The sequence below is a fragment of the Chiloscyllium punctatum genome, chromosome 16 (assembly GCF_047496795.1).
Source record: "Chiloscyllium punctatum isolate Juve2018m chromosome 16, sChiPun1.3, whole genome shotgun sequence".
NCBI lineage: Eukaryota > Metazoa > Chordata > Chondrichthyes > Orectolobiformes > Hemiscylliidae > Chiloscyllium > Chiloscyllium punctatum.
Window position 1 is genome coordinate 20,860,977 of NC_092754.1, and position 488,774 is coordinate 21,349,750.

Genomic DNA, 488,774 nt, shown 5'->3' on the forward strand with positions numbered 1-488,774 from the left:
TGCGTGTGGGTTTCCACTGGATGCTCTGGTTTTCTCCCACAGTCCAAAGGTGAGCAGGTTAGGTGGTTTGGTCATACTAAATTGTCCATAGTGTCCAAGGATGTGCAAGCTAAATGGGTTAGCCATGGTAAATGCAAGGATGTGAGAACATGGCTGGGTTTGGGTGTGATCTTCTTCAGAGGGTTGGTGGAGACTTGATGGCCAAATGGCCTCTTTCCGTACTGTAGGGATTCTATGATACTCACTGCAATTGAAAGTGACCAGTACCCTGTTACAACTTAGATGAAGCGTTATATCAGCATAAAACACAGAAAATGTTTGATGATAATTTATTTTATTTTACTTTGAATCAAAGGATTAGAGATTCCAAATGCTCTCAAATCTTACTTTCTATGTTTTCCTTCTGTATATCTTCCGGTTAAGACCCTTCTGGTTCTGATTGATCTTTATTGGATCTCTATGAGCTGCGAAGTGTCCAAGGTGCAAATTTCAGTATATAGACAGTTTCTGATACTTATTGTGGATACACAGACCCAGCCTCCATCAGAACTAGTAACAAGATGCAAAGTTTATCAAAAAATGTTGCCTATGTTTTTCAGCCCTTCTCCAGATTTGGACTGAGAAGCTATGCCCTGTGAAAGCCAAATAAAACACGGTAGGACATGAAGAATAATCTTTAAAAGGCAAAACAAAAGCTGCTGAAAATTAGCCACCAGAGTTGGGAGAGCGAGAGAAGTGTCTTAAACATTACTGATCCTTAGAGACTTGACAGTGTCCCTATGAATCTCAAGAGTAAGCCCTTGTCTGTCACCATTGCTCCATTAAATCCAATCTCATATCCCTGAACATGTTAGGATATTATTAAATTGGAGGGATTCAGAAAAAAATTACCAGGATTTTGCTGGGCCTGGAGGCTTTGAGTTAGAAGGACAGGCTGGGACTTGTTTTACTGGAGCATAGGAGGTTGAGAGGTGACCATGTTGAGTCTTATAAAATCATGAGGGGCATAGATAAGGTGAATAGCAAAGGTATTTTCCTTAGGGTGGATTAGCTCAAAGCTAGAGGGCATTTTTTTAAGGTGAGAAGAGAAAGATTTGAGAGAGACCTGAGGGGCAACTTCATTGGTTCATGTGTTGAATGAACTGCCAGAGGAAACGTAGGTGCAGGTACAGTTATAACTTGTAAAAAAAACATTTGGATAGGTACATGAATAGGAACAGTTTACAGGGATATGGAACAAATACAGGCAAGTGGGACTAGTTTAGTTTGGAAAACTGGTCGGCATGGACGAGTTGGAATGAAGGGTGTTTCTGTACTGTATGACTCTGGAGAGAATTTGCAGTATTGCTAATACTATTCAGTCACACTGTGGGTTCAGTGCATGAAATTCGAGCTGGAAGCACAGCAGAGAGATGTGTGTAATTCTTAGGACATCGTGAGTCAACTTTATTCTTGACATATGTTCAAAGACAAAAAAAAATTGGCCTTTATAATGAGAAATTTCAGGGACAAAATACCAAAAGAGGAAGTGACACTTTGAGAGTCTCCAATTGCCATAAATGCCACCTAGGCTGGAGATCCACTAGTAAAGATAAAGCAAAATCTGTAGCCAGATCTATGAACGCTCAATTTATTCTTGACCTTTATTAATACGGAGACACACTCCTCAGTTCTCCAAGAGGTGAATACTTAAAGTTTCTAGTGAGAGAGTACAACTAGCAGGGGTTAGGACAGCTCTTAAAGGTAGCAGTAGCCCTCAGTCAACTCCTTGCCCTTTCTTCTAGCCCTTCTAAACTTAATTTCTCCAGTAAATTTCTCCCTTTTAAACTCTTTCAATGGTTCTAAGGGGCTGTGATATACCTGTACTATATTTTCAGACCCTTTGAAGAAATTTCACCTCAATTCTTTGACTACCAAATTAGGTCCACATTTGAACTCCCTACAACCCCCCAGTCAGTTTGTGAGTCAGTGTGATTCACAGCTAGATCTCCTTTCTATCCCTTCCTATAAAGCTTATTGATTGAACTTTATTGTGTGCTTTTCCATCGTTAACTTGCCTCTTTTGCAAAGGGCACTGATATTTCTGTCCCACATGTGACAGTCTTGGCAGATAATTAAACTAATACTGACAAAATTATCCTGCCCTAAACTACAGAACATGCATGCACATATCCAGTGGGTTTAACCTAATGCAGAGCACAGAACCACTCACAGTAACCTCTTTGTCATTCTGGCTGTGAAAGAGGTAGGAGTACTTTGAACTCCAGGATACAAAAAAAACAGAGTCTGATTTACCTGTGAATTACTGTATCCAGCCAATTCAAATTAAAATGGAATTGAATAGCCAAGTACCTCCAGCTTCTTGGTTTCACAGGGTCTGAATATTATGCAGTGGGGTAGCACTGTGCCTCTAGAATCCTTGGCTTACATATAGTCAGCTTATTATGGGAGGGGTTACCTGTGTTTTTAAAATCTGTAGGTTGTATATTGTCTGGTTATTAAAGGGAGGGGACTGCGCTTCATCTTTAGAACCTACAAGTTAGATATATTTTATTTTGGACTTGACTAAATCTCAGTCTAACTTCACAACTGACACAAGTGCACCTGGTGTGATTATCTCTTCATACTAAGCACTTTGGGAATTCTATAAATGATTATATACAAAATAGGAACATGGGCCATCCTTGCTGCAATATTCTGAGAAAAGTCAAATTGCAATATGTCACAAACAGTCTGTAACAGTTTCCATGGCATGCACTCAGATAGTAAACACTTTAATTAAGGGTCAACAAAAGAGACAGCGATGTATCTTGTGCCACTGGTGGTTGGAAGACCCTCGTGGTAATGGGTTAGTCGCCCTGGGTGCATGAGGGCCCAGCCCTTCCGAGGAGCCTGGATGGAACAGTTATATCTGATGAACCTGCAGCCACCTCCCTGCAAGAGACATGACAGTATCAGTAAAACAGCAATGTTTTGCTGTGTCAGTGTAAAGGCTAAACATACAATGACCAAATCACAAAGAGACTCAGAGCCCTTTTGTTCAAAGCACACTTTTATAAACAGGATAATGAAACATTGTAAGGATATCTACTGGTTGTATATAGTCTGTGCAGGGCATACACAGTCTGTCCTGTTATACATATAGTCAGTGCTGGGCCACTCAATCCTGTTACACATAAAACCCTGTGTCAGCTAGCCATACAAACCCAAATTAAAATTGAACCTTGTCTTTGTCTCTAGCATACTGACTAGATAAAGTTTCAACTATCTTAGGAGACTGAGGAAAAGGTGTATTTCAGAACCACAAATATGCAATTTCACAATAAAAGCTTGGAAGATAAACACTTAACATTAATCATGAACAAAGACCAGACAGTAAAGGTGGTTCTGATATATCATCCACAGAAAAGCTGGACATTGATAACAGCTGGGAACTGGCATTGGTTGTAAGGCGTGGGGAGCTGGACTCATGAGCTGGGTGCTGAGGCCTGGCTACAGGACTGAGTTATTTCCAATAATACTGCCTTTAACTAGAGACACTGATTCAATCTAGTGGAGAATTACTGTTCCACCTAAAGGTGTCAGAGAAAGGGGGCCAGAACTGTTTGATAGCAACCTCTAACTCCATTTCCTGCCCACATGTGGTGAAGACAAACATTGCAGGAGTTTAAACAGACTCAAAGTGTGGAATTTTTCTATAACTACCCCAAATTCAAGCCCAAAATCATAAACTCAAATCATTCCCTCCTCTTCAGCAAGATATCAGCAAATATTAATAGCCATAAATTATTCTCCTTGAGAGGCCACTTCGATTGAGAAAACTCCCAATGTGAGAAATGATAAAGCATGCCAGTTTCTGGTATTGCTTTCCTTCAAATATTCTTTGTATTTATAGTTCACAAATTGCACCTTTATTGTAAAATGAAACTCAGATTTTGTTCTGACAATTTTTTTGGCCCTCAGTCTCAATCTTCAGTTCCTGATTTAGGGCTGATAGAGTAAACAGAGAAACAGGGAGAGACACAGATCGGCAGACAGAGACACAGACTGATAACACAGAAATTATCTCTGACAGAGATAGTCTGACAGAGATAACGGACAGATAGAGATGGGCGGAGGTGTTTTGTGATCTTATCTGGAAAGCGTAAATTGGATCTTTAACAATCCAGTTATAATAACAATTAGTTATTATAATGAAATATATGCTTCATTTTTTACATTCCTCAGAATACAGCTTGTCTTGTCAACAACTGTGCTGTCTTGGCAACTAACTGGCATAAGTCCAGCAGGTCAGGCAGCATCCAAAGAGCAGGAAAATTGATCAGGAATGGTGATGAAGGGCTCCTGTGGGCGGCACAGTGGCATAGTGGTTAGCACTGCTGCCTCACAGCGTCAGAGACCCGGGTTCAGTTCCCGCCTCAGGCGACTGACTGTGTGGAGTTTGCACATTCTCCCCGTGTCTGCGTGGGTTTCCTCTGGGTGCTCCGGTTTCCTCCCACAGTCCAGAAGATGTGCAGGGTCAGGTGAATTGGCCATGCTAAATTGCCCGTAGTGTTAGGTAAGGGGTAAATGTAGGGGAATGGGTGGGCTGCGCTTCGGCGGGTTAGTGTGGACTTGTTGTTCCGAAGGGTCTGTTTCCACACTAAGTCTAATCTAATCTAATCTAAAAAAAATATCGATTTTCCTGCTCCTCGACGCTGCCTGACCTGCTGTGCTTTTCCAGCACCACTCTAATTTTGACTCTGATCTCCAGCATCTGCAGTCCTCACTTTCACCTAACTAACTGACATAAGTCTGTCTGGACCCTTGCTGTGAATGGTGAATGAGGCAACCACATGAATGGCTGAAAAGTGCAGAGTTGAGTGGATAAGGAGTTTTGTTTTTAGAATGATGGAAATTTTTCAACTAAATCAAACGTTTCAGGTAAACCAGTCACACACATTCGGAACAATAACATTATCTATGGTCAAGACAATTGGAGGACATCGGAGATCAACTTAACTTGACACTAAAAATCAAAACTGGTTTCAGGAGTTCTGGTTCAGACCATTAGCAAAGTGAGAATCTCACGAATCTTATTGTAAGTAAATATATAAACATCCAGCAAAAACCTATTATTAACAACACATCATAACTAACAAATTATTGGAAGAAATCTCATGGATGAGTCTAGACACATCCTTACCTTCCCCACAAGTTTAAAGACCACCATTAGTTGAACTATCTGACCTCAATTTACACTTGCTGTTAATAATTAGAATGATCATGCATCCATTGAGTTTGAAACATTCCACAGCTCAAACGTATGTTTAGAAACATGCAGGATCAGAATAAAAAGGAAGGATTGATTTACCAAATCCTGAGAACTTTGGGGGAGTCCGATCAGCAAACGGCAGTATATATATCAGAGCCATGTGTTGATTCAGTACAAGCTCCAGTGGAATAGGCTGTGAAACCCACTCTGTACTGGAGTGCTGAGTAAACTTGATAGGCTCGTTCCCAAACACCAGACGTACAACTTACCTGGTAGTCAACTCCAACCTTGTTGAGTGCAATGTTAACAGTAAAAGTAGAAGCATCGTGATGTGGCATTAAAGATGGCTGTTCATCAGGTTTATATCTAACTACAAAGGCCAGGTCAAAGAGAGCCTGTAAGAAAGAAAAGGGGTGTGAAGCAGTATCATGCAGCATCCATTACAGAGCAGACACTGAGGAGAGAGCACCAAATCCCATCTTATGAAGTCCTGTTGTCCCCAGGCATTGATTTCATCCAGGCCTCTAGCTACCTCCATTGTCATGCCAACCTAGGTCTGGTACCTTTCCTGCATACAGCAGCAGCAAGGCCTCAGACTTCTCCTTCATTGCAGGCAAATCCTCCTGCTGCATTCCAGCGAGACTGAATCAGTTTTACCTCATAATCAACTCCTGCCCTGTTTAGAGCTACGTTAATAGTGAAGGTTGAGGCATCATGGTGGGGTTCAAGCGAGGGCTGCTCCTCAGGTTTGTATCTCACTACAAAGTTCAGAAACGAGAACGCCTGGGAGGCAGAAATTTAACATGGAAGAAACAAAACCAGCATTAGTAACCATGGCGATAAAAGTCATCAATTGTTACAGTCTTTAATTATTTTAGACATTCATTTTAGTCCCTGTTCCTATTGTTTATTTTATCCCTAATTTATTAAAGTAAAAGTTTGTTATTAAATGGAATAATTTGTCAATTAGTTTTTCTTTTCTCTGTTACTTTTGTTGTTCCTTTCTAGATAGACATTACTACCTCTTGTGTGGAGTCCCATTGATACTGCTGCCTCTGCTACAACACCAAAGATGTCATACTTCAGCCCGAGAGGATGTTATGAAGTTATTCAGTGATGGTAGCATAAGAACAAAGTCCAATCTGACCTCAACTGATTTACACACTAACACTTTCTATAGGATGTAACAGAAGCTTCAACTGAAGCTTCAATCTCTTGTGGGCACACAGTGTTTTGTGAACAGTGGATTTCTGGTTACTGTCTGGGTGACAGGGTATACTAAAAAAAATTCCCTAATCTGCTGTGAGAAAAATCATAGCATTTAAATAAAAGTATTAAAAGATATTGAAAACAGCAAACTGCTGTTTAACTGGTTGGAACCGTTGAACTCTGATGGCCAATATGATAAAACGTCCAGGAATACATCCAACCAGTGTTGGCAACATTGACTGTGGAAAGGTTTGCTGCAAAGAGTTTTATTTCATGTTTAAACCTCATGTTTCAAACGCCAGGTCTTGATCAGATCTTAATATACACATTGCCTGATGGGGAAAATGTTAAACTGAAGCATTTCCATAGCTGCTGCTCGATTAGCACAATTTTAAGAAACTACAAAACAGGTTAGAAATTACTTTAAAAATACTCAACACTAGGTGTCTTTGTTTCCAACTCATTTTCTCAGTTACGAGACCTCTAGGCATAATGAACAGGAACTTAAATTCTGGTCTTGCAGGAATAAATTTAACATATTATTCATTCAAAGTTACATACACCATATTTAAAAGGTTCAGCCTCTTCAGTGCACCAGTGAAGACACATCGATGCTCCATCGCGTCAGCTGGAAACTTGCTTTGCAAAATGTAATTTACCTAGCCTTGGTCTGCTCTTTGTTCTCAACATAATGCTGCACCTTGACAAAAGCATATCAGTTCTCACATGTATACTGTTCACACCCATCTTTACATCACCATCACCTCTTCCAATTCCCACAATGCCTCCAATTGTACACATCCTTTGTTGACATACTATACAGGATGAGTAGAAATTATCTGCAACTAAATATTAGACCAAAGACATTTTTAGTTCCTGCCACAAACAACAGTTCCCTAGGAACCTCATCCACTTCTTTTCCTAGCTACTTTGCAAGGGGGAGACCTGGTCATTTTGCAACCTTAGCTTTCTGTCTGACTCTGAGCAGAGCTTCTGAATCCACATCCATTTTGTGACCAAAACTGCCTGTTCTATGTATGTAACATCATCCATCTCCACCCCCTGCTTTAGCTCATCTGCTGCTGAAACCCTCATCCCTGCTTTTATTCCCTCTCGACTTGACTATTCCAATATTCTTCTGACCAGCCTCTCATCTTTCCTCTGCCATAAACTTAAGCACATCTAAAACTCTGCTACCCTCATCAAACCAGGACAAAGTTTAGCTATTACCTCTATTCTCATGACTCTCAAATGACTCAAGTTTAAGAAATATATTTATGTTAAAATTCCAATTTTTTTAAAAAGATGCCTCCAATTCCTCATCCTTCATTTTCTCTGTAATCCCCTTGGAGATCTCTGTGCTCCTCCAACTCTGGTCTGTTGGTCATTCCCTATTTTAAAAGGCTGAGCAACCATCAATTCCATCTCAACCTACTGACTGTTATTTCTGCAACATTGCCAGTATCAGGGTATGATTAAAAGTGACCCATTTCCTGGTATCACTAGGTTTAAGTAGGTATTAATGCTGATGGTTGTGTTATTCCAGTGCAGCAAGAGGAAACCACTAACCAATCACAGAATGGACTGGAGCATGCAGCACTTGACAGCAGGACTGACCTTGGTGTAGTAGCCTGGGTATACCTCTTCTGTTAAAGGTGCAATGTATTCTCTTAAAAACCTCTGCCATTCTTTCTCATATCCGATCTGATTCATGTGAATATCAATTGTTGGCACATTTTCATATCCACCCTGAATACGTATATCCTGAGGTAGGAATGGAGAAATTGTTCAGAAACTGTGATCAGATACATTGAAATAATACTTGATTTTTGATCTTTGGCATACTTACCCTATTGTCTCCAGTTGACCACTGTCCATAATGTTCCATCTCCTCAACAATATCATCACAGGCTTGTTCAGTGAAAATAGGGAACCAGTATACATCTGGACAAGGCTGCAAAATAACACCAACAAATATCAAATATTTGGTTTAGAATCTACCATATGGCCCAACTGCCTGTTCAACAGGCAATTATTGTGTATCGGACCATGTCAATCAACCAATATTCATGAAACTGGATTATCTCAAATTTGATCATGTTATCATGCCTAATCTACAAACCAATATGAAATTTTATAGCTCTGCAGGACTTCTAGATGTCGTGAACTCATCGCACAGTGACCCCTATCAGATTTCACTACTGGAAAGTAAGCACCATATTTATCATCATATACAATGGCTATACGTTTCTGTGTTGACATTATTGTCACAGCTGAGCATTGCACATGACAATTACATTCAATTTTAAAAACGGCAAGACCTTCTAGAAACATCAAAAATAGAACCATTTGATAGGTTATTATGATTCAACATGATCATGGCTGATCTTTTAACTCAGTACCTTGTTCCTGTTTTGTCTGCACACCCTTTGATCCCTTTAGCCCCAATAACTATATTTAACTGATTGATGAAAACATTTCATTTTTTGGCCTCAACTGCTTTCTGTGGCAAGAAACAACAGGCTCACCAGGTGAAGAAATTTCTCATCTCAGTCCTAAATAGCCTATCTCATATCCTTAAACAGTGACCCCAATTCTGGGCTCCTCAGTAATCAAGAACTTCCTGTGTTTGTTCTGTTGATTGTGAATTTCCAGCTTGATTTGCTGATCTCAGTGCAGCGAGCAGGAGAAAGCTGGGGGTGAAAATGGACCTCACTGCACACATTTTTTCCCAAAGACACAATGCATTGTGGCAATGTCAATTGTCAGCTTCTAGCACGGACAGGATCAGGATGAGTACGTAAGTTGTCAGATGTCCTGCAGTACCCATGCACTCATTCATATAGCAGATCCTTACCTGTAGAAGGATCTTGTTTTCGATTATTGAGCTATAGTTTTCATGAATATACTTGTCTTCCCAATCCTGTAACGGAACATAATGGAAAATGGATGAAATGCCATTCATACCTTTGGTGCTATTCTCCTCAGACCTTTCACTGTCTTTAGTCAATATGTCACAGTGAGTAACTTGGACTCTCAACACAGCTATTCTCAGTAATGAGTCAGGGATCAATCAAATAAACGGAGGAAAGGAAACAGTCCTTACTTTCCCATCAAAATATTACTTTTTGATTAGACTTCAATTGTTATTTTAAAAGGAAAGTACACAAGCATTTCAGTAATTGTAGACACAAATATTTGAATAACAAATTGGAATATATTGCTTCTTTCTTTTGCTCTTCCAGGTGCCTTGAGTCACACCATTCCTGGTTCCACAATTTGGTACTCTGCTTCACTCAACATTGAATCAGACTGGAACTCTGGGATCCTAAAACTTTTGGTTCAGTCCCACACGACACGGTGCACCGCACAAAACAAACCAGTTCTGTCCCATTACTCTATCTCAGGTTTAGAGGTCTGATTCCCACCTCCTCCACTATTCGCCTTGTTGGTGTACCTGTGGGTTTTCAGAGATCTGCCAAAGGTCATTATGCAGGTGATCAGTATGATAATTTGCCACTGAGAGAATGCGTCCAAATTCATGCCTGTTGGTGATGTACATGAAAATTCCCTACAGCAAAAAAAAAAGCACAGATTAATCTTGATATTCGGGGGGATCAAAACTTCTAATTCCTGCCAAGAAGCTCCATTTCCAATGCATAATCTTGGAGGAAGATATTCTGGCAAGCTGCTCACTTCCTGGGAAACAATACACTCACCTGTTCCCTGATATTATGACAGAAAGACATGTCTGTATCCAGACTGCCAGCATGGTAGAGATCTTTCTCAGTCAGGACTGATTGAAGCAAAGTGCCTTGCATCAGGTATACACTGGAGATGTATGGAACATTCCAGAGGCCACTGCACAGAAATAGAGCACATTAGTACCAGTAAACAATTTAAATCTTTGGCAAATTATTCAGATCACTGTCCTTTCTGGGAACTATGAATGTCAATTTCCAATGACAGCACCTATTGGCTGCCCTTCAGCCTACTTGGAGCCTCTTTCACAGATAATTGTGCTGCAAATTGTATCCACATTGTCCCACTGGGAAACATTTCCATTTCCTCACTGCCAAGTATCAGAGGAACCATCATCTGCAGGTCAGTCCATTTTATAATTCATGATCTATGGCTGTCACTCACAAGGCCAATATTTATTAACAGAAAGCAGTGGCGAACCACATTCTTAAACTGCTGCACTCATGTGCTGTTGGTACACCGACAGTATTGTGAGGGAAGGAGTTTCAAGGTTTTACCTTGGTGATGAAATCCAATGATTATCTGAAACATGGATTTAAATCCAGTCCAGAATCACAGAAAGAGAATCTTTCACCATCAGCTTAGTGACTCAATGAGAAGCAAATTTAAAGTGAATCTAAATCCAGCTGGTATAATCCAGTGAGAATGAGCCAGTGGATCCAATCCTGTTATGAAGATCTAAATGGGAGTGAATTTGGATTTCATCTAAATTCAGTTAGCATGATCCAATGTGGAGTGAATCCTGAGCAGAACCAACCCATCCATAGTGATCCAAAGGAAAGGGAGTTTGTAATGGTTCCACAAGGCAAGTTGCCCACTGATCTAGAAGTAATCAGCAACACACCAACAATTTTGTTCACAACAAGCTCCAAAGAAAACTCATGCTGGAATTCTTCTACACTTGCAGCGAGTTTGCAAAACGCATTTGTTCAGCTTGTTGTGTCAGAGTTTGTGTGGCAACATGTGCAATAGATCATAGCCCTTGCTGTTTTTCAACTCAGTGACAGTAAAAATATAATTACTCTAAGCATCTAGTTAAAAATCACACAACACCAGGTTATAGTCCAACAGGTTTAATTGGAAGCACACTAGCTTTCGGAGCTTCCAATTAAACCTGTTGGACTATAACCTGGTGTTGTGTGATTTTTAACTTTGTGCACCCCAGTCCAACACCGGCATCTCCTAAGCATCTAGTCACTATTGCAATGATTAGATTAACTACAGTAGGGAAACAGGCCCTTCAGCCCAACAAGTCCAGACTGACCTTCCCCCTACATTTACCCTAAACACTATGGACAATTTAGCACGGCCAATTCACCTGACCTGCACATCTTTGGATTGTGGGAGGAAACCAGAGCACCCAGGGGAAATCCACGTAGACATGGGGAGAATCTGCAAACAGACAGTCACCTGAGATGAGAATCGAACCCGGTCCCTGGCACTGTGAGACAGCAGTGAGCCACCATGCCACCCCCTGTTGGATGGACAATGACTCATTTGGGGATTTGATACAGAGCTTCTCAATACATTTAGGTATTTTTGCCTATTTGGGAGTTAATTGACAATATCATGACACGAGAATGAAAGTTCAAGAGATTTTTAAAGTTGATACTCACACTCTGCGTTGCTGAACAATATCCACATAATCCTCTGATCGGGCGTAATATCCATCAACATCAAGTGCCCCCCAGAAGTTAGACCACAGCTTCTTGTGGCGACTGATCAGTGGTGCCAGTATTGGTCTACAAAGATCAAGGTAATTGATGACATTTATTATAAGACTAGAGCCATTTCTAAAGTCAAAGAATTGCAATCTTCAATGCTGTTATAAGTAAGCTTCCATGTCCAAAGGAATGTGGCTCTGAGTTCCAATTCTACACTTAAATCAAATTCTTACCTTTTTTATCTGGTTTATCATAGCCTTGGTTATAGCAATTAACATCAAGCCCTGATGCAATGTGACACAATAGAACACTTACCATTAATGTTATTTTTAAAGGCTTCTTATCAGTGCCCTTTCTCTGGATCATAGAAATAATTAAAATTAATCATCAAGGTTGTTCACAAAGAGTTTGAGATTTGATAATACTCAAATGAAAATCTTTATGAAATAATACTATTCAGTATTAAATAACCCAATTAACACAGAGAGCGCCCATCACATTTTTGTCTAATAGAGTAACTAACCCCTGAATGTCTGCAAGCTCAAGTGACTTCACATTCATTTCTAAAGAATTAATTACCTCAAGTTTCCTGACTCTCAATTCACTGAGTATTCCTTTGTTGAAAGATTTTAAAACTGCTTTTTCCCCAATGCAGCTCCTTTGCACTTATAGTCCTTTGCTGCCCTTTGTAGCCCCTGTCCCCATTTGTAGCTTCACTCACCGCTCCCCTGCCCCAAGACCTTCACTCTCACCAGCCTCCCTTCCCCCTTCACTTCGCTCAGAGGCTGCAGCCTCACTAGCCTCTCTGACCCAAACTTATGTCATCTGTAATGGCCAGCAGCACTTTATCCAGTCTTGCTCAGTGCTGCTATTCACCTTCTCTACGCTGCTGTAGTCACAGGCTGCCTCTCTCCTGCTTACCAGCAGCAAATGTGAGAACCAGTCATCATGAGTGAAAAAGCTCCTCAGGGATTCTGATAGTCCCATGCATGGAGGTAACTTCTCTGCTGTTGGTTGCCCCTATTTTCCAGGGGCTTTCTGTAGACTTGTGCTAGTTTTGTCTGCTGCCTCTGTGTTTTTGAGATGCAACTATGATGAACTGAGTCATTCAATACCTTCCTGTTCAGCAGTCACATTGGGCAGAGTTGGGCAAGGCTTGATGCAGTGCAGATCTCTTAGATGCAGGAGATTGTTGGCCTAGCAATCTAGAGAGGACATTAAGCTCAGATAAATGGGGAAGAACATTTAAATATTGCAATAAGGCAAACTCTTCTTCATTCAATTATGGTTGGTCTAGTTGATAAATTTGGTGTTGATATAATCATGTACAAGGGACCAAAGATATCATGAGTTGAGGGTTTATTTTGCTTTATATTTCCTGTTTTGAGTATGATAAACTGGAATTTTGGTGATTTGCCACAGGTCTTTCTTTGTTCCATTAAATGGAGGAGCATGAACCAGGCTGTTCAATCTGCCCACCTAATGTTCTTGTTATATGTAATTTAACACATTGTGTTTGTGCTGCCAAGCTCTGAAATTGCTGGCAAAGATAGTTGGCATTACTTGCACTGATGACATCATACTGTTATGACAATGCTTTCTCTGCGAGGATGCATTTGCAAATAATGATGTCATCTGTGCACATGCAGATAAATAAAACTCTGTTGCGAATGTGTCATGAAATCTGTGGATGAACAACAGCCTCAGGTTCACCAGTGTGTGGTTCTGAACACATTTTTCGAAGAAATATGAACACTCCCTTCTCCCATTTCGTCCTTACTGGAGAATTCCTAACTTCATTCTGTTTTGTCTGATTTCATTTGATTACACTTCTTCCTACTATAATCCTCTACTTACAATTGAACTCTGGGGACTTTCCATCCTGCCATACCGAAATGATTCCACCTAGTTGATATGCTAATGTCAGAAAGCTGACTTTTAGGAGTTTAGCGACATTCTGCAGTGCATTTAAGTAGCCAACATTATCTTTGTTCCTGGCAGCTACTTTTCCCTTCCTTTGCAGTGACATAACATTGCAAAGATGTGTTTCTCTGCATGCACCATATGGGGTGTTGACAGTAAACATAGCCTCAAATCTCCTCTCTCGCCCTTCCTGCCCAACCAGACGTCAACAGAAAAACAACAGATAAAGAGGTGGGTGTGTCAGGTATTTTTTCTGACCTGTTCTGTTCAATGAGGAGTTTCAGGATGTCACGATTCTGCAGCACAACTTCAATGTCAACACTGAAGTAATAGTCACATGTCACATCTTGCCGGCACAGGTCACTGTGGTCAGAAGATCATACAGAATTAAACTGCAAACTTTGAAAACAGCAATCTCATACACATAGTCAGAACAACATATAGATACATCAGAACATAATCCTGCTTCTAAATCCTATGTCTTATGATCCTATCAATAAAAACAATTTATATTTATACACCATCTTTAATGTAGTAAAAAATTCCATGATAATTCACAAGAGCATCATCAGATTAAATCTGGCATTGCGCCAAACAAGGAGATATTAGGACAGGTGACAAAAGCCTCATAAAATGAAGCGTTTTAAGGAGCATCTTTAAAAAAAGAGAGGTAGAAAGATTTCTGGAGATAATTCCATGGTTTAGAACTTAAACACCTGAAAGGATGGACTCAAATTTTGGAGAAAAGGGTGTGAAGAATGCATGAGATATCACAGTTGAGCACATAGGTATAAAAATGTACAGACACATTAACGTATATCTGCAAGGGTACACACATACAACATGAAAGAGTAATACATTTACTTGCATGTGCACAAACCATTAACATATAATGCAAGGAGATTGGTAATAGAGACAATTAAAAACTTCAATTAATGGTTCACATTCTCACTTCCCTATGCAGAGTTGAGCAAAATCTTTTTCACAAAGACTTGCACATCTAAGCACTTTTCATTATTTCAAGATAGTACAAAACACTTTACAATCAATTAAGTGCTTTTAGATATGTAATAATTTTTGTAATGTAGGAAACAGCAGCCAATTTGTACATGGCATGGTCTCAGAAACAGCAATGTAATAACGGTCAACTTATGTGTTTAAGTGACCTTGAGCATAATTTTCCCTGCTCTGAAGATGGTAAAAGAGATGATGCAAAAAGGAAATAATGGGGCAACTTGACCTAGATATAAACTCAATACCACTCAGCAATTAAGTGTTGGGTAAGACGGTCAAATGAGGACAGCAATTACAATCCTAAAGTCATCGATTAATAGCCTTGACCTGTCACGTCCCTGATTGCCTTTCAGGGAGGCAGGCAAAAAAAAGGCTAAATTTCCTGACAGGGACGCCATCATGACACATCCAACAGATTGCAGTGGGGGCCTCTAAATGCTTCAATCTGAAGGTGATCAGAGGCATGAATGGTGAGGACAAGAAGTAGCCTTTGAAAGCCATACCCATGCCCTTGCCTCTAACCTCTCTGAACCCACCTGACCCTGTGAACCCCACCACATGACCAGGAATTAAAAGTGACAACTTCCTCACCTTTGAATTTCCTAAGGTCTCGACTGGCAAGGTCTGACAGCTCTAGTGACCCAAGTTACCATGAGCTGAATGGGTTGAGTTATCGCAATCATGATGATGGTATGTTAGTTGCTACTCAACACACCAGTCCCAATATGGGAAAATTCTGCCAACTGGGTAAGGGATAAATATCGGCACAGTCTACTGGAGAAGTTCTTTGATCTTCAAAGCAGCACTGTAGGATCTTTTATGTTTCCTTGAGAGGGTTGATAGGAACTCATTGTATCTTCACAGCATTCCCGGAGTGCACTTGGGAGTGTCAAAATGGATTATGTGGTGAAGTCTTAGAAATGTAGTTTGAATCCCAAACAAAGGAAAAGTGTGATCATGTTGTCTGTGGACATGAGATTTCATTTCTATTTAATGCCCTTTGTTACTCACATCCCCATATTGCGAGCATCTGCATCGGCAATCTCCTCATCAGGTCCAACTACTTTCACTGTCTGGTACTTGTCCCCATGTTGCTCTACAAACTGCCACACATGCTGCTCATGATGGGTTTGCTGTTAACATAGAGAAAGAAGGAATCTCTAAGTATAACTTTACCAAATCACTTTTATTTCATCCTCTGTACTGAACTTCCTTTAGCACTGGCACTAATCTGATAACATATCACTCAATATATCAAGAGTTCTTTTTAGGAACCATTGACAAAACAAAGTATTAATTGAGAATTTTCCCAACTGTTCAGCAAGGCAATGGTTCTAACAGCAAAGTAAATAATAGATAGCAGAATTGATACTCACTGTGTTGTGGATGAATATTTGGAGTTGCTTCTTTGGATAATTCAAATTCACTAAACGCTCAAAGAAATTCTCGACAAATGGTGTTGGCTGCTCAATGAAGATTCCAATGAACACTGTAGGTAATTCACTGTCCTAAATATGAGAGAAACAAAATCACTCCCTAGTTTGCAAAGTGATCAATGAATCACAACTTCAGATTTAAGAATGCAATTCATTCTCAGATATATCTCATAGCTGGGGTACGTGGGGAGATCTCAAGTTTATCAGCTCAAGTCACCGGGTCTAGGAGCATTGATACTGCAAGTCATACTGCACCTGTAAACATCAGTACTATAAGGCTCAGGCTCAAGTATAACTTATGGGAAGAAGGACATACTGCCTGTCCCAGCTTTTTAAGCTGGTATCAAACAAAGAAAAAGGGACCAGAGTCACTCACCGTCTTTTCTGCCAAACTTATTGTGTCTTTATCACATTCTGTGCAGCCAGTTTCAAAGGTCCAGACCTTTGGAATGTAGTTCCCCATATAATTAAGCTGCAACTTTAAAGTGAAGAAGGCAAATAGTTAGAATAATTTGATAGAAACAGGAAATGTATCCTCTGGTTGAGAGTCTAGAAGCAGGTGGCACAATTTAAAAATAAGGGATATGACACTGAGGCACAAGATGAAGTTTTTTTTCATTGTGAGGATTGTGAACCTTTGGAATTCTCTACCCTAGAGGGCCGTGGAGGCTCAGTCTTTGAGTATGTTAAAGTTGCAATTTTAAGGTTTGTGATTACGAGTGGCACAAGGAGTTAGAGTCATAGAGATGTACAGCATGGAACAGACCCTTTGGTCCAACCTATCCATGCCGACCAGATATCCCAACCCAACCTAGTCCCACCTGCCAGCACCCGGCCCATATCCCTCCAAACCCTTCCTATTCATATACTCATCCAAATGTCTCTGAAATGTTGCAATTGTACCAGCCTCCACTACATCCTCTGGCAGTTCATTCCATGCAAGTACCACCCTCTGCGAGAAAAAGTTGCCCCTTAGGTCTGTTTTATATCTTTCCCCTCTCACCCTAAACCTATGCCCTCTAGTTCTGGACTCCCCGACCCCAGGGAAAAGACTTTGTCTATTTATCCTATCCATGCCCCTCATAATTTTGTAAACCTCTATAAGGTCACACCTCAGCCTCCGACGCTCCAGAGAAAACAGCCCCAGCCTGTTCAGCCTCTCCCTGTAGCTCAGATCCTCCGACCCTGGCAACATTCTTGTAAATCTCTGAACCCTTTCAAATTTCACAACATCTTTCTGATAGGAAGGAGACCAGAATTGCACACAATCTTCCAACAGTGGTCTAACCAACGTCCTGTACAGCCACAACATGCCCTCCCAACTCCTGTACTTAATACTCTGACCAATAAAGGAAAACATACCAAATGCCTTCTTCATTATCCTATCTACCTGCAACTCCACTTTCAAGGAGCTATGAACCTTCAGCAACACTCCAAGGTCTCTTTGTTCAGCAACACTCCCTAGGACCTTACCATTACATGTATACGTCCTGCTAAGATTTGCTTTCCCAAAATGCAGCACCTCGCATTTATCTGAATTAAACTCCATCTGCCACTTCTCAGCCCATTGGCCCATCTGGTCCAGATCCTGTTGTAATCTGAGGTAACTCTCTTCGCTGTCCACTACACCTCCAATTTTGGTGTCATCTAACTGTACCTCTTATGCTCGTATCCAAATCATTTATGTAAATGACAAAAAGTCGAGGGCCCAGCACCGATCCTTGTGGCACTCCACTGGTCACAGGCCTCCAGTCTGAAAAACAACCCTCCACCACCACCCTCTGTCTTCTACCCTTGAGCCAGTTCTGTATCCAAATGGCTAGTTCTCTCTGTATTCCATGAGATCTAACCTTGCTAATCAGTCTCCCATGGGAAACCTTGTCGAACGCCTTACTGAAGTCCATATAGATCACATCTACTGCTCTGCCCTCATCAATCTTCTTTGTTACTTCCCTCAAAAAACTCAATCAAGTGTGTGAGATATGGTTTCCCACTCACAAAGCCATGTTGACTATCTCAAATCAGTCCTTGCCTTTCCAAATACATGTACATCCTGTCCCTCAGGATTCCCTCCAACAACTTGCCACCTCCGAGGTCAGGCTCACCAGTCTATAGTTCCCTGGCTTGTCTTTACTTGTGGAAATAGGATAAGTAAAAGGCATTGGAGTGTTCAGCTGTGATTGTTTTGAATGGTGGGGCAGGCTTGATAAGCTGAATAGCATATTCTTTTTCCTACATGTGCCAGTGAGCGGGAGGACGAGGTAGAGGAAGCATGTTTAGTAGAGAGGGACTAGAAACAGAATCAATGAAAGTGAGACAGGTGGAGACAGATTTTGTGAATGAACAAGAGAGCGTGAAAATGTGACATAGTCAGAGCACGTGAGCAAGAAAACAAGGACAAGGAATACATAATTATATTTAAGGATTATGTGGAACTGGAATATGAAACTGTTGGACTCTGGTTTGAAAAGATTTTGAAGGAACATGTAATTTCTGAGTGTTGTGTTCAGCAGTAATTACTGAGTCAAATTTTAATGCTTGCTGTTAGCCACCTGCTGTTCTATTGGAAGTCAAATGTCTTTGGAAAAGAAGACAAGCAAAGCTTTGAAGAGAGTTAAGGGATCAGTTTAATTTCTGGACAATCTTGGTTTGGAAGGGATAGGGGCAAAGTGTTGAAGGCTGCCTAGCTCATCATTTGAACTAAAGTTACTGCTTTAGTGCACAGGTTGGAGCGACAGTTGAAATGACAAACCTCCAAAAGATTGGCAGCAAAAAAAATCTCTCCTTCACCTGAAAAAGAAGAAACCTTACAGCAGGATAACTGCGTAAACCTCTCTCAGTGAAATATCTTATAGGAACCTGATAAATTTCCAGAAACAAATATGCTTAACCTCCTCTTAAACTATGAAAGTGAATTGTTATTTCTATTGAAAGTCCTAAGTCTAAGACTATTCTCATCAAAGTGAAGTCGAAATTTGTTTATGATAAACAATAATTTTTCAGTTTATTGAAGAAACCTGTTGACAGTCTTTTTTATGCTGGTTAACAGTAAGGAAGAGAAAAACATTCACCATTTTGGTGACTGAGTGAAACATTTATACTTCTATTATTCCTAGTGGAGACAATTTTTTTTTCATTCATTCATAGGATATGGGTGTCTCTGTGTAGGCCAGCTTTATTGCCCACCCCTGTTATCCAGAGGACAGCCAACCATATTGCTGTGGGTCTGGAGTCACATGGCAAGTGGGACTAATTTAGTTTGGGATAATGGGCTGCATGGACTGGTTGGACGAAAGAGTCTGCTTCTATGCTATATGATTCTATGCAGGCAAGACCAAGGAAGGACAGCAGTTTCCTTCCCTCAAGGACATCAGTGAACCAGATGGAGTTTCCTGACAATCGACAATGGTTTCATGGTCATCATCAGACTCTTAATTCCAGATTTCTATTGAATTCCAAATCCATCATCTGCCATTGCTGGATTTAAACTCTGGTCCCCAGAACATTACCTGGGTCACTGGATTATTAATCTAGTCATACTATCACTCGGTTTGATTACCAAAGCACTGAAGGTAAATTGAGGCAGTGACCAAGAAAGAGTGTGGAGAACTGGCATAAAGATAGAAAATGAATGAAAGAGTGAATGACTGGCAGAGGAAATGACAGAAATAAAGGTATTGTAACAGATGAGTAACTAAGAGTTAGAGAGGAATTGCCACAGCAGGAAAGGGACATTTTGAATGAATATGACAGCAATGATAAACAGGCAAATTAAAGGTAATATCACATATAGAATTACATATACATGCATGCAGGAGGCCATTCGCGCTTCTACTGGGTTTTTACAAAATGAATCAATTTACTGCCACATCCCTGCTTAACATCTTTATAAGATGTCTAACTAAAACAGAAAATGCTGAAAATGCTCTGAAACATATGTAGAGAGAGAAGTAAAGTTAATATTTCACATCAAATACCTTTCACTGAGCCAAAATGTTAACTTTATCCCCATCTTAAATGGCTTGAGATACGAGATGTAAGAAACAATCGCATATCACAATGTAGGATGTTAAAATCTCACTAGATAATCTGAATGAGATTCCTCCCGTGTAATAAACTTGGGATCATGACTACAGAGACACACCTACCTTTGTGGGACCATTTCCATGGATGATGACAGGCAATGAATTATACTCCATGTTTCGTGCTCTTACTCGTTTATCTTCAAACTTCAGAACCACTTCATCTGGCAATCAGAGAGAGACCAGCGAATGACAGATTGTGTTAACACTATTAAATCTCAATACTGACAGTTATTATAAAAGGAACTTTCACCCTTAATTCTATATTCCCTTGAAGTTAGTTTATCAATATAAGTTTAAGACAAAAAATACCAGATTGTACATGCAACATATCTAACATAAAACAAAGTTCTGGAAACATTCAGAAATTTGTGTCTGTGGAGAGAGATTTCCCACTATACGTTTCCAATGTTTTCTGCTTTTAGCTCTCTGTACACTGTCGGGAAAGAACATGGAATATTCATTGTTCAGTAATGGTTGCGATCTCAGCATTCAGCATTAAGGCAGTTTCCAATTTCCATTGTCTGCTTCAGCTAGAATTCAGTTGGTGGCCAGCACCAGGACAGCTCTGCCTAGGTTCATAACTTCACTGACAACATTTGCCTTTATTCTAGCATCTTGATCAACTACAATTGGTGGGAGGTTATGCCCCAAGCACACACTCCTGATGATCTTTATGAACCAAAGGTCACTGCTGTATGAAACTGGTTTTGAATATTAGGTGAATTGACAATTGTATAATTATGTTCTTATCTTCTTTATTCTTTCTTAGGAATGTGGACATGACTGGCAAGACAGTATTTTGTTACCCATCTTTAAATGGGCTGTTTGGACTTGAATGGAGTGACTTGCTAGGTGGTTTCAGAGAGTCAACCACATTGCTCTGCAGTCACACACTGGCCAGACCAGGTAAGGATGGCACATTCCCTTTTCTAAAGACACTAGTGAACCTGGTGGATTTTTACAACAATTAATGTTGACAGTCATCATCAACATCACTAAGATTAGCATTAACTTCCAATTTCCATTGTAGTAGAATTTAATTGAACTAACTGAATTTAAATTGTACCTGACAGAGGGGAGATTTTAAATCATGTTCCCAAAGCATTTGCCTGGGCTTCTGGATTACTCATCGTCTGACATTACCACTATTCCACGATTTGCTTATATTTTCATAGCTGCTTTATGCTTGAATTCTTGATTGGATGCTTTGTGACATGACTCCTGACTGTGATTCAGAAAAGTGGGAAACACAGAGACCTATCCAGGATCCCAACCCTAACATACCAAGTGCTCCGTTCAAATTCTGGAATATCCGACATTTGTGGTCCAAAGTAATGTTCAAACTTGCCTGGGGAAAAAAAAGGAAAGAAGGCAAATGTGAACAGGAAGATAATAAATAGAATAAATAGAATTTTGTTGGTCACAAAAGGCAGAAGCTTGTGCTGTTCCGAGAAGTGTGGAGTGTGGACCATGGAGGGGGAGGATCTTAATTCTGCAGGATGCCAAAATTCAGAATTTCAATGGACGGGGTATCTTTTGCGAATAAGTATGCAGAATTTTAGAGGTGGGTTGAGCTTCACAACAGCAAAGGTCTGGAAGCCTTTTTGCATGCATTTGCATCTCATGTACGCCTACTAAAATACTAGCTTGCCAGAGGCTACCTCTGCCAATTAATTTCTCTATCAGCAAGCAATATTTGACTTCAGATTTCTATTGTATAACAGGTGTGCACTAGTCAAATGCATCATCTCAAGGATATTGGAGTAACTAGCCATGGTTTTGTCCTTTTTGGGGAGTGTTTGTGTATTCCATGTCTTGACTGAGATTGGGTGATGGTACCCCAGTTTGTATAGGCCGTGGAAGATGACCAAGGAAAGCAGAATGGAGTGTAACAGGCAAGGGGTAAGGACCTGGCCAAATTGAGGAATTATGTCTGTTGCAATGTAGTAGGGTATTCACCACCAGGGAAGGGTTATAGTGAATGTGAATGGTGCAGCTACAGTTAGGAGTGGTTTCTGGTGGTTAACTAAAGGTACTGTGCCTAAGGGCTACTATCAGTTTTGTCAATGTTGAGGTCATGAGAATTAAGTTGAAGATATTGGGAAGTGGCTGGGACAGTGACAAAGATAGGGCAAAGTGGGGCTTTGAGAGTTCCCAGTTCATAGAAAAGAGGCAGATGGTCACATGAGGGAGGTCTTTAAAGGTAAAGCAGTAGGTTGTTCCATGGATGGGCATGGTGAAGATGATGGCTATGCTCTCAGGGAGAGGTTGGGAGGGAGAGGAAGGAGGAAGAGGAAGGAGGGAAGATGAAATGAAGGAAAGTGTAGTGGAACTTCAGAAATGAAAGTGATGCAGACCATTTTGCTTTTCTCTAGATCAGGGCAGAGTTTCTCATCAATAATGCATAGTCAAATAGAAAGCAGGGATTTGCAGATGGGAGGAGTTACTGTAGAGTTCCTAGGGTTAACTAAAGGCATATCCTTGTAGCAATGAGCCAACAGCATGAGAACCATGCTCGAGTGTACTCTCCTCTCTATGTGAAGTGCCCATAGGGCAACACGTTCACTCCATGACTCAGGAGCCTCATGACATTGAAATGTCAGCAAGGTCAGGAACTACAATGAAATTTGAGATGAAAGGCATTTTGTATGGTCAAAGGCAGGAAAAAAATGAGAACAGCAAAGGAAATAGTGAACAGATTGATCCCTGCCATTTATTCTATCACTTCATGCATAAATGAGGATGGGACATGTGAATCCTGCACTTCTACTAGCTATGGTGCAGTGAGGCATCCCTGAACATGGGTTCACGTTCTGTTGTGCCTGTGATATTGCTGGGTCACAGTTTTGGATGATGGGGTGCTACAAAGGCATAACTGATGTTCCTGGTGGATAGCTGTCCAGGTGCTCTTTAAACAAGGCAGTAGATCCTTCAACTCTGAGGGTTAACTCAGCATCAAGGATTCCTTTCTGCTTTGAAATCATAGATTCCCTACAGTGTGAAAAGGGGTCATTTGGTTCAACCCACTCTCCAAAGAGTATCCCACCCAGACCCATTCCCCTCCCTATTACTCTACATTTCCCCTGACCAATGCACCTAACCTACACATCCATGAACACTATGGGCAATTCAACCTGCACATCTTTCAGGTGGGAGGAAACCGGAGCACCTGGAGGAAACTCACACAAATAAGGAGAGAATGTGCAAACTCCCCACAGACAGTCCCCGGGCTGGAATTGAACCCAGGTACCTGACGCTGTAAGACAGCAGTACTAACCACTGAGCTACCATGCCACCAACCACTGAGCCACTGTGCTTTATCACAAGATTCACCAAACTACTTATACATTCATCTGTAATAAACTGTGATTGGTGTAATCACCTGAGAGGTGCTGACATGCTAACTGGAAATGATGTTCACTTCTCACCTGACACCAAGCTTAGACAACATAACAGAAGATTCCATCCTATGTTACTGAATAATACCTTATCATAGTGTTCCACTATTGCCCACCAAAGTCAATACACTTCAATGCTCTCTCCAGTTCCTTACCCTCTTCTTTGGATCCAGGTATGTTTTTGTGTAAAAGAGTTGATCATCATGTTTGTCCTGCAGGTCCCAGGGTTCCACAAGTTCATAAATATTTGGAGCAAAGCCAATAAATCCTGAAATTTCCCAAAAGGATTATGAATTTGCATTATATCCAGGCACTGTAATCCTGATCCTTTTTCTAGCAAATATTACAAGGTATTGGAGTTTACTAGCACAGAACTAAATTAAAGATGTACATAAACAACCAAATGAACAACTATTTGAAGACAGATACACATGCATGGAGGCACCCGTACAAATATAAACACAAATTTATTCACACATAGACATGTTCATGTGCACGCTTTCATACAACCACAAGTAATTTACTGGAAACATAGTATTATACACAAGCTGCTTTACATAGAAATAAAAGCAAAGCACTATGAAAGCTGCAGATTTGAAATAAAAACAGAAAGTGCTGGAGGAACTCAGCAGATTTGCCAGCATCTGTGGAGAGAAAAAGTGGGTTAATGTTTTGAGCCCAATTTGACTTTTATTTGTAAGAACAGTTACGTGTGACTTAATGTTAACTCTATTTCTGTCTCATTGAATGTTATTGAGTTTCTCTAATACTTTCTGTTTTACACACAGATATAAATCCAAGCATTCACTGTGCCTGTAACACTCAAAAAGATGAACTTTGTGCACCGCAAATGTGGAAACTCACCTCCGGAATTGAGGAATCGCTTGCCTTCCCTTACATGAGGGTACTGGACTTCAAGATGGTGATTGGGCCAAATAAAGCCCTCAGCAGCAAAGACCACATTATGCTTTGCCTGATGAAACTTCTTCAGTAATTCGTCAGGCCCTGAAGCAAATATTACATCATAGCTGCAAAACATTACAAGATTAGGTGGTGACAGAAAGGAGGACTTGAATTTAAATAGCACCTCTCACTATCTCAGGATGTTTCCAATAGGTTTTGAAGCACATGCACTGTTGTAATTTAAGAATGCTGGCAGCCAATTTGCATGCAACAAGCTCCTTCTAACAGCAAAGTGATATAGAACAGTTAATTTGTTCTAATGATGTTGTTGAGGGATAAATATTGTTAAGGTCATTGTGAGAAATTCTTCCATTCTTCTTCAGAATAGTACTCTGTGATCTCCTGCACTCTGCTGAGAGATCAGGTAGGTCAAATCTAGGAGAAACTCCCAACCCCACCCCATGCAGGGAGGTCTCATACAGCTGGGGTGTACCTGTCCACAAACAGAATGATCAGTTCCTTCTCTGTGGCATATGATTTCAAGGCTTGCTTCAGAATCCGTACTTTCTGCCCGCCTCCTGAGGATTTTGTCACATCTCCACCTGTCCACTCCTCACCCAGACCCAACACCTACAAAATACAAAAAGGGACAATTTTCACTATTAAACACCCATGGGATTGAGCAATGCTAAACTGCCCTTGAATACTCAATTGGGAATGATCTATTCTACTTATTAGGAGCAGGCCAACATCAGTTAAAGTGTTCTGACATTGTGTTATAGAGATGTACAGCATGGAAACAGACCCTTCGGTCCAACCTGTCCATGCTGGCCAACTATCCTAACCCAATCTAGTCCCACCTGCAGCACCCGGCCCAGATCCCTCCAAACCCTTCTTATTCATATACACATCCAAATGCCTTTTAAATGTTAAAATTGTACCAGCCTCCACCACTTCCTCTGGCAGCTCGTTCCATACACGTACCACTCTCTGCGTTGGATTTGTTACAAATCATTAGTCAAGGAGGTGGGATGTCTGAGATTTTATTTTATATTCATAACATCAGTTAAAGGAGGATGGATCCAATGATTGATTTTTGTAATATCATACATTGACATTACCCATATCCAACACATAAAATGACAAATCAGCCAACTATTCCTCTTAGGGTGCCTATATATTTTCAGTCACTTGACTGATTTAGTTATTAGTAAAATATGTTTAACAAGTTTCCTGATAATTAAACTTTGCACCCAACAGTTTGCACTGCCCTCAAATTTGCTGAATCTACAATGATATGGACCTTCCCATACACATCCTTTTCCCACCCTCAAATCTCAGAATGATCCAACAAACTGAACCAACTAATCAGAAACTTAAAAACTGAGTAAGCAGCTGGGTTGACAGCATCATTTGATTGTGAGAACGTTAACTGCAATTGGAAACTTTATAAAAACCTTATTGTTTTAGTCCAGTCAATCAGGAGTTAATTTGACAGAAGCATTTTGCATTAGACAGCAACTTCATTAGTCTCTGATATCAGTTGCTGATCTGTTCTCATTGATATTGTGTTAGTTTATGTATGATTTTCTCCAACTTATATCACCTTAACCGTGTAATTGAAGAAATTTGCAGATCTCATGAATCGCGTGAAGCCATCTGTCTCTTTTGTGGCGACAGTGAATACCAAGAGATTTTCTGCAAGAAACGACAAAAAGCAGAGTTTGTGGTTGAAGCACATCAATTCCCAACTTACAGTCACTGACTTACAAAATATACATTCCCTCATGTAACTCTCAGGCACCAGCTCAATACAGTGGGGAGTGTTACATTCTTTTTGTATTTTTGGTTGTGGGAAAACAATTGTTTTAAAAGTCATGGATTATTGAAGAATTGCTGCATTTTAAAAAAAAAGTATCTGTCACTTATTGTAGGTACTGTTTGCACAACTGCTTGGAGCCAATGGGGTGCACATGAAAGTAGCTTTGCCTGGCAACAAGTACCTGATTGGTCTGTGGACTAGTAGCTAGTTATCAATGATGAAGGTTTTCTGCTTGCCAACAACTATGTGATCTACTCCCAGATACCTAACCTGAGACTTAACCGATAAATCAAAGACCTGTATAAAAGGGAACCGGCCACTCTGTGCCTCCTGCAAACAGGTGGGAGTATCTGGAGAAGGATAATAAAGAAGCAGTCCTCTGATCAGGCCAAGAATCACCTCAGCAAACCCTGTGGACAGGGGCCACTGAACTGCTACTCCACTCTTTAATTCCACCTATATTTGTTTACCACATGTGTATTCAAGTGTGTTTAGAGACAGGGCATTTATAAGGGAAGTTACAGTTTTAACTCTAGCAGAGTTATCAATTGATGGTTCATAATTGTTTGTTTGTCGTTAGAATTTATTTATTTGAAATAGTCATTCTTGTTAAGTACAGAAACATAGTCTATATTTTCTATAAACCTGGGCTCGAAAGAAGATAAACTGAGGAATTCTGTATACTTTTGAAAATCTTTAACTTTGAGGACACCTCTGAGAATAGGAAGGCTTGATTTCCAGCATGCTACATAATTAATATCCTACAGCAACTCTCTTAAAATTATCATTTTGTTAAATGCAATTTTCTACAATCACCTGACGAAGGAGCAGCGCTCCAAAAGCTAATGCTTCCAAATAAACCTGTCGGACTATAACCTGGTGTTTTATGATTTTTAATTAAATCCAATTGTTTCTGAAATGATCTGAACAAGACAGACTCACTAGGTCCATCATCCTGCAATGATCATGCAATGCGTTGGCAAACTCTCCTAGGGTCATTCTGAGACGGGTGTCAACAGCATTACTGAATAATTCTTTCAAGAGATAAAAAACACTTAGTACCACTCTGAGCAAGATTGGCTTGCCATTCATGCTGCAGAAATGGACTTGGCAACAAGCATGGAAATTTCTGAGATATAGAATGTGGGGAAATAGATAGAGACATCTTGAAAAATGTCCATATAGGAGGAAGTGCTGGATGTCTTAAAATGCATAAAAGTGGATAAATCCCCAGGACCTGATCAGGTGTACCCTAGAAGTCTGTGGGAAGCTAGAGAAGTGACTGCTGGGTCTCTTACTGCGATATTTGCATCATTGATAGTCACAGGTGAGGTGCCGGAATTCTGGAGGTTGGCTTATGTGGTACCATTATTTAAAAAAGGTGGTGAGGATAAGCCAAGGAATATAGACCGGTGAGCCTGACGGTGGTGGGCAAGTTATTGGAGGGAATCCTGAGGGAAAGGATTTACACGTATTTGGAAAGGTAAGGACTGATTAGGGATAGTCAACATGGCTTTGTATGTGGGAAATCATGTCTCACAAACTTGAAAAAGTAACAAAAAGGATTGATGAGGGCAGAGTGGTGGATGTGATCTATATGGACTTCAGTAAGGTGTTCGGCAATGTTCCTCATGGGAGACTTGTTAGCAAGGTTAGATATCATGGAATAGAGGGAGAACTTAGCCATTTGGACACAGAACTGCCTCAAGAAGACAAAGAGTGGTGGTGGAGGGTTGTTTTTCAGAATGGAGGCCTGTGACCAGTGGGGTGCTACAAGGATCGGTGCTGGGCCCACTACTTTTTGTCATTTATATAAATGATTTGGATATGAATATAGGAGATATAGTTAGTAAGTTTGCAATGACACCATAAATTGGAGGTGTAGTGAACAGTGAAGGAGGTTACCTCAAATTACGACAGGATCTTGATCAGATGGGGCAATGGGCTGAGGAGTGGCAGATGGAATTTAATTTAGATAAATGTGAGGTGCAGCATTTTGGAAAGCAAATCTTAGCAGGACTTATACACTTAATGGTAAGGTCCTAGAGAGTGTTGCTGAACAAAGAGACCTTGGAGTGCAGGTTCATAGCTCCTTGAAAGTAGAGTTGCATGTAGATAGGATAGTGAAGAAAGCGTATGGTATGCTTTCTGTTATTGGTCAGAGTATTGAGTATAGGAGTTGGAAGGTCATGTTGCAGCTGTACAGGACATTGGTTAGGTCACTTTTGGAATACTGCATTCAATTCTGGTTTCCTTCCTATTGGAAGGATGTTGTGAAACTTGAAAGGGTTCAGAAAAGATTTACAAGGATGTTGCTAGGGTTAGAGGATTAGAGCTATAGGGAGAAGTTGAATAGGCTGGTTCCAGTTTCACTGGAGTGTTGAAGGCTGAGGAGTGATCTTATAGAGGTTTATAAAATCATGAGGGGCATGGATAGGATAAATAGACAAAGTCTTTTCTCTGGGGTGGGGGAATCCAGACTAGAGGGCATAGGTTTAGGATGAGAGGGGAAAGATATAAAGAGACCTAAGGGTCAACTTTTTCATGCAGAGGTTCAAATGCTGCCAGAGGGAGTGGTGGAGGCTGGTAAAATTGCAACATTTAAAAGGCATCTGGATGGGCACATGAAGAGGAGGACTTTAGAGACAAATGGGCCACGTGCTGGCAAACAGGACTAGATTGGATTGGGATATCTGGTAGGCATGGACAAGTTGGACCGAATGGTCTGTTTCTGTGTTGTACATAGCTATGACTCATTGATTGTGATCCCAATCTCTCATCAAATTAAAAGAAAATAAATTATGTAATAATTAACAGTACTTATTAATCAGAAGCCATCCTACCCCACCTTCAACAGCCTATAAAAATACTGACTCCATCTGTCAATTTTTGATCTCAAGGCACAGAAATACAAGAGCAAGGAGTTACACAAGAATGTATAAAATGCTGGTTTGGCAGCAACTAGAGTATTGCATGGATTATTTCAGGTCAACACTTATAGGATGGATATAATTGAGGGTGCATAGGAGATTCACCATGAAGCTTCCTGAGCTGTGAGGACGATAGTCTGGAATTGATTTCCAAAGAGCAGCAAAGGTTTAGAGGGGACCTGATAGAGGTGTATAAAATGATGAGGGGCAGAAATAGGATACGAAGGCACATTTTTGACTAAGGGATCAATAACTCAAGGGTGTAGATTTCAGAGGTAGAAGGTCAAAGGGAGAATCGAGATGGTTTTTATTCCCAGGGAGGGTGATGAGAGTCTAGAAGTACTTGAAAGAGTGATTGAGTTAGATATTCACAAAATAAATAAAAGAACAAAGAGGATTGATGAGGGCAGAGTGGTAGACGTGATCTATATGGACTTCAGTAAGGCATTTGACAAGGTTTCCCGTGGGAGATTGGTTAGCAAGGTTAGATCACATGGAACACAAGGAGAACTAACCATTTGGATATAGAGATGGCTGTACAGGACATTGGTTAGGCCACTTTTGGAATATTGCATGCAGATCTGGTCTCCTTCCTATCAGAAAGATGCTGTGAAACTTGAAAGGATTGAGAAAAGATTTTCAAGGATGTTGTCAGGGTTGGTCCGTTTGAGCTATAGGGAGAGGTTGAATAGGCTAGAGCTGTTTTCCCTGGAGCGTCGGAGGCTGAGGGGTGACATTGCAGAGGTTTATAAAATCATGAGGGGCATGGATAGGATAAATAGACAAGGTGTTTTCCCTGGGGTGGGGGAACTCAGAACTAGAGGGCATTGGTTTAGGGTGAGAGGGGAAAGATAAGAAAAGAGGCCTAAGAGGCAATGTTTTCATGCAGAGGGTGGTGCGAGTGTAGAATGGGCTGCCAGAGGAAGTGATGGAGGCTGGTACAATTGCAACATTTAAAAGGCATTTGGATGGGTATATGAATAGGAAGAGTTTGGAGGGATATGGGCCGGGTGCTGACAGGTGGAACTAGATTGGGTTGGGATATCTGGTCAGCACAGACGAGTTGGACTAAAGGGTCTGTTTCCGTGCTGTACTTCTCTATGACTCTATAACTGAAAAATAAATTGCTGGAGAAGCTCAGCAGGTCTGCCAGTATATAAGGAGAGAAAGCAGGGTTAACTTTTCGAATCCAGTTACTCTTCCTCAGAACTGAGTGACCCTGGCGGTTCTGAAGAAGAGTCACAGGACTGGAAACGTTACCTCTGCTTTCTCTCCACAGATCCTCCCAGACCTGCCGAGCTTCTCCAGCAATTTCTGTTTTGCTTTAAATATTCATTAGGATTGCCATCGCCTCTAAGGCTATAAGCCACAAGCTGGGATTCTAGCAGTGTTTTTTTTCCCAGCAGTCAGATCTTTCTGGACTGGTGCAGGGTCGTTTCTCTCCATTGCAAAGAACTATTCAAAAAATGTAGTCTAAACTAAGATGATGTGTGGGGTAGGGGGTAGCAATCGACCTTCAAATCTCAGATTAATCAACTGTTGGGGAAAACATGCCAATTATTTTACTTAGTGCAGAAGCAGATCTTAAATGAATGAAGCCTTCTCTCACCAAACCGTGCAATATCAAATCGAAAACATAATCTATGAGACTGGAGTAAAAATTGGATTATGAGCGAGGGGAATGTTCCAGAAATATCCAGCGGTTGCAGGGATATCGAGGGTTTAAGATCTTGGCAAGTGCATTGGAAACAGGAGGAAGGCAGGCGGAGTATATTCCAGAGCCTGGGCTCAAAGTCAACACAGACAGTGAGCCGCTGACTCTACAACTCAGTCCCTCCCGAAACGCTCTCCCCTCCCCCATCTTTTTCCACGTCAGCACCTCCACCCATCCCCGAAAATAAATGACCCCAAACAGCAAACATAATAAAGATTCAGGAGAGGATAGGCACAGACTTCAGCCCTGATTCCCCCCACCGCACCCCACAGAATGTCGCTCGGACGCTACAAACTCCATATTATTTTCTGAAGAAGCGGATCACTTTTGTTTGAACACCCTGGCTCTTTATGCACCCACTCCTCCGACATTTAATCCATGTGGGCCGCTAAGACGCACCCAAATTCCAACTCATAGGATTCTCCCAATCATTTAGCTCTTAGTAACCGCATCCTTCTCTCCTTCAAACTCGCTTTCATAATCCTGCCCCCCCCCCTCCCCATTCTCCCATTCCCCCACACCCGACCAAGTGGCTTCACTGTATCCCAAAAAGCGACGTTTCTCCCTTCTTTGTATTGGCCTTCCACAGCACCCTTCCCTCCTTATCTCTCTCCATTCCATTCCTCCTATTCCCCCCCTCAGAACCCTTCTCTTTATTTCCCCAATCTCTCATTAACCCTCATCTGCTCTATTCCCTGTCCCATCCCACCGTCCTCCCTCATGACCCTTCAGCCCATATTTTTTCTCCCCATTCCTCTTTCCATATCCTCCCCATTCCACTCGTCCCACTTCATTCCACTGCCCCTCCCCATTCCATTCCATCTCCCTCCACAATTCCCACTCCCCATCTCCCATTCCCCACCTCCCTCCCCATCACACATCCATCTTCCCCAACCCCGCTATTCCTATTCCAACCCCCACCTACCTCCATTCCCATCCTTACTTCCCCCCATTCCCATCTCCATCTTCTCCACACCCCACCTCCCCATCACACCTCCATCTTCCCCAAACCCCACTGCTCCCAATCCCCCCCATTCCCACCTCCATCTCCCCCGAGCCTCACCACCCTCATTCCCACCTGACCACCCCCATCCCTACCCGGTCCTATCCCCAGCACCCCCATTCCCACCTCCCCAAACCTACCTCCCCCTCCCCAATTCCCACATCCCCACCCACTGACCCCATTCACATCCTAACCCCAATTCCCACATCCCCCACCACCATCTCTTCCATCCCAACCTCTCCATTCCCACCCCACCCCACCCCCTCGCTTCCACCTCCCCCATCCCAACATGCCCCACCTCCCCATCCCAACACTCCCAACTCGCCAACCTCCCCCATCCCTAACCCCCGTCCCACCCCATCTCCCCAAACCCAACTCATCTCTCCTATCCCCGTCGCATCCCCACCTCCCCAAACCCAACTCCACCTCCTCCCGCCATCCCCACCTTCCCCACCTCACCTCCCCAACCCCCCACCTCTCTCCAACCCCACCTCTCTCCACTGCCACCCCTCCCATTCATCTTTGTCTCCGTCATCTGCTCTTTCTTACATCCGACCTCTCTTCTCTCCCTTCTACTCTGTCGCTGTACCTCAATCTCCAGAACCTCTCTTATTTCTCCTCAAAGAATACCCTCTCCCACTCTTCCCGCAGTCTTGGAGATACCTTTCGGAACCGGACTTTCCTGAGTTTCGCTTTTACAAACGAGAAATTGGGAGATTAAAATCAGGACCGGAAGGATCAGAAACACTAAGTAAACTCTTCGAACGCGATTCATAGCAGCCTCCATGCTTGTTTTTGTATTCTGTCCTTCGATCCTTTCCTCTTGACTTTCCTTCTCAGAGCTTAAACGGGGCCCAGGGCTACAACATCGCCTTCTATAGGGCAGCGCGTCACTTTAAACAGGCCAGCCCCTCTTCCTATGCTGCCAGCCCCCCTTCCCAGGCGGTTTCACTACTGCCCCTGACTCACGTACACGCAGACCGTGCACAGGCTTAACATACACGAAACGCACACAATAAATGAAGCCACTTAATTAGGTCGAATTTTCTGCTCAATCACTGTTGCTGTTCTCCATCACTACCCAAAAAATCCTTAAATCAACTTTTCCCGATCACTGACCAGTGATTCCTGGTGTAGAGAGAGAGGATGTCAGCTAGCTTCTCGTTGCTCTGCAGTGATACATAGGTTAGAAAGGGGAAATCATTCCTGCTTCTGACCATCCAATGATGCCTGGCTTCCCGACCCTCAACACTTGCCAGTAATTCCACAGCAGCGCTCCGAAAGCTAGTACTTCCGAATAAACCTGTTGGACTATAACCTGGCGATTTTTAACTTTGTCCACCCCAATCCAACACCGGCACCTCCACATCCCAGTAATTCTTGGGTTAGGGGAACGGTACATAACCTGAGGGCTACTGCACCAGACACGTGGGTTTGAAAACGAAAGAATATCAACCGAGGTAACTGGTCGAAATCACTGCCTTTGATCACTTTGATCAGAGGGAGGGAAAATCAAACGAGGTTCCTTCCCCCATCACTGCGTCCCCTCATTCGCAAAATACGGCCCTCTTTAACCAAAATGAGACTCTAGCTGTAAGTCATCAACGAATTCTGCCCCGAGCATTGACTCTCTCGGACCAAGACATTGTTGTGGGAAATCAGCCTAGGTTCGTGTTCCTGATCATGACCAGTGAGTAGGTAGAAGAAATGTATAGAAATATACACAACAAGAGTCAGCAAACTTCAGGGAGAACACTGGCGAAAGTACCAGTGTCAATGTGGCTCTTGTGATTTTCAGCTGTGTCCAAGATCATCCACTCCTTTCAGACCTGAGCCGTTCTTGTTCCGGATTGCTGAGGTGCGCGGCCAAATCCGCACGGCTCAAAGAAGGTGGATTCGCTGGGACGGAGTCCTGAGGGGGCGTGGTCTGAAATGTGGGCGGGATCAGAGCGCGGAGTCGTGAGGGACGTGATCTACATTGAGGGCGAGGTCGCGTTGGTGGGGGGGAGCCTGGGCGTCAAAGGGCGTGGTCAGCATTGGGGGGCGGAGCATTGAAGGGGCGTGGCCAGTCCTGGAGAGTCGAGTTGCGAAGAAGGGGTGGAGACAGCCTGCGGCAGTGTTTGTTTGGGGGCGGGGTCAGCACGTTGTAGCGTCATGAGGAGGCGCGGCCTGGGTGGGCGTGGCCGGTGCGAGGATGAGGCGCGGCCTCTGCGCTCGGCCGTTCCGGATTTCCTTTTTGCGGCGGCAGGTCCCCCAAGCTGTCGCAAAATCAACTGGAAATATAACGATGGTTCCTGGTAAATCTCACTGATGGCAGAAAATCCGACAGACGGCAATGTCCTGTGAGGGTGACAGGAGCGTCGAGAATCAGAGTAGGATTAGACGTTGGCTGAAAGAGGACTGGATTTCTGACTCAAGGCATAGCAAGCACCGGGAACCAGAGCCGAGAAAGAAAATTCGGACATTAAAGAAGTGAGAGATGAGAAAGATCGAGAATAGATCAAGGGAGAAATGCTGGAGAAACAGATAAAAAGTGAAACATTGATGCTAATGGAGATGGAAATGAACTGAGTTGGAGATAGAGGAGGGAGTAAGGAAGGATACAGAGAGAGAGAGAGAGGGGAAAAAAACGGAGAAGGGGGACGAGAGTGAGAGGGAGACTGCAATGAATTGGGAAAAGAGCGATCGACCAAGGACTCAAAATTACTTGGTGTGGCTGTCAGAGAGCTTGTTTTCTCGTACCAGGCCAGAGAAGAGTTAGGTTGATGTAACTGGATTAAAAGAGGATAATAATAAGAAAATCGTACTGAAGCTAAAATTGTAGGGTTGACCTTCTTTGTAGTACAATCAGCATATTGTGGAGAGGTTTTACAATTGAAATTTAAGATAGCAAGACAAAGTTTTTTTTTGTGCTATGTTTTACTCCTGTACTCTTGTCCTCTCCTGAGACCTGATAGAAAGAGGAATTATTAGAAACAGAGACTCTGCAGGACAAATCAACAACACTTCAATTAGAAGCTGGAAGATAAAGGACGAAGGGAAGGTGCTAGTGGCCAAAGGATGTGGTTGCAGCAGCGTTTGAAGGGGTTACCAATGCTGCTTTCAAGCAGCTGGGCCAGAAGAATGCTGGGAGGCCTAGGTATCCTGTTGATCTTTTACTGGTACCTGGCATCAGAAGGTGGGTTCAGGTTGTTCTCTGGCTCTGAGGACCCCAGAACAGTGACAGACAATTGTCTTCAGGTAGAGACCCAACAATGGAAGGCAGCTGTAGAGAACAGCAATGGCCTGATGAGTGTAATTGGTGCAGACAATAGAGGACAATTATCTGGCCCAGCTGTGGTTGGCAATGGTCATCTAGTTGTGGATGCTCTTTCAAATCAGCTTTGGGTAGCATCAGCTCCTGCCTCAGGTCTTGCTGCCATTCACCTGACAGATTATGTGCCATTGGTAGTTTTGAAATCACTCAGTGTTCGTTCAGTATCCAGAGCTGCACTCATCCACTTTCAGGAGGGCCTGGTTCGATTGTTCCAGTGTATACAGATTGGACTGTCCCACAAATATAGGGAGTGTATCACCCTTCGTGAGGATGTGATTGTGCATCGGAGCAGGCCCCATCTTATACTGCAGAAGATTCACATTTCCAACCCCAGTGATAGGGCTACAGTCTTTGAAGTCAATAACAAGCCATCCATCATTGGAAACAAATTTTCCTCTAGTGTGGAGAAGCACAATGACCAGGAGTTTCTACTATTATCGGGAAGAGTTCTGACAGAGGAAAGGGAGACCATTCTAGTGGTGGTGGCCACAGAGAAAATGGCCAACAGGCTGCAGTTAGCAGCAAAGTCTGAATTCACTGAACATGTGGTGTCAGTGGTTTATACGCTTCAGTTAGTTGACTTAACAAAATTGGAAGAATCATTCAGTAAACTGAGAGATGCAGCAAAAGTGGAAATGTCTGAGCTGCTGAGAATGGGAGCAGAAGAACTGTATCGTGAACATCAGAAGATGTGGGGTGATTTAATAATCTCAGGTAAGCTACTGTGTGTAGTCTCGATTGATCTTCACTGTGACCACTGTAATAGTTCAATAATATATTGATATGTACTGTCTAGACTCTCTCAGAACAGCTGTGTTCCTGGAAAAGAGGGATAATGCTCATGAGAAAAAGGCCATGAGCCCATAAACTGACCTGAATGGAAATATCAGTGTCTCACATTAGCCTCCCCCTCCTGGAATCTTATTGATTTATGTTTATTTTCTGCAGAAACATATTTATTTAGGTATCCAACAGCAGATAGATGATCTGAAGCATTAACACTTTTTTTTTGTTTCTACAGATGCTGACTTGCTGAGCATTTTCAGCATTTGTTTTATTAAAATTTTGCATCTTTAATTTCTGCAATATTTTGCTTTTGTTTCATTTGGCAATTAATCAGTCTCACTGTCAGTTTTTTAAATAGTTTTATTCTTGCATGGGATGTGGGTTTTGTTGCCAAGGCTGGTGATTGTTGCCCATCCCTGGTTCCATTGAAGTAATTAGCTCTGCAGGGCATTTCAGAGAGCAATTAAAAGTCAGCGATATTACTGAGAGCCTGGAACCTCATGTAGACTAGACCAGGTAAGAAAGGAGATTTTCTCCTTAGGATATCAGCGAACCTGATGAGTTTTTGTAATGATTGACAATGGTCGCCATTAAACTAGCTTTTAAAGCCAAATTACATTGATACACGGGTAATATTTGAATTCATAGTGGGAATTTAACCCATCTTCCTAGAACGTTAACTTGGGTCTTTGGATTACTGGTCCAGTGATCATGTAGTTCTGATTAAGACAAGTTGGAGTTGGGTTTTACCCCCTTTTAAGTCTATTTAAGGCTAATGGACATAAATTAGTGATTGACAAGTGAATTGAGGCTAATGGGTTCAGATGCAAATGTGGAACTGAGACTACTACCAGACTGGCTAGAGTCAATAGACAATAGGTGAAGGAGTAGGCCATTCTGCCCTTCGAGTCTGCACCACCATTCAATGTGATCATGGCTGATCAGCCTTAATCAGTATCCTGTTCCTGCTTTATCTCCATAACCCTTGATTCCATAATCCTTGAGAGCTCTATCCAGCTCTTTCTTAAATGATTCCAGAGACTGGGCCTCCACTGCCCTCTGGGGCAGGGCATTCCACACAGCCACCACTCTCTAGATGAAGAAGTTTCTCCTCATCTCTGTCCTAAATGGTCTACCCTGTATTTTTAAGCTGTGTCCTCTGGTTCGACACTCCCCCATCAGCGGAAACATGTTTCCTGCCTCCAGAGTGTTCAAACCTTTAATAATCTTATATGTCTGAATCAGATCCCGTCTCAGTCTTCTAAACTCAAGCCTCCCACCACTGAGGTCAGACTAACTGGTCTATAATTTCCTGCTTTCTCTCTCCCACCTTTCTTAAAAAGTGGTACAACATTAGCCACCCTCCAATCCACAGGAACTGATCCCGAATCTATCGAACTCTGGAAAATAACCACCAACGCATCCACGATTTCTCAAGCCACCTCCTTCAGTACCCTGGGATGTAGATCATCAGGCCCTGGGGACTTATCAACCTTCAGACCTAATAGTCTCTCCAACACCAATTCCTGGCAAATATAAATTCCCTTCAGTTCAGATCCTTCAGCCACTGTTACCTCAGGGAGATTGCTTGTGTTTTCCCCAGTGAACACAGATCTGAAGTACCAATTCAATTCTTCTGCCATTTCTTTGTTCCCCGTAATATATTCCCCTGTTTCTGTCTTCAAGGGCCCAATTTTAGTCTTAACCATTTTTTTGCCTTTCACATACCTAAAAAAACTTTTACTATCCTCCTTTATATTATTGGCCAGTTTACCTTCGTACTTCATTTTTTCTCTGCATATTTCCTTCTTAGTAATCCTCTGTTGTTCTTTAAAAGCTTCCTAGTCCTCTGTTTTCCCACTTATCTTTGCTATGTTATACTTTTTCTCTTTTAACTTTATATGTTTCTTAACTTCCCTCGTCAGCCACGGCCACCCATGCCGCCTCCTAGGATCTTTCTTCCTTTTTGGAATGAACTGATCCTGCAACTTCTGCATTATACACAGAAATAGCTGCCATTGTTCCTCCACTGTCATTCCTGCTAAAATATTGCACTATTGAACTTTGGCCTGCTCCTCCCTCATAGCTCCATAGTTTCCTTTATTCAACAGAAATATTGTCACCTCCGATTGTACCCTCTCCCTCTCAAATTGCAGATTGAAGCTTATTGTATTATGGTTACTACTTCCCAATGGCTCCTTCACTTCGAGGTCCCTGACCAATTCTGGTTCGCTGCACAATACCAGATCCAGAATTGCCTTCTCCCTGGTCGGCTCCAGCACCAGCTGTTCTAAGAATCTCTTTCTTGAGGTCCAATACCATCCTGATTCTCCCAGTCTACTTGCATGTTGAAATCCCCCATATCAACTGTAGTAACATCTTTGCGACAGGCCAATTTCAGCTCCTGATTTAACTTGCATCCGAAATCCAGACTACTGTTTGGGGGCCTGTAGATAACTCCCAAGAGGGTCTTTTTACCCTTAGTATTTCTCAGCTCTATCCACACTGACTCTACCTCACCTGATTCTAGGTCCCTCCTCGCAAGGGACTGAATATCATCCCTTACCAACATGGCCACCCCACCCCCTCTGCCCGTCAGTCTGTCCTTACGATAGCACGTGTAGCCTTGCCCTGTCCACTTGAAGCCACGTCTCAGTTATCCCCACAATATCATATCTGCCAATTTCCAAAAGAGCCTCAAGCTCATCCATCTTATTTCTAATGCTTCATGCATTCATGTATAGTATTTTTAATTTGTTACTGCCCTCACCCTTCCCATCAACTCTTATTTCACTCAACCTTACAGCATGATCCCTTTCTGAGTTTTCTGCCTCATTGATACAGTTGTCTTTCTTGACTTCCCTTGTTCTAACTTTCCCTCCAATTTCCTTCTTAAACATCCAGTTTGTCCCCTCCACCCCCCCCCCCCCCCCCACCCCGCTACTTAGTTTAAAGGTAGCTGTGTTGCAGTAGCAAACCTGCCTGCCAGAATGCTGGTCCCTAACCTATTAAGGTGCAAACCGTCTCTCTTTAGAATTTATGTTTACCATAAAACATACCCCAGTGATCCAAGAATTTAATCCTTGCTTCCTGCACCAGTTCCCCAGCCACACGTTCAAGTCCATTATCTCCCTGTTTCTGGCCTCACCAGCCTGAGGAACTGGAAGCAATTTGATTCGATGTGAATGGTGAAGCAAACTGAAACTCCTGCCCACAAGTTCTCTGTTCCTGTGTTTGAGACAGCGTTGTATACATCCTTCAGAAACAAATTGGAATGAACTATTGACACCGATCCAAACAACCAAGCTCCTAATGGTGTGATCAGCTTTTTACCATAGCAGGGAGAAACAGTGACATTTTATCATGAGTCAACACATGAAGCTTGGGCTGAAAACAATCAAGTCAGCCTTTGGCATGGTTGGTGCAGAACCTTGGTGCTGGTCAGTGAGTTTGCTTCTGATATTCCGGAAATATGAGTTACTCTCTTTTCCCCCAGGACCACTAAGACCAGTTCTACATCACCTGCAGCCTGCTCGCTCCCTGAGGTGCTTTTGTTGGTTTCACGTTATTTGACCTCTTTGACCCATTGCCATTTGTTGGGAAAATTAGTCTTTCCTAAGTGAGTTAGTGCCACTTTAGTGCATTCATATTCCAAGAGGTCTTGGAGATTCACTTCTTAGTCTGCATTGACGCAAGTTCTCAGCTATTATTCAGAGTGTATGATAATCCCACTGTCTGTGCATTTCAGTGTCATTGTGACATCTTTGCATAGATTTAACATCTTGTGGGTAGCAGGGAGGGGTGGTGCGACAGGAACTGATATAAAAGCTACCTGATGCCATGTAGTGGTTGAAACCATGATTGTGGCTATATCTGCACTGTTACATTCTTCTCACCATGCCCCTCTCTCATCCTGCTCACCTCTCACTCTTAATTCCCTCATCCATCCATCCATCCACTTCTACTCCATTCGTTGCAATCACCTTAGTCTTACCTTCCTCACCTTTTCTCACTACGCCCCCTTCACACCTTGGTCTGGGCCATGCTGACTAGAGGTTCTAGATTCTCCTGTGAATATCGGTGTACCCTGAGGCTGAGGGGATGAGAGTGAATCTTGTTAAGTGTTCACAATGATCTGCCTTTTTCTGTTCCAGGTGTGGAAATGAAGAAGATCACTGATTTGCACACCCCTTCCAGTGTGACTGTGAACAGAACCCTCTTCTATGTTCTTTCCATGTCAGCAGCTCCTCTCCTGGATGTGCGGAGTGGGGCTGAAGAACGGGAGAAACTGGAGGCCAACCTGAATTATGCAGATCATTGTTTCAGTGGCCATGCCACAATGCATGCAGAGAACCTGTGGCCTGAGGAGATTTCTAGTGTAGTTCGCTTGCTGCAGCTCACTAACCTGTGGAGACTCACACTGCAGAAACGAGGCTGCAGAAGCTTATTGGCAGCTGGCTCACATGGCATGCTTCAAGGGATGGTCATGAGCTTTGGGGGCCTACAGTTTACAGAAAACCACCTGCAGTTCCAGGCTGATCCCTCTGTCCTGCACAACAGCTACCTGCTGCGAGGGATTCATTACAACAAGGACCTTATCAACCTAGCAGTGTTATTGGATGGGGAGAACAAACCTTTTCTTCATGTCTCTGTCAAACCTCAGGACAAACCAGTCAAACTGTACGGCTGTGAGGCAGGCTGCATGAATGATCCAGTGGAACTGACTTCGGAGATTAAAGATCATATATTTCCTGTCATGGTAACACGTCCCATCACTCCCTTACTGTACATCTCGACTGACCTGACCCACCTGCAGGCACTGAGACACACACTCCACCTGAAGGCAATCCTTGCTCATGAGGATCACATGGCTGAACAGTACCCAGGTCTCCCCTTCCTCTTCTGGTTCAGTGTGGCGTCACTCATCACCTTGTTCCACCTCTTCCTCTTCAAACTCATCTACAACGAATACTGTGGCCCAGGCGCCAAGCCCATATTCAGGAGTAAGGTATAAATCTTCAGTGGGACTCCCTATCTCTGCTTGCTAGTTGGGAGCCATGCTACATTCTGACTCTTACAATCTTTCTGAGATGGGAATGCCTGTGGGTCTGTGGTGCTAAAGGAGATTTGTTTTTCTTTCTGGTGAGACCTTTTAATCTTTGTTGCCAGCACAAAGACCCTGATTCAAACTTGGAACAATATGCTTCCTGACATAAATCAATTTTTTAGTTTGCACTACAAATTTTAGGTTGAGCAGAATCAAAGCTTGTATTTGTGTGTGTGCCCGCGTGCCTGGCTCAATTATACCCACTGAAAAATTATCAATGCAAAATACTTGATAAAGTAGCTTTATCAGAGCTCGTTGTTTTAAGTGTGGTATCCGCACAGAGTGCAGGTGAAGGGGATCCTTTCTGCTCTCTCAGCATAATGTTTTGGGAGATTTGATGTAAGGGCAGATCAAATGAGATAAATAATTTCAGACTGATTTGAAGCAATGTCCAAATTGAAGAACTGTTTTATGACACCAGTAACTTTTAGTGGCTCTGAAGGTGAACAGTGGGAGCCTGAGTGGGTATTGATTGTGCAGAATGGAATCTGAGCATATGCAGCATGAATTGGTGCCTGACTGTCTTTTGCTTCAGTCCAATCTGACAGGGTCCTGCTTTACAGCTTAGTTAAGACTCAGTCAAATTTCACCAAGCCTCCTCTAAATTCAGAACAATTCCAGTCTCTGAAGTGATTTCCTGAACCAGTGTGAAATCTATACAGAACGCAGAGTCGGCAAGTATAAATTTTAATATAAAATTGGAAAGTAAACCTGTGGTTAATCAGTGTCAACACGATCCCTGAGACATGTTCTGGTTCATTCTTTCTAATGTGAGCATGCAGAGTTTTGGAGTGGGTGGGACTGTGATGGACCCTGCCAGCAACCATGCTGTTCAAACAAAGCTATTTGAATCCACAAATTTTGGTTGTGACTGTTACAGAGCGAGTGAACCTTAATGAGTTTGTCTTTCGTACACCAGGAAACCCAAAACATTTCACTTTGACCTTATTACTGAAAAAGAAACTGTACTGTGAAATAGGACAATGATTGGACTGAGCAGAAAGGACTGGATGTCAGTGAGTTTATCAAGTGAGCTTTCAAGACATCCAGCCCAGCAGGCACAAACATTCAGTTTCCAGCGCCTGGGATCACTATGCATGATTGTTAGTGCCTGTAAACAACAGGAGGAAACAGATTACGGGTCTTAATAGGGTGTCTCCACAGTTGAAATAGCCAGCTTCCACTCTTGATTCATTACTCTGGTGTTAATCAGCAAAAAAATCAATGGGCACTTATTTGGTACAGCAGATGTTCATGACATAGTATGAAACCACACTCCACCAACAGCACCAAACTCTCCCCTCAACAACAGATTCACCCACATCACAGACTCACTGTTCCTTAGTATTCCCTTTGGTCAGAGTTTGCTGAGAACTCTTGGGTAGAGGTGAATGATTTTACCTCCTGTCAATAGATGTGAGTTTTTATTGATTTTATTTGTAAACTCTGCTTGTGTGTGAATGCTCTGAGGGTTGTATTCATTATTTCACGGAGTTTATAAGTGACCTGACTTGGGGCATGAAGTTTGCAAAGGATCAGGCTGGTGACTATAATATTCCCAATCATTCATTCTATTAATACACAATAAACCATGCTCTGAAGTTGCTATGTTCTTGGGTGTCACTGGAGCTATACTTTGCCTATGAGACTTTTATAATCTACTGTTGTTCTTTCGCCTCTTGGATCATGGAATAAAAGGCAATGTTTTGGCTCAAGAGCAAGCAAGTAGTTGCTGTACCGGCAAGTACATAGAAAGTACTATTGTGCTAGTGACGGTTATTTCAAGGAGATCCTGAGTTCTGTAACATAGACATACTTACTCACACTTCAGACTAGTTTAAACAAAACCCTGTTATTTAGTAGCAGCTTTAGAACAGATAAAAACAAACAAACCATCAAACCAGCTCTGGCATTAATTTACATGAGGGCTGCTGTTTTCCACTTTTATTGTCTCCCACTGTAGTGTGTAAGGATTTTTATAAACTATCTGACATGATGCAGAATCTTCATTCTGCCCACATTATGTGCTGCTTAGTTTGAAATTGTCCAATCCCAGTGAGTGCCCCCAACTACCCTGCAGCCACTTGGCCTGCTGTTCAGGTTACAGTCAAATGAAGCATGTCCCCATCTTGGGAAGAATCAGATGAACAGTTTCTCATTCACTTTGCCTGTGGTGCTCTCTTGGGCTGTTTACAAAGCAGCATGCATGGGCTTGAGATCAGTGTGGTTAAACAAACCCAGGTTATGGGATAGTCTGTGTCAAATAAATATCAAACTGGATTGGGAACTGTTGGTACCTTTTAATTTTCATTCCCTGTTTATTAATATCCATGTTACTCCTGATTATTAAGATCTAACATTTAGCCCCCAGATTATTAACTCTGCATTAAAATGGTCCTGAATATTCTTGCTGTACTTCGCAACTGTCCTTAGTTCTGTTTGTTATTATTATCCCAATTGTTAGTGTTTTCCATTGTTACTGTCCTATGGTTCATACCATTGAATGTTACTGCTCTGAGTTCATCCATTATTGCTGCCTTTAATAATGCTATTCTTTGTTACTGTCCTGCTCTATTGCTACCTTGATCATGTTTACCGAGGGTCAGTATTTTTGTGTTCACTTGGCTTTTTGATCAGTTTTCCTGTTGGATTCTGGCTTGGGTGAATTGCTTTTTGCAGTCTGAAAGTTTGACAAGTTTTCAAGTATGTTGGTTACAGTTTTCTCTTTGTCAATTAAACAGGATATCGAAATAATGCCATGAAATGGTTCTTATCCTGTTTCATCATGACCTTGTGTGGCTGTTGACACCTGTAGGCTTAAGGATTAGAAGGTGATGTGGCCATCAGCATCGGGTGAGACTGCAACTACAAACAGATCCCTTTTGTTGGTTTTTTAAAAAAAAAATGGCAGTGCATTAATTTATTTGCTAAAAGAATGTGAAATTGCATTAAACACTGGATATTAGACAACCTGCAACAAAGCTGTCACTTGTCACCTAACTGACATTGAACTGGTATTCCAGACAGAAAACCATGAAACTTTGTTATCTCTAGTGAAATCACCTTGTGTTTTCTAGCAGTATATGGGCTAGGGAGTGAGGGAATACTTTTCTGAATCGGTTATGTGGCCTTTGTTTATCAGATTCAAAACTGTCATGTAGGGAGAGAACTGTGGGAAATTGTTTCTGATTGAAATGATGTTGTGGGGTGATATTGCTGTGGGATTTTGTAATGATGCTGTTCACGGTTTGAAGTAAATGCCATCATTGTGACACATGAATTAAATTTTGGATTGATTGCGAACCAGTTACGTCCTTTTTCTGGCTATTTTGCAATATTTTATGAACAAAATTGCCACCACTGGTAGGTTTAAATATATTTTGTACTTCTTCAGTGTAAATTTTGTACTTCAGTAAGTGATAGTGATGAAGTATCCAAGTGTCATTTGCTGTTGTTGCATCCTGCCTGAGGCTGTAACTCTCAGTTAAGGCTGTAACTCTCAGTTAAGTCTGTAACAGAACTTCTCGTGCACAATGGCCAAAACTACCTGCATTATTTCTGTAGCATCAAATGTTGGTTTAACTCACCATTACATTAACAGCAGCAATTAAAGTGGAATCAATTGTACAATTGCTACCATTTATGAACAGTGAAGGACAGTTTCCACTTGCTCAATAATTGAGGCTGTTAATCAGAGATGCTGTTTTCAATCCTCACTCTTTGTTCAAGGCACTTATTCAGAGGTAACTAGATGTGGGTTCTGTATCCTTGATTAGGGAATGGGGAATGAACCAAGGTTTAGAATCCAGATCTGCATGGAGTACCACATGTCAGGCAGATTAGGTGTATGAATGTTGCGTAAAGTCAGGATCAGATGTGATGCATCCTACAGTTGTAAACATCAACTCTCAACCTAATCTCACCATGAACAATGACAGTTGGGTTAGTATATTCATACCCCAATGATAGTCTGGAATAATGAGGCAGTGTCGTTGGAGCTTTCTGCTCCAAAAGAGTAGAAGAAGCTTTACGCTGTATCTAACACCGTGCTGACCTTATCCTAGGAATGTTTGATGGGGACAGTGAAAATGAAAGCTTTGCTTTCTATTTGAGAAGAATATTGAAATCTTTACAACAAAAACACATCGCTGGAGAAACTCAGCATATCTAGCAACATCTGCAGGAAGAAAGCACAGTTAATGTTTCAGGTCCATCAACTCTTCATCAGAACAGTCAGCAGCTAGGGAAAAGTGGTATTTAGGCTGATGACAAAGTTTGGGGTGTGGAGATGGTGTGCAGTGAGAGAGAAATAAAAGTAGGAGGTAAATAAGGAGATTATAGATAGCAAGCCAGGAGAGAAGAAAACTTGAATAAGTGATAATAGGAGCTAAGAGTAGAGAGAATTTTTCATTTCTGTCTCTGGACTTCACAACCTATCAACTCTCTCCTTCTCTTAGCTACCCTCCATCCCAACTTAATCTTCAGCACAAATACTATTCTATTTCCTTGCTGCTAACAGTTCTGATGAAGAGTCACTGGACTCTGCTTTCTTCCCACAGATGCTACCAGATCTGCTGTGTTTCGCCAGCAATTTCTGTTTTTGTTTCAGATATTCTGCAGCTACAGCTCTTTGTTTTAGTAGAAGCTTTGCTTTCAATTTAAAAGAGCCGAAGGCAATTTTCTCCATTTGCCCTGTACTGACCTGGCAAAGTTTTGGATATTATCGCACTGATTCATTGAATGATGGCTGGTTTGTATGTATCTTCGGTTCTCTGTCTGAAGCTAAATCCTTGGGATTAGTTCCTGAACCATGGCCAAAAGGCTGTGATTTTATGTAGCTACTGGTAGTGTGAGGATACAGTTTCCAAGCTTATTTCAGCCATAGTGAGCCCTATGCTGCTGGCATTAATGTGATCCTACAAGCTAGCCATCTACCTCAGTAGTCTTCTTTATATATGTAAATATAAAATCACAACATTTTTCCTATAGTGTGGAACTCAAAACTACTTAGGCTCCAGTCAGGGTCTTGTTGGGATATACCTAGTTAATTTGTTGTTGACCTCAGTATTCTTTATTTATGGCCTAATTCATGGCGGTGTACATTTAAGACTGTAAACCTGAATCTCCAAATCCACATCACCAGCCTTTCCTCAATGGAGAATGACTTCTTTAAGTGGTTTTCAGTATATCACGTTTACTGCTGTTGAAATCTATCTGCCACATTTTTTGCACATCACAACATTTTTTTTTGTTGCAGATATGTTTTGAAATCAAGCAGGGTGTGTGATTAAAATTAAACTGATAGCAGAAAAACGCCAAAGACGTGAAAGACCACGAGACTGTCCTATTGGTGATCAGTAGTGGATTAGAAAATACGTGTTTACTTTTTACTCTATTACCTATCTTCTTGTCATGAAATAAAGTCTGATTATAATTGCAAGTAACAGAAAAGAGCGGTAGGTATGCAGTGTTGTCACAAACTGGATTCTCTAGTTAGAAAGTTACATGAGAGAGTTAGTGACACAAACGTGCTCCTAGAAACCGACTCAATGTGTGGTTGTCGAAGCAAAGAAGACAGATGAAGAGTGCGTGGGCATGCCAAGACCTCTCCATACTGGCCAAAGCTTTCTTCTCCGTGCATTGTGCTTCACACTAATCGCAGCTTTCACATTTAAAGGGCTGTCAGAAATGAAATAATACTGTAGCTTTGCACCCCGGACTCTAGCCACTGGTAGAAACTCACTCAGGAAGATACATTCATGACAATCAGAGCGACGCTCCCTCCCAGTTACATTGTTGCGGCTGCGATACATCTTTCTCCTGTTTTGATAAAATTCACAAATAATTTTGCATAAGCAACGGCCCGTGTCGACCTGAAATCAGGAGTTATATAAAAGCGTGAGGAAGAACCTTCTTTCAGCGTGAGGAAGAACCTTCTTTCAGCATGAGGCCTAACCGTGACTGGCAGAGTGATTGTTCATCGCCATCACTGTCAATATATCATCGTCAGGCAGCCGGGAATGGACTTTTGCACAAACCTTATAAATATGACCCTATTTCCTGTTACTAGGACCAATCGATTTCATTCCAATATAAAGCGACCGCATTAACGAGGAAGCTCCGAGGGTTTCTTTTTGATGAACGCCCACTTAAATCCATCAGTGTTTTTTTACAGCATAGAGAAGCCCTTCACAACATGGCTGCTGGGGAAAAATAAGCACTACCGCAGTTAGGCGGTAGTATGGGGGAAATATTAAAAAGGAAAAATAGAGGCCCTTCAGCCCATCGCGTCCGCGTCGGTCATCAAATACCCATCTCTTATAGTTCCATTTTCTATCACTCGGCCTTGTACTCAATGGCGTTTCAAGTGTTCGTCAAAATACATCTTAACTGTCGTTGGTGTTCCCGCATCTACCATCATTTTAGGCGGTGATAGCCACAGTCCTGTGGGTGAAGTATTACCCCTTCAAATTCCCTCTAACCCTGTCCCTTACCTTAAAGCCGTGTCCCATGGTTACTGTCTCCTGTATTACGAGAAAACGTTTCCCCCTCATCAACGCTGAGGAAGAGTCACATCATCGTAACGTTCACTCTACTTTTCTCTCCACAGATGCTGCCGGGTCTGTTGGATTTCTTCAGCACTTTCTGCTTTTGTTTCAGATTCCCAACATCCACCGTTCTTTGTTCCATCTCTCCCGAGCTACCCTGCCTGGTCCTCCCCTGCTCCTGCTCATTCAGCGAAGCCTTTAATATTCCATACTGTTAAAAGCTCATTCTCATGTAAAGGTGTTTTGGACTCTGCTTTCACAATAGTAATGTCCCTATCCTGGGACAGGAAGGCCCATCTTCAGGTCGCATCTGTTCCGGAGGTCTGCATAGGCTGATCAGAGGAAAAAAATAGATTAAATAGAACAAAAATAGAATCCCACATTGTAGCCACCCTGTGTGCTTTGAAGGTCCCATTTAACTCTATTCACTATCACCTCTTTCTGCCAATCCTTTAGTAGGTAGAAACAATGTTTACCTGTCTCTATGATAATACTCTAACGGGCACCCCTCAGCAAACGTATCGAATTTCTCTTTATGAGTGTGACTCCCTATCCCTGGTAATGTCCCATTGAATCTTCACTGTTCTTGGTCACTATGTTATTCCTTAAATGAAACCCAAAGTGTGCAGAGTGCTCTAGCTGGGGTCCAAATAAGGACCTACACGTTCCAAGTGGATGTTTGTTTAAGCGGTGGAGGAGCAGCTTTGCTGAGTCACAGAGATGGAAACAGCACGGAAACAGACCCTTCGGTCCAACTCGTCCATGCTGACCAGATATCCCAACCTAATCTAGTCCCATTTGCCAGCACTTGGCCCATATCCCTCTTAAACCCTTATTTATATACCCATCCAGATGTCTTTTAGTGTTCGGATACTGTGTATGAGAGCAACTGATGGAATCGGGCGAGGATTCTGCCTGTTGGCGGCGACTCCATCAGACTTCCCCCTGTGCAGCATATTGTCTGGCTCTGAATATGAGTCGGTCTCAGGTGGACTATCTTTGTATCGTCCTCTCCATTTCCAAACATCAAAAGGACCTCTGGTAAAATGCTGCGTCGTCAGAACAAACAAGTTGATCTCCAATTGCTCAACAGAATGAATATTCAATTTCGGTCACAAACTCGGAAATTATACAGCAGATGGCTCACTGCATAAAATAGAATTAATTAAGTGGTTGAAGGTGAGTCGACTTTTCAGGTTTAATCATAAAAGCACAAGTTCGGTGGAGGTCGATGTTGCCAAATATTGCTCCATGATGCTGATAGGACAAATTACTCTCATAGTTCACGCTTTTGCTGTCAATGCCAGCTCCCTTCCAGCACCTATTGAACAATGGGTACATTTGCAGTACAGGTACAGAGCTAGGACTGATGTTTCAGTCTCGATTTAAGTTTGGCCACGAGTCCATGCTAACAGCTTACCTTCAGAAACATTTGTGAATGTTCTCCTGGGCAGCCCGCGCCTTCATAAACTTGAAGTTCATCGAAAACTGTCGTCTTTATATTTTTTTGCATTTTATTCGTTACTATTCGAGGTGTAATATATGACAGGGGACTTTGTAAATGGAAGTAACTTTTTGTCAATTGAAGTATCATTTGTTGCTTTCGTTAAGCTAACTACCTCTTCATGATCAGTATTTAATATTATATGAATTATAATACACCTTTTCCTCAGAAATAACGGGTCTAGTTGAAGTGTATTGTATCTTGCCCGTTGCTTACACGGTGAAAAACAAACTCTCCCAATTTTGTGTACCTTACAAATGTATAATTTAATTCCAGGGTGTAGATTTTTCTAATAAGGTCTTGTGTATTGTCAGTGTCAGCTTTTCCTTACCAGTCTTTTTAAGAGGTTAAAACAAAGTTCGCTTAAAGAAAATTACACGATCTGTTCGATAACAACAGCCCATGCAGGCGAGTTATCATTTTACCTCGTTCATGGGATTTGGAGTTTTCTGACTATTCTCCATCTCTAAATCGCTCTTTAGTCCGGGCTGAGGAGCTGCCTTTCTGAACTGTTGTAGCTCTGGGATTGGGGGGTTTGGGGTGGTGGTGGGGGGGGGGGGGGGGGGAGGGTGCCCGTAGCGGTTATGGAAGGAGTTTCAGGATTTTGACTCAGTGACAGTGAATAAACAGTTCCAACACAGGATGGTATGCAGCTTGGAGGGAAACGTGCAGGTGGTGGTATTCCCACCTATCAGTTGGTCTTATCTGGTTGAGGCCAAGGATTTGGAAGGCACTATGAAATGGGGAGAATAATTCCCACGGCTGGAAGTGGACAGGAATGGCTGCCGAATCCCAACCGGATACATAGTGGCTAGAATGGAATTCTTACTATTTACCTGGTGGATTTTTTTCACAGACTTTATTCCAAAAAGATGATTAGGTGATTCTACGAATTATTAAATGATGTTTGTATGAAGTGCTATGCTTTGTCGGTGGAATGTTATTTTGCAGCCCTTAAACTTCAGACAGTATCCCGGGTGGGATGCCTCTGGCATAGTATTTTGTCAGGTGGACGGAGTCTGGATGGTCAGGTCTGATGGTCTTTATTCCCTGGCTGAATATCAAAAAAAGTTGCAAAGTATATCTTAACTGCTTGAGATGAGTGTAACTGAACGCATGTAATTTATTACTCGAGAGAGCTAATTGTGGTACTGAGTGAGAGATTGGGAACGATTTATTTGCACAAGAAGTTTTAGAGCGTGCAGGCTGGGAATGAATCTTAGAAAGCCCCACTTTTCTCCCTGACGATAGCACATCGCCCGCCTGTGACACCTGCAGCGGAAACTCGGTTCAGTTGCAGCCAGAGAACAAGCCGCCCAATTGGACCAACGGGAAACGACTGAACGGATATCGCTCGTTTCACCCCGAATCCAATTCCTTGGAAAACCACGAACTCGCTTCTCTTCCTAAACTGCAGTTAAGGCAAAACGCAGAGGCAGATTCGCAAAGAGCGGAGGGGTAGACGAAAGGCCAGGAAAATCCTGGGTAAGAGGGAAATAGTTTCTGAAGGAATAGCCAGAGGTGACCTTCCCACGTCTAATGGCAGGCGACTGTCTGTCTTCAGAGCAATGCTGGTTTCCATACTCCGGGACTGTCTGGAGCTGGGGTTTGGGAGTTGGGGGGGGGGGGGGGGTTGGTGGTGGTTTGACTGAGGGCTGGAGGCTGGCGGGAGATTCTTCCATCTCTCTCTCTCTCTGGTGGTGACTTCATTGGTTCAATTTGGCCACATGGGACACTCTTCCTCTCATTCGCTCTCACATCGAGTGGCGGACCCTGACCTCCGCCAGCTGCAGGTTGTCCGGTGGCGTTTTCAAGTCCCGTGATGCCAGGGCCCGTCCTCACCGGCTCTAGGAGGCACTGAGAGATTCCGGTGGGTGTCAGGGTTTCGTGTTGGCTCACACCTCACTGTACTTTGCTCATGTCTGCAGCCAGCTGGAGAATTGAGGCTGGTCTCTCCTTGGGGGTTCAGCCTCCCTCCTCCGCTAAAGGGAAAGCCATGGCGATCCAGAGTCGGCAAGTGAAACGGCCCCAGGATCAGGGGTGTAAGGACACAGCTTCAGACTCGCTCTGTGACATTTACAGGTAAACAGACTCAGTTTAACAGACTGGAACACGAGGTTCAACAGGCGCCTGTGGTCGGTCTGTAGATCAGATGAATTTTAACGAATAAAGTATTGGAAATTCTCAGCAAATCAGTCAGTTCAGAAAGATTAACCTTTTGAAAATCCGGCTGACTGCAGTTCTGAGGGAGGCTCTCTGAACCCGAAACGTTAATTCTGATTTCTCTCCAGAGATGTTGTCATACCTGCTGAGCTTTTACAGCAATTTCTGTTTTTATTTTGTTTCTGATTTCCGCAAGTTCTCTATTTTGTTTTCGATGTTGAGCTTTTTTTCAGCTTGTCGAGTTATCTCAGATTTCCAGCAGGTTTTTTTAGTTTCGTTCCGCTGTTACCTAACTAACCTCCATCAGTCCGGTCCGTTTTCTAAGCGGCAGAAATTAAATCCTACATTTACTGCGGTCTACTCAGTTCTCCGGCGACACAGGCCGAGATGAGTTTTACATTAAGTTGGGAATGAGATGCGGAGCGGAGTCCAGAAACAGGCATCGAACGGCGGGGCTGAGGCAGAGGAGGCCTCGGGACAAAAGTGACGATTGTTTTTTTACCGAACACCGTCCGCCTGCGCAAATTCCGTTGATTAACGGAATAATCGGAGCTGGGCCTGGGCCGTGTTAAATATAAACCTGGCAACAATTTTGTGATGGCGAAATAACACACTAGCCTCTCGCCCGGCCATCAAATGTAAATAAAATATCGAAATCTGCAAAGGCAAACATAAACATAAATTGCTGGAAAGCTTCTGCAGGTCTGGCAGCATCCGTGGAGAGCAATCAGAGCTAACATTTAGGGTCGAGTGACCATTCCCCTGGAAATTGGAAAACTCCAGATTTGGAGCCATGATGTGGAGGTACCGGTGTTGGACGGGGGTCAGAAGTCACACGACACCAGGTTAAAGTCCAACAGGTTGACTTGAAGTCACAAGCTTTCGGAGCTGCTCTGAAAACTTGTGATTTCAAATAGACCTGTTGGACCATAACCTGGTCAAAAAGTGTGGCGCTGGAGAAACACAACCGGTCAGGCAGCATCCGAGGAACAGGAGAGTCGACGTTTTGATCATAAGCTGTACATCAGGAGTGCGTTTTTCCAGCACCGTACTTATTGACTCCGATCTCCAGCACCTGCAGTCCTCACTTTCTCCCAGTGGACTATAACCTGGTGTCCTGGGACTTCTGAAGTTGGCTGAAATAATCGGGAAACGATCGGGAAGATGTGAGGCATTGACCCTTTTGTTGAAGGTTTCGGAGGGATGAGCGTGTACTCGGGATTTCAGTCTCTCAGAATGATCGCTGTTCTGATGAAAAAACACAATTCGTCAACTCAGTAAAATGTTGGTTCTGGGTAATTTTAGGCAGCAGTTTTTTAGGCACTCCTTTACCACTTCCTGCCCTGGGCCGATCAAGATAATGGCAATCTGACCCTAGGTCTGAAAATAATTTTGCATTTGACAGAGGAGTTTGATTTATTCGCTTTTAAAACGAATGCACGCTGAACTCTTACAGCCGTTTAACCCGGAGCAGAAACTACACCACAATATGTAATTTGGCAATGAGTATACCCACATTTACTTAAAAATATCTCGGTTCTGTGTATTTAGAAACAAACACAAAAAGAGAGGTAGATTTTGGCTTTATCCAATGGTGTAACAGGGGTGAGTGGGTAGGTACCCAAACCCATTCTATTCCAAACGCAGGAAAGACATAAAGTGGGCTTCGGACCGACGATCACACGCACGAAGTCACAATCTACCCCTGACAATGAGAGCGGGACGCAGATGCACAATATTTCAGAGAAACAGAGAGAACGAAACAGAATGATATCTCGTGTGACAGAGACAGGGGGAACAAGAGGCCATTTCACGTCCTCAATTCGTTGCAAACATCAATGGAATGGTGGCTGATGGTAACATTTGAATGCGACCAAAATCGAGAATTAAGAGTCTAATGGTGACCACGGTCAGGAGAAATAAAAAACCCACCTGGTTCACTACTGTCTATAAGGGAGGGTAACTGTCATCTTTACCTAGATTAGAGTGGTGCTGGAAAAGCACAGCAGGTCAGACGGCACCGAGGAGCAGGAAAATCGACGTTTCGGGCAAAAGCCCTTCATCAGGAATGAAGGCAGGGAGCCTCCAGGGTGGAGAGGTAAATAGGAGGGGGTGGGGTGGGGCTGAGGAGAAGGTAGCCAAGAATAACAGCTTCAGGGCAGAGGAGATGACCTGGGGGTTGCAGTGTGAGAGAGAGAGAGAGACTCACTGAGGTTCTTGTAGAGAGAGGAGGAGAACTTCTTCAAGGTCGGCATCTTTACCTGGTCTGGTCTGGTCTGGATGTGACTCCAGACCCGCAGCAATGGAATTGACTCTTAACGGCCCTCTGGGCAATAAATGCTGGCCTGATCAGACATCCACATCCCAGGAACGAATAGAAAGAAAATCTGCAAATCCCTCCGAGGCTAACACAGCCTCCCTGAGGGCTGTAGCAGTCTGAATTGCTGGCAGTACTCTGGATGTGGTCTGAACAGCAGATTGCTCCTGCCTCCTGTTTCTCGAATCATATAGGCCAGCAGTCCAGAAACCTTTCTGGTTTATTTTCTGTCCTTGTGGGTGACATTTTAACGATTTATGTCCAGGGATCCTCGCCCTTAAGTCTCTTTAGACCTTTGACCCATTCTGCATTTTCACTATTTAGAAAAGAACAAAGTCCTTTCTTTCTGTACAAGTGGATAGCAGCACTGTGTCAAACTGGCCAAAAGCCGGGGGGTAACATGTTTGCAGTCCGAGCGACAGAGAAACGTGGAGACACCCACAGACACTCCAGAGTTCAAAATCACACAACACCAGGTTACAGTCCAACAGGTTTATTTGGAAGCACTAGCTTTCGGAGCGCTGCTTCATCACCTAGTCACCCACTGGCAGTAAGTAGGTGGCTGATTGATGGTTCATTGCAGCCTTGAGACTCTCTGTGTAAGAGCGGCGGCTGGTCAGCCTCAAAGGCAGCTTTTCCTGACCTTGTTCCCTGTCTTCCAGGTGTGTGCCCCCACCTGAAGCGGGAGGAAACCGCACTGTCCGCAGGATCGGAGCCGCTTGCCTTCTGTCCTTGGCCGCCTTGCTGGGCTCGATTTGTCTTGACCTGAACAGCAACCTGAGAACGTGGAGAGAGACAAAGAATGCGCTCCAGGCTGTGGCTTCCTGCAGAAACCTTCTCCTCCTTCACCTGATCAACCGGCTGCAGGAAGAACGTGCCTCTGTCTGGTGGCGTCCAAACAGCTCCTCGGTCACCCACAGCAGCGACTGGATCCAGGTCACCTGCAAAGAACTGGCGCTCGCCATCCGGAGAAGCCACTCGGGCTGTTTGAAGGAAGAATTTCCTTGTCCCCAGTTTGTGAATGGAAGCACAGAGATTGCAAACTGGCCGCTTGATGAGGATGAGGGGGACAATCCCATCTCGTTCATTATCTCCAACCTACTGAGGGCCCTCGAGGGCCCAGAAAGAGACCTGAGCCTGGCCAGGTCTAACCAGGACTGGGCAGATGTGCTGTCTCTCAGGATGGTACTTAGATCCAAGGAGGAGATGTTCATGTGGTACAGGTCACAGCTCGCCGCCTCCTCACAGCACGCTGGACCAGGGGACCCTCCGACAACATGGCACCAAATCTCCACCAGGCTGAACCATGCTCTGTTCATGTCAGAAAACATGCAGGGCTGCTGCAGAAAGAACATGAATCTCTCGCTCCACTTTACTGACTGTGAAGGGGTCTGTCAGTTCATACCTTCCACTGACCTGGTGTCTCAAACGTCCCAGAGGGATGTGATACTTCACCACATCAGCTTTATCCAGGATTGTCTACTTCACACCAGCACAGACTCGATGCGAGAGAAATCCAGAGACATTCTGTCTGCCGTGAGCTTCCGGGTCACCTTGTTGAGCACCGCCTGCCTCATTTACCCGATAGTGTTGCTCTCCTTCAAACAGATGACCGAATGGGTCCAGAACTATGCCCGGGGCCTGAAGGAGCGCACTGAGGAGCTGAAGCGGCAGAGGCGCCTGGCCGAGGACCTCCTGCATCAGATGTTACCCAAGTCGGTGGCGAAACAGCTGCGGAGGCGCGAACATGTCGAAGCGGAGAGTTATGAACAGGTAGCTTTCTTGAGGTCCCACTCCAGAGAGAGTGTCTCCAGTACTTTCCGCTTTTATTTAAGCTTACTCAGTGGCTCGGTGCCATTGCTCAGTCCAGCAATCTCTAGATATGTTCCAAGGAACCTGTTTTTACAAACGTCTGGCGCAAGGGGGTACTTGAACCCGGATCTCTTGGCTCAGAGGTAGGGACACGATCACTGGGCCACAAGACTACAGCCATCCCCACCCCCAACGCTGTCTAGACTGTTCTCATTATGCTGACTAATCAGGAGCTCTCTCCTGAAGTTAGGGATTTGCAGTATTACTTTGCAATAACACGATGCATCAAACGGGTTGGGCCGAAAGTGAGGTGGTTTCAATGTGAACTTCATACAGGTCATGGCTGGCTAGTTCTGACCCGCGCTGTCCATGGGTGGGATGGCCGGAGCACACCTTGCCCCCCCCCAGCCCTGGTCTGGGCTCCTCCGTGTGGTTATAACATTTCCCTGGGTACGGCGCTGAGCTGCCGCCATGGATAGGATTTTGGTTTGAATTTGACTTCAGCGCTGTCGGTTTCAGAATCCATTCGGGAAACCATTGGAGTCTGTTCGCCTCAGACTCAGTTCAACATGGTTCCTCCCACCTGTGAAGGCCACCCTCTGTCTGGAAATGAAGAGTTCCGGGGTCTTACATTCCCCCGACTGAGAGGAACCTCAACACATTTAGACCATAGGATGTAGGGGCAAGAGCCCCCTCGGGTCTGCTCTGCCATCAATAAGATCGTGTTTAGAGACGAAAACAAAACTGCAGATGCTGGAATCCAAGGTAGACAGGCAGGAGGCTGGAAGAACACAGCAAGTCAGGCAGCATCAGGAGGGGCAAAGAACTTCTTCAAAATGTGTGCATCCTTTGAAGAGACTTTGTCTTGGTATAAACTTGGTTAGAGACAAAAAAAACTGCAGATGCAGATCCTAAAGAAGGGTTACACCTGAAACGTCCACTTCGCCACCTCCTGATGCTGCCTAACTTGCTGTGTTCTTCCAGCCTCCTGACTGGTCTATCAATGAGATCATGGCTGACCGATAATCCTCAACTCTACTTTTCTATCCCTCAACACTGGATTCCGTTACTGACCAAAATCTGTCTATCCCAGCCTCGAATATACTTAATTGCCCAGCCTCCCAGTTTTCCGCTATAAAGAATGCCACAGATTCACGAAAAAAAATCCTCATCTGTTTTTAAATGGGCAACCTATTACAGTACTCAGAAATTATGCTTTCTGGTCCTGGACTCTTCCACAAGGGGTAATAGCCTCTCCATATCTACCTTATCAAGTCCCATAAGAATCTCCTCTCAGTCTTTTAAATTCCAACAGTACAAGTCCAACCAACTCAACCTCTCCTCAGAAAATAACTCACCCAGATCCAGAATCTATCAAGTAAACATTACCTGGGCTGCTTCCAGTGCCACTACATATTTTCTTAGATAAGGGGACCAAAACTGTTCACAATATTTCAGGTGAGGTTTGACTACACTGGCACCACCCCCCACCTTTTCCTCCACTACATTGATGATTATATTGGCGCTACCTCGTGCTCCCACGAGGAGGTTGAACAGTTCATCCACTTTACTAACACCTTCCACCCTGACCTCAAATTTACCTGGACCGTCTCAGACTCCTCCCCCCCCTTACTAGACCTCTCCATTTCTATCTCGGGCGACTGACTCAACACAGATATTTACTACAAACCGACCGACTCCCACAGCTACCTAGGTTACATCTCCTTCCACCCTGGCCCCTGTAAAAATGCCATCCCATATTCCCAATTCCTTCTCCTCCACCGCATCTGTCCCAGGAGGACCAATTCCACTACCAAACAGCCCAAATGGCCTCCTTCTTCAAAGACCGCAATTTCCCCTCTGACGTGGTCGATGATGCTTTCCACTGCATTTCCTCCACTTCCCGCACCTCCGCCCTTGAACCCCACCCCTCCAATTGCCACCAGGACAGAACCCCACTGGTCCTCACTTTCCACCCCACCAACCTCCAGATACATCGTATCATCCTCCATCATTTCCGGCACCTGCAAACAGACCCCACCACCAGGGATATATTTCCGTCCCCACCCCATCAGCATTCCGGTGAGACCACTCCCTCCGCGACTCCCTCATCAGGTCCACACTCCCCACAACCCAACCTCCACTCCCAGCACCTTCCCCTGCAACCACAAGAAGTGCAAAACTTGCGCCCACACCTCCCCCCTCACCTCCCTCCAAGGCCCCAATGGATCCTTCCATATTCATCACAAATTCACCTGCACCTCCACACACATCATTTACTGTATCTGCTGCACCCAATGTGGTCTCCTCTACATTGGGGAGACAGGCTGCCTACTTGCGGAATGTTTCAGGGAACACCTCTGGGACACCCGCACCAACCAACCCAACCGCCCCGTGGCTGAACACTTTAATTCCCCCTCCCACTCCGCTAAGGACATGCACATGACGCCTGGAGGAAGAGCACCTCATATTCCACCTAGGAACCCTCCAACAACACGGGATGAATGTAGATTTCTCCAGCTTCCTCATTTCCCCTCCCCCCACCTTATCTCAGTCCCAACCCCCGGATTCAGCACCGCCCTCTTGACCTGCAATCTTCTTCTCGATCTCTCCACCCCCACCCCCTCTCCGTCCTATCACCCTCACCCTCACCTCCTTCCACCTATCGTATTCCCAGTGCCCCTCCCCCAAATTCCCTCCCCCCTACATTTTATCTCAGCCCGCTTGGCACACCAGTTTCATTCCTGAAGAAGGGCTTATGCCCGAAACGTCGATTCTCCTGCTCCTCGGATGCTGCCTGGCCTGCTGTGTTTTTCCAGCACCACATTTTTCAACTCTGGTCTCCAGCATCTGCAGTCCTCACTTACTCCGAGGTTTGACTAATGTTTTGTATAGTTTTAGCAAGGCATTCCCATTTTTGTACTACACTCCTTCTTAATTTGGATGCTAGCTTTTTATGATTCATGCACAAAGACCTCCAAATTCCTCTGTGTTGCAACTTTCTGAAGATTTTCTTCATTTAAATAATATTCAGCTCTTCCATTCTTCCTGCCAAAGTACATAACCTCACATTTTCCCACATTATATTCCAACTGCCAAGCCTTTGCCTACTCATTTAACTTATCTATAATCAGCTTAGCTTTTTTATGCCATTCTCACTTCTTGCTTTCCCACTTATTCCTTTCGGTAGCCCAATTGTGATTCAGGATGACTCTTCCATGTCGCCTGCTGAAGCTGGGGATTATGTTTAGGGTTGAGATGTCAGCCGTAGTGTCTCTGCCTAATCTCCTGAGCTCAGACACAAACACTCACTGTGTTACTGCTCCAGTGATTAAGGAGCCCAGGAATGTTTGACACTTAAACAGCATAAACTTCACATTGTGTATTCTCACCTTTCTGAAAGTCCCAAAATAGAGGGCACACTGGCAGCCAAAACCTCAGTTAAAGTGTTGGGATCAAAAATGTTTTTAATTGTTGGATGTATAAAGGGGATTGGGAAGCAGCCTCCTGAGCTAAAATTGACTGAGGTCATACTGCTTCTTGTATAAAAGTTATTTACATATCTTAATGAGATTCCCCCCATGTTCAAATTTGCCAATTTAGCAGTAAAATAAGCTCCATCTCCTTGATGTCGAAGATGTTGAAAAATTGGTCATGGTTATCTCTGCCATTGTTGACTGCAACCCTGCCTTCACTGGTCAATATACATGTTAGTATTCATAGAGCTCCACAAGCAATATAATTAGCCTTAATCAGAAAATTTGTATATATAGTCCAAGTTGGTTGTTCACCTTTCCAGCTCAATTCTGAAATAAAACACATCAAAGACATCCTACAGGACAATAGCTACTCTTATCATATCATATCTTGTTATGTATTGTATAATCTCAAGGATAGACCTGAGGTTTTTATTTTTGGTCCTGACGGGTGCCCTGTTTACCTCTGATTACCCTGGAATGGTAAGGTATCTCAAATGTCTGAGCAACAAGTGATGTTAGCTGTTCCACACTGTTTCTAAGCAGTAGTTGCATGAGTGATGTTCACCATTAACTGAATGCTGGCATCAAGCTAAAGAGATGTTCACATAATATACAAATGAGTAATGTAGTATATACACTTCAGTGCTGGTGCAATGCTTGGTATGTAAGCCGTCAGTCCCAAATACGCTGGATCATATCAAACAGCATATCCCTTTGGTTGTTCACAACAAGCAAAGTTCTAATTGCACACAACTAGCCCATGCTTGCAAAACTCAGAAAACAGTGTTCAACATTAGATGTGACTCCACGACTGGGCAAACCCTAGTGTGTGACGAATTACACCAACAACAAATATATGACATTGTCAGTCTGGCTTGCAGTGTGGTGCACTTGCATGTAGTGGAAGCTACAAATATTAATAATTTCACCTTCTTATCAGGTGAAAATAACATGCCTGTTTCAACTCAACAAATTAGAGGGAGGCAGTGACATTGTGGTATATCACTTCGCTAGTAATCCAGAGATCCAGGTTAATATTCTGGGGAAGGTCTAATGAAGGGTCATTCTACTGGTAGTGTTACCTCTGTTTTGTCTCTCCGCAGATGCGGTCAGACTGGCTGAATTTCTTCAGCACTTCCTATTTTTATTTAATATTCTGGGGATATGGATTCAAATTCCAGCATGGCAACTGTGAAATTTGAATTTAATGAAATCTGAAATTTAAAGGTAGTCTAACAGCATCTGTGGAATCATTGTCATAAAATACCATGTGGTTCAACAATGGGAAGCAAATCTGCTTTGTCTGGTCTTCATGTGACTGTGGATCCACAGTGTGGTTGACTTGTAACAGTCCTCTGAAACGGCCCAGTTAGCAGTTCAAGGGCAATTAAGGATGGGCAGAAAATGCCAACAATGCCTGCTTTCCATTAAATAATATATAAAAGAAAGTGACAGCCATTCTCCGGTTCATTTAATCAGAATCAATCTGCCTGGTTTAATTTTTTTTAAAGCAGTTACCTATCAGTCATCATTAACTAATGCATTCCTCATTCAGAGTCCACTAGTCAACCATCAAGCACCGTCTTCTCTGACACAACAAATGTTATTTTCCCTTTCCTTCGGCATTTTTTGCAGATTATTCTGATGAGTGAAGATGACTTCAACAAAATTAGCATTTTTACAGCAATTGTAAACCAAGAACGTCATGACGAACCTTTATAAAACACTAGTTTGGCCTCCACAAGACTATGTATCCAGTTTGGGGCTTTACATCTTAGGAAGGATATGACGACATTAGCCATTGAATTCGACTGCAGTATAACTGCTCTTACCATATCATTTTAAACTTTTTGGCATTGGCTAAACCAACAGTAGGAGAATTATGTAGAACTTGAATTTGATCCGACTGTCTGAATCCTTTGTAGGGGACATTTCAGGAACTTTGATGCATGCTATGGTTATGTTTCAAGTTGAGTTATGCTTTCATTTCTGTATCCTTCTGAAGAGGTTTCCAGTGAGTGCAACATCTTAAATATCATTTAATTCAGTGTTGATAATATTGAGGCAATACCCCCACACGCAGTTCCACCCAAAAACCTTGTGCCTTTGCAACAAAGTACACCTAAACGTTTCTGACTTATAGTGCATGATTTTCTAAAATACTTTGTATTTTTAAAAAAATAATTAAATCGGTATTAGAAAATTCCTACCGGACATTGCAGAATAAAACATGATTCATTGGGACAAGTACCAGTTCTCGAATACAGTCGAATACAGTCGAATAACAAAGCTCAGTTTTAAAGAGAGCAGGAATTATGCAGAGTGAGCTTCAAAAGATGTTTCGAGTTGCAGGCCCAAACCACTTTTTCAAGGCAGCAAAATGACTGTCAGGTTTGGCAAGCCGGGTGGGTTTATTTGCATCTGAAAGCTGCCCAAGGGCATCATTGTTTGCAAATAATTACACATAATTAGTCAATTACCCATCTTGGTTCTTAAGGAAAATGTAGAGAATGGGGGATGATAAATAAGCAGCTATCCGGATGCAGTCCAAAAACAAATTGATTGCCCAGTTTCCTACGTTGGGAATACACGATATCTGCGGTGGTTAGAAGAGTTCTGAGAGACTCAACAAGCTTGCATTTTCTGTTTGCACGCAGCTGCCAGCAATATCTGCACCTCATTGTATTTCAGGTACAGCACGAAAAATATCCCACTCCCCACCCCCCCCCCCCCACCCCCACCACAATTCCGTAACAATATGAAAGGGGCTGTGTTCCAGCTCAACTGGTGACATCTAAGTGCAAATCCTTGAAGCCTCAATTTCTATCCATTTGTACTTTGTGGTGTCAGATCTAAACTGCATCATGGACGAGGTAACACTGGGAGTCCAGTCGGAAATGAAAGCAACCCTCATTGCACTGCAATAATGAAGCCGTTCTTTTCAGCTTATTGAAAGTGATGTCAGGTACAGTGATGGAAATTTGGAACCTTAGTTTAACACTCAGAGGAAGAACACAGGTTCTGAAGAGACAGATTGGTCTCGAAACGTTTACTCTTTCTCTCTCCACAGACGCTGCCAGTCCTGCCGAGTTCCTGCAGCATTCCCAGTGTTGCAGTATTTCGCATTTATTTGAGTGCTATATGGTAAAACGTTCTAAATCTCGTGTTAAGCGAAAGTCAGAGTGTTGTGTGCAATTCTAAGCGCGTAACTTCCAGAAAGGGTATTAAAACCTTGAGAGGGGCTGGGGAATGCTGAGATTTACTGGTGTGGTACCGCGGATGAAGGGATCTCAGACAAAGGAAAATTGGAACAGCAAGCACGGTTTTCCTTAGAACAGAGGCTGTTGGGGAATTTGAAAGAGATGTTCAAAAGTATGAAGGATATCGAGAATATCAAGAGATACTCATACACTTGGAAGGTGCATGGACGAGAGCTGGTTAAGCGAACTGGCGAAAAGGGTAATGGAGTGAATAGTTAAGATTTGAAATGGCTCTGTCAAAGAGCCAATAAAGGCACAATGAACCGAATGACCACTATCTTTACATAGATTCTATGATATTGACCTTGAAAGGAACTGTTGGGTTACTGATCTGGGGAAGTTTATGCATTTGGTTTAAAATCTCTGGATTACATGTCAGAATGCTTATATCATCAAGTTACTGAATCAAAAGAAACCCAGCTGTAGGGTACATTAATAATCCAATGGTAGCCGCTATTGTAGGCCTGCAGAAAACTGCAGCCTCCTACTTCTCACTGTGAATGTGGAGACCGACGTGTTATCAATGTTCAGGCCAAATTCAGGACCATTGTTTCGCGAAGTGTATGCAACTTTGAACTGGAGGAACAATACAAGCTTCTTAATTTAGCGTCTGTACACGTTTACATTTTGTTGGCAGGTGACAATTTATTTCTCGGACATTGTAGGATTCACCACCATCGCTGCCTCGTGTACGCCTCTGCAGGTGGTGGAGATGTTGAACAATTTGTACATGTGTTTTGATACCAGGATTGAATCCTACGACGTATACAAGGTACGAATTCAATAAGTGCCAGTAATGAATAAGAGAATCACTAACGTTAAAACAGTTCAGACCAGAGATTGCTTGTACAACATCTCTCATAGGCCTCCATGAGGCACAAGCTCAGTGCATGGGGCCGACTAACTAACCTGCGCCTAATGTTTAGATTGGATTACATTACAGTGTGGAAACAGGCCCTTCGGCCCAACAAGTCCACACCAACCCGCCGAAGTGCAACCCACCCATACCCCTACATTTACTCCTTACCTAACACTATGGGCAATTTAGCATAGCCAATTCACCTAACCTGCACATCTTTGGACTGTGGGAGGAAACTGGAGCACCTGGAGGAATCCCACGCAGTCACGGGGAGAATGTGCAAACTCCAAACAGTCAGTCGTCTGAGGCGGGAATTGAACCCCGGGTCTCTGGCGCTGTGAGGCAGCAGTGCTAACCACTGTGCCACTATGCCACCGTGCTGCCCATGTTAACCGAAGTCCTGCATCTTCACATAATAGAGATAGGGCCTAATCTGATACATTATATCCAGTTTTTCTTTCTAACCCCAACTCTCAATGTCCGATAGATATGATGAAGAATTTTAAGGGAATGAAAATATATCTGAACGCAAGCTTTGTAACAACTAATTCAGGTTATTATATTTTAAAAATGACATACTGAGTTCACCTTTCTGTGTAGGTGAGGATCTATCAGATAAGCAGCTCTTTTCGTTATCCGAATATCCTGGGAGGGTGAAACCTCACAACCCTTGGATAAGCATTTGACTATCGTACATTCAAGGTTAGGGGCCCAGCACATGAAACTTGAAAGGGTGTAGGAAGTAATGGTTAGCAGTGCTGCTCACAGTGCCTGGACATGGGTTTGATTCCAGCCTTGCACAACTGTCTGTGAAGTTTGCATGTTCTCCCCGTGTCTGTGTGGGTTTCCTCTGGGTGCTCTGGTTTCCTCCCACAGTCCAAAGGTGAATTGGCCATACAAAAAAAATCTCCACAGTTTCCTGGGCTGTGCAAGATAGATGCATCAGCCAGAGAAAAAATGGGAAGACAAGGATAGAATGTGGGTTGGATGGGGATATGTTTTGGAGGGTTGGTGCAGACATAATGGACCGAATGGCCTCTTTTGAACTGTATGATTCCACATGATACTTGGGTGGTTGTATGACAATCTTTGTTGTAATTCATCATGTTCGTCACATGACCGTAGACTAAAATGGTCAAATATATTTTTGGGTCAGTACAGACCAGGCCTTTAGTCAGGGCCAACAGCATCACTGAAATTTACAGTACAGGGGGAGACCATTTAGCTCATTGTGTCTGTGCTGGTCCTTTGAAGGAGTAATTCACATGGTTCTACACCTTTATTGCTATTCAAATTCTTCATTTTCAAACTACAATTCAACTCAATTCCTGTTTGAAACCTGCCTCCACTACATTCTTAGCAGTGCACTCACTACCGAACCATAGGCTGGGTGAAAGGTTCCTCAGGTCACTTACTGCCTCTTTTGACAATTATAGAGTCGTAGAGATGTACAGTACAGAAATAGACCCTTTGGTCCAACTTGTCTATGCTGACCAGTTATCCCAACCTAATCTAGTCCCATTTGCCAGTACTTGGTCTCTAAACCCTTCCTATTTATATACCAATCCAGATGCCTTTTAAATATTGTAATTCTACCAGTCTCCACCACTTTCTCTGGCAGTTCATTCCATGCAAGTACCACCCTCTGCGAGAAAAACTTGCCCCTTCAATCCCTTTTATATCTTTCACCTATCACCCTGAACCTATGCCCTCTAGTTCCGGACTTCCTGACCCCTGGGAAAAGACCTTGTCTATTTATCCTATCCATGTCCCTCATGATTTCATAAACCTCTATAAGGTCACCCCTCAGCCTCCAGCACTCCAGGGAAAATAGCCCCAACCTATTTAGCCTCTCCCTATATTCTCCAACCCTGGCAACATTCTTGTAAATCTTTTCTGAACCCTTTCAAGTTTCACAACATCCTTCCAATAGGAAGGAGACTAGAATTGTATGCAATATTCCAACAGAGGCCTAACCAATGTCCTGTACAGCTACAACATGACATCCCAATTCCGGTACTCAATGCTCTGACCAATAAAGGAAAGCATACCAACTGCCTTCTTTACTAGCCTATGTACCTGTGACTCTACTTTCAAGGAACTATGAACCTGCACGCCAAGGTCTCTTTGTTCAGCAACACTCCCTAGGATCTTACCATTAAGTGAATAAGTCCTGCTAAGATTTGCTTTTCCAAAATGCAGCACCTCACATTTATCTGATTTAAACTCCATCTGCCACTCGTCAGCCCATTGCCCCATCTGGTCCAGATCCAGTTTTAATCTGAGGTATCCTTCTTCGCTGTCCACTAGACCTCCAATTTTGGTGTCACCTGCAAACCTACTAACTATAGCTCCTACGCTCACATCCAAATCATTTATATAAATGATGAAAAGTAGTGGACCCAGCACCAATCCTTGTGACACACCACTGGTCACAGGCCTCCAGTTTGAAAAGCAGCTCTCCACTACCACCCTCTGTCTTCTACCTTTGAGCCAATTCTGTATCCAAATGGCTAGTTCTCCCTCTATTCCATGAGATCTAACTTTGCTAATCTGTCTCTCGTGGGGAACCTAGTCGAATGCCTTACTGAAGTCCATATCGATCACATCTACTGCTCTGCCCTCATCAATCCTCTTTGTTACTTCTTCAAAAAACTCAATCAAGTTTGTGAGACATAATTTTCTCTGCATAAAGCCATGCTGACTATCCCTAATCAGTCCTTGCCTTTCTAAATACATGTACATCCTGTCTGTCAGGATTCCCTCCAACAACTTGTCCACTACCGATGTCAGGCTCACTGGTCTATAGTTTCCTGACTTTTCCTGACCACTTCTCTTAAATAATGGCACCACGTTAACCAACTTTCAGTCTTCCAGCACCTCACCTGTGACTATCGATGATACAAGTATCTCAGCTAGGGGAGAAAGTGAGGACTGCAGATGCTGGAGATTAGAGCTGAAAATGTGTTGCTGGAAAAACGCAGCAGGTCAGGCAGCATCCAAGGAGCAGGAGTTTCGGGCATGAGCCCTTCTTCAGGAATGAGGAAAGTGTGTCCAGTAGGCTAAGATAAAAGGTAGGGAGGAGGGACTTGGGGGATGGGTGTTGGAAATGCGATAGATGGCTGGAGGCTGGAGGAAGAGCGCCTAATCTTCCGCCTAGGAACCCTCCAACCACAAGGGATGAACTCAGATTTCTCCAGTTTCCTCATTTCCCCTCCCCCCACATTGTCTCAGTCCCAACCCTCGAACTCAGCACCACCTTCCTAACCTGCAATCTTCTTCCTGACCTCTCCACCCCCACCCCCACTCTGGCCTATCACCCTCACCTTAACCTCCTTCCACCTATCGCATTTCCAACGCCCCTCCCCCAAATCCCTCCTCCCTACCTTTTATCTTAGCCTGCTGGACACACTTTCCTCATCCCTGAAGAAGGGCTCATGCCCAAAATGTCGATTCTCCTGCTCCTTGGATGCTGCCTGACCTGCTGCGTTTTTCCAGCAACACTTTATCTCAACTAGGGGCCCAGTAATCACTTCCCTAGCTTCCCATAGAGTTCTAGGGTACACCTGATCCTTGTGAGTTATCCACTTTCATGCATTTCAAGACATCCAGCACTGCCTCCTCAAATATAGACATTTTCTTAAATCTGATCCTTTCACCAGTGGGACAATTTTCTCCCTCTCTACTCTAGCCAGATGTTTCTCCTCCTCTACTGGAAGTTTTTTTTATTATTGGCATTATTTCATTACTTTCCTAGCCAACAAACTACCTTTCATTTTCTGTGCATTACAGTTCCAAAACTATTATGCATTTCTTGACTTGCAATGTCCTTTTCATCCACTGTTCTGTGAATGCTAACCTATATTGGTTTCCAGACCAGCTCTGCTCACATTTAAAAATTCTCTCTCTTGTGTTCAAATCCTTCCATGCCTTTGTTCCTCCCAATCTCTGTGACCTACTGCAGCCCCATAATCCAGCACCTACAACTCCCTAAGGCATAATGTTCTGACATTTTCTTCCTAAACCTTGTTGCATCTTTCACTTCTTAAACCCTCCCTACAATTGACCTCTTTGGGAAAGCTATTAGTCACATGTCTAAATATCTACTTAATGTCAATAGTGTCAAAATTACTCCTCATGGCATTATTCCTCTGAAATGTCAAGTGAGCTTTATTAATTTAAATTCTTGTTGGGTGAATCTTAAAATAATCAACAATAGACCATTTGAAAAATTCACAAGTGGTCTTTAAACAAAAAAAAACAATTTCAATAGATTCACTTCCTTTGAACATGAACTGCTGTTTGTAATATTCAGTTGACAAGATCTGCCTTTGCTCCCTTCTCATTGCTGTGTAATCAAGGAACAGTATGAGGTCAGATTGGTGTATTGTCTTTTTCCAGTTACAATCACTCCACCTTTGGTGGCCTTGTCTTCAATTGCCTAGGCTTTAGTATTCACTTCCTATGTCTCACTGATTCTCTGCTGTCAACATTTTAGGCACTCGTTAAACAAATTTCTCTGATCAAGATTTTGATCATTTAACTGAATCTTACATGTTCAGTGTCATGGTTTGTTTTATACTGCTATTGTGAAAAGCCCTGGAATCTTTCTTTGTTAAAGATGCTATGTAGATATAAATTGATGTTCAATATGAATTTGAGTTGCATTCACAAAACCATTCCTTTTTGGTTCCAACCTCTGTCTATTAGTTATAAACCTCAGAAAGTCCTTATGACATAACATTAAGGTCATCTTCTTTCTGTATCAATATCCACAACCCTTTCTAAATGCAGAAGCATATTGATGCTCTCTAATAAAGCCCGTCATCAATGTATACCACATATCATCTTATTTCTATTTCCTTATTACTTGCTTAAGTGCTACATCTTTAATCTATTTCCATGGAAATATTTTATATCTTTGCCAAAGTCACTTTTGGACTTGATATTTTCAATGGCCTCATGGTTATCCTCCTATCCTCTGTAAACATCTTCTAATCTAGAACTTTTCTGTCATGTCCTATTCTACATAATGCCTGCTTTCACAATGTAAAATAGCTATGGTCCTCCAATTTACAAATTTGTATCCTTTCTAGTCCACAAATTCTATGGCCTTGTCCCTCCTGATCTGTATAGATATTTTTAATCGATCTGTTCAGTTGTGTTACAACACCCCACTGTTGGAACCTGAACCTAGGCTTGTTATGACGTTCAAAGATGTGTTGCAACAGCATCGCTCCTGATCTCTACAACCACCTGTCTTACAGTACTGCTCCCAAAAATCTCTTCGTCTGAAGCTGGTTTCATATTCATAAATCATCCCTTCTCCCCGTCATTAGGTAGCTGCACTTCAAGCTATCTGAAAGATAAACCTTCAATTTCACTCCCAAACTTATATGCTTCTCCATTTCTATCTTGAAAAAAACAATTAAAATCCAATTATTTCACCAAGCCTTTGATCACCTTTCCTAATATTGCCTCTTTTGGCTATGTGTCCATTTTTTGATTAAACCTCAGTGCAGTGGCTCAAGTTACTTCCTGTGTTTAAAAGAAGAAAAATAAAAAGACTCTTAATTGAGTCATTCCAAATTATCTAAGGTGATCTATAACACCGAATGGCGTACCTTTTCAAGTCTAGTGTGATTCCAATTATACCGATGAAGTCCGATTCAGAACGATACCTCGTTTGACAGAACGGTTTTGTTGCTGTTGGTTATCATGGTCGTTAGCCACTGAGGCTCCAAATCTTCTTTAACAACAAAACATAAAACAGAAGAGGATGAAAACATCCGAACAAACAATCATGACCTTCTCAGTCAAAGTCTCAGAGCTCCCTTCTAAATACCACCGCAGGACCAAAACATTTCAAGAAAGCAGCTCATCACCACCTTCAGGGAAATTAGGAATAGCAACAAACGCTGATCCAGCCAACAATGCCCACATCCCATAAATGAGTTGGAAAAATATTAATAGAAACAGCAAAACAACCTGTTCCCCAACACTATCCTTTTAACAGCTACTCAATCCAAAGAAATGTCTTTCCTATCTCAACCCTTAAGTTTTTGCTTAACTGACTCCTCTTAGTTTATTCTCCTTGGATTGCAGAGACAGTTCTATGACTTTTCTGTGTCAGCTGTCATGAACCTTTCATAATCCTATTCAGTTCTAAGAACTTGAAGATATCTAGCCTCAGCTAGGTTGACTAGTTCCACAAACTAAAGACTCGATTCTTCTGCTAGAAGAAACTGTATCACTTCTGAACTGAACTCAAAGCTAATCCTGATGGCTTTCTGATCTGTTGTAAACTCAGCAGTATGAATATTCCAACAATTAACACTAAAGAGGACTGCCAAGCACTTGACTGCAGTTACACACTTTATTGGAATTAATGCACTTAGGTCACTGTTTAAAAACATTTCTGATCTGCTAAAAAATACTTTCGCAAAACTGACTCACATCCATCTGCCTCTTTTTAAATTCCAAATCCCAAATTATATTTGATAGATTGTAACTTTAATAGCTTCAGTTTATTGCAATATGGCTTCTGGAGGGTAACATTCTATAGCAATTATATACTATTGACCCTTCATCACACTTCTAAAGTTAACTTACATGTAGCAAACATGTACAAAAGAGTTGTGTTTTAGTGGTGTTGGTTGAAGGCACAGAGGGACCTATTGTTGCTCTTCTTTGATATAATGCTATAGGATTATTAGCATATATTTGAGATGCTACCAATGGCCACGATTTAATGTCTCCCATGAAAAATTGCTGCTTTGACAATTCAGAACGGTCTAATTACAACATGAGATCTGTCAGTCTGCTCCATGTGTCATGTCTTTGCTGTGGGACTTATCATCATCACCTTGTGTCTCAGAAAAGATTGTTACCATCAAGAAATGTCTGACATCTTTAATGTAATGTTATGTAAAATCAAATTGTTGTGGTATCTGATTGTATGTATTTCCTAAACTGCCCTGGTATTCTCCTATTAGTATTGCCACAAATACTGTTTTCCAGTGTCATGCTAAAAAGTCAATTTATTTTACAATCTAACCTGTTTTTACTTTGTTTTCTTCTTGATCAAGGTGGAGACCATTGGAGATGCATATATGGTGGTGAGTGGCCTCCCTGAACGGAAAGGAACTAATCATGCTGATGAAATTGCAAAGATGTCCCTGGATTTAGTAGCAGCTGTAAGACAAGTGCCAATTCCTCACATGCCAACAGAAAGACTGCAACTGCGGGTTGGCATTCACACAGGTTGGAAAATCTGACAAGTAATCCCAGAAGATGTCTTTTTTCAGACAATTCCCCTCCTAATACCTTAAAAGTCACGTCTTTGACTCTATCTTGTTGTTTCCTTCAGATTGTGTCTTTGGGTCTATTCCTATTATTCTTTGTAGATTGTGGCTTTATTTAATAATTTTGATAGATTGTAACTTTTCAGCTCATTGTGGTATGGGTTCTGGAGGGTATCATTTGAAAGCAAATATTACCTTTCAGTTTGAGTATAACTGCCATCAACCATGGTAAACCTCAAAGCCTTAGATCAAATTTAATATATTATAAATAGAACAATTTTTCTGTAAGGAGGGTTACTTATCTCTCCAAATATGTTGCCTAAATCCGTTGTTTTATTTTTTTCAAAGAAAATTATTGCATGTTCCATGCCACTGAGATTGCAGGAACCAATTTGATTTTTACTTGTGACTGTTGTCTTGTGACATAGGAGGCCAGTTGAATATAGATTTTTACCCGGCAGCTGGAGGATGGGGTACAACCAGGAATTTTTATTAAATATATGACTCTCCTTGTTGCTTTGTCCGTTGCTCATTGGCCTGTTTATGGTCCATTTTTTCACTACTTCTTTCTTCTCCATTCTTCTGAATAGGGATTTATATGGGGAGAACTCATCCCAATTCTCCAAGACTGACAAGGAATCTTCAGGATTTGTAGATTAATCTCCAAAACAGTGCCATGAGCAAACCATGAGAAAAATCATTGCATTAATTTTTTTCCCATTTTTTTTCTTTCTGAACTTGTAATTATTACTTTAAAAATGTTGCTAGTGCGAGAAGAAAAGGGTGTTTAACGAACAAAAAAAAATTCTCCAGTTGGGTAATTATGTCTTTTCACTTTCCATTGGTTGGAAATTAGTTGCTGAGAGTTAGAGACAGGAGGGGTCTTGAGATGTAAGCTCCAATAATAAATTTGACCAGAATTGGAAATTCTAGGTGAGAATCCGGCTACATTTGAAAGAAAGTGAAGAATTCAGCTACTGAAAGGCTGATGTGGAGCAGAGGTGGATGATGCATGTGAAGATAAGTGGTGTTTCTAATCGTGAAGACATGAAATGACAATCTACGCAGCCCCAAATGAATTTTTTCAACAGTGCATTTCAACCTGAAACAATGGCTTGGAAAGGGATGGGTGTGGTGTGTTTCGGGAAAGAGGTATGGAGGGAGTTATTTCTCAGGAGGTTTTGCTGAGGGCAGAAACATTGTTTTGGGTCTTTGCAATATTTGTTTGGAGGAAATTGTAGATCATTTGGGATAAGATGTCAGGATGCTGGCTGATAATAGAAGCAGTGAGGTTTTGGTAGTTGTGGAGGTCATCTTGATTGTCATTGATGTACATGTAAAGGTTAACCCCATCCAAACAGGACATATTGCTCACTGGCAGACTATGGCTGAGGAAGAGGAAAAGTGATAAATAGGTGGGAGGTCACAGTGGGAAGATGGGAGAGATGCCATTGTTGGAGATGGTTTGGCTCCTGATAAACATGGAACTAAGTGAAGGTTGTCCCATTGAGTTGGAAAATGTGACAACAAGAAGACAGTAGCAGTCAAGGATTGAGTAATCTACATAGGATTTTTAATATAATGAGGATTAACTATGACCATCAGAATACAAGATATCGGTTAGTTATATAGCTACTTCTGCAATCTGGACTCTATCAGATTAAGCTCCAGAGTAAGTACAGCCTCACTGATAGAATCCTTGCTAATGTTTCATTATTTTTATTTTATTATTTTACCAGTTTGGAGCTTTGAACTGAGAACTGTAAGCTAAAGATAACTTTTGAACTGTGAGAATCAACTTGTGTTTAAAATTTTTAAAAAAGGGACAAATAAATTATGATCTACTTTTGAAGGTTGGTTCTTGACCAAAAGCTTCTACAGCAGGGAAACCATGTTTAAACAGATAGCAAATGTTGGCCACTAACAAGGTCAGTGTGTAGGAATTGGTTGCAGAAAGTCTGGGAGAGACTTTATGCTCAAGCAGGTGGTAGATGTTGAATGGTAACTGGGTCCATGTGGGGAGAGGGTCAGTCTAACAGGGACAAGCCAGAGTTTTGAACTGGGTTTTGGACTGTGTTTTTGTGAGGAGTTTGGTTGTTGATACTACAACATGGAGACTTGAAAGCTCCCTGCTTAGCCTCCTTTAATCAGCTATTAAAAATTCAGAGAATAAACTAAGTTATAAGTGCTACTGACTTCCTTTGAGGGAACTGAAACTGTGGCCCTGATTGACATCTTCGGAAAATAAACCAAGAAACAAATATATGCCTGTGGAACAATGCATCATGATTTAACCACTTAAGTAATTTGGCCAGTTGTGTTATGTTATTTATCTCTTAACTGTGTCTGTCTGTCTTTTGAGTAAATGGGGCTAAAAACAAAGGTTATTAGATTTAAACATAGGCATAAATTAGATGACCGAGGAGTCACAGATGGAATTTAATTTAGATAAATGTGAGGTGCTGCATTTTGGAAAGGCAAATCAGGGCAGGACTTATACACTTGATGGTAAAATCCTGGGGAATGTAGCTGATCAAAGAGACCTTGGAGTGCAGGTTCATAGTTCCTTGAAAGTGGAATTGTAAGTAGATAGGATCGTGAAGAAAGCATTTGGTATGCTTGCCTTTATTGGTCTACTGAGTGGGGCATTGGTTAGGCCACTATTGGAATACAGCATGCAATTCTGGTCAGCCTGCTATGGGAAGGATGGTGTGAAAGTTGAAAGGGTTCAGAAAAGATTTACAAGGATGTTGCCATGATTGGAATGTTTGAGCTATTGGGAGAGACTGAATAGGCTGGGGTTATTTTCCCTGGTGCATTGGAGGCAGATGTATGGCCTTATAGAGGCTTATAGAATCATGAGGGGTGCCTGATAGGGTGAATAGACAAGGTCTTTTCCCCGGGATAGGGAAGTCCAAAACTAGAGGACATAGTTTAAAGTTAGAGGGGAAAGATTTAAAAGAGACCTAAGGGGCATCCTTTTCACGCAGAGAGTGGTGCATGTATGAATGAGCTGCCAGAGGAAGTGGTGGAGACTGGTACAATTACAATATTTAAAAGGCATCTGGATGGGTATATGAATAGGAAGAATTTATAGGAATATGGGCCAACTGCTGGCAAATGGGACTAAATTAATTTAGGATATCTGGTTGCCATGGATAAGTTGGACTGAAGGGTCTGTTTCCTTGCTGTCTACTTCTGTGACTCCATGACCTTGTCTAATTTTGCTCTGCTAAAGTTACTGTTTTGTTAATAAATTGCTAAGTCTTTTATTTAAGCTACAAATTGGTGTAAATAATTTATTATTCACAGAGTCTGGGATTGGTTATTCAAAAACGTCTGGTAGGAACCATTGGGGTCAATTTTGAAGGCTTTGAAAGTTTTAACTTTACAGTGTTGCAAATACCAATTTGGTTCAGCTGTCTGTCTTTATGTTGTAAAATCACTATGAACAATTCTGTCTACAACTGAATATTACAAAATAAGTATTCTTTTACCTTTGTAAACATAAGTTCTTTTGAAGTACATTTAGATATTTCCAGTATGTTTTTGGTATAATGGTCTGCATTACTTTCACTAACAATATAACCATTTGATGAAAGCTTTTTTCTTAAACAGTGTCATTGCAGTTTCAGTAGTTCAGACAGGATTTAATATTTCAAGGCAGATATATGAAAAGGAAAGAATTGCTTCTTTAGAGGATCTGCCTGGCCCTAGGGTTGCTGAATGAGTAGTATTGATGTTGAGATGTGAGTATCTCTGTGTATTATAGGTCCTTGTGTGGCTGGAGTTGTGGGATATAAGATGCCTCGTTATTGTCTATTTGGAGATACAGTCAATACTGCATCTCGTATGGAGTCCACCAGTCTGCGTAAGTCATCACTATTGTAATAATCTTGTATTACACTGCTCATGGGCTACATTAATCGTAGTATTATCCAAACCAGACTTATGGCTCCAACCCTGTCCGGTTTCCAGGAACAAATAGCTTTACATCTTTTAGTTAGACTCCTTCTTCCATTGATGTGGAGAATAGATGTAAGGAAACCTTCCACAATTCCACTGACCTCCACCCTCTACTACATTTCTCCAAACGCAAGTAAAGCTCTCATTGAGACTAATCTTCATCAGTCTGTTTTTGTCCTATGAACTACTGTGGGTAGTTGACGTGAGTTTATGATATTTTATCTGATGTAATGTGATGTTTCCTCTACTGCAGCTCAGAAAATTCACATTAGTTCAGCTACATTTGCTGCCTTGATGCACGATGATGCTTATGAAATTGAACTGCGAGGCGAAACTGAGGTTAAGGTAAAACCTCCTACTCTACTTTAAGTGACAAGATCTGCACATTTGTTATTATGCTAATTCCAATTGTTCCTTTATTGGTCATGTAACTATGCTGAAACAACAACACATTTCACACATCGACTCTCAAAGGACTGAGGAGAAATAACTTAGAATAGCACAGTGCGATTTCACGGTCAGTGTATTTCACACAGGACCCACTGTACACTGAGCACACCAACTCATTATGTACTGACCTGAGTAATTAGTCTGTGAAAGTAAAAAAGATGACAGATTCCACAAGTGAGAGACATCTCATAGCTTTAGTTGGTTTTCATCTGATAATCAGAGAATATATCACACTACGCATAAGAGGAAGATAAAGTCCTTTCCTCATCTTTATTTTACCTTGGAGCCCAGAGTTGTCCCCCAGTGTTACCAAAATCAAGGACTCTCCCAGATAAAGCTAAACTCCATTCACTTAATCCGTTTTAGCAGCAGTGACCTTGGTCAAGATCGGTTGTTATTTGCAGTTTCCTTCAATAAATTAGAATCTGCTTCTGTGACAGGGAAAGGGGAAAATGAAAACCTATTGGTTGATTGGGAACAAGAACTACAGTGTTCAGAATGACAGCCTGGTCTGTCATTGGAAGCCACGTATCAAGAAGAAAAATCAGAATGGGGACAGTATGTCTTCAGCACAACAGGTAAGAATAGATAATGGTAAATCCAATTGTGGCTGAACTAGTAGAAAAATGGATAATTATATGGAAACATTTCAACATTGAATTTAGTACCTGTGAAAAATATGCATAAAGCATTTTTATTTGATTGTTGACATAATTACAATGCAAGCAAACATTAACAGCATTTTTTAAAAAAAAGCTGGAAATACTTAGCAGGTCAGTAAGCTACTGTGCTGACAAGTTAATGTCTCAGGTGTGGAATCTCCCAGTCAATCTTTTGAAATGTCAACTTATCTCTTCTCTCAATAGATGTGAACTGACATGCTCAATGGGTCCAACAACTTCTAAGAACTTAGCAGTAGGAATGAGAGTACGCCATATGGCCCATTAAGGCAGCTTTAGCGTTCATTAAGATCATAACTGAACTTCAACATTACTCTTAATCTTCTGCCCTAATCCCATATTTGTTGATTCTTTTAGTGATGATAAACAACAATCTCAGTGTCAAATATACTCATCAATGGAGTGAGGGGTTTGGGGGTTGGGGAGGCGCTGGTTAGCTTGGATAGTTGGTTTGTGTTGCAGAGTCACATCGACAGCATGGGTTCAATTCTCACATAAGGGCAAAAGTGAGGACTGCGGATGCTGGAAACCAGAGTTTAGATCAGAGTGGTGCTGGAAAAGTGCAGCAGGTCAGGCAGCATCTGAGGAGCTATTCTTGAGGAAGGGCTTTTGCCTGAAACGTCAATTTTCCTGCTTCTCAGATGCTGCCTGACCTGCTGTGCTTTTCCAGCACCACTCTGATCTAAACTCAATTCTCACATAAGTTGAGGTTACCATGAAGAATTGTCCATCTCACCTCTCCCCTCACCTGAGGTGTGGTGACCCTCAAGTTAAACCACTGCCAATCACCTTTCTCTCATGAAATGGTCTGGCAAGACTATAGCACTTTATGCATTAACTGAACCTCCACCTATTTGGGTTGAGAATTCCAAAAATTCACATTACACTGAGTGAAGAAATTTCTCCTCATTCCAATATTTTGTGATAAACTCTAATCCCATGAAACACTAGTTCCACTGGTTCAGCCAGAGAAAACAACTTCACAGCACTTATTCTGTCACGTTTTCTGAACATTTTTACATTTCAATAAGATCACTTGTCACTCCAGAGACCGTAGGCTATTTGATTGATTCAGATTTCTGACATTTGCAGATTTTTGCTGTAATTAAGGGTTTGACCAGAGCATAGTTATGCCAGGAATCCTCCCAAAAGTAAGGCAGACATAAAGGTCTGCTTACACAAAAGGTTCAATTCCTGTCCTCAGCAGGGAGGAGGAGTATTTTCCCGATGAACTGTTACAGATACTGCCTGAAGATGGCAGTGTTAGTCCAGAAAAGAGCTTCTGTCAAGGTGTCAGGCACCACAACCATGCTTAGATTTCCTGCTATCAGAATTGAGAACTCCCAACCATCTTGAACCTGGCTCAGTTCCACTCCAGGTTCACTATCATATTTGAGCTAAAGCCCTCTGTGTCTGTGATGCAGTCCTTGCAAGTTAATTGCAGAAGCAGAATGTTTATGCACATTTTGTGTCCTCCCTTCAGTCTGTGAGTATTTGCTTGGGCTCCAGCAGACTCAAGTGTCCCATTCTCCCCTTGTATTTATCAAACACTTTTCACAGCCCAGGAGTATTCCAATGTGTTTAATAGTTAATCAAGTGTTGTCACTGTTGTAGCAAATTGTTATGCTGTAAACTCCCACGGATTGCATTTTTATAACAACCAGTTTTGTGTTATTCCTTTAAAGGGACATAGGTGTCACTGGCAAGGTCAACATTTGTCGCCCTTTGTAATTACCCCTGTGAACCAGGTGTTGAGCTGCCTTATAGACCAAAGCATACTATAATGTGTAGGTATACTCAGAATGCTATTAGAGAGGGAGTTACATGATTTTGACTCATCTGCAGTGAAGGATCAGCAACATGGTTCCAAGTCAGTACAGTGAGTGAACTGGAGGAGAACTTGCAGATAGTGGTGTTCCCAACATCTGCTGCTCTTGTCCTTTGAGGGGGTAGAGATCATAGGTTTAGAAAGTGCTGCAAAGAAGCCTTGTTGAATTGCTACAGTACATCTTGTAGATGGTACACACTGTTGCCACTGTGCATTGGTGGTGGAGGGAATGAGTGTTGAAGGTGATGGATGAGGTGTGACCATCTCATTTTGGACACTAGGGGTAGCTGATAACTTCTCTGTTTCTCTTCAAAGTAGTCCCATGCCAACTTTCACATCTATCTGAGAGGGCAGGCTGGGCCTAGGTTTACCATTGCATCTGAAATTTGTTACCTCCAATAATATAGCACTCACTCAATACTGCATTAGAGCATCTATCATGATTTACACATTTAAGTCCTGGACTGTGATTTGAACACAAAACCTTCTGCTTCGGAGACAGGAGTACTATCATATAAGCCACAGCTGAAAGTACAATATATGAAGCGTCCAAGGCAATTGATAGACAGAGGGTTTGGGGGACCTGAGGGAGGTTGTTTAAAAACCTGATTACGTGGGAAGAAGTGACCCAAGGATTCAAGTCTTTTTGTAGTATGTTGAATATATATTTCTTCAGTATCTACCACATTCATTAAACAAATGGGTAATAATACATTGTGTTAGAAAATATCATCAGATTACTGCTAAGAATATCATGAGTGTCCTGTTTAGATCTTCTCAAAGTATCAATTAGGAAAGAGGTTTTAAGATATCTCTGACAGATCTACAGATATTTTGTAGATATCTTCAATGTCTCAAATTTCCTAGCTCCAAATCTGAGCCAAGATAAAAAAACAAGGTTAAACTCAGCCAAAAGAAAGTACAGAAAGGCAATGGGTATCTGAAAGGAAACAAGAAATTATAGGTCTAGTATTTCTACAGGTTTTGGTGCTTTAATTGTGTTTTTGTTTACAGTCAGGAGTAAGTTCCTTACTGCATACGCCAAGCAACAGAAACACACCACTTTTCAATGGATGCACAGGAGCTAACAGCGACTGTCTGCAGAAAGCTGAAAGCCAGTTAGCTTTGTCATCACTACAATCCAATGAACATTCACAACCTCACAGTCTGAATTCTGAGAATGGACTTGCACTGCACGGCAGATACCCAGAACAGGAAAAAGAACCCTACCTCAAAGGCACGTCATTGATTGAATCAGAACTTTCTACCAACGCATATGAAATGACACAGAGTCAATTTGAAAGCGGGCACCTGGAAAAATCAGAATTTCTCCCTGGGTTTGTGAATTTCAGTTAACCAAGGTAAACAGCCAGAATGAGAAAATCTGTTAAAGTTTATTATTTAGTTTTTTTTAGACATTTCAAAATAAATTGTACTTGGAATGTACACAGCGTGGTATCTAATGACCACTTGTGATTCCTAAGGGAATTAATATTCACATTGTGGAGATTGCAGTAGATATTTGTAATCAGCCTGTTTAGATGTATGATGATGCACCTCTGGATCAGATGGGATTTGAACCCAGGTTTATCTGACTCAGGAGGGCAGGAAGGACACCACCAGGTACCACAGGAGCTCTGAGGGGTTTGTGATACATTTGATTGTGGACATTAAAATAGATAATAGCAAATTAGTTATGTTTATACACCACTTCAAAGGAGATTTAAAACTGGAAATATATTTATTTTAATTAACCTGTTTAGACATGGTGTGACACACATCTGGGACAGGTAGAACTTGAACCCAGGCCTCCTGTCTCAGAGGTAGGGACATTAACATTGAATCACAAGATACTAAAAACAGAAGAATGTAAATACTCTTAATTAACCTGCACAGAGATGTTAAGACACATATCTGGATCAGGTGGAACTTGAAGCCAGGCCTTCTGGCTTAGAGGTTAAGACACTACCACCGCACTATAAGACTCCTAAAACTGAAGACTATAGAACATGCACTTGAATCCCCTGTTTCATACTATCTCCCAAAGCCAAAGTAACTGCAGTAAAATAGAACTGGTGTTAGATGTAGGCCAGGCTGAGTGGAGGTTGCAGGTTCCACTCCCTGAGAGATATCAATGAACCAGTTGTGTTTTTTTAAATAATGATCTGGCAGCTTCTTAGGTCACTTCCCTGGGTAATTGAATTCAATTTCACAACCTACATGGTGGCATTTCAGCTCATGTCTAGGTTGATAGTCTAGTTCCAGAACTACTAGATTACCATGAATTAATATACTATTGACTATGACAAAGTGAGGACTGCAGATGCCGGAGATCAGAGTCAAAAAGTGTGGTCCTGGAAAAGCACAGCCAGTCAGGCAACATCAGAGGAGCAGGATTGCTCAGAACATTGACTCTCCTGCTGCTGCCTGACCGACTGTGGTTTTCCAGCAACACACCTTTTCTACTATTGACTATGTCAACACATATCCTCTGCCAACAATACACTTTGTTGATACTTGTATTCTATTTAATTGTGAATTGTATCCATCTCAACTGAACCATGTTATAAAAATATTGGCGATTTGCTATGTAGCTGAAAGTTTCATACTCTGTTCTTGCTGAAGACTAACAGCTAGCCCAGAGTATGAAACTTTAGATTGTTGCACTTAGATTGCTTTCTTCCAACTTCTTTGGACTAATAGTGGAGTAAGGAAGACAAGAGTTTCAAATCTAGAAGCTTAAGCTTTAAAGTTCTAGCCACTGCAACTTGAAACTTGTTTAATTTTAACACTGGCAAAATTTGCATTAGAATTCTTTATAGTTAATTTGTGAAAACAGATATTTTTATAAAATCAGTTGTCTTTGAGTAAACATTTGCTTTACAGTTTTTTGATATTAAACCACACATTTCATAATGCCGATTCAATTCTGTTTTATGACCTTTCTATGTTCTGTAAGTGCCTATTGTTACTTGGAGATAGTTGATACTCAGCATGTATCACAAATAAGTTGTTCTGATTTAATCTATTTTGTTTTCAAAACCGATTTTTAAAAATCTTGTTCTATATATCACCTCTAGGTTATCAATGTGGTATTTCATGAGACAAATATGAAATTCTCATTCTGTGCAGCTTTTGTTTTATAATTACTGACAATTATGTTGTTATGTCAATTTTATGTTTGTTGTGCAATAACTTTCTTTAAACATATTTAATTTGCTTATGAAGTTGCTTCCTTTAATTTTGTGTAAACAGAATTCTGGTTACTGTTGAACTGACAGTGACTTTCAGTATACCTCTGAACAAAGTGGCACTGAACAGCATGGTCGAAATGTACAAGTCATGCATTGAATGATAAATAAATACAGCTCACAGACTGAGTGAACAATGAGTGCATTCAGCTGTTTTCAATGAATGCTGTGTATCTACTGCCTTTAAAAAGCATTCCCTAACCAGTTTTTGGATGTTTTGTTCAAGCAGAGACTGATCTTAATCAGTCAGATATTTATGGACAGTAAATGACTGAAGGATTAAAAACCTGTGTTTAACTGTCAATAAGCAAGTGTTGGTCATCTGTATGTCTATGCTACATTACTGTTGGAATTTTATCACCGCTTTACTCTGAAATCATCCACAATTGGCCAGTCATGCCATACACTCCCAGAATAGACTCAATGGGAAGAGAGTGTGTACTCTGTATAGAGACAGGGTGAACCTATAGGTCAAGAGTTTGTATCCAGCCCTATAGTGGTGTGAGTTTGTTTCACATGAAATTGAGTTAATCACAGGTTTCTAATCCATCAGACATTTACTGTCCATGAATATTTGAAAGATTAAGGTTAGTTGCTGCTTGAATAAGATATCCAGTGGCAGAGTGGGCAGTTATTGTGGTTTTCAGTTTCATGAATTGTTAATAATAAATAGTTTCTGTTTAGAAAAACCCAGCTAATGGCTTGCTCTGATTTAACCTGAGCTGGATTTATTCTCTAGGCAGTAATTGCTGTAATCATGAGATAGGACAATTTCATATAATTTTCCAAATTAAAATTTATTTTGATGCACCATGTTTTCTGAAGAGGCATACATCACAACAGAATGAATTATCCATGCAAATGACATGTTTTCTAATCTTGCTATTGAAGCAGCTTGCTCATTTTCATAACAATATGAGCCTATTAAAGGGACAAAACCACTATTCTCAATTCACTCCTCAAACCAGCATTTTATTTTCACATCCTTCAACTAGCTTTCAATAAGAAGCAAGCAGGGAAATTTTTTAAAAAGTGCCTTTTATTTGCACCTGAGGCATGATGCCTAATTTTTGTCCATTTTTGGATCCAAAATACTGAGAGAAATTGGAAGATGCTGCAGCTAATGATGCTTGATATTAAAAAAAATTAGTTTCAGATATTATCATTTATGTAGTAATGTCACGTACGAGGATTGAGATTATCCTTCTACATTAAATAAATATCAGGGCCAGTGTATCAGAGAAGCGGCTCCCTTCATATTGAATCAGTCATTTGGTGAAACTATATATTTGATGCCTGTAATTGCAAGAGGAGTATAGTTACACTGGAGATTGCATCGCAATCAATTTTAGTTCTAATTCAAACTGCTTTGTAATGAGGGCATAAATTTGTTTTAATCTAATTTCTCCTGAAAACAAATTAACTCTTTGATCTCGTTACATTTATGCGTAGGAAATCCACTGAAAATGAAATTGGTGCAGTTTCATATCACACAGATAAACTGAGCTAATATTGAAGACAAATGATTTAGGTGCACCCATCCATTTGTATCTTGAGCAAGAAAGGATAAAATTATCATTTTTTTATGTAGAACCAATAGCTGGCACATCCTGACCTAACATCAAATAAACTGTTGAAACAACAAAGGGAAAACATCATTTTCTCTGACTGTCTTCATTGCATCTATTCTGACCATACGGGTGCTTCCAATATGGCTTCCTTTTTCCTCAACCAAAGATTATCCCACCCAATGACTGACCCTACAGTGGTTGTCAGAGCCCTCAGCTAAGGCCATGTCTGATCCATTTCCCACACGGTTGCTCTCACCTGTTCTCCTTTCCTCCAGAACAACAATACGGTTCTGCTTGTCCTCCCTTTCTAACCCACTAATCTCTGCATTCAAAGCATCATCTCTTCTCTTTCTGCCAATCCCAGGAAGATGCTACAACCAAACACATCTTCCTCTCCTCTCCCATATCAGTTTTTGACAATGACTATTTCCTCCATGACTTCTAATCAATTCCAACACTACCCTCCCCATCCATGACAACATGGCACCTTCCCATGGAATTGAATAAGGTGTAACATTTTGCCTTTTCCCTCATGTCTATTCACCATTCAAGGCCCCAAATATTCTTTCCAGATGAAGCAACAATTTATGTATACTTCTTTTAATTAGTTTATTGTATTCGCTGCTGACAAGGTGGTCCTCTCTACATTGGCAGGATCAAATGCAGACTGGATGACTGCTTTGTAGGACACATCTGCTTAGTACATGAAAATGAACACAACCTTCCAGATACTTGTCATTTCAATACACCATCTAGCTCTCATGCTAACGTTTCTGTCTGAGGCCTGCTACTGTGCTCCAGTGAAGCTCAACACAAGCTGGAGGAACAGCAGCTCCTTTGCCTTTTAGATACTGTACAGCCTTCAGGACTCAATAATGAGTTTAATAACTTCAGTTTGATCAGAGCCCCTTCTTGCCCCTCCCCCTGTTTCTTGTTTTCATGATTTGCTGTTAGTGGAGGTGACCTATTTACTATAATTAACACCTATTCAGTATCTGTATCTATCTATCTATCCTCTGACAGATATAGGACAGATGTCAGAGGTAGTTTCTTTACTCAGAGTAGTAGGGATGTGGTATACCCTGCCTGCAACAGTAGTAGACTCGCCAACTTTAAGGGCATTTAAATGGTCATTGGATAAACATATGGATGAAAATGGAATAGTGTAGGTTAAATGGGCTTCAGATTGGTTCCACAGGTCAGCACAACATCGAGGGCTGATGGGCCTGTACTGCGCTGTAATGTTCTTTGTTCTATCTGTCCTCTATTTCTGTTGGCACTCCCATTGTCTTTTTCTCTGGGCATTGTTATCAGCTGGTCCACTTGCTCCTCCTCCACCTCTGTTAGCAGCATGTTGAAAATAACTTTGCAGCCCTCTTCAGTTCCAAAGAAGTCTTTTTAGACTCAAAACATTAACTTTGTTTGTCTCTCCACCGATACTGCCAACCTGCTGAGTTTCTACAGCACTTTCTGCTTTTATTTCAGATCTTCAGCATCTGCAGTACTTTATTTTTATTACTATCTCTCTGAACCGATAGTTGAGTTAAGGGCTTTTGCAAACATTGAAATCATGCCTTGCATATCCAAGTCCAGGTTATTGATATACATCAATGGAGAAACCACAATATATTGCATCTAGACTGAAAAACAATAATTCACTGATATTCTATACGTTCTGACCACTAGACAATTACAATAAATGCATCTACTGCTACTTTAATTCTGTGCAAATCAATTTTGATTACAAGGGTATTACGTGGCACAATATCAAATGACTTTTTAAAGTCCATATCACAACATCAATCCCACCACTATCATCAATACTGTCAAAACTTCATCAAACAACTTAGTCGCACATTATTTTCCTTTTACAAATCCATGTCGGTTTTATATTAACCCATTGTTTTTCTAGGCACCAATGTCATCCTTACATTGACTGACCTGTAAATTAAAAAAAATCACAGTATGCGGCATCACTAGCCATTATTTTCCATCTTAATTTACCCTTGAACAGATGGTGGTGGACCACTGCAGTCTATGTAGTCAAGCCATTTCCACAGTGCTGTTAAACAGAGAATTTCAGGATTTTGGCCCAGAGACAATAGGTAATGTAGCTATATTTCCAAGGAAGTATCTGGATTACTTTGAAGGAAACTTGCTGGTAGTGGTGTTTCCCTTGAGGCATTAGGGATCATGGATTTGGAAGGTACTGTTGAAGATGTTTTGGAAAATTGCTAGAGTACATTGCAGCCATATCATCTGATGGTGAGTTTTTACAGTGATATTTTGGGGTGCCGATCAAGTGACTGCTTTGTCCTGCATAATGTTAATTTCTTTAGTGTTGATGGAGTTGGACTCATAGGCAAGACAATAATATTCCATTACACTCCTGACTTGTGTCTTGTAGATGGTGGAAAGGCATTAAGAAGGTTAATTGGTGAGTCAAGCACCACAGAACACCCACACTAATCTTTCTTTGTAGTTACATTATTCATATGAATGGTCTGTAAAGTCTCTGATCAGTTGTGACCCCCAGAATAATATAATTGAAAACCCCATATTGTATTCATACAGTATGCTGAATGTTCAGTGGAAATATAGAGCTGGATTTTCCCATTATTGATAACATGATTTTTTTCAATGAGATATATGGTGGATGGTCAACCATGGCCCGTGTTGACTTTCCTCTTGCAAATGGCACTCTTCAGCTTATTAATTATGCAATCAGCCTACTTAGTGCACATTGCATGGAATTGTGTGGCAGAGAGACAGCAGTGCTTGTCACTGTTGGCACTTGGTAATGTTCACACCACTGATGCCACGCTTAAACCCCAGCTCCACTGCCCTTCAGGCACTGCAAGCAGATGTCGGCTCTTCAAGCTGTGTCCTGTGCTGCTGCCCCAAAGAAAATAGTGCTGACAGACAAGTTGGCTTGTTGCTTCATGCATAGGGATCTGAGGCGATTGTGGATGGAGCAATGGAAGGGAGGGCGATCAGACTTGACCAGGGACCAAGATTATGGCCAGAGTCAGTACAGTGCCCTTGGGTGAAACTCCATGCATAGAAGTGCAGAAAGCAAATTAACGATCACCTGCATTCTGCAAGGGTAAGTGCACTATCTTCTCTTTGTTACTTCAAGCTGATATGACCACAGATTACTCCAGTTTTGCTGCTGCACACTCATCTCACTAAATCTCCTGGATTACAATTCTCATTGCGCTCATTGTCTCCACTCAATGGTTTTCACCCACTTCATCCTCTTAAACTGCTAACCCTGACTGGCTTCTGTGCCTTTTATTCATTCATTGAGAATGCCTGGTCTCCTCCTTTGTTTATGCATTACTACAACCTACTTTTCCATCCATATCTAACACACTAAATCCTCCCTGTCTCATTGCAGGAGAAATTAGCCCACCCCCTGAACTGATGTCTCCACAGCATTCCAAATGATTTATTTGTAATCCACAGTCTGATTGCAATTCACTTTCAGAACTGCCCATAGGAAACCTGTCAGACTGAATGCTTCCCTGACTGTGATGTTACACCCTGACTGATTGTAGTCCCTCTTGATCGCAATAAGGAATTGTTCCCTTTGACTTTCAGAAATGGCTATTTATTTGAAGCACATATAATATGCCTACCTGATGTAGCATGGTGTGTTACAGCAACATGTTCACAGCTGTCCAGTGCATCGAGCCATGACAGGCTGCCTGCCCCTTCCTCTGCATTAAAATTCAATGCTTGTCAAAGAGGCTTGCAACTTCCAAGTAAATGCAGAGTGACTGAAAGCTAAGAAATTAAGCTAACAGTGATAAGATGCATCCTGTGTAGATACATGAGATGCATGTGACCTGTGGGCAAAGTGACCTACCAGCTGTATGCAAGTCAGAAGTGTCCTTCTGCTCCAATTGAAGTCTTGAGGGGCTGAAGTGGTGTGTGGTTTATGAAAGCAGCCATGATGATGTGATGGGGATGATGATTTAGTGATGTCCACTTGTGTCGACAGTGTCAATAGAGCATGCAGGAAATGGTTATGAAGGTGGAAGTGGATTGTCTGAAGGAGCAGAGAAGGAAGTGGCAAGCTTCTGCAACTAAGTAGCTGTTCTGACTTGCACTCCAGGAATTGGCCCTTTCTCATTTCCCAGGGAAGAGAGAGAGAACTGGGAGATGCATAGAAATGAGGCGAGTTTAGCCAATAATGAGTTGCAAAAGCATGACAGATACACCACCTATGGTACTGCCACTGGGAGAGTCCATAATGGTTCTAAATTTTCTGGACACACTTACAGTTATAGCTGACAATATTAGACTTTGGAAGCAGGAAGATCAGGTCCTGGCAAAACTGAAACAGCTGGTGGTGATGGGGGAAACCAAAAGGCCATCACAACCAGAAATGAAACCAAAAATAAGCAGTGGGCTGTAGGGAAGGTGACTCACTGATTTAAAACTTGCCTCATGAATAGGGGAGCGCATGCAGAGTAGGAGCGGACAAAGGGTGGCTGGGTAAGTGAAGTTATACAGTTGGGTAGTTGCATTACCCAAAACACTACTTAGGTAGTGTCTCCCTCCCATCCTCCTCCTCTAACCAAAACAAAGGTTCTGTGCACCAGATTGGTAAGGTAGCTAGTCTTCTTTTATTTTTCTAAAGTCTCTTTGGGAATTCAGAAAAGTGGGAATGGGGGTTAAATGTTCCTCCTTCAGAATGCGGGAGGTAAGGGTCACCACTAGTGTCCCTGCTGACTGCATCTGCGGGAAGTGCACCCAACTCTCCAGCTCCATGCTAGGGAAAACTGCATTAGGGAACTAGAGCTGGAGCTGGAGCTGCATAAACTTCAGATCTTTTGGGAGGCGAAGGGGGTTATTGAGAGGACTTACAGGGAGGTAATCACTCCTCAGGTGCAAGAAAGAGGCAGATGGGTTACAATCAGGGGATGGAAAGTGAACCAGCAGGCAGTGCAGGGAACCCCTGTGGCCGGTCTCCTCAATAACATATATATCACTTTGGATACTGTTGGGGGGACAACTTATCGGGGTAAGCCATGGGATACAGTTCTCTGGCACAGAGTCTGTTGCTCAGAAGGGAAGAGGGGGAGATAAGCAGAGGATTAGTGATTGGGGACTTCATAGTTAGGGGACAGATAGGAAGTTCTGTGGGAACGAGACAGACTCACTGTTGGTGTGTTGCCTCCCAGGTTCCAGGGTTCATGATGTCTCAGATTATGTTTTTGGGATCCTTGATGGGGACGGGGAGCAGCCCCAAGTTGTGGTCCACATAGGTACTAGTGACATAGGTAATAAAAGAGATTTGGATTTAAGGCAGAAATTCAGGGAGCTAGGGTGGAAGGTTAGTGCCAGAACAAACAGACGTGTTAACTCTGGTTTGTTGCCCGTGCCATGAGCTAGCGAGGTGAGGAATAAGGAGAGAGAGGAGTTGAACACGTGGCTACAGGGATGGTGCAGGAGGGAGGGTTTTGGATAATTGGGGCTCATTCTGGGGTAGATGGGATGTCTACAAACAGGATAGTCTACACCTGAACCAGAAGGGTACCAATATCCTGGGGGGGATGTTGTTTGCTAATGCTCTTCAGGAGGGTTTAAACTAATTCAGCAGGGAGATGGAAATCTAAGTTGTAGTTCCAGAGTCCAGGAGGTTGACAGTAGTGAGGTCAGAAATGAGGTTTCAAGGTTGCAAGAGTTTACTGCAAGCAGGAAGGTGGTTTGAAGTGTATCTACTTCAACGCCAGGAGCATCCAGAATAAGGTGGGTGCGCTTGCAGCATGGGTTGGTAACTGGCACTTCGATGTTGCGGCCATTTTGGAGTCATGGATAGAGCAGGAACAGGAATGGATGTTGCAGGTTCTGGGATTTAGATGTTTCCGTAAGAACAGAGAGGATGGTAAAAGAGGAGGAGGTGTGGCATTGTTAGTCAAGGACAGTATTATGGTGGCAGAAAGGAAGTTTGAGGACTCTTCTATTGAGGTAGTATGGGCTGAGGTTAGAAACAGGAAAGGAGAGGTAACCCTATTGGGAGTTTTCTATATGCCTCTGAATAGTACCAGTGATGCAGAAGAAAGGATAACAAAGATGATTCTGGATAGGAGCGAGAGTAACAGGGTAGTTGTTATGGGAGTCTTTAACTTTCCAAATGGTGACTGGAAATACAATAGCTTGAGTACTTTAGATGGGTCAGTTTTTGTCCAATGTGTGCAAGATGGTTTCCTGACACAGTATATAGACAGGGAAACAAAGGGTGAGGCCACATTAGATTGGTACTGGGTAATGAATCTGGCCAGGTGTTAGATTTGGAGGTAAATGAGCACTTTGGTGATAGTGACCACAATTCAGCTAGGTTTACTTTAGCAATGGAAAGGGATAGGAATACAACACAGGGTAAGAGTTATACCTGGGGGAAAGGCAATTATGATAGGATTGGGCAAGATTTAGGATGCATAGGATGAGGAAGGAAACTGTAGGAGATGGGCACAATTGAAATGTGGAGCTTGTTCAAGGAACAGCTACTGTGTGTCCTTGATAAGCATGTACCTGTCAGGCAGGGAGGAAGTGGTCGAGTCAGGGAACAGTAATTTACTAAAGAAGTTGAATCGCTTGTCGGGAGGAAGAAGAAGGCTTATGTTAGGATGAGATGTGGAGGTTCAGTTAGGGTACTTGTGAGTTACAAATTAACCTGGAAGGACCTAAACAGAGAGCTAAGAAGAGTCAGGAGGGGACATGAGAAGTCGTTGGCAGCTAAGATCAAGGAAAGCCCTAAAGCTTTCTATAGGTATATCAGGAATGGCTACAGAAAGATTAGGGCCAATCAAGGATCATAGTGGGACGTTGTGTGTTGAGTCTGAGGAAATAGGGAAGCGCTAAATGAATATTTTTCGTCAGTATTCACACTGGAAAAAGACCATGTTCTTGAGGAGAATACTGAGGTACAGGCTACTAGACTAGATAGGATTAAGGTTCACAAGGAGGAGGTTTTAGCAATTCTGGAAAGTGTGAAAATAGATAAGTCCCCTGGGCCGGATGGGATTTATCCTCGGATTCTCTGGAAAGCCAGGGAGGAGATTGCAGAGCCTTTGGCTTTGATCTTTATGTCATCATTGTCTACAGGAATAGTGCTAGAAGACTGGAGGATAGCAAATGTTGTTCCCTTTTTCAAGAAGGGGACTAGAGACGACCCTGGTAATTATAGACCAGTGAGCCTTACTTTGGTTGTGGGTAAAATGTTGGAAAAGGTTATAAGAGATAGGATTTATAACCATGTAGAGAGGAATAAGTTGATAGCCAACAAGGTTTTGTGAAAGGTAGGCCGTGCCTCATAAACCTTATTGAGTTCTTTGAAATGGTGACCAAACAGGTGGGTGAGGGTAAAGTGGTTGATGTGGTGTATATGGATTTCAGTAAGGCGTTTGATAAGGTTCCCCACTGTAGGCTTTTCAGAAAATATGGAGGCATGGATTGAGGGCAATTTAATGGTTTGGATCAGAAATTGGCTAGCTGAAAGAAGACAGAGAGTAGTGGTTGATGGGAAATGTTCAATCTAGAATTCAGTGACTAGTGGTATGATGGCACACTGCTGCCTCACAGAGCCAGACACCCAGGTTCAATTCCTGCCTTGGGCAACTGTCTGTGTGGAGTTTGCACGTTCTCCCCATGTCTGCGTGGGTTTCTTCCAGGTGCTCCAGTTTCCTCCCACAGTCCAAAGATGTGCAGGTTAGGTGAATTGGCCATGCTAAATTGCCCATAGTGTTAGGTGAAGTGGTAAGTGTAGCAGGAGTGGGTTGCTCTTCGGAGGGTCGATGTGGACTTGTTGGGCCGAAGGGCCTGTTTCCACATTGTAAGTAATGTAATCCAATCTAGTGGTATACCGCAAGGATTTGTTTTGGGGCCACTGCTGTTTGTCATTTTTATGAATGACCTAGATGAGGGTGCAGAAGAATAGGTTAGTAAATTTGTGGATGACACTAAGGTCAATGGGGTTGTGGATAGTGCTGCAGGATGTTGCAGGTTACAGAGGGCCATAGATGAGCTGCAGAGCTGGGCTGAGAGGTGGCAAATGGAATTTAATGGGGAAAAGTGTGAAGTGATTCACTTTGGAAGGAGTAACCGGAATAAAGAGTACTGGGCAAATGGTAAAATTCTTGATAATGTGGAAGAGCAGAGAGATCTCAGTGTCCATGTACATAGATCCTTGAAAGTTGCCACCCAGGTTGATAGGGTTGTACAGAACGTATATGGTGTGTTAGTTTTTATTGGTAGCAGGATTGAGTTTCAGAGCCATGGGGCCATGTTGCAGCTGTACAAAACTCTGGTGTGGCCACATTTGGAGTATTGTGTACAGTTCTGGCCACCACATTATAGGAAGGATGTGGAAGCTTTGTAAAGGGTTCAGAGGAGATTTACTAAGATGTTGCCTGGTATGGAGGGAAGGTCTTATGAGGAAAGGCTGAGGGTCTTGAGGCTGTTTTCATTAGAGAGAAGGTTGAGAGGAGACCTAATTGAGACATATAAGATAATCAGAGAGTTAGATAGAGTGGAGAGTGAGAGCCTTTTTGCTCGGATGGTGATGGTTAGGACAAGGGGACATAGCTTTAAATTGAGGGGTGATAGATTTGGGAAAGATATCAAGAGGTAGTTTCTTTGCCCAGATCAAAGGTTGTTTTTGTGACTGAAGTGTGAACGTAGTGGCACACTGCATGTTTTAGTACTGGGTCTCTTGTTTTTCATACTGTATATTAATGATCTGGACATGAGTGTAAGAATCTTGATCAACAAGTTCACAGATAACATGAAAATTGGTGGTGAGGAGACAAGTCTTACACTGCAGGATGATGTAGATGAGCTGGTCAGATGGACAGAAAAATAGAAAATGGAATTTAATCCTGAAAGGTGTGAGGTGATGCATCTTGGGAGGACTAACAAGACAAGGGAGCATGCAATAAATGGTAGGCCCCTAGGCAATACAGAAGATGAAAGGAACTTTAGTGTGTGTGGTAATAGGTTCTTGAAAGCAACATGACAGGTAGAAGGCAGCATCTGGGATACGTGCCTTTATTATTTGAGGCACTGAATACATGAGCATTGAGGATATGACGGAGCTGTACAGAACATTAGTTAGGTCACAGCTGGAGTATGTGTACAGTTCTGATTGATGTGTCTTAAGAATGATGTGATTGCACGAGAAAGAGTGTAATCGAGATTCCAGAAAGTTGCATGAGCTGGAGCAATTCAGTTATGAAGAGAGGCCAGATATACCGGGAATGTCTTCTTTAGAGCAAAGAAGGCTGAAAGGGGACCTGTTTAAGGTGTACCAAGTATGAGGGGCATAGATGTGGTGGATAGGAGAAAGACTTTCCATTTAATAGGTCAATGGCTCGTGGGTACAGAGTTAAAGTAAAATTATTTAAGGCAAGTATACTTAGAGGGAATTTATGGTAAAAAAAAAGTTTTCAATCACTGTGGGGGAGCTATCTCAACTCGTTGCTTGAAATATTGAAGAAGTATTTAGATGGACATTTGAAATGCCAAATAAGCCGAGGGTCCAAGTGTGGGAAAATGGGACGAGAGTAGATTGGAGCTTGATGAATGACATGAAGAAAATCAGCTGAAGGTTTTCTTTCCATGCGGTAAAATTCTATGACTGTGAGAGTTTGTAAAGAAGTTTTCAAGCAGTCAGAACTGAAAACAGGCTTAGACCAGCAGTCCAAGAGAGAGCAAAGTTCTGTGGATACTGAAGATCTGAAATACAAACATAAAATATTGGAGAAACTCAGCAGGTCTGGAGGTTTCTGTGGACAGAGAAACAAAATTAAATTTTAGAGTTCAAAAAAGTACTTTGTTTCTTTCTCCACGAGTGCTGCCAGATCTGCAGGAATTCTTCAGCTCTTTCTGTTTTCGTCCAGGGAGAGGACTGGAAACGAGTCATGAAACTGTCTCAGCAGTTCCAGAAGGAAAATGGACAGAACCAATTCAGTAGGAAACCAAAAAAATTGAGAAAGAGTAATTTACCTAGGATTTGAGTATCTGTAACAGATATTGCTGGAAAACAGACAGAAACTTTGCTTTGCTGTTTATATTAAGATTTTACTAACTGACTTATCCATACATTTTTGTGTAATAGATTAGTGTTCATTCTTTACAGAACATTTGCAGTCTCACGCGCTTATGTTTCAGTGATGAACTACCATGGGAACCAATGACAAAAATGAAACTATCAAGTAAGATTTCACTTTGGCTGTATTTTGTCCTGTGTTACCATCAGCTGGGATCATAACACTATGTACACAACACTGTGACAGTTCAAAGTTTGTGAGAAGATTTGTAGTTCGGGTGCTCGTTGTTGATAGAATCCACAGATTCTATCAACAAACACATTGACCTGGACCCAATATACCGGCCACTGCAGCAGACAATGGAACTGACAACCAAAAGTGGCAGATACAAACCACTATAAATGCTGGAGGAAACATCACAGAAGCGCTTCACAGGAGGCTTCCAAGCACTGAGGATGTCACCTAGACAGGGGATGACTCAAATTCCCAGCTCAGCAAACAGAACCACGACACTGTAAGAGTTATTAAAGTATTGTTACATAAATCTATATACTGGAGGAATGATCAAGCTATTAAGTACAGAAAACACTGGTTGGAAAAATGCCATCAATAGAGTTGAAAACAAGATACATATTTGAAAATGCTAGGTTTCCAACTTTGGGGCCGAGATTTTGCAATGGCTGGTTGAGAATTGAGCTTCTTCCCACCAAAGTCTTGGATGTGGGCAAGCTCCTATGGATCTATTCTTCAGAGGCATTTGCCATATGTACATTACTCCCATGTCGGCATGAGTTTCTGCCAGGTGCTCCGGTTTCCTCCCACAGTCCAAAGATTGGCCATGCTAAATTGTCCCCTAATGCCCCACAATGTGCAGATTAGATGGGTTACACATTGTAAAATGTGGGTTATGGGGATAGGTTTGGGGGCTGGGTCTGGGTGGGATGCTCTTTGGACAGTCAATACAGACTTGATGGGCTGAATGGCCTCTTCCACCTTGTGGAGGTTCTATGGTTCTAAGAGTACATAGCGCATCTTCCCACACTGACAGAAGCTGAATTAAGTTGATAGCATGAACCCTTGAAAACATCACCATTTTATGGTAAAATGGTGCACACTCATACAATGAGGTTTGTTGCAGAGACTATGGAGTGGTACTAGATCCTGAAATTTGAGTTAAACTCCCACCATTATAGATGTTCATGACCTCTGTTTGTACAATGAACCCACCCACAATTCCTGAAGATTCCAAATCACTTTAAATTATTTACTAATGGTCCACTCACAAAAGGACCAATCCTCTGGGGCAAGACATGCATCCCCAGTGCTGTGGGTCCCCCTCACCCCCCCACCAAATTCTTTACCCCGATGTACTCTGGCAGGATTAGGGCTGAACACCACGCACAGGTATAATTCTCACACGAGTCCTCGGATCGGTACCTGTGCATGTTCCTTCACAATCAGCTTTACTGCCTGCCAGAAAAAAATATTCAAGCTAAAACACTTTGAGGAATAAATACAGTTTTATTTATTGAGAAAGATTTTTATTTTTTACAAAATTATAAAATTACAAAAAAATTCTGAGTGTAACACCAATAACGTAACTACTACTCTACAAAACAAATTTAAAAAGACTACCCATACTCCAGTTCAATAAATAATTAAACAAATTAAATTAAAATTACACCACTCAGCGCAACCCCACCAAAGCTCCCCATCATCAGGAGCATCAGTTAGCAAACTTGTATTTATTCAGGGTTCTTCCCCTCAGGGCACCTGGCCCACAGACCCAGGTCTCATGGCTAAACAAAGACCTTAGTTATATAGCGCACAAGTCTGCTTCCTTATAGTTCAGAAAGGGCCGCCACATCTTACAAAACAGTTCTGTTTTCTGGTAATGTTACTTAGAAGGAAATCTAAGGGGTATGTTCCACAACTAACCTACACTATCCTGATGGGCTGGGAGGACTTTCCGAGATCCAGCGCATCAGAATGTTCTTCCTCGCGCAATAAGTAATAATATTGAACAGCTTCTTCCCATGCTCATCTAAAGAAGGCAGACTCAACAGGCCCTGGAGAAGAGACACTGGATCTATCTTGATCTCGGTCCTCAGGACCCCCTCCAAGACACTTGCTATAGTGCCCCAGTACCTGCAAAGTTTGTGGCACAACCACAAAAATTGGTAAGAGTGCCAATACTTATTTTGCTCTTGGGGCACATTGGAGATGCTCCCTTTTCAAATTTCGCAAGCCACTCTGGGGCCAAATAGACTCTGTAAGAACCTTCAGCTGCATAACCTGTGTTCTATTACAAAATGAGATCTTTCTCACGTTCTCCCAAATGTCCTCCCATACCTCTGAAGATGTTTCCACTCCCAAATCTTGTGCCCGGACCCTGCAGAGCCATTCAATATCTTTCAAGGCACCATCTCCCAGTAAATGGTAAAGGGTGCTAATCGGGAGAGTGCCTGTAGTCTGAAGCACTCTCCTTTCAACATCAGCCTATGAGGATCAACCAACAAAGTGGTCTTTTTCTGAATAAAGTCCCTGATCTGAAAATAATGAAAGAGGTCTCTGCTGGGCAATTCATATTTACGACTCAACTGATCAAACGACATCATGACCTCCCCATCAAATAAATCTCCCAGACAAGAGACTCCCCTGGACGCCCATAACCTAAAACCAGAATTCATGGACTCTGGCTGAAATCTTGGCATTCCAACTATGGGGGTGAAAAAGGAGGTTTTATATAAACTGCCCTCGCTTTGTCACATCATTCTCTAAACCGTATTGATAATAATTGGATTCCGATAATACTCTATGACTGTCCTCATTTATCCATAAATAACAAATTAATAAGGGGGCATTTTGCCTGGGAGACCTCAATATCCAGCCATATTGACCTCAGATGCTGACAACCCCACAAAGGATAATGGGGAGCTTATTTGATATCTCTTAAAATCTGGAAAGTCTACTGCCTAGGAACCCTCCAACCACAAGGGAAAACGCATCATCCTCTGCCTAGGAACCCTCCAACCACAAGGGATGAACTCAGATTTCTCCAGTTTCCTCATTTCCCCTCCCCCCACCTTGTCTCAGTCAAATCCCTCGAACTCAGCACCGCCTTCCTAACCTACAATCTTCTTTCTGACCTCTCCGCCCCCACCCCCACTCCGGCCTATCACCCTCACCTTGACCTCCTTCCACCTACTGCATTTCCAACACCCCTCCCCCAAGTCCCTCCTCCCTACCTTTTATCTTAGCCTGCTGGACACTCTTTCCTCATTCCTGAAGAAGGGCTCATGCCCGAAACGTCGATTCTCCTGCCCCTTGGATGCTGCCTGACCTGCTGCGCTTTTCCAGCAACACATTTTCAGCTCTGATCTCCAGCATCTGCAGTCCTCACTTTCCCCACCCTCATTCCCTGGTGAAGCTGCAAATTAGCAGGTTTAATGAGAAGCCATCTGTGATGCCAAATAAACAAACCGAGCCAACCGTTAAGTCCCTGCAATGTTTGCCTAGGCAACACTAGAGGGAGCATTCACATGGGATATAAAAGCGAGGAAGAATATTCATTTTAATAAGAGCTATTTGACAAGATAAAGGTCCTGCCTTATCTTCTCAAGCAAGTGCACAAAATTAGCCTTGTATAATTGGTCAAAGACAGGAGTAATGAAAATGTTTAGTTACAAAAAATTTCCATGTGATCACCTGAAAGGGAAACTGATTTCACCTTCGAGATCGTGTACTCCCCCAAGACCCTCTCTGACTTCATAAAGTTAATCTTATACCCCAAGAAAAAGCCAAATAAATTGATACATTGTATTAAACGGAACACAGACATTGTCGGGTTTGATAGGAAAAGGAGAACATCATCTGCATAAAGGGTGATCTTATGCCCCCCTAATCCCACCTCCGAGGCGACTATATTGGGGTGTCTCTGCTAGCAGCTCAATCACCAATGTAAACAACAGCGGTGAGAGGGACAACCTCATTGGCTGCCTCTACCAATACTGAACTGATCAGACCATATGCCGTTAGTAAGGACCGCTGCCATAGGATCTCTAGACAGCACTTCCACCCATCTGGCAAAGACCCCACCAAGACCAAACTGCTCCAGAACATATAAAAGGTATCGCCACTCCACCCAGTCAAACACCTTCCCCACATCAAGGGAGATCACCAAGCCTGGAATCTATTCTGCTGGCAAACCTGGACCATGTTCAGTTCCCTTTTAATGTTATTATAGGACTTAAAGCCCTTGATAAAACCTATCTGATTCTCCTTTACAATAGAGGGCAACACCTTCTCCAACCTTAGCAATAATGTCTTAGACAGAATTTTAACATCTGAGTTTAGCAGCGAGATGGGCCTGTATGAAGCACAGTCCTCCAGGGCATTCCCCCTCTTGAGAATGAGAGAAATATTAGCTTCTCTCAAAGAGGACAGGAGGCAGTCCTGACTGTATGAATAATTGAGTTGAAAAATGTGGTGCTGGAAAAACACAGCAGGCCAGGCAGCATCCAAGGAGCAGGAGAATCGATGTTTTGGGATTTCTGAAGAAGGGCTTATGCCCGAAACGTCGATTCTCCTGCTCCTCGGATGCTGCCTGGCCTGCTGTGTTTTTCCAGCACCACATTTTTCAACTCTGGTACTCCAGCATCTGCAGTCCTCACTTACTCCTGTATGAATAATTGTACATGTCCAAGAAATAAATAGTTTCACTTGTTGCAAAGTCAAAAGTGAGTGTTTAGAAGTAAGATGTTCTTTGGAGAACCCAAGTACAGAGCCTTTAGAGATCTTTTCTAGTTATAGTTCAAATGTGAATGGTCTCCAGTGTTGTTTGAGCTGATCCTGACCGATTTCCCAACCTGCTTGCATTGCAATGCTGACACAGAGGCAAATCCACAATATGAAATAACTTTACATAGTGTGCGGATTGAACTGGTGATAAACCTTCTTTCTTCCCATTGCAAGGAGCAGTGGATTTAAAATTCTAAAAAAAATACAAGTAGACCACGTCTGAGATTAAATATACAAATGTTTCTGATCTCTCAAAGTAAGGTTCAATTTTATTTCTGCTAGACAGTACAGGCCACAAAGTACAGTAAATGAAGATGTTAGAAGCTTCGTGGATCTTCTGGTGCACAAAATCCTGAAACATCAGGAATAGGAGACAGAGATTGAAGTTGTTTCTCTGTCTTGAAACTGACAGACACTCACTAGGATTTTCACGGGAACGGCCAATTACTGTCCAGAACTTAGACTCACCATCTAATTACGGACCAAATGCTGATTCTCGAAGCTGGAAGGTCAATCAGAGAGAGAGTTTACAGCTTGCAAAAAGCAGCGGCTGTAGTAGAGGATGAACACAGGAGAGGGCGCTACAAGATTGAGTTTGCTTAATTGTCAACTATGGGAGATTAAAAAGTAGAAACAAAGAGAAGACTAAAGTCAATCAAAGCCTGTGAAATCAACTAAACTTTCCACGAAAAAATGAACCGGGAGAGGCAAACTTTGGTTAAGTTCAGACGCGAAAGAGGAAGAATAATTATAATGCAAAAGGGTGTGCGCGTTCATTATTTTCTGTTAGTTTGTGGTGCTCACATGTAGCGATTGTAATTGTAATTAGTTTCCTTAGTTTTCCTTGGTTATTTTTAATGAAATGAAATCACTCGATGGTTCTTACCTGTCTCCAGCACTTGGTTCAATTCTCTGGAAGTAGGACGATTGAGGTGCACATTCAGACAACTTGTAAATTAAGAACAGAAACAAAACCAGAAATTGCAGGATGAGCTCAGTAGATCTGGCAACATCTGTGCAGAGAAAGCAAATTTAACGTTTCGGGTCTAGTGACCCTTCCTCAGAACTAAATGGAATTGTAATCTAATTGTAAATTAATTGAAGGTTTCTGCTTGCACTCCCCTCCAAGCACGGAGTTCCAAACTCCTGCCATCCCCTGAGTGAAAAAATAGTTTCTTGATCTTTCACTGTTTGGAGGTCTGTCCACGCTCAATAGTGAGACTCACTTGTTCTTTTCTTGAGTTCATTCAATATAGTCTTATTTAATGACCATTCTGATACATAATCTCTCTTTCATAGCTGTAATTGTTTCTTTGACTATAATTGCCACCTATGCCCTTTTTATTCCCCTTTCTATCTCATCCAAAAAGCCAGTAACCAAGGATGTTGAGCTGCTATTCATACGAAACTCTTTAAGCTCCAAAGTTTGGTCTACTGCAAAATTTAGGGAACTTAGATCAGTTTACAGCTGTACACCATTTCTAGACATTGAAAGAGCAATCACCCCAACACTGAGTTTTGTCACTAATGGCATAGGCCCTGCTAAAAGAGTTTAATGCATGACCATCTTTTGTTTTCTCTGGTTTAATCAATTCTTCAAATACTGTAGAAATCTGACTCCATTTATGTTATTGTACTGTAATACTCAATGTTGTACAGCATCAAAAACCTGGCAAAAAAAATATATCGTATCATCTCACAAACTTGATAAAGTGTTTTGAAGAAGTAACAAAGACGATTGATGAGGGCAGAGTGGTAGATGTGATCTATATGGACTTCAATAAGGCGTTCGACAAGGTTCCCCATGGGAGACTGATTAGCAAGGTTAGATCTCACTGAATACAGGGAGAACTAGCCATTTGGATACAGAACTGGCTCAAAGGTAGAAGACAGAGGGTGGTGGTGGAGGGTTGTTTTTCAAGACTGGAGGCCTGTGACCAGTGGAGTGCGACAAGGATCGGTGTTGGGTCCTCTACTTTTTGTCATTTACATAAATGATTTGGATGTGGGCATAAGAGGTACAGTTAGTAAGTTTGCAGATGACACCAAAATTGGAGGTGTAGTGGACAGTGAAGAGGTTTATCTCAGATTTACAACAGGATCTTGACCAGATGGGCCAATGGGCTGAGAAGTGGCAGATGGAGTTTAATTCAGATAAATGTGAGGTGGTGCATTTTGGGGAAAGCAAATCTTAGCAGGACTTATACACGTAATGGTAAGGTCCTAGGGAGTGTTGCTGAACAAAGAGACCTTGGAGTGCAGGTTCATAATTCCTTGAAAGTGGAGTCGCAGGTAGATAGGATAGTGAAGAAGGCCTTTGGTATGCTTTCCTTTATTGGTCAGAGTATTGAGTGCAGGTGTTGGGAGGTCATGTTGCGGCTGTACAGGACATTGGTTAGGCCACTGTTGGAATATTGTGTGCAATTCTGGTCTCCTTCCTATCGGAAAGATGTTGTGAAACTTGAAAGGGTTCAGAAAAGATTTACAAGGATGCTGCCAGGGTTGGAGGATTTGAGCTATAGGGAGAGACTGAATAGGTTAGGGCTGTTTTCTCTGGAGCGTCGGAGGCTAAGGGATGAGCTTATAGAGGTTTACAAAATTATGAGGGGCATGGATAGGGTAAATAGGCAAAGTCTTTTCCCTAAGGTCGAGGAGTCCATAACTAGAGGGCAGAGGTTTAGGGTGAGAGGGGAAAGATATAAAAGAGACCTACGGGGCAACTTTTTCACCCAGAGGGTTGTGCGTGTATGGAATGAGCTGCCAGAGGAAGTGGTGGAGGCTGATACAATTGCAACATTTAAGAGGCATTTGGATGGGTACATGAATAGGAAGGGTTTGGAGGGATATGGGCCGGGTGCTGGCAGTTGGGACTAGATTGGGTTGGAATATCCAGTCGGCATGGATGGGTTGGACCAAAGGGTCTGTTTCCATGCTGTACATCCCTATGACTGGCTTGTGATTGTCAACAAGTTCCACCATTTCTTACAGTAAATTTATTGAGCAAAATCAATTGCCATGCTGATTCCCTTTATCATTCCATGCCGACCGGATCGTTTCTTTAGGCCCTGTTTTGAGACAATCCTAATACTTTATTGAAAACAGATGCTCCTTACATTGTCCTTTTGCCCTTTTAAAGACTGATATTTATGTTACCTCCTTTCTAATCTCTGGATATCACTCAAATTTATAATAAGCCTCTAATGTTCATGACAAAAAATGCAACTAATTTGCCTAATTATGCATTCAAGTCAAAATAAAGTCCATCTGGAGCTGATGTCTTCTCTTCCTTTAACTTCCTCAGTTTTATTGCCTTATCTGAAATTCATATTTATTTTAGTAACTTCTGTTTTGTCCCCAAAAATTCACTTTTTGTGATGGGGGAGTCACCAGTGTTGCAAATCCAACCTCCCAATTAGCAGGTCTTTATTTTCTCTATACCAGAGCAAGCCAATTAATAACTCATCTTCAAAGTTTCTAATCAAATGAGAACAGTGGATGGGATAACATGGCTGTTTTATTGGATAAAGGATTTCTGTTGAAAAGGACCATGAAATGTTTCACAAAGGCTCAGAAGCATGCCCATTTTATAGACTGCAAGACCCACAGGAAAGGAGAAAAGATCTATGAATGCTCCTTCTCACTGTCTGCCACTCCCCTCTGGTCTCTCACATGGAGGTCCAAATGAGAGGTCGTAATTAGGGCAGCATTCCCAAGATTAGGGAAAGTAGGACAGCTTCTCAAAAGAAGGCACAACTGGAATGCATTCCCTCGAACCTCCAGACCCTACACTAAGAGAATCGAGGACCTCAGCAAAACAGGACAGGGAAGTGGCTTAACACTTTAAATGCCAAACTCCACACTCTGATTTATCCAATGATCTCTTGCACATCTTGCCTCAGTCTAACACATCTCACTGCTCCACTCATTCCTCTCTGTAGAGCATCACATATTCCAATAGAACAGGTAGGACTCACATTTGTCCTCAGCCTATTGCCCTTTCACATTCATGCATCATACTGATTCTCCACAAATGATTTTCTTCATTCTCTGTATCAAGGCAATTTACCAGCACTCATACCTCCCTGAACTTTCTCCTTGCAGGAGAAGTGAGCAACTTGTCAAGATGCAGCAGTGCAGGGTGAAGGGATTTGGGATGGTTGGGACTCCACTTACAGCCACTGGTAATGTGAGCCCTGCTTTTTCACAGGGAACAAGAGATTATTCTATTAAAATGCAAATGTCAGCAGAGACCAGCTATAAAAATGAGTTTCCTCAGACACTGGGGTTCAGACATGTTAAAGGAGCTGCTTCTCTATTAGTAGATCCTAAGTTAGCACAGTTGGATCTTGATAGCTGTTTCATATTTCCTGTGAAAGGACTTTTGACTAAGTAAAACTCAGCTGGTGATGATGCTCTGGGTGGAGAAATTTGTGCTATTGAACCCCTGACCCTTGATCAGTGGTGGACAGTGGATCTGCATAAGCTGCTCCCGAGCCACTTAGAAGATTGGTTGTAGGAAAATGCAGTTGCAGGTAGGTAAATACTGTACCGTTGAAGTGGATTTCAGCAGTTGCCAATCACCTGTTAAGCAGGGATAAGAATGTATGACAGAAGGAGGGTTTTGAACAAGTTGAGTGAATGGGCAAATGCACGGCAGATGAAATATAATATGAGATTATCTGCTTTGATAACAAAGGAAAGTGGGTTCTTATTTGGATGGTAAGAGATTGGGAAAGGGTCAGTACAACAAAATCTGGGTGTCCTTGTATAACAAGCAGGCAGGGAAGGTCAATGATATGCTGGCCTTTATAGTGGGAGGATTTGAGTACCGGAGCAGGGCTGCTTTGCTGCAATTGCACAAGACCTTGGTGAAATCACAGCTAGAATATTGTGTACAATTTAGGTGTCCTCATCTGAGGAAGGATGTTCTGGCTATGGAGGGAGTGCAACTAAGGTTTACCAGGCTGACTCCAGGGATGGCAAGACTGATGTATTGAAGAGAGATTGGGTAATTCAGGACCATATTCACAGTGTTTTAGAAGAAAGAAGCCTATAAACTTCTAACAGGACTAGACAGGGTAAATGCAGGAAGAATGTTCCTGATGACTGGGGAGTTCAGAACCAGGAGTCATTGTCTCAGGATATGGGGTAGGCCATTTAGGATTGAAATGAGAAGAAATTTCTTCACCCAGGGATTGATGAGCCTATGAAGTTCTCTGCAACAGACAGTGGTTAAATCAAAATATTGCATGTTTTCAAGAAGTTGTTAGATATAATTGTTATGTCTAAAGTGATCAAAGTGGTATAGGACAAAGGGGTGCAAATGAATGAAGTTCCTGTTTATTATAATGCTATGAACAGCAGTGTCCTACCTGGCCATGACTGGAACTCTTCAGTGTGAGGGCAAATTCTTCACATTTCATTCATTCACAGAATTAAGACATTGCTGGCTAGACCAACATTTAAGGCCCATCCCTAATTGCCCTGAGAGCAATGGTTCTGGAGTTACATGAAGGCCAGACAACTAAGGATGGCAGAGGGCGAAAGTGAGGATTGCAGATGCTGGAGATCAGAGTCTAGATTAGAGTGGTGCTGGAAAAGCACAGCAGGTCAGGCAGCATCCGAGGAGCAGGAAAATTGCCATTCCTGATGAAGAGCTTTTGTCCGAAACGTTGATTTTCCTGATGCTACCTGACCTGCTGTGTTTTACCAGCACCACTCTAATCTAAACTGAGAATGGCAGTTTCCTTCCCTAAAGAATATTAGTCCAAAATCATGTTGAACCTGGAAAGAGTAGATGGAAATTGTTTCTGTAGGCAGAAGGGCTGAGAAACAGAGGACACCAATATAAGATTATGCTCAGAGAGCCAACAGTGACTTGAGAATATTATTAGTGCAGTAAATAGTTGGAACCTGGTCTAGGATTAGGGTCTAGAATCTTAAAGAGTGGAAGAGACAGATACAATCAGGGCTTTCAAAGTAGAGTTACATAAATACTTGAAGAAAAATAATTGCAGGGTTATGGAGAAGTGACAGGGAACTGGGACCAACTGAGTAGCTGTTGCAGAGAGTTAACATGGATACAATGGGCTGAATGGCCTCCTTCTGCTCCATAACCATTTTACAATTCTAGATACTTGCCCTCAAGTTCATCATTTCAGAATTGATAAGTTGAGTTTAAGTCCTTTTCCAGGTGACAGCAGTTTGCAGACCTGTTCACAATATGAACAGAAACCAAAACATATTGAACGGTAAGTGCTCGGGCTCACATTGACCTATGGCTCAACAAGTGAACTTTATGGTGGCTAAGATGTTTCATATAACTTATCACATGAGGATATGGCTTAGCTATGCTGACATCAATTGGTGGCTATTATTGCGTCAGGAATAACAAGAAGGTGAAAGCACATATTTATCATTCATGAGGTAATCCTGAAGTTTGACACTATGGGTTATAAATAGTATACGGGGTTACTTCGAAAATGGGTGGAAAATCATATCCAGCATTTATGCACAATACCTGGGTATGAGAAATATACGCAAATCCAATGTTGCTTTTAAGAGTGATGCATCAAAGTAACTTATTTTTAAGGCAACTTAATAGGTTTATAGGTGTCATATCCTCCTATAATTCACAATAACATGAAGGCTCATGTTATAAACTGGATTGAAATATTGAATGTTTCTTAAATGACTTGACAGGTGATTCAGCATTCTCATTGTACTAATTAGTTGATCAGGTCTCCATTATCTATGACACAGTGATCTTTAAGACTGTGTAATGTGCTGGGCTCTGCTTCCTGTTACAGTGCTTATGAAAAGGAGGAAAATGTAACTCTCGTTTAATTCAGAAACAATGTACAAAGTTCAAAAAACAGACCTGTCTTTATCAGTTCACGTATTTCAGGTGGCCACTAGCAAATTTAAATTCCACTCAGATCCTCCAAGGCCTACAAACAATTTGCATGCACAACGACCTCGCCAGGAAATTTCCTTTATTGCTTGGCTGTGTTGTTAAGCCTTTTCTCTGAATCACAAAGTTAGATGTTCACACATGTAATTGGGACTGGCACTTTACTGAACTGCTGTGTGAATATTGCATTGTTGCAAATGTTAAACTGAGGCCCATCTGCCTGCTCATATGGATATGAAAGAATGTGTGACACCATTCAAAGAAGAGCAAGGAGTTCTCGTGTTCTAGCCAAATACCTTAAACTTCCATACTTTTGCTCTAATTGGGATTTTGCTGTCTTTCTCTTCCATTTGTTTTCAAGATGTGGATACTTCTGGAAAGATCATATTTACTGCCCATCCTCAATTATTCAGCTACTCTGCTTTCTTCCCACAGATGCTGCGAAACCTGCTGAGTTTCTCCAGCAATTTCTGTTTTTGTGTCAGATCTCCGGCATCCACAGCTCTTTGTTTTATTTTATTATTACAACTTATGTACAGGGTCCTTGCTATTTGTAGGAGATATATAGAGTCATATAACATGGAAACAGATCCTTCAGTCCAACTCATGAACACCAACCAGACATCCCAATCTGACCTAGTTCCATTTGCCAGCATTGACCCTTATCCCTATTCATATATCCATCCAGGTGTCTTTTAAATGTTGTAATTGTACCAGCCTCCACTACTTCCCCTGTCAGCTTGTTCCGTACACGCACCACCCTCTGCGTGAAAAAATTGCCCCTCAGGTCCTTTTAAAATCTGTCCCCTCTCAGTCTAAACCCATGCCCTCTAATTTTAGACTCCCCCACACTCGGAAAAAGACCTCAGCTATTCACTCTATCCATACTCCTCATGATTTTATAAACCTATATAAGGTCACCCCTCAGTCTCCGATGCTCCAGAGAAAATAGCCCCAGTCTAGTCAGCCTCTCCTCATAGCTCAAACCCTCCAGTCCCAGCAACATCTTTGTAAATTTTTTCTGTACCCTCTCAAGTTTAACAATATCCTTTCTATGGAAGGATGACCAGAACAGTATGCAATATTCTAAAAGTGGCCTCACCAATGTCCTGTACAACCACAACATTCCATCCTAACTCCTATACTCAATTATATGGCCAATGAAGGAAAGGGTGCAAAACACCTTCTTTACCACCCTGTCTACCTGTGACTCTACTTTCAAGGATCTATGCATCTACACCCCTAAACCTCTTTATTTGACAACACTCCCCAGGGGCCCTACCATTAATTGTATAAGTCCTGCCCTGGTTGGCCTAACCAAAATACAGCACCTATATTTATCTAATTTAAACTCCATCTGCCAGTCTTCGGCCCATTGGCGCATCTGATCAGGGTCCCATTGTGCTATGAGATAATCTTTTTCACTGTCCACTATACCAGCTATCTTGAGGTCATCTGCAAACTTACTAGCCATACCTCCTAAATTCACATGCAAATCATTTATATAAATGCCAAAATGTAGTGGACCCAACTCTGATCCTTGTGGCACACTACTGGTCACAGGCCTCTAGTCCAAACAACAACCCTCCACCCTACCATCTGTCTCCTGCCTTCAAGCCAATTTTTTATCCAATTGGCTAGGTCCCTCTGGATCCCATGTAGTCTACCATACTGGACCTTGTTGAATGCTTTGCTGAAGTCCATATAGACAACGTTTACTATTCTGCCTTCATCATCTTCTTTGTTACCTCTTCAAAAAGCTTAATCAAGTTAGTGAGACACGATTTTCCATGACAAAGCCATGCTGACTATCCCTAATCAGTCCTTGCCTTTCCAAATGCATGTATATCGTGTCCGTCAGAATCTCCTCCAACAACTTACCCACTACTGATGTAAGGCTCACCAATCTATAGTCCCCTGGCTTTTCCTTACATCCTTTCTTAAATAATGCCACCATATTAGCCAACCTGCAGTTTTCTGGCAACTCATCCACAGCTATCAATGACACAAATATCTCAGCAAGAGGCCAAGCAATCACTTCCCTAGCTTCCCACAAAGCTCTGAGAAATACCTGATCAGGTCCAGGAATTTATGTACCTTTATGTGTTTTAAGACCTACAGTACCTCCTCTTTGATAATATGAACGCTTTTCAAGATATCAATATTTATTTCCCTAGGTTCTGTATCTTCCAAGTCTTTCTCCACAGTAAATTCTGGTGCAAATGTTTATTTAGTATTTCATTAATCTCCTGTCTTTCCACACATAGATGGCCACGCTGATCTTTAAGGGGCCCTACACTCTCCCTAGTTACGCTTTTACTCTTAATGTATTTATAAAATCTCTTTGGATTGTTCTTAACTCTATCTGTCAAAGCTATCTCATGTCCCCTTTTTGCCCTCCTGAGTTCCCTCTTAAGGAGATAGGTAGTTCTTCTATAACACAATTGTTGCATTCTTGAGCAAACCTGGCATTGTAGAAAAATTGCACTTTAGAAATATCGCTTAAACTGGTGGCAATGTAATCGTGTTACAGCCAACACGTTTTAAAAGTTTGTGCTTTAGAAACAGTGTCCCCAATTTGTCAATCGCGTTACAAAGAATTTACATTAACGAAATGCATGTTATAGCAGAACAACCTGTAACCCTACTGCCCTTATACTCTTCTAGGGATTCATTTGATCCCAGCTGTCTATACCTGATATATACCTTTTTCTTTCTCTTAATCAGAGCCTCAATTTCCAGCATTCCCTACACTTATTAGCCTTGCCCCTCACAATAACAGGAACATATTGTCTCTGAACTCTCATGATCTCATTCTTAAAGACTTCCCATTTCCCAGCCAACCCTTTATCTGCAAATAGCCTCCCCCAATCAAGTTCATAATACCATCAAAATTGGCCTTACTCCAATTTAGAGCTTTAACTTTTTAATCAGTTCTATCCTTTTCCATATCGATTTTAAAGCTAATTGAATTATAATTACTTGCCCCAAAGTGCTCCCCACTGATACCTCAGTCACTTGCCTTGCCTTACTTCCCAATGGAATGTCATGTATTGCTCTTTTTCTAGTAGTTATATCCAAATATTCAATAAGAACATTTTCCTGTCACACTTAAATTCCTCCCTATTTGCACCCTTAACACTATCACAATCCCAGAATTTGTTTGGAAAACTAAAATCCACTACCATTACCACCCTATTATTCTTACAGATATCTGAGATATCCTTACATATTTGCTTCTCAATTTCCCACTGATTATTGGGGTCTATAAAACAATCCAATAAGGTGATCATCCCTTTCTTATTTTTAAGTTCCACTCATATAACTTCACTGGACAATCTCCCAGAAATATCTTCCCTAAGTGTAGCCTTAATGTTCTTCCTCACTCCCCCTCCTCTACTGCCCCCTGTTCTATCCTTCCTGTAGCATCTATAACTCAGAACATTCAGTTGTCAGTCCCGTCATTCCCAGAGCCACATTTCTGTAATAGCCGTGATATCACAGCCCATGTTCCCAACCATGCCCTTAGTTCATCTGCCTTACCTGTCCGGCTACTTACATTGAAGTAAACGTAGTTTAATTTATCATTCTTACCTTGTCCTCTGCCAAGCTCTTGCCTGTCCTGTCGAGATGGGATTTGCACTAGGCATTGGTGAGCTGATGGTGACTAAAGCTTGTTGAATGCCCTGTTGTCAGCTCAAGTCATCTCATTAACATTCAGCTTTCTACCTCAACTAACTCACGAAATAAGAGAGATGTCAAGGAAACCCCACATTTCTGATGAAGGGCTTATGCCTGAAATGTCAATTCTCCTGCTCCTCAGATGCTGCCTGACTTGCTGTGCTTTTCCAGTGCCAGACTTTTCGACTCTGATCTTCAGCACCTGCAGTCCTCACTTTCTCCAGTGCTGAAGGTCATTCACCTTCTTTCTTCCAGTCCTGTGCAGTCCTCCAGATGGCTGAGACTGCACTGGCCAGATGACAACCTCGAACCAGGCTGGCATGATCTTATGTTGTGGCTCCATTGCTGTTTCTGGGGAATGAGGAAATCCGGCCTATGTCCACCCTGTCCAGCGGGACCTCAGGGTCCCTGCCTTTAGAGCAGGGTGACAACACCCCCTGTCTTCCATGTTTAGGGCAGATATCAGAAACTATCATTTCATGAACGACAGAACCTATCCAATGCTGCTGAATTCAAGAATATCCACGGAATGGTGAGTTGTTCAGATGTGAGGGACACCATGGATCTGGAGTAGGTAGATAATGAGGCAAATTTGGTAAGATACGGCGAGAAATTCAATTGGACTTGATGCAACTTAGACATAGCCTAAAAAATGTAAAATACAGCCCAACATGTTTTAAAGGTATCTTTAGTTCACTCCTGAATCTTTTCTCAGAAGAAAAAAGAGCCACCTGTCAAATCTTTCATGATGTATTATGATTTCTGGTAACATCCTTGTAGATGTTTTCTGCACTGTCTCAAGTACCTCTATGTCTTTATTATAATACGGTGACCAGAACTGCACACAGTGTTCTAAATGTAATCTAAACAAATTTTGATGCAGCTTTGAAACAACATTTCAATTGTAGTCTTCTGATTTTGCATTTTTATATGGTTTTAATAATCTGTGATATAATTTCTAATGTTTGGTATATTTGTATTTTGCGATCTCTCTGTACCTTTCTTTCCTAGACCAGCATTTTCAGATAATAAGTGACCTCGATATGTTTCTTACCCAATGTCCACCCTCATCTGTGTTGAATTCTATTAGTGACACTTACAGCCACCAAAATGGAACGCTGCTGAAGAGAAGGACATTGAATCCAGTGCCTCAGAATAACAATGGCAGCATTTCAAAATTAATCTATTAGGTTTATAGTGATTGTGACACACTGAGGGGGTTGTTAAGTATGGTATTAATGGAATTTTCTTTCTTTGGAATGTAAGAAAAGTATGTTAGAGAGAAAATCATGTGACATAAAAGAGATTTCAGGAAAAACATATAAACATATTATATTCCATAATATATATTATAATATTCTAGATATATTTATAAATCAGGCATATGTTATAAGGAAGGGTTTACAATAGAAATCAGTGTATTTCTGAAAAACAATTTTTACACAATGTGAAATCTTTCAAAATGACAAATATAATATTTTAAAAACTGTGAATGTTTGCAATAATATTTGCTGCAATTTTGGTTGTGTAGATGAGTGAGCACAACTTCACGGACATCAAAATGAGTCATTTACAGTATTAGCAAAGAGATCTCCATGATCCTAGCTTGAATGGTATAATGTAGGCTAACTTTTAGTAGGAATGTGCCTTTAGTAGCATTTTCCTCAGAATACTAATAATAGAAAACACAGCAATGAGGTTCACAGTGTTATTTTTTTTGAGTGTCTTTCAGTCATCATTGCTGTTAAGTGTCTTTCGCTCTCTTTTCTCTCCCACACCATCATCACTGACTGAATCATTAATGGAAATTACATTTATAACATTCTGTTAGATAATAAAACTGCCACTAATCCTATCTGATTAGTGTCTATAATGTTTATTTCTCACCCAGTTTTAAATTCTTGATTGTCTTACTGCTGTGTTAATGTCAATCTGCTTTTGATTTGTGCTAATCTTTCTGACCCACTCTTTCTCAAATAAGATGAGCTCACCAGTGGACACAGTGTCCTTTCTATTTCATTGAAAAACACAACTTGAATTTTTAAAACATGTCAAAAAGCACGTGCTGATACTTGGAGCTAAAGTCATTGAAGTAATAAAGGATTGATTGGAGCAAATAGAATTCGACTATTACCAGTAGTTGAAGATCTAGAATAAATGGCCATAGATATAAAACTAAATACAAGGGATTTAGGACAGGTAGCAAGTGAAATTGCTCAAATCAGAAAGTTGTGCAGCTTTGGAATTCACTCCGAGGTTAGTGGCTGAGGTTGAAGTTGTGCCAATACTCAGGATTAGATTGAAGAGGTGGAGGAAAAGCAGGAAGTTAGAGAAAAAAATAGGAATAGGCCATCAATTGTTATTAGGATTATGTGCTTGCATGGCTGGTTAACACTGACACAATCCAAATAGGGTCAAAAAGTGTGGTGCTGGAAAAAGCACCAGCCCTTCACATTCCTGATGAAGGGTTAGTGCCCAAGACTTTGACTCTCCTGTTCCTCAGATGCTGCCTGACCTGCTGTACTTTGTCCAGCGCCATGCTTTTCAACTCTGACTCTCCAGCGTCTGCAGTCCTCACTTTCTCCTACAATCTAATTAGGCCAATCCATTTAAAATTACCTACCTCATCTTTTAGGATCAGACCTATCTAGAAATATTTTTGGTGCATTGTTGATCCAGGTTGAGAACTCGTGTTGGGGGGCTCATTTGAGTCACATAGCTATATTGGTGCCAACGTTTTTTCTACAAAAGCTGTATGGGTCAAAACATAGGGCTGCCAAACTAAATGTAGGTGTGCAACAAAGGAAGGTTGAATAATTGCTAGAGCAATGCAGGACTCACACACTTGCTCTTAATAACTGACATTACAAAAGGTGTTGCCATTAGAGCTGTATGACAGAAACCCTTCCAGTGAGATGGTATCCTCCCCTGGGATGATATCCTCCCCTGGGATGGTATCCTCCCCTGGGATGGCATCCTCCCCTGGGATGGTATCCTCCCCTGGGATGGCATCCTCCCCTGGGATGGCATCCTCCCCTGGGATGGTATCCTCCCCTGGGATGGCATCCTCCCCTGGGATGGTATCCTCCCCTGGGATGGCATCCTCCCCTGGGATGGTATCCTCCCCTGGGATGGCATCCTCCCCTGGGATGGCATCCTCCCCTGGAATGGCATCCTCCCCTGGGATGGTATCCTCCCCTGGAATGGCATCCTCTCCCATGAGAAAGCCAACACCTGACAAAGTCCACACTCGCCCCCCCCCCCCCCCCCCCCCCCCCCCCCCCGAGAATGCATGTGGAGAAAGTGGCACAGCAGGACAAAACTGCTGAGACTCACTTGGGTAGCTTGCTGGAAATCATGTCCCACTACTCCCAGAGTTGTCAGCAAAGTTAGAGATCTTATTAAAGTATGCAAAATTCCCCAACTAAGTCTTTTAGACTTAGGTTGACAGAGGGCTCACTGTACATATTAAAAATCATTATCTATTACAAATGAACAAGACTCTAACTACAGATAGATAATTATCAACCATCAATTATACATTTACTCATAAAAACTCTGACTCCTTATAAAACTTCCTCTATACACATGTATGTACAGACTGAGACGAGTACAAAAAGGTTGGTTTGATGGATGCAAGGAAAGATTGGGAAGGCAGTTCAATGGTCCTTGCCCACAGGGTTTATTGAAATGAGCCTTTTGGCTTGTCAGGACTTACTGTTCATTGACCTTTCTTCTCCACGTACCTTCACTTGCTTCTAGGTGCCACAGAATGACTGGTTCACATTTATAAAGTCTCTGACTGTTTGATGAAGAGCAACAGCTTACAGCTACTGAGGGAGAGGGGAAACAAACTACCTTTTTTTCAGGCTTGAAATTTTTTTACTGCAGAGAAAACAACAGATTCTTTGGAGGTTTGATGGCTTCTGACCAAACATTCACATGCACAAACTGTTCATTTACCTTGAAGCCAATCATAGTTGTTGGCAGGCTAAAGTCCTTTGTTAATGACAACTGGTACCCATTCCACAGACCAATCAGCTACATGTTGTCAGCTGAATCTTCCTTCATACACATCACCTAGCTCCAGCTCATCTGTAGTAACCTCCCCTCGCTGCTTGAAGCAGCAGCAATATATCAGTACTTACAATGTGTGTCAGTAATACACTTTGAAAAGGTGCAATAATCCTTTCCACAATCTTTTGATTTTTAAAACTGTCCTTCTACCATTTCAGTCCGCAACCAAAAATACAGAAATATAACAAGATATATTCTTTACAAAACTACCAAAGTGAAAATATCCAATTGTACCATTTATCAGGTAAGTCAGTTTGTTATGCATAAAATGTTGCCAGGCAGCTTGAGGCTAATTTACTGCTGCTCTCTGGAAAGTGCTCATATATTCTGCAGCTCTATCATTATAGGCTACACTTGTCCAGTTGTAATTGACAGATTAGTGCATTGATGCAAATTTAAAATGTTTTACAAAGTTTAAGGAGCTGTAGCACAACCTAACTGAGTCATAGTCACTGATCTTCAGGATAGATAGCAGGTTAGCTTTGTGTCTATCACTGTTTATATGCTGCTCTAGTTTAGTAATACTATGCTTGAGAGAAGGGGTAGCATATAATAAATGGAAATGTATCAAACTCAAAAATTCTAAGTTTACATTCATCTGAAGGGGGCTCCTCTGATCTGTTTCAGAGTCCATGAGGATTTTCATTTAAATGGATAATGGGAAGCATTTGCTTGTGACCTCTGATGATTAAATTAGATTCCCTACAGGGTGGAAACAGGCCCTTCGGCCCAACCAGTCCACACTGACCCTCCAAAGGGTAACCCACCCAGACCCACTTCCCTCTGACTAATGCACCTATCACTACGGGCAATTTAACATGGCCAATTCACCTGAACTTCACTTCTTTGTGACTGTGGGAGGAAACCAGAGCACCCGGAGGAAACCCACATAGACACGGGGAGAATATACAAATTCCACACAGACAGTTGACTGAGGCTGGAACTGAACCTGGGACCCTGGTGCTGTAAGTAGTGACCAGTCTGATAGTCTTCATTACTGAACATAGGTTTGCTAATAATAATACTCTCACAAATAAATATTTACTGTATTACAATCATATTTTAAGATTGAAAAAAAAATTTCTGCTTTCACATTTCCCATGTTTCATCTGAAACATGGTAAGAGGTTAATAAATCTTTGTAAAATAACCTCAAGTATTTGAGATATAGGTGACACCTTTTCTATGCACCACACACTGTCAGTCATGTCTTCAATTCATCTTCTGTCACTTCTTCAATATTTTTCTTTTATTTTGCCAAAGAGGATTACCTTCCCTTGCTATGCATCCAATCTTTTTCCCGGATAACAAATCAAAAATGAATAAACACCATTGAATAATAAAAAAACTTCCTTCAGAGAAAATTGAAAAGAGCTCAAAGAGTGTTATGGTCTCTGAACATGTCAGCTTTAATTAACCAAAGGTTTAACCTTTGCCATTCTGAGGATGTTCTTCCAAAAAATTATTAATGATGTCATCTTGTGAGTTTTTCCACCTGGCTACCTTTATTTCTTGAATGGATATCCTGGTAATCCTACTTGTGGATTAATTACGTGGTTAATTAAACACATCACTGCTTTATAAAATGAAATAGCTAAAACACCAATCAGACCAATTAATAAATAGTGGTTCAGTTTAAAATAAGCATGCCAGCATTTTAGTGGAGTGCTTTTGCATTATATTGATAATGCAAATTAGGATATATTATTTTCCCTCTGCAATCAGATGATATTAATATATTTGCATTTGAGGAAATCACCAACTTCAGACTTATGTACTCTCTCCATACTGTCTCATCAAATGTTCCCATGAAGATACTATATTGGCTAGATACAGAGCAAATTTCCCTTTACATTGCCCCATCAAACACTCCTAACGTAGCATGGGTTAGATATATAAATCTGCCTCTGCACTGCTCCATCAAACACTTCTCTTGCTCATATATACCAGTTACCACTACACCTGTGACATGTTAAATTCTGTTGTCAAATCTCCCACTATTGTCTTGTTCAAAGAACGACCATTCTGCACAGAAATTTTGAATTCATTCTGCAGCAAAGCACTTCAAAACTCACAAATGTAAGTTACTAACATCAAACTCATTAAAAATCTATTTCTTCAAAAGAAACAATGACTAAAGAAACGCTCAACATGCTTCCCGCTGGTGGAACCAGATTGGGTGTCCATCTATGCCAGGGATCTGAGAACTTTGCTCTCCATGTCTCAAGTATATTGATGAGGTTTCAGATCTCAAGCTGGGAGCTGCTTAGTTATACCAGCAGAAAAGCTTGTTAAAGGAAAGCACTTTTACTCGAAAGTAACATAGCTAATATAATAACAGTTGTCTTTTTTTTAGTTTTCGGTCACTCACTGAAGAAGAAAGGTTCCTTGCTATCAAACTATTCTAACACTTCAATTCTTCACATCAGATTAATGAGAGAAGATGTGAAAATAAGTCACCAGAGGCAATTTTTAATGGTGCAAAAATGACTAATGATTGTACTGGTTATATCTAATTGAAACTCATACTTCATCTGTAACTTGAATATTAACTATTTAGGTCTTTGACAGATTAGAAATTACTTTAAATTCCTGGCAATCCACTTATTGAGACATAGAAACCAGACATTTTAATATCTTAAACTGACATCTCACTTCACCTGCAACAGGATTCATTTCATCACCATACTCACAGAGTGGTTTAGATTATATTGCTGCATTTATTATGAAACTTTAATATTCAGCACATAATGCTGTTATTTAATAAATAATGGGCCAAAACTAATCATGCTTGACAAATGTAAGGGTGAAAGCAGGAGGACAGAAGATGAGATAAATCAGGAGCTAACTATTCAATGATGACAAGCTTAGGTTTTAAAAGGTTGCATGCTGTTGCAAGTAGAGCAAACTAAGCATGGGGGGTGTGAGAAATCAGATTGGAATATTGGATGACAAGTTTTGATTTCATTGTTGTGAGGAGGTAGGGAGGAGGCTGAGTGTGGGCTGGAGCATTCAGATGTTAGTCGAAACATATTATGTAGTCCATGCAGTAATAATGTTTCACTTTCAAATTATGGGATAGTTTATTTTCTTTGATCATAAAAAAACAGAAAATTCAATATTTCATAATTACTATTTCCTAAGCTGTGGGACATAAGAAAAAAGATGATTCATTCAACCTCTTAAGCCTTTCTACTTTTCAATAGATCATGGCTGCTCTGCCTGTACATTGCATTTGTCCACCTTTGCTTCAGTCCCCTTGGTAACCATACCCAACAACAAATCTCATCATGGCCTTAAAACCTCCAGCTGACTCTAAGAATCAACAACCTATTGGGGGAAGAGAATCCCACATCTTCACTACCATTTCTGTTGTTCAACTCTTCCTGATATAGCTTCTAAGTGGCCTGACTCCATTAGATTAGATTAGATTAGATTAGATTACTTACAGTGTGGAAACAGGCCCTTCGGCCCAACAAGTCCACACCGCCCCGCCGAAGCATAACCCACCCATACCCCTACATCTACATCTACACCTTACCTAACACTATGGGCAATTTAGCATGGCCAATTCACCTGACCTGCACATCTTTGGACTGTGGGAGGAAACCGGAGCACCCGGAGGAAACCCATGCAGACACAGGAAGAACGTGCAAACTCCACACATTCAGTCGCCTGAGGCGGGAATTGAACGCGGGTCTCCGGCGCTGTGAGGCAGCAGTGCTAACCACTGTGCCACCGTGCCGCCCAAGATTGGTCCTTGTACTCTGGGTCAGGTAAAGATAAAGTTGCCATAGTCTGGCCACAGGGACATTCCTTCATTAGAGAGTGATGACTAGTAATAGTTTAATTTGAGAGTCACCACACTTCAGGTGAGAGGAGAGACTGACAGGAAGGTTTTTCATGGCAATCCAAGCCAGTGTGAGAATTGAACCCATGCTGTTGGTAACACTCTACATTGCTCTGGGTACCATCTTCAGAGTAAACAACTTCTCTGGATCTACTCTAGAAAATCACTTGTAACTTTAAAACTGTAATTAGATTGCCCTTTAGCTTCCTAAATTCAAGGGATACAATCAAAGTTAATGCAATCTATTCTCAAAGCTTAACCTAATATAATTCTGGTGAATCTCCACTGCACTCTTTCCAAGACAAATATATATCATTTCTAAAATGTAGTATCTAAAATTGAACATAGTACTCCACATGGAGGCTGACCATAGCCATCAACAATTGGAGCATTACTTTTATTGTATTCCGCCTCTTTCAATAAAGTCCAACATGCAAGTTAGATTATCTTCAAATCTGTGTATATTATTATTAATTTTGCAAATAATATCTAGCTGAATCGTATATGATGCATTCTGGAAACTCACATTGTGAACATGCAGAGATACCTTCCTATACAAACCACCAGTGACTTGTCAAAAAAATCTACTACATCAGTCAGATATGACTTGGCCTTCACAATCCTTGGCCAGTGCACATGGTTCTGCACAATTCTTGAGACAGTAATGTTGTCAGCAGTGGAAAAGAGGAAGGCAATCATATACACCTGCAATAATTATCCTTTAATTCTCCTCAAACAACTAATGAGCTACTTAAGTGATGTAAATGCTAAGAAAAAGATTCTTCATTTAGTTGTGAAGTGCTCCATTTTGTTAAAAATAGTTCAATAGTAATTGTGAGACTTATGATTTACCAAAGAGGTATCTTGGGCAACACAACACATTTTGATAAAAGGGGAGTTCATGATCCGCTGGAGGTGAAGCTAAGGATTTCGATGTGGGAATGTATGAAATGCACAAGTTGCAGTTGGCCATTAATTTAGAAGGCCATGTCCTCTCCTGCATATCTATATCCTGCAGGTTTAATGCACGTTCACATCTTTTTCAATATATTTGCAAAATATGCCACAACAATAAATAAACTGATCGAATGAGGAAATTAATGAATGACCCACTATGAAACTCTCTTAACATTTTAACTTGTCATGCTTCATGACAGATTTGCAAAAGTTAGGGCCTAGAGTCTCAATTCATGAAATAAGCAAATATGTTTGTTTTAAACTTTCATTTTGCTAATGTTATTCAATGTACTGACAATTACAAGTCCCTGGAGGGGTGTTAGACAATGACAAACAGCTGTTGTCCCTTTTGTAAGCATTACTCCAGTTTTATGCACATTTTTGTCCTCACAACAATTAGCTAGGAGGAATATTAGTTCATAAATTATCCCTTGTCTTTGAAATACATTTTGCATTGTTGCATTTCAGAAACTTTGGTGATATATTTAGGGTAAATATCGATCATTAATGAGGAAGAATTGACAAACGAGTTTGTTTTTTGTACACTGTACAAACTATTTCATTTATTCCACCTATCATGATGATGATGAAGGCATCATAACATCTTGTGTAACTTATCCCAGTTCCCTGTTATTAAAGTACATTTCTTTGGGAAACAGAGAATCTAGATTATGGAGAAAAATAAACTAGGAATAACAAAGAAAGAAAATGACCACCAACACAGTGTTTGAGTATTAATTTTGACAGGGCTTTAAATCACGGTTAGTGAAAATGATGTATGCTTTTACATTTACTTTGAATAGTTTTGTCAAAAGTATTTTCATAATTCACAGGAAACACTATATTTGAGGATGAAAATAATATTTCAAACTGTGGCAAACAAACACATTGACAGATAGCTTCCTCAGAAATCACAGTTGCATGCTGTATGACCACACATTTATCACAGGGCTTTATGTTATAGTTACAGCAATCATTACTGCAGAATAAACCTCATCAAACTATGATCTTTGTGAACTCATCTATTTCCTACTGTCTCAGATGAAATATTACCAGTTGATTTGACTAGAGTGATTTATGTATAAAACCATTAAAGAGACATCACATTTCAAAGAAATTATGATGCCTGTAATAAAGCAGGGAAATATGGCTAATTGGAAAATTATTTCAGAGAAGCCTCCTTGTTTCCACTGGTTGGGGAGCCGAGAACAAAGGGACACAAATTAAAAATAAGGGGGATGCTACTTAGGTTCAAGATGAGTTTTGTTTTTCACAGAGCTGTGAATCTTTGGATATCTCTAACCCAAAGGGCTGTGGAATTCAGTATTTTAGTATGTATAAGGTAGAAATTGATTCATTTCTGATTGCCAGTGGTGCACAGGGTTATAGGGTTGGAGTAAGTAAAAGGAATTGAAGTATTTGATCAGCCATGATTTTACTAAATGGCATGCTTTTGTTCCAATGTCCCTACTGTGCTGTACAATGTTATGACATCAATGTCTTCCACGTTGGTAAGATTATGAGAGAGTGACATTCACACCGATGGTCAAATGTCGCACCCCAATTTTGATCTTTGACCTGAGATCCTGTAGAATCACTTCATAGAGTCATACCGTCACAGAGACAGGCCTTTTGGCCCAAACTGGTCCATGCTAACCAAAATGTCCATCCACGCTAACTTCATTTCCCTGCACTTGGCCCATATTCTTCTAAACCTTTCCTATCTATGTATTTGTCCAAATGTTTTTAAAATGTTGTTAATGTACCTTCCTCAACTACTTCCACTGGCGACTCATTCCATATGCATACAATCCTCTGCGCAAAAATGTTGCCCCTCAGGTTCCCTTTTGCCATTTCCCTTCTGATCTTAAATTCATGATTTCTAGTCCTCAATTTCCCAACCCTGGGAAAAAGACTGAGTGCATTCACCCTATCCATGCCTCTCATGATCTTATAAGATTTCCCCTCAGTCATAGTCATAGAGATGTACAGCACAGAAACAGACCCTCTTTCCCCTCTCACCATAAACCTATGCCCTCTAGTCTGGACTCCCCCTCTGGAAGAGACCTTGTCTATTTATCCCTCAGCCTCTGACGCTCCAACTCTGGCAATATCCTTGTAAATCTTTTCTAAACCCTTTCAAGTTTCACAAAGTCCTTCCGATAGGAAGGAGACCAGAATTGCACGCAATATTCCAAAAGTGGCCTAACCATTGTCCTGTATAGCTGCAACATGACCTCCAACTCCTGTACTCAATACTCTGACCAATAAAGCAAACCATATCAAACGCCTTCTTCACTATCCTATCTACCTGCTACTCTACTTTCAAGGAATTATGAACCTGCACTTCAAGATCTCTTTATTCAGCAACACTCCCTAGGACCTTAACATTAAGTGTATAAGTCCTGCTAAGATTTGCTTTCCAAAGATGTAGCACCTTTCATTTATCTAAATTAAACTCCATCTGCCACTCCTCAGCCCATTGGCCCATCTGATCAAGATCCTGTTGTAATCTGAGGTAACCTTGTTTGCTTTCCACTACATCCCCAATTTTGGTGTCATCTGCAAACTTCCTAACTATACCTACGATGTTCACATCCAAATCATTTATATAAATGACAAAATTTAGTGGACCCAGCACTGATCCTTGCGGCACTCCACTGGTCACAGGCTTCCAGTCTGAAAAGCAACCTCCGCCACCACCCTCTGTCTTCTACCTTCAAGCCAGTTCTGTATCCAAATGGCTAGTTCTCCCTGTATTCCATGAGATCTAACCTTGCTAACCAGTCTCCCGTGGGGAACCTTGTCGAATGCCTTACTGGAATCTATATAGATCACGTCACTCTGCCCTCATCAATCTTCTTTGTTACTTCTTCAAAGTTCCTATGTTGTTGGTTCCAATGTGTACAATGACCTCCTGTTGCTCCGTCTCCCTCTTGAGAATATTCTGCACCCTCTCTGAGACATCCTGATCCTGGCACCAGGGAGGCAATGCACCATTTTGATTTTACAGTGCTCACCTCAGAAATGTCTGTCTGTGCCTCTGACTAGAGAGTCCCCTAACACAATTGATTGCTTGGAACCTGACATACCCCTCATTACACTAGAGCCTGTCTTGGTACCAGAAACTTAGCTGTTCTTGCTACATTCCCCTGAGAATCCATCATCTCCTACATTTTCCAAAACAGCATGCTTCTTTGAAATGGAGATAGCCACAGAAGACTCCTGCACTACCTGCCTACCTCTCCTATCTTTCCTGGAGGTAACCCATCTATCTGACAGTATCTGTGGCCTTTCTCCCTTCCTATAACTGCCATCCATCACACTCCCTTGCTCTTATAAGTTCCTCATTGCCTCTATCGCTCCAACTGATCCATTTGATCTGATAGGATTCACAATCAAAGACATTTATTGCAGATATAATCCTCAGTAACACGTAAACTCTCTCGAAATTCCCACATCTGACAAGAAGAGCATATCACTTTCCTCAAGCCCATTTTTCCTCCTTCACAATCTACAGATCCAGAAAATAGCACTATCTTATTGCTCTAAAAAACACTGCTCCAGGCTAACTTAATACTTATGGTTTATATTTTAAAAATTTAATCAAGAGACAGATCCAAATAAAACATATAATCAAGAAAAAAACCACTCTACTCACTATTGTAGATTTGCAGCAAGGCTACACTTAACATTATGCAATTATCTGTTTCTGTGCTGTGACCTCTCCCAAACAGGTTTTTCCAAGATCAGTTGCGAATTTGGCTGTTTGTTAAGTTTTCCTAGGTGCACTCCAATGTCCAGACATTGTCTTCTACGTTCTAAAGAAAAAGTCTTAGCTTGTCCATCTTCTTCCTATAGCTCAGACTGTTGAGTCCTGGCAACATTCTTGTAAATTTCTCCTGCACTCTTTCCAGTTTACTAACTTCCTTCCGATAGCAAGGTGATCAAAACTGAACATAATATTCCAAGTGTGGCTTCACCAACATCCTAGTGGAATGAATCCTAAATCTCCCAACACAACCTCCTTAGTTCTGGTCCCATGTTGCTTTAGTAAAGGCTACAGAAAAATTTTCAACCCATTGCAGGATTCACATCAACTTTCCCACAACCTGTAACTTAAGGTTGCAGTAATCAGGAACACAGCCAGAAAATCCCCCTGTTTCCCCATCCCAGAAATTGTGGGAATTAGAATCTCAGGCCTAGGCTCTGCTCCGTAACTTTTAACCTTATTTTGTTTTTATGCTATATTATAATTACTGCAATGTTTAACTTATAACTTTATTCTTTCTTTCTACCTTGTTCTTAAGACTCTGTTCCAAGGCACTCGTACCTAAGATGACGCCCTGTGTGGTGACATTATATATTTTTCACTGTACTCCTGTACTTTTGTACTTGGGTACATGTGACAATGGAATCAAAATCAAATCAAAATCAAAATTTCCTAACATTCAGCAGGATTTCCCCTTTGCTCCAAATAGCATTTTGGGATCCAGGTCTATGATTTTAAGGGCTAGATAGAAAATGAAAATTTACATCAAACTTTGATATCAGAACAACTTCAAAGCTATGAAGAGAACTGAAAAAATGTCTGACAAATTATTTAATTTAATGTGAAAAATTCAATATAAATGTAATACAATCTACACTAGGAATGATGCAAGAGAATATAATGCAAATGACAAAACAGTTGTTGGAAGAGTTAACAGGGAAAGTCATAGAAAAAATTGCTGATTAGTTGATTAGGTATTTATCTGCATTTCTAGACAGTAAGTAACAATGAAAGGTAAGATCTGTCAAGAAGGAATGATGTTGCCAAGCCACTTTTCCTATTTGTAAAAAAAAATCTTAATTAATAACAGTATGTTAACTCACGTTCACAAATTAAACAGTTCAAAATATCAGCAGTTGTGAGATTCTAAAAAGGAACAATGAACATTTGAATATTTTCCAATGTGTTCCCATCCATCTTAATTCAGAATGATTTGGAGATGCTCAGTACACAGCAGGCTTTTGACAATCTCCTGGTACTAGCAGTGCACTGAGAAACAGTAATGAGCTTCAGTGTTGTAGGATTCAGAAATATAGAAATGAAAGCTGTTTGTACAGATCACCAATTTTTTTTTGGAGAATCAAGCATTTGACTGCTTCTATGAAACTGGTCTTGTCAATATATATAGCATAATATAGCATAGAAAGAGGCTATTCAGACTATTGTGTCCATGCCAGCTCATGAGTAGAGGTATTTAATTAATTAGGCTATTCCTTCCTTCCAATTAGGCTATTCCTTCCTTATTATATTTTAACTGCCTTTTAGATATGCCCTGCATACCATACAAAGATTTGTTTATGTATACCCCTCGGTCAATCTGTTTCTATATCCTTTTTAAAAGTTATAACATTTATTTTATTAATCATTCTTTTGAACACAACATATTCACTTTATATTTCTCTGCATACAACTACTGGTGTCAGCCATTTCACCAGCCTGTCTACATCCTTCTGAGGTCTGCTACCATCCTCTCTGTACTTGCAGAGCTTATTCGTGAATTTAACATTCAATTATGATGGGGGTGTAAAACAAATGCTAAAATTATTCCAATGGAAAGGTCAATCGGACAAATGTAAAAAGGCAACTGATCCACTTCCATCCATTTTGTGTTACTGGGAAGAAAAATTTTCTCCTGTTCTTTTTAGTGATTGAAATCCCAAAGCAGAACCACAAAGCTATTCCATTGCAACAATCCTATTAATATAAATCATTGCAAAGATGAATAGAGATTGCCAATAAAATTACTCAAATTACTCAGACACACTGAACACATATCTGTTTCTACAAATAGAACAGGTCAAACTGATTTGGGGAGAAAAGGAAACTGTCCCTCAAACAATTGTCAGTAGGTTAAAAATCTAGGATGTCATCTTCACACATCTTTATCAGACATGGAATTTCTGATATGTGTTTAAACCACATTCCAAGGAAGGTGTTGATTCAAGTGGTCCTGAATCAGGAAGTTCAGTGTCTGATACAAAGGGAATGCCAGATACAGATGGTACAAGTATTAGGTATTATGTCACTGAACAAAACTGGCTTTCCATCTAGTCAGAAACTTGTGATGAGCAGTCATGGGAAAGGGTGTTTGGCAATTTACAGGAAATTATTTGAACTGGTCCAAGCCAGCCTTGTAATGCAATCTGAGAAAGGAATTCATTAGATGTCATCTACACATCACTGACACTTTAAGCTTAATAAGGCAGCAAAGTAGAGGGGTAGGACACCAAAAATATCCAGCAACATCTCAACACAACCCAACCATATTAAACAACAACTTCTGAAATCTGTTTTTTGCCTTGAGGTGGAATGCAGAACACTGAGGATAAAGACAATTTCTAACACTTAGTAAGATGACACACTTAGTAAGAGATCTTCAGCTCAACAACTTTCGAGAAAAGCAATTTAAAATTTGTAGTGCCATGGGAAGGAGGAAATGAGTAGGACCAGTTGGGTGGAAGACATGATGGATTCTATGATGTAAAGGTATATAATTCAGTGAAAAGCAGATGATTCAAGTATTCTGTGGTAATATAAGTGAGTTTGTTTTTAATTATCATACACATCTGCATTTCATGATTCATTAATCCAGAAATGATTCATTTTTCCTATGGTTTCCCAGCTCATTTTAGTTCTTCAAACATTTCGTTTTTGACCTTTTGAAATAAAAGTACAAATATATAGAAAACGATGAGAAGTATATCAACAAAATGCCAACAATGGATTACATAATAGGAATAAATAACATATTGACATTTAAGAAATAGGAAGAGTAGGCCATACGGCTGCTCAAGTCTGTTCTTCCATTCAATGAGTTCATTGTAGAGCTTCATCATCAACTGATCTTCCCACCTTAGCCCCACTTCTCTTTAGTATCCAAAATATAGAATCAGCATAGACTCATAAAATTAGCCCAGTACAGGAAGGAGGCAATCAGCTTACCATGCTAGTAGCAGTTCTTTATAATAGCAGTTGAGATACTCCTGTACAACAGACTTTTTTCTCATATTGTCTCTTCAAATAATTATATTCTACCCTTTTGAAGGCTCTGATTGTTTCTGCTTTCACCACCCTCTCAGGTAGTGCATTCCAAATCCTAACTACTCATTGTGTAAAAAAGATTTTCCTTTTTGCCTTCCACCTTAAGTTCATATTCACCCTTTCTGCTGATCGGAATAGGTTTTCCCTCACTGTAACCGTATTGCTGAGAGCCCTCATAATTTTGAAAACACTTCCATTGGATCGCCTCTTCTCCAAGGAGCCTAGCTTCAGCTTCTCTAAACTATTCTTCTCACAAACATCCCTCTCCCTTGGAATCATTCTCCTAAATTGGAGTTGCACAGTTACTAAAACTATCATATCCTTCCTAAAGTGGTATGTAAGAATCTTGGAAATCCCTACAGTGGGTTTTCCTGCCAATTAACACTAACAGTACACTTTTTCAATTTAATTGTTATTCTGAATCCTATTTTGTAATCGAGTCTGTAACATACCTTGGGTAAAGTAGCTAAGTGGCGGCATGATGGGAAATTGAATTCTGAGGTTTCACTGACGAAATGTATTACTGACCAAAAACATAAATTGGTAAAAGAGTAAACTCCAGCAGTATCTATTAAAGTGTGAAAATAGTCAGATTGCTATGAGTGAGCAGAGGTCCAGATGCAGGTCAGCCATGACAAAATAACTTAGATGCCACAGCCATTATTTGGTCAGATTTTAGCACATGGATGTTTATCAGCTGACAGGTGTCACAGCAAGGGAAGCCTATCTTAGAAGGTCAGGTTTGGGCAAGTTCAGATGATTAAATTATATTTTTGCATTGGATCATAAGAATATAGTGTCATAATAATTGGGTTAAATTAGTGTCTGTAGATCTTGCTGTAAAAAGGAAGTGTTAAAAAAAGGATTCCCATGAGCAGCCAGAGAGAGATTTGGGGGTTTGGGGGCATCCTGCATAGAGTCAGAGAGTCATAGAGATGTACAGCATCGATCTTAAGTTGAAAATGGGCTTGAGGATGGAGGACACACACGTGTGTGCATTGACTGGAGTGACCAGAGAGTGGGGTTCATGCTTCGACTCAGAGTATAATGTTAATGCCATTGTTCTTTAATACTGTTCATTTGACATCAAAGTATGGTGGGTGTCACATATACTGAATGAAATATAATCACAGTCACCAATAAGTATTATCACTTTGCCTTTAGGGACAGGTGCCCAGCTTATGGATTGGGTCAGTCTGCATCTCAGGGCTACCTGTTTGATCTCTTAACACTCGCTCACTTAGCATACACCTGCATGCTCACAGCATTCATGCCTTGCTCTGCCATATCGAATCAGTTAGCAGTTTGGTTCTTCAGCCAGAGCCTAAACGCTGCCAGAACTGCTGTACTGACATGCTCTTTTGCATAGACAGGCTGTTTGTCCTGCTTGTCAGTCAGCACCTGTTCAGGAATGGGGGACCATGTTGCTGTAATACATACTGAGATGTCAATCAAACACCGACAGCATGTGCCATCTGTCTGCATGGCAAACACACTCCACATTTTTTCACCAAATGGCCAAGTTGGAAGGGACTAGGAGTTAATCCTCAGTACAGTTAAGGGCAGACTGCAGTTGGTCAGGGTGTCCAGGTACCATCAGTCACAGGTAGTCTGCACACAGTCCCATTGCTTGGTCATGATTAATTGTCTACTTGGGGCAGTCAAGGTAAGAAGATATGTCCAACTACAGTCCAGAGAGTGCACCATGGTTAGTTCTGCTGGACATTCACAAGCAGTAAGGGGAATTGCGTACTACCAGTTGAAGAGCTGCAAGACAGTGATCTGAAGTCTAGTCAGTCATGACTCAGGCTGTTCTTCAAAGTAGGTGAGAGGTCTGAGACGAAGACAGTCCTGAAGGTCTGTGCATTGATTGTTAAGGATAGCGCAAGAGGAGGCTGGAGGGGCAAAGGATCATTGTCAAGAGTAGATGGGGTAATCAAGTCTGGTTGGGTAAAGCAGATGCGTGTCATAGAATCATAGGGATGTACAGTACGGAAACAGACCCTTCGGTTCAACTTATTCATGCTGACCAGATATCCTAACCTTATCTAGTCCAACTTGCCAGCACTTGGTCCATATCCCTCCAAACCCTTCCTATTCATATACCTATCCAGATGGCTTTTAAATGCTACAATTGTACCAGCCTCTACCACTTCCTCTGAAGCTCATTCCATACACGCACCACCCTCTGCGTGAAAAAATTACCCCTTAGGTCCCTTTTGTATCTTTCCCCTCTCACCTTAAATAAGCCCTCTAGTTCTGGACTCCTCCGCCCCAGGGAAAATACTTTGTCTATTTATCCTATCCATGCCCCTCATGATGTGTTGAGGAGGGAACAAGGACAGTGATGGGGAAAGTGTAAGGTATAAGGGGAATAGGTGGAATGGCATCAGAGGATATGGTAGGCTACAGTGGAGGGAGGGCGTGGGTGTTTGGTGGTGGCTATTGGTAATGACAATGATGGCCTCCACAGGGGGAGTTCAGGGGGAGCTTAGAGGAGCAGGATGGGCATCAACAAGGTGCAATGTCAGATCACAGTGGGCAAGAAAGACAGTTGGAAGCAAAGTTCAGTGTGATTGGTGCTTACATGACAGGATGGATAGAAATGGGCTGCTAGTATAATGTGAGCTAATAAGAGACATGGAAATTCCAGGTGCGCTAGGTGGAATCTGGTGCTGATCATGTCCATCAGCAGTCCACCATAGAGCTGTAATGTTCTATGTTCTATCATTTGTCATTTTCTAGATGCTAACTGTAACTGTAAGGATGAGGGGTGACTTGATAGAGGTTTATAAGATGATCAGAGGAATAGATAGAGTAGACAGTCAGAAACTTTTTCCCCGGGTACAACAGAGTGTTACAAGGGGACATAAATTTAAGGTGAAGGGTGGAAGGTATAGGGGAGATGTCAGGGGTGGGTTCTTTACCCAGAGAGTGGTGGGGGCATGGAATGCGCTGCCCGTGGGAGTGGTAGAGTCAGAATCATTGGCGACCTTTAAGCGGCATTTGGATGGGTACATGGATGGGTGCTTAATCTAGATTAGAAGTTCGGCACAACATCGTGGGCCGAAGGGCCTGTTCTGTGCTGTATTGTTCTATGTTCTATGTTCTATGTTCTATGTTCTATGTTCTAACTAGAACATAGCTAGGGCAATCCCCAGGTTGGGTGGAGTACGTGTCAGTCTAATGGGCAAAAACACAGGATCCATGTTTGCATTTGTAAATTCCACGTAACTTTAATTTTCAAGAATTTGTCAGCTTATTTGCAATTCATGCAGAGTGAAGGTAATTAGGCTTCAGTTGCTTGTCTGGCATTGGTGCTTGCAAAATAACATGGACATCGCAATGATGTAGAAGTTTTTAAAAAATGAATAGTGGCACATAACTTATGAAACTTGTCACTGTGGGACAGAGAATATTGTTTTATTATCTGTCATGTAAGTACTTCAATGGATTCTACTGAATGCAATGGATGATGAAAGATTAATGTGGGTCTTGGATGAGAAAGGGTCTGAGTGTAGCAGAGGGTACCACATATCTTGGCATTCTGTGCTCTGCACAATTGGAGCTGGCAATGAGGCAATGTGATAGATGTTGAGGAACTGGGAAAATGGGAGCAGTATTCTAAGGATGAGGACAAGGACACTGAGGAGGAGGAAGCCCCCTTTGTGCATAACAGAGCTCAGCTGCATTGGCACAAGTCACACAGGGCCATCACAAAATATTAAATAGTTGTTGGTCATTATGAATTTGTTCTGCACTGTAGGGGCGAGAACAGCAGCCTCTATTCATTTTGTTTATGTTTCCTTTTGTTGGCTGTAAGTCCAAGCTCATCTTTGGAATTGTCCAATTACTGCCTGTTTCCCTGCTGCACAATGTCAAGGTGTGACCTAGAGTGGGCATTGGGGACAGAGTCTCTGTGGCCTGGAGAGAATGTTTAAATAGATGTTCGTAAGAACAGCCAAACGATTGTGTGAAGTAGGTGGAGCACCTACAAATAGCACAAAGGTGTGCTGTGTTGCATTGGCAAATGTGGGTTCCTCTCTCATTAGCAACAAAGTGGATGACTGCAGATAGTCTCATCTGTCAGAGAACCAGACATCTATACATTGGGACTTGCAACCAATGCACCAAAGATGAACCTCAAGGACACTGAAGTTAATGGTAAGGTATAGAGAAAGAGACAGGCCCTGGGAATCCAAATCATTCGTTAGTCATCCACACCTTATGGGAGATTCTATATTAGAACATAGAACATTACAGTGCAGTACAGACCCTTCGGCCCTCGATGTTGCGCCGACCTGTGAAACCAGTCATTAGCCCATCTATCCTACACTATTCCATTTTCGTCCAATTGTCTATCCAATGACCATTTAAATGCCCTTAAAGTTGGTGAGTCTACTACTGTTGCAGGCAGGGCATTACTCTCTGAGTAAAGAAACTATCTTTGACATCTGTCCTATATCTATCACCCCTCAATTTAAAGGTATGTCCTCTCGTGCTAGCCATCACCATCCAAGGAAAAAGGCTCTCACTGTCCACCCTATCTAACTCTCTGATTATCTTGTATGTCTCAATTAAGTTGCCTCTCAACCTTCTTCTCTGAAAACAGCCTCAAGTAGCCAATCCTCCCAAGACCTTCCCTCCATACCAGGCAACATCCTAGTTATTCTCCTCTCCAAAGCTTCCACATCCTTCCTATAATGTGGTGACCAGAACTGTATGTAATACTCCCAGTGCGGCTACACCAGCATTTTGTAACATGACCTCGTGGTTTTGAAACTCAATCCCTCTACCAATAAAAGCTAACACACCGTATGCCTTCTTAACAGCCCTATCAACTGGGTGGCAGCTTTCAGGGATCTATGTACATGGACACCGAGATCTCTCTGCTCATCTACACTACCAAGAATCTTACCTTTAGACCAATACTCTGTATTCCTGTTGCTCCTTCCAAAGTGAATCACCTCACACTTTTCCCCATTAAACTTCATTTGCCACCTCTCAGTCCTTATATTGCTTCTGTACGTTTCAGTGGGAAGTGTTCTTCCTATATGTGGGCTTCACAAGGGAATGCTGTAACATTTAAGAATGTGAGATGGCTAATGGATAACCTAAATGTTCACATTCCCTCATTGTGCAACATTCTGGAGACGCAGGCACACAAATAAAAACAGCAGTTTCTGGACAATCTCAGCAGGTCTTGCCGCATCCATGGAGAGAAATCAGAGTTAACGACTTGGGTCCAAGGTTAGTTCTGATTTCTCTGCATGGATGCTGGAAGACCTGCTGAGTTTTTCCAGCAATTTCTGTTTTTGTTTCTGATTTCCAGGTTCCTTAGTTCTTTCGGTTTTTATACAGGTACACAGATTACAGCCCTTTGCAGTTGAAACGTTGTCAGAGATTAAGCTCAGGCATAGCAAGGGAACAGTACAATCTCATAACACTCTGAAGCGTGCGCACGCACACACACACACACTGTCTTTCTCTCTCTCTGTCTCTCCCACAGACACACTCACACACACATGCTTTCTCTCTTGCTCACACACAGATGCGCACACTCATATAAGTCTATGAGGTGAATTTGCATTTGCAGATACATTCTATTTTATTCAATAAACACACAATCTGTAGGCAGTCAGTCAATGTGACATTTTATAAATTCCTACTTTGGAAATAGAACCAATCTGACTCAAAGTTGGGATACAGACAGACTCTAACTTTGTACTTTTAATGCATTGTCAGAGCCGAAATGTCACCTTTTGTTTATACTGATAAAACGTAAGTTATCGCGGGGCTGTGACTTGAAAAAATTCTGGGATTTACATGTTAGTCAATTGAAACCTGCATCCCCATTCAAAATGATTAAAGACTTAACAGCAATCTCGGTTTGTTCTATGTATTGCATCAGTTGTGTGACACTTTTATCTTTTGCTTTAAACTCTGTGTCCTATGATCCTTAGGAGAAAGTGAGGACTGCAGATGCTGGAGATCAGAGCTGAAAAATGTGTTGCTGGAAAAGTGCAGCAGGTCAGGCAGCATCCAAGGAGCAGGAGAATCGACGTTTCGGGCATGAGCCCTTCTTCCTGCTCCTTGGACGCTGCCTGACCTGCTGCGCTTTTCCAGCAACACATTTTCAGTCCTATGATCCTGACCCACTAGATACCTGATGAAGGAGCAGCACTCTGAAATCTCGTGTTTTCAAATAAACCTGCTGGACCTGGTGTTGTGTGATTTTTAATATTGATGGTATACTGATAGAGAATTGCTCAGAAGGAGTATTATCAGGTTGAGTGAAACCTGCGTAGCCCTTTTCTACAGCTTTGTGACTCATACAGCTTTGGCGCAAGAACTATATAAGCACAAACATCCAGCAGTACTACGTAATGGAACTGCTCACTGTATCACAACTGCTTTGTTGCCAATATTGTTTAGGGCAAGGTTTATGCAGGCCACATTTGAAAGAACTGAATATTTTATTTAATAGAGTCATGAGTCATGAGCAAGAACAGCAAGTCAATCTGTTAGAAATGTGAAATAAGACAAGCACAAGGCAGTCTGCCAACTGACCAAATTATATTACAACTTATAAGTAGAAAGTCTCCAGATCAGTAACCGTTGAAATGGGTGGATTAAGGTTAACTCTGGCTTCTCAGGTTCTTCACACTATTGCCCTATAAGCAGGCAGGGACAACCATAAAACCACAATGCAATTCATGAGACTATTTGGCCCATTGAATCTGCTTCGCCATTCAATCATAGCTGATATATTTCTCAATTCTATTCTCCTGCCTTCACCTCGTAACCCTTGATCCTCTACCAATTAAGAACCAATCTAACTCTATCTTCAATGCACTCAATGACTTGGCCTCGACACCCCTCTAAAGCAAAGGTCCCACAGATTAACTACCCTCTGGCTGATGAAATTCCTACTCATCTCAGTTCTAAAGGGTTATCTCTTCACTCTGAGCCTGTGCCCTTGGGTCCTAGTCTAGCCAAGTATTGGAAACATCTTCTCCATATCCACTCTATCTGTCGTCTCAGTATTCTGTAAGTTCCAATCAGAAACCCTCTCATCTTTCTAAACTGTATTGATAACAGACCCAAGTCCTCAACTGCTCCTCATGTGGCAAGACCTTCATTCCTGGGATCATCCTTGCAAACCTCCTCTGAACCCCCTCCAAAGCCAACACACCCTTCCTTAGATATTGGGCCCAAAACTGGTCACGATATTCAAAATGTGGTCTGATCAGAGCCTGATATAACCTTAGCAGTGCATCTCTGCTCTTGCATTCTCGCCCTGAAATGAATGCTAACATTGCATTTGTCTTCCTGCCAACTTAAGCAGTTAACCTTAAGAGAATGCTGAACCAGGACTCTTGAGTCCATATGTGCCGCAGATTTCTGAAGCCTTTCCCCATTTAGAAAATTGTCTACACCTCTATTCTTCCTCACAAAGTGATAAACCTCACACTTCCCCACATTATATTCCATCTGCCATTTCTTTGTCCCCTCTCTTAGCTGTCCAAGTCCTTCTGCAGCACCTGAGCTCCCTCAACACTACCTACCCCTTTGTCTATCTTTGTGTCATCTGTAAATGTAGCAACAATTCCCTCAGTTCCTTCTTCCAGACTGTTACTGTATAACGTGAATAATACAGACTCCTGTGCAACTTCACTGGCTGTCGTCCTGAAAAAAGACCCTTTTATCCCTACTCTCTGCCTTCTTCTAGTCAACCAATCCTCTATCCATGCCAGTACCTTGCCTCTAACATCATGGCCTCTTATTTAGCAGACTCCTACATTTCACCTTGCCAAAGGCTTTCTGGAAATCCAAATAGATCATGCCCACTGGCTCACCTTTGTCTAACTTGCTCATTACCTCCTCAAAGAATTCTAATAGATTTTTCAGGCATGAAGTCATGCTGACTCAGCACTATTTTACCATGCACTTCCAAGTAGTCCACAATCTCATCCTTAATAATGGACGCTATAATCTTATCAATGACCAAGGTCAGGTGGACTGGCCTATAATTTGGCAGAAAGAATAAAAACATATTATCCAAATGGTGAGAGATTGCAGAACTCTGAAATGCAAAGAGATGTGGGTGTCCTACTCCATAAACCACAGAGAATTAGAATGCAGGTACAGCAAGAAATCAGGAAAGCTAATTGAATGTTATTGTTTAATGCAAGGGAAATTAAATGCAACATTAGGGAGGTTATGCTTCAGTTGTACAGGGTGTTGGTGAGACCAAATCTGGACTACTGTGTACAGTACGGGTCACCATTCTGACAGGATATTAATGCATTGGAAGCAAATTAGAGAAGAGTTACTGGTCGTTTATGCAGAAGGAATGGATTGTGTTCTGAGGAAACACTGGATAGACTGGGCCTGCATCCTCTGGAGTATAGATGAGTTAGAGGTGACTTAATTGAAACATACAAGCTCCCGAGTGGTTTTGACCAGGTGGATGTTGAAAGGATGTTTTCTCCTGTGGGAGAATCTAGAACTAAAAGTCATAGTTTGAAAATAAGGGTCCACCTATTTAAAATAGAGATAAGGAAAAAAATGTTCTCTTTCAGAGGGTTGTGAGTCTTCAGAGTTCCGTTCCTCAAAAGATCATGGATGCAGACTCTTGAAATATTTTTTAAGGCAGAGATAGATTTTTGATTGCCAAAGGATGAAAGATTATCAGGAAATGTAGGAATTTAGAGTTGTGGTTAAAATCAGATCAGCTATGGTTTTATTGAATAGCAGGCTTGAAGGGCTGAATGGCCTTCTCCTGTTCCTTAATCATATGTCTTCCTGTCTTTGGTGCTTCTCTAGGCTCTTCTAAGGATCGTGACCCTCATTCTCCTCCCTCCCCTGGTCACCTTAAGCATTTCAGATTGTAATGGGCACAGCATACCATTATAGTGTGAGGCACCTACCTGTTGGATCTGCAGCCAAGCACCAAAACCTCCCACTCAGGGGGCCTATTGTTTGTTCCACAATGGCCTTGGTGTAGGTAACATTGTACCTTTTCCTTTGTGCAGTCTGAGGATTTCTTAGAAGTGTCATGAGCCAAATTTGGAGGGGACATCCCTTAGCCCCCAACAACCATCCTCGTATGAGCCAGCAGCCTGGGAAAGAGTTTGGCTCCTATGAGCGCTTAGATATAGCCAAGTCAAGTCAGGCCCTTGGATATCGAGTACAGACCTGCAAAATCTGGCTATAATGGTCACAAATGATTGAACATTAAGAGAGTGGAATCCTTTTCTGTTCATGAGTACTGTTGATTTCTGATTTGACGTTCTCAAAGTTATGTGGGTGCAATTGATAACTCACTGCATTGATACCCAGTAATGGCTGAGAATCCCAATGATCTGGCTAGTCCACTGGCCATATTGAGAGGGAAGGATATGAACAGGTGGACTCTAGTCGAACATTGTGTCAGTGATATGGATGCACTAATATGTGGAGGATTGTGTGTGATTAACCACAGAGGTCCCCAGCTGCTCTCCAAAGAATACACTTGCATAAAAGTAAGGGCAGCTGTATCCTTGAGGGCTACCGGGATGGGATTGTCACCAAGTCCTTGTGAATGCAAGTCTTCATCCAGCAAATGGCATAAGCGTGATGTTTTGAAAATCCTGAGTCTTGTTCCATGCTGGGCCCAGTCATTTGTAGAGAGCTACACCAAAGTCTGTCGATATAATTCTGTCGCAAAATTCTCCACTTCCTCGATAGATCATGTTCTGCTGTTTCTCCCTTTGGATGTATGGCAGCGTCTGTTTCTGTTGGGACTGCAGAACATGGTCTCTCTGCTGCCATGAGCAGCATCACAACAACGACTGGATTGACCTCTTTCCCAAGTTGAAGAACACCTGTAAGAAAACTAAGATTACTAGTGTTTTTAAAGGCGTACCTGAACCCTGACACATTTTACAATTAAGCTGAACGTTATGCCCTCATAGAGGGCAATATGTAATAGTGCAAGGAACCAAATGTAATGCACTGATAGAGCTTAGATTGTTGCATTCTTGTCTCTTGTATGATAGCCCAGCAAAGTGTCTAAGTTCCCTGGGCATTAGGAATCTGCTTCTTTCAACACAGCCCCTAAATCTGGTCTATCTCATTAGTGTCAAGGACACTGAATTAACCACATGGACAAAGACAAAGTGGAAAACCATGGGTCCGTAAAAGTGCTGAAAGTTTTGTGAAGTTATCACAATAATGCCTCCCAATTGACCTGTCCCTCCATTTACTGCCCCCAAGCTGTACTTAGTACAAAGGCTTCTGACAGTGTGCATTTTCAGTAAAACAGGAATAACTATGTATTAATAGAGTGTTTTTTTTACAAAATTCTTGGAATGGCAATAAGATTAACTCTTAAAACCACGAACTAACTACCTGGACTATTGCCCCAAGATGCCCCTTTTCCCCCAGGTCGGATTCTAAACCTGACACACAGGACAAAATGTTAGTAGTGGAGGTTAGATATTAGGTAAAATAAATAAAGTTGAAAACCACATGTCTGGACTCAGAGAATTTGAATCTCAAACTAGCAATTCCAAGCTCCAAAAATGCTAATCTCTCTGAACAGCTCAACAACAGTTTGGTGAAGGAAGAGCTGAACGTTTTGATAGAGTTACTGAATTGGTTTGGTACGTTCTTCTGGGCAGTCTCTTTGTGGTATCCTATCAATTGGACACTCACGATATGGCTCCTCACTGAACAAAAGTCTTCCAGTCAACCTTTACTGCTCTAGTCACAGTTCTCTGTTCTTTGCTTCCAGCAGTGTCCCCATGGTTCCCTACCAAATGGGCACTCATAGGATGTCTCCTGTCTGGGAGCAATCCTTTCTCACACTTCACTGCTCAAGCTCTAGCTGTCAACTCCACACACAGGGCTGCAGGGTCTGGCTTTACAAGTTTGGCCCCTCATTTTTTTCTCTCCAGATTGTAACTGTTCTTACTGGTCACTTTTGCAATTGCAGTGAGATCATAGGGTTAAACTGGCCTTTAGCTTTGGGTGGCTTTCTGCAGCATGGGAGTGACCAATCAGCAGACAATCCCAATCCATGCTGATTCCTGTCTCCAGGTTGATTCCCTAGCAGGGGTGAGTGGGGGATGGTGACTGAATCATGAACCTGATAATTTTAAAAAATTAATGCTAGAAGTTAGTTATAGAAAGAAAAGTTAAAAAGAACTGCTAGGGTTATAACATTAGTCATGTCCTAGCAAGTTTATTTGTGTATGAGGACATAGCTTTAGTAATATGTTGTCCTTGTGGCGTGTGCCTTGGTCAATTGGAAGGGTAAAGCTGTGATTGAAAGTGCCTTATCTTATCGAGGTTTGTTGATCTCACAGATCACAACTTGGAAATTACTTGGGAAAATGTACTTTTAATGATTACATTGTAAGAGCATTTCAGAATTGGATGCTCTGACGAATTTTGACTGCGTAACTAACTGTGAATTGAAGGTAAATAAAAAGATTTATTGTTCACTCAGTCATTTTTTTTTATTCATTCATGAGATGAGGATGTCACTGGCTAGGCCAGTGGTTTGTTGCCCAACCCTAATTGCCCAGAGGCCAGTTAAACGTTAACCACATTGCTGTGGGTCTGGAGTCACATGTGGGCTAGATGAGGTAAGGATGGCAGTTTCCTTCCCTGAAGACTGCATGATGACTGCATTTACTTCCATGATAACTGCAGTTGTCCCATAAGCACCTCACAGTTCAATGCTACACTCTGTGCCCTTGGAAAACGCTGTTACTTAACCCTCCTACTTTCGAAGCAGTGTTTTTCACATTGAGATCTTATTGAATAGTTGGATCAAATTTATGATCATGAGAGTAACTTGCAGACTCTTCTGTGATCCACATCTTATTCTTCATTTCATTATTGTGTTTCATGATGCTGTGATCCCTGTGACCTGTATGTCATTTTACCTTAACCCCTTCTAGTTTCAGTTTAGCTCTTTGACATCAACACTGCTTTACCCGGGACCCATGGCTCTTAAAGCAACCTTTCTTTTTCATTCATTCACAGGATGATGGTATGATAGTGTCACTGGCTGGGATGGTATTTATTGCCCTGGTTATTCTTGAGATTGTGGTGGTGGGCTGCAGTCCATTTGCTGTAGGTAGACCCAGAATGCTGGGAGGGAGGGAGTTGCAGATTTTGACCCAGCATTGCCATATTTAGGCTAAAGTGACCATGGCTTCCCATAAACCTAATTTTGAAGCCAAGTAGCCCCCTCCACTACATTACCATGTGCCAGTCAACTATTTATAATTTCCCCTATAACTGTGACCTGCATTCACAGTGATGAATACAATAATGCCAATCCCCAGACTTGAGCTGCCCACAGTCTCAATGGTACCACACCAATGAAAAGCCCTGGATTATATATAGAGTTGAGAGCGTGGTGCTGGAAAAGCAAAGCTGGTTAGGCAGCATCCGAGGAGGAGGAAAATTGATGTTTCGAGCATAAGATCTTCACCACGCTTCGGATGCTACCTGACCGCTGTGCTTTTCCAGCACCACACTCTTGACTCTGATCTCCAGTGTCTGCAGTCCTCACTTTCTCCCTGGATTATATGCAACCTACCATCCTGACTGACCATGGCGCATCCATTTGTACTGAGTTTCCAATAGCACCCCTGCATGGCCCAGACTTTAATTGATTGCCAGGACTGACAGTAGCCAATCTCTGGGCAGCCTTAATAAAAACAGAAAATGCTGGACAAACTCAGCAGGTTTGGCAGCATTTGTGGAGAGAGAAACAGGATTAACATTTCGAGTCCAATCATGAATCTAATTCAGAACTGTCTGTCTGGATCTTGCTTTTCCCCCGTATTAAAGTTCTGTCTCTCAGCCAGAGGTAGCTGACTAGACCTTTTGTGTTAAAGCATTATCTAAGAGCCAGAGGCTCCTGATTGCCTATGCCCATAAAAGAATTGTCTCCTACCAAACGATTGCTGCCTGAATGTACCTGCAAAAGCTTGCTGTGAGAGAACAAGCGTTTCCTGAGTTTGACCGATAACAAGCAACTTCAGATTCTGAGGCTAATGTGCTGCTGTTGCTCATTTGCATGAATACAGTATCTATGGAGATAGGAAGTCCACTGACAAAGGAGACGCCATTGAAGCTGTTCCATCTAAAGCGAAGAAAAGGACAATGGCAGGTAGAACCATAAATTCACTTACACTTGTCAGAGAGAACCCAACTTAATGGGTATCCACTTGACTTTAATTGTTGAAGCATCAAATTTCTTGATTAGGGAGAAGTTAACTGGAAGGGGAAGTTAATATGACAAGTTGTGGAATTAATGACATGCATGACAGTGGCAATCTGGTTTTTAAACTCACCCCTCATTTTGTTATCATGCTCGTCAATAATCTTGCCACCTCAGGAAGGGGAAAACCAAGCCCAATTTTTTTGTTTCATGGTCTTAAGAGCCAAAAAGAACTCTGCTATTGGAAACATCCATAAAGCTTTTACAAATGGTTGCACCCAAAAAATGTGCCTTAGCACATGGCCCCACTGGTCTATAACTGAGCATAAAGAACTCGCCTTACTCAGTTACTACGGGTTTCCCAAGAGTATTTTGTTAATGTTTAATGAGACTATGCTGTACTCCAGTAGGTATCTCATTATACTTTTAATGCTACACATTTGCATGGAAATTGTTCCCTTAGAGGTTTTGATTTTTTGGGTTGACATTTCTGTCATTGCTTGCCTATGAACAGATGGATTACTGATTTGATGGCTCTGTGTTTCTTAAAAGCATGCTAAGCTTTTAGTAAAATATTTTGCTAATTGGAAATCTTTCTTTTTGCCGTACTTGCCACTGTTTAAGGCTCATTCTTTCCTACTGTGACTCATTTTTCTGATTATTGTCAAATTCATTCTATTTCATTTGCAGCAGCTTAATAATTCATCTGAGGAAATGCTTTAGGAGATTTCAATTATGGCTGGGTTGAATAATAAAGTTGAGTTCAAATTTGGTCTTTCTGAGTTTTTAATGAATGTATCTTAAATGAAGGCTGTGATATATTAGCAGTAAATGTTCATTACTACAGGTCAACAAAAGTAAATTGGCAGTAAGTACAAAAAAGGAATAATTTCAAACAATTAATAAAGGAAGAAATCTTTGAGTTTAATGACCTCTTGAGATGTTCTTTTAGACATTTATATGGTCCAATGATCCCAATTTGGAAATCTTCATTCAGGTACTAGGTGACAAAGCGTGCCTGGATGAATTAGTAAATTGGAAATTGAGAAGGTGATGGAAACCAGTCCAAGTGGCTATCAAAAAGAATATGCAGAGCTACAACTCATTTAAGGCAATGTCAACACAATGCAAGATACTAAATATACTTGTAGGCAGAGACTGGTGAGAGCAAACATCTTGTTCATATTATACTTTTGGCTGATATGTAAATGTCATTGTCCTACAACCTTCAGTCTAAAAATACACTTCAATATTTGTTTTGTTAACATGATGACAAAAATAGTCCTTTGCAGTTGGCTTTACATGTAAAATGTGGGAACGCGTGTATCACTGTACATCTGTGTACGTGTTTGTTTGTAAAGGTGTACATCTATGTTTGCATGTGTGTGTATCTGTATGTCAGTGTATATCTATATTGGTGTAACTCTGATAATCCCTGGCAAACTGTTATTCCACAGAGGGAGACAGTAATTTGTATTAATGTCATTGGACTTGTAAACCAGAAGCCCAGGCTAATGCTATAGGAATCTCACAATGGCAATTAATGAATTTACATTCAATTAATAAATCTGGAATATACAGCTAGTCTCAGGGATAGTTAATTACAACTGTTAATGGTTGTTGTAAAAATCCATCTACTTCACTAATATCTTTTAGGGAGGGAAATCTACCACCCTTAACTGGTCCAGCCTTCATATGATTTCAGACCTATAACAATGTGATTGATTCTTGAAATCCTCTGAAATTACAACACAGACGAAGGGCAATTAGACTTGGGCAACAAATGGTGTACATAGCATGAAAGAATAAAGAGAGATAGACAAAAGATACACAGCAAGGGGTTATTACATGTATTGGTATGATATGGGAAAAAGCTACTGAGCGATGCAGTTTTGGATGAAAGGGAATATCGCAGTGTCAAAGATAAGGTTCTTTTAAGGCAATGTCAAGCTATTGATAAGTCAAATATTAAGCATCTTCCTTGTATTATATTTTTGGCTGATATATAAATATCATTGTCTATCATTTAATCTTCAGTCTAAAAATACACTGCAGTATTTGTTTTCTTAATGCTGTGACAAAAATAGTCCTCTGCAGAATGGCTGAATGTGTGGCATGTGGGAGAATGTATTTGTAGCTGTACTTGTACATTTTTCTGAGTATGTGTATGCATGAATTCTATAATTGTCTCAATGTATGTAGGTATATATCTGTGTTTGTAAATGTATATACATGTAAGCTTTTTCCAATATCATACCAATATTTGTAATAACCCCTTGCTGTATATCCTTTGTCTATTTTTCTTTATTCTTTCATGCAATGTAGGTAGAAATCTATGTTTGTGTGAGTATTTATGTATATGAACATCTGTGCTTTGTAACTATGCTTATCTATATTTGTGTGGGTGTGTTACGTAGGTGTGCTTCGATTGTATTTGGGTGTGCGTCAGTGTACATCTATGAGTAGGTGTCTTGATAAATGCATGTATTTATATGGGTGTATGTTGTGTAAATGAACATTGTGTGGTTGTGTATCAGTGTGTAACTAAGTAACCCCTGGTAGATTATCAGACAACAAGAATATAAACTGAGAGAGGTTATAAGAATGTATATAATTTACTCATTAAAGGAACAACCAAGGAGTGTGCACTTTAGATGAAAGGGAATATCACAATTCCACTTTACAAAAGATTGGCCAATGTACTGTATGTATCAGCTGTCATTCCTGGTTCCATACTGGCCCTTGTGGCTCTTGAAGCAAGTTTTTGATCACCTGTCCTAATATCACTTATTAGCTGACTGTTAACGTTTGCCTGACCACATTTCTGTGAGATTCCTTGGAATGTTTTACTACATTAAAGGCGATATATAAAAGTAAGTTGTTGTTGAGAAGAAACACGTACACCTCAGCCAATTTTCATGTCACTAGGAAGATCCAACACCAAATGACCAAAGGAAAGTTGGTGAGTCACTTCTTGATCTGGTGAAGTCAACATGGACTGTTCTGTGAGGAAGGAAGTTTCTGATTTCCAACTCAACAGTAGGAACAGTGACATATTTCTAAATCAGGATTGTTTGCGACTTACAGATAGTGATGCTCCCACATGTCTGCTGATTTTGTCTTTCTGGATAAAAGTTATGGGTTTGTGGGATGTTGTTAAAGAAGCCTTGGCAAGTTGATGCAATGCATCTTATGATCTCATGGGTAATACATTCTCTAGTGGTGCTGGGATTGAATTTGAGTTATAGGTTGGATGCAAATCAGAGTCTATATCTTCCAAGATGGTGCCCAATTTCTTGAACGTTGTGGAAGCTGCATTCATTTGCGGAATTGGATGGTATTTTATCACACTTCTGCTTTGTGTGCTGCAGATGGTTTAAAGTATTGGGAAGATGGGAGGTGAGTTATTCACTACAGAATTCCTAATCTCTAACCTGCTCTTTTTTAGGTAGCCACACTATTTGTGACTTGTTCAATTATGTTTCTTGTCAATGATGTTAGCAAGGAAATTGATTGTGGAAGATTCAGTTTTGGTAATACCATTGAAAGTTGAAGGGAGATAGTTATGTTTTCTCTTGTTGGAGTTGTTTAATTACCTTGTATTGAGACCATCAATTTTTTTTTTCTCATTTTGGTTTGGAACTGTGAGTTGAAGTTAAGAATCAACTTTGAATAGCAGCTTGCTTTACAAAACAGAGATCAAACAGCCTGATGCTTACCATTTCAGAAGCAGGATCTGTTACACTCAAAGATTGGCAGTTGGATGAATGTTGCATTGGTTAATCATGGGAGGCCAGCCAACCACAGAGAAGGTTGTAAAGGAAAGAGAAACCACAGACTGAACTGGCCGTTGAAATAACTCCACAGATGGTATCCCATCACCAAGACATCCTTTGTTTACATGTGCATAGTCCTTGATACTAGTCTGGCTTCCTCAGAGCCAGCTCTTGGAGTGAACAGAATCTCTGACATTCCTATTCATGTCTTTCAGCCAGATCTCCCTTCCTGTACCAGGTTAACAGCCCCAATCAGGGAAGCCATATTCTATGACAAGCATCTGGCTGACCTCATTACAATTACTACAGCTTTGACTGTTTCTTTTGGGTTGAAAGCTATGTGCTTCAAAGCTGCTAGAATGGGAAGCTGCATTTGGGTTTTACTCTCTCGTTTTGTTTTCAATTAAAGAATTGTTGAATGTTCTGATAAAGGAATCCAAGTTTATAAGAAGTAAGTGAATATTCTTCAGGATCTGCTGGAAGCTGATAGCACTGACCTGTGACTTCAGAATTCAAACAAGATACAATATTATTTGCTTGTAGTACATTACAGTGTTCAAGAATTCTATAAATTCCTGGTACTTATTGTTGAAGCAGTTATCAAATTGGCAAATTATGACTTTCATTTTTAGAAATCTATCCCTTCACAGTGTCTGTCTATGTAAGCGGGGGTTACAATAAAAGAAAATTTAAATCATAGACATTAATTCAATTAACTTTGTTCTATTAGCGTTACAAATAATGATAAATAGTTAGTTTCTGTTTATGTTATAAACCTGGTGCCTGACATAGAGTCATAGAAGTCTACAGCACCAAATAGACCCTTGGGACCCTCAAGTCTAGGCCAGCCACAAACAACTAAATAACTATTCTAGTCCCCTTTTCCAGAAGTTGTGGCCCATAGCCTTGTATGACTTGGCAGTATAAGAGTACATCTAAATACTGCTTAAATGCCAAAATTGGAAGTGTAGTGGACAGCGAAGAAGGTTACCCCAGATTACAACAGGATCTTGATCAGATGGCCAATTGGCTGAGAAGTGGCAGATGGAGTTTAATTCAGATAAATGCGAGGTGCTGCATTTTGGGAAAGCAAATCTTAGCAGGACTTATACACTTAATGGTAAGGTCCTAGGGAGTGTTGCTGAACAAAGAGACCTTGGAGTGCAGGTTCATAGCTCCTTGAAAGTGGAGTCACAGGTAGATAGGATAGTGAAGAAGGCATTTGGTATGCTTTCCTTTATTGGTCAGAGTATTGAGTACAGGAGTTGGGAGGTCATGTTGCGGCTGTACAGGACATTGGTTAGGCCACTGTTGGAATATTGTGTGCAATTCTGGTCTCCTTCCTAACAGAAGGATGTTGTGAAACTTGAAAGGGTTCAGAAAAGATTTACAAGGATGTTGCCAGGGTTGGAGGATTTGAGCTATAGGGAGAGGCTGAACAGGCTGAGGCTGTTTTCCCTGGAGCATCGGAGACTGAGGGGTGACCCTATAGAGGTTTACAAAATCATGAGGGGCATAGATAGGATAAATAGACAAGGTCTTTTTCCTGGGGTGGGGGAGTCCAGAACTAGAGGGCATAAGTTTAGGGTGAGAGGGAAAAGATATAAAAGAGACCTAAGGGGCAACGTTTTCACAGAGAAGGTGGTACATGTATGGAATGAGCTGTCAGAGGAAGTGGTGGAGGCTGGTACAATTGCAACATTTAAGAGGCATTTGGATGGGTATATGAATAGGAAGGGTTTGGAGGGATATGGGCCGGGTGCTGGCAGATGGGACTAGATTGGGTTAGGATACCTGGTTGGCATGGACGGGTTGGTCCATGCTGTACATCTCTATGACTCTATGACCCTATGAAATGCTATGAGGGTTTCTGCATTGACCACGCTTATAGGCAGTGAGTTCTAGATTCCTACCACCCTCTGGGTGAAAAACAGTTTTCCTCACATCCCCTACCTTTACTTTAAATCAATGCTGCCTGGTTATTGATCCCTCTACCAAACAGAAAAGTTCCTTGGTCAGAGCAAATTATTGCAGATGCTGGAATCTGTACTGAAAACAAAAAATGCTGGAAATCACAGTGGGTCAGGCAGCATCCATGGAGAGAGAGCAAGCTAATATTTCAAGTCTAGATGACTCTTCATCAGAGCTGCTAGAAAGTTTCTTCCTGTCTACCCTAACTATGCCCATCATAATTTTTTAGATCTCAATCACGTTGCCCCTTGGTCTCCTTTCTCCAAGAAAAATGACCTCTATCTAGCTCTTCATAACTAAAACTTTCCAGCCCAGACAACATCTGGCAAATCTTCTTTGCATCCTCTCCAAAGCAAACACACCCCTCATAGAATGTGGATTCCAGAACTGCACACGATGCTGATCTGTGCTAACATTTTAAACAGTTCCAGCATCACCTCCCTCCTCTTAAACTCTATGCCTTGCCAAATAAATGCAAGTATCCTATAATACTTCATAACCACTTGATCTACCTGTCCTGCTATCTTAAAGGACTAGTGGACATGCACACTAAGGACCCTCTGATTCTTGTTGCTACCCAGGTCCTACCATTTATCATATATTCCCTTGCCTTGTTTGTGCTGCCAAAGTGGATGACTTCACAGCCACATCACGACCTTTGCCTCCAACCTGCTCCTCATGATCCCCAACCTGCAAAATGCAAAAGAAAATTATTGACCTTCTTGGTGTTGGATCCCCCGAACTGCAAGCCTTGAATTACAGTATTTAGAACACAGATGCTGCTGGCCTCTGACTGACCACTTCTGGTGAGGTGGGACACACTGCCAAGATCTGCAATGGGGTAAGAAGCTTGTTGAAGCTTGCTGGTCACGTCTTGATCGGCAATTGGTGCGCCACCCAAGGAACTTTCTTGACAGTGGGGCTAGTAAGTTGTTGATATCTACACACCCTTTCATACTTGTTATTCAGTTTCAGGGTCTTGGAGCACTGGCAATGTGGTCTTGGGTTTCTGATTTAGAGGAATTTGGAAGTGGGAAGAATTCAGAGCAGTAATTTCCAGGGTCCAACAACCTGGTAGGTGAAAGCAGGGAGGTTACTTGATGGCATTCATTGGAATGACAAGAGGGAAAAGCTGGAAGCACTGTGGGAGTCTGGGAAAGCAGTTTTGAAGTTGACCAGGGTTATTCAGGGAACATGTAGCTCGCTTACAGATCCTTTGGGAAATATGCTCATGTCACCCCATTCCGATCAGAGTTGCAGTGGCAAATCGTTTTCCATATTGTATTATGGCTTGAATGATTCTCTCTCCATCAGTCAGCCCCCTTCATCCCATATTGAAGAAATTAATAAATTTAATTCTTACTAAAATTCAAGAGAATAGCTATAACATATTTACCAGAATACATATATGGAAACTTACATTTTGGTGCACTGCTAGTATCTGGGTTTAGATAAAAACTGTTTCTTCAGAAATATTAATTGCAACTATTATCATGATCCCACCTGATGGTAATACTGGTAAGTCAAATTCCAAAAGCATGTTTTAGTTTTGCATTTTAGGTATAGTGGTGGACAGTTACTGAATATATTCACATGTGGTTGCCAATGTTCCTTAAATAAAAGAAAACAATGTATTGCTCAAAATATTTTTAAAAGGTGTATATATATAATGTATATATATCAATTTTGAAAGATCTTAACATAAACAGCAAAAAGACTGACTCAACCCTTTTCCCATCAATACCCCTTACAATTCTTCAATTCCAGCAAATTATCACTCCTCTCTCAATTTTTAAGAATTCTTACCCAACTGATTCATTCTAGTTCATGTAGTCTGAAGACCGGTTTTTCTAGCCTGGATTTATTTTCAGTTCTGACAACCTGGAGATTTCTACAGACTCTTACAACTTGATGATTTCTACCAGCTATAAAATTGCCCTCCTGCTTGGATGACTTCTCTTCTTTTGAACTTAACCTACTCCAGTCCATCTGTTTCCGTGTCGGTCGGATTATTTGGTGTAAACATACAGCAATTAACTCCCCAGGCAGCCAATCAAGTAATTTAATTCAAATCACCCGCTTTCTTGGACAATTGGTCTCTTGGTTCACTGTAGAAAATTAGTTTCACACTGCTGTAAAAATATTAAGTCACCTCCACAGAACTGAAATTAAAATCCATATTATATCCAATTTCAAATTCATGTTTCCTGATAATAACTATATATTTACTACAAACCGACATTGCAAGACGACAACATTAATTTATAAAACACTATAGATAGTCATAGAGATGTACAGCACAGAAACAGACCCTTCAGTCCAACCCGTTTATGCAAACCAGACATCCCAACCCAATCTAGTCACACCTGCCAGCACCCGGCCCATATCCCTCCAAACCCTTCCTATTCATTTAAATGTTGCAATTGTACCAGCCTCCACCACTTCCTCTGGCAGCTCATTCCACACACGTACCACCCTCTGAATGAAAAAGTTGTCCCTTAGGTTTCTTTTATATCTTTCCCCTCTCACCCTAAAGCTATGCCCTCTAGTTCTGGACTCCCTGACCCCAGGGAAAAGACTTTGCTTATTTACCCTATCCAAGCCCCTCATGATTTTGTAAACCTCTATAAGGTCACCTGTCAGCCTCCGACACTCCAGGGAAAACAGCCCCAGCCTGCTTAGCCTCTCCCTACATCTCAAATCCTCCAACCCTGGCAACATCCTTGTAGATCTTTTCTGAACCCTTTCAAGTCTCACAACATCTTTCCAATAGGAAGGAGACCAGAATTGCACGCATTATTCCAACAGTGGCCTAATCAATGTCCATACAGCCGCAACATGACCTCCCAACTCCTGTAATATTCTCAATATTCTGAGTCAATATTCTCAATATTCAATATCCTGACATAAAAGAAAGCATACCAGACGTCTTCTTCACTATCCTATCTACCTGTGACTCTACTTTCAAGGAGCTATTAACCTGCACTCCAAGATCTCTTTGTTCAGCAACACTCTCTAGGACCTCACCATTAAGTGAAAAGTCCTGCTAAGATTTGCTTTCCCAAAATGCAGCACCTTGTATTTATCGAATTAAACTCCACCTGCCACTTCTCAGCCCATTGGTCCATCTGATGAAGATCCTGTTGTAATCTGAGATAACAGATTCTGGGATAAAAGGTTCTTTTTCAGAATGGCAGCCGGTGACGAGCGGTGTCCCGCAGGGTTCGGTGCTGGGGCCACAGCTGTTCGCATTATATATTAATGATTTGGATGAGGGAACCGGGGGCATTCTAGCGAAGTTTGCCGATGATACAAAGTTAGGTAGACAGGCAGGTAGTACTGAGGAAGTGGGGAGGCTACAGAAGGATCTAGACAGGTTGGGAGAGTGGTCCAGGAAATGGCTGATGGAATTTAACGTGAGCAAGTGCGAGGTCTTGCACTTTGGCAAAAAGAATATAGGAATGGACTACTTTCTAAATGGTGAGAAACTTAATAAAGCCAAAGCACAAAGGGATCTGGGAGTGCTAGTCGAGGATTCTCTAAAGGTAAACATGCAGGTTGAGTCTGTGATTAAGAAAGCGAATGCAATGTTGTCTCTTATCTCAAGAGGGTTGGAATATAAAAGCAGAGATGTACTACTAAGACTTTATAAAGCTCTGGTTAGGCCCCATTTGGAGTACTGTGTCCAGTTTTGGTCCCCACACCTCAGGAAGGACATACTGGCACTGGAACGTGTCCAGCGGAGATTCACACGGATGATCCCTGGAATGACAGGTCTAGCATATGAGGAACGGCTGAGGATACTGGGATTGTATTCGTTGGAGTTTAGAAGATTAAGGGGAGATCTAATAGAGACGTACAAAATAATACATGGCTTTGAAAAGGTGGATGCTAGGAAATTGTTTCTGTTAGGCGAGGAGACTAGGACCCGTGGACACAGCCTTAGAATTAGAGGGGGTCATTTCAGAACGGAAATGCGGAGACATTTCTTCAGCCAGAGAGTGGTGAGCCTGTGGAATTCATTGCCACGGAGTGCAGTGGAAGCCGGGACGCTAAATGTCTTCAAGGCCGAGATTGATAGGTTCTTGTTGTCTAGAGGAATTAAGGGCTACGGGGAGAACGCTGGCAAGTGGAGCTGAAATGCGCATCAGCCATGATTGAATGGCGGAGTGGACTCGATGGGCCGAATGGCCTTACTTCCACTCCTATGTCTTATGGTCTTATGGTCTTATAACCCTCTTTGCTGTCCACTACACCTCCAATTTTGGTGTCATCTGCAAGCTTCCTAACTATACCTCTTATGCCCGCATCCAAATCATTTATATAAATGAAAAAATGTAGAGGACCCAGCACCGATCCTTGTGGCACTCCACTGGTCACAGGCCTCCAGTCTGAAAAGCAACCCTCCACCACTACCCTCTGTCTTCTACCTTTGAACCAGATCTGTATCCAAATGGTGAGTTCTCCCTGTATTCCATGAGAACTAACCTTGCTAACCACTCTCCCATAGGGAACCGAACTGAAGTCCATATAGATTACATCTACCACTCTGCCCTTATCAATCCTCTTTGTTACTTCTTCAAAAAACTCAATCAAGTATGTGAGGCATGATTTCCCATGGACAAAGCCATGTTGACTGTCCATAATCAATCCTTGCCTTTCCAAATACATGTACATTCTGTCCCTCAGGATTCCCTCCAACAACTTGCCCATCACCAATGTCAGGCTCACTGGTCTATAGTTCCCGGGCTTGTCCTTACCACCCATCTTAAATAGTGGCACCACATTAGCCAACCTCCAATCTTCCAGCACCTTACTTGTGACTATCGATGATACAAATATCTCAGGAAGAGGCCCAGCAATCACTTCCCCAGCTTCCCACAGAGTTCTACGGTACACCTGATCAGGTCCTGGGGTTTATCCAGCTTTATGCATTTCAAGACATTCAGCACTTCTTCCTCTGTAATATGGACATTTTTCAAGATGTCACCATCTATTTCTCTACATTCTATATCTTCCATATCCTTTCCCACAGTAAATACTGATGCAAAATACTCATTTAGTATCTCCCCCATTTTCTGTGGCTCCACGCAAAGGCCTCCTTGCTGATCTTTGAGGGGCCCTATTCTCTCCCTAGCTACCCTTTTGTCCTTAATGTATTTGTAAAAAGCCTTTGGATTCTCCTTAATTCTATTTGCCAATGCTATCTCATGTCCCCTTTTTGCCCTCCTGATTTCCCTCTTAAGTATACTCCTACTGCCTTTATACTCTTCCAAGGATTCACTCGATCTATCCTGTCTATACCCTGCATATGCTTCCTTCTTTTTCTTAACCAAACCCTCAATTTCATTAGTCATCCATCATTCCCTATACCTACCAGCCTTGCCTTTCACCCTGACAGGAATATACTTTCTCTGGATTCTTGTTATCTCATTTCTGAAAGCTTCCCATTTTCCAGCCGTCCCTTTTCCTGCGAACATCTGCCCTTCAGTCAGCTTTTGAAAGTTCTTGCCTCATACCGTCAAAATTAGCCTTTCTTCAATTTAGAACTTCAACTTTTAGATCTGGTCTATCCTTTTCCATCACTGTTTTAAATCTAATAGAATTATGTTTATTGTTTATGGGCCTGCAAACTAGAATTTTTTCTTCAAATGTTTAAATTCTAAAAATGTTTCCGAAACAAGATATTTTAAATATATATGTGAATCCACTAAAAAGCCAAATAATGAAAACAGTTAAGGTGGATAAACAAAAACTTTATCACAGAAATCCCAGCCTATGATAGTAATTATAATTTTTTAAGGTAAGTAGCATGAGTATTGTAAATAAGAGAGGTTAGTTACTTTGGACAGCAATTAATGTAAAGAGGATATATCTGTACAACTGATATCTCAAGATCTCTGGAGAATGATTAAGAAACCTTTCCTCACAAGAGTAGGAATATGTGGAACATATGTTTTAGCATAGTATTAACAGTCTAGTTGCACCAGTAAACTTTGGCTTGTATTATTCTGTTCAGGCTATGGTGTTCAGCATATTATCTAGGTGATTGTTGCTTCATTGTGATTAGATATCAAGTGGTAAGTTTGCTCGCTAAGCTGGTAGATTTGTTCACAGATGTTTCATCACCATGTCGGGTAACATCATCTGTGAACCTCTGGTGAAGCGCTGGTGTTCTGTCCCGCTTGCTATTTATCTGTCTTGGTCTGTTGTGGTGGGTGATATCACTTCCCGTTCATTTTTTGAGTGGTTGGTAAATGGGGTCCAAATCAATATGATTGTTAATGCAGTTCTAGTTTGAATGCCAGGCCTCTAGGAATTCCCATGCGTATCTTTGTTTAGCCTGTCCCAGGATGGACATATTGTCCCAGCTGAACTGGTGTCCCTCTTCATCTGTGTGTATGGATACTAGTGATAGTTGGTCATGTCTTTTGGTCGCTAGTTGGTGCTCATCTATCCTAGTTTCCTGCCCGTCTGTCCAAATGTTTGTTGCAGTCCTTGCAGGGTATTTTGTATTCTGCTGGTTGTTAGTACGGGGTCCTTTAAATTCATCAGGAGCTGTTTCAGTGTGGAGGTAGTTTTGTGGGCTACCATGATGCTTAGGGGCTGGAGCAGTCTGGTCATCATCTCCAAGATGTCTTTAATGTATGGCAGGTTGGCTAGAGTCTCTGGCCCTGTTGTGGCTTCTTGTTTACGTCTGTTGTATAGGAATCAATGGACTGTGCTTATCAGGTTCCCTGTGTGCCTGAATGCATTGTCTCTGTGTTTTTCTTCAGCTTCTCCTAGTTCCTGGGTGCTGCAGGGTATTGTGGCTCATTTAAATAATGGTCTGATGCAGCTTCACTTCTGAGTGTTGGGATGATTGCTCCTGTAGTTGAGTATCTAGTCGGTTTGTGCATGGCTTTCCTGTAAACACTGGTCTGTAGCTCTCCATTGGCTTTTTGTTCTACTGTGACATCTAGGAAGGAGAGTCTGTTGTTGTTTTCTTCCTCTTTGGTGAACTTTATCCCAGTAAGGATGTATCAGAAGCTGCATTAGAACATTATTTAAATGAGCCACAACACACTGCAACACCCAGGAACAACGAAAAACAACTTTCTTGGTGCTACTTGAGAAGGAAAGATCAAGGAATAGTATTTCCTGTGGGAATGACTTCTTCATGTTTGCTTTTTCCCACTTAGCACAATTATAAAGTAATATTTTGCATTTCCCTTGTGGTTTATTTAACTCGAGAATACATGAGAAAGAGAGAACATTTCAATTCTCCTCCAGTAGATGGATTGAGATAGGCTCAAGTTGGAAAACTGGATCCAAAACGGGCTTGCAAATAAGAATCAATGGGTAAGGGTGGAGGGTCAATTTTGTGTTTAGAAGCTTATTACCAGCAGTGTACCACAGGGATTGGTGCTGGGAACTTTGCTGTTCGTCATGTACATTAAATGGCTTGGATATGAATGTAGAAGGTATAATTAGTAAGTTTGCAGATGACACAAAAATTGGTGGTATCAATCACAGTAAGGAGGATGGTCTCCAGCTATAGTCTGATAATGATAAGCTGGTAAATTGGGTTGAGCAGTGGCAGATGGAATTTAATTCTGATCAGTGTGAGACGATGCATTTTGGGAAGTCTAATAAAGGAATGATTTACACATTGAATGATAGGTCCTTACAGAGTATTGAGTAACAAGGTACCTTGGTGTACAACTCCATAGTTCCCCGAAAATGTCAGCACAGGCAGATAAGTTGGTGAAGATGGCATACGGGAGGCTCGTCTTCATTAGTTGGGGCACAGAATATAAGAACAGGGAAGTTCTATTTCAACAGTGTAGAGCATTGGTTAGACCAAGGATGGAATACTGTGTGCATTTCTGGTCACATGATAGCACTGGAGAGGGTTCAGAGAAGGTTCACCCATATGTTAGCTGGGATGGGATGTCCCAGTTAGGAGGAGAGACCGTACAAACTGGGTTTGTTTTCCCTAGAGCAGAGGAGGCTGAGAGGAATCTGATTTAAGTATACAAAATTACAAGAGACATGGGCTAGATTGTGAGAATTTCTTTCCCTGTGGGCAGAGATGTTTAAGACCAGACCAGCATAAAGTAAAGGTGAGGAGTAAGCGGTTCAGAAGGGATCGGAGGAAAACATTTTTCACTCAGAGGGTAGTAGAAATATGGAACATGCTGCCTGCAAGTGTGGTGGACTAAGTACGCTTGCAACATTTAAGAAGCATTAACATTTGGGGCAAAGTAGGCTATGTACTAAGTGCAGTTAAATGGGTTTAATATAGTTTGGTTTGGTGTTTTATTGTTGGCATCAGAATGGGCTGAAGTGGGCTGAAGGGCCTATTTCTATGCTGTATGACTAATGAGACTCTATTTTACCTGGAACCTTGGATAGCTCCCACATTCTGCGTGAACAGCATGCAGTCTGTAACATTAGAAAGATTGTCACCATGCAAGTCTGCCTCACACTGAAGCTATTATTTCATTGTTTTAAATCTCTGTAAAACACCAGGACACTTGCTTCAGAATTGATGACATTGTTTTTGTGAAATGCTTTCCATAAATATTCAATTTCTGAACAGCTATATACATGCATATAAATATAAGAATTAGCAAAGGAATAAGAAAAGCAGCAACACAATTCATAAGCGCATTAAAACCTTTGTTTTTATCTCAATACACATATTTTCTTTTGCTGTAGGTCTTAACAATTTAGCCAGAAATCTATTTCAGGTCAAAGATCAAAAGACAACTTTCAAGCAACATAATTATCTTAGTTTTCAAATGTGATTTTAGAGTCTGCAACATTGTATAATTTTCGTGACTGCAGTGGAGATAAGAAATAGTTTGATTTATTTAGTGCAAAAGCACCCAGTGTATTACATAAATCATTGTTTAAAAAGAGCCTACATATTTCGAGAGGTAATTCATTGTATGAAAGTCAATGAATGTTTCAAAATGATAAGGTAAGCAATTTATTCCACATGATTAACATAAAATTAGTTTGGGATGTGGATCAGTTTTGGCATTTTTGTAATTTTCATTAATGGTACTAAAACAATGGTAGTTAATTTAGAACACAGTGCCCTATGTCTTGATTTTGCCTCCATATTAAAATGTATTCACCTCTTCTCCCATTGTGTGTTCTCAGCACTCCGGCAAATTCATTAAAAGAAGAATAAAACCACAAACTACAACATATTCTTGACTTTGTCATTTTTATATGTAAGACTAAACATTAGACATTTACAGTTCCATTCCGTGTCCATTGTTGTTGCACAGGGTAACAGAGAGGGCAGTCAATTTTAACGCTTGGGTAGCTGATCAGCAAAATAGTCTCACCACCAACCCAATCTCGGAGATGAGAGGTGGGAACTACTTTCTGACCCTAGCTTCATTTGAAATTGAACTTTCAATCTCCTGTTTAAAACAAACTCTGATACACCTCATTTCATTCAGGCCAGCATAACATCAATGGCCCCAGATATCCCTGACTTATGTTGTCCATTGGGTGGTTCACATCCCAAGCAGATTTTAGAGGAAGAAAAATCAATTTTAAAAAACTCCATCTTCGTGAGAAATGTACTATCTGAACCTTTTTGATCTTCTGCATGCAAATTAGCACTGCAACATTAGAATTGATCATTTTACTGTTAGATTATTAATTGTTTCTCAATTGTTGTTCATTTTCAACTTCTTTTAGGCTTATATTTCCTAAATATTGTGCTCTAGTTGATTATCACATGGAATGAACTTTCAGTTTTCAAGGCTGAGTGGTTTATAAGTGTAGAAATTAACAGTACAGCAGGAGACCAGCTCCAACCTGTTGACCTCTCAATTTACCTGCAACCAATTAGACTGCATGGAAGCAACTCTTTGTGAAAGGCACCTACATTAATAGGCAATTAAGAGTTTTTGAACAGAGGTTTTCAAGTTTTACTATGGTCACTGGGATTCAAGTATCACCTGCACCAGAATGTGTCACAACATATTCAAACAGGTTAATTAAAAATGATTGCAAGACTTTTTGAGGCTTTCTGGAACTCATCAGCTAAAGTATTGTGAGATTGAGTGCAGCAGCAATTGAAGGGGCTGAAGAAGTAACATATACAGTGTCCTCACACCTGCTTCATTTCCGAATTGTATGAAAAGGTATATAAATGTACTCTGAGTATTTGTATAGTTTCAATACTTTACAGGTAATGCTTATCACTTTTGAGGTGATTTTCACTGCTTAGGAAGTGTTGGTGTTGTGGTGAAGGTATATGAACTTTACCATAATTGTTATCATTTGGAAAATTGGATTTTAAGAGAGGCCGATAGGTTTTGACTTCAGTTCCGTGATGGGTTTTTTTTAAAAAAGAGACCAGAAAGTGATCTTGAAATGTGATCTAAATGTGTTGATTCCAAGAAGGCATGTGATTTAATAACTGCCCAGCCAAATAACAGTGATATCAATTGATGGAAGCTTCTTGAGTGCGTTGGAGCTGAACTCATAATAGGCAAGTGGGCAAGATTTCATCACACTGATTTATGCCTTGAAAATTGTTAAACATGGTGGTGAACCCTTCTGTTAATTAAAATAAGCACCCAGAAAAGCTCATCTCACCTCATAATTGTTAACATGAGTGACAGAAAACTTCCAAATTCCACTATTTAAAGAAAGTAATATCATTTTATTCTTTAATTCTAAAAGTGAACATTAAATAACAACTATTCACAACTTTAAGCCCCCCTTTTTCCTAACTGGTTATTACCTGCCTTCAACTCTATAACAATATGTTGTTCCAGTAAGACATTTATTAAAATTACATCAACTTAAATTTCAAAACCACACAGCCATTGTCATCTTCTGTTACTTTCTTCTTCTGGCTGAAGATCTCTTTAGATCGTCTTCTTTCTTTTTATTACAAGTATGTTTCATATGAAAAGGTACCTTTGATATAGAATATGTTCTAATTTCTTGGATCTGTGTTGATGATGGTTGCTCTGTCCACCTTTCAAAATGTCTATTTTTATATTCCAAACATCAGATTGTTTCATTCGTTCGACATTAGCAAAACAATAAATGCAAACTTGATTGGGTTTTAGTATCCTGGGGCCCAATTTAAACTGGTTAAATTTGAATTGTTATCAAACAGTAACCAACTCATGTATCCATTTCATAGCCAAATGTTACATATTTTCAATTTTCCCGTACACTATGGGACTGCCATCTAGTCATATCAAACAAGTGCTTGTAAGCTCTCAGTTCAGAACAGCATTCATTCTATTAAAAGGTACAGTACACGCCTTCAACTTCAGTACAAAATGATGAATTGGCTTAGGTGACTCAGGAGAGGAGTTCCTTGCTATATTTATATCTAAGGAGTTTGTGGTCAAGAGTAACCCTAGTGGCAGCAATACCATTGAATAACAAGGGACAACAATGACATTCTCTCTTACTGGAGAGGTTCATTGTTTGACATTTGTGTGGCAGAAATGTTACTTACAACTTATCAAGCTCCCTGCCTCTATTGCTGATGAAGGGCTTTTGCCCGAAACATCGATTTTCCTGCTCCTTGGATGCTGCCTGACCTGCTGTGCTTTTCCAGCACCACTCTAATCCAGACTCAGGTTTCCAGCATCTGCAGTCCTTGTTTTTACCTTACAATTTATCAGCCTGATCTGGATATTCCCAAAGTTTTGCTGCATTTGGACATGTAACTACTCGTATACTGAGAGATTGCGTGCAATTCTGGTCTCCTTCCTCTCGGAAAGATATTGTGAAACTTGAAAAGGATTCAGAAAAGATTTACAAGGATGTTGCCAGAGTTGGAGGATTTGAGCTATAGGGAGAAGCTGAACAGGCTGGGGCTGTTTTTCCTGGAGCGTCGGAGGCTGAGGGGTGACTTTTTAGAGGTTTACAAAATTATGAGGGGCATGGATCGGGTAAATAGACAAAAGTCTTTTCCCTGGGGTCGGGGAGTCCAGAACTAGAGGGCATAGGTTTGGAATGAGAGGGGAAAGATATAAAAGAGACCTAAGGGACTTTTTCATGCAGAGGGTGGTACATGTATGGAATGAGCTACCAAAGGAAGTTTTGGAGGCTGGTACAATTGCAACATTTAAAAGGCATCTGGATGGGTGTATGAATAGGAAGCTTTGGAGGGATATGGGCTGGGTGATGGCAGGTTCAACTAGATTGGGTTGGGAAATCTGGTCGGCCTGGACAAGTTGGAGCGAAGGGTCTGTTTCCGTGCTGTACATCTCTATGACTCTATGTTGATGAACATTGTTTGCTGATGACTGCACATTCCCATTTCAGACCTTACGATGGAGGAATGTCACTGATGAAGCTGCTGTATACAGTAAATGGCAGGACTGATAAGAGCATTGATACACAAAGGGATCTTGGCATGCAAGTCTATGGCTCCCTGGAAGCAGCAACACAAATGGATAACACAAATTGCCTTCATCTGGCAAGGCAGCAAGTTGGCAAGATATGTTTCGCTGATTAAAACTTTAGTTAGATCATATTTGAAGTATTGTGTGCAGTTCTGGTCACACACGATAGGAAGGGTGTACAGTTTTTGGAGAGTATGCAAAAGACATTTATCAGGATGTTGCCAGGATTGGAGTGTATTAGCTATAAAGAAGAGGTTGCACAAACTTGATTTGTTTTTGCTAGAGTGTTGGAGGCTCTAGAAGTATATAAAATGATGAGAGGCATGGATAGATGGACAGTTGGAATCTTTGTCACAGGATGGAAATGTCAAATAGTTTGGGCCATAGCTTCAAAAGGTGAGAGGGATAAAAATTAAATAAGATGTGCAAGGCAAGTTTTTTACACAGTGGTAGGTGCCTCGAATGCTCTGGTAGAAGATAACATTTAAGAGGCATTTAGACAGATGCATGAGCAGGAATGGTTGATGCTGACATGATGGGCTGGGGGAACTGTTCCTGTGCAGTACTCTTATGTTCTTTTTCCAGTGAGCTACCATAAAGTATCTGTTCTGATCCAGTCTAACTCCCCTGAACTCCTCACATCTTGATAGAAGCTTATTAATTGGGTGCATGGAAACAAGAGCGACCTACTTAAAACAGGAACATAAGAATAAGCAGGAGTAGGCAATTCAGCCCTTTGAGCTCATTCTGCCATCTAACATGATCTTATCCTGGTCTCATTCTCCACTTTCCTGCCTGCTCCTCATACCCCTTTATCTCACTTTTCATCAGAAAAGTATCTATTTCTCTTTTGAAACTGTTGTTTGATTCTACCTTCACTGAACACCAAGTTCCACAGATTCACAACCATCAGAGAAGTGGTTTCTCCTCATCTCAGTTTTGAGCCTATCTCCACCACTCTACATCTATGACCTCTTGTTTGAGATGGTCTCACAAGAAGCAACATCTATTCAACATCCACCTCATTAATCCCCTTTAGCATTTTATGTCCCTCAATCAGATCCCCTCTCATTCTTCTGAACTTCAAGTACAAGCCCAAGCTCAAGCTATTCAACTGCTCCTCATACAATTGCCCTTTTGTCTCTGGAATCAATCTGGTTAATCTTGTCTGAACTGCTTCCAGTGTCAACATATCCTTCCACAAGTCAGGAGACCAAAACTAGACACACGACTGATGACACCTAAGTGGATTCCATCCAATAAGTGCTATGTGAGAAAGATTTTATTGAACGAGCAATCACATACTGAAAATGCACTCCAGAAGCTTCGACAGGGCTATGGATATCCTTTAAATCGATAACTGCCAGGAGTTCCAGCATGATCACATTGTTCTGTTCTCTGCATGACACAGGACAGTAGCAAGACCTCAATCTTCAGGAGGACTGATAATATAGAGAGCAGTGCTTCTGCAGAGGAGAATGAGGAGGCATTTGATTAGTAGCCATGGTATAAGCAGTGGCACATAAAACTACTATTAAGATCTCTTAATAATGAGCATCCCCACATTCATCTAGTAGCCACAAGCTAAACCCACTTGGCCCCCACTACTTTCCTTTCTGTGAATGAAGACATCACCATAAAGCTCTGTGATATCAAGTTATTCAAGTTTGAGATACCATTTTCCACATTTTCTCCCCTGATCATTAAATGCTCCATCAGTAAATTTATAAGCATTCAAATTCTTACTGTACCTTTAAGAGAGCAAATGTTTTTTCTGAACTGAGAGATTACAAGGACCTTTTAATAAGACACTTATTAAAATTACATCAACTTAGTTTCAAAACCACACAAAAGTTAAGTTGATGTAATTTTAATAAGGTCTTATTAGTCCAGCATATTGTTATAGAGTTGGAGGCAGATAATAAGCAGTTAAGTGCAAAGGGGGCTTAGAGTTGTGAACAGTTGTTGTTTAATGTTCACTTTGAGTTAAGAAAAAAAATTGATATTTTCTTCAAATAGTGGAATTTGGGAGTTGTGTGTCACTCATATGTTAACAAATTACAAGGTGGGGTGAGCTTTTCTGGATGTTTGGTTTAATTAATAGAAAGGTTCACCGCTGTGTCGTAACAGCTGTACAGCACTGGCATTGCCATAGTGGGCTGAATGGCTTTCTTTTGTCATTCAATTATTTTATGATTTTATGAAATTAAACTGCTTTGATTACTTGAAGCATGTAAATAATATTTCATAGGGATTTAAGATGATTCTGGGTATATTTTATATTGTTAATTTGTTTTATTGAATGCTTTATCCAGCTTAATCTAATCTGCAATCTTTTCATGAGCATATGATGAGCACATGACTGTTATTTCAGATGCTTATTTATAACAGACCTACATGATTGGAGACAGGTGCAAGTAAGTGGATCATATTATACAATGTCAGACAAATAGGGGAACAGTAATCACATTGCAGGTGTACATGATTCCTACTTCAGTCCATAATCAGGCCAACTAATCAGTGCACTAGTGAGGGAGTGCTACATTACCAGAGGCTTCACATTTTTTGATTAAACTTAAAACCAACTGTTTTCTTAGGTGGATATACAATATCCCATGACAATATTTCAAAAAATGCAGAGGACAGCTCCTTAATGTCCCGGCAAACAGTTGTCCCTTAATTAGCATCCAAAAACAGACTCTCTAGCCATCTGTTTTACTGCTGTTTGAGTTTACTGTGCACAAGTTGATGACCACATTTCCTAGGTTACAACTTCCACTACATTCCAAAGATATGGTTGTAAAGCACTTTGGTGTGTCCGGAGGTTGAGAAAGGAACATTTATAAATATGTATTTTCTCTTCTTTGGCATTATAATGCAGGAACATAAGTGAGAGCTTCTGGATGTTACAGGCTACGTTCATGAGCAACAACACTGTAGAAGATAGAAACCTTATGGATGGAAGCCAGTTTTCTTATTAAAAAGTAGTAATTGTAATCTAGTTCTGCTGACTTTGGCCACATGAAGATACAGCAGTTCCCTACTATCACCAGCAGTGGGATCCAGATATAGCACCACGGACACAGATGCTCAGTGATTATATAAATGGACAGACGCTTGAAATTGTGGCCAGATCCAATTTTCTTCGCATCAAAGAATCTTACTCCACCATATCATAGTAGATAATTGAGATAGAAGGTTTCTTTCCTCCACTCTAATACACAACCTAATCATTTTTCTTTAAACTAGGTCTGAGAATAATTATACTTTGAGTATATACATATATAGAATACACAGTCAAGTCAGCAGTGACGAACCTACTACTATATTAGAATAGTAAACTATTTCTAATCAGGAAATTGAGCTTTTACATAGAGATCATTAAAATGCTAAGTTACATTGTTCTAACAATAAAATTGCAAGTAGTAGTAAAATAGTTTGTATTTTACGACAATGCCAATTCAGAATCAGCACTAATTTGAATAAGTAGCCAGCAAGAAATACTGAATCCAGCAGTAAAGGCTCAGATGTCTTTGTAACAGACAGCTTGTGCTCAATTTGGATTCTGACCAAAACATTGCCGTAGATCTCCAGCTATTATTGTGACCATTTTAAGTGACAATGTAAACAGTTTAGTCATCAGACACCATGTCATGACATTTTTGCTTCAGAAAATTAAATTCTGAGCTCTAAAAGGATTACATCCCAGATTGTTTCCTCTGCAGTTGTGGAACCGGTAGGTGTTTGGGGGTGGGGGACACAGCTTTGAAAGACCACCTCCATTTCATTCCAATTAAGGAAACAATTCCTGGAGGATGAGAGAGGAGGTGAAATGCCGGTGAGGAATTTTAAAAAGTGTAATTAATGATGTTTCTTGCAGCCGTAGGGCAGAATGTTCACAAGGATGTTAGTGACCTAAGTGGGTTTTTACAACAATTATAGTGATGTGGTCATCATTAAAGATGAACATTCAGTGTCAGATCTTTAAGTGAATTGATATTCTAGCAGCTGCCATTGAATTCAGGTGTCCAGGGCATTAACCTGAGCCTCTTGTTTACTGGCCCAACATTACCACAAAACAACTGTATCCCTATTATTGGAACTTACTGTGCAAGCTACCATTCATATTTTGGGACTGTAGGTGACACTGCAAATGCAATATTGCAGTCATTACTATGGCTAGCTATTCTGTAAAAGGATGTGGTGGATATTCTTTGAGATATGGAGTCCTTCGAATGACAATGCTCTCTCACTGCTGTTCTGGAAGGAATTCCAGGATATTTAACCACTAATGAAAAATAAATGTCAAATATATCTACCGGGATTCTGTACGACAGTACAGAGGAACCTTGAGGTAATGATGTGTTTAGTTTTACACTTAATACCTTGCATATTCTTTTCAAATCTCACAAACAAAATGGATGCAAGATCCACTTTGTTGCCTGTTCTTAAATGGATTTACGATACCCTTACACTTTTAAAAATGAACTCCAGTAGTTAGGAGTGTGCTAAGGATTATAGTCAGCAACATCTGTCAATACAGATACCAGTGTGCTTAGAGTTGGATCAGTGCACAGTACAACAATGTTGCAGTATTAATGAGGTAGTAGGGTATTGCCGAGAAAGGACATTTCTATAATACACGGAACATCTTTTTGAATTACAGTTGCACCAAAAGATTTGAAATGTAACAAAACATCTATTTTTGGAGTAAACAACATTGTGGAGGCTTATGTCAAAGTTCCCAAAGTATTTTAATGCACATGATACTGACATTCCTATGGCAGGATGTGTTACCAAAATGCTGACAAGTCTGCTTATCTCCAGCTTGCTTGTAAACTCTATCACTGCTGTAGCCTATTGGTCAACTGTTATATCTGTCCTCTGTCCGTAAACCCAATGCTGTCAGACAGTGATAGCAAATCTGGTCCTTGGAACTCATGTGATTTCTCAATTGCACAACAACATTGCTATCCATCCAATGTCTTGGATCTGATTATTAAAATGGTCAGTCCAATTTCTGACTAAAGGTACTCAAGATGTAATTTTTTCTTTGTATTTAGGAAACTTACCAACTTCATTTATCCTTTCTTCAAGTTTAGTGAGATAAAAAACTTAATCATTTAAAATTTTAAAAGATTTGAAAACGTGGCAGGTCTCTCTCTGGAGAGTCTAGAATACAGGTACAGAGTTTCAGGATATGGGGTTGATGTTTTTACTCAAAGATGAGGAAAAAGAAATTACCTTGAACAAAAATCATTAGCCCCTTATCCTAAAATTATAAAGGGTTGTGAATCTTTGCAGTTTCTACCTCAGTGATTTGTAGATTTTTCCTTTGTTGGGACAGATTTTTGGTTTCTCAAGGAATCATGGGATACAGGAAGCAGGCTGGAAAGTGCAGTTGAAACAGATGATTAGCTATGGTCGTTTTGAAGGATCCAAGAGTCTCAAAAGGCCATACTGTCCCTCTTAATTCTTATGCTCTTACTGCAAAATCCCCATGGAATACTGTGGGTCGCTGAGTGAAACAACAGATTAGAGTGATGTAAACTGTGGTATAATTTTTCATGTTTTTGGTATAAATTTGGGTCTAGGTTTCGATATTAACAAGTGGGTTTTCTGTTTCCTTAAATAAAAGACTAAAACTGCACACAATATTCACAATGTGATCTCATCAACACCCTGTATAACTGATGCATAACATCCTTACTTTTAGGTTAGATTCCTCTGGTAATAAAAGAACAGTATTCTTTGTTTTCCTAAATACTTGCTGCAACCAAATGGTAACTTATTGTAGCTCATGCACTAGAACACCCTGATCCCATGGAAGAGCAACTGGTTAATATGATGTACTATTTGGTACATCAGTGCAGTCAATATTTTACAGTATGGTCAGTGTTTTAAAGATAATCACTAATAAAATCCAAAAAAAAATGGAAAAATGTGAATGTTAAAATTTAGAACTCAAAATTCTGGCAATGTCAAACAAGTTGTTTAGTGCCTGAAACATTAATAGGCAGTAATTGCAATGTACATTTGTAATTTAGCACATTTAAAATAACATGAGGAATGTTTGAGGACTGTGACAAAACTTGGATCTAGTTGAAACTTACAGAATAGTGAACAGCCTGGACAGATCAGAGTTGGGAAGATGTTTCCATTGGCAGAAGAGACGAGGACCTGAAGGCATAGGCTTAGAGTTAGAGTTAAAGGAAATATCCTTTAGAATGGGGAAAGGGAGAAACTTCTTTAGCCAGAGTGCTGAATCTGTAGAATTCATTGCCAAAGGCAGCTGTGGAGGCCAGGTGATATGTTTAAAACATACTCAGGAGAGAAGTTCTTAGTTACCAAAGGTGATCAAAGGTTATGGGAAAAAAGCAGGAAAATGGAGTTGAAACCTAGCACCCATGATGAAATGGCAGAGCAGACTCAATGAGCCGAATGGCCTAACTTCTGCTCCTATAATCTTATGGTCTTAAATTCTAAGAAGTCATTGAGTGAAAACAGACTATATAGGGCATGTACAGTGGCATTTTCTTTCAACTCTGTTGGCTGCAATATGAGGATTACATTCAAGTCAGTAATACTTTACAACATACAGTCTCAGGGATCTTTAGAAAAGTGATATAAAACTTTAAAAAACAAATTTTGATTTGGAAATCACAGCTTTCACAAGTGGCTGAGCAACCAATGGAACTATCTTTGTGGCTTGAAACAGTGTGAAGCTGTGATTTCAAATGCTATTCTGTCCTAACAATGTGCTTTTTATGCCCTCTTGTTCTCAATGTGGTTTGAAGAGAATTTGATAATCAGACACCTTTTCTTTTCTGGCATGCCTGTCATGTGGGTGAAAGCTACCACAAGAAAAATAGTATTCCAAGTGTTACTTCTATAATCAGACCTTTCATCTTTTTAAAAATAGAAAAAGTAACTTTGGATGAATTACATTGTAAATGGTGCAGGGCATTTTTTTCTTGGAAATGTTAATAGTAGCTAGTGTAGTTGTGTGCCAACTTCTCTTACCAGTTTTAGAGTATAGTACCATGTTCAAAGATCATGAAAGATTTCTCAATCCACTCAATATGTGAAGCTCAATTGCCTTGGGAGTTTCATAAACTCCCATTTGAATGGCAAAGTGTTTGGCTTATTACCCTAAGTGGAGTCAGCTTATCTCAGCAATTAGCTAAGTGATGCAGTACAGGGATCAAAAATTGCCTCAGGCAGTGACATAAAACAAGAAACAGCCAATATGACACCAATTCCATATTTGTGGAAACAAAACATTTTAAATCAACCTGAATGGATGTATTTGAATACAATCAGTGAGAGATGGAACTTGAACCTAGACCTCTGGCCCAGAGGTGGGGGCACTACCACTGCACCACAAAAGCTTCTTCCTTTCACATCAATATGGGCCAACCTGATACTAATCAGTGAAATAACTGCACAGAGGCCAGCAGCCCATTACCAAGTCACCCTTTATTTACTTGGGCACAGTACACTGGTCAGCCAGCTCAGTCTGAAGGGAGGAGTTTTAAATCTCTTGTTAATATTGGTTGGCCAGGGCTTTCTGATTGGGGTTAACTTGGGCCAATCAAGGACCTTGTAGTCAACAAGGTCCACCTGGCTCCAATTGACATCCTTTCTCCCCCCCCCCCCCCCCCCCCCCTTCAGGTGATGTCAGCCTCTTTCATGTAGCTTTCTCTGCAATGTTTTTGCCCCAGATCTGCTTCCTCTGATTCAGACAGACACAGGCAGTGTGTATCAGACCAGAGGCCGTCTCCGGTTTCCGGATTGTCTTGGGAGTGCGGTCACCTCCTCTTCCAGCAGCAATGGTACAGAGGCCGCATCTTTCTCAGACTCTGACGTTTCCTCAAAATGTGGAGGAGAGCTTAGGGTTTCTGAGGCTTTCTGGCTGTTCGGCTCCTGCCCTATTTGAAGTAACAGGTTTGTTCATAACAGTCTCACCTATCCAAACTTTAAGTCACAGGACTTGACCTCACATCCACCTCACCTCATACCCATACAGGGCCATTTCCATTGTTCCAGCAAACACTCTAATTAAATTGTCTCTCACTTGGAGGTGGTGGTGGCGGCATATGGTTGGCAGTGGCATTCTTGCTGTTGTTTCACCCTCCCTCCAAGATCCGGGAAGATCAGGTTTAACCTAGTGCAGAGTCTTCTCCCCAACAGCAACTCTACTGTTGCTGAAGTGGAATGAAGTGTGCTTCTATAAATCAAACAGAAACTAGGACAGTCTGGTATCAAGTGATGTAGGCTGCTTCTTTAAGCCTTCTTTGACATTTGGACACTTCTTTCTGCAGACCATTGGATGATGGGTGGTATGGAGATGTCCTTAAATGCTGAATGCTATTTGACTTCAGGAAAAACTCAATGTCCTATTGTCCATGCCAATACTTCTAGGAGTCCATGTATCACAAACAATGCTCACAGCTTTTCAATTGTCATTTTGGAATTTGCCAAACAGACTTTATGCACATCTGACCACTTTGAAAGGGTGTCCACAATGATCAGGACTATTGAGCCAATGAAAGAACCAGCATAGTTGACATGTAATGAGTTCCAGCCATTCCCATGAACATGCAGCTGCTGCAATTTTTGTCCTTGTTGGTTCTCCAGATCCTGCCCTGCCAATGCAGCTTTGTCAGCATTGAATCCTGACCAGACAGTTTCTTGCTAACATCCTCATCTTGGAAACCCATGGATAATGCTGGAGTTTGGCCCGTATCTGGCAGCGACTTTTACTTGGGGAAAAAAAAACTCAGTCTCTGAAATAGTGATCTGGTCTCGCAGATCAGAAATGTTTCAGTCCTAGTTGCGATGATTCCTTCACTCTCCAACCTTTGATTTCTGCCCCAACGTCTGCCTGCAAAGCAAATGGCACCAGGCGGGCCTTGTAAAATCATGGAATTGTTTCCTGGTCAATGTGTAAAGTGGTTTTGCCTCTCTGATAATCCCAAGTCCTTCCTGAAACTCCTGGGTACTTCACTACAACTTCAGTGGCAGCAGTTTTATAATCAAATGTTGAGCCAATCTAGGTGACTCAACCGATTCCACCTCAGTTGGCTTGGGCCAGAGCCTCTTACTACCGTTATGTGATAACCGCACAAACTGCTTCTCCTAAGAGATTGGAGCAGAATTCGTACCCTTAATTCAATGGTTCTCCAATGTACATTCAGTCTGGCTCAAGGATGGAGTGATGGAGACCTGAGTGAATCTTGTTAAAGACAGGTTCTGCAACTAGATACAACTGCACCAGTATTAACCTCCACGGGATCTGGGTGACCATTTAACCAAACATTTTAATTCGTTCTAATTTGAATGTCACCAAGCAATTTAATTGTTCCAATCCACAGGTTGAGAGACTTTCAGGGTGTGCACTCTCCTGGGTACTGACCTACAAGTTTCCTTATTCAAATCAGGTCTCCTAGGACTCCTTTTGCTGTCTCATGTTCGACAGCAACTGCATTGGCTTGCTGGCCAGATCCTGAAGAACTCTTTAGCCGCTTGGCTGAGGCTTGGCTTTGCTCTGGGGTTCTGCTGTAGGCTGTCCTAGGGTCCCTCTGCTCAGGATATGCCCTGTGTGAGGCTCTGCAATTACCTAAGTTCAAGTGGTATTCAAGCTCAGTCAGACAGGTGGGGGATGTCCACCTCCACTGGGGTTTCCTATAACCCGCTCCACTTGCCACATGTTAGAATGACAGAGGTAGTTGTTGAGTCTATTTGAAGTCCAGTTGGGCTTCAGCTAGCATGTGCTTCTGCATGGTTACGTCATTAATTCCACAGTCTCAGCATGCCAATCACATGCCCCTGACAGCCATCTTATCTCAAAAATCCCAATACAATTCTACTGGTTCCCCAGCAGCCAAATAAAAACAATATAGTGTCTCAGGATTAGATGTTTGGGGTCATAATATTCCTTAACTAACTCTGGAAGATTTTAGTGTCTCGTACCTCTGGGAAAGCAAGTCCATTAGAACTGAAAATGCTGCAGGTCTGCAAGCAGTCACAGGGATTACTTGTTGGGGCAGATGAAAGTCAATGTCATTATCCAGAAACAAAAACACCACATTCTTTCCACATACTGGGCTCAGTCTTTGATGGCAGGATCAAACAAGTCAAGGTTTAATAAAGGCATAGTGCCAGAAATGCTTACCAACTCCAAGGAGACTGTTGCAAGCAAGTGTTCTTCAGTCACATGCTGTTTTCTCCCATACCCCCTGAAGTAACTGCACAGAGGCCAATATCCCTTCAGGTTACCTTTTATTTGTGTTCAGTATATTGGCTATTGTCAGCCAGCTCAGTCAGCCCCCTGACCAGAGGGGATTCTAAATCCCCTGTTAAAGTTTTTTATTAAAAAGTGCAAATTACAAACAAACAGTTAACATGAACAGCAATTTACAGGGGAAAGGGGCAAACCGTCCGGCCTGTGGACTGCCCTGATACACCTTCCAGCTGCCTCTAGGACAGCCCAGCCTGTTCCCTGGGACAATGGCACACCGGACAGCCCACAGGCCTTCTGGAGCACAGCCTAACCCTATGCATTTCTGGCTCTCAGTCGCTCTGACACACCTTCTGGCCACTTCTAGGACAGCCTGTCCTGATTACCACAGGATGAGTGTGCTCAGAATGACAACCACCTTCCAGCTCTCAGGGCAACAGGCATCAGGGCAGCTTAACCACTCTCCAGTTAACAGAACAGCTTACCCATCCTTGGCTCTAGGGGTGACAGCTTTCAGGATGACCTATGAGCCTCCCAGACTCAGGGACATACAAGTCGGTGCAGGTGATAAACCCAACAAGCAGCAAGACAGCGTCAGAGTCAATTACCAGAGTCCCTTCTGGTACACAGTACACTATGATAAACAGTTCTCTTTAAAAGTGAGGAATCCATTCGTAGGTACACAGAATCCACTCCTAAAGGCACCAAATGCACACCCTACATACACACAGATGTTTGGTCTCCATAAAGGTCTGGTCCATCCACAGAACCAGGCCCACTCAAGAATATAGTTCATTATAGAAAGGTGCAGTTGACTCACAGGGGATGGTCCACAGCAACAGGCAGGATCCACTCCAGGATGCAGCAAGTGGTCACTTCCCAGTACAGTGTTCAGTCTTTACAGAGGCTTAGCCTACCAAAGGAACATTTCATCTGGAAAGGTGCATTATCTCACAAGGCCTCAGTCCAAACACCTAAAAGTGAAAACATGCAATATAGTGTGAAAGGGCTAAGCCCTGCCACAAAAATCAGCATAGTCCTTTTCTCAAAGAGAAAGAATACGAAGTAACAGGCTGTAACCAGCCAGCAAAAATAGCTCCCTAATAAACTGAAATACACCTGTGACACTGTCTAGATCAGCCAGTTTAGAAATCAGTCCTCTATCAAAAGGAATACCAGTTCACAAACTGGCTTTATAATTCAGCCAGTTCAGGAATCAAGCTTTCCCCCCACCAAAAAAAAAAGCAGCCCACAAGCTTTCCAGATTTCTGCCTACCCCTATGCACCTTCTGACCACCTCTAGCACAGCCTGTCCCAATTACTCCTTCTCAGGGCAACAGCACTCAATGGCCTACCTACCTTCCGACTCCAAGGGCAACCAGCATAGAGATGGCCTATCCACCCTCCACCTTTCAGGACAGCCTACCCACCTACAGATTCACAGGACAGCCTACCAACAGTCCAGCTCTCAGGGTGACAGCTTTCAGGACAACCTATGAGCCTTCCAGCTCACCAAAGTCTGCCAGACCCAGGGACATAAGAGACATTGCAGGTGATAAACCCAACAAGCAACAAGACAGTCAATTATTAACAGACAGGCAGCATCCCTTCTGGTACAGAGTTCATGAGAATAAACAGTTCTCTTCAAAATGTAGAGAACATTCCCAGGAACAGAGTGCACTCCAGTATACAAAGTGCATTGTCAGAAATGGAGTCCATTCGAAACTGCAGAGAACTTGCTAAAACAAAAGACCACAACCAAGGGCAGAGTCTACTCCTGAAGGCAGGAAATGCAGACCCCACAGCACATAGATGTTCAGTCTCCATCACGTCCTGGCCTATCCATAGGGAACCAGGCCCACTCGCAGGAACACAGTACTTTGTAAAGGTGTAGTTAACTCACAGGAGTTTGGTCCACTCCCAAACTCTAGGATGCAGCAAGTGCTCACCTCCCAATACACACACAGGTGTTCAGTCTTTACAGAAGCCCAGTCCACAGGAACTACTCATCTGGAAAGATGTGTTTTCTCATAAAGGCTTAGTCCAAACACCAAAAAAGTGAAGACACAAAAGAAAACAAAAACTAGAGTGCCAGGGCTTAGCCCTAACACAAAAATAAAACCTAACATTGTCCTTTTCTCAAAGTAAAGGAGAAAAGAGTAACCAGTTAGTGAAAGACCAATTCCCTAATAAGAACTGAATTACACCTGAAACACATCAACTGTGTGAATCAGGCAGTTTAGAAATCAGTCCTCAATAAAGGGGGAATACCAGTTAACAAACTTGCTTGCACTGTTTATGTAACTGGATTGGCTTTTTATGTACAAATGTCATTGTTGCTGTCTTATCATATGTGGAACTGGGGTTTGAGGTTTGTCCTCATCTCCCTACAAACTGGTTGAACGGTAGGGTTTGGGGCCTGGCTTTGCTGCTCCTCTCCCTTGCAGAATTGCTGTTGTATACAGCTGTAAATGTTAACTGTTTTTTTTTGTAAACTGTTTTGTAATTGTTTAATAAATTAAAAATAAACATGCTCTATAATCCAGCCGGTTCAGGAATCTGGTTTCCTCCAAAATAAAAGCAGAAACCAACAGCACAGAGTCAATCCCTTGAACTGAGGGGATTCTATACCTTCTGCTAATATTAGTTGGCCAGGGCTTCCTGATTGTTCCAGGTTAACAAACCCAATCAAGGACCTGTAGTCAACAAGGTTCACTTGGTTCTAGTTACTACAATCAGGTTCTCATTTGTCGTTAAAGTTTAATAGGCACTCTTAGTTCGGAGTATATTAGGTTTATAGTTTGTAACATCTGATCATACAGATAAGAAAGTGCTTAGTGTTGGATCAGTGTATAGTACAATAATATTGCAGTATTAATGCTGGAGTAGCCAAAGCATTGGCCAGGAAGGGCGATTCTATGACACATAGAGCATCCTTTTGAATTACAGCAGCATCTAAAGTTTTGAAATGTAACAAAACATCTAGTTTTGGAGTAAACAACATTGGGAACTTTGACATAATCCGCAACAAAGTCTTTTAATGCACATGATGCTGACATTCCTATGGAAGGATGTGTTACAGAAATGAGGATTAGGTTTCTTGTCTCCAGCTGGCTTGCAAACTCAACGCAGAGGAACCTCAATTATCTGAATGACACGGGCAAGATGTATTTTGTTTGGATAATCGAATGTTTGGATAATAGAGTTTAGCCAAGCATCGGGACCTTGCGAACTTGTTCAGATAATTTGAAATTTGGATAACTGATGTTTGGATAATTGAGGTTTCTCTGTCTTCAGTAACCCATCGGTCAATTGTTATATCTTCCCTCTATCCCAAAAACCGAATGCTGACAACAATGAGAGCAAAATCTGGTGATTCCTCAATTGCACAACCATATTGTTTACCATCTGTCCAGTGCCTTGGATCTAAATATTAAAAAATTCAGTTCAATTTCTGACTAAAGATACTCAACTGAATTTTGCCTTTATGTTTATGTAATTTACTTTGTAAGTTCATCCATTGCTCAGATTTAATGAAAAGAAAAGTTTTCAGTTTTATAAAACTCCAATCATTATAATGGCATGTCTCTCATTTTATTGTGACACAACTTTTATGGTGGGTCATTCAATAGAATGTTAGCTTTAAGCAGATTGAAGTACAAGAACAAGTAAGTCTTACTATTGTTGTATAGTGTTTTGGTGAGAACACAGTGGAAAATTCTGGACAGTTTTGGTCCCCATGTCTAAGGAAAAATAAAATTACAACAGAGGCAGATCAGCAAAGTTTCACTAGATTGGCTCCTGTCCTGTGTGTCCTGTGATGTGAAGCTGAATAAATTGGGCCTATACTGTTTGGATTTTCACAAATGAGATGATCCCATTGAAACATAAAGGATTTTGAAGGAGACAGGCAAGGTAGACACTGAAAGCCTGGAGAATCTAGAATACAGGGGCACAATTTCAGGAAAAGGGCTTGATGATTTTACTAAAAAATAAGGAGAAACCATATTTAACAAAAGTCATTGACCCATTAGCCTGAAATTCAGAAGGTTGTGAATCTTTGGAATTGTCTACCTCAGAGAGTTGTTGATTTTACATTTTTGAGTTTATTCAATTCTGGGAAAGACAGATATTTGGTCTCTCAGGAAACCATGGGATATTGGGAGCAGGCAGGAATGTGGAGTTGAAGCAAATGAGCTACGATCCTATTGAATGGTGAAGGAAGCTCAACCGGCCATATGTCTGTCCCTGCTCCTATTTCTTAAGTTCTTCATGCATGAACTAAATGGAATACTATAAGTATCTGAGTGGAACAACAGATTAGGGTGTGATGTAAATTGTGAGATTACAGGCATAATTTTTCATGTTATTTGGTGAGAGTTTAAGTTTGCTTTTTGTTAGTAACAAGTGAGCTTTTCTAAGTTTCTGAAGTTAATAATTACCTTGTAGGTATTTCCGTAACAGGAGTGATTTATGTTAAAATTGAAGCCTGGCTGTAGAGTGAATGATTTGTGGACTACTGTTTACTTTAGAGTGTTTGCAACTCTGCACAGAAAATAATGAGTTGAGAGTGTGGTGCTGGAAAAGCACAGCAGGTCAGGCAGCATCCAAGGAGCAGGAGAATTAGGATTCCTGATGAAGTGCTTTTGCCTGAAACATTGATTCTCCTGCTCCTCGGATGCTGCCTGACCTGCTCTGCTTTTCCAGCACTACACTCTCAACTCTAATCTCCAGCACCTGCAGTCCTCACTTCTGCCACAGATTATAATGAGGTTGCAAAGGTTTACTCAAGAACTATGGCATCTGGGTTTATTTGAACTTGAGAGAAATTCGCATAACTGAGAGATTTTTAGTTTCCCTTTTAATCCTGGGTTGTGTCATACCTGTAAACAGGATGGATGGAATAGGATGGATGTGTTAGAGCAGTACGACTGAGAAGGTAATGATAGATTTAATTAAATAAATTATTTTGAAGTGAAAGATTAAGAGTAAAGTTAGACCAGAGTGTTGGTATAATAATATAGTGATTATTCAGTCTGAGTACAGTGCAGTTAAGGTGTGTGGTAGCACCAGGAACAGGCTATCCCAGTTCCAGTCTATAAGTTGAAGTTTCAAATGCCAAACTTACTGAGGAATTAGTTACAGGAATTGTGGTGTGAGTATTACACATATGCTGGTTGGAGCACATGCAAGGAGGTGTTCTGGGTACTGTACCAAAGTTGTTTTGTTTCACTTCAACTTGTAAAGGAGTGTTTTGCCATTAAATGGGATTATACTTTTACTATGTGTTTAAAGCCTTTTCAGTTGTATTATATGTTGATAGTTTAGATTATTCTATTTTCTTTAGTAATTAACTTCAGTGGTGCTGTTAAGTAAAAATCTGCAGCATTGCGTGCTTATGTTGTAGAGAGAGATAATTTCATTGCAACTAAGACAAAATAACATATGATCTATCAAGCCATGTTCCTGACTAGAATCTAAATTATCCAGGAATGACATCTGTTGGGTTTGTAACAAGGACACTATACTATGGACAGCAAGAACAGAGCTCCAAACTCACCCTCAGCTAGCATTCATACTCAGGATTTAGTTGGTAAAACTAGCCAAATAAGGGACAGAGAGTTGACTAGAGCAACCATTTCATCACTCTATACTCGTCATAAACTGATGACAGAGGGGTGCTTCCAGCCAATCCAAAATACACAGGCTGAGAAGGGTGGTGGCTGTGGTTGTGGGGAAGCGCACGGTGGGGGTGGGGGGGGGGGGGGAGGTTTCTGGAGGGGCAGCCGGGAAGGAGAACAGTGAGTATAAATACTCACCCTTTAATCACCAACGGTCATTTGAGTGGGAGCAGCGGCCGAGGAAAAATGAACCCGGGAGACTACAGCTAAGGTAAGACAGTTTGTTTCAAAATTACTTACCTGTAGCGGGCAGCGGAAGTGAGGTTGGAGCGCATAGCTGGGCGGGAAGGCAAGTGATTAGTATTTGGGTGGGTGTGTTCTAGACCCCAGGTCCTACTTCCGTAGGGCCTCCCTCCCACCCTCCTCCTCTAACCTAACTTTAAAGTCCACAGGTTATTGACTCAGTGTTCTTGTTTTTGGAGACAGTGTACAGTCATGGCAGCGCAGGCGGTGGAATGTTCCTCCTGCAGGATGTTTGAGGTAGGGGTGACCACCGATACTCCTGCCGACTTCGTGTGCAGGAAATGCAGTCAGATCCTGATCCTCACCGAACGAGTTAGGGAACTGGAACTGGAGCTGGATGAGCTGAGGATTATTCGAGAGGCTGAGAGGGTGATCGATAGAAGCTACAGGGACATAGTTACGCCGGAGAACAGAGGTAGCTGGGTAACAGTTAGAGGTGGGAAGGGGAAGAAGCAGGCAGTGCAGGGTTCCCCTGTGGTCGTTCCCCTAAAAAATAAGTATGCAGCTTTGGAAACTGTTGGGGGGGACAGCCTTGCAGGTGTAAGCTGCAGTGAAGGGGTCTGTGGCTCTGAGATTCAGAAGGGAAAGGGGGAGAAGAGGAGAGCGCTAGTTATAGGGGACTCTCTAGTTAGAGGGACGGACAGGCGGTTCTGTGGACATGGGCGAGACTCTCGGATGGTTTGTTGCCTCCCGGGTGCTAGGGTCCGAGACGTCTCGGACCGTGTCTTCAGAATCCTTAAGGGGGAGGGTGTGCAGCCAGAAGTCGTGGTACACATTGGCACCAACGACATAGGTAGGAAGAGGGGTGGGGAGGTCATTCAAGAGCTCAAGGAGTTAGGCTGGAAGCTAAAAGCTAGGACAGACAGAGTCGTCATCTCTGGGTTGTTGCCGGTGCCACGTGACAGAGAGGCAAAGAATAGGGAGAGAGTGCAGTTGAACACGTGGCTGCAAGGATGGTGTAGGAGGGAGGGCTTCAGATATTTGGACAATTGGACTGCATTCTGGGGAAGGTGGGACCTGTATAAACAGGACGGGTTGCACCTGAACCAGAAGGGCACCAATATCCTGGGGGGTAGGTTTGCTAGCACTCTTCGGGGGGGTTTAAACTAATTTGGCAGGGGGATGGGATCTGGACTTGTAGTCCAGCAAGTAAGCTAGCTGTGTGTCAGGATGTCCAAGACTGTAGGGAGGCTGTGGAGAAGGTAGCACTGACAGGGACTACTTGCGGACACAGAGATGGGCTCAAGTGCGTATACTTCAATGCAAGGAGTATCAGAAATAAGGTGGGTGAACTTAAGGCGTGGATCGGTACCTGGGACTACGATGTTGTGGCCATCACGGAAACGTGGATAGATGAGGGACAGGAATGGCTGTTGGAGGTTCCTGGTTACAGATGTTTCAGTAAGATTAGGGAGGGTGGTAAAAAAGGAGGGGGGGTGGCATTGCTAATTAGAAATGGTATAACGGCTGCAGAAAGGAAGTTTGAAGGGGATCTGCCTCTGGAGGTAGTATGGGCTGAAGTCAGAAATAGGAAAGGTGCAGTCACCTTGTTGGGTGTTTATTATAGGCCCCCCAATAGCAGCAGAGATGTGGAGAAACAGATTGGGAAACAGATTTTGGAAAGGTGCAGAAGCCACAGGGTCGTAGTCATGGGCGACTTCAACTTCCCAAATATTGATTGGAAGCTCTTTAGATCAAGTAGATTGGATGGGGCGGTGTTTGTGCAGTGTGTCCAGGAAGCTTTTCTAACGCAGTATGTAGATTGTCCAACCAGAGGGGAGGCCATATTGGATTTGGTACTCGGTAATGAACCGGGACAAGTGGTGGGCTTGTTAGTGGGTGAACATTTTGGTGATGGCGACCACAATTCTGTGACTTTCACCTTGGTTATGGAGAGAGATAGGTGCACACAACAAGGAAGTTTTTACAATTGGGGGAAGGGAAATTGCGATGCTGTAAGACAGGATTTGAGGAGCATACGTTGGGAGCATAGGCTGTCAGGGAAGGATGTGGTGGAAATGTGGAACTTTTTCAAGGAGCAGATACGACGTGTCCTTGATATGTATGTACCGATCAGGCAGGAAAGAAATGGTCGTGTGAGGGAGCCTTGGTTGACAAGGGAGGTTGAATGTCTAGTAAAGAGGAAGAAGGAGGCTTACATAAGGTTGAGGAAACAAGGTTCAGACAGAGCAGTGGAGGGATACAGGATAGCCAGAAGGGACCTGAAGAAAGGGATTAGGAGAGCTAAGAGAGGGCATGAAAAATCCCTGGCGGATAGGATCAAGGATAACCCCAAGGCATTCTATGCGTATGTGAGAAACCTGAGAATGACGAGAACGAGGGTAGGTCCGATCAAGGACAGTGGTGGGAGACTGTGTATTGAGTCGGAAGAGATAGGAGAGGTCTTGAACAAGTACTTCTCTTCAGTATTTACGAACGAGAGGGACCGTATTGTTGAAGAGGAGAGTGTGAAACGGACTGATAAGCTAGAAGAGATACCTGTTAGGAAGGAAGATGTGTTGGACATTTTGAACAACTTGAGGATAGACAAGTCCCCCGGGCCTGACGGGATATATCCTAGGATTATGTGGGAAGCAAGAGAGGAAATTGCAGTACCGTTGGCAATGATCTTCTCGTCTTCACTGGCAACTGGGGTGGTACCAGGGGACTGGAGAGTAGCGAATGTTGTGCCCCTGTTCAAAAAAGGGAATAGGGATAACCCCGGGAATTACAGGCCAGTTAGTCTTACTTCTGTGGTAGGCAAAGTAATGGAAAGGGTACTGAGGGATAGGATTTATGAGTATCTGGAAAGACACTGCTTGATTAGGGACAGCCAGCACGGATTTGTGAAGGGTAGGTCTTGCCTTACAAGTCTTATTGAATTCTTCGAGGAGGTGACCAAGCATGTGGATGAGGGTAGAGCAGTGGATGTAGTGTACATGGATTTTAGTAAGGCATTTGATAAGGTTCCCCATGGTAGGCTTATGCGGAAAGTCAGGAGGCATGGGATAGAGGGAAATTTGGCCAATTGGATAGAAAACTGGCTAACCGGTCGAAGTCAGAGAGTGGTGGTAGATGGTAAATATTCAGCATGGAGTCCAGTTACAAGTGGAGTTCCGCAGGGATCAGTTCTGGGTCCTCTGCTGTTTGTAATTTTTATTAATGACTTAGAGGAGGGAGTCGAAGGGTGGGTCAGTAAATTTGCAGATGATACAAAGATAGGTGGAGTTGTGGACAGTGAGGAGGGCTGTTGTCGGCTGCAGAGGGACTTAGATATGATGCAGAGCTGGGCTGAGGAGTGGCAGATGGAGTTCAACCCTGCCAAGTGTGAGGTTGTCCATTTTGGAAGAACAAATAAGAATGCGGAATACAGGGTTAATGGTAGGGTTCTTGGTCAGGTGGAGGAACAGAGGGATCTTGGGGTCTATGTACATAGATCTTTGAAGGTTGCCACTCAGGTGGATAGAGTTTGTAAGAAGGCCTATGGAGTATTATCGTTCATTAGCAGAGGGATTGAATTCAAGAGTCGTGAGGTGATGTTGCAGCTGTACAGGACTTTTGTTAGGCCACATTTGGAGTACTGTGTGCAGTTCTGGTCACCTCACTTTAGGAAAGATGTGGAAGCTTTGGAGAGGGTGCAGAGAAGATTTACCAGGATGTTGCCTGGAATGGAGAGTAGGTCGTACGAGGATAGGTTGAGAGTTCTCGGCCTTTTCTCGTTGGAACGGCGAAGGATGAGGGGTGACTTGATAGAGGTTTATAAGATGATCAGAGGAATAGATAGAGTAGACAGTCAGAAACTTTTTCCCCGGGTACAACAGAGTGTTACAAGGGGACATAAATTTAAGGTGAAGGGTGGAAGGTATAGGGGAGATGTCAGGGGTGGGTTCTTTACCCAGAGAGTGGTGGGGGCGGGAATGCGCTGCCCGAGGGAGTGGTAGAGTCAGATTCATTGGCGACCTTTAAGCGGCATTTGGATAGGTACATGGATGGGTGCTTAATCTAGGATAGAAGTTCGGCACAACATCGTGGGCCGAAGGGCCTGTTCTGTGCTGTATTGTTCTATGTTCTATGTTCTATGTTCTATGTGGGGGAGTGGAGGAAAAGAAATACAAAGCTAAAAAATGAAATAAAGTTCATCGAAAAATGAGTTCTTATTAATAAACACTCTGGTATCTGGGGAAGCAATATATTCAGATGTGCAAAGATGCTGCAATTCTTGCCATTCACTAACAGTTTTGAACTCATCCATTACCTTGTATCATTGAGTCAATATTCAGTGAGGTCTGAAGTTATAGACCAGGAGAGGAAGTGGTTAAGGAAAATGGTATGTATGGTTATAGTATAAAAATGATACTGGATGTGGGAGAAGATTACTGGCACTAATCCTGTCTCAGCTTTCAGATGAGTAAGAAATTGCTCACGGTTTGTTCTCACTGCTTATGACAATATCTAAACCCCCTCAGTTGGATGTTTGCCTGACAATCCACTCCCACCCACCCAGTATTTTTCATGAGAGTGCAATATCATATTATAGAGATGGAATTATAAAATAGCCCTTAGACCATTTTCTCTCACTGGTTAACTGCCTATAGGGGGGGAATCTTTGGTTTACATGTACTGCTCCAACTAAAAGACATTCTGTGGAGGTCGGACATTTCTGGGATTAAAATCGGCTCACACAAAGAAAGTAAATGAAAATTCAAAGCATCACCTCTCAGAAGGAAAATAAATTGCAGTCCTTTAATATCCTGTAAAATCTTCAGTTAACCCCAAAACTAAAATGCAGTCTTGCTGCCTGATCTGTATAATCTCAAATTAAACTAAATCAAACACCAATTCTAACAGTGACAACACAAACCATTATGAGATCTTCATTAAAACAATAATTCCTGCTGAAGTCTACATAGTTTACTTTGCATTGCACTATTTTATTGACAGTTGCAATTCTGAAAAGCTTGCCTCTTACTTCGTTAAGAGTTTGCACTGCATAAGATGGCTGTTAAATATGTCAATGTAGCCTGCCCATAGTTGGTTATATACACAGAACTTACTGCTTCCATTTCATTGCTCCTGACTGTATCACAACTGTCAGTATATTACAGAAAAGTCAGTATATTAGATTATTTTGTTTTAAATACAAACATATGAATTAGGAGCAGAAGTAAACTATTCACTCCCTCAAGCCTGCTCTACCATTTAATGAGGTCGTGGCTAACCTGTTTGTGTTTTGAATTCCACACAGCCATCTACTCCCAAAAACATTTGATTCACTTTCCAAGCAAAAATCTATCTACTGCTGCCTTAAAAATACTCAGTGACGTCACTTTCTGAAGAAGAGTTCCAAAATTGCACAATCTTCTCAGAGAAAATATTTCACCTCATCTTTGTCCTAAAAGGGTAAAACTCTAATTTTAAAACTGTGTCCCTGGGTCTTGCCTCACCCATGAGGAAGTATCATTTCAATTTCCACTTTGTTAAGACCATTCCAGATCTTACATACTTCAATCAAGTCACTCCTCTCTCTTCTAAACTCCAGTGAAAAAGCCTAGTTTTTCAAACTTTTCTCATAGGTGAAACAATTCATTCTCCATATCAATTTAGTAAACCTTCTCTGAATCACTGCCAATGCATATATGTCATTCCTTAAACAGGAAAATTAAAACTGTGTCCAGTATTCAATATGTGGTCTCACCAAAGCCATGTATAATGGAAGCATAACATCCTCACTTTTAGGTTCAATTTGTCCAGTAATAAAAGAACAACATTCTATTTGTCTTTTTAATTAATTACTCTGCCTGCATGCTAAATTATTGTGACTTATGCACTAAAATACCTTGATCCCATGGAATAGCACATGATTAACAACAATGACAACAGAGGAAATTACAGGAAAACTCAGCAGGTTTGACAGCATCTGTGGTCAGAAAGCAGAGTTAACATTTTGGGTCTAGCAACATTTATTCAGAACACTGGTCTCAAAACATTAACCTTCTTTCTCTCCACAGATGCTGTCAGACTTGCTGAGTTTTTCTAGCAAATTCTATTTATGCTTCTAATATCTAGCATTTGCAGTTCTTTGGCGTTTTTGAACACATGATTAATATATTTCAATATTTGGTGTATCGCAGTGCAGTCAGTATATTACAGTATGGTCAGTGTGTTAAAGTATAATCAGTAATTAATAAGTACTAAAAACTGGAAAAATATTAATGCTGAAGTTTCGAACTAAAAATTAATTTTCTGGCAATGCCCAACAAGTTGTTCAGCATCTGAAACATTAAAGCCAGTAAGTGCAGCAAAGTACATTTGTAATTTAGCAAATTCTAACAAGTCATTTAGTGAAAACAGGCTGAATATATACAGGGCAAGTACAGTACCATTTTCTTTCAATTCTCCATCGAGTGCAATATGAGGATTACATCCTGGTTAGCAATATTTTACAACATACTGTCCAGGGACTTTGTTTAGGGAAGTGATTTCAAATGCCATTCCGTCCTAACAGAGAGTTTTTTATGCCCTCTTGTTTTCCAATGTGCTTTGAAGAGAATTTGATAATCAGACACCTTTTCTTTTTGGCATACCTGTCATGTGGGTGAAAGCTGCCACAAGAAAATTAGTAATCCAAGTGTTATGTCTATAATCAGACCTTTCGTTTTTTTAAAAATGTTACAAGTAATTTTGGATGAGTTTCACTATAAATGGTGCAAGGCAATTTTTCTTGGACAGGTTAATAGCAGCTAATGTAGTTCTGTGACAACTTCTGTCAACAGTTTTAAAGTATAGTACCATGTTCGAACACTGTAGCAAGACTTCTCGATCTACTTAACATTTGAAGCTCTCAATTTCCTTTGAATTTCCAAAATTACAATTTGAATGGCTAAAAGTGTTTGGCTTATTATTCTGATGATTCAACTCAGCTTATGTCAGTGAATAGCTGAATGATGCAGTACAGAAAGTGCAGGGGTCAAACAGTGCCTCAGGCAGTGATGTAAAACAGGAGGTAGCCAATTGTTGACTGTCATAGACTGTGCTTGTTACTCTATTCCACTCTTGTCAAAAAATACATTTTTAATCAACCTGTGTCAACACCTCTGTGGTAGCTGGAACCTGAAACTGGACCTTCTGGCCCAGAAGTAGAGATACTACCCACGCCTCATGAAAGCCCCTTCCATCCACTTCAATGTGGACCAATCTGATACCACCAGTTTCACATTCCAATCCCATAATCTTCAACTATAGATATTTTATATCAACCTGTTCAGGCATACCATGATGCATGTCTGAAGAAGATGGAACTTGAACTCATAGGATTCCTTTAACTCATCCTTTAACTCATAGGATTACCATATTACAAGATACCTTAAATTGCAACAGATGTCATAACATATGATTTATACTTATATCCCCATAGGATTTGACTGGGTGTATTTCCAATGCCATTACCACTACACCTCCATCTCCCTCAAAATTATTTTTAATCAGCTTGCTGTGACATGTGACTGCATATCTAAGATAAAGAGACAAAATTGGAAATGATCCTCCTGTTAATCACTGTCACCTCTCCTAGTTGACAGTATTCATTGGGGAGTGAATACCCACTGACTTCTAACACCAAAGCAAAATATTTCTGATGTTGGAAATCTTCAATAAGAATAAATATTGCTGAACATAATGAGGAAGCCAACTGATTGGATATAAGCTATTTAGTGCTGCCACATCCATTCGCGAGTGTGTAGACAATTGAACTACTCATTGGAGGAGGAGACTCCATAAATATCCCTGTCATAAATGATGGAAGAACCCAATGCATCAGTGCAAAAGACAAAGCTGAAGCATTCGCAGCAATCTTCAGCCAGAAGTGGATGATCCATCTTGGCTACCTCTAGTGTTCCCTAGCATTACAGATGCCAGTCTTCAGCCAATCAGATTCACTCCACGTGATATCAAGAAAATCTTAGAGGCACTGGATACTGCAAAGGTATGGGCCTGACAACATTCCCTCAACATTATTGAAGACTTCTGCTTGAGAACTTGCTGCTTGCCTAGCCAAGCTGTTCCACTGCAGTTACAACACTGACATCTACCCAATGTGGAAAATTGCCCAGGTATGTCCTATATACAAAAGGCCGGACAAATCCAACCCAGCAAATTAGGCCACAACAGTTTACTCTCGATCATCAGTAGAGTGATGTATCATCAACTGTGCTATCAAGCAGCACCTGCTCAGCAGAAACCTGGTCAGTGATGCCCAGTTTAGGTTCTGCCAGGGCCACTCAGTTCCTGACCTCATTACAGCTTTGGTTCAAATGTGGACAAAACCACAAAATTCCAGAGCTGAGGTGAGAGCAACATCCTTGACATCAAGGCCTCATCAATTCTGTGTTATGTCAAGTAGCCCTTGCAAAACTGGAATCAATTGAAACTGGGGACAAACTCTCCACTGGTTGGATCAAACTTAACATATAAGCCATAAGTATTAATTTAACCTGGAGCAGTGCTTTGGAGAGGAATAAGATGGTGCTATTTTCTGAGTCTGTAGAGTGTGAAGGAGCAAAAATGGCCTTTAGTAGAGTGATATGCTCTTCTTGTCAGATGTGGGAGTTTAGGGGGAGTTTACGGATTACTGAGGATTATATCTGCAATAAATGCCCTTGGTTGGAATCAAATGGATCAGTTGGAGAGACAGTTAGAGGCAATGAGGAATTTATAAGAGCAAAGGAATGTGATGGATGGCAGTTATATGAAGGGAGAAAAGTCACAGATTCAGTCACATAGATGGGTTAACTTCAGGAAAGGTAAGAGAGGTAGGCATTTAGTGCAGGAGTCTTCTGTGGCTATCTCCATTTCAAACAAGTATGCGGGTTTTAGAAAATGTAGGGGGTAATGGATTCTCAAGGGAATGTAACATGAACAGCCAAGTTTCTGGCATTGTGACTGGGTCTAGTACAATGGGCATGTTGGGTTCCAACAGATCAGTTGTGTTGGGGGACTCTCTAGTCCGAGATACGGACAGATGTTTCTGTGGCCAGCAGCGAAAAGTCAGAATGGTGTGTTGCTTCAAGGAAGTTTCAGAGACGATGCAGAATGTTCTCAAGGGGAGAGGAGCCAGCAGGAGGTCATTGGTTCCAATGTGTGCAATGGCATAGGAAGGGAAAAGATTGAGATTCTGAAGGGAGATTACAGAGAGTCCGGCAGGAATTTAAAAAGGAGGTCCTCGAGAGTAGTAATATCTGGATTACTCCTGGTGCTACAAGCTGGTGAGGGCAGGAATAGGAGGACAGAGCAGATCAATGCATGGCTGAGGAGCTTGTATATGGGAGAAGGATTCACTTGTCTGGATAATTGGAATCTCGTTTAGGGTAGAGGTGACCTGTACAAGAAGGATGGATTGTACCTAAATTGGAAGGGGACTAATATACTGGCAAGGAGATTTGCTAGAGCTGGGAGGATTTAAACTAGTAAGGTGGTGGGTGGGACCCAGGGAGATAGTGAGGAAAGAGATCAATTTGCGACTGGTACAGTTGTGAACGGAAGCGAATCAAACAGTCAGGACAGGCAGGGACAAAGCAGAGAACAAGGTAGGACTGATACATTAAACTGCATTTATTTCAATGCAAGAGGCCTAACAGGGAAGGCAGATGAACTCAGGACTATGGGACTGGGATATCATAGCATTTACAGAAACATGGCTCAGGGATGGATAGGACTGGCAGCTTAATGTTCCAGAATACAAATGCGACAGGAAAGGTGCAAAGGGAGGCAAGAGAGGAGGGGAGTGGCATTTTTGATTAGGGATAGCATTACAGATGAACTGAGGGAGGATATTCCCCAGAAAACATCCAGGGAAGTTATGTGGGTGGAACTGAGAAATAAGAAAGGGATAATCACCTTATTAGGATTGTATTATGGACCCCCTAATAGTCAGAGGGAAATTGAGAAACAAATTTATAAGGAGATCTCAGTTATCTAATAATAGGGTGGTTGTGGTAGGGGATTTTAACTTTCCAAACATTGACTGGGACTGCCATAGTGTTAAGGGTTTAAATGGAGAGGAACTTGTCAAGTGTTTACAAGGACATTTTCTGATTCAGTATGTGGATGTACCTACGAGAGAAGGTGCAAAACTTGACCTACTCTTGGGAAATAAGGCAGGGCAGGTGACTGAGGTGTCAGTGGAGGAGCACTTTGGGGCTAGCGACCATAATTCTATTAGATGTAAAACAGTGATGGAAAAGGATAGACCAGATCTAAAAGTTGAAGTTCTAAATTGAAGAAAGGCCAATTTTGATAGTATTAGGCAAGAACGTTCAAAAGCTGATTGGGGGCAGATGCTTGCAGGTAAAAGAATGGCTGAAAAATAGGAAGCCTTCAGAAATGAGATAATGAGAATCCAGAGAAACTATATTCCTGTTAGGGTGAAAGGAAAGGTTGGTAGTTATAGGGAATACTGGATGACTAATGAAATTGAGGGTTTGGTTAAGAAAAAGAAGGAAGCATATGTCAGGTGTGGACAGGATACATCAAGTGAATCCTGAGAAGAATATAAAGGCAGTAGAAGTATACTTAAGAGAGAAATCACGAAGGCAAAAAGGGGACATGAGATAGCTTTGGCAAATAGAGTTAAGGAGAACACAAAAGGTTTTTACAAATACATTAAGGACAAAAAATGGTAACTAGGGAGAGAATAAGGCCCCTCAAAGATCAGCAAGGCGCCCTTTGTGTGGATCCACAGAAAATGCTGGAGATACTAAATGAATATTTTGCATCAGTATTTACTTTGGAAAAGGACATGGAAGATACAGAATGTAGGGAAATAGATGATGACATCTTGAAAAATGTCCATATTAGCGAGGAGGAAGTGCTGGATGTCTGAAAACGCATAAAAGTGGATAAATCGCCAGGACTAGATTAGGTGTACCTTAGAACTCTGTGGAAAGTGATCGCTGGGCCTCTTACTGATATATTTGTATCATCGATAGTCACAGGTGAGGTGCTGGAAGACTGAAGGTTGGCTAATGTGTGCCACTGCTTAAGAAAGGTGGTAAGGACAAGCCAGGGAACTACAGACCAGTGAGCCTGACATCGGTGGTGGGCACATTGTTGGAGGGAATCCTGAGGGACAATATGTACATATATTTGGAAAGGCAAGGACTGATTAGGGATAGTCAACATGGCTTTGTGCATGGGAAATCATGTCACACAAACTTGAGTGAGTTTTTAAAAGAAGTAACAAAGAAGATTGATGAGGGCAGAGCGGTAGATGTGATCTCTATGGACTTCAGTAAGGCGTTCAACAAGGTTCCCCCAACTGGTCGGCATGGCTCAGTTGGACTGGGGGAATAGCCAAGGTCTTTTTCCAACATAGGGAAGTCCAAAACCAGAGGGTATAGGTTGAAGGTGAGAGGGAAAAGGTTTACAAAGGATTTAAAGGGGCATTTTTTTCATGTAGAGGGTGTTACATGTATGGAACGAACTGCCAGAGACATTGGTGAAGGCTGGTACAATTACAACATTTAAAAGGTATCTGGATGAGTACATGAATAGGAAGGGTTTAGTGGGATAGGGGCAAAATACTGGCAAATGGGACTAGATTAATTTAGGATACCTGGTTTGCATGGATGAGTTGAACCAAAGCGTCTGTTCCATGCTGTACATCTCTATGACTCTATGACAAGGGCAGCAGAACAAAGGAACACCACTACCTGCAAGTTCTCCTCCATGTCACTCACCTAACCTGGAACAATATCACTAATTCTTCCCTGTCACTGGATCAAAATCCTGGAAATTCCACCCTAAGGGTATTGCTGGAACAATGTAGAGAACATGGTCTGCAATGATTTGCAAAGGTAACTCAGCACCATCTTCTCAAGGGCAACCTGGGATGGGCACTAAATGTTGGCTAGCCAGTGATGCCCATGTCTCAAGAGTGAACATAAAAATAAACAGATGATGTTTATTTTCAAAAGTGTTCCAGGGCTTTTATGTGGTAATGAGGAGTGGAGCTGGAAAATATAGAAAAAGTTCAATTGCACCGTTTTGTTCTCTTATTATTCACCTACTTGCCTTTAATAATGCAGTAACATTCTAAAATGTAAATGGTTTGACTTCTTTTCAGATATTTAGTATTTTTGTTTAAAATAAGAGATCTGATTAAATTCAGAGAGACTTTATAGAGGAATGTCGTTTATGTCAGATAATTCACACACACATCTGTGAACAAATTCTGTTTCGTCCGTTTCCAATTCCACTGAAACAAAGGAGTGACTACCTAAAGCATACCGTACATAATACATTCGCCTTCTGGTTCTTTAAAAACACGTACATTTTAAATGCAAAATAAGTGCGCATAAGGCATTTCGGAAAAGTCTAAAGCACAATTGGTGCATGGAATCAGTTTTTTTTAAAAGAAAAATCACAAAATAATAACCATATTGTATAAAAGTTGGTTTTCTAGAGTGTCTATAGCCATTCTCCTGCAGCTGTACGAGCGTCAGTAAAGACATCTACAACTAATGATTGTTACTGTCAGGTTGGTACAGAGCTGCTGTCGTCATTGGGCACGGTACCTGAACAACCTCTGATCCGACTTGTCTCTTCCCCGAAATAATGATCGCTAGTCTGATGCTCATACAGGACTCCTGACCTGGCAGCCACTCATCCAGAGCCAAACGAAATCATATCACCACCTTCTGACGTCATGATGGAGCCAATATATGCAATAATATTAAGGCTTTCAGTTTTAATAGGAGTAATCAAGAGTAAGTGTCACAGACAATTGCCTGTCAACCCAGTAAAATGAAAAACAACATATACAAGAAGCGACTGCAGTTCGGATACTAAATTTAACTTTACGACATTATTAGTGTTTGCATGTCTAAAATGAAACACTTTAAACCTTTTCAAGTGCTCTACTACATCTATTTATAGACCGGGAGGTAACTTAAAACCCAAACTGCCTCCAGGCTGATTTATGATGTTAGTTCAGTCTCCAATATGCAGGTGAAGCGCTTGTCCGAGACAGGAATTCGAAAGGAATAAACAGACGTGTTCGTTCGGGAAATCTCCAAACGGCTGACTGCACAACAATATTTGCAAAAGCCCTCCCAGTTCAGGAGGGTCCCGGGACAAGGAAAACTTAACACGTATAAAATAGTAAAATGATATCAACTATTTTGTGTAATTTTTTTTCAGTGGGATGATACATGTAGGCTATACAGAAACGCCTATACAAATAGCCTTTGGATAGTTCTAAGGATAACACAGTTCAATAAAATAATAAAACGAAGAACTGGAATGCTGTAGATCTGAAACAAAAACAATGTGTTGGAGAAACTCAGCAGGTCCGGGAGCATCTGTGGGGTGTGATGGGAGTTAACGTGACCTTTCGTCAGAAATGAAGGCAGCCCGGATATGACGTTGGTGTTTGTGCCAAAGAGGATGGGTTTGGGGAGAAAAGTCTAAGACGTTAGAAAGGTGGAAGAAAGGTTGAAGACATTTAGCATAATGTTAAGTGGGAGGACAAAGTAAAAAGTGTAAGTATTGAATAGCTTACTATTTAGGACAAGGTGGAGGTTCAGAGACTCTGGGAGATTGGGACTAATTGTGTGGCAGTTGGGATCTGTACAGCTAGCAAATGTTATGCTATCTAATGAGAGCCAATACTGATAGCCTCCTGGGTAGCTGCTTCCTAGTCATGCTAGTAAATATCTCTGGAAAAGGTGGGACTTGAACCTGGGCCTCCTGTCTCAGGGGTAGAGACATTACCATTGTGCCACAAGAGCCTCTATCAGCCTGGAAAGGCTGGCTAGTGATATTGAGGAGGGGAAGAACAAGCTAAGCAGGCAAAGAGAAAACTGAAGATATACTCAGAAAGGGAGAAAAAGCAGAACTGGAAATGAAAGCAGAAAATTAGCAACAGACTATGGAAGCAGAACAAACAAGTGTTGGAAAGTGAAGAAAATGGAATTAGCTGGTTATACTTATTGGTACAATTTAAATGCTGTTAGTTGTATTAGGATTACAACATTAAAGTGGAGAGGATTTATGAAAGTTACCTCAGCCACACAGAAAGAGATTTCTCGAGGATATTGCATGCGGCAGTTCTGTGTAAACAAAAGCATTTCAGATGGTCCAGAAGCTCCCAGTATTTCTATTATTTGTGGCCTTGAAAGGTTATGTTATATATAGTCATAGAGTTGTTACAGTACGGAAACAGACCCTTCAGTCCAACTGAGCCATGCCGACCAGATATACTAAATGAATCTAGTCCCATTTTGCAGCATTTGACCCATATCCCTCTAAAACCTTCCTCTTCATATACCCATTCAGATGCCTTTTAAATGTTGTAATTATACCAGCCTGCACCACTTTCTCTGACATTCGGGCTCCCTTCTATGTGAAAAAAGTTGCCTCTTAGGTCCATTTTATATCTTTCCCTCTAACCTTAAACCTATCTATAGCATGGCTACTCTAGTTTTGGACTCCCCTACCTTGGGAAAAAGACCTTGGCTATTCACCCTATCCATGCCCCTCATGATTTTATAAACCTGAGGTCACCCCTCAGCCTCCAACACTCCAGGGAAAATAGCCTCAGCCTATTCAGCCTCCCCTTATAACTCAAACTCTCTAATCTCAGCAACATCCTTGTAAATCTTTTCGGAACCTTGTTAAGTTTAAAACATCTTTCCTATAAGAGGGAGACCAGAATTGAACACATTATTCTAATAGTGGCCTAATCATGCATGATGATTAGATTAGATTAGATTAGATTCCCTACAGTATGGAAACAGGCCCTTTGGCCCAAAGACTCCACACTGACCCTCTGAACAGTCACCTACCCAGACCCATTCCCCTACCCTCTATTTACCCCTGACTAATGCACCGAACACTATGGGCAATTTAGCATTGCCAATTCACCTAGCCTGCACATCTTTGGACAGTGGGAGGAAACTGGAGCACCCAGAGGAAACCCATGCAGACACAGGGAGAATGTGGAAACTCCATGCAGACAGCTGCCCAAGGCTGAAATTGAACCTGGGTCTCTAGTGCTGTGACACAGCAGTGCTAACCACTGAGCCACCATGCCACCCCCTCCCTTTCTTTTTAAACAATGCATTCAAGGTAATTTTAAAAAACCAAGCTGTAGCGAAGTAAAGGAGCCCAACAGAAGAGGTTTGGAGGGGTTGCTCCTTAAGTTTCATTTGTACTGTCGATCCATGCATTCTCTTAGGTTACCCATGTGGATGAGTTATACAAACTGGAGGGTCTCTTTCTGGGGTTGCTCCTGGGCTTGACCTGGTGTGCTTGATAACGTTTGGAAATGCTGGATATCACAGGATATGGAGAGCATCCTCACCCCCCAGGAATGCTTAAGTCTCTCGGTTTCCTTTGAATTCTTTTTACAGTGTGGGCAAGCGCCACTAAACTAATTGATATCCTACAATGTTACTTTGACTAGCATGCTGATGTTTCTGAAAATTGGCTGAAGGTTTCCTTTATTGTACGGTGGTATTCTCTATACCTGCTGGTGCTGTCATTCATAATTCTTAAAGTTACATTCAGAAGAAGAGTTTTACTCACAATGTTGCTAGATATTAGATAATTTATTCTCCCTGAACTATCTCCATGAACTGGGCAAACAGAATGATTCACTCACTGGCGAAAATGGATCTTATTTGTCTGGCAAGGAGTCATCTAGACTCTCTCCATGAATGCTATCTGACCCACTGTGATCTCCAGCATTTGTTCATTTCAGTACAGATTCTGGCATCCACAGTCATTTATTCCTGGATGTTATTTGCATTCGATATTAGGGTTGCACTTTATTTGAATGAGACAAGCGAGCTACAGAAATTTGCCAGCTGCCTCATGCAGTTCGCCAGCAAATAGGCTTCAAGAGAAAGGGGCAGTGGGAGTTGGGTGGGGATTCAGATAGATAGACAGAGGTTAGAGCGAGGGCAACTATTGAGTGCCTTGCACCCTGTACAAATGATCTAAAAAAAATTTGCTTTTTTTTGTCAGATTGGAGGGATTGTTAAGTCTTGATTTGTTGTTCTGCACTTGGCTGAGGAACAGATTTCATATGGATGTCACAGAGTTTCAATCATTCAGTGATGAATTTCACATGGAATCCACATGCAAAAATCCAAACAATACAAAGGAGTCAGAAGCGTGGGTGTCGTCTGAGAAGCAGCATCTCTTTACGTTGGATATCCTGCTGCTTTATCTTGTAGCTTTATGACTGAATGCCAATTGTAATGAATGTTAAACGTAACTTTCCTTTCGGCTGAAAGGTACTGCTGACACCCGGGGTGGACGATTGCTAATTAATCACTAGCGCCTACTGCATTGGTATCTTTACTGAATGAAGAAAAATGAATTTTAAAGATTGCGTGGAAGGTGCAGCTAATATTCCTGAGCACCATGCAATTTACAAGAGCAGCAGCACTCTCCAGGGACAGATGACTAAATAACAGCATTTTCCATCTTCATTCAAGGGAAACTGTGGGATTGTGGGAATCTTACTGGACTGGCCATTCAGCTTACACATTGATCAGTCATGGACCCTAATTATGTGTGTCTTCTTTTGGAGTATGTGGAATATTCCTTTTTCTGATCCTACTAGGGCTCCACCCACAGCCCTTTATCTACTATATAAATGACTATATTAATGTTCGCAACTGATAGAATTAATCAATTCTGCTTTTAATTTCCATCTATCTCTCATATATACGTCCATCTCTGACTCTACCTCTGTCTATCTCGACTTTTGTTTTCATTTCGGGATAGACTGTTTACTAAGATTAATTACAAACCCACCAACTCTCACAGCTACCTTGACTGCTCTTCCTGAAAACTGCCTGCTCGAAAGTCACTATTCCATTCTCCCAATTTCTTGATTACACCTATTTCAAAGATGCTTCCTTCCATAACAGCAATTTAAGCATCTTATTTTTCCTCAACTAAAGAGTCCCCATCCATCCCCACACTGACTGTGTCCTTGACTGTGCCCAAACTATTTCTCACATTTTTGCCTTTACCACCAACATCCATATTTAAAGGATCATCCTCCACCATTTCTGCCACCTCCAGCATTATGCCAGCATCAAACATTCCATGCTCCCTTTCACCCCTGTCAGCATTTGGATGGGACCATTCCCTTTTCAACATCCTGGTCCCTTCCTCCATCATTCTCAACATGTCATCCCCTCCATGATACCTTTCCATGGAATTGAATCACAGAATCCTTACAGTGCACAAAGAGGCCATTTGACCCATCAAGTCTGCATTTACCCCCAAGAGCATCCCACCCAGTCCAAGCCTCCTACCCTATGCCATAACGGTATTGTTATGGACTAGGCCAGACCACTCAAAACATTCTTGAGCAGGCAACCCAGACCATAATATTACAATTTGTTTTGGTAAATGTACAGTGAAACTTCCCCAGATCGGCTAGCTAAGTTGACTACTAGGGTTTTAAAACAGACAGAAATTTATTCACAAAGTTGCACAATGAAATACAAAGAACAGAATAAAGAACCCCTACAGAACTCAGTCTATCCAAACTAGACTTAATTATGCTGTTCCAATTATACACAATAGTCCCAATAAGCAAACCCCCTTAAAAACCAGAATAAATGGAACAGATGCTTACAGGTTGAAGTTAGAAGGGCAGAAGGAGAGAGAGAGAGAGTTTCCACACAGCTCACTGTTGAACTCCGAACTAGTTCTGGACTGAACTGCTCAGCTAGAGAGCTGACCACTCCCCTTTCATTATACAGGTCATTTCTAAAACATGACCACTCTGGCCTGAACTCCCATTTGTTTACATATAAACAAAAAGGCCTCTCAGTACCGTTTAAAACTGTACCAAACCAGTCTAATTGGCACCAGCAGATGATTACAACCCCTCTGAAAAAAACCCAAAGACACAGTATCCTTGAGAAAAGGAACAACTTTTAGAAAAAAAGGGACAAGCTTTGTGACAGTATTCATCATGGCTATCCCACCTAGCCTGCACATCTTTGGACAGTGTGAGGAAATCACAGCACCTGGCACAGACACAGGGAGAAAGTGCAAACTCCACACAATCCCCCAGAGTTGGCTTTGAACCTGATCACTTGTAATTTGTGCCACCATGCCATCCCACTGGAGGTAGGAAGTATATTGCCGAAAGAGTAACACTTCCTTTTTAGCTCTTCCTCCCATCTCCTCACTGTCCAAGATCTCAAACATCCTTCCACAGGAAGCAGTGTTTTACTTGTACTTATTTCAATCTGGTATATTGTAGGTGCAACTCACAATTCACTCTTCTTCAATGGGGAAATTAAACACTGACCAAGTGTAACTTATTTTCATGTTCTTGCTTTCAATTAGAGCTGACCTTTATTCCACTATTACCATCTACTCTGGAACAATGTGTAACCTCTTCTCTGCAACTGCTGCCACTCTCTTTTCCTTTTGTTCTACAATTCCTATTAAACCTGTTGTCCTCTATGTTTTCCAAGATCTTCCCTTCTATTTAACTTGGTACTCTCCATTTAAAACAACATATAACCCATTGCATTTCTACCTCTCTTCTGTTCCAAAGAAGATTCATATTGGACCCAGCACATTTACACCATTTCTCTCTTGACAGATGCTGTCAGTCCTGCTGGATTTCTTTTTTTATATACTAGTAATCCAGAAGCTTGGTTTAATGTTCTGGAGTCAGAGGTACAAATTCTACTACAGCAGATGATGGAATTTGTAATAAGTAAATTTAGTATGAAAGTAGCCTCGGTAGTGGTTAGCATAAAACTCGAGAATTTTTGTAAACATTCATCTGGTTTACCTTCAGAAATGGAGATCCACTGCCTTTACCAGGTCTGGCCTGGTAATGAATAATGTCTGTCTGAAATAAAACCTTATATTTGTGTCATAGCATTTACAATCATTCATGTACTGCCAACATATAATGGAATCAGTGTAATGTTTATTTTTCTGTAGAACACTTCACATCCATTTAGATCAGCCATGATCATATTGAATGGCGGTGCAGGCTCGAAGGGCTGAATGGCCTACTCCTGCATCTATTGTCTATTGTCTATTGTCTATTGTCATTTGATCTTTTCTCTCATCCTAAATTGAAACGTAAAGTGCACAAAGCAGTGTACCAGCCTGATATTCTAATTCTACTTCAGAAGCTCACCTCTTTACATTAGAATTATTCAGAGGGGATAAACCAGAAGTTTACAGAACCATTGCTGATAACTTCAGATAAAGTGAATTTCTTTTCAATCCCCACCCCATTTCAAAACCCTTGGATGGAGTTAGAATTCTGTAGATTCACATTGGTGGAGCACTTCAGAGACATAAGATAGAAATGGACTGTTGTTTGAATGAGAGTCCTGTAATGGCATGCATAATTAATCTGAGGATAGCTGTCATAGTTCAATGACAAATTTTGCAGCTTTGTGAACAGAAGACCCTGTAACTGTTGCTCCAATTCCTGTTATGTGCTCAGTACAAAGACTAAATTATCATAATGCAGTGCAGTGAACTGTGTCCAGATCTGAACACTCTGCAGTGAAAAAACAATCAAGACTTAGAGAATGTTAATGTTCTCTCCTCATATATTTCATGTATATCCCATCCTTGAAACTGTGATAGTTTAGTATGATGCAGTGAGTGCAGAAAGGATCAGTGTCAGTAATACATGGCACTGCTTTAAACAGGGTTCTTATTCTGTTTATAAAAGGGAGAGGGCAAAATCATAGAGAGTTCAGAGGCTACTCATTAATTAGCCAATAATGGAAGTTTCATTTCTGCAAATGTATTCAAATTACCATGCAATTTGTTCACAGGGACAATGTCATCTGAATATGAAAGATTAAAGGGTGATCTAATTGAGGTATTTAGATGATTAAATAGGTTGATTGGATGGACAGAGTGATCTTACTTCCTCTGAAGATGAGGACAGAATCTTTAAAAAAATCTTGTCAGTTCAAGGGTAATTTAAGACTGCACTTTATCACAGGAGTAATGAAAATCTGAGCACTCCCTCTAAAAACCTATTGAGGTTGGGCATCAATTCAAAGCTAAATTTGATAGACCATTAAAACCAAAGCAGGGAAGCAGAGTTTGGGTACAGATCAGCCATGATCTAACTGAAAAGTGGAACAGACTCTAGGAATGAATGGCCCCACCCTATGTCCCTATTTTCAAAATTGAAATTTAAAATGTTCTTTGATGTGAAGGATTCCAGCTGAAAGTGACACATCAAGGACTCTTTTACTTTAACAGTACCTTTACCCAAATCTCCAAATCTATCCTTTAGAGCTAATTCAAAAAGTATAAACATTAACAGTTACAAACTCCAGGTGTGTGAATGTCTGTTTGGGCGGCACGGTGGCACAGTGGTTAGCACTGCTGCCTCATAGCACCAGAGACCTGGGTTCAATTCCCGCCTTGGGCAACTGCCTGTGTGGAGTTTGCACATTCTCCCCGTGTCTGCGTGGGTGTGCTCCTGTTTCCTCCCACAGTCCAAAGATGTGCTGGTTAGGTGAACTGACCATGCTAAATTGCCTGTAGTGTTAGGTGAAGGGATCTGGGTGGGTTGCTTTTCAGAGGGCTGGTGTGGACTTGTTGGGCTGAAGGGCCTGTTTCCACACTGTAAGTAATCTAATCTAATCTATAGTAAAATACATGATGTAATAAACTTTTGAGTTCTGATCAGTGATCACTAGAGCACGAATTGCACACATGAACCAACTTAACTGTGACCCCTCTGCAAATCCTGGTGTCAGAAACATTAAAGTAACAGTCACAAACTCCAGGTGTGTGAATGCCTGTAGTTTCTGTTTGGAATAGACATGCATATTTATGGACTATATGAAAAATCTGGAAGATTCAGAAAGATTGTTTTACCATTAGTTTCCTGGATATTAAGTCAATAGTTTGTGTTGTGGTCAATCCATTGTTTGCTTAAAGACAATAACTTTGGAGGAAAGGCAAACACAGTTTTCAGGGAGTTAAGATGTGGGGTTAATAGCCCTATATTACTGGGATAAAAAGCTGGCTTTTAAAAGACCATCGGGCTTCTAAGCTAATAGTTGCCTAGAAACCCTTTCTGTACCTCTTTTTCTGATTTCAGCAAGCTGAGTAGTCAGTGAGAAAGGTAACCTCAGGAGCTGTAAGTCTCTCCCTCCTTCTCATGCTTATTGAGGGACCTGGAAAAAAAAACTTTCCAAATATCAGTTTTTCTAACAACACTATAAAACCTGAAAAGCTAAACTGTGGCCACTTTCCAATGACTTGGATCTAGTTTGGTAACGAACTGAAGATCTTCCAGCAGACTATAGCTGTCAGCAATTGATTTTGTCAGCAAGAAACTTTGTAAATCATGAGAAGTCATCAAATTCTTTTATTCCTTTCTGGGCCCAATAGAGGTATTTTTCTCTTTTTTAAATAACCATCATCCCTGCAGAGCCAGCTGTATTTGTGTTGCATGAGTGTATCTGTTTCAGATAAGGGAATATAGTTCTGATTCTGGATTATAGTTTAAATGTCAACCAGTGTTTGCTACTTGAATAATTTCTGTGTTACAATAAGTAGATTATTAAGAGTTCATTGAGATACCTAGTGGAAGTCTCTTTTATTATGGGTAGTAGAACAAAAGGGTAGGGATTTCAAGACTGGGGGCATATTTTTAAGGTGAGAGGAGAAAGATTTTAAAAAGACATGAGGGTCAATTATTTTACGCAGGGAGTGGTTTGTGTGTGGAATGAACTTCCAGAAGAAGTGGTGAATGCGAGCAGTTATTTTTTAAAAGGTATTTAAATAAGTACATGAACAATAAATGTTTGTAGGGATACAGGCCAAGCATAGGCAGGTGGGACTAGTGTAGTTTGGGATTATGGTCAGCATGCACTAGTTGGATCAAAGAATCTGTTTCTGTGTGGTATGACTCTATGACTCTATAATTGTCCATTTTGCTGACTGAATTGAAAATTTATATGAATGATGTGATTGGTGAAGTTGCAAGGTTTGATTACATGCATATACTTCCTGTCATAGTCATTACCATTGGAGTTCACTTAGAAACAAAGAATTGTGCCTAGTATAAGGATTGAAAGATCTCCAACAGTTCAGAAAATTCTGTACTTTAAAACCATGGACACAAGCCACATTTAATTCAAAACTATGCATGGAATACATTAACTATGGGAAGATGGGGTCATTAAGATTATTTTTGTGGGATGCACTGAAGTAAATCCTTGGAGTGAGCTCCTGAGATTTACAAGAATATCCTAATTAAAATGAAGCATTTTTTGTTCAATAATTGCAATTCAGTAAGTGGAGCAGCCACATGCTAAACTTTGGTATGAATTTTCAATAAAATCAACTCAATCCCAGGAACCATAGTACTGCTTTTTGTCGATGGTATGGGAAACTCCCCAAATACCTTTGTTTTTGCATCCCGTGGGGCCATTTGTCCATGCCCAATAACATGGCCCAGGAAGGTGACTTGGGTTTGGGCAAATTCACTTTTAGCCAGATTTATCACCAAGCCTGCCTTCTGAAGTCGATCGGTCAAATTCAATAAACATTGCAAATTTTCTATCCATGTGTGACAAAAAATCACCAGGTCATCTATATATATGTCACGACACAGTTGGGTGATCCAGCAATGACCTTGTTGGTTAGTCTCTGAAATGTGGCTGGTGTGTTTTTCATATCAAATGGCATGGCTTTAAACTGATACAGTTCATTTGGTTGCTTTATTTAATCGTTCCTGAAAATTTGACACAGTCCAAATATGTGGTCTCTGAATTCTGACTTACCAATTTCTCCTTAATCAATTTTAGCAGTCTTCTTACTTCATGCCCAAAAACTAATTCAAGTGGACTGAGTTTGGTCAATGCATTTTATGCATCTCTGATTGCAAAAAGCACAAACAGAATTTCCTTATCCCAATCATCTGGATAGTCTTGAGTATAAGCCCTCAACATGGTCTTTAATGTCTAATGCCACCTATCTAGTGCTCCTTGTGATTCTGGATGGTATGCAGTAGATTTGAATTGTTTTGTTCCTCAGCTGTCCACAACTTCCTTGAATACCTTTGAGGTGAGATTTGACCCTTGATCTGGATGTATCTTTGTGGGTAGTCCGTATCTAGTGAAAAACTTTAAGTAACTCCTCTCCAATCCTTTTAGCTGTGATATTGCATAATGGAACAGCTTCTGCAAATCTAGTGGACACATCCCATTATTGTTAACAAATACTGATTCCCACTTTCTGTTTTAGGAAGTGGTCCTTCACAGTCAATTAAGACTCTTGGAAAAGTTTCCTCAAATGCAGGAACAGGTATTAAAGGTGCAGGTTGTATTCCTGCCTGTGGTCTTCCAACTACCTGATATGTATGACATGTCTGGCAAAATTCAATGACACCCTTGTGCAGTCCAGGCCAGTAAAAAATGCTTTTGTATTTTAGCCTGTGTTTTCCTCACTCCTAAATGACCCCCTAGTGGTAGCTCATGTGCCACTCACAACACCTCCTTTTTATAACCCACTGGCAATATGACTTGATTAATCTCTGCCCATTTCTCATCTGCCTGAATATGCCTGAATAGTCTTCATTTCCTCATTAAGACATCATTTTAAAGATAATAACATTCAGGGATACATTCCTTTTTCTGTGTATGTCTTTTGATACAGGTCTTTACATTTTCAACCTTCTGCTATAACTCAATTAATTTATCTGAGCTAAAGATGTCTGCATTGTCATCTATCTGCTCCTGGTTGTGTCAACCATCTGATCAAACAAGGTCTCTGCTAATTACACCTCAACTTGCTTATCAGTACTCTTTGATCTCTCCTGTTTCAACTGGTGACTTTGTGAACTAGTTATCACACAGTTCGGAAAAATCCCAGGATATGTGTTCTCCAATAGTTCAGCTGCCTGAGGTTCCACTGGCTTTTCAACCACAGTAGGCAGCACTCCTACCTGTAAACCAGTATAATATTAGCAAGGACAAATTGTATCCTGGAGCTGAGAGTTTGTATCATACTCATACCACGACTTACTGTGCACTTGACACTCTAACCTCACTTTACATAATTGAGCACTACTTGTCTCACTGTGAGTTCCCGTTGTTAGCACCTTTTCTGGCAAAAGTCCTTCAGTAGTACATATCTCCTCATCTTTCAACATCACAGATTGAGAGGATCCTGTATCCTTTAATATTGTGACCTTTTTACCTGCTGCTCCTGGCCTATGCACATAAACTTTACCTTCGCAGGTATATGGTTTAAGAAGATCTGGCATTTCCTCCTTAACTAACCTCCAACCTGCACATTCTGATGCAGCTTTATAGCCTCCACTGTGCTTTCAACTCCAACAAAACTCACTGGTTTATCCTGTTTTGCTACATCTAGCTTCCTAGTGCTTTTCCTAACCCACCAACACTGTGCTATCATGTGGCCTACTTTGCTGCAGTGAAAACACCGGAGCTTTCTAACTTCTCTTTCCCCTTCAAGGATTTTCTTTTTACCCTGTGGTAATTCATCCTTATAATCTTCACCGAGATCTACCTTTCCTTTTCCTCGTGAGGATTTCTCTTTTCCCCAATTTTTATCCCTCACAGATTGAAATTGATTTTGGAAGCCAAACTTTGATTTATGGACCAACTCAATTATCAGTCATTTCAGCTGCTAATCTTGCCATTTTAACTCTCTGCTCTTCCACATGAGTCCTCACTACATCTGAACTTTTGAACACCTCCAAAATAATTGTCTCTCTAAAAGCATCATAGATTTGCTCTATTTTAATGCCCTTATCCACCTATGAAAAATACTTTGTTTGATCCTTTCAAACTCAAGGTAGGTTTGACCAGAGTCCCTCCTTAGATTCCTGAAACATTGTCTGTAGGCTTCAGGCACAAGCTCATGTGCACTTATGATGACTTTCCTAACATGCTCCAGATACCTCCTCTGATAGTGATGTGAGTACCTCACTAGCTCTTCCACAATTCTTGTTTGGACCAACAAACCTACGTGGTGACTGGTCACTGCATTTGTTTAGCCACTTTTTCAAATGAGATGAAAAAGGCTTCCACGTCTTTCTCATCAAATTTAGGCAATGCTTGAATATATTTAAACAGATCCCCACCAGGCCTTTGGTTACCATGGGTTTGCTCATCCTCACTCTCTTCCTCACTAAGCTTTCCTTCAGCCTTCATCTCCATCCTTTTAAGCTGACTTTCCTGACTAAGTGCCAATTTCTGAAGTTCAAACTCCCTCTTTCCTTTTTTCTCTCTTTCTCTTTCTGTTCTGCTAAAGTAATTTGTTATTTTTCATTTTGTTCTTCTAAAGTGATTTGTCCTTTTTCTCTTCACCCTGCTTTTAATTGTAATTCAAATTATTTCATTTCTGTTGCCCTTTCCTTGTCTTTTACCTCTAACTCAAGCTGCTTCATTTTCAATTGAACTTTAGTTCTCTAAAGATTCTGATGGTGTTTCCAGCAAATATAAATGCTGAGCTATTGCTGCAATTATCTCTCCTTTCATCACAGAAGGAGACAATGCCAACCTCAGCTAGTCTGCTACTTCCAGCAGCATGGCCTTAATCACCTTGTGGTAAAACCCCCAAATTCACTTCTTCCACCCCCAGAAAACTCTTGGTGACTGAAAGAGCCATCGTTATCCCAAGCACTGTTTAACCAACCATATTCAGTACCCAGAACAAAAGACATTAACACCTACCACTTGCTGCCTTCGAATTCAGCAACCCTAATCCTAAGTCAAAACGATAGAACAAATCCCACAAAGAGCCCCCAGTCTGTTATGGACCAGACCTCCTCACACATTTGAAGAAAGTAGCCCAGACCCTCATTGTGTTCATTGTTTTTAGCAGGTGGTAAAACCTTCTACTAATTAAACCAAAGCCCCAGAAAAGCTCACCTTACCTTGTAATCTGTTAAAGTATGAATGACAGAGAACTCCCAAATTCCACTATTTAAACTATTCTTTAGCTCTAAAAGTGAACATTAAGCAAAAACCATTTACAACTCTAAACTCCCTTTCTCTTAACTGCTTATTATCTGCCTCCAGCCCTACATCAATATACTGTTCTGATAAAAATCCGTATTAAAATTACATTAACTTAATTTTAAAACCACACTGTGGTTGTTGTCATCATCGGTGTCTGTTTTCTTCTGTCTTCCTCTGTAGATGTCCCTGGGTCACCTTGCCACAAAGAATGTTTCATATGAAAAAGGTTCCTTTGATAGAGAGTGTGTGTTGCTGTCAGTTACTCTGGCGATGGTAGTTGGTCTCTCTCTCTCTGGCTAACTCTCAAAATGCCTGCTTCTTTATATCCCAAACATCAGATCATCTCATTGGTTCAATGTAATAAATTCAAAATCAGTTGAGTTTTGGTATCCTGGGGCATAATTTAAACTGATTGGTTAAATTTGAATGGTTGTCAACATAGCAACCAAGACTTAGATATTTGTTTCACAGCCAAATGTTACATATTTTCAATTTTCCAATACACTTGGAGATTGCTAGTTAGACATACGACAGGTCCCTGCAGGCTCTCAGTACGAAATAGCATTCACACTCCTAAAAGTACATTATACATCTTCAAAACACCTCTCCCCTTAAGAAAAAAAAGAACCATCATAATGAAAAAATGACTTTTTTTCTAATTCTTAACCCCATTACAATGAAATACGTAGGACATTAATCTAAGTTCATATTAATTTCCACACACATATATAACATTGCTTTCTGTTCAATCTTATTTATACTTTATCCATTAAATCTGTGATAATACATGTTATCACATTCTTACAACCCACAACGAGTACAATTTGTAAATTAAAAGTCTGTAACATAAGACATCAACAAAATAGTCTCATTCTTGTCTGTAAGAAAGTAAGAAGTCTGTACAGAACTGTGTCCGCCACATTGTTATTCACATAAACATTAAAATTTGTACCAACCTCAATAATTCCTTTTCGATGGTAGGGTATTTTCTCTGGTGGGGGTTGAGTTCCTTTGAGAAGTAACCAACTGGCCATTCAATTCCATCATCATCTTCCTGTAGCAGTACAGCTCCAACTCCTATATCACTAGCATCGATTGCAACTTTGAAGGGTTCCAAATAATTTGGTGCCACTAAAACTGGTGTGCGGTTAGTACTGCTTTTAAATTGTCAAATGCCTCCTGGCATTGTTCTGTCCACTGACATTTTGTGTACTTCTTCAATAAATCTATCAGTGGTGCCACTACACTGCTGAGGTTCAGAACAAACCTCTGGCAGAATCCACTTTGTCTCAAAAATCGAAGCACTTCTTTCTTCAAGGTCAGACGTGAAAATTCCTTGATGACCTTTATCTTGGCATTCCTTGGGGGGCAAATCTTCTATGAACAATGTTATGTGCCAAGAATATCACCTCTGCCTTCAAAAATTCTGTTTTCTTTAAGTTTATTACCAGGTTTGCTCCTCTTAATCGTTAAAAAAGCTCTGCCAACTGTACCACGTGATATTTCCATTACTTACTAAAGATCACTACATGATCCAGATAGACTGCACAGTTTGTTAACCCAGCCACAACTCTAGTCATGAGTTATTGGAATGTGGCTGGTGCATTTTTAATTTCAAAGGGCATCACTTTGAATTGATATAGCCCATTTGGGGGTTCCAAACACAGAATTTTCTTTCGCTATCTATGACAAAGGTACCTGCCAATAACCATGTAGTCATTCCAACTTTGTCATGTAACTGGCTTGTCCAACTTTCTGTAAACAGTCCTTCAATCTTGGTATTGGGTGTAAGACCAATTTTGTTATGGTGTTGAACTTCCAATAGACCACGCAAATTTGTTGAGTTCCATCAGGTTTTGGGAACACACACAATTGGCAAACTCCACTCGCTCTGGCTTGGTTTGTTGATATCTTTGTGAACATCGCATTCACTTCCTTCTGGACCTGTGTGACTTTGAAAGGATTAAGACTGTAGGGGTGTTTTATCGGAATAGTATTCCCTACGTCTACCTCATCACAATAGCATTAGTCCTCCCCATCTTATTCTGGCAAATGTTCTCATATTGCTGCAACATTCCTTTCAACTGTGTTCTTTGCTCCTGAAACAGATAGTTCACTAACCTATCCCACTCATTAAGGACTTCCTTATTTTTTAACATACTTTGAAGTATATCAAACTCCATGACATCTGGATTAGATTCCTCACTCTGCAGGGTAGTAATTAGCACCTGTTTCTTCAGTTCCTTCTCCCTATTATAATAAGGTTTTAACCTATTCACATGACATATCCTACACAGGTTTTCCTGTCTGGCATCTTTACCAGATAGTTTACCTGACTCAACCTTTTGTTAATTTGACAGGGACCACTAAACCTGGTTTTGAAGGGATCTCCTACCACTGGTAACAATGATTTAATCTCTCCCTCACCTCAGATACAAAATCCAAGCGTGAAATCTCTGACTTCGGTCCTGTCAATTTCTCTTTAATTAACTTCAAAGGCTCTCTCACTTCATGTCCGAATATTAATTCGGAGGGAGTAAACCGAGTAGATTTCATTGGGTCATCTCTAGTGGCAAACAATACATATGGGATACCTTTATCCCAATCACTTGGGTAATGCTGACAGTATGCTCTCAACATAGTCTTCAGGGTCTGATGCCACCTTCCTAAAGTTCCCTGTGATTCAGGATGATATGCACTTGATTTAAAGTGCTGTATACCTAAGCTATCCATAACTTCCTTAAACAGACTAGCAGTAAAATTAGACCCTTAGTCTGACTGTGTCTCTCTGGGTAGCCCATACAGAGTGAAGAAAGATACTGACTCCTCTAGCAACCTTTTTGCCTTAATACTCCACAATGGAATTACATCCAGAAATCTGATACACACATCCATTACGGTTAACAGGTACTGATTCCCACTTTTAGTTCTTGGGAATGGACCTACACAGTCAATATAATAACCTGTGTGAAAGGTTCTTTGAATGCAAGAGTTGACAACAAATGTACTGGTTTTATGACTGCCTGTGGCTTACCCACATTTGGCATGTATGACATGTACAGCAAAATTTAACCACATTCTAGGTGAATAGAATGTTTTTGTACCTTAGCCTGAGTCTTCCATAGACTGAGATGATCTCCTACTGGTAGTTCACGTGCTACCTGTAACACTTGCTGTCTGTATGCTACCGGCAATACAATCTGATGCATGTCTGCCCATTTCTCTTCTGCACTAACCTGCCGTGGTCTCCATTTTTGTCTTAGGATTCTATCTTTCAGATAATAACGCTCAGGAATATTCTCGGACTCCTTTTCTGAGTATGCACCAACATATAACAGAAAGATGAGACAATAAAAGATATATGTCCATTAGTCTTTCAGGACTAAACACTTCTGTCTGATCCTCTGCCTGTTCAAAGTTTTCCTGCACCAATACATCAAACAGGGTATCTGCTAACTGAACCCCAACTCCTTCGTCTTTCTCTTTACTTTTTGCTTCATGCTGTGACTTATGATAGCGGGACCTTATTACTACACAGTCTGAAAAAATTCCAGGGTATTTTTCTTTTAACTCCTCAGTTCTCTGGTCTTCCTTTGGCTTCTCCGCAACAAAGAGTTTCAGCCCCACCTTGGATCCTGCTAAATCATTCCCAAGAACAAACTATATTCCTGGAACTGACATTCTGTCAACCACTTTCAATGCTACTTCCCCAGTCTCAAGTTGGCACTCCAATCTGACTGTACAGAGGTGAACGCTAAATTTCTGTCCATCTCCCACAAATTACCACTCTCTCAGGTAACATGTCAGAGAAAGTGAAAATACATTCATCTCTTACGATTAGAGACTGATTAGATCCTGTATCTCTCAAAATTATAAGTTATTGCCCTTCTTCCCCTGTTCTTTGAGTAAATTTTACCCACAAAGGCAAATTCTTTCTGGAGATCTGGCACTGACTCCATACCCAGCCCGTGCCTAGGCTTTGCACTCTTCTGCAGCTCCTCAACTATTCTTGGGGCATCTTTCACTACTTTCACCAGTGCCACTGGCTTAGCTTCTTTTACCACATCTTTTCCCACAATGCCTTTCTTTAACAACTAGCATTGTAACTTTACATGTCCCACTTTACCACATTGGAAACACCTGAGGCCTTTCATCTCCTTTTCACCCTCTTGGGCTTCATTTTTATCCTGTGGTAAACAATTCCAGTGTTCTCTACTCTTTGGTTTTGTTGTGTAGGATCTCTCCTCCCAATTTCTATCACTGACAGGATGAAATTCTTGCCAGAAGCTAAACTTTGGTTGTGCTCCACTGTATATTCATCTGCTAACTCTGCTGCTATTCTCACTTATGAACTTTGTTCATCCACATGAATTCTTATCATTTCTGGAAGTGAATTTTTGAACTCCTCCAGCAGAATTGTCTCTCTTACAGCCTCATGGGTGCGGGCCTTAAAAATAGGATCTATCAAAATTACTATGTTTAATTCTTTCAAACTCAACGTAAGCCTGACGTGGTTACTTCTTTACGTTTCTGAACTGCTATCTATATGCTTCTGGTACCAATTCATAAGCACTTAAAATAGCCTGTTTGACCCCTTCATAATCTCTTGACCACTCATTGGAAAACACTGCAAATATCTCACTAACTCTGCCTACCAGTTTAGTCTGAACCAGCATTACCCACAAGTCCTCTGACCACTCCATCTACCTAGCCAATCTTTTCAAAAGAAATAAAGAAGGCTTTGACATCTTTCTCATCAAAATGTGGCAGTGTTTTAACATATTTGTATATATCACTACCTTCGCTTTTCATCTCCATCCTATTAACTTGAATTTCCTGACTAAGTTGCAACTTCTGAAGTTCAAATTCTCTCTTCTTTTCTTTCTCTTTCTTCTCTCTCTTTGTTCAGCTAAGAACCTTCTCTCTTTCACCTCTTCCTCTGCCCCTTTCTTTTTCCTCTCTCTTCTCTCTCCCTTTCTTTATCTTTAAACTCCATTTTCCTCAATTACAGTTTAAGGTTTTCTAACTCTACTGCACTTGTCTGATTCTCTGACACACCCATTCTCTGACACATTTCAGTTTTACTTTTGTCATTGATTAAACCCAATTCTAACCTCTTTGCTAATTCTAAAAGTATGGCCTTTTTCTGTCTTTCTAAATTTTCTGGGCAAATTTGGGAATCATCTTCAAACCCCAGAACCTCTTTAACAATTTTAAGAGCCATTTCTCTTTAACCAACCACAAGTAACCAAAATTAAACAAATTATCTCACCTACGTTTTATTTAAGGATTTAAGATACTAATCGGCAAATGTTTATATCTGCTACACCAAATCTATTCAAATCGGTCCAAATCTAAGACTGGATCTGTCTAAACCTGTTCAAATCATAGACCTGAGCCCCCAGACTGTTATGACATGGCGGTAAACCTTTCTGCTAATTAAACCAAAGCCCCGAGAAAAACTCACCTCGCCTCACAATCTGTTAAAGTATGAATGACAGAGAACTCCCAAATTCCACTATTTAAAGAAAATAATATCAATTTATTCTTTAACTCGAAAAGTAAACATTAAACAGCAACTATTTATAACTCTAAGCCCCCTTTCTCTTAACTTACTATCTGCTCCAGCTCTATACCAATATACTCCTTTGATAAAAACCCACATTAAAATTATGTTAACTTAATTTCAAAACTACACAGTGGCTGTTGTCATTTGTGTCCATCTTCCTCTGGCTGTAGATCTCCCTAGCTCATCTTCAGTCTTCTGCCACAAAGATGTTTCATATGAAAAAGGTATCTTTGATAGAGTGTGTGTTGCTGTCAGTTACTCTGGCGATGGTAGTTGGTCTTTCTCTCTCTGGCTAACTCTCAAAATGCCTGCTTCTTTATATCCCAAACATCAGATCATCTCATTGGTTCAAAGTTGGCAAAAGAGTAAATTCAAAGTCAATTGGGTTTTAGTATCCTGGGGCATAATTTAAACTGATTGGTTAAATTTGGATGGTTGTCAACATAGCAACTAAAACTCAGGTATTTGTTTCATGGCCAAATGTTACCTACTTTCAATTTTCCAGTACACTCAGGCTGTAGGCTAGACATAGGATAGGTCCCTGTAAGCTCTGTGCAAAACAGCATTCACTCTCTCAAAGGTACAGTACACACCTTCAACTTCAGAATAGGTGTCAGGCAGAACTTCCAGTAGTGATGCCGCTGGTCAAACCACTTAGTTTTAAACAAAACAGAATTTATTTACAAGATTACCAAATGAAACAAATAAAAAAAACTGAATAACAAACTATCCGAAAGTCCAACAGACTATCCCAACTTAAATGATGCTGTTGCAAATACTTGAAAAATTTAATATTTATGCTCCTTGGCACAAAAAGTAAAGTCAAACACAGGGTCTTATAGGACAGAAGTCACAAAGAGAGGTTCAGCATGGTTCTCTTTCTTTGAGTCCAGCAGCTGCATAACTCTACTGCTTGACTGCTTTTAGTGAATAGCCAGACCAAACCAAACCAGAAAAGATCTGAGCTGGGAGAACTGGCCACTCCCCTTTCATTATACAATTTTTTTTTTAATTTGAAAGCCTTTTTCTGAGGCAGTTTCTGTGAGCTATAATCAAATTAGCCCTAAAACATTTCAAACCTAGACTTTTTGAAGTCTTGTTTTCTTTCAGAGAGATCGTAAAAGACACAAGGACAACATAACCTTGTTAGAAGGAGCAACATCACCACACCTTCCCCCCTTAAAAAAACCCATCAATATACAAAGATGGCTCCATTTTAAAATCCCTTAATTTTAAACTGTTAGTACCCAATAACACACATTACAATGACTATAAACATATACAACTACACTGTTAGTCTGGAACAAAAGCATGTTTTGCATATAACTGATGCATCTGTCAAGGTACTGATAAAAAAATGCAGCAGGAGGAGAGTGGCACCGTTTGGAGCATCATCCACATAAATGAGCTGCACAGAGTGTTGTTAAGTGGTTAGTTCACTTTGGTGTAGTTGATTTATGCAAACAATATCTTTGACAAATTAGAAAAAAAGCTGTGTAAGAATCAATCGATGATATGGCCAAGTGCAGGTGCTTGTACATAGGTCACTGACAAGCATAAACTATTGAAATATTGGTTGAATCATTTCAATTGATCCTCAGTAGAATCTGAGAAATAGTTAATGCCTCTAATTGCCAGCATTCATTAGCTAATTCTAAATTCTCAGAACATGACTGCTAGCAATTGCAGAAAAACGACAGAAAGTTTAACTTCCTACCAGCAAATCAACAACGCGGGTGGAACACTGGTTTTATTTCTTACCTTTACTCTCCATTGAGTCAGTACCCATTCCTATCAATTTCCCAACTGGGAAATCAAGGGAAAATTGTTCCATTGTATTTGTCCTCTTACGTGATCATGTTGATCTGTAATAATTATGCAATATAGAAAGCCTACAGATAAATGAATCATGAGTATTAACTCAGTATTCAATAAAGAGGTGGAGCATAAGGACAAGAATTATAACATGTTATCATTAACTCAACAATATTCTTACGTGGGGCAAGCAGCATGAATGTAAATAGAGTTATCAGTTCTTAATTCTGAAGTTATACTATTGTCACAATACTATGGCTTTAAGAGGTGTATTTTGACCTGGGTTTTTTTTTGAAGAAAGATTCTGAGCTATAAGTACCAAGCTGTCTCCTCCAAGCTAATAAACAGCTTGAGGAGCCTTTTTCTTAGAAGTTGGAATAATAGGAGCAGCATGAATTGGGGGAGTCAGTCTCCTACAGTTTAGCCTTCAGCAGCTGCTGCCATCTTGAAGATGAATGTGAAAGCTGTAATTCCTCTCTCTGTTACAGTGAGATGTTAGAGCTGCCTCTTCTGCCTGAATGGCATGTGAGACAATCTATTTTACTGAAGTTGCCTTTGCCAAGGGTGTGTTTATGGGATGTTATTATAATGAAGCAGTTGCTGTTTAATAGTCAAAAAAGCTAATTTTCTATTAGGTTTTCCAATAGAGTTAAAGTTATATCAATTCTTCTTTCTTTTGTTTGTATTTTAACTGTAGGGTAAGAATAAAGTCTGTTTTGCTTCAAGCCGAGTAGTGTACCCAAACAAATTACACATGGAACACAGCACCTTAAACTTGCCTTTAAATAAGATAAAATCTGGGGTTTAGCCTATCTCCTTGATATTTTAGGAGGAGGTTTGGTCTGGTCCATAACACATACTCAAAACATTAGCTGTTTCTCTCTGTATAGATACTGCCAGACGTGCTGAGTTTCTCCAGTGTTCTGTGTTTGTTTTTGATCTAAATAGACCAGTGGTCATACAGAATAATAATTATATGCAGAAAGCTTGGTCCAACAGGTTGATTGGTGTAGTTGTCATGAAATCTGCTTTAGGTTTCCTATTATTCATATTATCCATAATGGATATGGAGGATTTTTTTGTAATATCAGAATATTTAATAACCTGCTATTAATATTATTGACAAGGCAATAAGCACAAGTAATTGTTTTGAATAAGGTCAAGACAGATGTATGTAGAATTTACTTTATTTGGCCCAACTGGCTTTTTTTGGGTGTTAATGTGCTAGATGAGCCCCCTGACCCTCCATCTACTTCTCTCAATATTTCTTTCATTGCTAAAATGTTTTGGCCAATATTTATCTCTTTAAAACACTTCATTGATGGACAAAAACAAAGAGTGAAAATTATGAAATACAGAAACTTGGAAAAAGGACCTTCAAAGAAGATCTGCAGCAGAAGATTTGAATTGTGAATCATCCTGAGTTAAAATAGTCCTGAAAATTAATTAAAATTTTAATTCAAAATTCAGTCAAACAATAGCATCCAATATTGTTCAAATACTTTTTAAAATAAGATGGAAGTTTTTGTTTTAAATTCTCTGGACAGGTTAGGTATAAATCAGGAACATAATGGACTCTACATTACATCAAATCGATGACACACCTACACACTAATACCAAGCTGAATTTTGTACATTTATCGAAAGCAAATGTAATTGAAATGTGTCATTTCAAAAATAGATAATAGGCTATTTGAAAAAGCCTTTAAAGACTGAATAAAATTATCCATTAAGTTGATTATTAGTAAGCTGCACCTTTTTTCTGACATTTGAACAAATTCAGCAGAGCTGAAGTTACATTTTGCGAGAATGCTGACAATTTGATCTGGGCTTTATGATATTTGTGTTTACTCTGACCTTTGAAATAAAATAGGCACTACACATTTCTAGTGTTTCTGAGCAAATGTACTGCAATTATATCATGAACAGAACAATTGAGTAGCAATGTGCATTCAATGCCTAACCCCTGAATATTCCACTTAGTGAAATCCTAAGGACACAAATAACAGCAACCTACACCCTTATCAAAATTCAGCTCTCCTGAAATGTATCAGGGGAATCTTCACTTCTTGCAAAAAGGTGCTATTATTTACATGTATATCAACATCTGTTTTCATTTTAATGGATGCTTCTACACTTTTACAGATCTGCAAAAATAAAAGCCGCATTGTAAGACCAAAGGGCTTTTTAGAATAGGCACAATAATGGAACAAGTAATGGGAATCCTTTCAATACTAAATACTTCTTCCAGCCGAGTAATTAAATTGATACTGTCATTTCACATTCTGCACAAAAAAAAATCAATTACAAATACAAAGTTTGTAAAACTCAGGGCATGTATGGGAACATGGGACTGAACATCATAGTTATTACAGAAACATGGCTGACTGAAGCATACGACTGGCTGCTCAATGTTAGGGGTTTGGATGTTATAGAAAGGACAGAAAAGGAGGCAAGAGAGGAGGGAGAGCGGCAATTTTGATTAAATAAAACATTACTGCTGTATTTGGGATATTTTTGGTGGATTGTCCAGTGAAGCTATATGGAGGGATCTCCGAAATAAGAAGGTAAGCACCTTGATGGAAAGTACTAATAGTCAGAGGGAAATTGAGGAGCAAATATGTCAAGAGATCTCAGATACATGTAAGAATAATATGGTTGTGATAGTAGGCAATCTTAATGTTCCAAACATTTACTGGGACTGCCATTGTGTTAACGGCTTGGATAGTGAACTCTTTGTTACATGTGTTCAAGAAAATTTTCTTTATCATTCTGTAGATCTGCCTGCTAGAGAAGGAGCACACCTTGACCTCTTCTTGGGAAATAAGGCATGACAAGTGACTGAAGTGTTAGTAGGGGAGCACTTTGGGAATAGTGATCATAACTCTATTAGTTTCAAAATAGTTTTGGAAAAGAATCAACCTTGTGTAAGAATTCATTGGAGTGAGGCAAATTTTGATAGTATAAGACTGGAACTTTCAAAAGATGACTGGAGTAGACCATTCACAGGTAAAGGGATGATTGGCAAATAGGAGGCTTTCAAAAGTCAGATAACAAGAGTTCAGAAGCATTTTTTAGATTTAGGATTTATTCTCACGTGTACTCAAGTAATGGGTACAAGAGTACCGTGAGAAGTGTATAATGGTGCCACACATTAATAATGTAGATAAGTCCCTAGATCCTGATGGAATCTATTCCAGTATTTTGAGGGAGGCAAAAGAACAAAAGTAGACCATTGACAGACATCCTTGTATCCTCTTTGGCCACAGGTGAGGTACCAGAAAACTGGAGAATAGCCAATATTATCCCATTGTTTAAGAAGGGTAACAGGGATAATCCTGGAAATTACAGACCTGTGAGCCTCACGTTGGTGGTACGGAAATTATTGGAAAAGATTCTCAGGGAAAAGATTTATGTGCATTTAGAAGCAAATGGACTTAGATATAGACAGCATGATTTTATGCTAGGGAAACTGCCTCATTAACTTGGTTGAGTTTTTTTGGGGAGGTGACAAAGATGATTGATGAGGGAAAAGCAGTTAATGTTGTCTACATGGACTTCAGTAAAGCCTTTGGCATGGACCCTTATGGCAGGCTGGTACAAAATGTGAAGTCACACAGTATTGGGGTGAGCTGACAAGATAGATACAGAACTGGCTTAGTCATAGGAGATGGAGGGTAGTAGTGGAAAGACACTTTTTGGAATGGAAGGTTGTGACTAATGGTGTACCACAGGGATCAGCACTGGAACCTCTGCTGTTCATGGTCTTCATAAATCATTTGGAGAAAAATGTAGGTGGTATAATTAGTAAGCTTGCGGACAATACAAAGATTGGTGGTGTTGCAGGTAGTGAGGAGGATTATCAGAGGATACAGCAAGATATAGATTAGTTGGAGGCGTGGGCAGAAAAATGGCAGGTGGAATTTAATCTGAGCAAATATGAGGTGATGCACTTTGGAAGGTCAAGTACAGATGGAATTTATACAGTGAATGGCAGAACCCTTAGCAGTATTAATATGCAGAGGGATCTGGGTGTACAGGTCACTGGCGGTGGCAGCATTTGTAGGGAAGGTTGTAAAAAAAGACATATGGCATGTTTGCTTTCATTGGTAGGGACGTTGAGTATAATGATAGAAGGTTTTGCTGAAACTTAATAGAACTTTAATTAGGCCACACTTGGAATATTGTGTACAGTTCTGCACATCACAGTACCAGAAGGATGTGAATGGTTTGGAGAGGGTACAGAAGAAGTTTACCAGAAAGTTGCCTGGTATGGGGGATTTTAGCTATGAAGGAAGGTTCGATAGGTTCAGTTTGTTTTTACTGGAATGCAGGTGGTTGAGTGCTAATAGAAGTTTAAGATTGTGAATGCTATGGATAGAGTGGAAAGTATGAGGTTTTTTTCCCAGGGTAGCGGGCTCAATTGCTAGGTCACATAGGTTCAAGTTGCGGGGGGGGGGGGGGGAACATTTAAAAAGGAGATGTGCGAGGAAGGATTTTCACACAAAGGGTGGTGACTGCCTGTAATGCGCTGCCAGAGGTGGTAGTAGAAGCAGACAATACGAGCATTCAAGAAGCATCTGGATGAATACATGATTAGGAAGGGAATAGAGGGATATGGATCCTGTAAACGGAAACAGTTATAGTATGGAAGGGCAAAATGTGTCACTGTAGGCATGGAGGGCCAAAGGACTTGTTCCTATGCTGTTTTGTTCTTTGTACAAGGTGAGACCTTAGGTACAAAGTACGTAGGTACAAAATCTTAGTTACAGAAATAGAGTCATTGAAATGTACAGCATGGGAACAGATCCTTCAGTTCAACATGTCCATGCTGACTAGATATCCTAACCTAATCTAGTCCCATTTGTCAGCACTTGGCCCATGTCCCTCTAAATCCTTCATGTTCATTTACCCATCCATATGCCTTTTAAATGTTGTTATTGTACCAGCCTCCACGACTTCCTCTGGCAGCTCATTCTATACATGCACTACCCTCTGAAAATGTTGCCACATAATTTAAATTTTAAATTAGGTCCTTTTTAAATTTTTCCCCTTACTCTAAACTTATACCCTCTAGTTCTGGACTCTCCCACTGTTGGGAAAAGACGTGTCTATTTACCCTATCCATGCCCTTCATGATTTTATAAACCTCTAAAGGTCATCCCTCCAGGGAAAACAGCCTCAGCCTATCCAGCCTCTCCCTATAGCTCAACCCTGACAACATCCTTGTAAATCTTTTCTGAGCCTTTCAAGTTTCACAACATTGTTACTATAGGCAGGAGACCAGAAATGCATACGGTATTCCAAAAGTGGCCTAAACAACGTCCTGTACAGCCGCAACATGACCTCCCAACTCCTATACTCAATACTCTGACCAATAAAGGAAAGCATACCAAATGCTTTTTCACTATCCTATCTATCTGGAGACTCTACTTTCAAGGAACAATGAACCTGCACTCCAAAGTCTCTTTGTTCAGCAACATTCCCTAGGACCCTACCATTATGTGAATATGTCCTGGCTCTGATTTGCCCTTCCAAAATGCAGCACCACACATTCATCTAAATTAAACTCCATCTCCAACTCCTTGGCCTATTGGCCCATCTGATCAAGATCCCATTGTAATCTAAGGTAACCTTCTTCGTATTTCACTACACCTCCCATTTTGGTGTCATCTGCAAACTTACTAACTATATCTCTTATGCTCACATCCGAATCAATTATATAAATGAAGAAAAGCGATGGATCTGGCACCGATCCTTTGTAGTACTCCACTGGTCACAGGTCTCCAGTCTGAAAGGCAATCCACCACCACCACCCTGTCTTCCACGTCAAGTTAATTCTGTATCCAAGTGGCTAGTTCTCCCTGTATTCCATGTGATCTAATCTTGCTAATCAATCTACCATGACAAACCTTGTCGAATGCCTTACTGAAGTCCATATAGATCACGTCCAATGATCTTCCCTAATCAATCCTCTTCACTGAAGTTTTTGAAGTAGTAAACGGAATTTGCACCCTTCATCTGTAAAGCTTCACTGGTATAGATTCCTGAAGAAGGGCTTATGCCCGAAACGTCGATTCTCCTGCTCCTTGGATGCTGCCTGACCTGCTGCACTTTTCCAGCAACATACTTTTCAGCTCTGATCTCCAGCATCTGCAGTCCTCACTTTCTCCTGTTATAGGTTCTCAGCCTAGCTAAGATGTTAAGCAAACTGAAGGGTTGGATTCCAGAGAAGATTTTGTTAAAGCCTGGTTCTGCAGTCACTGATACACCATGCCGGGATCAAGAACCAAAGTTACATGTCTCAACATCCTGACAGAACCCCCTGGTTCCCAAACTGCTGAATAAAACCAACATCTCAGAATTAAGGAGGCTTGGTGTGGTAATTTTCATTCTGCATACCAGAGTGGACTCTGTCTTTGGTTGTGGACTCTGACAATGCATTCTGCATACTGGAGTGGACTCTGTTCCTGGGAATGGACTCTGCATTTTGAAGAGAAATGTTTATGGTAATGGAAAGTGTACCAGAAAGGACTCTATTGGTAATTGACTGTCTTATTGCTTATTGGTTTATCACCTGCACTGTCTTGTGTGTCCCTGGGTCTGACAGGCCTCACTGAGCTGGGAGGCTCATAGGTCATCCTGAAAGCTGTCACCCCGAGAGCTGGAGGGTGGGTTGGCTGTCCTGTGCACCAGAAGGTAGGTAGGCTATTCTGAGCACTGTTGTCCCAAGAAGGGGCAATTGGGACGGTCTGTCCCAGAGGTGGACAGAAGGTGTCAGGGCAGTCCAATGGCCAAATGGCATGTCAGAGTGGGTAAGAGCCAGATGGTAGGTAGGGGCAGCCTGAGAGCCAGAAGGTGGGTGGGCCGTCCTCAGCGCTGTCACCCTGGCTGGTACCAGGGCAGGCTGTCTTTGAGGTCAGAAGGGAAATGAGGCATGTTGAAAGCCAGAAAGGGCATAGGAGTGGGCTATCTTTGAGTGGAAGGTGGGAGGAACAGCTGACTTGCTGCGTTGCAAGGGGTGTCTACGATACATGCACTGTTTTATTGTTTGGTTTATCGGACTGTCTGTATGTGATTGCATTTACTGTTCCTTCTTGATTGATCTAAGGTGAGATTAGAGGATTGTCCTCATTTCCCTGTACGGACGCTATCGGTTGCCTGGAACTGGCCACCCCATGTACTGACAGGGTCCTGCTGGCCCGCTTTCCTCCAGGCTTCTTATCGACCCTCTGGCCCCCAGCCAGCCTGTATACTGGCTGCCCCTCTTCTGAACAGCTTTCCTACGAGCATGCTGCCGGCTGCCTTGCCCCCATCCACCCTGCGTAGTAACAAATGCTCACCTCCCAGCATGCACCGGTGTTCACTCTCCATAGAGGCCTAGCCCTTCCAGGGAGAACCAGGCCCATTCACAGGATCAGTACATTGTGAAGGTGCAGTTAACTCACAGGAGCAGGGTCCAGTCTGCAATTCAGGGTCCACTCCCAAAGGCAGTGTTCACGCCACATGCAGGTGTTCAGTCTTCAGACGTCTGATCCATCCAAAGGTCCAGGCCCACTCACAGGAACACAGTACATTGTAAAGGTACGGTCCACTCCACAATGCAGCAATTGCTCACCTCCCAGCACACACAGGTGTTCAGTCTTTACAGAGGCCTAGTCACCCACTAAGGGCCAGGCCTGCCCATATAGAGCCACATCATCTGGAAAGATGTATTTTCTCACAGGGGCTCAGTCCAAACACCAAAAAAGAGAAAACACATTCAGAGCGAAGATAACCAGAATGCAAGAGCTCAGCCCTGCCACAAAGTCAACATTGAGACAAGGAAAAAGTAAAACAGAAAAAAGTAACATGCAGGCTGTAACCAGCCAGTGAAAAAACAGCTCCCTAACGAGAATTGAGTTATACCTCAAACACAGTGACTGTGTGGATCAGGCAGTTTAGAAATTAGTCTTCACTAAAAAAGGAATACCAGTTAACAAACTGGCTATATAATTCAGCGGAATCAAGAACAGGAATTTCTCCCCCACAAAAAAAAATCAGAAACCAACTGCAATAGGAACACACTGACTATGTCCTAGCCAGCACAGAGTCAGTTCCCTAAGCTGAGGAGATTCTAAATCTCCTGTTTTTTTTTAAAAACGTTGGCCTAGCCCATGAAGGAATAAGTGATTGTAATCGTTCTAATGGAGTCAATTGGTCTGTGCCAGTATTAATTCAGACGCAGCACAAAAAAGTGAAATAATTCCACATCTCCTGTTCATTTTTTTTCAGTTGTAACATTATGATTGTTTCTTGAAAACCCTTTCCAGGGGGCCCCCAAATGGCAAGTTGAGTTCAACTATCCATTTTACTGCATTTAGTTTAGTACAATATATTCTTCTGATTGATGAACATAATTCAATACCATACAAACAGTACCAGCACCTAAGACTACATCTCCTGTTTATAACTGTCATCCAGGGCTCTCTGATTGGACCAGGTTAAAAGCTCCAATCAGGGAACTCATTGCTATGAGGTCCACCTGGCTGACTTCATTAAAAACACTAGACATCACTCAGTGTGAAAGTCAGTTTTAGGATTAGGAGGACCTCGCCTGAAAAAGAAAGAGAAAACAAATAATTGGAACTGAGAACAGTTTGGACTGGTTTTAGGAGAATGAAACATCCACTTTAGAGTACAATTGTGGAGTGGGATTTTCATTCATTTTAAAAATTAAGTGGATGTTTCTGTAGTTTTGAATATAAATTATCAACCGAAGTGATTAGATCACTGTTGCTTTAAGTTTGTTTATTGCAGTAGAAGTCATAAAACATTTTTCTTACCATGTGATCCTACAGTCAGCCATTGGAAAATTGAATAACTTTCTCAAAGCAATTGGTCTTTGCAGGGATCATAACAAAATCTAATATCTTTTATGAATTGAATACATCCAGCACAAATTCCTTCATTCTTTCTATGTCACATTTCTCATATCATCCAGCTTAGCATTACATATGTAAATATAAAGCAGCTTGTTATATTGAAACTTCATAATCAATCTTTCCATTTACAAATTACTGAGTACTTTAATTTGAATCCCTTGGTAATTCAGCCTTGTGTACCATTTTAATGAAATTAAATCCAGCTTCTAGGTAATATAATGCTTGTGGATAAAAACAACTTTCTATTATGAATATATTGTCTTCAATATTTTTTTCCAGTTGATTAGCTCATATGCAAGTAGATTAATTGTTTCAAATTCAAATCAAATTTTGATCCACTTGTTTGATTTCCAGGTTTACAGTAATTTGAAGTTATTAGTTATAATTCAGTCAGATAAAAATTGCTTGGCAAGAAAACCTTCAGGAATCAAGGAAGAGGGCACATCCCCATCTCATTAATGCAGCTGAGGTGGAGGTGGTTGAGAGCATTAAGTCCCTGAGAGCGACAATCACCAACAATCTGATCTGGACCACCCATGTTGATGCGACAATCAAGAAGGCACAACAACATCTCTTCTTCATCAGCAGACTAAAGAAATTTGTCCATAAGCAACTAACTTTTATAGATGTGCCAAAGAAAGCATTTTATCTGGATGCATCACAGCCTGGTACAGAAACTACTCTGCCCAGGACTGTAAAAAAACTACAGGCAGTTGTGAACACAGCCCAGACAATCACCTTCCATCCATTGACTCCATCCACACTTCTTGATGCCTCAGAAAGGCAGCCAACATCACCAAAAACCCCTCCCACCCCAAATATAATCTCTTCCAACCTCTTCCGTCATGTAGAAGATACAAAAGTTGAAACACATGTACCAGAAAATTCAAGAACAGGTTCTTCCCCACTGTAATTAGAGTCTCGGTGGACCTCTCAAATTTCAAATGTAATGTTGATCTTGCTTTTTGTCCACCTTCTTAGCAGCTGTAACTTTGTATTCCTCATTCTCTTCAATCATCCTCTGGTCTTTGTTTGTTATGATCTTCCTGTACTGCAGACAAAACAAAAACTTTTCACTGTATTTAGATACATGTGACAATAATAAATCATATCAAACATCAGATCAAAATTTTTAAAATGATTAAATTTGATAGTTTGAGTGTGAACAAAGTTCTAACAAAATTTTTCAAATTAAAAATAAAGTCGCATAATTACACTTTTAAAAAATATTAACTCAGATTCTGGGTATCACTGACAAGCTACCAGTTATTTCCAATCCCTATGTTCTCTTGAGAGAATGGTGGTGTGCCTTCTTCTTGAATCATAGTAAAAGTTTTGTGAAGGTGCTCTACAATGTTGTTAGGATCAGAATTTCAAAATTTCGACACACTAATAATAGAAGAATGGTGCTGAGAAAAGCTTCTAAGTCTATATGCACGACCTGCAAATGATGAAGTTCCTAGAGACTATTCTCATTTATTTTGCGTTGTGTATGGAATATGTCCATTGCTGACTACACCAGCAGTAATTGCCCATGCCAATTCTTTTTAACTCATTTATGGAATGTGGTCTTCACTGACTGGGCCAGCAATTATTGCCTATCCCTAATGGTCTTGGAGGTGATGATGAACTGCCTTCTCACACTGTTGCATGAGTCGCAGGTAGATAGGATAGTGAAGAAGGCGTTTGGTATGCTTTCCTTGATTGGTCAGAGTATTGAGTACAGGAGTTGGGAGGTCATGTTGCAGCTGTACAGGACATTGGTTAGGCCACTGTTGGGATATTGCGTGCAATTCTAGTATCCTTCCTATCAGAAAGATGTTGTGAAACTTGAAAGGGTTCAGAAAAGATTTACAAGGATGTTGCCAGGGTTGGAGGATTTGAGCTGCAGGGAGAGGCTGAACAGGCTGGGGCTGTTTTCCCTGGAGCGTCGGAGGCTGAGGGGTGACCTTATAGAGGTTTACAAAATTATGAGGGGCATGGATAGGATAAATGGGCAAAGTCTTTTCCCTGGTGTCGGGGAGTCCAGAACTAGAGGGCTTGGGTTTAGGGTAAGAGGGGAAAGATATAAAAGAGACCTAAGGGGCAACTTTTTCACGCAGAGGGTGGTACGTGTATGGAATGAGCTGCCAGAGGATGTGGTGGAGGCTGGTACAATTGCAACATTTAAGAGGCATTTGGATGGGTATATGAATAGGAAGGGTTTGGAGGGATATGGGTCGCATCCAGGCAGGTGGGACTAGATTGGGTTGGGATATCTGGTCGGCATGGACAGTTTGGACCAAAGGGTCTGTTTCCATGCTGTACATTTCTATGACTCTATGACTGTATGACACTCACAGTGCTGTTCAGAAGGACATTCCAGGATTTTATCCAAACAATGATGAAGGAACGGCATTATTGTTCAAGTTAGCTTGGTATGTGGCTTCAAGGGAACATACGAATGGTGATGTCCCCATGCGTTTACTGCTCTTGTTCTTTGACATGGTAGCGATCATAAATTTGGTAAGTATTGTTGGAGGAGCCTTTGTGAGTTACTGCAGTGTATTTGCTGATGGTACAAACTGCTTTCACTATATGCCTGTGGTAAAGGGAATTAATATTGAAGGTGATGGATAGGTACCAATCAAGTAGGCTTCATTCTCCTCGATGTTGTCAGGCCTCTTGAGTGTTTTGGAGCTGCATACATCCAGGCACTCCTGACTTGTGCCTTGTAGATAATCTGACAGGTGAGGAGTTGAGTTACTTGCTCCAAAATTCCCAACCTTTGACCTGTTTTATAGTTAAAGTACTTAAATGCTGGCCCAGTTCAGTTTGATCAAAGATAACCTCTAGATGTTGATAGTGAATAATTCAATGATGGTAAAGCCATTAAATTTCATGGGGTAATGGTTATATTTTCAGCTGTTGAAGATGATTATTGCCTTGCATTTGTGAATGTTACTTGTTTCTTTTCTACCCAAGTATGGATATTTCTCATGTCTTGCTGCATAATGGAGATAAGTTGCTTCAGTACCTGAGGAGTCACAAATGGTGCTGAACATTATGCAATCAACAGCGAACATCCTCACTTCTGCATTCAGGTTACAGGGAAGGCCATTGATGAAGCAGCAAAGGATGGATGGGCCTAGTACATTATCCTGAGAAACTCCTGTGATGATGCTGTGGGGCTGTAATGATCGATTCAACAACCAAAACTATCTTCCTTTGTTCAATGCTTAGATAAACCATCCACTTAGCTCTTCTGACTGAAGGTGGATGCAAATATTTCTACCTTGTTGTTTGTACTGATGTGCTAGGCATCTACAGCTTTGGTGGGTTTGACAGAACATGTACATGGATGTTGGTAGTGATATCTGGGTCATGACAGGTAAGATATGATTCTGTCCTGGCTACATGGCTGCTTGGATTATAAATAGAAAGCAATCCCAGTTTGTAATGGAAGTTGCCGGTTTGCAAATTGCTGTAAATTGGGTCTCATTGTCAATTTGTAGGTGTCTAACCACAAATATAACCAACCCAGTTATTATAAATAACTTTACAATATATTGTGGGCAGATATGAATTCTCTACTGGCTATGATCATATATGACATAGAAGCAGATTATAGTTGTCAGATGAGAATTATTGCAAGAATTCATTTCAATAATGTTCATCTACTTCAGAAAAAAAATCCCTACTTTATATGACCAGAAGTAGATCTATTTATTAGCGATTCTACATTATTGCTCTCTATTCACAACTCCGCCAATGATGAAATACAATTTTTCAAAATAAAATTTATAAAATAATAATGACTCTATAATGCTTATCTCATGGTTGCATTATTAAACTTACCTGTAAAATTGAGTGCCAATGAGTAGATTCATTAAGAAAGGTATTCATTGAATAAAGTTTTTCATTAATTTCTTTCCCTGTGATATTACTTAGCCAGTTGAAGATCTTCCAGGAAGTTACAACATGCATCTAACGTTATATGAAGCATTTCCTATTATGCTCTTGTTTAACTTTTTGTGGAATTTGGTTTTTTGAAAAGATATGTAAAGAAAAATGATAAGTGGATTTTTAAAAGGTTTTTTTTTCAAGAAAGATGTCACAATAAAATTGCCATGTGCTCATTTGTTATTTTAGAGTGAAGGCTGACTCAAGAGCAATGGACAGAGCGAAATGTAGTGATTAGCTTTGGTGTACTCAGGATTCATCTGCGGGAAAGTTTATTTTTCTCAGTGAGGAGTCAAAGTAACATTAAAGGTTACTCCATCTATCGAGGTACATTAGCTTGAAGGAAGGACATGATCTTTTCTGCCCATTATATTGAAGTCAAGCAGTGGCTAATTGTACCAAGAAGAAAATGGAAAGAAAATATGAAGGCAAGTTACTAAGGGTGACACTGCTACTGCGTCTGCTCAAAATCATGCATTCCCCAAATTGTCTATTTGCAATTAAGATTTTTAAAAAGTTATCAGAAATAAGAAATAGCAAATTCAGCAGAAAATTTTAAAAGAATAATTTGTTTGATAAACCTTTAAAATCAAACATTTGCAGGACTATGGAAAATAGAGCAGTTGGACAAGTTAGATTTTACAAAGAATCAGCACAGGTATGAAGAATCTACTAGTTTCTTTAAATGCAGTTTAATTCTGTGATTGTAAAAGCACTTCAGCCATCAGGCCCTGAAACTAATAGTTTGGAGCAGTGAAAAAAAGAGCATGAGCTTGTGAATTATTGCTGAATAACCCTGTCAATAATGTGATCTTCCTTGCATTGTTATGAACAATAGATATAATACTGATAGTCTTGTAAAACTCAATAGTGAAGATAAACAAAATTAATTAAATGAATGCCAGACTTTATTGTTCTCAAAAAATGAACAATAACCTTAAAGCACACAGAACATTGTACTCCTGATACTTCAATATGTAACAACAACTGGAATTAAATGAATACTTTCATATATATTAAAGGCAATGATCGAAGGTGCTAAATTACTTGGTGTACTGCAATTTTGCGTTTGCTCTATTGACTTGCAGCTATACTGAGAGAAGAGGAATAATAGTTCTTCTATTCTGCAAAGATTTTCTGACAAATGGCGTTTTGTGTTCAGTGCTTTAGTGCAAAGTTTCAACGGTTTTATGTCATTATTTGCCGTTAAACTGGGAACTGAGGAAAAACAGCTGAATAAAAGACAATATTTATTTTTAATTACTTGCTACAATATAGAAGAATTGTATGATACTTTAGCTTTCTTTATAGCGCCAGTGTTGGATCAATGTGATACGATCTCAGGTGTACTTGAAAAGGAACAGTTTAATTGGTTTATCTATTATAATGTAAAATATATTTAACAATGGGCTGAATTTTAACATTTCTTTTGGCTAAATACGTGTTTTTTGGAGAGTTTTTCACCATGAGGTCTAACATGATTTCTCACCCTATAATACCAAACTCATCTCATTAACCTGTCTCTATGGAATCTCTCCCGATCAATTTTATTCTCATCTCACCATGTGCCTGTCATGATTGTAACGACATCAGCCAGCTGGGTATCATAGAATATGAGCTCCCTGATTGGGTCTGTTAATTTGAGACTCCTTGCCAACATATAAAAAGTAGAGTGTCACTCTAAGTGCTGCCTCTAAGGGAATTGGATCAGTGAGTGAAGGACTCTACACTTTTCCAAAAAAAAGAAAAAGAAGAAAACAAAAACAGGAGTGAAAGTGGTTCTGGTCACTCTGAGGGCTGCCTCTGAGAAAAAAAAGAGTGTAACACTCTGATAGCTGACTCTGAAAAGGCAGTACTAAAGTCAAGGATTGTTCATGTGAAAATAGAGGATGACTTGGTGCTGGAATACCAGCCTCTTTGGAGTTATTTCATGCCATTACCAGAACAATTCATCACTCACTGGATGTCTATTGAAAGACCAGCATCCCTCACGTCCCCACTGTCTTGAAAAGGTCACTGTACATCCAGACGGTAATGCCACAATGGCCATAAAGCCATATTGCTCACAATACATTACATAACTGGCATGGCTGACATCCCTTATACATACAACACCATTATCTCACTCTAGCCACTGTTTAACCACTAGGCCATATTGTTTACCTATCCTTGGCTGCTTCTGGATTAGTGGTGCTGGAAGAGCACAGCAGCTCAGGCAGCATCCAAGTAGCTTCGAAATCGACGTTTCGAGCAAAAGCCCTTCATCAGGAATAAAGGCAGTGAGCCTGAAGCAACCTTTTCATGTCACTGCTTTTCTGCCACTAATGCCCACTGCATCTTGTCATTGTGCAGTGGGAAATACAAGCAAAACAACTGAACAATTCCAAACACGTGCTTTTATTTACAGCCAGAAAAAATGAACACAAACAAAACCAATAAAGGCTGCAGTTCGCCCACAGGTCTGCTACACATAGCTCTCCTCTCATGGAAGCCAGGTATCAATCAGCTCCTGTCTGGCTTGTGGCACCTAACACTGTTGGATTCTGTCATACACTAGTAGAGAGTCCTCCCACAAAACAGAAATTGCTGAAGAAACTCAACAGGTCTGGTAGTATCTGTGGGGAGAAAGCAAAATTAGCATTTCAAATTAGGTCATTCTTCTTCAGTTCTAATACTGCCAGACCTGCTGAGTTTCTCCAGAAATTTCTGTTTTTGTTTCAGATCTCCAATGTCTCTAATACTTTGTTTTATTTTCCATACTCGCCCCATGCAATGTATTAAAATTCCTCTTCTGAAGACTGCCCCTGTTTTTCCAGTTCCTCAGCATCTTATACACTTATATACTTATACACTTAATGGTAAGATCCTAGGGGGTGTTGCTGAACAAAGAGACCTTGGAGTGCAGGTTCATACTTCCTTGAAAGTAAAGTCACAGGTAGATAGGATAGTGAAGAAGGTGTTTGGTATGCTTTTCTTTATTGGTCAGAGTATTGAGTACAGGAGTTGGGAGGAGTTGCGGCTGTACAGGACGTTGGTTAGGCCACTTTTGGAATATTGCATGCAATTCTGGTCTCCTTCCTATCGGAAGGATGTTGTGAACCTTGAAAGGGTTTAAAAAAGACTGACAAGGATGTTGCCAAGGTTGGATGATCTGAGCTATAGGGAGCGGTCAAAGGCTGAGGGGTGACCTTATAGAGGTTTATAAAATCATGAGGGGCATGGATAGGATAAATAGACAAAGACTTTTCCCTGGAGTGGGGGAGTCCAGAACTTGAGGACATAGGTTTACAGTGAGAGGGGAAAGATATAAAAGGGACCTAAAGGGCACTTTTTCACGCAGAGGGTGGTACTTGTATGGAATGAGCTTCCAGAGGATGTGGTGGAGGCTGGTACAATTGCAACAGTTAAAAGGCATGTGGTTGGGTATATGATTAGGAAGGGTTTAGAGGGGTATGGGCCAAGTACTGGCAAATGGGACTAGATTGGGTTGGGATATCTGATCGGCATGGACTAGTGGACTGAAAGGTTTGTTGCTGTACATCTCTATGACTCTATCTATCAAATCACCATATTGCCTGCTTCAGTTGTGTAGAACACAGCAGACCAAGATCATGAGGTACACTCTGTCTGTACTGTAGGAGGGCACCCCCACAAGCAGCACATCTGTGTCTTCAGAAGCTCAGTTGGCAGCTCCACCATGATCTTGTTTGCAGCATGTGTACCAATTTGCTAAAGGTGCTGCACCAACTGAGTAATCACACATTAAATCAAAAAGGAAGAGCCTGCCACACTCAGACCTATTTCCATCCCAGACCCATATCAATCTCAACATTTATAATTGAATTCAGCACATTCTATCATCACACATACATGACATATGATGCAGTGATGTTCTCCTTTTCCCATACTACCCTTAGAAGTTTCACAAGTAACACATGACAAATGCGGGAATTCACACTCTGGCAAAGCTCAGTGGTACAGATCAAATGATAATATTTGGCTGGTATGATTTTCAGCTGAATGTCTGTTTGCACAGTGATTTTCCGGGATTCTGGACTACATTCTTTTTCTTTTTGTTTTAGCTTTTAACTTAGTATTCATCCACCTGAGAGAGGCCTCGCTGGACTTCTCATGGAATTGTGTTACAAATCTCAACAAGCCCACAGGCCCCTGTAAGAATCTGCCCAAACCGTTCATACTACTTATTCCAATTAAATATTATCATTTGATGACATTTATTAAAACTCAACAAAGATCTTTAATACAAGAAATGTTTTGAAGCGAGATTGGAAAAAGCTGTCTGAGGCTCAATGGCATTATATCAAGGGCATCTACAACTGAGTATTGACTAATTTTACATCATTTCTACTCAGTTCGCAACTCTCCCCTCATCTCTTACAAAACAAGATGGCGACAATTCCTGATTTGAAAGTCAGAATGGTTACGTGGTGGGTCACCACTTGTTTCTCGGGCCTCCATTTCATTTCCTTTCACCAACAAGTCCTTGAGTGCTTCATGAACAGTAGCCTCCAGCACTCTACATCCATCAAAGTTGGCAACGCGTCACATTATCATGAGTAACTTCAGACTAACTCAGATTCCAACTCAATCCTTCAGGACTTCACTTTGGAGTTCAATGGCTTTGCACACAGGGACACAAAGCCATCTCATGCCTCTTCATGGGATGCATTTTACAGCTGTTAGCTTTATTGCTTAATGCTCCCTCACTCTGCACTTACTTGGAGATTGCCAGCCTTTGGACTGCTTGGTGCTTTAGAGAGAGAACAGGAAGAGATAGAAGTTGTAGAGGATGAGGTGGGTGTGAGCTGCTGAGTAGAGGTAATGCACACAGTAGTGAATTTGGTGATGTATGAGCATTGGTGAAGTTTGTGTGCAGTGGCTGAGTTACAGTGAATGTGAGATAACAGAGAAAAGATGGTGGCACTTAATCTTATAGAATGCAGAAGATCATTGACATTGTTCCTGTACTGCTATACATTCTCTTTGATCATTAGACAGCATTGAGCTAGGCCTTGGCCTCCCCTAATTGTCCAAAGAGAAAGGACTGCTCTCCTCATGACTGACCTATCCACTGAGGCCTCCAGGACCCTCTCCAGAAAATGGATGCCACCTTCCCTTCCTGCAATATTTTGATGCCTACATGGATAGTGTGCAAGGTAGTTCCTTGCTTCAGTAGTAAAGTGGAGTGCAGCCATTTAAATATGGAATCATTGGCTTGCATACTAGTAGGCAAGGCAGTGGCAAGAATTTTGCTTCTCCTGCCCCATGATAGCATGAGAAGGATGCAAAGTGGAATTAAAATTAATAAAGGTGAGGAGCAAATGCCAGTATGGGGAAAGTCACTGTGATCCATGATTGGACCTCCACCATGAGTCTCCTTGAAAAAACATTTAAGCTAAAATGGGTAAATTCAATCCATGTTTAATATATTACTCTAACTGCAGTTTTGGAATCACACTGACATTTCAGCTTGAGTGTGTAGTTAAAATACATGTTTCAATTGGAAACATTTTTGTTGGACCCTTCAGACTGGAGGCCTGTGACCAGTAGTGTGCCAAAAGGATCGATGCTGGGTCCACTGTTTTTCGTCATTTATATAAATGATTTTGTTGTGAACATGAGATATAGTTAGCAAGTTTGCAGATGACACCAAAACTGGAGGTGTAGTGGACAGCGAAGAAGGTTACCTCAAAGTACAATGGGATCTTGATCAGATGGGCCAATGGGCTGAGGAGTGGCAGATGGTGTTTGATTTACATAAATGTGAGATGCTGCATTTTGGAAAGGTAAATCAGGATGTATACACTGAATGGTAAGGCCCTGGGGCATGTTTCTGAACAAAGAGACCTTGGACTGCAGGTTCATAGTTCCTTGAAAGCCGCGTCTCTTGTAGAGAGGATAATGGAGAACACGCCTGATATACTTTTCTTTATTGGTCAGATCATCGAGTAAAGGAGTAGGGGGATTATGTTGCGGCTGTTCAGGACATTATTTAGGCCACTTTTGGAATATTGTGTACAATTCTGGTCTCTTTCGTATAGGAAGGATGATGTGAAACTTGAAAGGGTTCAGAAAAAATTCACAAGGATGTTGCTAGGGTTTGAGGATTTGAGCTATAGGGAGAGGTTGAATAGTGTGGGGTTGTTTTCCCTGGAGCTTCAGAGGCTGAGGAGTGACCTTATAGAGGTTTATAAAATCATGAGGGGCATGAATCAGGTAAATAGACACGGTCTTTTCCCTGGTTTGGGAGAGTCCAGAACTTAACGGCATAGGTTTACAGTGAGAGGGGAAAGATTTAAAAGGGCCCTGAGGTGCAACATTTTCATGCAAAGGGTGATGTGTGCATAGAATGAGCTGCTAGAGGATGTGGACGAAATGCTGGCAAATGAGACGAGATTGATTTAGGATATCTAGTCGGCATGAATGAGTTGGACCGATGGGTCTATTTCCGTGCTATACATCTCTATGACTCTACTGTCAGAGTACTGTAATGGAACAGTTTAAAGAAAGATCAGGATGATAACCCTGGAAATTTTTTTTGAGTAGAGGAGATAGAATATAATGTTTTGCATTTGAATTAGAGGTCAATAATCTATTTCTTTAACTTAAATTGTTCTTATTAAAATACATGATGAAGAATCTAAAACTAGGGTTCATATCTTAAAACTAAGGCATTATATTCTCTCAGATCATTGTGAGTCTTTGTGAGTAATCCACTCAAAAGGCAGGGGATGCAGAATCTTCTAGTTTTTTTAAGGCAGTGGTAGATAAAATCTTGATTACCAAGAAAAGAAAGATTATCAGGGATATGCAGGAATGTAGAGTTGAGATTAAAATCAAATCAGCCATAGTCTTATTGATTAGCAGTGCAGACTCTAAGAACTAATCTTTGTTCATATGTATGAATATGTTTGAGGAAATTGCAAACAGCAATTGCAGATTGGCAGAAACAAAACAGATTATAGAGTTTAATGAAAAGGACAAAGATGAGAGTGGGAAAAATGGGTTTGTGTACTGATGGTATGGCATGGTCTCCATTCAATCATTTTCTACTAAGCAATTTTCTTTTAAGCAACTCAGGACTTTTATTTTAGCCCTAACTGATTGGAGTACTGGTAACAGTACTGTTGTTAAGGACCTCTTCTCTTTGACTGATCCAGCTTTTCTGTCTAAATGAACATAATTTTGGGCCTCCTTTTTTCTTTCACTCCTTACAAAACTAACAGACCTTCATAAAGCTGAAAGCTAAAATCCATTTTCCTCCAATTTAGAAGCTAAGCTCCAATATGAAGCATCTATTTCCAAGAGGACATTGTTCTGGTACATGGCAGAAGGATTGAAAAGTAAGAAATTGTAGAGCAGCTATGGCATGTAGATAACATCTCAGGAGAACAGAGTCTAAGCAACCGTTCACAACAATTTCTCTGGATGAATTGAGTACAGGAGTTGGAAGGTCATGTTGCAGCTGTACAGCACATTGGTTAGGCCACTGTTGGAATATTGCGTGCAATTCTGGTCTCCTTCCTATCGGAAAGATGTTGTGAAACTTAAAAGGGTTCAGAAAAGATTTACAAGGATGTTGCCAGGGTTGGAGGACTTGAGCTGCAGGGAGAAGCTGAACAGGCTGGGGCTGTTTTCCCTGGAGCATCGGGGGCTGAGAGGTGACCTTATAGAGGTTTACAAAATTATGAGGGGCATGGATAGGATAAATAGACAAAGTATTTTCCCTGAGGTGGGGGAGCCCAGAACTAGAGGGCATAGGTTTAGGGTGAGAGGGGAAAGATATAAAAGCGACCTGAGGGGCAATGTTTTCATGCAAAGGGTGATGTGTGTATGGAATGAGCTGCCAGAGGAAGTGGTGGAGGCTGCTACAATTGCAACATGTAAAAGGCATCTGGATGGGTATATGAATAGAAAGGGTTTGGAGGGATATGGGCCGGGTACTGGCAGGTGGGACTAGATTGGGTTGGGATATCTGGTTGGCATGGACAAGTTGGACCGAAGGGTCTGTTTCCATGCTGTATATCTCTATGTCTCTATGAAAGAGTCCTAGATGCCTTTTCCTCTTTGTGAGTCATTCTCTGCCGTCCTGATGGCAGGAGCTTCATTCTGGTTATGTTCGTGTCTACTTTTGTTAAGAGGTTGCTCAATGCAGGTTAAACAGGTGCAGTGAATTAATTAATAAATTTTATTCAAATGTACACGGCCCTCTTGTATCCAGTGGTAGTGTCTCTACCCCAGACTGGGAGGCTTGTGTTCAAGTCCCACCTGCTCCAGGAATATGTAATAACATCTCTAAGCAGGTTGATTAGAAAAATAAGTATTCAAATGTATACTCTTCCCTTGGCACAGTTGTAGTGTCCCTGCCTCAGAATCAGGAGGTTGGGTTAAGTCCCATCTGGCCTGGAGGTGTGTCAAAAAATGTCTGAACAGGTTGATTAAAATACACTTATTCAAATGCATTTAAAGGTCAGTCAGAAAGAGTTTTATAGAATGCTTGGTTAAAATAAAATTCTGACTCGAAAATATGCCCCTGGACTTAGTCTGAAAGCACTTAACTTGCAGTGCATAACAATTATAGTAAAGTTATGGAAGATGCAATCTTGAGGACATGCTCCAATCAGTCTAGAGTGCTCCACCTGAGCAGTTTAACAGTAAAACTATCGTTTCAATATACTGATGTTTTTTTCTGTGATGTTCCTGTTTGCTATATGGTTCTTATCTGGTATGATGTCCTTAAGTGGTTGAAAGAGTGCGTATCCCTTGTCATCCAGCAGCCAGCCTTCATTTCTTTGTGGTGGGCCAAAAACGGTAGTTGCAGCTGATTGGCACAAGATTTAATGTATTGTGGATGCTGCCAAGATATCAAGCATTCATCAAAAAGATCTTTTATGCATGATTGCACATAAACTGGACATTATTATAGTGATACCTGTGCAATGATGTAAGATTTCCTGTCAAACCTATGCTAAATCTCATTTGCACCTTGCACCATTGGGATTCAAACCAACCTGATGTATAGAGATAGTCAGGGAAGTAGAAGCCACAATCAGATCTGCAACAACTTTATCTAATGTAGTAGGATTGAGGAGCCAAATGCTCCAGCTTGACCTTCTGCTTCTCCCTCTGGATTAGGGAGGTGATATTGAAGACCTTCTCCTTCAATACAGGGTTCTGCTGCTTCTCTGCTGCCATGATGGATAATGAGAAATTACTAATATCACTTGGTCCTGACTGGAAAAATACTGTGACAAAAAAATTTGGGGTCATGGTGAACTGAATGGCCACATTCTCATTCTGAGGTCGTGGGTCTGTCAAAGTACCTATTCGAGACCGCTCAGGGAATCCCTGATGAACTTGACCTGTAAGCCTCTCTTGGTTCATCCCGGAGATCATACTCTGTGGTAGTCTAAAATATAAAACTCTTATAGACAGTTTAGTTTAAATTATTACCTTTATTTACCAATGCAAAACATAGATACCTACAAGTCAGGCCTGAGCTAAGGTTTTAAAACCATTCGCAGAATAATGGCACCAGCTCTAACCCCTAAGAGCTCTCTCAGGCTGCTCTCTTTATTGCTGCAAACAAGTTGTCTTTATACAGAAATTAGTATTAAAATTACAAAAATGCCACATGCCTTTAATCAGATAAGCAGCAATAAAATGGCAAAAGTGTGCAGAGGAAGAGAAACTCATTGACAGGTTCTGAGTACACTTGACTAATTAAGCCATATGCACGTCAAAGTGGGAACCCTAATCAAGCCTGGCCAAATGGCCAATTGCTTTGGCTAGATAACCTTCCCTTTTAACAGTACATCATAATGAGAGACCAGTCTAAACTATATGAAAAAGTCATGAGATAATCTTGTTCAGTTAACATGCCCATTATCATTGTCCGACAAAATGGCTTTTACTTTTAAAATCATCTTAGCTTAGATTTCCAAAATGCAAATTAAATTCGTAACATTCCTGGATCTCGAGCTTCAGGGAACAACACATAAACATTCAATCCATGACAATCAAGTGTACACTCAAATAAGACCACAAAGAGTTAACCTTTCCACCAGCTTCCATCCTGTCTCACCTCCCCCCTCGCCCCGCCACCTCTCTCTCACTGTCTCTTGAACCCTTAGGTCCATGAATGTAATTTACAGAAGAATGTTTTCTCTCTCTCACTCACACATGAATATCTTCCAACTTTCTTACTATCTCAGTTTCAGTCTTCATGTTTTCCTAGCTTGGATGGGTAATGAGATATTCACCTTCCAGAACAGTCAAGGTTAGGGAGCTGAGCTCCATAAATTCAAATCTGCTTAGTGTGGTATACATGAAAATGTATCAGAATTGTTTGATTACGTGAATATTCCACTCAGCTTATTAAATTATAATTTATTTTTCTACTGAGTATGAGTTTTGTTAAGAGTTTTCAATATAAGCCTGAAATCTAGTTTTCCAACATCCAACTTTGAAATATGTGCCGCGTCCAGCCCCCAGGGTGAGAAGAAAGTACTGCCACACATTCCACAAGTGAACAAATAATATCACCTTATTTACGCCGATCCATTGACACTAAGATCCAATGTCTTTAATTCTTCTGAACAAATGCCTCACCCCTCATAGACAACTGGCAGAGGCATGTGACCTTGGGTTAATCCTTAATGAATTGCTAAGAGTGCATTTGGTATTAGAGATTAATGATGTAACCATGCAAAAGCACCCATTAGGTGAAGTCCAACTGGAGTTCAAACAGGGACTATAACTGGCTTTGTCATTAGAAAATGTGGCAAGTGGAGCATATGTGTTATAGGATATGCCAATGCAAGTGGAGGCCCTCGTCAGATCAACTGAGCGTGGGGAAACACCAATTGCGTAACCTCACTGAGGACATAACTGAACTGACGGACTATAGGTCGACCCACAATGAAATTTCAAAACAAAGCCAACCATCAACCAAATGGTTACCATTTTCTTCAGGACCCTGGCCAGCAAACCATTCTAGTTGATGTCAGTATATGGATTCAAGACAGCAAAAGAGTCCCAATAGCCCTGAACTGAGTAAGAGAAGTCATAGGCCATGTACCAGGAGACTGCACAACCTGGAAACCTCACCTACATCTGGCTTAGAACAGTTAATTGGTTTAGTGACATCCAAATCAGAATCAATCAAAATGAACATCTGGTTAAATGGTCGGGGGTTGAAACCGTCATTGTGTATTAGTCTTTAACAAAATTTATTCTGGACTCAAACCCTTATGTTTGCATAAGACCTCGGCTAGACTGAGAACCTATACCAGTGAACCTTGACAGATTAAGGGTACAACTTTAGTTTCGGTCTCTTATGAGACGCAGCTAGCTCAATTACCACTGATTGTAGTAAAAGGCTCAGGTACAAGCTTAATTGGGTGAAATTGTTTGAGAAAAATTCAACTTGATTGGCTCAACATTTCTTGATTAGAAATAGGCCATCTCAGTGAAGTCCTAATTAAATACCTAAGTGTTTTTCAGGAAGGTTGAGGGACTATCAAAGATTTGAAGGCCACCTTGCAAGTTGGCCAGGAAGCAATTCCACAATTTTGCAAGGCCCACCCAGTGATTATTTGTCTTACAGACAAACACAGAGGCAGAAATCAGGAGGGTGGAAAGTGAAAGATTCTTCAAACCAGTACAGTTTGCAGAATGGGCAGCGCTGGTCATACAGATTGTGGAGTCCAATAGGTTGGTTCGCCTACATGGAGGATATCAGACAAATAATAAACCACTTCTCACAGCTGAATAAATATCCAATCGCACACATAGAGGACTGATACACAAAGCTGGCAGAGGGGCTACCCTTCACAAAGCTGGACATGAGCCTGCATACTTGCAATTGTAGTTAGATAAGGATTCCCAGCAGTTTGCTACAATGAATACTATAAGGGCTTGTACTAATATATGCGTCTGCCATCTGGGGTGTCATCAACCTGTATCATTTTTCAGCAGACAGTAGAGAACATTTTACAAGGTCTACCCATTTAACTGGATGACGTGCTAATAACAGGGAAAACCAATGAGGAGCACTTAGAGAACTTGGACATAGTCCTTAGATGTTTCTCCAAGGTGGATGTATGCCTTCCAAGGTAAGAATATGTGTTTCAGACACCTCAAATCACTTACTTGGGTTACAGAGTCGACAAGACCGGGTTAAACCTGTTGGAAGATAAAATAATGGTGATCAAAGGTGCCCCAGTTCCCAATTCTGTACTGGAGCTTATGCTTTTCCATGGATTTATGAATTATTATGGAAAGTTCATACGTGACCTGGCCTCCATCCTGTCACCCTTACATCTGCTTTGAAAATGGTTCAGCCTTGGTAAATGGTCTTGTAGCCAAGACAAGGCCTTTAGAGAAATGAGGAAGTAGCTATCATGGTCTAAGGTGTTGGTACACTATGATCTCAAGCGAGATCTGGGGTGCTGGCATGCGAAGTCTCCCTGTATGGTACCAGGGTAGTGTTCCAATAGAGAGGAACGCCCAATAGTGTATGCTTCATGGACTTTGGCTGCTGCAGAGCACAAATACATCCAGATAGAGAAGGAAATCATCTTCAGTGTGAGAAAGTTTCACCAATACCTTGCAGACATAAATTTCTAACAGTAACAGTTCACAAACCTCTGCTAGGGCTACTCAAAGAGGACAAGGCTATCCTGCCCATAGCTTCAGGTCAAATTCAGTGGCGGGCTCTCATTCTAAGTGAGTGCAATTACAAATTGGAAAACTGTCTGGGAGGCCAAGTAGCAAATGTAGATGTTCTGAACTGTCTCTCAATAGCAGGTACACCACCAGTGGTGCTGCCACTACAAGAATCCATTCTGGTTTCAAACTTTCTGGAAAGCTGCAAACTCAAAAATGGGCAGGAGCAAAACATATCCAGCCCCTCAGAATAGTCAGAAAGGCTGTTGGGACCCACGGGTTCTCCTCATCCATCCAGCATTGAAGAAACCTCAGAATCTGAGATGGGTATGGTGGATGTCATAGCCCTGATGCCTTGACCACTTGAAGAAGAAGATAAGTTTCTTCTGAGACACTGCAGATGCAAAAGGCATGCTACAGTCAGAGATATGCTGCCTGCATCCAAGGCTGGGTTGGAGGAACTGGAGAAGATCTCTTGTAGAAAGATCAGGCTTATGTCTCTGGGCATATTGGGGGAGGGATGTACTGATTGTGATGAGGTCAGCTAGCAGAACGTCATAGAATATAAGTTCCCTAATTGAACCTTATAACAGACCCAATCAGGGAGCGCTGGCTGATAGATATAAATAGGAGTGTCAGAAGTTCTGTTCATTCTGAGAGGATGTCTGACTAATGTCAAGTCCTATGCATGTGTAAATAAATGGTGACTTGGTGATGGGATACCAGCCTCTGTGCTGTGATTCAAGATTGAGTCTTCTACAGAGAGTCCAGCTCCTCCTCCCTCTGCACACTGAATATCCTAACGCTGCCTGTATTCCATCACGTTGGAATGCAATAGGGACTGCAGCTATGGACCAGATAATTAAGCAAACTTTCTCCAAACATGCCAGTCAAATTTTTCTGACCATCTTGTCAAAATGCAGAACCAGTCTCATAAAGTCAAGAAGTTTTCAACTCTGTTCAAAAAGCATAAGCACAATACTCCACTAACTCGACACCAGCAAAATTAGTCAAAAGCAGCTCATTTGGAACATAGATGATTATTCCTTTAAACAACTCTAGATGCTACTATATTGTTATCAACATATTTTCAGTTGGAAGTGATTAAGAGATGGCATTAACTGGACCTGAACATACACCAAAATGACAACTTCTTAATCATATCACTGTTAAAGGCAGTTTGATGTCACAATACACCATCCTTTTAGAGTTAACATGGCATGCTTGCTAAAATGCTCTGTCAGGCAAAGGTGAAATATAGGCTGCACCAGACATGGCCAGAAATATTTCAGCAATAGTTTGTTTGACTTCAAAGCTTTCTAAGCACCAGCACCAACAGTTGAATTTAACAATCAGCGAATACTGATCACCTCATTCCTGATGAAGGGCTTTTGCACAAAACGTCGATTTTCCTGCTCCTCTGCCCTGCTGTGCTTTTCCAGCACCACTCTAATCTTGACTCTGAGTACTGATCTACTCTCCTTATTGGACATCAAAGAGGAATCACAAGGAAAGATTGAGAGTTTATGAATGGTTATCTTGTTCGGGATCTTTCCTTGGTCTTGAATAGAAATGGGCAGAGGATGTGGTGTCAAGGGAGCAATGCAAACCAGCAAAATTGACAGGATGTAAGGTGGACTACTTCCTCCATACAAGTATAAGGCATTTCCTCCCCCTCTGGATCTCCTCCACCAGACCTCCACTTGCATGTCCAAGGATCATCCCTCTTCTCTCGGTTCCTCAACCTTCCTGAAATATACTGTTGTATGTCAGGCAGTACACTCATTAAAAATGGATGCATGGAAACTATATAAACTACTCCATGAAATTGCTTCTAATCAGCTCTTGAGTGCGAAATCTGCAGGTGTCTGTTTTAGCAGCTCCAGGGAAGTGAAAATCATGCTAATTAGCAATTAGCCCCAAACCTGTACTCTAAAATCAGACATTTAAACTGGAGCTTCTTACAAGTGCAGCACCCACCCACTTAGAGGCTGTTTTCACCCTTACACCAAAATAAACACCATACATTCAACAACTTGTATTTATATGGCACCTTTAATGCAGCAAAACATCCCAAGATGTTTCACAAGAACATTAGCAAATAATAATTGACTCTGATCCAAATAAAGAGATAATAAGACAAATAACCAAAAGTGTAATCAAACAGGTGCATTTTGAAAAGCAACTCAAGGAAAGATGGAGACGCTGGAGGCTGCCAACTATGGACTGACTAAAATTAGAGATGTGTGAGAAACTAGACTGGAGTGGAGCAGACATCTTGGATATTATACACCTAGAAGGAGTTACAGAAATAAGAGCAGCAGAGGGATTGAAAATAAGAATGACAATTGCAAAGTAAGGGGCCAATTTAGAAGTGTCGGGTGAATGAGACTTGGAGCAAGTTATTGTACAGACAGTGGAGTTTTAATTATTTTAAATTTATGAAAGGTAGAAAAATGTAAGAGTATCAGTAGGCCATTTGGTTCTTTGAGCCTGCTACACTATTCAATAAGATAATGGCTGATCTGGTTGTGATCTCAGTTCCAGTTTTCTGCCTGCATCCCAAAACCCTCAATTATCAAAATTTTATCTAACTTAGTCTTGAATACATTTGAAGACCCAGCCCCCTTTAAAAGCATCATTTTCTTAAAGTAAATCCCTGAATTTCAATCGCCCCAAAAGAGAAAGTATCTTCCTGTTGTACATACTATCAAGTCCCTTCAAGATTTGATACGTTTCAAAAAGATCACCTATCATTCTTCTAAACTTCAAGAGATATAAGGCCAACTTGTTTAACCTTTATCCATAAGATAAGTCAAACTTCTCTGAATTTCTTCTAAAACATTCATCATTTTCAAATACTAACACCAGAACTGTACACAGTACTCCAAATGTGGTCTCACCAATGCCTTACACAATAAAATTTCCCAACTCTTAAATTCCTCTCTTCTTGCAATAAACAACATTCCATTAACCTTCCTAATCTTTACTGTACCTGCATATTAACATGATTAGAAGAGAAAATGAGGACTGCAGATGCTGGAGAGGATTAACACAGATTCATGTAACAGGAACCCCAGATCTCTCTGTGCCACCAAATCTTGCAAAATCTACATTTAAATATCATACTGCTTTTCTGCCCTTCCTGCAAAAGTGGATAAGTTTATATTAACCCATACTATACTCCATATTATACATTATATTTCCTGCACATCCCCCCCACCCCTCAGTCACTTATGCCTATGTCTCCTTGCAGACTCTTTACGTCCTCAAAACTGACCAGAAATGGAAAAATTCAGCAATAGACAACCTGGGACAGAGACAATATCAGACAAAATCAGGTAGGTGGACATAGACAGTCTGAGTAACGACATAGATATGTGGTTGGAAGTTTATCTCGAATTCAAATATGACATCAAGGTTGCAGACAGTCCTCTCAGCACAGTGGGGCAATATTTATTATTACATGAACTGGTTTTACAATTGGTAAATTATAGAATCCACAAATTGGCAGTGAATATACTGAGCTGAAAATGTGTTGCTGGAAAAGCGCAGCAGGTCAGGCAGCATCCAAGGAGCAGGACAATCGACGATTCGGGCATGAGCCCCTCTTCAGGAATCTTCCAGTGAATATACTGGTACAAGTTTCTTGTTTTTGTACTTGTTTGCCATTGCTGATCTCAGCAGAATGGGTTGGACCAGGCTGTGCAGAATCACTGAACAGTTCAAAGTCACAACCAACAACTTAAGATTTCCAGTATTATAGTGATACATCTCTTTTTGTATATTATGAAAGAGTTGATAAAAGAGAAGTAAATCCTGCACTAGATATCTGATTTATTTGAGAATTGTGCCAAATAATTACTGTTCGATCAATGAGGCATGTCAGGTTTCCCAGTTACAAACTTATATTTAAATGGACTATAGGTTACAGGATTGTATAATACAGAAGAGATCCTCCAGCCCATTGACCCACTGAATCTGCACCTATCTATCTAAACTAATCCCACTTTCCAGCACTTGATTTATAGCTTTGAATGTTATGACATTTCAAGTGCACATCTGTGTTCTTCTTAAAGGTAATGATATTTCTTGCCATTACTACCCTTCCAAGCAATACATTCCAGTTTCTCACCACCCAATGTGTGAAAAAAGGTTTGGTTCAAATCCCCTCTAAATCTCTTGTCCTTCATGTTATAGACTTCCATCAACCATTTCCTAAGAAATATCATGAACCAGTCTCTGAAGCTGTTTGGAAAACTTTAACCAAACTCCTTATTACTAATTTCCAGGTTCCATTTTCTCTTTAATCTTATCTCCTTCCTATTGTTATGATTTCATTTTCTCTCTTTTTCTATTTTTTTCTCTCCATGACTGTCTGCTTTTCTAACTTCTCTCTGTCTCAATATCAATCTAATTCTATCTCTCCATCTCACTCTCCACTCCCTCTCACAGTTCTATTCAATTTAAAGGCAATAGGCCAAAACCTAAAGTTTTAAGGAAATCAGATCACATTACTCATTATCACTTACTAATAGTTGCCATCCTTACAACCCCCATCTCAAATGGATATTTCAATAGATGTCCTTTTTTTAACTGACCAGGGATTTTGCAGAAATCAATTTATGGAAATATTTTGTTGTAATTGAGTCTACTAATCAACATTTTTAAAGCAATAAAAGATTTGGCATTTCTATAGCGTCTTTGAATAGTCTTACGAAGACCAAATCTCTCCATAAATGGCACACCAAAGGCCACACACAAAGATACAGTGCAGGCCACTCACAAATAGTTCCCTTAAGATGCTGCATCTGTACAACTGCATAGAAAAATTTAAAGCTATGGCACATTCAAACGAACTGACTATGCACTAAGAAATGAAGTTAGAGCACTTTGCTCAGGATATCCCAAAGGTTTGACAGGTAAATATGCATTTTTGAAGTGGAAGTGCTGTAAAGGATGGCTGGCAGCAGCCAATCTGCACTCTTCAAGTTTGCAAATAGACAATGATCACATAATCTGCTTTTGTGATGTTGATTTTTGTGGGGAAGCATTTTCAGGGACATTGGGGATAAATAATCTCGTCTTCTTCTTTGAAACAATGCTATGGGATCTTCTACATGTACCTTCAGAGATTGGTTTGAAATCCCATCCAAAAGACAGCATTCCCAACAATGTCCTGGTTCCTCAATACTGCATAGGAGAGTCAACTACATTTTGTCACCGGAGTACACAACTTCCTAAGTCGAAGGCAAAAGTGCCTGCTGCGTTATGGATGAAATCGTTCAAATGTTATTCAGTTTTCTTCCAGATCTACATAAAAACGACCACCTGAAATAGTTGCATTTGCCTTCTTCGAGTATGATTTTACCATTAATAAAACGGGACCATGATTGACTGTTCAGCTTTTCAATAAATAAAATTTATAAGGGAATTTCTCTCCATCCTGCCTCTGTTCCTTATCTTAATGGAGTGACGAAAGATACTTGACGTTATTATGAATGACAACCTTAGGCGATATGACGTCAGCATGAAAAGGATAAAAGTCTCCGAATCCGACTGAGAAGACAACAGCGAAGGAGAAAAGAACCAAAGAGAAGACACGGGAGATCCACCAGACAGTACAAAGATGAGCACCAACACAGTTTACTACTGGAGACTCCTGCTACTCTTCCTTATCCAAGTTCAAGCCAGACCCAGACCACAGAACAACCTCCAGGTAAGAGGAATCACTCCTGCTTCACTCTCGGCTGCAATACAGCGCTTTCCTTAACGTTCAACCTTGAGCTAAATTAAACGGACAGTGTCACAATTGATCATTGGCAATCCACTAACCAGGTCTGCTTGAAATATCTATAAAATTTGCCACAGAGATTTCTTCAACTGTGGTACACTGGTATAGTGTAGTAATAATAACACCGCACAGTAATCGATCAGTTTAGTTTAGGTTGTACACGGACTGACAGTGATCAGCTCAAGAGCTAACAAAAACACGAGAGCAGCGTAAGTCTCAAACCAATGTAAGAAAGCTGCCAGTTACTTAATCCGTGTTGTCAGTATTCAACGCCTGAGTAACCTTAAAAGTGTAGGGAACACACTTGTTTGGTGGTCTCCTTCGAAACAACAGAATTAAAACCGTTCGTAATATAACTGTGGATTTGGTCAGAGGTCCGGATTAACCCTTTCAATGAAAAGAAAACCACGACCAGAATTTGACTTGCAATCAACCCCAATCCGTCATATATTAGCGAATACCGCGCGCTGCACGAGTTGAACTACCTCAGCTCCCTCTGCGAACCCATCTCTAGAATCCCTTGCCCTGTTGCATGTTTTGGAGATGCCGTTGGACTGGGGTGTACAAAATTAAAAATCACACAACACCAGGTTATAGTCCAACATGTTTAACTGGAAGCACTAGCTTTCGGTGCGCTGCTCCTTCATCAGGTGGTTGTGGAGGACACAGATTCTCATCTCCGGTCTGTGAGCAGCACAAGATGCCTACACTGGTTCATTGAATGCACCAAGACCACTTGTTCTTTTGCAAGAGTTCGCTTTTATTGCTCATCCATAAGTGGGATGAAAGATCTGTTTGAACCCGAAGTTTGCATAGACGGTCATTTTTGAGTACCATACCATGATACCTCATGCGTGTATGTATCAAATGTACAAAGACCAACCACGCAATGAGCATTTAGGACTCAATTTGGCCATCGACTGATGACAATACCTACTTCACCGTGATTTTCAACCGAATTTGAAATACGTTATTGTTTGTGACAATTTCTAAATGTAATGCTCCCAAGAATCATTAATTTACATGCACATTAATCGATCAAAAGGTCATAATCAACACATACGTTTCATTTTAATTGCGCAATCCATCTCAACGTCAAATTTTCCTAAATTATACTTGCGTTGCTTAAAGTAACACTTCGAAGGATTCGAAATTTAACCCTCCCCGCCCCCTCTATTTGCAGACTTTGTCCAAACTATTGGAGGGAGAGGTTGAGCGCTATCTGTTACAAGAAGCTTTGGAGGACGGAACAGAAGGGACATCTCCCGTTGGCACCTCACTCGACCTGCAAAATGGCCAGCGTAGCTGGAACGAGAACTTGCAGGACCTCGGAAGCCAACACAGGGTTCCTGATGGTTCCCTTATACAACTCCTCAGTGACATTGCCAACAGTCCCTTGAGATTAAAGACGAGAAGCAAGAAGGGGTCAACGGGAGGGTGTTTTGGAGTGAAATTGGATAGAATTGGCGCAATGAGTGACTTGGGATGCTGACCATTTAACTCAAGGTAAGAGATTTCTAGACAGTGACACCGATTGACGTCTGCTATGGTGATATTTTGGAAATGTCATTTTTGCCAACAATTTCCACTTGAGAATGTAAATGACAGCTATAAAATCCTACTTGGGTCGACATCATTATAGCCTTACCAAAAAGACTTGGTCACATGCAAATTAAAATTAGCTGGCAGTTTATCAATTCAGCCTCATACATTGAACAGAGGGGTACCACAAAACCTGTTTTGTTTTCAGGAGTTCAGGTCATACCTAGATTTCCATCGACCTGCAAATCAGGGGAGTCAGCAATTAATGGATAATCTTCCACCATATTTCTAACAATTTAACTGATCTACAAAAACATTTGCAGAGCATAACGTTTGTCAACTGTTATCAAAGACTAAAATATCACATGAAAATTATTAAATTCAATTGATTTTAAAAAGGACGTTTCAATAAGGATTTTCTATTGTGTATAAGAATTAAGTCATCCCGGAATTGGGGTTCAATTTTGAATGTTCAAACGATCCCTTGATTACTTCTGAAAATCTGTCTGTGCACATGCCATAGTCATTTTCTCTTTTTTTTCCCCCCAGGGCTTCGCTGACAACGCAGAACAGGAGGGACAACTTCCCTATGGCTCTATCCACGTTTCAAAGTTTGCTTTAACTGAAGCTGTTTCGAATGTGTTCCACAAAGTCCAAGTGTTGAATCCTAATGGCCCACTGTAGAATGTTTACAAGTTTCACTTATTAGTAGCCGTACTTAATAGGATCGTATAAACGCTAGTAATTTTATAATTATTGGATGAAAAGGTATTTATATTAATTTAAGAGAAACATTATTTATAAACTTTTTGTCTCTGTTCCGTGTTCATGTGTTTGCTGTAATGCGAATTACGGTACAAATTATCTGGAATTTTAAATAGGTTCTTTGTTTGAAATACTATTGGAAATATATTATTTTATACTCTTCTACCGTTTCACGATAGCCTCAGAACTGTAAAATAAGTAATATATTATATTCCCCCTTTAGAAGCGCTTTGTTTACTGGTATGTTAAAGATACTGAAAACCTCTCTTGTTTGGCGAAGGTGGTGTGTTACAGTGCAATGGCACGCCTCATATTATCCATTGTTGAGCGGGAATGTAACGAGAAACACAAAGCATTGTCAGTCGCAGAATTAGACAACCTGTCGTTCGCATCAATGTTCACGTTAGAAGTGATAATGTACTCATTCCAGAGTCGTGAGATTTTTGTTGCTTTAACATTCCTCATTATTAGAGTCAAATAAATCGAAACTGCAGCATGAGATATGTCTTTGAATCCAACATTGCTTCAATCGCCAATGACGTTCTGTGTACGGTAATAGAGAGCTGAATTGTTCAGCTCCAAGGGAGCGGGTTGCCGGAGAACGAAAACAGCCCTTTCTTACAACATTAGAAGCAGAACGCTTCTCAGGTACCCCAACACTCAAAATGTGTTTGGCAACCGTTATCTACAGCGGATATTAACAAAAAAAACGAAATATGGGTAGTTCAACCGAACAAGAAGAGTGGCGGCTCATGGCTAGAGGGCGTGTTAATTGTTCTTAAATGTAGGGAGGCAGGCGCGCTGCAGCTCCCACACTATTGTGGTTGACCAGGGAACTCCCTCGTTCTGTTCGCCACAGGCATATCGGGAAGATCTACAGCCTCGCCAATCCACCGTGTTGTTACACACCATCCGTGCTGGGGACTCGAGTGAGCTGATGAGCCCGAGGTACAGCCTAGTCTGTTACAAGACCTCGTTAGTCGGCTGATCGTTGTCACTTCCAGGCTCTTTCTTACTTTATCGCAATATTAGAAATGCTCCATTAAAGGTGGAAAATAACTTTACACAGTCACCAAATAGTCATATGTAAATGGTTAGGGTAAGGGAAAGAAATCGGATGTTGACTAAAACCGATGACATTAAGGTATAGAGAAAATGAGGACTGCAGATGCTGGAGAGTCAGAGTCGAAAAGTGTGGCGCTGGAAAAGCACAGCAGGACAAGCAGCGTCCGAGGAGCAGGAGAGTCAACGTTTCGGGCATAAGCCCTTCTTCAGTGCCCAAAATGTCTACTGTCCTGCTCCTCCGATGCTGCCTGGCATGCTGTGCTTTTCCAGCGCCACACTTTTCGACGCCACTGCAGGTATGGTTTGTAAGCTGGAGCATTATCCTTGATGGAATCTTGGCCTCATCCGCTAGAAAAAAAAAGTCACACTATGAAAACTTAAAAGTAAGTACAAGGGCTGATAACACTGATCTAGAGTTTTGTCTCCAGTCAGAACTGCAAACACAATGTAGTCCTACCTTACTGCAGCTCTCCCTGTTCCTGATAGGAATTCAAATACCAAAGAAATAGCAGCAACGATGTTGAAAGATGAAACTTTGGTCCTCCTTTTAAACAAGTTGAAACTCCCTGGGCAGGCAGAGGGCTTTCTTAGATTGGAACCAGTGAGAAAGGACCTAAACCTGTTACCATTATGACTCAGAGATGAAAGTACTGTCAAGTGAGCCAAACCAACAACTATGAGGGTCATCCATTGTATATGTAAGGTTTTACACCATTAAGGCAGATATTTAATTGAAAGGCATCTATGTCATAATGAACACCTAATTACTCACCGTTTCAAAGCTCTACCTGCCTGTTAATGCAAAAATAACCCAACAATGTGCAGAACTGGTGAGAAACTTGGAAACAGAGATAATAGGAGCAGCAGTAGACCATTTAGCCCATCAGGCCTGCTGTACCATTCAGCATGATCACGACTGAACCTTAATCTCAACAGCATTCTCATGTGCTCTCCCCATACTCCTTGGCATCGTTGTGTCATAGAGAGAGACAGAGTTATAGAGATTCGGTACAGCACGGAAATGGACCCTGCAGTCCAACTCGTTCAAGCTGACCAGATATCCTAAATTAATCTAGTCACATTTGCCAACACGTGGCCCATATCCCTCAGAACGCTTCCTATTCACATGCCCATCCAGATGCCTTTTAAATGTTGTAATTGTACCAGCCTCCATCACTTCCTCTGGCAGCTCATTCCATACACGCACCAACCTCTGTCTGAAAAAGTTCCCCTTTAGGTCCCTTTTAAATTCTTCCCCTCTCATCCCAAACTCTACCCAAGGAAAACATTTCCCCTATCCATATCCATTTACCCTGTCCATGCCCCTTGTGATTTTATAAACCTTTATAAGGTCACCCCTCAGCCTGTGACACTCCAGAGAAAACAGCCCCAGCCTATGCATCATCCCCCTGCAGTTCAAACCCTCCAACCCTGCCAACATCTTGGCAAAGCTTGTTACGTTTCTTTAATGGTGTGAACTGAATGTCGTAAACAGTCTTCATTTTGCTTCTGAATGCAATCACCTTGCTCCCTTCAACTCTGAGAATGAGACATTTAATATTTCCAATGACTTTTGAATCCAGTGCTGGGCCAAGATATTGACATCACCTCTTCAGCCATCTTTCCCCACTTCTAGCAGCTCTAGAAATATACATATTTCTGTCTTAAATATATTCAGTGACTTTGCTTCCATAGCCTTATGTGGTGGAGCATTCCACAGGTTCACCACTCTAAGTAATGTCTCGTCATTTAAGTCCTAAATGGCCTACGCCATGGCCTGAGACTGTAAGCCCTTGTGCTAAACAATCCAGCCAGGAGAAACATCATCCTTGCATCAAGTCTCTCCAGCCTTTCAGAACCATAGAAGAAGAGTCTGGTGCTGAAAAAGCACAGCCAGTCAGGCAGTGTTCAAGGGGCAGGAGAATTGCTGTTTCCAGTATAAGCTCTTCATCAGGATTGAGGGGTGGCCTAAGAGGGCTGAGAGATAAATGGGAGGGTGTGAGGCTGGGGGAAAGGTAGCTGGGAATGCAGTAGGTAGATGAAGTAGGGGGTGAAGGTGATAGGTCAGAGAAGAGGGTAGAATGGATAGGTGGGAAGGAAGATGGACAGGTAGGTCAAGTCAAGAGGGTGGTGCCTAGTTGGGAGGTTGGATCTGGAGTAACATAGGGGGAGGGGAAATGAGGAAACTGGTGAAATCCATATTGATCCTGTATGTTTGGAGGGTCTCAAGGTGGAAGATGAGGCATTCTTCCTCCAGGCATTGGGTGGTGAGGGTTTGGCAGTGGAGGAGGCCCAGGACCTGCATGTCTTTGGCAAAGTGGGTCTCCTCCATGCAGGTCCTGGGTCTCCTCCACTGCCAAACCCTTACCATCTGATGCCTGGAGGAAGAATGCCTCATCTTCCACCTTAGGACCCTCCAACCACATGTGGTCAATGTAAATTTCACCAGTTTCTTAATTTCCCCTCCTCCCACCTTATCCCAGGTCCAGTCTTCCAACTCGGCACTGCCCTCTTGACCTGTCTTACCTGTCCATCTACTTGTCACCCTTCTGCTCCACCCTCCTCTCCAACCTATCACCATCACTCCCTACTTCGTCTCGCTATTGCATTCCCAGCTACCTCACCCCCAGCTCCACCATTTATCTCTCAGCCCCCTTGGGCCTGATTCCTCATTCCTGATGAAGAGCTTATGCTTGAAACGTCGATTCTCCTGTTCCTTGGATGGTGCCTGACCAGCTGTGCTTTTCCAGCACCACACTCTTCGACTCTGATCTCCAGTAGCTGCAGTGCTCACTTTCCCCATCAGAATTATGTACATATTCATTAAATCCCCTCTTAGTTTTGTAAACTCCAATTAATGCAGGTTTAGACTATCCAGTCTCTCCTCATTCTACAATCCCGTTATCCTGGGAATCAGTCTGGTGACCTTCACTCCAATTCACTCTTTGACAAATATATCCTTTCTTGCGTAAGAAGACCCAAAACTGTACAGAATACCTGAGGTTTGGTCTAACCAAAGCACGGTATAGGTGCAGTAAGACATCCTTGCTCTTGTACTCAAATCCTCTTGTAATGAAGACCAACATGTTATTTGGCTTCCTAACTGCTTACTTTTAGTGACTAAGATACAAAGACACTCAGGACCCTTTCTACATCAACATTTTCCAAATTAACACCATTTAAATAATATTGTCATTCTGCTTTTCCTACCAAAGTGGATTACTTCATACTTATCCACATTCTACTTCACCTACTATGTATTCACCCACTCATTCAACTTGTCTAAATTGCCTTGAAACCTTTTAAATCCTTCTCACCACCCACAATCCCATCTTATTTTGTGTTGCCAGTAGACTTGGAAGTACAATAACTGATTCTCTCATCCAAATGATTGACATATAATGTGAATAGCTGGGCCCAAACATTGATCCTGGCAGTACCCCACTAGTCACCACCTTCCACTCTGCAAAATCTTTGCTATTACTCTGTTTCCTGTCTGCTCCCAATTATCAACTCGTGTGATTTAGTTTTGCACATTGATTTTTTTTATTCACTTGTGGAATGTGGGTGTCACTGGCTGTGCCAGCAATTATTGCCCACTTCTAGTTGAGAAGGTGGTGGTGAACTGCCTTCTTAAACTGCTGCAGTTCATGTGATGCAAGTAAATTCACAATGTGATTAGGGATTGAATTCCAGACTATGACTCAACATTACTGAAGGAACACTGATCTATTTTCAAGCATCTGTATGGGAACATAACCCTTAACCAACATTACCACTCCCTTATTTGGGACCTAAATCAAAATCCAAATGCACCATATCCACCGATTCTCCCTTACCTATTTTACTAATTATGGCCTCAAATAAATCAAATAACTTTGTCAAACATGATTTCTTTTTCATAAATCCATGTTTACTTTGGCTAATCCTGTTAATATTTTCTAAGTGTCCTATTATTACATTCGATATAAGCTCTGGCATGTTCGCTGTTACTGACATTAATGTGTCTGCAATTGCCGAGCTTCTCCCTTCCTCTTTTATTAAATAATGTGGTTATATTTCCTTCAGTCTACTGAGAATGCACCAAAATCTACAAATTTTTCAAGTCCTCTTTGGAGACAGGGAAGGTGCCAGAAGACTGGGGTATAGCTAATGTGCTGAGACTGTAACCCCTTGTGCTAAACCCTACAGCGAACTACATGCCAGTGAGTCCAACTTCAGTGGTAGGGAAACTGTTGGATAAAATTTTCATAGACTGAAGGCATTACCAATTGACGAGATAAAGATGAACTTAGATAGTCAGCATGGCTTTGTGCAGGGATCACATCTTATAGTTCTGATTATAATGCGATTGTTCCAATCTCGTGCATTCTCATGCTAAAAGAAAATTGTGTAATAGCTGCACCACCTAAAGTAATGGAGCTAGAATTGCCTTATAACCAAAACAGGTAAGGAAGCAAGGTATTCTGCAAATAAGTCTAAATTCTTCAATTATGTTAAAGCCAATTCATGTTGAAGAAACATGCGTTATACCAGAACCAACTTTATTAGTCAAAATTGACTTCAGTAAGGCTTATGATAAGAACTCGCACGGGTAACTGATCAAGAAAGTAAAAGCTTATGGGATTCTGGGCAATTTGGTAACTTGGATTCAAAAGTGACTTGATGGTCAGAGGTAGAGGGTGATGGTTGAGAGGTTTTTTTGACTAGAAGTGTGTATACCAGCAAATATTGCAGGGTTTGGTGTTGGTTCACTTGCTGTTTCCAGTGTACATTAATAATATAGATATGAATGTAGAAAATTCAGGATATAGATTTGCTCGCTGAACTGGAAGGTTCGTTTCAGATGTTTCATCACCAAACTAGGTAACATCTTCAGTGAACCTCCGGATGAAGCACTGGTGGCATGACCCGCTTTCTATTTATGTTTTTACATTTTCTTTGGCTTGGTGATCTCATTTCCTGTGGTGACATCATTTCCTGTGGTGACGTCATTTCCTGTTCTTTTTCTCAGGGGTGGTATATGGGATCCAAGCCAATGTGTTTGTTGATAGAGATCCAGTTGGAATGCCATGCTTCTAGGAATTCTCATGCGTTTCTGTATTTTGATTGTCCTAGGATGGATGTGTTGGCCCAGTCAAAGTGGTGTCCTTCCTCATCTGTACGTAAAGACACTACTGAGAGTGGGTCATGTCTTTTTGTGACAAGTTGATGTTCATGTATCCTGATGTCTAGTTGTGTGCCTCAACAAGCAACAAACCCCATCAAGGAGACAAAACACATCCATAACCCCAGCCACTCTCCCCTATTTCAAAGACATCTCAGAAATGACTGCCAGACCTATTCAGACCTCTTGGCATCATGGTAGCCCACAAACCTACCAATACCCTAAAATAACAGCACATGAACTTGAAAGACCCTAGACAGATAACAAGCAAAACTAATGTCATTTACAAAATACCTTGCAAGAACTGTAACAAACATTACGTTGGACAACTGGCAGAAAACTAGCCACCAGGATACATGAACATCAACTAGCCACAAAAAGACATGACCCACTCTCACTACTATCCTTATATACAGATGAGGAAGACACCACTTTGACTGGGACAACACATCTATTCTAGGACAAGCCAAACAAAGACACGCACAAGAATTCCAAGAAGCATGTCATTCCAACCAGAACCCTATCAACAAACACAATGACTTGGATCCCATTTACCACCCCCTGAGAAAAAGAACAGGAAATGACACCACCAACAGAAATTATGTCACCACAGGAAGTGATGTCACCAACCCAAGGAAACCTAAACACGTAAATAGAAAGCAGGCCATGACACCAGTGCTTCATCCGTAGGCTCACTGATGATGTTACCTAGTATGGTGACAAAATATCTGAAAATGAACCTTCTAGCTCAGCAAGCAAACCTACATCCAGAACTTCAACCTGAGCTACAAATCTTCTCAAACCTTACTAGTCAAACATTCAATCAATAAGTTCACAAATTACATGAAAATTGTTAGTGTGACTAATAGCGAGGAAGAAAGCTTTAGATTACAGGATGATACAGATGGATAGGGCTAGTCAGATGGACAAAACAATGGAAGATGGTACTTAGTTCTGAAAAGTGTGAGGTGATGCAGTTTGAGAGGATTAACAGGGTAAGGGAGTACATGATGAATGGTAAGACCCTACAAAGCACAGCAGATTAATGGGACCTTAGTGTGCAAGACCACAGATCCTTGAAGGCAACAGATCAGGTGGACAAGGTGATTAAGAAGGCACATGGAACACATGCCTTTATCAGTTGAGCTATTGAATACAAGAGCAACAAAGTTGATGAGGCTGTCTTAATGTTAGTTAGCCTTCAATTAAAATACTGTGTGATGTTATGGTTGCCAGATGATAGGGTGTGTTTGGTCGAGAGAAAGTTTAGATGAGATCCACCATAGTGCTGCCTAGACTGGAGAACATCATCTATGAAGACAGCCGAGATAGTTGGGATTGTTTTTCTTTGAGTAGAGAAAGCTGAGGGGAAACTGATTGAAACGCACACAATTATCAGGATCATAGCTAACAGAAATAAACCTTTTCCCTTAGCAGATCAATAATGAGTAGAGATTGAAGGGAAATGTGGAAGCAGAGAAAATAGAAGTAGGAGTAGACCGTTCAGCCCTTTGGGCCTGGATCACCATTCAGTGTGATCAAAGCCAATCATACAACTCAGCACCCAGTTCCTGCTGGCTTTCCATACATTTTGATCCCTTTAGCCATAAGAGTTATATCTAACCCACTTGAAAACATTCTACTTTTAGCCTCAACTACCTTGTGCGGCAGAGAAGTCCACACACTCATCACTCTGGGTGAAAAAAATCCTTCTATTTCAGTCCTAAATGACCTCCTACATATCCTTAGATTGTGATCCTCTGGGTTCTATCTAGTCATTGGAAACATAATATTACTGCCTATTTGTGTTAGAATTTTAAACATTTCTATGAGAACTCACCTCATTCTTCATAAACACCAGTGAATATAATCCTAACCAATCCAGTCCAACTTCATTTGTCAATCCTGCCATCCTAGAAATCAGTCTGGTAAATCTTCACTGCACTCCCTCCATTGCCAGAGCATCCTTCATCTGATGAGTAGACCAAAACTGCACACAATACTACTGTTGTGGTCTCACCAATGCACTTTACAAATACAGCAAGATAGCTCTGTACCTGTTACTCAAATCCTTTCCCTATGAAGGCCAACTTATCATTTGCATGCTTACTTTCACTAGATAGTGCACAACAGCAGGTCTCTTTGCAACTTCCCCTTTCAAAGAAACTTCAGAATGCTTCGGTGCAGAAGGAGCTGGATATCCTTATGAATGAATTGTAGAAAACTAGTATGCAGGTACAACAGGTAATAAGGAAGCCAATAGGAGTTTGACATTTATTGCTGAAAGGATAGAGTATTAAAGTAGGGAAGTATTCCCTTAACTCTATAAGGCATCAGTGAGAGCGCAGTAGGAGTTTTGCATGTAATTATGGTCCCTTCACTTGAGAAGGGTTTAGTCAGAATCATTCAGCACAGAAACAGATCCTTGTCCATGCCAATAAAGTTTCCCAAACTAAACTATTCTGACTTGCGTATGTTTGGCCCATATCCCTCTAAACCTTTCCTATTCATGAACATATCCAAAGGTCTTTTAAATGTTGTAACTGTACCTGTATTTACCACTTCCTTTGGCAGTTCTTTCCACATACAAACCACCCTCTGTCTGAAAGAGTTGTCCCTCAGGTCCCTTTTAAATCCTTCTCCTCTCGCCTTAAAAATATGCTGTCTGATTTTGAACTTCTCCACCACAGGAAAAAGACCTTTGGTATTCATCTTATCTATTCCGTTCATGATTTTATAAACCTCTATAAGCCCACCCCTTAACCTCCTATACTCCAGTGCAAAGAAGTATGTATCTGAACCCCTAGGTCTCTCTGTTTGACAACACTACCCAGGTTTGTTTCACCAAAATGCAATAGCTCACATTAATCCAAAAGTAAAATGCATTTATAGAGTCATAGAGATATACAGCATGGAAACAGACCCTTCGGTCCAACTTGTCCATGCTGACCAGATTTCCCAACCCAATCTAGTCCCACCTGCCAGCACCCAGCCCATATCCCTCCAAACCCTTCCTATTCACATATCTATCCAGATGCCTTTTAACTATTGCTTTGCCACTCCTCCGCCCATTGGCCCGTATGAACAAGATCCCTTTGTAATCTTAGATTAGTCACTGACCACTATACCACCAATTTTGGTGACATCCACAAACTTACTAACCATGCCTCCTAAATTCTCATTCAAATCATTTATATAAAAATGGACCCAGCATCGAGCCCTTCGGAACACCACTGGTCAGAGACCTCCAGTTCGAAAAACAACACTCCACCATAACCATCTGTCTCATACTGTCAAGCCAATTTGGTATGCAGTTGGCAAGCTTTCACTGAATCCCATGTGATCCAACTTTACTAATTAGTCTATCATGCGCAACCTTGTCAAAGGTTTTATTAAAGTTCGTCTATCGCTCTGCCTTAAATCCTCTCTAAACCTTCTGCTTTTTGCCTTTTGACAGGATTGGACAGGGTAGGCATAGATTTACGAAATGGAAATAATGCCTGACAAATCTATCGAATTTTTTTGAGGTTTGTAACTAGCGGAGTTGGTGAGGGGCAGTTAGTATATGTGGTTTACTTGGACTTTCAGAAGGCTTTTGCTAAGGTCTCACAGAAGAGATTAGCATGTAAAATTAAAATACATGGAATTGGGAGTAGTGTACAGACATAGACAGAGAAAAATGTTTTCACTCAGAAATTCCCTATCTGAAAGGATGGTTGAAGCAGAAACCATCACAGCATTCAAAATGTATTTCAACAATTACTTGAAAGACCACAGTATACAAGGCTTTAAGCCAAGTACTGGCAAATGGGACTTGAGTAGTTAGGTGCTTGATGACTGGCAGTCATAGGTGATTAACCAAAGGACATCTTTTGTTCTGTAAAACTCTATGACAACCCAACACATTTAATGTTACCAAGGCCACTTGCTTTAGTACACTGGGATGTAGATATCAAGCCCTATGGATATTACTGGCTTTCAGTCCCATCAATTTCCCTAGCACTTTAATTCTAAGTTTTTTCAAATCCTCCTGCTCATTGCACTCTTGTTGTATTTCTGGAAGGTTGTTTGTGTCTTCTTCCACGAAGACAGAAGTAAACTAGTTGTTTAATTATTCTCCCACTTCCTTGTTCTCCATTATCAATTCTCACATTTTGGATTGCAAAGGTCTTACATTTGTCATCATTTCGTTCACATATTTATAGAAGCTTGTATAATCTGTCTTTATGTTCCTTGCTACTTTGCTTTCATACTCCATTTTTCCCTTCTAAATAATTTTTTGATCCTCCTTTGATAAATTCTAAACTGCTCATAATCCTCAGCTCTTTTGTCGATATTTGACGCAAAACTGTAACAGAACCCAAACTGGGCATCACTGAGCAGGTTATTGCTGAGCAGGTGCTGCTTGATAGCAAGTTGATGGCACCTTCCATCACTTCACTGGTGATCAATAGGAGAATCAATAGGATCAATAGGAGAATAATTAGTTGGGTTGGATTTGTCCTGCTTTTTGTGTTTAGGGAATACCTGGGCAACTTTCCACATTGACGGGAACATGCCAATGTTGTAGCTCTGTTGGAGCAGTAAGTTCTGCAGCACTAGTCTTCAGTATTACTGCTGGAATGTTGTCAGGACCAATGGTCTTAGCAGTATTCAATACCTCCAACAGTTTCTTGATATCACGTGGAATGAATCAAATTGGCTGAAGACTGGTATCTATAATGATGGGGACCACTGGAGGAGGCCAACATGGATCTTTCACTCAACATTTCCAGCTGAAGATTGCTGCAAATGATACTGACTTGTCTTTTGCAATTATGCATTGGTGTTTTCCATCATTAAGATGAGGATATATGCAGAGCTTCTTCCTCCAGTGAGTTGTTTAACTGACCAACACCATCCACAACTGGATGTAGCAGGCTTGCAGAGCTTAGATCTGGTCCATTGGTTGTTGGATTGCTTAGCTCTATCACTTGTCACCAAATTATGATCACTCTTCCCTGAAGGACCCCACACAAGATTATTAATTAACTCTTTCCCATTGAAGAATATCAAATTTAGGCTAGCCTGTTCCCTAGTTGATTCCTCAACATATTAGTCTAAAAAAAAATCATCTTATGTCCATTCCAGGAATTCACCCTGTATTATTACTAATGTTGTTTGTTATATCTATATTTAGATAACATGATTACTGTAACAACTTGTCACACGCTTCTCCAATTTCCTGTTTAATACTGTCCTCTATTGACCATTGCTATTTGGAGGCCAATAGATGACATCCACTCGTGTTTTCTGCCCTTTGTTGCATCTTATCTCCATGCAGATTGATTCTACATCTAGATTTTCTAGTGATTACCCTTTCTCAATACTGCACTGATTTAATCCTTTATTTATCATGTCACCCCAGCTCCTTTTCCCTTGTGCCTGTCCTTACTAATTATTCAGTTCCCAGTCCTAGTCACACTGCAGCAATGTCTCTATCATCATAATTTACATCTATCTACATTGTTAATCATCTAATTGTGAATGTTCCATGCATTTAGCTACTGAACTTTTTTCCTGTCTTTCTAATATTTTAACTTTTTCGTACTGTGGCATAATTTGCTGCAGCCCTAGTTTCCTCTGCTTGCCACATTTTCTTTCAATATTTCTATCTTTGTTTTCCTCTAATGTTTTTTATTCTTTCTTGGGATGTGAGCATTACTGGCAAGCTAGCATTTGTTGCCAATCCTTAATAGTCCTGGAACTGATTGGCTTGTTCATTTCAGTGGACAGATAAAAGCCAACCACATTATTGTGGGTCTGGAGTCACATATAGACCAGACCAGGTAAGCACTGCAGATTTCCTTCGCTAAAGGATATTAGTGAGCCAGTTGGACATTTGTGACAATCAATGATTGTTTCATGGTCACCGTTACTGAAAATAGCCTTCAATTCCAGGTTTCTTCATTTAGTTTAAATTCCACTGGCAGTTATGGCATAATTTAAACCCATGTCCCCAGAAAAGTTGCCTGGGCATCTGGATTACCAGATCAGTGACATTACTACCAAGCCACCATCTCTCCACTCGAGTTCCCACTCTAGTTTAAACCCTCCCCACCAGACTACCAAAGGCTCCAGCAAGGATACTGGTCTTGGTCCTGTTATACAGGTCCTAAACTCCTCAGCATCGACCCCAATGCTTCTGGAATCTCAACTATTCCTTCCTACACCATCTCTCCCAGCTTTGCTAAAGCCCAAAAACCTGGATTAAGCAACTGGCACATAACATTTGACTTAGAATATTAGAATTTAGAATGTTATTGGGTCCTTCTACCAGGCTGATTTCATAGAAGTGATGCAATACTTTAGCTTGGCAGATGTTGAAAGACTGGTCATTAGGCCATACATTGGCACATTCAAGGTTTTTATATCTACTAAAGTAAGGTTACAGAGCAGCAGCAGATTGTGCTAAGGCTCCTATCCTTTCCACAGGTGAAACTATGGTTAGATTGTGTGTGGCATGTGTACATGTTGTGGTCAATAAGATAGTAACAATACATTCAAGTTGTGTGTTCACCAGGAATGGCAGGAGAAGTCTCTGACATCAGCTGCAACTAATAGAGGTCACAAGTTGTTCAATGACTGTAGGCAATTAATCACTACCAGGATGTACGGCATGTGTGTTTGATGGTGGTGGGGTCGGAGTATCCAGCTAAGTATTGGGTTGCAATCACTTTCAAGCATATATTATTGGGATGCTGGCAACAAGTCATGTTGGAATTAACTCTCTGATCTGTTTCTCATGCAAGTCTCACCAGAAACACTTTATGGCCATTTTCATAAGTTGACCTATCATTGGGTTTCCACTCATTGGACCTTTGCATAATATGATAGTGTAAGAGAGTATGTGGGGGTTTCTCAACAATCACTTTTAAGAGACTCTAAGCAGGGCGATGGATCCCAGTATAGGAGAGACCTCCAACTGAAGGGTTAGATTCACGGGACACAGGTTTTAAGATGGAACAGGATAATGTGCTTGTTCAAAGATTTTTACAATGAGCTTGCTGAAGTAAGGCAGAATAGACTGGGGTGACATGGTGGCTCAGTGGTTAGCACTGTTGCCTCACCAGTGCCAGGGACCCAGGTTTAATTCCAGTCTTGGGCGACAGTCTGTGTGGAGTGTGCACATTCTCCGGGTGCTCTGGTTTACTCCCACAGTCCAAAGATGTGCAGGTCAAGTGAGTTCATCATTCTAAATTGCCCATAGTGTTAGGTGCATTAGTCAGAGGGAAATGGTTCTGGATGGGTTACTCTTTGGAGGGTTGGTGTGGACTTGTTGGGCTTGTTGGGCCGAAGGGCCTGTTTCCATACTGTAGGGAATCCAATCTAATCAAGATGACTCGTATGGCTTGGCACTCTCTTGGCACTCTCTTGCCCAAACAGTAGGAGGGTGGGGTGGATGGAAGGTAGCTGGGATGGCGATAGGTAGATGTAGGTGGCGCTGATAGGTCAGAGAGGAGGGTGGAGCGGATAGGTGGGAAGGAAGATGGACAGGTAGGGCTGTTCAAGCGGGCGGTGCTGAGTTAGAGGGTTGGACCTGGGACGAGGTTAGTTTTGGTTACATGAAAACAGCTTCGAATCCAATGGAGCGTGGCTGCGAAATAACAGCTGTCACGCGGGGTAGGCATTTATTACTGAAATCTGTTAATATTTCTTTTTCACAAGGAATATACAGGTATTGCAGGTCTAGGGCGTAATCTTTACATGTTCACCCGATCACTTCGATTGAAGGCCCAAGGAAACCTGAAAAAATCTACAACATCTTCTCAACAGTTTCTTGGGTTTCCGCTGCACACTCCTGGATGGATTATCCAGAAAATCTTCTCAGAAATTGTCCCTAGATTTCAGTGCTTAAACCATGTTTGGGGCATTCAATGGAATGTAGTGATCACATTTTGAAGGATTCAGTAAAACTTTTAATATACCACTAAGGTTAAGGAAACAAATCGCTAGCAACATGCCCAATTGGTGTCATGAGGGCCAAATCAAATATTCCTTGATTGGATAAGAGCTGAAATTTGGGTGAGATCCGAAACATCAGCAGGTAAATTTCCAGCCATCTGTAGCTTCAATCTCCACTTCTCCACTCATCCTTTTTCCAACTTGTTCCCAGAACATCCGAGAGAACGGGGAATGCTCTGCGCATGACCTTAAAAAGCAAACGTTACAGAAGGACCCTATTCCCCACTCATTCCCATCCAAATAGGAAGCCAGAATGTTTGCCCAGCAGAGCTATTTGCACGGGCTGAAACAAAAACTGTCTAATACCTTTCAACCATTAGACACGCGGTCTGAAACTGGCGTCGAAGAGAATACAACAGTTTCATTCTTGAAAAGATATCAGCTGACTGATTAGAGTCAGTGAGAAAAGTTGGTAACAAAAGTTTATTAAAGTGCGTTACAACACAAAATTGTTCAGAATGAATGAAAACAAGAAGCAGAAGTTAGACAGTAGATCAGGCAGATAGTGCCCGAAAGGTCGACTCTCCTGCTCCTCGGATGCTGCCTGACCTGCTGTGCTTTACCAGCGCCACACTTTTCGACTCTGACCTCCAGCATCTGCAGTGCTCACTTTCTCCTAGATCAGACCAACAGTTCTGGTTTTGTTTTTAGTTCAGATTTCCAGCATCCGCGGCACTTTGCATTAAAATGTACTGTTCTCCTAATGATGCAGGTGACAAATGGAATTAACCAGGCACACTCCAACAAGTCTTACAATCTTTCAGTGAAATAGTGCGAGAATCTCATGTTTTCTATACATTTACTTAAAATGCACAAACATGCGTTATTAACAGGATCGATGTGAGCTTCTAATCGCAGAACTCTAAGTTGCAAATCTGAATAAAATCGAAAGTCAAACAAGTATAAAACTAAATTATTTGAGATTTACTTGACCGTCATTTGGCAGCAATTAACAATAACATGGGATACTGGAGATAGGGCAGAAGTAACCAGTCGTTGTCTGGTTCGACCATCCAATTATCTCCTCGAACTTCTCGCATTCTACAGTGTAGTCTGCTATGCAATGACACAACCCATGAAGCATTCCACGCAGCCATGGGCTGCGCCTTCCAGTGTCATTTCTTTAAAAGGTTACAGTTTTGTAAGGATGTCCACTGTCACATTTCATTGTCATGCCGCTTTATTAACCTCTCACAGTACGTGTAAATTAAATGGAATCCGGCGTGTGACCCATATTTCATGTCTCCTCTCAATCAAGCTTCCACCGTGTTACCATTTCACTAAAAGACTTGAGTTTTTTGTTGCTCTTCTGCTTCCAATGAGTCAGCGCGTCGCTAACAATGAACAGATTCAAAACTTATACATGCAAAGTATTAGAGTTCTTGCCTGCAACACCACCGGACGCATAAAAGCGCTTCATGGCCAATAAATACGCATTTTTTTAGTCACTGTTATTATGTATTAGTAGAAGTTGTTAATGTATTATACATAAAAGTGGTATTTAAAATGTTTAAACTATCAATGACCCCGTCAGCCACGGCACAGAAAGTAACATCCTTGGTACAAATCAGCATTGGAATCTGATTCTTCCTGAACAAGGTAGCCGTTAAAATGTCACTTTCCTTATATCCAGCTAATGGAGAGAATACTCACAGATTTGTTGCTTGTATCGGTGCCATTTACATTGTACTACATCAGGTAATGGAAAATGTTTACTGGATGTACTACTTGTTTTTGAAATATGCAGAAAATGTAAAATATGATTTAAAATCATATTTTATGTTGTGAATATTAATTAAGATTATTATAAGTAACGATTTCATTGTTAAAAGTTAATTACAAAATAGGAAATTCCTTGCTCTCTTTACAGAGCCCTGTACCCAATTATTCCTGAGTTAATTGTACTCGGAGCAGTTTACTTTAATGTAAAAAGCCAATTATTTGGTCTGGACAGAATTGGACAATGCGATGATTGCATTCATATCATTGCACTGAGAAAACCCGAAGAGAGCAAATAATTACCAATGACTTGAAAACTAATTGATTTCCAACTATTTAAATTAGTAACTCGTCATCAGAGTGGCTTCATGTGAGCAACTCAGGTTATACAGGTGAAAAAGAATCCACCCCATAAATAAATCATACCAGTTAGTGAACAAATGAAACTTTGCTGTGTGTCCTCTTATCTGAGGGAAGTGACGGAATGGGATGATTTAATTAATATTTGGGATCATGTTCACTGGAATGACGTCAGCCAACATGAAAATAAAAGACCCAGAGTCTAAGCACAGAAGCAGGCAGTGAAGGAGGAAGCAAGTGGAGAAACTAATCATTGGAGAAGAGTGGTTCAGCCTGAAGTCAAACTGAGATGAGCGGACAAATGAGTTTCTACTGCGGGCTCTTTCTTGTGTTCCTGATCCAAGCCCAAGCTAGACCAAGAACAGATGATAGCATCCAGGTAAGAGAACCGAACGGAAGAACGACCCATTCGCTTGTGGTATGGACAATGTATTTTACTCTCCATTGTCTTCAGTTAATAAACAGCTAATACGACGAATCAACTTGATAATGCGCGAGTGAATTGAAGCGCAGAAGAGCCATCGCCGATGGGGTTGAACAACGAGCATTCGTACGATTAGCCAACAATAGACAGTGAAGGAGTAGGTTTCTAGATGTCACTAACTTGAGCACTGTACTGCATCCTTGCTTCCTTTCGACAATTCCTTGGCTGATGTTCCAGGCTTTGTTGCGCTTGCACGTTCCAAATTCCAATCACATCGCCATGTTTATTGAAAATTCCCAAACTTTTCTAATCTATGGCTGTGAACAATTAGATCTGGTCCCCAAACCCTATCATTTTTTGTTTCTTACTTTCAGACCTTATCCAGACTTTTGGAAGATGAATACGGGCAGTACTTTCCCTCAGACGAGCTGAACAATGAGGCACAAGAGATATCGCCAGGCGCTTCCGTTTCAGAATTCAACGCTGACCTGTCCGATTTGGAGCTTCCCTGGGATCGCGAAGCCAGAGAGATGGAGAGGCAGCCTACCCACCAGGAAGCAGTCCTGGACCGTATCCTGAAAGATCTCCGCAGTGGAATTCTGCGGGAAAATAATTCAAAGAAGAAAAAAAGTAAGAAATCACGGCCCTGCTTCGGAGTGAAACTGGACAGAATCGGGGCTATGAGTAATCTGGGCTGTTAGCGGCTTGTTTTAAGGTAAGAGCGGTTGAGGTAATCATTGCCGATGTCTGTTACAGTTTGAATGGTACACATAAATAGTGGAGTGCTCAAAGAGGTAGCAGTCAGCGATACACTGGCGAGGGAATGATTTAAAATTACTAAATAGACTTGGAATTAATTTGGACTGAGCTATTTTGTAAAATAGCCCAGCAGGTAATTGATAGGCTGGGAACTGAGCTCTCCCAGCCCCACATCTTCCGCTTCACTGTCAAATATCCATGATAAGGGAACAGTGATGGTGTATTTGGGAAAGGTTGAACAATGCTGAGTGAAGTCAATTCCTGTACCTTCACCGTCCCTTTGTAACCAGTCTTCAAATTCCAACTTAGCTCTCGGCTAATTATATACTGAAATAAAAGCAGAACGTGCTGGAAGGAAGTGAAATTCCGAAGAGTCAGGGGCTCGAAACGTTAACTGTTTCTCTGTGCCCCCCTTGATGCTGTCAGACTTGGCGGGTTTCTCCAGCATTGTCTGGTTTTATTTCAAATCTCTCCAGCTTCCGCAGTATTTTGCTTTAATTTTAGGCTGACCTTTATCGGAGAGCACCGCTCTCTTCGACTCTTATTAAAATGTGTCAAACCGATTGCTTTCAGCAAATGATCGTCATAATATTCATTTCTCAGACATTCCAACTATTCAAAACTAACCCGAAAAAAACCTTAAGATCTGAATTTCAGCACCTTGGAAAAGTCCACCCACCAATTTCCCCTGCCGCCAACTCTCTGTGTGGCAGAAAAACCAAAGACTCAATGTCAAGTTCAAACATTTTAGGTCTTGAGCACCTTCTCCCATGTCCTTAGTCCAATCCCCCCACACCAGATCTTGTCACTAAATGGCCTGCTACCACAAACAAACCATTATCAGCCATTGATGGTCCCCATTAGCAGCCGTTAATTCTCCCTAGCTGAGTTTTGCCGATTCCTTTGCCCAAATGTTTCTCTCTCTCTCTCTCTGGGCTCCATCTCTACCTACCGTTTATTCCTTCCCCCTTCCCACACCCTAGCTTAAGCATATATCCCAACCTTGTCCTAGCCACAATTAGTTCTGAACAAGGGACACTGGACCCGAAACTTTAACTCTGCTTTCTCTCCATAGATGCTGCCAGCCTTGTTGAGGTTTTTCAGCAAGTTCAGATTTTGTAGCTGGAAGGCAACTTCATTTACCGCGTTTGCTCCTGGATATCATTGCCAAACAAAAATCTGTCAAACTTAGTTTTGAACATTCTAATTGACATGCCCAGCTTCAATCACGTTACAAAGTTGTTATAGATCTGTGTTGCACTTGAATTAATGTTAGGACTATGCTCCCTTTATCTGGACTCTCCCAAAAGAAAATGGTTTCTCTCTTGTCTGTTCAGTATTTTAGCCTTACACACCTCAATCAGATCACCACTTATTTGTCGATATTAAAGGGAATAAGGGCTTAGTTTATACAATTTGTCTTCAAATGTTTTAACCCATTTAGGGCAAAATACAGTTCTGATGAATCTGTCATCCCACGAGGGGATAGTTTAATATTACAAAACAGACCTCGAATTGGACTACTTTGGACTGAGATTTTTTTCTGAATAAAATCACAAAGCAACCTCTCATGCCAATATATCTTCCTTAAAGTCCAAAGTTCATAATCAAATTAAATACTATACTCTAGACGAGGTATAAGCAGAGCTCTAGAAAGCTATAACAATAACTTCTACCATGTTGTACTCCAGCCCAGTGAGATGAAGGCCATGATTCCAGTTGCCCTTCCCATATGAAGGGAAGGCCAGGGCCTCGTATATCAAAATGAATGGACTCAATGCAATCCGATCACTTTTACTCTTAAACTTCTCATCCAAGGTTTAGATGTTTTGGATTTAACTCAGATTTTGAATCTCCCATCCTGAGTATTGCTGAGCTCATTGTCTTCTCTCTTATCCCAAGGTCTGACTCCGAGAGCAACACTGCTGGTGCCGCCTGTTCATCGAACTTCCCACATTTAACTCACTCCTCTGATTCTTGCTCCACAAACTCTGACAGATGACAAGTAGTATCCCACCTGTAGACTAATTACAAGTTCGACTCTCGGATGAAATCCTTAATGTACAGACAGTGCCAGCTGCTATTTAAAGCATATTTAATTCTATTTATATTAATTATGAAACTATTAATTGTAACGTATTCGTAATTTTGTTGCTGTAATACTGAAGGTCAGTCACTTGCTGTTAGTTCTGGTGCAGAATAAACAAAGCCATCATTGGAGTTGATAGATTTATCTTCGGTACATGTAGACACGGTGTATGGAACCAACTGCAGAATAAAATTTAATGTAAATGAACGTCTAGGGATCATTTCAGTCTTGTAATTTCATGAGTTCAAAATCTCAGTTTCACTTTCGTCCTTATCTCCATCCAGTACTTGGAGGATCAGTACTCTGTCCATTTTGAAAATTCGGCGCTTCGGTTCCAGATCGAGATAAGAACAATCATCAGCTGCCTACTTCTCGGCTGAAAACTCTAATGCATTCGTCTTGAATTCAACTATTTAGACCCATTACTCCCTGAGAGTGAATGAACTGGTCCGTTCCTCACACCTTAAAAACATGGAAAGTGAAGGTTTACGACATACTTTGGCGCTTAATGACTTTGTGCAAAATCTGAGCTGGCTATGAATGTGCCTCTCCATGCCAACCAGTGTGTAGTCTTCAAGGAGAAAGTGAGGACTGCAGATGCTGGAGATTAGAGCTGAAAATGTGCTGGTGGAAAAGCGCAGCAGGTCAGGCAGCATCCAAGGAACAGGAGAATCGACGTTTCGGGCATAAGCCCTTCTTCAGGAATCTTCAGGATTCCTGAAGAAGGGCTTATGCCCGAAACGTCGATTCTCCTGTTCCTTGGATGCTGCCTGACCTGCTGCACTTTTCCAGCTACACATTTTCAGCAGTGTGTAGTCTTCACCCAGGGTACGGGCGGCACGGTGGCACAGTGGTTAGCACTGCTGCCTCACAGTGCCAGAGACCAGGGTTCAATTCCCGGGCGACTCTCTGTGTGGAGTTTGCACATTCTCCCTGTGTCTGCGTGGGTTTCCTCCGGGCACTCCAGTTTCCTCCCACAGTCCAAAGATGTGCCAGTCAGGTGAATTGGCCATGCTAAACTGCCCGTAGTGTTAAGTAAGGGATAGATGTAGGGGTATGGGTGGGTTGCGATTCGGCGGGGCGTTGAGGACTTGTTGGGCCGAAGGGCCTGTTTCCACACTGTAAGTAATCTAATCTAATTCAAAAAAAAAGTAATCTAATCTACAGGTTAACATGGCAATTCATTGCTGGCATTTCTAATTCCCAGACCATGAGCGAACTGTGGTTTAAAGCTCTATTGTTTAACTTGCAGGCAGACATTAATTGAAATCACGCGGGAATATTTACATAAAACCTTTAAAGACTAATCATTTCCATTGCAGCAGAGCAGAAACACAGACAGTGCTGGAGAAACTCAGCAGGTCTGGCAGTATCGCCGGACAGAAAGCAAAGTTAATGTTTGATAGCAAGTCACACAATAAGATATAAAGGCAGTGCTAAAGAAGGGTCACTGAACTCGAAACGTTGACTCTGTATAGATGCTGCCAGACCTGCTGAGTTTCTCCTGCAATTTCTGTTTTTTTGTTTCAGATCTTCAGTATCTGTGGTTCTTTGGTTTTATTTTAAGATATAAAGGCAGGTGGAAGTAGGTTTTAACTAATATTCAATTAGGCAAAAGAGATGGAGAAGGTCAACAAGGGAATTTCAGAGTGTAAGGACAGGGCAACTGAAGCCATAGCCAACAATGGTGGATTATTAAAAAGGTGGTGAGGGAAAGGCCAAGATTAACAAAGTACTGGAAATCATAGAGTTTAATAAGGCTGGAGGAACCACAAATATGAGGTCGAAGTCATAAAGGACTTTGAAAACAAGGAGGCTTTTTGAGGTGTGGAACCTACGTCCAACACCCAGTCAGACAATGCATTCTGGACAATAGCATCTTGGTTTATAAAAATATCATTAGTCTTCCCATTATTTTGTCAATGTTTTAAATCTTGTTACTGAGTGATCTTTGATCCCTAGTACCATTCTAATAAACCATGTCTGCATATTCTCCCAGCATTTAAGATTTGTCCTAAAGTATGGTTTTCGGAAATAGAGTCATAGAGATGTACACCATGGAAACATACCCTTCTGTCCAACTCATCCATGCCAACCAGATATCCTAACCTAATCAAGTTCCATTTGATAGCACTTGGCCCATATCCCTCCAAACCCTTTCTATTCATACACCCATCCAGCTGCTGTTTAAATGCTGTAATTGTACCAGCCTCCACCACTTCCTCTGGCAGCTCATTCCATACATGCACCACCCTCTGTGTGAAAAAGTTACCCCTTAGGTCCTTTTAAAATTATTCCCTTCTCAGCCTGAACATATGCCCTCTACTTCTGGACTCTCCCACCCCAGCGAAAAGACCTTACCTATTTATCCTATCCAGGCTCCTCATGATTTTGTAAATGTCTATAAGGTCACCCCTCAACCTGCAACATTCCAGGGACAACAACCCCAGCCTATTCAGCTTGTCCGTATAGCTCAAATCCTTCAACCCTGACAACATCCTTGTAAAACTTTTCTGAACCTCTTCAAGTTTCACAACATATTTCCAATAGTAAGGAGACCAGAATTGCATGCAATATTCCAAATGTGACCTTACCAATATCCTGTACAGCCACAACATGGCCTCCCAACTCCTACACTCAATGTTCTGACCAGTAAAGGAAAGCATCCCAAACACCTTCTTCACTATCCTATCTACCTGAGACTCCACTTTCAAGGAACTATGAGCCTGCACTCCAAGGTCTTGTTGTTCAACAACACTTCCCAGGACCTTACCATTAAGTGTGTAAGTCCTACTCTGATTTGCTTTTCCAAAATACAGCACCTCACATTTATCTAAATTAAACTTAATCTGCCACTCTTCAGCCCATTGGCTCATCCGATCAAGATCCAGTTGTAATTTGAAGTAATCTTCTTCATTGTCCACTATACCTCTAATTTTGGTGTAATCTGCAAATTTACTAACTATACCTCCTATGTTCACATCCAAATCAATTATATAAATGATGAAAAGTACTGGACCCACCACCAATCCTTGTGGCACACCACTGGTCACAGACCTCCAGTCTGAAAAGCAACCCTCTACCATAACCTTCTGTCTTCTACCTTCGAGCCAGTTCTGTATCCAAATGGCTAATTCTCCCTGTATTCCATGAGATCTAACCTTGATTACCAGTCTCCCACGAGAAACCATGTCAAATGCCTTACTGAAATCCATATAGATCACATCTACCACTCTGCCCTCATCGATCCTCTTTGTTACTTCTTCAAAAAATTCAATCAAGTTTATGAGATATGATTTCCCACACAAAAGCCATGCTGAATATCCCTAATCAGTCCTTGCCTTTTCCAAATACATTTAAATCCTGTCTGTCAGAATTCCCTCTAACAATTTGCCCACCACTGATGTCAGGCTCACCGATCTATAGTTCCCTGGCTTTTCCTTACCACCTTTCTTAAAAAGTGGTACCACATTAGCCAACCTCCAGTCTTCAGCACCTCATCTGTGACTATCAATGATACAAGTATCTCAGGAAGGGGGCCAGCAATCACTTCCCTAGCTTCCCACAGAGTTCTAGGGTACACCTGATCAGGTCCTGGGGATTTATCCACTTTTATGCGTTACAAGACCTCCAACCTCTTGCTATGACACGGGGTAAACCCTTCTGCTAATTTAAACCAGACACACACAAAAGCTCATCTTACCTCATAATCTGTAAATGTATGAGTGACAAAAAAACTACCAAATCCCACTATTTAAAGAAAAAAATTAACAATTTATTTTTTAACTCCAAGAAAAATAAAACATTAAATAACTGTCTACACTGTAAACCTCCTTTGATCAATTTATCTACTTCCCACTCTACAACACTACACTGATCCGATAAAAAAAACCCTGATTAAGTTTTACAAAAAAAAATCAAATTTCAAAATTAGTCAGCTGTGTTGATTCTTCTCTGTATCTTACTCTGTAGATTTTTTTTAGGTCTTTTCTTCAGTCCTCTGCTGCACAGATTTCATATGTACCGGTACCTTTCAGAGACCGATTCTGCAGGCAATCTGTGTTTGTTGATGCTCTTTACTGCTCTGGCTAACTGTCCAAAATGTCTGATTTTTGTACCCCAAAACATCAGATCGTCTAATTGTTTGATGTCGTCAAAACGGTAAAATTCAAATTCAATTGCATTTTGATATCTTGGGGCATAATCTAAACTGATTGGCCAAATTTGAATTTGTTGTGTACTATAACAACTCAGCTCAGCTATTTGTATCACAGCCAAATGTTACATTTTAAAAATTTTCAGCACACTCTGTACTTGCTAAGTCCTTGCCAGCTTTCACTCTCTCTTAAAGGTACAGTACACCTACAACTTCATAACCTCCCCTCTTAAGAAAAAAATAAACCATCATCATAACAAGATGGCTCCATTTTTTTTCTATTCCTTAACCACATTACTATGACATACTATGACTTAATCTAAGTTCATATTAATATCTTCTCACATATATATAAAATTTAATAAATACCGATCTCACCTCTACTTTATCAGTTAAATCCGTGATAGTGCATCTGCCATTCCATTCTTACAACCCACAACATGTATGATTTATAATTCAAAATGTCTGTAATGTAAGACTCCAATGGAATAGTCTCCTATTCTTGTCTTTAAAGCATTCCAAGAATATAAGAGGATTATGATCTGTGTACACAACCATCTCTGACACATTGTTCGTGACATAAACATTAAAATGTTGTAAGGCCAGTACCAAACTCAATAGTTTTTTTGATCATAGACTATTTTTTCTAGTGGGTGTTGATTTTCTTTGAAAAGTAACCAACTGGCAGTTCGAATCCATCATCATCTTCTGGTCGCAGTTTAGCAACCACTCCTATGTCACTAGCATCAATGGCAACTTTGAAGGGTTTCCAAAAGTTTGGTGTAACTTAAACTGGTGCAATGGTTAATATTGCTTTTAAATTGTCAAATGCCTCTTGGCATTGTTCTTTCCACTGAAATTTTGTGTTCTTTTTCAGAAAATCTGTTAACGGTGCCACTACATTGCTGGAGTTTGGAACAAACTTCCAATAGATGTAACTTAATGTCAAACATGGAAACACCTCTTTCTTCAAGGTTGGTCATGGAAATTCCTCGATGGCCTTCATTTTTCCGTTCCTTGGGGTCAACTTCCATGACCAACGTTATGTCCCAAGAACATCACCTCTGTTTTCGTGAATTCAGTTTTGTTTATTACTAGTTTTTCTTCTCTTACTCAGTCAAAGAGCTCTGCCAACTGTACCATGTGATCTTCCCAAGACTCACTACAGATCACTACATTGTCCAAATAGACTGCACAGTTTTTAACCCAGCCACAACTCTGTTCATGAGTCTTTGGAATGTGGCAGGTGCATCTTTCATTCCAAAGGGCATCACTTTAAATTGATACAGCCCCTTTGGGGTTACAAACACAGAAATTTGTTTTACCTTCGTGGAAAAAGGTACCTGCCAATAACCACATAGTAAGTCCAACTTTGTGATGTAACTGGTTTGTCCAACTTTCCCTATACAGTTCTCCAATCTCAGTACTGAGTATGATTCTGATTTTGTTGTGGCATTGACCTTCCAATAATCCACAGAAAATCGTTGAGTCCCGCCAGGTTTGGGAACTAAAATGATTGACGAATTTCACTTGCTCTGTCTCGGTTCGATGATATCTTCATTGGGCATGGCTTTTTTTCTGGGCCTGTCTGGCTTTGAAAAGATTAAACTGATGGGGGTATTGTTTTATCGGAACAGTATTCCCTACGTCTACCTCATGCACAATAGCATTATTCCTCCCCATCTTATTCCTGCATATGCCCTCATACTGCTATAGCAAACCTTTTAACTGTCTTCTTTGCTCCTAAGACAGATAGTTCACTAACCCACTCCTCAAGGACTTCCTCATTGTTTAACATTTTTTTGAGGCACATCAAACTCCATGACATCAGGATTTGATTCCTCCCTCTGTGGGGCAGTCACAAACACCTGTTTCTCCAGTTCTTCTCCCTATTATAATAAGGTTTTAACCTATTCACATGACATATCCTATACAGTTTTTCCTATCTGGCATCTTTTACCAGAGAGTCCACCTGACTCAACTTTTTCTCAACTTGATAGGGAACACTAAACCTGGCTTTGAAGGGATCTCCTGTCACTGGTTACCATACAAAAAGTCATCTCCGTGGGAGAACGTTCAACTCTCAGAATTTTTATCTGCCACCTGCTTCATTTTATGCTGTGCCCCCTTTAGGTGCTGTTTAGCTAATTCACCTACCCAATTTAATCTCTGCCTCACCTCTGATACATAATCCAAATGTGAGACCTCTGACTTTGATCCTGTCAATTTCTCTTTAATTAATTTCAAAAGGTGTCTCACTTCATGCCTGAATATTACCTCAAAGGGAGTAAACTGAGTAGGTTTGTCTATGGCATCTCCAATGGCAAACAATACGAATGGGATACCTTTGTCCGAATCATTCGGGTAATCCTGACAGTATGATCGCAACATGGTCTTCAGGGTCTGATGTCACCTTTCTAAAGCTCCCTGTGATTCAGGATGATACACACTTGATTTAAAGTGCTGTATACCTAAGCTTTCCATGACTTCCTTAAACAGCCTAGCAGTAAAATTAGACCCTTGATCTGACTGAGTCTCTCTGGGTTGCCCATACTGCATGAAGAAACCTACTAAATCCTCCACCACCTTTTTTGCCTTAATACTCCACAATGAAATTGCTTCCAGAAATCTGGTCGACACATCCATTACGGTTAACAGGTACTGGTTCCCACTTTTAATTCTCAGGAGGGGACCTACACAATCAATTGTAACCCACGTGAAAGATTCTTTAAATGCAGCAGTTGGCAACAAAGGTGCTGGTTATATTACCACCTGTGGCTTACCCACCATTTGGCATGTACAACACGTACGGCAAAGGTTAATCACATCCTTGTGCATTCCAGGTCTGAGTCTTCCGTACACCTAGGTGACCTCCAACAGGTAGTTCAAGTGCTACCCATAAGACTTCCTGTCCATATGCCATCGACAATACAATCTGTTGCACTTCGGCCCATGTCTCCTCTGCACCAACCTGCCATGGTCTCTATTTTTACCTTAGTATTCTATCTTTCAGATAATAACCCTCAGGAATATCCTCTGCCTCCTTTTCGGAGTACGGATTAACATATATATCTTTTATTGTCTCGTCTTTCTGTTGCCATTCCATGAGCCTTCCAGGACTGAACACTCCTGTCTGACCCTCTGCCTGTTCAGGTTTTGTTCCTGCACCATTATATCAAACAGCGTGTCCACTAACTGAACCTCAACTCCTTCATCTTTCTCTTTAGTGTTTGCTTTGTGCTGTGACTTACAATAGTGGGATCTGGTTACTACACAGTCTGGGAAAGTACTAGGGTATTTGTCATTTAATTCCTCAGTTTCCTAGTCGTCCTTTGGCCTCTCCACAACAATGGGTGTCACTCCCACCTTGGACTGTGCTAAATCATTCCCAACAAGAAACTGGATTCCTGGGACTCACATTCTGTCAATCATTCGCACTGTTAAGTCCCTAGTCTTGAGTTGGCACTCCGACCTGATCTTACATAGGGGAACGCTATATTTCTGTCCATCTGTCCCACAAATTACCACTATTTGGGGTAACAGGTCAGAAAGACTACAAATATGTTCATCTCTTACTATTAGAGACTGGTGGGATCCTGTATCTCTCAAAATTATAACTTCTTGCCCTTCTCCCCCTGTTCTTTCTGAATAAGCTTTACCAACCGAGGCAAATTCTTTATTGAGATTGGGCACTACCTCTGCCTAGGCTGTGCACTCTCCTGCAGTTCCTTGACATTTCTTGGGGTTTCCTTTACTACTTTCACTAATGCCACTTTACCACATCTTTCCCCAAAGTGCCTTTCTTTAACGACCAGCACTGTGACTTTACATGTTTCACTTTACCACAGTGGAAACACATGAGGCCTTTCACCACTTACCAGTGTTTTCTACTCTTTATTTCATAGTGTAGAATCTCTCCTTCTCCCTCACAGGATGAAATTCTTGTCGGAAGCTTGTCTTATGCACCGAGTATTGATCTGCTAACTCTGCTGCTTTCATACTTCCTGAACTTTCTGTTCATCCACATGAATTCTTATCATCTCTGGAAATGAGTTTTTAAACTCCTCCAACAGAATAGTCTCCCTTAGAGCCTCACAGGTCTTATCTATTTTTAAAGCCCGCACCAATCTATCAAGTCTGACCTGGTTCCTTCTTTATGTTTCTGAAATGCTATCTATATGCTTCTGGTACCAGTTCATAAGCACTAAAAATAGCCTGTTTGACCTCTTCATAATCTCTTGACCCCTCATCTAACAGCACTGCAAATACCTCACTAGCTCTGCCTACCAGTTTAGTCTGAACTAGCATTACCTATAAATTCTCAGACCAATCCATCTGCCTAGCCAAGTTTTTAAATGAAATAAAGAAGGCTTCAACATCTTTCTCATCAAAATGCGGCAGCGTTTTGACATATTTGTATATATCACTACCTTTTCTTTTAATCTCCATCCTGTTGAATTTGCTGACCAAATCGCAACTTCTCAAGTTCAAACCCTCCTTCTTTTTTCTCTCTCCATCTCTTCTCTCTCTTTCTCATTCTCTTTGCTCAACTAAGAACCTTCTCTCTCTCTTCTCTCTCCCTCTCTCTTTCCTCTCTCTCTCGTTGTTTATCTTCAATTTTCCTCAATTATAATTTAAGTTTTTCTATCTCTACTGCACTTGTCTGTTTCTCTGATACAGTTAAGAGTTTGAGTAATTCCCTTACAATTTCCACTTTACTTTTGTCCTTGGTTAAACCCAATTCTAACCTTTTTTGCTAATTCTAAGAATATGGTCTCTTATTTTCTTTCTAAACTTTCTTGACATATTTGAGAATCATCTTCAAACCCCAGAACCTCTTTAGTAATTTTAAGAGCCATTTCTCTCACTTTTAATTTAATCAACCACAAGTAACTGAAATTAAACAAATTGTCTCAACTACATTTTATTTAAATACCGAGGACACTAACCAGCCAGTGTTTAAATCTGCTGAACTTTCTTTGAACCCCAAATCTATTCAAATCTGTCCAAATCTCAGACTGGGTCTGTCTAAACCTGTCCAAATCACGGACTTGAGCCCCAAGTGTGTTACAATGTGGAGTAAACCCTTCTGCTAATTTAAACCAGGCATACACAAAAGCTCACCTCGCCTCATAATCTGTAAAAGTATGAGTGACAAAAAAACTAACAAATCCCACTATTTAAAGAAAAAAATTAACAATTTATTTAACTCCAAGAAAAAAAATTAAACAACAACTATCGACACTGTAAACCTCCTTTGTCTGATCAATTTATCTACTTCCCACTCTACAACATTACACTGATTCGATAAAACCCCGCTGATTAGGTTTTACAAAAAAATTGAAATTTCAAAACCAGTCAACTGTGTTGATTCTCCTCTGTATCTTCCTCTATAGATTTTTCTGGGTCTTTTCTTCAGTCTTCTGCTGCACAGATTTCATATGAACAAGTACCTTTCAGAGACCGATTCTGTAGGTAGTCTGTGTTTATTGGTGCTCTTTGCTGCTCTGGTTAACTGTTCAAAATGTCTGATCTTTGTACCCCAAAACATCAGATCATCTCATTGGTTTGATGTCGTCAAAACAGTAAAATTGAAATTCAATTGCATTTTGGTATCTTGAGGCATAATTTAAACTGATTGGCCAAATTCAAATTTGTTGTGTACCACAACAACTCAACTCAGCTGTTTGTTTCACAGCCAAGTGTTACAGTTTTGAATTTTTCAGCACACTCTGTGTTTGTTAAGTCCTTGCCAACTTTCATTCTCTCTTAAAGGTACAGTACACCTACAGCTTCATTACACTGTGTAATATGGACATTTTTCAAGATGTCACTAACCATTTCCTCACATTCCATATTTTACATGTCCTTCTCCACAGTAAACACTGATGCAAAATACTCATTTAGTATCTCCCCCACTCCTGCGGCTCCATACATAGGCTTCTTTGCTGATCTCTGAGGAGCCCTATTCTCTCCCTAGTTACCCTTTTGTCTTTAATCTATTTATAAAAAACCCTTTGGATCTTCATTAACCCTATTTGCCAAAGCTATCTCATGACCCCTTTTTGCCCTCCTGATTTCCCTCTTAGAAATACTCCTACTATCTTTATACTCTAAGGATTCAGTCAATCTCTCCTGTCTGTACCTGACATATGCATCCTTTTTTTTCTTAACCAAAACGTTAATTTCTCTATTCATTCAGCATTCCCTACACTTACTAGCCTTGCCTTCCAGCCTAACAGGAATATACTGTCTCTGGACTCTTGTTATCTCATTTCTGAAGGCTTCCCATTTTCCAGCCATCCCTTTACCTGCAAACATCTGCCCCCAATCAGCTTTTGAAAGTTCTTACCTAATACCGTCAAAATTCCTCCAATTTAGAACTTCAACTTTTAGATCCAGTCTATCCTTTTCCATCACTTTTTAAAAAACTAATAGAATTATGGTTGCTGGCCCCAAAGTGCTCTCCCACTGACACCTCAGTTGGCTGCCTGCCTTACTTCTCAAGAGTAGGTCAAGTTTTGCATCTTCTCTAGTAGGTACATCCACATAACTGACTCAGAAACTGTTCTTGTACACACTTAACAAATGTCTCTCCATCTAAAGCCTTAACACTATGGCAGTCCCAGTCAATGTTTGGAAGTTAAAATCCACTACCATAACCACCTTATTATTCTTAAAGAATACTAAAATCTCCTTTAAAATTTGTTTCTCAATTTCCCGCTGACTATTAGGGGATCTATAATGTAATCCCAATAAGGTGATCATCCCTTTCTTATTTCTCAGTTCCACCCAAATAACTTCCCTGGATGTATTCCTGGGAACATCCACCCTCAGTACAGCTATAATACTATTCCTTATCAAGAACACCACTCCCCCTCCTCTCTTGACCCCATTTCTATTCTTCCTGTAGCATTGGTATCCTGGTACATTAAGCTGCCAGTCCTGTCCATCCCTGAGCCATGTTTCTGTAATTGCTGTGATACCCCAGTCCCATGTTCCTAACAATGCCCTGAGTTCATCTGCCTTCCCTGTTAGGCCTCTTGTATTGAAGTAAACACAGTTTAATTTATCAGTCCTAGCTTGTTCTCTGCTTTGTGCTTGGCTGCCCTATTTGACTCGCTCCCTTGCCCAACTGTACCAGTCTCAGATTGATCTCTTTCCTCACTATCTCCCGGGGACACCCCACACCTTGCTAGTTTAAATCCTCCTGAGCAGCTCAAGCAAATCTCCCTACCATTATATTAATCCCCTTCCAGTTCGAGGGCAATTCATCCTTCTTGTACAGGTCACTTCTACCTTAGAAGAGATTCCAATGGTCCAAAATTGTGAACCCTTCTCCCCTGCACCAGCTCCTCAGCCACACATTCATCTGTTCTATCCTCCTATTACTACCCTCACCAGCTTGTAACACTGAGAGTAATCCATTGCTGTTTGGTGTCTATATCAATGATTTGGATGAAAATGTACAAGGCATGAATGGTAAGTTTGCAGATAACACTAAAATAGGTGGTATCGGACAGTGAGGAAGGTTATCAGAAATAGCAGCAGGACACACACTTAATGGTAGGGTCCTAGGGAGTGTTGCTGAACAAAGAGACCTTGGAGTGCAAGTTCATAGCTTCTTGAAAGTGGAGTTGCAGGTAGATAGGATAGTGAAGAAGGCATTTGGTATGCTTTCCTTTATTCATCAGTGTATTGAATACAGGAGTTGGGAGGTCATGTTGCGGCGGTACAGGACATTGGTTAGGCCACTGTTGGAATATTGCATTCAATTCTGGTCTCCTTCCTATCGGAAAGATGTTGTGAAACTTGAAAGGGTTCAGAAAAGATTTACAAGGATGTTGCGAGGGTTGGAGGACTTGAGCTATAAGGAGAGGCTGAACAGGCTGGGACTGTTTTCCCTGGAGCATCGGAGGATGAGGGGTGACCTTCTAGAGGTTTACAAAATTATAAGAGGTATGGATAGGATAAATAGGCAAAGTCTTTTCCCTGTGTTGTGGGAGTCTAGAACTAGAGGGCATAGGTTTAGGGTGAGTGGGGAAAGATATAAAAGAGACCTAAGGGGCAACTTTTTCACACAGAGGGTGGTACATATCATATGGAATGAACTGCCAGAGGAAGTGGTGGAGGCTGGTACAATTGCAACATTTAAAAGGCATCTGGATGGGTATATGAATAGGAAAGGTTTGGCAGGATATGGTCTGGGTGCTGGCAGGTGGGACTAGATTGGGTTGGGATATCTGATCGGCATGGACGGGTTGGACCGAAGGGTCTGTTTCCATGCTGTACATCTCTATGACTCTATGACCTTGATTAGCTAGGGAAGTGGCGAGAAATGGCAAATGGAATTTAATATAGGTAAGTGTGAGGTCCTGCACTTTGGAAGGTCAAATCAAGGTCGGAGTTTCATGGTGAATAGTAGGGCCTACAGGAGAGTAGTGGAACAGAGGGACCTTGGATTTCAGGTATATGGTTCTCTGAAAATGGGCTCATAGATTGGCTAGGCAATAAAGAACGCTCTTGGCATACTGGCCTTCATCAGTCAGGGCATCAGTCAGTATAGAAGTTGGGAAATTATGTTGCAGTTGTACAGAACTTTGGTGAAAGTGAGGACTGCAGATGCTGGAGATCAGAGCTTAAAAATGTGTTCCTGGAAAAGCGCAGCAGGTTAGGCAGCATCAAAGGAGCAGGAGAATCGACGTTTCGGGCATAAGCCGTTCTTCAGGAATTTGGTGTGTCCACATCTGGAATATTGTGTTCCGTTTTGGTTACCTTGCTATAGGAAGGATGTTATTAAACTGGAAAGAGTGCAGAAGAAGTTTACAAGGGTGTTGCCAGGGCTCAACAGTCTGAGTTACTGGGAAGGTTGGACACACTTGAGGACAGGAGCTGAGAGGGAGTGAATGGAGAGCAGCCTGGGACGGTAAGAGATTATAAAACCTCAACCTTGTGGATTTGAGGCCTGCACTTCAGGAAAGGAGCTGAGAGAGAGTGAACGGAGAGCAGCCTGGGAAGGTAAGAGATTCTGATTCGAAATGGCTTAGACTGAGGAGAAATTGAAAAGTGATGCCACAGGCAGGCTGCAAGTTGATTGCCTAATAAGGGGTCTGCTAAGTTTGAATCTGTGTTAAATTGAACCCTGTTAATGTACTGGTTACAACTTATTTACTGGTTACAACTTGCATAAGCAGAGGTACAAAAACAGTTAAAAATAAAAAAAAAACAAATTCAAAACTAATTAAATAAATAAGGATGGAGAGTGAGGTGATGTGGAAGCTGGTGGACCCCATTGTGGTTCCCAGTGACCATGTCTGTACTGAATGTTGGTTACTGAAGCAATCTGGCTCAGAGTCGATGAGCTGGAGTCTGAGCTTCAATCATTGCGACACATCAGGGAGTGGGGGAGTTACCTGGATGTTGTGTTTCAGGAGATAGTCACACCCTTAGATTTAATAACTCAAATTCAGCCAATGGTCAGGGACAGGAGAGTGTGGCTGTGAGTGAGGAACGTAGAAGATCCAGGAGGTGGAATTGCAGGATCCTCAGTCTCTGACCTTGTCCAACAGGTTCAAGAGTTTTGCACCCTGTGTGGGTGGGAATGGGGACTGCAGCGAGGAGAGCCGACTGACCGCAGCACCATGGTCATTCAAATGGGGGGAGAGAAGAGAAATATTGTTGTAATTGGGGATAGGATAATTAGAGGCATACACACTGTTCTCTCTAACCAGGATTGAGAGTCCCGAAAGTGGTGTTGCCTACCTGGTGCTTGGGTTCAGAATATCTTATCTGGGCTGCAGAGGATCTTGGAGTGGGACGGTAAAGATCCAGTGATCGTGGTTCATGTAGCTACCAGCGACATAAATTAAACTAGGACAGACGTTCTGCTAAGGGAATATGAACAGCTAGGAGCTAAATTGAAAAGCAAAACCAAAAAGTTAATAATCTCTGGATTACTACCTGAGCCATGGGCTAATTGGCACAGGGTCAATAAGATTAAGCAGGTAAATGCGTGGCTCAACTTTTGGTGTGGGAGAAATGGGTTTGAATTCATAGGGCAATGACACCAGTACTGGGGAAGAAGGGACCTATTCCGATGGGATGGTCTTCATCTGAACTGTGCTGGGATCAGAGTCCTAGCGAATCGTATAACTAGGGCTGTAGACAGGGCTTTTAAGGGGGTTAAGGGCTCGGTTATAGGGAGCATTAGAAAACCTGAATTAAAGGTGGAGGTAAGAGTGCAGAATTCAGGAGAGATTATAAAAATCCCCAACACAGACACAAATAGGACAGAGTGTATGAAAGGGATTAGCAATCAAACTTTAAGCACACTGGACAAATGAATGACAATGAGAAGGGGGATGGTTAATACAGGACTGAAGTTGTTATATCTGAATGAAGGCAGTATAAGGAATAAGGTAAATGAGTTTGTGGCACAATTGAGATTGGCAGACATAATGTGGTGAGCATCAAGGAAACGTGGCTGCAAGGGCATCAGGATTGGGAGCTGAATATTCAAGGATATACATCCTCATGAAAAAATAGGGAAGTGGGCAGAGGGGTGGGGTTGCCTCATTAGTAAAAAATGAACTAAATCAATAGTAAGAAATAGTAAGAAGTAGGATCAGATGGTGTAGAATTTGTGTGGGCAGAATTGAGGAACCGCAAAGGTTAAGAATTACATAGTTGGAATGATGTACAGGTCTCAAATAGTAATCTGGAGTGCAAGATACACCAGGAGATCGAAAAGGTGTGTAGAATAGGCCAAGTTACAGTGATCATGGGGGATTTCAATATGCAGGGGGACTGGGAAAATCAGGCTGTGGTGAATTGCAAGAAAAGGAATGTGGAATATCCACGAGATAGCTTTTTGGAGCAGCTTGAGATGGAGCCCACTAGGGAACAGGCAATACAGGATTTAGTGTTGTGCAACAAGGCAGGCTGGATAAGGGAGCCCTTGGGAGGCAGTGATCATAATATGATTGAATTTACTCTGCAATTTAAGAGGAAGAATATAGAATCAGAAGTAACAGTATTACAGCTGAATAAAAGCATGAGGGAAGAGCTGGGTAGAATTGACTGGGAAAGGAACCTGGAGAAAGTGAGTTCTGCAGATGCTGGAGATCAGAGTTGAGGGTGTGTTGCTGGAAAAGCATCCGAGGAGCAGGAGAATCGATGATTCAGGCCAGAGCCCTTCATTAGGAAATGTAGATTTTCCTGCTCCTTGGATGCTGCCTGACCTGCTGGGCTTTTCCAGCAACACACTCTCAACTGGGATAGGAACCTAGCAGGAAAGACAGTGGAACAGCACTGGCAGGAGTTTTTGGGAGTAATTCAGGAGACACAGCAGAGATTCATCCTGAGCAAAAAGAAGCAAAATACAGGGAGTATGAGGCAACCATGGCTGACTAGGGAAGTCAGAGATAGCATAAAAGCAAAAGAGAAAGCATATAATGTGGCAAAGGGCAGTGGGAAACCAGAGGATTAGGAAGCTTACAAAGACCAAAAGAGGGCAACAAGAAAAGAAATAAGGAGGGAGAAGATTAAATGTGAGGGCAAGCTAGCCAGTAATATAATGGAAGACTGTAAGAGTTTCTTCAGATATATAAAGGGCAAAACAGAGGCAAAAGTTTATATGGGACTGCTGGAAAATGACACTGGAGAGATAGTAATGGGGAACAAGGAAATGGCTAAGGAACTTCGCATCACTCCTCACGATGAAAGACATGAGTAATATCCTGAAAATTCAAGAGAGTGAGGAGGCAGAGCTGAGTATGGTGGCCATCACCAAGGAGAAGCTGCTAGAAAAACTGAATGGCCTGAAGGTGGATGAGTCACTTGGATCAGATAGTTGAAGAGATAGTGGAGGCATTAGTGGTCTTTCAGGAATCACTATGATAAGGGAGGGTCTCAGAGGACTGGAAAAACGCTAACATGACACCCTTGATTAAAAAGGGAATAAGGCAAAAGATAGAAAATTACAGACTGATTAGCATAACCTTGGTCGAGGGTAAGATCCTGGAATCCATTGTGAAGGTTGAGATTTCTGAATACTTGGAAGCTTACGGTTAAATAGGGCAAAGTCAACATGGTTTCACCAAGGGGAGATCATGCCTGACAAATCTGCTAAAATTCTTTGAAGAAGTGACAAGTAGGTTAGACCAAGGAGAGCTAATGAATGTTACCTAGCTAGACTTCAAGAAGGCCTTTGACAAGGTGCTACACAGGATGCTACTGAGGAAGTTAAGGGCCCATGGTGTCAGAGACAAGGTGCTAGCGTGGATAGAAGTTTGGCTGTCTGGCAGAAAGCACATTGGGGATAAAAGGGTCTTTCTCAGGATGGCAGCCAGTGACAAGTGGTGTTCTGCAAGGCTCAGTGTTGGGACCACAACCTTTCACTTTATACATTAACAATCTAGATGAAGGAACTGAGGGCATTCTAGCTCGGTTTGTAGATGATACAAAGATAGGTAGAGGGACATGTGGTATTGAGCAGGTAGCAAAGCTGCAGAAGGTTTGAACAGGTTAGGAGAGCAGCAAAGAAGTGGCAGATGGAGTACAACTAATGATGTCATGCATTTTGGTAGAAAGAGTGGAGGCATGGATCATTTTCTAAATGGGGAGAAATTTCAGAAATCTGAAGTGCAAACAGATTTGGAAGTTCTAGTCCAGGATTCTCTCAAGGCAAACTTGTAGGTTGAGTTAGTAGTTAGGAAGGCAAATGACAAATTTCTCAACTCCATTCTTCTGCTTTCTCCCCATAACTTTTGATCCCCTTGATACTCAAGAACCTATCCATCTCAGTCTTAAACATTCTCAATGATCTGTCCTCCAAAGTCTTCTGTGGCAATGAATTCCATAGATTCGCCACTCTCAGGCTGAAAACATTTCTCTTTATCTCTATTCTAAAACGCCCTTACTCTAAGGCTATGCCCTCATATCCTAGTCTCTCTTGCCAATGGAAGCATCTTCCCAATATCTACTCTGTCCATCCCATTCAGCATTCTGTACGTTTCAATTAGATCCCTCCTCATCCTTCTACATTTCATTTAATATAAACCCAGATCCTTAAACCTTCCTCATATGTTAAGCTTTTCATTCCTGGGACCATTCTCATGAAGCTCCTCTGAACTTGCTCCAGGGACAGTACATCCTTCCTAAGATATGGAGCCCAAACTGGGCACAATACTCCAAATGTGGTCAGACCAGAGCCTAATAGAGCTTCTTAAGTACATCCCTGCTTTTATATTCAAGTCCTCCAATGATAAATGCCAACATTGCATTTGCCTTCCGAACGACTGACTCAACCTGCAAGTTTGCCTCTACCTATCTCTCTACCTATCTTTGTATTGTCTGCAAACTTAGCTAGAATGCCCTTAGTTCCTTTATTCAGCCAATTATTAAGAAGTCACACAGACAATCAAATACTGAAACAATTATTTAAACTTTATTGCATGTAGCAACCAAATAAGACCCCTCATGTATGCAGGTTAAGCCTCACAACCCAATTGGCTATTATATGATTAATGGTGGAATTTAGCTACAGTTGCAACCAACAAAGTCTTTCTCTGGATGTCCATGATTCAGTCCTTGTGCAGTGTTGTTCTCTGGAGTTCTGCTCAGGAGGAATCGAGGAATTGATTTCTTATACAATTTTCCACCCTCAAGTTTGTGGTGTGACATTATTGATAATCCTTTAGATTCTTCCATCCAAAATATTAACTACTCCACTGGAACCATCAAGTCTGCAGCTTGCCTTCTTATCAGAAGTAGATTCTTTCTTCCTAGTTACATTTGGCATTGGCTTGTCTGTTTGAAGACACAGCTTTCCTGTAATTAACTCCTTAAATTATTCTATAGAGAAATCATTTGTCTTTGTAATATAAGACAGTCATTTGTCAAGCAGATGTTAAAACTGTTTCGTTTATATAGCTTTGACTCCTCCTTCTCCCAGAGATAGCTAATTGCTTTGAGTTCCTCTGTAACAGTTTGTCTTTGTCCCGTAAATTTATTCCGCAGAGTTATTGCTGCTTCTTTTAATGTATGAACAGTTATTAAATTTCTGAAGTTTACACTATCACAAAAGGAATTAGAAATATTGGAAAGGTGGAATACAGGGATGAAGGACTTCAGTTATCTGGGAAATTTGGAAAAGTTCAGACTATTCGTCTAAGTAACCCACTAGTCTTGAAATCATTGTTTAGGAATTGGTGATTAGTTGCTGTCCAAACAAAATCTAAAAATTTGTCACCTAGTTGACACATTCCAGTATTAATCTCTCTCTACCATTCCTCAGTGCAAACTTCATTGCTTAGCAGTGCTCCCAGTCCACAAAACCAATAACATCAACCATGAAAAGCACTTAGAAGCTGCTTTATGCCATAGTATATACTTGTTCAAGAAGTATCTGTCAAATCAGTGTTGTAGCACAGTAGTAAAAGGTATATACACAAGAATCCTAATCTTGAGCTGAGGTGGTCTCTGCCTGTTGGTGGCTGGCTGATGAGAATTATTCATTATGTTGAGATGTGTGTGACATTAAACATCCATTGGAGACCATGCGTCCTCATGGACAAAGGAGCTGAATTTCAGATGTGAGGTGAGAATGACAACCCTTGACATCAAGACCACATTTAACTGAGAGTGGCATCAAAGAGCCCTAGCAAAACTGGGTATCCGGAGGCAAACTCTCCACTAGTTGTAACCATACCTGACACTTCGAAAGATGGTTGTGGTTGTTGGAGGTAAGTCATCTCAGCTCCAGCACATCTCAGTAGCAGTTCCTCAATGTAGTGTCCTAGGCCCAACCATCTTCAGCTACTTTACCAATGACTTTCCCTTCACCATAAGGACAGAAGTGGGGATATTCACAGATGATTGCACAATGTTCAGCACCATTTGCAACCTCTTGCATATTAAAACAATCCATGTTTAAATGCAACATGATCTGGACAATGTCCTGGCTTGGGCAGACAAGTGCCATCTAATATTTGCACCACACAAATGCCAGGTAATGACCATCACCAATAAGAGACAATTTAACCACCAACCCTTGACACTGAATGGTGTTACCACCACTGCCTGGAGCTTACCATTGATGAGAAAGAACACACAAACAGTGGCTACAAGAGCACGTCAGAGGCTAGGAAGATTAAACCAATTAACTCACCTCTTGACTTCCCAAAGTCTATCCACCATCTACAAGGCACAAGTCAAAGGTATGACGGAATATTCCCCACTTGCCTGGATAGCTGCAGCTTCAACAGAATTCAAGAAGCTGGACACATTCTAGGACAAAGCAACCTGCTTGATTGGCACTACATTCACTTCCTGCATCACTGATGCTCAGTAGCAGCAGTGTAAATTATCTTCAAGATGCACTGCAGCAATTCACCAAAGGTCCTTAGACCACACCATCCAAACCCACAACCACTCACAACTAGAAGGACAAGGGGAGCAGATACACCATCACCTGCAGTTTCCCCTCCAAGCTACTCACCATCCTGACTTGGAAATATTTCATTCCTTCATTGTCCCCCACTGGGTCAAAATCCTGGAACTTCCTCCTTGAGGGCATTATAAGCCAATGTACTGAGCAGTTCAAGAAGATAGCTCTCCGCCATCTTCTCAAGGACAGCTAGGGACAGGCAATAAATGGCGAGCCTGTGAAACCCATATCCCACAGTGAATAAAAAATTGTGCAGCAGCCAAAATAGGCACATGAGACAACTGTTCAGGCCCCTTATATCTGTTTAATCATCTGATTAAATTGCAACTTATCATTATCTTAGCTTCATCTATCTGCCTTTGCTCCATGTCAATCAACATCCTTATTTAATAAAAATATCAGCCTCAATTTTGAAGCCTCCAAGTGAGATTACAGAAAGATCTCGATCACTTAAGTCAATGGACTGAACAGTGGCAGGTGGAGTTTAATTTGGATAGATGCGAGTTATTGCATTTTGGTAAAAACAAACAAGACATACAATTAAAAGTAGAGCCTTTGGTAGCATTGTAGAACAGGGGATCCTAGGGGTTCAGGTACATAATTCTTTAAAGTTTGCATCAGGATAGGGTGTTTAAGAAGGCATTTAGCAGACTTGGCTTTATTGCCCACATCTTTGAAGGTAGGACTTGGGACGTTATGTCCAGTTTGTACAGCATGTTGGTGAGGCCTCTTCTGGAGTGGTGTCCAGTTCTGATTCTCCTGCTATAGGAAGGATATTATCAAGCTGGAGAGGGTTCAGAAGAGACTTACCAAGATGTTGCTTGGGAATGGAGGGTTTGAGTTATGGAAAGAGGCTGGATAGGCTAGGACTTATTTTTTCGCTGGAGCGTAGGAGGTTGAGTGATGACCATTTAGAAGTTTACAGATAAGGTGAATGGCAGGTGTCTTTTCCCTGGGTGGGGGATTTCAAAACTAGGGAGCATATTTTTTAAGGTAATAGGGGAAAGATTAAAAAAAAAGACTAAGGGAAATTCTTTTTTTATGCTGGGGTTCGTGTGTGGAATGAACTTCCAGAGCAAGTGATGTATGTGAGTACAGTTACAATGTTCAAAAGACATTTAGACAAGTACATGCATAAAAAATATTTGAAGGGATACGGGCCAAGCACATACAGGTGAGACTAGTTTGGAATTTTGGTCTACATGGACTGATTGAACCAAAGGGTTGTTTCTGTGCTTATATGACTGTTATGACCCCAAGAATCCAGCATCTTCTGGGAGGATTGTTTGAGAGGACATAGTCACAGGCATCAGTATCACTGAAAGCAGTGAGTGAGTTGAGGACCCCGTGACAGGCAGTCAGCATAACTGAAGAGAGTGCAGAAGATGAGAACCCTCATAGAGAAGCAGACAGATTAGTGGTAGACGTGAGTGGGACATAAAACATGAATAAGAGTTTTCTAGTCCAAACTTAAGTAGGAGTAAGAGTCAAAGCAAGGATTCATATTCTATTTAGTTAAACTATGTCTGGGGCGTTCGTTCCTGTGATTTACACACCAGTGTATGGGAAATCATAACAGTCTGATGATGACAGGTGCCTCTGCCTGGAACAAATTAAGCTCTGGGATTTAGAGTTTGAATTGCAGCTGGGGGAGAATGGGTGTTTCAGGCCATGATCTGAATAGATTTAGGAGATAGAAGGCTGAGATGAGAATTGAAGACAATTATTTTCATTCAGACAGTTGAGGGAATCTGGAACTCACTGTCTGAAAGGATGGTCAAGTCAGCAAAACTCTCATAACATTTGAGTATAAAGATATTCAATTATATTTCCTTAGACTCCACGGTTGTAGGGAAAAGCTGTAAAATGAAATTAGTGTAATCAGATCTTTGTTGTCTGGTCTGGACAGGCCATCTGACCTCCTTTTGTACTGTAAATGTCTGAGTTTGTGTGGAATGTGCTTTCTGATTATGCTAAGATCGTATCATTGTAATTTCAAATTTATCAATCATTTAACAATGCTACAGAATTCCTAAGATAATGCTTAGGAAATATGCTTGGGTGACAAGAATAAAAAAATTGAATCAACACTTGCAGGATCACAAATGGGAATGTTTATTACAATGTAAACTAATTTTTAAAATAAAGGTCGTTACAGAAACAAACTTTTAAAACATGAAATAAAAATGAGAATTATATTTGGCTTCAGAACCTTTTCCATCTGAAATAATTAGCTCATGTCAAATAGTAAGTGCAAATATGACAATGTGATAAGACTCCAAATATATGGTATCACCCACTATACTGAATATTTCAGTTTTTACAGACAACTGTAACACAGGCCAGAGACTACAGCCTAAGTCAGGTTTGTGCACCCGAAGACATCATGCTTTCTTCTCTTTGAATGTGTGGGCTTGAAGGTTTCGAAAGAGTTGTGTTCAGACTCTAGCCTGTGATGAATAAACCTAATTGAAGTGATGTGGATCAGTAGCTCCAAATATCCAAATTAATGACAATATGGAATCCAAATGCTCTGTGGTGCGTAGTCTCAAAGCACTGTGGTTTCCAGTTCCAATCCAGTTCTGCCTGAAGTATCACAAACCCAAATTAAAACTAAACTTAGACGCCATCTCAGTAATTGTACAGACATTAACACACAGACTAAGGCCTGAAGAGAACACTGCTGGTCTGCAATGTCCCAGAAGTAAAAACAAGACTGAAGAGAGGGAGCACTTTGCATTAAACAGCTCCAAGATCATTTAGAGTTAGTGTGCCAAAACTAAAGAACATTTCACTTTTATATCCTACAGAACGTGGGGTTCTAAGCTCATCACACACCAGGAGCATTTCTGAAAGACAAATGAACAAATACTACTGACTTATACAGAATTTTAAATTGCCAGGTTTCAATTCAACAGTGTTGATCAGTCATTTCATACTATTGTCAAAATGATCAAACCTTGGAAACTACAGAATGATCTCAGGAAAAAGCAATGGGCAATTAGGTGGAGGGAGCATCATGAAAGACAAAAATAACATTTTTAATAAAACATTTTCCTTCTCAATGTGACTTAAGTTCCAAATCAAACTTTTTTCCATGGTTCCAAGCACATTGAGACTCTTAAAGACAAACACTTAACTGCGTGAAATAAATCATTTTTATTTAAAATTCAGAATATAATCTTATGAATGAAGACTCCAATAGCTTTTCCCTTTGATTCATGAGCTGCTAATCTGAGTTCCCTTTGTGTACTTTAACCCTTCATATATGCACTTTGCTTCTCTAAAACTAATTGTAAAACATGGAATTGTTTTTCTTCAAGTATCTGAACATAAAAAAGCAGGATAACAGATTCACCCTGCCCTCATTGGATGCCTAAATTTAATGCCTCCTATCATTACTGAGAATCCTAGGCAAAAGGACGAATTCCACATTACTGGGTTCCAAATGACTTCACAAGAATCCACAACTAGCAGTTTCATCTTTTCACTGATTCTATCAGCTTTTGTCACACTCTTAAGTGTATTAGCAGGTTATCTGTTTTCAATCACCACCCCTGGGCTGTTGTACTGAGAACTCTGCTGAAATACAACTTCTGAGAAATCAAATGATTCATTTGGGAGCATCATTACACTGATCCCAATCCTATTTATTTCATACCTGCCAATGATTTTCTCTTGAATGTGATCAGAGATCAATAATTTTTTTTATTGTAATAGTGTCACCCACACATTATTTGCACCAATTGGGGGAAGCTGTGGATACCAAGTTAGAAACAAATCATGTTGCCATGGAGATCACAGCAAGAGAAGAACAACAAAGCTTGACTGAATTGTAGTGGTTACTAATGGCAACAGAAAGTCCTCCAACCAGGAGTCTGTTCCATTCCAAAATGAAACAAGCTGTTAATGCTGGAAATACACAGCAGATCCTTCAGCAGTTAGAATTTCACCTCAAACAATAATCTAGCTTCAAAAGTACCCCCAGCTTTCTCTGTCTGTATTGTTCAAACAAATTTCCCTGCAGAATTGCTCTACCAATGATTCTGTTTGCAGTTTAGTGTTTGAACAAAACGCATAAAAACAAAAGAATAGCTGGTGTTAAGTCAGTCATGCAGACCATTCAGCCCAACTCATCCAGACATCCCAGTCTGACCTGGTCCCATTTGCCAGTACTTGGCCCATATCCCTCCAAATCCTTCCTAGTCAAATACCAGATGCCTTTTAAATGTTGTAATGGAACCCGCCTCCATCACTTCCATTGGCAGCTTGCTACATACACCAACCATCATATCCGTTAAAAAATTACCCCTCGGATCCTTTTTGAATCTTTACCCTAAATCTATGCCCCCTAAGTTTGGACTCCACTACCCTGGGGAAAAGACCTCAGAGTTTCACCCTATCCATGCACCTCATGATTTTATAAACCTCCATAAGATCATTCCTCAGCCTCCGATGCTACAGGGAAAAAAAGCTCCAGCCAATTCAGATTCTCCCTTTCACTCAAACCCTTCAGCAATATCCTTGTAAGTATTTTCTGCACCCTCCCAACAATATTTTTCCTATAAAAGGGCAACCAGAACGGTATGCTGTATTCTAATAGTGGCCTCACCAATGTCCTGCACAGCTACAACATAATGTCCCAACTCCTGTACTTAATGTCTTACCAATGAAGGCAAGCGTGCCAAAACACCACCTTCACCACTCTGTCTACCTGCTTGAAAAGAATTTACATATTACAGAAGAGAAGGTGCAGAAGAGGTGGTGCTGGAAGTCTTAAAATGCATAAAGGTAGATAAATCCCTGGGACCTGATCAGGAACTTTATGGGAAGCTATGGAAGTGATTGCTGGGTCCTTTACTGAGATATTTGCATCATCACCATCCATGACTGAGATGCCGGAATATTGGAGGTTGGCTGATGTGGTGCCATTGTTTAAGAACAACTATAAGGAAAAGCCAGTAAACTATAGATAGGTGAGCCTTACGTTAATGGTGGGTAAGCTGTTGGAGGGATTCTGGAGGACAAGATTTACATGCTTTTGGTAAGGCAACGACTGATTGGGATAGTCAACATGGTTTTGTGCATTTGAAATAGCATTTCACTAACTTGACTGAGTTTTTTTTTTAAGAGGTGTAAAGGCTGATGAAGGCAGAGCAGTAGATGTTCTCTATATGGTCTTCTGCAAAGCATTCATCAAGGTTAGTAGACTGATAAAAAAGTTAGATCACATGGGATCTAGGATACAAAAATTCTGGCACCTCGAAGGTAGGAGACAGAGGAGGATGGTAAAAGGTTGCTTTTTGGATTGAAGGCTTGTGACCAGTGGTGCCACAAGAATCTGTGCTGGGTCCACTGCTTTTTGTCATTTGCATAAATGATCAGGATGTGAATATAAGAGGGATGCAGTTGAGAACAAAATAGGTAGTGTAGTGATCAGTGACGAAGGCTATCTCAAAGTAGAACACAACCATGACCAGGTGGGCCAAAGAGTGGCAGATGGAATTTAATTTAGAAAAATATCAGGTGTTGCATTTTGGTAAGGCAAACCAAAACAGGACTTAAACAGTTAATAGTAGGGCCCTGGGGAATGTTGTCAGACAGAGAGACCTAGGGGTGCAGGTACATAGTTCCTTGAAAGTGGAGTCCAAGTCTGTTATCTATTTCTGATGTATCTGGTTAGTGAGCACCTCTGAATTTGTTTTGTTAGTGCTTTTGTTTTTTGTCTTTTCCAGACCAGTCCTTTCAATACTGACCTGACGGACAATAAGTATTGTGCAAAGTCAACCAACTGCAAAACAAGTAAAATATTCACCTAACATTATGCGCTGCAAAATCCTCGAACTGCTGCAGGTCCAACTGCAGAAGCTTAGCTAACATAAAAGTAATCATTCCTTTTCATGGCTTCCAAGCTCACATGAATACAGACATAGAAACACTGCAGTTATATCCACAATTAACAAAATCAGTATCGTCTATTTTAAATAGGTGTGAGTACTGCTGCAAATTATAGGTGTCAGAGCCAAGATCTTTCAGCTGCTGTCGCTTGTTGGCAGGTGAACGAGCAGGGTGTAGGCACCGATGAATGTCCTGTCTCATTAAATGGCTCTGAAAATCAAAGTCATTGCAGTGCAGGGTAGAAGATTCTGGAATGTTGCACAGAGAGGAAGAAGGTCACATTGTCATTTTATGCTGCCGCAGTTTCATTGATAGAAAATCGTGGCTTAAATTGTGCCGTGTGATGATTCCAACAATCTAAAACAAAAGAAAAATGAAATGTGATAGGATTTGATCAACTTCCATAGTGTCACTGAATATGCCCTTGCTCCCCTTGTGTCTTTTTTTTAAATCAAATTTGACACTGAATCACATCAACAACTTTGAAGTAATTTTCATTTGGTATCATAATGCCATGCCTATTGACATATTTACTGACATGATGGATCATTAATTAGTGCCAGGAAGAGAATCTGATGAAATTCCACCTCAATCCCTGAAGATAAACAGGTATAACCCATAGAAAAACAGAATTTCCTAGATGCAATTTCAACATCCTCAGCTGTGATCCACTGACTAATTGAATATTTGGCTCTGGACATGAGGACAGTGAAAGATCCCAAATCCTTACTACAAATTCAGGTTGAGCTGGGACAGCCAACAGTAAATATGGAATAGAGCCGGTCAAAAAAAGCAAGCTTGCATTTTCTTATTTCTAATTCTCCCCAATCTACCAAGGAAGCTAACGACTTATTAACAGACACACATTAAAAATAGAAAGCCCACAAGGTTACTTTTTAACATTTGTCTGACTAGTTGCAATTATCATTTGTTTCAAACGTGCAACATACTCAGCTTTAAATAAGGGTCCAACTCTCAGTTGAACTCAAAAAGGTTTGTTAACAAGTATGTAGAGTAGACACATCAGAAATACAGGTTACCTTGCGATTGCTGGGATCCCATATGTTCTTATTTTATTCTTATTACTAGTATTTCAAAGCACGCAGAACAGGAGGCACTTGAGTCTGAACATCTTGGGTGTTAAAAACGGTGGAGCACATTTTCAGACTAACACCAATTTGGGGAATGAGCACCTCAAAATCAGAAGTAGAATATATAGTGAACGCTGACTGAGTCATTGATGCCTACCTGACCACTGAATCCCAATCAAACTATTAAATGACCACCATCACCCCTGTAGTGAGCCTGTTCCCCTGGGTTTGTCTGTCCCATCAGCAGGACAGACCCACGAGATGTGGTAATAGAGTGGTGTACATTCAGAATGATTTGCCTGTGGGCCATTGACTGTGGGCTCCAAGAAATCTCAAAAATGGGCAAGGAATCTTCCTGATTAGCACCTATCACCCCTGCGCCAGCTGATGAATTCGCACTCTGACATAGTAAATACAACTTGGAGGAGCACCTATCATAGTAAGCACCAGAAAATACTTTGGGTGGGGGACTTCAATATCCATCATCAAAAGTGAGTCAGAAGCCATACTACTGAACAAACTGGCTGGGGCATAAAAGACACTGCAGCAAGCAATGAGTGAATCAACAAGAGGGAAACATTTTCCTGACCTCATCCTCCCTACTCCAACTGTCATAGATGACTGTTCATGTCTATTGTAGGGATGACGACTGCACAATTGATATGGATGATATATGACAGCATGTTACGTGGTATTAACAGACAGAGCTCAAACAGATCGAGCAACTTAAGACTGAAAGTCCATGAGGCACTGCAGGTCATCAGCAGTGTCAGAACTGTATTCAACTACAATCTGTAACTTGATAGTCTGTCTTATTTCACAATCTACCAATATTAATATCTGTTTCAATGAACAGTGCAGGAAGGCATGCCAGCAGCATCAGGAATACCTGGTGAATGAGATGGCAATCTAGTGAAGCTACAGTATATAAGTGGCTACTTGAATAGTGGCAGCAGTATGTCATCGACAGAGCCAAATGATCCCTCAACCAATGGATCAGCTAAGTTCTGCAGTTCTGCCACACTCAATCATGAATGCTGTTAGATAATTAAATAACACTTTGAAATTGCAAGTTCCACAAATGTTCTCACGTTCAATAATGGGAGAGCCCAGCAAATCAGTACAAAAGACAAGGCCAAAGTATTTGCATAAGTCTTCAGCCAGAACAGTTGATTGGATGATCCATCTCCATCTCCTCCTGAGGTCCCCAGTATCATAGATGCCAGTCTTAAATCTAATTTACTCACATGATATTAAAAACTGCTGAAAGCACTGAATACTGCAAAAGCTGTGGCACTGACAATATTCAATCATATTGAAGACTGGTGCTCTGAAATATGCTGTAGCCTTAGCCAAGTTGTTCCAATAATTACAAAACTGGCATCTAGCCACCAATGTGAAAAATGGCCTAGGCATGTTCTGTTTATTAAAAAAAACTAATCAAAACTAGCCAATTATCACCCCCTCAAAGAAAATAAAACTGAACAAAAGCAAAGAATACGCATGCTGGAAATCAGAAACAAAATCAAAAATTGCTGGGAAAACTCAGCAGTTCAGGCAACATCTCTGGAGAGAAAACAGTGCCAATCCAGTGACCCTTCTTCATAAGCAGTTCTACATTATTGCCCCATTAGTCTACTTTCTATCATCAGTAAATTGACAGAAAGGATCAGCAAGTGTTATTGTCTGGCACTGGAAATAACCTGCTAACTGAAGATTAGATTGTGTTCTGCCAGTCATTCAGTTCCTGACCCTAATACAACTTTAGTTCAACATGGACAAAGATCTTAACTCCAGAAATGAGATGAGAGTGAATGGCCTTAATAACAAGGCAACATTTAAACAAGTGTTTGGGGACAATTTGGATATGACAAGTTCATCTGTAAATCCACATGAATTTCGAGCTAGCATTAGAATGAGGTAGAGTTTTAGATATCTTCATGAGAAATAATAATTTAATGTTTATTTTTCATTTATTTTATACAAGCAAGTTGTCAGGTTAAAAAAGAAATTAAACTGCACAAACACGCTCAGATGCTGATGCAGACAGACAGACTTCCATGGAAGTACAAAATGGCTGATCCAGCATGAACCCTGAGACCTTATTTGGAAATGGAATGTCAGGATGACCCTGTACCACACCAAGACAGAAAAAGGAATGGGATTTAGTCAAGGATGAGAATGAAGCACAGGCTTCAGAGCAGAGACAGATGGCACCTGGGATAATAGGGAATGGTGAGATCACCAGAACGAAGGACCTGATACCCAGCATGAGCAAAACCAATGTAGTATACAAAATCCCATGCAAGGACTGCACAAAACATTACATAGGACAAACAGGAAGACAGCTAACAATCCGCATCCATGAACATCAACTAGCCACGAAATGATACGACCAGCTATCCTTAGTAGCCACACACGCAGATGACAAGCAACATGAATTCGATTGGGACAACACTACTATTATAGGGCAAGCCAAACAGAGAACAGCCAGGGAATTCCTAGAGACATGGCACTCATCCACAGATTCTATCAACAAACACATCGACCTGGACCCAATATACCGGCCACTGCAGCGGACAGCTGGAACTGACAACCGGAAGCGGCAGATTCAAACCACTATAAATGCCGGAGGAAACATCACAGAAGCGCTTCACAGGAGGCTCCCAAGCACTGAGGATGTCAGTGGGACGAAACGTCTGCAACACAAATTCCCAGCTCAGCGAACAGAACCACAACATCATGGGTAATTGGCTCCTTAACACTTTTGGAATGTGTGAAGAAAGAAAACGTTTGTCTAAAACAGACCATCTTGGAATTCAATATACTGTCTACTTGATTTACAATGTAGAAATATCTGATGAATTCTTGTCAAGTTAGATTGCGACCTCGTAACCTTTTCTGGGGTGGACTCTCCCAACAGTCATTCAAAAAATAATCATTGACCTATTTAGAGGTTCCTGCGATTATTTCATGAACTAAGCTACTGCAACACAATGGTGTCAAGGAGCCCTGGGAAAACATAGGAATCAGGGAAAATTTCTGCTGGTTGAATTCATACCAAGCACAATGGCAGATGGTTCTGGTTGTTACAGGTCAATCACCTCAGTCTCAGGATAATGTCTTTGGATCAACTGTCTTTAGCTGTTTAACTTTCCCTCCATCATAAGGTCAGAAGTGGGTATGTTTGTTAATAATTGCACAATGTTCATCACCATTCATAACACTGCAGATAGCAAAGCCAATGTCTACATGCAACAAGATCTGCACAATATCCAGGCATGGGCTGGTACATGGCAAGTAACATTTGTGTCACATAAATGCCAGGTAATGGCCAAATCCAACAAAAGCAAACCTAACCACTGACATTCATAGGCAGAGTCTTTGCTGAACCCCACTAACATCCTAGAGGTTACCAATGACCAGAAACTGAACAAGACTGGCCACATAAATATTGTTTCTACAAGGATAGGTTAGAGCTGGGAATAGACAAATAACTCACATCCCATCTCCCCAGTGCCTATCCATCATTTATGATTCACAAGTCAGCAGTGTGATGGAATACTTTCCACGTACCTGACTGTGTGCAACTCCAACAATACTCAATAAGCTTGACACCATCCAGGCCAAAGCAGCCACATGATTGGCACTCCACCCACCACCTTCAATACTCATTCCCTTCACCAAAGTACAGCGACAGTAATATGTTATGTCAGTGAGATACACAGGTAATTTTAAGAATAAACTTCAGAGTTAATTGAGTTAATTGAATGTTGTATTTTTAAAAGCTGGTCTCTGGGGATGTAGTGGTAGTGTCCTACCTCTGGACCATGAGGCTTGGGTTCAGTCCCACCTGATCCAGACATTTGTGATTACATTTTTGAACATTAATATGTTCAAAAGTTCATTAGAAAATATTGAAATATCTAAAAGTAGGGTTCTTTCGGTCTCTTGCGGTGCAACAGGCCCTACATCTGGGCAACAGGACTTGTGTTCAAGTTCAATCTTCTCCAGAGGTGCATCATAACACATCTGAACATTATCTTCTCTTCTGGCAATATTTTGATTTAGTTCCCTTTTTGTTTTCCATTCCGTTCCTTCAGTTTTATTAGTGCCACACTGGCCTTGGTGGGCAGTGGTGTGACATAACATGTTTGAATAGGTTGATTAAGAAATAGTTGGCTTCTTTACAGTGGGGGTGTGCTTCTGGATCGGGAAAGTATCCAGAAAGGAAAAGTGGAAACTAATATTCGTGCTCAACTATGGATTTACAATTGATCCTTGTAAATCTCTGAAAGTCTTTTGCTGCCTAAGTCAGCATCTAGATACTGATCAATAAAATGCACTCTGCAAGATGCAGTCAAGTAACTCAAACAACTCCAACAGCACCTTGTATTACTACCACCTAGAAGCACAAGGGCAGCAGATACATGGAAACACCACCACCTGCATGTATTCCTCCATGCCACACACTACCCTGCAGTGGAACGACATTGCCATATCTTCTTCATCACGAGGTCAATATCATGGAAATCTCTTTGTACAGCATTGTGGGTACCCAAGATACACTCCAAAGACTGCAACAATTCATGAGGCAGCTCATCATCACTTTCTCTAGAGCTATTTGGAATAGACAATTAACATTTACTTTGCCAGTGATGCCCACATTCTATGAAGGAATTTTAACCACACACACAACCCCATCCCTAATTATGCCTCCCGTCATGAATCATGTATCTAATAATATGACTCCGTCCCTAACTCACCTCTCCCACAGCATTGACCACTGGCAGATGTCTCAATCCCATGGTGCGGAACAGGTTGAAGACCTGAGACACATGCGTGTTTGGCGAGACCGTGTAAGGACAAGGATTCATGTAAGGCGTAATATCCTACAGCAGAGGCAAGACAACTGTTTCAACATAAGGTTATATAAAGAACATTAATCTGGAGATCGCAACTTGTAAAGAAAATCATTATCCTCCTCTTTATGTTACCCTACCCCACCCCACCCCACAAGCTGGCAGCATCCATCACAACCTTGTCTCCCAAACTCTAAATGACATATATTAATCTTTTAAACACACATTATAGTCTGTAATAATTCAATCATCAACACTCTTGTTTCTGTCAAAAGGTCAGAAGTTGAAGTCTCACTCCAAATATTTGAACATATAACATAGGCAAATTTCCAATAAGGGAGTGTTGTGCTTTGGAGGTGCTATCATTCAAATGCAATATTACATCAATTGTCTCAATCACTTTTGCTCTTGGACATAAAAACCCCATCACAGAGACTCAAAGAGAATGGTAGATTTTCCTCCAATGTTCACTCCCCTTTCAACATCACTTAAAACACACTGATCACTATCACATTGCTACTTGCTGGAATTTGTTAAGTGTAAATTGCCTGCATTACAAGTGATGGTGGGCTCAAGCTGGGTATCTTCAAGCAAGGTGTAGAAACTGAATGTACGTTTTTTTGAGGATGTCACTGACAGACAGCATGTACATGAGAAATAGGAGGGAGTCAATGATAGGGATCCTATAGATAATGGTGCAGCAGCACAAAGAGAAGATATTCCAGGCATTCTCTGGCTATGAATGAACAAATGGAATCAACTATGTGCAGTTCTACCTAACTAGATCTCAGAGATGATGCAGTGGAGGTTAGTGTTGTCAATCATATTAAAAGCTACAGATAGGCTGAAAAGAATGAGGATAACTAGTTTACTGTTTTTATGCCCAGGGAGAATAACTTTGATATGGGCAATGGCAGGGATTGGAACATGATTGGAGAAATTCAGGAATGAATTAGTAGAAAATATTTGGGAGGCAATAACACATCGAAGAATATGTTATTGCATCTCACTGCGTCTCACTGCACCTGACAAAGGGGCTGCCCTCCCACAGCTTGCGTTTTCAAATAAACCTGTTGGACTATAACCTGGTGTCATGTGACTTCTGACATTCAAGAACAAACAAAGCGAAACAAAACAGGACCCAACTGAAGTTTCAATAGATAGAACAATGATTGGCTAAACTAGTTTTACAGTATAGTCATTCAACAAATAGAGGCAAGAAAAGTTGCAGTAAGACTGAATTTAACAAAGTACGAATGCATAAAGTATGGTCAATGATTACTATTTGGCATGAAATAGTATGAAAAGAGTATGATAGTTATGAAGAGAGATTAGAAAGAGTGGGATTGTTTTCCTGGATGCAGAGAAAACTGAGGGGAGACATGATTGAGATGTATAAAATTATAAGGCACATAGTCAGAGAAGAAAGGAAGGATCATTTCCCCCGTAGTGAAGGGAGAAACGACAGATGCAGATTAAGGTGAGCGGCAGTAGATTTCAAGGGGATGAGGGGAAAACTTGTTTCACTGACAGGGTGATGGGAATCTGGAACAGACTGTCAAAAGGGTAATAAAGGCAAAAATCCCTCATAACATTTAAGCAGTATTTAGATGTGCACTTGCAATGCCAAGGCATTCAAGGCAGTTGGCCAAATGCTCAAAAATGGGATTAGAGTAGCCAACTGGTTGTTTCTGACTGATAGACTTGATGGGTCAAAGGGCTATTTTCCATGCTGTAGACTTATGAGCATGATTACATGAATATGACTACTGTTGAGAATCTAGGGCTTCCCAGTGGCTAAAAACAGATTCTCATGAAAAATAACAGCAACAGGAGTAGAAATGGGAGGGGTGTATGTGCCTATAATTGCACACAAACACACAGCTCTTCCCCAATATTACATAAATGCTGCAAAGTCAGACCAAGTTCTTTGTGCCCTGTTGTTAAAAATTAATCGGATACAACAGCTGCTGGGCCCTCATCCGCTTGTACCTACAGCTTCAACAATGACTTACCACAATCATGCGTGGGTTGAGGAGGGTCAGGTCAAGGTCATGAACATCGGGATATCGTGGATAATCTTCAGTCATCTCCAAATAGGATAGTCGTGGTTGGGTGGAACTCTGGAATGCAGTGAGAACGTGACTGAAGTGACAATTGATAAAAAGAAATGACCAACACATAATCATTATTGATTAGTGGGAATATCGGGAACTTCTTAGGTTATCCACTCAACACAATTCCATTTTTGCCCCATTGCTACATTAAATTGTTTCTCTGAGGATTATGGGGTTTTCCATTCCCTCTTGCTACCTTGGAATCTGTTCTCAATGATAAACCTTCCAAATGTGTTCCTAAATTTGCCTATTATTAGTTTGAGGCAGTGTTTCCTTGTCTTAGTAGCTGGTTAGTTGAAATGTTATTGCATATTTAGTCTTCCCATGCTGTTAACCAACTTTCCTCTCAGAACCCTGCTTTCAAGGTTCAGAATAAAATTTTATGCTCATCTCAGAGCTGGAACTGCACTGATCAGCCTCATGGTTCTTGCCTGCATTTTCCCAGTTCTTCAATGTTTGCCTTGTACCTAAGGAACTAGATTTAGACATAGTTGCAGTCTGGTCAGAGACTGCAATCTGTATAGTTTGATTAGGGCTTCGTCTGACATACTCAATGCTGGCAACATAGTTCAGCATTCATCTTTTCTAATTGCTGCTCTGCACTGGCTGAACACATTAATTGTGTAAGACTGAGTATTTTACCTTCACTTTCGACTATTTCAGCATCATTCATGGCGTATACCCCGACTAAATATATTATTCTCCTGCATGCTCAACATTATTGTTTTAAAAATGCTACAGTTGGCTTTCACTGATATGCTGCTGAACCAACTTCCCTTTCAAATTTACTTTGCTCTTGGAATTAGCCCCTTTAAAGTTATATTCTTGGCTCCTGGTTTCTGAATCCCAGATCATGTTGAATTTGACTATTCTGTGGTCATTGTTTCCCAAAGATGCCACAACCTCCATTTCCTGCCTGTTGTCTGAGTCACTCACAAATACCAAGTCAAGATCAGCTGCTTTTCCTAGCTGTCTGACAAATGGTTCATGAAGCAGTCAGCCATTATCATTTACCAAGCCAGACAACATCATGAGGAGACATTGACGTTTCAGATGTAACCCTTCTTCAGGACTGGGTGTGGATGTAAGGGGAGCTACAGATAAAGGGGGTGGGGGGGTGGGGGGGGCAGGGTGGTGAGGTGGAGATAGGTGGAGGGTACAACCTGATTGGTCAATGGGAGGAATGAATCTGGGAGGTGGCTGAGAGGAATGGACGGGAGGGGGAGGGGCTGGGATGGGTGGTTATTTGGAATTGGAGAACTCAGTGTTGAGTCCTCCAGGCTGCAGGCTCCCAGGTGGAAGATGGGGTGTTGTTCTCCAATCTACCTTGGATTCCAGCATCTGCAGTTTCATTGTTATGACTTCTCCACCTCCTGATGCTGCCTGGATTGCTGTGTTCTCCCAGCCTCCTGCTTCGCTACCTTGGAGCCAGCATCAGCAACTTTTTTGTCGATCAAATAACCTCCCTTCCCATCCCATGACTCCCTTCCCAGCCCCTCCCCCTCCCTTCCATTCCTCTCAGCCACCTACTGGATTCATTCCTCCCATTGACCAACCAGGTCATACCCGCTTCCTGCCTTCACCTATTCCCACCTCACCACCCTGCCATCCCACTTCCCCCCCATCCCATTTATCTGCAGCTCCCCTTATACCCATCCCCAGTCCTGAAGGGTTACACCTGAAACATCGACTTCTCTGCTGCCTGATGCTACCTGACTTTGCTGTATTCCCCCAGCCTGCTGCTTGTTATCTTGGATTCCAGCATTCGCAGTTTTTTTGTCATTATCATTTACCAATTGTCAGCTATTTGGGTTATATAAAAATGCATCATTAACTGAAGTTATCCATTAGATTAACTCTCCTCTTAAAAAAGTCTCTCTTCTCAGAAGAGATCATCCTTCCTACTTAGTGCTGGTTCCTAAGCTTTGCTTTCAAACAGTGACAACATTAATCCAAAGTAGCTTATCATATAGATCTTCTTAAACTTTCCATATGATCAAGTTGACCTAACCTCCCAGGAATTCCTGATATCTCAGGCTACGCCACATTTTCTGAACACATTCAAACCACTTAAATTCAATAACAAGCTTTAGATTCAGCCATATTACATTACAGCAAAGCTCGACAATTCAATAAATGTCAAGAGCTACATAATTTTATTTCTAATGTTTTTACTGTCCAAAAATTTTTTTTTTTAGATTACTTACAGTGTGGAAACAGGCCCTTCGGCCCAACAAGTCCACACCGCCCCGCCGAAGCGCAACCCACCCATACCCCTACATCTACTCCTTACCTAATACTACGGGCAATTTAGCGTGGCCAATTCACCTGACCTGCACATCTTTGGAGTGTGGGAGGAAACCGGAGCACCCGGAGGAAACCCACGCAGACACGGGGAGAATGTGCAAACTCCACACAGAGAGTTGCCTGAGGCGGGAATTGAACCCAGGTCTCTGGCGCTGTGAGGCAGCAGTGCTAACTACTGTGCCACCGTGCCGCCCACAAATCTTGCTACAAATCTGTCTTTTTTCATGATCTTGTCTTTAACTTGGTCACTAGGTTTCTGTATCTGCACCTTATTGTTGCCATTCTTTCAATGGACAGTCCCTTCTAAGATCTAATAACCTATCTGCCCATATCGTATCTGTTTAATTGCAAATATTTTGATTGCTACCTCAATGCTCCTTACACGTTCTCTGTCCTCAATTGGTCTAATACCAGGGTCCTCAAATGCCAGTTCTCACAAGTTCATTGCTTGTCCTTCATTATTATCACAATTCTTCTGGTAAATTTACTTTGTACCCCAAATAATGTAAATGCACCAGAGAAACTTTTTTTTTCTCAATTTTACAAAGTGCATCCTAATTTCTCCCTGTGGTGTTCTCTGGATTTGCTCTGGATCACAAGAATGAGTGTAGTTTTCTATAAATATTATTCAAGTCAGTCTCTAAGATCACTATTTACTCTTTAAATGGGATCCTTAGTGGGAATTCTGCAGAAGTTTATTCAGTTAAACCAATCAGATTGCCTCAGTCCAATTCCAAATGCATGACAGTAACAAGATATTGCAGATACTGGAAATCAGAAATAAAACAAAATACTAGAAATAGTCAGGGCACAGACATGACACATTACTTTTTTTCTCTTCCCACTGATATTGTCAGATCAAGTGAATGAGCACTTGAGTCTTCGAGCCTATGCTATACTTGTCCTGAGCATGTTATAACTGCTGGCACTGGGAGTCATATTATTACCCATCAAAACATGTACCTCCTCTATCCACACAAAAAAACTAATGACTTTAAGAAAAATAAAAAAAACATAAGTATATTTTAAGGAACTTACTGAATGTGTCTCTGAGTAGCAAACCCCACGCACAAGCAGTGTAACCAGCTGTGATCTCAGAATAAGACCATGGAACGTCAAAGGTCGAAACCGCTCTTCCATTGTCCATTCTTCACTGGGAGACTGGTCTGGATAAAGATTTGGATAGGGGGGATGTCTGTAGGGGAGGAAGGCATAAGTGACTGAATGGGCACAACTGTACAACTGTGAACAGGACAGCTGCAATTCATGTAAGTGTTTGTGTTCAAATATCAGTGCAAACAAGGAAGTAGTTCAAATATCTCAATGTGCCCATTAAAATAACAGGCTTTCAGTCAAATAAAATTCAAATACCAATTAGAGTTCCAATTCACCAAAACATTTCCTCGCCTCACTTTCTCATCCTACATAAATGCCAATAACCTAGAAGATGAACATGACCATTAATCCACCACAGTTTCAGAAAGTTAATTAACACATTTAAAAATTATTTGAAACGTATTTCAGCAACGGTAAAATTGTTATAGCCCATTGGGTTAAAACTTCATACTAATGTCATTTTGAAAGGATGCAGGATGAAGGGTCACAATCGCTTCTTATTTACATTGTCACTCAATTTTCCAGTAACAGCCATCACCAAATATTATATAGAGACCATTATCCAGCATTACAATAAACAAAACCAAAAGAATTGTGAATGCTGTGAATCAGAAACAAAAATAGAAATGAAAAAGCTCAGCAGGTCTGGCAACATGTGAGAGAAATCAGAGTTAATGTTTCAGGTTGAGTGACCCTTCCTCAAAACTGATGGTAGCTAGGAAAACGTCAGTTTATATGGAGAAGATAGGGTAGGGGGAAGGGGGAAGGAATAAACAATAGGTTGGGATAGAGTCCAAAGAAAGAGAAGAGCAGTTAGACAGACAAAGGAGTGGATAACAATCTGGCTAGAAGAGTGAATATCTGCTAATGGGGACTGTTAGTAGCTAATAATGGATGGTGTGTAATAGTAAGTTATATGACAACATAGTGATAGAGAGAAGAAGACTGCGGGCCCCCATGCACCTCGTTTTCTGCCTGGGGCCTTCTGGACTCAATACAGAGTTCAATAACTTTAGGGCTTGAACTCTCCCATGTCCTTACCCAAACCCCCACAACCAGGCCTTGTGAGCGCATAGCCTGCTATTACACACCACTCATTGTTATCCAGTAATAGTCCCCAGCTATTCACTCTCCTTGCCAGATTGGTATCCACTCCTTTGTCCATTTTACTGCTCTTTTGTCTCTTTGGGGTCTATCCCAAACATTGTTTACTCCTTACCCCCTCCCCACACCCTATCTTCTGCATATAAACTGACAGTTTCCAATCTACCATCAGTTCTGAGGAAGGGCCACTTGACCCAAAATGTTAACTCTGATTTCTCTCCACAGATGTTGCCAGACCTGCTGGACTTTTCCAGCAATTTCTATTATAAAAAACACTTCACCAACTCCAGATCTGCACCATTTCTTGCACCTTCAAAGATGGCAACTATACAATGTGAACTTGAAGCTGTTTAGGTTTTACCAGTTACTATAATAAGTGCAAGTGTCAGACAGTTAGAGAACCCCAAACATTATCAACAGTTTGGGTTAAAGTTACATTTTTCTCCTCTACAATTCCCTGGAATGAAAAAAGGAAAGGGAGAGATCACATCTGTTCAAGCCCTAGTATACAATCTCTTAGTGACATTTGGGCAAAAAAAAATAGGAAAGCTCATTTTCCAAGTATCACCATTCGTTTCTATTCATTCACAAGGTGAATGGGTTACAAGCAAGGTCTGCATTTGTTGCTCTTGAGTACAATTTGGATTTTTTTTGCTTAGACCTTTTCAGAAGGCGGCTGAGTCAGCCATTGTCATGGATCTGAATTTACATGCAGCTCACACCAAGTATGAATGGCACACTTCCTTTTTGAAAGGAGATTGATGAACCAGATTGGTTTTTAAAAAAAAAATCCATGGTTACTATTATCGTATTAATTTTTTACTTCAGATTTAATTCATTGTATTTATATCCCCAAGATACTGTTATGGCACGCAAACACATGTCCCTAATCATCATTCCTGGCCTCTGGATAATCAATTAGTAAGAAACCAGAATACTACCGTACCCACTGCTCCCTGAGATGAGATTTCCTCTCACTCAGAATGCTGGATAAGCTGCAGTCGGAGCAGCTGCAACTCACCAAAATACAACAGCAGATATCACAGCACATCAATCACAGGCTATTGACCTGCATGATAAAATCACGTGCAGCTCAAATAGTGAAAGCATTCACTAAAGCCATACACTAACTAGGTAACACCAAGACTGACAAGTGCATGAACCAACCTGCGTTCCAACATCTGCTGCAACATGTCCTCTCCATTTTCAGCAACCTCAGTTGTCACCAGCTCATCGCACATGTTCCTCAGTTCACTGGAGGGATAGGATTTCATTGACTGGCTCCGCTTACGTTGCTCCCCAGCTCGAGTCAGGATACTTGATTTCTGCAGCAAACAAATAAAATGTGAGCCCAACACCAAGTGTACCAACAAGGTAACCAGGATCATGCTCAACTGCAATTTAACTTATATTTCAAGGTGTCGTGTACACAAGTAGGTCTCTGCAGTTAATTATGCAACCAGCAATGGCAGAATGTCCAATATCATCAAAATGTCTTTACATAGAATCTTTACATAGTAAATAATCTCAAAGTGCTTCACAGGATCTCTATTGAACAAACTTTGATACTGAACCACATAAGGAGATATCAGGACAGATGACAAAAAAGTGCAGTCAAAGCCAGGTATTAAGAAATTTCTTAACGGAGAAAAACAGATAAATGTTTATGGAGTGATTTAAGAGAATAGGGTAACAGAAAGCTGAAAAAGAAATCGTGGATGACGAAAATCTGGAGGCAATGCAGAATCGGAGGAGCGCAATCTCAAGGGGCTGTATGTGTTCCTTTTTGATTTGCTCATTGCATGTTAGCATTATTGGCAAGGATATTTACTGCCTATTCATAAATGCCCAAAAGTGGAGGTGAGCTGCTTCTTGAACTGCTGCAGTCCTTATGGTGTAGATATTCTTAGAACAGTGTTCAAGTGGAAATTCCAGGCTTTTCAGCCAGCCACAGTAAAGGAATGTTGATATATTTCAAAGTAAGGACAGCATGACTAAGAAGAGGAATTGCAGATGGCAGTGTTGCCTTGAATTTGCTCCCTTGCTTTTCTTGGTGGAATTGGTCATGGGTTTCAAAGGTGCTGTCAAAGGAGGCAATGCATGCCTGCAATGTAAGAAAAAAAAACCTGTCATTTTGGAGTCATCAGGACAATTCACAAGAATAGCAATTCAAGGGGAAAGCTAACAAATGTTAGCTTTCCCCTTGAATTGCTATTCTTGTGAATTATACTGCATGAGGGGACTGGATTGGTTGGAAAGTGGACTCTAACTGGTACAGGCAATACCATAGAGAATGTACTTATTTATGCTAATTGACTAGTAATTGTCAGAATTACATTGAAAGTTTAAGACTGCATTGAGAGTTTTGCAAGCATAAGGCTGTTTGGATACAGAAAGTACTTTGCTTGGTGCGACCAATATGCTATGTCATATGATCCACCAGTCTTTGGGATGTATGGTTTACACACCTGGCATCACACTAAAATTCATTAACCACATTGTTCATTTGTGAGATAGATAGAACACCTTTTTGACTTGAACATAGAATCTTTTTAGTGGAAAATATCACTCATGTTGCTTCTCCAGCATGAAACAATTAGCCTCACCTGATCAAACTTTCAAGATGGATTACCCTTCGGGGTAACCTGAGGTAGCATGAGCATTTTTCAGGATGAAGAATGACTCAAGTCCATTCATGAGTTTGTGTGATTATTTAGTGAGAAAGAAAATCTTATCAGTATGGCCATTATCCCACAGGATGGCTTTCATGTGCATTATTTCTGCATCAACAAAACAGATGACAGCCATGTGTATGGTCATTTCTTAGGACAATGCCTGTCCAATCAGAGTCAACCAATTTAAATACAGACTGCCAGTTTGATATCAATCAGCATTAATGGTTGCATTCTCTATCACGACGTCTCTACCTGAATCCATTCTTCAACCAATTGGCACTCTACTCTCATGCAGATTTTCCCCTGAATTGACATTCTTGCAAATTGTCCAGACGAGTGCAAGACAAAAAGCTTCAATAGAACGTGTCATTATTGCCAGACTTGAGTTCTGTATTGTCAAATGACTGTGTGCATGATGCTGTTGTGCATTTTTGATGCAGAAGTACTGGTGTTGGACTGGGGTTTACAAAGTTAAAAATCACACAACACCAGGTTTATTTGAAAGTACTAGCTTTCAGAGCACTGCTCCTTCATTAGGGAGCTGTGGAGCAGGACCATAAGACACAGAATTTGTAGCAAAAGATGACAGTGTCATGCAACTGAAACGGCATACTGAACAAACCTAGATTGCTGTTAAGTCTTTCATCTTTGAGAATGGGTTGCAGGTTTCGGTTCATTAACATGTAAATCCCAGAACTTCTTTTAAGTCACATTCTCGAGATAATTTAAGGTTTTATTTTTAAAAAGTGACATCTCAGCTCAGACAATGTATTAAAGATGTGAGGTTAGAGTCTGTCTGTATCCCAATGTTGAGTCAGACTGGTTCTATTTCAAAAGCAGGAATTTCTAAAATGTTACATGGATTGACAGCCTGCAAACTGAATGCTTTTTGAGCAAAATAGAATGGTATCTGCAAATACAAATTCACCCCACAGACTTACAGGAGTATGTGTGTACATGTGAATATGTGAGTGTGCGTGACTGAGTGTGCGTTTGCGTGGATGCGTGCTTGGTACAGTGTGACGGAGTATAAGTCTGTGAGTGGGTGCGTGCTTGGGTGTGAATGTGAGGGGTATATGGGAGAGAAAAAGAGTGTCTTAACTTTATCATGCATTTTGTAAATCGTACACATGCCTGTCACTGTGTCAGTCACGGGGGCAGGAAATCCTTTAAGGTGATAGATGGATGTCAATGAAGCAGGCTGTTTTGTTCAGGAAGGTAATTGAGCATCTGGAGCTGCTCTCATTCAGACAAGTGGACAGCATCTTGTAGATATGGACAGACTTCAGAATAGTCAAGGGGTGTGTTACTCATTGTACAATCCCCAGCCTCTGACCTATTCTTGGCTGCAATAGTTAAACAACTGGTTCAATAAGTTTTTAAATCAACAGTAACACATGATATTGATGGGAGAGGAGTTCAGTCATGGCAATGTCATTGAACTTGAACATGGAAATAAAAAAGGGTAGCTCTGTGGTGAGATTTAAACGCAAGGAATAAAATTCTAAGAGTGAAATTCCGTTGACTCGTTTAAGTCTGCCAGCATGGAAGTGGTGGCTGAACTGTGACAGCGATTTAAAAGGGAATTTAAATGTCTAACTAGGATCAGATGATTGACTGTTTTTTATTTTCTTGTTAGTACTTTTTGCTTGGTTACAAAAACAAATTCTACTCAAAATTCCTACTCTTACTCTTGATAGTTCCTAATTACTGGGCATTTTACAAACTTCCTTTCCTGTACATCTTTTTAAAATGTACTGCTATTACTTGGGTCCCTGCTTACCTCTCCCAAAAGTTTCCAAATATTAAAACCTACCTCTAAATTTTGGTTTTAAAACTTGTTTTTAATTAACGTTCTCTCCGCTGCTGTCTGTTCCCAGATATTGTATGGCATTAAAGGTACAAGGACAAAAATTTTAGACCAGTTTTGTTCCAGTGCCTTAACTCTAAATCTATTCTAAGTATATAAGCTATTCAAAACCTATGCAACCATAGTTATGGGTCACGAGGCTATCTGAGTAAGGCAGACAGGGGGTCAAGTTCATTTCACATGACCCAGGCTGACCCTCTTAGCTCTGTACAAAGGGAATGCTGTACTTTTGGAGGTAGTCTTTTAGATAAAATACTAAACCAGGGCCTTGCTCTGTCTGGTTCTATGAGTGATGGTTGAAGTAGAATACGAGAGTTCTGCACAGTGCACTAACCAATACTTTTCCCTCAACCAAATCACAAAAAAAATTGCCTGATCATTATCATATTGCCGTTTGCGGGATCTTGTTCTGCATAGGTTCACTATCACATTTTCTCCATTGCAACGGTGACTGTATTTGAAAACCACTCAGCTGGCTGCAAATTGCTTTCGGACACCTGAAGGCTGTGGAAGATTCAATAGAAATGCAAGTCTTTTCCTGCATTGAGCTTAACTTGAAGTAAAGTCCCAAGTTTCATCTGGATCAGGTTACAGAGTAAGTAACAAGCTGCCTTGTGATTAGCGCAGCACAGAACTGAAGATACCTTATAATTTTGAGAGCTGAGATATTCGAAACTCAGGTAGTCCCAATAAACCCAAGAATGTTCAAATCAAGTGGTTTGTGTCGAAGTCTCAAAGATTATTAGCTACCATCAGTTCTGGAGGGTGTTTACTGGACCCGATGCATTAACTGATTTCTTTTCACAGATGCTGCCAGACCTGTTGAGACTTTCCAGCAATTTGTTGCATTTCAGATTTTCAGCATCCTCAATTCTTTTGGGTTTTTTTCTCAAAAGTTATTTGAAATTGACAAGTTTATTTTCAAATTTATGTAACAGTTTAATTATGTCCCATGTTGGGAACAGATTCTATTAAACAAACTATTATTTGTAATATTTAGCTTCATTTGTGAAGCTGCAGTCTTTTTATTTTGTCCACTAGTTTGGGTATATTTTGCAGCCATTAATGGATAAATACAAATCCACAAATAATTAGCCATATTTTATCATGCTCCTTGTGTTCATTGATCATTTGATATAACGAAAGTGAAAGCTTATTGATTGAGAGGCAATTCCAGCTACAAAGCAATTGCATGGAATTCAGTGCCCATTTCTGGAGCACATTATTGAAGGTTCAATTAAATTCCAAACATAGAGAGGCATCTTTCAAGGGAGGGGGATATCAACACTCACTGCAGAGAGAGAAAAGGTACAAAAGCTGATAGCTTCTATGATAAGGACTTTAAAAAACTGAATGTTAGCCATTATAAAACTCCAAAGTTGATAATTTCAAGTCATGATCATTTAACTAAAATACCACAGAAAGCAAAATAATAAATATATTATTGGAAAAAATGACCATAATGGGGTTAGATGTGCAAAGAACTGCCTGAGTGTGCACTGCAATACTTATACGTGAATTTCATTATTGGGCAGGGTTAGAAAGCTTGATCAGATTAGATCACAGGCGCACTCTGGTGGCTGTTGCCACCATTACAGAGAATGTGAAGTACAGGATAGTGAAAAAGACCACATGAGTTTTATCCTGGCAGTCCAGTAACTTGGCATTTGCTATCAGTATCTGACTGCGACCCAGTAGTTGGTCCCTTCTGCATTAGTGCAGTCCAACCAGTTACTTTGTATCTTGTGACTAATGAGAAGTCATTTGGAATAAATATTTATACCAAACTACTAACATAAAAATAGATAATGTGGCAATTAACTGCCTGGATCTTAGCTGTACTTAAAATGTTTGCTATGTTTTCTACATTACAAGAGTGTGTACAAAGTATTTCAATGTTTGTAAAATGTCTGATATGTTGTAAAGACAATATCTTGTTATTTTGCTGTATTTTTGATTGTGGATTGAAATGGGAAAAGAACTATTTGAAAAATAAAGGACTGTGGAAGGATTACTGCACTTTTTTAAAGCATCACAAGTTCTCTGCACTGTTATTTGTTCAAGCAGTGAGGAGGTTTACTGCAGTTGAGCTGCAGACAAAGTCTGTACAAGGAAAGATTCAGTCATTAACAAGTTGCTGACAGCTTTGTGGAATTGGTGACTAGTTTTCAATTACAACAACTAAGTGCCTGGCTCCCAGGTACTCATAAGCATGAATGTTCAGTCAGTAGCCAGACCTTCGAAGAGAAAGGTGCTATTCTTTCCTGTGAAAAAAAATCTCGTGCGTGAAAAAGCCAAGTTTGGTTCCTCTCATCAGTAAGCACTGGCTTTTAACCAATGAGGCAAAAGCATTTTACAAATTCAAAGATCCTTAGACAGCACCTTCCAAACCCACGACCACTTATGCGGTCATAGAGATGTACAGCACGGGAACAGACCCTTCAGTCCTACGCCTGCCAGCACCCGGCCCATATCCCTCCAAACCTTTCCTATTCATATACCCATCCAAATGTCTCTTAAATGTTGCAATTGTACCAGCCTCCACCACTTCCTCTGGCAACTCATTCCATACTCATACCACCCTCTGAATGGAAATTTGCCCCTTAGGTCTCTTTTATATCTTTCCCCTCTCACCCTAATCTATGCCCTCTAGTTTTGGACTCCCCGACACCAGGGACAAGACTTCGTTTATTTACCCTATCCATGCCCTTCATGATTTTATAAACCTCTATAAGGTCACCCCTCAGCCTCTGACGCACTAGGGAAAACAGCCCTAAGCCTAGTCAACCTCTCCCTATAGTTCAAATCCACCAACCCTGGCAACATCCTTGTAAATCTTTTCTAAATCCTTTCAAGCTTCACAACATCTTTCCAATAGACGGGAGACCAGAATTGCACGCAATATTCCAACAGTGGCCCAACCAATGTCCTGTACAGCCGCAACATGCCCTCCCAACTCCTGTACTCAATACTCTGACCAATAAAGGACAGCATACCAAACGCCTTCTTCACTATCCTATCTACCTGCGACTCCACTTTTAAGGAGCTATGAACCTGCACTCCAAGTTCTCTTTGTTCAGCAACACTCCCTAGGACCTTACCATTAAGTGTAGAAATCCTGTTAAGATTTACTTTCCCAAAATGCAACATGCCAATGGGTTGAGAAGTGGCAATGCACATGTTATCTAAATTAAACTCCATCTGCCACTTCTCAACCCATTGGCCCATCTGATCAAGATCCCGTTGTAATCTGAGGTAACGTTCTTCGCTGTCCACTACACCTCCAATTTTGGTGTCGTCTGCAAACTAACTATACCTCTTTTGCTCACATCCAAATCATTTGTATAAATGATGAAAAGTAGTGGACCCAGCACCGATCTTTGTGGCACTCCACTGGTCACAGGTCTCCAATCTGAAAAACAACCCTCCACCACCACCCTCTGTTTTCGACCTTCTGCCAAGGGGAACCTTGTCAAACGCCTTACTGAAGTCCATATAGATCACACTTAATGCTCGGCCCTAATTAATCCTCTTTGTTAATTCTACAAAAAACTCAATCAAGTTTGCGAGATATGACTTCCCGTCCACAAAGCCGTGTTGACTATCTCATATCAGTCCTTATCTTTCAAATACATGTATATCCTGTCCCTCAGGATTCTCTCCAACAACTTGCCCACCACTGACGTCAGGGCTCACTAGTCTATAGTTCCCTGGCTTGTCCTTACCGCCCTTCTTAAACAGTGGCACCACATTAGCCACCCTCCAGTCTTCCGGCACCTCACCTGTGACTATCAATGATACAAATATCTCAGGAAGAGGCCCAGCAATCACTTCTCTAGCTTCCCACAGAGTTCTAGCGTACACTGATCAGGTCCTGGGAATTTATCCACTTTTATGCATTTCAAGACATCCAGCACTTCCTCCTCTGTAATATGGACATTTTTCAAGATGTCACCATCTATTTTCCTACATTCTATATCTTCCATGTCCTTTTCCACAGTAAATACTGATGCAAAATACTTGTTTAGTATCTCTCCCATCTCCTGTGGCTCCACACAAAGGCCGCCTTGCTGAGCTTTGAGGGACCCTATTCTCTCCCTAGTTACCCTTTTGTCCTTATTGTATTTGTAAAAACCCTTTGGATTCTCCTTAATTGTATTTGCCAAAGCTATCTCATGCCCCCTTTTTACCCTCCTGATTTCTCTCTTAAGTATACTTCAACTGCCTTTATACTCTTCCAAGGATTCACTCGATCTATCCTGTCATTACCTGACATATGCTTCCTTCTTTTTCTTAACCAAACCCTCAATTTCTTTAGTCATCCAGCATTCCCTACCAGCCTTTCCTCTCACCCTAACAGAAATATACTTTCTCTGGACTCTCGTTAACCCATTACTGAAGGCTTCCCATTTCCCAGCCGTCCCTTTACGTGCGAACATCTGCACTCAGTCAGCTTTTGAAAGTTTTTGCCTAATACCACCAAAATTGGCCTTCCTCCAATTTAAAACTTCAACTTTTAGATTTGGTCTATCCTTTTCCATCACTATTTTAAAACTAATAGAATTATGGTCGCTGGCCCCAAATTGCTCTCCCAAAGACACCTCAGTCACCTGCCTTACCTTATTTCCCAAGAGTAGGTCAAGTTTTGCACCTTCTCTAGTAGGTACATCCACATGCTGAATCAGAACATTTTCTTGTACACTCTTAACAAATTCCTCTCCATTTAAACCCTTAACACTATGGCAGTCCCAGTCTATGTTTGGAAAGTTAAAATCCTCAACCATAACCATCCTATTATTCTTACAGACAACAGAGACCTCCTCACAGATCTGTTTCTCAATTTCCCTCTGACTATTAGGGGTCTATAATACAATCCCAATGAGGTGATCATCCCTTTCTTATTTCTCAGTTCCACCCAAATAACTTCCCCGGATGAATTTCTGGGAATATCCTCCCTCAGTACAGCTGTAATGCTATCCCTTATCAAAAATGCCACTCCCCTTCCTCTCTTGCCCCCCTTTCTGTCCTTTCTGTAGCATTTGTATCTTGGAACATTAAACTGTCCACCATGTTTCTGTAATTGCTATGATATCCCAGTCCCATGTTCCTAATCATGCCCTGAGTTCATCTGCCTTCCTTGTTCAGCCGCTTGCATTGAAATAAATGCAGTTTAATTATCCGTCCTACCTTGTTCGCTACTTTGTCCCTGCCAGCCCTGACTGTTTGACCCGCCTTTGTTCTCAACTGTACCAGTCTCAAATTGATCTCTTTCCTCACTATCTCCCTCGGTCTCAAACCGCTCCCCACCACCCCAACCTTACTAGTTTAAATCCTCCTGAGAAGTTCTAGCAAATTTCTCTGCCAGTATATTAGTCCCTTTCCAATTTAGGTGCAATCCGTTCTTCTTGTACAGGTCACGTCTATCCCAAAAGAGTATCCAATGATCCAAAAATATGAATCCTTCTCCCATACACCAGCTCCTCAGCCATGCATTCATCAGCTCTATCCTCCTATTCTTGCCCTAGCTAGCTTGTAGCACCAGGAATAATCCAGATATTACTATTCTCGACAACATCCTTTTTAAGTTCCTACCTAACTCTCTGTTATCTCCCTTCAGAATCTCAAGCTTTCCCCTTCCTATGTTGTTGGTTCCAATGTGTACAATGACCTCCTGCTGGCCCCTCTCCCCTTGAGAACATTCTGCACCTTCTCAGACATCCTTGATCCTGGCACCAGGAAAGCAACACACCATTCTGATTTTTTGCTGCTGGCCACAGAAATGTCTGTCTGTACCTCGGAACAAGAGAGTCCCCGAACACAATTGATCGCTTGGAACCTGATGTCCCTCTCATTACATTATAGCACGTCTCCTCAATATCAGAAACCTGGCTGTTCGTGTTACATTCCCCTGAGAATCCATCACCCCCTACATTTTCCAAAACAGCATACTTGTTAGAAATGGGGATAGCCACAGAAGACTTCCACACTACTTACCTACCTCTCTTACCTTTCCTGGAGTTAACTTATCTATGAGACTGTATCTGAGGCTTTCCCCCCTTCCTTTAACTGCCATCCATCACATGCCCGTGCTCTTGTAAATTCCTCATTGCTTCTAACTGCCTCTCCAACCGATCAATTCAATCTGATATGATTCGCAACCAACTGCATTTGTTGCAGATATAATCCTCAGTAACCCGTAAACTCTCCTTAAACTCCTATATCCGACAAGAGCATATCACTCTACTAAAGACCATTTTTGCTTCTTTCAATCTACTGACCCAGAAAATTGTTCCTCTACAAAACACTGCTCCAGGTTAAATGAATACTTATGGCTTATATTTTAAGTTTAATCAAGAGATATAGCTCAATAAAACATGTAATCAAGAAAGAACCCAATCTACTCACAACTGCAGACTTTTTTAAGGCCAGGCTTAAAATCCACTTATCTGTTTTTATGCTGTGACCTCTCCCAAACAGGTTTTTCCAAGATCAGTTGTGAATTTCACAGTTGTTTTAATATTCCCAGACATACTCTGATGTCATTGATACATGAATTCAACAGCAAAGGCAGTAACTGCTAACTCTGTCAGTTAGCAATGTGGGTTTTTCTCTCTCCTGCACTGACCTCACCATGTGCTTCCTTTGTCTGTCCTTCTCCCTTTTAAAACTGCTATTGTTTTGACTTTTTTTTCTCCAAATTTCCAAAACAATGCGACAGCATATAAAACAGTAATTGCTGCCCCTGGAATTCGAGGAAATCACCTCCAACACCTAAAGTACCTCAGAAAAGGAGTAGCCAGAATTTTTTCCCCTCTTCCAAGGGATTAGCTCCACTAACCCTGTGATCAGGGACCACTGGATTGCCTTTCTCGTCTTTCCCTCCATTCATAACACCAAGCTTCATTTGTGTCTCTCTGTCTGTGTATGGGAAAGTTTCATAAGGAGTCATAGCTTCAACTAGTGTAGTTATATGCCATATGAACATATCTTGATGGCTCATAATTGTATACTTGCAGCTAGAATCTATTTGAAATAAATTGTAAGTTTTGTTTAGCACATAAACCTGGACTGTGTTTTCTCTCAACCTGGGTCTAAAACATCAGTTAATTAGGGAATTTTGCATACATTCATAAATTCATTTTAACTTTTGTGACAACTCCAGGAACAGCAGAGCTTGATTTCTAGTGCATTACCCCAGTGAGGCATAACATTGTGAAAGAGTATAAAAGTAAGGAAGTGATGCTGCACCTCTACAAATGATTGGTGAGACCATATTTTGAGTATTATGTTCAATGCTGGGCACCTTATTACAGGAAGCATGTTTGACTTTAGATACATGGAAAGATTAGAGAAATTGAGCTTGTTCTCCTTGAAAGAGAAGATTAAGAGTTGATCTTCTTGAGGTGTTCAAAATTATGAACAATTCTGATTGGTTAAAGATGGATATTCTGTTTCCACTATTTGATATGTAACAAGGGGTCACAACTTCAAGATTATCAGCAAGACAGTTAAGAGTGAGATGAGGAGAAACATCTTTACTCAGTTGTTAGGATTTGCAATGTGCTGCCTGGGGAGTGGTGGAGACAAGCTTCATGGGAAATTAAAAGGAAAGCTGTGTATGTATAGTTGAAAGCGATGAACTTAGAGGGCTACAGAGATCGGGCTGGAGACTAGCTAGGTAGCTCTTTCAGGGGCCAGTACAAACATGATGGATCTAATGGCCTCCTTCCCTGCTGTAAAATTCTATGATTCTCTGCTGTGTAATGTAAGTTAATTTTTCATTTTAATTATTTCACGCACAAAGTAGTGGTTTGACCCATTTTGCCTGTAAGTTCTTCACAAGAACAAATCTAAATAGCCAACATGGTTCTCTCCCCATATCAGCATCAACTTCATCTTCCCATTGCCACCACACATGTCCAGAGGTGCCCTTGTCATTGCCTCAAATTTACTCTCAAGTCTGATTAATTGACAGGATTGTGCTTCCAATGGTATCACCTTGTACTTGTCTGGTTCTGCAGCATTGATAACACACTGGCACAGCTTTACCTTAAACTTAATGTTGTTGCTGATGAGGATATTTCCCTTCATGAATTCCTTCTCGTTCCCTCTGTTCTCCGTGACCACAGGATATGCATGGTGTGCTGTGGTGCGCAGAATACTGACCAGTGATTGAATCCGGGTGTGAGGATAGACGTAGGTTAGATTTGGCTCCATAATATCACTGGCTGTCAGTCTAAGATTGATCATAAAGTGAATGAAATGTATTATGCTCTAAAAGTCATTTTACAATATTTGCCCCTTGACCTCACCAACTGCCCAGCTTGGAGCTGATGCAAAGCCTCAACAATAAGACTTTGCCTCGAGTGAATTGTGGAACATTGTTTCTGACCTAAAGAGGGAAGACCCTGATAAATCAAAAACCCAGACATCTAACTACAAACTATCAAACCCCTTGTGCCTCAATAAAAATTGGAGAAGAGTCTTAATAACTGTTGCCAAGTCTATGTTTCTGCATTTCTGAACATTTTGACATTCTAATTATCAAACCATTTCAGTACAGAAGTAATTAACTGCAATAAAAGGACAGACTGGAGGGATTCAGTAAAGATGAAGGAGTTTGTGTCAGAGAGGAGCAAGCTCTGGACATTGCCAGACAGTGTTGCCATGTCTCTCTCAAACATACATCATAAAAAAGTTAATTTTAAGTTAAATTTAATCAAATGATTCATTGGTAATAGTGAACAATTACCAGAGAAATAGACAGAACAGCTATGTATGCTCACAGTAATAAACACCTACTTATCCATTTCAGCCTCAGTCTCCCACTCAAGTAAGGGTACACCACGGAGATCAACATGCAAATCATAGATCCCTTTATTAAAGAAATCACCAGTCCATTTTGCAATCTGGAAGAGAGAGGATGAGGGACATGGAAGTTGCTGATAAAATGCATCCAAGGCAACAATATGAGGCATTTAATATCACATATTTAAAGCGATTTTATCATGCTCGTCATGGAGCTGTGAAATACTTTCCTGAACACTGAAATGTTAGCTCTCGGTATTCTACTCTCTTGCAAATCTCAGGAAGAACACTTTCAAACAGGAGGGCACAAACTTACATATAACTCTAACTTAACCCTGGGTTAGTACACTTTTACCTCATCCTAGATTGCTGTTTATTCTGAGAATTATTTACACTGGGACTCTATGTTTATCAGCAGATATTGATTCCTATGTGAATATATTTGCACATCCATGCACTTGTAGGTAGGAAGTGTCATACCATCAGTGTGACCATGATTGGCAATCCATATGTGATTTCGTTAGTTGATTCAATGAGAATGACTGTGAGACTAATGGTCATTCGGACCACCCCACCAAGGAATGCAGCTGCCCCAACCAAAGCAAAGGTCCCAGAGTAAATGTGCGTCATTCCAATAAACCTGAGAAAAGAACAGAAAAATACACTAAAAATGCTCACTATCCACAGTGCCCGTGCAACCCCATTCTATTATCTCAATAGCCTCCATTCTCTACACCTCCCATTCCCCAGATTGAAACATAGAACATCACACTTTGGTGGATGCTTTGTTGGAATTTTAATTTTATGAATATCTGGTTTCATAATTCATGTATTTCAGGACTTTAGCTTTTGATTTTTAAGAGGGTTATGGTTTGCAATGGGATTGTGTCCTTAAATTTAGAGTAAATAAGAGGGATTTGATCTGTCCTGGAGTTTATAAAAGCGGGGTAATAATTATTAAGGAGCAAACAGAAGACTCAAGGTGTCAATATTTATATTTGAGGTCAATCTCAGCTGTTGCCATGCCTGCAATCATAAGACTTTTAAGTCTCTTTAAGTCCATAAGATGTTAAGAGTATTAAATTTGTAAACTGTTGCATTTAAAAGTGACCCAGTGTTTTTAAGATGTAAGATCATTGTGGTCAGAGATAGCTCATTAAAATTCCTAACTGAAAACAGGACTTCAGTGTTTCCCATTCCAATGGAGAAGGGGATACAAGAAGCCAATTTTAGGTACAAATTACAGGCTTATGATAAACACAGGATTACCACAAGCAGGTTGCCCTAGCCTAGTGTCACTTGCAGCTCACTGATTCAAGGACACAAATCAAGTTAACATGAACCAGTCCTGCACCTTAAGCAAAGAGATCACTAGTTTTATCAAGGAACAGAATGTAGGTGGGAATTTACATTTAATTTGGAGATAGAGCTCATGAAGGAAGAGGCTGGCAGATTTGCCAATTTAGAGCTAGAGGAAGAAATCCACACTCGAGCTCTCATATTGAAAACGATAAGGTACCTTGAAGAAGGCAGAGAGAAAGAAATTGTGTCAGGAGCTGTAAAGCAGCTGAAAACCAGGAGAAAAGAGCTATAGAAACCTGGCTCAAGTTCAAAACTTACAGACCTTACAGTAAGGTGACAAAAGTTTGTAGCTGCAAAAAAAGTGGATAACCATCAAGAATCTGATAAATTGTCAAAGTTTTCTTGGAGAAGGGATGAATCATAGTGGAGAAGGTAAGTGTGGGTTGAGGAATTCAGTCTAAAATATCTACTGGTTGCATTTTTTGACGTAAAGTGGAAGCAATTACCTAGGACTCTGTTTATTAGTAGGGTTTGCTTTACTTGATCCTTGTGTAGCAAAATCCTTGTGCTTCTTGCAAATTAATACTTTCAGTAAAATCATTCAACGTTTGACTATCTCCAAACGTTAATGCACTCTAGGGTGACTGTAACCACAATTTCACAAACCAATAGCTATCACTTGCGTTCCAACTGGTTTGGAAGCCCATTGCACAAAATTTATTCTTGCATCACTCACGTTTTCAGAACATTCGCTACAAGTCGACCATAAGCAGCTCCGCAAAGAAGCGAGGGCACGAAAAGCCCACTGGGGACGGACACACCATACGTCCAACAAGCCAGAAGAAAATAAAGAACAAAGAAAATGCTCAGAGTGACTGGACTGAAGGTTCCTGGAGAGACAAGAACAGTAAAACAGCACGAACAATGAAATCCTTCAGCAGACGCAATAGTTTTGCCAAAATCACAATCACTATGCCTTGAGAAAGGCAGGCTGACCTGCCTCTGTTGTAGATCAAACATACTTAACCAACTTAGACTATTATACCAATTTCAATCGGCTATATTGCCCAAAATCTCAGAATCTGTTCTCATAATTCGTGACAGACCAAATTCATGAATCCAGCAATTTAGCTCTGAGAATCCCATTTTTCATTCACTTATGTCATGAGCCATGTGTATCTTAACTCCATCTATCTGCATTGGTTCCGGAAAATTTAATACATCTGCCAAAAAAAATCACTAATCTCAAACTTTTAATTAACTCGCAGCCTCAGAAGCTTTGGAGGTGGGGCGGGGTGAAAGAAAACGATGGACATTTCCACACTATGGAACTTCAGTCATTGAAACTGAAAACAGCAGTAGTAGGCCGTCTGCCTCTCAGGCCTCCTCTGCCATTCAGTATAACCAGGGCTGATCATGGAACTCAGAAACTTGATACCGCTTTCTCCTCATAACCCTTGATCTCTTTAGCCTCAAGAACAAGATCTAACTCCTTCTTGAAAACATTCAATGGTTTGGCTCATGGGCTCATCATTCTCGGAGTGAAGGAATTTCTCCTCATTGAAGCATGAAAGAGCTCACCCCATATCCCTAAATCAGGGTCCTTGGATCAGGACACTCAGTAAGCAGGAACATCTTTCCTGAATTTTTCCTGTCTATTCCTGCTAGAATTATATAGGCTTCCAAGAGATTCCCCCTCCTTCTTCTAAACCCCACTGTGTACAGTCTTAACCAATCCAGTCTCTCTTCACGCACCAGTCCAGTAAACCTTTGTTACACTTCCTCCATAGCCAGAACATCTGTCCTCATAACAAGACAAAATTGCACATAATATTCCATCTGTGGTCTCAGCAAGGCCCTTGCAATGATATCCCTGCTCATGTACCTTAATCATCACACTATGAAGACCAATATAACATTTGCCTTCTTCACCAGCTGTTGCACACCATGCTTCCTTTGACAGTGGTGCACAAGGACACCCAGGGTCTTGTTGCATCTTCCCCTTTCCCAACCTATTGTATTCAGATAATAATCTTACTTTCCAATTTGCTACCAAACTGGATAACCTCACATTTATCCACATACTTGATGCATTTCCTCTCTTTCTCAAATTTTCTAAATCGCATTGAGCCATCTCTGCACCCTCCTCAGAGTTCACCCTTCCATTCAACTGCATCATCTGTAATCTTGGGAGATACTGTATTTAGTTCCCCCATCTACATAATTAATACCAATTGTGAATACCTTGGGTCCAAGCACTGATCCCTGGGATATCTAATTAGTCATTGCACTGCATTAAAAAAAATTTGTTTATTCCTACTGTCTCCTATCTGCCAATCAATTTGCTATCCATGTCAATACACTACTCCCAATCCCACGCACTTTAATTTTACATGCCAATCTCATTTGTGGAATCCTGTTGAAAGCCCTACAAAAGTCGAAGAAAATCATATCCACTGGCTCACCCCTATCAACTCTACTAGTTGATCCTTGAAATATTCCAGTAGATTTGTCAAGCCTCATTTCCCTTTCATAAATCCATGCTGACTCTGTCCAATCTGATTTCCTACTGACCGGTTATCTTTTTATGGACTCTAGCATTTTCCCCACCACTGATGTCAGGCTAACTGGTCTATAATTCTGTTTGCTCTCCACCTTCCTTTTTAAATAGTGGGGTTATATTAACTAACCCCCATAGGAACCGTTCCAGAATCTTGAAGGATGACTACCAATGAATGCATCCACTATTTCTAAGGCCACTTTCTTAACTAGATTATCAAGCCAATAAAACCTTAAGACACAGGAACAGAATTAGGCCATTCGATCCAGTGAATCAGCTCCCCCCGTTCAGTCATGGCTGATAGGTTTCTCAACCTCATTCTCCTGCCTGCTAGCTGTTACCTTTGGTCCAGTTAATAATCAAGAACTTATCTATCTCTGTCTTATGTACACTCAATGATTTGGTCTCCACAGTCCTCTGAAACAATGATTTCCACAGATTAACCATCTTCTGACTGAAGAAATTTCTCCTTTTCTTAGTTCTGAACATCCATCCCTTCACTGAGTCTGTCCAATGAATGGAAATACCTTTGCCACATCCACTCTATCCAGGCCTATCAGTATTCTGTAAGTTTCAATCAGATCCCCCTCATCCTTCTAAACTCAATCAAGTAAGAGACACAGAGTCCTCAACCACCCCTCATATGACCAGCCATTTATCACCAGGTTCATTCTTGTAAACCTCTTCTAGACCTCCTCCAGTGCCATCACATCCTTCCTTAGATACAGAACCCAAACTGCTCACAATATTCCAAATGCAGTCTGATCAGAGCCTATAAAACCTCAGTCATACATTTCTGCTCTTGTATTCTAGCCTTCTTGAAATGAACACTAACACTGCATTTGCCTTCCTAACTACCAACTGCGCCTATGTGTTAATTAACCTTAAAAGAATCCTGAACTAGGACAAGTCCTTTTGTACTTCAAATTTCTGAAACCTTTCTCTGTTCAGAAACTGGACTAAACCTCTATTCTTCCTCCTAAAGTGCATAACCTCACACTTTCCCACACTGCATTCTATCTCCAATTGTTTGCCCACTCTCCAGCCTATCCAAGTCCTTCTGCAGCTTCCCTGCTTCAACATTTATTTGCATCATCTGTAAACTTAGCAACAAAGCCCTCAGTTCCTTCATCCAAATCATTAACATACATAACATGAATAGTCCAAACTCTGACACCTGTGGAACTCCACTAGTTACTGGATGTCATCCTGAAAAAGACCCTTTATCCTCATCTCTGCCTTCTACCAGTTGCCAATCGCCTATCGATGCCAGTATCTTGTCCCTAACACCACAGGCTCTTATCTTATTTAGCAGCCTCCTGTGTGGCACATTGTCAAAGGCCTTCTGGAAATCCAATTAGATCACATCCACTGAATATCCTTGCACTAACCTGTTCATTACTTCCTCAAAGAATTCTAACAGATTTGTCAGGCATGACCTTGACAAAGCCTTGTTGACGCAGCCCTATTTTACCATGCACCGCCAAACATTCAGCAATCTCATCCTTAATAATGGACTCTGAAATCTTACCAACAATCAAGGTCAGTTAACCAGTCTATAGCTTTCTGCCTTCTGCCTCCTTCCATTCTTAAATAGAGGTGTTATATTTTCCTTACCTAGGACCCTCCCTGACTCCAGTGAATGCATAAAGATCACCACCAATGCCTCTACAATTTCCTCAGCTATCTTAAGAGTCATACCGCACAGGAACAGTCCCTTCAGTCCAACCAGTCCATGCCGAATATAATCCCAACTTAAACTGTGGCTACATGCCTTCTCCAGGCCCATATCCCTCCAAACTTTCCCAATTAATGAACATATCCAAATGTCTTTTAAATGTTGTAAGATTACCTGCATCCACCACTGCCTCAGTAAGTTCAGTCCACACACAAATCACTGTGTAAAACATTGGCCTTTCATCTTGATTAAATCTCTCTCTTCTTACCTCAAAAATGTGTCTCCTAGTCTTGAAATTCTCCATCCTAGGGAAAGGCTAACTACCATCAACTCTATCTTTACTCTCATTTTTTATAAACTTCTTTTAGGTCACCTCTCAATCTCCTATGTTCCAGTGAAAGAAGTCCCAGCCTAACCAGCCTTTCTTTATACCTCAAGCCTTCCACACTCGGCAACACCATAGTACATCTCTTGAATCCTCTCCACCTTGATAATTTCCTTCCTACAACTGGGTGACCAGAACTGGACACAGTACTCCAGAAAAAGCCTCACCAATGTCCTGTACAACCTCAACATGACTTCCCAAATCCTGCACTCAAAGGACTGAGAAATGAAGGCAAGCGTGCTAAATGCCTTTTTAATCACCCTGTCTATATGTGACACAAAATTCAAATAATTATGTGCCTGCATCCTTTGATCCCTCCGACTACAAAACCATCTAAGGCCCTGCCTATTAACTGTATAAGCCCTACCTTTATTTGTTGTACCAAAACACAATACCTCACATTTTATAGAATAGAACAGAATCCCTACAGTATGGAAACAGTCTCTTCAGCCCAGCAAGTCCACATCGACCCACTGAAGAGTGACCCACACAGACCATTCTCCTCCCTTATATTTATCCCTGAACTAATGCACCTAAACTACACATTCCTGAACACTATGGGCTATTTAGCACAGCCAATTCACCTAACCTGCACATCTTTGGACTATGGGAGGAAACTGAAGCACCTGGAGGAAACCCACATAGACACAGGGAGTATGTGCAAACTCCACATAGGCAATCGCCCGAGGCTGGAATTGAACCAGTGCCTGGCGTTGGGAGATAACAGTGCGAACCACTGAGCCACCGTGCTGCCCCATTTATCCAGATTGAACTCCATCTGCCATTTTTCAGCCCATTGACCCATTTGATCAAGATCCCTTTGTAACCTTAGAAAACCTTCTTCACTTTCTGTTATGACTTTGGTGTCGTCCACAAACTTACTAACCATGCTTTTTATAATCTCATCTAAATCATTTGTACAAACGGCAAACACCTTTCAGAACTCTGGGGTTCAGTCCATCTGGTCTGGACAGTTTAGTCACCTTCAGACCTTTCATCTTCGTGATAGCCACTACACTCACCACTGTCCCTTGACTGTCTTGAAGTTCTGGTAAGCTGTAGGTGTCATCCTCTGTGAAAACTGATGCAAAGTATCTATCCAACTCCTCTGCCATTTCTTTGTTATGAATTACTACTTCTCCAGCAGTCCAGCTTCCCTCTCTTACCTTTTAAGATATCTAAAAAACCTCTTGCAATCTTGCAATCACCAAATCCAGAATCGCCTGTTCCCTAGTGAGCTGTACCACAAGCTGCTCAAATAAATCATAGAGTCATAGAGATGTACAGCATGGAAACAGATCCTTCGGTCCAACCCGTCCATGCCGACCAGACATTCCAACCCAATCTAGTCCCACCTGCCAGCACCCGGCCCATATCCCTCCAAAGCCTTCCTATTCATATACCCATCCAAATGTCTCTTAAATGTTGCAATTGTATCAGTCTCCTCCACTTCCTCTGGCAGCTCATTCCATACCCATACCACCCTCTGCGTGAAAAAGTTGCCCCTTAGGTCTCTTTTATATCTTTCTCCTCTCACCCTAAACCTATGCCCTCTAGTTCTGGACTCCCTGACCCCAGGGAAAAGACTTTGCCTATTTATCCTATCCATGCCCTTCATAATTTTGTAAACCTCTATAAGGTCACCCCTCAGCCTCCGATGCTTCAGGGAAAACAGCCTCAGCCTGTTCAGCCTCTCCCTACAGCTCAAATCCTCCAACCCTGGCAACATCCTTGAGAATCTTTTCTGAACCCTTTCAAGTTTCACAACATCTTTCACAACAATAGGAGGGAGACCAAAATTGCACGCAATATTCCAATAGTGGCCCAACCAATGTCTTGTACAGCCACAACATAACCTCCCAACTCCTGTACTCAATACTCTGACCAATAAAGGACAGCATACCAAACGCCTTCTTCACTATCCTACCTACCTGCGACTCCACTTTCAAGGAGCTATGAACCTGCACTCCAAGGTCTCTTTGATCAGCAACACTCCCAAGGACCTTACCATTAAGTGTATAAGTCCTGCTAAGATTTACTTTCCCAAAATGCAGCACCTCGCATTTATCTGAATTAAACTCCATCTGCCACTTCTCAGTCCATTGGCCCATCTGGTCCAGATCCTGTTGTAATCTGAGGTAACCCTCTTCACTGTCCACTACACCTCCAATGTTGGTGTCATCTGCAAACTTACTAACTGTACCTCGTATGCTCGCATCCAAATCATTTATGTAAATGACAAAAAGTAGAGGACCCAGCACCGATCCTTGTGCCACTCAACTGGTCACAGGCCTCCACTCTGAAGAACAAACCTCCACCACCACCCTCTGTCTTTTACCTTTGAGCCAGTTCTGTATCCAAATCTTGTAGACATTTCACAAATTCCTTTTCTTGAGATCTGCTACAAACCCGACTTTCCCAGGACACATATATTGAAGACCCCATGATTACACACCATTTCTTTCTCCTGAATTATTTTCTTCCCCACAGCCTGACGACTGCTTTGAGACCTGTGCATAACTCCCAGTAGGGTATTGTTTCCTTTGCGATTCCTCAACTCTACCCACTACCCACACTGATTCTATGCCTTATAGTCTATTTCACTTCTTGCTATCCATTCAATTTCACTTCTTACTAACACAGCAACCCCATCCCGTCTACCCATCTGTAAGTCCTTTCAACAAGGTGTTTTAATTCCAGCCCTGATCTCCATACAGAAATTTGATACCCACCACAACATACCTGCTAATTTCAATCTGCACTGTAATCTCATTTACCTTGTTTCATATACTGCGAGCAGTTAATTACAACACTCTCAGTCCTAGGCCCTCGAGATCAGCCTTTGATCCCATCAATTCCCCAGCACCATTTCCCAACTGGTAGTGATCTTCTTCAGTTCCTTGCTCTCACCAGATCCTGTGTTCCCCAAGATTTATAGGACATCATTTGTGTCCTCCTTTGTGAAAATAGAGCCAAAATTTAATTGGTCTTTAATTGTATTTAACTAATCTGGCTTCCCTTTGTTCCACATTATAACTTCCTGTTGCTGACTGTGGGGGACCGACATTTAATTTAGTTAATCTGTTTCTCTTCATATATCTACAGAAGTTTGTCTGTTCCCCACAAGTTTACTCTTGTATCTATTTTCTGCCTCTTAATCAACTTGTCTTCCTTTGCTAAAGTCTAAACTGCTCCAAATCACAGGTCTGCTGTTTTTTTTAGCCAAATGGGATGCCCATTCCTTGCATTTAATACTCTAATTTCCCTTGTTAACCAGAGTCAAGTCAACTTGTCAGTTTTATTTTGTGTCAAACATGAATGAACAATTGCTACAGTTTCTCCACGCACACTTTAAAATGTTTACCATTGCCTATCCACCATCATTCCTTTACAAAATATACCCCAGTTTGTCCTAGCCAGCTCACCCCTCATATCAATGTATTTTCTTTTATTTAGGGTCAGGACCTTAGTCTCAGAATCAACTACATCACTTCATTTTATTGAAGAATTTTATCATACCACGGTCTTTCTTCCCCAAGAGACCTTGCACAACTGCATTTCCAATTATTCCTTTCTGAATACACAGTCTTGCATGACCTGTTCTCTAATTGGTTCCTCAATTTATTGAGACAATGAGGATTGCAGACACTGGAGAGTCAGAGTAGTAGCGAGTTTTGAGAAGATTTGTAGCTCAGGTTGAGGATCTGTATATAGGTTTGCTCGCTGAGCTGGAAGGTTCATTTCCAGACGTTTCGTCACCCTACTAGGTAACATCTTCAGTGGGCCTCCAGGCGAAGCATTGTACTTGATTCCTGCTTTCTATTTATATGTTTGGGTTTCTTTGAGTTGGTGATGTCATTTCCTGTGGTGATGTCATTTCCCGTGGTCATGTCATGTCCTGTTCTTTTTTCCCCAGGGGGTGGTAGATAGGGGTCTAACTCAATATTTTTGTTGATAGAGTTCCAGTTGGAATGCCATGCTTCTAGGAATTCTCATGCGTGTGTCTGTTTGGCTTGTCCTAAGATGGATGTGTTGTCCCAGTCGAACTGGTGTCCTTCCTTATCTATAGGTAAGAATACTAGTGAGAGAGGGTCATGTCATTTTGTGGCGAGTTGATGTTCATGTATCCTGGTGGCTAGTTTTCTGCCTGTTTGTCCAATGTAGTGTTTGTTACAGTACTTGCATTATATTTTGTAAATGACATTAGTTTTGCTTGTTGCCTGTATAGGGTCTTTCAAGTTCATTAGCTGCTGTTTTAGTGTGTTGGTGGGTTTGTGGGCTACCATGATGCCAAGGGGTCTGAGTAGTCTGGCAGTCATTTCCTCTCTCACTAGTATCCTTACATACAGATAAGGAAGGACTGGGACAACATATCCATCTTAGGACAAGCCAAACAGAGGCACACACGAGAATTCCTAGAAGCATGGTATTCCAACCGGAACTCTATCAACAAACACATCGAGTTAGACCCCATCTACCACCCCCTGAGAAAAAGAATAGGAAATGACATCACCACAGGAAATGACATCACCAACTCAAAGAAATCCAAACATATAAATAAAAAGCAGGAATCATGCACAATGCTTTGCCTGGAGGCCCACTGAAGATGTTACCTAGTAGGGTGACAAAACGTCTGGAAATGAACCTTCCAGCTCAGCGAGCAAACCTACATCCAGTCAGAGTAGTGTGATACTGGAAAAAGTACAGCAAGTCACGCAGCATCTGAGGAGCAGGAAAATCGACATTTCAAACATTTTTCATGGCTATACTCTATCTACTCAATTTATTGATCCAGAAATCCATCCATATACACTCCAGGAATTCCTATTCTGTGGTATTGTTACAGATTTGATTTGACCAATCTATATGCAGATTAAAGTTGCCTATTTTCACAAGTGTACCTTTACAGCCTGCACCTCTAGTTTCCTGTTTAATGCCTTACCATCACCACTACAGCTGGGAGGTTTACATACAGTTTCTATCAGTTTTCTGCCATCAGTGTTGGACTCCAGTGAATGGTGGTTATCTGCAGCACCTGGGTACACTATAAAAAGAGGTTGTGTGGAGGGGAACAGAGATTTACTGTAAGCAAAGGGAATAAATGCAATAGGAACTAAGGGAGGGGAATGAACAGTAAACAATTTTGGTCCATACCAGTACCAATGACATATGTCAAAGGAATACAATCCTGCAGTCAGAATTCAGGGAGCAAGTCAGGAATTTAGCAGGCAGGACTACAAAAGTAGCAAGCTTCAGATTATGGAAATAATGTTAAGCTTATGCAAAACCCAGGTTCAGCCTCAAGGGAACCACATTTCAAGTATAATACTAATGCATTATAGAGTACGTGGAAAAGACTCATGAAAATGGTCCCAGGAATGAAGAGCTTCAGTTACAGAGAAAGATTGGAGAAGTTGTGATTACTTTACTTGAAGACAAGGTTGAAAGAAGCTTCAATGGAGATATTCAAAATCATGTGGGGCCTGGATAGAGTAGATAAGAAAACTGCATTAATGGAAGGATCCAATACCAAATTAAAGGCAGCTGCCAAATAAAAGGCGAGACAACATAAGAATAAGCTTGATCATGCAGCAAATTTTTGAGATCTGGAATTCAGTGTCTGAAAGAAGGGTGGGGCGAGTAAAATGGGGACATTCAAGAGGGAATTGGATTACTATCTGAAAAGGGAAATGTTCAGAGCTACTTGGGGAAAGCTGGACAATGGGTCCAAGTGAAACTGTTCAAACAGCCAGTACTGCCATAAAGGGCCAAATGGCCACCTTCTGTGCTACAACCAATCTACAACTCTATCTTATGGACCAACCTATTGTGACTCACCCTCCTGGTGGAAGAGTTGAAGAATGGCAGTCTCTTGGGGATTGAAGAAGAGTGTGGCCATGTCATTGTAGGTTTGGTTAGGACAGAAAAAGGTCTTGATGCTGGAATTTACAGTTCGCTCAGAAAGCTGTGGGGAAGAAAGCAAAACATAATAAAACAACTGCTGTGTCAAGATTAAAGGTATAAGATTAGAACTGCAGCTCTTGAACTTGAACCAACAGCCCAACCCTGTCAGATATCCATTTATAACAGTGTTTCACTCATACAGTGAAATGAGACAAAGTCTCTAATTTCTGGGGATGGCTGGAAAAAGCCAATCTCATACCCTCACAATGACGCATAGCAAAGCATTTAAAGGGAAAGTAGATGTAAAGCTTTCTGAATTTAGACCACATATAACACATCTGAAAGTCTCAAAATAGAGCAAAGGAATTTAATCGGTAACAGGATTTATCGTGACAAAACTGAAAAGATGCCAAATTTTTAATTTCTAAAATTGAACAAAATGTTCAATGCTCAAAGTTTCAAAACATTTATGGAGATTATGAAAACCTGAGTGACACACTCACCTGTAGTGTTGTGTTGTTGCTATGTGGTTGCAAAGGGATGTCACGACATTCTCCTAGAGTCATGGAGGCTACAAATACGACCATTGTTGTCACCATAGCAACCAGCAGACTCTCCAGAATCCTGAGGTCAGGGAGATAGACAGGAGTAAATCTTTAAATATTTCAATTTAAATAGAAGATGAATGAACACGATGAGTCACACTCTTGCTAACACGTTACACCCAAAAATTGAGGCATATGCATCACTGAACTGAATGAGGGGTGATATCCAGGAAATAATAGCTACACCCAATTTCCAGAGAAGGATGCACTAAGGTTGACCTTAGACAGAAGTAGTTTGAGGACTGCTATTGCAATCTTGAGATAAAGGTGGGATGGCAGTGAATAAAAATCAGTCAAAACTTCCAGTGATGCAAGCTGGAGGAGTCAGTTTAAACTTTTGTTGAGGCCAGGATTGAAATCAGCTGCAATGTCTCATGTTGGATAACCTGCTGATCATCAGTGAAGCACTCAGAGGCAAAGATAGTTAAAATGACCTATGGAACGGTACTTCTGCAAGTATTAGCACAGTGAGGAGGGCAAGAAATGTAGGCTAGTAAGCTTAGAAAAATTGGGATGAGGTATAAAGTTTAAAATGTGAATATGGTGAGATTGAGATGTTTTCTAAGTCGTCTTTACTTACCGGACAAACTTGGCCTTGGGATGCACATTGCGCATGCGATACTTTGCAAGCCTCCTATTCAGACAATTAAACATTGCTCCCAAGAGTCCACCAATCACACCCATTATGATGAAGAAGGCCAGGTCCACTGCTGTCCACAAATGACACTTCTTGTCTCCATCTGCACACTAATATACAATGCCATCAGCAACCATTTGAGCACAAGCTGGAACCAATAGAATGAAACACGCAGACCCCACCTGAGAGTTCATGAGGGCACTAAACAGCTGGCCTACTCTCGGATTTATCAAGCAACCAAGTGTCAGTGCAGGACACGTTCATCAGAAGTATGCATGGGGCAACACAGAGGATATACAAACATTCTGGTCATGGGTCAGAGGGTTCAGGCACTCTTTTGACAGAGATCCCAACAAAGAGATTTTCCCCCTTTTCAGAGAGGGTACCTGAAAGTGATTTGGCACCCTGATTGTGCAGCACTCCTTCGGCCCTCCACTGGAGTGACAGCCTCCAAGTCTCTGGAATAGTACTCGAACCCACAACTTTCTGACTCACATGCAGATCGCTATCCATAAGATTTACATTTTCAAACAATAAGAAAAGTTATTTATAACTTTGGTGAAATGGAACTGTAATTAATGAACCAAGGATAATTCAAAACAAAAATACCTAACTCATTGTGTCAGTCCAAGGAAACTGATATCAGGTGTGGTTCAGTTGGTAGCACTCTTGCCCGACTGAGGTGGTTGTGGACTCAACTCTTACTATAGAGACTTCAGCACAAATATCTCGGCTGGCACTCCAGTTCAACCCAAAGGAGGTAATGTTCTTGCACTGGAATAGTTACTGAGATCCCATAGAACTTCTCAGGTGAACATAAAAGATCCCATTGTATTATTTTGGAGAAGGAATGGTATCTTGTGTGCCCTGGCCAATACTTATCCCTCAACATCATTAAAAAAAATTATCTGGTCATAATTACAATTACAATTTTCGGGTTCTTGTTCTGTGCAAATTTACTGCTGAATTTCGTTCATCACAACAATGACCACACCTTAAAAGTACTTACTTGGTTAGAAGACACTTAAGGTCACTCCATAGATGAGTGTACAAATAAATGCAAACATTGGTCAACAATGTTTAGCTCTCCCTGTGAACATTAAATTTTTGTGAAATTTCTCCAGGCTACATATTTTCAAAACTATTTGCATAAAGGGCTTTCAGATGGGGTTGTGAAGGACATTACAGAAAGCAGCAACAAATCCACAGAATACCTTGAACTCGCCAAAGTTGAGCAATCCAGGTAGCTGGAAAGAACCCCAGCTCCCATAATGGATACCTGAGCGGAAGAGGTTCAGTGTGAATGCAGCAGACATTGAGCAGAAGAGCTGGAAAAGAGCAGAAAACACAATCAAAGGACAGAACTGCACACCCACACTGAACCACCCAACCCAGCCACATCTGGCAAAACCAACCACCACACCAATTCCACCGCAGATTCTGCAGTCAAACAATTGCATACCAAATACCAAACCCCAACCAGACTACTGCACTGTCCATACCTGGCTCCAACCCAGCCAAATACCAGTACACGAAGAAAACAGCCTCAGTCAGACAAAATATTGCACTGGCTCAAAAAACAGATGGTTTCCCTCAATACTGGCAGTTAATTGGTCACACTCACCACTTTCCATGTTAGCGCTTGGTTCCAGAATGAGGACCCTTCCTCCAAACTGAACAATGTCCCTCCGATTGGAGCCCCGAATGCTGCTGCAACACCTGCTGCTGCGCCTGCTGACACAAAGTCGCGCTTGTCCCTGTGGATGCCAACAGAGCCTTTCAGACACAGCATCATAAAATTCCACTGTGAAAACCAACACAGAGACTCAACAGCTGAAATAAAACACATTGACTTTTTCTCCAAGGTTTTCTCAAAATAAGCACCTAGCAACAGGAAAAAATCTGACTGCACATTGAACATTCAGATACAAAGTGGGGGGGGGGGGGGGATTTAAACACTTACATTATCAGATAGAAATCAATCAATCTACAACTCAGACATTTCCAGTTTTTATCAGAGACAAGTTGGTGGGGTTACTCCAGAGGTGGACTCAACATTTTGATATTTTAATGAGCTTACGTGTCTGAGGTTTGATAGCAGTCTTCAATTTAATAGCTGCAAGTTATTTCCCAGGGATCAGGAATCCCAACAGCTAAAGGGAGGGAAAATCAGCTGGATCCAACAGCAAGTACTTTCCCAGGGCAGCCAGTGAGCCAGCAAAAGCTTGCTCCACTCCCCGATCACCTGATGTCCCATGGTAACATATTAACATCAGAATACAAAATTAAACTTTCACTCCACCATCTTTTTGGCAATTTGTTCTCAAACACCTGTCATTGATATGCCAGAGACTAAGCCCTTCTCTTTTACCCAACTGAGGCGCTGGCTTCATTCATCCCTTCAAAAGAGTTCACTGCAGGGATGTGATGATGATTTGTTAAGAAACAAAACTACCTCCACAAACACCATTTTCATTTTGGCTTTTCAACAGAATGGAAGAAAGTGAGGGACTGCAGATGTTGGAGATCATGACTCAAGAATGTGATGCTGGAAAAGCACAGGTCAGGAAGCATCAGAGGGGCAGAAGAGTCGACGTTTCGGGCATAAGCCCTTCATCAGGACCCTTCATTCGTGATGAAGGGCTTATGCCTGAAACACTGACCTGCTGTGCTTTTCTAGCACCACACTACTTTTTTAAGTGTCAGCTCTCCTGTGCCGACCATGGTTGCATCCTGCATTCTCAATTAGACTGCACAGATTTCACAGCAGAATTAACCCTATTTCACTGAACATCACTAAAGCTCCCTACAGACGTGAAATTACACTGTGAAGTGATTTTTAAATGACTGCAGCCTCAATGTGTATGGCAACATGCAGCAGATAGTTTTGTGACTCTACCAGTTTAAAATGACAGAAGTTGGTTATATTTCAGGAAAACCCAGGAGGTGCAGTTCACAAATGATTCCTACCTGTCACTGCGGAAATACGGGAAGTTGAACTGGATCTTGTGGAAAGTGATGCTTTGGAACTATTCCAGAGAAAGCAAGAAAGCAAAGCAAGCATTAGACAAAAACCAAAACACTGCAAAATGCAAAAGATCATTCCACCTCATACTCAACTTTCACTCCTGCTCCACTCCACGTCGTCCACATCACTAAATAAAGTCATACAGCACAGGAACAGACCCTTAAGCCCAACTTATCCATGCCAGTCAGGTTTCCTAAACTGAACTAGCCCCATTTGCCTGTGTTTGGCCCATATCCCTCTAAACCCTTCCTATCCATGTATCTGTCCAAACATCTTTTAAATGTTGTAATTGTACCCAATTCTACCACTTCTTCTGACAGATCATTCCATGTATGCACCATCCTTTGTGTGAAAAAATTGACCCTCAGGTCCCTTGTAAATCTTTTGCCTCTCACCTTAAACTTATGTTGTCTAGTTTTGAAGTCTCCTACTTTAAGGAAGAAATCTTGCCTATTCACTTTATCTATGCCCTTCATGATTTTATGAACTTCTATTAGGTCATGCTTCAGTCTCTTACGTTGCAGGGAACAAAAAGTCCCAGCCTATTCTTATAACTCAAACCTTCCAGTCTCGATAACATCCTTCCTATAGCAGGGTGACCAACATTCTCACACTTATCTGACCCCATCCAGCTCCCTCCACACATCCACTCCAACACACTCTACAACCCATTTTCATTCTACAACCTACATTACATACCTTGCCCTCCAGTCCATACACCACGACCTATGTACAGGCCATCCTGTCTGGTCTCAAACACATCTATAAATCAGCCCTGCTACATATACACGACCCTGCCCCACAATCTACCATAGACAAGCAGGAGGCTGGAAGAACACAGCAAGCCCGGCAACATCAGGTGGCAGAGAGATCAATGTTTCTGGTGTATCCTTCTTCTCTAACCACAAACCACACCAGCCAAAAATCCTGTCATGTCCCAAAAACCCAGTAGCTCCTAAAAGTTCTCACTGATTTATTTGATTTTTTGCTTGCCTATGACAAAATCATCAGCCTGAAAGATTTAATCTTTTACTTCAGTTAAGCAATACCACAAATTAAGCACTATTATAAACAACACTGACTTTTTCAGGACACCACAATATGAAGATTCACAAACTCTAGAAAAATGAGCCCAAGAACATTGTGAATTTCAAAGAGCATTCCATAATAGCTCAGGACTCCAGTAGAACTGAATCCCTTTGAACTACATGGTTGCTGGCACTCTGAAAAAAAGGCTGGCCTAACAACAGATTTAAGAGCATTAACTGACTTAAAGACAGAAACAAGGAAGACATTCATCTCATTTCCTAACGCATCCTACTGTTATAGGTTATTTGATGATGTGTTGCTGAGAACAACTCAATAAAGGAGTAGGTTAGCCACGATCAGTTAGCTGAGCACAAAGCTGGCTCAGCACCACACTGAACAAGTTACTCAAGCAAACGAGAACCATGACAATTTCCAACTAAGATCGAGTAATTTCAGGATAACATCTGGGAATATCTTCAAAGTGAGAAACTGGAGGAGTGGTAGGACTTTGGTTCGGGATGGGTGAGTGAAGAAAGACCAAATTGGGTTTTATCTTGTTTGATTGTAAAATCTCATTTGGAGGATGAAGGGCAACAGTAGGTAATGTAACTCTCCATTAATCAAATTTCCATACTTTAGCAACTGAACAAAAAGTCAGCAAAAATAACCAATGTGGAGACACAACTGACAAAGTGACACATCTGAAACACTAATCACTCACCTGAGGCAGACCTGCTCCCACCACTGCTCCACTGTGAATCATTGGACCTTCCTTTCCCACAAATAATCCTAGAAACAAAACGTGCATCAGACTTTGCCTGGAACAGCCAAACAGGAGCAGTACAGCACTCAACGGATAAATTCTGCCCGATGGTGAGGAAAAGACCGTACACCACTAAAGTGAATCAGCTGAAATTACAAAAGGACTGGATGGCCCTCTCAAAATCATAAAATCTAAGAAATATTGCGTCAGTTCTCAACAATTAGAACTCCGCGTCTGCACAAACTTCTAGGTCTGATAAAGCTGTTGTATATAAACATGTATCAGTTTTCCCCACAAGGAAGGCATTAAGCAGTATAGTGGCACAATATTTTCTGAACACCAAAATGTACCTCAGGTTGAAAATAGTTCCCAATTCAGTTCATAGAACACGTAATGCACAACTCAGTCAAGGGAACCATCATGGGACTGTAATTGAGCTATGCAGCAGTTTAAGGCAGCTGCTCACCACCAACTTCTCAAGGCAATCAAGGACAGGCATTAAAGGCTAGCCTTCTGTGACACATTCACCCCAGGAATGAATATATAAAGCAAAAAATGCAAAACTCTATTCAAACTTATTGACTCACTTTGTGATTCTCTCATCATTTGTATACATTTGTCATTAAAATGAAGCCGATACCTTCATGGACACTGCAAAGAATGGGCAAAAATAGATGGACCATCAACAGTGGGACAGGGTACAACCAAACAGTGCAAGACAGCACCAACTATGCCTTGTTCCATAGTAGCTGGGCAAAGAAACCAAAAGTACATGTATCGTAATTTACTAAGTAACTAGTAGCCCCTGTAGAGTTTCACACTTGTAGCATCCTTTGTTAAGAGTCTGAGTTCCATTAGCATCAAATTAAGGAGGAGGAGGAAGAAGAATGGATAGCCATTAGCACAGCAGTCTGAACATTATGAAGGTTGTGGATGTCACTCAGGCAAAACAGAAGCATGTCAGATCCACTAGACCACAATGGGAATAAAAGGTCTTTTCGTTCTGTTAAAAGGTTCCACCCAAAATGTCAAGCTGTCCTTCTCAGATTCTGATCCAATTGATATACATTTTTCGTACTGTTAAATGTTGAGTGATGCTTCTGAACAGGAGGTTAAGCATCTTTTCCTGAACATGCAACTAACATAGGAAAAAAACCTCAAGTCACCCCTTACCTCCAGCCACACAGAACAACACGCCTACTGCTTTACAGACCAGGGTCCGTAGCCTCACAATTCCAGGGATCTTTACCCCATTTAGATAACATTTGATTTCAGGAATTCCTGATCCAGCTGCAACTGGCTGAAACAAAAAGATATTTTTCAAAACATGATACTGTTCCCCAACCCTGGCAGAACATAGACCATTGACAATGATAACAACCAGCCTGACCCCTGTCAAAGAAAATATCAAATTCCATTTTTGCTTTCAGCAAGATAGTGAAAGCACTGCCTCATTCTCCAGAGATTCAACAGTGAGCACAAGGCGTTGTACACCATTACTGCCTTAATAGTTGCTATTTTTCATTTAAAACACAAGTCAAATTTGATGTAACACACTTGCGTTCTTACCTCAATCAAGACAAATAGACTGGCCAGGAAAACAAAACCCATGTTGAACGCAAGAATCTCAAGGAGGGAGAGTGCGAGACATCCCCTCTCACTGCAATCCTCCACCGCTTCAAGAGGTGAAATTAGGGAAAATATGCAGCAAAGATAACAATCAAAAAATCATCAAGGTCACAGCTGCCATCACGCTCCTGACTTGTACCTTTTGGTAGGTGGTAGACATTTTGGGCAGTCAGAAAATAAGCCAATTTTGTGGCTTGGTGTCATGTTTAGATTTATAATGTCTCTTTGAAACACTGAGTAATCTTATTATGTTTCAGGTACAAAGCAAATGTAAATTGAGATTATGTATCTTCTAGTAACAATCCAAACAGTTTTACAAGGGCTCTCTGATGTCACACTTGGACAAATGCAACCTTGATGACAAACATCTCAACTTTTGCTCTTTTGTCCACATTTGGAGGTTGAGAACAGAGTTGTCAGGATAGAGTATAATCTGGGCATCAACAAGAATGTTACTCATAACTAACTGCCATCTGATAGCACTCTTTCACTTTGCTGCTGGCAATTGAGAATAGGGTGATAGGACAGTAATTTGACAGAATAGATTTGTCCTTCTTTTTATAAATAAGACATATTAGGGTGACTTTCTAAATCATTGCTCAGACGCCAGTAGAAAGTGTGATCGGAACTGTCTCTGGATTGGATTCCAGCCTGTTACAACTTGTTTGTCAGTCAATCTACATTCACATACATCGACACTTACCTTCTGTCATTTTCTAACATTACCACATTTCAAAGGATACATTTTCCAATGATTTGGTATTTAAGGTCTGAGAAGAGATGAACAAAGTAATCGATGAACAGTCCAACCTGAAAAAAGCAGAGTCAAACAATCAAATAACAATTAGTGTAATCTAATCATAAGTGGAGTCTGCCTGTTTATTAGCTGCATCTGAACACCCTTAAGTTCTTGACCCACCAAGCTGTTTTTTTCCCTCAGTTCCTACAGGAGTCAGAATACCATGCTTTCATGTCTCGGCAGAATACATGATCACAAAATCTAGGCTACAACTGCGGTTCCAAGGAAATGCAGCATATTTGGGGGTACTCTCTTCCAAATAAGGTAAATTCCAAGAAAATACTGAAAATTTCAGTAAATTGCGCAGATTCTACCTTAACCAACATAAGAACACAAATTAATTGGTTATTTATCTTAATTATTTATGGAATCTTGCTGGGAGTTGTCATATTCATCTGTACTTCAAAATAATTGAACATATGAAACACTAACATTTCCTAAAATTTGACAGGCATAAGGTGTCTATAAATGCACATTCCTTGTCAATATCATTTGACCCGCCATAAGCCAGCCACATTACCCAGAAAGCCAGGTTCAACATGGAGGTTACACGGTCCATCACACTGCATAGAATATAAATACAAACAATGGGAATACATTTAAACACTACAACTCAGATCATCTGCCAGATCTGTGTCTTAATTACTCATTAAAATGATCGAACTGGGTCCATGAGTGAACTCAAAGGAAGTCCAATTTTTATTTTATTCACTCTTGGGCCATGGATGTTGCTAGCTGGCTATCATTTATTGTCCATCCCTAGTTGCCCCTCAGAAGGTGGTAGTGACCTATCTTCTTAAACAGCTGTAGTCCACGTGCTGTAGGTTAGCTCACAATGCCCTTAGGACAGGAATTCGCTGACTTTTGACCCAACAACAATGAAGGAACATTGATATATTTCCAGGATGGTGAGTGACTTGGAGGGGAACTTGTTATTTGGTGGTATTCCCATGTATCTCCTGCCCTTGTCCTTCTAGTTGGGAGTGATCAAGTGTTTCAAAGGTGCTGTCTAAGGCAAGAGTTGAGTATTCCATCATACGCCTAATTTGTGCCTTGTAGATGGTGGTCAGGTTATGGGAGTCAGCAGGTGGATTCAGTGATGGTAACACCACTGAATGTCAAGGATGATGGTTAGATTGTCTCCAATTGGAGATGATCATTGCCTGGCATGTGAGGTGCAAATGTTTCTTGCCACTTGTCAGCCCAAGCCTGGATACTGTCCAGTTCATGTTGCACTTGAACATGGATTGCTTCAGTGTCATCAATGGAGCTGAACATTGCACAACCATCAGCAAACATACTCACTTCTGACCTTATGATGGAAGGAAGATCATTGATAAGCAGCTGAAAATGTTGAGGCCAATTTCTGCAGAATTCCTGGATGTCAGTCATCTCAGTTCCAACAAACACAACCACCTTGTGTGCGAGGAATAACCAACCAGCAGAGACTTTGCTCCCTGATACGCAGTTTTGCTCGGGCTCCTTGATGGCATACTGAGTCAAATGCAGCATGTACATCAAGGGCTGTCACTCTCACCTCACCTCTGGATTTCAGCTCGTTAGTCCATGTTTGAACCAAGGCTATAATAAGGTCAGGAGCTAGTGGCTCTGGTGCAACCCAAACTGAGCGTCATTGAGTAGGTTATTGCTGAGCAAGTGCTTCATGATACCACTGTTTATGACACCTTTCATCATTTTACTGATAATTGAGAGTAGACTATTGTGGTGGTTACAGGCCAGCTCGGATTTGCCCTGCTGTGTCCACGACATACATGGGCAATTTTCCACATTGTCAGATAGATGCCAGTGTTGTAATTATACTGGAATAGCTTGGCCTGGGGAATAGCAAATTCTGGAGCACCACGTACTGTTGCCAGAAAGTTGTCAGGAGGCATAGCAGTGCCTCTAGCCATTTCTTAGTATCACATGGAGTGAATCAAATTGGCTGAAGACTGATATCTCCAATGCTGGGGATCACTGGAGGAGGCTGAGATGGATCATCCACTCAGCATTTCTGGCTGAAGATTGCTGTGATGTGTTTGGCGCTTCCATCATCGAGGATGGGGATATTCGTGGAGCTTCCTACTTCAGTGAGTCATTTAATTGTCCGCCACCATGTAGGACTGGATATGGCAGAGCTTAGGATTATGGGATCACTTAGCTCTGTCACTTGCTGATATGCTATTTGGGATGCAAGTAGTCCTGTTGGGTACCTTCACCAGTTGACACCTCATTTTTAGGTGTACCTGGTGCTGTTCCTTGCATGCCCTCCTGCACTCTCCACTGAACCAGGGTTAATCCCCTGGCTTTGATATTTGAATGGGGCATATGCCAGGCTGAGATTGCAGACTGTGCTGGAATACTATTCTACTGCTATTGATAGCCCACAGTACCTTAAGTATGCCTAGTCTTGAGCTGCTACATCTGCTTAAAGATGGCCCCATTTAATACAGCGATAATGCCACACAACACGATGGAGTGTATTCACAACGTGAAAGTGGAACTTCATCTGCAACAAGGACTGTACTGTAGTTACTCTTACCAACACTTAGAATCATAGAATCCCTACAGTGTGCAAGCAGGCCATTCGGCCCATCGAGTCCACACTGACCCTCTGATGATTATCCCACCCAGATCCACACCCCTATCCGTGCTCTGTAATCTTGCATTTCATGTGGCTAATTCACCTAGCCTGTACATCCCTGGACACTATGGGCAATTTAGCACAGTCATGATCAGATGCATCTGCAGCTAGCAGCTTGGTAAGGATGAGGACAAATATATTTTTCTCACTCTTTTATTCTCTCACCAACTGGTGCAGACCCTGTCTAGCATTTGTATCCTTTTGGTCCTGACCAGCTGTATCAGTAGTGCTGTTGCCAAGCCACTCTGGGAGATGAACAATGAAATCCCTCATCCTGGGTGTATCTTGCACCCTTGCCTCCCAAGTGTTGTTCAACATGGAGGAGTACTGATTCATCAGCTAAGAGAGGATGGTACATGATAATCAGCAGGAGGTTTCCTTGCCCATGTTTAACCTGAAGCCATGAGATTTCATGGAGTCTGGAGTCAACATTGAGAACTCCTAGGATAACTCACTGCTGACTGTATACCAACCATATCTCCTGGATCTGTCCTGCCAGTGGGACAGGACATATCCAAGGATAGTGAGTATGACTGTCAGGCTATTGCTTGACTAATCTATGAGACAGCTCTCCCAATTCTGACACGAGCCCCCAGATGTTCTCAGGAGTATTTTGCAGGACAACAGAGTTTCTTCTGCTATTGAATTTTGCAATGCCTACATCAATGCCAGGTGATCCATCCAATTTAATTTCTTTGTTGAGACATGGTAGTGTTGAAACAACTGAGTGCCTTGCTAGGCCACTTTAGATAGCACTTGAGAGTCAACCACATTGATGTGGGTCTGGAGTCACATGTAGGCCTGGCAGTCCAGACCAGGTGAGGATGGCAGATTTCCTTTTTTTATAGTTATTTTTATTGAAAATTTAACATGCTTTTACAAGTTTACAAATAAAAAAAAGTATAAACACTGATATATAATTAAATCTTAAATAAATCCTAGCCAAAATTTGTCAAACAAAAGAAGAGATACCGAAAAGAAAAAGAAAAAGACAAAACTCAACTAACTACTAATCTAACCTACAACTAACCAGAATGTATAATCAAATCTCTTACATTACTCAAGAAAAAAAAAACAACGGGTAACACAGAAATTGAGTAGTAAAGTACATGCTCGGAATGTGTTATCATCAAATCATAACAAAAACCTGTATTCATGCAGGGGGATTCCTCTTCCAAGGGGCCCCGAACCAGCCAGGGTCGTTGTCTCAATTAGATAAAAGCCCTTCATAGAGTGGCCAAAATATCTGTATCTGTGTAATTCAAGAAAGGGTGCCATATTTTATAGAATAGTTCGGTTTCCTGGTGCACCATGTTTGTAAAGAAGTCATGGGGAATGCATTCCATGATTATTCTGTGCCAATTCGAAAGTCCAGGAGGGCCCTCAACCACCCAGTTTACCAAAATATTTTTCCTTGCACAGAAAGAGAGAATGGAAAATAATTCTTCCTGTGCACATCCAGGGAAGGCAAGTTCGGAAAGCCCAAAATGAGAGATACTGGATCTATTCTAATTTCTGTTCCCAAGATTTCTGCCAGGGCGTTTCCTACTTTAGTCCAATATTTACGGATCTTATGACAAGTCCACAAGCAGTGAACAAGAGTGCCCACCTCTGTTTTACATTTGGGACACACTGGAGATGCTCCTGCCTTAAATTTTGCCAAATGGTCCGGTGCTATATGAGCCCTGAGAAGTACCTTCAACTGAATGGCCTGTGTTCTGTTGCAGATGGAGATATTTCTGGCATTTTCCCAAATATCATTCCACATTTCTATGGAGATTTCCAGCCCCAAATCCTGATTCCATGTTTTAAGCTGATGGTCCATATCAAGCAGATGCTGTTGTTCTCCCTTTAATTTTTCATGGGTCGCCGAGTATGAAATGATTAAACCTCGTGCGTAGGTTTTGATGGTCTTCCACATCGTTGATGGGTTATTAGCTGTACCTGAATTAATTTCCAAAACAGTTTTAAATTCTCGAGAGAAGTACTTTACAAATTTACTATCCTTCATCAGGAAGGAATCCATACGCCAAATCAAGTTCTTCGCCTTGATTTCCATGTATACAGCAACGTGATCAGAAATTGTTACACTACCTATTTTACAGGATGCTATGGAATTTTTAAAAATCGAGGGGGCAAAAAACATATCAATTCTGGTGTGGCATTTATGTGGACTAGAGTAGAAAAAAATCTCTGCCTTGTGGGTGAAGGCATCTCCACACATCTACTAGTCCTAATTCTTTGTTCAACTCCACCAATTGCCTGGATCTGGGAGATACTCCTGCAACACTCTTGGGAATCCTAACTATTTCCGGGTCCATAATACAATTGAAGTCTCCCCCTATAATTGTATGACAAGCACCGAGAGCCATCAACTTGGAGAAGGCTTCTGTTATAAATATGAAAGGATATGCTGGGGAATAATACAGATTTAAGACCCCATATTCCTCTCCATTTATAAGGGCTTTAATTAGGATATATCATCCAGCTTAGTCTTTTATCTGATTTAGGATTTTGAAGGGAAGATTCTTCCGAATAAGGATGACGACTCCCCTACTTTTTGAGCTAAAGGAAGAAAAGAAGGCCTGATCAAATCCACCCTGTCGTAATTTCAAGTGTTCTTTGTCCAATAAACGTGTCTCCTGTAGGAGAGCTATATCAACCCTTTCTTTTTTGAGGTTTGATGATATTTTCTTCCTTTTGATTGGTGAATTACTCCACTTGACATTCCAGGTGCACCACTTAACCGAATGACTAACCATAATCATCCGGGCAATGCAGAGACCCCTCGGGAAAGGAAGCCCCATCCAAAACATCCTGAGCATAGACCATATAAAACTCACAAAAATAGAGGTTCTTTAATACATTCACATCAATATAATAAACTATTTCTAAGTAAAAAAAATATAAAACATATTTAAACGGAGATATTCCCCCCTGTTCCCAGGGGGCATCACTACCTTTCCGAAAGCCCACCATAAATTCTCCCAACCACTGCCCCACGCTCGACCCAGGCACCCCACAGTAGAATAAAGAAATTTCAAATATACTACAAAGCTAAAGTTAACAGTGAGTACCCTACCCTCCCCTCCCCCACCCACATTAGCACCTAGATATATTTGGTGATGTTAATACCATGTATAAACCTGTACAACTAAAAAATTACAGTCTCAACAAATAATAATTAAATATAGTAATACAAAATAACAGGGGAAAACAGCCCCGCTCTTAAAGATAGTGATAAAATAGGATAAGGCAACCACCTCCCCCTACCTACATTAACTAGACCACCCTGCCTGTGGATGTATATATTAAAAAACAAAATGGGGGGGGAATCGCGAAGTGAAGAACAAATAAATACACCCCTCTCCCCACTCCCCAGGAATAATATTCACCAGTAAGCTAATAGAAGGACAAAAGAAAGGGAGTGAACCGGGGTGGGGTGAGGGCAGAACAACATCATTCACCACTCGAATTAACTCTCACAATTTATTCAAGAGAGTCCAGAAATTCCTTGGCCTTCTCCAGCAATCCAAAGTTGTGCACGGACCCTTCATGGCTGAAACGTAGCGTCGATGGGTAGCACAGGGAATATTGGATGTTTAAGTCACTTAAACGCTTCTTCGCTTCGTCAAACGCCTTCCTATTTCAGACAGAGCTGGGGAGAAGTCCTGGAACAGCATAATCTTGGATCCTTTGTGAATCATGGCTTGGGGATCTTTCCCAAGATTTCTGGAAGCTTCTAAGAGCATCTGCCTCTCCCTGTAGCTCTGGAGCCGGAACAGGATGGGGCGGGGGTGCTGGTTCGAGCTGGGCCCGCGTATTGCAACCCGGTAGGCTCATTCCACCCTTACCTAGCCTGATCCAACCTCCAGATTTAAAAGCTGTGGAAGAAGCCACTGTTCCAGGAACACTGTAAGCTGGCCTTCCTCTGCCCATTTGGGGAGGCCCAGCAAATGAATATTTTTTCGACGACCTCTATTCTCAATGTCGATGTGATTTTCTAAGGTCCGGACTTGCTGTTCGAGAGTTCGGACCCGACCAACAGCCGATTCTGCAGTAGTTTCAGAGGTCGCGGCCTTTAGCTCCACCCTTCCAACTCGGCACTCGATTTCCTCAATGTCTCGGTCGTGCTTTTGTAGCGCAACCAAGAGTAAATTCCATCAGCATCGGGACTCCTCGATGAAGGCATCGATCTTCGCGTCAAGCTTGGAAATTACTTCTACGTGGCTCGCCACTGTAGGTAAGTCCCCCGGGGTGGCTGCGGACACCTCTGCTGCAGCTGGGGAGGGTGGGGGAGGGGCTCCTGCCTGCTGAGAATTGCGGGCTCCTTTCCCTTTAGACATTTTTGCAGGAGATTAGACTGTTTAAGTTTAGTACTCAGTAACTAGTTATATTAAATAAAAACTATTTTAGAGGATTTGGTAGGTGTGGTGGGAGCGGGTGGCCCACTTTGCCCAAGTCTTGGGAGGACACTATAGACTCAGACTTGTTGGGTTGCCGCCATCTTGAATCTCCCCAGATTTCCTTTTATGAAGGACATTAGTGAGTCAGATCGATTTTTCTGACCATCAACAATGATTTCATGGTCATTAGAAGATTCTTAACTCCAGATACTTTTAGTGAATTCAAACCTCACCATCTGACACAGTGGGATTTGAACCTGAGTGCCCAGATTTTCCAGATTAATAGATTAGATTAGATTCCCGACAGTATGGAAACTGGCCAACAAATCCACTCCGACCCCTTCGATGAGTAACCCACCCAGACCCATTCCCCTAACTAAGGTACCTAACACTCCGGGCAATTTAGCATGGCCAATTCACCTGACCTACACATCTTTGGATTGTGGGAGGAAACCAGAGTACCTGGAGGAAACCCACGCAGACATGGGGAGAATGTGCAAATTCCCCACAAACAGTCGCCCAAGGCAGGAATCGACCCGGGTCCCTGGCGCTGTGGGGCAGCAGTGCTAACCACTGAGCCACCATGCCACCCCATAGTTTAGCAATAATAAAATTGCTTCCCCATTTTTCACACGTAACAGCTGTTCACAGTTGATTTGGGCCGTGGAAAACCTGTTATGGGAAAACACAAAATGGCAACCCCACTATGAATTTCTTGGCCGTTTTTGGAAAACCATTCAGCAAAGTGTTAGTGAACTAGAGGGCCCATGTCCAAAACCAAAGGGGGCTACGAGTATATCCTTACATCCTGGACATGGTTACCCATTTCCCCCGAAAACCACACCAGCCCAGTGGTGAGGGAATTCACCTAATTCTGCCCACCAAGATCCAGCTGAGCAGGGCGCAACTTTCAACTTCATCAAGGAGAGGTCTTTAGAATAGAAAGTGACTCAGACAGGAGGTCAGAGTTCAAGTCCAACCTGCTTGAGGGGTGTGTAAGAATATCTCTGAACAGGTTGTTTAGAAATTATCTAAAACATAAGGATGACGTCTCCAAGTTAGTCAATGCAGAAGAGCTCTACAAGCGACTCACAAGCCTATGAAGTGGCCTAGGAACATTCAAAGATCTAACAAAAGGCAGAAAAACATACCATGGAGCAAACCTTTCAGCCAGGAGTGTGTGTGTTAGTGCCCCCACCAATATCAAATAAACACCAAAAGACTGTTTGGTGCCCAATACAGAGTAGCAAAGAAGCTCAGGAGAATATACTACCTAATTGCTTTTCAGTGACCACCCCCCCCCCCCCCCCCCCCACCCCACCCCCGACAACCACCATATGGAGCCTCAAGGACTTCAACATGTCAACATCATAAAGCAATACTACTGCCAAGAAGGGGTTGTGAGATACTGTGTTATAGGCTATCTTTATTAACTCACTCACCAGCTTGCTATATTTATTAATGGGGGGTTCTCATTCATTCATTCTAAATCTTTACTAACCATTATTTATTATAACATTAAACGAATGAATGAAACATTCATAAAACCATGGTTCTGTAGTATCCAAATTTAGAAACAACCCTTTCAAACCCATTACTGCATTTCCACACCTTATCAGCCCTTGCTAGTAGCAGTGTTTACCTCTGAATAAGTGTAGCACACAGAACAATACCATCCCTATAATGTTTCCATGAAACGTTATAACATTAATCAGCCCTTACCAACCATCTCCTGGACCTGAACAGATTAAGTATCTTTTAAATACCTTTTAACTGGGCTATTATCCCTTTAAGAAGCTAACTGACAAAACAGCACTTCCATGAAATTGCATGAATGAATTAAACTCATATCAGGAAATAGTAAATAAATCTCACAACTAAGCTGTAGTAATCAGTTTGATATCGTTTACTCTTCTATTAAGTATAGGTACAATTTTTAACTTACTTAGAGCATATAGGCCGAGCATTTTTACTAGTATTTACTTACTTAAATGGTAAAAGGGCTGGACAGCGAATAAGGTGGTTGGCACGGTGGCAAGCACTGCTGCCTCACAATGCCAGAGACCTGGGTTCAATTCCCACCTCAGGCAACTGTCTGTGTGGAGTTTGCACATTATCCCTGTGTCTGCGTGGGTTTCCTCCGGGTGCTCCAGTTTCTTCACACAGTCCAAAAATGTGCAGGTTAGGTGAATTGGCCATGCTAAATTGCCAATAGTGTTAGGCGAAGGGGTTAATGTAGGGGAATGGGTCTGGGTGGGTTGCTCTTCGGAGGGTCGGTGTGGACTTGTTGGGCTGTAGGACCTGTTTCCACACTGTAAGTAATCTAATCTAAAATTGCCTCAGATTACAACAGGATCTTGATCAGATGGGCCAATAGGCTGAGAAATGGCAGATGGAGTTTAATTCAGATAAATGTGAGGTGCTGCATTTTAGGAAAGCAATTCTTAGCAGAACTTATACACTTAATGATAAGGTCCTGGGGAGTGTTGCTGAACAAAGAGACCTTGGAATGCACGTTCATAGCTCCTTGAAAGTGGAGTCACAGATAGATAGGATAGGCATTTGGTATGCTTTCCTTTATTGGTCAGAGTATTGAATACAGGAGTTTGGAGATCGTGTTGTGGCTGTACAGGACATTGATTAGGCCCCTTTTGGAATATTGCGGCAATGCTGGTCTCCTTCCTATCGGAAAGATGTTGTGAAACTTGAAAGGGTTCAGAAAAGATTTACAAGGATGTTGCCAGGGTTGGGGGATTTGAGCTATAGGGAGAGGTTGAATAGGCTAAGGCTGCTTTCCCTGGAGCATCAGACGATGAGGCATGACCTTATAGAAGTTTATAAAATCATGAGGGGCATGGATAATATGAATAGACAAAGTCTTTTCCCTGGGGTCAGGGAGTCCAGAACTAGAGGGCATACGTTTAAGGTGAGAGGGGAAAGACATAAAAGAGACCTAAGGAGCAACTTTTTCATGCAGAGAGTGGTAAGTGTCTAAGGTCATAAGACATAGTAGCGGAAATAAGGCCATTTGGCCCATCGAGTCCACTCCACTCCACCATTCAATCATGGCTGACGGGCATTTCAACGCCACTTACCCACACTCTCCCCATATCCCTTAATTCCTTGCGAGATTAAGAATTTATCAATCTCTGCCTTGAAGGCATTTAACATTCCAGCCTACACTGCGCTCCATGGCAATGAATTCCACAGGTCCACCACTCTCTGACTGAAGAAATGTCTTCTCATTTCTGTTTTAAATTGACCCCCTCTAATTCTAAGGCTGTGCCCACAGGTCCTGGTATCCCTGCCTGACGAAACACATTCCCAGCATCCACTCTTTCTAAGCCATGCATTATCTTGTATGGAATGAGCTGCTAGAGGAAGTGGTGGAGGCTAGCATAATTGCAACATTTAAAAGGCATCTGGATGGGTATATGAATAGAAAGGATTTGGAGGGATATGGGCCAGGTGCTGGCAGGTGAGACTAGATTGGGTTGGGATATCTGGTCGGTATGGACGGGTTAGACCGAAGGGTCTATTTCCATGCTATGCCTTTCTATGACTCGATGACCTCCTAATTATGCAAACAGACCAGGCAGATGTCCCATCAGAAGTAGCAGCCAGCACTTAGCACATGTTAACCCATCCCCTGTCTCCCAGGACAGACGTCCTTCAAACCTTTGTGAACTAGAGATAAAATAATGTAACACCATAGTAAGGGAATTTTATTATGTAAGAACTGTGTATAAACATGCACTTGTAAGAACTGTATTTCAGGATTCTACTGCCACCTCGAACTTGTGCTGTGATTGCTCAATAAAAGAGGCTATTTTCGCCACTCACAGGGACAAATAGGTAATGATTGGCCCCACGGTTACCTACCTGGAGGACCAGTAACAGCAAAGACAATGAACCGGAGGAAGTAGCGAGTCAGGGTCTCCATGAACACCCCCCTCCCACTACTTCCTGGCATGCCAAAATAGAAATACAAGGAACCTTGATTATCCGAATATCAGTTATCCAAATTTCAGATTATCAGAAGGAGATCTCAAGGTCCCAATAGGAACATTACATTACAGAGGTGTTTCCAACACTGATTGTGTCTTTTGAATACAATGATTAAAAATGAAGTCGGCTTACTGAAATGCTGCCGAGACCAGTCCTGGACATTGTTGGGAGCCCAGGCACCGTCTCCAAATGACTGACATCCCGCCCTCTCTCTCCCCACACTTTCCCTGGAATTCTACACAGGGATGTACCCTAAATTCCCTTTCCCCAAATAGTCTTTCCAACATTGTTTCGTACAGGGGAAAGGTGGAACTTGTCAAAATGTTGCAGTAAAAAGTGGCGTGTGTGGCTGCGTGCGCTATTCGGAGACTCACCCCCAAAGGCAGCAGCAGTCTTGCTGTTGGTGTACTGTCTGGGAGGACGGTGGGGGGTGTGTATATATACAAGGTTGGGGAGAGTGGTGGTGGTGGGGCGGGGAAGGCTGCAGGTCCCTTTTACACAAGTGTGTGTCTGCTCAGAAACAAAATCCCGAAAGAGAGAGAGAGAGAGAGAGAGAGACAAAGCAGGCAGAGCAAGCAAAAAGGAAACTTTAGAAAACTCCGAGCCCCAGAGGAAAGGCATTGAATCAATTAACCAAATAATTAATTCTGCGAACAAAATAATGCCTGCCCATCCCGTTCAGATAATCTGGGTTCCTCAGTCCTCAAATTTAGTCTCCTTGTTCACCCACAGCGTGGAACAGCAAGCAGACTTAACGACAGTGCTTACTGCATTCAAGGGGTTATGCAGACACAAGCTTGGCTGCCCCACTCTAGCTGTATGTGTAGATGATTTCTTTTTATTCATTTGTGGGTCTTGGTACTGCTGGCTCACCAGCACTGATAGCCCATCCCTGTTTACCCTTGAGGTGGTGGTGGTGGTGAGCTGCCTTCTTGAATCGCTGCAGTCCACTTGCTGTGGGTTGACCCACAATGTTATTAGGGAGGGAATTCCAGGATTTTGACCCAATGACTGTGAAGGAATGGTGGTATATTTCCAAGTCAGGGTGGTGAGTGGCTTGGAGGGAAACTTGCAGGTGGCGGTGTGTTCCCTTAGGTAAAAACAATGACTGCAGATGCTGGAAAGCAAATACTGGATTAGTGGTGCTGGAAGAGCACAGCAGTTCAGGCAGCATCCAACGAGCAGCGAAATCGACGTTTCGGGCAAAAGCCCTTCATCAGGAATAAAGGCAGTGAGCCTGAAGCATGGAGAGATAAGCGAGAGGAGGGTGGAGGTGGGGAGAGAGTAGCATAGAGTACAATGGGTGAGTGGGGGAGGAGATGAAGGTGATAGGTCAAGGAGGAGAGGGTGGAGTGGATAGGTGGAAAAGGAGATAGGCAGGTCGGACAAATCCGGACAAGTCAAGGAGACAGTGCTGAGCTGCAAGTTTGAAACCAGGATGAGGTGGGGGAAGGGGAAATGAGGAAGCTGTTGAAGTCCACATTGATCCCCTGGGGTTGAAGTGTTCCGAGGTGGAAGATGAGGCGTTCTTCCTCCAGGCGTCTGGTGGTGAGGGAGCGGCGGTGAAGGAGGCCCAGGACCTCCATGTCCTCGGCAGAGTGGGAGGGGGAGTTGAAATGTTGGGCCATGGGGCAGTTTGGTTGATTGGTGCGGGTGTCTCGGAGATGTTCCCCAAAGCGCTCTGCTAGGAGGCGCCCAGTCTCCCCAATGTAGAGGAGACCACATCGGGAGCAACGGATACAATAAATGATATTAGTGGATGTGCAGGTAAAACTTTGATGGATGTGGAAGGCTCCTTTAGGGCCTTGTATAGAGGTGAGGGAGGACGTGTGGGCACAGGTTTTACAGTTCCTGCGGTGGCAGGGGAAAAGTGCCAGAATGGGAGGGTGGGTCGTAGGGGGGTGTGGACCTGACCAGGTAGTCGCGGAGGGAACAGTCTTTGCGGAAAGCGGAAAGGGGTGGGGAGGGAAATATATCCCTGGTGGTCGGGTCTTTTTGGAGGTGGCCTCTTCCTCCGCTACATTGATGACTGCATTGGCGCCACCTCGTGCTCCCACAAGGAGGTTGAGCAATTCATCAATTTCACCAACACATTCCACCCTGACCTTAAATTTACCTGGACCATCTCTGACACCTCTCTCCCCTTCCTGGACCTCTCCATCTCCAATAGTGACGACCGACTTGACACTGACATTTTTTTTACAAACCCACCGACTCCCAGAGCTACCTGGATTACACCTCTTCCCACCCTATCTCTTGCAAAAATGCCATCCCGTATTCCCAATTTCTCCGCCTCCGCCGTATCTGCTCCCAGGAGGACCAGTTCCACCATAGAACACACCAGATGGCCTCCTTCTTTAGAGACCGCAATTTCCCTTCCCACGTGGTTAAAGATGCCCTCCAACGCATCTCGTCCACATCCCGCACCTCTGCCCTCAAACCCCACCCCTCCAACCGTAACAAGGACAGAACGCCCCTGGTGCTCACCTTCCACCCTACAAACCTTCGCATAAACCAAATCATCCACCGACATTTCCGCCACCTCCAAAAAGACCCCACCACCAGGGATATATTTCCCTCCCCACCCCTTTCCGCCTTCCGCAAAGACCGTTCCTTCCGCGACTACCTGGTCAGATCCACACCCCCCTCCGACCCACCCTCCCATTCTGGCACTTTCCCCTGCCACCGCAGGAACTGTAAAACCTGTGCCCAAACCTCCTCCCTCACCTCTATCCAAGGCCCTAAAGGAGCCTTCCACATCCAAAGTTTTACCTGCACATCCACTAATATCATTTATTGTATCCGTTGCTCCCGATGTGGTCTCCTCTACATTGGGGAGACTGGGCGCCTCCTAGCAGAGCGCTTTAGGGAACATCTCCGAAACACCCGCACCAATCAACCAAACTGCCCCATGGCCCAACATTTCAACTCCCCCTCCCACTCTGCCGTGGACATGGAGGTCCTGGGCCTCCTTCACCGCCGCTCCCTCACCACCAGACGCCTGGAGGAAGAACGCCTCATCTTCCACCTCGGAACACTTCAACCCCAGGGTATCAATGTGGACTTCAACAGCTTCCTCATTTCCCCTTCCCCCACCTCATCCTAGTTTCAAACTTCCAGCTCAGCACTGTCTCCTTGACTTGTCAGGACTTGTCCGACCTGCCTATCTCCTTTTCCACCTATCCACTCCACCCTCTCCTCCTTGACCTATCACCTTCATCTCCTCCCCCACTCACCCATTGTACTCTATGCTACTCTCTCCCCACCCCCACCCTCCTCTAGCTTATCTCTCCATGCTTCAGGCTCACTGCCTTTATTCCTGAAGGGCTTTTGCCCGAAACGTTGATTTCGCTGCTCGTTGGATGCTGCCTGAACTGCTGTGCTCTGCCAGCACCACTAATCCAGTAGTGTGTTCCCTTATACCTGCTGCCCTTGTCCTTCCAGATGGAAGTGGTTGTGGGTATGGAAGATGCTGTCTAAAGATCTTTGGTGAATTTCTGCAATGAATCTTGTAGATGTATACACTGCCGCTACTGAACACCAGTGGTGGAAGGATTGAATGTTTGTAAATGTGGTGCCAATCAAAAAGGTTGCTTTGTTCTGGATGGTGTAAAGCTTCTTGAGTGTTGTAGGAGTGTCACCCATCCAGGCAAGTGGAGAGCATTCCATCACACTCCTGATTTGTGCCTTGTAGATGATGGGTAGACTTGGAGGTGTCAGGTGGTCAGCTACTGGACGCAGTATCCCTAGCCTCTGACCTGCTTTTATAGCCACTTTGTTTATGTGGTGAGTCCAGTTGAGTTTCTGGTCAATAGTAACCCCAAAGATGTTGACAGTGGGGGATTCAGTGATGGTAATACCGTTGAATGTAAAGGGGCAGTGGTTAGTGTCTCTTGGTGGTGATAGTCATTGTCTGGTATTTGTGTGGCTCCAATGTTACTTGCCACTTGTCAGCCAAAACCTGGATATTGTCCAGATCTTATTGCATTTCAGCATGACTGCTTCAGTATCTGAGGAGTCACGAATGGTGCGGAACACTGTGCAATCATCAGTGAACATGCCACCTCTGACCTTATGACATGGGAAGGTCATTGATGAAGCAGCTTAAATTATTGGGCCTAGGACACTACCATGAGGGACGCCTGCAGAGCTGTCCTGGAGCTGAGATGACTGACCCTCCACAACCACAATCAGCTTCCTTTGTGCCAGGTATAATTCTAACCAGCAGTGTTTGGCCCCTGATACCCACTGATTCCAGTTTTTCTAGGGCTCCTTAATGCCATACTCGGTCAAATGCAGCCTTGATGTCAAGTATGGTCACTCTCACCTCACCTCTGGAATTCAACTCTTTTGTCCATGCGTGAACCAAGGCTGTAATGAGATCAGGAACTGAGTGACCCTGGCAAAACCCAAATTGAGAGTCACTGAGCAGGCTGTTGCTAAGCAGGTGCTGCTTGATACCATTGTTGATTGGGCAGTAATTGGCCAGATTGGATTTGTCCTGCTTTTTGTATACAGGATATACTGGAGTGATTTTCCACATTGTCAGGTAGATATCAGTGTTGTGACTGTACTGGAAGAGCATGGCTATGGGTGTGGCAAGTTCTGGAGCACATGTCTTCAGTACTATTGCTGGAATGTTATCAGGGCCCATTGCATTTGCAGAATGCAGTGTCTCCAGTTGTTTCTTGATGTCACGTGGAGTGAACTGAATTCGCTGGAGACTGGTATCTGTGATGCTGGGGATCACTGGAGGAGCCAGAGATGGATCATCCACTTGGCACTTCTGACTGAAGATTGTTGCAAATGCATCAGCCTTATCTTTTGCACGGATGTGCTGGGCTCCTCAATCACTGAGGATGGTGATATTTGTGGAGCCTCCTCCTCCAATGAGTTGCTTAATTGCCCAACACCATTCATGAATAGATATGGAAGGACTGCAGAGCTCAGACCTGATCTATTGGCTGTGGGATTGCTTAGCACTGTCTATCACTTGCTATTTATTCCATTTGGTACACAAGTAGTCCTGTTTGGTAGCTTCACCAGGTTGACACCTCATATTTAGGTATGCCTGATACTGCTCCTGACATGCCTTCCTGCACTCTCCATTGAACCAGGGTTGATCGCCTGGCTTCATGATAATGGTTGAGTGGGGGATATACCTGGCCATAAGGTTGCTGATTGTGCTAGAGTACAGTTCTGCTGCTGTTGGTGGCCCACAGTGCCTCATGGATGCCCAGTCTTAAGTTGCTACATTGGTTCAAAGTCTGCCCCATTTAGAATGGTGATTGTGCCACACAACATGATGGAGGTTATTCTCAATGTGAAGGCAGGACTTTGTCTCTACAAAGACAGTGCGGTGGTCACTTTTACCTAGCTGTCATGGACAGATGCTTCTGCAGCTAGCAGATGAGTCAAGTATGTTTTTTCCTCTTGTAGGTTCCTTCACCACCTGCCACAGACCCAGTATAGCAGGTGTATCCTTTAGGATCCAACCAGTTCAATCAGTAATGCTGCTGTTGAGCCACTCTTAGTGGTGGACATTTAAATCCCCCACCTAGAGTACTTCTTGCGCCATTACCAACCTCAATGCCTCCCCCGCATTGGTCTACATGGAGGAGTACTGATTCATCAGTCAAAGGACAACAGTACATGGTAACCAGTAAGAGGTTTCCTTGTCCATGTTTAACCTGATGCCATGAGGCTTCATGGGGTCCACAGTCAATGTCAAGGACTCCCAGGGCAACTCCTTCCCGACTGTATCCCACTATGCCGCCACCTCTGCTGGGTCTGTCCTGCCAGTGGGTTAAGACATATCCAGGGATGGTAATGGTGGTGTCTGAGTTGTTATCTGTAAGGTATGACTTCATAAGAATGACTATGTCACACTGTTGTTTGACTAGTCTGAGACAGCTCTCCCAATTTCGGCACTAGCCCCAGATGTTGGGGAGGACGACTTTGCATGGTCGACAGGGCTTTTTATGTTTTTGCCATTATCTTTTCTGGTTCCAAGGTGGATGCCAGGTGGTCTGTCTGGTTTCATTTCTTGGTTATAACTTTCAAGCGATTGATACAACTGAGTGGGCTGCTAGGCCATTTCAGAGGGCAGTTGAGAGTCAACCATATTGCTCTGGCTCCAGAGTCACATGTAGGCTAGACCAGGTCACTAGGTCCAGAAAATCTAACCTACATTTGGGAGGAGATTAACTACATGCTGCAGCACCAATTTTAAGAGACTAGCACCAATTGTGTTCACACCCAAGCCAAATAGCTCCTCAATGCTCTGCATGAAAAGGTAATAGTGATCAAAGCTGAATCATACCTTAGGGTCCTCAGAGACAACATTTCATGCAGACGGTAATGAGTGCATGGAATGAAGCACCAGAGGTGGTAGTGGAGGCTGGTACAATTTCAACATTTAAAAGGCATCTAGATGGGTACATGAACAGGAAGGGTTCAAAGGAATACGGGCCAAATGCTGGCAAATAGAAATAAATTGATTTAGGATATGGACAAGTGGGACCAATGGGTCTGTTTCCTTGCCGCACATCTCTATGACACCATGATAGCTCAGCTGAAAAATTAGATTGATAGGGTAGGTAAAGCATCCTACACTACCAAGATCAATTTACTCAAAATAATATTGGCAGAGTATCTTGATTATCCGCACAAAGGAAATCTCTGCCTTCATAACTCTAAAGAGTTATACCAGTGTCAAGTCAGGCCATTTGGACTCCAAAATGCCACAACCATATTTTAAAGGCTAATGTACCAGATAGCAACATATTTATCTTACTGCAAAGACAACATCCTTGCGCAAAGTGAAACGCGAGAAACACACAGAGCAATTGGAAGTCCTCTTTCGGAAAATACAGTCAGCTGACCTAGTAGTCAATCTCATAAAGAATGGGTTTTTAAGTCCCAAGTGATCTATTTTGACAAGATGAGTGGGCCAAAGATCAAGAACAAAGAAAATTTACAGCCCAAGAACAGGCCCTTCTGCCCTCCAAGCTTGAGCCAATACAAATGTACTGTCTAAACCTGGCAGTCAATTCCTAAGCGTTTATGTCCCTCTGCTCCCTACCTACTCCTGCTTCTGTCCAGACGCATCTTAAATGAATCTACTGTGCCTGCCTCTACCACCTCTGCTGGCAATGCGTTCCAAACATCCACCACTCACGGTGTGAAGTACTTGCTGTGTGTATCCCCCTTAAACTTTCCACCTCTCACCTTGAAAGAGTGACCTCTCATTATTGAATCCTTCACCCTGGGAAAAAAACTTGTCTCTATCTACCCTGTCTATACCTTTCATGATTTTGTAAACCTCAATCAGGTTCCCTCTCGATCTCCTTTTTTCTAACGAAAATATTGTTCAACGCTGCAAAGGTACAAGCAGCAGCTCAGTTCCCCATTTGCACAAAGTGGGAGAGTGTATTTATTCTTTATATATTCCATTCTTTTTCATATTTTGTAATGAGGTGAGGATGAATCTCATATTTGCCCTGCAGGAGGAGTATCATAATAACAAAGTAGAACCAAAATACTATGGACAATTTTTAAACTTTTAATTCCAAAAATGGTGTTTCTGAAATAAGGGCAGTCAAAAAGTGACTGACATTACTTCTGTGCTCTCTAGAAAAATCCTATGTAGGACATATGGAATGTAGCACCAGTAAAATGTTAGGAAAATTTTAAACAGAAGGGGAGACATGAAAGAAAGAGGTAGCAAGGGGGCGGAGTATCTCCTCACCTCTTAGTAAGCTACCCCTTATAAATACTTTTGAGTTATGACCTTCCAAAAAAATGGGTTAAAACCCAACATCAACCCTGGTGTGTAGCGGAAGAGAATACTGATTAACTGAGGAACCCACATGTACTAATCCAGGTTCAAGTACAAGTGTGCTGTAAAGATCCCAGAGTCAAACAACAACCCACTAGTCACCCGTGCAATAGTGTAGAATGTCTTTCTCGCTCTGAGTGCTAGAAGCCAGCTCACTAGCAAACCAGTGAAAAGGAAACAAGACAGAAGTACCAACTCACAGAGTGCTGCCAGCCAACCACTGTCAAAAGAAAACAGGACAAAACAATTTCAATCAACTGAAAAGCCAAAGACCATTCGGCCCATCAAATTCACTCTGCCATTTAATAATGGCTGATGAGCATTTCAACTCCACTTACCTGCACTCTTCCCATAGCCCTTAATTCCTTGCGAGATCAAGAATATATCAATCTCTACCTTGAAGACATTTAACGTGCCGGCCTCCAATGCACTCCATGGCAATGAATTCCACAGGCCCACCACTCTCTGGCTGAAGAAATGTCTCCGCATTTCCATACTAAATTGACCCCCTCTAATTCAGGGCTGTGCCGCCTAACAGAAACAAATTCCCAGCATCCACTTTTTCTAAGCTATGTTTTTATTAGATCTCCCCTCAACTTTCTAAACTCTAATGAATACAGTCCAAGGATCCTCAACCGTTCACCATATGTTAGGCTTACCATTCCAGGGATCATCCATGTGAACGTCCACTGGACATGCTCCAGTGCCAGTATGTCCTTCCTGAGGTGTGGGACCCAAAGGTGGACACAGTATTCTAAATGGGGCCTAATGAGAGCTTTATAACGTCTCAGAAGCACATTGCTGCTTTTATATGCCAACCCTCGAGATGTCTGACAACATTACATTTGCTTTCTTAACCACAGACTCAACCTGCAAATCAACCTTTAGAGAATCCTGGACTAGCATTCCCAGATTCCTTTGTACTTGGGCTTTGTGAATTTTCTCACCGTTTAGAAAATAGTCCATGCCTGTATTCTTTTTTCCAAAGTGCACGATCTTGCATTTGCTCACGTTGAACTTCATCAGCCATTTGCTGGACCACTCTCCGAAACGGTCTAAATCTTCCTACAGTCTCCCCACCACCTCAGTACTACCTGCCTGTCCAGCTAATTTTGTATCATCGGTGAACTTCGTCAGAAGCTCCCAATCCCTTCATCCCTATCATTAATATATAAAGTGATTAGCTGCAACCCCAACACTGAACCCTGCGGGACCCCACATGTCACCAGCTGCCATTCCGAAAAAGAATCTTGTATCCCAACTCTCTGCCTTCTGTCAGACAGCCAATCCATGCCAGTAGCTCACCTCGACACCATGGACCCTCACCTTACTCAGCAGCCTCCCGTGAGGCACCTTATCAAAGGCCTTTTGGAAGTCTAGATAGATAACACCCACTGGGTTTCCTTGTCTAACCTAATTGTAACCTCTTCAAATAATTCCAACAGGTTTGTCAGGCATGACCTTCCCTTACTAAATCCATGCTGAGTCATTCTAATTTGACCCTATACTTTCAAGAATTTAGAAATCTCATCCTTAACGATGGATTCTAGAATTTTACCTACAACTGAGGTTAGGCTAATTGGCCTATAATTTTCCATCTTTTATCTTGATCCTTTTTTGAAGGGGGTTACAATGGTGATTTTCCAATTATCGGGGACTTTCCCTGACTCCAGTGACTTTTGAAAGATCACAAACAACGCCTCCACTATTTCCGCAGCCACCTCCCTCAGAACTGTAGGACGAAGCCCAACGGGGCCAGGAGATTTATCAATCTTTAGATCTTTTAGCTTTTCTACCACTTTCTCTCTTGTAATGGCTATCATACTCAACTCTGCTCCCTGACTCTCCTAAATTGTTGGGATATTACTCACGTCTTCCATTGTGAAGACTGACACAAAGTACTTATTAAGTTCTTCAGCTATTTCCTTATCTCTCATCACTAGCCTTCCTGCATCAATTTGGAGCAGCCCAACTTCTACTTTTGCCTCTCGTTTGTTTCTTATGTATCGAAAGAAACTTTTCTATCATTTCTAATATTACCGGGTAGCTTACCTTTATATTTGATCCTCTCTTTCCATATTGTTATCCTCTCCTCCTTTGTTATGCCCTGTTGTTGTAGTCTTCCCAATCTTCTGATTTCCCAGTGTTCTTGGCCACTTTATAGGCTCTCTCTTTTTCCTTGATACATTTCCTGACTTCCTTTGTTAGCCATGGCTGTCTAATTCCTCTCCCCCCCAGATAATCTTTCTTTTTTTTGGGGATGAACCTCTGTACTGTGTCCTCAAGTATACCCAGAAACTCCTGCCATTGTTGCCCTAATGTCTTCCCCACTAGGCTCTGCTTCCCATCGATTTTCATCAGTTCCTCTCTCATGTCCCTGTAATTACTATAACGTCGTTACATCCAATTTTGCCTTCTCTCTTTCAAACAGCAGCCTGAACTCTACCATATTATGAATGCTGCCTCCTAAGTGTTTCCTTATTTTAAGATCTTTTATAAAGTTGGGCTCATTACATAGCACTAAGTGCAGAATAGACTGCTCTCTTGTGGACTCCATCAGAAGCTGTTCCAAAACACCATCCTGTAAGCATTCCATGAATTCCCTTTCTTTGCATCCACTGGCAACATTATTCACCCAGTCCATTTGCATATTGATGTCCCCCATGATCACCGTGACCTTGCCTTTCTGACATGCCCTGTTTCCTGTACATCTTACGCCCCTGGTCCTAACCATTGCTGGGAGGTCTGTACATAACTCCCATTATGGTTTTTTTTGCCATTGTGGCTCCTCAACTCCACCCACATAGGGTCAGCTGATGTGGAGTCTATGTCATTCAGTGCCAAAGATTTAATTTCATTCTTAACTAACAAGGCAATTCCGCCCCCTCTGCCCACTTTCCTGTCTTTTCAGTAAGTTGTAAATCCTTGGATTTTAACTGCCAGTCCTGAACCCCCTGCAACCACTCTGTGTGTGATCATTCATTATGATTTGTGCCGATAATTCATCTACTTTGTTACCTGAATGCTCGTAGTATTTGTAAAGTGCCTTAATGCTAATTGTCTTATCCTCATGATTTCCAACATCTCGAGAAATATGTCCTAAGTTATCCTTCCTTTTTGCTTCATTCCTAGTCTGCCTTGAACTAAAACCCTGCACACACGCTAACCTGCTGCTTAACTTTCTACTTGACTCCACACTCACTGTTGCTCTCCCTTTCCCTTCCCCCCCCCCCCTCCCCGACTCAAGTTTAACCTAGTGACCAGCCTATTCTTTTCGCCACAATACTGGTTCCAGATTGGTTCAGGTGGAGACCGCCCATCGGTACAGATCGCCCCAGTTCCAAAACTGATGCCAATGTCCCATGAAATAGAATCCCTGTTTCCCATACCAATCTCTTAGCCATGTGTTTACTTCCCTAATTTTCTTATCCCTATGCTAATTAGCATGTGGCTTGGGTAGTAATCCACAGATTATGACTCTCGAGGACCTGTTCTTCAATTTCCTTCCTAGTGCTTGATGCTCCCCAAACAGGTCCTCCTTCCTAGCCTTGCCTATGTTGTTAGTGCCAACATGGACCACAACAACTAGACCTTCTCCCTCCCACTCCAATATCCTTTCAACCAGTCGGAGATGTCCTGCACCCTGGCACCGGGCAGGCAACATGCCATTGGGACTCCCGATCCAGCTCACAAAGGATACTTATTGGACAAAGTCTAGGGCTGAGGCTCCTCCACTCCTGAACTCCATCCCCCTACCTGCCACACCTACAGTCACACCTTCTTGTTCCTGATCACTAACTGAATTTGAATTACTTAATCTATCTGGTGGGACTGCCTCCTGAAACAAAGTGTCCAGGTAACTCTTCCCCCTCCCAGACATGCCACAGTGTTTGAAGTTCAGATTCCAGATCATCAATTCTGATCCGGAGTTCTTCCAGCAACCAACACTTGATGCAGATGTGGTTACTGCCGTTCACAATGGGATCAGCCAGCTCCCACATCATACAGCTCAGCACATCATTGTCCAACCGTCTCTACTTATTTAATTAATTTATACAAATTTATGTGTTAAATAAAGATTCCTAAATCTTCAAGTATTAACAATCCATTATCTACTCTTCATAAACAATTCAAAGAGACTGATACATATATCTTTTAATTCTTTTTCATCTTATCATTGATTTCTTATTCCTAATATGTCTGTGTTTTGGAATTTATTTCTTTTTACATATAGTAAACATTAAATTCACTTTTTTGTTAACTTAAGATAGCCTGGTTAAATTGACTCCTTTTTAAAAAGGCAAGCTCATTTGGTCAGGGTGAAAGGCACCCACGAGGAAGGAATTATTTTCAAACTGTTGTGACTAGGAGACAAAGGGAACTGCAGATGCTGGAGTAATCAGAGTTGAAGAAGCGTGGCACTGGAAAAGGCACAGATCAGGTAGCATCTGAGGAATGAGAAAATTGACAGTTCAGGCAGGACCTGAAGAAGGGTCCTGCCTGAAATGTAAACTCTCTTGCTCCTTGGATGCTACCCAACCAGCTGCACCTTTTCCAGCGCCACACTTCATCAAAGTTGTTGTGACTAACCAAGTGGCCAGATGAAAAATGAAGGGGAGCTAGTTGTTCACTGCTAATGTAGGAGAATAGTGATTTGGGGTATCTGAATAACTTGAGAGATCTTGCCTGGGGTCTAATCACAACAGTTACGTTAAATACACATTTTCACACCATAACCAAAAACTCACTCACCAAACCAGTGCAGGCACCGATACAAAATACCAGGATCCATTTAACCACCTCGCATCTTCTCACTTTCTGCCAAAATTAAAGAAAAAGCAATCACAGCAGTCAAAGCAAACCCAGCAAGGTTACCAGCAGAGGAGTTGGGTAATGTAGTTTATGATAAAAAGGAGGCCTTATTGTTTAATTTTAGTTCAGAAGTAAGAAAATAACCCACAAACCACTCAGCAAAACAGTTAACCTCTGTGGAGGGAGAAATGGTTAAGGCTTTGCATATGCGTTAAAGGTTTTGTTACTGAGATATTAATATGTCTATCCTCTCCATGGATGCTGTTTTAATCTGTTTACAACATTGCATGTTTTTTGCTTTGGTTAATTCAGTTTGGTAATATTTGTTTCAAACACATTACCAGAGATGATTTCAAGAAGTGCATGTTAATATAAAGTGTGTGGAAATCTCTAACTCTCTCCACCAAAGACTGTTAAGTGTGCTTATGGGGGGTATTGGGGTATGGATTTCAATTTCAAAACAGATCAATAAATTTTTGTAAGACAAATGCATTAAGGGTTAAAGGGTAAGAAATGGAGTCAAGATACAATTCAGCAATAACTGAACTAAATGACAGAGAAGACTTGTGTGGCAAAGGGCAGAATATCTACAACTATTCCTTTAGCAAAGTCAACTTCACGCTCCTTGGGAAATTAGATGCTTACACATACACCCAGATATTCCAAATCCAAGTCCCAAAACTTTGCTAAACTATCAGTCTAATATCAAGGTTTTTTTTAAAAAAGGACGAAGCTCCCAAATTTAATGCTTCAACAAAGGCATTAGAAAGGCATAAAAGATGAGATCATTCTGAAAATTAATCATATTATTGTGAAATATAATTTGATTTGTTTTTAAAGTTTATTTATTTTAAACTATAGAAATTTCAATGAGAGAGAAAATGGTAAATCATATTTTCATCGATTTGAAGAGAAAAGGTACACTGCCACCTGGATACAATTACCTGGCACAGAAAAAAAATCATACCAAGTAGAGTTTTTACCAATCTCAGGACATCCTAAAGCATTTCTTAGCCAATGAAGAATTGCTGCAGTTCTATACTGTAATGGACACAAAAGCAGTACAAATTTTCAGTCTACAAGATCCCCAAACAGCAATAAAGTAAGTTGCCAAATAATTGTTGTTTAGTGGAATTGTTTTAGAGGTAAAGATTAACTTGGGTAAAGGAGAGCTCCCTTGCTCTTCTCTGAATAGTAAGATGAGATCATCTGGTCACTTCAAATACCAGAAAGGCCTTGGGTTTAAAACTCTACTAAATAAAAACACTTCCAAAGTTGATACAGAAGTGTCAGCACAGATTCTTTGCTTAAGTTTCTGGAATTGGGCGCAAAAATAAACTGACACTGTATACAAACGTCATTTCCATTCTACATGGGAGCACAGAAATTCATGACAGGAGAATAATGATAAATGTGATAGGGTGATGAGAGGATGGCAGAGGCTGCCTAACAGAAAACTGTCAGAATTGTTTTGTTACTTACTGAAACTGATTGCAAATTCAAAATATTCAGCATGTACAAATTTCATGGAAATTCTGAAAGCGTGCACTATCACTCAGGACCCAACAGACCCACCAGAAACAGCAGTCAGGACACTAGAGAGTGCTTCAATATTCCCACTCCCACATTGTTGTTAGAGACTCCACAAAGTTATGCATTGTTCAATTAGATGTGACTGGATTTTTGTGTGATGCAATTAATAAAACTATGAAAAACAAAATTAGCCTAGAAAATTATATATGTTCTACTGTTCAATGATTAACCATTAGATTTAAACTTTATTTTTCTTTTAAAAATATCTTTAGAAAAACTCAGAAATTTATTTTTCCAGAATAGTGGCAATAACAGAAATGTTGTTTAGAAATAGCCAGGATTGGGCCTTTAATTGTCAAAGATGCAAAGTGCTCAAAAAATAAGGACAATGAAAAGAGGGAGGTGGTGGCAGTATGATTAGGGAAAGCATTGCAATGTTGAAAATTAATAATTTCCTTGAAGTGACAAGAACAGAATCCATTTGGTCAGAGTTGAAAACCAATAATTGAAAGACAGTGATTCAAATCTACAGTGAAATAGCAACAATAAGAAACTTTAGAGTGATGATCATGGAGAATACTAAGCACACAAAAAGATGATCAGGATAATGTTATAACAAAGGGAAAGGAATTTCTTAAGCATGTGCAGAGAACTTCCTGCATGACCAGTATGTTCTCTATCCAACTAGGTACGAGGCATTTCCTGGATCTGGTGATAGGGAATGAGATGGACCAAGTGTCCGTGGGGCAACATTTACTATAAATTATCATTGTATAAGATTTAAATGACTAATGGCAAAGAATAATAACATAATTTTAAACTGGAAGAGAGTTAACTGCAATATATTGAGAAAGGTATTCAGCCAGAATAAAATAGAACCAAAGTTTTGACAAGAAAACATAACCAAACACTAGCTGATTTTTAAGAAAGTGATATTTCAGGCACAGATACATTTAAACACGAGACAAGAAAAATCAAACTATGCTCCTTGAATGACAAGGTAGGTAGATAATATGAAGAAACAGTAAAAGGACTTGTGGTGCACATCTGATGAATTCGTCAATTGAGAGTGAAGCTAAATACAGCAAATTGGGAGTAAGTGAAGAGTAGACTAAGATGGAGAAAGAAAAAATGAGAATTGAATGGCATTGAATTCAAAGAGTCCAAAAATCTTCTATCAGCAACTAAATAGAAAGCTGGCAGTAAGTAGCAGGTTGGTGCCCATTAGTGATACAAGATACAGCTAAGAGGCATAGGGCAAGGCTAGAGTTCTTACTGAGTGCAAGACAGCCCCGTTGTTTAGGATGCATAGAATGTTGCAATCAGCGACTTTTGCAAATGGCAGACTATGCATGTACAGTGCATCCTTTTTGTCCTGGAAGTTAGATTTTTTTCCCCCAACACTAAGATTAGGCAGACCCTGGATTCACAGTCAGTGAAAGGCAACTGAAGTACTGTGCCAATTATTGAATTCATTAAGGGTGGATATGCAAACAGATCTTTATTATACTTCATGTAGGTGTTTACAAAGGGAGAATTGGCTAAACATCAATAAAATCAGATGGGGTAAAATGTTTTTTTTTAAGATTAGATTACTTACAGTGTGGAAACAGGCCCTTCGACCCAACAGGTCCACACCGACCCACCGAAGCGCACCCACCCAGACCCATTCCCCTACACCTAACAGTACGGACAATTTAGCTTGGCCAATTCACCTAACCTGCACATTTTTGGACTGTGGGAGGAAGCCCACGCAGACACGGGGAGAATTTGTAAACTCCACACAGCCTGAGGCGGGAATTGAACCCGGGTCTCTGGCAGCAATGCTAACCACTGTGCCACCCATTGTCAGAATGCACATGCTCAAGACTGGATAAGTTGTCTGATCCATTGTATAGCATCTAGGTTGTGAAAGAAGGTGGAATAGTGAAAGGGCTTGCCATTATTTTCCTTTGATATGGGGAAGGTACCAGAGTCTTGCAAAGTGACAAACTTGTCACTCATTTTCAAACAGAATGTGAGCACATTCCTAATAATTACAGGCCAGTCAGTTTAACATCTGTGGTGGGAAGGGTTTCAGAAACACTAATCAGAAAAAAAAATTCAACAGGCACTTAGATAGCTTTAAGTAAAGAAACAGGAGAAGGCAAATCATGATTCACTGAACTGAATGTCTCTTTAATGCAGTACCAACAAAGTTGATGGGAATGCTTTCATTTGTCTATATGGAATCTGACAAGAAAGAATTTGATAAAGGCACAAAAAAATTAGTTATCAAAATTGACTCTCCTGTTTCTCAGCAGGCGTGTCAAATTGTATTAAAAAAAACTGACAACGGGATAGTAAATGCCATTGTAAAAATGTGCCCTTAAAATTGTAAAATTGCAGATAATGGTACACTCCCTGGATCAGTGTTAAGACCTCTGCATTTCAATATAAAGTTATTGCATATTGAAATTGAGCAAAATTTCAATATTTGCCAAATGATAGTGTTACATAGATTGGCTTGCACAATAGGTAAAAACAATGACTGCAGATGCTGGAAACCAGATTTTGGATTAGTGGTGCTGGAAGTGCACAGCAGTTCAGGCAGCATCCGAGGAGTAGCAAAATCTACGTTTCAGGCAAAAGCCCTTCATCAGGAATAGGCAGACAGATGTCAGATGAGATTTAATACAGGTAGGTGCAAGATTATGTATTTTCACAGAACAAAAGGCTATATGATATATTCTAAAGACTTTGAGAGGTAGGGACACCTAATTGCTCGTGTGCAGACATCTTTGAAAGTGACAAGACAGATTGAGAAATAAATTAGTAAAGCATATGGCACTTTGATTTTCATGAATAGAGGTAATGAATACAAAAGCAGGGAAACAGTGCTGAACCTTTTTTAAGCTGTGGTTAGGTCTCAACTGGTGTACTGCTTCCAGCTTTGATCACATTTTGAGGACATGAAAGCTGCTGAGATGTGCAGAGGAAATTAGGCAGAATGGCTTCCAAGTGAAGGAAATCTACCTATAAGATTTTATTGGAGAAGCTGAGGCTATTTTCCTTAGAGCAAAGGAAGTTAAAAGAAGGAAACGGACAAATAGTCACAGAAATTTCTCAACAAACCTTGTTATCCAGCGTTTCCAGTACCTCCAGATATGGTTCATTGATACATTTATCATAATCCAAACTCTGTCAAAAGGAAACAAACCATCAGATACACCAGAAAATGAAAAATACTCATTTAGAGATGCAGAACAAAATGTGAATCCACATTGATTTTGTTGTCATTTCACTTAAATCATAGAATTTGCAGTGAGGATTTCATCTTGAGTACAGCCTACGAACAGAGTGCCAGGTTCAGTACTGATTAAAGTCAGAGTCAAAACACTGGCATACAACATAATGATCAGCATTTTACATAATATAAAAACAGTGATTTATTTAGTCATGGATTAATCTTGGGATTCAGGTCATTTATAAATCTGTTTTCAACTGAACTGTGAAACTGCTACATGTGCTCAGTCCCAGGGTATTTGTTTTTCTGGATACATATGACTCACTGAGCTTCAAGAACACTCCAAAAGGCAGTAAAAGTAAACCATATTGCAGTTGGTCTGGACTCACGTAAAGGCTAGACAATAAAGAATGGACAGTTTCTCTCCCTTAAAGTAGTTAGTGAACCTGGAGTTTTATGACAATTGATAATTCCATAATCATGATTACTGATGCTCAATTTCTACTCCAAATTAATTTCACCAAAGTTATATTCTCTAGGTGGCTTGTCATAACTACTTATGATATATATTACTTACCTGGATGAAAGATCCAAATGCCTGGTAGCTAAACTTACAGATGACAAGTAAGGAAAGTAAGTTGTGAAGAGAAGATAGAGACTAAGGGATATTTATAGGTTACGGAGGTGGAAAAAATGTGATAGATGGAATATCATATTAGGAAAAATGTGAACTTGCCAATTTCAGGATAAAACAGAAAAGCTCAAAACTATACAAGTGGAGATTGATTACACAATTTGGTGGCACAGAGAGATCTGGTTTCACAAAAAGTGGCATTCACAAAAAGTACAAGCAGTTAGGAAGATGAGTGAATGCTGATGTTTACTGCAACACTGTTTTACTGCAGCTATGAAGGGCCTTCGTGTCAACACATCTTGAGTTATATATACAGCTTTGGTCTCCGCATTTGAAAAGGGATAAAACTGCATTAGAAGCAGTTCAGAGCAGGTTTACTGAATTCATTCCTGGGAAGATGGGCTTATCTGATGAAGGAAGATTGAACAGGTGGGGCATGTACACATTAGAGTTCAGATGAGAGGTAATCTGTTGAAGCTTAAGATCCTGCAGGAATTACAGAGGGGATGTTGGAAGGTTGCTTCCTCCTCTTGGATGAGAACAAGGGGAGAAAGTGAGGACTGCAGATCAGAGTCAAAGAGCGTGTTGCAGGAATTCCTTATGAATTCCTTATGCAGGAATTCCTTATGTCAATTCTCCTGTTCCTTGGATGCTGCCAGACTGGCTCTGCTTTTCCAGTACCACACTCTTCGACTGAGAACAAGGGGAACACAGTTTAAGATAAAAAGATCTCCTTTAAAGACTGAGAGGAGGAGAATTTTTTTCTCTCAAAGGGTCATTTGTCTTTGCAATACTCTGCTTCCAGGTTATGTTGTTGCAGATTATAAAAGCATAATTTACGATGATTCACTACTGCTGTTCTTCTGAAATTATGGTGTAACCTGATGCCTGTGTGAGTGTTAGACAGTTTACAGCTATGAGAAAGCATGCCTTCAAAGTCTGCTGCAACACTAGTCTCGTACAACATACTTTTCAATACTAGGGCAATTAGGGGTTTGCAACAAATGTTGATTTCAGAGATATTCACATTCTATGATCAAAAGAAATGGAAATGCATAGATTTAAGGAGAAGCTCCTCCACATTCAGCTTGATATATTACGCATCAGCAGATTTAAGGAGGGGCAATTAATCAATTTGAGGCAACATGTCCCAGAACATATCCCCCGCGTCTGACATAGGACCAGTGCACGCGGGAAAGAACCACTGTTGAACAAAGATGGAGATGCTGTTAATTTGCATGTTATTAAACCAAAACATTACTTATGTGGCCTAACAGTTTCCCAAAAATCTCTTCAACAGAGTTGTATTACAAGCCTGAAATGAAGAAGTCATCAGCTTGAGCTTCCAACTGGTGAAGGTGTATGCTGAAAAACTCAAAAATAAGCAAGAGAAGGAAGTGAATGACAATTAAGGGTGTCTAACCAGTCTAGTTTCCTCTCAACCAACACATTCAATGTTCAGGTGCTGCATTTAGGAATGAATGAACATTTATTTTGCACACTTGCTTTGCCATTTACATACCTCATAATCTTTCCTTGGCAAAATTTCATCCTCTTCCTCATGTGTCTCCCCCAGAATAGTCTGTTATGAATGAAAGATTGTCAAACTGAACAGAATAAATGCACAATCAAGAACCACTTTGCTATCTCTTCTCCATGAGTCTAACATAAAGCAATAACTCTAGTAATGGCAGTTAGAGAAATAAATGCTTTTACAGACGTTGAACATCTAACATAATAGACTGTACTTCCCCTTCCCACCATTACAGCCCTTGCAACACAGCTTTCATATGATGCTTGTGGGGAAGGTGTGTCAACTGAAATTTTACTGTCAAACATTGACAGATTTCTGTTGAGTAAGGGTTTCAAAGGATAAGGGGGAAAAATTGAGTTAAAATACAGATCAGCCATGACCCAGTTGAGCAAACTCGAGGAGCTGATCGATAATGACAAACACTTATGAGTGAATGGATTCGCACCTCCTCCCCTAAAGTAACACTAACATCAACAGCAATGTATCTTTCCCTTGTTATCAGAATTATTACAACATTAGATTTGATTAGATTACTTAGTGTGGAAATAGGCCCTTCGGCCCAACAAGTCCACACTGACCCCCGAAGCGCAACCCACCCATACCCCTACATTTATCCCTTCACCTAACACTACGGGCAATTTAGCTTGGCCAATTCACCTGACCTGCACATTTTTGGACTGTGGGAGGAAACCGGAGCACCCGGAGGAAACCCACGCAGACACGGGGAGAATGTGCAAACTCCACACAATCAGTCGCCTGAGGCGGGAATTGAACCCGGGTCTCTGGCGCTCAAAGGTAGCAATGATAACCACTGTGCCACCATGCCGCCCAATTGTTCTGGATGTAGGTTTGCTCGCTGAGCTAGAAGGTGCGTTTTCAGATGCTTCGTCACCATACTAGGTAACATCAGTGAACCTCCAGATGAAGCACTGGTGGCATGGTCCGCTTTCTATTTTTGTTTTGGTTTCCTTGGGTTGGTGATGTCATTTCCTGTGGTGCCATCATTTCCTCAGGGGGTGGTAAATGGGATACAAGTAAATGTGTTTGTTGATAGAGTTCTGGTTGGAATGCCACCCATGTCTTTGTTTGGCTTGTCCTAGGATGGATGTATTGTGCCAGTCGAAGTGGTGTCCTTCCTCACCTGTATATAAGGATACTAGTGAGAGTGGGTCATGACGTTTTGTGGCTAGTTGATGTTCATGTATCCTGGTGGCTAGTTTTCTGCCTGTTTGTCCAATGTAGTGTTTGTTACAGTTCTTGCAAGGTATTTTGTAAATGACATTAGTTTTGCTTGTTGTCTGTACAGGATCTTTCAAGTACATTAGCTGTACTTTAGTGTACTGGTGGGTTTGTGGGCTATCATGATGCCAAGAGGTCTGAATAGTCTGGCAGTCATTTCCGAGAGGTCTTTGACGTAGGGGTAGAGACACGCACGAGAATTCCGAGAAGCATGGCATTCCAACCGGAACTCTCTCAACAAACACATTGACTTGGATCCCATTTACCACCGCCTGAGAAAAACAGTAAATGGCATCGCCAACCCAAGGAAACCTAAACATACAAATAGAAAGTGGGCCATTCCACCAGTGCTTCATCTGGAGGCTCACTGATGTTACCTAGTATGATGACGAAAGGTCAGGAAACGAACCTTCCAGCTCAGCCAGCAAACCTACATCCAGAACCTCAACAAATCTTCTCAAAATTCAATTACAATATCATATCTGTGGTCAAATTACAGTCAGCCAAGAAAAAATACAAAGTTTTCACCATATCTTCATCAATCTGGGCACTAACTGAAATACTGCAATTTCACGATCAATCAGCTGCAGGCTGTACAGCACTGTCTAACCAAGGACTGAAACCTTCTAAACCCTTGTTTTCCACCCCAACATTTAGAACTATTAATATACTGATTTGCTACCCTTCTGCAATAAACCCATTCCATCTCTGGGCCCAAGAATTTTCTGTTATTGAGCTCACAATGGACTGCATTCCCCATTACCCTCTTCACTCAGGTCCATGAAGAGCTACTGAATGTGACATCATTGCCTTTTGTACCTAATCATTTGATTCCTTTAGTGTCCAAAATTCATCAATTTCAGTCTTCAATATAAATATTGACTGAGCAAACAGTTTTCAGTTGAGGATTCCAACATGCAGAATCCTGAATGAAGAATTACTCAGCTCAGTTCGAAATGGTTACTTTCTTTCCGAGAGATGATGACCATCAGCTCTAGATTCACCAAAAGAAACATCTTCACAGTATCGAGCCTGTCAAATTCCCCCAAAAGTATTGTCTTTCAATATAAACATCTTTCATTCTTCAAAAGACCAGAGAATATAGGCTATTCAATCTCTTCTCATAGGACTTCCTTTTCTCACAAACCAATATGGTAAACCTTAATTGCACAATCTATTTGACAGGTATATCTTGCCTTAATAAATGCAGTCAAAAGTATATGTACTATCCCAGTCTTAAAATGCCACATAATTCCAGAAAGACTTCCTCATAATTCTCCACCCACCTTATTTTTAAAAATTTGCTTCCTCATAGATTAACTGAATGCAAGATTCCTTAAACATTTCTGAATATCAATGCTGATTAGTCTTTGGCTTTTAAAAAATATTGTGCTTTTAAATTCTTCCTACCAAAGTAAATAACCTCATGTCATACCCCACCTTCTCGCATGATCACTTAACAGCCTGTATTCCTTTAAAGTATAGTTGGTCATTGAACTTGAGAGGAAGAAATCTACCAAGGTTTACCCCGATTGAAAAATACGTGTGTCTAAATACAGAGAACTGAAGACAATGCCCCAGTGATGCGCCTCACGAATAGACAAAAATCAAACAATGGTCGATGTTGAGTGAAGAAGAAACAGGTGCTATGGAAATGAATATATTATGTAAAGAACGAGGGGAGTGGGGAAAGCAGTGGGCCAAGATTAGGAGACTGTTCTGGGGCGGAGAGGAAGAGGGGGTAGTAGTGAGGGAGTGGGCAGTGTCCCAGGAGTGAGGCGACAAGGTGATGATCCTGGAGCAGGGAAGAGGGGCGGAACCGAGCCCACGGAGACCCGGTGGTGAACTCAGGAAAGCTTGCGGCTAGCACCCCTTCCCCGCTCACCAGCTCCTCCGGGCTGCGGCCCTCTCTTTCCCCGCAGCAGCAACACCGCAACCGTCTGCCGCTCGCCATCGCTACCCCCACGTGACCTGCGACCACCACCACCCCCCCCGCCCGTTACGTGCGCCGGGCCTGCCAGTCACTGGGGGGCGGGGCCTAACGATACAGGCAAGGTCCCCGACTCTCGCGCGCCGGGAATGAAAGAGGGCAGTGCTTGCTGACACCCGCAACTATGAACAACTACGCATGTGCGGATTCCAATGTACGCATGCGCTTCTATTCCAGACACATCATAAAAGATTTACGTGTGACGTCATCCATAAATATCGCACTGCGCATGCGTGTTGAAGTGTGCACATTTTTGAAATTGGGTTGAGTGGTGGTTGACCGTCCTTTGACTTGATGGTCTTAACCTTAGCCTTCACCTTCACCTTTTTAAAAGGCTGATCGTACGGCTCAGTTATTACATGCAGTGCAGAACAAGTCCATGCTATCTTACATGTCCAATTCTGAACTGACGGCTCGTGCAGGCATCACAAACAGTAAATCGTGAAGCATGTAAGGAAGATAATAGCAGACATCGGGAAGCAAACGTGTGAGAGATGATGTTTAATCCAGACAAGTGTAAAGTATTCTATTTTGCGGGGAGGAATGAAGAAGGGCTGTATACATTTAAACTATACAGGTTCAGAGTGTAAGAAATAGTGATAACTCGAGATGGATGTTCATACGTCTTTGAAGGTGAAAGGACAAATAGAAAAAGTTATTTAAAAATGTAAATGGCTGTATAAAATAAAGGCAAACAATGCAAGAACAAAGACGTTTTGCTCAAACTTTATAATTAATGTTTAGGTCTCAGCTGGAGCATTTGTGATCATTTATAAGGAGACGAACCATTTATTGCAGGAGGTTATCAATGTACGTTAGCTGGACACAGCAATAGCAGGTAGAATTCAACCTTGAAAAGTGAGGAAATGCACTTGACGAGGGATATCAAGGGAAAGTATTATACTATGAATGGCAGGATCCTGGCATGACAGGAATATTTGTGTGTATATCCACAAATCCCTGGAAGTAGTGGAAGAAGGTAGACAACACAGGTAAGAAGGCATATGGGTAACTTACCTTTATTCACTGAGGGATAGAATACAAAAATGAGGTTATGCTAGAACTGTATTAAATGCTGGTAGGCCACAACTGGAGTACTACATGCAGTTCTGATCACCACATTATTAAGGAGGTCATGATTACACTAGAGAAAGCATAGAGGAGCTTTACCAGGATGCTGCCTGCTATAGAGCTATGAGGAAAGATTGGATAAACTGAGGCAGTTCTTGGATCACCAAAGATTTACAGGGTACTTAATGGAGGTGTATGAGACTTACGGGCTTACATAAGATAGATAGAAAGGCACATTTTCCATTAGGAGACAGTTCAGTAACCAGGGAGCACAGATTTAGGGTAAAAGAAAGGAGCTAAAAGAGGAGAGTTGAGAATTTTTTTCCACCCACAGAGTGGTGGGAGTCTTGAAGAGTGCACTGCCTGAAAGTGTGGTTCAGTCAAAAACTCAAAAATGCTGTTTTTTTCTCGGCATTCAGAAATAGATGGTGACATCTTGAAAAATGTCCATAATACAGAGGAAGAAGTACTGGATGTCTTGAAACTCATAGAAGTGGATAAATTCCCAGGTCCTGATCAGGTATACCCTAGAACTCTGTGGGAAGCTAAGGAAGTGATTGCTGGGCCCCTTGCTGAGGTATTTGTATCATCAATAGTCACAGGTGAGGTGCCAGAAGACTGGAGGTTGGCTAACATGGTACCATTATTTAAGAAAGGTGGTAAGGACAAGCCAGGGAACAATAGATCGGTGAGCCTGACGTTGGTGGTCGGCAAGTTGTTGGAGAGAATCCTGAGGGACAGGATTTACACACTTGGAAACGCAAGGACTGATTAGGGAGAGTCAACATGGCTTTGTGCGTAGGAAATCATGTCTCACAACTTGATTGAGTTTTTGAAAAAGTAACAAAGAGGATTGATGAGGGCAGAGCGGTAGATGTGATCTATATGGACTTCAGTAAGGCGTTCAACAAGGTTCCCCATGGGAAACTGGCTTGCAAGGTTCTCATGAAATACAGTGAGAACTAGCCATTTGGATACAAAACTGGCTCAAAGGTAGAAGACAGAGGGTGGAGGTGGAGGGTTGTTTTTCAGACTGGAGGCCTGTGACCAGTAGAGAGCCACAAAGATCAGTGCTGGGTCCACTACGTTTTGTTATTTATATAAATGATTTGGATATGAACATAGGAGGTATAGTTAGTAAGTTTGCAGATGACACCAAAATTGGAGGTGTAGTGGAAAGTGAAGAAAGTTACCTCAGATTACAATGAAATTTTGATCAGGTGGGCCAAAAGGGCTGAGGAGTGGCAGTTGGAGTTTAATTAAGATAAATGCAAGGTGCTGCATTTTGGGAAAGCAAGTCTTTGCAGGACTTATACACTTAATGGTAAGGTCCTAGGGAGTGTTGCTGAGCAAATAGATCTTGGAGTACAGGTTTATAGCTCCTTGAAAGTGGAGTCACAGGTAGATAGGTAGTGAAGAGGCATTTGGTATGCTGTCCTTTATTGGTCAGAGCATTGAGTACAGGAGTTGGGAGATCATGTTGCAGCTGTACAGGACGTTGGTTAGGCCATTGTTGTAATGTTGTGTGCAATTCTCGTCTCTTTCCTATCAGGGTTCAGAAAAGATTTACAAGAATGTTGCCAGAGTTGGAGGATTTGAGCTATCGGGAGAGTCTGAATAGGCTGTGGCTGTTTTCCCTGGAGTCGAAGACTGAGGGGTGACTGCATAGAGGTTTATAAAATCATGAGGGGCATGCATAGGATAAATAGACAGGTCTTGTGGGGGAGTCCTGAATAGAGGGCATAGATTTAGGGTGAGAGGGGAAAGAGACCGACGGGGCAATTTTATCACGCAGAGGGTGGTGCGTGTATGGAATGAGCTGCCAGAGGAAGTGGTGGAGGCTGGTACAATTGCAACATTTAAAAGGCATCTGGATGGGTATATGAATAGAAAGAGTTTGGAGGGATATGGCCAAGTGCTGGCAAATGGGACTAGATTAGGTTGGGATATCTGGTCAGCATGGACAGGTTGGAGCAAAGGTCTGTTTCTCTGCTGTACATCTCTATGACTCCATGACTTACACTACCTCCAAGGCAATGGGGCCAAAAGCTGGAAAATTGGATTTTTTTGTCAGATTTCCATTGACCAGCTGAATGGCTTCCTTCCATACTGTCAATATCTCAGCCTGAGAATTCTAGGCACTATACCTCAAATGCATTGGAGTGGGGGAAAGGAAACATTATTACGACGGTACCAGGAATACAAAACCCTTTAGTACGAGAGACACTAGGTAGTTTTGCTTATTAAAAGTGAGAAGAATTCAAAGTCGTGAACTGTTTTATGAGGAGAAACTATTTAGCGCACCAAAGAATACTGATTTCAAGTCATTCATAAGAGTCCATGAGGAAAGATCTACTGCTTGAGAGAGTGGCAGAAGATGACTCAATTACAGCTTCCAGAAGGAATGGGATAATCATGTGAAAGGGGGAAATATTCTGTACTTTGATGTGCAAGGGTCTGACTTACTGGGTAGATCTTTCACAGCTGACACAGAAAGGCGAGGCCCCAAGGCCCATTGTACGCTTTTAAGTCATTTTTCACATGATCTGTCTGAATGTGACTGTACAGAGAGTTGCTTTCCTGGAAGAGTGTTTCTCTTTCATTCCCGGTATAGAATTGAGACTCTAGAGTTCTGCTTTTGGTGTTGCACCCCCGATAGGCGGATCAAGGTCTCGACCATCTGTTCCTGGGGTTAAAAATAGTGCTGGGATTGGATCCTTTAAATCGGCTTCTCCTTATTCTACAGTGCGAGTCTGCCGCGAAGTGGGTCTATCATCCACAAAAAGTTTCATATGAAGTCACAGTCGAACTGCCTTTGGGCGTTGTTGACTTGGGAAAGAGCTATCCAGTAGTGTTGTTGAACTTGTGTGCAGTATTTCGAGGTTTAAGTGTGTCGTTTTACTGTTAACTCTGCACCTTCTCTGATCGGCTGGTAAATGTTATGTTAATGATATTGTCTGAACGCGGCAATGACGAACAAGACCCGAAACTGCAACCTCAAACTCAACAAATTTGCTTTCCACAAACTACGTCCATTTGTCTAAACACTTTGAGAAGTTTGGAGTTGGATTTAAACTCACATGATGATCTGGTCTGTTAAGTAAATATTGACTTTACAATTTCACGGCTGGCGGAAATGTCAATTTGTCCTCGTTAACTCGTTAAGCCCATTATACACTGATGCACCCAGGATTTTCGCTTCTCTGGTAACATTTCTGAGGTATTTTCGCCATTTTTTTAGACTGACGCTGCTATTTTGCTTCTTTGTGTGAGTACCGTTGTCTGTTGTACCGTTCCAGTCGTTTTCAGATAACGTTTGAATTGTAAGTTTATCTTTCCCCAACAGTGTCTGGAATGAAGAACGCAGTGTGGAAAGGAACGTTCACTCTCAGCTGCTATTTCCTGTCCTGCTGCTTACTTTAAACGTTGGTCTAAATGTATCAATGCTGAGAGAAACATTATTGCAAAACTGACATTCACATCCTCTCTTAATCAAAACAGCAGCCTCTCTATCATTGAAGCTCAGTTTGAAACACTTCAGTGGAATGAAGCCTTAAACCGAAACCACCTCCAGTGGTTAAACTGAACTTTAAAGATCTGAAGCAGTGGACTCCAGTTTCTTCGACGATCCCTCTTTAAAAAATTGTGCTATTTGATTTTTTCCGGTAGGTGCTGCTTGGCAACATTTGTCACCGTTTCAGCACACTAGCTTGTAGTATGTAGGAGTCACAAGTTGATTTGGTTATTTTCCCTAAGCATATTACAATAACAACTAGTATTTCTGTAGTACCTAAAACAATGCGATTGAAGTAACAAGTCCAAAAAGGGAAACGAAAACAGAAATTGTTGAACAACTCAGGGGGCCTGGCAGCGTCTGTGGAAGGTCAGCAAAGTTAACGCTGTCGGTCCAGTGACCCTTCTTCACTTATAGTCTGGCCATCAATGATGTAATGGGACAAAAAGAACAGGAGCGGCCAATCTTCGGGGAGCAAGTTTGTACAGGAATGGGAATAAATAAGGGACAGAAGATGAAGTGGCAGATTATTTATATTGAGGAAGAGATTTACAAAGCTAAACTGAGTAGGAAAAAACTGAAGGAATTTTGATGGAAAGTTGAGATTACTAAGTCTTCCTGATGGAGGGCTTAAGTCTAAAACGTCGATTCTCCTGCTCCTCCGATGCTGCCTGACTTGGTGTGCTTTTCCAGCACCACACTCTCGACTCCTCCTTGCGATTACTAAAGCCTAAATACTGTCTCAATGGTGAAGTATTTTTTTTAATAATGTGGCAACTTTTCACTGTTTATCGAATTATTTCAAAATACAAATTGCTAAATTTATTGAATTTAGTTTTTCAGCTTGTCCTCATAGCAATCCTGCCATGTCTGGCTTGCGTATTCAAGATACCTCAATATTTGATTTGATTGATTGAATTTATTAATGCCATATGTATCTAGGTACAGTGAAAGGTTTTGTTTTATATGCAGAACTGGCAGATCATACCATACAAAGAACATAGGGTGATCGAACAAAGCGAGGAATACAATGTTACAGCTGCAAAGAAGGTGCTCAAAAACAAGGTCAATATTAGATTTCAAATTTGAGAGTTGCTTCCCCAATCTGTAATTCAGGATCCAAAAAACTCAGTTGGTTGTTCTTTGCCTTTCAACTGGTTTAGTTATGAAGTACTGTTGGGCATTCTGATGACCAGTCAGACAAATGTGCAAGTAGACATTCTACTTATTAAAGAGAACTGAATGGTGACCTGAATGTTCAGCAGTGGTACAAGTCCAATTCTCAACAGAAAGAGGATTTAATGAGAATCTACTAGGAAGATGACCTTGACTATATATCTTGAAAGCGGGCTGTTGAAAATAATTTGTCTTCTCAACTAGTCTTCAATAATGAAAACTATTTCCTGCAGACATTAAGAGCTTCTCCTGTTAAATCCTGTCTCACTAAATCTTAGTTCCTGTCCAATTTGAATGTTATGGAGATAATAGGTTCTGATTCACCCATCTCCTGAATGAGTTCATTACTGACCCACCAAAACAAAGACTGTAGAGAGAAAGGAAGGAAATAACTACTGAACCTTGGTCATTTGCAAATACAGTGGTCACAATATCATGAAACTTGCTCTGGGCTTGGGTGTTTCAAACATAGTGTATTTCATGTGGAATCTGTAGCTCCAATTTATTTAAAGGTTGAACCTTTTTTCTTGCAGGTAACTAGTAATGGTGAATACAGAGCAAAGCGACAAAGGGCAGGTGTTCAAATCAGACAGTAGTTCTAGTGATGGCTTCCAAGAGAGTTCACGCAGTTCAACACCTGGCCCTGATTCTGACCGACTCCATGAAAAGATGCGTCGACGTATTGAATCAGGGGACAAGTGGTTCTCCTTGGAGTTCTTCCCTCCTCGAACTTCAAGTGGTGCTGTTAATCTGATCTCCAGGTCAGCCTTGGGACACAGAGCAACAATCAATGGCTGGGTGTACAGAAGCTGTGTGCAAGGTTGGACTTGCTGGGTTCTGTGAACTGGGTAAATAGGGTTGCTGTGAGGAATTAACCAGCATCTTAAAGTGGGGGAGGAAATGAAAAGAAAATTTACAAAGTAGACATTCCCCCAAACTGGATGTTGCATTGTTCTGTCATTGGGTGTTGGTTAATCTGTATAATCCTAGCCTTATTTGGAAGTAAGTGGAACCCTGCCCTGTTATTCATATCTTCCTGTTTTTGTTTGCTGGGAACAGGAATGAGTTTTACAAAACATCATTCACAGGATATGGCTGGTCCAGCATTTATTGCCTATCCCTAGTTGCCCTTGAGAAGGTGGGAGTAAGCTACCTTAAAGTTGTTGTAATCCATTGTTGGTAGGCTCACAATGACATTAGGGAGGGAGTTCCAGGGTTTTCCAGCCCAGCAACACTGAAAGTGATATATTTCTAAGTGTGGATCCAAGTGGCTTGGAGTGCAACTTGAAGGTGGTGGTGTTTCAATGTACAGAGGAACCTCAATTATCCAAATTTTGGATTAGGAACCTCAATTATCCAAATTTCGGATTATCTGGACAAGATCACAAGGTCCCAATGCTTGGCTAAACCATGTTATCCAGCATTCGATTATCTGAATGTTTGATTTAACCGAACAAAATAGTCCCTGCCCATGTCGTTCGGATAATCGAGGTTCCTCTATATCTGCTGTGCTGGTCCTTCCAGATGGAAGTATTCATGGATTTTAATTTGCATATCTTACTGATTGTATGGACATATTGTCAAAAGCATCACTCATGAAATGATGAACTGTTAATTCTGAAAGCAGTGCTTGTTCTGGAGTGGGTTCAGGAAATTCCTGGAGCAGATTTAATGTGGTGTGGCCTATGATGGTGCTGAAGTGGCTGCCTTATTGGAGCAGTCAGAACTAGTCAATTGTACCACCAATTGGTGACCAGTACTCTTCCCAATGCAAATATCCAGACTGACAGTCAGTCTGCTTTATACTGACTGGAGTGAAATAACCAAAGCTGAGCCATAAGTTCCTCAGCCATAAAGATAAATAATACAAGGGAAAACAAACTGTAAGGTTGGAGACATACACTGGAATGTTTCAGAGAGAACACTAATGCCCTCAAATAAGTATGGTCAGAATCAATTTATGTGTCGGGTTGAGGATCATTTGGTATCAACTTCTGTTTCTTCCCACAATGCACAAAATGCAAGATGACCACCTGGTTCCATCAGGATGTCCAAACCTGTCATGTGCTGTGTGGTTGTGATTAGGTTAACACCTTGAAAACATGTTTTAGGTTTCCTTTTCTCCTATCAAATGTTCCTCTGCTGAAAGTCACAACCTAGGCTGAACCCAGTTCCAATGTGCCTTTTCTTGAGTGATGGCTCTTGCTCCATTATGTGTTGTTCTTTCTTGTATCAAATTACAAATTTCACACATGTATTAATGGGGCATTACAGATTAAACTGGAGCTCACCTTTAGTTGTTGGAGTAGAGTCGATTTTCTCTTGTTTCCTCCCTAACCTGGCTACTGAAGCCAACTGCAGTATTCTGCCCTAGCTCTGATATAAATGGTTTACAGCAATGAAGCGTAATTTGTATGGCTCTCTGTTTAAGCTTACTGAATCAGTGGAGAATCCAAACTTGGGAATTGATCATTTATACTTTGAGATGACTTGTTACAATTTGCTGACCATGGCCTTTGTTTTGATTTAGGTTTGACCATATGGCTGTTGGTGGACCACTCTTCATTGATGTAACTTGGCATCCTGCTGGGGACCCAGGCTCTGACAAAGAGACTTCCTCTATGATGATAGCTAGTACAGCAGTAAATTACTGTGGCCTGGAGACATTGTTGCATATAACCTGTTGTAATCAAACCAAGGATGAGCTCTCACGGCACCTACACAAGGCTCGTAATCTGGGTCTGAAGAATATACTCGCGCTCCGTGGTGGTGAGATATTGATCAGTGTCCCGCTCTATGTCTCTTCACTTTACACTTTTCTCATCCTACATTAGGGATGTTTTTGGTTTGGTGTCCTGAACTCAAGAGTGAATTCACATCTCCCTATCGTCTACCTTATTTCTAACATTTACGGTGGAGACACATGGAAGAGAAGAAAAGGCTATCCTCTTGACGTATTGCAAGATCACCCAATTATATTGTTTTTATTATCAACATGTCTGGACCTATGAAGAACTCAAAGTTTAAACCTGGAGCTGTTTTTGTATTGAGGTGCCTTGGGTTCGATAGTGATATGCTCCCAAAGGTAGCATGCCACCAGCTGTCCCAATTTGCTCAACACCCTTGTGAATGTAGAAAGCTTACTCTGTTTAACACTGAGCTCAAAGGTTTCCCATCAAAACCAGCATTCAGTTCAGGCCAGCTAGAAAACTATTCAATTAATTTCTATATCTACGATTGCTGATAGTGTTCTAGCACCAAGTGTTCTAATTCAGGTTACATTCACCAATGAGACAACAATACCAAGATTGATATTTTTCAAAGCTCCATAACTATGCATTCAAACACGGCAAATCAAAGAGTAAGAAACAGTAACACATTTATGAGGGCTTGAGTAATTCATGCCACTCATCTGTCAGATTTCCAAGAGGCTATCCTGTTGTGTCTAAAATAACATGAGACAGGCAAAGATACATAGCTTCCCCCAACCCACCAATGACCTGAAGTACTATTGATTTGCTGTATATAATATTACAGTAAAAGACAGTTGGGTGCAAAGATAAGGAAGGATCTATTAACCACTCTTAACCTGTTGACTGACAATGAGCAACATTCAAATTATCCAGTCAATTCTACACTTCCCCACCAGACAAAATAGAGTGAGGGAGACAGGAGTCAGATGATGAAAAGTGGTTGTCGTTCCACGGTTTGATGGATTGTACAGACCTTAAACATAATTTTTTTTTCTGTCTGCAGATCCCATGGGTGATGAGTGGAAGGTTGAAGAAAAAGGATTCAATTATGCTAGTGATTTGGTCAAGCATATACGCTCTGAGTTCCAAGATTACTTTGATATCTGTGTTGCTGGTGAGCTCAGTTTTGCGCAATAAGTTTCTTAGTGTTCTGTTCTCATTACCTTAAATCAAGTTGACTTAAATGTTACTTCCTTGCAGGTTACCCAACAGGGCACCCAGAATGTGACAGTTACAAGGAGGACCTCAGACACCTGAAGGCAAAGGTAGATGCTGGTGCAGACTTTGTTATCTCACAACTCTTCTTCAAACCTGAAACCTTCATTACATTTTTCAAGGACTGTCGTGCAATTGGAATTACTTGTCCTATTCTGCCAGGAATCTTCCCCATTCAGGTATGTACAAACAGAAGGCTTGGGGGCATCTGGGATTCCAGTTCAGAATTTGACATACCTTGTTGCGTAGGCCTTACATTGAAGCATTAATTTCACATAGTTACCTGCAGGAGTGCAACATTTTCTTTCTCATTCTGTAAATTGGTACAATTCAGATTATTAATTTCATACATCTCTTCCTTCTATCCTGTGGCAGGGGTATCACTCATTACGACAGCTGGTCAAGCTCTCCAAGCTACAGGTACCTCAGGAAATCAAAGATGTAATTGAACCAATCAAAGATAATGACGCTGCCATTAGGAATTATGGTATTGACTTGGCCACTGACATGTGCAAGGTTCTGTTGGAATCAGGATTGGTGCCAGGGCTCCATTTCTACACCTTGAACCGAGAGGTGGCAACTGTGGAGATTCTGAAACGACTGCGGTTATGGACTGAGGACCCTAGGTAGGTTTGAATAGATAAGGTAAATAACATGATCATTTCAGTTCACTTAACCAGCATTAGAAAAAATGTAATGATGCTAGCTAAATTCTGGATGTACCTGCCCTTTGTTTATTCATTAATTTGCATTCTAGTACATGATAGGACTTCATTTTCAGAAAGGGAGAGGATACTGTTATTGTAATCTTGAGTCCACTATCAGTTGCTTGAATGTATCATAGATTTGTCCTTTTTGTATTGAGGTCATTGTCATGGGAGTAGGTGTGTTTTAACCCCTTAAATTTCTCTTTCCCTATCCTCATTCAGGCGAGCCTTGCCATGGATCACCAGTGCCAATCCAAAGCGAAAGGTTGAGGATGTTCGTCCAATATTCTGGGCTTCAAGGCAGAAGAGTTATATCTACAGAACACAGGATTGGGATGAATTTCCCAATGGAAGATGGTATGGTCATTTAAATCATGATTGTGTTGAGACTGTGAACAATTGTATGAAGGTTCAGTATTTCAACAGTTAATCACTTGACAAAGATTGCTATTGTAAATATTTGGCAATATATTAGTGCTGGTAGTTGAGCTTTATTAGTGTATGGTGTGTGATATCCACCTCAATTGTGGAAAAACATCTAGAAATATAATTCTCAATTCAGCCCTTCCAAACTTAGAGTCATAGAAATGTACAGCATGGAAACAGACTCTTCGGTCCAACCTGTCCATGCCAACCAGATATCCCAACCCAATCTAGTCCCACCTGCCAGCACCTAGCCCATATCCCTCCAAACCCTTCTGATTCATATACGCATCCAAATGCCTCTTAAATGTTGCAATTGAGTAAGGGTTTGAGCCATGTAACGTCAGGTTGAAATACTGGTGGTTACAGGTCTCTTCAATTTAATTTTGATGGGATTAATCTGGAATATTCCAATCCTAAATGAGCTAAACTGTGGTTTATTTTCTCTCATGCACTGGGTCTATTCAGTAAAATATTGCCAACAATAACATGAAAGTTTATTTAATTTTCTGCTCCCTTAAAGATGGCAACCAATTTACAGAAGGTAACTACAGATAACATTAATTGAACAATTATGGCAATGCTACTGAGAAGAGGTCAGTGTCTGCATTGTGTGATTTTATATTTGTTGTTTCAGGGGGAACTCATCATCTCCTGCATTTGGTGAGCTGAATGATTATTATCTCTTCTATCTGAAGAATAACTATTCCAAAGACGAGCTGCTGAAGATGTGGGGGGAGGAGCTAGTAGATGAGAAAAGTATCTTTGATGTTTTCACAGCATATATCTCTGGTGAATCCAACAGCCATGGCGAAAAGGTAATGGGCTGCTGTGATCTAATCAAACTATGTTAAGAAATTGCTGTTATTTATTGTAACTAATTTAGAAGCATTGAGTTTTAAATTCAGTAGTAGTTTATGGAAGTTTAACATGAAGTTAATGCCATTTCATACTAAGTTCTTACTCTCCCAACTGTTTATACAAGCTGCTACCAGGTGAAATTACAGTGTAATGGAGTCTTGAGGCTTCAAATTTTCAACTTCTTTTTTAATGGGTGGCTTTGCTGATTATTATCAGAGTGTTTCAATTTTCATGCACACTTGCTGTTTATGTGTTATGTTATATATTGAGTTGCCAAAGTCCAAAACTGTAAGCCTTGGGGTTTATACCCTACCTTCATCTCATTGAACTTGTCAGTATTTCAGACTACTGCACAATTTAACTAACACAACCTGGTGTGAACAGTTGTCTGCCGCATCAACACACCACCGGGTTCCTTGGCCAATAGTTTTGCCTCCAACCTGCTGCAAGGCTCAGCACAAGTTTGAAGAACAGCATCTCATTTAATGCTTAGCAACCCTGCAGCTTCCAGAACTCAATATGGAGCTCAATAATTTTCGGGCCTGGACATCACCTTCTATGTCCTTTGCCTACCCCCACACCCTAGGCCTCATGATCACATGGGCTGCTTTCAGCACAGCTGACCTATTTTCATATACTTATGGTACCCATTAACAGCATGTGTTTCTCCCTGCGATACCATTATCCAGCCCTTTGTCCACCCAATTGTCTTTCTTACCTCTCATTCATTTATCCTCTGCCTTCAGTACATATACCACCTTTTCTTGCTACTGCTAGTTCTAATGAAGGGTCATTGGACCCAAAACATTGACTTTGCTTTCTCTCTACAGATGCTGCCAGACCTGCTGAGTTTCTCCAGCAATTTCTGTTTTTGTTTCTGGATTGATTTTTGTTTTCCAAAGAGTAATCCATCAGAATACTGCAGTGATAATAATCCTAATGGGTTGTGATAATATGTTCGATCATCTGGACTTAAAGAACCTGAGGATCAAATTTCCGGAATTATTAAATTAAATCTTCTTTCAAATGTCAGGATAAATGGTAGAGATAATGGGAAAAAAAACTGAATTGAAGAGTTTCAGGATTAAGGGATGGTCATGAATCAAATGGACATATTGGCAATGGCTTCTAAATTGTGAACAAACAAAACCTTTCCAACTAAAGAGAATCACTTTGGGTCTGGCAGCCTTCGGCTTACAGTGCAGAACTCAAATGTTTGAAATATCCAGTTTTTAAATGGATAATTTATATTTTAATTGAGCAGAAACTGAACGAGATGAGCCATATGAATACTTAGCCTCTGGTTTACTCTTGTCGGCAAGAAATTCTGCAGTGAGTAACTCGCCTCCTATCTCCCTAATACAACACATAAGTCAGGAGTGTGATGGAATACTCTGCACTTGCCTGAATGGGTGCAGCTCCAACAATTCTCAAGGAAGCTGAAACCGTCTGGGATAAAGCAGCCTATTTGATTGCGACACTGACTAACATCTTCAATAAACAATTTCTTGACCACCGGCACACATGGCATCATGTAGCATCGACAAGTTGCAGTGTTCCTTCACCAGCACTTTCCAAGACTGCGGCCTCTCCTGCCTAGAAGAACAAGAACAGAATACAAAAAACTGCAACTTCCCCTCCAAGATGCGTACCAGCTTGACCCAGAACATTTGTTGTTTCTTCACTGCTGGTAAAGATCCTGGAAATCCCTTACTAACAGCACCATTGCCTGTATCAGTTTAAAAAAAATGTTGTTCACCATCACTAGCTCCAGGCCAATTAGGGATGGTCAATAAATGCTGGCCCAGCCATCTATAAGAGATTTTTTTTATAAAAAAAAGGAACTCCCAGTGACTTCAGATTTGTGTATTCTCAGGTGACCTGTTTGCCCTGGAATGATGAACCTTTGGCACTAGAAACATCTCTGATGAAAAAAGAACTGGAGAAAGTGAATCGAATGGGAATTCTCACAATAAACTCCCAGCCTAACATCAATGCTCGACCATCAACCGACCCCATTGTGGGTTGGGGACCAGAGGGAGGCTTTGTTTTTCAGAAGGTATGTGTAAAGAGAATGTTAGGAGTGTAAAAGGATGCTTCTGTTGGTTTAGAAATTGCTAGTTTGGAAGAGAGGCCCTGAGAAGCACCTATGTATTTACTCTATGGCTGAATCCTACTCTTCATTCTACAGGCTTACCTTGAGTTTTTTACCTCCTCTGAAAACGTACCTATTCTACTTAAAGTTCTCAAGAATTACAAAACACGAGTGAACTACCAGATTGTAAATGTGAAGGTAAGGACAAAGCAGTCATGGATGGAGCCACAGTAAAGAATATAACTTAATTGTTGTTACTTTAAGAACAAAACTGAAGAGTTTCCTTTGCATCTATAGATTGTTCTTTAGTTTCTCATTCATTTGAAGGTTATTAGAGATTTACTGATAACTTCAATCAGGAAATTAAGCAGGAGTTTTCTATCTCTGGGCCTAGGGAGAGGCTGGTCATACTCAATGAAATATTTGAGCTTGTTGGCTAGAAGCCGACATAGACCCATCCTAACCTTGGGTCGAGATTTGAAAAGATGCTGCCTTTGTGACAGTACTTCCTATCCTAATTAGACTACCTACGAGCATCACAAACTTTGCTAACTAGTCCACTAGCACATTTCCTTTGTTACATGTGACTGCTCATTTGAACTGTGCTCCTCTGCAGTGGAGGCCAAAGTAACAGGGATACCATGAGGTATGCCCAGTATAGAGCTCTAAATTTTGGGTATATCACAGGGTGCATCAGCACTGAAATGCTGTGACAGCACAATCTCTCCTCAATGCTCATAATCCTGCAGCTTCAGTAGACATGAACTCAGATGGAAGAGCCCATTCTGTGAGCCTTTGCTGCTCTCTGTTCTCACATGGCAAAATTTCAGGGAGTCCACAAAAATTTGAGTAGGATTGCAGTGCAGAATAACCAAATCAGCCCTTTAGACTGACACTTGGGTAATAACTGTAAATAATCAGTTGTAGATTCACTCAACCCAGCATAGGAGGCTAACCGCTTCCTCCACCACTGAAAGCCAGCAACCAGTTTCTCTTGGACATGAGACAAGGAGCACAGAAAAGCAGCTCTTTTTTTGGGGTCTGCAGCATAACATTTACCAAGGGGACTAAACGAGCCACAGTCTAATTTTTGGAATGTAACTAATTCTACATTTCAATTTCTCAAACGTTGTACTGACTTTGTATTCAACCGAAATGGGATAATTGCAAAATTGTAGCCATTTTCAGCATGTTCATAAGCTAATGTTGGAATGTTTCTCGTGTTGCAGGGTGAGAATATAAATAATGCCTTCGATCTGCAGCCAATTGCAGTTACATGGGGGATTTTCCCTGGACGTGAGATAATTCAACCAACAGTGGTTGATCCCGTCAGCTTCATGTACTGGAAGGTAATGGATCAATTCTTGTCAAGAATAGAGTACTATAATCTGTTAGGTTGCTTTGTGAAGTCATTATGGATGTATTTTTAACTATTCTGTCTCTGTCTTTTCTCTGCAATGAATGTGAACACTGATCCTCAGAATACCCACATGTAAGTGTGGCAGCTCCCAAAATATGTCTTGGGATTTCTGCTAGTGGTTGATTGATTACTTAAAGACATGGTACAGCACCTTTTCCACTCAATTAATCAACATTAGAATTTCTTACTCATATTAATCCCCTACCACACATCGGATAAAGGCACAAGTATACATTCTCTGTACAATTTGGTGCAAAAGTGTACGAATAGGCCAGAGGGGGATGTCTATGTGGGGAAAGAGGGATGCAGTGTGTGTTTAGGTGTAGTGGAAAGTAGTCTGCAGACTTGGAAATGCTGTTATTTCTTCTCAGGATGAAGCCTTTGCCCTGTGGATTGAACGATGGGCCAAATTGTACCCAGCAGGATCTCCGTCACGACAGATAGTTCAGGACATCCATGACAACTATTACCTGGTCAATCTCGTGGATAATGACTTTCCATTTGAAAACTGTCTCTGGCAGGTTATTGATGATCTCTTCAAGTTAAAAGCATCTGAAAACACTTGTGCATCAATGACTTGTGATGTCACTGTGAGACCATGAAATTGCGTTGTACAGGACAACCAACTGACAACTAGACTTTGTATAGGGAGACTACCTCACAATCTCCCATGTACAAGCTAGAATCTTTGTTCTGCTGGAATGGACTTTTACTGTAGCATTTGACTCTATTTGCTGTAATTGCTTGTGACTTTGCACTGCGACGTTGCAATATTTTCACAGCTCTTTGAGTGCAAGCACTAGGCTGAGTGAGGTCATGGTTAAGGATTATGTGGAGATTCTGTTTAGTATTTCTCTGCATTCCTCTGGTTGAAGGCAGTGTTTGAATCTGAGAACATATCAAATGCTTGTTATTCATGTAGAGATGATAGTGAATCATACTTGGGCCAGATAGAGAAAGGGGAGTCACATCTGAAACTCATTTTCTTTACTCAATATCCAGAAGTGTGCTGTCCAACATACAGTGGACTAACCAGGCCAGGAATAGTGTGCCTGTGTGTATCGTCCCAGTATGCACCTGGCATCTACTCTACTAGGCGGTCACTGAGATACTAAGCTTCATAAGAAATTATTTCACTCCCAAGGCAAAAGGGATCAGGAATGAACAGCTGACAGAAGCAGCTGGGGCATGTTTCCTGGATAATGGAATGATGTTTGCCAATCCTGGGCCACCTCCAGTCATCATATCAGCATCAAATCAGATTCAGTTGATATCTCATCATCAAAGGCGGTGTCTGGGATGAGCAGCAAAGTGGCTTAAACTTTTATATAGTTTAAAATTTGCACAGTCTGCAGAACAACTGGCTATAGTTGTTATTCACCTTGAGAATTCTGACTCCTGTTTTCAAACTCTTTGAAACGGGGTAGAACTAGTAAACTATACGTTTATCTTGTTTTGCAGGAATAATGTATTGATTTTGTATATATCCATTTGTTTAAATAGCACTCCTAACCCTCATTTAAGCTAAGTTTAGGAATCAGTCTTAGCAGAAGTTAGCACTAAGATTGAGCTGCCAAATTCAGTATTGTTGCAAATAAACATATTGCTGGAAGCTAAGACTAGGTAAAGATCTATTGTGATAATTGACAAAAATACAACCATAAGATTATGCTGTGACAATGGAAATAGTGAACAGTTGTGGGAATTGCAGGGCTTGGCCTCTTGGAGTCCATGCTAGAGAAAGCCATACTACACTGGTTGGACATGAAAGCAGACTGTTTTCTGGCTGTGCAATGATCAAACCTTTAAAACTGCTTTTAAGTGTCAACTTGTCTCAATGTTGGCACTCCTCTTTAAAGCATGAAGTTGCAGATTTCAGAAATACAAAGTTGTTATGGTGCAGCAGGTTATTTGGACAATTGTGTCTGCACCATCTTTCCAATGAACATTTCAGTTTGTGCCATTCTCCTATAACCCTGCAGATTAGAAATGTTTTGACAACAGTCTCATTCCCCTTTTGAAAGCTTTGTCCAGACTCATGGTTTATGAGTAGAATCATCTACCAGAATTCCCCTCCGCCTTCTATTCTCCAGTCTTTCATCCCTGGAATCATCCTCCAGAATCTTCTCTGCCATGTCTTCAAATACCCTTGTATCTGTCCTTGTGTGACACTCAGTACTCCAGTTGAAGCCAAGGTTTGTCTAATGCAAGTTTAATGCAATCTCCTTGGTGTTGTACTCTAAACTCCAATTAATAAAGCCTAGGGTACTGTAATTAACCCAAAGGACTTTTATTGCTGCTGAGACAAAAAAAAATCCCTAATTGACTTTCTTGCTAAAATCTCAATTGCTGATATGGCAAGAAGGGGTATCTATCCTGGGCCAACTTGCCCAATTATTTGCTCTTCTCACCACCACCTTTGCCATCGCCAGGGAGGAAGAAGTTGTATCCTAGGTCATTAATAGATGAGGAAATCTATTAGAAACCTTTCTGCAGCCTGAAAAACATCCATTAATAACTACTCTTTGTTACCTCTCTCAGCCAAGTTTGTCTCCTAGTTGTGACTGCCCCTTTTAATCCATGAACTACAACTGCTCAAGTCTGCTGTGTGTCTAGTTTCCTTAATTTCAACAGTGAGTACACTGTTTTCTGAAGTAAATGATTGATAAGTAAAGTGCTTTGGGAAGTCCTAAAGTTGTAAAAGATGCGCTGTACATATACATTGTTTGTCATGCTAGGAACTGTACTAAGCTAGTGAGACTTTAGTGGTAAGGAACCCTAGCACCAGGAATTAGTAGGTTATTGCTGAACAGGTTCCAACTTGTTTAAAGTATGAACTGGGGTTTTATGTCAAGCTGCAATCTGGATATTCTACATGGGATGAACATAACTTGTGACATTTAGTGCTTAAGATTTATATACACAGCAAGGAGTTAATATAAGGATACAACCTACAACATAAGTTGCTTTGAGGGTCATTAATAAGGGCTCAAGTTTTAAATATCCACACCACTGTTGAACAGATGTTGGATGGGGGAAGTGCAGTATGTAGAGGATTAGTGTGTGAAAGTTCAGACAGCCACAGTATTTTTTTCAGTTAGTAATTATAAAAACAAAGCGCTGAAAGTGTTAAATGCAGTTCATACAATATTTATACTCTACCTTATCTTTTAATTGATTTGTATAAACAAAAAGTAGAAGACAATCAATTAATCTGTCATGTTGCTTCGTGCAGGCACGGTCTTGTTCTTGCCTCTGAGTCAGAAATTCCCATTTTGAGTTCTACCATACGACATGATAGTCAAACAATGCAGCCAAATAGACTGACAATTAATCTTTAAATCATTCCAACACACATCAGTGTAGGAGTTCCTGGTCTGCCATCTGATGAAAATAAAGGTAGACTCTCGTTAATCAGTTAGACATATGTGTTGTCATCTGAAAGTGCATGACACCATAACACTTTGGACACAGTTATCTGTAACACACCATACAGTCAAGCAAACACTCCCTCACCCTCTCAGCGCCGTAATCTGCAGATTTGTTACCTTATCATCTGCTCAAATATGGTGCCTGCAACTTTACAAGCATTCACCTCATATAGTGCACCTCATTAACTGGGTGCCTTCTAGGTATTTCTGTATTGCTAGCTCATAATAACACAACCCCATTAATCTATGAATATATGTAAAAGGAGCATAATATGAGCTGATCTACCAATTCTGTCCTCGACATTTTTGAATTAACTTTATCAGATGATATTACACACTACTGGAGTAGGTGGGCCTTGAATTGGAATCTCCTGGTTCAGAGGAAAGGACACTACCACTACACAAGAACCCCTCAAGCCTGCCCTATTTGTTTCTCCAACACACCAATAATATCATGATCACCTAAAACAATACCAACTTTCCATTTCAGATTTGGAGATATTTTTCTAAGAGACACTTCAAGTCTGCCCCAGATATCTTTAGTCAACCTGTTCAGGAATGTTATTACACACCTCTGGAACAGGTGGGACTTGAACCTGGGGTCTTTTGGCTCAGAGGTGTGGATGCTACCACTATGATACAAGTGTCCATTTAAGTCCGCCCTATGCCTGCTAGTTCAATGACCATCAGATGTCACTCTCACAATCTCCTTGGACAGGGTGAAAAAAACCTATAATAAGTAAAGGCCAGTTTTGGGAAAATCTCCATTAATCTGATTGAACTCTGATCCCGGTAATTTACCCAAATATAGAAAAACTATTATTAACTCATCCATTTCTCACCTGAATACATGCAGCAAAAATTTATGTTGTACACCGGTTTACCATGTCAGACCTCACCTAACTCTGTGCTTACTTAACTTGTATATTTGGGCTTTAGTAATCCTGTTGAGCTCGTTGAAAGGTCTGAAATCAAAGTTTGTTTAAAATACAATAGCCTCTGCTGTCAGCTCTATCTTGGTAATTGACAGCTTTTCAACTTCTACTCTTAGAAGTCTCGTTGGCTCTTTTCCAAAGCTTGTACATCACCATGTGAAAGGACCAAATGTTCACAAAATACTTGTTGTGTAGGAGCTGGTCATTTGGTCCATTGTGTCTGCACTGGCTTTCTCGGCATTTTAACTGCATGCCAATCTCCTACCTTTTCCCTATAATCCTGCATATGGAACAAACACTCCTGGGTGTGCTCCAACCAAGACAGGAGCCCGTTTTTTGTTTTAATCTTTAATTGGCCTGATTTTTGGTAATGAATATAGTGCACAGTAAGCACACAACCTGCACATGGAAATTCTCAATCCTAAGTAGATATTACCCTTGATTCGAGGGACAGCCTCAAGGTCTTGCATGATGTACACATAGTAAAAGTGCCACAATCCACATAAATAAGCTACCAATTAGCTAAAAGGCATCCAGAAGGTACAATTCTATTTCCACACTCTCCCAATTGCCCTAACCATTCCATTAAGGTCTACCTGCATTCTATTTATTTCATGACATTGCAAATTTCAGTCATAGGTTGCTAATGGTTCCCTGGTGATTTTGTGCGAAGGCATTTTTAAAGACCATGGAGATCAACAGATCCAGGATTAATCCCTAAGGGCTTCCAGTGGTGATTTGAGTCCACCATGGATGGCTCACCAATACAAAGTTTCTTTACAAATCCACAAGAATTGTCCTTGGTTGGTAGGCTTTTGTGTGACACTTGAATCTGCCCTGGAAAATCCTTCATTAGCTCTTTATTCTAAACAATTATTTTCCTTCAAGAATGTGTGGTTAATCCAAAAGAATGGGGTTGAGGTAGAAGATGAGCCAAGATCGAGTTGAATGACAGAGCACACACCAGGAGTTGAATAGCCACCTCTTGCTCCTATATAATTTTATATTTTATACATCATCCCTTCTCACAGCAGCAATTGTTTACTTAAGCCTATAAAATTATTACTGCTTTCATTTGAATTTGTTTTGGACATTGTCATAGCTCAGTTAATGATGAATGTAACCATATTGCCTGTTGCCCTAATACCACAGCTAGGCCACTACTTAAATGAGATTCTGTGTAAAACACCACCAGATTAGTGGTACAGTGTGTAACATTCTGGTGTCTCAAATGTAATGGGACTCTATTATTCTATGTCCAATAAATTTCATATAGAATGAAATGAAGACAGGACTGCGTTTATATAAAGCTTTTCAGAACCACGGGACATCTCCAAGTGCTTTACAACCATTTGAAGTGTAGTCACTGCTGTAACATGGCAGCTAATTTGCCACAGCGAGTTCCCGCAAACAGCAACAATGATCAAATAATGATGCGATATTTGTTCTTTTGTGACATGACTGATGGACAGATATTGGCCAGGACACTGCAGTTAATGCTCCTGATTCTCTTTGATATAGTGCCAAAGGGTCTTTTATGTCACTCACACACACAGATTAAAAATTGATTTGTAATATCTCACACAAAAGGCTATACCTCCAACAGTACTGCACTCCTAAAGTGCTAGCAGTTTGTCTTTGGTTTTCATTCTCCAATCCTGAAGTAGGGCCTGAACTCAGAACCTTATAATGTAGAGGTGAATGAGCCACTTATTGGTGATAATGCATTGGTTGAATATTGTGCCGGCATGATTACCTCTATTGTCTAGCGAATCAAGCCACCAGCAATAGTTGCCATGCATGACTATTCATTTGTGCTCATCAGGATGTTGCATGGCTTGGTTAAAAGTGCATTGGTTGTTGCCTGAGGTGCCACCCTCTGCCATCATTCCTGCCTCTTCCTTTTTCCTGTTCCCTTTCATCATTCTATTTTGTTTTCATTAGTGTTTGTTAGCTCTTTGGAACATCCTGATGCCCAAACAATTTGTTGTTATAGAAACTAATTGATGTTAAGGGATATGAATCACACACTGTACTCTCATCCAACGAGCAAGTGCACTGAGTTCATGAAATAAATAGAAACTTTGCATTGCTGTCATGCCAGACCAGTCTCGGGAATGAATTCCAGCAACACCAGCTGTAACCAAATCTGTTCTTTACCATAACCAGCCTATTCTGTGTCCAACAGAAAATTCCAATGTCAGCACAAGATGTGTTCCACTAAAACACAGAGATTTTAAAGCTAAATGTTGTACACGTTAATCTGTATGCTCAGAGGACAAGTTGACATTTCAAACAGGTTTTAATCACAATTTAGTGAGATTGAAGCAGAGGTGAGTAAATGTGGTTAAGGTACAGACTGTCAGTCGATAGTGAACATGTAATTTTCATTTACCAGACTCCCTCAAAAATAAATTGGGAATTCTCCATATTTAATGTAGATCCTTCCAGTGCAGCTTAAAATTCAGAAATCACAGATAATTTATAAAAGGATCTCTAAAGAAACCAGCCTTAAATATTCCTCACTCTGCTGCATCTTCTCCGAAACAGTACCACCATTTTCACACCATGAGACTGAATAATTAAAAATCACACAACACCAGGTTATAGTCCAACAGGTTTTTTTGGAAGTACTAGCTTTCAGAGCACTGTTCCTTCATCAAATAAACCTGTTGGACTATAACCTGGTGTTGTGAGATTTTTAACTTTGTCCAACCTAGGTCAACATCAGCTCCTCCACATCAATGTTAATTATAGTTCATAGAATGAAATATTGGAATTAAAGAGTACAAATTCTAAAAATTTCCAAAGCATAGAATTTTCAAATTTGTACAAAATTAACTTGCAAGAAATCAAAGTATGACTCATTTAAAAGCATTAAAATCAAAAATTGATACTGATGGATTGCATCACATAGAAAGATTGAAACCCACAACTGCAGAGAAAACACAGAAATTTAATTTTATTATTTCAAACTGATCCCACAACTTTTCCCTTCATTAGATTCCCCAGTACTGTCAGCCACTCCCTAAATAGGACCACAGGGCATTATTTGAAAGAGAGAAGGCAAAATCGGATGTAATGGTGTTACAGTTAAATAAAGGTAATTTTGAGGGCATGAGAGAGGAACTGACGAAAATAGACTGGAAGCAGAGCCTAGCGGGGAAGACAGTAGAACAAAAATGGCAGGAGTTTGTGGGTATAATTGAGGACACTGTACAGAGGTTCATCCCCAAGAAAAGAAAGATTATCCAGGGAGGGATTAGACAGCCATGGCTGTCAAAGGAAGTCAGGAAATGTATTAAAGAAAAAGAGAGATCCTATAAAGTGGCCAAGAGCAGTGGGAAATCAGAAGGTTTGGAAGGCTACAAAAACAAACCGAGGATAACAAAGAGAGAAATAAGGAAGGAGAGGATCAAATATGAAGATAGGCTAGCCAGTAATATTAGAAATAATAGTAAAAGTTTCTTTCAATACATAAGAAACAAATGACAGGCAAAAGTAGACATTGGGCCACTTCAAACTGATGCTGGAAGCCTAGTGATGGGAGATAAGGAAATAGCTGGAGAACTTAATAAGTACTTTGCATCAGTCTTCACAGTGGAAGACATGAGTAATATCCCAACAATTAAAGGGAGTCAGGGGGCTGAGTTGAGTATGGTTGCTATTACAAAAGAGAAAGTGCTAGAAAAGCTAAAAGGTCTTAAAATTGATAAACCTCCTGGCCCCGGTGGGCTACATCCTAGAGTTCTGAGGGAGGTGGCTGAGGAAATAGTGGAGGTGTTGGTTGAGATCTTTCAAAAGTCACTGGAGTCAGGGAAGTCCCGGATGATTGGAAGATCGCTGTTGTAATCCCCTTGTTCAAGAGAGGATCAAGACAACAAATGGAAAATTATAGGTCAATTAGCCTAACCTCGGTGGTTGGTAATATTCTAGAATCCATCATTAAGGATGAGGTTTCTAAATTCTTGGAAGAGCAGGGTCGGATTAGAAACAAATCAACATGGATTTAGTAAGGGGAGGTTGTGTCTGACAAACCTGTTGGAATTCTTTGAAGAGGTTACAAGTAGGTTAGACCAGGGAAACCCAGTGGATGTGGTCTATCCAGACTTCCAAAAGGCCTTTGATAAGGTGCCACACGGGAGGCTGCTGAGCAAGGTGAGGGCCCATGGTGTTCGAGGTGAGCTGCTGGGATGGATTGAGGATTGGCTGTCTGACAGAATGCAGAGAGTTGGGATAAATGGTTCTTTTTCAGAATGGCAGCCGGTGACAAGCAGTGTCCCGCAGGGTTCAGTGTTGGGGTCGCAGCTGTTCACGTTATATATTAATGATCTGGATGAAGGGACTGGGGCATTTTAGCGAAGTTTGCCGATGATACGAAGTTAGGTGGACAGGCAGGTAGTACTGAGGAAGTGGGAAGGCTGCAGAAGGATCTAGACAGTTTGGGAGAGTGGTCCAGGAAATGGCTGATGGAATTCAATGTGAGCAAATGCGAGGTCTTGCACTTTAGAAAAAAGAATACAAGCATGGACTACTTTCTAAACGGTGAGAAAATTCATAAAGCCAAAGTACAAAGGGATCTGGGAGTGCTAGTTGAGGATTCTCTAAAGGTAAACATGCAGGTTGAGTCCGTGATTAAGAAAGCGAATGCAATGTTGTCATTTATCTCAAGAGGGTTGGAATATAAAAGCACCGTTGTGCTACTGAGACTTTATAAAGCTCTGGTTAGGCCCCATTTGGAGTACTGTATCCAGTTTTGGTCCCCACACCTCAGGAAGGACATATTGGCACTGGAACGTGTCCAGCGGAGATTCACACGGATGATCCCTGAAATGGTAGGTCTAACATACGAGGAACGGCTGAGGATCCTGGGATTGTATTCATTGGAGTTTAGAAGATTAAGGGGAGATCTAATAGAAACTTACAAGATAATACATGGCTTGGAAAGGGTGGACACTAGGAAATTGTTTCCGTTAGGCGAGGAGACTAGGACCCGTGGACACAGCCTTAGAATTAGAGAGGGTCAATTCAGAACAGAAATGCGGAGACATTTCTTCAGTCAGAGAGTGGTGGGCCTGTGGAATTCATTGCAGCGGAGTGCAGTGGAGGCCGGGACGCTAAATGTCTTCAAGGCAGAGATTGATAAATTATTGATGTCACAAGGAATTAAGGGCTACGGGGAGAATGCAGGTAAGTAGAGTTGAAATGCCCATCAGCCATGATTGAATGGCGGAGTGGACTCGATGGGCCGAATGGCCTTACTTCCGCTCCTATGTCTTATGGTCTTATGGTCTGCAACTCAGTCCTTTGCAATGTTTCTTGTGATTTGGATGTAAGGAAATGATCAGCCATTAAACTGGTTAACTGGGATCAGAAACCTTTCTAAAGAGCAACAAGAACATCTTGACACTGGAGACACAAGGCTCTTTTCTACATCTGAAACAACTTGTAGAGGTTTTTGTAATCCTTAGATTCAGCTTTCTGTTCGTCTTGACAAACACAGAGTCCATTCTTGCAAAGTTCAATAATCACTCATTCCCGAAATTGTGCATCATCCTATTTTAAAACAGTTAAACTGTACCAGGTAGGGAATCCTTTCACGGGGGGGAAGCTAAGAATGGTTAAAATATGCATATCCGTTCATTTGCACAGCAAATGCTTACAGTGGTGTGAAAACATCAGCTTTATACTGTTTAAACATAAACCTCAACATCTTCAGAGACTGAATTGTTCTCTGCTTAACTCACAATTGAGCTTTTATTACAATATTGTTGACATTAAGTGTGTAATATATTGTGTATGTATTGTATATCTTTCAGTTTAAGCAATTTAAAAGCTTAAATCTGCATTTGATCTCTAATGGTATCCCAGCATATCCTGCATGATAGACGGGGACAGCTATTTACTTCATTGTTACGACTGCCAGTACAAAGTGAGAAAGTGGTATACAGTATTGCATCTGGGAACCTGAACAGCAGGTCCAGGTTCCTTCCAGCCAACAATTTCTCTCAGGTAACCAGATATCAACACAAGGGGATATAGTCACTGACCAAAAAATTCCATACTCCAAGCAAAAACAAAACAAAAACTGATAGCTACTCTGGACTTAAAGAAAGGAAACTCAAGTTTGAAGAGGTGAAGGCAGAAGTTATCAACAACTAATTGCTGTGAAGGAATAGCTCAGTGAATAAATACACACCCAATGTTACTCAGCCTAAAAATGCCGAGAAGCAGTGGGGCTACAACTGGGTTTACAGAGAGGAGAAATCATCCAATGTTGTTATTTCTGATCACTGCCCAATGTTAGGGAGATAGGGGCAGGAATCCTGGTTGATGTCCTGTTAATTTCCTTGTGATCCCCAGGTTTATGGAGGGTAAATCAATCCAGGTTCCAGCTTCTAACTGTTCCCCTGTAATCTCTAGATTAAAGAGCTGGGAAATGAGTCACGGTTGCTGCTCACGATCAACATCCAGTTTTTCCAGGTGAAAAACAGAGGTGTGAGTGCCAAATACCCTATTAGTCCTTAACATCTGGCTCCAAGACAGAGAATGGTCATTGGGTTAACTCAGGTATCAATCTTCAACATTTGGATCCTTATATCCTCATGAGCAAATGCTCACGACACCTTCACCTCTGCCAGATCTGCCATACCTTTCGCTTTGCTGGCGCAGTGGGTGAGAGAAAAGCTTCCAGAGCATGGGCTGGTTAGGGAACCGTTAGTATCCCCAAAACCAATACAGCAGGGAAGGGGTATTTCTTGTATTTATCCATTAACCAGAACAAGGATCATCTATTAGACAGAGCCCTTGTTCCTCATCTTAACCACAAAGATAGTTCGATAATAGTTAAACAAACATCGAGGCATGAAATAAAGTTGAAAGCTGCTTCACAAGAACATTATCCTTCAGGGAGCCAACTTTCCTTTGAAAGATGTTCCTTACATTACCATGTGTAGAAAACACCATATTAAATGTGACTTATTAACACGCTTCAAACAGGGAGATGGGAGAAAGGTCTCTGTCCAACAGCAGCTGACTAAAGGCAAGCATAGAACACGCTTTAATCCCCAAAGAGGGAGAAGGAGAACAAATGAACCTAGATCACCCTCAGTCCTGCTAGTAACAGAAGTTATAGGATAACCATCACCTGGAAGTCCTCCTCCAAGTCACACACCCTCCAGATTGAGAACTATATCATTGTTCCTTCATCATCACTGAATTAAATCCTGCAGGTTAATGGATGTACCTACATCATATAAACTGCAGCATTTCAAGAAGACAGCTAATCATCACTTTCTGAACACAAAATATGGAAGGGCAGCAAACCTTAGGTATATCAGTGACATTCACATCCCAAGAACAAAAATGTGCTGGCTGCAGAGCAGCCTCTATAATGTGGGGAGGAGAAACAATCAGTGAGCAGTAAATGGAGCAGTAGATGGAGTGAGGGAGTGCTCCCCTCAGCATTGTTAACAGTTAAAACTCCAAAATACTTGCAGGTTTTATTATCCTTACTTAGCCAATTTCTGGATTATGGCCTTAGCCATAAAATTACTTCAGGGCTGCTAAAAGTAAGTAATTATTGAAATGTAACATAAATCTCTGGGACACATATCTAAAACAATGTCTGGCTGCTTGCAGCTGTGGCAGAATTGTGGAGGTACTTCTGTGCTGCAAACAGTGATTCAGATAAAGGTAACAATCACCAGCATTTCATACAACAGCCAATAAACAAAGCAGAGCAGCGGTAAATCTCTGCTGCACATCAATATTATATACCAAGCACCATCAGAAATTACTGCACTATAACTTCAATAACATTTTAGTGTTCCTTCTCCCATCTTGCTTCTGCTCAGTGAAAAAGCTGACATGGTCGGCTTGGGTTCCATTGATAATTACTGCCCTCTAACAGCTGGATGAGCCCTGAAATCTGCTAGCTCACCATAAACCAGGGACCCTCTGAGGAAGTGCTGGTTGCAATGATTTAGAACCACCTAGGAGATGCTATCATCAAACAGATCATTGAAAAAAAATCAAAGCAAACCATGTCATCTTGAACCTCAGTAAATGATGAATACTTTTACAGAAAAGCATAAAGTAATGAGACTCTGGGAGTCACCAGAGGCCTCTCCACACCTTCCTCCCTGTACCAGGATCTCAGTGCTTTCTGTACGATCCAATCAGTTCATGTTTGCTCCAATAAAATCAACTTCAGATGTCAGCTCCATTGATTTCTCCATGTTACCAGCACAGCTTAGTTGTATCATTGAAAGGTGTAGAAAGAGATAGCACCACTGTTTCTGCTGATGTGCAAATTCAACCCAAGACAGCAGGGACCTGAGGAATAGACAAAAAAAGGAAACTAATTCAAACTTATCATATTAGCTGAGCTGAAACAGACAGTGGTGATTGGTAATTGTAACCGATTGTGTATAGCAGGGTGGTATCTATGTAATGCTGGATTCTGTCTCAGTAAAGCCTATCAATTGATAATGTAAAATGTAAAATGCTCTATCTTACCATCTTGTTATACAGAGTGCCCATGAGAGGGTTGTAGCAAAACATTGTGCTGATAACTGAAGGTCAATAACAAAATGTGTACATTCTTCCTTCAAATAAGGTAAAAATAGAACAAATAGATCCAGTTTCTACAGGGTGTATAAATAACACAGTTCAGAAGTGTATATAATGTTATGCATGTTGTGACTACAGCTGAGGATATGTTTACATTTCTATTCTTTATTTGAAAGTGATAACACGAGGAGTAGTAAGGGGTTTGGAAATGGGAAACTAAACAGCAACAGGATTTTCTTTTAACTTCTGCAAACTGTGTGGGAGTACCAAAATTATCATACTCTGTTCATTATTTGTGGAGTAACGCTACGATGTCATAACCTCATTCTGTTTCTAGTTCAGTGTTGCCATCTGATGCAATACTGTCTGCATCACCCACTGCTGTACTGCAGACATCATTATCATCTGCTGTACATCATCCTGTCACTCTGAAAAGGCAAGAGGCCTGAGTCTAGTCCATCTGTCAGAAAACTAAAGATGAACATTATAATAATGTGCCACAACTTGAAATACCTTTCTCGTAAAATGTGCTTGGAGATGGTTGTTGTGAGAGTAAGGGAACTATAATAACATGAATGGAACACTGCAATTCCTTGATTGACCACCTAATTGAAGGCTGCTGCATTTTGGAAAAAAAGTACTTATTTTCACCCTTAAAAATTATTTTTCAAGAATGTTTCAACAAATCAGTAGACACACAAAACACACTCAGACAGTCCACGAGTCCAGTGGCTCTCAATTTACCTTTGCTCACTAAAAAGAGAACATATTTCATGGGCAATGGAGTAGGAAACACTTCAGATTTCATTAATATTTTATCTTTCATATTATTTTAAGATTATGATTCACAGAGTGACACACATCCAGATAATAGTGGGCTTGGAAACAATATTTAAAATATATATGATTCACTGGGAGAAACATTCACAGATAAAGTCTGCACATAAGGAAGGTAATGATGTGCATTGAAATAATAGTGCAAAATCAATAAATATTTAATGAATCCGTGTGTTGGCTATGTTTTTGACAGGGAATACTCTCAAGTCTGAGATTCTTGGTGGCATTTTGACACAAACTCACTGTATCTGTCTTTCCACTTCTTCCCCATGATGTTGGAATAAAACAGTTTATTGCATTTCTGAGCTACTAGATTAGTTAACAATCACAAAACAACTTGTGATCTATAAAGGATCTTCAGCATTCTCACCTTTGACCAAGTTCAGTTCGGTGTTAAGCAACAGCCTCAATCGCCCCTCTTCAATGTTACTGTCAAGCTGATGAGACAGCAGGGATAATCTGACTACCTGCTTCCAACATCTGAAGAGCTATTAATAAATCCACTTTCAGACAGGAACACAGTATGTTCACATAAGAACATGATGCAAAATAATAGCAATAGCACCAGCAAAAGCAATCTTACTCTCTGCAGCAAGCCTACACCTCAGCTGGTGATCCAGTCTCTTCCTGCCCTTAAGGCTCAGTGCTTGTGGAGAATTATTTGATGTATGACATGCTCTACATGTCTGAGGTTAAGCCAGAAGTGTCAACTGTGAATGCTATCACAGCAAAACCTGATCTTGTCCTGACCTGACACCACTGTAGGTTGGTAGGGGAAAATCCCCCACTCCTGGTTGCTAAATGCATGCATGGATGCAAAATGAGTGTATCAGGTCATCCCAGAGGTTAAACAGCCTCCTTGATTTTACTTCTTAGACTGTCACATGGAGAATGATCACTTGGTGAAATAGTGGAGACATTATTCATCATGCAACCACATCATAGAGGTTTATAAATCATGAGAGGCATGGATAGGATAAATAGACAAAGTCTTTTCCCTGGGGTGTGGGAGTCCAGAACTAGAGGGCACAGGTTTTGGGTGAGAGGGGAAAGATATAAAAGAGACCCAAAGGGCAATATTTTCACTTATAGGGTGGTACATGTATGGAATAAGCTGCCAGAGGAAGTGGTGGAGGCTGGTACAATTGCAACATTTAGAGGTATATGAATAGGCAGGGCTTAAAGGGATATGGGCCAAGTGCTGGCGGTGGGACTAGATTGGGGTGGGATATCTGGTCGGCGTGGACGAGTTGGACCAAAGGGTCTGTTTCTGTGCTGTACATCTCGATGACTTTATGACTCTATCAATCAAGTGTATGTGTCTCAGCAGAAAAGGAAAAATTCGATAATAAAGTAGAAATTCAAAATTAGTTACAGCAGGAGTCGTTTTTTTTCTCCCCCCTCCAATTTAGCCTATTTGGTGCAAGTTTTCAAATGAGTTGTTCCCCTGAGGTCTTCCAAGGTTGATCGTGAAGTTGTGCCAACTTTGTACGGCCTGTTGCCAATGCTGCCCTCTTGTGGCCTGTAGCTAATGCTGTCAGAAATGTCAGCCTATCCTATAACTCAGCTTTGATTATCAGCAAGCAGAAGCTGTTCATTGACTCCTGCACTCAACACCAACACTTACTACTTAAATAGAGAAACTGACGTAAATACTGATTTTAAATTGCTTTAAGCTATAAAATGAAAATGGGTTTATTCAGTATGAGAAAAGAGTGGAGAAATGTGAAAAGACAGGCAGTTAGATAGAGTGTAGGAGAAGGGAAGAGTCAGGAAGTGGGCAGAGGAGAGGGAAATGTTAATTTTTGATGTGCTACTGTGGACTAGTAAGGGAGCAGTTTGATTTTGAGTTCTCCAGCTTATGCAGGATGTTATCTTTGAAGGGAATCCAGCGATGATTCATCAGGATAATTATTGCTTTCATTTTCCTGCACTATTCCCTAGCTACTCTTTGGAAAGTGCCAAATCTTGTTCTTCAGATGTAATCACTTTATAAAGAAGAATGACAATTCACCTACTATTTTAATAAGCACTGGATGTTGATGTCTGATAGCTTGGTCTAATAATGTCTTCTGTATCCAACAATGAGCAGCTGTATCTGCTATTTGAAGCTATTTGTGATACTCTCAGTTGTGCCTTAGCTTGTAGCGATACCTCCTCAACAGCTAAAGATTCCTCACAGTGTCTGTCGGGCCTGTGCAGACTGGAACACCCACAAGTTCTTGTGCTTCTCCTCTGCCCAAAGTATGGCCAAGTGCCAAGTTTGCAGATACCTACACCAAGGAGCATCACATTAATCAGAAACATTTCACATGCTAGGAACTAAAGATTCACAGTTACCATCAAAACAATTCACCTTTCTCAGAAGAATTAGATATAGAACAGCAAAGACAGTGAGGCGTGAGAGTTACTGGCCCTCAGTCCAGAGAGATCTCACAAAATAAAATGAAATGACTGAGTCTTTATCAACAAAACGTTCGCATCCACACAAAAGGGCAAATGAGAACTCCAATGTCATTTCTAAAAGATATTATCTCTGACAATGCAGAGCTCCCCCAGTACTGGAATTTAATGTCAGTTTTCTATTTCTCCCTGTACCACACTTGCATCATCTTCCACAGAGATGCAGTGAACCATTGATTGTGCCGAGTGAGACCTTCCACAGCAGGACTTAAACCATCTGACTCAGGGAAAGAGACCTCCCTGGTCAGGGGTTCTAAAGGATCATATTGTGTTTGATGAATCATCAGTCTTCCATTCTGGAGCGAAGGAAGCATGGGTTATGAATGAACAGCATAGGATGAGATGTAAGGAAGGAAGGAATCACAAGGAAATATAGAGTGAGGTCACAGATGGATTTAAAAGTGATGATAAGATTTTTCAAGTAAGTTTGTTGGGTCTTGGAGTAATTGGGGTTTGGAAAGAAGGGAAAGCATGTGACCTTCTGTACTGCAAAGGTGAGGTTAGACCAGAGAGTTAAGGATGATTGGAGACCTGCAGGAAAGTGGAGCTAAGGCCACAATCAGATCAGCCATTACCTTATTCAATGGAGGAACAGACTTGGGGGACTACAGGGCCTACTCTGCTCCTATCTTTTAAACAAACACATGACAACAGTGATAAAATGTAGACTTCAGAGAGCTGAAGCAGGAAGGCTGGCTCCCATTCCCAAGCTTCAATGTTTCATTAAATTTATTGTTGGCACTTTACAAGATAATTTACACTAAATAAGAATTAAAATCAGTTGTAGCCAGTTTAAGTTGGTCCTTGCATGAAACATAATGAACGGAAAGTTACAGGCTGTGGCTGCACCAACTTTGTTGCAGCCAAAATTCACTGCAATCACTGAATAGGCTCTCCCACTTTGCTTCAATGACTGGCAGCACCAAACACAGTAAGGAGAGAAGAGGCACCGCAAATAGCACCACAACATCTGTAGGCCCAATCCACATCTCAGGCTCTATTCACAGTCAGGGTCATCAGGTGTTGCAGCCGGCAATGCACTATAAATGATCTCATTCCCCCTGGGCTGATAAAGGAAGAGAAGCGCAGTTAAATACCTCCATGGTGGCCAGTATCCCATTACCAAATCACCCTTTATTTACATGTGCATTGTATTTGGCACAGTTGCATTCTTAGGTTAGCTGTAACAATTGGTGTTAGCATATTGTCTAGCTAACACCAATTGTTACAGCTAACCTGAGGATGCAACTTTTAAAAAAAGGTTTTATGATTTACACATGAAAGAAGTGAAATTATCATGGTATTCGAACAGGTGAAAGACTCAACAGACAATCAAGGTATTTTTCAATGTATAATTTCAGTTACATCATACTGTAAACTTTTGCTATAAATTCTGTGCCTGACAATTGTGTCTCCACAACCACCTGATGAAGGAGCGGCACTCCGAAAGCTAGTGCTTCCGATTAAAGTGCTATATACAAATTGATATGTTCATTATGCCATCGGTCTGTTTGGACAGAATATTGGCTTCCAAAGTTGGGAATATAACTATCTCGGACCATGTGTCAGTGTATTAAGATGTTAAATCAAGGGTGGCGGAATAGATGCATGGCACTGGCCCATGGACCCATTCCTGTTAAGGGATAGCAAATTTGCTGAGTACGTTACAAGTGAGTTCAGGGCTTTCTGGGATATTAACATGAGTATGGCCAATAATCCGTCAGTACTTTGGGAGACCGCTAAGGCACATTTACAAGGCCTGACCAATTCATAATCAACATCTAGAAAGAGCTGGAGGCTTGAGTGAAGGTGGCTGAGGAAGCATATTATAATAGATCTTCAGTGATTAAGCTGCAGTGGGTCATGGCTCTCCAGGCTGCTCTTGACTCAGTGCACACACTGGTGGCACAAAAAGAGGCCTCCTTTGCTAAACAAAGGTTGTTTGGATTTGGAGATAAGCCACGTAGATATCTGGCTTATCTGGCTAGAAAGAAACGTGCTTCACAATCCATTATGTCTACGAAAGAGAGGGCTGTCACAGTTACCCGTGAGTTGAAGACCAATGCTAGATTTCGGGAATATTTTGCAGAGTTATACCGGTCAGAGGGCGGCGAAGACAGTGTAGCAAGAATACAGTCCTTTTTTGAGAACCTGGACCTCCCGGTATAAATGCAGGCTATCAGGAGGGACTCTGAAATAGTGGCGCCAGGAATGGGAATGGACATAAAATCACCCTATACGCTGACGATGTCCTTTTGTTTTTGGCCAATCCGGAGAAATTCATATGCCGATTGAGACAATAAATTAATTTATTTGGCAGTTTTTTGGGATACAGGATCAACTTCACAAAATTGGAAGCCATGCCGGTGGGAGGATTAGTGGAGGTGCCTGATCTAAAGGATGGAATGCAGTTCCCGTTTAGATGGTCATCAAAAGGTTTTTTGTATTTGGGAATTTTTATTCCATCTGCCTTCCACCAGCTGTATAAAGCTAACCAAGCAAAATTACTGGAGAGAATAAAACAGGATTTACAGCGGTGGGAGGGTTTACTGTTATCATGGTTAGGCCAAATAGCCCTGATCAAAATGAATGTTCTTCCTTGTCTGTTGCACCCCATGAGAATGCTCCCATTGTTGCGACCCAGACAAGTGTTACGGAGGCGCAATGATTGGCTTGGGTCCATCATTTGGTGTCGCAGGTGCCCCCTAATTAAGTTTACTAAATTGCAACTCCCTCAGGGTGAGGAGGTGGGGTGGACCTTCGGACTTGAAGAGATATCAAATAAGCACCATCTTAGCATATGTGGGTAACTGGGTATGGGGGGGATTCAAGGTCGATTTGGCTTGACGTTATCCCCTAGCTAATCTATTATTCACGGATAAGATGAAATCCATGACAGAGCAGTGTAAGAGCCCAATCATTTTGAATACAATGAAAGCATGGTGGATAATGAGGCAAGACAAGGGCAATTGGATTAAGACCTCGCCATTTACCCCATTGGCGGGAGCCCCAGGATTTAAACCTGGGCAATGGGCTCTGTATTTAAGCTATGGGAGAATAAGGGAATTTCGCGTTTGGGAGATTTATTTGAGGGGGAGGTCTTGATGTTGTTTAGTCAACTAAGTCAGAAATATGAACTGTTTAATAGGGATGTTTTCCAGTACTTTCAGATAGGATGAGGACCACAGTCTTACCAGTCAGACAGGGAGAAAAGAGTGCTCAGTGCATGGGTGCTCTCTCCGTTAGTACTTTGTATCATTTACAGAAAGGGCCTGCCTTATGAGATATGGAGAGAGTCTGTGGGACTTAGAATCAGGAACTAGGAGAGGATATTCCAATGGAAACATGGGGAGATATATGGGGACATGAAAGAAAATCTCAATATGTAACAAAGCACAGGCCATGCAATTGAAGGTTTACACAGGGTTCATATGGCACCAGGGAGGTGTGCTAAGTTCAAGTGAGGAGCATCTCCAGGATGTCCCAAATCTAAAATTAGTATAGACACACTTACACACTGCTACTGGTCATGTTACAAGATCCAGAGTACCATTGTAAGGGAGCTGAAGGGAAATCGTGGGAATTGAAGTCAAGGTGGATGCTGTATTTCTTCTCCTGGGGTTGCCAAGCTTGATGCACCACAAAACAGAGCAGTTCTAAAAGACATGGCGGCCCTTTCTAAATTATATAGACACAGACTTATCTGCAATATTAACCAGTGCCGTGATATAGCCGTCCGAGTCAGATTGGGCGGGCCCTGGGGCCTGGGAGGGGGAAGCTGGGAAAATATGGGTATCATGACTGGTGCACCTAGAGGTGCGGTGAGTGAAATAGAATAAAGTATTGTGATGTAATTTAATTTAATTTAACTTGAATTCATCTTAATTTAACTTTTATTTAATTTGATTGTAGTTTAGTTTAAGTAGATATGTTCTGGTAGTTTATTATTAATAGTATTGTGATATGACACTGTTGTACTATCTCTATCCTTTTGTATTCTGGTTTTTATATATATAGTTGTTTTTGTAAAAAAATTGAAAAGGTTTTTAATATAAATAATTCAGAAAATGTCCACTCTCCAGTCCTCTGTCACTCATAATTTAACAGATTACGAGGTGAAGCGAGCTTTTCTAAGTGTTTGGTTTAATTCACAGAGGGGTTCGCCTCCGTGTTGAAAACTTTGTGAACGTGAACATTTCCATTTGGCAAAGAGTTCACTTAAACCATCCAAGATAGAATTATCATCCTCCCTATGACTCCAACAGCTAAACAAAGACACATAAACTTGTGTAAATGAAAGAACAATGGTCCTGAATTTATACTTGTGTAATAAGATCAACATTTGTATTGTGACGGTGGGGGCGGGGGGTGGGAAATGACAGAAGAAAGGGTGGGAATGGGTAGAAGGAGGTGGATGTTGTGGTGAGGCTAGTTTGGGAGGAGACTGTGGGAGGAAAAGCCTCCATTTGTTCTTCATTGTTGGGAGCTTTTCTCCCCCCTTAGTGCAGCATGCCGTTTTCTTTGAAACACAATCTGTGCCAAATTCCAGGCAAACTAACTGTAGTGATTATAATGAGGTCAGTCAGCTGGACCTCATAGAATATACAAGTTCCCTGATTGGGGCTGGTAACTTGGTCCAATCAGGAGTCCTGGCTGACAATATAAAGGTTGAGTAAGTGCTTATGCTTGAAACGTTTACTCTCCTGCTCCTTGGATGCTGTCTAACCTGCAGCATCTGCATTCCTCACTTTCTCTGAACTTATAAATGCCCAGACTTACAAAAGAAAAAATAAAGGTTGAGTGTCTGAGCCCGGGTGTCTCTGGAGAAGGAGCATGCGGGTGTCCACTGACACCCTTGAGCTCTTCAGGGAGAAGTGTGAACCTCAGGGAGTGGAATGTTTCATTTCCCTTTCCAACTCTATTTTGATTTAACCCCTGCCCTCCCTTCCCCTTTTTGATCACGCAGCATTGGCCTTTGATGAGAAGGCCATTACTTGTCACTGGCCACTCAGGTGTTTCCTTTCTCCTTGGTGGTGGAACACAGATAAAGATTTAAACACCTGTTGTTCTACACTGTGTCCTACTCTTGCACACACATGATATGGCTGCTGGGGAAAAATAAGCATAAAAAAAAGAAAAAAAACATAACCAGGAGAATTAGATTCTCCTCAGTTTCGGGCACTGACTCTGTGCTGGCTGGACCACAGTCAGTGTGTTCCTAAAAAGAGGAAAATAAAGGTTGAGTGTCAGGGATACTAACACTTTGGTGCCTGACTCTGTATGAGGCAGTATAATAGTCAAGGACTGTTCATGTATAAATAAAGAGTGATGGGATATCGGCCTCTGTGGAGTTATTTCAGTGGTGATGAGAGTAAAGCACGATTCTGAAGAAATTTGCTCACAACAGTTACCTTTGAGTTTGGCTAAACATTTTCTGTTGTCATGCCTTTGTTTTGGGAGTTTGGCTCATTTGATCCTGCTGTTGAAGACTGGGTCCAGTGTATGGAACGAATGCGTTAATTTTTCCAGACAAATGCCATTGAGGCAAATGAAAAGTAATGAGTAACTCTCCTGACTGCTTGTGGAGCTGCAGCTTTTCCTGTCACGAGGAACCTAGCTTTGCCTGAGGCACCAGATACTAAAATCGTTCAGAAGTTACAGTGTTTAAAATACAATTGGAAAGTACATGAATAAGAAAGATTTGGAGGGATATCAGTTGGACTGAAGGGTGTGTTTCTGTGCTGTATGACTCAATGACTCTAATTGACTGACGTGGTTAGGGAATATTATAACCACATGCCTCCTCTAATTCTGAGACGCTATCACTTTTATTTGGCAATTCAAGAACTAGGGGAATCTATCTCAGAGTTTTTGACTAGGTTAAGATGACTGGCAGAAGCCTATGAATTTGGCTTAACCCTTAATGAGATTCTTAAAGCCTGTCTGGTATGCAGCATCAATGGTGCAACTATGCAAAAACGCTGGCTAGCTGAAGCTTAACTGGACTTCAAACAGACACGACAACTAGCTTTATCATTGGATAATGCAACAAGTGCAGTTGTGGGGTATTCCAATGAAAATGGATACCCTTGCCAGTCTGACTGAGCCTGGAGAACATCACTTGAGTGCAGGCAACTGCGTAGCCCCAATCAGAACATATTCTGAACACAGGGACTCTAGATTGGCCCACAGCAAAACTCTAAAACAAAGCCAAGTCTCAGCCAAGTGGTTAAAAGTTTCTTCAGGATCCAGGCTGGCATGCCATTTTAGGTGTTGCCAGTATGCGGATTTAAGACAGCAAAAGAGCCTTGGATCTATTTTGAATAAGATAACCTATAGGCAAGTATCCAGAAGAATTTCTAAGAGAGTTCATACTCTGGAAAGTCCACCTGTATCTGATTTGGAACAATTAAATTGCTGAGTGACATCAAAATCAGAACCAATCAAGATAAACACCTAGTTAAATGGTCATGCAGTTCTATTGGAAGTCAATACAGGCATGGCCACATCAGTTATTGCAGAACCAGATGTTAAAAAAACTTATTCTGGATGCCAGCCTTTAAATTTGCACAAAACCTCAGCTAGGCTGAGAACCTAAACTGGGGAATCTTTACATATTAAGGGTACAGCTTTGGCTCTTGTCTCTTATGAAAGGCAGGTGGTCCAGTTACCAGTGATTATAGTAAAAGGCTTGGCCCCAAGCTTGATGGGGAGAAATTGGTTGCGAGAGATTCACGTGGACTGGCTCAACATTTTCCAATTAGAAAATGTCTGCCTGACTGAAGTCATAATTAAATGCCTGGAAGTATTCCAGAAAGGCCTAGGGACTATCAGAAGAGCCAAGACAACTTCACATTGACCAGGAAGCAGTCCCACAATTCTCCAAGGCCCATCCACTGCCATTGCCTTTTTGGGCAAAAGTAGAAGCAGAAATTAGAAAGCTGGAAAGTGAAGGAATTTTCAAACCAATCTAATTTGTGGAATGGGTAGCACTAATCGTACTGATTTTGAAGCCCAATAGGTCAGTTCACCTTTGTGAGGATTTTAAACAAACAGTGAACCATTTTTTGCAATGGAATAAATATCCAATCTATTGGATAGAGAATGTATATGCAAAGCTGGCAGGTGGTCTATTCTTCATGAAGCTGGACATGAGTCATGCTTACTAGCAATTGCCTTTAGCCAAGTATTCCCTAATGTAAGCTACAATTAATACCGATTACGGTTTGTACCAATATACGAGATTGCCATCTGGGATATTGTCAGCCTGTTCATTAGATGATGGAAAACATTTTGCAAGGTCTACTTCTGGTCACCATTTACCTAGATGACGTCCTGATAATAGGGAAACCTAACGATGAACTCTCAGAACTTGGAAATAGTCCTAAGGTGTTTTCCCAAGGCAGATGTATGCCTAAGAAGGGAAAATTACATGCTCCAGGCCCCGCAGGTGACCCACTTGGATTACAGAATTGACAAGACCAGATGACACCCATTGAAAAATAAAGTGAGGGTGATCAAAGTTTCCCTGGCTCCCGCAAATTTTAATGTTGATCTTGCACTTTGTGCACCTTCTCTGCAGCTGTAACATTACATTCTTCACTCTGTTCTATTGCCCCAAATGCACTTTGTATAGTATGATTTGCCTGTAGTGCATGCAAAACAGAACTCCTCACTGTACTTCAGTACATGTGACACTAATAAATCAAATCAAATCTAACATTTGTCCAGAAGCTTAGGTCATTTCTTGATCTGAGAAATTATTACATTATGTTCATATGTAACCCTGGATCAATCCTGGCACCATTGCATCATCCGGGTCAACCTTGGAAATGGTCTCATAGATAAAACCTACCATTCAATAAAGTAAAGAAATCAGCATCATTCTCTTAAGGTATTGGCACACTATGATCCCAAGAAAGATCTGATATTGATGTGTGATGCCTCCCCATATGGCACTGGTGTGGTATTTGTTCATAGGTAGCTTAATGGGAGGAAGGCCCAATAGCTTTGCAAGAGTTTAGAATCAAATTTCCAAAAGGCCTTTGACAAGGTGCCGCACATGAGGTTGCTGCACAAGATAAGGATGCATGCGTTAGGGGTAGAGTATTAGTGTGGATAGAAGATTGGTTGACTGACAGGAAGCAAAGAGTAGGGATAAATGAGTGCTATTCTGATTGGCAATCAATGACTAGTGGTTTGCCTCAGAGATCGGTGTTGGGATCACAATTATTTATAATTTATATCGATGATTTGGAGTCGGGGACCACTTGTACGGTGTCAAAATTTGCCGATGACACTAAGATGAGTGGCAGAGCAAAATGTGCAGAGGACTACAAAACTTTGCAGAGGAAATAGATACATTGAGTGAGTGGGCAAAGGTTTGGCAGATGGAGTACAATGTTCGTAAATGTGAAGTCATACAATTTGATAAGAGTAACAGCAAAGTAGATTATTACTTGAATGGTAAAACATTGCAGTATGCTGATTTGCAGAGGGACCTGGGTGTCCTTGTGCATGAATCACAGAAGGTTGGTCTACACGTGCAACAAGCAATTAGGAAGGCAAATGGAATTTTGTCCTTCATTGCTAAAGGGGTTGAGTTTAAAAGCAGAGAGGTAATGTTACAGCTGTACAAGGTGCTGGTGAGGCCACACCTGGAGTACTGTGTGCAGTGTTGGTCTCCTTACTTGAGAAAGGATGAACTGGCACTGGAGGGGGTGCAGAGGAAGTTCACTAGATTGATTCTGGAGTTGACGGGGTTGGCTATGAGGAGACACTGAGTAGATTGGGATCATATTCATTGGAATTCAGAAGAATGAAGGGGGATCTGATCGAAACATTTAAAATTATGAAGGGAATAGATTATATATATATTATATATATATATATATATATGTATGTATGATGTTTCCACTGGTGGATGAGACTTGGACAAGAGGGCATGCCCTCAAGATTAGAGGACGCAGGTTTAGAACTGAACTGAGAAGGAACTTCTTCACCCAGAGGGTTGTTAATATATGGAATTCCTTGCCCAGGGAAGTAGTTGATGCTCCTTCAGTAAATGCTTTTCAAGTTATAGAGTCATAGAGATGTACAGCATGGAAATAGACCCTTCGGTCCAACCAGTCCATGCCGACCAGATATCCCAACCCAATCTAGTGACACCTGCCAGCACTTGGCCCATATACCTCCAAACCCTTCCTATTCGTATACCCAACCAAATGCCTTGAAAATGTTGCAATTGTACCAGCCTCCACACTTCCTCTGGCAGCTCATTCCATACACATACCACCCTCTGCGTGAAAATGTTGCCCCTGAGGTCTCTTTTATATCTTTCCCCTCTCACCCTCAACCTATGCCCCAAGTTCTGGACTCCCCGACCCCAGGGAAAAGACTTTGTCTATTTACCCTATCCATGCCCCTCATAATTTTGTAAATCTCTATAAGGTCACCCCTCAGCCTCCGACGCTCCAGGGAAAACAGCCCTAACCTATTCAGTCTCTCCCTATAGCTCAAATCCTCCAACCCTGGCAACATTCTTGTAAATCTTTTCTGAACCCTTTCAAGTTTCACAACATCGTTCCGATAGGAAGGAGACCAGAATTGCACGCAATATTCCAATAGTAGCCTAACCAATGCCCTGTACAGCCTCAACATGACCTCCCAACTCCTGTACTCAATACTCTGACCAATAAAGGAAAGCATATCAAACACCTTCTTCACTATCCTATCTACCTGCGACTCTACTTTCAAGGAGCTATGAACCTGCACTCCAAGGTCTCTTTGTTCAGCAACACTCCCTAGGACCTTACCATTAAATGTGTAAGTCCTACTAAGACTTGCTTTCCCAAAATGCAGCAGCTCGCATTTATCTGAATTAAACTCCATCTGCCACTTCTCAGCCCATTGGCCCATCTGGTCAAGATCCCGTTGTAATCTGAGATAACCCTCTTCGCTGTCCACTACACCTCCAATTTTGGTGTCATCTGCAAACTTACTAACTATACCTCTCAAGCTCACATCCAAATCATTTATGTAAATGACGAAAAGTAGAGGACCCAGCACTGATCCTTGTAGCACATCACTGGTCACAGGCCTCCAGTCTGAAAAACAACCCTCACCACCAACCTCTGTCTTCTACCTTTGAGCCAGTTCTGTATCCAATTGGCTAGTTTTCCCTGTATTCCGTGAGAGCTAATCTTGCTAATCAGTCTCCCATGGGGAACCTTGTCGAATGCCTTACTGAAGTCCATATAGATCATATCTACCTCTCTGCCTTCATCAGTCCTCTTCAAAAAACTCAATCAAGTTTGTGAGACATAAGTTCCCACGCACAAAGCCACGTTGACTATTCCTAATCAGTCCTTGCCCTTCCAAATACATGTACATCCTGTCCATCAGGATTCCCTCCAACAACTTGCCCACCACCGACGTCAAGCTCACTGGTCTATAGTTCCCTGGCTTGTCCTTACCACCTTTCTTAAACAGTGGCACCACATTAGCCAACCTCCAGTCTTCTGGCACCTCACCTGTGACTATTGATGATACAAATATCTCAGCAGGAGGCCCGGCAATCACTTCTCCAGCTTCCCACAGAGTTCTAGGGTAGACCTGATCAGTTCCTGGGGATTTACCCACCTTTATGCGTTTCAAGACATCCAGCACTTCCTCCTCTGTAATATGGACATTTTTCAAGGTGTCACCATTTATTTCCCTACATTCGGTATCTTCCATTCCTTTTCCACAGTAAATACTGATGCAAATTACTCATTTAGTATCTCTCTCATTTTGTGCCTTGCTGATCTTTGAGGGGCCCTATTCTCTCCCTGGTTGCCCTTTTGTCCTTAATGTATTTGTAAAAAACTCTTTGGATTCTCCTTAATTCTATTTGCCAAAGCTATCTCATGCCCCCTTTTTGCCCTCCTGATTTCTCTCTTAAGCATACTCCTACTGCCTTTATACTTTTCTAAGGATTCACTCGATCTATCCTGTCTACACCTGGCATATGCTTCCTTCTTTTTCTTAAGCAAACCCTCAATTTCTTTAGTCATCCAGCATTCCCTATACCTACCAGCCTTTCCTCTCACCCTAACAGGAATATACTTTCTTTGGATTCTTGTTATCTCATTTTTGAAGGTTTCCCATTTTCCAGCCATCCCTTTACCTGTGAACATCTGCCCTATGGCAATCCCAGTCGATGTTTGGAAAGTTAAAATCCCCTACCATAACCACTCTATTATTCTTACAGATAGCTGAGATCTCCTTACAAGTTGTTTCTCAATTTCCCTCTGACATCTGGGGGGTCTATAATACAATCCCAATAAGGTGATCATCCCTTTCTTATTTCTCAGTTCCATCCAAATAACTTGCCTGGATGTATTTCTGGGAATATCCTCCCTCAGCACAGCTTATCAAAAACACCATTCCCCCTCCTCTCTTGCCCCCATTTCTTTCCTTCCTGTAGCATTTGTATCCTGGAACATTAAGCTGCCAGTCCTGCCCATCCCTGAGCCATTAAAAGTGCTTTTAAAAGTGCTGTTGTTTTGACTTTTTTTCCAAAGTTCCAAAACAATGCAACATCGTATAAAACAGTAATTGCTGCTCCTGGAATTCAAGGAAATCACCTCCAACAACTAAAATTCCTCAAAAATGGAGCAGCTGTTACAGCCAGAAATTTTTCCCATCCTCCTTCTTCTTTGCTCATGCCTCAAACGATGAATATACAAACTCCAGAGACTGAGACTAATTTGTAGTTACATGAAAAAACCTTTCAATACAAGCTATTGTAGCTGATTTTTTTGCCTCAATTCCATTTTCCAACTGTTGCTATATGCCTGATGTTGTCAGGGCCCATAATCTTGGCAATATCCAGTACCTCCAACATTTCTTGTTCACGTGAAGTGAATTGAATTCACTGAAGACTGGTATCTGTAATGCTGGGGGCTACTGGAAGAGGCCAGGATGCATCATCCACTTGACACTTCTGGCTGAATTTGAATGCTTCAGCCTTACCTTTCACAATAATATGCTGGTCTCTTCCATCATTGAGGATGGGGACATTTATGGAGCCAACAGCTCTAGTGAGTTGGTTAATTGTTCACCATCATTCACGACTGAATTTCGTCAGTCAACAGAGCTTAGACCTGATCCATTGATCTGTCTATCACTTGTTGCTTATGCTGTTTGGCATCCAACTGGTCCTGTTTGGCAACTTCACCAGGTTGACACCTCATTTTTATGTCTGTCTGGTGCTGCTTCTGGCATGCCCTCCTGCACTATCCAATGCCAGACTAATATTCTGTTGCTGTTGATGGCCCATAGTGCCATTATGGATGTCCGGTCTTGAACTGTTAGATCTGTTTGAAATCTGACCCATTTAGTACAGTGATAATGCCACACAACACAATGGAGGGAAGGCAGGACTCTTTCTCCACAAGGACAGTGCAGTGGTCACTCTTACCAATACTGTCATGGACAGATGCATCTGCAGCTGGAGATTGGTAAGGATGCAGGTGAGCATGCTTGTCCCTCTTGGTTACCTCACCATCTGCCGTAGACCCAGTCTAGTAGCTATGTTCTTTAGAACCCAACTGGCTTGCTCTGTTAGTGCTGCTGCCGAGCCATTTTGGTGATGGACATTATAATCCCCCACCTAGAGTACATTTTGCATCCTTGCCACCCTCAGTGCTTCCTCCAAGTGTTGTTCAACATGCAGTACTGATTCATCAACCAAAGAAGGATGGTACATGGTAATCAGCAGGAGATTTCCTTGCCCATGTTTAACCTGAAGCCATGAAATGTCTTGTGATCTGGAGCCAATGTTGAGGACCCCCAGAGAACCCAGAGCTGACTGCATAACACCAAGCTGGGTCTGTCCTGCCACTGGGACAGGACTTATCCAAGGATGGTGATGGTGGTGTCTGGGACATTGTCTGTAAGATATGATTCTGTAAGTATGACTATATTGGGAGACAGCTCTCCCAATTTTGGCACTAGGAGGTTGGTAGGGAGGTATTTGCAGGGGCAAAAGGACTGTGTTTGTCATTGTCTTTTCCATTCCCAGGTCGATGCCAAGTGGCCCATCCAGGTCTTTTTGTTTGAAACTCTGTTGCAATTGATACAGGCGAATGGCTTGCTGGGCCATTTCAGGGAGCAGTTAAAAGTTAACCACATTGCTGTAGCTCTGGAGTCGCTTGTTCCACTTAAGTCAGACCAGGTGAGGATGGCACATTTCCTTCCCTGAAGGACATTTGTAAACCAAATGTGTTTTCCCACAATCAACAATGGCTTCATGGTCATCAGAAAATTCTTAATTCCACATACCTTTTATAGTGAGATGGTGAGATTCAAACCCTGGTGCCAAAATATTAGCTGAGTTTCGCTGCTGCTTGGATGCTGCCTGAACTGCTGTGCTCCTCCAACACAGATTCTGGATTAATAGTCTAGTGTTAATACCACTAGGTTATCGCCTCCTCCTCTCCTGTTTAATGTTTCATATTAAGGAGGGCACACCTAATGTTGCAGCACTCCTTTAGTACTGTGTTGGTGTGTTACTCTAGATTTTTGTGTTCAAATCTGAGAATGCATTTGAACCACAACCTTCTCACTCTGAAGTAAGAATGCTCCTAACTAAGGCACAACTGACATACATTACTTTTGGAGTTCACATAAGCACAATGGCTGAATGACCTCTTTACTATACAGATCAATGAAAATCAGAGCCTTATTATTCACAATCTGTTTTCACAGAATTCAAGTCACCAATAAAAACTATTCTAAATCTTTCAAAAGAATATTCAGGCTCATACGTCTAAATAATAGTGAATAACTGCAGTGCAACATATCAATCACCAGAGTGTATCATTGAGCTAGGTTAATGTGCTGTCAGGCATAGCACTTTTTAATTAATTTACATTAATCTACCAGATTCACTACAGATCCATGACTACAAAGCAGCATATCCAGAACTACAAAGTACTAGTAAATGTTTACTTGAGTGTTCTGGGTCCATATTGTTTACCTAGACCAAACAGGAATATAAAATGCAAAGTAAGCAAATATTATGTATTGCCGAAAAATTACATAGAATCTAGTGGACAGAAAGAGTTCTTTTGGTCTAACTGGCGTTTTATGCTTCACTAGAATCTCCAATCACCCCACTTCATTATCTTCAAGGATATTTGCAAATCTTTTTTAACCTTATGTACTTAATTCTCTAGCTTCTCCTAAAATGCATTTATGCTGTTTGTCTCAACTAATCTATGTAGTAGCAAATTCCACATTCTAACCACTCTGGGTAAACGTTTCTGTGAATTATTTATTTACGAGGAATAATGTTATAACTAACTGCTTATTCCTATAAAACAAGTGCACTATCAGAAGAATTTTTGTTGCAAAAACAAAGTGCTGGAGAAAATCACTAGGTCTGGTCGCATCTGTGGACAGGGTAATAGAGTTAACAATTTGAGGACCAAATGCCTTCTTCTCAACTTGCACTCTTCTTCAAGAAAACATACCCCATGGTAATGACAAAGAGAAAGGACACTTCAGGTTGCAACATAACAGCAAATGGAAGCATGTTTGAAAATGTTTCAAAGAAGAGTCATACTGAGTTCAAAACATAAAAGCTGTTTCTCTCTACATAGTTGTTGCAAGACCTGCTTAGTTTCTCCAGCACTTTGTTTTTATTTTAGATCTCCAGCATCTGCAGTAATCTGCTTTCATTTGAGTTTTTTTGTTGGGTTGTGTCTTAGAGCTTAGAGATGTGTAACGCATCTGACTAGAGATAGAGAACTTTTTGAGGTAAACATTTACTTACACTGGCCATACAGATTCCAGTTGAGTGTGAGGTCCAAACTGCTGCTCCTTTCTCAGATTCACCACTTCCTTGTGTGCCCATGACATCATGACAAAGCTTCCTATGCACATGCTCATTAGTGTTAGCATTAGTGTTCTGCAAAACTGAAGGGCTTGAAAGTATAAAGGTAGGAGAGACAATAACATTTTCAATGCTAATGCCTTTATCTATGGAACTCATTGCCATAGAAGGCTGCGTAGGCCAGGTCATTGAGTATATTTAAAAGTGAGACAGATAAATTCTTGATTCTCAAAGGGGATCAAGGGTTACGGGGAGAAAGTGGGAGAACGGGGTTGAGAAACTTATCAGCCATGATTGAATGGCAGAGCAGTGGGTGGGTTGAATGGTGGGTTGAATGGCCTAATTTCTGCTCCAATGTCGTATGTTCCTATGGTCAAACGCCTTTCTTGTGGCAATAAAGGACTTGCAAATCTATCTTTGCCATTATAGAGGAAAGTAGTAAAGATGGGGTGAGATGCATCTGCAAGAACACGTACACTATGGTAATAATGAAGAGAAAGGACATTTCAGATTGCAACATCAGAATTAATGGAAGTATGTCAGAATATGTCGATCAACTCAACTCTCAAGGGAGCATACTAACTTCCAATGTCAAAAGCAATACTGAGAAGGATTGGACAAGCCACAAGTGTGTCTTCAATATTTTAAAAAATTATAAGAATCTCTCCTTGGGTTTTGAATCTGTGTATGAAAATGTTATGCCTGATAGGTAATTAATTATGGATGCGAAGCTTGGTACATTGAGAAAGAAAATTTGGATGGCCTGAGAGATCTGGGTTCAAGTCCGACCTACTCTAGAGGTGTGTAATTATACAATCTGAGAAAGGTCATAGGACATGAAACGTTAACTCTGCTTTCTCTCCACAAATGCTGCCAGACCTGCTGAGCTTTTCCAGTATCCACAGTACTTTGGTTTTTTGTTTAAGTAAAGGAAATCAACAGCATTAAAATGTGGTGCTTGAGGCGGATCTAAGGATAAAATGGTTGTAGAAAAAACTAACAAAGAAGCTGAGCGTAAAGCAGGAAGAACAAAAGCGCTCTTAAATAACTTCAAAACAGGACCAATGAAGTTCTTTGGACAAGTTATCTGTGCAGAAGTATTGGGAGATTAATCAACACCAGGAAGTTTAGTGGCACAAAGACTGAAAGTGAAGGAAGCAACCAGACAGCATAAAACACAGGCTTAAGCAGAACACCAGCAACTGTTGCTGTGTGGAATGTTTGTAAGACTAACTGTCACCTACACCAATCAGCACAGCTTAGATTAGATTACTTACAGTGTGGAAGCAGGCCCTTCGGCCCAACAAGTCCACACCGACCCGCCAAAGCGCAACCCACCCAGACCCATTCCCCTACATTTACCCCTTCACCTAACACTACGGCCAATTCACCCAACCTGCACATTTTTGGATAGTGGGAGGAAACCGGAGCACCCGGAGGAAACCCACGCAGACATGGGGAGAATGTGCAAACTCCAACACAGACAGTCACCCAAGGCGGGAATTGAACCTGGATTGCTGGTGCTGTGAGGGAGCAGTGCTAACCACTGTGCCACTGTGCCACCCTAAGACATCATTCTTAAAATGGTTCCTAATTTTGGACTTGCATGAAACATCCTCTGTATATCTACCCTATTACATCAATAACATTAAAGGCCTCTGATAGTATACCCCTCAACTTTGTCTCTTCAATATATGGAGCCCCAGCATGCTGTATATCCATTTAGTAATAGTAACTAGTATTACACACAATACTCTAACTATAGTCTAACCAAGGTTTTCTATATATTGAACATAAGCTCTCTGCTTTTCACTCTATTCCACAAAAAAATGCATTCCAGGGTTTGCATTTATACGACTTCAAATGATGTGTATCGATAGCTTTTATCCTCTGCCTCATTTTCTCAGGAGTTTTGGCAAGGTTTCCTTGTTCCTCCAAACAAATTGCACCACCTCACACATCTACATTGAAATTAATTTGCCAATTACATGTCCATTCTGCAAATGTTTATGAACACTAGACTTTATGTTGTTATCTTTCTCAGTATTAACTACAACCCTCTAACTAATCCACCCATCCCCCAATTTGGTGTCATTGTAAATATATGCAAATTAAAAATGCAAATTAGGTGTGACAGCTGGCCTTTTTTGAATACGTTGTTCTCTGTGGCAATAACATATAGAAAATAGGTGAAAACACAACGGTATTAGGTCAATTCGTCAAAAAGAAAGAGATAGGTTCCTTCTTCTAAAAATTCTGTTCATACACTGGTCCTCCTACTACACTGACAAGAAACAATCAGTTTTTCATTCGGCCCAACAAGTCCACACCAACCCTCCAAAGAGCAATCCACCCAGACCCCTACATTTACCCCTTCACCTAACGCAGTTTAGCATGGCCAATTCACCTAACCTGCACAGTTTTGGACTGTGGGAGGAAACCAACGCAGACATGGGGAGAATGTGCAAACTCCACACACAGTTGCCCAAGACGGGAATTGAACCTGGGTCTCTGGCACTGTAAGGCAGCAGTACTAATCACTGTGCCACCATGCCGCCCTAAACTCTGTTTCTATTTGCATTCATTTTGCAATCACCAGAAGGTTGCATGGTCAAGAATAATAATGGATGTTTTCAGGAGTAACACTGCATGCTGAATCAATGAGTATTCTAACTGTATCTCTGGTCATTCAGAAGGAAATTTGTGGACAGACTTGGTTCAGATGGTGACTGAAGGTTTAAAAAATTAGAACTCTTACACCACCCTGCCCACGTCTGGGTTAAATGGAGGTGAGATGGAAGGAAAGGGCACCCCAGCCACTGTGCAGACAAGTCCCAAGTATTATCATCTAACATGGTCTGAAGGAATGCCTGAGACCTAATGAAATGAGAGAAGAACAGGTGCTGGATATATTAAGGCTTAATTGGGTGTGAATTACATGTAAAGTTTTTGGAAGTCATTAATGGGGTGTGTGAATTTTATGGAGTGTGGTTAGTGCGATTAACAAAAAAAAAACTCTCACTAAAAGTGTGGACTTGGACAATCTTCTATTGTTTAATTACCAGTCTGAATTAATGGACATATGGCTATAAAACCATTAGCAAATCCAAAATAGAAATAGTGGTCATTTTGAAGGGTAATCAAACTGCTTTCTGATGACCGCACTTAACACAGGAAATCTGAAGGAGAAGGGAAAAAAGAGATGGGCAGACGGATACAACCAGCCCAAACCTAAGAGGTACTCTGGCATTTTCTCCAAACCTTTGGAAATGAAGTCACAATAATTAGGTGAGGACTGAGCAAGTGCCTTGGACCCCCAAGCCTAGATCAGATACACTACATCAATCCTTGTGATCTACCTCCCACACCCAACTCAGTGCTCCAATACCCAAGCCCAGGCCTTCAGTTCCCTACTGTTCTTTAATAACCCCTTCTCAACCTCCCACATAGAGGCCACCATTTGACCTAGCACTAAAGCTTTTGATTTGAATGTTTAGGGGCTCACCAATATGCAGAGGCGGAGCCTGGAAATCATAAGCTGAGGGCCACTTGTCAAAAGCTTTCCATTGTCCTAGAATTTGCAAGTATAAATAGCAAAGAAAGTTAGCACCACCAAACCTGGGGTGGGCAGGGCCAATGCATCAGCCTAAGGAGGGGGGAGTGTCAGAGGTGTTTGTAATGTGATGAGGCCCTTCAAAGGACAGCAATAGCCATACACTACAGAGGAAATCCACTTGTGGGATCCCTTGTGTTAGCTCACTATTCTAATACATCTCTTTGCCCTAAACATTGCTGATCATTTCACACAAGACCAACAGCTTTGACCACTGAGGCCAGTGAAGAAATAGCAATGTCTGTCCATCTGGAGAAAAGATGGCTCACTAACTGAGTTCCTTATAAATGCAATGTTCACTTTGCCTACAAACAGCGCAGCAGCTTCTCAAGTCAGGCCTTGCTCCATTGTGCATAATGTATGGAACAGGATGTCTCACCTCATATTGTGACAGTTTTATTAGGAATTAGACAGGGACTTAAGCAAAAAACATGTCATAGCATATATTAACAAACATGAGGCTTTATTTACAGAGAAATGGCACCTATACTATAGGCGTACTCTCAATAAGTTTTCTTTTTGATTCACTCACACTATGAGTGCAGGTCCAGGTTCTGCTGCCTGCCAAACAGTATATTCTGTTAGCCTTACAGCTTTGGACACCTGTAGTGAGCTCAAAGACCCTCAGCTCCCTGTGACTTTGCTATTGGTGATGAGGATCTATGGCTAGGATGATGGAGTGCAGATTTCTGACCCTGAGATTGCTGGACTGGGCTTTCCATGGAAATTGCTAATCTGTCCTTGGTCAGATGATGCATGGCTGAGGCACAGGATCCCTATGGTGTAGCTGCAGTCAGCAAAGCTCAAGGCTTTGAAAGTTGATGCCTCTCACGTACCTCTCTAGTGTTCCTATTTCTCCTTGCACAAGTTCCAGGTTTGCTGACACCAGAGGGCCTCTCCTGCTTGGGATTGAGACACCTGGTCTCCAGCTATCCTCCAAGTGACAGCAGTCCTTGGCATTTGTTCAGATTCCTGATACATCTGTTGTGCAGTGGTAGTGTTCCGAGACCTGTGTTCAAGTCCTACCTGCTCTAGAGTTATGTAATTATACATATGAACAGGTTGATTAGGAAAATTGAGTTAATAAAAACAAAACAATGACCAGACATTGTCAATTTAAAACAGTAAGCCTGTGGGAAAAATAATTTCATATGTTTTGTTCAAGGAAACAAGAAATTCAGAGTCCTAATCACATAATCCAACGCCTTAGAGCAATACAAAGGAAGTGCTTCTCATGTGCTGCCTTTTAGATGAGATGTTAAAGTGAGGTCATGTCTGCAACCATCTCAGATGGATTTAAAGATCCCATGATGGGATTATTCAAAGACATTTGAATAGGACATAGGATTTTTTTCCCCAGTATCCTGATCAAAACTCACCCCTCAACTAACATCACTAAGATAGAATATCCAGTCATTGTCAGACTGCTGTCTGTGGAATCTTGCTTTGTCTAAGCTGGCTGCTGCATTTTCTATATTACATGGTGACCACATTTCAAAAAGTATGGAACTGACTTTGACCATAAGAAATAGTAAAAGGAACAGGCTGTTTGGTCCCTCGAGCCTACTCTGCCATTCAACAGGATCATGACAAATCAGACATTCCTCACATCTACTTCCCTGCCCTTTTCCCTACTGATCAAGAATCTATCTCAGTGTAAATTATTACATGAAGACTCTTCTCCACAGCTTGCTGTGGCAAGGAGTTCCAAAGACTCACAACCTTCAGACAGAAGAAATTCCTCCTCTTCACAGTCTTAAATTGGAACCCCTTAATTCTGAGACAATGTGCCTTAGTTTTATACTCTCCCATGAGGGGAATCACGCTCTCAGCATTTACTCAGTCAAGCCTCTTAAGAATCCTAGACATTTCAATAGGATCACTTCTTGTTCTTCCAAGCTCCAGTAAACAGAGTAGAAGAAAGTGAGGACTGCAGATGCTGGAGGTCAGAGTCGAGAGTGGGGTGCTGGAAAAGCACAGCAGGTCAGGCACCATCTGAGGAGCAAGAGAATTGACATTTCGGGCAAGAGCCCCATTCTTGATAAAGGAGACAGTGTGGTTCCATGGCAGCTCTTTTGAGCCCTTCAACATCTGCAGTGATGTCAAACAAAGCTGAGTCCTCACTTCCACACACTTTGGGATCTTTTTTGCCATGCTCCTGGAACATGCCTTTGGCACTGCAACGGAGGGGATTTACCTACGCACTAGATCAGACAGCAGGCTCTTCAATCTGGCCCGACTCAGAGCCAAGACAAAAGTACATGCAGCACTTATCAGGGACATGCTGTTTGCCGATGATGCTGCAGTTGCAACACACACCCAGCAGGAACTTCAGTTACTGACAGACCACCTCCCTCATGCTTGCAACGATTTTGGGCTGACTATCAGTCTGAAGGAGATGAGCGTCCTGGGACAAGACACAGAGGCAGTGCCGGTCATCACCATCGACGACTATGAACCCAATGTAATCCATTAGTTTATGTACCTTGGCTCTACCATCACTGACAACCTCTGCGTAGACACAGAAATTGACAGGAGGATTGGAAAAGCAGCCTCAACTCTTGTTCGCCTAACGTCTTGAGTATGGACAAATCCCAAGCTGACAGTGAAGACAAAAATGTCAGTCTACAATGTCTGTGTCATAAGCACACTGCTGTACAGTAGTGAAACATGGACTACAAATGTCAGACGGGAAAGAAGACTGAACATCTTCCACTTGAGGGGTGTCTGCCATATCCTGGGCATATCCTGGCAAGACAGAGTGTCCAACACAGCAGTCCTATCTCGCACTGGCCTTTCCAACATGGACACTCCGCTCAGGCAGCGGTGACTGCACTGGCTGCGCCATGTCCACCACATGGAGGATGGCCGCATCCCAAAGGATATCCTCTATGGAGAGCTTGCATCCACTAGGTGTCCCCAGCTGCCTTTCGAGGACATCTGCATGAGGGACATGAATGCACTTGATATCGCTACTGAATCCTGGGAAAGGCTTGCAGCTGACCACACGAGATGGAGAAGCAGCCTGAAGCAACATCTCAATACAGGGGAAAAGAAGCTGATGAGCACTGCAGCAGACAAGCGGGTATGGAGAAAGGAGTTCTAGCAGATCAACACCCAAATACAGATGTGATCTCTGCGACTAGGACTGTCACTCCAGCATTGGTCTCTTCAGTCACAAGTGACGCTGCTTCAGAGAAGCAGAAAGCTAGAACAATGAGGATGCAACCCATGGTCAGCTATGACTGAAAGGGGCCTCGCCCCATGTCCTCCCCAACTGTTCTGAAAGCCCCGACAGTTTAATTCCTTGTGGGTGTGGTGTCCTCCCTAATTGCCATTCTGTATATCAGCCTCGGTGGAGAGTTGGATTTTCACAAAGTTGTAAAGAATCCACAGCCATTTAAAAATAGTGCGCAGGACCTGGTTCCAGAAGTCCTGCCTCATTCCCAGTGCTGTCAATTTTCATGAGTACATGGGTGCAAGTAGTAAACCCATATCTTGCCTTCCTTTAGCCATTAGCCCCCCAATAATATTCATGGCAAGCTTCTTGACTTATGGCTTATCAGAGGAGTGAGAACCATAGTTTAGATTTGGGAATGTTTCAAGACAACTTCAACAGGTCTTAGGTTACTAGTGTTCACTTGTCATGAAGATGCTGAGCATAATGCATTGCCTAGAACCTCCTCTGACCCAACTGGAGACATACCTCTTTTGTACATGCAGAATCTTTCTGTTTCCAGGCCTCAAAAGGAGCTACAACAGATATTTGGAAAATCATCCAGGAGTGACAAAGGAGAAACTTTAATTCTCAACCTAAAAAGATGACACGAACAACTGCTTAAAAACCTAATCAAGCAATTCTTAGGATACCAATATCACCTGCCTGGGTTTGCCTATCTTTCTCACCCCCTGTGTTCAGAGGTAGCTCTCCCAGTCTGTTCCTATTTCTAGACTGAAGCTAATGCTGCTTTCCTACCAAGAGAAGCGAATTGAGGGGAAGGAGAACATTGAAATCTTCAATTAGGAATCCCAAAAGTTATTGACTTTATACAATCAGTATGCAACAATTCTGGCCAAAATATAAAACATCAATCTCTAAGATCTTCAAATTCTGATATTTGTAAAGAACAGGGATTTCAATTAAACATGAAATTACAATTTGGGCAGTGTCATTAAATAAGTAATAAATTTCACCTTTTTTTTTGCAATACCCTTGTAACAGGTGTATGGTGATCCAGAAAAACATGTGGTCTAACTGTTTTCTTCTAATTTTCTTATTATACTTCACTGACATAAAAGGACAAGTTGCTGAAAGGTTTTATCTACAACAATATTTTTTAAATCCTCTAAATATAAAACCTCTAAAGTATCTTTTAGGAAAGGACTGACAAGATTGGAATAACTTCAGTACTGCAAGAGTTGTTGTAACTAATGTAACAAGCTCGGTGAAGCCAAATTAAAACCTACCATTAAGGTGTAGGTGGTAAAAATGATGCTGGGAATAAACTATGCAAATTAGTTAAAAATTGAAACATTTTATCAGTAAAAAACCCAAATTAAAGCACTAACCTATAATTTCCAATGTTGAGGGACATGCTGTCACAATTTTAGACTCTAACTCTTAAAATTCTCATTTATTCGCTGTAGGAGGTTGCTCTGAGTACTGCTGAGTAAATCATGCTTCTCCAACTAACAGGCTATGGTTCTCCTCATAGTGCCACAATATTCTGATTTGACAGTCAAGTGTTTATGGCCATCGAGGTGGTGGGGGTCAGCTCTGAGTACCCCAAAGCAATTGTGTGATTTGCAATATCTGGCGACATGCCCACGCAGCAATGAACAGTTTTTGGCATTTGTAATCCTGAGGGAGGTAGAGCTTGGTGATAACCATTTGGGCCAGACCACTGTTAACATATTGACTAACAAATGCAACAAATGTGATTGCAGTACCTATTGCATCAACTGGCCAATTGCAAAACAGCCCAGTCCAAACATAATGGGAAATTGGAGTGATGCAAGTGTTACATAAGGGAATTGAAGTGCTGCAAGTGTTTTGTTGGGAACAGGAATTGTGGTAACACACATTTTTCGCACGTCAACGCTTTATTCTAATATTACAGCAATGGATGGGCAAGGTGAAATTTGGCCTCAGGAACTTGGTACCAAATACACTTCTGAAACCACATTTCCCATTTTTTCCCCTTCTTCTTGGCTTTGTCATCTATGACTATTTCTGAAACAGAATAATATTCAGTCTGGCTGACCACCATTCACAAACTACTACAAACTAGTGACCAAAGAACACCATTTATTGGATAATACTCTGCAATGACACTTCCAAACGTAAGCGCAGGCATTGAATGCAAACTGAAATATTCACAAAACAATCATATATAAAGACTGATTTGAGGTGCCAGTGTTGGACTGGGGTGGACAAAGTTAAAAATCACACAACACCAGGTTATAGTTCAACAGGTTTATTTGGAAGCACTAGCTTTCAGACCGCTGCTCCTTCATCACGTGGCTGTGGAACATGACCATATGACACAGAATTTATAGCAAAAGGGTACAGTGTCATGGAGTTGTAATGATATATTAAACAATTTTACTTAAAAATCACACAACACCAGGTTATATTTCTTAAATAAATTTAGATTTAGTCTTTCATCTTTTAGAATGGGATATTGAGGTTTAAGTTCTTTAATATGTAAATCCCAGAATTACATTCTCAGGGCAGCGTCACCTTATCTAATAATAGGTGTCATCTCAGGGGCAGCACGGTGGCCTCACGGTGCACTGCTGCCTCACAGCGCCATGGTCCTAGGTTCAATTCCCGTCTTGGGTGACTGACTGTGTGGAGTTTGCACATTTCCCTGTGTCTGCGTGGGTTTCCTCCGGGTGCTCTGGTTTTCTCCCACAGTCCAAAGATGTGCAGGTCAGGTAAATTGGCCATGCTAAATTGCCTGTAGTGTTAGGTGCATTAGTCGGGGGTAAATGTAGTGGAATGGATCTGGGTGGGTTGCTCTTCGGAGGGTCAGTGTGGACTTGTTGGGTTGAAGGGCCTGTTTCCACACTATAGGAAATCTAATCTAATCTAATCTCAGCTCAGACAACACATTAAATGTATGAAGGTAAAGTCTGTACCAACATTGAATCAATTCTACTTCTGAAACAGGGCCCACAGAATCTTACATGGATTCATGCAGTTTTTGAGTCAAACAAAATGTAATTATGCAAATACAAATTCACCCCATAAACTTATATGTGTGTGTGTGCAGGAGAGACAGAGTGGGTGTGTGTATGTGAGGTAGTACGTGTGGGTGTGAGTGCATTTGAAAGAGTTGTGTATAAGCTTGGTCAAGTATGTGTATGAGTGTGATGGGGTATAAGTCTGTGAGAGGGTGCGTGGATGGGGGTGAGTGTGGGGGGTGCATGTGTGTGCATATGAGAGAGGGTCTGTGTGTGTGTGAGTATGTAGGTGTGTGTGTGTGAGAGAGAGAGAGAGAGTGTGTGTATAGTGTAGTGGGGTCACCTGTAGTGTGACATGAACACAAAATCCCAGTTGAGGCCTTCCCCATGGGTACCAAACTTGGCAATCAGCCTCTGCTCGGCCACTTTGTATTGTTGCTTGGCCTGAAATCTGTCTTGGAGGATGGTCACCCGGAGATCCGAGGCTGAATGTTCCAGACCGCTGAAGTGTTCTCTGACAGGGAGGGAACAGTCCTGTCTGGTGATCGTTGCGTGGTGTCCATTCATCCATTGATGTCGTGTCTGATCAGTCTTGCCAATGTACCAAGCCTTAGGGCACCCCTGCCTGCAGAGTATGAGATAGATGGCATTGGCAGAGTCACATGAGTACCTGCCACGTATGTAATGGTGGTATCCGTGTCGACAATTTAACACGTCCTGTAGCAGCTGCTTTGACACCTATTAGTGGTTAAGCTGATCCCACCTTGAGAATGTAATTCTGGGATTTACATATTAAAGAACCTAAACCACCATATCACATTCTAAAAGATGAAAGACTTACTCTAAATTTGTTTAAGAACTATAACCTGTTGTTGTGTGATTTGTAACTGAAGTTGTTTAATATATCATTGCAACTCCATGACACTGTAACCGTTTTGCTCTAAATTCTGTGTAAGTATGGTCATGTTCCATAACCACCCGAGGAAAAGGCAGCACCTCAAAAGCTAGTGCTTACAAATAAACCTGTTGGACTATAATCTGGTGTTGTGTGATTTTTAACTTAAATCTGTGAAGACAGCAGATATTGACATATGAAGGTTTCCATCATTCAAAGGGATATCAGTAAAATTTCAAAACATTGAAACGGTGATGACCAATCAGCCGCATTGAACATGCCACACCATACTTACATACGAGCTTCAAATGGATAACTGAATATTTGTCTCTCCACCTCCTATGTAAGGAAAATTGAGTTTAAATAACAATGCCTTACAAAATATTACAAGATATTCATGGTAGAGAAAAATGGTAGATTCAACATTCTTGAACTAACCCTATCACTAAGTCCCTTTTGTTCTTTCCTCTTCTGAGCATATCTAGCTCTCTGCTATTTGCCTCAATGACTCCCTGTGGTAACCACTTCCACATTCTATCATCCTCTGAATAGACAATTTTCTTCTGAATTTTCAACTGCAGATCCCAGGACATGTTCTGTTGTTTCAATAAGGCTGAAGAGATCATGGAATGGAAGTGAGACCTTACCACAGGGAAGGGAACAACTGGTAATAAATCAAATCTGTCAGCGGCACTAACAGCCTGTAATTGGAACATACTCATTTATCCTCACAGCAACCCCAAAATCTGTGGGATAGGAGCCTAGAATGCATGTTTAAAAAGGTAGGGAGATGTAGTTGTTTAAACATCAGTGTTTATGGAACACTTTCAGGGAGAGATAACCCAATGTCCTGCACATTTCTTCTTGCTCCATCAACACAAACTTTCTTCAAGGAAAAGCAATTTATGGTAGCAAAGAACTTCCACAGATCACACTGATATTCTTTGGTCTTTCTCTTTTGTTTCATGATCCAGATAGCGGCAGCTGCTTGCAAACCAGCTTCAACCTTTGCACCTTTAAATGTCTCAGTGTTGGATTCAAGCTGTGCTCATGGCTAAAAGGCACAGGCAAGACACAATACATGACCAACACTGGCACAAAAAGTCTTTGTGTGGAACAAACTGGACGAACAAGCATAGCACAGAGCAAAGGCTCCAACAGAGCACTGTGTATGTTGCGTTCACTCCACGAATCCATTAGTGTCAGAACAACAGGGTATAAAGCCTAAAAAAAAACCTTCCATCAAAGATAAGATGCAAACCTCAAAAAGTCAGAACCCTGCAGGGGCATCACACTTTAAAAGCAATTTATAGTCAAAACTGATTACTGCCACACCTACACTGCGTGGGGGAAGAAAGGCCATCCTCTGTCAAGTAGCACCAGCTGGCACTCTACTCTTTACATAATTCATGATCCCTGGCTACATTCACAGTTCACCTTCAAACCTGCACCATTTCTTAATGCCACTTTGCAGGCAGTCAGTACCTAGATCAATCTCTATGCCTCATGGCGTGAAATCAACTTGCATTAAGTTTAAAGTACAACAATCATCTTTGCACTACTGCTGTATTAATGTTCACTTAGTTCCCACGCAAATTGTTTAAGTTAAAAGATTGTGAAGCTTTTGACTCTTCCAGGCTGTGTAGGTTTTAGCTCTGATCAATTACAGTGTGACTGGCTTCCTCAGGTGGACTGTTCAGGATTTGTTTGAAACTCCTGCCACCAGCTGACACTGACTGGGTCTGCCTGCAGTTCTCTACTGCTCAAGGGAGTGAATAAAAACAAAGTTCACAACATACCATCCTCATCTTTAAAGAGACAACACATAGATAATGAAGGAGCTGTAAAAATGCAATTGCAATTAATAGTTTTTTTGGGTTTCTTCACTCATTATTTGGGTATTTTTGACTTTTGTGTTTCAAATTATTCTCAGACTAATCTTCACATCCTCGAAAACATTTTCACTTGCTCAGATATTCAGGTTAATATATAGCACTCAAGCAATGAACAGAAAATTCCATGCAGATAATTTGAGCAATCTTAGTCTATTTTCACTAACAGTAAGATTCTGCTCGAAAGAGCCTGACCAATTTTATTCCTGTACAATTTGGACAATTATGACACTCACTCACTTAATGCAATGCGTACTACCTTCTCCCCAGAAATTCCTCATGTATCTGGCTAAGTTGTACAGCCCAACATGGTGAAGTCATCCCTTCCCTCATCAACTGATGATTCAGGAGAAGATTCAGCCACAACGTAGTGCTGTTGCAATAAATAGTGCCTTAGTTAATACAGCTTCAGATAGCTGAAACAAAAATGTCAGAAACAAAAAAAAAATCAGAAACTTTTTTACATATAGCTGCATTATCAAGCTGATCAATAAACATAGATGCAAATTAGTAGCAACATTAAGCCATTCAGCCCCTCTGATCCACTTTACCATTTAATAAAATAATAGGTGATCTGATTGTAATCTCAAATCTGCATTCTCACCTACCTCTCATAATCTTTCACACCCCTGCTTGACCAGAATCTACCCACCTTCACCTTAAAAATACTCCACAGGACACAGAATTTACAGCAAAAGATCATAGTGTCATACAGCTGATGTAAACTATTGAACAAACCTGGTAAGTCTTCCATCTTTCAGAATGGGTTGCAGGTTTTGATTCATTTACATGTAAGTCCCAGAACTTCTTTAAGTCATATTCCTGAGACAACTTAAGCTTCTATAAAAAAAGGTGAACATCTCAGCTCAGACAATGCATTAAAGGTGTGAGGTTAGAGTCTGCATGTGTTCCAGTCTTGAGTCAAAGACACTGTGATCTTTTGCTGTAAATTCTGTGTCCTATGATCCTGCTCCACTAACTATCTGATGAAGGAGTAGTGCTCCGAAAGCTTATAGTTCCAAATAAACCTGTTGGACTATAACCTGTGATTTTTAACTTTGTCCACTCCAGTCCACCACCAGCATTTTCACATCATTAAAAATACTCAAGGACTCTGCTTCCACCATCTTTTCAGGAAGAATCTTGTACAGTTTACACCCCTCAGAGGAAGACATTTGCCTCATACCTGTCTTAGATGGGCAAACCCAGATTTTTAAATAGTGACCCCCTAGTTCTTGATTATCCCACAACAATAAACATCCTCACCATATTTACCCTATCAAGAACTCTCAGGAGCTAATATGTTTATATCAAGTCATCTTATTCTTCTAACCTCTAGCAAACACTGTACAAGAAACAAACACAGCAAAAACTTGTGAAAGACACACATTGATCTAACTTGCTTCGTAAATATTTATTTCTTAATCAACCTATTCAGAGATGTTATGATACACCTCTGGAGTAGGTGGGACTCAAACCCAGTCCTCCTGGCTCAGCGGTAGGGAGACTACCACTATACCACAAGTGCCCTCTAACTTGTCTTGTATGCTCTAAAACAGAGGTCCAGTACAACCAAACATTTATTTCCAGGTATCATTGTTTTTACAGTAGTTTATCCCTTTCAGAGGGACTGTCAAACCTTTGCTCATAAGACAACTTACCCATTCCAGGTATTAGTCTAGGAAATCTTCTCTGAACTGTCTCCAAAGTATCCTTATATCCTTACTTAAATAAAGTGACCAATACTTTGCAGAGTAATCTGAATGTGGTCTCATCAATTAACTGCATAATTGAAGCATAACTTCCTTATTTTTGTGTTCAGTTCCGCTCATAAATGATAACGTTCTATTTAGCTTTCTTAATTACTTGAAGTACTATGTACTAATCTTCTGTGATTCATACATAAGGTCACCCATATTCCTCTGTATCGCTCTGCAAATTCCACATCATTAATATAAAATGTTTCCTTTCTTATTCTTCCTGCCAAAATGGACAGATTCATATTTTCCCACACCTTTGCCTATTCACTTAAACTTTATTTGCTACCTTCTTATGTCCTATCCAGCGCTCCATTCTCACATCCAACTGAAATATATACGATTCTGAGGGGGCTTGACAGGGTAGATGTGGAAAGGTTGTTGTTCCTTGTGGTAGAGTCTAAGACAGAGGATATAATCTCAGACAAAGCCAGTTTAAGATACAGATAAGCAGGAATTTCTTATCAGAGAATTGTGAATCTGGAGAAACGTGTCAAGATTGGATCTTTAAGAATGTTCAAGTCTGATTTTTCATCAATAAGTGAATCATGGGCGTCTGAGGAAAAGGCAGGAAAATACAGTTGAGGATCATCCAATTCAGTCACGATCTCTTTGAAATGGCAAAGCAGACTCAATGTGTCGAATGACTAATTTCTGCATCTACATCTTGTGGTTTTAGTACACACTCTGGGGTTTGATAGAGTGAGAGGTGGGGCAATCCAATAGAAATAAATAAAATTCTGAAGAGGTTTGACACCTGGCCAAAAAAAAATTTTTTTGACAGCTACCCATCTCCCACCAGGCCCAATGAGACCACCTTCTCTTTGCTCAATCTCTCTATTTTGTCTCCAATCTCCCTCTATCCCCCTTGCAGCCCCCATCTCTCTCTATGCCCTTGCAGCCTCCTACTTCCTTCAGACTCCTGCAGTCAACTGCCCCCTCACCCCATGCAGCCTACTTGTTCACATCACTTGCAGCCTCCTACCTCCTTCCTCCTATGCAACCTTCTGCTCCATTCCACTTTGCAGCCTCTTACTCCCTTCACCCTTAACGCATCCATCTTACCCCCAAATCACTTCAATTTCCTACTTCTCCCACTTTCTGAACAGCCTCATCCTTCCCCGACACTCTTGCAGCCTTGTCTGTCCTCCAATCTCATACACCTGGGAGCCTCTCTGTCTCCCCCGCCAAGTTCCCCTGCAGCCTCCTTATGCTCCCTAACAGCACAAGCGGTGAATAGACAGTCAGCTTGACAAAAAGACAACTGTTGTGTTCTGCTCCCAGTCTCAACAAAGCAGTTGCCCCTATTGCAAGCCCAGTGTTCCCCACCAAGCAGTAGCAAAACAGCTACTGGCCCAAGGACATCAACCACTCCTGATGCTCACCTGGTGGCTCCCCCACTGCCAGTACTATCAATCTGCTCTTTTAATCACAGGTTGTTTTTGTCCAATATTTGTTGTCAGTTGAGTCATTAGTGGGTCTCCCAGCAGTCAGCACAGGAGGGAACCAGCCTGTGAGTACAGCAGCTCTATTTCTTCCATTCAACCGACTGGAGGGTAGTGGGGAGTGGTATTTTCCTGGTGGCCACCCCCTAGGTGAATTTTCCTGGCTGACTGTGTCTTTCAGACGTGGAATTGCCAGGCGTTCCATGTATTCTCCGTGATGTTTGAGAGGACAGATGCTAAAACAAAGTGTCTCTTTTGTGGGGAATCTAGAACATGGACACAGTACAGAATAAAAGGAATTGAACACTTAAGACAGACATGAGGAGAAATTTCTTTAATCAAAGAATTGTGAATCTTTGGGATTCTATACCCCAAAAAGCTGTGGAAGCTCAGTCATTGTAATAATGCTCCATTATAGTCAAGATTTTCTGTCATTTACATTCCACTTTCCTTATCCAAACAAATCTATCATAATCAGAAAGATTTATTCTACATCAGGCTACTTCTAACCCGCTGAGTCCCATCTGTGCTCATCTCCATAGAAACGCAAAAGTACAAGAGGCGTCCCACTGACCCGCTGCAGTTTTACAGCGATAACAAAACACAGAACAACAGCAATTCCTGCAAATGCTCTATTGAACAGGAACACTTAACCAACTCCAACTGAGATGGGAATGAAATGCTGACTTAATCATCTATCAAATGCTGCTCATGTTCATCCTAACTCTTCACTTCCAAGATTATCTGAAATAACTAGCCAGGGTTTCTTTCATAGGACCTCTCAAACCTGGTCTCTAGCATCTAGATTAATAGGGGAACTGAAGCAAAAGAATAATGCCTCCAAGGTCCATCTAATTTATCCACCATCCTGACTTAGAAATATATCACCGTTCTTTAATCATCATTAAGTCAAAATCCTAATACTCTCTCCATTACAACACTGTGAAGTACCTTGACCATATAGAATGGAATGGTTCAAGTTGCTCAATGCCATCTCAAGAGCAACTAGAGATAGTCAATAAATGCTGATCTTGCTAGCCATGTTCACATGCCATGAATACAGTCAACAAACATGTTCTCAGAAGTGGGTTGCAAAAGAGGCTTTATACACATAACTTTGCTTCTGGCAATATAGAACTGAAATGCTTGTGTGTACAAAATATTGTTTTGCTACCCCAAACTAGGGTGTATATATATCGGGATTTCTTGTCATCAGGATAGAGTGATTGTTGCTAGCAGTCCAGCATACATCAACAAATAGTAACAACAATGATGACTTTTTTTTTCAAATTGCACAAGGAGATGTTGAGAAAATGTTTTTAGAGGCTTATGAAATCCTGAGCTTTATAGGCAAAGCTAAAGTAAAAATGTGAGAACATTTTGAATAAAGCTTTATAAAACATTCATTTGGCCTCAACTGCTGTACTGTGTTCTGGACACCACATTTTAAGAAGGATGCACAACTTCGGGAATGTTGCAGGAAAAGGGTTATGAGAATGGATCCAAGCATGAGAAACTAAACTTGAAGAACAACTAGGGTTGATATCCAAACAAAAGAGAGGAGATTTAATAGGTTTCAAAACCATGAGAGGTTACGAAATGGTAGATAGTGAGACACTATTCTCATTGATTCTCAACTCTTCTGCCAGTGGATACCAATTTTGAAATCATTGATTGGTGAAAGAAGCAGAAATATCTTTACACAGCAAATGGTTAGGATGTGGAACGCAAACCTAAGCACGTGATGGATGTAGCAGATTCAATTGTGGCTTTCAAAAAGGAATTGAAAATTACTAGAAGAGAATAAAATTTGAAGGCCTAAAGAAAAGGGATGGAACTAGCTGAGCTGCTTTTGTAAGAAGCCAGCATGGGCACAATGGCGTGACTGGATTCTTTCTGTACTGTAATCATTCTCTGACTCTAAGGGAAAGTCACCCCTCCGATAAGAAATAATATGAATCAATAAGCTCGTCAACTTTTAACCAGTTTTGAAGGTTTTCTCCTCCAATCCTGTCTGCTCCTTTCTCTCCAATTCCTCTCAAAATTCTGCTTGTTGTTAACATATGGCTTTGGAGAATTGCACACTCCACTATTCACCACAAAGTGAATTATAGGCATTTGTTTCTATCCTCATCCAAAACCTACCCAAACACTTTCTAGCAGGAGTCGGTGGATGAAGATCTGTAGACATATTCTCAATGACATTACATGATTAGTTAGCTCAGTTGGCTGGACTGCAGAGCAACACCAACAGCATGGGTTCAATTCCCTCACTGGCTAAGTGAGGTCCAGCCTCCTCAAGTTAAACTCAACACCACGAATGAGACAGTAGCTGTATGGCCTTTTTTTTACATCTTGTTAAAGCAGGAGTGCCAAAGACAAGGTTATCATCACATTCACTGCACACAACTGCAAACTTGATCATTACACAGTGAGGAAAAAGAGAATCCATCTCAGGTGTCTGCAAGGGGAGCTTGAGGGTGTTAGAAAGCAAATGACTCATTCATTTTAACAGTATCTGAACAGATCACATGGTTGAACAAACTAGTGAACTGAAAGAAAAATAATAAGGGAAGGAGAATCAATATAATTTGACTTTCTTACAAACTCCCCCATCTGCACACAGTTTCTGGTTTGCAAGAAACTTGTTTTAAAATATTGGGGCTTTTACAATTACTGTACTCTCAGAGCAGTACTGCTATATACACTTGGGATTACTTGACTTTTCCAGTCTGTAGGAGACTATCTGCATCTGTGCCAGTTGGACATGCCCTGTGCAGAAACAACATTACACTTCATATGGGGCAAACAGAACACTAGGGTAGGTGCAAATATTTCACAATTTGGAAATGTGCTTCTACGAGTTTCTGGCCCAACAACAAAGTAAAGTCTAGAGCAAACAGTCACGTATTATATCTCTACTCACCAATTTGTGGCTTCTCCCAACATTCCCTCAGACTTGAATCTGTTCTGTTTTGGAGTAATAAAGCATAAAGCTCACATAAAGTTTTGTCATTGTTCCTAACTCCACCATATCTGTTCTTTCATCTACTTCCGAGCTTTTTGAATGGCCTTCAAAAATTAACCAATACAACCTATTGACCACCTTTCAGGACTGCATTCCAGATCGTATCAACTTGATCAATGTAGAGTTTTCCAATTGTGGTTCTTTTGTCAATCACCTTAAATCCAGGTTGGCTGATGACCAGCCCTTCTACCACTGGAACATTTTAAAAATTTACTCTTCTGAAACTCTTTGACTTTGAACATCTCTCTTAAATTTCCTCTTTAGTTTCTCTGACCTCAAGAAAACATCTCAGTTATTCTTCATATAACTGAGTTAATTCATTATTGACACCAGTTTAGTAAATTTCAGCTACTCCTTTTCTATAAATTTGATATCCATCTTGAAGTACGGTGCACAAATCAAACACAATATTCCAGCTGTAGCCTGATCAGTGTTTTGCAAAGATTAAGCATAACATGGGTGTCAGAAGATAATGAGTGAAACAAATCAGGTTTGAAAGAAAATTGTGTTACATTACACCCTTGTAGCTACTTAACTGGAGCAAATGCTGAATATAATTAGGAATCCTTCTCGCCAAATTAGAGCCATTTCAATCCCTCACGCACTGAAATTAACACTTGATAATTAAACTTTAAAAACTGGTCATTATCTTTAAAGCACTAACTCCAATTTGCCATCTGTGACTCACCCTGAAATTCACAAGCGTAGCAACCGGAACTTACATTAATGAGACGTTTGTGATGTCTGTTTTGATAGTCAAAATTAGATCTTACAAAAATCACGAAGGAACTACTCAGGCCATGTAGACTACAGATAAGTTAATTAATTTATAATGAAATTTGTGAATCCACTTGGGTTTGAAATCTGCTGAATAAACATGGAAGAATTGTACAGATTCTTCCCCTTGTGAGGTGTGAAGTCAATGCTGTTTGGGTTGATTGTTTGCAACATCATTTACCACACTGGATCAGAGCTGGGTAAATACAACAATAAATCACAAAACATACATGCCTTGAGGCACTTCCCTACCAACTAGCCCCACAGTCTCACGAAGACACTGACAAATCAGAGCTTCGATTGAATCCTACAATTTAATGGTGATTAATTCAAAATTCTAAATCACTGATATGAGTCTTGTTTGCAATTGCATCACTAAATGACATCGAAAAGTGGGACCATCTCACTGGGTAAGTACATCTGAGTTCATGAAGGAAACTACTGGCAATAGATAACAAAGCCTGACAGTGTGAGGCAGTTGTATTATCATCATTTCAGATATAATTGGTAACAACAGGCTGCTGAGGGAGAAATTACTAAATTGGACTGTGCAAGAGAATTGATTTGACCTCAGTATAGATGCACTGAGGAACACTAAGATCTTTTGTATCACTACTGTAATTCTTTTTAACTCTCTCCACCAAAGATATACTAATCAGCATTTGTTCTTTAAAAGAAAACATACATAAAATAAAATACAGAATTAAACATTTTCTCATAGAATATGTGGGTCTTTTGCCCAAGAACGTGTTCCAAAAGAGCCCTTGGATCTGAATTCAGTGCTTGGTTCTTCAGTAATTGTGTGAATAACCGATTGTTAAATAATGAACACAAATACACTATAGGCTATCAAGCAAGGGATGCAAGTTTAGAGCCACTACAAATTATTACTCTTCACAAAATCTGGACGGATTATTTAACTCAATACTCTTGCAGCAATGTCTTTTTCTTTAAATTGAAATTTTAAACCTAGGCTCCCTTTTTGTGGTACAATTCAAAGGAGAACAGTCCCATGACCAAACTCAGTCATTTATTGCATGCCTGTTTGTGGAATCTCACTCTATGCAAATTGGCTGGCCCTGAATTTTAAGTGTTACACTTCAATATACTGCTTCATGGAACATATTATGGCTGTGAAAAGCACTACGTAAAAGCATGATTTTCATTTCTAATATATTCAGAATTCATTCAGCCCTTCAAGCCTGTTGCACTATCAATGAGATCAGATTTCATGTGTATTTAAACAGCTCCCTGTGTCTTAACTCCATGTCTTTCTATACATTGTTCAGCAAAGAGATCGTTTAATCTCAGATTTAACATTTTAAATTTATCTACTATTTTTTGTGGGACAGTGTTACACACTCCTAACACCTTTTGTGCACAGCTTCCTGACTTGGCTCAGATCATATGGTTAATGTACCCTTCCCCACCAGCAGAAAATACTTCTTTCTATTACCCTATCAATTTTAATTTTAACTTTAAACAAATCAAATTCCATGCATCATAAATATAAAATATTAACTGAGTTTTGAATTACATTGTCCGATTTAATATCTGAGACTTTCACAGGCTGAAAAGGTTTTTTAAAAGAGTCAAAAACACCGACTTAAAATTGGCTACAAACTTTATCTGGAGGCAGCATCCAAGGAGCAGCGAAAACGACGTTTCGGGCAAAAGCCCCTCACAAACTTTATCTGACCAATTTTCAAATTGGATTAGACAAGAGACAACCGAGCTGAAATTAACATTTTATCCAAAGGCAATATAACCAGTCAACCCCACCTCGGGAAGCGTGAAAGAATACTCACTTCCAAACTAATTTGCACTATCATGCAAATTCTACATGAATCAGCCAGCTCATACTTTAGTGAATTGCTTTCAACTGAACAGGAGGGATGATACAACTCTGACCAGAGGCTGAGAACCCTCCCTTTCTGTCAAGAAGAAAAAATAATCAGTGACAATAATATTTGGAAAGGAACATCAGGATACCAAGAACGCAAAAGAATAACAGCAATATTCTCTATTGCTCATATTCCCGGAAATCAACTAACCAACTACGGTCTCAGGCAGCTCACCTCCTTCTCAAGGGCAATTAAGGATGGGCATGAATGCTGGCCCAAAAGATTCCTTTTTTACTGCACACTATCACTTTTTAAATTTTATACTTGTGTTTGTGAGGGCCAACATGATTGACACTGCATCTCATTTATATTTCTTGTGGTTAGCAGGAAATAAAATTGGTCTTTCATTCACTCGAGAAAATCTTGTTATTGGCTTGTTATTATTTTTGGTGAAAACTGCATTTGATTGCGTAAAGTTATTGTTATGTGCTAAAATTAACTTAAAATTTTGTTGTGACCAATTGAGGAGGTTGAAAAGAGGGAGGCCAATTCATCCCTCCATACCTAGTCAAAATACAGGGAATACACACCTCATTTATTTAATTTCTCTTTATAATCCAACCATTGAACTCCAAATAATATTCTGGCCTAAAAGCGCTGCTCTTGCTCTAAGCCTTTATAATCTAAGGTGCAGTATCTAGCACTCCAGATATCCAATCAGGGTTTTGTGCTGATGGAGCAAAACTTACTCCCCTTTATAGGCTAGCTCTCTGGTTATCAAGAGTAATATGCCATTAATCATGTAAACTTTTTTGTACCCAGTTGCTACGTTTTGGTAATCTGTCCACATAGATTCCTAAATTTTGCTGGATTTTCAATGTATTTATGTTTTCACTATTTAAATAATACCCACATCATCCTTACGGCACTGCAATTTATCTGCTACAGTTTTGTCCATTCACTCAATTTGTCAATATCTCTTTGTAATCTTATGCTCTCATTTACACTGCATTTAGGCATTAAACCAGCGGGTAAGGGCCTTAATGAATGCCTTTTTAACTAAAAATCTTTTGCCTCTATGTGTTCCATATCCTTCTAATGCTTGCCTATTCATGTATCTATCAAGATGTCTCTTAAAAATTGCTATTGCATCTGCTTCTACCACCTCCTCTGGCAGCATATTCCAGGCACTTACCTTGTCTTTGTGCAGAGGAGGTCTCGCAAACTCAATTGAACTTTTGTGGAAGTGATCAAGATGACGAGGGTAGGATGGTGGATGCTATCTACATGGACTTTACCAAGTCCTTTGACAAGGTCCCTCATGGCAGGCTGATATGGAAGTTAAAGTCACATGGGCAAGATGGATACAAAACTAGCTTGGTCATAAAGAAAGAGGAAGCATGGAAGGTTGTTTCGAGATATGTGACCAGTGGTGTTCTGCAGGGACCAGTGCTGCACCCCTATTGATTTGGAGAACATAGGTAGTCTGACTAGTATATTTGCAGATGACACAAAGATTGGGGAGCTGCGGATAAGGAGGATTGCCAGGGATACAACAGGATATATATATAGGCTAGAAACTTGGGCAAAGAAATGGCAGATGGAATTTAATCAGGATAAATGCATAGTGATACATTTTGGGAGGTCTAATGCAGGAAGGAAGTATACAGTAAAGGTTTAAAAGCATTAACCTATAGAGGGATCTAGGCATACAAGGCCACAGGTCATTGAAACCGGCAACAGAAGCAGATAAGGTGATCAAGAAGGCTTATGGCATGTTTGTCTTCATCAGTCAGGGCATAGAGTATAAAAATTTGCAAATCATGTGCAGCTGTATAGCATGTATAGAGCACATGTGGAATACTGCGTATAGTTGTGGTTGCCACACTACCAGAAGGATGTGGACACTTTGGAGAGGATACAGAAAAAGTTACCAGGATGTTGCCTGGCTTAGAGGGTATTAGTTATGAGGAGAGATTGGACAATCTTGGCTTGTTTTCACTTGAACATTGAAGGATGATGGGTGACCTGATAAAAGTTTACAAAATTATGAAAGGCATGTACAGAATGAATAGTCAGAGTCTTTTTCCAAAGGTAGAAATGTCAATGCTTAGGGGACATAGGTTTAAGATAAAAGGGGGGGAAGTTTAAAGTTGATGTGGGAGACTTTTTTTTAAACTCAGAGGGTAATAAGTGCCTGGAATACGCTGCCAGAGGAGGTGGGAGAAGCAGATAATCAATATCAATTTATAAGATGCATCTTGACAGGTACATGAACAGGCAGGGATTAGAGGGATATGGACCACATAGAGGCAAAAGGTTTTTAGTTAAAAAGGCATCATGTGTCAGTGCAGGCTTGGTGGCCAAAGGGCCTATTCTTGTGCTGTACTGTGCTTTGTTCTATATAACCAATCTTTGTGTAATTGACAAGCCTGGAAATATGGGTTTCTATTGTGTTATGAGTCATTAACAAACATACTAAACCATTGAGGCCCCAGGATGGATCATTGTGGGACTCCTCCAGTCATTTCTTTGCCATTTCAGTATATAAGTATTAACCCTTAGTCTGTTTTTTAAACTTCTAATCAATGACTGAAGCACATTAATAATTTACACTGTGTTCCATGAGCCTTAATTTTAGTTAACTTGCTAAAGTTATTAAAAAATATTGTTTGGGCAATTCTTAAACAGCATAACTATACTCAAGATCTTTCTAAATTGTTCATTTGAAACATCACTTCCAACCGAAGGTGAGGCGATCCTGCAATTCTGTTTCCAGATTGTAGTTTTTGTTTTGAACAACCTAAATGATGACTGAAACAGTGTGGAGTCCTGTTAAACTGTTTCAAATATCTTTAATCCACACCTCACACTCTGCTACCTTGTCAACACCTGCTTTGTCCAGCTACAATCCAAAAGAAATCTAAGAGGCTGTAAAGTCTGTCAAACAAAAGAATCAGTCATTTTTACACATTAGGTCAAAATCATAAATATTTCCAGATATCCTAGCTCAGGTTTCCTGAACATCAGATGGACAGTCTCTTCCCTTCTCCATGCTACTTTTAACGAATGTTCTTGTGCAGAACCATTTCATTCATTGTTAAATTTGAGAACATTGTACCGAAGATTAATTTGCTGATAATTGTGTATTTAAGGAGTTAAGAAGCAGGTGTAATTGCCCGTTGCTTTAGTGTTCAACAGCATGAAGCATAAACTACTGGAGTTCAATGCCTTTTCTGGGAATGTTAATGCTAATAACGCTCTGCATTAGTCTATCAGCCATGCTGTAATTCTTTCCATTCACCCACAGCATAATCTAAATGTGACATGGTGACTCAGCTTATAAATCCTAGTTAGCTCTAAACTTCAAGATCTTCAGCCTTATTTAAATGTTTAAGCATCATCTAGGATATTCATTGCTCAATAGTGAAAAGTATGCAGATCTAGTTTCAGTCAGTTTTTAAGTATTTTCTGCTCCATGTTGTAATTGGACCAAACTTTAAAAACATCATTTTATTCAAGTCTCCATCCAACCTGCTTGTATAATTCATAAACTCTGCCATCCTATTTTTCACCATCAATTGAGGTGGAGAATTCTGGCCACCATATTTTAAGAAGAATGTCAGGGTCTTAAAGAGAATGCAGAGAATATTTATTAGAATAGTAACACGGATGTGATTAAGGTAGCATTGCTCACATCAGTGATGAAAACACTTGGAGGAAATTTAATAATGATATTTAAAATACTGAAATGTTTTCATCATGTAAATAAGAGGACACTATTCCCAGTGGCACAAAGGTCAGTAGTCAGAGGACATATATTTAAAGATAACTGGTAAAAAGAATTAGAGTCAAATTTAAATTATTCTGACTCAATGGGTTATGATGATCTAAAAGCACTGCCTAAAAGGGATGCTCAATTGCTACGCCATATCACAATTGTTGTCAGCAATCACTCGCTAACAATTATGATTGTCCAGCTAGGAAACTCAGTCAGCAATTACATTGGCTAGTACATTATGTAGATTTGTTTAATTTGGTAGTGAAGGTTTCAGTGTTTTAAGGGCTAGCAAGTTCTTCCTACACATTTACAGCAATGTGGCAGCTGGTTAGCACTATAATTATATCCATCGCAAGCTTCTTCCAGCTGCTGCCTGTTCCTCAGTGGCGAGGTTTACAGGAACTGATTTGTAAAGATATTGCTCACTAAAATTTCCATTAACAACAGTCCATGTTCTAAGGTATGAGAATGGCTTTACTTTTTTAGGTTCCTTTATGAGAGGTGGATTTGCTGCAATAATCTATGACTGGTTAAATTCTCAACATCCTGTAGTCCTCAGATCAGAATTTTCCAGTGCCTCAGTGAAGAGACTTCCTCTGGAGGAATTTCTCTCATTGCGTATTTAAGACAGACCTGGAAAAATTAAGTACTGGCAGACTCATGGACTCGCAAATCATTCAGAATTGTGGGTTGTTTGGTTTAAATGTTAGTGATGCTAACAGGGTTAAGTGGGTTCTGCCTGAAATTTCACACTGGGGTGCAGGTGATGATCTGAGTATTTGTCTGGCAAGTTTTTCCTCTATTCCACTGTATTCTTAAAAGGGATCTTCAGTAGATTAGATTCCCGACAGTGTGGAAACAGGCCCTTCGGCCCAACCAATCCACACCGACCCTCCGAAGAGTAACCCACCCAACACTATGGGCGATTTAGCATGGCCAATTGACCTAACCTGCACATCTTTGGACTGTGGGAGGAAGCCGGAGCACCCAGGAGGAAACCCACGCAGACGTGGGGAGAATGTGCAAATTCCACACTGACAGTCACCCAAGGCCGGAATCAAACCTAGGATCCCGGTGCTGTGAGGCAGCAGTGCTAAGCACTTGGCTGCTGGTCATCTACTCACACTCTTTAAGCAGTATGCCATTTCAGGAGTGTCATCAGACAACTTCACAGAGGAGTTAGACAAAAAAAATTCAGCTTCTTCGACACAGATTATTTTTTTCAAAAATATAGTTTATTCATAAAGATATTTTTACGTACATAGCCACTAAAACAGTTTAGGCCTGATCAGTAGCACATGAAGAAATAAACACTGGAGTTTGACTATTCAACAAACAAACCAAAGACATTCTTTACTTATACAAGATTTTATTTACACATAATTGAATGAACCCCCCCATTTAACCTTGACAGGAAGACCATACACGGTGGTTTTCCCCAGGGGCTTGGCAGCAGCTATCCCAAACCTTTAGTGTGTCCCTCAACACGTAGTCCTGGACCTTGGAACGTGCCAGTCTGCAACACTTAGCTGAAGTCAACTCCTTGCTTGGGAACAGCAACAAAGAGCGTCTTTCACCAAATTGATGATCCTCCAGGAGTAGTCAACATTTGTCCTTGCATGCGAGGGAACAGACTGTCACAGAACTGCTTGGGATGAATCTTGACAAAAACCACTGCATCTTTTTCATGATCTCCTTTGCAAAGGCACATTCCAACAGGACATTTGCAACAGTCTCCCCTCCCTGCAGCCACTTTGAAAGCAGCGCGTGGTGGCACAGAAAGTCTGGGTGTACATGAAGGATATCACAGGTAGCATGATAACCACCATCTAAACAGTGTCTTGGTACTTGGAAAGTTTTGGGGATGAGTTATTCTGTCAAATGGCTTTGACAGTCTGCTCAGGGAACAAGCAAATGAGATCCACCCTCTCCTTTTCGCACAGGGTCTCAAGTATTCTCTGTGTGACCACTTTGGATTTGTGGTCAAGGGTGTTTTTCTTTGCAAATTTCGCCACCAAGGACAGGTGATATGGAATGATCCACTACTATTCTAGGGTAGCGTGGTTGGCACTGCTGCCTCACAGCACCAGGGACTCAGGTTCGATTCCAGCTTCAGGCAATTGTCTGCGTTTTGAGTTGCATGGATTTGCACTGGGTGCTCCGGTTTCCTCCCACAATCCAAAGATATGCAGGTCAGGTGAATTGGCTATGCTAAATTGCCCATAGTGTTAGGTGCATCATTCAGAGGGAAATGGGTCTGGATGGGTTACTCATCGCGTCCCCATTCATTCCCAAATCCCTTCACCTGCCATCCATTCTCCAACCCACTCCTAACTCAAGCTCAATCCCACTAAAGCTCATAAACCCTCAACTCCAGTCCCTTCATCCACTTCTTCCCCAAAACTCACCTCCAACATCACCTCCCATCTTGTTATCCCCCAAACTGCAGACCCTCACCCTTTCCTGACCTCGGCCCAACTGTATATAAGCCACTGGTTGTGGTTGATTGGTACCGCCCTCAATACAGGGCAACATCTGTAGCATGAGGCCCATCCAACATCAATATATTAGCAAATCACACCTTGATCTGAATAATGCAGACACTAGGCATATTACACCTAATATGCATGTTCAACTTTCTTCCCACAAACATCAACATATACTCATTAGTTGTTTTGACTGCAATAAGCCCCTCTCCACTGGAGACAAGGGGGAAATATTCTAAACATAGTGGAATTGGTCTCATATAACCTTCCCATCTCAGATAAATCCACAAATAGAAAATAACTTAGATACCGAAGTGACTGATTTTCCTCAAACTGCATCCTCATACCTCTAGTGCGATGCAAGAGCCCAGCTATGGGAGATGATACTACAAAATGCACTGCAAAGGGAAAGTTGTTTGAAAGTAAAGACGACAACATACAGACTAAAGGGAATTTGTATTAGGAACACTTGGATTTTATCTAAAGCATGTGAGGCTGATCAATGAAGTCAAGGATCAACAAGGCATGCAATAAATCTTGTAGCTGTAACCAGCTGATACAAGGATTTCTCAATTAAATGAAAGAATCCCTGGAGATTCCACAAATCTCTCCCACAAAACAACAGCTTTGCTGATCAACTCTGTCAGTGTTCAATGACTCTTGTCTCACGTTTCCCTGAGGCTTTCAAAGCTTACAAAGAAACACTATAATGAGGGGGTGACTGCTTCATGCTCAGTCTCTGCAAGCTGACCAAAACTCAGAGGGGGAGGCTTAAGCAAAGGACTGTTGATGAATATTAAGGGGAGTCACACCTGCCCTTCTTATGCTCATAAAATAGGTCAAAGCAGTGCCAGTGAATCAAAGCTTCCTTTTTAGAATTCTTGCTTTAAAAAGACACAAACATAATATGCACTCCAAATTAGCAGTCAAATCAAATAGTGGACAAAATTGCTTAGTCATATTTATTGCTTTATTCATTTGAGGGAATGGTTACAGAAATCAGATCTCCTGTAGTTACTCTGTATGATGTGCAAAAATGTGGTTTGCAGAAATGCTTCAGTGCCAGGAAGTTGGAGTATGTTGAAAGTGGATGAGGAAGACGACCGGAAGAGCAACAGACAAAGCTACTATTAGTAAAGTTAAAGGACTGTAGATTGGATGAACCTGTATTTGATGTAAGATTTATTTTTAGACTTGATCCTAAAGTGCAGAAATGGCATTCAATATTGCAGCTTATGCTCAGCCAGATTGGTGGCAAGATGACTGCTGCCATCTATTTGTGGTATTCTACTTGTTAGCACAATTACGAAATTCTTCATGATATAGTATTCCTGAGGATTTATAAATTCAGCTGCTTTGCCACTGAAAAAAGTAATGCCTCCATTTGTTCCTGCCACTGTCTGTTTTAAATCATGTTGAACTGCATCTGTTACTTGGTAGCACTCAAAAGCTTACAGCAGTAAGTCCATTTTAGTGGATTTTATTAGCAATAATAGATACATTTCACAATTATACCATTCAGAATGCTGACAGTAACCAGGCACTAAAATCAGAACAAATGGCACATAATTGAATAAAATTACACATAGTGATGTACACCTTCATGCACATACAGTGAGCCCAAGATTAATACCTGCTCTTGTTCCCATGGCAATAGAATCACATGCAGAGGCTAGCAACGATCTTGAGGAGGGCGCTGCAAAAAAATTACTTTATCATTTCCAATTGGCAACAGTAGCGATTCCCCAACAACTGTTTGGATTGGTTTCAGTCCCTGCTGATTCGCTCTCTCGTCCTTACATAATTATGCAGCATTGTAAAATCAAGTTACTTAGTAGTTAATAGCATTTAAAAAAAAATTACTTTACACATTAAATTTACAGAAATGGGTATAATTTTGGCAGAATGGAGAACTTAAAATTGTAAACATAAATCAAACCAATGACAGCAATAGGAAATTGAGACCACAAACAACAATTCCTAACTACAAATGAAGTCTGTTTCCAAGTCTGGAACAAATAGCACAAAAAAAAGACTAATCTATCCAACAAACCTTCACCGTTCCAAACATGCTATCCAGTTCACCATGCACTGTGGGTGAAGAGTACAATATACTGTGTGTAACAACAGCTTACAGCTACAACTCACAAATAGCTAATTCTGGAATCACTTTCAGGCCAGAACAAGCTGGGCAGAACAGGTTGGGGCTGTTTTCCCTGCATCATCAGAAGCTGAGGGGTGATCTTATACAGATTTATAAAATTATGAGGGGCATGGATAGAGTAAAAAGACAAGGTCTTTTTCCCAGGGTGGGGGAGTCCAGAATGAGAGGGGAAAGATATAAAAGGGATCCAAGGAACAACTTTTTCATGCAAAAGGTGGTGCGTGAATGGAAGGAGTAGCCAGAGGATGTGGTAGAGGCTGGTACAATTACAACACTTAAAAGGCATCTCATTGGGTATGTGAATAGTAAGGATTTAGATGGATATGGGTCAGAGGCTGGCAAAGGGGACTAGATTAATTCAGGATAGCTGGTCAGCATAGATGAGTTGGACCGAAGGGTCTGTTTCTGTGCTATACAACTCTATGACTCTAAGTCGGGGCACCTAATGCCACTTGTATGTCCACTGAAAAATAGCAATTAAGCACTAGCCATGCCCATCCAATAGATTAACCTTAGAGGACAAACTTAGAGGAGCATTAAATTGGTTATCCTCTCTGCCAAACCTCAGACAGTGCTACCACAATCCTCTGGATGACAAAGTCTCTGAAACTGGAAGTAACTATGAGCAAGAAAGCTTGAGCGTGAACTTGAATTATACTACAAATTCAATCAAACACAAATTTCAGTAGCTGGAACACAAAACTGTGGGATGCTGGGATGGCGATGTCCCTGTGGCTAAATGGCAGGTGGCTAGTGGCTCTTTTACATTGGCATGCAATCAACCACATTTGACAGTTACACCTGCCAACCAAAACACTACATTACCATACAAAACAAGACTCCCCCACCCTAATCACCATTATTAAGTGGTCACAGATGTGGTAAATAACAAATCTTTCTACAGCTAAGTCATATTGAGGGGCCACGGTCTACAATGAAAAGTCTTGTAAAGCAGCAGCAATAAAGTACCCCAGTTTGCAGGGATCACTTTCATCTGATGACACTTTAGTCATTATGGCATTGTATTACCACTGAGCCATAACATCTCTGCAGTTGGGATCAACTTTCATTTCATATCTTGTATTCAATCGGGACTGGGATGGTCCACTGTCATTTCAACCGAGATCCTATTAGACACACTTAAATTCACTAGGGCCAGAAGTTTTTGATGTATAAAAATCTCCAAACCTCAACTCCATGTAATTTCTTTGCGATGGCCTGGTATGAAGTTTCAACTTGACTGCCAATTAAAAAATTCACAAAAACCTGCTCAGATCAATTCATTTTCTCTTCTCCTACTCCCCCAACCACAGATAATGACATCTGTCTCCCAGACAGTCACCACAAGATATCATCTCATCTGCAAGAGATGAACAGTAAATTTTCACAGAATTCATTCACACATACAAAAACAAGTGATTATTGAATCTAAGGCACAAAGTATTTATGTGGACTTTCATGCAGTTGCGCTTTAAAGCTTGATATTAGTAGGCAGCAGTGGAGATCTTGATCCCTGCAGAAGCAGCAGGTTCGTGGGGAGGCTCGGGCCCATCAATAGTCTGGTATGAAGTTCGATCTCGATTGCCGGTTAAATCTGGAAAACCTGTACAGAACAATTCAGAGAAATAATCATTGTCTCTTCTGCCAACCCCCCCGCCCCCCCCAAACCCCACAGATCACTGGCAGAAAAGAAAATGAAAATCCTCAAGTGAGGAACACATGAATCCTGAGATAGTCTTGGTTTCAGCTGCAAACTCAGTGAGCTGACAGAATGCTCCAGCACTAGTTTGTTAAAGCAACATTGGCAGATGCAGGAACTAAGGAATGATACTAAAGTCTCAATATTACCTATAAATTACCACCTAGAAATAGACCTTTTGGGCCAATTAATCTGAATTGACAGTAATTCAAACCTCATGCTCTTGTTCTGCTCCACTCTTTGCATTCTTATTGTCTTCAATCGATCTATTCCTAAATGTTGGCATGGCCTCTGTTTTGATTGTGTTCCATAACTTCAAATCTAAAAACTGTTTTTTTCCTATTACTCACCCCCACCACATTCACTGAAAACTGTTTTTGTCTGTCTTGTCCCATTAATATTTTGAACTTGTCAAATCAACAATTTGCAAATGACCCCAAGCTATCTCTCAGAAGTGTGATCAGGCAGTAATGGACACAGTGGAAGGAGATATCAGGAGATGACAAGTAAAACTTGTCAAATAGTGGATTTTAATTAGGCTTTTAAAGGTTTGGATGAAGATAGAAAAGTATATAATTCCAGCTTGTTTTTTCAGATATACAAACTGTCCCCTTAAAACTGTTGCCCCCTACTCCCCTCACCTTTTTCTCCCAAAGCAACTGTGGGAAGTTCATGTTGCTCTGTCATGAAGATTTAAATCAACTCTGAAGCAAACTCTATTTCTGTACCTGTCTGTCTCTCCTCCAATTTCCCGCTGGTGTGGAAAGGAGTGATTTGCACAATGTATCAGAGTAAAGGAAGCAGAACTCCTTGAGGTTTGATTAACTGGATGACATTAAAGACAGTGTAAGGGAGGGACATGAAAAGGACTTAAACTCCAAGGTGAAAATGCGTCATGACAACAGGGATCAGTATCAACAGATGACGATGAACTTAAATTTATGAAAAGTAGAGGATGTGGAACTAGCTGAAGGACCTTTAAAAGAAGCAGTTTTGGAGGTTGCAAAGGCAAGATTCAAGGTGTCAGCAAAAGGGGCCAGATAGGGTGAAAATTATATCTGCTCCTTTATAAGGAGTAGACATGGGCACAGACACTCAAGCAAGATGAGGAGATTACCATCAATCTGATTCAACCTAAACAATGACCAAACGTAATGATTTGGAAGTGAAGGAGTGAAGTTTGGGGCATAGTCTAGAAACAGAGACATCAGTTTTCCCATAGTATAACTAGCTGAAATTGAGATTCATTAATTACTTTTAAACTACTTGCCTAATATCCAATAAAAAGGCAATAGAGAGATTGAGAGTACAGCTGATTGTCAAAGAGCATTTTGGAAGCCCAATCACATCTTTGGATAACAGTATGAAGATAAATGGTAGAGTGGAGTAACTCAAGGACAATTTTAGGGGTCAAGGCATGGTTTCTCAGAAGTGAGGGGTTAATGTTGTTTTCTTCTTTGATGTAAGTGATGACTAAAGTTTTGGAAAGAGTTGAGGTTGTACCTGAAGAGAGAAATTAGAAATGCTGACTAATTTCTAAGTCAGCTAACATGGGGGCCTGAGGACGAAGTTTGTGGTCAGGGATTTACTGGAAATGTTTTGAGGAAGGAGAAGGTAGATGTCATGGAAAAGGTGAGGTTATGGAGAAGGTATAGCAGCAAGATTGTGGGTAATTCAAGATGGAGAACAGGAAAAATTTCTGGCTGTAAGAGCTGCTCCTTTTTTTTTTTTGAGGTACCTTAGGTGTTGGAGGTGATTTCCTTGCATTCCAGGAGAAGCATTTATGGTTTTAAATGCTATTGCATTTTTTTGGAACTTTTGGGAAAAAAAAACAAACAACAGCAGTTTTAAAAGGGAGAAGAGCAGACAAAGGAAGCACATGGTGAGGACAGTGCAGGAGAGAACGAGCGCAAGAACCTGAACAGTTACTGCCTTTGCTGTTTTGAATTTGTGTATCACTGGACATCGGAGTGCATCTGGGAAAATCAACAAACAGTGACATTCACAACTAATCTTAGAGGAGCTGTTGGGCGAAGTTCACAGCACAGAATCAGATAAGTTAATTATATTTTTAAGTCTGTCCAAGAGAAAGGCTGTATTAGTGAGTACAGTGGGTTCTTTCTTGATTATATGTTTTTGGATGTAAGTCTCTTGATGAAACTTAAAATATAAGCCATAGCTATTAATTCAACCTGGGGCAGTATTTGTAGAGGAATAAGACAGTGTTATTTTCTGGGTCTGTAGATTGTGAAGGAGCAAAAATGGCCTTTGCAGTGATATGTACTTCTTGTCAGATGTGGGAGTTTAAAGAGTTTAGGGTTACTGCGGATTATATCTGCCATAAATGCTGTTGGATGCGAATTTTATCAGATAGAGTGGATCGATTGGAGAGACATATAGAAGCGATAAGGAATTTGCAACAGCAACATTGTGATGGATGGCAGTTATAGGAAGGGGGGAAAGTCTCCAATACAGTCACAGATGGGTTAACTCCAGGAAGGGTAAGAGAGGTAGGCAGCTAGTGCAGGAGTCTTTTGTGGATATACCCATTTCAAACAGGTATGCTGTTTTGAAAAATGTAGGGAGTGATGGATTCTCAGGGGAACGTAGCATGAACAGCCAAGTTTCTGGTATTGAGACTGGCTCTAATGCAATGAGGGGGACGTCGGCTTCCAAGAGATTAATTGTGTTAGGGGATTCTGTAGTCCGAGGTACAGACAGACGTTTCTGTGGCCAGCAAAGAAAAAGCAGAATAATGTGTTGTTTCCCTGGCACCAGGATCAAAGATGTCTCAGAGGGTGCAGAATGTTCTCATGGGGGAAAGAGGGGCCTGCAGGAGGTCATTGTCCACAATGGAACCAACGACATAGGAAGGGAAAAGGTTGAGATTCTGAAGGGAGATTTAGAGAGTTAGGCAGAAATTCAAAAAGGAGGTCCTCAAGGGTAGTGATATCTGGATTACTCCCAGTGCTACGAGCTAGTGAGGGCAGGAATAGGAGGATAGAGCAGAAGAATGCATGGCTGAGGAGCTGGTGTATGGGAGAAGGATTCACCTTTTTGGATCATTGGAATCTCTTTTGGGATAGATGTGACCTGTACAAGAAGGACGGATTGCACTTAAATTGGAAAGTGACTAATATACTGGCAGAGAGATTTGCTAGAACTGCTCAGGAGGATTTAAACTAGGAAGGTGGGGGGACCCAGGGAGATAGTGAGGAAAGAGATCGATCTGAGACGGGTACAACTGAGAACAGAGGGGAAAGATATAATTGAGACCTAAGGGGCAACTTTTTCACGCAGAGGGTGGTAGGTGTATGGAATGAGCTGCCAGAGGAAGTGGTGGAGGCTGGTACAATTGCAACATTTTAAAGAGGTATTTGGATGGGTGTATGAATAGGAAGGGTTTGGAGGGATATGGGCTGGGAGCTGGCAGGTGGGACTAGATTGGGTTGGAATATCTGGTTGGCATGGACAGGTTGGACTGAAGGGTCTGTTTCCATGCTGTACATCTATGATTAGGAGGAGAGAAAGATGGATACAGAAATAGAGGTGGCTTCAGAGTTGATTGAAACCTTTAGTGAGAGAACAACATGAACTTCCCACAGTTTGGAGTGAGGGGAGTGAGGGGAGTGAGGGGAGTGAGGGGGAGTGAGGGGGAGTGAGGGGGAGTGAGGGGGAGTGAGGGGAGTGAGGATGAGTGAGGATGAGTGAGGGGAGTGAGGGGAGTGAGGGGAGTGAGGGGAGTGAGGGGAGTGAGGATTAGAGAGAGCAGTTTGTATATCTTACAAAAACAAGCTGGAGAACATTTTTAAAAATAAAGTAAATATTACTTTACCAGTGAGTACCTCCTATACCTACTGACATAGAATTCCATCAGCCATTGCTTTGCCCATTCCACCATCATATCAATATCCCTTTATGGTTTCCTTTGGTCCTCAGAATTAGTTACTTTGCAATTGATTTTACCATCAGCAGATTGCAACCTCCCTTATACAGAGACCTCTAGACTAATTTTAGTGTTTGAGTCAACGTCAGCACACTCAGCATAGCAAGACCACCCTTGTAAATTTCTTACCCATTTTTAAGTTTCTCATAAGGCTTTCTCAGAGGCCCTATGAAAAGCACAAACATACCACAAATCTTTGTTTAACTGTCCATGGTATAACAAAAAAAAATCATTTCAATGAGATTACGAATATCAAACAAATAAATAAATATTATACAAAATGAAAATTAAACTTTCTAATAATCTGGACCTTCACAAAGAATAAATGAACAGCAGCAACATTTCAGCAGCTCAGGAGGAATGATATTAATGTTGGCAGATCACCAAAGTAGGACTGAGGGTTTACAGCAGAGGGAGGAAGAGTATACACGCACTCAGGAGAGACTGGGATGGATAGTTCAGTAGGAGTGGCCGTAGTGAGCACCAGATTCAACGCTATCACACGTAAACCTGCTGTCAATGGAGCTGTCCAAGTCTGGGATGGAGAGACCAGAGAGAAGGAGAAAGGAGAAAGAAAAAGACAAACATAAGCTTTTAAAACAACACCTTCTGGAGGCAGTGAAGCAGGTAACTGAACAAACAGAACAGGTACAACATGAAAAAGGAATATACAGTATAATTAGCACAAAGTGTCACCCCATCCCTTGCATATGATACATTCACAACAATTCATTCTTCTGAAGTACTGCACTACAGTCTCAATCCTCTCAAGGGTTGGAATTGGAAACATACGAAACCTAAATTTACCAAACCATAAACCCATGAAACGTTTAAATTTTATTTGTTTTTCTTTTCCTTCATTGCAGTTTTCACCATTTTAAAAGGTGTATCTTTAGAACTAACAATGGCTTCACTACAAACTATTCACTACTGTCCTGAAGGCTCAATGAGTTTATTCAGTGAGCAGCCAAGCCTATGGCATAGGAACATCGCTGTCCTGTGCTGAGTGAACCACTCTGAGCCAGCCCCTAAACGTCATTCAGCAATTCCTAAACAGTCATGAATGTGTACTTTGTGTAAGGACATGAACAGACAGCCAGCCAGCCAGCCAATATTTGAATACCTCCAACCTCAGGCTGTCTGCAAATGCCCTATTTCACTACTTACAATGAGAACCTGCCCTATACCTCCAAGATTCAGTACTCTTAATGCAGCTTCTCATTCAATCTCCAGTCCAGTGTGTGTCAATGGTCACTGAATTAGCAGAAAAGTCCCTTTATTTTAGTGATTGCAAACAGGAGTGGTGTGAGAGAAAACAAAAAGCAAATTGATGCCTCTCATTGTGCAGATTGCTTTAGCACCAAACTTTCTACTTCTCCCACCATACCCAGCCCCCACTACATCACTTGGTGTTGATGATATGTTTGGCTGACCTAGGCTCTTACCAAAGTTTAGGTTATAATCGCCCCCTCGTTGCTTGTACATCTGATACACAAAAACACAAGAAACCGGTTTCAAAAGGAGACTTAAAATTGCCATGCCAACACTGAAGCGGAACTGGTCTCTTAATGCAATGTTGGGCTGTCTACCAGCTAGAAGATCATAGCTGATTGCAATGTCGATGATGTCCATGAGAATTGTTATCAATATGCCAACCAGAAACTAAAAAAAGAAAGACAGACAGAATTAGAGAACAGAAAGAAATTCATCATTGTATCTAATACCCACATTTACTATTCTAGCTCTAAACACCATTCCCCAGCTCGTAGGCAATGGCAATCAATAACCTTTGACCCAGATACTCACATCATAGACTTTCAGTAAGACCCGGAAGTGCAAGATCATTCCAGGTCATAGAGATGTACAGCATAGAAACAGACCCTTCGGTCTAGCCTGTTCATGCTGACCAGATATCCCAATCCAATCTAGTCTCACCTGCCAGCACCTGGCCCATATCCCTCCAAACCCTTCCTATTCATATACCCATCCAAATGCCTCTTAAATGTTGCAATTGTACCAGCCTCCACCACTTCCTCTGGCAGCTCATTCCATACATGCACCACCCTGTGTGAGAAAAAGTTGCCCCTTAGGTCTCTTTTATATCTTGCCCCTCTCACCCTAAACCTATGCCCTCTAGTTCTGGATTCCTCGACCCCAGGGAAAAGCCTTTGTCTATTTATCCTATCCATGCCCCTCATAATTTTGTAAACCTCTAAGGTCACCCCTCAGCCTCCGATGCTCCAGGGAAAACAATCCCAGCCTGTTTAGCCTCTCCCAAAAACTCAATTCCTCCAACCCTGGCAACATCCTTGTACATCTTTTCGGAACTGATGAAAGAAAGTGATGAATCCAGCATAAGGCAGGGATAAAGCTTTCAGCTTACTTAATATGTAAGCATGTTCATGCTAGGACATATTTCTAGTCAGCTAACCCAGCTGAGAATGACCTCATAATAAAAAGGGTGAAGAATGTTTTAAACTTCATAACTCTTAACTGAAGCAGTCTAGTACTTGGAAACGTCATGCAAGCTGACACATGCACCCAATCTCAATATGGGTAAGCACAGCCTTGGTACTTATCCAATGCTGAAATGCTCCATTTTATGCCCAGGTGACACCATCATAATTGGGAAATACAAGATTGTGATTTATCTTCAGAGGGATAGAATGTAGTTGATGTAATTAACATACAAACAGATTGTATAGCCACTAAGACTAACATTTTTTATCTACAGGCTGGCAACTACATCGGAGGGAACAGCTAATCAATTTGATATCAACCAATTTATCCTGACCCGGTTTTCCTCATTTAAAAAAATCCTACATCTGCTTCGCTGAATTAAACACTTCTCAATAATTACAACTTCACACAACTACAGCAAAAATCTTGCAAATTAGTCATCCAACATGTTATGGGACAGAGTGTAAATTCCCCGTAAGATTACATGTGAAGTGACTCAAACCAGAAGGATTCCAGGTTTTTCTTTAAAATTTGGTTTGTGGGTGTCAACAGTAAGGTCACCATTTATTGCATAACCATGGTTGTCCTGAGAAGGTAGTGTGAACTGCCTTCTTCATGGCCGTCTGATCAGTTTGTGATACAATGTAGTAACTAGATCCCATTCAGTCTGCATTGAGGTGACTGATCTTAGAAAAGAGGAGAACTATAAATATGCTGAATCAAGAAGTTAGTACAGAAAGAATCAGTTCCCACCCCTATGACCACACAGAAGTTGTAGCTGTAAATGCAATGAGCATCAACTGAAACAGTCATTGTTCAGATTCATATGAAAATGGTTATTTGGGTGGCCAGTGTCAGTGAGCTGTGTTCCAGCAAAATGCACTGCTTTCACAAATGTAGGGGTGTGGGAAAACATGAACTGGAAACTGCTGCTACACCAGGAAAAGCATTATGCTAGTGTTGAACTGGAAGTACTCACCATGACAATAGCGTCAACAGAGTCTCTCTGAGCAATGGCCCAAATCCCTATGGCCAGTACAGCATAATTACTCCAGAGGTAACCTTGTGGGAGCCAGGGATACAAGTGGCCCCTATCAAACAAAAACCATTACAAAGCTGCTCAGTTTTGGAACTCAGTCACAGTTTCTTTGAATGTATAATAATTCCAACTACTTGAGACGGTACAATTGTACAAGTATGTATTTAATCATAAAATCTCTGTTAGAAAGCAAGTGGCTATAACTTCATGATCGACCACAATCTTGATGGGCTTTGAAACTTCACCACTGGCAACGTTCTGCTGAGCTTTTAAAAATGTTTGATATTACATTATTGATTTTGCTTAAGCAACATAACATTTTCTCTTGCCACTTCCCCTCTGGTCTCCACTTCTGGGCAATGTTCCAAGATATGCTAAAGCTCTGCTTATTTCAGAGGTCCCTACTTTGTTCAAAATCGCAAACTAATTTCCTAACTCTACCATAAAAATTCCTCTCCCTTCCCCCAAAAATCACTCCGTATCATTTTCATGCGAAACACTCAGCTCGCTGCCGCTTTTTAGCAGAAACAGGAGAAAGATAGGCGCAAGACCAGCTTAGAATTACTCAATCACTTCCCTCCTCAAAAGACAATGGGTATTTAAGCAGCAGAAATCTCAGCTGACTTTCAACCCTGACACTAAGGGCTCTGCATTTAATCACACAGTAACCGGTCTCTACAGAAATTGATATATCAACTTCAGTTCTGAGTGACAGCAACCAACAACTAAAAGTTACAATACTTAATTTGTGGTCTTCCCAACACCTAACTCATTACTCACACCCAGAATTCCACATTCTAGCCAGCAACTATGGTTCATTATACCAAATAAAATGATTGATGATCATTCCAATTGTAGTTACAAGAAATTCATTAGAGAATCTATTCTCTGCCTTTATAAAATTCAAGTTGCAAATAACTCCACAGAGGCTGGTATTTTGTCACCAAATCACCTTTTATTTACACAGGTATAGTACTGGACACTGGTCCAGCTGGATACAGGCAATTTAGCATGGCCAATTCACCTAACCTGCACATCTTTGGACTGTGGGAGGAAACCCACGCAGACACGGGGAGAATGTGCAAACTCCACATAGACAGTTGCCCCAGGTGGGAATTGAACCTGGGTCCCAGTGAGGCAGCAGTGCTAACCACTGAGCCACCGTGCAAAGCAAGCGTTTATTTTGATTGGTTTGGATTTGGACATTGCTAACCAAGTTAACTGTTCCAATCCAGATGTTGGTGGACTCCAGGCTGTGCTCCCTCCTGGATATTGGCCTCTGGGTTCTCCTTCTCAATTCAGGCCCAGTGGGACTCTTTTACTGTCTTCAGTCCTCACACCAGCAGTAGCTGCAATGGCTTGCTGGCAGATGCTGAAAAACAATGTTAACTATTTGCATGAGGCTTGGCTTTGTTTTGGGATTTTGCTGTGGGCTGACCTAGAGTCCCTCTGTTCAGGGCATGTCCTGAGTGAGGTTATGCAATTGCCTTAACTCAAGTGGGGTCTCCCAAGCTCCGTCAGCCTGGCAAGGGTGTCCATATCCATTGGCATACCCTATAACGCATATACTGCATTTGCCACATTTGCTAATAAGAAAGCCAGTTATAGTGTCCGTTTGGGCTTCACCTACTAGGCATTTTTGCATGGTTACATCATTAACCTCACATACCAAATGGTTTCTCAGTATCTCGTTAAGGGTTAAACCAAACTCACACTCCTCTGCCAGTCATAACTGCGTCAAAACTCCCAATACGGATTCCGCTGGTTCTCAAATTCTTTAAAACTGAGTGTCACAGACTTAGTGGTGGTTTGAGGTCATAATATTCCTTAATTAAATCTATCAACTCTTGAAAGGTTTTAGTATCTGGTGCCTCAGGGAAAGTTAGGCTCTTAATAACTGAAAAAGCTGTGGGTCCAAAAGCTGTCAGGAGAACGACTTTTCATCTGCCAAAAATAATAAAATACATTCTCTCCACACTGGATCCAGTCTTTGATGGCAGGATCGAATGAGTCAAGCTTCCCAAATAATGGCATGATGCCAGAAATGCTTACCTCAACTCAAAGGTGTGTTGCAAGTGAATTCCTTCAGGAACATATCTTTCTTTCCTGTCGCCAATGAATTAACTCATCAGCAACTCACCCTTTATTTACATACATATGCATAGCACTGGACACTAGTCTGCTTCCTTAGAGCCTGCCCTCATTGAGCAGAACCTCTGACACACCTGTTTCCATCTGTCAGCCAGAATTCCCCAATTGGACCAGGCTAACTGTCCCAGTCAGACATCTCATTCTACAAGATCCACCTGGCTGACCTTATTACAGTGACTACCAAACCCACATCGACAAACTTAATATCTCAACACCAACATCTCCCTCATTCAGTTCCCATAATTCACCTGAGACTATTGAAGGTTAGGGGTGCTAAAAGCGTGGCCCTGACTACATCAACAGCCACCTTACCCTGGCCACTGATTGATATGCCCTGTACCAATGCTGCTCATTAAATTAGCAACAATTTAATGTGTGCCCCATGTTTTTATACCTCAGTATTTCATTCTTATAACTTACTCTAACCTGACCACAACAGTAGCAACTAAATAGTACAAAAGCTTGCTGGTCTTTCAGTGACCAGAAGTGCCTCGACCAAATATTGCATACTGGCATATTTCAAGGTCCATGACTACATACTAAGGGACGCACCAAACATTGGAGGTAGAAACCACAAAGGTGCAGTGGGGAAAGGGCACTGAAGGCCTGTAGTAGACTGATAATTTATAAACCTCCTCCAGTTGTATGACTGCAACATTACGATGTGCATTCATAGATTATATACTGCATTTACTTGGAGGCACCCAAGTCTACTTGTTCATTGGAGAAATCGTTAACTACTACATTTTCCACAATATCCAATTTGAAACACTTTAGAATGTACTTTTAGATTTCTATTCATTAAGTATATTTTTGCAAAAACATACAAGGATAGATTAACAATCACAAGCCTCCAGGAAAAGTTTATTCAATTTTTATTACTTGGTCACATTGATTTGCATTTGAGATCAGAAGTTATTTCAACATAACACCAACCTCCCCCTTTTCCAACTCACCCACCAAAACTCAAATTCACCAGCAACCTCTGAACAGCGTAAACTCAGGTAATAATCTGGTTCTCGATTATTATGCTGGCTTGCTGCCTTTTCAAGTTTCAAGAACATGTCAAAGCCTGGGAAACAAGAAAAATTAGTGCAGATCCTTACCCAACAGAAGCCAGAGAATCTGCCCAATGAAAAAGGAGGGTGGTGAGGATTAAAGTTAAGTTCTGGCACTAATTACATTAACAGGCTGTGATATTTTACATATCCATTAGGCCCTGCTTTATTTTAGTGATAACCTTGTCCAGAGTCTCAAATCACTATAAGAAATATTACAGCACTGGGAATGAGGTTGGGTTATTTGGCTCTTAATTATTTTCTCCCATTTCCAACTCTTGCCAGTCATGATGGGAAAAATTAAATAAAGGCAAACAATCATTTTACTTTGTGAAATACAAATTCAATTTAAATCATTCTTCACAACAAGATTGATATTAAGTTCAGCAAACGTGACTCTTCCAAAGAGGAGGCTGGGACAAACTAGAACATTATAGGTTATTTACATAGAATTCAGATGTTTTGAGAGTCCTACAATTGGTATTAGGGAAAGATAACACTGCAATTTGGAAACAAAGAATTAACCAGTGCCCAAACAACAGACAGACAGTACTGAGTTCATATTAGGCCAGACTGAAAGAACTTGAAGAAATCAAAAGGATTAATAAAGGAAATGCAGTGGTTATCAATCTTCAAAATCACTTAATATACCATGACAGAGATGAGGGATTAAGTTAAGGAGAAAGTGGAAGGAGTGAAAGGACAGGTAAACTGGGAATAGAGAATAGTATTGCCCATGTATCTAGATTTAGATTGTCCTTGTTTACTGTACCTCAAAATGTGGACTTGAAGAGGCAGTACCTGAAGTTTTCTGATTCAACTAAAATCAAGAAAGAAGGTGGGAAAGCTGATGGATTGTGAAAACGAGATCAGCACATAGAGCAGTGGAAACACGGAAAGGAAACATGCATTAAATAGCAAAGTCTTCTGGGGAATAAAGGATGATTGGAGTATCATGTACAACTTTGGGAACTTAATTTAAGAAAGAATATAAAAAAAAGAAGTCTATAGGAAGGATGTTGTGTAACATGAAATGGTTCAAAGGAAATTTACAAGGATGTTGCCAGGGTTGGAGAATTTGAACTATACAGAGAGGTTGAATAGGCTGGGGCTGTTTGCCCTGGAGCATCGGAGGCTGAAGGGCGACCTTATAGAGGTTTATAAAATCATGGAGGGGCACGGATAGGATAAATAGACAAAGTCTTTTCTCTGGGGTGGGAAAGTCCAGAACTAGAGGGCATAGGTTTAGGGAAAGAGGGGAAAGATATAAAAGAGACCTAAGGGGCAACTTTTTCATGCAGAGGGTGGTGAGTGTATGGAATGAACTGCCAAAACAAGTGGTGGAGGCTGGTACAACTGCAACATTTAAGAGGCATCTGGATGGGTATATGAATAGGAAAGGTTTGTAGGATATGGGCCAGGTGCTCGCAAATGGGACTAGATTAGATTGGGATATCTGGTCGGCATGGATGAGTTGGACCGAAGGGTCTGTTTCTGTACCGTACACCTCTATGACTGTCAAATTAGTGTAACTGTGACAGAGCAAATAAGCAGGATAGCCTTCACAGCAATTTATAACAAGCAGACGTGGATTTAAGATACTTTAGTTTATTAATAGAACAATTAAAACGGGAGAGTAGAAACTAGATGTTTGTATAGAAGGAATACAAATGAATTTTGAAACAGATTCCATAAAACTTTGAAAAAGGGAATAAAAAACATCTTTGAGGATGAAAAATATTGGAGCATTTGAGTATGAGCAGAAAGTGGGGTCAAATTATGACATGTGCTAGATAAGGTATTTCTGGGCTGCAATGTTCTTATGATTTTCTGCTTCCACTCCCCCTGTAGAAATGCATAAACTATTTTCTGCTTCATCCAGTCTGTCCCAATATCACAGGAACTTGTGAAATTTCAACAGCATTACAAAATAGGAGATTAGGCGAAGGCAGCTAATGGGTTAGCATTTTGTTTGCACTCTCTCCTCTCGTACCCACTTTTTAAAAATGTTGAAGTACCTTCTAGATGTGACAGCAAAATATTTTTATAAATTGAGCTGAAGTGCCAAATGATTTAGATACAGAAGCAAACAGCTCCAGCTAGCCTGGAATGTCCCAGAATCCTCTGACGTTCATAACATTATTCCATTCAAAAACACAATTCACATCACCACTATAAACTCTAATTTTGTTGTTTCAAATTTACTACTAAAAAACCAGAGACACAATAAAATGAACATTCAGTCTTAACCAGCTTCTGCTTTGAGAACTGAGACAATAGATCATAGCTCAGCTAGTACAATTAATTTGGTTTTGTGCCCCAGGTAAGGGAAGTTGGCAGGACAGAATATATTAAAATGAAAAACTTGTATTAATTAGGTGTGATTTGCTTAGGCAAATGGCCTCATCACTGCATTTGCAAAATGGAGTTTTGTGTATAAAGTGTTTAAATTACCCAAAGTACTACATTTGAAAGATAAAAAAGTGGAATTTACATTCCTGCAAACAAACTGTAGTCAGCCTGAAGCTAAGCTTCCTCTCCAAAATTTACTCATAGTATTTTCAATACCTGCTCCTCCTTTAAAACATGTTACCAAAAGTAGTCACTTCCAAAATCAACTGTTCCAATACTCTCCTGACCAGTCTCCCATCCTTATAAATTGCAGCTTACTCAAAACTCATGCCCCCATCAGGTTTCAATTTGCTCCTAACACTCCTGTCCACAGTAAACTACATTAGATTCCAAGCCACCAATAAAAATTCTCATTATCATGTTTCATCTCACCACTTTCCACCTTTCTTCTGTCCCTACAATTTCCACCCGTTCCTTCCAAACACTTGTTTCACAATACTAGCCATTCATGCATTCTCCTTCACATCCGACCCCATTGTTATACTTTGGTCATCCAATTACTGAAGCAAGAGTCACTCTTCTGCAACTTTTCATCTGCATTTTATTGTTCAGTACAAACTCCAGTAAGCTCTGTTCCCTTCTTATTCAGCTCCCTTATGTGCTCCAATGACTATTAGCTGTTGGCTTATCTCTGGAACATTTTCTGGACCATAATTTACATATTGTCACCCTCTGTCAATGACTGACTTTTGTTCTTCTGAGTTTTGTGCTCTAGAATTTTTACTGCCCCTTCAAGATCTTAAACTTTGGCCAATGCTTTAGTCTGTATTTTCCTTTGGAAGTAAATTGCCATTGAGACAATTAATTCTCGAGCACAACACAATTTTTTTTCTACAATAAAAAGGGCTAAGAAAAAAATCAATTTGTTTTCACCCACACGGTCGGGAATACAAATTCAATTAACAGATGCATGTTAGTTAATCCATCACTCACCAGGTTGTCAGGAGCCAGTGCACAACGATGATCATCTGTTGGAACATGAACCCAGGTCAATCCAAATAATTAAACAAACACTACAATTCTAGAGACAGACTGGACTAGGTTCTATCAATCTCCAAAAACATCATTCCTAGACAATCATAGAACAGCCAACATTTCCGTCTGAAACAGACTCAAATTTTCTGTCATTTGACGAAACCACCCCCGAGAGCCCGTCAAAAAGATGTCAGGCTGCAGCTCACAAGAAGTGAAGGAGGCAGTGGCTGGGGGAAAGACTGGCGGAAGGGAAAGGGGCAGTGAGAGAAGGGAAAGAGGAGACAAAATTTATGCTCAGCCCCGCACGAGACCAATAATTTAAACTTCGGGCTTCTCCTGAAGCTAGACGGTTTCTTTAAGATCCCGATCGACAACCATGTTCTTAGCGGGTAGTTCGAATTCTTGAAGCTCCCCCTTTCATTCTACAAACTTTACCTTCAGACTGACCACCGGTAGCGCCATGGCAGAAACTTGACGAAGTAATAAACTTCAAGGCGAATCATGTGACCTGGTATCATGTGATTCGGACCCACGTGTCCCGGGCTGATGAAGAAACCCGCAGGGTGAAGATGTTGTTCTATTCCATTCCGTCCCTCCAACACGTCTCTCTTTCTTGCCCAAACCGCACAATCGAAGCAGATGGCAAATCCGATCACTGCGGAACTGACCATTGACCCACTGATATTTAGGACGGGTGAGGATCAGCTACTTAGTGTCATGAGATTATCTTAATATTAATAACGCACATACTTGACAGTCAGTCGACCTCTGATCCGGTAATCTTTTATTTCTACAAATGAAAGAGTCCCAGAATCGTCATTACCCACAGAACGAAAAAAAATTGATTTTGCATTAGCTAAAATAACTTCAAATCGACATACATCGATGCTGCCAACTTCTGCTTCAGCATTTGTTATTTAGGATGTGGTAACACTGCTGGCTGGGGAGAGAAAGGAAAAATGACTATATGTCAATGCTGATTGGAATGCAATGGCTGTAATGTTCTACTGTTTGCTGTGGTTTCTGGCACTTGTCCACACACAGTTGGTCTTTATTGGGTGTCTGACCATCTGCACAAGATCACCTCCCTAGACCAACAACCAACACTCTGGACATTTATCAAAATCGTAATAATGAAATATTTATGTTGGACTTGAAAATCCTCCAAATACCAACCTAGGACACCACTGTCACCTGCTTACATCAAATCAGTTAGGGATAGATTTTGTAACTAATGCACCATACCTTCTAAAATATGAACAGTATCAGGTGCCAGGAAAATATACTAATAGTGAAGAACAAAGCCAAAACTATTCTGACTTTGGTGTGTCAGCTGTGTCTCAGTGGTAGCTCTCTCATCTTGAGTCAGAAGGTCACGGATTCAGTCTCGCACCACAGACCAACCCATAATCTGGGTCGATATTTTCATTGTGCTAAGGGAATACTGCACTGTAGGAGGCTCTATTTTTCACATGCAATGCCAACCTGAGACCCTCTGTCCCCTCACAGATGTAAAAAAAAATCCCATAGTACTATTGTAATAAAAGCAGAGCAATGTAATTTTCCCCAATGTTGTCCGATATTTATCCCTCAACCAGCATCATAGACAGGTTGGTCATTTATCTCATTGATCCATTTTGGAAGGAAAAACAGAAAATCGGAATAGTTGTTAAACGGTGAGACCGGAGAGTTTTACTATTAGGTGGGCCTTGGGCATAACAAAATGTTAATATGCAGGTACAGCAAGCAGTTAGGAAAATAAATTATGTATTCGTTTCCATACCAAAAGGATGGAGCGTGTGAGTAAAGATGCTTTGCTATTGGTAAGGTAATAACTGGGTACTGTGCCAAAGTTTGGCCTCCTTACCTAAGACCTTTGTGTGGAGCCGCAGAAAATGGGGGAGATACTAAGTGAGTAGTTTGCATCAATATTTACTGTGGAAAAGGATATGGAAGATATAGAATGTAGGGAAATAGATGGCGACACTTTGTGAAATGTCCATATTACAGAGGAGGAAGTGCTGGATATCTTGAAATGCATAAAGGTGGATAAATCCCCAGGACCTGATCAGGTGTACCCTAGAACTCTGTGGGAGGCTAGAGAAGTGATTGCTGGGTCTCTTGCTGAGATATTTGTATCATCGATAATCACAGGTGAGGTGCCAGAAGCCGGGAGGTCGGCTAACGTGGTGCCACTGTTTAAGAAGGGTGGTAAGGACAAGCCAAGGAACTATAGACCAGTGAGCCTGACATTGGTGGTGGGCAAGTTTTTGGAGGGAATCCTGAGGATGTATTTGGAAATGCAAGGACTGATTAGGGACAGTCAACATGGCTTTGTGCGTGGGAAATCATGTCCCACAAACTTGATTGAGTTTTTTGAAGAAGTAACAAAGCTGATTGATGAGGGCAATGCGGTATATGTGATCTATATGGACTTTAGTAAGTCGTTTGACAAGGTTCCCCATGGGAGACTGGTTAGCAAGGTTAGATTTCATGGAATACAGGGAGAACTCACCATTTGGATACAGAACTGGCTCAAAGGTAGAAGACAGAGGGTGGTGGTGGAGGGCTGTTTTTCAGACTGAAGGTCTGTGACCAGTGGAGTGCCACAAGGATCGGTGTTGGGTCCTCTACTTTTTGTCATTTACATAAATGATTTGGATGCGAGCATAAAAGGTACAGTTAATAAGTTTGCAGATGACACCAAAATTGGAGGTGTAGTGGACAGCGAAGAAGGTTACTTCAGATTACATCAGGATCTTGACCAGATGGGCCAATGGGCTGAGAAGTGGCAGATGGAGTTGAATTCAGATAAATGCAAGGTGCTGCATTTTGGAAAGCAAATCTTAGCAGGACTTATACACCTAATTGTAAGGTCCTAGGGAGTGTTGTTGAACAAAGAGACCTTGGAGTGCAGGTTCATAGCTGCTTGAAATTGGAGTCACAGGTAGATAGGATAGTGAAGAAGGTGTTTGGTTTGCTTTCAATTATTGATCAGAGTATTGAGTACAGGAGTTGGGAGGTCATGTTGCGGCTGTGCAGGACATTGGTTAGGCCACTTTTGGAATATTGTTTGCAATTCTGGTCTCCTTCCTATCGGAAAGATGTTGTGAAACTTAAAAGGTTTCAGAAAAGATTTACAAGGATGTTGCCAGAGTTAGAGGATTTGAGCTATAGGGAGAGTCTGAACAGGCTGGGGATGTTTTCCCTGGAGTGTCAGAGGCTGAGGGGTGACCATAAAGAGGGGCATGCATAGGATAAGTAGACAAAGTCTTTTCCCTCAGGTGCATGTGTCAGCTTGCATGACGTTTCCAAGTACCAGACTGACTCAGTTAAGAGTTATGAGGTTTAAAACATTCTTCACCCTGACTTTTATTATGAGGTCATTATTAGCTGGGTTAGCTTACGAGAAAGATATGTCCTAGCATGAACATGCTTATATATTATGTAAGTTGAGAGCTTTATCCCTGCCTTATGTTTGATTCATGCACTTTCTTTCATCAGTTCAGAAAAAATTTATCAGGATGTTGCCAGTGTTGGAGGATTTGAGCTATAGGGAGAGTCTGAACAGGCTGGGGCTGTTTTCCCTGGAGTGTCAGAGGCTGTGGGGTGACCTTATAGAGGTTTGTAAAATCATGAGGGGCATGGATAGGATAAATAGACAAAGTCTTTTCCCTGGGGTGGGGGAGTCCAGACCTAGAGGCCATAGGTTTAGGGTGAGAGGGGAAAGATATAAAAGAGACCTAAGGGGCAACTTTTTCACACATAGGGTGGTACAAGTATGGAATGAGCTGCTAGAAGAAGTGGAGGCTGGTACAATTGCAACATTTAAAAGGCATTTGGATGGGTATATGAATAGGAAGGGTTTGGAGGGATATGGGCCGGGTGCTGGCAGGTGGGAGTAGATTGGGTTGGGATATCTGATCGGCATGGACGGGTTGGACCGAAGGGTCTGTTTCCATGCTGTGCATCTCTATGACTCTATGAATGATATAATTGCCATTGAGAAAATGCAGCAAAGGTTAGATTAGATTACTTACAGTGTGGAAACAGGCCCTTCGGCCCAACAAGTCCACACCGACCTGCCGAAGCGCAACCCACCCCTTCCCCTACATTTACCCCTTTATCTAACACTATGGGCAATGTAGCATGGCCAATTCACCTGACCTGCACATCTTTGGACTGTGGGAGGAAACCGGAGCACCTGGAGAAAACCCATGCAGACACGGGGAGAATGTGCAAACTCCACACGGTCAGTCACCTGAGTCAGGAATTGAACCCGGGTCTCTGGCACTGTAAGGCAGCAGTGCTAACTACTGTGCCACCGTGCCGCCCAAGTTGACTCATCACAGGAGTGAGGAGTTCAGGTCTATATTCCTTAGAAAGTCCCATTGAAAGATTACAATTCTTATTGGGTTGATCGGCTCCCTACTGGCTGGAGGTTTTCAACAAATAGGGCTGACTCTCAGAATAAGGGGTCGGTCATTCAAGATTGAGTTGGAGTGAAACTTCTTCAATCAAAGTGTTGTAAATGAATTAATTAACATAGCAATATATTTCAGACACATTTTTGGATATCAAGGAAAACAAGGAATCTGGGAACACTACAGAAAGGTGTAATTGAGGTCAAAGATCAATAAATAACAAACATTCAGTCAGACTCAAAAGGCTGAGTGTACAAATCCTGCTTCTTTATTTTTAGGGTCTTTAAATTTAGTCTTTCCTGAACCCAGAACATCCAAAAACACTTTACAGTTAATTGAAAATTTTGACTTATTATCGCTGTTGTAGCTTAGGAACTGGAGCAGTCAAAAGCAATGCAACAATGACATGATGATATGTTTTAAAAAGCGATATTAATTGAAGGTTAACTATTAACCCAGACACCTAGGACATCTCTCCTACACTTTTTCAAAATAACACCATGGGATCTTTTCTATCCATCTGGCCTTGGATTAATGTCCGATCCAAAAGAATATCACCTCTAACAGTCTAGTTTCCCTCAACACATCACTAAATTGACAGCTTTGATTATGTGCTGAAATCCATTGAGTGAAATATAAGCACACAATCTAATAAGAGTGAGGTGAATACTTGCAACCAAACCAAGGTTGAGTTAAATTCCCAAATAATTACAACTTGGAGCACATACACTATAAAACCAGCTTTGCACTTTTAAAGTACGTATAGTAACCTTGAAATATAGAGGTGACTACCAGAACCACCTAGTACTATCTATTTCCACTGGGGAGATGGCAGTAGACCTTACTCTTAAACCATTACAATCCATGTTGTGAAGGTTCCTCAATGTGCCAGGAATTCTACAATCTTGATCCAGTAATAAAGAATGCATCTCAATCAAACTGTTAGATACAAACAAATTAATATTTGACAGAAGCAACTTTTCTGTCTGAATTTCATTTTCTCTGCAATTACAATGTGACTGAAATAATCAGGTGTACACCAAGATGTGAGATGAACTCAGTCAAGATGTTCCATTTCACAGATTTTAATTGGTTGTCAGATTTTGTTTGTTTCTTGTAGACTAATATTGAAATTAAATTTTAAAAAGTGCAAAATCTGATACATTATCATCCTTTTGTCATGCATTCCATTGCTATAAATTCACATGCAGCACAACATGAAATGTAACCATTACAGACAATGCAACTATAACAATATGACAAACAATCTGCAAAGACTCTACATTTCGTTTTGAGATATGGCATTGCTGGCAAGACCAGCATCTATCGCCCATCACTAAATGTCCTTTAGATGGTGATGGTAATTCGCCCTCCTGAATCATTACCATCTGTGTCGTGAGTATACTCACGTAATGTTGTTAGGTGCAACATTCCAAGATTTTGATCCAACAATGATGAAAAACAGCAATATATGCTCAAGTCAGATGGTTGTCACAATGACTAATAACAATAACAATGTGACAAACAATGTATCTATAAAAAACGTTGAATATTCTCTGTTTTATGGTTATTCAAAGTAGAGATTCTCAAAGCACAACCCCTGACCTTTACTGCAATATCTAAATTGGACTGTTTTAATACAAAAATGTAAGAGCTTCACCTTTGCCTGTCTATACCTGAGTCAGAGGACTCAATTTGAAAGGCTGAGTTTTAACATTACACGAGAAGTAAAATATTGCAGAAACAGTTGTGCATCTGACATACCTTTACTCAAAACAATGAAGCTCTGTTCTTTCCACTTTTGATGACTGACCAGCTGAGTGGTTTTAGTACTTTCTAATCCCATTTCCACCTTTACTTCTTACAACACAATTTACGACAAAGGTTTAAAATTATTTGGAGAATATTGCTGGAAAAAAGTAATTAATTATAAGAATATTTTGTCGAAATGACAATAATGCGCTGAAAGCAGGAAAGACCCAGTGCATCCAAAGGGTCACCTATTCACTCGATGTAATGGTAAAGTTTCTACACATCTGTAGAACATCAATGATAGAGTCACAGAGATGTCCAGCACATAAACAGACCCTTCGGTTCAACACGTCCATGCCGACCAGAGATCCTAACCTAATCTAGTCCCATTTACCAACACTTGGCCCAAATCCCTGTAAACGCTTCCTACTCATATACCCATCCAGATGCAGTTTTCCAGTTTCTTCTCATTATCCAGTGACACTCCTGGATATACATCAAGTTATTAGGTGAGAAAAGTACTGAGCATTTGTTGTCCTTCATATTCAAATAGTCCACAAATAATTTAATAATATTCACTGTCTAGACTCAGACATGAGTAATAGTTACTTGGGCAAAGTACCAGCTGGTACCAGCACCTTCTGAGATGTAGCTCAGTAAAACTCAAATGAGAAATTTCAAATTGATTAATTATACACAATTCAGTTATTATACAGTAGTTCACAGCTTTAGACTGCAGGATCCTAAATTATTTCAAAAGTCAGGTTCTATTGTGAGTTTAAATTATATTCAAAAAAGGGAGTGAAATACTACAGATTTGTCTTAAGACATTAAATTAACAATCAATAATAAGGTTAGAGCAAAGGGACATAGTGACGTCTGGTTTCAAGAGAATGACGATGGGAATAGTGACGACTTTTAAAGAGAAGGGTAATACCTGATGGGAGGTTGGAGAACTGTAGAGAGATTCCTTGAAAATAAAAAGTCATAAGGAGGATAACAACAAACCCTTATAGACAAGGTTTTATTGTTAAATAACATTCAAATCTATTTATAAAAGTACGGTACTTGTATTACAAATGTAACTTTAGTGTGTCTACGAGACGCAGGACATTCTCAAATAACAAATGAGTCGATTGGGCGATATAAACCAGTAGGGGATTCTGTGTATTTGATGGATAATGTTTTGGAGTGTAGGGTGTAAATGGGAATGTTTGTATCGGACTTGACTAAGTGATTGCAAGGACCTTATTCCAGACGGCGCCAACATGGCATCGTCTATCAATGCAGTCACATGCATTCTTGGCGCCATCAAGATTTTCACTGTTGTTGGAGTTGAGAATTGACCGGTTGTGGGGGTCGAAACAGCTGGACTTTTAATGAAGTCTGCTCAGACCGTAATAAACGATCCGTGATCGATGTCAACTGAATCCGGTTCCACACATCGTCCTCGCCTGCGGGTCACTCTCCGATTCCGATGGAACTTGGCATAACAGCGAAGACCTGATGAAGACATAACAGTGGGCTCAGTCCTGACCACTCACTTGACAGGACCCGGCTCAATTGCCAACTTCACTTCTTACAAGACTGAGCTTCTTTCTCCTCTACCATTCTGATACGAACAATCCGCACTTTCGGTTTGTAATAGAGCCAACTCACAACCTAACCGTAGGAGTAGCTTTAACGTTTACTTTTAACGAAACGTGAACTCTGCTTTTTCTCCATAGATGCTGCCAGACCTGCTGAGCTTTTACAGCAATTTTTTTTCTGATTTCCAGCATCCGCAATTCTTTGTTTTTATTAAGGAAGAGTAGCTTGTTCGAGGACCAACACGTGCCTTCAACAATACTGAGATTTGAGCCAGGGTACCTTTAAAACGGTAACCTCTCAATATCAGGACTGAAATTGATCTGGATTCACATTATTTAGTGAGGAGTCAATGAGTGAGAGGGGAGATTAAACCAGTGCTCAAACCCAGACGACTATGGTTAAACTTGAGCCAGAGTGCACCCACCTTCCGCACACATACAATCATCATAGCACTTGTTGTTGAGGCCGCGGTTGTGCGCTTTGCAGACGTGCTGCCGGAGGTCACAACACCAACCTGTGGGAACAAACACAAATATCTGACTAAATTCATGTGTTATGTGATTTTGACACGAATTATCGCAACTAGCAGAGATAATGTGGACCAGACACCGCCCAGAATGGACAACGCAAAGAGAAAGGTACAGCCAATTCTCACGCAGGTAGTCAGTGCAAAGACAATGCACATACATCCAAATTCTGGATGAGCAGACATTTCCTAAAGTTAAATACTGTATCTATAGAATAGAATTGTCTTTGGTCTCTCCAAAAGCCCCATTCCGTTACCAGCAACTTCACCGTGTTGGTTGTCTGAGGCTGAATCAGCCTGTTAGCAACCTCTCTATTTTGGAAAACAGCCTACTTAATTTAGCAAAACTCAAAACTGTGCTCCTGCTTCAGCCTGTTGGCTATTGAAAAAAAAATCATCACTACGTTTATGATGTCTAAATTTTGCTATTCAGCACGTTCACGCCTTCTTTCAACTTCCACTTTCCATATTCTTCAACTCACTGACAACTTTGTTATTCACTTCCTAACTCACATCAATTCTGGTTTGCCCATCACTCTGTGCTTGATGCAATATGTAAGCTCCGGGTCCAATAATGTTTCCATATTAAAATCATTGCTTTTTTGATGTTAAAATCGTATGAAATTCCTCCATATTTTCCTGCCTATTTTTCATAACCTCCTATCATTGTAGAAGATCCCTATGATCCTTGTGTTCCTCCATTTCTGATCTCTTGTATATTCTCTGCTCCCTCTATTATTGCGGCTCTGCCTTCAGCTCTCCAAGCCCTGAGCTTTGAATATTCCTCTGCAAACCTCTTCACCTCTCTTATCTACATTGAGATGCACCTTAAAACCCATCACTTTAGAAACATTTTTTGACATCTAATCTGATATCTCCTGTCACTAGGTGTCAAATTTTGCTTCATTACACAGACATGAAATGCAATTACTGTGTTAAAATTGCTCCATATGGGCAAATAGTTGTGCATAACTTGCTTTGCTTCCAAGTCTGAAGGGAGCAATATGATTAGATTAGAATCCCTACAGTGTAGAAACAGGCCCTTCGGTCCAACAAGTCCACACCGACCCTCCGAAGAGTAACCCACTCAGACCCATTCCCCTACATTTACCCCTTCACCTAACACTACGAGCAATTTAGCATGGCCAATTCACCTGACCTGCACATTTTTGGACTGTGGGAGGAAACCGGAGCACCCGGAGGAAACCCACACAGACACGGGAAGAATGTGCAAACTCTACACAGACAGTTGCCTGAGGTGGGAATTGAACCTGGGTCTCTGGCGCTCTTCCTTTTATCTGTATAGTATATTCTGCGATATGCAGAATTGGGAATGTTGCCCTGATTTTGTGCCAGTGTATTTGGTCTGGACAAGGAGTTGAATTCCAACACCGAAGAGGTATCAATGAAAATCTGCACTATCAGATACAATGAATCTTTTTCTGAATACATTATTTTTATTTCAATGTAGGTTTCAGTTCCTTTTAGTATGAGGAATACCATATGTCCATTCACCATAGTTCTTTTCTTCCCTGATGAGATGTATTGAACTGGGTGAATTCTGCAGTTCTAATTCCTATTCTTGGCTACCCTTTGATTCATAAACTACAAAGCAAGGAAAGGCTATTTAGGTTTTCCAGTCTCTGCTTTCCAAACAAACCATCTCTAAGTCACTTGACATCAGGGATCGTATAGATAATTACAAGATTGGCATGTGGTATGTGTTTTATAATTGTTTCAGTCACTGCCTCCAGTGATTATGCAGCAGCTGTGGAGAGATGGCAGCAGGACAGAGAATGTGCATCAGACACACAGCACAACAGGACACCATCCAGTTTTCTTTTGTTCTCCACTTCACTTGGTAGCTCTGAGGTGCCAATGTTTCACTGCCTGCAGCAATGACAATGTATGTTCGTATGACAGTTAATCTGTCTCTGCTCCCTGAACGGTTAGATTATTGTGTTCAACAACCAATGTTAATGAGTCTCCCACTGGATTTCTCTTTCTGTTAAATTAACTGCACTGAGTCTGAAAGGTTGATGTTGGGGGTTGGGGGTGGGGGGATTGCGGGCTTTGCAGTGGGGAGTTATTCAGACTAAAACTTGCACTGAATAGTCATGAGATTAAGTAATCACAGCAATAACAAGCAATCTGATTAACTCCTTCAAGCTTCTGGATGATAACTGTGCAAGAGTACTGTAGAGTTTAACTCCAATGTAGTCATTGCTCAAATCACATTTAGAAAGAAGCAATGCTTATTTATGTCACTTTTTCACAACTTCAGGACTTAATGTTCTTTTCAGTCAATGAAGTACTTTGAAATGGCTTCACTGATGTAATATATGGAACATTATAGAGTCATAGTGCTGTACAGCATGGAAACAGACCCTTCAGTACAACTTGACCATGCTGAACAGACATCTTAAATTAATCTAGTCCCATTTCTAGCATTTGACACATATCCCTCTGAACCCTTCCCATTCATATACCCATCCAGATGCCTTTTATATGTTGTAATTATACCAACCTCCACCACTTCCTCCAGCAGCTCATTCCATACATGCACTACACTGTGTGTGAAAAAGTTGCCCCTCAAGACTGTTTTAAATCTTTCCCCTCCACCTTAAACGTATGCCCTCCAGTTTTGGACTCTTCTATCATGGTAAAGACCTTGCCTATTTGTGTCCATCATGATTTTATAACCTTCTATAAGGTCACCTGTCAGTGTCTGACGCTCCAGAGAAAATAGCCCCAGCCTATTCAGCTTCTCCCTATGGCCCAAACCCTCCAACCTAGCAACATCCTTGTAAATCTTTTCTGGACCCTCTCAAGTTTCATAACATCCTTCCTCTAGCAGAGGCAGATATATGCTTCAGAAGGTTCTACAGTGCAACAATAACCAAGAAACACAAAGTGCTGGAGAAACTCAGCACATCTGGCAGCATCTGTGGAGAGGAATATAATTTTAATGTTTCATGTCCATTGACCGTTTGTCAGAAACTCACCAGAATCTCTTAGGTTTTGTTGAGGGATTGATATTGACCAGGAGATTTCTATTTTTTCAATAGTGCTGAAGGATCTTTTACATTGAACCTAGATAGCAGGCTAACTCAATTTAACATTCCATTTGAAAATAAATGGGACCTCTGCCAGTGCAGCACATCTGCATCTCGGATTACATACTCAAATCTTTGCAATTCATCTTGAATCAGAGGCAAATATGCTATAACTGAGACAAGTCACTGTTAGTCAAAGCTTATCGCTTTGTCTCTTTTTTCACTTTCTCTGTCACCTGAGCAAAGAAGCTTGCTCCTGGGTCAAAACAATATGGATTCAAAATATGCACAAAAATCAAAACTAACACCTCAGTACAGCATGGCACTGTTTGAGGCACCAATGATTAAATAAGAAGTTAAACCAAGGCCTTATCTCCCCTTCAGGAGGTTGTGAAAGACTATAAGACCAAAAGAAAGAGGAACAGGAGTAAGCTGTTCAGCCCTCGAAGCTGCTCCACCATTCAATAGGATCATAGCTGATCATTCCTCATGTCCAGTTTCCTGCATTTTCCCCATAACCCTTAATTCTCCAACTGTTCAGGAATGTATCTATCTCAGCCTTAAATATACACAAGGATTCTGCCCCCACAGCTGTCTGTGACAAAACGTTGCAAAGACTCCTAACCCTCTGAAACAAAAAAATCCTCTTCATCTCAGTCTTAAATTGGCATCACTTTATACTGTCAAGCCCTTTAAGAATCCTGTATGTTTTGAGATCATCTGTACTCCAGTGAGTAGATTCCCAACATAGAGTCATAGAGATATACAGCACGGAAACAGACCCTTCGGTCCAACCCGTCCATGCTGACCAGATATCCCAACCCAATCTAGTCCCACCTGCCAGCACTTGGCCCATATCCTTCTAAACCCTTCCTATTCATTTTGGGTGGCACAGTGGTTAGCACTGCTGCTTCACAGCGCCAGAGACCCGGGTTCAATTCCCGCCTCAGATGACTCTTTGTGTGGAGTTTGCACATTCTCCCCGTGTCTGCGTGGGTTTCCTCCGGGTGCTCCGGTTTCCTCCCACAATCCAAAAATGTGCAGGTTAGGTGAATTGACCTGGCTAAATTGCCCGTAGTGTTAGGTGTAGGGGAATGGGTCTGGGTGGGTTGCGCTTCGGCGGGTTGGTGTGGACTTGTTAGGCCGAAGGGCCTGTTTCCACACTGTAAGTAATCTAAATCTAATCTAATCTAAATCTAAATCATATACCAATCCAAATGCAATCTCAATGTTGCAATTGTACTAGCCTCCACCACTTCCTCTAGCAGCTCATTCCATATACGTACCACCCTCTGTGTGAAAAAGTTTCCCCTTAGGTCTCTTTTGTATCTTTCCCCTCTCACCCTAAACCTATGGCCTCTAGGTCTGGACTCCCCCACCCCAGGGAAGAGATTTTGTCTATTTATCCTATCCATGCTCCTCATGATTTTGTAAACCTCTATAAGGTCACTCCTCAACCTCCGAAGCTCCAGGGAAAATAGCCCCAGCCTGTTCAGACTCTCCCTATAGCTTAGATCCTCTAACCCTGGCAACATCTTCGTAAATCTTTTCTGAACCCTTTCAAGTTTCACAACATCTTTCTGATAGGAAGGAGACCAGAATTGCATGCAATATTCCAACAGTGGCCTAACCAATGTCCTGTACTCAATACTCTGACCGATAAAGGAAAGCATACCAAACACTTTCTTCACCATTCTATCTATCTGCGAGTCCACTTTCAAGGAGCTATGAACCTGCACTCCAAGGTCTCTTTGTTTAGCAACACTCCCTAAGACCTTACCATTAAGTGTATAAATCCTGCTAAGATTTGCTTTCCCAAAATGCAGCACCTCACATTTATCTGAATTAAACATCTTCAGACTTTCCTCATAAGACATTCCCTTCATTCTGGGGATCATCCTCATGAACCTTTGCTGAATTGCCTCCCATTAAATTATACCTTTCCTTAAACAAGGGGACCAAAACTGTTCATAATACTCCAAAAACAGTCTCATTAGTATCTTGTACAGTTACACTTAGATTTCCTTTCCTCTAGTACGCTAACCCCATTGAAATAAAGGCCAACATTTCAGTAGCCTTCCCGATTATCTGCTTGTACTAGTGTGCTAGCTCTTGTGTTTCGTTTACGATATCCCCAAGTCCCTTTGCGTTGCAGCTTACTGCAGTTTTTCTCCAAAAGATCTCACTGCATGCTTTGAAGCACAGGGGAGTTTATGTCTGGAACTTTCACCAAATTTACTCTGGAATTAACTTCACAAAAACAGACTGTCTAGTCATTGCCTCATTGATGTTGAAAGGATCTTGCCTTGCACAGATTGGCTGCCAAGTTACCTATATCACAAAAGTGACTTCACTTCAAACATACTTAATTGCTTGTAAAACGTTTTACAAAAAATGTTTTAGATATCTGTCATCATGAAAGGTGCTCTAGAAATGTAAGTCTTTTCATTTTCTCTTTCTTCACTCTGTCACTTCAACAAAGAGCAATGTTGGTGACAATATCAGATCACATCCACAACCCACTCTGCAGTCATGTCCCTCTTAACTCATCCACTGAACAACAATGGACTACAGGTTGAAGAGGGGACTCCAGTGTTGCCATATTACTGAATCATACTTGATCCCAATCCAAGCCCACAGTGGTTTTATCTTTTCATATGAGCCCTACTCTCTTTTGCTTTTCTTTTTCTCTACATTTCTAGTAAAAGACACTGAATCACATTCCAAAGATGGACAGAGCAACAATCGATCACACAAAAGTCAGACTTCTGCTTGTAATGGTGACTGTCCCAGAAGCTTGGCAGAGAAGCCTCTCTTGGTATTAAAGAAGTTTGTGTGATGGATTAAAGCCTCAGGATTATTAGAAATATACCAGGTAGACAGTCCAGGTGATGATCACATGGTTCCACATCAGCCATTGAGGTGAGGTTCCCATTACTCAGGTTCTTGCTACGACGCTTGTCTACTAGGAACAAATAGAGCAAAAATATCAATTTCTGGGAGGGAGAACAATTCAGTAGGTGCATAGAAGTTGCTTTTATTCTCAACTGTCATACTCTCAAAAAACTAAGCTTAGTTGATTGGAATGGTTCTGGATTAGTGGTGCCGGAAAAGCACAGTAGTTCAGGCAGTATCCGAGGAGCAGTAAAATCAACATTTCAGGCAAAAGCCTTTCATCAGGAATACAGGCAGAGTGCCTGAAGGTTGGAGAGATAAATGAGAGGAGGGTGGGGGTGGGAGAAAGTAGCATAGAGTACAATAGGTGAGTGGGGAAGGGGATGAAGGTGATAGCTCAGGGAGGAGGGTGGAGTGGATAGGTGGAAAAGGAGATAGGCAGGTAGGACAAGTCATGGGGACAGTGCTGAGCTGGAAGTTTGGAACTGGGGTGAGGTGGGAGAAGGGGAAATGAGGAAACTGTTGAAGTCCACATTGATGTCCTGGGGTTGAAGTGTTCCGAGGCGGAAGATGAGGCGTTCTTCCTCCAGGAGTCGGGTGGTCAGGGAGCGGCGGTGAAGGAGGCCCAGGACCTCCATGTCCTCGGCACAGTGGAAGGGGGAGTTGAAATGTTGGGCCACGGGGCGGTGTAGTTGATTGGTGCGGGTGTCCCAGAGATGTTCCCCAAAGTGCTCTGCTAGGAAGCGTCCAGTCTCCCCAATGTAGAGGAGACCGCATCAGGAGCAACGGATACAATAAATGATATTGGTGGATGTGCAGGTAAAACTTTGATGGATGTGGAAGGCTCCTTTAGGGCCTTGGATGGAGGTGAGGGAGGAGGTGTGGGTGCAGGTTTTGCAGTTCCTGTGGTGGCAGGGGAAGGTGCCAGGATGGGAGGTTGGGTTGTAGGGGGGGGCGTGGACCTGACCAGGTAGTCATGGAGGAAACGGTCTTTGCGGAAGGCGGAAAGGGGTGGGGAGGGAAATATATCCCTTGTGATGGGGTCCGTTTGGAGGTGGTGGAAATGTCGGTGGATGATTTGGTCTATGCAAAGGTTGGTAGGGTGGAAGGTGAGCACCAGGGGCGTTCTGTCCTTGTTACAGTTGGAGGGGTGGGGTCTGAGGGCAGAGGTGCGGGATGTTGACAAGATGCGTTGGAGGGCATCTTTAACCACGTGGAAAGGGAAATTGCGGTCTCTAAAGAAGGAGGCCATCTAGTGTGTTCTGGGGTGGAACTGGGAGCAGATATGGCAGAGGTGGAGGAATTCGGAATACAGGATGGCATTTTTGCAGGAGGTAGGGTGGGAAGAGGTGTAATCCAGGTAGCTGTGGGAGTTGGTGGGTTTGTAAAAAATGTCGGTGTCAAGTCGGTCATCATTAATGGAGATGGAGAGGTCCAGGAAGGGGATGGTCCAGGTAAATTTAAGGTCAGGGTGGAAAGTGTTGGTGAAGTTGATGAATTGCTCAACCTCCTCGCGGGAGTATGAGGTGGTACCAATGCAGTCATCAATGTAGCGGAGGAAGAGGTGGGGAGTGGTGCCGGTGTAATTACAGAAGATCGACTGCTCTACGTAGCCAACAAAGAGACAGGCATAGATGGGGCCCATACGGGTGCCCATGGCTACCCCTTTGGTCTGGAGGAAGTGGGAGGATTCGAAGGGGAAATTGTTAAGGGTGATGACCAGTTCGGCCAAATGAATGAGATTGTCGGTGGAAGGGTACTGTTGGGAACGTCAGGAGAGGAAGAAACGGAGGGCTTGGAGGCCCTGGTGATGGCAGATGGAGGTGTAGAGGTATCTATTGTGAAGATGAGGCGTTGAGGGCCAGGAAAACGGAAGTCTTGGAGGAGGTGGAGGGCATGGGTGGTGTCTTGAACGTATGTGGGAAGTTCCTGGACTAGGGGGGATAGGATAGTGTTGAGGTAGGTAGAAATGAGTTCAGTGGGGCAGGAGCACACTGAGGCAATGGGTCGGCCAGGGTGGTCAGGCTTGTGGATCTTGGGAAGGAGGTAGAACCGGGCAGTGCGGGGTTCCCGGATTATGAGGTTGGAAGCTGTGGGTGGGAGATCTCCTGAGGTGATGAGCTTCTGTATGGTCAGGGAGATGATGGTTTGGCGATGAGGGTGGGGTCATGGTTGAGGGGGTAGTAGGAAGAGGTGTCCTTGAGTTGGCGTCTGGCTTCAGCGGTGTAGAGGTCAGTGCACCAGACTATGGTTGTATGGCCTATGAAATTCAGAATCAGGAAGTGTGAGGTTACCACTTTGGATCCAGGAAAGATAATTCACAGTGTATTCTGAATGGCAGGAAGTTTAGAAATGTGGTGGAGCAGGGATTTTTAGAAGTCCATGTACAGATACTATATATTACAAGAACAAATTGGAAATTGCCAAAATCTTAAGGAAGCTACTATACAAATTGAATATTTGTAACAGTTATATAGAGCTCTGTTTAAATCCCTATAAAAATACAGGATTTAATTCTGAGCACTGCACCTCAGTAAGGATACATGTAAGTTTGGAGACAGTACAGCACAGATTGACCAGAATGATACCAAGCCCAGAATATTAAATTATGATCAAAGACCCATCCCACCTTGCTTATACTCCCTTCCATCTTCTTCCATCAGGAATAAAATACATAAGTTTGAAAATACATAGCAACAGATTTAAGAAAAGCTTCAAAAACATAAGATGTTGGAAAAGCTCAGCAGATCCGACAGCATCTGTGAAGAGAAATCAAAGTTAATGTTTCGGCAGATGCTGTCACAGATGCTGCCAGATTTGCTGAGCTTTTCCAGCAATTTCTATTTTTGTTTCTGATTTACAGCATCTGCAGTTCATTTGTTTTTTTTATTTAAGAACAGCTTCTTCCCTGCTATTATCAGACTTATGAATGGATCTCTTATACGTTAGAATTGATCTTTTTCTGCAACTTCTCTGTAGCTATAACACTGTATTCTGCATTGTCTTATTATCCTGATGTACTTATGTAAGGTATGATTTGTCTGATAAGCATGCAAAACAATAGTTTCCATTGTATCTCAGTACATGTGACAATAAGTCAAATCAAAATTGAATCGACTACATTTGAATTCTTTTGAGAAAATCAAGGGTTATTTATTTAAGGTACTTAAAATGATTAAAGGATTTGATGGGTAATTAGTGATAAACTATTGCCTCTGGTGGAATGAGTTCAGAACAAGGGGGAATAACCTTAAAATTAGAAGTAGTCTGTTCAGAGGTGATGATAGGAAACACTTCTTCACACAAAGGAAAGTGAAAACTGAAACTCTCTTCTTCTAAAACCATTGAAGCTAATTTTCCTTCCCAAAGGTTGGTGCTTGCCATCTCCCTTATGCTCACTACTCCATGCAATTGCACTCCCTGACAACATGCACCTCCATCTGAATTCTATAGCCTCCATCTCCCCTACCCCTAATGCTTGTACCCTTTATTCATTACCTTTTTTCTTTGCTGATGGCCAAATATCTGGCTTCATGTCTTCATAATCTGTCCAATCAAAGAGTGTCATGTCAAGGGTGGGGTTTACCTCAGCAGCTGTTCTTGTTCCAACCTACAAGTCAGAGAAAGGGGGAGAGAAGACACAGAAGTAATGGAACAAAAGGACAGACAACAAGTAGGGGATTATGAACAAACATAGATTATTTGAGAGACAAATTAAGGAAAATATATGAGACAGAGATCAATGCAATAGAGTGATAATGGAATGAAAGAGCAAAGAGAATGACAGTAATTAGATTGGAATAAATAATAATTTGCAGACAGTATAGAGATCAGATTGGGGAGCAGCAAATGAATGAATTTGGAAGTAATCCATCTAGGCAACAGTAATCTAACAACGCATTACCACCGAGAAAGGACCTGGGTGTCTCTTGGGGGCTTGAGAATATACGGTTAAAAATCACACAACACCAGGTTATAGTCCAACAGATTTAATTGGAAGCACTAGCTTTTGGAGCACTTCTCTTTCATCAGGTGGTTGTGGAGACACAATTGTAAGACACAGAACTTATACCAAAAGTTTACAGTGTGATGTAACTGAAATTATACATTGAAAAATACCTTGATTCTTTGTTGAGTCTTTCATCTGTTAGAATGACCATGATAGTTTCACTTTTTTCATATGTAAATCACAAAACTTTTTTTAAAAATTACATTCTCAGGTTAACTGTAACAATTGGTGTCAGCCAGATAATATGTTGAAGATGTTAGGTCCCTGTGTTCTCTGTCTGTGCCATAATGTTTAGACTGATTCTAATCTAAAAAGTGAGTTAACAGAGTCTTACATGGATTCATACAGTTTTTGAGCAAAGTACAATGTAACTCTGCAAGTACAAATTCACCCCACAAACGTATATGTATATGTGTGGGTTTTTGTGCGTGCGTGTGTCTCTGTGTTAGGGGGTTGTGAGTGTGAGAGAGTGTACGTGTGTGTGTGAGTAGAAACTGTCTAAGTCTGTGAGAGGGTGCATGTGTGTCTGGGGTGGGGGGTTGTGAGTGTCTGAGAGAGAGTGCATATGTGTGTGTGTGAGTGTAAAGTGGTCTAAATCTGTGAGAGGATGCATGTGTGGGCGTGTGCATGTCTGTAGGAGTGTGTGTGCCTGCGTGCGTGTCTGTGTACACGTGTGTCTGTATGTCTGTGTGTGTATACATGTGTCTGTATGTCTGTGTGTGTGTGTATAGTGCAATGGTGGTCACCTGTAGTGTGACATGAACCCAAGGTCCCGGTTGAGGCCCTCCCTATGGGTACGGAACTTAGCTATCAGCATCTGCTCGGCCACTTTTCGTTGCTGCCTGTCCCAAAGTCCGCCTTGAAGGATGGTCACCAGAAGGTCCGAGGTCGAATGTCCTGGACCACTGAAGTGTTTCCCAACTGGGAGGGAACGCTCCTGTCTGTTGATTGTTGTGCGGTGCCAATTCATCTGTTGCCGTGGTGATTTTTAACTTTGTACACCCCAGTCCAACACTGGCATCTCCATACCAGTGTCATATGTTGAGAATCAAAAACAATTATTTCGATATCATTGCTTTCCTGTCATTCATTGTGAATGAGCCACAATTTCCTTATCTATCTTCAGTCCTTGACATTTTCTCCAACTACTTCTTACACATTTGTCAGTTTTCACCAGATGGTCTACAATTGTAACATCATAAGCTACAACAATTTTTTGCTTTTATCTCTGCAAGATCTGTTGCTTTTACCTCCTCCACTTAGACCAAATCCTTTACCTGAACTTCTTTCATCTCCAGACTCAATTATCCTTTATTGGCATCAATACCTTCCAAAATTCAATTTCTTGTATCTTGCCTTGTATTGTCTACATAGCCATGATTCTAATTCCTGTTCACCTAACTATGACCCCACCATACAATGACTCTATGACAATGTATTGAATTAAAATCCAAAATACAATAAATCCCAATACTATAAATATTTATAAATGCCCACACAGCAACTCTACAAGCAATTTCCTACACCTACTATGAGCCATATTTTTCTCCAGCTCTGATCCTTTGTGCATCTTCTGCCACTGGTGGCAAAAGGTTTCCGTTATGCAATGCTCTCGCACTCCTTCTGTGAGTACCATCATTTTTCTCCATTTTGTTTTAATTCATGAGCGCCTGAGGGGAGGAATATTTGCTGAAGGGTGACTTCAGGGTGTGACTGTGACCTGGTACAATTCGGTTTACCTGTTGTCGTGTGCTTCTAGGCTTTGTTGCAGGTGCTTCCTCGGTTGTGATAGTGGTCAGCAATGTACTGGTCACAATGGTGCTGGACATTGGCAGGGGCAGTGTGGAAGGTTCATCTGTCTCCTTGCTTTGCGATTGATCCTTTAAAAATGGGATTAACTCAGTGCCCGGCAGTTTCCCTGCAGAGAAAGGATAGCTATTAGTATAAATTGACCACCTGCAGTTAGAAAAAACTGGCTGATAGGGTTAAAGACAAGCTGGGTATCCGAGGTCTCTGGGTTACAGCATGACAAGGTGACTTGCTGACTGACAGAGAACTGTAATGACCTGCTGGGTAACAACATGATAAAGTGGGATCTTCTGGGTGAGAATGACTGACTGAGTGACAGGGACTTGCTGAGTGAGTTGAGCAAACTGCTGAACATTTTGTACCTTTGAGCTTGTACCTCCTGACTGGATATTACTCTGTCTCTTGCTTTGAGGCACGATTGCTCACTGCTGCGAAAGCCAAAGCAATAATGAACTGATGAATTAATTTGCCACACACACTGCCTTCATTTGGCATTACAAATGGTTTAACATTAAAAACCGTGTCCGGACTTGAGGGAATATATTGGAATCATGATCCTACCCCATACTCACATACCCGCCAATCCACCACTGTCCAGCCCCAAGCACACCAGCCAAAAGCAGTGCTATTTCATACACAGTTGCTGATTGAGCACATTAGTGCACTCCTGATTTCATCTACTACACTATTTAATAGTGAGATCAACTGTCACTTATATATGTATTCTGCACAAATCTCAAATATTTAGAAAGTCTCCAATTCCAGTTTGTTAGTCTTTCCAAAATGTAACACGCCATTCCTGGCCAAAGATGTCCCAGTGAAATTCCCAGCCACTTGCTCAGTTTGAACAGACACAACATTAATAATATAAAAACAGAAGTTGTTGGAGAAACTCAGCAGATCTGGCAGGATCTGTGGAGAGAAAGCAGAGTTAACATTTCAGATCCGGTGACCCTTCTTCAGAACTGTTTGAAGCAAAGAAAAGTTTGGCGTGTATGCTAAAGGTGGAGTGGGGAAGGAGTAAATGTTGGGTGATGATGGAGCTCAGAGATAGAGAGAGAGAGAAAAACAGTTCAGCAGTCAAGGGGTTGGGTAAAGTAAGCCTGGGAGAATTGATAATGGGGACCATTAGTGGCTGACAATGAGTTATTTGTAGTAGCAGCTCATGTGATGACAAGGCCTGGTGTGGGGTTTGGAGTAAGGACATGGGAGAAGGTGCTCAAACCCTAAAATTGTTGAACTTGAGATTGACTCCAGATGGCCACAGGGTTCCTAAGCCAAAAATGAGGTGCTGTTCTTCCAGCTTGATCTGAGCTTTGCTGGAGCATTGCAGTAAACCTGAGATGGAAATGTTGGCTGGGGAACATGGTGGTGTGTTGAAATGGCAGGCAAACAGAATCTCAGGGTCTTTTCTGTGGATAGAATGTAGTGTTCTGCAAAGCAGTTGCCCAGTCTGCACTTCATGTCCCCAATGTAGAGCAGACAACATTGTGAGCAGCAAATACAGTAAACTAGATTGAGTGAAGTACAGATAAATTGCTGTTTCCCCTGGGAGGTGTTTCTGGGCCCTTGGATAGAGAGGGGGAAGAAAGTAAATGGGCAGCTGTAAGACCTTCTGCGACTGCAAAGAAAGGTGCCATGGGGTGTGCAAAGGTGTTGGTAGTGGACCAAGGTGTTCTGGATGGAACAGCCCATGCAGAAGGCTGACAAAGGAGGGGAGGGGAACATGTGTCTGGTGACGGCATCCTGCTGGAGATGGTTGAAATGGCGTGTAATGATCCTTTAGATGTGGGTGCAAGTGGTATGGAAGGTGAGGAAGAAGGGGACCCTATCACTGTTGTGGGAGGGAAAACAGGGTGGAGCTGAATTGCACAAGATGGTTCGGACATGGCTGAGGGTCTTGTCAACCATGGTGGTGGAGAATCTTCGTTTGAGGAAGATAGTGGGTATTTCACTGGAATTGTCAAAGTTGGCATCATTGGAGGTGGAGGATCTGGAAGAATGGAATAGAATCCTTTCAGGAATCAAGATGAGAGGATGTATAGTCAGTGATTTTTGTCATGGATATTGGTGGCCAGCCTATCCCCAGAAATGAAAAGGGAGGGATCAGAAGTGGACAAGGTCAAGGTGACAGCAGGGTGGAAATTACAAGTGAAATAGATAAACTTTTCCAATATTGGATGTAAAAGGGAACCAGCACCGATTATGTTATCGATGTACCGGAGAAAGCGTTGTGGCTGGGGGCTAGAGTAGGTCTGGAACAAGGAATGTTCGTGTACACCACATAACTGGGCCCCATGGCCACCCCTATGAACCAAAGAAAGTGAGAGGAATGAAAGGAAAACTTATTCAAAGTTGTTCAACATTAGCTGGTATTCTATGGCATCACCAGGTCCGACTAACTCCTCATTTATTTGCATTTTCTTTTGCAGGATCTTTTGTCAAATTCCACATAACAGTCTAAATCCAGACAGGATGTTTAGTCTCCTTTATGAGGCTCTAGTGGTTACATAGAGGCCCAGTCAGGAAGAAAGTAATGATTAGGTTCTACGGCTTCACATACCTGATTCACCATAACGTAAAGTGGTCATCCTTGGGCTGCCTCACTGGAGAATATTTGTTCTCTATTAAAAAGCACCATTCTGCCAAGGTCCTCAACCAATTTACTCTTCACCTTAATTCTAAACTTCCTAAATGCATGATTGTCCATTGTTCGGTTTTGAATCTACATAGATGGCTATTGCAAAATTTACTTGTGAAATTTTGTGTATTTTTTCCAGTCTGCATCTTTTCTCCCTTCAGTGCATATTTGCAATAAACATTTTACATTTGTCATGTTTTTTCTCCTATTTCCAGATAAACATGTCAAAATGCTGAATATTGAAATTTCTGGAAATTCTAACAGCATTACCTGATTTTGTGAGGGAAAAAATAATTAAGGATATCAACTCCAGTGGTAATGACACCAATATTTTTAAAGAAAGACCTGCATTTTGAAAGAACATTTCATGACCTCAGTAGCATTCCATATTGTTGTACAGTTAATAATGAACATTAGAAGTGTGATCTGTTCCAATATAACAAATGAATGCCCAATTTTTGCACAGCTAGGTCTTAGAGAGACCAATGAGATAATATCAAGAATATCAAGTTTTTAAATTATATTGACTGAACGACATTTATTGACCAGGACACCAAAGAGAACATCTCTCTTCTTCTTCAAATAGTGCAATGACATCTTTTACATTCATCTCAGAGGGCAAATGCTAGTATCCTGATAATACATTACTTACAATCTTGTGGAAACAAGCGCAAGGCATAGAGATATAAATGATGGATAAATTCCCAGCAGCACCCCATCCAGTAATGCCTGTAGTAATGTTGGCTCAATATTCCCAGGTCAAAATTGCAACTTTTAGCTTCTCTTCAATAAAATCTACTGAAACATTGAAAATAGAAGCAGAGTAGGCCATATGGTCGTTTGAAAATGCTCTGTTATTCAATATGATTATCCAACTCAATACCCTGTTCCTACTTCCTTTCTATACCCTTTGATCCCTTTAGTCCTAGGAATTATTAACTATTTTAGTCCTAGGAATTACTAACCATATGTAACACATAGAAAAGAAAGATGAAATGTTTGTCTTCACACTTTGTTTGCAAGTTCAAGTTTTGATTAGCATCAGGCTTGCTAGTCTCCAATAGTGATAATATGGAAGAATAAATTTATCTTGATACAGTATCTGATTCCAACAAACCTCTTCTGTACCATGGGGAGAATTGGTACTTTGAGCTACTTCCATGCAACAAACATAATCCTCCACTTTAACCGAACAGTGTGGCTCCCTTCTCCACCATCCAAAAATGTGATCCCACACTCCAGTCAAACATCATGATCATTACCATCCATTCAAGGAACATGATATTAACCGTCAGACTAAATAGAGCAATCCTCACCTCTAAGTACACACCAAAATTTGCCTTTCTTTGCAGTGTTTCTTAGAATTTGACATTTGTGGTTTTAGTAATTTATCTGATTCACAAGAAAACAAAAACTTACCCTCTTTAAGGACAACAGCAACCCTTGCATGACACTGCTTTGCTAGAATCTCTACTCCCTCATCACCAGCTCAGTCAATTATTAGCTAACTAAATACTCTATACATATTGTTCTTGCACAGGATGGCCTGAAATGAAGTGAAAACACCACCTTTGTATCCTTTGCTATTTAACATCCCTTTAATTAAAGTCAGCAATTTTAGCAGAGAATATGTTGAATGTTTGACGTTATCTTTAAAGATCTAACAGACTAACTCACGTAAACTACATTTGTCATGAATAATATATAGTTCCAGGTACAAAGTGTATCAAAAGAAAAGGTTGACTCCCTTTCATTATTCCCTACTACATATTGAGAGAACTTTGAGTTTTTATGAAACCCGTAGATTTGAACAATCTATTGGTGTCCTCAATACACTTTGAAAAGATATTGCAGGGCAACCTCTTGCTTCTGCAATTTATATGCTGCTAATTTCCATAAGCATTGGAGGCAACTTCTTTTGTGAAGAATTATCTGCAAATTATGATCAGAAAGCCAGTACCATACAGTTTACACACTGACTGAACAAAACTTTTGAAACAGCTGGATGTTCTGTGACGAGGGGCTTCCAGCACTGAAGGCCCCAACTGACTGTACTGAAAATACCATATTGCTTCATATAACAGGGTCGAATACAGGTCATAAAAAATAAAAACTTTCTATATTAACTCAGCTGACCACTCTTCAAGTTCCTCAAGTCAGATATGCCATATTAGAATCAAAAATGTAACTCTGTGCTTTGGGTTTTGAATTCACACCATAAAGGTCAACCCTGTCAGGACATTTCAACCTCCCTTGTCAAACCAACTTATTAAATACACTGAAAAAGAACTGAGGCTCAGATCATATCACAGAGAGAACATTTTTAAATTTTAATTTGTCTTTTTTTCTCTTAATTTTTTTCTCCCTTTTATCAGATTTTCCTGCTGTTGATGAGGATAGGTTTTCCATTGTCCTTCTGACAAACCATCAAGTTTGTGATTAACACTTACATCCTGCACGTGACTACAGTGTTTTGGTCCATCACTGTCCTCAGCATTACTTTTATTTTAAAATCCACATATACTTCCATGAACAACCCTGGACAGAGATGGAAGAATTGTGGACAAAATTCAGACAGCTTCTAAACAGAGATGGGGAAGGTGTAGAGAAAACACCTGCTGAAGAGATTGTAGAGGCACACAATGTAGACTGTTGTAGCTGATGAAATAGCAAAATTGTATTTGTCTCATACAATGATAATCCAAATTGGAAATCAAAACAATATACTTAACACATGATCTGCAGGAAAGCATTAGGCCCAACAAGTGAGTGAGCAAGATTCAGAAAGTGGGAGAGAGTAAAGGGGAATGACAAGGGAAGAAGAGGAGGAAAGGGAGATAAAAAAGACAAATGCAACAGCAGAAAATAGATGTTTGGGAAGCAAAAATAATGGGCAGAGCATAGAGCTAAGGGAAAAGATGAGAGTGAATGATAGAAACAGTAAGAAGACACATTGAGGAAACTATGCAAAGGTGAGGAGTCATGGAGAGAGAGGGGCAATATGAGAGGAAGATAAAGACACAAGAGACTTTTACTGTATATGCCAGAAGGAATTTTAAAAAAAAGAGACACATAACTTGCATTTACATGGTCTCTTTAATGTAGGAGAAAGATGTAAGGAATTTAAAAAAGGGAGACTTCAGATACAGGGACAGAAAAGGTCACAAAAGTGTTCAAACATAATTACGCAAATTTAAAATGGAAATGTTAGGGGAGAAGATGGCTGAATGTTTTTTTTCTGTAGAATAATGTGTGGGAAGCAGAGTTTTGGGACAACTAGAGTTTATGGAATGTGTTACATGTACAAACTGAGCAATTGGAACATAAGATAGAAACCTTGTAAAGTAATCAAATTTTGGAAAGCAATTTCACACAAGCTTCTGTGTTTACTGATCTTGATATTAATTTAAAATCCTACTTAATAAACTGAAATCAAAATTACAAACACTAGAATTATTGTTAGTATAGTTGGATTTTCTATAAATTTATCTGATTACTTTAATTTAAATGACACATTTATGGATAGCTTAACCTGATTAATTCCATGTTAGGCTATTGTTTCTAGTTGTGAAAAATATTATAAAATGCTTTTCATGAGGTTTCCAAAGCTCTTCTTACCCTTACTGTGTCGGGCTCGCTCTCTCCGATTTGGTTTCTTATGGTCTCTATTGTGCTTTCTCCCTTTAGTTGCAGACTCTCCTGCTGGATAATATTCTGGCTCTCGAGGATAAAATTGACCTTTCTGGCCCGTAACTCTCTCCTGTGGCATTACTGCTGTTCTTTCCAGACTGTCTGTCTCCACTCGCACTGGAGTCAGACTCTCCAATCCCACACTGTCCTCATCTGGTCTGTCTGTCTCCAGTACTTTGGTTACCATGGTATTGGTCTTGTCCTTCCTCTGTATGCCATGTTTACGGCCTGATCTGAGAGGATCTGGCCAGGACTCGTGTCTCTTCAGATTATTGCTGCTGTCGAGTGGCTGCAATGTACTTTTCCTTCCTCTGGTTCCAGCCTCCAAAGCACAGACATGGTTTAGACCATCAAAAACCAAGAGGAAGAGGAAAGGAGACATGAAGTACCAGTGAGCCATTTTCTTCATGTGATTAATCTGAAGAAGAAACATGTGAGATGAGACAGAGAGTTTGAGTTCAGCTGCAGCAACAAAGTCATATTCTGTGCAACTGTTAGGGGCAGATTAATCACCATTGAACTTTCTTTAACGTCTACCAAGATCAATCAAAACTTCCCCCAATTGTTCAGATAGTAAAAGTTATACATAACTCCCCAGTTACAAGACAAGGTTTGGGATTCAATTATTGAACTGATTAAGTTCAGCCTATATCAGTCAAAATGATTGCAGAAGCATTTCAATGTGTCTCAGGGTCTCTGGACTACATTAAGGTTGAACAAGTGGAAATTAGATTTGATTATTGTGCGATGCCTCCTGATGAATTCCATTCCTCAGGAATAGGTGGCGTTTTCAGGAAACTAATGGGACTATAGAAATAAATTGTCAAAATGACTTGCAATCCTTTATCTTTGCTGTTATCATATCGTGTCATGCTTGTGATATTTACAGGGCACTCTAATCTGCTCAGTCAGCTGTGCTCAGTGAAGTGTAACATTTAACATAGGCACATTTTTTCCATTCCATTTAGAACATGCTCTAAACGCAAAAGTTCAAAGCTTATGTAAAGCAAAGTCCAAAACTAGTTTGTCCAGTGCTGAGATAGAAACTTGAGTGAGAATTATTGAATATTACAGCACAAAAGGACGCCCTTGGTATCATTAATTCTGTGCCAACTCTTGTGAAGAGTAAAGGCAGGATTGGAAAGGAATAAGATGTGGCATCAAATACTATGTTTGAGTTTACTGATTTTAAAATTTTAATGAAAATCTCAGTAACTAATTAACATTTTCATGCCATTAAGACACAAATGGTGAAAAATTATTTTTTTTTAAAAAACATACTCCTAATTCAGTGTGGGTCTTGTACCTGCCTTCACACCAGAGCAGAGAAACAAACTTTTCCAAATTTCAGCCTCTCCATGAATGATTCTTGAATGAATTTTTTCACCTCTCAATATTCACGGCCACTTTTCTCCCTTCTCTGTGTTATATCTATCTCCCACTTGGAGGAAATGTAGAGACTAGATTTTAAATCTATACAATGGCACAGAAGGTGTGTGTGATTGAAGGTTGTAGCAAAGTGGAAAACCCTTTTCTCAGTTTTTTTTTGTAAAACAAACTTACATGGGGCATAATGTATTAACTTTGAAGTCATCATGTATCTAAAGCATATCATCCTGATTTGTGGTCTGTTTTGTCTCAGCCAGCATTTATTTCCTAGAATCCATTAAGAGTCAACCGCATTGCTGTGGATCTGAAGTCTCAAATAGGTCAGACCAGGTAAAAAGACAGATTTTCTTCCCTAAAAGATAATAGTGAACCAAATGGGTTTTTTGAATTCATCTTTCATCATCTCATATGGTGGGTTTCAATCCCATGACCCAGAACATTAGCCTAGGGTTCTGGATTACAAGTCCAGTGCCATTACCACGATGCAACTTCCTCCCCACTTGAACATTCATCTATTTTATGTATTACAGTAGCCATTAGAGTTGAAAATACTTCACTGACTGTGAACCATTTTGGGATGGTCTAAGATTGTATATAAATTAGCTCACTGAGCTGGAAAGTTTGTTTTCAGATGTTTCATCACCATGGCTAGCTAACATGATCTAGTCATGGTGACGAAATATCTGAAAACAAACCTTCCAGCTCAGCAAACTAACTTACATACTTATCATCAACCTGAGCTACAAAACTTCTCAAACATTGCTAATTGTGTATAAATTCCAGTTCTTTAATATTTATTTTGCAGCAAGTGAGGTTTTTTATTTGCTCAATGTGGGTACATTTGCTCAATGCCAGCAAGAAGAGCACTTAATTCCATCCTGAATTATCTTTGTATATAAGACCATCAGGAAATGGAGTAGGAGTAACCTTTTGGTTACTTACTGTTGAACTGTTATATTCAAAAAGACCATGGCTGATTTGAACTTGTGACCTTGACTACATTTGTCTGTCCCTCATAACCATTGACTTCCTTTTAGATTAAAAATCTTTCCAATTCAGCCTTAAATATATTCAATGACTGAATGGTGGGGAGGCACTTCTTGACCCATTGCAGTTGAAGGGTGTAGGTATATATTTATATAGTTGTTAAGTCAGAAGTTCCAGGAATTTGTCTTGTAATGAAGCAATGATGATACATTTCCAAGTCAAAATGATGTTTGACTGGGGGAGGGAGATGGAAACAACACCTGGTGCTCTCATGTGTGTATTGCCCTTGTCCTTTTAGAAGTTGGAGGTTTGGCAAAACTGTGCCAAAGGTATGCAGAAGAAGGGCTGCTGTCCATCTTGTAAATGGTATGCACTGCATTTACGTTATGCTGGTGGTGGAAAAAAAATGAATGTTTAAGGTGGTGAATGGTGACAATCAAATTAATTCCTTTGTCCTGGATAATGTTGCATTCTTTGAGTATTTCAGCACACTCCAGGTTCATGCCATGCAGATGGTACGAAGTTTTGGGGAGTCAGAAAGTTGTTGCAGTAAAACAATGAATGAATCATTACTGTTTATAACCAAGTGGTTCATGGTCGTTTGTGACCCCAGGTTGTCGAGGACGTATAGGCAGGAAATTTGATCTGGAACACCAATTTGCTGTTGGTGTTTAAAGGATGAGGTACGAATTTGGATTGGTGTTGATCTCAGTGTGGTGAATGTGTTGTATACACTTAATGTCTGGGCTAATCATTTATAATTTGGTCGGTCCACGGAACTATACTCCAATAAGAAAGACGCCTTCAGAGATGCGGCGGAGGAACTTAGACAAAGAAAAAGAAAAAGACATATGTCAAGATGATTGACGAACCATAGACGGGGCTTTGCAAATACACACCACACAATAATAATACAACATTGTATCACTGCTTTCATGGCTAAATAAGTGTGTCCCAATTCAAAAAGCCAATAAAGTAAACAGTTTGGAAAAGATACTTGTATTCTAAATACATTCAGCTTCAATGTATTTATTCTTGAACGGATATCTCCCCTGCCCCAGAGGTAATGTTAATTATCTGCAGCTCCCCATGGAGATACTCTCTCATCTCCCATCTGCTCTAACATCAAACACCACCCAAGATACATTTGCAGCATCTTTACTAAGTATCACCCGCAATTCCAATTCTCCGGGATCGCTTAATAAGTCGATTACTTTCAATGAACACCCTATCTACAAACTGAACCTAGTGCCTGTCATGAATATCTTCCGTGTCAAATTCACAAAGCATTGTGTTTCCAAGTGTCACCACACATGTGCATCACCTTCATTCCCATCTTTGGGTTTTGGTCAAATGTTCAAAGCAGCGCTGAAGGCTAGCTATCATACAAACTACTCAGTTACCCCCAGTGTCCAATAAAGACAAAAAAGGAGCACCAGGTTTCAAACAGTGTAAGAACTTCTGCACCTATAATAATGGATATTAAATGCCTGCCACTTTACATATTTTACATACATATTGTCCAATCTGAACAAGTTAGCGGCAATCAAATATTGAAAAGCAATAGGTGGAGATAGTACTCACACAGCGCGACATAATATATGTGAATTGCTCCCCACATCCTCCGACACACACACACCTTAGACTTTTTTTTTCAGTTTGACAGAAGACGACTTACACACAAATTGGGTTCCTATCCATCGACTCGAGATAGACAGAGATACACACAGAGACTTCCATTCTGACAACCACCTGCTATTGTCTCTGCTCGAGTAAACACAAACATATGAAAATTCTAAAACAGTTATTTGCAAATGGGCAGCAGGTACGATAAGGTGAATAGACTGGCCTCACCCAAAATAATGTTAAAAAGGGCGGCTTTTGGGGTTTGAGCATTATCGTCGGTCAGGACACTTCCTACCTGTGTATCTCCAGGGGACGAAGCACAGACTGTGACCGCTTTCCACAACCTGACAGCACCCGAAGATTCAATATCCCAGAGACTGGGACAGAGCTGAGGATCCGCGCTCCCGGGGCGCGCTCCGGAAAATGATGTCAGCGGCAGACGTGGGGGCGGGCACAACGCGAAAGAATAAAGAAATGCAACAAGAGGTACAGACAACCAAATGCAAAAACAGAAATAAACTGGAGGCAGAGAACCATGCACATCTAATAAATTATTTGCCCAACCTGAATTGCTGAAGAGGTGGATGGAGGGGGAGATGAGAGGATGTTGGGTACATGTGAAGAGGTTTGGTCCTGTTCAACCGATGCAATGAAATTGGAGGCAGCATCATGGTAGCAAAGGATTATTCAAAGATTTGTGGTATCACAAATGACATCTCCCAGGTAACTCTGTGAGAAATATATTCTTAGCGTGTTTTAGGAATGAAGAGGAGCAAATCCAAGAAACTTATCTGGAAGAAGTGAGAATGGTGGAAAGAAGATCGTGAGGTTGATAGACCAAGAGTGAATAACGGGTGGCAGTTGCAATTTAACGTAACAACGTGTAAAATTGCATATGTATTAACATAGAATAAGAGTAATCGGGGATAGTTGAACGTAGGAATTCAGAGATCTGCGTAATCAAATCAATAAAAAAGTTAATGAGACACTGTCTTCAGTTAGGAAGTTCAAAAAACGAGAAAACGCAACATCAGTGGAAATTATGGAGGGCTCGTTGGATTATAATTTATGAGGGTAAGGAGATTGGAGGCTCATGAGTCCACATTTAAAATATCTGCGGGAAAATTTTATAGACGGGGTTGACTTTTCCTTCGAGTAAGGGAATTCAGAGCAAGGAGACACAATCTTAAAATTCAAATTGAGCGGCCAAAAAAGGTCCCAGGAAAAAGAACACCACTCAAACAGTTACAAACATATCGAGAATACTGACCGAAAACCATTGAAATCACAGCAAGTAAGATGCTAATTGAGGATGGGTAACTGGGAAGTGAAAATCTAAAGACAACAGAAAAGACTGGAAGTTATGACACAAGAATAAAACCGACAGGGTTATCAATTGAAAGAACAGGCTGCAATTTTAATATAAATGTGTGTGACACAGAAATCGACGAAATAAAATACCAAACAGGAGAGAAAATGGGATACAGAAATTGTATAAAATAGTAAAGGTATACAGAAAATAGTATACAGACGATTGCCATTCATCAATGTAGGGAAGATCAGGTCATGCGACGGACATCAGATGAATCTGGGGCATTTATGGTCAAAGAAACAGCAAAACAGACAATAGTGATTCTAATTATGTATTTATAGATACAAATGTACAACACAAATAAAACATCAGATCCAGTGGAATTATGTCTGTGTTGATGGTTCACACAAATGTTCATTCTCCCCTCTTCATTTTACCATTTCATCATATTCTCTACTCCTTTCTTTTTTTTTGGCGTCTCTTTAAATGCATCTATCCTATTCAATTCACCAATAAGTTTCAAAATCTTACTGCTCTGTGAGTGAATAACTTTCTTCTGCATTGATTGGTGGATTTATACAAATTAATCTCATGATCCTGTTCTTTCCTCCTACATAGGAATATTTTCCCCTCAAGTATCAAGTCATAGAGAGGTACAGCACGGAAATAGACCCTTCGGTCCAACTCGTCCATGCCGACCAGATATCCCAACCCAATCTAGTCCCACCTGCCAGCACCTGGCCCATATCCCTCCAAACCTTTTCTATTTATATACCCATCCAGATGCCTTTTCAATGCTGTCATTGTACCCGCCTCCACCACTTCCTCTGGCAGCTCATTCCATACACGGATCACCCGCTGTGTGAAAAAGTTGCCCCTTAGGTCTCTTTTATATCTTTCCCTCTACTTAACTCTTTAATACTGCAAATGAATCTGCTTCCATCCCCTGTTCAGATCACACTCACCATGTAAATAAAAAGTTTCTCATGCCCATTCTGTTTTATGAGTAAAAATGTATGAACTTACAAATAATGATCTTGCTATTTGGTGAAGAATTGAAACAGAACTTGACAATTAAAAAAACCAAAAATACATTGTTTCTGTTACTAATGTAAAAAGGAAGAGTTGATGGAATACTGGCATTATCACAGGATTGGTATTCCAGGGACCAAAGCTCCAGAAACACGAATGATCAAATTTGGATTTAGTTAATAAATCTTGAATTCAAAAAGCTAGTCTAATAGCAACTAGGGATTGTCAGTAAAACAAATGTAGTTCATTAATACTGTTCATGGAAGGAAAACCTGCAATTTTTACCCACTGTGGCCTACCTAAGCGTGACTCCAGCCCATTCCGATGTAGTTTAGATGAGTGTGGGATTTAGATGGGCATGGAGATGAAGGTGAAATGTGTGGGGAATGAGATAAGTGACAGTGGAAGGGTGAGGTGAAAGTGAGGGTTGGAGCGAGTTGAATGTGAGAGAATGGAAGGTGTGTGGTGAAGAAGATAGGAAGGTGAACGGGATG

At 41.2% G+C, this 488,774-nt stretch overlaps 9 protein-coding genes across 22 annotated transcripts; 5 read left to right on the forward strand and 4 right to left on the reverse strand.

The window, feature by feature from the left end:
* Positions 1–317: 317 nt before the first annotated feature.
* On the reverse strand, positions 318–34,017 carry plod1a (procollagen-lysine, 2-oxoglutarate 5-dioxygenase 1a). Of its 5 annotated transcripts, none has more exons than XM_072586426.1 (20): positions 33,886–34,017; positions 26,255–26,346; positions 25,142–25,278; positions 24,610–24,773; positions 23,901–24,013; positions 21,632–21,695; positions 20,411–20,508; positions 16,639–16,740; positions 16,203–16,334; positions 15,838–15,959; positions 14,071–14,175; positions 11,842–11,967; positions 10,183–10,324; positions 9,921–10,034; positions 9,321–9,386; positions 8,313–8,417; positions 8,081–8,227; positions 5,912–6,037; positions 5,524–5,649; positions 318–2,934 (listed from the first exon to the last, which is right to left on the reverse strand). In XM_072586426.1, exons 1-20 carry the CDS (start codon positions 33,929–33,931, stop codon positions 2,779–2,781), a joined length of 2,283 nt encoding a protein of 760 aa, XP_072442527.1. In that variant the 5' UTR covers positions 33,932–34,017; the 3' UTR covers positions 318–2,778. The 5 variants fall into 5 exon arrangements, with proteins under 5 accessions (XP_072442527.1, XP_072442530.1, XP_072442526.1 ...); XM_072586429.1 differs by lacking the exon at positions 33,886–34,017 and adding an exon at positions 33,237–33,427; XM_072586425.1 differs by lacking the exon at positions 33,886–34,017 and adding an exon at positions 32,781–33,021.
* A 387-nt stretch (positions 34,018–34,404) lies between these two features.
* On the forward strand, positions 34,405–44,632 carry kiaa2013 (KIAA2013 ortholog). Its single transcript, XM_072586430.1, has 3 exons — positions 34,405–36,147; positions 40,374–41,227; positions 44,068–44,632. The coding sequence occupies exons 1-3, from the start codon at positions 35,178–35,180 to the stop codon at positions 44,086–44,088; spliced, it is 1,845 nt and encodes a 614-aa protein (XP_072442531.1). The 5' UTR covers positions 34,405–35,177; the 3' UTR covers positions 44,089–44,632.
* A 6,742-nt stretch (positions 44,633–51,374) lies between these two features.
* Positions 51,375–80,854, forward strand: LOC140487251 (uncharacterized). Its single transcript, XM_072586878.1, has 8 exons — positions 51,375–51,460; positions 54,521–55,631; positions 63,047–63,181; positions 70,357–70,531; positions 74,345–74,443; positions 74,792–74,883; positions 75,429–75,566; positions 78,511–80,854. The coding sequence occupies exons 1-8, from the start codon at positions 51,375–51,377 to the stop codon at positions 78,850–78,852; spliced, it is 2,178 nt and encodes a 725-aa protein (XP_072442979.1). The 3' UTR covers positions 78,853–80,854.
* Positions 80,855–146,830: 65,976 nt separating this feature from the next.
* On the reverse strand, positions 146,831–363,671 carry clcn6 (chloride channel 6). 3 transcript variants are annotated; one of them, XR_011962701.1, is made up of 24 exons: positions 363,471–363,670; positions 360,335–360,394; positions 358,067–358,132; positions 353,360–353,425; positions 329,654–329,720; positions 328,851–328,957; positions 328,455–328,581; positions 327,240–327,307; positions 325,432–325,490; positions 324,086–324,218; positions 323,676–323,789; positions 322,405–322,571; positions 321,723–321,843; positions 321,154–321,280; positions 311,429–311,582; positions 309,871–310,030; positions 309,385–309,491; positions 308,632–308,818; positions 297,205–297,362; positions 294,856–295,012; positions 291,409–291,516; positions 289,298–289,423; positions 282,530–283,797; positions 146,831–146,948 (listed from the first exon to the last, which is right to left on the reverse strand). XR_011962701.1 is itself a non-coding variant. In XM_072586434.1 (23 exons), exons 1-23 carry the CDS (start codon positions 363,537–363,539, stop codon positions 283,717–283,719), a joined length of 2,589 nt encoding a protein of 862 aa, XP_072442535.1. In that variant the 5' UTR covers positions 363,540–363,670; the 3' UTR covers positions 279,642–283,716. The 3 variants fall into 3 exon arrangements, 2 of the variants coding, with proteins under 2 accessions (XP_072442535.1, XP_072442536.1); XM_072586434.1 differs by lacking the exon at positions 146,831–146,948 and having other exon boundaries at positions 279,642–283,797; XM_072586435.1 differs by lacking the exons at positions 146,831–146,948; positions 289,298–289,423 and having other exon boundaries at positions 279,642–283,797; positions 363,471–363,671.
* Positions 235,796–238,850, forward strand: LOC140486847 (C-type natriuretic peptide prohormone-like). Its single transcript, XM_072585899.1, has 3 exons — positions 235,796–235,969; positions 237,228–237,550; positions 238,136–238,850. Exons 1-2 carry the CDS (start codon positions 235,880–235,882, stop codon positions 237,534–237,536), a joined length of 399 nt encoding a protein of 132 aa, XP_072442000.1. The 5' UTR covers positions 235,796–235,879; the 3' UTR covers positions 237,537–237,550; positions 238,136–238,850.
* On the forward strand, positions 254,867–258,145 carry LOC140487035 (C-type natriuretic peptide prohormone-like). Its single transcript, XM_072586433.1, has 3 exons — positions 254,867–255,045; positions 255,465–255,805; positions 257,752–258,145. The coding sequence occupies exons 1-2, from the start codon at positions 254,956–254,958 to the stop codon at positions 255,789–255,791; spliced, it is 417 nt and encodes a 138-aa protein (XP_072442534.1). The 5' UTR covers positions 254,867–254,955; the 3' UTR covers positions 255,792–255,805; positions 257,752–258,145.
* Positions 363,672–363,812: 141 nt separating the features above from the next.
* mthfr (methylenetetrahydrofolate reductase (NAD(P)H)) lies at positions 363,813–380,427 on the forward strand. Of its 8 annotated transcripts, none has more exons than XM_072586439.1 (13): positions 367,277–367,866; positions 369,133–369,225; positions 369,870–370,097; positions 371,867–372,105; positions 373,093–373,203; positions 373,290–373,483; positions 373,680–373,930; positions 374,234–374,368; positions 375,072–375,252; positions 377,172–377,354; positions 377,487–377,588; positions 378,620–378,739; positions 379,182–380,427. In XM_072586439.1, the coding sequence occupies exons 3-13, from the start codon at positions 369,880–369,882 to the stop codon at positions 379,410–379,412; spliced, it is 1,965 nt and encodes a 654-aa protein (XP_072442540.1). In that variant the 5' UTR covers positions 367,277–367,866; positions 369,133–369,225; positions 369,870–369,879; the 3' UTR covers positions 379,413–380,427. The 8 variants fall into 8 exon arrangements, with proteins under 8 accessions (XP_072442541.1, XP_072442540.1, XP_072442543.1 ...); XM_072586436.1 differs by lacking the exon at positions 369,133–369,225 and adding an exon at positions 367,993–368,311 and having other exon boundaries at positions 367,278–367,866; XM_072586437.1 differs by lacking the exon at positions 369,133–369,225 and adding an exon at positions 368,148–368,311 and having other exon boundaries at positions 367,278–367,866.
* A 58,675-nt stretch (positions 380,428–439,102) lies between these two features.
* agtrap (angiotensin II receptor-associated protein) lies at positions 439,103–456,064 on the reverse strand. The gene is made up of 5 exons (XM_072586445.1): positions 455,978–456,064; positions 455,501–455,535; positions 448,887–448,998; positions 446,893–447,109; positions 439,103–441,405 (listed from the first exon to the last, which is right to left on the reverse strand). Exons 1-5 carry the CDS (start codon positions 456,002–456,004, stop codon positions 441,287–441,289), a joined length of 510 nt encoding a protein of 169 aa, XP_072442546.1. The 5' UTR covers positions 456,005–456,064; the 3' UTR covers positions 439,103–441,286.
* Positions 456,065–460,211: 4,147 nt separating this feature from the next.
* LOC140487039 (draxin-like) lies at positions 460,212–486,365 on the reverse strand. The gene is made up of 7 exons (XM_072586446.1): positions 486,232–486,365; positions 481,863–482,352; positions 475,534–475,712; positions 473,284–473,395; positions 469,763–469,855; positions 463,733–463,822; positions 460,212–463,221 (listed from the first exon to the last, which is right to left on the reverse strand). The coding sequence occupies exons 2-7, from the start codon at positions 482,341–482,343 to the stop codon at positions 463,109–463,111; spliced, it is 1,068 nt and encodes a 355-aa protein (XP_072442547.1). The 5' UTR covers positions 482,344–482,352; positions 486,232–486,365; the 3' UTR covers positions 460,212–463,108.
* Between the last annotated feature and the right edge of the window lie 2,409 nt (positions 486,366–488,774).

What these genes read in the sequence shown, in the direction of transcription:
- plod1a (XM_072586425.1), bottom strand. Translation starts at nt 32,904, where the DNA reads ATGGAGGCTGCTATGAATCGCGTTCGAAGAGTTTACTTAGTGTTTCTG. An exon ending in GCGATTCCTCAATTCCGGAG is followed by an intron (nt 24,014 to 24,609) that starts GTGAGTTTCCAC and finishes GGGAAATTTCAG; the next exon opens with GATTTATTGGCTTTGCTCCA. An exon ending in GGTCAACTGGAGACAATAGG is followed by an intron (nt 8,228 to 8,312) that starts GTAAGTATGCCA and finishes TTCCTACCTCAG; the next exon opens with GATATACGTATTCAGGGTGG.
- kiaa2013 (XM_072586430.1), top strand. Translation starts at nt 35,178, where the DNA reads ATGTGGTTGCAGCAGCGTTTGAAGGGGTTACCAATGCTGCTTTCAAGC. An exon ending in GGGTGATTTAATAATCTCAG is followed by an intron (nt 36,148 to 40,373) that starts GTAAGCTACTGT and finishes TTTCTGTTCCAG; the next exon opens with GTGTGGAAATGAAGAAGATC. An exon ending in AGCCCATATTCAGGAGTAAG is followed by an intron (nt 41,228 to 44,067) that starts GTATAAATCTTC and finishes TCAATTAAACAG; the next exon opens with GATATCGAAATAATGCCATG.
- LOC140487251 (XM_072586878.1), top strand. Translation starts at nt 51,375, where the DNA reads ATGGCGATCCAGAGTCGGCAAGTGAAACGGCCCCAGGATCAGGGGTGT. An exon ending in AAGCGGAGAGTTATGAACAG is followed by an intron (nt 55,632 to 63,046) that starts GTAGCTTTCTTG and finishes TTTTGTTGGCAG; the next exon opens with GTGACAATTTATTTCTCGGA. An exon ending in GTATGTCTTCAGCACAACAG is followed by an intron (nt 75,567 to 78,510) that starts GTAAGAATAGAT and finishes TTTTGTTTACAG; the next exon opens with TCAGGAGTAAGTTCCTTACT.
- LOC140486847 (XM_072585899.1), top strand. Translation starts at nt 235,880, where the DNA reads ATGAGCACCAACACAGTTTACTACTGGAGACTCCTGCTACTCTTCCTT. An exon ending in GACCACAGAACAACCTCCAG is followed by an intron (nt 235,970 to 237,227) that starts GTAAGAGGAATC and finishes CTCTATTTGCAG; the next exon opens with ACTTTGTCCAAACTATTGGA.
- LOC140487035 (XM_072586433.1), top strand. Translation starts at nt 254,956, where the DNA reads ATGAGCGGACAAATGAGTTTCTACTGCGGGCTCTTTCTTGTGTTCCTG. An exon ending in GAACAGATGATAGCATCCAG is followed by an intron (nt 255,046 to 255,464) that starts GTAAGAGAACCG and finishes TCTTACTTTCAG; the next exon opens with ACCTTATCCAGACTTTTGGA.
- clcn6 (XM_072586434.1), bottom strand. Translation starts at nt 363,539, where the DNA reads ATGGCGAGCGGCAGACGGTTGCGGTGTTGCTGCTGCGGGGAAAGAGAG. An exon ending in GCTACTCAGAGACACATTCA is followed by an intron (nt 291,517 to 294,855) that starts GTAAGTTCCTTA and finishes ACTGCATTCCAG; the next exon opens with AGTTCCACCCAACCACGACT. An exon ending in TGGTCAATGCTGTGGGAGAG is followed by an intron (nt 283,798 to 289,297) that starts GTGAGTTAGGGA and finishes CTTTTGTTTTAG; the next exon opens with ATTGTTGGAATCATCACACG.
- mthfr (XM_072586440.1), top strand. Translation starts at nt 369,880, where the DNA reads ATGGTGAATACAGAGCAAAGCGACAAAGGGCAGGTGTTCAAATCAGAC. An exon ending in GCTGTTAATCTGATCTCCAG is followed by an intron (nt 370,098 to 371,866) that starts GTCAGCCTTGGG and finishes GTTTTGATTTAG; the next exon opens with GTTTGACCATATGGCTGTTG. An exon ending in CCAACAGCCATGGCGAAAAG is followed by an intron (nt 375,253 to 377,171) that starts GTAATGGGCTGC and finishes GTGTATTCTCAG; the next exon opens with GTGACCTGTTTGCCCTGGAA.
- agtrap (XM_072586445.1), bottom strand. Translation starts at nt 456,004, where the DNA reads ATGGCGCTACCGGTGGTCAGTCTGAAG. An exon ending in TACCGGTGGTCAGTCTGAAG is followed by an intron (nt 455,536 to 455,977) that starts GTAAAGTTTGTA and finishes ATGTTCCAACAG; the next exon opens with ATGATCATCGTTGTGCACTG. An exon ending in CGATTATAACCTAAACTTTG is followed by an intron (nt 441,406 to 446,892) that starts GTAAGAGCCTAG and finishes TGTTCTGTACAG; the next exon opens with GTTTTCCAGATTTAACCGGC.
- LOC140487039 (XM_072586446.1), bottom strand. Translation starts at nt 482,343, where the DNA reads ATGAAGAAAATGGCTCACTGGTACTTCATGTCTCCTTTCCTCTTCCTC. An exon ending in CTAGAAGCACACGACAACAG is followed by an intron (nt 473,396 to 475,533) that starts GTAAACCGAATT and finishes TCTGACTTGTAG; the next exon opens with GTTGGAACAAGAACAGCTGC. An exon ending in TCACCTGGACTGTCTACCTG is followed by an intron (nt 463,823 to 469,762) that starts GTATATTTCTAA and finishes TTGTTCCCACAG; the next exon opens with GTTGGTGTTGTGACCTCCGG.